This window comes from Thermobia domestica, chromosome 8 (genome assembly GCF_964235325.1).
Source record: "Thermobia domestica chromosome 8, izTheDome1.hap1.1, whole genome shotgun sequence".
NCBI classification, from domain to species: Eukaryota; Metazoa; Arthropoda; class Insecta; order Zygentoma; family Lepismatidae; genus Thermobia; species Thermobia domestica.
Window position 1 is genome coordinate 184,854,837 of NC_137461.1, and position 576,716 is coordinate 185,431,552.

General features: G+C 37.1%; 3 protein-coding genes and 1 long non-coding RNA gene across 11 annotated transcripts in view; 2 read left to right on the plus strand and 2 right to left on the minus strand.

The window, feature by feature from the left end:
• The window catches only part of Atg4a (Autophagy-related 4a), a 440,329-nt gene extending 430,421 nt beyond the window's left edge, over positions 1-9,908 (plus strand). For all 7 annotated transcript variants that reach the window (XM_081769296.1, XM_081769295.1, XM_081769301.1 and 4 more), the window contains one exon: positions 9,341-9,908. In XM_081769296.1, coding sequence (XP_081625422.1) covers positions 9,341-9,402 — 62 coding nt within the window. In that variant the 3' untranslated portion in view covers positions 9,403-9,908. The remainder of the gene's footprint in view (positions 1-9,340) is intronic.
• Positions 9,909-63,437: 53,529 nt separating this feature from the next.
• Positions 63,438-140,278, minus strand: LOC145693367 (protein phosphatase 1L). The gene is made up of 4 exons (XM_081769304.1): positions 139,784-140,278; positions 102,218-102,701; positions 69,623-69,753; positions 63,438-64,240 (listed from the first exon to the last, which is right to left on the minus strand). Exons 1-4 carry the CDS (start codon positions 140,249-140,251, stop codon positions 63,851-63,853), a joined length of 1,473 nt encoding a protein of 490 aa, XP_081625430.1. The 5' UTR covers positions 140,252-140,278; the 3' UTR covers positions 63,438-63,850.
• Positions 140,279-223,659: 83,381 nt separating this feature from the next.
• Positions 223,660-379,816, plus strand: LOC145693369 (uncharacterized). Of its 2 annotated transcripts, none has more exons than XR_014132753.1 (2): positions 223,660-226,014; positions 371,335-379,816. It is a non-coding gene; the product is annotated as an uncharacterized LOC145693369 (long non-coding RNA). The 2 variants fall into 2 exon arrangements; XR_014132754.1 differs by lacking the exon at positions 223,660-226,014 and adding an exon at positions 227,860-234,606.
• slf (C-type lectin domain-containing protein slf) lies at positions 287,808-446,113 on the minus strand. Its single transcript, XM_081769305.1, has 4 exons — positions 445,936-446,113; positions 402,067-402,214; positions 309,008-309,187; positions 287,808-289,622 (listed from the first exon to the last, which is right to left on the minus strand). The coding sequence occupies exons 2-4, from the start codon at positions 402,212-402,214 to the stop codon at positions 289,240-289,242; spliced, it is 711 nt and encodes a 236-aa protein (XP_081625431.1). The 5' UTR covers positions 445,936-446,113; the 3' UTR covers positions 287,808-289,239.
• Positions 446,114-576,716: the final 130,603 nt, after the last annotated feature.

Below are 576,716 nucleotides of genomic sequence, written 5' to 3' on the forward strand. Positions count from 1 at the left end.
ATGCCGGTGTGCTCAGATCTAGAACCTGCTACTTCTGAGTTCTTGCACATATCTTGTGGGTGTAAAGATAATTGTAAGAAGAATTGTGATTGTCTCAACGTTGGGCTACCTTGTTCGCCCATGAGCAGTTATTGCCAGGGTGTTTCGTGTGATAACTACCCAGATGTTCCTACTTCGCAACAAAATGAGGATGAATTATATGCATTTAATATTTAAATTACATAGACAAAAAACAAACTTTAGAACATATTTTTAATCATAATTTTCAATATTATTAATTAGTTCTTGTATTCTAATATATTTTAGGATCCTTAGATATAAAAAGGTAGTGGCACCTTCCAAAACAATATAAACGCTGGAGAAATATTAAGTCAAAGTTAGAGATTTGTTAAGAAAAACAAACTATGCTCAATAGACGTTTATGTCTACTACAAAATAATTACATTTATTTTATTAAACTTTACGGATCGCCACTTGATTTACAATGTTATTACTTATATATATATATATATATATATATATATATATATATATATATATATATATATAGATATATATATATATATATATATAATATCAAAAATATATATAATATCAAAAATATATATAATATCCAAAAATATATATAATATCCAAAAATCCGTATTTTTATCTTCTTCATTTTAATGCACAATTTGAGTAAGTATGCAATCTATAGTGATCGAATTCTGCAAGAGAAACCGTACTATCTGCACAAAAAAACAAAGTTCCCATAACTTAAAACTTCATATCTCCTGAACGAATAAAGATAGAGAGATGTATTATACACCAAAATGTGAATTTTTCCATTCTCTACATATCATCACTCTTTATGGTTTACGCTATCTCTGCTCATTGTGGAGTTATCGGCGAAAAACTGAAAATCGGCGGCCATTTTCCAATATGGCGGCCGATGCTCAAGGTCAATCTTAGGGGACTATTAGTATGTACTACAACTGTGCAAAGTTCCTTGCTTGTCTGAATATTTTTGTATAAACCCCTAATTTTGACCTCAAATTCCTGCACTATCTATGCAATAACTAGGGTGAGGACTTTTAGATGGCACTTGTAGCAATATTTGTGAAAGCCAAATTGAGCTAAAATTTAAAAAAAAAAAAATAAAATAAAATAAAATGGTGCATGGTTCTTCCAGATAAGAATTAGAAATAATTTTCCAGCACTTTTATCCTCTTTTGTGACTCTTTATTCCCTTGACCCGACACTAATACCTTTTCCAATTTTACCATTTTTTTGTTGATTTTTATGTAAAATTCCCAATCATCGTGAAGTAGATGTGCTGTATGTTGTGTGAGAATTTTGATAAGATCAAGAAAATTGTGCTTTCTCTGGATCCAAACGACGCAGGCATATCAGCTTCCTCATCCAGAGAAAACTCTTGATTTATAGAAAGAACTGTATTGTATCTATGGTTACAAATATGTAACCAATTCCTTTCCAGTTACATGAAGGGACAATTGCCAAAATAGTTGAGGGAAATACATCTATTTTTGTCTTTTTTTCTTGTCTTATTTTAGCGCTTCTTTCTCTTCCTTTTTTAACTATAAAAATTGCTTCTAGAAGTCTTAACCTAGGTCCTTATCTGAAATGAGAATCATGAACCGAAAAAGAAATGATTTTTAAGGTCTCGAGCAGAAGGAAGCACTAAAAGAAGGGAAAACAAATCCGAAAATCAAAAAATATTTTCGGAAACGAAAGAAAACTAATATTCTTTTTTAAAAAACGAAAAAAAAATCAAAGAACGAAAAGCGAAGATTCATCCTCAGTTGATTATAGGAAAATTATATCTTGACCGTGCAATGGAACGAAAGCTAATCAACATAAGCAACTTTTATTAGTATGAAATTCTACTATTTCCCACTTGGAGATCCATTTGGAAGTTGAATTTAGTACAATATTGCCTTGTCATCATTTAAATTGTCTCTGTATATTGCATACGTTATATATCCTAATTGATTCCTTGAATGATTGTCAACAATAAAGAGTGTAGGTGAACTAAGCAGTTCATGGTCTACAACTGTGTTAAGTTTAGTTAAGATCGGATTCTTCCATTCCATTTTAGTGATATTTCCTAATTTCAAACTAAAGTCAAACTCCGAATTTAATGCTTAATAATTTGGTAACCAAATCACACCATAATATCTCACCCTACTCGGAGGTATTAAGTTGACAGTTTTTAGCTATTCGAGTCCCACTGATATCGTAGTTCATAACTTGATAGCTTAACTCAGAGGTGAAATTTTCTTTAGTCAATTGTGGGCCCACAAAATTCTCTTCTCTTAATAGTGTATATTAATGTATCACATTTCGGAGATGTTGATCTATAAAACTGTATCATATTATGTGGAATGTCAAATCCTTTTTTGAAATAGATTTTACTTTTTTTTTTTTTTTTTTCTGTACAGTTGTTAAGATAGACCTGCTAAATATTATTTAATATGTGGTATGTGAAAGTGCTTTCGAAATATGCATTGTATAGATCCGACGCGGTTACTCGTTTTCTAGTCGGGAATTACGAGATTAATGCTTAAGTAATAAATGTGAAAATTTTTGTAAACTGGGCATGCGACAGCGAAGCAACTAAGTATAGTCATGTTGATGATGATGGTACTCTATTGATGTATATGTAACAATGTATGATATATATGCATTTAACGTATCCACCGATGAAACGACGTGCTTCGTTGTTCGCGGTTAGTATTTACCCGACTAGCGTATTTGCTGCCATATTTATGTTCTTTTAAACTCGTCTGTACGAAACATGAAACATACACCGCCAAAATTGATGAATGTGGGTTTCTCTTTGTACGAAGTATTTGTGTGTTAACTTGATTGTACTAACAACTACTAAAAAGCATGTTTTGGGATCTAGTAGAATAGCAAGTTACCGTGATTTACCATAATGTGTATATAATCATATAGTAAAATCTTTATTCTAAGAACTATCCAACTTATCTCCCTCCCCATCTTCTCCTCAGTGATTACAGAATCTCTGTAGTGTGATTTATCATCGCTGCAAACTAAAATTAAAAGTGAACCAGAAAATGTCAGTGAATTGATTTTGATAACACAGGGATTATTTAATCTGTTTGAGGCACTTTCTGAGTGATTCCCTGACTGGCAATTTAATGGAAAATGGTTCGTCTCCCAATACGATTAGTTTAAAATTATTTGGAAATTACGTCAATGAAGATGACAAGTTACCCCCACATATTAAACTAAGTACCTGAAAAGTAAATAAGTATAGTGAACCTTTAGAAACTGGAATCCTGGAAAATCATGGATTATTTACCCACCTGTGACCATATCGGCTGTCATGCCATTTCATTTCGTGTATTCAAATATTATCATAAATTTGTGACTGTGTCGAATTGAACTACACACCAAATAAAACATGAATATTAATAATGAATGGACGCTAAAATTAGCGCGAAAGTAAATACTATTTAATATGTAACGTCAAATTTTTGTGCGTAAATGACTCATGAAATTTCGTTTGGCTATGTGAAGGTCGTGACTTTTCTTTCTTTTCTTCTTTTTAAAGGACTAAAGGAGGGTTTGTCTCCTTATAACAAACCATAAAGATTGTATTCCTAGCTACCTTCAGTAGCATGATACAGTATGTCTATATCTTCATGCTTAAATGTAATCTTATTAAAGTTAAAAGTAAAAATTTTGATTCGTCTACTTCGACTGTTGAGATACAATCAAATAACTTAAAAGGTTGATATGAGAAATCACTTACGTAATGCGATGTAATCTACAATAATAATATTGCTGTTTATATATGGATTTTTTTAACTTTCTTACTCTTTCATCCATTAATCGTAATAAATATGTATAAAACTGTAGTTAGTGGATTTTCTTCTTAAAATATGAATAACCTAACATATTTAAAAGTTTTATTTTAATGTGGAATAAATGGTAGTGTGTGCGTGACTTAGTTTTTAAGCAAATGATGAACCTACTATAGTGTTAAGGATTTTTCATTGTTTACTGTGTAAAGTTAACAAAGAATTTACAGTTATCGATTCGAGTCACAGGTCATGGAGAATACAAATATGCTAAATACACATCTTTCTGTTGTTGATCAATTGTGGCTCTTCGACCTTAACGAGGGCGAGTGAATAGAAACTAGTGAAAATAGCCATCAAATCCTGAGAATCTACTGAGAACTTCAATTGCATCTAAATGTTATGTTTTTTTTTTTCGTCATTTCCAATACACATCATTTCTAGTGTTGAACAAGAAGTGCAAATGTTGTGTGTGGGTCAAATCTAGTTGGAAACCATGATTACAGTAACTGATCTAATCTTACGCATCAGCTGGGCTGGGATTAAGTAAATCCACTTTAAGTATTTACTTGGATGCGGTATGAGTTAACATGTGTTTAACTGCAACAGGTTTAACATTGATCTTTTTTATTCTTTCATGAAGATTAACGGGAATACACCGCACATGTAATAAGTTATTAAGGATTTCGATTATATCTCAGCAATTATCCCATACTTTTCTTTTTTCTCTTTCTTCTTCTTCTTCCCTCTACACTATTCTATCTTTACCATATCTGACTCGAAATCTTTTCTTTGCATTGTTTCTTTTAATCACTATTCTTTCGTGATAGCCTATTTCTTCGAAAAGTCACTCTAGTTCGTCATCGTCTTCTTTTTTCCTCCGTCTTTCTCTCTTTCTTCCTTCCTCTTAACTTTATTTCCTCTTGTAGTTTTCTAATGGGGCCGCAGTAGCTCAGTGGTAGAGCGTTCACCTCTGGTGCTTGGAGTCCCGGGTTCGATCCCAGCCCCCGCCAAGTGAACTTTGTGGTGGAAAAACTCCGTGTGCGTGGGTTTTATCGGGGTTGTCCCGTTTCCTCCCACTTTTTTCATTCATTACTCATCACCGTCTCCTTTAGCCTAACCGGCATAACTTTGGGACGTACTCAAAGATTTCATTTTTTTCCCCTAGTTTTCTAATGTAAAAATAAATATAATTGAGTCGTTACCATCGTGCACTACAATGCACGGTCTTTTAACTAGATTCAATAAAAATCTTCTGAAGTCTGATGATCAATAGAAGCCAAGAGAATAACTCTAAAACAAAATCAATGATTTACATTGAAATTTTATTTTATTTTACGTGTTCTTTTTAAATAGCAACAAGCTTATTTATTTTTATTCTTTCTAACCATTTTGTACACGACACTCATAATATAATTCAGATTAACGACACAACTCTTATATTGCAGAATGGCGATTCAGTTATTAGCTTTTCTTTTCTTTCTTTCTTTTAACATGCTCTAAGATAATATCTAAAGCTGGGGCAATCCAAATGAAATCGACCAATGATGATTGCTGACAAACTTTAGTTTTTTTATTAATTTTTTACCTAAATTTGTACCACATTCAGGAAGTTGAAAACGGGTATTCATTTACGTTTTAGCTGCACAGGTTTTGTCGTAGCGGCCATTTTGTATAGGTGCCTGAGCGCATTTTAAACTTTTTAGTGCATTCCGTTAAAGGCTGTAACTTTTTAGATTTTAAAGATAATGAGTTCAAACCAAAACCTTATGAAAGATAATGGAATGGAATGGATAATATTCTGTGTTCTGTGCACATTAGGACGTCCTTCAGAACGTTGAGGAAAGAAACTCCAAACATTGAGGTTGGAAACCTAGAAGTTGCAATTTTGGAATGTATATTTTGAAACGAAATAAATGAGTCTCACCTTCAATTTTTTGTACATAGAGACTAAACAATAGACAACGTCCCAAACAAGTTTCAGATCTGAGAAGTATATACTTGATTTTTGGAAATTTTTAAACATTGCGAATTTTTGAAAATCGTATATTTACACCCAGTGGCGGCGATTGGACGTTAAAAGTGGGGGGGGGGGGCAAGACATGATCTGAATATTTGTATATCAGTGTTGGTTTTCCTGGTTGATGCTAACACTTCGTTTGACGAAAGGATGTATAACTAATAGGATACTATCTTCTTCAGTTAAAATACTGTATATCGTATTTCATATTTTATTAAGTAAATTGACAAGAGAAACGCAAGCAGGTACTAGCCCTTTGTACTCTTATACAGCGAAGGTGTAAGAAGAAATTTGATTCATTGCTCATGAGCATCTTAAAATTCTGTCTGGAAAATTGTATGATCTAATTATTTAATAACAAATTTGCAAAACAAGTAAATATAAAGGATAATATTAATCACAATAATGAATAATGAGCCTTGTTTTTCAAAAGTTATATTGAAACTGGGGATTAATGAACATCTTATATTTTAATTCTACACATGCTGTTAAATGTATGTTATTACTCTTAGAAAGACAATAAATACTACAAGTATATGCTACGACATTTAAATAAATACATTTGCAGCTTCCCAAAACATGTTCATTGCCATTAGGTGCAGTTTTCACTTTCTTGGAATAATCTAAACTCAACAATTTTAGAATTACTCCACACTCCAATTATACAAAATAATCCTAAAATCTAGAATACTGTTGAATTCACTAAATTTAGTTGTTTATACACTCGTACACCCCTAAACACATCACTTCACTAGTATATTACACTGCAAAACAATACAAAAGATAGAAGTTGTTTCTTGTTATGCTCTTTTTAATCAATATTCCTTACTATTAGAAAGAAGAAAAGACATTTCAGGAACTGTGAATTTTTGTGCAATTAAAGAATAACTTGTGAAAAACTTTTTTTTTTTTTTCTTTCTTTTTTCGAAATGGTATCTCAATTAGTTTCAAAGCGGCTGACTGACATATCGAGCCCTTGTAAGAAGAAATGAAAGTACGCTGGAATTGTGGAGCTAAAATAGGTTAATTTTGAGCCATTTTCCGTAGCAATTAAAACGTAATTCGTGCAGCTTCATAACTCCACGGGAAGACAACCAATACGTACTCACGTAACGGCAAATATTATATGGCATCATTTTTTCTATAAACCAGTAATACATACAATAACTTTACATTTCCAAATGATATACAATAATGGGTCACATCAAAAAAGTGAGGGGACAACTGCCCCCCTAATCGCCGCCCATGTTTTCACCATCAAATATCTAAGGAAGGACAGAAGTGAAAAATCTCAATTTGCACAAAATAGACGATAGTTGTGCAGTAACAACTGGGTAAAATTGCATCACTGAGACTCAAGTAGTTTCTGAGTTATAAGGTTTTTCTTCACTGGGACTTATATCATGAAGCGCCATTGGAGTGAATATAAACTTTGTAGCAAAAGTCAAAATAACACGACAGTAATGTTATATGGGTAAAGTGCGCATAATTTATGAATCATGACTTGTACAAAAAAACGAAAGTCGTCTATTATTTCTTTTCTGACTATAACGCTGCTGTTAAGACATCAGTGAGGTAAATAGTTGACTAATTTGTGTACAGAGTTTGGCACTGATATTGAAAGTACGGCCTGTAGGAGTTGTGAACTCTGTGGGTGTGAGTTTCCGGCGAACTTTAGTGATTAGCAACCACACATTTTGTGATTCGTACATAGTTTAAAAGAGGTTCTTGGGCCATGGGGATGAAAAAAGTGATCAAAAAGATCGTTATTTTCCTGACTGATGTCTTCAATTCCCCCAATCTACCATTTCTGTCATAAATACAGGCTACGGTATCATTAGGTGCAAATGACATGCTATGTTCTGGAAGTACTAAAGAACTGCAATCAGTAAATTCATGTGATTGTGAGTATTCATAACATCTGATTTGTGTTTTTGTCAGAGGTACCAATCTATGATATGAGCTGGTATTAATAATTCTTTTACAAGTAGTAAATCTCGAATTTCCTGCTGTTTGACTGCACTTCTCCTGATGAAACATAGATAAATTGTATGCCTGAATACTATATCAACACAAAACCTGCACATCTGTTCAGCTTTTAAAATTGCGAATTTCACATCACTGCAACAACTTATATTTCAGAAACTACTCAAGTCTCAGTGATGCAGTTGTACTCATTTGTTACTGCACAATTATTGTCTATTTTGTGCAAATTTGGGATTTTTCACTTTTGTCCTTCCTGAGATATTTGATGGTGAAAATACACGATTTTCGAAAATTCGCAAAGGTTAAAAATTTCCAAAAAATAAATATACGGTTCTCAGATCTGAAACTTGTTTGGGACGTTGTTTACTATTTAGTTTCTATGTAGATAAAGAATTGAAGGTGAGTCTTATTTATTTCCTTTCAAAATGTACATTCCAAAATGATCTAAAGTATGTCTCAATGTGCACAGAACTAAGAGTGTTGTCCATTCCATTATCTTTCATATTGTTTTGGTTTGAACTCATTATCTTTAAAACCTAAAAGGTTACGACGCTTAACGGAATTCTGTGAAAAGTGCAAAATACGCTCAGGCGCCTATACAAAATGGCCGCCACAATCAAATCTGCGCGGCTTAAAAATTAATGAATACCCGTTTTCTATTCCCTGAATGTGGTACAATCTTAGGTAAAAAATTAAAAAAATAAATAAATTTTGTCAGCAACCTTTGACCTGGAAATTGGTCGATTTCATTTGGATTGGCCCAGCTCAGAGTGAAGTGTTCCTCGAATGTGGAACGAGAGTGTAAGTGTAATTTCATGCCATAAAGAAAATGGTTTTCTGTCCTTTATTCCTGATAAAAATTTCTTGCTTACAAATTTAAATGTAGGCATCCCAAAGAACACATACCAGATGATGTTTAACTTCAAGGACTGATAGAGTGGTGAGAGAGAGAGACAGACAGACAGACATACACACACACATATATATATATATATATATAAAGCTGATAGCTTGGGTTACTTAACTAACCCTTGCAGGTAAACAATAAATGCCAATTTGAAAATTATTCAAAATAGCCAACTCTGGATTGAACATAAGACTTACAAGTAATCTATGTTGTAGAGAAACTTTCTTAATTGTGCAACACAGTACAGGAAAATAAAAGTGGCAGATCAATAGAAAGTCATAAAAAGAAAAAAGTTATATTTTATTATCCCCCCCCCCCAAAAAAAAATCTTTTGTTTAACGTTTCCGTTTCTTATTTATTTATTTATTGCATCCCAAAGCCAAAGGTACAATGATCGCATGTAGTACCACAACGTAAAATTATGATAAAACCTTTATGTACTTAATATTATCCTATCTTAAATTAAGCGATCTCTCTCACCTCATGTTTTCAGAATCTTTAATTCACTCTTAAATTTAGAAGTATTGTAATCTTAGCAATATGTTACCAGTCAGAGCGTCCTTTGCTACCAATTTAAGATCTTTTCTTTCTTTTTAGCAATGGATGAACTTGATCGGCATTTCGATGATTCCGATGAGGAATTTGAACTACTAGGTTGAAGACAACGTGTTCTGCAATTTGAAGAAATGTGACCCAAAGAAGAGCTTAGACCCTATCAAATTTCTAATGATTCTCAACTGAACTTCGAACTTTCTTCATTAACATGTATTTATTTTTCATCTATTATGACGTGTAGGTGATCAACGCTAACTGACTGTTTAAATAAATTGTAAAGTGAAAAGCTGAAAGAAAAAAAGTTGTACTGAGTCAGGATTATGTACAATACGAAATATAAATACATGCTGTGACATGGTGATTATGATAGGTGATAATGTTTATTATTATTTGTCAAGTTTGTGTGTCAAACTGAGAACTTCCGTAATGTTGAAGAAAGTATATTTTAAATATAAAATGTGCCGTTATGAAAATATTCAGACATATTTTACAGTGAAAAGTTTTCGAAGTGTAAGGTTAAAAATGGGTAAGTAATATTTGTTTCGGGAATTTTAATTCTGTTGAACTGTATACATATTTTCATTTAAAATATATTCGGTATTGGAGATTACCCATTATACTTCCTTCTTTTCAAATTAAAAACATTCCTAAACATGTCTACATATTCAACTCAACATGTAGATTACACTGGTAAGCACTGGTTTAGATAAAAAGTATAAGACGAATTAAATATTATATCAAAGGATCAAATAGAATGTAAAATCAGAAAGTGTCCATCACCCTAAAATGGAAAGCTATGAACTACAAACGATATCTGCATATAACAGTTGTACCAAATTTCACAATAGTAAATCCCCACGTTAAGCGGGTTTGCATATCCAGGCTCCTAACTATGAAAACATTTACGATCACTCCAACCCCAATCATTTCACAGATTCAACCTGTTGCATATAAGTTATTAGGACGTAAAATAGAATGTAGTATAGACGGAAAAGACCTTTACGCATTGCAAGACCTGTAACGCCCAAATATTCACCACAAACTTATAGTCGTATCGGCAAAAAAAAAAAAAAAAAAAAAAAAAAAAAAGTGTGGAGCAGGAAACTACTTTACACAAAAGTCTAAAGAAGGCCAGTAAAGACGTACGAACTGGTCGAGCGGTTTGGATCAATTGTCTATCAATCATAAGTTTATGTGTTCAAACCCTGTAGAAAGTGTTTTTTTTTTTTCTTCTTAAAAAAGTGTTCCTATTTTCATCAGAGGACTGAGAACATTTCTTTGAATAAATCTTCGGCAACTACTTTTCTCTCAAATTCGATTAGAAGGGAACATTATATGAATTGCAAATCTAAAATCCAAAGCTGAAAACAAAATATTAAGTATGTTCAATATTTCATTATTATCCTTTGATTTGTAATGAAAAACTAATTATGATGCCTTCCATTTCAATTCAGGCAGAGCATGTACCATCACCATCTCAGATATTGTTGGAACTTTTTTATAGCAACTAGACATGTTTTTAAGAGACCCATATTTTTTTGTTTTGTCGAAAAAAACTTTCCCGCCAAGTAATGGGCCATCAAAGACGGGGAGTGCAATTTATGAATTGTAGAAGACATGGAAAATGGTCAACTTCGGAGCCTCACCATTCGGCTATGGAGACAGGTAGAATTATAATTCTTGTTGTGGTATATACATAGGGATATAAATAAACTATATTTTATTATAGTTTGGTTTGCGCATGCGTATCTTCTTGTACATAAATTAACAAATGAATGTCAATTTATCTGAAAAGTCGAAGTTTGCGAATTTTTTTCGAGCACTTTCGGTTCGAATTTTAAAATTCTGTTTTCACGGTTGGTAAGACCTGGTTACCCGCTTTCCGAAAAAAAATTTGTATCGCTTCTGTGTGCAACCGTTTTGTCCCAAAATATACGAATACGAGAAGTTAAATCAAAATCTGAAACTTTCTGAGTTCGAAAAGTTTGTTTGAAAAAATTTGACTCGATTTTTTTTTCGATTTAAAAAGTTTGAAAAATAAGTTTGTAAGTTTAATTCAAAAAAAGTTTAATTTAAGAATTTTAATTTTCCAAAATTTTGATTTTAAAATTTGTTTGAAATTTGATTCGAAAATTTTTTCAAATTGAAAAGTTTGTTTTCAAAAATTCGGTTTGAAATCTTGAGTTTGAACATTATTAAGTTTATAAATTTAGTTCGAAAAGTTTAATTTAACTTTCCAAAATTTGATTAAAAATTTTTTTGTTTAAATTTTCTTTCTAGTTTGAAAGTTTAAAACTTTTGTTTGAAATTTTTTTTTGTTTGAAATATTTAGTTTGAAATTTTTTTTTCGTTTCAAATCTTGTTTGAAAATTTTAGTTCAAACATTTTTTCGTTTAGAAATGTTTAATTTTTTTTATTCGAAAAACTTTTAGTTTTGAAAATTCTTGCACTCAGCGGAACCGTTTCAAAAAGAATCAGAGCATTTTAGATTTTTCAAAATCTGGCAACATCGGTTCCATCACTGAAGCGCTTACTGATAAACAAATGCTGAGAGTTTAAAAACAAAATCACTCGAAAAATGATCTAATCAGATTTAAGCGAAGAGTCATCTTTTTATTTAATCCACGACCAGAAACGAGAGGTACTAATTAGGTCCAAAATCACATCATTTCATCCCTTTTATTCATCTCAAAATAAATATATCCTTTCAAAGTAAACCATTGACAATTAAATAATGTGTATGTTCAATATGCAATAACAAAAGAATGACAATGATACCGACAACGAATACGTAAGCACATGTAACACAATATAGCTGACGTTTGCTCCTAAACATATGATTATAAGCCAATGCACGAAGAAACTTTTTTTAAACTTTGCAACATTTTTATTTAATCTGCGAACGAAAACGATATAAATTAATGTTATTAACCAGGTCCGGAATCGTTCCTCCTTTACACCTCTTAGAGATATTCAATAAACGAACTGACATTATACTCTTCGTAAAAGCAGATTCTGCAATTTCACAACAAACTCGTATGCGTAACAACGAGCAGAAATGTGTAATGTAACATAACATGTCCATGTTTCTTTTCATACGTGAAACTGCTCACACTGAATGGGGTACGATGGCTCAGCGCGTGTCCCTAATGTGTGAGGTCCCTGCTTCAATCCGCAAGCAAGTAAGTTCATGTTTTCTCCTGTTTCGTCCTATCAGTTCTCATCATCGTCGTCCCCCTTAGCCTCGAGGGGGCGTTCAACACAACATTTCCTGAAGCTAGCACCAAGAATCAAACTCAGACGATTGCAATGTCTATAACGTAATAATCAACAAACTAAAACTTTTCAATGGAGTACGGTGACTCAGCGCTTGTCTCTAATGTGTAAGGTCTCTGCTTCAATTCACAACTAAGTAAGGTTATGATGTTTTCTCCTGTTTCATCCTACCATTTCTCATCACCATCGTTTTGCAAAGCGTTAAAGTTTCCTGAACCTAGCACCAAGAATCGAACTCAGGACGATTGCAATGTCTATAACATACTAATCAGCATATGTAAGGTATCCATGTTCATCCCTAAGATGAAACGAAATGGATCCCGAAGTACATATCAAATTTAAGGAATATTCTTAAGTACGCCTCCAAATAATCATATAACGTAATAAGGCTCCAAAATCAATCATTGATACTCATCAAAGGAAACGGACTAAGTCAATAACCGAACACGTGGTTGTACAAAAAAAAAAAAAAAAATGGCAACTTTGTACGCATGAAAGGACAACCGAAATTTATCATGATACATATTGAGGTCCTGTAAATGCTTAAATTGGACAATTTCCAAAATTGAAGGGGTGACCCCTGTCAAATTTTAAAAAGGATGCATCAATATACACATGTCTTATGATATGAAATGAACCCCTGTATCTTTCCAAAGTAAACCATTACACACTATTTGACAATTAAACATACTTGTTCGAACAAACAATGCCAACGATACTGTGACAACGAATACGTAAACATATGTAACACGATATAGTTGATGATTCTTTTTCAACATATGATTATAATTCAATACACAAAGAAGCTTTTTAAATCTTTCCAACAGTTTTATTTAATCCACAAACGAATACAATATAAATTATTATTGTTAACCAAGTCCGGGGATCACCCCTCCTCCTCTTTTATGCGTCTCAAATAAATGCATGCTTTCCTGGACACACTTTTTTTTGACAATTGAATATCGTGGTTCGAGTCCCATAAGTCCCGTGAATGAAAACTATACCTTAACCAAAAATCAAGTATTCCTCCCAAAGTTTTTGATTTGAGTTTAACGTCCCGTTCAGCAGCGAGGATAGAACCTACTAATTAGTGTGAAATCCAAACCGCATGGTCTCCCAGGTTAAAGGCGCATACGCTAACCGGTTAGCCACGGAGAAACTCCAAAGTTTTGGAGTTTCGTATTAATACTAATACTAATTTATACTATTACTGGGGTCTGCTAATTCATAATGTAATAGATTTTCAAGAAAGAGATCAAAACCTTGTTTTAGTAATTTTATAACCATAAAAGGGAACGAAAAAGCCATCATAACCTCCAAGCTAAAAAAAATCCCAGTTCAGCGACGTCAAACGAACACATTAGCTCGAACTAAATACCTCTAATTCATTCATACCAGTAGGGGTGCGGTGGCTCAGTGGTAGAGCGCTCATCTCTGCTATATGGGGTCCCGGGTTCAAACCCCGTTAATAACAATCTCCAAATTTTATGCCATAAAAGGGAAGGAAAATAAAAAGCATTCACAAACCTGTACTAATTCATAACGTAATAAATCATCAAGACCATATTTTTAGTAAATTTAAAGAATCATCATGACCTCTAATCCAAAAATCCCAATTCAATGACGTCATAGCCGGGCCAAGGTGCATGGCCCCTGGATAAGCATAAGCAAAATTTCAATAGGTGACGCAATCCCGCGCCAAAGCATCCCTGTTTCATTCACTACGGTCCATCGTGGCCCCAAATTGGATAATCAAGATTTAGATAGGGTGACCCCCTTACTACTATTATCAACATAGGATAAGCATTGCTTCAATGCGGTCAACTTCCAAGATAGGCAGGTGGCCAACTTACAGAGTAATAAGTAACGAATGTCTTATGGGGAAATGCAGGTTCAAGACGAACCAGGCCAACATAAGCAGGTAATCAAGTTGACAGGCTTTACTGTATATGCTACAGAGGCAGATCGACTCACCACGGCCGTGCTGGGATACTAATGAGGGCGGTGGGTAAGTCTACTAAAAGGGCGCCCATACAAACGGGAATGTACATATACATATATATATATATATATACTTTGAAAGAAAATATGGATGCCTTTCTATATCAAAATCACCACCAAATTTGTTTTATTATTAACGTAAATAGTTAATTTGTGGGAACCTTGAATCGAATTCCTCTTTACTAGAGAAAAACTTTTTAGTTCCTCTATAACATTTCTGTCAAATAAAAAGAAGCTAAATGTATCAACAACTTAATATAGCTCTATGGCCTATGAACACAGAAGGTTCAGTGCCGCGTTTACAAAAGCTCTCCATTGATTTCTGTCCTTAGCCTACTGGACCCAGTTTCTACTTCATATTTCAATCTCTGTGAGAACCATTTTAATATTGTCCTCCCATCTGCGCGTCGATCTTCCTAATTTTTGTTTTCCTATTTGGATTTCCAGTTAGAACTTTGAAAGCGTTTCTAATTTCTTCCATTCTGGCTACATAACCTTCCCATTTGAGCCTCCTAGACTTGATGACCCTACCAATGTGTTTGTAAACGGTATAAAATTATGCAGTTCCTCGTTTGAAGTTTCCGCCATTCCCCATTCCCGTTCCTCTTGGAGTTCAAATATTGGTTTAAGAATCTTGTTTTCAAATACTTTCAGTCTGCGATTTTCCCTCAGTCAGTGACCATGTTTCGCAACCATACAGCACAACAGGCATGATTATCGTTTTATATTTTAAGCTACAAATTCCTCAACAGAATTCGCGACAACAAAAGATTTTTAACTGAATAATAACATCAAATCTCTGCTTTCAGTTGACATCAATTTTTTTTAGTGATCATGGTTTTGGTCTGTTAATAATGATTCTAGATATTTGAAAGTATCTACTTTGTCGAAAGAAAATATAATTTGGCATTTTAACGCATCCATAAAATGCAATATTACAATCCCGACAAACTTCCATTTATTTAGTTTTCTCTGCATTTACTTTTAAGCCCATATCTCTGCAAGCGTTAAGTAAGATTTCTGCATTCCTTTCTATTGTTCTATCATCCCCTATTAAATGTACATCATAAGGATACGCCATAACCTGGTAAACAAATTCAGCTCTAGGACCTGATTCCTGTCTTTGATTTTCCTTACAGTGTTCTCCAGAACAAAGTTAAATAATAATGGCGCCAACGCATCTCCTTCTTTCAGGACATTCTCAATGTGAAAGCTCGTGAAAAGAATTTCTCTACTCGAACCTTACTTTGGGATTCATTTAAACACATCTTAATTAATCTACCTTTTTCGGTATTGCAAATTCTGTAAGCATGTTGTACAATGTTTCCCTTCTATCCTAGTCTAAAGCCAATAATTGTTGTGCCTGAATATTGTATTCCTATTTCTTTTTCAAGTATTAGTCGAATGGTAAATATCTGGTCGATAGTTGATCGATTTTAGCTACATCCAATCTGATAATCTCCAATAATTTCATCTGTGTATGGAGTCAATCTTGCTAATAGAATGTTTAAGAGAATTTATTGGATGTTGACAGAAGAGAAATGCCTCAATTATTATTAAATCAGTTTTGTTGCTTTTCTTCTCAACTGGAACAATGATTGATTCTTTTCACTCTTGTGGTAATTCATCCTTGTTCCAGATAAGGAGAATGAGCTTGTGTATCTTGCTCTACATTTTTTCCCCTCCAGCTAAAATTAAATCAACCAGAATTTCGTCTACTCCCGGAGATGTGTGTTTCTTAAATATTTTTAAAGCGATTTCTACATCTGTCTGGTTAGGTTCTGGAATATACGGTTATGCTGTATGCATTTCACTTTCTCCACGCACATTAGTTTTTGGCTGTGTGTTAAGCAAATCATCAAAGAAATCTTTCCATCTACTTAAGATGCTATCTTGATCAGTGAGAACTGTTCCTTTAGCTTTATTTAATATATAAGCACGAAATTGATAGCCTTTCTTAAGTCCGTTAATACATTTATACATATCCCAAATGTTTTTATTTTTACTATTATCTTCAAGTTAATTAATTTTAGCTTTCAAAAATCGCGTTTCTTTGTTTTAAAAGTGTTGGAAGTTTTCTGCCAGCTGACAGTGAAATTTTATGTAGTTATTTCGTTCGGATTTTGTACCCAACGCTGTTTCTTCTGTTTTCTCTTGTCTGCTACTTTAGTGCATTCCTGGTTAAACCATGCTATGTTCCTACGTATTTCTGCGTGTCCCAATATTTCTTTTGCTGAAATCTTAATGTCATCTTTAATTTCAACCAAGTATCCTGAACACTAGTGCACTCGGAACCTTTTAAAACCGAGAAGCTATTCGACACTTCAATCTGGCTCCCCTCCCACCTGACTCTCCTCTAATTTCTTTAAATTAAACCGCTCCGTTTTCAGATATTGAATATTTCCTTTATTTAACGATAGTGTCTCTTATTATCATAATCAACTCCTTTGAACGACCGAAGATCAGTTGTACTAAACTGTTTTCTTCTATCTACTAAAGCGTGATCGATTTGATTATGGTTTTTCCGTCTGGTGAGGTCCAAGTATATTTATGAACGTCGCGATGTGGGAATTTTGTAATCATCACGATAAGGTTTCTGGATGTTGCAATGTTCACGAGTCTAACGCCGTTGTCACAATCTTCCTTACGCAGACATTTATTCCTTATAATCGGTTTGAAAATACCCTCTCGTCCTACCTTCGCATTGAAACCGCCTAACAGAATTTTCATATGGCATTGCAGGAGATGATCAAAACCCGTTCTATTCTTTCGTAAAAACTTTTTTATTGTCATCCTTATTTTCCGTTGGGGTATGTACATTTAAAACAATAATATTACACTACCGATCCTTAAGAGAAGTAAAAGAAAATCTATCATTGACAAATTCAACCCATGTAATTGCTGATATTACGTATTCGTTTGTGAACGAAAAGCCCTTATCCTAGTTGGTAATTTTTAATTCGTTCCCCGTAAAATTTCCTGACTTGACTCCTCCATTTCCTTCTCATCTAACTTCCTGATATCCCACTAGGTCCATCTTCTATTTTTAAACTCATTCGTTACACATTTTCACGCGCCTTCCCTATAGAGACTTCTTATCTTCCATGTTCCAATTCTCATGTCGATTTTACTTTGCTGAGTTTGTGCCAAGTTATCAGTTCTGATCCGAGGATTCTGCGAATATATCTGAACAAGCCATTTTTTTACAGGATGAGTTGTTAGCCCCACACAAAATCCCCAAGCTGGAGGATCTCCCCATGTCTGTCCGCGACTGCTTATTCAGTACATTCGCAGCTAACCTCTATGTCCCAGAGGCCTTCTCCTCGATCCACAACCTGAGGACGCGCCGTGCCGTGGTGACTACAAATTACGGAAATTAATATAGCTATATTTTAGAGTTACAATAGATACTGATTATCCGAACACTGATTTAAAACACACAGGAACAATCAATATGCTCGGATATATGGATGCATATTAAGACTGAAAGCTTCGATGCCGTAAAAATTGTAAATTAGAGACTAGTGTCATTTTAGTATTTCATGAATGCATCGTACGTTTGACTATCCGAACTATTCTTGATGTATTACATTGCTTCGTTTTATAGCTACATATCTTTATAATATTTTTGTAAGTGATTATACTCTTTACCTGTTCTGCCAATAGCAACTGTATGAATTTATAATACAAAACTGAAATACAGAAGAATATTTTTTTAAATGTGATATTATGCAGGGCTCTCATGTAAAGGGCGCCTTGTATTCTTCACAGCTTCTTTATTAACAATCACTATTCGAATTTATTATTCAAAGCTGGCACACAGGATAACTAAAACTACTTATCTATAATGTGATGTTTCATAGGGCGCCTTATGTAGAAAGCGCACTGTACCTTTCACCGTGTCGCCACGTTTGGCCTAATCCTCGTTTCGGCTAACCAATTGTCTGATACTTTCACGACAGATAAATGATAAGATTTGCGTCCGCCATTTTAGGCAAAAAAAGCATCCTCGTTTGGCCTAATCCTCGTTACGCCTAAAATGTCGGACAATGAAAAAAATCGTGGAAATTCAATTAGAGGGAAATTACAAGAGAAAATTCCCTAGAAGTATTAAGAAATGCGAAATATATAGTTTCACCTATGAAAATAAAAAGTAGTTGATTAAGAAAATTCAAAATGTAATGCATTGGGACGACAAAAGGATAAGTGAAGCAGAGACGTATAAAAAAAAAACTACTAGAATATGAAGAATACTTGTTTATCTGGAGCTCCTTTCCTATGTGTTCATGCACAACTGACTTTATTGTACTTCAGAACATTTTGCAATAAAGAACACAAATACTGAAAGTAGTGAAAGAGCTTTGAAATCATTTTGTACATTTGAGTTTCTGAAATTTGAGTAAATACTAAAAAATAGTCCAATGTCATGTGAAATAGACTTGCTAAAAAAGCCTTTACAGTAGATTATGTGACTAAATAGTTACACAAATAATATATACATTTGAAAAAAAAAATCTTTGAGTTTAACGTCCCACAATTATGCCCTTCAGGCTAAGGGAGACGAAATAGATACATTTGTATTGAATGAGATACCACGCTGAAGTGCACCTTACAAAAATATTTGTAAGGTTTATCTTGGGCTTCATGCGTTTCCTTCCACTTTGCTCATCCCATCATTTTCGTTCATCATCATCATCACCGCCTCTCTTAGTCTCGGATTATTGATTGATTGATTTTATATCGACACTAGCGGACCACCAGAGTCATTGAGAGAGCAAGGAGCCGAGCCTGTGGACATCAGTCTTGATAATCGAGGAGTGTCAACTTTTGAGCCCATACGTCGAAATGAAGGTATTCCTATCAATATCCTAATCACCTTCCCTTACCCAGTCTCTCTCTTCTAAGAAATCCTTCTGCGAATTCATTTCTAGATTATTAAGTATTATTTAACAATATCAGATATTTTGAAACTAACTACAAACTTAAACACTCATGTTTAAACGAAATTAATAACAGAGAATAAACTACGTGTAACTTATTATTTTTCTCTCATCTCAAATATAGCCACTATACACACTGTGAAAGCATTAAATTTAAATGAGAGGTATATCTAATAAGCTGTTCTCAAAATGGAAAGGAAAAATAACCTAGCACAACTCTCAAAGCATTTTCTAAATCACAAATTAGTTACGGTTAAATCAAATATTTCTCAGTTGTTCACATAGTAGGGAACATTCTTTCGAAATTTCCCTCCAGTTTTATTTCCGCAATTTTTTTATAGTCCATCGTTTTAGGCAAAACGAGGATTAGGCCAAACGAGTATCCTTATTTCGCCTAAAATGGCGGACACAAATCTTATCATTTATCTGTCATAAAAGTGTCAGATAATTGGTTAGGCGAAACGAGGATTAGGCCAAACGATGCAAGATCATCTTTCACGGATTCTTTATCAATAGTTACTGTATGTATTTATTGTACAGAACTGTGGTATACAGAATAGTAAGTAATTCATTTTTGATGTGGACTCGCAAAGGCGCCTAATGTAAAGGGCGCATTGCACCTTTTACGGGTTCTTTACCAATAAAACTGTAAGAATTTATTATTAAATCTTGTACGTTTATTTATATTGTGATGGGCCGGTGGGCCAGCACGGGCCTGGGACTCACACGGATTGCATAAACTACTGGGAACACATTCACTCCAGCGGCATTTTTACTTAAGCCAAGAAATTCAAGTGAAAAATATAGTGATTTTTCCCCTTTCTTTCCACATTCTATAAAAAAAATTCAAGTAGTACCGGTACTTCTGCAAGACTCTTGCGCCAGAGTCTTGGTCTTGCAGGTATGGTCTTGGTCTTGGTCTTGCATCCTTGGTCTTAAACTTGGTCTTGTATGGGGATTCCTGGTCTTGGTCTTAGTCTTACATGCAAGGCTCTTGCAAAAACTGCAAGTCCAAGACTCTTGCGCTCATCACTATTTATCTTTCCACCGAAATCGGAAATGACAGAAGTACATTACAACTTGCGGATTCAATAGATATTGCAAAAAAGGTAAGAACTAGCGAGAAGTAGTATTTGGAATCGAGTTAGGCATCTAAGAATAGTTGTCATCTCTCGTAACCCTTTATTCTAAATGAAATCTTTGAGTTTAACGTCCCACGTTACGCCGGTTAGGCCAAAGGAGACGGTGGTGATGAAATAGTGGGAGGAAACGGGAGAAGGCCGAGAAAACCCACTCACACGATGTTTGTCCATAACAAAGTCCACTCGGTGGGGCTGAGATCGAACCCGGGTCCCTACGCACCAGAGGTGAACGCTCTACCACTGACACACCGCGGCCTCCAAAAAAAGTCAAAGTTCAATAATAATAATAATAATAATAATAAAAGAAAAATGAAGCTCTCCAAGAAATAATTGATTTTGCAAATCTATAGCTTGAATCATTGGTCGAAGTTAAGTGAAATTTTAACCTCATACTTGCAGTAGACATTTGCATAGAGACCGGTCAGTTTGATGCGCTTCGCCCCCTTCCCTAAGTTCTCTTTCGCATGTGACCCTCGACATCTGCCACCTTACCAATCTCTATCTAGATAAATTTCAACAGTCCAAACAATTATTCTGGTAATTTTAGAGACACTCTCAGTAGTTTCAATATTAAAACTATTACGCACAGTCGAAAATTAGAAACGAATTTCATGTATTATTGAACTAGCTCGTATTGTAAAACTCAAATTAATCATTCTATGTAAATTTCCTTTTAAAAAAAAACGAATTTGTAACAATTCAAATCTTTCTTTACAGGATACAAAGTGAAAATGCATTAAAATTTGTACAAAAACGAAGATATTTATAAAATAAGTTTTTTCTATATGATTATTTTGTATTGTTAAAATTTTGTTCATCGACGGGGAGAGGGGAGCGCCGAACGCTTTTGGGCCTAGGGGCGGCAAAACATTAAATCCGGGCCTGGTCGAACACTAAAAATAAATCAATCATCGGTGTTTGTCCGACTAATATTACATAAATGGTATAAGTTATCTCCGTTTTGGATAAAATATAGATGAAAAATAGCTTTATGAACACATGTGAGCTAGTTGCATCCTCCTAAATTGTTCCACTCTCTGAACAACTATTAAGAATTATACGAAAATGAGATAAGTGGTCGAGGACTGGTACAATCCGCGGCAAAAAACCTGCAACATGAACATATAAGTTTATTGTGAAATGAAGAAGTCTTTTGCTCCAAAATAAGTGTGCACGGGAGGAGGCCGAGGTTTATCCTGGCGTGATTCGTTCCACTTAGACGTTATGTTCATTCCCTGTGCTGTTAGGCGTAGTTTCACAATAAACTTACATCCTCATGTTGCAGGTTTTTTGCCGCGGATTGTACATTTACCCGAGTAATACAAAACATTTATTTATGGCTGTTCTGCATAATTATGTTTATACAAAAACAATTACTTTCTAACTTAATGAATTTTCAAGGTGTAAGGAGGACATATTTTCTTTCAAAATGACAGAATCGCACTTTTAATTATACTATACTTTTCCTTTAAGAACTGCAACTGTGAGGGTGAATGAATGTATTCTCTGTGGCTTGAAAGGATAAAATTATGACGGAAGGTGGAAGAAAATACTGTATAGACTGATCCTGTTTAGAAAGAATGGACAATGGCTACTAAGGGTTTGGTGCTGACTGCCACAGCCAATTATTGGTGCTGATTGCCACGACTGGCGCTGATTGCAAATATCAAGGTGCTGATTGCCAGGAGCCTGGGAGAAACTGTATTTGGAAAAAGTGGAATTAATCCATCATACTAAATCTACTAATCATCATAAATTTAGTATGAGGGATTAATTTAGTAATCATCACAGTAAACCTAGGTGCAGGGATGGCGTTAAGGGTGGGCGACCGCCCACCCGATGGATGTCCTCGCCCACTCCAACAGAAGTAGAATAATGAAGGTGACCAGTGCCGGATTTAGGTTTGATGGGGCCCTAAGCTATTGAATATAATGAGACTCTTTGTATTTCTAGCTTTCGTTTTCAGCGACAAAATTTCGCATTTTTGTTTGAATGTATGCTATATGGTAATTTATGGACCTAATACATATTTAAATACGTTTTTGCATATATTTCGTTATCTAAACTTACTGTTTTGAATACATTACAGAAAAACTGTAAAATTTGTAAAATTAACGGTAGTTTAATTTGGTCCCAATAAAGCCCCTTGCCGATCTTCTCTGTTTTCTTTTTGCACCAACTATGATCAACGCTCCACGCCATGCTACTACAATATGTGGAGGCCGCATCATTTCTCATTTCAAGTTGTTTTCTGTTCAGTTGAGTAAAGTTTGCAACGTTTCCAGGGATCCGATGTAAGTAAATACAGTCTGAATATCATCCAAGGTTGGTAATTACTGTCTGAAGCTCAACTAATCGTGTGAACTTTTTCCAGGTCAGGTTACTAGAGTAACTTAAAATGGAATGCAACCCTCGAAGATTACACAAGGTGTAATACGACACAAATTCGCTGAAAGCAGAGGCGAATCTAGAAGGTTAAATCTGGGGGAGGGGCAACTAAAACCCAGATTATGGTAGATATATCGTGAGTTTACTATAAACTTTCAAAAATATGTAAGTAATGGCTTCAATTATATTTGTCACTCAAAAAACTGGGGGCTTAGACCTCTCCGGCCCCTGGTTAGATACGTCTCTGGCTGAAAATCATAAAAATATCGTTGAAAAAACTAACTGTTGCAATAAAATTATTACAAGACCTATAAATATAGGTAGCATCTTTTTACTGCGACGTGAAAAGATGTTGGTACCTTGCCTTGCTATGTAACAAATAGTGCCAATAACCTAATGCATTCAACCTGCTGCATATTAACTTACACAAGGTAAATTCGGGAAGTTCTGAACGTAACAATACATAAAATACTGTTAATATATACAAACTAACGACTCATATGCCTATAACGAATTGATAAAATCACTATGATTCGTGCTCCTATTCTTTCCTTTAGTCAGGAGCAGATCCATTCTGAATGTTTGGGAGGGCAGTCTTTCAAAGTCAAAAGGTTTTATTTTACGATTATAATACAAAGATGAAAATTCTTTGGATAGGTTTTATTTTTAAAATAAAAAAATATTCAATTCTGGGGGGCGATCGCCTCCTGGATCCGCCCCCTGCCTTTATTGATCCATTATTGCACTCTGTAGATCACTATATGAGCATCTCCGTGGCTAAGCGGTTAGAGTACGCACCTTCGGCGTGAGAGACCCGGGTTCGATTCCCGGCAGAAACTTATGTGGTTCGGATTCCACGTTAATCAGTAGGTCCCGCCTCATATAACCTCGCTGCTGAAAGGGACTTTAAACTCAAAATTAACTCAACTCTATAGAACACTATGAAAATAAATGACAAGTTCTCAAAGTTATGAAAATACTTCTACACTACTTTTCATACTTACGTACAGCGAAATATCTATAATTTTGCGATATAAATATATTGCTGCTTAAGGTTGTAGTTCCTTTATATTTTACTATTATTTCGCGAGCTTGTCGTTTCATGCCTTCTTCTTATGCATCCACTGTTACCAAACTCAATTTCTTGTCGAAAACTAAATAGTACGTGATAAGGTAGCACTAAGAGTTCTATCCGCATACAAGATACTGTATCACTTATGCTGTGAAGTTTTATTAAAGTAGCTAAGTGTTATGCCTAGAAAACAGGGTCCCGATTACAAATGGGGCTCTGAAACAAGATCCCCATTACAAGCGGAGCTGGGAAACGAGGGTTCCATTATATGCGGGGCTGGGCAACAGAAATCCCATTGCAGGCGGGTTGGAAAACAGGGCCCTATTACTTGCTTCATGAGAGCTTAATACATAACAGTACAGAACACCGTTGTTGTAAGTGCGTTTTATCTTATTTGCTTTTTCTTATTATTTGGAATTGACATTACAGCCATTTTTTCTTTAAATTTTTTGGGGCTCCCAAGAGATCGGGTCCCTAAGCTATAGCTTGTTTAGCTTATACGTAAATCCGGCACTGAAGGTGACATCCTGTCAAAAGCAACACGTATTACTTTCGATGGAAATGTAATAGGTTCTAGGACCCTGTTTAACTCTGCAATGAACAATGATTTTAAGACAGATACTTGTAGTAATATAATGATGCCAAAAGTCTGATTAATGAATTAAAGTTTAACACACACAATCGTGCTATTGAAACGTCAGTGTTTGTATGTGCTGCACTGAAAGAAAAGGAAGTGCTTTTTAAAAAGCCGACTAAATAATGGACAGCACTGGCCAGTATTGTCTACTGTCTTATTTCAGAAAGAGAGGGAGGGGAATAGTGCTTTGTGTTGGCGCGATAGCTTCTTATAAAAGGGTTGCAACTTGCAATTGTTTACAGCAATCTACCACTTACCACCTGTCTTATCCGTGTGGCATTAAACAGATTTGTAAAAACCCTTATTATAGCATTGTTGAGTTGATCTCTGTTGCGTTCAGAAGTCTCGATGGTCGGTGCTTGTTCAGCTAATATGTCGAGAAAACTTATCAGCGATCTCTTCTCAGGCTCAGTGTCTTCCTCGTGTTCAAAGAAACGCGATTTTCAATCCGTTGACGTTAGTGATAATCCTTCTTCAATAGAGAAAAAGACAAAAATACAAATACTGTACATGCGACAACCAGGATTCGCAATTTGAAGTGTTCGATTTCGAAGAAAGTGAAAATGAACTAGATCCTGGAGAGAGCAAAGACGACAGCATTGCTTCTGAAGATACTGATTTATATTTTTTGTCTCTTGCTAATAAATCCTTCAAAGATAAAAATGTTTGCAGTAGCTTATTTTATCCTTGTTTTACTTTACCTACTTATTGTGTATTTTATGTTATTAACGAAAAGTAGAGTATTATCTGTTAGTCTGTGTTGTTAGAACCTTCTTTTATTTGTATACATTCATGTGCATTCTTGGAGGGAGAGGAGTTAAAACTGTCTTGAACTTCATCGACTACACAGTACACACCGTTATTATTGCTTAAAAAAAGAAAAAACTAAGTAAAGGTAGTGTGTCTGCCACGCGGAATTCTGTAGGTCGAGCATTAAGCCACGAACTCCCGCAGCCCATCCTAAGTCCTGCATTTCTTTAGTTCCACCAGGCGAATGCCGGAATTGTACCTTCTATAAGGCCAAGACAGCTGTTTTCCACATCCTTGTTCCTCTTCTATTTCGGTCTAGGGCCTTAGGTCTGAGCCTTAGCTAACTAAGGACTATAAAAATTGAAACTTAATTATTGTCAAAAAATGTCTACATTGCCCAGTTCTCATTTTCATTGTCCGCCCACCCAGCAACTAGGTCCGCCTCTTTCCGCCCACCCCATCAAGTGTTCCTGGCGCCGTCCCTGCCTAGGTGGTATCCTGTAAGTTACAAAGTTGCTCATTAGGTGGAAAGACATATGCTTGAATGTTTATAAAGGGATTGCCTTTTCTGTTATACGAACAATTTATACATTTCATTGTTTATATTAATATTTTATTATATTATTTAATGAATCGAGTATTAGAAAGTAAAATTAGTGTGTATTTATTCACCCTAATAATAATGTTTTTATGGTCAAAGGAAGGGCTATTTAAGCAATGCTAGGAGGACAGTTCTTGGCATTAAGCAAAACAACTCCACGTCTAAGGAACTAGATTTTCTGGAGGATCATCTTCGCTTCGAAGACAGAACTTCCTTTCTGCATTACGATCGATTGGAACAGGGTAAATGGATTTTGTGTTTTGGATATGATGGTCTAAAGCCAGCGCTGACAACGGAAGCTTGGGAGAAAGCACTTGCCTGCAGAGAAACTATGTATGCCATTTGAAGGGCCAATTCATGTTGATTGCAGCAGGTAATAAAATACCTGTACGGTTGAGAACTGTTCGAGATATTCAGCTTGAAAGTTTATATGAGACAATGAGTGGATGCCCATTTAAACGTGTTAAGTATACTCTCGCATGGTGAAGTCTGATGGTTTGAACTTGCTACTGCTTGATCACTGGGTCCATTCACAGACAAATTGTTCATTACAAGTTGTATGACGAATGGCAAAGATGTAATGGTTGAGAAGATACCAAAGAACTGCACACAATTTGTACAACCATTTGATGTGTTTGGATTCCGACTAATCAAAGATTATGACTGGAGATTTGTACTGTACATAGTATGAAACTTCTTCATCCGGACGTTATGATGTACACTCCGCATCAAAACAATTGCGACAGCTAACGCCGTGCTGCTAGGCCACCCAATATACACTTTCGTATCCCATAATCGTGTCTGGTGAAGAAACCCCCTCTCTCTTCTCCTTTCTTTTCTCCCACACTAAAATTGCTAACAACATGAACGCAATTATCGATAAAATGAAATAATAAAACCGAGACGAAACAAGATTCATAAGTTAATTTAGGGAGAAAATGAAACACACACAATGAAAAACTAAAACCAATGGATGTCTATTACACAGAGGTTCAGAAATGAGGCAGAGAGAGAGAGAGAGAGCGAGAGAAGAAGAAAAAGAAAAGGGAGAACAGATAAAAATGTGGAACTTTTAACTTAGTAAGAAAAGAACCTAACATTATAAAGTTCCGTTACCAGAAATCCAACAGTAATATAGAAATAACGTTTGTTTTTATATATTTTTTCAGGACTATTCGAATATATAGAGGATGCTTGAAAGATTCATTAAGTCACTTACAAAAAGGATAACACACTCAATTTCCAGTAGAACTGTAGATCTCACAGACACATCTAAGATAATGTAAACAGTTTAACACACATGCTTTGTTTCCGCGTGGTTCGGTTGTAAATTCGTTAGTGTTCATTGGACGTACTGATGCAAACTACATTCTAATAAACCCAGTAGGTAGCGTAGGTCATATCTTCCATTCCAGACTACCCCGCCAAGTGAACTTTGTGGTGGACAAACACCGTGTGCGTGGGTTTTCTCGGGATTTTCCCGTTTCCTCCCACTTTCTTCATTCCACCATCTCATTCATTACTCATAATCACCGTCTCCCTTAGCCTCACCGGCATAACCGTGGGACGTAAAACTCAAAGATTTCATTTCATTTCCATTCCAGACTACTAACGCTAAGTGAAAAAAAAACGAAAAGAAAAGGAAAGAAAGAAAGATAAAATTGAATGAGTACTATTTCGCTGGTAAATTTTCATCAGAAATATTCTATATTAAAAGTTCAAACCGTATCATAATGAAAAGTTACAAATGTTCAAATGTAAAATTAGATGTTCCTTATAGATGTAGCAGACCTTGCACCTTGCATGTTTCAAATTTCAACGTGGATAAATCACAGTGAATATAGGATGGAAACAAATTTGTGTTGAACTAGTATAAATAAAATTTTGTTTTCAAATAACCAAACAGATTGCCATTTTCTAGTCTTTTCCGAAGATTTATCTGTTCCGAACATCCAGCATCACTTTCATCTCTTGCGGATATAACGTTGTAATTTGCACAGATAGAATGAACACGCTAGAGCTCAAACGGATCATAGTGTCAGTCGGATGATATTGGTTAGCTTATGGACCACCACTGGGTCGAGGATTCAAACCCGTAGTGACCCGGTAATTCGACTGAGACTCGGTAACCCAGATGCAAAAAAGATATTTTGCTTATTCTCTTGCGTTTAAACATTATTTCTTTCAGAGATGACCAGGACTGGAGATGTTATCCCCAGAGCACCAAAAACTCGACGCTGAAGTTGCCAGTTAATTACATTCTCCAGACCAGGTCTATCGGTCTCCTACTCTGTTTTAACTTTGGAAAATGCACACGCACATGAAGTGCGTGTGTGCGTGAGAGAGAGGGGAGAGAAGTGAAAGATGTAACGACAGAAAAGGGAAACGTCAAGAAAGAAAGAGAGAGAGACGAATATAAATATGAAAGATACTTATCATTACAGTGTATGATGAAAAACGCACACACTGTTTATTCGAATTCTCGCCAGTAATGCTTTGTAAGTTCTCCAACAGAAGAACCATTGCCATTATTTTATGCGAAAAAGTTATACTACCTGGCGGGGAATCGAACCCAGAATTTCCGCGTGGAAGTCTGATACTTAACCACTACACTACCGATTGCTTTACCCAAACTTTGTCCAAGAAATGTTGTAATATTTCTTTCTGAGAACGATAACACGAAAAGTGTTTACTATAGATCAATGAAGTGTTTCGAATGTCCTGGCAAATCTGCCCTTTTCCCACCAACATTCGTAAATCGTCTCTATCATGATAAAGGTGTTTGCTTCCACATTCTTAAACATTGTACGTCGAATATGAGAAATCGATTCTTGACTATCACTTTGTAAAAAATGCTACTTTGGCGTGAACAGGAGTCGAACCTATGATAGACAGCTGTATTAGTCGTAACTCAATTACGTTACCGCTACACTATCATGCCACCTGAAACTAGAACCCAAATATTACTTATTTAAGCGTTGATCATTGGAACGATCAAGCTTCTTCCTGTAAGGTTATTTGCACCTAAGTGAACAACGAAATTCATTTATTCGACGACGTAGAGATAAATTAGTACCCACTAATAAAGGAAACCACATTCAATGGAGGAAAAATTACAGAAATAAAAACATATTATGCAGTAATTTCGCCGTGCACATTCAAAAGTACGCGAATAATAATAATAATAACAACCTATATTATACAACTGAAAGTGACTGTGACTTATAGTCTCTTGAACGACCCGACCGATCTCGATCAAATATTCAATATTGATAATGTTCAGACCTGGGAGTATTATTTTATCTATTCCTTTTGATGGTGTTACTTAGAGGAGGGGAAGGATGGAAAAATATAAAAAATAAAGAAAAGTTAATAAGTCTTGAATTAAACGACCAATCTGGATGAAATTTTCAACATAGATTACGTTTGTGCGTGGAATGCTTTTAATCATTCGCTTTCATGGTGGAATGTAGGGAAGGAGGAGGACGGGGAGATATACAAAAATTAATGTAAATAAAAATAAAAGTGACTATGTTAATGAGTTAATAAGTCTTGAAACACAGGACAGATCTACATCAAATTTTCAACATGGATGAAGTTCGAGCCTGGAGTGGTTCTCATCATATCACTTTGACGGTAAAACTTAGAGGAGTGGAAAGATATATAAAAATAAATAAAACTTAATAACTCTTGAACCACAAAAACCTATCTCGATCAAATTTGGGCCTGATATGGTTTTTATTATTTCACTTTGACGCAGGGGAATGGGAAAGGGATATATATATATATATATATATATATATATATATATATATATATATATATATATATATATATATATAAACATAAATAAAATTTTATAAGCCTTGAACCACCGTTCCAATGTCGATAAAATGTTCAACCTAGATGAAGTTCGAACCCGAGATGGTTTTCTTCATATGATTTTGATAGTGTGAGTAAAGAAAGGGGGAAGGATAGCAACATTTAAAAGAGAACGAAAAATAACGATATTAGTATCGAATCTATAGTTTTTGGAGTGGCTGAGATGAACAGTGACATCTGATGCCGTTTAAATCCAAATTCAGCCCGCAAAATGGAAGAGGGGGAGAATATAAAAATGATCAAAACAACCAATATCATTGTCGAATTCATAGTTTTCTGGGTGGCTGAGATGAACAATGACACTGAAGATGCCGTGCTCCGCAACATGGGAAGGGGAGGGACATATAAAACTCATCGAAAATGACCGATATCAAAGAGCGCTTTAGTAATAGTAAAAAGTGACTGAATAACGGAGCATGTAAATATTTTTTTTCAATTTAGTCCAGCAAAGCGCCCAATTGATGCTTTTATTTTTATTATTATTGTTATTATTATTATTATTCGCGTACTTTTGAATTTGCAGGGCGAAATTAATACTAAAAAATTTACGATACAGCCATAAGAGCATTATTTTTGTAAAATGTTTACTATCTTCATGATGCAAGGAGTGAATATTCTACTTGGGTTTAGAACTATCGCTACTACTTTTAATTGGCAACTAAGAGTTTATGTTCACTATTTCTGTGCGTTTTCTACAAATTACTTGCAGAGATTATTCGAGTAAATGTTTTATTTTAGTAACGTTTCATTAAAGTTTAGTCATATGTTAATTACTATTTCAAATATTTATAAGTTTCCCCTTCTGGTTAGGATAATGATTAGAAATGAAGTTTCCAGTTTTTATAAAATTCTTGATAATTATAATACTTTATTTAAAGGACGTAATTCTGGTATATTTGTAGATATTCAAATAAACTAGAATGAAAACGATAATACTAAGCAGCATTATTAGAACAAAACATTACTGTTTAAGAAACTGACAGATTCAAGCTTTTGAAAAAAAGGCAGCGTAGGACATGGGATTCGAACGGATGATCGTAGATGAAAACAAAATACTTGCGGAGCGTGCGCTAACCGTCCACTCTACGAAGATATGTTAAGATCTATTCTGTTAGCAAACGCACATTAGAAAATCACTACCACAAACTGTCTGATCGCTTTACGCAATTTGTGGCTTATTTCCTTTTATTTGTTTGTTTACGTATAAAATGTTTAATATCTATTATTATTAGAGATATGCAATATGTATAGTAACTAACGTTATGAAAGATTTACGTTGTATTTCTAATAAAGTGTAAAATTCCCTCACACTCTGTAGATTTAGCCGCGCGTTTGCCACGCTTACGAAAATTAAACTTAGAATTTGGCGATGAGTTTCGGAGATTTCTTTTATTAATTATAACTTCTTTATTTCTTAATTTTTTACAGAAATTGTTTTAGGAAATATGTCGTTTCCTTTTTCTGCATATATCTTAGAAGACATTTAACATTTTCTATCAGAAGAAAGAGAGTTATTTCTATTTATGTAATTTTGAAAGACATGCGACCGAAATTCTATACAAAAGCGTAGTTTCTTCTTTTATTTATACTCCATTTCTAGACACAGACAAAACAACTTTCCTCCATTTTATTGTCCTTAAACAAATCACGTAACGACCCATATCTTTGGTTCGCTCTTGTTAGCTCTAAACTTCATGCGGCTCGATTCGTTTGTTTTTTTTTTTTTTTTTTTTTTTTTACTTTTCTACTTGTGCTCAAGAATAAAAATGGTTCTGCGCGGGAATCGATCCGTGGACTACAGGTTCTTCAGACCACCTTGCTATCAAATACTCTACGAGGGAGGATGGCCAGAGCAGAGAACCTGATTTCTTTGTTCAAAAGACATACGCAGATTACTCTGGCTTCGTTACCTTGATCTGTGTGCGAATTTACACAACTAACTCGGTCTTCAAATTTCACACGTGATTTCGCCAACATGTTGTTATTAAATTTAACGCTACATGCAACGTTGATAAAGCATTAAAGGAATAACACAAATTACAAATAGTGATCGAACTTACAACTCTAGTCACAAGAACGATTCTATCCAAGGTGTCACCTCACCTTCCTATCTAGAAAAAGACCAGTTTCAATTCCCGGCAGGAGCTCATGTGTTTCAGATTCCACGTTAATCAGTATTTCCCGTCTCATATAGCCTTGCTGCTGAAAGTAACGTTAAACTCAAAATCAACTCAACCTATCTGGAAGAAGGTCGAAACAAAATTCATTAATGCTACCAGCTAACAAATGTTTATACGCCATTTCTTGTTCTCATAAAATAATTCTATATGTCAATCCATAAATATAATAACATTAGTATGTTCATGTCTAAACCTAAAAGGAATCTGACAAAGTATATAACTTCTGTTCCTATCAATAGCTTCGACTATGTCTCTTTTCTTTTCTTCTTTTGTCATTCTAGTAATAATAATAGTAATAAATGGACACCATTTTCCTCAGAAGAACTTTAAGGTCTACAGTGTAGAGTTCTGCAGACAACAACACGCTGGACATTATTTATAAAAAGACCGAAAAACATAACTTATTGTCTACGGTTTGAGCTGCAAGGAATGATCATATTTCTTCGCGATAATATGAATACAAAAGTGAAATGCTGTGTTTCTACACAATTTCCTTTTCTCGGATGACTGGATAATTTGTAAAAACTTATATTGTTGTAAAGCAAATAAAAAGTATGTCTTTAGGGGGAATCGATCTGAGGATCCCGCCAACTTGAGCCCACGGTGTTACCGATTACACCATCAAGACCTGCTTGCAAGGAAAGCGCTACAGCGAGTGATTCGTCGAGAGAGTCCAAGCACTTTACATCGCATTGTATTTTTTCCTTGTTTTGTGTTTATTGCTTTCACTCTTTGTGTTTTTCGTACAATGCACGAAAATTCAAATGCCCAGGAATACTGTTTTAACTGATCAGCAAATAGGAAGTTAGTGGCGAAATGATATAAGGTAATGTGTAGTATTTTATTTTCATAGCAGCAAGGGGACAAGATACGATCCCGCGGAAAACATGTATTTATTTGTTTGACAGACAATACATATATCAATTATATCAAGTTTTTGACAATTTGTTGTAGATAGAACATATTCCCCACATTGGTGACTTCAGCATTATGTTGGTTATAGCCTTTTTGCAATAGAAGAGACCTGTATTATTAGTTCTAGTTCTAACTAAAGGAACATGCAAGTTAAATGTTGAATAAAGTTTGAGCAATCGAATTCATTTTGAACTATTGTTTGGAGGAATACCAGATTTGCAATATTACACCTGTGTTTTAATTAGTAAATATTAAAATTATCTCCAGTTTACAATGGTTTTCGTGTAGCACGTATGGTTTTCAAGTGAGAAATAAATTTCAGTTACTTTACATATCAAATACCTAAGGAATTTTGATTGAGCATTTTCAGTTTGTTCGGGATACTTTTGTTGCAAGGGGTTCCAAATTACAACAGCATATTCCAACTTGAAGCATACATATGAATAATACATTTTCAAGAGTCTTGAAATATAATTGAAGTTGGTGCCACTTTTAATTATGAATCCTAATAATTTAAAACTATCATGAGTAATATTTTCGTTGTGTTTAATGAACATTAATTTCGGGTCAAATATTGCACCTAGATCTAACTGTATTGTCTGCTTATACAGGGTGTTTCAAAACAACACCGACAACGTGAGGGAGCTGATTCCTGACACCAAAATAAGACAAAAAGTATAGAGCAACTTGGGTGCACAACTTGGGAATGCTTCCTTCGGGGTTATAGGCTGCCGAAAAACTGAAAAAATGAATTTAAAGATCCATAGCTCCAAAACTATGGGACCTACCGTAGTCGGGTCAAGACTTCACTTAGGAACTAGTATGCGCCCTATCCAAATATCCATGTTTCAGAATCCTTCGGTACTTCTGCAACAATTTTCCTAGAGATAGTTGGGTACTTCAAATTATATGCCCGTAGCCGAATTCCCTCCATAAAAACTGTTGCGGAAGTACCGCAGGATTTTGAAACACGGATTTTTCAATAGGGGGCGTATTAGTTCCTAAGTGAAGTCTTGACCCGAGTTCGGTAGGTCGCATAGCTTTGGATCTATGGATCTTTAAAGTTCAATTTTTCATGATTTCGACAGCCTATAACTCCGAAAGAAAGCATTTGTTTACCCAAGTAGGTCTATACTTTTTGTCTTACCTTTGTGTCAGGTATCACCTCCCAAACGTTGTCGGTGTTGTTTTCAAACACCCTGTAGAAGTATTACTAAGCTTGTAATGTTAATTAATGGTACTTTTGTTTCCGCAGCACCATAACATTGCTTATGTGTACCCTAAGTTTATTGACTGAACACCAGTTCGCAATACTCTCTAATTCGTCTGGAAAGTCAAGACAATTATACGCAGATTTTTATCTTGGCGTACATTTTGAGATCATCAGCGAACAATATTCTTTTTACTGTTGGATATATGATCTGGAAGGTCGTTGACAAATAAAAGAAATAGTAAAGGGCCTAGATTGGAGCCCTGCTTAACTCCTGATAACGCAAAATACTTGTCTGATTTAAATTCTATATAGACAACTGTGTGCTTACGTTCACTTTGATATGAAAAAAAAAAAAAAAAAAACCGGTGAAGGCTGAAGAAAAATTATAATGATTTAGTTTGCTTAACAGTATTTTATGACTGCCTCTGTCGAAGGCCTTCTCAAAGTCTATATATACAGGGTGATTAGTAAATCGATGCATTCCTTGAGAGGGAATATTCTACAAGTACTTTAGAACATTTTCACCTATATGAACCGGGGGTCGCAAATCAATAGTTTCTGAGTAATTTGCACATTTGTGATTTCTTTCAAATTAGCTGGCTAACGAAAGGTGAACGAGAAAGTTTTATCCTGACCCACTTCCACATATCTTAGAACGATGAAATGTTCCTGCATACTTATGTAGGTCATGTGGTAATGTACAGCTCGTAACTCTGCATCATTGCTGTGTAGATCGTGAAGAAAGGTGTAGTGGTCCGAACTCCATTACTGCACTCAGAAAGCAGTGTGGCAACATCACAGAAGTATTTGCTCCTAGGAATTGACTGCATGGTTGGAAAGAAGTGGAATGAAGATGGTGGTGACGGGAAAACGCGAACTATGATTAATTTCATACCCAGGGTCGTCCATCTGTCTGGCCAAGTCTTGGGCAATGGGCGATGGGTGCGTCGCTTTCCACGAGGCGGACACCTTTTATCAGCATACCACGTTCTGGGATTTCACAGAATCCCGAAATGCACGCAGCAGTGAGGCATAATATACCCTGGTGATTGTAATACCATATGCCTGGAAAGCAAGTAGCAATACCTGATGCTGATCACTAATGTCGGGATTTGTATGTAATTACATATTTTTCCTTCATATGTAGGTTCGTCAAATCCTTAAATGTTTGTGATTCTCACCTGTAGGGTGCTTCAACTCAAGTTTCATATTGCATATTTTGACCAATATGACATATTTCTATGGTTTCTACATATTTTTCTTTTTTACATAAAACTGTCTTAAAATTTTGCGTTCACTGAAATTTTAATTTAAAATAAAAAACTCTCCAACTGTGCAAGGCTTGCATCTAGATTCAATTTTGTCATGTCTATCTTTTCATTTCTTTACCGAAAGATAAATCTCTCTTTTTTTTTATTTGTCAAACCATGTTTCGTAGAATTTTCGCCGATAACAAAAGAAATATAAGAAACAAGCAAAAATCCTCCCTCCGGTGTATATTAGCGGTGCCCTTTATTCTGGATTCTGGAGGAAGACAGATCACGTGCCTGACAGGCGACTGGCCAGGAAATGTCTAAAATGAAATATATTTGATTGTTATCAGAGGTCGGACGGGAAAAAAGATGAAAGCAAATACTACAATTCAAGTTAAAACTGTATGCTAGTGTGCTTCCAGGAATTTACTGCAAGAGTTCGTTCCAAGAAGCTGGCGACAATGGCAACATCATAGCAGGTAACCTAAGCTTTCAGAGATCTTTGCTTGTTCAACTGAATGACAGGAGGACAGTACTCTAGTATTGCAGTTGCAAAACGCATGTGTTCTGTATTGACCGTCGAAGTTAGAAGCGGCTCCGGTTGCCTCAACTTTATCCGCGAAATTGCGGTCGTGGGTAACTATCGATGATGCGTTTACTACGGACGGTAAAGTGGTGTTGTGCCAAGTGTGTGATAAAAAAAAAAAAAAAAATGGATGTTCAATGAAATCTCAGTTAGAACATGTACGAAGTGCACTCCATGCAAGAAATAAAAATTTGCGAACTGCAGAAAAACAAGTACTCTTGACACAAATGCATCAAGATACTTCAGTGAGTGAATTTTTCAGACTTGTGCCAAGCAATGATATCAGCAAACATTCCTTGGAACAAAGTTCAAGTGCCAAAATACCGTGCTTTTCTGGAGAAGTACTGCGGGTGTCGAATTCCTAACGAATCCAGTCTTCGAAAGTGTTATCTCGAAGTTATATCCGATCGCCAACAAAATTTTACTTCTGATCATTTGGAAATGTACCTTGTAACCCATTGTGCAACACCACACAGTTGAACTGCAGGCACATCTTTTGTAAGTACTTTATTTCAAATTAAAAATGTTCATTAGTGGAAATGTTCTTCAATCTTAGTTCAGCTGGTATTGTTTAAAAGATATAGGACTGCTTTTCCCTGCATGAAATAAATATACAGACTCCCCCATAATTCGTGTGTAAAATTTAATTTCATAGTATTCAGCACTCATAAAAGCTAGAACTGTGAAATTTGCAGACAATTTACAGTTAGGTCAGAAGATTTGTTTGATAGCAAAACGAGATCACGGATGGTATAGTCTGCGGAGTTTCAGGGTCAAAGGTCAAAATGGGATTTTTTTTCTTATGGGATTTCAATGTTTCTCACATGCAATTTTTTGTAAATATCCATCTCCGCTAGCGAAAATGGTATATCGACATAAATTCTGATGCAAAACAATGTGATAACGCGAAATGTGGGCAATCGTGACCACTAACAGGTCATCTATGACCCTTGAGGAAAAGGCTCCCTTTTCAACAGCTTATTGTACACAATGAATTAGTTGAAGATAATGTTAAAAAACAAGTATAAAGAATCTACCGAACATCCTTTTTAGCAAAGCGAAGAGGTCAGCAATATCATCAAAGGCCACTTGGTTAAAATGTCATATTTGATGTGTTAGCAAGCACGAAACTGCGACGTTTGAAAAATGATTTGAGCTACCATAAAACATACGCATAAAGTTCCTTCGAATTCGTGGTATGGGCATAGGAAAAAGGTCAAAGGTCACACAATTAAAATTTCATGATTGACGTGTTAACAAGTATGAAACTGTAACGTTAGAAAGAATGATTTGAGCTCCCATAGAACTCATGCGTAAAGATCCTTCCAATTGGTGTATATGGGGATAGGAACAAGGTCAGCAATGTCATAAAAGTTCAAAGGTCACACAGTTAAAATATCATGTTTGATGTGTTAGAAAGTACGGAATGGCGACGTTTGAAAGTGATTTGACCTCCCATAAAGGTCCTTCGAATAGGTGTGTATGGGCACAGGAAAAAGGTCAACAATGTCCTTAGAAGTCAAAGGCCACGCAGTTAAAATTTCATGTTTGATGTATTAGTTACTATGAAACTGTGATGTTGGAAATAATAATTTGAGCTGCCATAGAATAGATGCATAAACGTCCTTCGAATTGGTGTATATGGACATGGGAAAAAGGTCAAAGGTCACGCAGTTAAAATGTCATGATGTTTGATGTGTAAAGGCGGATTTTCATGTGTCCTTTACCTCCGTGAGTTGCGAGCGATTGTGCTAAACAGCCAATGAAATCACGCATCGGAGATGGCGCGCTACACTCGCGTCAGAGTAGAAATTTGTTCAATTCTGACGGAAGTAGCGCGCGTACACTATTGTATTCACTGACTAACATGGCGGAAGTCGCAAACTTTCTATTTTACGCATGCGCATTAGCTAGGGAGTAGTAATTTGGCGCAATACACGCACGGATGTATGAAAACGAAAATAATTTACGGTGAATACGCTACATGTGATGCTTCCGTTCTAACGCGGGCATGAAAATCCGCCTTAAACAAGTATGAAACTGTGACGTTAGGAAGAATAATTTGAGCTCCCATAGAACACATGCAGAAAAGTCCTTCCAAGGGGTGTGTATGGGCATAGAAAAAGGTCAACAATGTCACAGAGTTAAAGCATTATAGTTGAAGGGTTAGCAAATGACGTTTGTGACGTTTAGTGCGACGTTTGAAAAATGATTTGACCTGCCACAGAGTACATGTACAAACGTGGCCATAGAACACATGCATAATTAAAGGTCAACAATATCATAAAAGGTCAAAGGTCACGAAATAAGAAGTTCATAGTTCGTGTATTGGCAAGTATGAGACGGCAATGTTTGAAAACTAATTTACTTTGTATGGTATTTAAAACTAAGAATATTTATTTGGAAAATGGGAAATTGTGACCTTCAGCAATTCACCTGTGTCCTTTGTGGGAATACTACATTAATCCAAGCACAGATGCCACTTAAAACATGCTTTAAATAATTATTGAAGGTTTCGTTTCAACCAAAAATGAAAATTTGGATGTTCATAAGGGAGTCAAAGATCACAAAGGGTTTTTCGTATATTCCTGGTAATAAAGTATGCGAAATGTTAAATTGAATTAGTACAATTTTTCAAATAAGCTCTCGGCTTATTTTTCAGGCCTCTTGGAAATCTTTTCTTCTTAAATAACAAGAACACTTAATTTTAGGAAGTCATTATAGAATGCGCACTTTTGTGTGCAGGACATTCTAGGGCATAGTGGGTGCACGATTTTCTTTCGTTTAATAGATTGTAAAAAACATTATTTGGGCAGCATATTCCAATGACAATATCACATGTTAATGCAAATCACTCTGAAGTTAAAAAAAAATCCTGAGAACAGACTGTACTACAGATCGTTCGTTATTTCTTTGTATCCATATCAAATAGGATAATGCATTGAAAATAAATTGTTTCCAAGCAATGCATTGTGTTGAGAAGTTTGAAGGGAGAACAAAGATGTCCCGTATTCTCATGAAAAATAAATATGGCAGCCTTGATATTTCCTTGATGCTTACCCAGGAAATTAAGAAGAAAATAAAAATAATTCCACTGGAAATAAATTGCTTCGCCATATGTAGGGAGAGACGTACTCTTATCGTTTATTTATATCCTTTCGTGACTGAAGCATAAACACGATCTGTTTATGTTTACGGCTCATGTCAAATAATCAATCTGTTTCGTTCACAAGGATGGTTTGGTGTTACCTGTATGATAATCTGGTTGGACAGAGGCAGTGTGGCAGTAGGGTGTGGAATTGAGCTTAAAATTAAATGAGTTTGTAAATTGTGTATGTCTTGTGAGCGTATAAGAAAATAAAACTGTTGTATTTCTTATTTTCCCCAATACTCACAGGCCTACGTGTTTCGAAGTGTGTGTGTGTGTGTAATTGTGTAAGTCACAATGGATACTCTAAGAAAGGAACAACGTGCCGATTTACTTGAGTGTTACCTTCTTAGTAGGAAGTCAATTACAAAAACGCGGAGAAAGGCGTTTCCACAATGGGGGGTGAAAATAAGTAATTTCCAAATTCTTCGTCTTTACAAACAGTTTCGGACTAACTGTTTTAGCAAGGAACATCTTTCTCAGCGACAACGAAAGGCAGGATAATTGTAAGGATCTCTACGGAGGACACTAAACGCAAAGTGATTCGTTTAGTGCTTAATTCACCAAGAAAATCAATCCGCCGCCGGAGTGTTGAACTCAACGTTAAAAAATGTTCGCTGAGTAGGATATTGCGTGTACTTGAGGCTAAGGCGTACAGGATAAAGATCATGCATAAATTACATGATGATAATTTCGGTGCCAGAATTTTATTTTGTAATTGGTTGAAAGACAAATTAAATGAAAATCACATGTTTTTATTTCAAATTATAATACAGACGAAGCTGTTTTTTTATTTATTTATTTATTTATTTTAATAGAACGGTGTCTTCATCACATGCACGGTTCTGGGGACCCTTGCTGTGCAGATCAAAGGCGTAATATGGTGTGGATGGAACTAACAGCAACTTGTGTAATAGGGCCGCTTTTCTTCGAAGGAAACGTTAATCAACTTATATACCAAAATATGTTACGAGAATTTCATTTCCCTGAACTTGATCGCCTAAATCTTGATTCACACAATGATATGTGGTTTGGACAGGATGATGCTCCAGCACATCGTATTAGGGCAACATTACAAATTTTAAGATAGTTTGGGTTCAGTTGATTTTGAGTTTTACGTTCCGTTCAGCAGCGAGGCTATATGAGACGTGGACCTACTGATTAACGTGGAATCCGAACCACATGAGCTCCCGCCGGGAATCGAACCTGGGTCTCCCACGCCAAAAGCGCGTATGCTAACCGGTTAGCCACGAAGGAGCTCAAGAGGATGGTTTGGAAACTGTTTAATAAGTATGGGTTCTGTTGTTGAGTGGCCAGCTAGAAGTCCAGATCTAACTCCATGTAACTTCTTTCTGTGGGGCTTTCTTAAGCAACAAGTTTATAAAACTCCTTCAATAACACTTGAAGAACTTCGACAATCGATACAGGGTGCCGCTGAACAGATAACTCCAGACACTCTTGAAAAAATCTTCACAAAGACCCTTATACACAAAGTGAACTTATGTTTAGCACATCACGGAGGTCACGTGGAATAAATTGCGAATTACTAAACAGATTTACAGTCTACAAGAACGTCAGTGTTTGGTACACAGGCAAGACAATGATTCAAATATTTCTTTGAAGTAAATAATTATTAATATGTTTCAATAGGAAAAAAAAAAAAACATTTCGAATGCAGTTTTGCAAAGCTAAGTAATTAACAAAAGGTGGAACTCTCACTATGTTCTATTCATTGTTTTAAACATCACAGAAACAGATACATACCATTGCCTATAGTACCTGAATTATAAAATTAGGCTTCTTCACCTTATGGCAATATTGACTTTTCATTATGGCCATATGCACTCCTTGGAAGAACCTTTCTCCATGTGTTCTATGGAAGCTCAAATTCTTATTTAAAACGTCACAGTTTCATACTTGGTAACACATCAAACATGAAATTTTAACTGGGTGACCTTTGACCTTTTATGATATTGTTGACCCTACACACACCAATTGGAAGGTCCTTTCTGCATGTGTCCTGTGTCAGCTCAAATCCTTATTTCAAACGCAGTTTCATACTTGTTAATGTTAATACATCAAACATGAAATTTTAACTGCGTAACCTTTGGCCTTTAAGGACATTATTGACCTTTTTCCTGTGCCCATACACACTAATTCGAATACCTTTATGCATGTGTTCCATGGTAGGTCATATCATTATTTCCAATGCCACAGTTTCTTACTTGTTAACACATCAAATATGACATTTTAACTACGTGACCTTTGACCTCTGATGATATTGCTGACCTCTTCGCTTTGCTAAAAAGGATGTTCGGTAGATCCTTTATACATATGTTTTTTTAACATTATCTTCAACTAATTCATTGCGTACAATAAGCTGTTGAATAGGGAGTCTTTTCCTCAAGGGTCATAGATAACCTGTTAGAGGTCACCGGGTCACGGTTGCCCACATTTCTCGCTATCACATTGTTTCGGATGAGAATTTATTCGATATACCAATTTTTGCTAGCGAAGATGGATATTCAAAAAAATGGCATGTGAGACTACTATTAACCATTGAAATCCCATAAGGAAAAAATAGCATTTTGACCTTTGACCCTGTAACTCCGCAGACTATCACATCCGTGATCTCGTTTTGCTACCACACAAATCTTCTGACCTTCCTCTAAATTGTCTGCTAATTTCACAGTTCTAGCTTTTACGAGTGTTGAGTACTATGAAATTAAAGTTTACACACGAATTATGGGACAGTCTGTATATAAAACAATACATTTCGTCTTAAGTTGCTTTTAGTATTTAAATTTGTATATTTCGTATAATTCATTTCAAGATTGGGCGGTGATGACGGATGCGCATTTAGTGTAAAAGGTATAATGTTTACTCCATAGGATGGTGATCCACATAGAGCAAGCATTATATTTGATAGTCGTAAATAGGACGTTTGCTCGAGCGTTGACGATGAAACAAGTTATCCGAAGAAAGCTCCTTTCAACGACAACTACACATAAGCAAAAATTCTACTTACAACTTTTAGAAACACAAAATATTCAGCATTGTAATTTCGGAGAATTAACAAATTACACAAATAAATAAAAAGTAAATTTTGCACCATGTACTCAAATGAATCACCACGAGGCATAGGAGATGACACGCACAATCACAGAAAATACTCGTCAATTGATTTGATAATTTAATAATACGTTAATAATAATACTTACAAATCCGATGTGGGATATCGGTTACAATACTGAACTTATATGGATTATATGTAAATAACTAAATAGGCGAAGATACTTGGAAGTTACATTTTTATACTTTATTTCTGTGCAGCGTTATGCTAGAAGCTGTCCTTTTAGTTGCTTTCGCGCGCCGAATGGTTTTTCTCCCGCTAAATCTCTTCAGCTCTCGCTGTTCGCGTGGGTTTCACGCGTTAAATGACGTAAGAGCGAACTGATCTGTGATTGGCTGAAGAAGTGTTGATCAAGGTCACTACGCCCACATGCATCTTCGGAGTGAGAGAACACACACACATACACATCGTCTGCTAGGATGCGCTAGTCCTTTTAAATTAAAAAGAGAATTAAACTGCTTGAACTGCACATTGCCAAAATAATGAATAAATGAGTTTATGACAAATGGCACCCGAACAGTTGATAGGTAAAGTTCTGATGAGATACGTTTATCCTAAGAACCCTGGCAACACTTATAGTTTGTGTCTGCGTATGACGAGGACACACTGTAAGTTTTTGAAGCACTCTTCACTTGGGCCATAGTTCACATTAACGCTTGGTTAACACTGCACTCACTAAAATAAAATGTTTATTCAGTCCATAAATATGAATAAATGTATGGATATATGTTCATTGTAGTCCTATTAGTTCAAATGTAAATTCACTCAATACTTAAAGAAATTGAATATATAACACATACACTAAAATATTGCAAATAATGTGAATAAAATGAGAAAACACTTCAAACAATGAATTAATTTCAACCTTTAAAACACTTTCACTTTTGCAATTAATTGAACAAAACAAAAAGAAAGAATGAGTATAGATATATTTTCCAGTTCGAATAACAACACTTCACTGTTCATTTATAACACACTGTTTATACTTTTACTATCTGCACACGTCACACTGTCTATATTGTCCACTATTCACAATCTACACCATGCTCCAGAACAGTGTCCAGTCCATAGGCCATCCTCTTCGTTCATTCTCTTTCCACTGAATGAACACTCGGCGATTAGATCTTCTGCTCCTATCCTCTTCCCATTGGATAGGGCTAGGTCCATCGGTGGAAGTTCTAGAAGGTCTCTGCATGCTATAGTCCCCTGTACAGGACTATTTATCAAAATTCGGCGCCAATATGAAGATGCATGGAATATTGTAACTTATTGCGTGTAAACTTATTAACGTATAATTTGCATCTTCCTTTCTTCCTTTTTTTATTTTTATTTTATTTTATTTTATTTTATTTTTTATTTATTTTTTTTTTTGACTTAAAATATGCGGCATTTGTTTTCGCTGCATTCGTATTAAGTGGAGGTGAATAGAATGTGTGTTCTTCCTTGTGTTGTATTCTTCGTGTATGGATATCAAGTGTATGTTTTTACGTGTTACATGTAATTACTATAATAAGGTTAAAATAACATAATTATGGTTAAAAGGAAGTTGACTTGGGATGGGTTAACAAAAGAAATGTAAGTATTTCTTCTTTCATTCTCTCTTTTTTTTTCTTCCAAATCACTTCACGAGCATAAACTACGACAAGCACGTCCCAATCCTCAACGCCTTCGTGCAACTTCATCAAATAAGTACATGGCACATGATAAATTAATACTGAAATATACCTATATAGGACATGATGCTGAATAAAATATATATATATATATATAGATAAGCCTATAGATATAACCTTAATGATGACTGTTACATGATTACTATAATGAAGAGAGAAATAAACCAATATAAACTCGAATGATGGAGAATTATATTGAGGCAATGTCAGATGTCTACAGATGCCAACCTGTATCCATCTTAGGGATGGTCTGACGACTAAATGAGGAAGAGCCAACCCACGAAAACCATATAAACCTACCCACTGTAAGTACGACCACGAAGACACACAGAGATGTGGTTAACAAAATAAGTTATACTAAGGAAACCCCATAGAGTTTATAGAAGACAAAAAGAAAACGATGCACATGAAATTCATGGCGAAATGTGGTCGTAGGTCTTAAGGTAAAACTTCAATGTTGTTCCAATAACAACAAAAGGAATACTCTAATAAATGTGTATATTACTCTAATATCTCCTAACATCTCTAAATTCAAACTGACTTTTTCGAAGTGTTAATGGTAATATTTCTCTAATAAACTTAACAACTTTCGCTCATCCAAATAACCATGTCGTATATACCACAAGACATTTTCGTCAACGAAACTAGAATGCACTCTCACTTCTCGATCTTCATTATTGATGCTACACAATTGATCTTCTTTACTTTTCTCTTCTTCTTCGTTCATGTAATCTCCGTTGGCTTCTTTTTGATTTCCTTGGAAACGCTAATAAACTAGTCTTCGTTCGTAGGGATCCAATAGTGTTCAACTTTCTTCTCTTTTCCAACACTATATGCAAAGGTAGCAGATGACGTGATGAACTAGGTCTGATTACACCCCACTTTAACAATTTTCGGATCTCTTCACGCACTCCTTCCTTATATTTGTGCGGAATATCATAAGGACGAGCAACAATAGGTTCATTTGTATCCACTTCTAATCGGTACTGAAATTTGTTACACAGGCCAGGAAAACGGGCAAACACTTTCCTATGTTTCATTAACAACTGAAATAATTCTTCTTTCTCGTTTTCAGTAAACAGCGTTGCGCGTGTAACTGCATCCCTTATTTCATCTACTGTGAAATACAGATCCGGTGGGAAGTCCTCCACTAAGTCACTAGCTTCAATTTTCTCTAAAGGCTCGGCGCACCCACTGCGGAACACATTCACGGTTCTCGCATAAAAATCATTAAGGTCCCTTATCTCGGACAACACAACAATAGGGGCTACCTTGCACTTAATTTCACTCACATTAGCTACAATGACATTTTCACTACTTCTCTGTATTAAAGGCACTTCACCACTAATTCCTTGAAATTCAACACGCAAGTTACTTCGCTTAAAATCGATGACACTGTTTAATTTCTCGAGAAAGTTTGCACCGAGTATTACGTCTTCGTGCAGTTCTGGTAACACAAGAAATTCAACTGGCACTTCCACATTTTCAATTCGTACCGGTAAAATAACCCTTCCTTTCACGTTCTTTTTCTTTCTTCCTAGAAAATCGCACAAAACGATATGCTCTCCTTTTTGCAAATGCACGTTTGCTACACACTTTGTTACTTCTCGAAAAATATTATACCGTAATAAGCATAATTCTGATCCACTATCTAACAGACAGATTTTGGGTTGATCGTTTAACAAAATTTTTACTCTCATTGTATTATGACCTAATTCGCATTTGATCACTTCTTCTTCATTATCATTACTTATATCATCTTCTACTTGTAAATCTTCCTCGTTGCACATATGTGGAAAAGTAATCCTGTTTACACTACTGAAATCCCTCCCCTTTGCAGCGATCAAGTGGGAGGGCGCTACTAGTTTAAAGGCACAGAACTCTGCGGGTAAAATCCACTTTGTTGGTATGGAAATTGACGTTGCTGATTGCTACCGTTATTTACACCAGGACCTCTATTAAATGTTGGAAACCAATTATTATTCTGATTTGGACTACCTTGGGAAGTCGACGCACTACTTTGATTTTCGTTTGCCCTTGCACCTTGCGTTTCGTTTCGATTTTCATTTGCACTTGTGTTTTGTCGGCCATTACCTTGCGACTGATTACCACCGTTCGGTTTATTATTATTTCTATTAAAATTACCTCGCCGTCCACGTCTATGAAATTTCCTTTTCCATCCCTGTTTGAAATTCGGACGCGCACTATTATCACTGCTCACTTCACTACCGTGTTCTACTTTTACATTATTCACGCTAACACCTGCGCCACCCTGCTGTTTCTGCTTGTTACGCTGATTATCGTACATATTAGTAATTCCTGACAATCCTTCAATGGACTGCACACTCGCAAGGAACTGATTTATGTTATCAGGCATAGAGCCCATCATAGCTAATTGGTACCGCTTGGGCAGGAGAGTGATGATGTGTGACAACGTAATGGTTGGATTTTCGTATTCTTCCAGAGCTTGAATTTGACTAAAGCGCTCTGTTACAAAATCAACAACACTACTATAACGTTTTGGGTCAAACGGAATAGATCGCAAATTGCGCAGACGCGTAGCTTTCACTAAAGGACTTTCAAATGCATTCTGAAACTCTATCACAAATTCTTGAAAAGTTTGACACTTCTTACCGTGTAAATCGTACCACTTAAGTGCACTATCCTTAAGAATCAACGGCATGATCGTTAAATATTCATTTTGAGGCACTCCGGCAAATGACATTTCTCTACCAAAATTTTCTAAAAATGCACTTGCACTTTCTTTCATCATGTCACCTGAAAATGTAGAGAGTTGTTTAATGTCTGCTAATCGCAACGAACAACGCCTTGCTTTCACTTCACTATTTCTTGCACGCTTAATACGCGGACTTTCTCTTTCGGTTTTAATTCTTGACACGGTTCTTCTTATTACGTCACTTTCCACCTCTGTATCAGACGCCGTTTGAGACTCACTGCTCGATTTCCTCTCGCGCTTCACACTGTGCACTGAACCTGTGTTTCTTTGTGACATATTACTTCCAGTATCATGGTGCTCGTTTGATAATTCTATACGCTGCACACGCTCTGATAATCGTTCCACATCTTGCTTAGTTTGTTCACTTAATTCACTGGCGCGGAGACATGTTTCAAAACACTGTTGGTTAAATTTACTCTGCTCGTGGCACACTTGAATACACTCTTGCACTGCTATACCGTATTCACTTTGTTTGGTCTCGCACTTCTGAATTCTGCTTTCACGGTACTTGTCGAGACTTTCGACCAAACGCAACCTCTTTTCATAATCATCCACTCTATTGTGACATTCATTTAATTGACGTTGTTGGTCGTTTACTTGGCGCGTATTTTCTTCAACTGTGCCTCGTATATCATGCACTGCATCGGCTAATTCACGTACGCTTCTACGTATATCTTCACTCGTATTAAAACACTTTAATTCCACTGCTTCAATTCGTTCTATCAATTCATGTCGCACTGCACTAATACACTTATTCACATTGTTAATTTCACCTGACAAATCATCTTTACATTGGGATATGTTTTCACGACACTCGCTACGTAATTCCTTGATATCATCTTGCATTTTCTGTTGGTTTACATTTATCGCCTCAACGCTTTCGCTCACACGCTTTTGATTATCACTCAATTCGTTTTGGCTTTCTTTAATTTCGTTAATTGATGCACTCAGTTCCCTTTGCATAGATAGGAGAACTGTTCTAAGATCACCCTCAGCCATGTTGTTGCAAATATAACAAACTCGCTAACACAAATAATTGACTAATTTCTGCAAAAATCTAAGAATGCAAATAGTTAAAAAAAATAATATTCTAATTTGGACAGGATTTAGGCTTCAATATGCAAGGATGAATGCACTGGACAAGGATACAATGACACGAATTTCATGTACTATTAACTCTCTGAGATGGCGGCAAAATTACGCAGCAAGTTTTGAACATCAGAAATACCTAGGCCTATGTTCGTAAACACACAAGACCGAACATTTATACAAAAAGAAAGGTTCCTGCTTCGACACATATATCCCGGCACCATTTTATAATGTTTACTCCATAGGATGGTGATCCAGATAGAGCAAGCATTATATTTGATAGTCGTAAATAGGACGTTTGCTCGAGCGTTGACGATGAAACAAGTTATCCGAAGAAAGCTCCTTTCAACGACAACTACACATAAGCAAAAATTCTACTTACAACTTTTAGAAACACAAAATATTCAGCATTGTAATTTCGGAGAATTAACAAATTACACAAATAAATAAAAAGTAAATTTTGCACCATGTACTCAAATGAATCACCACGAGGCATAGGAGATGACACGCACAATCACAGAAAATACTCGTCAATTGATTTGATAATTTAATAATACGTTAATAATAATACTTACAAATCCGATGTGGGATATCGGTTACAATACTGAACTTATATGGATTATATGTAAATAACTAAATAGGCGAAGATACTTGGAAGTTACATTTTTATACTTTATTTCTGTGCAGCGTTATGCTAGAAGCTGTCCTTTTAGTTGCTTTCGCGCGCCGAATGGTTTTTCTCCCGCTAAATCTCTTCAGCTCTCGCTGTTCGCATGGGTTTCTCGCGTTAAATGACGTAAGAGCGAACTGATCTGTGATTGGCTGAAGAAGTGTTGATCAAGGTCACTACGCCCACATGCATCTTCGGAGTGAGAGAACACACACACATACACATCGTCTGCTAGGATGCGCTAGTCCTTTTAAATTAAAAAGAGAATTAAACTGCTTGAACTGCACATTGCCAAAATAATGAATAAATGAGTTTATGACAAAGGTTCTAGATTTGAGACGGGATCACACCAGACCACATGAGATTTGTGACGTACAAATGCCGTATGCATTGCTTTTCTCGGGGCTTTTCTGTTTCTCTCTAGCCGATTCACATCTTCCTTCATTCGCGTCTGATTTTTATTATCCTGCAATCAGTCACGTCAGTGACGTATGGCTGTCTCAGTTGTTCAAACATTTCACTTCATTGGGGGACTTGCATTAGGCAGGATAAAGTAGTAGATTTTCCTTTTTATTTTCACAATTAGTTTAAATATTGTAGTAGATTTTCCTTTTTATTTTCACAATTAGTTTAAATATTGTATACTCATACGAGTGTTAATATTACGTTTTCATAAATATGTAACATTACATATTCTTGTATACTATTACATATTTCTTACATTTTAAGCGATTTTTGTCACATATTTATGTACATATTTAGGGGGTTGATGTTACTTAAAAATCCGGACTCTACTGATCACAAATAAACGTCACAGTCACTTTGGTCGCTCAGAGTTCAACACAAACTTCCTTTGGTGGTGATATGTCAGCACGCTGTCATTGCTTTAACTAGGGTTTATGCATGTATTTATGCAAGGGAATGACTCAAGGAAGGATTCGGACCTACCGGGATCACATCGCTCTTTTAGGTGGGTCTAGGATTTGGCAAGGAACTGGCCCTGGCCTTCTAAGGTACCATCCCGGCCTTCGCCTACTGGGAGTGCAGAAAACCAGGGGAAACCTTAATAAAACTAATGACAGCGTGCCGACGTACCACCACCAAGGAAGTCCGTGTTGAATTTGAGCGACCAAAGTGATGAGCACGTTTATTTGTGATTAGCATGAGGTATTACTATTTGCTTTCCAGGCAAAGGGTCCCAAATTAGCAGGGTATACTATGCCTCACTGCTGCGTGCGTTGTGGGATTCTGTGTAATCCCAGAATGTGGCATGCTGACAAAAGATGTCCGCTTCTTGGAAAACAACGCACCAGTTTACTGCTCAAGTCTTCGCCAGACAGATGGACGACCCTGCGTATGAAATTCTCATAGTTTGCATTTTCTCTTGACCGCTCACCATCTTCATTCTACTTCTTTCCAACCATGCAGTCATTTGCTAGGGGCAAATAATTCTGCGATATTGCCACGCTGCTTTCTTAAGTGCAATCATGAAGTTTGGACCACTACACCTTACTTCACGTTTGGACCTATAACACAGCAACGGTACAGTTACGAGCTGTACATTACCACATGACCTACATAGGTATGTAGGATTACACATGTAACATTTTATCGCTCTACGATATGTGGAAGTGGGTCAGGGTAAAACTTTCTCGCATACCTCTCGTTAGCCAGCAAATTAGAAAGAAATCTCACACGTGCAAATTAATCAGAAACTATTGATTTGCGAGCCCCGGTTCATATAGGTGAAAATGTTCCACAGTACTTGTAGAACATCCCCTTGCAAAGAATGCATCGAATTACTTGTCACCCTGTACATGTTACGTCAACTTCGCATCCTTCCTCTAACGAGTTAGTTATGAAGTCAGTGACTATTGCTAGATTAATTGTTGTTGATTTATGAGTAAATCCACGCTAATAGGTTGAAATTCCTGGTTTAACATAATCAATAATCCGTATTAAATACTAGCGCAAAAGTACATAAAATTGATATGGCTCTAAAATTAATAATTTCACATTTATTATTAGATTTTGGTATCGGACAAACTAACGAGGATTTCCATTTATCAGGAAAGGTGCAAGTTTAAATGGGAAGGTTGAATGCAATCCATAGGGGATATTTAAATATATCAATACAGCCTTTGATTGTATACGAGGGTATTCCATCAGATCCTACAGCTGTTCTAGACTAAGTTATTTTTATTCCTATTACAATTTCGTGTAAATAAATTTCATTAACACACAGCGTTTCTAGGATTTCGTTGAAGAGGGCACAAATGCGGAGGCGAAACATTGAGCAAAGGTATTAACTATTTCGTAATGGTGATAGCCCTTCAAACTTCAATGGGTATCCAGGGAGTTCCATAGTTACTTAGGATTATTGTTAATACTTTATATGCTGCCTCGATGTCTTTCTTAATGTCATTATGCAATTCGTCAAATTTCTTACAGAAGTTCATTGAGTTTGTAAGTTTATACTTGCTATGATACTTCGCTTTCGTTTTAAATAATTTCCTGTATGAACCAGTAAGGATAGTTATAACGGAGCTGCTCTTAGGCGGAATATTCCTATCAAATATGTTGTATTTGGTCTAGGAATTAATTCGTGCGGGTGGACAAGAGATGGCGCAACGAACGGAGCGTCCCACAGTTCCGTGTATCCACACATGTGTTGCAAACCCCTGTCATCGCGTATCGTTCGTAGTATAGGGCAGTGGATTAAAGCGTCAACAACACCAGTTTGTAGTTAAGTGAACAAGGCGCAATTTGTGCCTGATAAAGTGTTTTTGCGGGGTGTCCTGCTGCATTACTTTAACATGCAGAAAAGTGCGACTGAAAGTCATCGTATTTTGGTGGAAGTGTATGGTGACCATGCTCCAGCTGAGCGAACGTGTCAGAAGTGGTTTGCACGGTTTAGAAGTGGTGATTTCGGCTTGGCAGACCAAGAGCGAGCTGGACAGCCAAAAAAATTTCAAGACGAAGAATTGACAGCATTGCTCGAGCAGGATTCGTGTCAAACGCAGGAACAACTTGCAGCAGCATTAGGCGTTGATCAAACAACAGTCTCCAAACGCTTGAAAGCCAGAGACGTTGAAAGACGAAAAACCATTTGCGAATTGCTGCTTCAACGACAGAGCAGAAAGGGGTTTCTGCATCGAATTATTACGGGTGATGAGAAGTGGATCCATTACGAGAACCCTAAACGAAAAAAGGCCTGGGTGAAACCAGGTGAACCAGGTCCATCACAACCAAAACGAGATATTCACTGTGCAAAGGTTATGCTGTGCATATGGTGGGATATGAAAGGTGTGGTGTACTATGAGCTGCTGCAACCGGGTGAAACTATGAATGGAGAACGTTATCGACGACAATTAATGCGTTTGAAGCAAGCTCTGGCCAGAACACGACCAGAATGGGAGAACAGACATGATAAACTTATTGTTCAACATGATAACGCTCGCCCACATGTCGCAAAACCGGTCAAAACCTATTTAGAAAATGTCGGATGGGAAGTTTTACCCCACCCGCCGTATTCACCAGACATTGCTCCTTCGGACTACTACTTGTTCGATTGCATGAACAACGATTTGATTGGACAGCGGTTTACTTCTTCAGAAGATATCGAAACATGGGTCTCTGACTGGATCGCTTCCAAGGATGAGGACTTCTTTCGCCACGGAATCCGTACATTGCCTGACAGATGGGCGAAAGTGGTGGCTAGCGATGGACAATATTTTTCTTAAGGTATTTATGTATTTTGTGTTTGTACTACAGCTTCAATGTGTGCGTACCAACCGCACGAATTAATTCCTAGACCAAATAGATAATAATAATTTCTCAGTAATCGTTAACATTATCATACCTCTTTAAGCAATTCCAATCCACCAACGAAAATTCTTCATACAACTTTAAAAGGTCAGCATTTATAACACGCTAGCTGCCATGTGGATCCGATCGGACCTACTTGGAGTGGTCTAAGAAAATGTCCTTGTAAGTCCGATCGCACTCAATTTTTAATTCGTCGTGTTGTCGTTTTAGTTCTTGTATTGTAAAGTGCAGCCTCTAGTGTTAATGAATTGTAGTGTTTCTATCACACATAATATAGGAGAGATTTACGCTGTAGGTTTTGTTAGATGTTGCTGATTAACCCCGCTAGGGGCGCTAAATAACTAATAAATATTTTGCGTTTTTTTGTAAGATCGATCGGATCTGTGTGTTCCTTTTTGAATGACATATTAAAAGTTTAATAATGGATTTATTATTTATTCTAATTTATTTTGACAAGATGGCGATGTTGTGATGTTCGTATCATTTGCTGAATTTTCAGAAAAGTCTCGATCACTATACTGTTATTACTAATGAGATCAAGCTCTTCGCATATTTCTTCGTTTTTCATTGCACAAAGAAACTACTACTTAGCACTAAAAGCAAGATAAATAGGGTACCTGTCCCAATAATTGACAGTATAAGAGCAGTATTTGACAAATTGCATTATTTTTTCAACCTTTAAATGGGCCTGACTTATTGAACTCTCGTATAGTTACGAAGGCATCCTTCCTTCATACACATCAGTATAAAAACAATAAACTGATAATTATTACTTTTTAAAATATGTATTTGAAAAGTTGATCATTGTACCAGAAATTGACACTATGATTTGAGATAATTATCAGTAATTGACACATCGTGACCCAGTAATTGACATCTCTTAATATCTTACTTCGAATGAACATATAATTTTCTACCAACTTTCCAAGCTGATTTATAACAGTTTTTACTTACATAAACATATGTTTATTTCTTTCTCTAATAGAGCTATTACAGTAGTTTTGTATACAACGGATGTTAATACTAAAATAATACAAATATTCACAGCACAGAAAAAGAAAATTCACTTTATGACTAAGAAGCCATGGGTACAATACAGCGTGAAGCAAAAGTCTGGGTACACCCCTATAAAAGTCGAATGGTGTGAGGAATGTCGTTTGATGTGGAGTGTCTATAGGTGGAGGCGCAACTTATACGGGCTATGGCGACAGCGGCGGCCATCTTGGATTTGAGTTACGTTTTTCAAATGGGAAGGGGGTCATGTCGCATTATCATTTTACACTGCCTTTTTCTGAGGAATACACCTATGCAACCAGTTTTGCGATATCTTTATTTGTGTAGGAGATATGACCTGTTAAAGTTTGAGACACTTGTCAGTCAGCATTACAGCATATGCTCAATATAACCTCCATTGCGCTGGATACATAATCGGAGCCTATTTTATCAGGCCTGCTGCACACGTCGCAGGGTATGTGGGTCAATAAAGGCATATTGGTTAAAGATTCGTAAAAGGGTTCTCCAGTCATTCATCCCGACGAAGTTTTTCTTTTTGGCCAGTCATCAGGCAAATTCTGCATAACTTCACTTGGAATGCAAGCATACGGGTACACTGTAAATGGCAGAAAGACAGTACCGTTGGCACACACAATCAGAGATACGGTGATGGATTCTTTATCTAAACCTTCAATTATGTTGTACATTTTTCCCCCCTCGTGACCCAATCACTTTATTAGTTTTTGGATTCAACTGGAATGCGGATTCATCGCAGTTAAAAACACGAGAGGAACCCTGAAGAACTTCAATCAGCTTTTTGTCTTCCATGTATTATTTCGTTAAATCGGTTACGAATTTGCTGTTCGGAGACATTCTGGCGCTGGCTTGTGAGTTGCTCAGGTATTCATTCAGCTAATTCGGGATAACGCCCCATGAATGATTCAAACCAATGGCGGCCAGGATTAGGTGAATGGATATTGACGATTAGAGTTTCAGATAATTTTCTGAACTGTTACTAGAATATCATCTTTCATTAACGGGAAACCACGCTTTGCAATCGAAATTACCCAATCACTATACGATTTTCTTCGGCTTCAGTAAGTACTGTCTGTTGTTTCATCTTCCTACCCTCTGGAGTCCTTCTTGAACACTTGTATTAATAAGGTTGTTCTAGGAACCTCGAACTGTTTGCTTACAGTTGCACATGGCATTCTAGTCTCACTATTGCGATTGCCTTTAACACTACACCTTGAGTATTCGAAGAAAGGTTTCGATTTACCTGGAATTACATTTGATGGTTTCGTCTTTCTTCTAGGCTTATCCATGGTGGCAATTGTAAAGAAAAAAAGTAGAAACTTTCCTTAGTTTCATCAGTGTGAAGCATTTACAATATGCATAAACATATGTCGATGCTTTTTTTTTTAACTGGCTACTGTACGTTACTCTACTCGTGGCAACGTGCCAAGGAAGAGTACTGCAGATGAAGGGAAGGCACTTGCTTAAGTGTCACACTTAGCGCTCAGACAGACAAAGAAAAAATAAAGAAAAAGGCGTAGGGCTACTTAACCCCGTACCAAGAGGTATTGAGCACTTGAAGAAAAAAAATAAAAAGTAAGGGCGATTCTCTGTTAATTATAAAGGTGCCAACCCAGGACCTTTCGAATTATAAACAAATCACACTAACAACTCAGGTATGCCTTGGTAAATCTTCTGCAGTAGCCTAGTAATTGACACACTTTGATCTAGTAATTGACACCCCCTGTCAACTACTGGGATTTTATAAGAAATAATGTTTTTAACTTTATCAGTCAACATAACTCCAAGGAAATACACGATATACAAATTTCTACTGATATTTATTGAACTTAGGCAAATCACTAGTAATTGACAGGAGGTGTCAATTACTGGTTACAGAGGTTGTTCAGTCTACATTTGACCAATTTCGACTTACCTAAAAATTTAGAAGAATCCATGGCGCCAGGTCCGTAAGTGCTCGATGTGTTTCCCTTGGTTCCTAACAATAGCCCGACAGCGTAATTTCCTCTGTAATAGGCTTCTCTGAAGAACTGGGAGGGGAATCTTGTCCCATTCCCTTTGCACAGCTTTCCAAAGTCCTTCCACAGTTGTCACACGCCGTTTTCCCAAAGCCCGCTTCAGCACTCCAAATCCACAATAGTCCATAGGACTTGCATCTGGAGATTTAACAGGTATTTCATTGAAAGGTATCACCTGTATACCACTTGCCTCCTCCATCTCCCTGTAGAATGCGAGGGACGATCGTGAGGTATATGATGAGGCCTTGTCCATGTGAATGCGCACGAGATTGGCGTCATTTCCGTACATTGTTGGAATCTCATGCTCGTAGATCGGCCGCATGATCTGCTCCTGAAAATACTGCGAATTTATTTTGCAGTTCTTCGCCACCCTACGAATCTTCAGTTTACCTTGGTAACAGTAGCCAGTACCGACCATGAACCCTTTTGGGAAGGATTCTTTACAGATACGGACTCACCTTCTGAAGTTCTTGGCGCCTTTCTCTCGGTACATGATGGCTCTCGGTTTGCCGCAGTCGGAAAGGTAAATCCATGCTTCATCGAGCGTTACGGATGGTGTAACGTCCGGCTCACAGTCCCCAAAGACACGTCAAGACGATTAGCCATACACCTTTATGTTGGCGGATTTTCTCGCATTGCCATTTTGCGAAGTTTCCTCTGCATGGTGGAGGTGGCCTTGGTGCATTCCCGCTTCCTAGGCAACTTGGTTGGTGATCCAAATGGTGAAGCTTCGTTGCCCTTGTACTTTTTAATAACATTTTTTATTCCACTTAAACTGATATTGCAACTATTCTTCTTGCACTGTTTTCTAATGACAAACACTAAAGTGGACGTCATAAAGAGCCGCAACATAGCCTTCCCAAAACCGGCTTAGTTTGGGCGGCAATTTGGTCACAGAGCGGAAACCCACACACTTGGAAACAAATTTAACAAAACACACACAACAATGGTCCTGTTTTGTGCGTTATTGTTGTCCGCACGGAAAAACAACTCCGTTCCCAGGAAGCCACTGCACAACACTGCAGGACGCCACGAGCCAGGTCGGGGTGAGTCCATTCTGCCCGGGAGGGGGAAGGAACGAAATCGGCCAAACGTACTCTGAACAACCTCTGTACTGCAGATAAACTTGTGACCAATAATTTATCCCCCCCCCCCCCTGAAAACTTGATTTTACTTTCAAAAAGCTGTGTCTATCGGTTTAGTTTGATCTATTACTCCTTCAGTTGACTCAGAAGATTTTCAACTCGTCAGTTTTTCTTATAATCTATTTGATATGCAACGGATGCAAAAACACCTTACCTTAAGCTAAACGGTTACTAGAACTCTGAAAAAACAATTCACTTCCCGCTGTCCATCGATATTCTGCTTCCTTTGCAGTACTACTAGCGAGCGGCAAATATTAGCAATAGTGTAGGATTGACAACACTACAAAGAAATAAAAGATGACAGCATTTGCTAGTACCTAGCCCGCAGTCTTGTTGCGAGAAAAAGTATGACAGTGTCAATTACTGGGACAGTTACCCTACATCCACACTTCTCACACAAAGCTAGCTTGCACATATAATAATAAATAAATGATTTTCAGAGTTGCCAGTTCAACTGTACTTTATCCCTTGTCCAAAAACCATGGGTCCGATCGGACCCTCAACTTTCATGCACGCACATTCAATACCTTGCCTTAGATTATGTTTTAACATTATGTTTTTAAAATATGAACAAAATAAGAATAATGTAAGTACGTACGTTTGGCACTCTACCAGTGAACAATAAAATTCACTCTTGGCAGCTAACATGTTAAAGTTGTATCCGGAGATGTTACTCTTTTTTCTGCTTTAGTATTACTGCCGACTTTTGTTTGATGTTTATTACAATGGTCGGGTGATATCTTCTGTAACTAAAGGATATGATTCTGTACTGACTCCTATTTCTGACATATTTGACAAGAATAGGGATGTCATTAATTACGTTTGGTTACACCCTGGATTTAAATGAAAATGAAATACTTCAGTTTAACAATCCACGATGCCCATTAGGCTAAGGGTGACGAATGATTAAAGCAAGTGAATAATCATGGAAGAATTGCTGGAATGAGTGGAACAGACATTTGGGCTCAGAAGTTTAAAAAAGATACTAAAAATTTTATTTGAATTATATTCTTCAAATTGTATTGATTTAGTGAACGGAACATCTGCTTCGATTTTTCGTTCTGGATTTGTTAGCGCTGTCCATGCTACGGCGCCACGATAGCTGGTATTTTAAGGAAATTACGCATTTGGGAAATAAGAGACTATTTGTTCTATTCTTGAGATAACCTTATTTCTCACCCAGTTAGAATCTTTGTTCAAGTTAACTTGTGAGAACGCTCTTCAAACATTTGGTCCAGTTTATAAAAGGATCTTAATCACATGACTTATTTCACCAATCACGAAGAACTCTCCTCAGTGGATGACGCTTTGGGCTTTGTTCCCTCAGTTCAAAACGGACCGCGAAGCCAGGCCGGAATCCTTTTAACGTAAAAAGTCGCCTATTGGTTTGTGCTGTTATAGGTGCCTTCGATTTCAATTCAGGCAGAGCTTGTACCATCACCATCTCAGATATTGTTGAAACTTTTTTTTATAGCAACTAGACATGTTTTTAGGAGACCCATATTTTTTTGTTTTGTCGAAAAAAATTTTCCCGCCAAGTAATGGGCCATCAAAAACGGGGAGTACAATTTATGAATTGTAGAAGACATGGAAAATGGTCAACTTCGGAGCCTCACCATTCGGCTATAGAGACAGGTAGAGTTATAATTCTTGTTGTGGTATGTACATAGGGATAATAAACTATAAACTATATTTTAATAAACTATATTTTATTATAGTATGGTTTGCGCATGCGTATTTTTTTGTAGATAAATTAACAAATGAACGTCAATTTATCTGAAAAGTCGAAGTTTGCGAATTTTTTCCCAACACTTCCGGTTCGAATTTTAAAATTCTGTTTTCACGGTTGGTAAGACCTAGTTACCCGCTTTCCGGAAAAAAAAAAAAAAAAAAAAAAAGTGTCGCTTCTGTGTGCAACCGTTTTGTCGCAAAAAATTCGAGAAATTGTAAAATTTTCAAAAATCGACAGTTTTGGGCGCCATTTTCTCGAAAACACCATCTTTTAAAATTCTGAAATTTCGTCAGATGGTTCAACTTTACATGAATAATAACCACACCAAATACCATTCTCGACCAATGCTTCATGAATTAACTGCAGCCTTTTAAAGTTAGCGAAGTTTCGTTAACTTTAATGTCACAGTTAGCAACACTGGGAACAATCAAAGTGCAATGATTTGATGATGTTTGTGGATCACATTCATTAAATGAAGAATAAAAGGTTTTCTTGACTGGTTTTTTTATTATTTTGATCAAAAAGGCTCTCTGAAATAATAAAATGAGCCTCCCCCTACTCCTCCGTTTTCTTAAACCGAAGTAATCTGAGGTGGAAATTACGATTACGAAACACACAAATTTTAAGTTTACTTGAAATGGCCATTCAATATATTCTGATGATCTATGAAAAGCCTGAACTATTACCTCAGTGATGATTTGGAATGCTCCAGACAAAGTCTCAATAAGTACGATGTCATTACAGTGATCAAAAACGGATAAAAAGTTAAAAAAAATCGAAACGTTATCTTACGCGTTCCAAAGAAATTTACTGACTTTTTAAACAGAACAATCCCAGCATAAGAATGGGTCACTCGGAATTTTATAGTATTCGACTAAAGTGTGTCAGTCCGCAACCTGCGAGGGAAGTGTGTGTGTGTGTGTATATATATTGTGCAAATTTTAAGTTAGTTGCTACTGCGTTGCTACAAATCAAAGATGCAGCCTGTATTGAAGCTGTCATGAGTGACCTATTTCCTTTAGTAGTATGATCCGTAGAAAATGACATCTGTCTTCTTCAAGAATGTGGTGAATGTTCTGGAGTGGAAGGAATAAGTGTGGAGTCTTTAATTATTGATCCTGATCAAAATGAAAGTGTTACGTATGCTATATGGGAAAATAATAATCTCGTTAAAAAAACTGTGTCACTTTCTGTTTTCGTATCGTACATTGCTGGTTTAACTGTAAGAATTGTAATTCATGACCACATCAAGAAAATCCAGAGAATTAATTGCTACCGAAAAGCACCGTATAAAATTTCAAGATACCAATTCTATTTTACTTCATGTGGACTTCGTTGAAAACTGGACTATCATTCTGCAAAGTGAAATTCAGAGTTATCACCGGAATATGAAACAACTGACAGTTTTGTTGTAATAAACGACGATAAAACACACGATTCGGCTCATGTACTCATAGTCATAGACAAGATTCTAAAAATACTCGAAGAAATCGAAAATCTATTTTATAGAAAAAGGCTTGAATACGTGAAAATAGATGTCTACAATTTCCCAAACCGTGTCAGTGATTTCTGATGGTGCTACATCCCACTTTAAAAATCGCTTTCAGATGTTCGAGATGCAGACAGGTCCGATAAAGCAGTGGTTTTGCAGTGAAACTGGCCATGCAAGGGTATCTGCGATGGTATTGGGGGGGGGGGGGTAAAGAATGTGGCAACGCGGCATAACCTTAGGCTAAAACGAATACACAGTATTAAAACCGCAGAAGAAAAAAATGAAATGAAATCTTTAAGTTTTATGTCCCACGGTTATGCCGGTTAGGGTAAAGGAGATGCTGATTATGAGAAATGAATGAAATGGTGGAATGCAGAAAGTGAGAGGAAACGGGATAACCCCGAGAAAACCCACGAGCACGGTGTTTGTCCACCACAAAGCCCACACGGCACGAGCTGGGATCGAACCAAGGACCCCAAACACCGGAAGTGAACGCTCTACCACTGAGCCACCGCGCCCCCACTAAAACCGCAGAAGAATTCGTGATTATAGTGCAAGTACAAACTCCGGGTATTACTCTCGTTTTGTTGCCTGGAACTGAATTCGACGACTTCGGGAAGAAAGAAAGAAAAAGGGGGGGAGTATGCGACCGGTAACTGGTATTCAACAAAGTCATCTTTGGCTTTCGAAAAATTGCGAAGTTTTTATGGCAGTAATGGGTCACCATTAACTAACTTCATGCTTCCCCCAAAATCGAACTTCTGCAATTCAAAGTGTAGATTTAAGAAATCTGCAAAAAGGAACTTTTGTTACATACATATATATGTATGGTAACCAGTGGTGCGTAGCAGAAATATGAATAAATCATGAATTAGTTGAAGTGCTGTTTGTGCTTCCACATGGACCTTCAGCAGGACACAGGTTTCCAGAAGAGCATAAGAGAAGTGAAAATAAGTGTTTTGTGACTATCGACAATGTGCTACGCAGGGGCGGATCCAGGACGGACTTCTGGGGGGAGGGGTTGTAATACTGCTACTTAGAGCTACTTTTAAGAGCTCCAAACTCTGGGATGGGTTTTATTTATATATAAAATAAGAAAGTTTCTTCTTCTGCGGGTTAGGGGGGAATCGTCACCCTAGATCCACTCCTGGATGAGTTGTGAGTGAACCAACACCTATTGGAGCATCTGCACCGTTACATGCTATTAGCGAAGAAGACACCAACCAAGCAAATGATTAGTCCATGTAAAAAAAAAAAGATAAGTGAAATTTTGTTTCCGAAGACCATTTTAAGTAAGTGAACTTGAAAATTGTGTGTTTCGTAATCGTAATTTCCACCTCAGATTACTTCGGTTTAAGAAAACGGAGGGTCAGGGGGAAGGCTCATTTTACTATTTCAGAGAGCCTTTTTGATCAAAATAATAAAAAAACCAGTTAAGAAAACCTTTTATTCTTCATTTAATGAATATGAACCAAAACATCATCAAATCATTGCACTTTTATTGTTCCCAGTGTTGCTAACTGTGACATCAAAGTTAACGAAACTTCGCTAACTTTAAAAGGCTGCAGTTAATTCATGAAGCATTGGTCGAGAATGGTATTTGGTGTGGTTATTATTCATGTAAAGTTGAACCATCTGACGAAATTTTAGAATTTTAAAAGATGGTGTTTTCGAGAAAATGGCGCCCAAAAATGGCGATTTTTGAAAATTTTACAATTTCTCGAATTTTTTGCGACAAAACGGTTGCACACAGAAGCGATACAAATTTTTTTTTCGGAAAGGTAGGTCTTACCAACCGTGAAAACAGAATTTTAAAATTCGAACCGGAAGTGCTTGAAAAAAATTCGCAAACTTCGACTTTTCAGATAAATTGACGTTCATTTGTTAATTTATCTACAAAAAGATACGCATGCGCAAACCATACTATAATAAAATATAATTTATTTACAATTTTATATTTTTTTGCCTGAGTTGAAATGGAAGGCACCTATAGCAAGCCGAATGCAAACAGTAAAGTGTATCGAAACACTAAGCATGAGAGTTCGTGTGGCTAAGTTAATGCCAGAACATAAGTAAGTAGTTTGTGCTAATTGAAAAGTTAGAGGCACCACAACTGTTCTGGAGTAAATGCAGTAAATACTTTGTTTTGGAGTGTAGATATAAAATAGCATCCTTAAAGATCTTAATTAGTGAAGACATCCCACCGAAGGGGAAGGGACACCAGGACTCTACGTGGAGCAGAAATCATGAGAAAGGAATTGCAGCTAACCTCTTCCCCCTGTCCTCCCACAGTATACGCAGTGCTTATTCGAAAGTGTTCGCGAATGTATAAAACCACTTTTACTAATACCAATTAAACATGTTGCACATCAACATATTCGTAAGTACTACGAAATCAGTAACTGCGGATACGCCACTGATATTAGTCGAACTGAGAAGTAAATATTAACATAGTAGGTTGAATGAGCGCTCGATATTCATTTGACTTCAGTAGTTAATCCGTGTCATAGCATTAAATATTTTTATACGTTTTAGCTTTAACTGTTTTAATTATACGGTTAAGTGATATTCCTCGTTCATCTGATATTCCAACGGCGGATGGAGAGGGAAGCACAAGGAATCTGCAATAGTCTTTATGGGTGCAAAGGAATTTATTAAATTAGAACATTAAGATAGAGAGAAATAAGATTGTTTACTTCCGTCAGCCTGCTTCAGAACGTAAGAAAAACAAAGACCGGTCGCGTGAGGTAGTGGGAGGAAACAGGAGTATCCCTAGAAAACCCACGGACACGATGTCCACCACAAAGTTACTTGGCAAGGGATCGAACCAAGGACTCCACTCACCAGAAGTAAGCGCTCTGCCATTGATCTACCGTGCCCGCTCCCCTCTCAATTATACTTAAATAAGTATATCTAAGCTTATGATGTAAAAAGAGAGATTTTTGTTTTCCGGAATTTACATTTATGTGAAACGTGAACCTACATATAATGTGCGATTCTAATCATGTGACCTTATATCGAGAATCGAACTCTGATATTTCGGATTAACGGTGATTAGGCAAACCACTTAGCTAAAGGGATCTTCATTAAGAAATAATACGAAAAGAGCATTACTGTAGTATGAGACAGAAATTGGGAATATCTTTTAACGTTTTGTGTTTATAAAAGTCAGCTGGGTAAATCTCAGTGCGCAGCTGATACTGACACGGAAAACTTTCTCTCTCGAAAATATCAAACAATTTAAAATATACTTAACAGAATCTATTATTTTCAAGTATGCTACCGATCACCTACAGTATTTTATAATTTTGGATAACACGATTTTACCGTCATATAATTCCAAATACCGATTCTGAGTAGACTAAAATATATTCGTACTAAAAGTAATTAAATTTGGGATTTTACTGAGCAATGATAAATTACTACTGTAATATCTATTATTTAAAGAGAAGATTCCATTTTATTGTTACCCCTGAGTTCATGTATAGGGATAACCAGGTGTATATACAATATCGTGTAATACATAATATTAGCTCATAATGCACATTACCAGCTAAAAAAAAAAAAAAAAAAAAAAAAAAAAAAAAAAAAAAAAAAAAAAGGAGGATATTAACATTTAAACAATTTATATTTGCAAGAGAATTTCAACAGTAACTCATTATTTGTTCTCTTTGGTTAAAACATCAACTGCAATGTAAGAAATCTTTTTTTTTTTTTTTTTTTTTTTTCATAGTGGAACCAGCCACTACTACATAACTTATATATACCGTACATATGATTTTCCTTAATACCTTGCTTTACATATAATTACGTATAGCTATATTCTTTGGTTGACATCTTACAATGGTTGTTGTTATATACAAATATTAAAATTAGCAATAAATGCCACAAAAATAACACGTCATGTTAGAATAAGTGTAATAATTCATCTCAAACACTGTATAAAAGTATGTATTACATAGCAAACCACACTCATGTACAAATAATACGTTTATTTAATTAATTATGTTGTATCAATAAACTTAAGTACTTTTGGCCGAAACTGAAGTCCACTTCTTTTCTTTAAAATTTATCACAACTACTGTTATGTTATCCAATGAACCTCTGTAATATGCTTGAAGAGTAATTGATTTGGCACCATAATGCGGTTCGTCTAATCTTTCTTTAATATATGCCACGGCTTCTTCATTTGAAAATGTGTCCCACAATCCATCTGATGCCAGTACCAGAAACAAAGGCTTGTGATCACCCAAATCAAACGTAAGAATGTCTGGATCTGCAATTACTAACTTTTTATCCTTCAAGGGATAATCGCCTAAAGCTCTTGAAGTTGCAAGGATTCCTGCTACTCGCCAGACGCCATTGAAGGTTATAAATCCTCCAGCTTCCTTGATTCGCTTCCTTTCTTTGAGCTGGAAGTAAAACTTTAATTAATATGAGTACATTATTTAACTTAAAACATTTTTTCTTAAAATTTTGTACTTAATAAAAACAGGTATTTATATAGCGCGAATACATATGGTTATCAAAATAATGGAAACGCAACGTTGTAACCTTCCCCACTAGTCTCATGGCTAACGCTCGCGCCTTTGGTATATATGTCGATGTGGAATTTTAACATATTATGAGGATTCAGATATCATATAGTCTCGGTGTTGAAAAAGGACACTTAACTTTATTAAACAACAATAGCAACATGTGGATTAGAACACGTATAAGATGTGCGAGCTGGCAACACTGAAGATGCGTGTGTGGAACGCATGGCCTTGTTAGTGCTGTGTTAAATGATCGTATGTTGTACGTTAGTTGGGTCGGATAGTACAAAAGAGTTGGTTGAAGTGGGTAGACGATGGAATGTAAAATGATACTTTTCTGAGTTTCAAAGAAGCCAAATTGTAGGTGTGTGGTTAGTTCGCTTAAGTGTATGTAAGATGGCCAATGTGTTAAGTTTGTCGCGAGGAACATTGTTCCATGTGATGACGGCCAACATAACAAGATTTTGATGGTGTTTGCGAGAGGTTTCCAAATAATCATAACCTATTAGTCTATTGTACTCTTGGTGGTAAATTATTTAAATGCATTTCGAATGATAAGTAGAAGGCGCAAACTTCAATTCAGTGAGTTGGTTTTAATGACTTTAAATCATGATAGACTGTGTATATGCTAAGTGTTGTAAAACGCATAGCATTAGAATGTAAACCTACTTTGACCTGGTCACTTAACAATTTTAGCTCAAGTCCGAAACAGATGATTAGTTGGTTCCAGTTCACAGAAATGCTCTCACTTTGAACTATACCTTAAATGAGTTCGGACTTTTAACGACCACAGGTCGCGATGAACTTTCGTTTGACATTATGTAATCGCGAGTCCGAAGAGCGTGTACGTAAAGATGTGAACTTCAGTTTCAGAAACGGCGACTGTCAAAATCTAGTCACTTCTCGCGATCCTACTTTGATGCATGACTCGTACCCTATTGTCTTCAGAATGAATCAGGTTTCCGAATAATACTACGCACATGTGTTACTATTCATAAATTAGGGGGAAATTTGGTAATTCTTCAGAAATTTTCGTGACACGTGCATTTCTTATAATGTGGGTACCCCTAATAGGATCCAGGTTGCAGCTATCTTCTCGAAAGATAACGAAACTCTAAAACTAACGCATGCACTTGTCTCGAATTGTTTTTCGAATTTTTATTCAAATATGTACAATATGAACATAAAAAAAAATTTCGAACCATATACGTAATGAGAAATTAGTGAAAAATCATAACATACTTTTTAGAAACGTTTTGCACGAGCTTAGGTTCATGGTGCGTACGTCATTGTCTTTAGAATTTTGTAAGCTTCCGAATGACAACAGATACGTGTCACAAAGATGTCAAATTCGGGGGGAAATTGGAATACAGGAAACTTCCAGGGAAAATGTGTTATAAAGCAGTTTGGATATCCTTAGAAAATATATTACATGTTCTATTCTATATTTTTGTCCATATTCATTGACGTACGGTTAAAAGGTATGAAGATATAAAAGTTTTTCGATATTCTGAAAAGTAAAAGAAATATCCTAAGGAAGATCCTGTTAGCACCTTAACTGTGTTATGCTCGTAATTTGTACGAATTTGATTGGTTTTAGAATGAATCAGGCTTTTGAATGATGTCCTACACATATGTCACGATTAATAAAATCTGGAATATTTTAGGTAAAATCTGGAATATTTTCTTTAAATTTTCATGAAACATCTGCCGTTTTTTTAATTTATACTTCCTTTATGGGATTCTACACAGGTACTTGTACAAATGTTATTTTAAAAAAAGTACACAAGGTATCATTGATGTACGGTTGGTAAATGTGAATAAATAGAAAAAAACTAAGAGAAGTTCACAGAAAAGACTAAAGATATACAGTTTGCAAGCCAGTTACATAACAAAGTAGTTGCATGATTGTCCTTCACAAACTTTCTAGAAAACTACAGATGTGAAAATTCCAGAGAACTAGTCAATAAACTTATTACGAACTATATGGTCATAGGATGTTATATTGAAAATGCATTCTTGTATCCAATCTTGATCTTTTTTAAAACCTCCGGTGAACGACGAACACGAAGAATTTCCACCAGCATATCACCGAAATGGAAAGGCACCACCAGAAAAATTGTGTAAAAATATGATGGGACACTATTGTTGACACTAAAGACAAATGTTTCTCAAGCGAGCTTAGCCGAAAATTTACTTCATATGCATTATAGGTACGTAAATGAAATTACAGCGAAGGCGTTGTATTATTATAATGTAAAGTTGCCAGAAACGTTTATCATGCAATTACATAAAATTCGTGGGTAATGGAAAGTTATGTACACATATTTGAAATCAGCACAAAAAAGTCAATCATCTATTGTTTCTCTTTGAACATAAAATGTTTAATTTTGTTGCCAAGTTATTACAATGTTTGTTAATGTAACTTCCTAATATGCATTTAATCGTAAATCATACTACTACTTTTAATATGTGTCCGATGGCTCTAATTCGTTTCAGAAGTTTCTCCTTTTGCACACAATCTGCTCATATTACAGTGTTCGAATTGGGTTACACAAGTTGCTCTTACTCTCGTATGTTAGATTGCTACAAATGTAGTATTCATCACATTTTATATTCAACCTGCTCTTAATGTTAGAGTGTAACACACTACTCCCTGCTTACTCGCAAAGTTGGTATGCTGCTCATTTTCACGTGCTCTGCGCTGTGATCTTCAGGACTGAGTGTCTGCAGCATCTACAATATGGTCTAAGCAAATCTTTCGTGTAATACAGACACGAATCACGTCAGACATAACGATTCCTGGTAAATGTTGAGTTTTGAGGACTTCTGGTAAACGATTCCCGCACGCGGTTCAAAACTTCAAGCAATGATCCTGGCGTGCTTGATCGCTTTAAGGCATACAAAGACCACATCTGTTCGAAGTTCCTATACCAGTCTCCCATAGTTTTGTCAGATGTTCTGCTCGAATAACTAAACACTACGTTCTACTCGTACAGTTCTTTCGGTTTCAGCGAGTTGCAACACAAACACACTGCTTTTGTCGACCTGAAATATTATGCTTCCATGCTATGCGCGGGACGTGACACAAGAAAATTTGGTTAATTTCTCTATTCAACGTTTTGTCTCCGTGAGTGAGTTTCTCCCTGAGCTATAACCACCGAAAATTTAGAATAAATCTATGAAACACTATGTATAGTTTCCGAGATAAATTTGAAAAATAAACTTCAGGACTCTTACTTGCGCTAATTTTTATAAACTGACTGCGAAATTTTATCCTAAAAACGACTGGATTACGCATTATTGAAATCTGAATATAGAGTGTGGGCCATTTGTTTGAAACGATCTTGTTAACTTTTAAACTAATAGATGTAATTCGATGAGATTTTGTAAAATGCAAATATCAACAGAGAGACATTGTTGGACACTGCAGTACCATCTGATCAGCAGTGTTGCCAACCCAAGAAAGATGCATATTTTTAAATGGCACTACGTCAGGTTATATATTTCAAATCTACAGGTTAAATAAAAACTCTCAATACCCCATTTATTAGTCAGTGTTAAAACTAAGGATGCTACAATATCACAAACATTCGTAAACATCCAAAAAGGTGCGGTGGCTCAGTTATAGAGCACTCACATCCAGCGTGTGCCATCCCTGCTTTGACTCCAGCTCCCGCCAAGTGGGCTTTGTAGTGGACAAACACCGTGCGCGTGGATTTTCTAGAGGTTATCCCGTTTCCTCTCAATTTCATCATTCCACCATTATCATCCATCTCATCATGATTGTCTCCCTTAGCCTCGGTCATAATCATGGGACATTAACTCAAGAAAGCAACCATACATATTTTGGAGGCCTCTACAAGAGTAATACCACAAGTGAGACGGGCGCGCTAATGCATATCAGAAATACTGTGACCATGGTATGATGTATTCTAAAAACCAGGACAAAGTTACAAAGGAATGAAAATTTTATTTCAAAAGGTTTTATTAAGAAACCTTACATAAGTATCATATTCAACCACGCAGATTGTTTCCAATAGACGTAAAGACCTGGCTTTCTGTCTGAAAGTTTGGACAGGAGGGCAAATTCAAAATGTGAGGAGGATGCAGTGGAATATTATTTGCCAAACGCGTGCTCTGCACAACTGTCATGTTATCGCGGTTTAATCTATTTTAACTCAACGAGAAGGAGAGCGAGGGAGCGGTTATTCATCTCAGAGAGGTTAGTTCCTATGGAAGCTTGCATGAAAGAAATACTGATAAACAACATATTGTCGATTACAGCAATTTGATATCTCAACCTGTTCCGGAGATATGACGAACATCGTTAAAGTGTGACAGATTGCTTAAGATTATGTAACTGAGAGAACCTGTTTAATTGAAACTACCAAAAGCTATTGTTGTAATGTTACAGAAGCAGGTAAAAGCAAAAACTAAATCTCTTATTACGTTATCTTACGCAGTATAGCACTCTCCACCAATCTTTTTCATACCTCTGGAACGGGATGAGGTATCAAATTCCTGTAAACTGCATTATGCTCTTTAAGTTCACTCTTTTCGAAAAAACGCATTTCGAAGTCAAATTTTTAATATCTTGAACTTCTTTCCTACTTGTCAGAAATACGTTGTAACTAACTCTACGGTCTATGAAACCCAGAAGTTCAATGCCGAGTTCATAACAGCCCTCCATTGACTTCTATCCTTACCCAACTGGATCCACAGAAACAAGCTATATCCTGATCATAGTATTCATCGCTAACATGCTTCCAATGTGCACTGACAAGTCTGTCTCACTTTTATACTTGTTGTAAAGGCCTCCAAAATTTGGATGTTTACTGATGTTCGTGATACTATAGCATCCTTAGTTTATAACATAAATAATAATAAATTGTAAGTTTTTGTTTAATATGTATTTATTATCCTGATTTAGGGCTATTTTTTTTAAAAAAGGTTACTTTATATTGAGTTGGCAACATTATTAGTCGAGTGGTATTGCGGAGTATATCAAATAACGTTCTTCTATCGAGATTTGCATGTTACAAAATTTCATAGAATTTTATCTGTTAGTTTAAAATTTACCCAATATTTGAAAACGAGTTAAAGTTTATTGGTAAATAATAGATACACTCAATATACGAAAACAAATTTATCGGTAAATAATAATCACATAAATATTATGCTTTCTTACTTATGCATGATAAAATTACTCTTACTCCATGTGAATAAGAAAAGCATCTTTGAAATAGGCACACATACCTGCTGAGGTTTATGGTCGAAAGACAATGGTATCGCTGTACCTTTGGTATCACACATAACACCTCGTGAATCACCAACATTTGCTACCACCAAACGAGACTCTTCCAGCAGAGCAATTAAAGCTGTTGATCCTGAAAAATAATATTCGATGTAAGTGCCCTTTATTTTCTCTCAGAACTAATACCATACAGAGGAAACATTTTAGTTCGTAGCCTCAAGACTGGCGACAAAAATTATGGGAAAAAATTTCCTGACTTTTCAAGATTTTCCAGAACATTTTCTTGAAACTACCATGTGTTTGATATGTGATTACCCACACAGACTTTTCCATGTTGATTGAAAGACACCAAGGAAATATGACAATTATAATACATAAGTAAAATCTTTTTTCTTAATCAATTAGAAAAATGAATAATATAAAAGCAAATATAACATGTTTTATATTATCACTAAGCACTTACCTAATAAAAATTCCTACAGAAAGCAAAGAAAGTTAAACATCTTCTCTGAGGCTTGAATCTGTAACTTTACACGATGAAAATATCGCCATATACGAAAGGAAAAAGTTACAGCGAAACACTCATCGAAAAAGGGTGAATGTATGTACACTCGTATCCGTAAGTTGACACATATCTTTAGAAATTAAATAAATAACCCTCTTTCTTATGAAATGAAGTTTCCCCTTTTTACAAAAACTCTCGATAATTTTCATATCTTTTAAAGACATAATTCTGAATTATTCGCAAACATTCAAATAAACTAGAATGAAGAGGATACTACTAAGAAACATTTTTGGAACAAAAGAGGGTTTAACAAATTGACAGCAACTTTTTTTTTGGGGGGGGGGGTAATAGAAGTTTACTGTAGGCAATGGGATTTGAACTGATGATCATGGAAAAAGTGGAACACATGGCAATCACATGCTAACCAACTAGTCTACTAAGGTAAATTAAAATTTGTCAACTGATAAACGTATATAAGGAAATTACTAACACAAAAAACCCGATCGCTTCGCATATTTTGTGATTTATTTGTATTTAGTCGTTTGTTTACGTGTAAAATGTTTCTTACCTATGCTAATAAGGGCTGTGCCAAATGTATAGTAACTAACATTATTAGAAATTTACGTTGTATTTCTAATAAAGCATAAACTCCCCCCCTCTGTTTTGTAAATTTCGGTGCAGGTTTGCCACATTTACGAAAAAGAAACGTAGAATTTGGCGATGAAAATTTTGGACGTTTCTTTTTTAATTAGTTTTATATATATATATATATATATATATATATATATATATATATATATATATATATATATATATATATATATATATTATATATATATATATATGTGTTTTTGGAAATATGTTCTTAGTCTTCTGCACATTTCCAAGAAGGCATATGAAATTTTCTTTCATAAGGGTTTTTTGTGTTAGTAATTTCCTTATATACGTTTAACAGTTGACAAATTTTAATTTACCTTAGTAGACTAGTTGGTTAGCATGTGATTGCCATGTGTTCCACTTTTTCCATGATCATCAGTTTAAATCCCATTGCCTACAGTAAACTTTTATTACAAAAAAAAAAAAAAAAAAAAAAAAAAAAAAAAAAAAAAAGTTGCTGTCAATTTGTTAAACCATCTTTTGTTCCAAAAATGTTTCTTAGTATTATCCTCTTCATTCTAGTTTATTTGAATGTTTGCAAATAATTCAGAATTATGTCTTTAAAAGATATGAAAATTATCGAGAGTTTTTGTAAAAAGGGGAAACTTCATTTCTAATAATTGTCACAACCGAAAATGGAAACTTATTAACTTTAATATTAAACTTTAATAGAACATTACTAAAATAAAACAATTACTACAACAGTCTCTGCAAATTGTATGTAGAAAATGGACAGAAATAATGAATGTAATCTATTAGTTGTCGATTAAAGTACAGTAGGGATAGTTCTCAAACTAAGTAGAAAATTCCCTCTTCGCTTCATGAAAATAATAAACATTTCATAAAAAATAATTGTAGAAAGTAATTTGATAGAATTTACCGAGCGAACGTAGGTTAATGGTTAGTGCTGACGTTTTGTAATTTGGAATCCGGAGTTTTGAATTTCAATACCAAACATCCGCCTTATGATTTTCAGTACGACCAGGTGAATTCTGGAATACCTTTAATACATCAACCTTGGTAAACTTCCTTTAAGTTTCTACTTTTCTTGTTAATGTTTCAGTGTAAAGTGTTCTTTTTGCTGCATCGGAAATAGTTTTGGAAATAAATAAATAGGATACATATGTATAATAGAATCACTGTGACTTGTTAGCTGATTGAGTGCGAAACTAAGTTATAAAATACTATTACAAGCGATTATACAGTCAAATGAATATAGTATCTGAAAATTATTAATTCTAAATAAACTGTTGCAAATAAATAGGAATACAATTTTGATTCTTCAGATAACCTAATAATTTCCAATGATCGAATCGTCTTAATCATCAGTTATTGAGGTCTTGCTTTTATATCTACGACCATGTGCAATCATCTATCCTACTTGGTGCAGTTTTCATTATTTCAATTCCAATAAACAGGTGTGATTCAGAAACATTAGAAATGCTTAATCCAAGTTCGATAAGTAGGGCTATAACGAGAGTTGTTTGGAAAATTCACACACATACAAAGCAGTCTCTCATCGAATAGTAGAAGTTATCTTTTGCGTGCTTCTATAATATTAATAATAATACCTAATGTGTAATAAAGTGTTTACAACAACGATTGTTATTCGAAAACGTTAGATACGGAAAGATGTAGCAGGGTGTCTACTAAAATTCCAAACTGAAATTTCGTGACCTTTTCTTTCCCAAATCATAAAATTTAGTCACATTCTCAAGAGCGAATTTGGTTGCGAATTGGGCCGAATTTTCATGCATGCAGTAGAAGCGTGCTTTGTTTGTGATTTGGTAGCGTCTAAAGCCGACCATAGACATTTTTGGTGGTGAATTTTGACGTTTTAATGAACAAAATTTTCCAGGCTATACTTACAGACTTTGTCGAAGAAAAAAAAGAAAAAACTTTCATGACCGTTTTCTGGTTTCCTGACACTTTCATGACTCTCGTGACCGATATACATCCCGTATAGTCCATATTATACACACGTCCAAATCGTGAGTTTATTCTCTAAGATGAATACTATTTTGTAATTTTGTATTCCATATTCAAGGTATTTGTTCTAGCAGTTCATTCGGCGAAAAGAATTCGAATACAATTTCAATTTAAAGAAATCAAAAATAATTTATAGATATATTATAAATATGAAGTTACGACTGTTTGTAGCATGATATACCAGAAAAACTGCTGAACCATTTGAAATTAATTTTTTGAACATAAATAGCACTGTCCTCGACCCGGATCCTTATCACATTGATTTTATTTAAATCTATATCCTAAAGAGAAAAAGTTCTTATGTCAAAAATGAGTATCTCAGAACCTTCTCATGATAGGAAGATGAACGCCGTTATGCACTGATTACCAGTTGAATTAAAGACACCAGGACAGTTGCAGAAACCACCCTGCAGAGGCTCCACTAGTGCATGTGAATGAAATGCATCGCGCGTGTACTGCTACCGTGTGCTTCCTTTATCGGTATCCGTGTCAGTGCAGTGTGTGATGGACAAGACGAAGGACCTGAGTGCATTTGACCGTGGTCAAATTATAGAGGCCAGACGACTGAGTGACTCGCTTTTGAAAGTGGCTGCGGCAATCGGATTTTCAAAGGCAGCTGCATCAAGGGTGTATCGTAAGTACCTGGCTTGCGGTAAAACCGCATCCGTGCGGGCAAACAGCCGCGGTCAGGGGCGTGTCAATGACAGTGGTAGGCGACGAATTTCCAGCATCGTAACAGCCGATAGACGGACCACAATGCGCAAATCGCGAAGAGGTTCAATGTAGGACAGCAACGCCGTGTTAGCAGTCACATAATTCACAACCACCTATTCGCCATGAGCTACAGAAGCTATCGGTCCACGCCCGTACCCCTTTTAATTGCACAACACAGGAAACAACGTCTAGCATGTGTAAAGGAACACTGCCACTGGACCGTGGAAACGTAGGAAAAGGTTGCCTGGACAGATGAGTCACGTTTCACATTAGTACATGCCAATGAACGAGTACGGGTGCGTCGCAAACTGCACAAGGAAACTGATCCATCGTGCCAGCAAAGAACTGTGTAGGCCGGTGGTATTATCATCTGGGGCATGTTTACCCTAATACGTGTCACACGGTCCCTCACAGGTGAAAGCTACCGCGATCTTATGGATGGCCATGTCCTGTTATTTGCTCGGCTGCAACATCCGGATGGTGACCTCATTTCTCAGCAGGACAATGTGCCGGCCCACCACTCTAGAATGGCAGCAAACTGGTTTGACGAGCACTTCTCTGATCTGCCAACACTTCCTTGCCCATCACGGTCACCGTATCTCAATCTCATCGAATACATCTGGGACGCCATGGAACGGTGCCTTCGGGCTCTGGATCCCCTTCGACTAACCTGCGGGCAGTGTGGGAGATTTTGCAGGAGATATGGATTGAGATGCCACTTCAGGCGCCTCGTGTAGTTCATGCCGAGGTGCGTAACCGCCATTATCAGAGCGAAAGGTGGTGCTACACAGTATTAGATAGGTATCTGTAATTCAACTCGTGATCAGTGTATAAGCTCCTTATAAGGTTATATGCCCAAGCGTTATCACAAATTCAGATGGGAAGATGGGGCAATTTGTACGATAGTTTTGGAAACTGGGCTTTGCGATGGACAAACGCCATGTGCCTGAGTTTTATCAAGGCTACTCCATTTTTTCATTCCACCATCACCGTCTCTCTTAACCTCAGAGTATAATCGTGTATACTCTACCTCAGAGTATATACAGAGCAAACACGGTAACCGACACCGCGAAGTGATTTTTTTCTACAACTGATTCAGCGTTCCAAGGATAGGTTTCATCTTTTCCGTTAATCCGTATTTGAACCGAAATTGGCAGAAATAAGCGTTTCCGGTTTCATCGTTGATCGCCTTAGAACAAAAACGGTAATAGAAGTGACAAGCGGGTTTTTAGAATCGATTTAACGTCTCAAGTAAATGGACCATCTCCACCCGTGTTACTCCACTAAAACCGAAAGTACTAATACTTAAAAATGTACTAATACTTTCGATTTATATATTGCTCTACACAGAACAAAAATGGTACGGAATCGAGAAGCTGTCTTTCGGAATCAATGACCCCCCCCCCCCAAAAAAAAAAATAAATAAATAAAAATAAATAAACTTTCATTTCAACTTTTATCCTTGTATGCCAACCGTAAGCGTTGGAAATTACGATTTCCAGTTTCAATATTGAACGCAATAGTTTAAAATGGTAATAGATAGAGAGAAACAGGTTTTTAATATAGAGATAATACTTTATGAATAGGTTTAATATTGGCCTTGATTCCTGTATTGCAACCTGAAGTGGTAGAAATTTACTCCTATTCCAGGTTTCAATATTTACCACCATAGATTAAAACAGTAAAATACAGTGAGTGAGTGTTTTCTGATGTGAATTCAATGTTCCAAAAACAAGTTTTATATCCACCTTCATCATATTGGAAACTATGCTATGGTGCCTTCCATTTCAATTCAGGCAGAGCATGTACCATCACCATCTCAGATATTGTTGAAACTTTTTTTTATAGCAACTAGACATGTTTTTAAGAGACCCATATTTTTTTGTTTTGTCGAAAAAAATTTTCCCGCCAAGTAATGGGCCATCAAAGACGGAGAGTACAATTTATGAATTGTAGAAGACATGGAAAATGGTCAACTTCGGAGCCTCACCATTCGGCTATGGAGACAGGTAGAGTTATAATTCTTGTTGTGGTATGTACATAGGGATATAAATAAACTATATTTTACTATAGTTTGGTTTGCGCGTGCGTATCTTTTTGTACATAAATTAACAAATGAACGTCAATTTATCTGAAAAGTCGAAGTTTGCGAATTTTTTTCGAGCACTTCTAGTTCGAATTTTAAAATTCTGTTTACACGGTTGCTAAGACCTGGTTACCCGCTTTCCGAAAAAAAATTTGTATCGCTTCTGTGTGTAACCGTTTTGTCGCAAAAAAATCGAGAAATTGTAAAATTTTCAAAAATCGCCATGTTTGGGCGCCATTTTCTCGAAAACACCATCTTTTAAAATTCTGAAATTTTGTCAGATGGTTCAACTTTACATGAATAATAAACACACCAAACACCATTCTCGACCAATGCTTCATGAATTAACTGCAGCCTTTTAAAGTTAGCGAAGTTTCCTTAACTTTGATGTCACAGTTAGCAACACTGGGAACAATAAAAGTGCAATGATTTGATGATGTTTGTGGTTCACATTCATTAAATGAAGAATAAAAGGTTTTCTTGACTGTTTTTTATTATTATTTTGATTAAGAAGGCTCTCTGAAATAGTAAAATGACCCTCCCCCTACTCCTCCGTTTTCTCTAACCGAAATAATCTGAGGTGGAAATTACGATTACGAAACACACAAATTTTAAGTTTACTTGAAATGGCCATCCAATAAATTCTGATGATCTACAAAAAGTCTGAATTATTGCCTCAGTGGGGATTTGGAATGCTCCAGACAAAGTCTCAATTAAGTGCGATGTCATTACAGTGATCGAAAAAGGACAAAAAGTTAAAAAAAAAAAAATCGAAACGTTTTCTTACGCGTACCAAAGAAATTTACTCACTTTTTAAACAAAACAATCCCAACATAAGAATGGGTCACTCGGAATTTTACAGTATTCGACTAAAGTGGGTCAGTCCGCAACCTGCGAGGGAAGTGTGTGTGTGTGTGTATATTCTGCAAATTCTAGGTTAGCTGCTACTGCGTTGCTACAAATCAAAGGTTCAGCCTGTATTGAAGCTGTCATGAATGACCTATTTCCTTTAGTAGTATGATCCGTAGAAAATGACAACTGTCTTCTTCAAGAATGTGGTGAATGTCCTGGAGTGGAACGAATAAGTGTGGAGTCTTTAATCATTGATTCTGATGAAAATGAGTGTTACGTATGTCATATGGGAAAACAATAATCTCGTTAAAAAAAACTGACACTTCCTTTTTTCGTATCGTACATTGCTGATTTAACTGTAATAATTCTAATTCATGACTACATCAAGAAAATCCAAAGAGAATTAATTGCTACCGAAAAGCACCGTATAAAATTTCAAGATACAAATTATATTTTACTTCATGTGGACTTTGCTGAAAACTGGACTGTTATTCTGCAAAGTGAAATTCAGAGTTATCACCGGAATATGAAACAACTGACAGTTTTGTTGTAATAAACGACGATAAAGCACACGATTCGGCTCATTTACTCATAGCCATAGACAAGATTCTAAAAATACTCGAAGAAAAGCAAAAATATATTTTATAGAAAAAGGTTTGAATACGAGAAAAAAAGTGTCTACAATTTCCCAAACCGTGTCAGTGATTTCTGGTGGTGCTGCATCCCACTTTAAAAATCGCTGTCAGATGTTCGAGATGCAGACAGGTCCGATAAAGCAGTCGTTTTGCAGTGAAACCGGCCATGCAAGGGTCTCTGCGACGGTATTGAGGGGGAGGGGTGTAAAGAATGTGGCAACGCGACATAACCTTAAGCAAAAACAGATACACAGTATTAAAACCGCAGAAGAAAAAAAATGAAATGAAATCTTTAAGTTTTACGTCCCACGCTTATGCCGGTTAGGCTAAAGAAGACGGTGATTATGAGAAATGAATGAAATGGTGGAATGTAGAAAGTGGGGGGAAACGGGATAACCCCGAGAAAACCCAGGAGCACGGTGTTTGTCCACCACAAAACCTACACGGCGCGAGCTGGGATCGAACCAGGGACCCCAAGCACCGGAGGTGAACGCTCTACCACTCAGCCACCGCGTCCCACTAAAACCGCAGAAGAATTCGTGAGTATAGTGCAAGTACAAACTCCGGGTATTACTCTCGTTTTGTTGCCTGCAACTCAATTCGACGACTTCCGGAAGAAAAAAAGGGAAAGTATGCGACCGGTAACTGGTATTCAACGAAATCATCTTTGGCTTTCGGAAAATGGCGAAGTTTTTATGGCAGTAACGGGTCACCATGAACTAACTTCATGCTTCCTCCAAAATCGAACTTCAGCAATTCAAAGTGAAGATTTAAGAAATCTGCAAAAAGGAACTTTTGTTACATACATAGGCCTATATGTATGATAACCAGTGGTGCGTAGCAGAAATATTATGAATAAATCATGAATTACGTGAAGTTGAAGTGCTGTTTATGCTTCCACATGGACCTTCAGCATTTGTGACTATCGCCAATGTGCTACGCAGGGGCAGATCCAGGACGGACTTCTGGAAGGAGGAGGGGGTAATACTGCTACTTAGAGCTACTTTTAAGAGCTCCAAACTCTGAGATCGGTTTTACTTATATATAAAATAACATTTCTTCCCCCTAGATCCACTCCTGGACGAGTTGTGAGTGAGCCAACACCTATTGGAGCACCTGAATGGTTACATGCTATTAGCGAAGACGACACCAACCAAGCAAATGATTGGTCCATGTAAATAATAATAATAATAATAATAATAATAATAATAATAAGTGAAATTTTGTTTCCGAAGACCATTTTAAGTAAGTCAACTTGAAATTTCTGCGTTTCGTAATCGTAATTTCCACCTCAGAATATTTCGGTTTAAGAAAACGGAGGAGTAGGGGGAGGGTCATTTTACTATTTCAGAGAGCCTTCTTGATCAAAATAATAATAAAAAACAGTCAAGAAAACCTTTTATTCTTCATTTAATGAATGTGAACCACAAACATCATCAAATCATTGCAATTTTATTGTTCCCAGTGTTGCTAGCTGTGACATCAAAGTTAAGGAAACTTCGCTAACTTTAAAAGGCTGCAGTTAATTCATGAAGCATTGGTCGAGAATGGTGTTTGGTGTGTTTATTATTCATGTAAAGTTGAACCATCTGACAAAATTTCAGAATTTTAAAAGATGGTGTTTTCGAGAAAATGGCGCCCAAACATGGCGATTTTTGAAAATTTTACAATTTCTCGATTTTTTTGCGACAAAACGGTTGCACACAGAAGCGATACAAATTTTTTTTTCGGAAAGCGGGTAACCAGGTCTTAGCAACCGTGTAAACAGAATTTTAAAATTCGAACTAGAAGTGCTCGAAAAAAATTCGCAAACTTCGACTTTTCAGATAAATTGACGTTCATTTGTTAATTTATGTACAAAAAGATACGCACGCGCAAACCAAACTATAGTAAAATATAGTTTATTTATATCCCTATGTACATACCACAACAAGAATTATAACTCTACCTGTCTCCATAGCCGAATGGTGAGGCTCCGAAGTTGACCATTTTCCATGTCTTCTACAATTCATAAATTGTACTCTCCGTCTTTGATGGTCCATTACTTGGCGGGAAAATTTTTTTCGACAAAACAAAAAAATATGGGTCTCTTAAAAACATGTCTAGTTGCTATAAAAAAAGTTTCAACAATATCTGAGATGGTGATGGTACAATTTTACATTTTTTTGCCTGAGTTGAAATGGAAGGCACCCTATGCTTAAATATTGAAAGTTTCCGTTGGTCGGCCCGTCTGTTGACAGGTGACAGAGCACGTATTGCTCTTATGGCAATAGGAAGTGACAGGCGATGATATGCGTGGAAGAATCATCGGGCGACGTGAGAGGTGTCAGAACCAGGTGGACGCGTTTCGTGAATTGGGTGTCCCACAAAGTGTCATCTCGAGGATCTGGCGACGATTCCAAAGGGATGAAAACGTCTCTCGGAAGTTCAGCGGAGGTCGTCGAAGGAGCACCAGTGACCAGGAAGACCGTTTCTTACGCCTAACTGCCAGGCACAACAGACACAGCACCGCCTCAAATCTCTCTAGGGACCTCGCAGCTGCTACAGGAACGTCAATGTCAAGATTTACAGTATACAGACGGTTAGCTGGGGGCCACTTGTATGCCAGAAGACCAGCAAGGTATGTTCCATTGACCCCACAGCAAAGAAGAGCTCGGTTGAATTGGTCCAGAGAACATCACGCATGGACTCCGGAACAATGGCGTCATGTCCTGTTCACAGATGAATCCAGGTTCAGTCTCACCAGTGATTCTTGACGTGTGTTCATCTGGAGAGAACCAGGAACACGGTTCCTTCCAACTAATATGACTGCTATAGACTAGTACAGGGCCGGCGGAATTATGGTATGGGATGGGATCATCCTGGGGTCCCATAGACCTCTGCATGTCTTCCCACGGGGTACCATCACTGGTGCAATGTATCGGGATGACATATTGGACTAATACGTTCGTCTGTTTCGGGGCGCAGTGGGTCCTGATTTCATTCTAATGGATGATAACGCACGTCCCCATCGGGCTGCCATAGTGGATGAGTACCTTGAGCAACAGAATATCATTCGATTCGATTGGCCCATTTGCTCACCGGACTTGAACCCCATCGAGTATGCGTGGGACGTACTTGGCAGGCGAATTGCACGTCGTCAAATGGCTCCAAGATCCATTTCTGAGCTTCGGGAAGCACTGTACAGGAATGACAAAACATACCCCAGCCACTTCTTGATAATCTCATTCTCAGCATGCAATTACACATACTATTGATGTCCTATATCTTACGTTTAATCCTCGAAAACCACATTGGTCTATTTCCGACTTTTCCCATGCCCATGCATTTTCGTCTCTCTTGCCCATCCTGTGCATTTTCTTCCAGTGTTTTTTGGACTGTATCCATTTGTAATTCCACATTCCAATAATATATGGCTGGTTCACCATTCTCTGAGTGAAATAAATCATGCAAATAGCATTATTCTTAAGTTTTGCACATGAGTGTATATCTCATTTAAGTTAGGCATATCAAACTCGATATATGAGCAACTTGACACTAGTCCCAGCACTTTCGACACTGAGGAGAGGAAAAATGTCAATTTCTACAATATTTTCATTTCCCATTTTCTATTTTTAAAACAGTCAAAGTGAGAAAATGGTCTCCATAACCAGACGAAAAAAAGGCTGAGCCATGTGAAAAGAATTTTTGAACACTGTCCTCGACGTGGGTTTTTTGCTTTCATTGAGACGCGTATACTAAGGGGATAAAAAAAGTTTAAAATTTGTGCTTAAAACAAAGTACGTATATATACATGCAAAATGTAACGAAAAGTTGTTTTCAACGTTTGGGAAATGATTCTACACATGAAGAGAGAGGGAGGGAGGGAGGGAGAAAGAGAAAGAAAGTACTATGTAGTAAAAAGTTCAGCGCGGCCTCCTACCCCAGTTACGGACGCCCGAAAGCGTGGGAAAATGAGCTTTGGAGGCGAATAGTGCTAAAATAGAAGACATAGAAGTGCGGTCTCAGGCAGCCAAGAAAGAAACACAACATGGACTATTCAAAGATACAACAATGAGATGCGGACAATGTGAGCGTAAGGGATTCCCCAAAGGACATGAAGCATTCTGTGGACGTCATGAGGGCAAAGCGAGGTGTGAAAGGATGTGTGTGGAATGTACACGCGCACACAAACGAATATCTTAAGTGGGAATGAAATATCATAAGCACATTCAAGGTGACGGGAGAAGTGCGTAGTTGCATAACCGTACAGGAAAGAAGCTCTCCCGTATACAAGGACGACAGGTTGACATAACGCATGTTTGAGAAAAAGCAGAAATGGAAGGCCGAAAGTGGGATAGAGATGTACAGCGCGCTACATATAGGATCCTCAGGGGGTGTAACGAAAAACCGCTAATGGGTAGGTGATGCACCATTGACGATAGAGGAACCGAGAGAGGTGCAGGGAATAGTACGCGTAGTAGACGAGTTGTAGCTGAGTGCCATAAGTGCAATAAAAAGAATAAGAAACTAATTAGTTACAGAGGTAAAGAGAATCACACAGTATTGAAAGATGGTGAAACACACCGAAAGTTGGAAGTCACATCCAAGAATCAACTGGTGATGTTGCGCATGGATGGCGACAGCGAAATTCGATGATTAAGAATTAATAATAATAATAATAATAATAAAAAGAGCTGTGCCATGGGTTTTACTGAAATAAAATCCCGTGGTTCGTCATTCTGCGTGCGATGTTCCACGGGTTTACTGATTCTGGGCGCTACTGTGTTCATTCATTTCCCACGGAGTATGTGATGGCCAAAGGGAGCAATCCTTTTGGCTTGGGACGTGCTTGGTCCACCGTAATACGTTGGCCCATAATGAACATTCAATAAATAAATAGAAAAAGAAATAAGTGACCGAAATAAACACGTGTAAATAATTAAATCAAGGACTGAATGCAAAAGGTACTGGTTCAGTTTATAACTGTAATAATCTAATGGTTTACTATTAATGGCACCCAATACAGGGTCTAGAAGCAAGTTTATAAGCCAAACGGTTAGACTGGCTTTCAGAATTAAAATACATTACAATTAAAACATAGTAACAGCATAAAAATTCTTTTATTTGTGTTACAAGCTAACTTCACTTAATTCCGGATTTAAAAAGATAAAATCGAAATTAGTGTGAAAGAAAAAGGAATAAGGTTGGAGTTATGAGTGCGTCGGAAAAGAATTTACCACTACATCGTTGATCCAACTGCATTTTGTGAATGATTTATCAACATGATGCTCCAGTGCAAAAGCGAAAAGTGAAAGATAATGTGCAGAGTTTTAGAATATAAGATTGTTACACATCGCTAATGGAAAACACAGATAAGTTTCTTAAGTTTGAAGTTGGCAATTAAAAAACTTCACTTAACCACATCTGAAATCATCTTAAAATTTTCAATGTTAAATGTTTTTAAGATCTCGCAAATAGAAATTTCCTAACTTTGTTAGAATTTCCCGCCTTTTTCAAATTTCCTGACCTTCTCTGTTTGTCGCCACCCTGACTACGTTCAGCAATGTAGCGTGGGTGTTCGGCCGCATTTCATTATTCTTTTGTTTTGTATCTGGAAACGCTGGTTGATTGACAGATTTTTATAAGTGTCAACGTGGCGTGTGTGACTACATAGTGTGTAGTTACGTATGCATAGTAATTATGTGTTTAGTTGTGTGTTTACAATATAGTAAATAAGTATATTGTACATCGAAGTTCGTGTTCAAAATAATACAGTCCACAAACATGGGAAGCAGTTGAAAACCCGGTCATTATGTACGCACCGTATGCTAAGACGGCGGCAAACGTCGTGATTAACAGTGGACTGTGCCAGATTTAATCTCTGGACCATGTCACGTTGGTATGGATTTTCCTCGTCTACCAGTGGACGAATTTTACGAAGCTCCTTACACAACACTCGCAACTCGAGTGGGTCCCTTTTTGAGAAAATGTTTCTGCATGACCCATTTGTTTGCCTGACTACAATATCATTAGCTATGGTCATACCGATAGTTAAACATTTTCCCGACTGTTTCACTATTCAGTTATACGAAAAAAATGTACGTGGAAGAGGTCCATGAGGTAATCTTCCCAATAACGATTCACTTTCGGTCTTATATCACTACCACTAACACGACACTCCTATAAGCTAAGCCAAGACACTGATAATGTTGCCGGTCTCATGGTTCTGGCGCAACTAAACTGGAACAGAAGTGTTGTCAAATCCGTCGAGTATAAACAGTTAACCTTTCGTATTTCTTGACCGGAACACATCTTTAGCCCACGTAGTAACGGAAGTATTTAATTACTAATATCAGGAAATCGCAATGTGTACTAGGTCAGGGTTCCTACTGATCTGAAGAAATCAATTGCCCTGTCTTCTTCCTGACTTTCCCTGACCTTTGGCACGAAATTCCCTGACTTTCATGACAAGTGTTGGATGATGTTGACATCTAAATAAGGAATAAATAACGGTGAATATTCATATATGAGAACATTTATTCTATAGAGACAAATACTAATCAATTGCTCATACTATATTCCACTCACCTCCCATACAAATTTGAGCAACGCCCCATACTGTGATCATTAATATCTACCCACAAACGTCTGACAATCAATTACTCTGAAGAAACGATACTTCTTATACATTCATTTATAAAATATCCCTGACTTTCCCTGATTTCCTGTCTTTTTCTCTGAACTTCCCTAACTTCACTGACCAGTAGGAACCCTGTAGGTATTTCTGGTAGATATAAAAGTATTTAATTACTAATATCAGGAATTTGCAATTTATTTCTGGCAATTGAAGTCGTCAAATAAGATATGAACCTGCCTGACACCTTGATTCTATACTTTGAAATACATGTTAATATTGGTCTACCGTGTGGAACGAATGTAAATTACAAAATATAAAATAATTTTATCGTTAATAAATCTGGTTATTCGGTAGTCTGTATTCACATTAGAGCAGCCTACATCAAGCCACTTACTGGTTTAAGCACTACTAATAACACGCACCCAATCTTCAGTTCCGGTTTGGAGTTTGGTCACATCTAAACACTGACTATATGTCATCACAAATTTGTGTCATAATTATCATTGGTTTCCATTCTAACGTAATTTGACATCATACAACCCTGATAAAGCACCTACGACGTGTCTGTATTTTATACGAGTGTGGTGCTAATTTCATCTTTGCGACCATTGTTAACTTTTAAATTTATATCTGGTTGAAAAATTTATAGTCCAGTCAACGAAAAAAAATTAGAAAAAAAAAATACATAAATAAAATAAATAAATCGTGTAGTTTTGAAATTTGGCACAGTTGTGGGGAAGTGCCCTAAACGATACACTGAAAAGTCCTCCAGGGTCGGAGGTTGCCGGGCGTTAGAGGGCTTTTCTTCAAGTTTTTCTTATTAAAAAAAAAAAAAAAAAAAAAAAAAAAACTGAGCAGTTTAGCAAAAAACATTCCAAGTACAAGAGTAAATTACATTAAATTTCCTACGAAAGTAGACTAGTTTAGGATAGAAGGGGATAAAACTACATCTTTATCAAAATAGTATTTATGTATGTATGCGTACACATTCCAGTGCAACACTAGAACGCCTGGAGCAATTTTAGCCAAACTTAATACATTTTTGGTCACAAAAACCTTGATTGCCTTTTAGAGACTAAGTCTGAAAAACTGACCCTAGATTCTTACGAATTCCCTTTAGGTCTGGTCATTTTCTCTGCTTTCTGAAACAGTTAGGGATAGTTAATAATAATATTGCAGTATGCACTTGAAAGTTTCCCTGTGAATAAACTAAATAGCTACAATACAGGAAATTACGGCAATTTTAAGTCGCAAATTCCATTTCTCATTTATATTTTTAATCCAGAACGATTTAGAAAGCTATGGAAGTATAGGAAATATCATAACTACAAATAGACTACAATGATTAACTGTCTGCTTTACACGATTTGCTAGTTGTTCTACGCCAATTTGAGTGTCCCCGAAACATATCTTTGTCCGGTTACCTTCCTTGGAGGGAAAACTAAGGAGTAGTTTGTGAAAAACCCACCAAAATCAGCAGGGTAAAAGCAAGAACATTTGGAAACACATTCTGCTGTTTTCTGGTATAATATGTGATTTATTCGACCCGTCTTTTGCAGAGGAAGTTGAGAGAAAATTGGTCTTTGCTTCTACAAAGGTTAGAGATTTCACGAAACAAAGTAAAATCACAGTTTCCTTTAACATCGGTATTAGAAACTAGCAGAAAATATGCCAAAACCTTAAAAAATCTTGCTGTGCATAAGCCAAGTTACTTTTCTTTTTTTCAAGCTAGGCTCTTAAAAGGATATTAAAAAACAGGTAAAGACTTCTGGAATTTGTTTTCTCTAGAGTTCTTCAGGAAGTAACTCTGTATTTATTATTCAAAATAAACATACAAACACGATAAGAATAATACCTAAAATTATGAATCTTTATAAAATATAACAAATTTGTTACTTCTATCTCTGATACGTGGGTTCCTTGAACTTTGTGGTGGACAAACAGCATAAGCGTGGGTGTTTTCTCATTCCCTCCCACTTTCTTCATTCTACCATTATCATCCATCGCAATATCATCATCACCTCCATGTCTCGGTGCATAATCGTGGGACGTTAAATTGAACAAAAGTGTTTCAGCTGTTTAAAAAGTACCCAAAGAAACTATTTTAAAATAAATTTCATCGTAATTCTACCTTTTGCCAGAAAGAGAAATTTGGATATTTAAAATGTAAGAATTCTGTTGATGTTTAATTATGTTAAAATGGTTCTTACGCATTTTAATTAATAGTATCCGATAATTGAAAAAAGAAAGGATTATTGTAACAGCATTTCTCATCAGAATTTCAGTAGTAAAGTTATGTATATTTACAATAATTCTCACTTAATAACGACCCTACGTGCCGAAGGAACAAATACGAAAATTTGCACCTTTGCTTCTCGTTTCTTTGCTTTACTGGGGAAGACCAATGTTAAACGGAAGTCAACAATTGCATTCATATAACAACGGCTGCTTTTATTTGTCTGTCTCAGACTTACGTGTCTGTATCATATTTTGTTTATATTGCACAACTTAATCCAATGCATAATCCTGTATGAATCCAAAATATAATTTTCAACCCTGGGGTCATCCGAATTTAACATTTTAAGATTGTTTCATGAATTCTTTAATAGACTTTTTCTGCCATGAAATTATTTTACACGGTACTGCAATATTGTAAGAATCGTACATATATGAATCTGCATATATATACGAGTAAATCTTCGAAAATACCTTTGGTAAAAGCGAATTGCGAACTTCACTTCGGTCTTCTGCATGCGCTAGCAAGGAACGAAAAACGACCAGTGGTAAAATAGTCGATTGGTAAGTGCATGGAAAATACGAAAATGGTAAACTCGAACCCTCCGAACGATCTGAGATTTAAAAAAAAATTACGGTATAAGAAGAAGATATAAACGGTTGATAGTATGCAGAAAAAACATTTCATAATGACGTAATCTACACCAAGAAACACCTGTTTCATGCCAAAAGAATAGTCTCCATCAGAAATCAATAAACTTGACTAGTTTCTGAATTTGATTACTGGAAGTTGTAACAAGAAAGTCATAGCAAGGTAATGTAGATTGACACAACTGTCGAATGAAAACACACTACAAATAAAATGTCTGTTTAAAAGATAAAAAGAAGTTTTTGTGGCTTCATTTTCCGTTAAGCTTTGTAGTTACAATTACTTAATGAAGTTACATTTATATATATATTTAATATATATTTATATTTAATATATATATTGCCTGAAAACGTATTATATCAAACTTACAAGTAGAAAGTATACTTAAATAAAATCAAGTTGTTCTATAAAAAGTAACAATGGAAACGAAAAACCTTTTAAATTGAGTATGTATCTTAACCTTTTAAATTGTGTATGTATCTTATCTTATAAAGGAAAAGATAATTTGGCGAATATAGAAATTGCAACTTCCACCTCCTTAAGGGGATCTTATACCTCTTCGCTTATGTTTCTAACTCTACATTTGATAACATGTAAATTTTGATATGGTAATTTCTCACAAAGTATTGCAGGAAATAACTTGAAATTTTTAATAGAAATACACAAGACCCATATAAATCCAACCACGATCTCCAATTTGCGTTACATGCGTTAGATTAATTGCAATATATTTTTCAGTAAGTTTGGGAACAGAGAATGAAAAGTATGCTGCAGACGGGCGAGGGCTTGTTAGAGGAGAGGGCTGACCATCTGTTTCCTTGTTAGCTGCTTTAAAAAGGACCCTGTGATTCTCACTTTTAATTGATTAGGATGGTCTGGACTAGAAGAGCCCAAAACCACTTCTTTTTTTCCTTTCACGGTTTGTTTGTTTCTTCCACCCCCTACAGTCACAAGAAGAAAACTTGTTTCGGTTTAGTATTAGTAGCGAAAAGCAAAAACTAAGATCAGAATGACACCACGGACGGATTAAAGGGAGGGGCGGTCACTCCCTCCGATAACATTTGAATACTTTGAATAATCGGAGTAACCGCCCTTTCACATTAGCCGGCGATTTGCCGGATCCGTTCCGGCGAATTGCCGGACAAGGTAGAAAGACACTGCAAGCAATGAAGCTCTTCACATGAATGTGCGGCGGTCGCCGGACATTTGTCCGGCGAGCATCTCCCTGCTAGAATCCGGCGCGGCAGATCGCCGTGTATAGCCAAGGGGGACATTACAAGCAATGAAGCTCTTCACATATACGCGGCAAACTGCAGGATGGGTGTTGGGGGAGGAAGCAAGTGTTGCCAGGAAAGAGTAGAGAGTGGCTGCGACAATATGGATGCGTGTGTTTTACGTATATACAGTATATATATATGTGTGGAGTGTGTTTGTGTATGTGGTTATGTTCTAGCCCAGTACACCTGGAGTAATTTTAACCAAACTTGTTACATACAATACATGGGAAAAGAGACATCTGAAAATCGAAAACGACCGATACTACCGGAGTGTCGAATCCATAGCTCGTTGATTAAAGAGTCTAAATCAATACAAATTATTTTTTTCTATGTAATAGAAGATTGGGAGAAATAAATATCCGGGTAGCACTGGACAAATGAGCTTGTAATTCTATAAATTTGTGGTGCCCCAAAATTGAAATATACACTATCAAATATTTCAACAATATAATATATTTACTAATAATACTTTTATGTACTTTCGCAAAGCAAGAGAGAATTCATGATGTGATATTTGATAAATATACCGTACCTTATATATTTTATGATTATCTTTAACACTTCTATGGTTGTAATTTCTTGAATAGTTCCTTGAATACAGAAACTAGAGCAGTGCTTTAAAGAGACTTGAGTCAATAGTCGGAACGCTTAAAATAAAAGAATAAACCCGAAATACTATAATAATAATAATAATAATAATAATAATAATAATAATAATAATAATAATAATAATAATAATAATGCCTATAGATTAGCCTTGGGCTGTGGTTGTGTTGACTTGGGATTCTGGCAGTGGCGGATCTAGCCTAGGGCCCCCAGTTTTCAGGGTGACGAAAATAATTTAAGCTATTATTAATATATTTTTGAAACTTTATAGTAAACGAATGATATACTTCTCATTGTCTGGGGTCTGGCAGCCTCCCTATTTTTACTTTCTAGATCCGCCACTTGATTCTGGGATAGATCTCAACCACCGACTATCCTGAAAGGACTTTATCCTGGTTTTCCCAGTTACAACACGTAAATACCGGGATCGTATTTTAAATATCCAGAACCTGGCCGCTATTTTGCTCAAGCATATCGATTGTGGAAACAGTATAGAAAAATCTCTTTCAAGTTATCACTTCTCTAAAAAAGGGTGAATCCATATGTGACTCTGACTTTTCTTCTATCTATCTTAACAAGGCGAGTAGAAGACACTTTTAGCATCTGTCAATTGCAACCACCACAATACGACAAGAGTGACAAGGTTTTGTTTCTTCAGTTGCACAGCAACCCTGCTAGGATATTTTTCATCCACGGCAAAACGCCGGATAATATGAAAGGGTACACTTCTCATCCGGCAAATCGCCGGATAATGTGAAAGAAGCCTAAGAAACTAGAAATTGCGTAATCTAATAAGAAAAGTTTATTGAAGAACGTATACAGATCAAGACGTATTTCAAGTGTTACAGCATTGTACTCCCTTCCCCTCCCAATTCCCTTCTGAATAAGTTCTCTTTTGTTTCTCTGTTCCATATTAGCATTTACACTTACGCTTGCACTATCCAGTATTGATTTTGACCATATCATCTGCACAGCAAGGCGAGTAAGGTTTAGTCTTTCCTGCCCCCTTTCTTAAAAATTGCCAATTATAATAAAATGTATCGAAAACAATTCATCTTAACGATAAAGACTTATAGACATTCATTATTGCAATCTTTAAAATAAACTCGCCGCCTGTCGCCTATGCTAGCGATCTAATATAAGTTAGTTTGAAGCCTTATGTACTTTTTTCTGTAAGTCCGAATTCATATTTGTTTCTATTGTTGCATCGACAAATGTGACCGCAAAATCGTTTCATGCCCACCACTTGAGACGCCTCTGCACTAGAGGTTACACGGGCTCGGGCCTAAGCCCGACCTGGCCAGCCGGCAGGGCTCAGCCTACAAAGCATCTATCACTTCGGGCCCGGATCGGGCTCGGGCTGTGAATTTTTAAATATACAACTATATTTCTCGGGTTTTTTCGAGCCTAACTTTGAAAATATATTGTAAAACGATACGAACTGCACCGTTCTTTCTGGAGAACTTTTAAAACGCAACTGCAAAATTAAACCAAGAATTGCTGTAAATAAAAATACAATTTTGCATTAATTATTAAGTTTCTGTAATTCGGCCTAATTTGATTATCACAGAGCTCAGTCTGGGCTCGGGCTTAAATGCTAAGACATATTTCGGACTCCGGTCAGGTCTCACATTGTAAATTCACGGGCCGGGCCGGGCCCGAGCTAAAAATTCCGGCCCGTGCAGACCCCTACTCTGCACCCGCACACATTCCTTCCTAGTCCAGAAAAATTCCTCCCTTCCGCATCGTCAATAATGGTAAATTTGTTCCTCGTATATTTTGCTTATTATTGTAAGAGAAGTTCAAACCAGGACTGAAATTTGTTCGTTCTCTGGGGTAATGTGAGTAATGCAAATTAAGAAAGATATGCGTAATATACAAATGTCAGAAAAACTTGATATTCATTTGAATAGACCTTTTACGTAATGTTTATCTTAGAAATGATAAACTTATGCAAATTTATCGAGGAATCTTAAATTTAATGTTGAACAGTGGCGAGTGAGCCGTAGCTTGAAAACTACTACTGGTACTATTTATACCAATATTGAATTAGACCAATTTGTAAAAAGTAAGATAACCATAGTTGGAAATAGTGTATATATTTTTATAGGAGGAAACCTAGAATGACATTCTCGGTGGTAATAATAATAATAATAATAATAATAATAATAATAATAATAATAATAATAATAATAATAATCTTCCTCCTTTAATCATAGATTGGTGGGCAAGAAGAACATTTTGAAATTTTTCTCTCCCTTGGGAGAGCTGTTTTGTAATTTGATAAGGTCTCTTCTTCGTAACTGCATCTTGATATTCTATCCTTGGTCGGGCGGCGATGGCTGAGTTGGTAAAGCGTTCACCTCTAATGCATAGCGTTCTTGGTTCTATCTCAGCTCGCACCAAGTGAACTTTGTGGAGGACAAACACCGTGTGTGTGGATTTTCTCGTGGTTCTCCCGTTTCCTTCCACTTTCTGCATTCCATTTCCTTCATTTCTCAACATCACCAGCTCCTTTAACCTACCAGGCATAACCGTGGGACGTAGATTTTTCTATCCTTTGTCTTCCACTCCCTGGTTTTTCTTCTGCCTTTCCCTCTATCAACACGGTGATCCAATCGGAGTGTCGAATGAGATAGCCAAGCATGCTGTTTCTTCTTTTTCCTATTATCTTCATGATCGGTCGTCCTTCACTAATTTCCTTTAGTACGTCTTCATTCCTTTCCCTGATTATTATTATTATTATTAATCTTTCTAGGGGTACCTCTCGCTTTTGTGGCAAGATTCGCCCATTCTAAGGTTTTAAACTTTCGCTCCTGATTATAAAAATACATTATACATTATAAAAGTCTATACAAAGAAATGTATAGGTCTACATCCTAATTATAAATAGTATACACACATTCTACTATTATTAAAATATTATACATCTTACAAAAAGAAATTATCAACGAAATACCTCACTACTATCAAACAACATTTGTACTGTGTATATATTTATATTAATTATATAGACTGTCATGTCTTTTAATCACATGACTACCCAGCTCGCCTCACGACGATGGGCAGACGCCAATAATCTGTGTATTCTAGCAAGGAATCGAACCTAGAACCAGGCGATCAGGAGTCGAATGCTCTAACAACTAGACTATGGAGCCCTTTGAATGACTATAAGCTTAAAATTCAAATGATTCCAATATATATATATATATATATATATATATATATATATATATATACAGGGTGTTTAATAAGTAATGGTCATAAATTAAACCGTAGATAGTACACGCCAAAACTAACAAAAAAGTCTTAGTAAACATGTGTCTGCAAACGCTTCGTAACGGAAATAGGGGCTGTCGAAAGTGTAAGAAAATTAAGTTTAGAGACGAATATCTCAAAAAGTATGAATCGGACAGAGGGCGGTCCAATGAATGACTATCGAAGTCAGACCTGCGCTATGCAGAAATGCATGGTTGATAACTCTGCAATGCGCGCGCAATTGATTCCCCAAAGAAACGGAGGGATTCCCGGAAAATTGTCCAAGGAAAGGGGGCTCGAGATGAACATTAAGGGCGAGTCTATCCACCAGTAATTCATAAGTCGTGGTACCAGGTCGAAAGCTCGAAAAGATACAAAATGGTGGACAATGTTTACGTACCGTGTGTGGTTGCATAACCAGCAGGAAATGAGAGAGGCAATCGAAGTGTGGTGATGTACGTTGTAAATGGCTCCAGGAAGAATTGCGACAACTAATGCATATGTACAAGTGTAGCAGCACTTAGGTAAACCAAACGGTATGCAAGGCACTGATGAAGCAATATGTGCTAAGCAGTTAACGTAACGAATATCCGCAAACTGGATTGCAATCGGAAAAGCATGACAACATCATGCATAAACCACAGTCGCTGACGCATATCGAGAGGTATATTTTCGAGTAGAAGCGGCAAATCGTGTTGGAGAAATCGCAAATAGAGATTTGTAGGCGAGAAAGACAAGTGAAGACAACAAAGCTCTACACTCTGAATCATTCTCCCAAGCGACTACTCCGGTACGACAAAAGAATGTAGACCTGTAGCAGAACCCTTCAGGCAACATAATAAACAAACGTGGAAAGGGAAGCGTGTTTCCAATTCATGTCTGTAATCGAAACAATGTAGTGTTCTTAAATTCCATATTTCCTGGCTTACCAGCTGATTGACAAGAACTGCGTGCACAGTTTTTTCTTTACGTATACGTACAGGGGAAGAACCAAGTAATGAGCAACCTACAGGCGCTCGGTTGATTGAGATATTGTTGCTTTAAACGAGCTTAGGAGCTCCGAAGGATGGGACCTACAATTCTGAAAATATGGGATCAGAACCACTGCATTCAGTGGGCACTTCAGCGGATTTGAACCCGCAACATCATGCACCCAAGGTGAGCTCAACGTCTGTTTCAACCCCGATTCAGTATTTCCAGCTGGCTTGCATGTTGTACCAGTGTTCTTTTCGGCTATTCCATTCATTTTCGCGCATCGTTTGTTTTACCTTCGTATGGTACAGTAAAGGACTTCTCTGTACATGTGCATTCGTCTTAGAAATGTCCTCTGAAGTAGTTCACAACATGCACCACCACCTTTTTTCGATTGCCTCTCTCATTTCCTGCTGGTTATGCAACCACATACAACACGTCAACATTGCCCTCCATTTTGTATCTTTTCGAGCTTTCGACTTGGTACCACGACTTATGAATTACTGGTGGATAGACGCGCCCTCGATGTTCATCTTGAGCCCCCTTTCCTCGGACAATTTTCCGGGAATCCCTCCGTGTCTTTGGGGAATCCCTTACGCGCGCATTGCAGAGTTATCATCCATGCATTTCTGCATAACGCAGGTCTGACTTCGATAGTCATTCATTGGACCGCCCTCTGTCCGATTCATATTTTTTGAGATATTCGTCTCTAAACTTAATTTTCTTACACTTTCGATAGCCCCTATCTCCGTTACGAAGCGTTTGCGGACACATGTTTACTAATACTTTTTTGTTAGTTTTGGCGTGTACTATCTACGGTTTAATTTATGACCATTACTTATTAAACACCCTGTATATCAACGAAATATTTCACTACATTTCTAACACTAATGACATTTACACTATTTACACTGTTGATATATTTATATTAATTACTTTATGGAAACGAGTAGAATGACTATATGTCTGAAATTAGAATGATCCTACAAAAGCATTTTTTTTTATGAAATACCTTACTATTGTCAAACATTTATATTCTGTGTACACATTTATATTAATTACATTATAGAAATGTACACTTTGTATATTACCAATACACTAATTTCTGAAAATTGAATAAAAATATTGTATGTATGAAATATTAAATTGACCTCACAAAACCAATTTTTGCCAAGTCTAATACCATCTTTCAAAGACATTACTTTTAGTTTTATTACAAAGTAGAGCATTTATAGCATCTTATACGAGAATAATATAGAACTTCTTATCATGATGAAGTGCATTTAACACAAATACGTTATTTAGATACGATATTTTTGTTGGTTCTAATTTTTTAATACAAACTACTGCTGCTGTTATCTTTTTACATTTACTGTCTTCGAGTTTATTTTTGTTTCTCGATTCTAACACTGAGGTTCAAGGAGAGAAAATGATCGTTCCAACCGAGAATCAACAATTTCAGGGAGTATGACTGCTATTTCTATAGAGACAGCCGACAAAAGGGCAAAGCTGCCCAAAACAAGTTTTTGAAAAAGAAAAAAAGAAAATTAGAAGGAAAGTAACAGAGACAACATTGGTCTTTAGCCAGGAGCGCTCATAAATCGCACGTGTCGCGAAGACTAGTAGGGGCTAGAGGTTCAGAGGGCTCTCAATTTCTGGGAAAAGATCTATGCATATACTTATACAGCATACTTTTTATTCTCTGTTGCCAAACTCACTGAAGAATATATTGCAATTAATCTAACGCATGTAAAGTAAATTGGAGACCGTGGTTGGATTTATATGGGTCTTGTGTATTTATATTAAAAATTTCAAGCCATTACTTCCAATACTTCGTTAAAAATTACCATATTAAAATATACGTGTTATCAAATGGAGAGTTAGAGACCTAAGCGAATAGGTATAAGATCCCCTTACGACCAGAATTTTAGAAAAATCCTGGTACATGTCTTATGCTTGTTTGTAATGAAAAGTTCAAGTACAGATTAACATCTCCTAACTCTAGGGGCTCACGGGATACTTTACCGCATTAATTCTGAACTTCATACTCTTAGGATACGGCCTTTAATCAAAGTACTAATCGAAACCTAGCTCGAAATAGATACTAAGTACATTCAAAACTAATGTCGACGTTTTCAGCTATTTCCCCTTGATACAGTCACAAACAACAGACAACATCGTTTTTAATGCGAAGGAAAAAATAAAAATGACTCTTCCTTCTTAAAACGGAAGTTTTTAAAACATAGGGCACGTGTCCACTTATTTTTAATGAAAATGAAGTGAAATTTTTGCGTTTTACGTCCCAGTTATGCCGACTAGCCTAATGGAGACGGTGATGATGAGAAATAAATGACGGTGGACTGAAGAAAATGGGAGGAAACGGGAGAACCCTGAGGAAACCCACGCACACGGTGTTTGTCTACCATAAAGTTTACTTGGTGTGAGCTGGGATCGAACCAGGGACCTCATGCACCAGAGGTGAACGCTCAACCACTGAGCCACTTATTTTTAATCAGTTCCTATGCTAAGTTTCATCTCCCTAATTTCAGTTATTTATGTGATATTCTATTGTGGACAAAACATTGAATAAATTTTTTCCCATTACCTCTCTTAGAATACTTATTTTAAAAAAATCCCTTCTTATCCATTGCTCTCGTACCCCCTTCTACTTCAACAATTTTTGAGAACTCTGAAATAAGTGTACCCTTTACTTTTAGTTATGAATTTACACAACGAATTCCATACCTACAATTGAGCAAATTCTTGCATTAAGCGTTTTCTGAATAAATAATGGAAAATCTTAATATTATAGAAATTGCTCCCTTACCGTTTTCACAAGTGAACTTTTCGTAGACGCTGAATATGTATTAAATTTTTATTTAAGAGTTTATATGTCGATTTTCACATCTTTAGTTTAAGCAAATCAACACAATGCGCACTATATGGCTCAATATACGTAGATAGGGATTTTTTTTAAAATATGGAAATGATCCTAGTTTTCCCTTTCAAGAGCAGAATATTTGAAAACCATTAAATATGTTTTCCCTTATTTTTGTATGAGTTTATACATCGAATTTCACATCTTCAATCTCAACAAACCCTCATTCAGAACCTTGTGAATAAATGAAGGGAAATTCAATATTAAAAGAAATTGTCCTAATCCTCATTCAAAGACGAAATTTTCGAGAATGCTGGAGCACGTTTTCCCTTGGTTTTACTTAAAAGTTTGTACACCGAATTTCACATCTTTGACTTAAGTGAATCCTCACATTAGGCATTTTCTGATTAAATAAAAGAAAATTTGAATATTTATAAATATGTCCCTTTTTCCCTTTGGAGCGGAATTTTTGAAACATGTGTTCCCTTATTTTAAATGAAGAGTTCATATGCTGAGTTCCATGTCTCTAACCCCAGTGATTCTTGCGATACCTACTCTTGGGAGAAATTCTGAATCTCTTTATATCCGCTTAGGAGGCATATTTCCGAAAATCCTTGCTTATTCCATATTTTCGAGATAAAAAGAGTACTCTCTCCGAAATTTACATTAATATCTGTAATAGTATGAGTCACTCACTTCTACTCTTTTATATACGACTTAAAAAAAAAAAAAAAAAAAAACGCAACTATTAATATTTTGTGGTGTACAAACCAATGTGCGTGGATTTTCTCTGGGTTATCTTTTATTCCCTTCTTTCCACAACTTCATGCATTCTCATCATCATTTTCTCCCTAGCCTTGTAGCATAATGATGAGATGCTAAAATAATAATAACAGAAAGGTTAATCAAACCTTACTCAGTAGTGTAGTGATTTCGGCGCGCGTCTTTGGTTCACGCATTCCCGGGTTCAATTCCCAGTTGGACAGCTTTGAAACTTTAATCCACTACAGCGATTCGGGTTCCACAAACTATAGGTCTACTTTCGTGTAACCTCGGCGCTGGAAAGGTTCTCTGAACTTCAATTACACAAACACAATAAGCAAAGTAATAAACGTACATCAGGTCAAAACAGTAGACAGGTCGTTATTTTACACTAAACTCTGCAAAAATTATCTAAGGAAATAGTTAAACCTCGCTTCGTTAATGAGAAGTATTTGGTTAAATCCCGTGGCCTGTCATTCTGATTACTATTTTTCACCTTCTGTCTCAGTTCCATAAGTAATGTGATGAGGTGATACCTAAAATACATACAGGCTTTCCAATGCTAATGAAAAAAATATAGGAAATCACGACGATAAAATATAGGAGGTTTAGTGAAGCTGTGAAAAAGGAATATTTCAATTATTTTCTGGAACATTTTGAAAGAACAAAGACTATCATAACAATATTTCTACCTATTGGAAGGAACATTTCAATTATCCAATAGTAGAAATAAAAATAATAAAAAATCACGTGGAAATTACACCAATTGTTATATAAACATACATTCTACTCTAAATATAACTAAATGGGTAATTATCTTGTTGCAAAATTTTATACGGGTTTCTTAGTGTTTTCGTACGTAGCTCACCAGTACTAAGCAACGATCACAAGGAAAGTGTAAATAGGATCTGTATCAGAAAATCTGCAGTATTGATACACCTACATAAATTATTTTTAAGTCTTTAAAATCACTACTCCATAGAACAGTTCTTTTTTGTTCCATTTTGTACGTGTATGAATACTTTTTGTGCTAACTGTATATTGTTTGGTGTAATTATCTTTAGACAATTAACAGGAAAGGACGAAACACACAAGGGTCTCCATTCAACCACCATACTGCGGAGACAAAAGACCCTCCAACCACCCACGCCTTATTTCCTTAAGTTCTTTTCACAAGTGGAGGTAGCAATGCCACAAAAATATAGGTTTCGTTAAAATATAGGAGTTTATAGGAAGAGAAGCAAATATATAGGAAAAATGGGAAACATAGAAGTATTGGAAAACTTTTATATAGACCCTGATCCGACTTCTCATCAATATATACATTTCAAATTATTAGAGATTCTGAATGTTTATATTTCTTAAAAATCATGGAAACTGCATCGAGTGTGAACCTATTAATTCCACGGGTTAGCGTTTAACTTTCCCCCTCAGTGCTAAGGCTGTATGAAATGGAAAGAGGTACCTACTGAGTAAATACCAATCAACAATTGTAATGAAACAAATAAAATATAAAATAAATAAATATTTTTTTTAAATGTGAAACTCGATATGTTACTCGTATTTGTACCTGCGACAGATATTCCTACCAGGAATGAAATATAGCCCTACATCCACAGGAACTTCGTGTTTTAGCCACTGACCAGTTAGAAATTCACACGGACCTGTTGTTTGGAAAAAAATGAAATGAAATCTTTGAGTTTTACGTCCCACGGTTATGCCGGTTAGGCTAAAGGAGACGGTGATGATGAGTAATGAATGAAATGGTGGAATGAAGAAAGTGGGAGGAAACGGGAGAACCCCGAGGAAACCCACGCACACGGTGTTTGTCCACCACAAAGTTCACTTGGTGGCCTGTTGTTTGGAGTAAATATAAACAACATGTATTGTCACAGAGAATCAAACCCATGATTTTAATGCCATAGGCCAGTGATCGTCAAACCGTCGATCGCGAGCTACTAGCAGTTGCGGGGACATTTTTGGTAGATCACATTAACGCTCCCGTTACACCTAGTTTATAGGCAATAAACAAATATATTAAAATAAAAAAAAATCTTTTTGTTGGTAGTTCAAAGGAGGATTTAAAAACGGCACGGTCGCTCAGAAGCTTCATAAGTTTGGCGACCACTGCCATAGGAGATGAAATTTAGGTTAACTAATTGAAGTTCCTCTCCAAGATGTAAAACTGAAGCACTAAATCTACCCCTTCTCTTTTTCTCGCTTTATTTTGAAACATTTTTTCTCATATTTTCTTTCAATACATTGAATTTATTTACGTACATCGTACTTAACCTCTTTCAGTTCTGCCTGGAATTTTAATAGTAAGTAGGTAACAACATAAATGAGAAATAACAGGAAGTTCTTGAGTCTTAACTTGCACTCAATTTCTAAAGGCCGTAATTCGTTTTATTTAATACCAAGTTTTCGGTGCTTAGATTAAGCAATTTAATAGACAATGGTTGGTTCGTTGATGAGTTTAGCGTCCCTTACAGCAGCTAGGTTATATGAGACGTGCTCCTACAGCCTATGGGATCTGAATCACGTACTCCTACCAGGAATCGAACTCTGGCCTCCCGCGCCAAAGACTCGTACGCTAACCACATAGCCACGAGGGAGCTCATTAGAAGTATATAATGTGAATGGAAAACTTTCGCCCTTGTTCCTCCTTCAAACTTGTTGACTGATTGGTTTATTTGTATTTAACTCTACCAATGAGCAGAGGTGTATAGAGAATGTGTTTTGCAGTTTAAGGAGAGGTCTAAAGTAGTGTAATGCGTTTGATGTTATCTCAGTGCGAACTAAGTCTTCTTATGGCTAAATGATTAGGATACGTACTTTAGTTGCTAGAGACTCGGGTTCGGTTCAGAGCGAGAGTTCATTGGTTTGGATCACACCGTACGCTGTAGATCCACGTCTCCTACATCCTTCCTTCTAAAAGAAACGCTGAATTCCAATCCAACCACTGGATATTGAACTCAAAACCTCGTTCACCGAGGATATACGTATTAGACACTTTTTTTTATTTATTTATTTTTAAGCAAAAACTGAAGCACTAAATGTATCTACCTTTTTCTTTTTCTCGCTTTATTTTGAAACATTTTTTCTCATCTTTTCTTTTAACGCAACTTTGTTCATCATCTTTCCACTTTTTCATATTATGCAAACGACCGGGACACCGCAAAGAAACATCGCGGACAATTAAAAAGTGCGTATGTTTTTCAGTGGAACTCGAACCCTGCATAAACTTCAACTTGTAATATGCAGCCGAATGCTACAGGTCATTCCTCTATGAATACTAGCGATAAGATCTGCGAGAAGGGTTTTTCAAATTTATCGAATTCGTTGCTGTTAAAGGTTGTATTGAATAATACTGTTGGATTTTTAACTTTCTTGAATTTAAAGTTTTCTGCCATATTAAATATCCGATAATATTGTTTCCTCTGCAAATAATAATAATAATAATAATAATAATAAACGATGATATATCAAATGTGGCTAGCGAACGTTCTTTCCCAATATTAGTAAATCAACATAAACAACAACACTACCTTACTACTCAAAGCTCGAATTTTACGTCAGTCTACTTTTTCTTTAGAAGTATTTAACAGATGGAAAGTAACGCCAATGTTTCATTAGCAAACGCAACGGACAAGTTTTGTACAGCTACAGTAATCTATAATATAATTTAGTGGTCTTTTTTTTCTAACATAATGAAATACAGAACAACTATTCGAAACATTGAATAAGTAGTTTGACTAAAACTTTTCCATATTCCTTTTTTTTTTTTTTTTTCAAGAATACATATGAGAAAAAAATGATTTTTTTTATGCATCCCACGATTAGGCTTTGTAGGCTTATCCAGATGGATAATTAATGAAAAAGTAATTGACTAGGAAATTATTTTTTCTTCTGCTCTCCCACAGAGAATCCAATCTGGGAACATGTTCACGTTAGAGACAAGATGAGAAGAATTTATGATTTCGTTTAATATATATGATTTAATTTCCTATCTGTGACGTATTTGTAATGTTCTTGCATTCTTATATGATACAAGGAATATGAACGTTCGCTGTAATAAAATGCAGATTCTTTACTTCAAAAAAGTTATTTCTAGCAGACAGAATTCGAACCCATGCTGAAATAAGAAGCTAACGAATAAAGCACGAAAGCAGGACTTCAGAAGTGTTCCATCTGTGTGTATGTAGTCTTCTTGGTGATCCTGTTCCTTATAGGCTTGAATCATCCCGTACCACCCAATTGCTAGGTTCTAACTTTTATCTATCTATATATAATTTATATATTTCTTTCTGTAAACTGTTATGATTGTATTTTATATGCCAATTATAAATTTACTTGGCACCAACATGAAGATGGTATATTGCTCTTGGAAGACTACGTATGTTACTTTCTGTCAGAATGAAGGGAAAACAAATTTTCCTGTAAATACAGATCCGAGGGGCGTAAGGATCTAGGTTCACTTTTTTGGACTTAGTCTCTCGAAGACAGTGTAACTTTTTGTGACCAGAAGTATACATATATTATTTACAGTCTGGAAAAAAGCACTGTGCGGGTAAGGCTCTCATAGCAAAAATACGAGGTAATGAGAGGGACGATCAGAAACGATCACTATTAAATGTGAAATCGATAATTTTTGGGGTCGCTGAGATTAATAGTGACACTCCTGATGCTGTTTAAGTCCAACTTCAGCCCCTGTTTGCACCTCTGGTGGGGGAGGAAGTGTATGGTGAAATGTAAAAAACAATCAAAAACAAACGATATTAGTATCGAATCCATAGTTTTCGGGGTTCCTGAGACGAACAGTGACACTCCAGATAGCATTTAAGTCCACATTGAGCTTCCACGTCTAGTGGTGGAAAGTGGGTGAAATGTACAACTAATCGGAAAGAGCCGATAACAGTGTCGAAACCATAGTCACGCTTCCGATACCGTTGATGTCCAAGTTTAGTCTTCATCAGAATAGGGAGAGGGAGGAGGGTAAATATAAAATGTCTCAAATGACCTAGATTAGTGTTGAATCGATGTAAAAATGATGCAAAACGACCAATATTAGTATGCATTCATTGTGATCGTGGTCGTTGAAATGAATAGTACACTTCCAATACCACTTAAATTCAAGTCGAACCCCATCGGCAGAACAAAAAAGGGGGAAACGATTGAGATGAATGTCGAATTCGAGGTCGGGAAAACGGCTGACCTGTTTGAAAGTACTTTCGAAATAGTCCCCAACTCAAGCTTTTTTTGTGTGTGTGTGTGTGGGGGGGGGGGGTTGTTTGTGTACGAAATTGTGTAACTTGAACAATTTTGTTACAACATGGATTTTTCGAAATATGTACTTTTTATCTTCTGTCTTCTAAACTATTGGTCCAACGAAAAAAATGTATAAGGCTTTTTTCGTACGAAATTTAACGTAGTTTAATTTTATACTTGAAATGTCTTTTGTTAAGCCCCATAGTTTTTAAGATATTTAAGAAATAAAAACTACCTTTAAACTCCCCTCCCCGTTTGCCGACTCCACACTACAGGGACTTTTAGTATGACATTTAGGGCGATTCCCCTCACAACTGCAAAATGTCAAAATTACACGATTTTTCTCCAATTAGTGTTTCTTGAGTCTTCTTTGACTGGACTATTAATTGGCAGTTGTAAGTACATTATACACTTTCATCTAATAGATCTTCCTACCAATGAAATTATTTTCCTTCTCTAATGCAGCTACAAATAACGAATATTTAATAATGCAGATAAAACACAGAATAAAAGAAAGGAAAATATATATGATTACTTTCCTAGTAAGTAAAATGCTACAGAGTATATGAATTTTCTTTGAACTAACAATATATATTTTATAAAGAATAAATTAAATATAAAACACCAATACTAACCGGCAACATCTAAGCTCTTCTTAGCAGCCTCTATTAGCAATCTATCTGCTGCAAGAACTTCATCAGTTAACAAACGACCATAATTAATTTGCCCGCTGGGTTCCAAGTAGTTGGCAGGTGATACAGATGGTTCAGTTTTGTATTTTGTTGGACGTACTTCACGTGTGATAGGACGAACCTCTTCCAGTAGACTAAGTAATACGGGATCAGTTACATTAGTATTTTTAATAAAATCGTCTGTCTTAGAGCTTTTCCTTTCCTTTGTATCTTCCTTCTTAGCTTCCCTTTCGTTTCGTTTCCTACCTTCTTTGTCTTCCTTTTTCTCCTCTTGTCCTTGAGGCCTTTTCGAGTCCTCTTTGTCACCTTTCGTATGACTTACTAACAAGTTGGAGGACGAAATGTCTTTCGGCGAAAGTTTCTTTAATACAGCCACTTTATCTCGCAGACTTTTAATTAGCTTTTCTTTAGCATAATCTGCAGCAAACTGAAATAAAATAGCACAATTATTATTCGACTACGTACAAATTGTATTAATATGTTTTATTGTCATATCTAGTTTATTATACAGGGTGTTTCAAAACAACACTGACAACGTTTGGGAGGTGATTCCTGACACCAAGATAAGACAAAAAGTATAGACCAGCCTCGGTGCACAAATGCTTCCTTTCGGAGTTATAGACTGCCGAAAAACTGAAGAAATGAACTTTAAAGGTCCATAGCTCCAAAACCTACCGAAGTCGGGTCAAGACTTCACTTAGGAACTAGTATGTGCCCTATCCAAATATCCTTGTTTCAGAATCCTGCGGTACTTCCGCAACATTTTTTATAGAGATAGTTGGTGAATAGTTCAAATTGTATGCCCGTAGCCAAACCCGCTCTTTAAAAATTGTTGCGTGAGTACCTTAGAATTCTGAAACATGTATTTTTGGATAGAGCACGTACTAGTTTCTGAGTGAGGTCTTGACCCGACTACGGTAGGTTCCATAGTTTTGAAGATATGGACCTTTAAATTTAATTTTTTTCATGTTTTCGGCAGCCTATAACTCCGAAGGGAAGCATTTATGCACCTAGGTTAATCTATACTTTTTGTCTTATCTTGGTGTCAGGAATCATCACCCAAACGTTGTCGGTGTTGTTTTCAAACACCCTGTATTAATGATGTAAGTATAAACCATCTCTGGAACAAACCGTCACGTTTTTGTTCTCTAAATCTTTAGCAAACAGTGCTTGTTAGTCTCAATTTTTATTAAATTTCCGTAATTAATAAAACAGATTTTAGTTTAGTACTACCAATAATCACTATAGACCAAACCAAAATTACTTCATAAATTAAATTAGTAGAACATTCTGATCTTTATATAAATAAAAAGTTGCTACACAGAAGTCTACGCTCATCCATGCTATTTTTCCCCATACATATTACACTGTTACGTATTTTACCAATAATGCCACGTTCTGTATGTACACATAGTGGACCATTTGTCTTTATGCACTCTTGTAGTTTTAAATTAATACATAAAATACGCTGAAATGTCGTACCATTCAAATATCAACAGACAATAGAGCGACGTTTTTTGATATATTCCACAATACCATCAGATTCACAGTACTGCCAACCTAACATAAAGATATCTCTCTTCAAATGGCACGTTAGATAACACTAGTCGACAAAAAAAAAAAAAAAAAAAAAAAAAAAACTTTTTCTCTGGCACGCGGAAGAAATACCTGATTCTAATAGAACTTTTCACATATTAAACGAAAACTCATACCGCCTCACTTATTTTCTGTGTTACAAACTAAGAAAGCAATATTACCACCAACATTGAAGAACAACCAAATTTCGCAGACTTCTACAAGTATAACGTAAATGAGATGGGCACATCCAAGTTATCTTAAGAGTCGAAAATTATGATCATGATATAACGTATTTCGAATAAATAACAAAGAACAGAGTTACAAGGGACTGAAAATTTGACTCTTTTCAAAGGCTTTATTTCGAAAAACTGCTTAGTTAAGTATCACATCCAGTTGCATATAGGGTTTCCAATAAATGTAAAGATCGTAATGCTCTTTACAGCAATTTGATGTCTCAAATCATTTCTGAGATATAGTAACATGGTAAAGTTTGTAACATTACTTAAAAACACGGATGAATAATTTCTAACTGAAACAACGAAAATAGCTCCCTCTAAATATATATATATTTATTTAATTTTGGTAGATACGAAATATAACACCAATTTTCGTTATGAGGCAATCACGTTATTGTATCGTAACTAATTGAAGGAACGAATATATTTCGGGTATTTCTTGTCACGATTGTGGGCAGAAAATCAAGAACTGGTACAGTTCGCGACATAGAAAATGTTACAAAAAGTTTACTAACAAACTCTTGCGCCGTGTGCTTACGTATTCAGAAACACACGTCTCGATCGACTAACTAACGCTGGTATTCAATCCAACTCGTCCTTCTCGCCTAAGTCTTGCCTAAAGCAGTCTGTGTGACGTAATGTAATCTTTCCATTCCGACGGAAAAGAACTCGAACAAGGTTTACAAGTTTTATCGATTTAAAACCGTATCTTTCATTCGTTTGTTCTAAAATGCGTTTGTAGAGCTGAGTGTAAAAAAAAGTAACAAAATGTTTCCACAGCTTTATTTACATACTTTACCTTCTTCAAAGACTGCATATCACATCAAGCTAAGAAATGCTCCTTGTGAAACCTATGAGAATTATTAATCACGGCAGGGGTTTTGTGCTTCCCGAAGTCTGTAATGCGGGGCGTAAAGCTCTAAAAACTACTGACAGAAACGAGTGCTATTCAGTTTCCCAGTAGTTACAAACAAATGTTCCAGGGACGTCACTTGGGCACGACAGGAGAGCGTAATTCACCCCTCCATTGAGTGATAAACTCATTATTTGATCAAATGTATGGTAGAATACGGATATAAAAATTGAAACTCTGAAGTCGGCGGAGAATCACCCCTCCCCGAACAAAATCTAAAATGATGCTGCTTTTAGCAACGAACTTATAGAGTTACGATAGCACACTACTAGAGCGCTTACATTTGGTTTCAAGAATCGGAGGTTTAATTCTGAGCCATGTGCGCTCGTAATGGACGATGACATTGAGAGAGAGAGAGAGAGAGAGAGAGAGAGAGAGAGAGAGAGGAGGGGAGAAATTCAAATATGGAGACAGAGAGGGATGATTTACGTATGCAAGTTTAGAACTGGAGACAAAATGATCGGACAGCATCCATATATTATGACGAATTTGTGACTTTTTGAAACAAGAAGGAAAGTTTCCGAACTGCGAGGATCACATCAGGCAGTTGTCGAAATAGGGTGGAGAACTTTTCAGAGTATCAGATGATTACGAAGGGAGAGAAAAACCTTAAGATTTGCGGAATTAAGAATTTTAAAAAAATCTTCAGCCTTCGAGATGGTTTCGGATCACGAAGTTCTTAGCTATCGAACGATGATTTTTATCCACTCAGCCAAGGAGAACTCTAGGCAGTTATTCATTATACTTGTCCTATAGCTATGTTGAGAAACTAATAGAATGGAATATTGCACAAGTTGACTCTATGGAGCAGTACAAGTTTGTTACTACTGTGTTAATTGAGTTATATTTGATAGAACCGTCTGATAAAGTAGCGCCAAATACTGACATAAATCACCTTTTGAAAAGCTCTGGTGGAAAATGAAAGAAACCGTCTTAAATATGTTCGACTTTTGAAAAGAACAAGTTAAAAAAAAAAAAAACGCATTGAAAATGCGTATGAGTGTTACTTGGATGCGAACAAATGACTTTAAAAATAGGTCGTTTGCTTGATTATGTGTTAGATGAATGGTTCAGGCATCGGAGCGTCTGATGGCATTGAAAATAGCTACTTTGCAGACCAATCCGCCTCTGAGAGGAACTTCACAAATCAACTTTCAGTCATAAGTTAGAAAATGTAACGTTTTTTATAGTGATTTACCCCTACCAAGATGCGGTTAAAACCAGAAATAAAAAATATATTTATCTATTTCCAATCTTCACAAATGATTAAAGACATTTTTAATTTTCGAACATATACATAAAGAAAGCTGAGGGACAACTCAGCTGTAAAGTCTTCAACAGAACAAGGCTTTTGTTTCTGGTCCTGGATGGAGATTGGCTTTTTTCAAAGAACAGTCACATCATTATGATTTGACATCTCACGAACATTATATATAATATATGTAACATAATATATAACAAAACCATTGCACTTCGATAAATTTTACTACTTCTCTGACTGCATTAGTGATTTACCCCTACCAAGACGCCGGTTAAGTTCAGGAATAAAAAATATATTTATCTACCTTCCAATCTTCACAAATGATCCAAGGCATTAATTTTTGAACATATATAAAGAAACCCAGCTGTAAAGACTTTTAATAGAACAAAACTTTTATTTCCGATTCTGGACGAGATTGGCTTTTTTCAGATACAATAACATCATTATGATTTGACATCTCAGGAGCATTACATATAATATATATATATATATATATATATATATATATGTTTGCTTCATATATATATATATGTTACTTGGATAAATTTCAGTTCTTCTTTGCCTGCGCATTAAAAAACGATGTAATTAAAGCATTTCTCTTCTTTTCAACATTTTTCTGAAGAACTTGAACGTCCTTGTGCTCTTTGTATTCCTCTTCTTTCAATGACATGACACCTTCCAACATCCCTTGAGCGATTTGTGCCTCCTTCAGGTCCCTTTTTCTAAGAGCCTTCCGAAGTCTACCCGTGGCTTCACCAAGCAGAGAATTTGCAGATTCTTTGTTCTCACTATAGTTCCTCTTCCTTTCACTAAGCTGGGTTTCAATTTCTTCTATGTTCTTCTTAGCACCTCTTGCATTTTCCAGTTTTTGTTATTCTGCTTTTCTCAACTTCTCTTTCTCTTCTCTAAGTGTGACACTTCTTTCCTGGGTTAGTCGCTGTTCCTCCAGAAACTGTTGGTAATGCTTATGAGCATTTTGACCCAAGGTAAACTTTTTAGAAACTGGAACGAGATAAGGCTTGTTCTCATAGAACTTTAAGGCATCTTTCACAATTAAAATACTGTTTAAGGATCTACAAGACATCTGAGTCTTCTCCTCTGTCAAAGCATTTTTTGATACTAGAAATCTTCTTTCAATATCTGCATTACTATGGGACAGGCATCTGAGTCGTCTTCTTTGTCAAAGCATTTTTTGATACTGGAAATCTCCTTTCAATATCTGCATTACCATGGGACAGGCAGGGTGCAGCTTTTATTACTTTACTTACTGGAGGAAATTTTGGTGAACCATCCGCCTTCTTAAGTCCCATAAAAAAAAAAAGTCCAGTAACCGTCAATACTTGAAGAAATAATTTCACTTCCAGCAGGTTCATGCTCAAGATGCAGACATTTCCATTTGTCAACAAGTTGATCATCTGGCACTGCTACAGATAGTGCTCTTGCTACAGTTCTGATGTATCTGCAGCTACTTTGTGATTTTCTAGCCTCAGGATTGAGAAATGCTAGTTCTAGTTTAATGTTAACAGAATGAGTCATTGTATTTTGCACCAAATGTTTACCACCTGAAATATATAATGTGCTTGTACACTCTTCAAGAACTGTTGAGCATCCACTTCTGGTAGTTTAATTAGTTCTTTTCTTGTTTCCTCTGAGATGACAATTTGTATTAAGGTTAGTCTAAAGCAATGAAATAGTGTCGTCAGAAAGTAATTAAAGCATTACTTTCGCAGGGCATAGTTTTCGGTTTTTACGAAATTTACAAAAATAGATGGCAGTGTTGCCGAACCCAATTTGGAAGATAGGACAAGACTTTTGAGTTAGAAGTTTACCTCCCCTTCTTTATTTTTTTCCCCTCACGAAGGATGGGCAGAGTCGTTTGTCTGCGACCTTCGTAGGTATTTTCTTTTTCGATACTTCCATCCCTCTAAGTAACCCGACACCACTGACCACTATCCAGCAATCTGCAGCTTGTGCGGAAAGAGAAGTTTGAAGCTAAACGTGCCATTTCTTGTACAGAACGCTGAATAGCGAAAATACCGATTGCTGAGAGCATTTTTTTTTTTTTTTTCGGTATTTGCAGTATATTGCTTGTCTTAAAGCCAACACGTGATACTGGAATTGCAATTAAATGCACATTTGCTCAGAACAGATTTAGTCAAAGATGTCATAAATGGCAACTCAAATTGAACACAAGAACCTCCAGTGCCGTACACACAACGTTATAAAGAGGAGTTGAAGCACCCAAATTCATATCGTATGCCATTGATCTATACAATATATTTACGGGTAAAGTACAAAAATTTAAATTCTTTATCCACTATAGGAGTTTCGAAATGCGCTACTCCTTTAAAACTTCATGTACTGTCGGTGTGGAGTCATAACGTTATTTAACGATGAAGACAATATAAAAAAAGAGAGAAAATAGCTTTAACGGCAGTATTAGTGTATGTGTGTGTGTGAGAGAGACAGTAGTGTTGTATTTACGAAGATACAATATTTATTATCAAATACTTGAAATTAATGAAAGAAGTGGCTAAATTGTTAGTCCATTGTAGAGTGGTATCTTATTTGCAAAAATAGCAAAATATCATATCAATGTATAAATTATAGCAAATCACTTCGTAAATAAACATTTCATTAGATTCCCCACAGTATTACGTAAGTTATTTCTCATGGAAAGGAGTAGTATAAACTTTTGTTGAGTTCTCTTCTGACGTAGTTTTCCGAAAACGTCTATTATGATTTTGTTCATATTTCGTAAGTAATATTCTAGTATTAACTGCAGCATGTCCTGATTTAATTTTAAAAATCGGTTTGGGTTTGAAGTTTTGTGCTTTTCGTTCTTATGCAACAATGCAACTTAGAAATTATAAAGGACAGAACGAAGTATTAATTCCAAACAATAACGGGCCTTGAGTGCTGCGTAATTCGCTAGTGCACAGATCAACACGAAAGATCGATCCTCACAGTGTATTCCATTACCCATCATAATCTCACGTCCAGGAAATATAAGAAAGGGGAACGAGACCCGTACTTTTTATTACTTTTTTCCGGATGAAGAAAACAAGTATAGTGAGATTTCTTCCTAAGTTTATTTTTATATATAAAATCTGTACTCTTACATGTTAAAGAGCATATTTTTATATATGAACTCCCTTCCTATGCATTACGAGATGCAGAAAAAGAAAGGTGTAAATTCGATTTTTTGTTAAGAAAGCACGTACCGTAAATACATGTAATGAAGCAATAGAGGTAGGCGTCTGTGTTGTATTTATGGAGAAAAGAGGCTGTTACAGTGTATTCGGTTTTTTTTTTTTTTTTTTTTTTCAAAGTAGTAATTTAGATACTATGTACCTAAGCTATGTAAACACAAAATAGTCTATAACAGGGTGTCTACTGGAATACCAGAAAGTAAATTCATGACTTTTTCATGACTTTTCATGGCCTTTTTGTTCAAATTTTCATGACCATGGCGATAAAAATTTACCATTAGTAATAATAAACCCCTACCACCAGTGGTGCATCGGTTAAGATGAAGATCACATTATGTTCTTATTTGTCTAACGTGCATAATGTCGATTAGCTGACGACTAATTTTAAAATGCAAGAGCAATTTAAAAGGCAGTAAACAAATTTTTAATTGCGGTTCAAGTATGGGTTTAAGGCTTACCAGGTTCTATAGTTTAAAAAAAATCTTGTGAACAGTCCCGTTACATTCAGCTAGGTTTTTTTATCTGCATTTTATGTACTCTGAATCCTAAATTTATAATTTTCGTTTACAAGAAAAGACTGATTACGTAAATATACAATTCTTTTCCATCGTGTCATATTTGAAATTAGTGTACATAAACATACTGATAAGACCTACTGAATTTGTTCATAATGGAACCTTCATCCTGGATGGGGTCAGATGCCTTCTTTCTTCTCTTTTTTCAAGGGTACTTTTACAAATATTTTTTTCTCACAGTCTGCATACTAGTATCACATCAAAACTTAAAAAAAAGTGAACACAAAAATGGACATCTTGATTGAATATCACAAGTTCTACTTCTTTTTCAATGAGTTAATTTGAACATCAATTCCATCAAGTTCTGACGTTACTGAGTCACTGAGAGCTTTACGTTTCAGTTCCAAACATTTTAAGTCTTTCAACATGGTGCGTTTTGCTTTCTCTTGTTCTTCGTAGGTGTCTTTTTGCCTCTTGAGGACTTCTCGCCTTCGTGACGATGCATTTCGCACAGATAATATCAAAGGCTTTGTGACTGCAACGGCCTTCACACCACCTGCTGCTTGGATTCCACCATACACTGACCGCTGAGCAATGAGAGAGTCTTCTGCGAGATTCTCTACAAGGCATTCCTTGTTGACAGAGAAGCACTTTCTACTGCAGCATTACCATGAAATAAGATCAGAAGTTGCTTGAAGAATTTCAATGTAGCTGGTTCAACAAGGCTGGTTTCAGTGATCAGCTTCATTAAGTACTGGTCAAGTTTATAATCTTTCCTGGAGAAAGCTTTTAAAGCTTCTTTCACCTTGCTTTTTTCACAGAAGCAAATGTAGTTGTTTTTTTTACCAGATCAGCAACTTCAGGAGCCATGTACTTCTTATCCACAAATTCTTCCAGGGCTGAATTCACACGTGAAGAACGGAGGTCCTCATTCAACATCACTTCAGGATCCAAGCAAGTTGCGCCTCTAACAAGCTTCATCTTGAGGGGGCATTTAACACTCAACTTTGTAAACATAGTAACTAAAAACGTTCTGCAGTCATTCCTGAACTGTAGTACATCAGCTTCTTCCAAATTCTTGCATGCATTTTTTGCTCCAAATCCAATATCAATATCACGGGCCAACTTCAAATTACTTTCTTTGGAGATGTCTAGTTTCATTAACTTTGGAGGACTTGTCATTCTGCCAGCACATTTTCCCTCACAAAACGATCAGCCACCTTTCACAACAGGGAAAAGAGTTCCTGGTACATGAATGGTAGCAGACAGTCATTAGATTGAAACAGTGTCAAAAATGGTTCCAGCATAACGGACACAGACAGTAAAAAATTTAGCTTCGCACTAAGGAGTTTATTTTTCAGGAACTCTTGCACCTTTCCAAAGTTCTTTGATGCAGGTGGATTTTTTTTTTTCCTACGCTTTCTACACATTTTTTTGATGCACCAAGAACTTCAATGGCTCGCTGGAAAACATCAGAGTTTTGTGTCCACCTGATTACGCAGAATTTATTCGGGAACTTTGTTGATCCAGAATAATGAATAAAATCAGCTCTTCTGCTGGGAAAGTCCTTAAAGAGATAATAAGCTAAGCGACAAAATGTGTGCATTTCCCATCCAGTTTTTTCATGAGCAGTTTTGTATGAATCATGTACAGTGTGCAATGTACAAGTCCCCGTGTCAAGCATTTCAGGATTGTCTGGAGATAATTCATCCTTCAACATGTTCTTCATATCTGTCAAAAATCGGTGGTTGACATTTGGACCATCCATAGAAATTTGGATTATGTTGTTCAGAGAAAGTCCAAAATTCCCCAAAGCTATTTTAAATGCTTCACTTAAATCCACAGCCGTTGAGTGTCCAAGAAAGGCAGACGTCAAATAGCTTGTTGATACAGAATTTGCGTCACTGTTCCAATACCGAAGAACAATATCCATTTGTCCTCGCTGAGCCACTTTATTTAGACTCTCATCAAATGATACGGCGTACCATAAAGAAGTTTTAACTTCACGAACAACCAAATTCTGGAAGTAGGGACCTAAACCATAGGTTATCATGTATGCTAGCTTATCTTTCTGCATATGGAATTTCTGAGCTATGGCGCTATCACTAAACATAACAGAAAACAAGTCCGATGCAGCGGCTACACTGCGATCTGATGAATGACTAGAAACTTTGAATAATGCCCACAAAATTTCAACTTTTGTTACTTCATCACCAATCATGAATTGCTTGATGCTTGAGTTATGCATAGAAGTTGCACAACCAGCAGATGCAGTGCTCAGTTCTACATCATGTGATTCTCTTCCTGGTAATGAAACAGAGCTGCTGGTTGCAGCTTCAGCAGGGTCCTTAAAAGGTAATAATCTCTGCTTGCCTGTCACCAAAGAAGAAGCAAGTTCACAGTGCTTTTTGCCCTTAGCATGCAATTTAACTGAAGCAATGCCACTACAACTAACATCAAACGTTGAACTGCAGGCAGAACAAGGTGCTTTGTATTTGTCGTCTGTCACTGGTCGTAGTCACAATTTCCATAATGGGTCAGCATTGAACTACGCCTCACTAAATTTGCACTTTCCAGGCATTATTAAACTCCAATCTGAAAGTAAAAGAAAAACTATAGGCAGGTGTTTGATCCGATGGTTCCTGGACATGGTGAACCCATGACAGTTTGCCATTGCCTTAAATGGGATGATGACGTACTAAGGACGGGACCTACAGCTTATCGTGGGATCCGAACCACTTCTGTCCCCAACGGGAATCGAACGCGAGACCCCTTGATTACAAGGCAACGAGCTTAACCACTCATCCACAGGGGGCACTTTCTTGTAATTTATTCAAGTAGGGTTTAATTTACTGTCTCGAGAAAATGCACACTATTAATTCTTAATCAATCGTTATGCCATTTGAATTTCTTAAATATTTACTCTTATCATTGTAATAGTAAAATATGGAATTAAAAAAAAAAAAGAAAAAAAAACAGGCAGTGTTTTTCACATTGTTTATTTTGAACTTATCACATAATTAAAGATCATAGTGAGTTTAGTAAAAAAACATTTCATAAAGCTTTATATGTAAAAAATTATATTAGTTTACATAAGAGTCTGGATACTTTCATATACTTTTAAGCTAGTCATATACTTTTAAGCTCTTTCCAAAGTATTCATAATTTTAGGGGTCGCTGAGATAAATAGTGACATTTTAATCCAATTCAACTTCAAGGTCATACTCCACTCTCTAGGAGTGAGGTTGGGAGGGGGGCGAGATTTTAAAAGTAATCAAAAACGACCGATATTAGTGTTAAATTCATAGTTTTCGAGGTCTCTGAGTTTAACGATATCAGTTTTCATGATGTTCAAGTTCATCGTCACCCCTTGGGGTGGGGGTAGGAGAGGATGACTTTTTCAGATAAGATAGCTAATTAGTAACTACTGTAATTAGAGCGAATTAAAAACATTAACATATTTTCTCGTGCTTGCACGGAACTATGCGGGTTGCTAGTCTTAAATATCACTTATTGTGAATCTTAAAGAAAGAATCTAAAATTCTGCCGCCTTGTGCTCGAGCACAGAATAGCACTTACCTAAATACGGGCCTGCTCTTACCAGTGAATCACTCTATACTGTATTTGAAGTTTTAATTCTGAGTATAATTATCCATCTAGCAGAAATTTGTCTGAAATTAAGCACTCAGAGAACTGCCCAAAGACAAAACAAATTATAAAAGAAATTCGTTTTAAAAAAATAGATAATCAAATTTAAAATCTGCAAACTCAAACGAATAATATTATTTGCATAAGTCTAAAGGCCCAAAAATACACAATTTACATTTCTTAGAAGTAAAGAAATAGCAGATCAGAAAATTGGACAGTAAAAAGTTGTTACTATATTACAGAGACTAGAAGATGAAATGTGGAGCAGATAGGAAGACAGTAAAGTACCAGTTAGCCAGCACTAACTGGTGGGGGAAATTCTCACAATTACTGACCTGATACAACTGTTTCAGTACATGCAGTATGAGGTATAAAAGTATGAAGTATAAAAATATACTCTGAGATTTCAGATTTTCATGACCAATTGGGTAAATAAAGGACTTTTTCATGACTTTCATGACCAGTAAACACCCTGTATAAGCTATTGCCTATATGCTTAGTGTAAGCGTCTTCGGCGCAAGAGACCTGAATTTGATTCCCGGTGGGAGCTCATATGGTTTGAATTCCACGTAAGCCGTAGATTCATGCCCCCTACTATAACCAAACAACAACAACAAAAAAGTTCTACAGAAGCATATCAACTGAAGAGTGAAGCATCGGTATACATCATACGATTCACCTAGTCGTGTAAAATGTAGTAGTTTTTACATTTTACTCGTAGTTTTGACTACCAGGGAGAATATATGTATGCACAGAATGATAAAATAAAGCTGTTGCACAACTGTATAAAAATAAATGCATCAAAAACAATATATCGGTATTTTGATATGTGTATGGAGCCTCTCCCCTTTCAAATTTCGATTAAAAAGCAAAATCAATCCTTTGTTATTGACAGTTTAAAAAAATAGTTTGTTTGAAAAAAAATATATAAATTTAGAAAATGAAGTTGGTGGCCAAACCCCCCCAGAAGAGGTAACTTTCTTATTTTATATATAAATATAAATAAACCCATCCATAAAAAGTTTGGAGCTCTTAAAAGTAGCTCTAAGTAGCAATATTACTACAGACCCCCCCCCCAGAAGTCCGTCCTGGATCCGCCCCTGGTACTGGTAGGACTTAGCGGTGAGTAAGCTATTTTCCCGCCATTTTTGTCAAAATAGTATTAGTTTAGAAGTAAAAAGCAAATGATCATATATATAATACAAATTTTTAACGCAAGTAGTCCATATTGTTAAACGTTACTGCACATTCTTCTTGGATGGGAACTGGCCATCAGTTATATTTTATTTAAAAATTTATTTTAACATGAAAGTTTAAAAAACGGAAAATGTTATGGAACCACACACATTATATGAACAAATATAGAAAACAACTTTCACAGTGAACAGTTTTTGACATTTTACTTCTCGAGTTAACATTCCTTTTAACTTTTTCGCTTGTTCTTTCAATGCATCTACTTCTGCTTCGGCGTCTGTTAGTATTCTTTTCTTCTTTAATTCCAACTCTTTTATTTTCTTCTTAATATCTTTCTTTTCTAGATCTGCTCTGTCTTCTTTTTCACCGCGGTCTTTCAGATATTCATTTCTTCTGCTTGATGCATTCCTCACATACTGGATCATACTCTTTGTGATATTCATATTACGTATGTCACCAGCAACACGCACAGCATCCAACACACTTCTCTGGGCAATCAAGCACTCCTCTTGGAGATTTTCAACAATCCACTCTTTGTTAATGGAGAAACTCCTTTCCACTGCTGCGTCGCTATGGAAAAGTACACATATCTTATGCATGAATGTTTTAAACGCATTGGAGACAACTTCTTTACTTAACAGATCATGGAGAAAAACGTCTAATCTGTCATTTTCGTAACTGAAATTTGACAGTTTTCGTGTTGTGTCTTGGTCTGAACAAAATTTAAAATATTTCCATTTCACCATATCAGTATTTACAGGTGTTATTTGCTCCTTCTCGACAAATGTCTCCAGGACGAGTGTGATACGTGATGCACGAAGGGTTTCGTTGGTCATAGCCTCTGGAGACAAGCAATTTGCGGCTCTTGTTACATTGTATTTTAAAGGACATTTTAACAAGTTTTTTTACACAGTTCTTGCAAGAATCTTCTGCATTCTTTCTTAAAGTTCAATATATCAACATCCTTCACTCCTTTAAGCGATGTAACCGCAGAAAATCAAACATCAACTAGATTAACATCCAAAGATGTCTTTATCAAAAACATCTATTCAGGTCTTTTTTTTTTTTTTTTTTTTTTTTTTTTTAAATAGCTACTTTTAAGACATCATCCATCACGAAGCGGTTTAACAAACTACGAATCAACGTGTTTAGGTCATTCCATAGAAACGGTAGTAACGGATTGTCTGTCTGGCACTTAGTGGAGGGGAATTAACGGATTGAAGGAACCCTAATCTAGCAGGCAACAGTACATCAGAGATGTGGGCTTTTACTTTAGAGAAGTTTCAGGAGGTTTCAGGAGGTTTTGTTTTCACTCCATCAACATAAACTTTTAAGGCAAAAATCATAGTTATGGCACGGTTGATAACTTCATGAATTCTCCACCCACCTAATAGAACAAAATTTAAGAGGGAAAATTGCTGTCACATTTCAACCAGCTTTGGTATGCGCAGTCTTAAAAGTCCCATTAACAATATGTAAAGAGCACGTTTCTGTCTCCAAAAGCTGTGGACCTTCACCATTTTCTTCACTCAGATAGGCCTTCAAATCACTCAGAAATTTCAAATTAACGTTGGGGCCATCAAGAGAAACCTGAAGTAACTTACAAGAATCAAGACCCTTGTCCTTGAAAGTATTTATAAATGCACTTAACAAATCCTGGGCAGTAGCATGTCCGAGGAATACTAATGTTAAATAACGTGTTAAATTTTAACAAAAGAGACACTGACCAAAGCTTAAAACCCACTTTATTTTAAATTATAATTTGTAACTGTTTCGGATATCTAGCATATCTTTCTTCAGCAATTAAAATGGGGAAAAGCTAGATATCCGAAATAGTTACAAATTATAATTTAAAATAAAGTGGGTTTTAAGCTTTGGTCAGTGTCTCTTTTGTTAAAATAATCAATCCAAAGCCATGAATAGTCTTACTAACGTGTTAAAACTTTATTTTCGTCACTGTGCCAGAAACGAACTACTAAGTCCATTTGATTTTTCTGTGAGATAGTGTTTAGGCTTTCGTCTAACGAAACTGCAAAAAATTCACAATTTTGTAGTTCACGAAGTAACGTCTGTTAGAAATATGGACCCAATCCAAAAGTGATGACATAACCTATTTTGTCTTTGTGTAACTGCATATTTTTAGCGTGCACTTGTGGATATGACTCTTCTAAACAGCAGAATAATAATATATCAGCTTTTCCCTTCTTCATGACAACAAACTTTTCTATTTCATTCGCTGTTTGGTACTAAGAATGGAAAGGTTGCATGTTGCGTATGTTTCTTTTTTCTGTTACTGACGCACACAAACCCGCAGTTAGTTGAAGTTGGTCTGCTGTCCAAGAACGGGGAGGGGAGGAAGACCATAAACTGAAAACAACCGCTGTTACTAATAGTACTCTAATCCTGACTAAATAATCCTCGATTAAAGGAAAATATAAATAAGTTGTTTCCTTATTATATTGTTTCCGTTATTAACATCAGGGTTTCCACTTATCTTCCAAGATCAAATTCCCTGACTTTTCCAGGTTTTCCAGGTCACTTCTCAGAAATTTCCAGGTACACCATTTTGTAGCACATATTTGTACCGGTGCACCGCGGTGTATAGAAAAATAGAATTTGAACATGAAGGAAAAGAAACAAAACCTTTTTAGTTATGAAATGTCCCCAACCAAATAGTGGATAAGGCAAAGAGTGAAATCTGGTAACTTAAAATATACATATATATGAAAATAACCTGTGCGCTATTTATGCACATTTTCTGGTCAATAATTTTGCCAATGAATTTATGACAGTACTCAACATTTTCAATCTGAGCCTGACTTCACTTTTCACTCTGGATGGGGTATGGCTGTTTATTTTTATTTATTGCTACAAGTATTCTATTTCCTTTTCACAGAAGTATTATAGTAAACATTTACAATCGTTAAAGTTGTTAATGGACGGATTCAGAAGTTAAAACATTTTATCATCAGTATGACTATTTGTGAGACTACGGATATATATTTTCTGTCTGTCAAGAGAGCTTTCTGCACTGATGATACATAATTACAAAAGTTTTCGCAAATCTGATAATTTCTTATCGATGTCTGCATCCTCGCGAGATAAAGTTGTAATAACCTTGGACTTCTTAACTTCAAGTTCTCTTATTTGAGATTGAATGTGTCTCTTCTGCAGTCTCTTTCTATGTTCATCTGCTTGTTCACTTTCTTTTTCTGTAATGCATCTGTATATCTTGAGTGGGAGCAACGTACATATTAAACAAGCATCTTGTTGGTCACGTTCACTTTTAATGGACCACCCTCTACATAAACTGAGTCATACACCATTTTGGGCCACAACTGTTTCTTCAAGCAAATTTTCCACTAGTAAGTCTTCGTTAACAAAAAATCCACTTTCAACATTCGTGTTGCCATGCGAAAGCGTGTGTTAATTTCACGACAAACCACAATTCCTTATATTCTTTGTTGTCTGTTAATATGTTTGCGTACCTATTCAAGAGAAAATTCCATGAGCTGCTGATGGACTTTAGTATCTGAAAGAAATCGGGTGTAATGCTGTTTTGCCACATCTGCTTGCGTTGAAGATAACTAATTATTGTCATGTAGGTAAGTGAGTAATGTATTCATCCGATTTTCCGCTTTACCAGTACCTTAAAGGATAACTGTGGGGTTCAAATAAGAAACTGCACGTACAACACCATACTTAATAGGAGTTCTTTCGACCATTTTCAATATAGTTCCTGCAAGAAACTTCTGACATTGATTTAAAAATTATAGCTTCTGTTTTTCAGACACTTTACTATTAGCTGTTTTATAGTAGAAAATCCTACATCAATAGATTGTACAGAAAGAGGATCTGTTTCTTTATACAACGACTCATCAAACTAAACAATACGTCAAGAAATGAATCATACAAGAAAGATATTATTGAATCAGAGGTTTGAAATTTGATACGCTCTAATTTCTGGTAAAACAGTGGAAGACTAAATATTCAGTATCCTGGCTGACTTAAGCCAATTTCGTAGCGACCCAAATATTTTTAATTGTTAAACGAAGTATTAAATGATTATCAGACAGAAGGAAAAGAAAGAAAGAAAAAAAAAATTTCTATTTTAAAATACGCAACGGAATTTAACAGCTACTCTCAGGGTCTTGCTAAAGTAGTAGGCGATGGGACTTTAGTCAGTGTTCCATCCAGCACACGTTCGTCACTAATTTACAATATATTATTATTATTATCTATATATCTATATCTGTAACTAAATGCTAGTAGGACTTTCTCAACTTAAATCATAAATTCAACTTGAAATTATTGTTTATTGTTTCAGATTCAGAATCAAATTACAATTCAGAAGTGTTGAATGAAAAAAAAATATATGATTTTCCAGATAAATTTGTTCCAAATGCCTTGAGTTTGCTATATTTCAAATTTTCCCTACATTTTATAATTCTATAGCTTACTGTAAACATGTTATTATTATAAAGATTGTTTATATTATTAATAAATTTTGGTATATGTCTCATTCGATTTTGCTATTTATTTCCAACATATATTTAAGAAGTGTATCTCAGTAGCTTCCCGGTACAAAGAAGAGGTAAACAAATAGATGACACGTACACATTGTAAGTCGCCTTTTTCGGAAGGTCAAATAAAGTTACTCTTCACTGAACTATATTCGTAATTGTACAACATTTCATATATTAATGATCATCATAATCATAAATTGATTCATCAATCTTTCGTTAAGAAATAGGAAAGGCGAGAGATAAAAAAAAAAATTAATATTCCGTGCACTATAACATAATCACTTCTGTCACATCTTACTTGTGTATCCCAATTATATACTACATTATCATTTCATTTAAAAATGTAAATTTTATATCTGTAGCATATCATTAACTTGGCCTACATACTTAGCCATGGGACATCACTTTCAACATAACAATTACTACAATAATTACTACTACTAATGAACATGCAATATATACAGATGATATGAAGAAAAAAAACCTACGATATGTGACAGAGTTAGCACTTTCCTGATTATAACCAAAACATAATACTTTTATCTCATGGATCAATATACTGAACACAAAATATTCCTTACGTACATTAGTTCTGAAGAGTGACAAGTTGACCTGACCTAACCTTTCAAGTTTTAAATTCTGTATCGGAAGCATTTTCTGAGACTATATTTTTTCTCAGTTGTACCGAATTAAATATATCAGAATCAAAATATTGAATTGTGCTAGAGTTTACATATAAAAGTTCTGTACTAGTGTTAGCGTAAAAGTCAGCGAAAACCCTGCGGTGAAGCCAGAAGATGCGTGACGCAACTCAAAGTTTTATGCACACATGTTAATCATGGTATTTTTACTTATTGATATCCACAAAATTTTACACAGTTAATATCGATCGAAGGTTTGAAGTTCACACAATTGGTATCGTAAATCAAGTCGTCACCAGTCTAAATGCTTCGAGGAAAGTAATAAGGAAATTTGTTACCTTCTTATTATGCGCTGGTTACATCACCTGAATTCTTCTGGTCATCGCCCCCATACAGTTGATGGAAATCCGTGATCCAGATAAATTAAGATGTTGCATCCAACTAATGACTCATCCGCTCCAAACTCTGTTTTGAAGACATGGATGATTCTTCCTTTATATGACGCTCGACCAAAACAGGTTAAAAGTTCAATTTTAATGTTAGAGCCTCTATTTTATATCCAAACATTACAGGTTGTTCCAGAAAACATAATTTTGCACACTTCTATCGAAAAATCAGCAATTTAAGCTGCATAATTTTCAAAGTTTTTGAAGGCTCTAACTGCGTCACATATCTTGCAACCTACTTACTGCGTCGTTCAATAATACCTGGCCATTACACACCACAGGCTAAACACGATATCTCATACTACAAACTGAAATTTTTTTATCGTAATTACCTTCTTTAATTTTAAAAACCTAACAGATTATTAATAAATATGAAATATTTAACTATCTTAATAGTTCCCCAAACTAAGAACGAAATATTTGTATATCTCACTTACTTTCGTCATTCCTTTCAAATCAGATGAACCAATCACCCGCACCCACATATTCGTATCCTAAAACCTGGAAATCGCCATATTGGCCCTTGCAACTTAACATTCGACAACTGAAGAACGATACTCGACGATACAAGTAGTTGTTACAGCTTTAGTGTGTAACCTATTTACACACATATGTATCGGTAATTACACATGTATAAATTTTACGGGTGAGTTTAAATAATAGGATTTATGCTTTTTATCGTATTAATACGAATAAATAATAGGATATATGCAGAAATTCAGGAGAATTTGATATAAGTTTAAAATCACATTCGTAATTAATTTTGATTTAATCATACCCCTTACGTTAAATTATGGTTAGGTGCAGATATAGTATAAACCTCACCATTTAGATGCTTTCATTATATTATTAACATATCATAAACGAAAACATTAAGAATTAGCATTCACAAATAAATCAAGTTAAACAAGTATTAAAATGAATGGCATGATTTTACAAAATGGGGACCATTCAAACAAACAACGGAAAAATAATGATAACAATAACAATAATGTACGTTACCGGTAAACGGTACGTTACAAATTTCTTCAAGAACGGTTCAAGTACTGATGCAATTGTGTTGAAGAAAGCAATTTTCGACAATGCCAATGCATCTACTCAGGCTTCACGCAAACAATTTACAGACACAGTGGACGGTAATTTACTTGTTGAATTCAAATATTTCTTTACACTGTCAAAACAGTAGAACTTCAAGTCCGCCACTCTACCCATCTAACCACGGAGACTCCTGTAGTTTTATATTCTGTTTTAAGTTTTTGGTGTCTTTTAGAGCCACTTCCAACCTCAAGACAAGCCTTTTCCTGTTTGTTTCTACATTTGCGCACGAGATTTTGGTTACAGACGCTAATTTGTATTTTGGCAGACAATCTAGTTACAAGTTTAAACCAATAAATTCAATATTTTACTCCACTTTCTAGTTTCTTGCCTTTTTTTTTTTTTTTTTAACTGGTAATTGGCAATTTCCCTTTCCAATCGTGCTCTGTTACTCCAAAAATCCCCCGAAAGCATGATTGCCAGGATACACAAAACCGTGCATAATTTTGTTTCTTGCTCATATATTTTTTATGTTATGTATTTTGGAAATATCTCCATAAATGGATTGCTTTCTATTGTCTCCATTTACTAATAACAGTATTTCATCCATAAATGTAAGGAGAATGGAATAAACACAACAAATCGTGAGTTACAGTATGCGCGCCACATTTTTTTGAACATAGTGGTACACTGGTTAATCTTTTGGGATTCATAATGTAAATACGTTAAGAATTAAAACTGAAATATCTTTTCGAAATTCATGGTTTATTTTCGAGGTTTTATATTATCTGCATCAATGACTAATTAAACGAGTTTTTGTGTTGTACAAAAGCGAAACAAAATCTGCTTTATCAATTTAAATCAGAATTTTGAAAAAAGCCCAAAATTTTCCAGGGGAAAAAAGCAAAGCAGAAGAAACATTTTTTAAAAAAATAAATTCAGTTAAACCACACCGCGTCAACTGAAAATCAGAAAAAAAAGGGGGAAAGAATTGCTGAGTTGTAGAGTCTATAGAAGAAGAGAATAAATTAGTACTGTTTATTTAGGAATATTGGTGATAGTGAATAAGGATCTATTTTGCTATGACGAACGTTGTTGAGTTTCGCAGGTAGGTAGACCCCCCAAAATTACAAATGTTACGAGAATATCCATAGAATTATACGGAGATTAAGCATGAGGCAAAGACAAAAGGTAATAGAGGTAATCACTATACGATGACTAATTACGGAGATAAACGAAGTTTAATCTTGGATTAGATGACAGTTTGTAATGATAAGCGTCCCACTGTTATACCCTTTAAGTTAAAGGAGACAGATGATTAATAAAATTCATTCTTTTGGGCATATTTTTTGATTTGGGAGAAAAGAACTCTCGGCTTAAAATTCGTGGCAAATCCTTGCTTCAGGCAATTCATTCATTATTTCGATTCAGTGATTTGGTTCAGTTCGGTCATGCTTTTTGAACAATTCTGTTCCATTAACTACCTCAGAGTGATCTTGTAGCAAGGAGTACAGAGGTCATGTGTTTTCTCTGCCAGCTTGTACACACCTGTTCACAAAAAGCTGGAAACTCGCTCAGAAACTAAGTCCGAAAAAGTGAGCCTAGATCCGTCACGATTCCCGCAGATCTATACACAAGGAATTGCATGTTCCCGCCGTTCTTTATATAGACACTAGCTGCAAACCATACTGTCATCCGAGCGATATAAAAATGTAAAAACAAAATCAAACTACTTATTTCTGAGATTAATATTGATTGCACATCTCATGCACAGTTCCAATATGCAAAATCAACCATTATCTTAAGTAGAAATTGCTGAAAACGACAGAAAATGGATATTTAAACCTCCAAGTAGGAACCTGTGCTTGAAGTGATTCTATTATCAATATTATAATACAATCTCTTGTAAGTTGCGTCTGTGGTCAAGCGGGTTTAGTACTGCTACTGGCATTTCTGAAACGAAGGGCGACGGTTCGAGCCTCCGTGCGGAAAGTTAGTTTTTCTCCCCCCTTTTTTCTTTTAAATGTATGAGAACTTTTTTATAAATATAAATTTCTACTGTGAAGTGATTGGAAACAAATTTTCCGACGAACCGTCACTTTTCAAATCCCTGTCACACTTACTAGCCCGCCATGTCCATAATTCATATACGAAAACGATAAAATGAGAAATGTGAACACAGTTGAATAACTAAAACCACACCTCCAACATGAAAATTATTCATTATATATATATATATATATATATATATATATATATTTCGAGGGGCTTTGCTAACTTCATTCTTGGAAATGTGAATATTCTACAAGATATTTCATTCACTTTACAATATTTTATTTGAATAAACAAAATTTCGGGGGGGGGGGGGGGGTCAAGCCCTGAAGTCCCCTAAAATACATATATATGCTTGTATTATTTTGCATTACAAAAACTTAGGGTACCTCATAATCTGGATTCTTATAAAGCAATTTGAACAATTATTTAGAAAATATGTACTGCTTAAAATCGGATTAAATCGCAATGCCAGTAATCTGTAATATCTTACATTTGTATTTATTTACATTGAATGTGCGGTACGTGACGTTTGGGCGCCGCCGTTTGGGCGCGGACGTTTGGGCCCCGCCGTTTGGGCACTGGACGTTTGGGCGCGAAGCCATTTGGGCGCCAGACGTTTGGGCGCGAGTTAAATTAAAAAGTCATTATGTTAGGCACTGAGTACTAAGTCCGAATCAAGATATCACAAGGTGTCTACTGCAGGGATTTATTTGTAGCCAGGGAATTTCCCCCCTTCTAAATTTTGATTCCCTGTCTCTAGGTTTAATTCAGCCTTCTCAGCCTGGGAAGATATTTTCCCCGTTTCTTAAGCTATAAACTCTTTTGAAGTGCAATGATTCAACTTCATGTTTTAGTAGCGATTCTTTATTTCTTTCAGTATGTTTATTGTCGCGAGCTATGTTGGTCTTGTTTATAAAATTGCTTTCTGAAGAATTGTTCATAGAATTGCTTTCAGTTTCTTCTACAGAGTGTAAGAGAGGCTTTTCCAACTTAAACTTACAGCATACTGACGCTAGAAACCATTTATCTGTAAAAACCCTGAAATCTCTTCTTTCCATAAACGTTAATGGGCCAGACATTACATCTTTCAATGCAGAAAAGTATGCCTTCAGCTGGATAAAAAATGGACACCATATTGCTACCGACAAACCAACTAAAAAAAGACGGTATCCGATGTAAACTAACCTCCTATTGCTTCACTATTCTAAAGTGGGATACGCTGAGAAAATATTGTTAATTTCTAAAGACAGTGTTAGATAACACGCCGTAAGTCATGCTCCAGCTTAACTCAAGGTGAAATCGGCAGTCAATCCTTTCCCGTTATTTTGTTGTAAAAACTGTAAATATGGTAGGCTACAATGGCTGTTTCAATTTCGAGAGTAAAAGTGAAAGAAAAGTTATTTTTTTCCTAGATAGCATTATATTGGTATTTATTTAATACATGCTCATGATTCTTCGGAGACCAGATTACAGTCTTTGTTCAATTCTGGATTCGTTTTAATACCAGTATGTTTTGTTGACCAGAAGTTTATTTTCAGCAGAACAATGCTAGGGTCACACACCCCTGAATCTAATTTTATTAAGTAGAAGGAGCAAGTGCAAAAACTCATTTATGATATGACGAATGACATTTAATATAGTCTTTCCCCTTCTATTTAATAAAATCAGGTTCAAGTGTATGTGCACCTATCACTGTTCTGCCCAAAGTAAACTATTACCTTTTATCATATTTATTGTTCGGGTGAGGAATTTGGTTTTCAAAGACCAAATTAGAACGGACTAAAGAATTATTTGTCATAACAAAACTGTTTTACGTAGGAGCGTGACACTTGTTACGACAAGTTGTGCAGATTGCAATGTAACTATAGGGCTTTTACTGGATGCTGCACACTTGTCTTCATCAGTAGGACGAAAAGTAGCAAGGTAACACATGTAAACTAATTTACCTAACCAAATCTTATCTAACGCACCTATCCATATTTATCATAAAATTGTTTTTAAAAAGGTAAGAAAGGTAAAGAACTTGGGGACCGCCTATCAAACTAGTACCATAATTTTAAAGTAGATAGGTTTAAAAATAACGTTGTCCCAATCCGACTGTAAAGTTGTTCTGTTATACGGAACACAATCTTGCATAAACATTCCTCTCTTCTACAAAATCCACAAATAAATCACTGGTCTACTGTAGTGGAAGTCCTTGAATTATACTGAATTTTGTTTTACATACTAGAAATACTGAAATTTGAAAATTCTAAAAACTGGATTAACAATTAAATTTTGTGAATTTAAGTTTCAACCAAAGTTAAGTATGCTTTTTATTTGACAACTTTTCAAGCAAAAGGTAAGTAGACCAGACTAGATATGATTGACTGCATTACGTACATAGTGAACTATTCCATTAGAAAAATTAAAGCAGGACTGCTACTGTAGTTATGCAATAAGTGTGAATGTCAAACACATTTCTAGTGGCTAAATGACCAATGTATGTACACTTAACTATTATGTTTCACTTTGAAATCGTTCTTTTTTTCCTTTCGCCACTTTCTTTAGTGCAGATTAAATGCTTACAATGGGACGAAAAAAAATGTGTGTTAAGTTTCGATTTTTATATTGGAATGTTAATAAAAAGAAGTGATACCAGAAATACAGCATACTACAGTTCCTAAACTCAATGTCTTAGACACCCTGTATGCGAAATATCTTTCCCTCAACTCGATTAGGATTTAGGATTTTTAGATTTCTGGGCTCTCGGCATGTAAGGCCATTTAGCCCGTCACGTTTGAGGGGGCACACTATCCGGGGAAAGGAAAGGAAGAAAGGATTGGGGAAGGAAGGAAGCGGCCTGGACCTATAAATTAGGTACCACCCCGGCCTTTGCCTGGTGTGAATGAGGAAAACCTCATTCAGGGTGGCCGGCCTGAAACAGCGTGTTACACTTTTTCGACCGAGTGCCCCTACCGAGAATCGAACCCGGGACCGCTCGCACCGAAGGCGAGAGCGTTAGCGACTACGCTACGCGGGGCCACTTCCCTCAACTCGAGTGCACGGAAATCTTTTATTGGTAGTTCTTTATTGAACTTAAGGAAGAGAAGAGTTTGGCAAACGTAATACGAAAGAAAGCAAATTTTAATATTCATAAGTATGTAATTATTAACTTTTATAAAAAATACAAAAATTAAATCAATATGTTTTAATTAACATTAAGAAAATTATTAACAGTTCGTCTGATTCCTTCATTTCCTAGCTTTCTTATACAAAAATTAGATCAACATTAGATCAGAAGTACAAGAATCGTGAACAAGCGAAAATCAATCCATGACGAGGTTAGGCAACAAATGCCACAAACGTATTAAACTATTTAATGTAAATGAATAAATAAAATAGAAAATAGATAGATAAATGAGGTGAGATAAAGATAGAAGTGTAGGAAATGTATATATCTTGATTCGCGCTTAGTTTTCAGTGCCTAGCTTACTATATATTATGCAAATTGTGATTTTTACTATGTATCTCGCGCCCAAACGTCTGGCGCCTAAACGGCTTCGCGCCCAAACGTCCGGCGCCCAAACGGCAGCGCCGAAACGTCCGCGCCCAAATGGTGGCGCCCAAACGTCCTGTCCCGTGAATGTGTACTTGTTTTATACTGTATAGCATGAATATTAGCTGCTACATAAGAAACAATTATCTATAATTGAATTTAAGTAGGAAATCGACATAGTTATTATAAGAAGCTTGTGAAAATGAAGTGTATAATAATGGTTGTATCTGAAATAGATGTTGCGTAATGGTGTAATTGGTTACCCTGCCAGCTTTGGAATACTGGGCTCTTCAAACTGTCCATCCTTAGGGATGCGCAGAGTCGAGTCGAGACAATTTTCCTGACAAAATTCGAGTCGAGACACAGCTCTTTCAATAGAAAAATATACATTTGTCGAGTCGAGACATCACTTTTACAGCATACTGTCGAGACGAGACAGCCTCAAATCTTGTCTCGTGCCTATCCATTCTACCTAGATAAAATCAATTTTGGATGCGAATATTCAATTTCTTTTAACGATAATTGTAATCTACGATACAGATTGAAGTAAGATATTGGCTTGAACTGCTTTATTACCCACTTAACCTTCGTATACTGCAATTATATCTAATTGTGGCACAAATATTTATTATTATTAGAATGTAAACACTGAAGAATATATATTAACACACAATGAGGAAGAACTGAAGAACTCAATGCTCGTAGTAATTAACAAATTGGGTGCAAGTTTATTTAAAATTAACTCTCTTGAAATCTAAATCATCATTATTAGAAAGAAAGCAAGAGAAACGTTTTGTTAATTTGGACATATTATAAGAGATTGAGGAATGTGTATTTAATCGAACAGAATATATGAAACTAAATGGAATGGCATGTGGAACCGAACTTGAAAGAGAGGATAGGATGTGTAAATGAAAAATTAAAGAAAGCAATGGTTAACAGCAGTAGTCACTACTTACAGCAGATGAGTGAAATATCTCCCCCCCCCCACATGAAAAAAGTTCAACAATTCTGAAACATAAGGGCGTCACATTTTCTTCATTTCCTGACAAAATTGAAAAATGGATTTTGCACATTGTTCGTCTATACCCCTTGAATATAGTTAGCTAACAAACCAAGTACAGTCAACTGACTAGACGTCAAGTGAGTGAAACTTATACAAGAAGTTTCGATACAGCGTTCACCGAAGTGACGCAGGCGTGGTGTTGAAGCTTCTGGTAGGTCCTATTTCGTAATGGATTTTAGGTCAGTGAGATTTCTTTATACGTATCAGAAAGCTCTTTAACTCCATACTAAAGGTATGATTTATTCAAATCATCACGTATTCGGACAACCATGAGCCCAATTCGTTTTGCTTCACTGCTCACAAATTTAACTTGAAATAAGTTCTTACTTTTCCACGGAAACACAAACTGTTTTAATGCTCATTTTTTTATGGGTGAAATGTATAATTCTGCAAGTAATAAAAATTTACATGTCCATCTCCGAGATTCGATCCCTCGTTCTTTGGCTCAGCAGTTCGACACGTAGACAACTAGATTAATTGTCGTTGTGTAACAGCTTGCAGGAAAATCGGTTTGAACTGAGGGAAATGAGGGCATTGATTATAGCTGGATTGAATGAAGCAACTACCATGTGCTCCTATGTATACATAATTTCGAAATACTTTATCCTTAAGTATTACAATCATGACTTGTTTCTACAGTACAGTTAATAACGGATCAAAATATCTTATTACACTTAAAAGAGGAAAATACAGATTTACAGAATGTTTTCGATTGTGAACGTTGGATTGTGGGTTCGAACTTATCTTCTCTGGCTTACTGTTTTCCGAAGATACTCGAAGTTGAACTTAGGAAATGTTTGCCTCAAAATACTAATATGACACAGTCCAAGTTCAAAAACTAGCTCTTATAGCAACTATAGTGATTTCCTAATTAAATTTAATTTAGAGTTACCCTGTGCCGTAAGCGTCGGTGGACCATCGATGGGTAACTAGCGACCTCTCGCCAAAAATTGATGGCCGCACTACAACGATCTGCGGCGGCCCCACTTCCGTTTTGAAAATTATACCACCAGTGGGCCACAGGTGGCAGAGACGCGACGAAATGCCAATGAATTACAAAATTACTCCACCAAAATATGTTAAATATACTATATGCATGATTCATTTACATTGAGATGAGTCTAAAAAGCACTTACCAAATATATATAAAGTTCTCCCGGAATGGCGCGAAATATCAACCTTGTGATGTAGAAGCATGGGTTATTCTTGACCCCGGAGCTCACTTTAGAAACATTCGTCAGGAAAAACAAATATATAATAATAAACGCATGCACATGACTGGCGATATGTCGTTTCGATCCCTTCGCCGATTCTCCGCGACGAATCGAAAGACTGACCGAAAAGAAGTCATCGCCGCTACGTGGTGGTAACTGCAAAACCCCTACTTTAGACGTCTGTTTCGACTCGACGAAACCCTGCCGCCAGGGACACACTAGCGGCAATCTTTCGATGCGTCGCTATATCGACGATCGACATTTACCGGTAAGTGGGACACTAGATATTGGCGACGTTAACGGCATTGGGTCAAGTTTCATCTCACAAATGTGAAATATTCTATTTTTGGCATAAATTTTATCATAACTCCTCTCCTCTGTTAGGATACGCATCTTAATAAAAATGGCGTGACAACAAGCCAGTCCGCGCATGGCACCCTAAAATGTTCTAGAAGGGGCTATCTTCATGGTTGCTATATATTATGTTTGGTATTTCTGTTTGTATACATTTCGTGAGTCAGAGGGCGGCCCACCGTGCCCCCTTCGGGTGCCCATGAGTCAGAGATAGGTGAAAGTGTTAACTAATAAAAATAATTTCAAACGGTTAAGCCATTTTTTGTTCTGATAGACGACGTCTTTTACATTTATATCCTATACAGATAGATACAGATTAATAGCATTATTACTGCCTTATTAGTTATTTCGCGCCTTTGGCGCGGGAGACCCGGGTTCGATTCCCGGCGGGAGTTCATGTGGTTCGGATTCCACGTTAATCAGTAGGTCCACGTCTCATATAGCCTCGCTGCTGAACGGGACGATAAACTCAAAATCAACTCAACTTATTAGTTATTTAATGTTTACCATATACTTTTTTCAACGTTTAAGTCCTTTAGGCTAAAGAAGACGGGTGATTCATGCAAATAAATTCTAGTTCAAGTAAAATTTTAATGGACCCTTAACGGGAATTGAACCCACGACTATAAGATCCAACAACGAACGCGCTAGGCTGTAAGGACAAGTCTTCGCCCTTACTGTATATATTAATATTAAATTAATAGTGAAGTATAATTATGCTGTTTAGATGTTTGCAAAGGTAAGTCTGGCCAGACGTATATATTCTATAGATAATTAATAATTATATTCATATATATATATATATATATATATATATATATATATATATATATATATATATATATATATATATATATATATATATATATATATGTTGATAGGATAAAATATTATTTTAATTTTTATTCTTGAAATTGTATATATTCTTCGTTGTGTTTTCATCTTGTTTCTTCTTGTTGCTTAACGGAACACACGTTCAAGTTTTTTTTATATAGCCTTTCTAGTATGCAATGGAAAATTCCAGAGGGTAAAGACGGTTACCAAAGATTTTCAAACGATTTCTTGCGGATTCTTTTTTGCGAAAATAAGAAACAACATAAAAAAAGGATATGGTCGCTCGAGGATATATAAGCGAAGAGGACCATTGCATTGTGCGGGTGTTGGGAATGAATCTCGGCTGTTAGAAGCCTCCCGTCATTGCCTCGTCAGGGATCGGTTTGAGTGATAACCGAATGACGGAGAATTAAGTTATATGGGGCCTGAGTGATGGCTGTAGATTTTTCATAATTCATTTTAATAGGCTTTCTAGAGGGACTAACCTAAATGAGGGTTAGAGCAAGGGAGAAATTCCTTGGGTCAGAGTGATGACCGTAGCTAGTTAGGATAATTAGTTCAGATAGAAATAAGCTTGAGTTATAGCGTATCGGGATGAATGATTCCCGTAATCTTCTAGCTAGGAGAAAGTTGGAATTTGGGAAATTAAAAACCTCTGAGGCAATCTTCATTAAGGTACTTTTTAGATTTTTTTTGTGTGTGTGTGTGTGTTTGTTCATCTCTTTGAGATGAATAGCCGTCTTTGGACTGAGTGATGTCCTTTGACATATCTGTTTTTTTTTTTTTTTATTTATTTATTTATTTTTTTTGACGGAAGGTTGGAGTCAGGCCTTCCTGATAGATTTAGAGTAGGACTGAGCTGTGAAGAGATGACTGATCAGTGAAGTCTGATTAGAGACTGATAGGACGTTGTTGTGCTTGGCTTCAAACTTAAGAGACAGGGCTCCGAATCTAAAGAGCCCTGAATAAGATTTCTTTCGCTAATTAGAGAATTCATTTTTTTAAAAATTTATTCTGATTTAATTACTGAATAAAGATTGTTATTTACCCTGAATCTGGTTACAAGTTTTTTTTTGAGAGGTATTCACCTGACTGGGTTGGATTTTTTTAAAATTATTATTTATGTTAGTGTTCCTAATTGTTAATATCTCCTAGAGGAGCCTTAAGAGACGTTGAAAGAGACCAGCGATAGAAGTAAAAAATTAAAAGGTTGAAGGAAACACTACAAGGCATTAGATATTAAAACAAAACTGATTTACCGAACGTTACTCACTAACTGATTTTTTTTATTTGTAATTGTTTTAGCAGTACCTCTTTAACAACAGGGGCACGAACACAAAATGATCACAGATAGGTAAAAACACACGCCTCTCCCAGCGGGAATAAAACCCGGTACCCCGTACACCAAAGGCGCACGCGCTAACCACTGGACTATCTGTGTAGGGCAAACAAAGGAGCAAAAATAAATATATATTGCACATTCCGACGAAACGCAAACGTCCCAATGAAAGCAATATTAAAGGAAAAATGGAAAAACTTAGTGAGCTCTTGTAAGAGCTCGAAGGTCACCTGGGTATGAAGAAATCTTTATTCAGGTATTAATATCTCGAATAATATTCGTTAGCTTCGATGACGCATCTTAATCTTCTTGGTAATGAGTTAACCAAGCTAGCGACATATTGATGTCCCTGTGCTATTCCTTCCCACGCGTCAGAAACTAGCTCCCAAAGTGCGTCAGCTGTCCTTGGTGGGGGATCAGGCCAATTTTCATGTAGTGTTCTTGTAACTTCCGCCCGTAGATTTTCCACTGGGTTCAGATCCTCTTGGAACCCAGTCGACTAGCTCAACATTGGGTTCCTCTTGAAACCAGGCTTGAACTAGTTGGGAATCATGTATTGAGCTATGATCTTGTTGAACTTCTACAATGCAGTCTTCAAATAAATTTCTCGCAGCGGGGAGCAAGCCATGCTGCACAATATCCAGATACTTCTGCCTGTTCAATCGGCCTTCTATACGGTGTAATTCACCAACTGTATCCTTACACAGCCATCCCCAGCAACGAATAGTAACATGCCCCATTCGATCCGTTCTGTGCATGTACTGTGGATTGTAACGTTTTCCTGTGGGTCTGTACACAATTCGAGGACCATCATTTGCTGAAGAGAATATCTTTTCGTCTGTGAAGGTTACATGATCCCAGTTACGACCAATATTTGCCTCAGTAAATGCTAGTCGATCAACTTTATGACAATCCGTCAATTGCTCCTTACACGCGGCTCGATATGCGTGAAGATCTGCATCTTTAAGGCGTCGCCGAGCGGTGAGGAAGGAGCCAGCAAAACGAGACTATCACTAACTGCCGGGATGACATGAAAGGATTGCGACGGCTTACATCAACTAGGGCCCGATCTTGTTGTGGGGTTGAAACCCTTTGAAGGCCAGTGCCAGGTTTTCTAGACACGTTACCTGCTTCTGAGTATTTCTTCCACCAAGTATATGTTGTAGAACAGGGAACACCAAGACGTTTGCTAGCTTGTCTCACACTCATACCACCGTATTCAACAAGAGCAGTAAGCTGCTCGCGAACATTCTGACCACGATGAGCCATGACTAATGAATGAATTGCAGCTGTTTGGTTGTAGGTGATTTCGTTACTCGTAGGCTTAAGTGGAGAAACTCGTCTGCTGCGACAAGGCATACATGTTTTCATAGTTCAGAATTTTTCACAAAAAAAAAAAAAAAAAAAAGTGTTACAGAGTTGTGTGACACACAACTCACACTCACTCTCTCTCTCTCTCACTATATATATATATATATATATCGGGTGTTGCAAAATAAGTGTTACAACTCTTGGGAGGTGACTCCTGCCATTGAGACAAGAAAAAAAGTTCTCTTGAACTTTCGGCTATCGGGCATAGTTTCAGATCTACAAGGTGCCGAAAGCGTGGGAAAATGACTTTCGGACGCCAATAGCTCGGGAACTATCCAACGTAAAGAGGGCGGGTAAAAAAATCACTGAAGAAGTCATACCTGCTGTATTGAATTTTGCATGTTTCACAATCCTACTATGCACGCGCAAGGTATTCCCCAAAGGAACGTAGGGAGTACCGGATAATCTGCCAAATGAAAATTGGTCTAAATGGATATGAATTGATAGTTTCTACCAGGTAACAATAATTCGTTTGTGTTAAGTCGATATCTGGAACAAATACAAAATGGCGGACACCTTCATGCCCGTTGTGTGTGGTTGCATAATCACCAGGTACGGATGCTAGCCAACAGTGACGTTCTGAGTATTAAGTGTAGCGAATTTGTACTCAAATGCTCTAGAGAGACATCTGGAGTGTCGATAGACCACAACAGACGAAGCAGGGTGATTGACATGTGTGGAAACACTTAACGAAAAATGCCCAGAAATGCACTCGTACTCAGTAAACAGGAGTTCAAAGCGTCGGAAATGTAAGAATTAGCGTCAAGAACATGAAAGCCATTGCCAATTCCCCAATAATATTCCCTCAAAAAGATGCAATATGATATGCACTGTTGCATACCAATAAGGATGCAACAACTGAGGCAAATTATGGAAATGGCAGGCTAGTAAATGTAACAGAGATTTGAAAAGTGACAGTTCGTCTGATTGTTTTTCCAAGCACTTCAAAGTAGAAATTTATATTTATAACGATGTTCTCATATATTAAAAAAAAAAAAAAAAAAAGACATAAAAACGAACTGTCCGCACGGAGGCTAGAACCGTTGCCCTTCGTTTCAGAAATTTCAATCAGCATTACTAAACCCGCTTGGCTACGGAAGCACTTAGAAGGGTGATTCCACGAAAAAGGGAAATTTTCTGTCACGGGCATTTCTTCAAACTACTACTAGAAAGAATCACCTCATTTTTATTTTGTTTGGTAGTAACCGTCACAAAGTAGGTATGCCATGTATAACAGTTTGCAAATATAACACGAAACATACGTAAAAAAATTAATTATTACCCAATTTCTCAACACCGTGGGCTGTCACAGACTACAGTTGACTGATTTTAATCAATAAATTACAACTGAAGTCGCATATCAAACATCATTTAATGGTAATTAAATGGAAGAGAACACTTCAATGTTTCGGTTTTGTGGAAAGTAAACCTTTATAACGATTATTTTCGAAAGCTTGACTATGCTTCGTTTCTGTCACCTCTATTTCGTCTCAACTCCATGGCAATAGAAAAAATTATCATTGCTCTCAACAGATAGCATGGTCGTCCACATTGGCAACACCCACAAGAATACAAGGCAGACATGTTTGACCGAAGAACAGAAAAAGTTGTGTGCATGTGTTAAAAGCTATAGGAAAAGTATTTTTGTGTGTGGAAAGCAGGTGCGTGTATTAATTGATACTCAACACCATGGTATTTATTACTGAATGTATTTGTATGGTATATACCTTCTTTCCCTTGAGGAACCTACGCCTTAACGTAGAAAATTCGTACACAATTACTCACATGTACTGGTTAAAAAGTGGGCCGGTAAAGATAAATTATATTCGATTTTCTCAACTCCATGGTTCTCAACTCCGTGTCCATCTGAAAACTAAGGAATCCACGGTGTTGAGACAAGTTCACGGAGTTGATAATCCGATAATGTTTGTTATGCTCATGCTCTTCCAAATATTTGTTCTTTCAATATACTGATAGAAATAAAGCTCGTTTATGGTCTAGTGACTAGTATGCTCGCCTTTCGTGCGTGGTTCTGGGTTTGTTTCCCGATGGAAGCTCAAAAATCAATGGTGTTTACTTTGCATAGTGAGGGAATTGAAAAAGTCATTTCAGTAGAGATGTAATGAAACCTGATCGCGCAGACCATCGCAACGGTCGTAGAAGCCGACACGCCGACCACGTGTCATTCACACTCAAAGGCAGGCTGGTGGGTTCTAGCCCATTTAAGGAGTGTTTCGCAGAAGTTCAGATTTGGGGCTGTCAGGTAGCCGGAGGTAAAACTTCAGTCAAGTCAAGATGGATGGTATCTGTTTTTAACCTATTGAAGTCTCAATCTTATGATCAACTAATTGTTTTCTTTTTAGGGATTGTCGAAGAATCTGACTGCAATATACGGACAGTCAATTTTATGACGCGGATCGGGAGGAATTTCTCCTGGCCTACTAAACCTGACGTTTAAAAAGCGTTGGCAGTTGTCATTCTGTGTAGACTAGAAGCCCTTCCTTGTTTCCTCAAGACATTTCCTTCATTGGAGTGGAAAATGAGGGCTACATCGAACAAAGAACATCGAATTATCCAAAGAAAACAGAAATGATGAGTGCCTTACACTGTCATTTAGTGTGCATTATACAGGGCGTTTCAAAACAATACCGACAACGTTTGGGAGGTGATTCCTAACACCAAGATAAGATAAAAAAGATAGACCAATCTGGATGCAGAAATGCTTCCTTTCGCAGTTATAGGCTGCCAAAAACATGAAAAAAAAAAAAAAAATAACTTTAAAGGTCCATAGCATAAAACTATGGGACCTACCGTAGTCGAGTCAGACTTCACTTAGGAATTAGTATGTGCGCTATCCAACTATCCATGTTTCAGAATCTTGCGGTACTTTCACAACAACTTTTATAGAAGTAGTTGGTGAGTACTTCAGATTATACGCCCGTAGCCAAACTACCTCTATAAAAATTGCCTCGTGAGTACCTCAGGATTCTGAAACACGTTTTTAGATAGTGCACATATTAGTTCCTAAGTGAAGTCGTGACCCGACTACGGCAGGTATCATAGTTTTGGAGCTATGGACTTTTATTGTTTATTTTATTATTTTTTTTCATGTTTTCGGCAGCCTATAACTCCGAAAGGAAGCATTTGTGCACCCAGGTGTCTATACTTTTCGTCTTATTTTGGTGTCTGGAATCAGCTCCCAAACGATGTGTGTATTGTTTTGAAACACCTTGTATATATACCAAATATACAAATACACTTACCAAATGTTGAAAAAGTGTTCTGATCACACAGAGAAGACAGACGGTTTACATAAGCTCAGAAAACAAATGAAGTAGACAATAGACAGGTTTAGTGACTACTTCATCTGTTTCGTAAGCTTATGTAAAAAGTTTGTCCTCTCCATATGATAGTCAACATATTGAAAGTGCAATAATTTTTCAATATTCAATAAGTGTATGTGTATTTCTTTTTTTCTTATTTACGTCACATATTCATATATATACTTAATTTTGGAACCTTCATTAGATATATTTTCATATGTTTGCAGTATTTTCTGGTTGTATAACAAATTACGTGTCATCTAGTTTGTTAGAATTTTATTCAACATAAGGAGAATAATTCTAACTTACAAAAATTATTGGAAAATTATTTCAATTTTTATTTAAATTATAAGCTTAATCACTTATAAACCAAAACTTATCACCCAGATGTATCACGTTTCTCAACTCCACAGCAATTTTCAACTCCGTGTTAACTAATCTCAACTCCGTGACATATGGTCTCAACTCCGTGGGTGCTGAAAAGTTTATTATTTTTTATTTACTACACCAATAACGATTCAGCTCTGCTGAACACCTAACTAACATGTACTTAGTAGTAGTAAGTGCATGTGATATTTTTGAGTTGAGTTGATTTTTAGTTTAGCGTCCCTTTCAGCAGCGAGGCTATATGAGACGTGGACCTACTGATTAACGTGGAATCCGAACCACATGAGCTCCCGCCGGGAATCGAACCCGGGTCTCCCACGCCAAAGGCGCGTACGCTAACCGCTTAGCCACGGAGGAGCTCCATGTGATATTTTTATCGAAATAGGCGACCATCAACGGAACAAAAATTTTCCAAGTGAAAATTTCCCTTTTTCGTGGAATCACCCAGAAGGAAATGCGTTATAATATTGATAATTCTATCGCTCCAAGCGCAGGTTGACACTTGAAGTTTTAAATAGTCATTTTCGGTCTTTTTCAGTAATTTCTACTTAAGATATTTTGCATATTGGAACTGTGCATGAAGTGTGCAATCAATATTAATCGAACCTGTCTAGGAATAAGTGCATGAAATGTAGGCTTCCGGATCTATACAGAGTTGAAACGGCATAAATTCTGGTAATAGCCGCCAGCTTATAATACCCACGATAATTAGGCTAATATAGATTAGGTTCTGGGTGCTGGTTTATTTTTGGCGCACCACATTTTGGAAGATTTACAGGCAAAATTCAATACTTTGGAAGGAAAGACATATTTATAAAGAATAAATTTCTGCACGCTATAGAATTAAATACAAAGTAATACCAAAGTATTTTAGGTTTACAATTGTAGCGTTACTAGTATAAAGTCATTACAAGTGCCGTGCTTTACGATGGATAAAACGAGTGAGTGTGTATGAAAGATGACAGTATTAGATCTATTTTCCACCGGCAGTGTATTTCTGCACAATGTACAGTAGCTGTGTTTTATACTAGTAGCACAAGTGGAATGCTACTAGTACGAGACCATGAAAAGTGCCATTTAAATTCGCATATTAAAAGCTACTTCTTTTCACTACCCTCGTTTACGCATATACCCATTTCGAACGCACCCTCTCGCTGCCGCTCGGGCTCCCCCAACTTCCTCCCGCTCTGCCTTGGTAAAATTCCATTTGTGCATTTCAGTGGCCACCTAGCACAGGTTGGTTTTTGTTTTTGCACTTTAGTTTTCATACCATATATCCGGATCAGGTATTTATACGCAAATCGCCAAAGAATTGTATTTTTTCAACAATTACTTCTTGATTGTCTCTATGAGTTTTATCTATGCCAAGTGAGATATTTTCATATCGCCCAGCACGAATTGTTTAGGAGACATTAAGAAGAAAATCAGTGAAAGAATTATAAATTTTCAACAATTATTTCGAGTGGTGCGCCAAAAGTAAACCTGCACAAAGTTGTGTTCGGTTTATATTAAACAATCGCGGTACGGATCAACGGAATTTAACCCATAGAAATTTACTTTATGACAAAATTCAGAAATCCAGAAGAAAGATGCGGTTATATAGTTAAGGAGCTGTACTTCCCGTTTAGGGAAGGACGAGGAACGCCATACGGTTATAGTTAAGGAGCCGTACTTCCCATTTAGGGAAGGACGAGAAACGCCATACTTTCAGGAATTATTCATTGACTATCTAGGATGTTAAAAAGTAGGTAATAGACTGAGTTCTTGCCCTTGTACTTAGGGTGTTTAGGTAGTGCAACAGTAAGATGTATCCTCGTGCACGGGAGATGAGAAGTAGCTGTTCTTAACTATTACCCGCCATACTTTTAGGATTTATTCATTGACTATCTAAAATGTTAAAAAGTAGGTAATAGACCGAGTTCTAATTAGTTAATAGTATACATGAGAACCCCCTGATCTGCGTTTCTCCTGTGTTCTATTACCACTTCTACATGAAATACCATAAATTTTCTACGTAGTGCAATAGTAAGAAGTATCCATGTACACAAGACATGCGATATGCGTTAAATTCGCCCCCCCCCCCTACACACACACATAGTCATAGATAAGGCATATATTCCGAAGTTGGGCGTCCGCTTTCGTCAAGTTTTTTCACTGTTATCTCCTTTCCACACTTTCTGCAATTTGTTATTAGGTTCATTAATCCGTGCTCTTCACAAACTTTTAAAAGATTTCGCTCGTTATCAATGTATTCCTTTACAAATGTTAAAACTGCTAGTTCATTGCCCTTGTACATTCGCCATGTTGGTAACATAAATGCTCGTTTCTTTTCCACAATGCAAGTGTTCAGTTACCTTGCGCCAAGTAGTTCCCTCCGCTCGCCATATAGTCCCATGTTTATAACCGCTTATATATAACAAATAAACAGATTTTTCGAGACTCTTATATATTATCAAGCACACAAACGATCAAATTATCCATATATTTCCTGTAAATTTTAAAAATTTCGCTGGAAACGGACGCCCAACTTTGGAATTTAACCCATAGATAAAGTACAAGGGCACTACACATGTAGATATAATGTACAGGTACGTTATTTGTTATTTTCGTATCAGTCGATAAGTAAATAAAAGTCGCTTCGTTACCCCCTTTGTACGTTCGTACATACTTAATGAATAATCCCTAAAAGTATGAGCGTCCTGCTCCTTCGGGAACTGATGCAGCTTCATGTATACTATATCCGTTAAGGAACAAGAGTTCCAAACTGGAGATGGCTAAAAGTTTATATTTAATACTACTGTAAAACAGACAGTGGTATCTTACCTCACCCCCATGTCCGTCAAACACTGCATAAACAGAAACTCCAGTGTCCTCAATATTTTCAATTACGACGAAACGATCTTCCATACGAGGCCGCCTTCCTTGAATAGCATAAACAGCAATATTACTTTCTTTCAGTTCCCAACTAAGCTTCTCACCCCCAGCAACTGAGTGATTAACTAAAAATTGCAACCGGTTAATTTTAGACGACGAAGTTAGTCCAATTGTATACTGCAGACGAGCCAATAAGGTACGACTCCAAACGTCTACTGCTTGTAGATAGATTAAAATAACGAAGGCAATTGCACTGAATATCAGCACCTCAGGTTTCAACAAATACATCCGTAATATGCGCCATATGTAGCTCACAGGTGTAGAATTCAATGGAATTCCAAACGCAAACCGCGACATCAACTTCATGTGTGATAAAAATGTCTGATAAAGCACTTCGTCTTCCAACTCGTCCTCCATTTTCCTCGTGGTATTTTCCAGAGTTGCCAACAAGTTGACACAAAATGTCGTGATGAAATCACTACTGGGAGATGAAATTACTACTGTATTGGGTGAAAAGCAGTGGCGGGTCTAAGCCGGAGCCGGGAGGGGCCTGGGCACCCTTTATTGCTGTGAAGGTAAACTAATATCCTCAATTATCTTTTGATATTTAGGATAATTAATATTTATTTCGCAAGAAGTATAATGTTATCGATTCTTGAACATGCAATGAAGTGTATAGTGATAAGTTTCTTCTATAAACATCGGGTGGGGGAAGGACTCACAAGTAAACCTTACGTTTGGGTGAATCGAGTTGCTGACTGAGACACATATGAAAAAGTAGTACTAAATGTGGTAAGTATTTCAGTGAAGTTTTAGGTGCGAAGCTCCAGGGGTTTAGGAGATACAGCTACCAGAACATCACATGGAAGTACAGAATAGTCTTCATACAGTTGGAGGTAAAAGCTCTGTAAGACCTCTTGTAACGACAAAAGATGAATAACAAATATATGGGTACATATTAGGACTAGGGGGAAGTCATATAGTAAGGGTATACCTAACGGCGGCCATCTTGAAATCCGCCATTTTGAATTAAGGTTAAGTTTTTAAAATAGGAATAGGGTCATGTGATACATGATTTAAGGCGCAAATTTAATCAGAAGAACAATGGTGACGTTAATTTTGATTTACGCGCAATTGGTAAAAAGTTACAGGGAAATTAAATATTGTTGCTGCATATGTATTAGTCCTTTACCCCACCTTGTAAATTTTGTGTTAATGATAATAATTAAATAAAAAGCAGATGGATAAATATTAGGTCTATGGTAAGAGTTGCCTTGATGGCGGCCATGTTCAAATCCGCCATTTTGAATCAGACAAAAGTTTTAAACAAAACGCATAACAGTGACACCTTATTAATAGCAAATTTTACCATAACTCCAACGGTATAACCATTTTTGCTTTATCATTAACCAGCACAAAATTAAATGGATCTCTCCTTACGACTACTGCTTTGACGGAATTGTTAACGACAAATGTGTTAAGTGTAACTGGATTGCCTTTGTAGGTGTGCTCACTGTGAGCAGAGCATTTGTGCAAGTCATGCACTCTTTTCTGAACTACATATTGATTGTACTAATTGAGGACTTTTCTGGAAGAAAGACCCAAGTTCAATTATGACTCAATTCCACTTTGGTCATTTTTCCTTAAATTAGCAACTTGTTTATGTGATAACAAGTGCTGGTTAATGATAAAGCAAAAATGGTTATACCGTTGGATTTATGGTAAAAATTGCTATTAATAAGGTGTCACTCTTATGCGTTTTGTTTAAAACTTTTGTCTGATTCAAAATGGCGGATTTGAACATGGTCGCCATCAAGGCAACTCTTACCATAGACCTAATATTTATCCACCTCCTTTTTATTTAATTATTATCATTAACACAAAATTTACAAGGTGGGATAAAGGACTAATACATATGCTGCAACAATATTTAATTTGCCTGTAACTTTTTAACAATTGCGCGTAAATCAAAATTAACGTCACCATTGTTCTTCTGATTAAATTTGAGCCTTAAATCATGTATCACATGACCCTATTCCTATTTTAAAAACTTAACTTTAATTCAAAATGGCGGATTTCAAGATGGCCGCCGTCAGGTATACCCTTACTATATGACTTCCCCCTAGTCCTAATATGTACCCATATATTTGTTATTCACCTTTTGTCGTTACAAGAGGTCTTACAGGGCTTTTACCTCCAACTGTATGAAGACTATTGTGTACTTCCATGTGATGTTCTGGTAGCTGTATCTCCTAAACCCCTGGAGCTTCGCACCTAAAACTTCACTGAAATACTTACCACATTTAGTACTACTTTTTCATATGTGTCTCAGTCAGCAACTCGATTCACCCAAACGTAAGGTTTACTTGTCAGTATGTTAGAAACTGCATTTTGTTGATATTAAATGATTTAGTAGTTCTTAGAACAACTTTCAAGTAGTTATTTTATTGTGTTTTGGTTATGTAAAACAGTATTTCTTAAAAAAAAAAAAAACATTGTAAAAGTCTTCACTATCAACAACGTTGTGTTCAGTGGCGGAACCAAGGGAGGGCCTGGGGGGCCAGGCCCCCTTGCTCAAATTCTTGGCTTCCCTAGTGCCTCCCCCCACATAGAGTGATACTGCTATAGGTCGGCAAACGGTGAGTTAATAGTATCCATAAATGAAACTACTACCGAAGCATCTCTCGACAACAGAGTTACAGTAGTAGCGACCGACGTTGGCCCGAATGACTCATCCTCACTCTCTTTTATGACCGGGATTTTTGAAATTCGTTCCCTTTTACGGCTTGGCCCGGGTCAATGACCTAGGGGTACTTAGGACCACCCCCTCTAAATTTTGGCAGGGGTACCATTGCCCACCCCCTAAATTTTGGCAGGGGTACATAGGACCACCCCCCTTAAATTTTGGAAATTGCCAAATTTAAAAATTTGGTATGGTAGCCTAGGACCATAGTATGTACCTCTATCAGTATTGGGGGTCTATGTTGTTCCCTTTCATGGGTAAAAAATTGCCAAAAAGTCAAATTTCGGGGGATTTTGACCTAATTTATCCCCTTTGATGAGGTGTTATTACCCTATATGGTTATATGGGCGTATACAGGGATCCATTACCTTTCATAAGACATGGGTATATTAATGCACCCCTTGAAAAATTTGGGAGGGGTACCTTGGCCCACCCCTTAAATTTTGGAAATTGCCCAATTTAAACATTTGGTATTATAGTATAGGACCCTAATATGTATTATGATAAATTTGGATGGTCCACCTCGTTCCCTTTTAGGGGTACCAAATTGCCAAAATATAAACGTAAGCAATACGTAGTACCACGTGTTTTGTTTTGACCTAAGTTATCCCCTTGGATGAGGTCCTATTACCTTATATGTTTATATGAGCGTATACAGGAGTCTATTACCTTTCATAAGACATGGGTATATTGGTGCACCACTTTAAAAATTTGGGAGGGGTACCTTGGCCCACCCCTTCATTTTTAGAAATTGCCCAATTTAAACATTTGGTATAATAGTATAGAACCCTAGTATGTATCACTATAAATTTGGGTGGTCCACCTCGTTCCCTTTCATGGGTACAAAATTGCCAAACCACGTGTTTGGTCTTTTGACCTAATTTATCGCCGTTGATGAGGTGTTATTATCCTATATGGTTATATGGGCGTATACAGGGGTTCATTACCTTTCATAAAACATGGGTATATTAATGCATCGCCTGAAAAATTTGGGAGGGGTACCTTGGCCCACCCCTTAAATTTTGGAAATTGCCCAATTTAAACATTTGGTATAATAGTACAGGACTCTAATATATATTACTATAACCTCGTTCCCTTTTAGGGGTTAAAAATTGCCAAAATATAAACGTAAGCAATACGTTGTACCACGTGTTTCGTTTTTTACCTAATTTATTTCATTGGATGAGGTCCTATTATCTTATATCGTTATATGGTCATGTATGGGGATTCATTTCCTATCATAAGACATAAGTACCTTTGTGCACCCGTTTAAATTTTTTGGGAGGGGTACTTTGGCCCACCCCTTTAATTTTGGAAATTGCCCCTTTTACATGTTTGGTATTATAGTATAGGACCCTAATATAGATTAGTATAAATTTGGGTGGTTCACCTCGTTTCCTTTCCTGGGTACGAAATTGCCAAATTTTAGTACAACCACGTGTTTGGTTTTGGCTCAATTTATCCCCTTGGATGAGGTCCTATTACCTTATATGGTTATATGGTCATGTATATATTGGTCCATTTCCTATTATAAGACATGGGTACATTGATGCACCCCGGGAGGGGATTCGGTATCATAGTACATGCCTCAACATGTATCATGATAAATTTGGGTGGTCCATCTTGTTCCCTTTCATGGGTAAAAATTGCTAAAATATAAACATAAGCAATATGTTGTACCATGTGTTTGGTTTTTGGCCCAATTTCTCCCCTTTGATGAGGTTGTATTACCTTATATGTTTATATGATCATGTATATGGGTTCATTTCCTATCATAAGACATGGGTACATTGACGCACCCTTTAAAAATTTGGGAGGGGTATCTTGGCTCATCCACTCGGTTTTAGAAATTGTTTAATATAAGCATTCGGTATCATAGTACAGGACTTCAATATGTACCACTATAAATTTGGATGGTCCACATCGTTCCCTTTCATGGGTAAAGAACTACCAAAAATCAAATTTCGGAGGTTATTGACCCCTTTGATAAGTATTTAGCACGTTATGTGGGTATGTACAGAGGTTTATTACCTTTATATGTTTATGTTCCCTTTTAAATTTGGGAATTATCAAACAACAAAATTCGGTAAACGTTTTCTAGGACCCATTATAGATGTTGGTGTTTCTCTTATGACCAAATATTCAAACTTTAAAGGTTATTGACCGGCTTTATTATTAAATGAGTACAGGATTTATTACTTTTTTATAAGACACAGGTGTATTTGTGTACCAATCTTAAATTTTGGGAGGGGGTACATTTCTTATTCTCATTGTTCTTAAAATTGGATAGTATCTCATTCATTGGGTAAATCATTGTCAAATATGAGTATGATCACGTGATCAGTTATTGACCTATGATGGGATTAGGAGTCCAGGACATTGGTACATTGAAACTTTGTAGGATAATTTGAGAATTGTCAAATGAAATTACGTCATTGGTTTTGATTATTCCCGCCAAATATAAACGTAAGCAAGACGTTGTACCACGTGATTGTCCTTGATGAGGTAGTGTACAGGGATTCATTTCCTTTGTTGTGGTACTTCTTAAGTTTGAGTACACACTTCTAGAAAACAGTTGGTTCTACTCAGGTAAACAATTGACGGACATTATTGACCTTATTGAACATATAATGATATGATTAACTCTAAGACTTAGGTATATCAAGAGAAGTATTCTTTAAATTTGGGAATGGTGATAAACAGAATTTTAACATAAGGCGCGAAATTTGAAACAATACATTAAACTTTAGTCACAGCTCATAGTCTAAGATCATTGGTGGTGATTGATTTGACCTTGAGCTTTAGAAATCTGATAGCTAACCTTATTGAATCTTATGACTCATAGACGAAAGGCAATACATGCTACAACAGTTTGAAATTTAATCATAAGGTGATGTAATCTGACACTAGCAAAGTTATTGTTAATGCAATTTGATTGGCTGATCACTATCTTTCCTGCAATCTGATTGGTTGATCACTATCTTTCGTGCAGTCTGATTGGTTGATGATTTTCAAATCTTTGCAGCATTCTGTTTTTAAGTTTTGTTTAACATTTAAAAATTTTGGTTTCGTTCAACATTTTGCACTCACTGATAAATATGATCAAAACCGTTTATTTGTTAATCGAATAGTTAAAAAACCGGATAGTTTGACGGTTAACCGTGAAACGTAAAATTTTTAGTTTGAAATTTTTTTGTTTGAAACTTTTTGTTCGAAAATTCTTGCTTTCAAATTTTTGTTTGAATTTTTTTTCAGAATTTTGTTTCAAATTTTTTTGACTTTTGTTTCAAAATTTTTTGTTTAAAATTTTTTGTTTGAAATTTTTTAAAATTTTTTCGTTTAAAATTTTGTCTAAAATTTTTTGTTTGAAATTTTTCGTTTCCAAATTTTTTGTTTGAAATTTTTTTGTTTCAAAATTTTGTTTGAAATTTTTTTCGTTTCAAAATTTTGTTTGAATTTTTTTCGTTTGAAATTTTTTTTGAAATTTTTTCCTTTCCAAGTTTTTTTCGTTTCAGAAATTTTTTTCAAAATTTTGTTTCAAAGATTTTTGTTCGAAATTTTTGTTTGTAAATTTTTTGTTTGAAATTATTGTTTGGAAAATTTTGGTTTGACTTTTTTTAAGTTTGTGCACTCATTAGTAAAGAACCGGAACTGTTTAGAACAAAAACCTTTGACAACATTGTTTTTTCATGATGCAATAGTACACGTCAGAACATGATAATGCAACGTCATCAGTTTTGCATCATATATAAGTGTCGTTCAAGTTATTATTCGTGATAACGTCATCATGGCTACTTGTCTGCAGTTTCTAAACACACGTGATGTGATGAAATCATTTACCAAGATTACTGATTTACAACAGAATGTACTCCCATGCGCAAAAAAATTCGCGTATACTGTAACTCAAGATTTTTCGCATTTATTCCATTTTCCTTACGTTTATGTTTAAAATTCAGTTATTAGTATGTGGAGATAATAGAAAGCAATCCATCTAAGGAGATATTTCCAAAAAATATAATAAAATAATAAAATTACAAGCAAAAAACAAAATTATGCTCGGTTTTGTGTATACTGGCAACGATGATTTCTAGGGATTTTTTCAGTAGCAGATCACAATTGCGGAGGGAATTCAGTAGGGGAGTCGAGGAGTTGGATGAAGGAACTGGATAGTGGAGTAAAATGTTGCATTTATTGGTTAAAACCTAGTGTGTAGATTGCCTGCCAAATATAAATTAGCTTCTGTAACTAAGATGTCGTACGAAAATATAGAATTAAACAGAAAAACTCTTATCTTAAGGTTCGAAGCGATACGGACCATGGTTATGAAGATTATTTCTTTAAAAAAAGGAGCTAACAATACGTAGCCTCCGTGGTTCGGTGGGTAGAGTGGTGGAGTCGTAGTTATTTTATTATTTTGACACCACATCGAATCCCATCCCATTTTTTTACAAAACATTATAATTTTCATGTTAATAAAAACCGAAGCAATATAATAAGGACAACTTACTGATGACGTATTTATCCAGGATTAGAGAACTATTGTTAATAGCTATTGTTTTCTGTTCATGCTGTTGTATAGTTTCTCTCATCCTGTTTTCTTGGGGAAAAAACAATTTTGTCTCCAACGAAGTGTAAAGAATATATACGCTGTAATGACGTATTTATCCAGGATTAGAGAACTATTGTTAATAGCTATTGTTTTCTGTTCGTGCTGTTGTATAGTTTCTCTCATCCTGTTTTCTTGGGGAAAAAACAATTTTGTCTCCAACGAAGTGAAAAGAATATATACGGACAGAAAAAGACATCTTAGTACCAAACGTGATTTATCGTGATGAAGTGGACTAGTTTGCCATTATTTAAAAAAAAAAATTGAAGTTGGCTTTTCTTTAGGTTTTAGCTAAGAAATTTTTTTTTCTTTATAAGACTATACTTTATGAGGCAAGGTGTGTGATCATACCCACAAATTTAGCTAGGGAGTGAAAGATAATTGTTTATACAAACATTTTACAGGTTTAGATGCGTGAAACACCAATACACCATAGTCTCGCTTATCCGACCATCCTTTGTTCCACATACCGTATTATCCGATATATCATTGCAAATAGCACCAATCGGCAAGAAGATATGCAAGTTGTGGTCTTAATCTATTTTTCATGCTGTGGAGTCTATCGCCTAGCGCGCCCGTCTACACCTTGACTCATACGTCTATCATTCAGTGCAGACACGTATCCAGGTTTTCTATTCGGAGGGGGCCCAACACGAATCCTCGTAAGCACGTAATTCTAATGTTTTTAAGTATCAATAATAATAATAATAATAATAATAATAATAATAATAATAATAATAATAATGCAACAGTTCTGTACTTCTCTTAAACTTTTTCCTACTTTTCATTCATAAACCGGTTTATTTTGGAAACTGCATTATAGCACAAACAAAATGAAACATATTTTCGAGAGAAATGTAACTAAAGTAAACTGTCTGCTACGTATATCACATAACAAAAATAGCAAGAAGACATGGAGTGTATCGTTCTAATATATTAAAGTTAAAAACAGAACGGAAACGAAATGTTAATCTTATTTAAAACTGTTCTTTAATTCCACCTGGTCAGTGGCGTATTTACGATTTTGTTTCGGGAGGGGCTTTGCTAACTTTCGGGGGGGGGGGCTTTGCCTGGAAATGTGAAAATTCTGCAAGATATTTCATTTACTTTACTATACTAAGTAAGATTTCGTGGGGGGCTTAAGCCCGAAAGCCACCCCCCTATATACGCCACTGCACCTGGTATAATGGCATTATGGTATGTTCTTAGAATTATAACAATACAACAGCACATTGCCCAAAGTTTGGACACTGACTACTAGTAAACTGATATAAAAGAACCTCAAAAGGGTAAAGGCAAGCTTATTAAAAAGTGCTTGAGTTTCGGAGAGAGACAGCTCTCAGGCCCTCACGCTGAACACGTCCCTGATTCATTGCAGTGCAGTTATTTGTTATAAAACATTATTATTAGATGCGTAATATGTAAAATTATATCGTAAGTTTTACTTTTAATAGGTCTTTTCTTAACACATCCATATTATCCAGCGTTCTGCCTGCCCGTTTATGTCGGATAAGCGAAACTCTACTGTATTTCCAAAGCTAGCATATACATGAACTAGAATTGTATCGTCCTAGAACAGACAATAGTCTGAAATGCTTACATTAAAAGGCTGGAATAAAAAAAAAGCATAAGTACTGTTTTGATAGCGTGAGAACAAATTAAAAACAATTCAATATATTTCCTAGGTATCAGATTATCATCTTATTATGTCGATGTGTATTCTTTTTTAAACATAGTTTTAAAAGTTATACCATTCGCAATATTCCTAAGGAAATCGAAAGAAAAACTCCTTGTGCCTCTTATGGCAAAGCGGCTTAAGTGCATGGTCCGAAACCGATTCCCACGTTAAGGTATAGATAAAGTTCCCGTACTTCAAAAATGCAAATCCGGGACGCTACTAAATTACGAGAATCTTTGAAATGCTTAAAACTGAAAGAAGTGTTGAATACTAATTTACTTTCCTCCATTAGATAGAGTTGTTCAAGTATTACGTTATCACATTTTTATTCATTTCACTAGATCTTCCAAGGACGCCAATTTCTCTGTAAATTTGGGGGGGGGGGCATTCAAATGCAGAAGATACATATATGAGGATTTTAAGACAAATTACACTCAAATTATGCCAAATATTGAATATTCATAAATACAAAGGAGGCCTACATGAGCTTTGAGCGGGCCCAGCCCCCCAGGATCGGCGCCCTTGCCTTCTTCCTAGTTAAGCAAACGTAAGCAGATGATTTACTCCCTCCCCCTGGTAAGCAAAATTGTGTTTTTTTTTTCTCAAGATCTGTTGTGTTTCGTGAAATAACAGCAGGAATTTCCTGATTACTTAACCATCTAAATGAATGTTTTCACTTAGAGCCATCCCGTCGATTCGCGTTGCCTAGGATTAAAATAAATTAAGGGCAAATAATGAAGATGAGACTTCCATATCAAACATGAAGAGGCATGTGGATCGGAGATCTTTCTTTGTTCCAACTTTGATTTTTTCAAATCCATGATGGGAAATTATATTATGAGTACAATTTTCGAAATTAATAGTATACAATCGTAAAAATATCTTACAAAACGATGGTTTATTGCAAAATACTTTGACTCAAAGAATAAATTACAAGTAATAAACTTGTTACTTTTCCTGAAGAGTCTAAGTCTAGAATGAGACGGAAGCTGTCGAGCATAGTGCTTGGAACGATTGCCTCACTTGTTCTACCTTCCCGTGGCGCAGCCTTGATTCGACTTGATCCTAAACGTATTATTCAGAAGTCGAAGTCGGAAGATGTTTCCCATTTTTCCAAAACACTCTTGGTCGATTACAATCTGCCTCACTCGTGAGGAGACAATCCCATGCCGTAAGCGTCGGTGGACCACCGATAGGCAACTAGTGACATGTCCCCCAAAATTGGCGGTCCCGCGGCCAAAAATTGGTCCCACTTCCGTTTTGAAAATTATACCACCACCGGCAGAGAAGCGACGGAACGCCAATGAACCACAAAATTATTCCCCTAAAATACGTTAAATCGCCTATATGCCTAATTTCTTTGCATCAAGATGAGTCTAAAAAACATTTCTAAAAAAATAAAAGGAAAGTGCCCTGAGCTGGGCGTGAACCATCAACCTTAGGGTTACTAATTGCGTGTTCTTCTGAATTCGTCACGGAGGCGATTATGAAGACACAGCTTGTAGAGTGATAAATCGTTGAAGTCTTTTTAATATTTCTAATCAGAGTGCTCCTTTAACCGTGTATATTTGAAGACAACTGTTCGGAATCAAATCAAATGCACTCGTCATGTAATTTTATAACAAAATGGCAACCGTCTATTTACTTTTTTCATAGTTCTCCCATATTCACTTGCTAGTGATCGGCGACAGTTGCCAACTAAATTCATACAATTATACGCACCCACCTCAAGATTTTTCACTTCATGATGTAAAGGCAGGAGTTACTCTTGACCCCCGGAGCTCAAGTATTGTCCTTATAATAACAATTCGTCAGGGAAAAATAATATATAATAATAACCGCATGCACATGACTGGCGATAGTTCATGTTGGTCCCTTTACGATTCTCCGTGACAAATCAAACGAGCGCGGACCAAAATGAAGTCCTCGTTCTTACGTGGTGGTAACTTCAATACCCCCGATTTTAGATATCTGCTTCGACTCGACGAATCCCTGCCACTAGTGGCACGCTAGCGGCAATCCTTCGACGCGTCGCTATATCGACGATCGCCATTTACCGGCAAGTGGGCCACTAGGAGTTGGTGACGTTTACGGCATGGGGAAGCTAATAAACAAACAAAATAATAATAATAATAAATCTAAAGCCTTATAAAAAAGTTTTCCGAAAAGTTACATCTAGCAAAATCATTTGTTGGTATTCCAGAACTGTGAATTCACCTTTATTGATAATTTACTTCTATCGTAGTTTTGATATGAGAATATGTCTGAAACTGTAATACAAGTCATTAATACTTTTTTTTTTTTTTTTTTTTTTTTTTTTGCTTTACTCAGATTTAGCAGTTTTACTTAACAGTCAGTCAATTTGGATCTGTGATATCAGAGTTTTAGAGATTTCCTTAATTTTTTCATTTCTAGAAAAGTTTGCAACTAACACCATTAACGTATCTCTTTCGATATTTCCATATGTAATGGCTTGGTCACTCCCAGTATATTTCAAACAATAAAATATTTACGGTGTCTTACTCCATTAATCCGAACTACATTTTATATCCAACAACTCTGTGCATTTTCCCTTAAATCTGCAAACTTTCTACTAGGTTAAAACTCAGTATTTTCTATTTTCTTCCTTTCTTGCTAAAACGAAAGTGTTCTTTAGACAACCTGAAATGATGACTCTATACTACATTATGTTGCATAGAGCATTTTATGTAGCATGTCATTTGACAGTTGGACACTTTCTTTTTATATTGAAAGCAACAGGGATTAAGTCCTTCTACACTTATATGAGAAGTAAACATATTCCGCCTTATGCAGAGTATATGTTAGGAGTATATGTATATGTCAGGAAATATATGTTAGTCGAACTCTTTAATATGGCACTAATCACTCTTCAAAACGACTCTGCATAAGGCCCATTCTTTTTAATTCGTGGAATTGTGCCAATGCACTAGGTCCAGAGAGTTTTTAATTTAAGATAATGATAATAATAATAATAATAATAATAATAATAATAATAATAATAATAATAATAATAATAATAATAATAATAATAATAGTTATTATTATTATTATTATTATTATTATTATTATTATTATTATTATTATTATTATTATTATTATTATTATTTTATTATTATTATTATTAACTTAGGTTTTCCTGAATATTAAGCAATATTTCACAAAAAGCTGGTATTTTTAAACAAATGTGTTTGATATCAAGTTTTCATAAAAGTAGTCACTCTCTCCTATAAATAATTTCAGAGGGGCCGCGGTGGCTCAGTGAAAAAGCGTTCACCTTTGGTGCATGGGATCCTTGGTTCGACCCCAGCTCGCATCAAGTGAATTTTGTGGTAGAGAAACACCATGTGCATGGGTTTTCTCGGGGTTCTCCCGTTTTCTCCCACTTTTTTCATTCCACCATTGCATTCATTTCTCATCATCACCGTGTCCTTTAGCCTAGCCGGTATAACCGTGGGTCGTAAAACTTAAAGATTTGATTTCAAATAATTCCAACCCAAACAGTTGCAGGAAGTATGTCATTTCGAATAAAACAAACTACTCTATAAAATTCTGAGTATTATTATTTTTTTATATATACAATTGTAGCGGACCTTATTTCTAAATCAAAGGGTAAGAAGACTAAATTCACTCTCTTATTATTATAAATTCATTTCAATTGAAGCAGTTAAAATAGTTGGGAAAAATTAGAAAGCCATACCCTATATTCCAGTGTGCCACAACCGGATAACGTGGCACACTGGCGTGCCCAGCAAAATGAACAGTGTGACGCAAACTTTTACCTATTATTTACAAGAATATTTGTCGAGTTTATTTTATTTATTATTATGAACGATTCTTCCACGGATCAGCTCTCTGTATACAGTTAAACAAACAAGTATAACATTGAGGGAATGAGTGTAATTATTTACTTTAATAGTAATAGAAATGTATATTTTCTTGTATTTTCTACCGGGAATAACTGCATCCGGTCTAGAAAGCTGGGACTAACAACAAAGGAACCCGATGTGCTAAACACACACCACCTACGCACTTCAATACACCAACGAAGGTGCAGACTATTCATGAGTTAAAGTCTCTCACCCAATGTATTCTCCTAACATGTCACCCAGCGATTACAACATTTTTTGGTATCTCAATCACTTCCTAGTAGGATAGCTTTACCTAGAGACCACTGATTAACCTGGTATTGGATGTTTTACTTTCTTACCTTTGGAGTTGACAGTCATCGGTTGGACAATCTCACACGCAAATATCTAATATTAACAACGTTTCTTCTATAATTTCGTAATATTGTATTATTTCTTTGTATTATTTATTAGGTTGGTTAGGCTTGTTCCAACACTTTTCTCTTTGCACCTACTTATTACCTATACCTTAACGTTGGATAAAAATACACTAGCTTTCACCGGGAATCAAATCCAGAACCAATGGACTTGAACCATTTGGCAACAACAAGGCACATTTAAATAGAAGTTTCGAATTTGTTAGGAAAATTGTGATTAGGTGTAACATTTAAAAATATATTTAAGAATGGGTACGGATGAAACGCACTGAATTTTCTCGCTCGAATTTCTTAAACTGACTCGTGTTAGGCTGCAGCTATTACTGAAACATTTATTTGGGAAATGCGAATAAAATAATGTGTTTTTGGAAAACTTTGTTCGAAGCAACTTATGTCCAAAAGTAAAGTACCCATTGGTCATATTTCTGTTAGAAATAACTTATGCCATATATTAGAATTATTAAGGAAATAATTGTATGTGAACTATGAGCAAAAGCGTCTGAGTACTTTCTGAGAAATCGTCAAAAAAGTCATCCCCAAGAATAAAATATCCCTTGTGTATCTTTTCAGGACAAACGAGTTATGCTATTTATGAAATACGAACAAAATTGCCAGAGTCATTCTCGACAAAATTGTAGGGTAAAAATTGCCCCGAAAAGTAAAAAAAATACCACTTCTAGCTTTTTAGGATGATGGCATTACACCATATCGTTAGGTTATTTGTGTGACATTCATTTATGAAATATGAACAAAATTGCGTCAGGCGTTAATGGGAAAATCGTCGGAGAAGAGTAAACGACCTCTTCTGAATGTTTACAGGACGAACGAGTTGTGTCATATTGTTAGGTTATTAATGATACAATTATTTATGACATGTGATTGAGAAAATTGCTCGAAAAAACGCATCCCATACAGTAAATTACACCTTATGTATTTTTTTCAGAGCAATGATTCAAACTATATTTGTAAAAAAAAATAAGCAAAATCTTTACAGCTATTTTTGAAACAATTTAATTATTTTAAATTTTCATCCTTCAGTAAACTACCCTTATTTTTAGGTGTCGGAGAATATAGAATTCGAAACGATAAAGTGTTATAAAAACTTCATGTCTAGACTTAGGTCCAGATACGTCGAACAGTATGGCCTCTATTTGAATGCATGTAAAAGCGTGACGAACCAACAAACGAACAGATGGACAGACATCAAAATCACTTTTTCGATATGTGGGGGCGTGAAATCTCGAATTCGATTTTTATCACTATTACTACAATTTCTTCTTTCGTCTCTTGAACGTGAAAAAGAATAGGAATACAACGACACGTAAGGTGATAATTTGTAATTCCCAGAATTTAATGAGTTACGTTTAATGTGTTGCCATGCTAGAAAAAAAGCTTATGCCTGTTTGTTATATTTTAATATCAGTTTTTCACGCTACTATATAATGTAGAAATATGGTATGATTATCGTTCATATTCATTCTATATTTGGAAATATTCGTGTTCCGTATACATAGATCTGTATAATTTAGTTACGTTCAACGAAAGCATTCTTGCACTTGTGGATATGAAAAAAAAAAAGAAAGTTAATACTCTAAAAAGCAAAAAACAAGCACACACACACACACATAAACGATCATTTAACATCAGGTCGATGTAACAAGGGGTAAGACTGGACAGACTGTCAAGGTCGCGTATGTTCTTCCTGACACAAAACCGAGGTGAGTTGTCTGCTGTTCAAGAACGGGAAGTAACATACAAGACTATAAACTGAAAACAATAACTGTTTCCGATAGTACACGTATTCTAATACTGCATAAATACGTCGATTAAAGGATATTACCAATAAATTATTTCCTTATTATATTGTTTCGGTTCTTTTTAACATCAAAATTATACACTTCCTATAATGTTTTGTAAAAAAATGGGATGGGATGGGATTCGATGTGGTGTCAAAATAATAAAATAACTACGACTCCACCACTCTATCCACCTAACCACGGAGGCTACGTTGTGTTGGCTCTTTTTTTTAAAGAAATAATCTTCATAACCATGGTCCGTATCGCTTCGAACCTTAAGATAAGAGTTTTTCTGTTTAATTCTATATTTTCGTACGACATCTTAGTTACAGAAGCTAATTTATATTTGGCAGGCAATCTACACACTAGGTTTTAACCAATAAATGCAACATTTTACTCCACTATCCAGTTCCTTCATCCAACTCCTCGACTCCCCTACTGAATTCCCTCCGCAATTGTGATCTGCTACTGAAAAAATCCCTAGAAATCATCGTTGCCAGTATACACAAAACCGAGCATAATTTTGTTTTTTTGCTTATATTTTTATTATTTTATTATATTTTTTGGAAATATCTCCTTCGATGGATTGCTTTCTATTATCTCCACATACTAATAACTGAATTTTACCCATAAACGTAAGGAAAATGGAATAAATGCGAAAAATCTTGAGTTACAGTATACGCGCATTTTTTTTTGCGCATGGGAGTACCTTGTAGAATCTTAGCTAGCCAAAAAATCCCTACAAAGTTTGAATTAAGAATCGTAGTAAAGTTTGAAAATGATAAGAATATATTTCTACCAGCAAGATATTTACCCATGGAAGCATCAAAACAAGAAGAACTGCTGCGTTTCTTAAATACTGGATCTGTATCTTTATGTTACAAAGGATTCTTGGGTCAAAGTCATCAATTTGAATTTAGTACACAGCCGGTTTCATCAGCAATTGTGATGAAATCATGAGTTCAAACGTCAGCACATTCTTTTGACGTCAGACGTAGTTGTATGCAGAATGCGATCTATGAATTTGGTTAGTTAGGATGACGTCAGCAACTGTGATGAAACCATGAATTCAAACGTCAGCACATTCCTTTCCAATGACGTTAGCAATAACTATAAACCAGCAAATACAGTGTTATCCCATGAAATCATTTGAGCAAGTGCGTTTAAGCAGGAAAGATGTGTACTTCTAACGATAAAGAATTCATCTTCGCAAGCTATTATCCAATAAATAAATTTCAAACAAAACATGTGAGGATTGGTATCAGTGCTAGAACATTTGAACCAGTGATACGATTGGGCAAACCAGAACAACTTGGTGTACAACTGAACTTTGAAGAATGGCAAATATTATGTTCACGAATCGATCAAATGAATGATTATTTTCATGATGAGCTAAACGTGACCATAGTCAAATCATTAGGCTCAAATCATGAAGTGGTGTTGCGTACAGTCCTTGAAGAGAAGATGGCGCTGTTACGTAAAAAGAGTACATTGCATGTCCCTCGCAACATGGTGTATCTAACGCAAACGGAATGGAACAAATTCATCAACGTATTCCAGTGTGTTAAACATGCAGTGGAAGTGTGCAACAAAACAAGTATATTCCTGAAAAAGTACTATTTTGAAAAATGTGTCATGCATATTGTACAACATGTATCTAGATGTTGTGATGGTTGTCAACAACGTTTGTGGGTGCACACCTGTATTGATAAACAGTTTATTTGTGATCAAATAGACATTGAGTTTCCACCAATTGATATTGCAATAGACCTTAAAAGACTTCAAGTGGAATTAAAATTATACGCTAAAGACAAACTAGTGCAAGAAGTTCAAAATACATTGTATCGAAAATATCCAGATCCTATATTTGGTATGGATGTATGTAATTAACCAGTCCAATGTAATAAAATGATCCATTTCAATGATTTGTGTTTTTTCATTTCAAGTACAGCTCCATGTTCTGACGTGTACTATTGCATCATGAAAAAACAATGTTGTCAAAGGTTTTTGTTCTAAACAGTTCCGGTTCTTTACTAATGAGTGCACAAACGTAAAAAATGTCAAACCAAAATTTTCCAAACAATAATTTCAAACAAAAAAAGTTTACAAACAAAAATATCGAATAAAAATCTTTGAAACAAAATTTTGAAAAAAATTTCTGAAACGAAAAAAACTTGGAAAGGAAAAAATTTCAAACAAAAAATTTCAAACGAAAAAAATACAAACAAAATTTTGAAACGAAAAAAATTTCAAACAAAATTTTGAAAAAAAATTTCAAACAAAAAATTTCGAAACGAAAAGTTTCAAACAAAAATTTCAAACAAAAAATTTTAAACAAAATTTTGAAACGAAAAATTTTTTTTAAAAAATCAAACAAAAAATTTTGAAACAAAAGTTGTCAAAAAATTTGAAACAAAATTCTGAAAAAAAATTCAAACAAAAATTTGAAAGCAAGAATTTTCGAACAAAAAGTTTCAAACAAAAAAATTCAAACTAAAAATTTTACGTTTCACGGTTAACCGTCAAACTTTATCCGCTTTTTAAATTATTCGATTAACAAATAAACGGTTTTGATCATATTTATCAGTGAGTGCAAAATGTTGAACGAAACCAAAATTTTTAAATGTTAAACAAAACTTAAAAACAGAATGCTGCAAAGATTTGAAAATCATCAACCAATCAGATTGCACGAAAGATAGTGATCAACCAATCAGATTGCAGGAAAGATAGTGATCAGCCAATCAAATTGCATTAACAATAACTTTGCTAGTGTCAGATTACATCACCTTATGATTAAATTTCAAACTGTTGTAGCATGTATTGCCTTTCGTCTATGAGTCATAAGATTCAATAAGGTTAGCTATCAGATTTCTAAAGCTCAAGGTCAAATCAATCACCACCAATGATCTTAGACTATGAGCTGTGACTAAAGTTTAATGTATTGTTTCAAATTTCGCGCCTTATGTTAAAATTCTGTTTATCACCATTCCCAAATTTAAAGAATACTTCTCTTGATATACCTAAGTCTTAGAGTTAATCATATCATTATATGTTCAATAAGGTCAATAATGTCCGTCAATTGTTTACCTGAGTAGAACCAACTGTTTTCTAGAAGTGTGTACTCAAACTTAAGAAGTACCACAACAAAGGAAATGAATCCCTGTACACTACCTCATCAAGGACAATCACGTGGTACAACGTCTTGCTTACGTTTATATTTGGCGGGAATAATCAAAACCAATGACGTAATTTCATTTGACAATTCTCAAATTATCCTACAAAGTTTCAATGTACCAATGTCCTGGACTCCTAATCCCATCATAGGTCAATAACTGATCACGTGATCATACTCATATTTGACAATGATTTACCCAATGAATGAGATACTATCCAATTTTAAGAACAATGAGAATAAGAAATGTACCCCCTCCCAAAATTTAAGATTGGTACACAAATACACCTGTGTCTTATAAAAAAGTAATAAATCCTGTACTCATTTAATAATAAAGCCGGTCAATAACCTTTAAAGTTTGAATATTTGGTCATAAGAGAAACACCAACATCTATAATGGGTCCTAGAAAACGTTTACCGAATTTTGTTGTTTGATAATTCCCAAATTTAAAAGGGAACATAAACATATAAAGGTAATAAACCTCTGTACATACCCACATAACGTGCTAAATACTTATCAAAGGGGTCAATAACCTCCGAAATTTGATTTTTGGTAGTTCTTTACCCATGAAAGGGAACGATGTGGACCATCCAAATTTATAGTGGTACATATTGAAGTCCTGTACTATGATACCGAATGCTTATATTAAACAATTTCTAAAACCGAGTGGATGAGCCAAGATACCCCTCCCAAATTTTTAAAGGGTGCGTCAATGTACCCATGTCTTATGATAGGAAATGAACCCATATACATGATCATATAACCATATAAGGTAATACAACCTCATCAAAGGGGAGAAATTGGGCCAAAAACCAAACACATGGTACAACATATTGCTTATGTTTATATTTTAGCAATTTTTACCCATGAAAGGGAACAAGATGGACCACCCAAATTTATCATGATACATGTTGAGGCATGTACTATGATACCGAATCCCCTCCCGGGGTGCATCAATGTACCCATGTCTTATAATAGGAAATGGACCAATATATACATGACCATATAACCATATAAGGTAATAGGACCTCATCCAAGGGGATAAATTGAGCCAAAACCAAACACGTGGTTGTACTAAAATTTGGCAATTTCGTACCCAGGAAAGGAAACGAGGTGAACCACCCAAATTTATACTAATCTATATTAGGGTCCTATACTATAATACCAAACATGTAAAAGGGGCAATTTCCAAAATTAAAGGGGTGGGCCAAAGTACCCCTCCCAAAAAATTTAAACGGGTGCACAAAGGTACTTATGTCTTATGATAGGAAATGAATCCCCATACATGACCATATAACGATATAAGATAATAGGACCTCATCCAATGAAATAAATTAGGTAAAAACCGAAACACGTGGTACAACGTATTGCTTACGTTTATATTTTGGCAATTTTTAACCCCTAAAAGGGAACGAGGTTATAGTAATATATATTAGAGTCCTGTACTATTATACCAAATGTTTAAATTGGGCAATTTCCAAAATTTAAGGGGTGGGCCAAGGTACCCCTCCCAAATTTTTCAGGCGATGCATTAATATACCCATGTTTTATTAAAGGTAATGAACCCCTGTATATGCCCATATAACCATATAGGATAATAACACCTCATCAACGGCGATAAATTAGGTCAAAAGACCAAACACGTGGTTTGGCAATTTTGTACCCATGAAAGGGAACGAGGTGGACCACCCAAATTTATAGTGATACATACTAGGGTTCTATACTATTATACCAAATGTTTAAATTGGGCAATTTCTAAAAATGAAGGGGTGGGCCAAGGTACCCCTCCCAAATTTTTAAAGTGGTGCACCAATATAGCCATGTCTTATGAAAGGTAATAGACTCCTGTATACGCTCATATAAACATATAAGGTAATAGGACCTCATCCAAGGGGATAACTTAGGTCAAAACAAAACACGTGGTACTACGTATTGCTTACGTTTATATTTTGGCAATTTGGTACCCCTAAAAGGGAACGAGGTGGACCATCCAAATTTATCATAATACATATTAGGGTCCTATACTATAATACCAAATGTTTAAATTGGGCAATTTCCAAAATTTAAGGGGTGGGCCAAGGTACCCCTCCCAAATTTTTCAAGGGGTGCATTAATATACCCATGTCTTATGAAAGGTAATGGATCCCTGTATACGCCCATATAACCATATAGGGTAATAATACCTCATCAAAGGGGATAAATTAGGACAAAATCCCCCGAAATTTGACTTTTTGGCAATTTTTTACCCATGAAAGGGAACGACACAGACCCCCAATACTGATAGAGGTATATACTATGATCCTAGGCTAAGATACCAAATTTTTAAATTTGGCAATTTCCAAAATTTAAGGGGGGTGGTCCTATGTACCCCTGCCAAAATTTAGTGGGTGGGCCATGGTACCCCTGCCAAAATTTAGAGGGGGTGGTCCTAAGTACTCCTAGGTCATTGACCCGGGCCAAGCCGTAAAAGGCAACGAATTTCAAAAATCCCGCTCATAAAAGAGAGTGAGGATGAGTCATTCGGGCCAACGTCGGTCCCTACTACTGTTACCAACTGCAGAATACCATATGTTTCAATAGTCTGCGTTCCGAGTAAAAAGCTCCAGCTCGATTTTGGTTTGTAGTACAGCAAGATCTAATTCATCGAAATCTGTAAGGCTCATGCATTGACCTCACCATCTGAACGTTTCTTTTAACGTCTGTCTCTTATCTGGTTATCTTCTTTGTTTTCGACAAAGAACCAGAAAAAAGAGCAAAATCAGTCGGCATTCTCATTCGCTTTGATGTTGAAAGTCATACTAAAATATATGCTTACTTACAAATAGCATACACTGCAGTAAAACTTTACACTTGTGTTGGACGAAAGAAGTCTTCGTACACTAAGTAGTTAATCCATTGATTATGCCGACATAGAACAAATGCATAGCATCCATTAAATAATTTAGTATTATTATTATTATCAAATAATATCGTGCCGTCTTATTTGATATACAGTAAAAGAAGAGAGCAGAAGTTTTTATTATTTCTGTCATTCTCTCTGTTGTTCGTATCCTAATCGTTCGAAAAAATTAAGATATTAAACACTACCAACATCTACTATTTGCTACTGATACTGGTTCTCCTTCTCGACTACCTTCCGGTCTTGTCTCTAGTACTTCTAGTTTCCTAACGCTCTTGACCGTCGGAAACTCCGTAGAAATCTTCTGCTGCGATGTTAACAAGTAATACTAGCGATCTCCAAGGAAAACGGAATCAGCGCTTGGTGGACCTATACTACTAACTAAAGCCTGGGGAAATAAGGCTAACAAAAATCAATGATCCTTTATAAATAAATCGTTCAGAAGTATTTTCTTTTAAACGATAGTAACTAGCTTAATCCCAAAACTGCTACTACTGGAGAAATTCCTAAGTTTGTCTCAGAGTCAGTGCTACAATCTCCTGATTACAAACTTTCAGGTAAGATACCGAGATTATACAACTTGGTCGTGGCAGTAATGTTATTTTTTTGTAAAAGTGGTAGTTACTCCCGTGACCAGAGTAGCATAGACCGTCATTATCACGAACTTTGTCCGGAAATCTCACGAAAATTGCTGCAAATTCCCCTAATTTTTTCACGAGAATTAATGTACAGACCGAAAATTTCACGAAAATTGGTGCAAATTTCCTATGATAAAAATAATCTTATTGTACAGACCGAATATCTCACAAAAATGGGTGCAAATTTCCTATGATAAAAATAATCTGTTTTTATACTATTTAATTAAATTTTTACGAATTTTATCCTATAAGAAACTTGTTCCTTTCCTTTTTATCCCTCCCTAAAGTGGTGAAGAATAGCTGAATGAACTTAAGATGATGCCAAGAGAGGTTTATGTTAATCTTAAATAGAGCTGGTGTTGGTATTCAAGAAACTAATTGGAAGGAAGAAGACACATATGGTGAAAGAATGGGAGGTCCTAAGGTGAGGTAACCAGAGGGGGAAGGGCACAGGAAGAGGGAGAGGCAGTAGTACTTGGTGGAATATGTCCACATACCTCACGACGTGATACTTTTGTTAAAACAATGGGAAAGGTTAGAATTCGAAACAGAGAAGCATTATCTTCCTGTCACATAATTTTCACTCTTCTAAGATTAATACAATACAAAATATTGACACTTGAAATTGACAGATTGTTTTGGGTAAATGGTGTACTTGTAGAGAGCAGAATAGCCTTTTTATGTATTTGTCACATAACTTAGTTGCTTCTATTTAGAAAGTTAGTTGCTTCTATTTTTCTTTGGAAATTTAAGAGGTACATTAAAATTTGTTCTGTTCGCGTGAAAATTATTGTGAAAGTAAGACTGGTGAAGATAAAATTTGGAATTGAGAACTAAAATTGACTAAATTTTCAAATCTTATTTTTTTCACCACTTGCAATGTGTGCTTCAGTCTTTTTCCTCCTCGTGCGGGAAGGGGAGCTCTGTCATTGTAGTTATATTTTTTTCTTTTTTTCTGTTCTAACAATAAATTTAGTTTGTACTGTATGAAGTAGTAGTCATTGTGTTATGAGATCTGAATATCCCTTAATTATTAGCTGGATTAATAATATTAGCCAAGTGGTCATTAGAATGAAAGAATTAACATCAAGGTTATCATCAACAGTTACCTTGCTTCTCGCAGTGGTCTCAACAGGAGAAAAGATCCTGATTCAGAGTATAGTTCTTTTATTTGTCTTATATTTCTTTGTTTTTCTCTTTTTTCTTTTTTTCAAATCTTCCTTTCTTCATTATTGCAGTTGTGATTTTATTTTCTTTCATTTTTTTAGTTTGTTTTTTTTTCGTTGCGCAAATACAGTTTAAGTTACGATACCTGGCCTGGAGTTAGGATAGCCTGGAGTACCTTCAGTACCCAGGAGAGTATTCAACCTAGGCCAAATTCTGAGGAAAGGAAGAAAGCGATTTAGACCGTACCACAGATCGTTGTCCGACTTACTTCTTATCATAAAAATAATATAGGAATTTCTCGTCTGACCTACAAATAAAAAGTAGAAATCAAAGTTGGCGTTTTCAAAATCATCTTATCAGTGTTGGGTAAGTTACTTGTAAATATTTAACGCGTTACAAGTTACTTTACTTTGTTTTAAAATGGAACGCGTTACTTTTAGGTCGGAAACTTCAAAAATGTGAAAAAAATATGACTTCAATTTTCCGTACTACTATTACTACCGCTATTATTATTATTATTATTATTATTATTATTATTATTATTATTATTATTATTATTATTATTATTATTATTATTATTATTATTATTATTATTATTATTGCATGTTCTGAATCGCTTTATGTAAATGCAAGGACAAATTTTTATTTGATATATGATCATTTTCATATAATGTAACATTGATAAAATGCCATACTTCGTTACTCGTAGGGATTGACACGAACGAGTTCGAGCGAGTTTTCTTTTTAACTCGATTCGACTAGAAACAGACAGCTTTGAGCCCGACCCGAGAACTCGACTCGAATTGGAGTCGAGTTTCGAGTCGAGTCGATCCAAATCCGGTGTGTAGTTACGAGTACATTCTTCAAGTATATTATATAGACAGTATAATTATTATCAATGACGCTACTGCTACTACAACTTTTATTAATAATAATAATAATTATAACAGCACTGTATATAAAAATGAAAGAAAGACTACTATGAATGTATTTGAATACTAAAAAACTAGTTGATTGCCAACCTCGGTAGTCGTGAAGTCTAGGAGTCAAGTACATTGTTCAACACGAGCTTCTGAATATGGGTTGATGGTTTAGGTTGAGTATTTGGGCTCGAACCAAACACTGTTAAAAGTTATAGGGCACTGGCCAAATATCTTCAAAACTGCTCGGCCCGGGTTTAGAATTGTCAACGACTCTAGCAGCTCGCCTCACAGCTTATTCACTATCGACCCGAACCGAGAAGTGAGCCGAGCCAACAGCTCACCCAACTGACTCGGCTCAGTTGAGCCGAACCGAGCAGATGGCTCATCCCTACCAAGCCAGCTCGAGCCGATGGTTCACCACAAGTGAGCAGGCTCCAGCCATCTTCTTAGTTGAGCCGAGCCAAGCTGAGCTTGTTATAAAGAAATCTCTTGTGGTCTCGCTATCGAGACGAGACGAGATGCGAGAAGTGTCCCCTCTCGTGAGCAAAACTAAAAGTATTCCATATTACTGTTTAGTTTGCATTTCTCATGGCTTTCGTTTTTCAGTGTAATCAGGCCATGATTTGAAGACGAGTTAAAACGAACGAGCCATTTATCAAACTCGACTGGACTCGAAACTCGACGCGAAAAACTAAATTGGCTCGGACTCGAGTTGAGGATATTATTTTTGACTTGACTCGAAACTCAACTTGAATTCGAGTCGAGTCTAGTTTTAGCTTGACTCGTGCTTATTCCTATGCGTTAGAAAAAATGATTGCTTATTATTATTCTGCTAAACTAATTATATATATGTTGTTATGTAAAATTAAAAATACAAAATATAGAGAAACATTACACTACAACTAATAAAATGAGAACACATGAATTGGGAGTGAATCAAAACTTGCCAAGAACTCTAAAATCGATACATGCTTTTAAAGCTAGTTTCAAACTTTATAATCAACGGGACTTAAGGATAAGCAAACTGATCTGAAAGAACTCCAATATTACATACTATCAGCAAACTATGTTCTAGTAATAAAGTAGGCCTGCTCATCAGAACACAATTTATTCATATTAATCCCTTACTGTAAATCGTTAATTATGGCACCCTAGCTGTTAATAAATATTTTTCGTCGGGGCACTTCAGACACTTTACTTTTAAATTTTGTCCACCGTCATCCTCAGCTCTTAAGAAAAACGTGTGCTTTCAAATCTTCGAACAGTAAAATATTTTCGTTCTCCATCTTTATAAAAGCAACACCAATCAAAGTAAAATAAACTACCGGTATCATTGCACTCCTAGTTCACTCACTGAATGTATTGATTTGGAGCTGTCAAAATCTACGACAAAATCTTCCAGGTGCTTGCAATCAATACACGTGATTTCCCTAAGGCTGTCTTCACCTTCAAAAAACAGCAAGTGACACTACGAACTTATATGTTTCTCTGTGTGTCTGTAACTGTCGGTCACTGATATACGTAACTCATGCATGATTATTTTCTTCTGAGAAATTAATTTAGAGGGAAGAAACATTTGTTTCCGGAAATATATATATATATATATATATATATATATATATATATATATATATATATCTTGTAGTTACTCATCCGAAATGTAACGCGAAAAAGTAACGCAAACTAGGTACGTTACTTAAAAATTTGTAACGCGTTACCGTTACAGTTACTTTGGAAAAAATATAACGAGTTACAGGAAACGTTACTTGCGTTACGTTACTTCCCAAGACTGCATCTTATTTAGGTCTAAACTGGTGTTAAATTATACCAATATATCCAGTGTGGTATTTATAGATTCTTGTGTGTGTAGAGGGAGGGACTCTTAATGCCGTTTTATGTAGTGTAAAATCCAATCAAGTCATTTTATCCAGTGTAAATTTGGCAGCTAACTATAAGTTTCCGTCTGTAAATTCCATGAATTCCATGTACCGATGAGCTTCTCTGTAGCCTGATGGTTAGGGCACTACAAAAATAATAGATGTAAAATAGACTTTCATTATAAAACAATGTTCTCTCCATTATACTGTCTCCCCAGATATAAAAAAATCTTATATGTGAGAGGGATAAAAAGTAAGCAAGGGGGAATTTTCCCCTTCTCTCCGCTAAATTCCACCTTGCACATTCACTTTGTTCTTTCGTTTTTATAAAATTTGATTTACGTTTTATAACTACATTGTACTGTAGTTTGGCAGCAGAAATCTACACCGTGTATAACTAGAGAGAAAAATATAGTATTCAAAAACACATCAACAATGAGGCTTTGATCTTTGAGACCTTATACCACTTACCAATTAAAAAAATGAAAACAACACGGTCATTCGCTGAATTAAATTCTACTTCTTAGTGTAATAATCAGTTTTCCCTTTGCTGTGTGTCTTTGCGGGTGATGGCAGTGTGTGCTCGTAATGCTTTGGTAAAATGTCTAAATCACAAAGTACAATAATTAAATATTTTGCGAAAAAAAGTGCAATTATAGAAAACTTAGTTTCATCTCCTTTTTCGAACAATTGTGAGTCTCCTGACTGTAAACGATCCAAACTTGCTTCAGAGACTGTGAGTGATGATCCTAATTCAAATATTTCAAATTCAGAGAAGTATGTATCAGTTTCAAGTGATGCAACTGGAGTGGTGTTGGATGGGAATGCAAAACGTGAACTATTACCAGAATCTGTGTGCAGTGATCAAACAAATAGTGTGAATGAAGACGGTCCCGTTCCACTCATACATGACTTGAGTCGGTCAGTGTATGGTGGACCTTCTCAGCCTCGAAGGACTATTTACAAGCAAACTACAATAAATAATAAGGTAAGAAGTTTTAACAGTAGCTGGTACGATAAATACAAGCTTATAGAATATTCGGAACAGGGAGACGCAGTATTCTGTTTTTCTTGCCGCCATTTCCCACCCACCTCTGGTAATGCAGATCCCACTTTTGTGAAAGTTGGCTTTTCAAATTGGAAGAAAATTGGTGAAAAACTTCAAAGACATGCTGAAAGTGAGTGTCACAAAACATCAATAATTAAATGGAAAAGTTCTACAAGCACTGAATGTCGCGGGACTGTAACACCTATGCTGAGTGCAAAACATAAAACAGATATTTCACGAAATCGCTAGGTAGTGACAACAATGGCGCAGGTAGCTATAGTATGTGCGCGACAAGACATTGGACTTAGAGGTCATCGTGAGACTAGGAGCGATGTGTGTTCAAATAAAGGAATTTTTTTGGAGATTCTAAATCTGGTTACTTTGGAGAGTGATACAGCTAGAAACAACGTAAGGAACTTGCCAAAAAATGCAACTGCGAAAATAATTACAAAGCATGTTGCAGAAGAGGTTTGTAAGTATAGCAATGGTATTTTTTCCTTGATACTAGACGAAGCAAGAGACATTAGTAAAACGGACAGGTGTCTGTCTGCATTAGGTACGTCAAACATGATGAAATAGAAGAACGCTTTATCGGTTTCAGAAAACTATCAGATTTGAGTGCAAAATCACTCGCGAGTAAAGCTTTGGAACATCTTGCTACTGTAGGCTTAGACCCACAGAAATGCATCGGCCAATCCTATGATGGTGCATCGGTAATGTCAGGATGTGTTAATGATGTATAGAACGTATTTCGTCAGAAAGTTAAAAATCCATGTGTTTATGTCCATTGTTATGCACATAGATTAAATTTAGTGCTAGTAGACGTTTCTAAAGGACTTGATGTGGTTGGTATACTTTAGGTTTGTTAGAAGCCATCTATTCTTTCCAGTCGGTGTCCACGTTACGTCACGAAAAATTTATTGAAGTGTAGAATGAACTTTATCCTCAAGAGCGAGTTCTAGAAGTGCCACTTCAAAGTGACACACATTGGGTATGTAAATACAAGGGCATCGTGTATTTCATAAAACGCTTTGCATCAGTTAAAACAGCCCTTGAGTATTTTTCAAACTCAAAAACAAAAGAGAAGCTGCAGAGGCGCGAGGACTATTGAAACAGTTCTGTGAATTTAAAGTGATGCTTGTGCTACAAATACTTAACGATATTTTGGCCCTTACAAATGTTACTTAGTTGGCATTACAGAAAAAAAAGTTAACTTCGGCAGCGCAAAACGATCAGTTAATGGACTGATTTGTTCGTTGCAAGATAAACGTAATAATGATTATTTTTCTATCATTTGGAAGAAAACATGGGAGCTATTCAGATCTTTCGATCTTCAAGTTGATGCTAGCTTAAGAATTCAAACTACATCAAAGAAATTGGATGATTATATAGTCACAGCATCGATTTCCAACGTAAGAAGAGACCAATCTACACCTTTGGCTGAAGAATATAAAAGGGTCTTGTTTCAAGTGCTTGATAATATGACCAGTGAACTGAAGCGCAGATTTACTGAAAATGATTTTGTGTGTGATACTATAGACGCATGCAATCCTAGAAGTGGTTCCTTCCTTAATCCATCTTTCATTCAGATCTTCGCGGAGAAGTACAAGGACTTTTTCCAGGATATTAACAAATTAAAATCGGAACTGGATTTGGCTAAGAGTGTGTTTGCTAACGACAGTAAACTGAAAAGCGTCATGGAGTTTTTCGTTCAGCTACAAACTATGGAATTGGCTTTTCCTGAATTGTTGACGTTTGTAAGGATTATCTTAACACTTCCTGTGTCATCTGCATCTGCTGAACGCAGTTTCTTTGTTATGAAGCGCGTAAAGCAATATTTGAGATCTACAATGTCAGCGAAAAGACTTTCTAATCTTGTTCTCATATCAATTGAGAGGGAGTTAAGTGGAATACTTTTACAGGATCCATCTGGGGTAGTGGATCAGTCTGCGAATATTGGAAACCGTAGAACCAATCTTTAGTTACTGATTGCTCATAATATAAATACATATTTCTTTGGTTATAAATATTATTGAGTTTGCTTTTATTTTATTTCTAAAAAAAAAAAAAAAAAAAACAAAGTAATATTCCATTGTTAGGCTCTACTTCAGAGTAATTACAAAATTAATATTTTCAACAGGACTTCTTTTAAGTTTCCGATCAGGATAAAACGAATTGCCGACAAAACGTACTAGCGACAAATCGTACCACCGACAAGGGTTTTCTAAAACACTTTAAATAATCACAAGCGACAAAACGTACCACTTGCCTGGAGGGCTACTTCCGAAGAGTCTTCCAATCAGCCATGAAATAATGACAGGCGACAAAACGTACCACTTGCTAGGACGGTATATAAGTATATATATACGGGCCAAAATAAGGTTAAAAGTTGAACAGACTGGTGGTGAGAAAAGTACCGATGCAAGATCAAGACCATGCCTGCAAGATTCTCGCCAGACCAAGACCAGCACGAATCTTGCACATGCTCTATTTGAATATTTTCTGATTTCCATTTCACTTTATTCAGGTTTTGGACTGGCAAAGTAGCTATATAATGTATCCTCGTCGCCAAAAGTGCCTTTACATCGCCGTGACGGGTATGTGACCGCGCAGTACTCTAAGGAAGGGATGGTTGCATAAGAAATTGTGATTAATTTTGAAGAGTTTTTATTTTGACTAGGGAAATAACGTAGGTATAGGGAGTAAAGACATAGATTAGAAGCATCACCGCACTGTCCTCTCTGAAAATATTCGTATTCTCAGTTTTTCAATTTACTGTCTTATATGTTAAGTTAATAACTGCTAACAACTGCTACTAGAGCTTTTCACTCTTCAGGACTTTACTACGACATGTTCGCAGGGCACTTTTATAAGTCCTAAATGTGTGCGTGAACTATTTCATTCCTCTCACTGTAATTATTTGAGGATGGAAACTGATTACGCTGAACGTGAATATGTTTCGCTGTCGTACAGCAAGGACCGTAATAAATGTAGATAAGGTTCTTATTATTATAGAAAACACAGAAGTATTTATTCCGTATATAGAACAATATAATACAGTAACTAAGAAACATCATAGTCACTTACGCCCGCAGGACTTTTTCCAACGGGGGAGAGGGCAAAATACCGATATAGTGTTTTTCATTTTATTGCCCTATATATGTTAAGTTAAAATCCATAACATTAATATTGATAGCGTATATCGTCTTTCGCCGGTTTAGCCCATTAGTCAGAACATTCATCTCCAGACATGATGTTGAGAGAATAGACAGAAAGATATATGAACAGTGGTGTAAATAATTTTACTGCGTCCTGGATCGATCGATCATTGATTGACTCATACTCCACCAGGCCCCCTGTCCCAGGTATTCCAGCTGCTGCCTTATATATAGGGTTCCATGTCAGAAGGGCAGACGAAAGGGCAAACACAGAAAGGCCCGAGTCAAAACGACCCGCGACGAAGAAACCCGCTACAAAAGGGCCAGACCAAAAAGGCCCCGCGTCAAAAGTGCCCGGGTGAAAAGGTCTCCGCAACAAAATGGCCTGAGTCAAAAGGACCCGAATCAAAACGTCCCTCATAAAACGGGCTCTGGCCAAAAGGATCACACAAAAAAGAACCCGAGTCAAAAAACTCTGCGTCCAAAGGGCCCGCGTCAAAAATGGGCCTCGCTACAAAACGGTCCGAGTGAGCCATGCATCAAAAGGGACCGAGTTAAAAGGTATCCGCAACAAAAGGGCTCGGGTCAAAAGGGGTCGAATCAAAACGACCTATATCTAAGGGGCTAGGTCAAAAGGGTCCCAAGACCAAAGAGTCCTAGTAGAAAGGGAACTGCCTCAAACAAGCCCGGGTAAAAGGGGCCACGCTAAAAAAGGGCCCGAGTCAAAACGACCCCGCGTCAAAACTGCCCGGGTGAAAAGGTCTCCGCAACAAAAAGGCCTGAGTCAAACGGGCCCGAAACTAAACGCCCCTTATAAAAAGGGCTCTGGCCAAAAGGGTCGTACAACAAAAGGACCCGAGTCAAAAGGTCCTGTGTCAAACGGGCCCGGGTCAAAAATGGGCGTTGGTACAAAATGGCTTAGTCAAACGGGCCAGAATCAAAACGCCCCTTGTAAAAAGGTCTCTGGCCAAAAGGTTCCCACAACAAAAGGATCCGAGTCAAAAGGTCCTGTGTCAAACATGCCCGGGTCAAAAATGGGCGTCGCTACAAAAGGGCCCAGTCAAACGGCACCGCATCAAAAGGGCCCGGTTCAAAAGGTCTCCGCAAAAAAGGGTTCGAATCATATCACCTTTCATCAAAAGGACCTGGATCAAAAGGGTCCGCGACAAATTTGCCTTGCGTCAAACGGGCCCTGGTCAAAATAGTCCCGCTACAAAAGACTCGAGTCAAAACGGCCCCACGTCAAAAGGGTCCGGGTGAAAAGGTCTCCGCAACAAAAGGGCACAAGTCAAAAGTGGCCCCGCTAAAAAGGGCACGGGTCAAAAGGGACCCGCGACAAAAGGGCTCGGATCAAAGGTCTCAGCAACAAAAGGGCAGGAGTCAAAAGGGCCCGAATTAAAACGACCCTAATCAAAACAGCCGGGTCAAAAGGGTCTCACGACAAAAGAGCCCGAGTCAAAAGGGACCTGCCTCAAACGAGTTCGGGTCAAAAGGGGTCCCGCTACAAAAGGACCCGAGTCAAAACGGTCCCGCGTCAAAAGGTCCCGGGTCAAATGATCTCGGCAACGAAAGAGCCTGAGTCAAAAAGACCGATTCAGAACGCCCTTCATAAAAAGGGGTCGAGTTAAAATGGTTCCACGACAAAAGGACCTGAGTCAAAATCCCTGCTTCAAGCAGGCCCGTGTCAAAAAGGGGCCCCGCTACAAAAGGGCAAGAGTCAAACGGACCTGCGTCAAATGGGCCGATTAAATGTCCTCGCAACAAAAGGGCCTTAGTCAAAAGACACGAATCAAAACGCCCCTCATCAAAAGAGCCCGGGTCAAAAGAGTCCCACGACAAAAGGTCTCGAATCGCAAGGGCTCAGCGTAAAACGGGCCCAGGTGAAATGGGACTCCACTTCAAAAAGCCTAAGTCAAACGGCCCGGTGTCAGAAAGGCCTGGGCCAAAAGTCTACGCAACAAAAGGGCCCAAGTCAAAAGGGGCCGAATCAAAATGCCCCTCATGAAAAGGGCCTTGGTCAAAAGAGTCCTACGACAAAAGGGTCCGAGTCAAAAGGCACTGCGTCAAACGTACCCGGGTCAAAAGTGGTCCCAACAAAATGTTTGAGACAAAACAACCTCCCGTCGAAAGGGCCCAGGTAAAAGTTCTCCGCGAAAAAAGGGCTCGAGTCATAATTGCGCTGCGTCAAAAGAGCCTGGTTCAAAAGGGTTCTGCGACAAAATGGCCCAAGTTAACAGGCAACTACGTCAAACGGGCCCTGGTCAAAGGGGCACCGCTACAAAAGGGCACGAGTTAAAACGGCCAGGCGTCAGCCGGGCCAGAGTCAAATGTTCCTCTCGTCAAAGTGGCATAAGTCAGGAAGGTCCCGCGTCAAAAGGGCCCGGTAAATACTGTTTCAGGGGTAAAAGCTTTAATCAAAGCAAGATTGGAGATCAAGCATGCACAAGGGGTTTGTGTCCTCTTCGTAAATTGAAGTGTTTGTGCAAAAGAAGGAAATATATATCAGTGGTTATTAGTAACAAAAAGGAAATTTGAATGGTGATATTAGTTTTGTTTGCTTGTTGATTGGTTTGCAACAATCGCTTTCGCTTAAGTCGTTCTCCATGAAAGTTTGCATACACTCCCGTCATAGGCGGACTGGGTGTATTAGGGCCTAGGCCGCGGTTACCATGGAGGGCTCTCAGACTATAATATCAATTTCTAAAATATCGTACAATCAGTGGCGCAACCAGCTGTGAGCTCGGGGGCTTATACCTCCCCGAAACAAACCTGGTCTATCTTATACAGCCGCGCTGCAGACAAATTTCGGTGAAATTTCAAAATAGATCAATGCATAAATAAATATTGAATTAAGTCAAAGCACTGTCGAAAGAGAAATATACAGAGAAAACGGGGTGTCTAAAAAGTCCCCTTGACTTAGGATAACTCTGTTATTATCAGAGTTACAACAAAATGTAAGAGGAGATACCGTCTTCAAATAAAGTTTTTAATAGACAGTATCTTCATTCATTTATGTTCTGGGTCCAGGTAAATGGTAACGTTGCATTTTCATGTAACATGCGCATATAGAGCGTACAGCCCAAACGACTTGTCCGATTTGAAAAATTCTTGCACTTTAGATTGAAAACATTATATTTGGAGACGGTTTTCCCTCTTACATTTTGTTGTAACTCTGATAATAAGAGAGTTACCGTATGTCATGGGACTTTTGAGACACTCTGTATAGTGGCTGAAACACTAAACAAATAGTAGCCAATAGCTTTTTACTATGGAAAGAACACAACAGCTTACTGAAAATTGTAATAAACAACTAATACTAACTTTTGACTCTGGAATGAACACGACGTTTTAATGAAAATGAAAAACACTGCTGAACAACTAAAAAAAACTAATAATTTTAAAACGTTAAGATTCTTTTCAGTACAGATTATGAATGGCAGAGTTCCTGAATAACTTCGTTCACATACACTAAATTTAACATATCTCTTTGCATTTTCATTAGTACAAGTGTGTCCAAAATGTCTTCACACAAATTAGCTCTGAGATTTGTTTACTCTCTAACTTTAACTTTGAGAAGCACCTTTCACACGTCACTTGTATGCATGGTAGAGACAACGCATGTTTGTATGCAATGTATAAATTATTAAATCAACTAGACTGACAGAAATTGGTACAAAATTTTCCCTGCACATGACAAAAAGTTTTTACACAAGTTGTTTGCAGTATCATTATCACTCTTGCCGTGAATCCCGTCCAAAATGTTCAATCTCCCATAGCATGCTCAGATGCATAATCATCATCATCTTCTATGGATTCAGGGGCATCATTCTCTTCAGGATCATCAAAAACCAGAACGTTTTGTGACAGAATATACGACAAAGAACTGCTGGATTTCTTTGTATATTTCCTCCTATTTTATACTTAGTTTTTTCGCAAGAACTCTGAAAGCACCTGCAGACACACCATTCTTCCCGATTTCCGAAAAGTGCTTGGGATCTAGCATTTGGAGTTCATTTGGCTGCTGAAATCTATCACTGACACATGTAAAAGCTGTATTCCGAATTTTCGTTGAAGTTTTTTATTCTGAATAAATCATTTTCACTTATATTTAAGTTCTTTCCCAGTTCAACTGCCGCTAGCTCTCCTGACATTTTCTTCTTCTTTAAGATTCTTCTGGGCAGAAAGTCTTTTTCCATTGCTATCTCTATACCAGATTGCACAAGCTGTTGTTTTTTCACACAAAATATTTTTTGTATTTTCGTAAAGCTTAAACAGACATCTTTTGCCTCTATTTTGTCTGAAGCTAGTGCAGCAAGTTGTCTACAAGTCTCCAGGTTGTACGATAGTCCAATCCGTGAGACTGCATGTATTTTGAAACATGCTTCGTTTTTGTAAACAAGTCCTGAAACACAGAGCACATCATTACAGTGTTAAATTCTGTCAATTTATTCAGCAAAGTTTAGCTTGAAATGTTGATTTCGCATTAAAACTCCTGTCCTGTACATCATCATTGAGGAACAATAAAAATGAAAGAAATCTTGACGATGATAGACAGTCGTCTCGTCTTGGCTTCATGTTTCGTAGCGAAACTCGTTAGTGTCGGCTACCGCATTCAGTGCCTTGTTTTTGCTCCACAATCGTGTTGCACAAACTTGTTGAACCTTTCGTAGTTTGTCATGTTCCTCGTGGCTTGCATCAATCATTTTCTTCCAAACATTCTTTCTTTTGTAGTATTCAAACACAACACGGTACAGGTTTCAATGACACCAAATAAGTTTGCAGCTTCAGGGATCTACTCAGTCAAATTTGTCATAGCCAAACTAAGAGCATGAGCCATGCATTGGGTGTAAATGTTTTCAGGATTATCCTTCTCCAGTAATGCTTTAACTCCTTTATAGCATCCACTCAAGTTAGCAGCTCCATCAAAAGAGCAACTTACAATATCAGAGATCAAAACATTGTTGGCACAAAGTACTCTTTTGTTTTCATTTTAAGTTACTTGTCTTATAGTGTCACTCTTTACTACAACTGCTAACAGCCGCCCAAATACTTGACCGCTTATAACGCAGAGAATTACTATAGTAAGCTGATTCAACACTGAAACATCTTAAATAGAATCAACCATCATGCTGAAAATGCCCGCTTTCTTGCCGTCTTCCACTCTTTTCTCCTGCAATTTTGTAAACGTTTTTGATAGAAAATATTTTTTTTAAAAAATACGCCGTTTTTCCATTTTTGAGTTATCAAATATAGACCTACAAGATGTATTAACATCCATAAAGAACCAATCAGCCTATGGTTAAATATGGACCCAGCTACAAACCAGACCCCAGTCTTCAACGATGAAAGGGCCCCATCTGCCCAACATAATGAAAAAAGTTCCAGGTCCCAACAGCTCAACATGATGAAGAAAGTGCCTAGGAGCCCAACTGCTCAATGAAATGAAAGGTCCCCAACTGCCCAATATAATGAACAAAGAACTCAGGGCCACAACTGCTTAATGTAATGTAAGAAGGTCCCAACTGTCCAATATATTGAAAGAAGGGTCTAAGGCCCCAGGTACAAACTAAATAACAGTTTCTGATAATAAAAGACCATAGTGAAAGATAGACCTAGTCACAAATCCAGTAACAAAAGGACCTTATTGAAAAAGATAACTTACTGATTGATGAAACGATGGAAGAGGAGTGTGTGTTGGCAGCATAATAACAGTGATCTACCGAATTATTTAGCTTTTTTCTGTTTTAGCTTTTCTCTCTTTCTCTTTCTTTCTTTATTGTTTCATTTTTTTTCTGAGAGGGCATAGGCGGCGATTGCGGCCTAACGGCTCTGGCCAGTCTGCCCCTGACTCCTGTCTTTCTGAGTTTGTATTCTCGTGACATAGCCCAATCAAAATTTATCTATTGCTGATTTTCCCCTTACTTGTAAAATTTCATTTCTACCCCGGGATCAAAGTATAGTATGAAAAATATTCTGTGGAAAAGATCAGTTTAATTTTACTGTGAGAATACATATGTGGATCTGCATACAGGGTTAGTGAAAAGTATTGGGACAGAACAATAATACCGACATGCGCGGACGGAGGAAAAATAAATGTTACAAATGGTATTATTGCAAAACCTGCATTAATTTGGAGTGTGGTCACCATGGAAGGCATCTTGAATTCCGCCATGTTGCATATCACACAATATTGTTTTAAATGTAAAAGTTTATGATTTTACACTTCAACTTAGGCTTGAATATTCCCACAAATGAGAATGTGAACTCATTTATTACACATCATTTGTTTGAGACGGAGTGTGCTATGTTTGACATATGTATCTAATAGAAAAAATGTATCATGATAGAGCAGTAACAAAGAAATGCATAGACAGAGGAAAAGCAAATGTTACAATTTGGCATTGGTGTAGAAACTGCGTTAAATGATTTAGTATACATCATAGTAGCCATCTTGAATTCCGCATATTGTATACCACAAAATATTTTTAAATAAAAAGAGGTACGTGTTGAGTTTTGATTTGAGTTTAACGCAGTGGCAAGGCCTGAGGGGAGACAGGGGAGACAGTGTCTACCCTTTAGAATGTTATATGTATTAAGCCATTAAGCCTAAATTACTAACTTAAAATTTTGCACTTTAGATTCTGAACTTAAAATTTCCTATAATTTATTCTGAGCTTTTTTTAATGCTTGTGTATGAAAGACAGAAAGCAATGGATCTCGCGAAATCTTGAACATTATCCCTATAGAAGCGTAGGAGAAACAAACAACCACGTGCGAAGTCCAGAGACTCATGCTATGTAGTACAGTGAAACCTCTCTAAAGCGGACAGCCATGGGGAATCAAAAATTATCCGCTTAGAGAGGTTTCAATATTTTATGACGTAAATTAGTAAACAAGGTAATAGACAATTAGAAAACAAATATTTTTGCATGAATCATGTATTTACGAATATTACAAAAATGCCTGAATTATCCTCCGCCACCCAATACTCTATGTTCGAGGCACAACATGGAAATAAGATTATATAGTTCTCTGCTCTTTACACTTGCTACTACTTACTACATTTTCGGTATATTGTTTTAATTTGTGAGTTAACTGCAGTCCAGTAGTGTCTTTTTTCAGACAATATGTGTACCCGAGGGCCAAAAATACCAAACTTGTCTTCTGCTTGCCTACAGATTCTAGCGGCACAGTACCATAGCGTGTCATCCCAAATTGTGGGTAATTGTCAAACACTTTTCTGTCTAAAACAGTTTGGGTGGGAGTAGATGTAAGCAAAGGACATGAGAGTGTTGTTAAACAGAGACTTCGTCCGGGTTGCTGGGCAGCCAGTTGAGAGGCAAAATGTCACAATGCTTCCTTGATGACACATGTATGAATTACTAAAAATGTATTTTTACTGCACTTTCCAACTTGTTTCTAGAGAAAGTGTCCGTAATACGGACGTAAATAATACCTATAAAAGACAGGAAAGACTGTCCGTGTCCGTACAAGAGAGTGTCCACTTTAGACAGGTTTATCAATATGTTTTTTCCTATTACAGTGTCTGGGAATTAAAAAATATGTCCGTTACGGGAAGTGTTCGTTGGTAGAGGTTTCACTGTAGTACTTGCGAAAAGACAGTTGCTGTTCTAACTACGTTTACTGGGGTACCTATCTTAATTTTAAGCTGGATTTGTAAGTGACAGAAACAGACCGCTATTTCTTCTTGTTTGTTTTTATTTTAAACCATCTTTCGAGCTCCCTCTATAAAGTGTTAAATTGTTGCATCCTTGAAGAACATTGGTATATATATATATATATATTGTCCCTACATGTCTCCAACATCAGAATAAGAAAAAGAAGACTCTCTAACGAAAAGTTTATATGTATTGGCAATTCTATCACTTTTATATTTTTCGCGACAGTGACCAGTACTTTTACATGTCCCGGTAAATGCCCCCCCCCCCGGTTCGAATTTTGAAAAAGAGAAACCTTTTTGTCTTGGTCTGGGGCCTGGATCAAGGTACCCGTGACCAAATTTTGGTAACTCGGTCCACTCATCTGGTCCGCTGGCACACACAGACACAAAGATATTTAGATAGACACACAAAGAAACTCTATTTTATTTATATTAGATTCTTCGCTCAATAATTGTGCAGATGAAAGATTTGAAAAATACAAAAATCTGGTCATTAAAGAACTAATACATTATAGAATATTTAGTATGCATCAACAAATTATTCCATACGGCAAACTGAATGACTTGATATCCACCTTTCCTAATACTTTTTGCTCAGATCAGCTTAAGAATGAACTTATCAACATATGTTTCGATAGAACAAACTCATTTCTCTTCCTGAATACTTGAAATATATTCGCAGTAATGAACCTCAAAGCATATATCAGGAAACAACGAAGCTGCTAAATATGGTATTGAGCATTCCATCAATTCCAGTATTTTGTAAACATTCAATGAATGCCCTGAAAAGAGTGTGACTTACTTAGCAAACAGCATGACAAACTTTCTGAATTACGGACACTTGCAATAAAGAACTTGGTATAGAAGCTTTGTAGGAACCTGAATTCAAAAAAAAAAAAAAAAAAAAGAGTTATTAATGTTTTCGCCGAAATGAAGAAGAGGGTATGGAGCTCATTCACAAAACTGTAAGATATTAGTTAAGGTATTTGGTATTAGGTATTAAGTTAGGTGTTGTAAAGTGTTTGGTTTTTTTACTTCTATCGTTTTTTTTGTTCACTTTACAGTTCATTTCTAAAGTATTTAGAAATGACTATCCCTAAGGAAGGTATGGGGAAGTAATGCCCCCATTTCTTGCAAATGAGGTACCATTCAGAAATCTATGCTTCGAAAAAAAAAACTATTCACCAAATTTCACTAATTATAAAATTTTATACTTAAAGGAAGAGAGTAAACATATGCCTTACAAATACTATATATATATGTACAGCGAAACCTGTATATGCTGGCCAACATTGGTTCCATTGAAAAGTGGCCAACTTACAGAAAATAAGTGTGATTCGTGTATTTTTAGAATAGGATTTCTAGTATTATTTGGTTGTTAATAAGCAATGGCACGGCAGCTACTTTAAAATAATGTATGTAGATTAATCATTTAACTACTTTTTGTTAATGAGCTACAAGTGTTTTCCTCGGAGCAAAAGATGTTTTCAGATATGTTAAGGGAATTCATATTTCAAAACCTCCACTACCTTTTGACAAGAAGTCATGTGCCAATAGTTGAGAATTGAGAAGGTTAGCTTTAGCCTTGAGAATTTTCCGAAATTACTAAAGCTTCCCACTGATGAACGGAGCTGATAGGCTATAGCTAATGATTTTACCAAAACAGATAGGGTAAACAAATACGTGCAATCATTTCCGGAATTCCTGTACGTGCTTTTTCTTATTTATGTCTTCCTTCCCCAACCCTTTATCAGGGTAGTGTTCTAGCCTTTGACTTCCAAGAACAAATCGTGGGAATCTATGCTTCTTTGTCTCCACTTACAAATACAGAACATCTGCTTCGCGTATGGGAATACGAAAGAGTTAAGAAAAACAACAAAATGGTACTTTGCGTGGCCAAGATATGCAGGTAAATTTATCATTATCATCATATGGTAAACATTGTTTCAAAGTGGCCAACTTCCAAGATAGACAGGTGGCCAAGTTGACAGATTTTACTATATATATATATATATATATACATTGTGGCCCATTTTAATCTTATACGGAAATATCTCAAGAACGGTTGAAAATAAATAAACTGAACAAAAACTATAATAAGAAATACCATGGGGCAAATCGAATGATGATATCAGGGTGCCCCCAGGGCCGCTCTTCAAGTGGGCCCGAGGCCAACTTAAAAATTTTAAATGGAAACATGGGGCGAGTGACACTTCATTCGATAGATCTTTAAAAACTAAAAAACGATGTGGCAAACGGTTTTTCATATAGGTCACCGTATTCAAAATGGCCGCCAAAATATGTTACCTACATCAGATAAACGTCCAGTATCACTAATATGAAAAGGGTTGAAAATAATAGCGGATGAACAGAATAGAACTCCTATAGGAAAGAAAAAGATTATTAAAGTATAAGTGATAATGCTAAAGAGGAACTCTAATTCTTAGAAAATTATCTTTCCGATCTCCTTCCGTAACGGGTGAAGTGGAAATGAATGGTAAAATTTCAAATGAGAACCCCCACATTTACTTGCAATAGGTATGGTTTGTCTGAAACACTTGGTTGAGTTGATTTTGGGTTTAATGTCTCGTTCAGCAGCGAGGCTATATGAGACGTGGACCTACTGATTAACTTGCCATCCGAACTACACGTGCTCCCTCCGGGAATCGAACCCGGGTCTCCCACGCCAAAGGCGCGTACGCTAACCGCTTAGCCACGGAGGAGGTCCTGAAACACTTGGGGTGTACAAGTGACTTGTACTGTAATGAACCAATATTCTGCAGACGACTTTTGAGAAAACCAACGTTTCTACACATTGTTCTAAAATTACATTGTTCGACAAATTGGTTTCGCATTTCAGTTGATTCATTTTGCACAAATTATTTCCTGCAATCAAAATGGAAGGTACCGTTTAACAAGAATTTTACCTACTTTTTTCCATTAGATATATATCATAAAAAACATGTAACAGATAATTTTGTTGTGTAGATACAATTTGCAAACACTAAGGTGTTCGTTTGGATTTTCACCATTCCTTCCCGTCCCCTTCACCTACTTATCGTTGGACCGTTTTCTAGGAATTAGATTTCCTGCTTTGCATTATGGCACCTTTACTCTAATCATCTCCTCTGTTGCAACATTTTCGAGCCGTGGAATGATAAATGCCCTCTATGATTTCCTATAGGAGTTTTATTCTGTTCATCCGTCATTATCTTCAACCGTTTTCATATTAGTGGTACTGGTCGTTTTATCTGATACAGGCAAGATGTCTTGGCGGCCATTTTGAAAACGGTGGCCCATATGAACAATCTTTTGTCACAACGCTGTTTAGTGTATGAAGACCTATCGAACGAGGTATCACGTGACCCATATTTTCATATAAAATTTTAAAGTTGGGCCTGGGCTAAGATGAAAGGCGGCCATGGGGGCACCGCGAAAACATTATTCGATTTGCCCCACGACTTTCCTATTTGCGTTTTTGTTTGGTTAATTTATGTTCAACCGTTTCCATATTAGTGCTACTGGACATTTATGTGATACAGGTAACATATTTTGGCGGCCGTTTTGAACACGGTGACCGATATGAAAAATCTTTTGCCACATCGCTTCTTAGTTTTTAAAGGTCTATCGGATGAAGTCTCACTCGCCCCATGTTTCCATTTAATATTTTTAATTTAGCCCAAGGCCCGCTTGAAAAGCGGCTCTGGGGGCATCGCGACATCGCCGTTCGATTTGCCCCACGGTATTTCCAATTTGAGTTTTTGTTCAGTTTATTTATGCTCAAAAGATTTCGAGATATTTCCGTGGAAAGATTAAAATGGGCCACCCTGTATATATAATGTGTGTGTCTACTCCGCCACTGATTTAACGTCCCGTTCAGCAGCGAGCCTATATGAAAAAAGGCATGTGTCTCACAAATTGATGCTATAATCTTCCTACAAACTACGTTTATCGTCCGTTTCAAAAGCACCGTAGTCTACATTATTTATTATTTCCGTAATTTCTCGGGGCGAAAATACGCCACTATCATAAGAACCACGATTTGTCGCGGTGGTATTCATAGGCAAAAGCTCAACTAAAAAGAAGAAGGAATAGTAAGCAAACTACAAGAGGGATGTGAAACAACCATACACACTTCCACTGGCTAATAGAAAAGGGGAAAACAAAAATAGCTACATGTTTTTGCCTTCTGAGTACTCATATCTTTTTGAGAATATATACTTGACACATATCATTTAATCTACGCAATACGTGATCTGTACGCATGAAGGTGAAAAATATTCGTGAAAAGTAAAGAGAAGGGACTAGTTGTTGCTGCTGGAACTGACCTTGATAGCTACTGACTAAACGTCTTGTAACAAGAGGGCAACAAATTACCCATAGGTCTCTTGCAGCTATACAGCGAGCTGTGTGCGTTGTGTGTCACTCCCTCTCTAAGCCTTGCTGTGTTTTGGAAAATATTGTTTGCTTTTCTTGCCTTGGGGCAAGGATTAAGAAAGCACCCTTGCACACCTCAGGCAGTGGGACGGAGTAACATAAAATGATCGAAAGACGACCGATGTTAATATAGAGTTAATAGTTTCGAGCAGTGGCATATACTGGTTTGAAAGCATGGGCTACCACTGACATTGTATATTATTATTATTATTATTAATGATGATAATAGAAAAAGTAATAATAATAATAATAATAATAATAATAATAATAATAATAATAATAATAATAATAATAATAATGATAATAATTAAATTTGCATAACAATGAACAAAAAGTGGTTGTGTTTTTGTTTTGAGACCATTAATGTTTTCCACTGTAAATGAAATTCCACCATACATTTCCGCAGTTCTCCTGAATTACATTCGTAAAACGTTAATTTTTAAAATTGTAACTTCCATCAAAAATCGCCTCTGTTACTGACGTTGGTTGTCACTCCTTAACAGTCTTCGCAAAAATTCTGAGTATAGTAACGTAATGCAAAAATGCAGACAGTCATTATAATTGTTATGTTTATTATCGCTACCTAAATCACAAATTTTTGCGTTAACAAACTATTCTCGGGCCCTTTTGTTGCGGAGATCTTTTGACCGGGGCCCTTTTAATGAGGAGCGTTTTAATTCCGGCCTTTTGACTCGGGCCCTTTTGTTGTGGAGACATTTTGACCCGGGCCCTCTTGACGCGGGGCCGTTTGACTTGGGCTCTTTTATAGCGGGCCCATTTTTGACAAACGCCTGTTTGACGCAGGTCCTTTTGAATGGGGTTATTTTGTCGAGGGACCCGTTTGACCGGGCTCTATTTATGAGGTGCGTTTTGATTCGGCTCCTTTGGATTTGGGCCCTTTTAAACCGGGGCCGTTTGACTCGGGCCCTTTTGCAGCAAGCCCGTTTTTCACGTAGGCCCGTTTGACGCAGGGCCTTTTGACTTGGGTCATTTTGTCGAGAAACCCTTTAACCGGGGCTATTTTTGAGGGGCATTTTGATTCGACCCCTTTTGACCAAGGCCCGTTTGATGAGGGGTCTTTTGATTCGGGACTTCACTCCCCCCTTTTGTTGCAGAGACAATTTGACCCAGGCTCTTTGACGCGGGGCCGTTTGATTTAGGGGCTGCGGTGGCTCAGTGGTAGAGCGTTCACCTCTGTTGCATGGGATCACGGGTTCGATCCCAGCCCACGTCAATTGAACTCTGTGGTGGACAAACACCGTTTCGTGGATTTTCATCCGGGGTCGTTTGAGGCAGGGCCTTTTGACTTGGGTCATTTTGTCGTGGAACTCGTTTGACCGGGCTCTATTTATGAGGGGCGTTTTGATTCGGCTCCTTTCGATTCGGGCCCTTTTCATCCGGGGCCGTTTGACTCGGGCCCTTTTGCAGCAGGCCCCCTTTTCTCCTGGGCCCGTTTGACGCAGGGCCTTTTGACTTGGGTCATTTTATCGAGGGACCCTTTAATTCGGGCTCTTTTTATGAGGGGGATTTTTTTCGGCTCCTTTTTACAAGAGCCCGTTTGATGAGGGGCGTTTTGATTCGGGACTTCACTCGCACCTTTTTGTTGCGGAGACCATTTGACCAGGGCTCTTAGACGCGGTGCCGTTTGACTCAGGGGCCGAGGTGGTTCAGTGGTAGAGCGTTCACCTCTGCTGCCTTGGGATTCCGGGTTCGATCCCAGCCCACGCCAATTGAACTTTGTGGTGGACAAACACCGTTTCGTGGGTTTTCACCCGGGCTCGTTTGACGCAGGGCCTTTTGACTTGGGTCATTATGTCGTGGAACCTTTTGACCCGGGTTCTTTTTATGAGGAGCCTTTTGACTCGGGCGCGTTTGACTTGGGACCTTTTGTAGCGGGACCCTTTTTATCCTGGGCCCGTTTGACTTGGGTTATTTTGTCGTGGGATCCATTTGACCGGGCTGTATTTATGAGGGGTGTTTTAATTCGCTTCCTTTCGATTCGGGCCCTTTTAATCCGGGGCCGTTTGACTCGGCCCCTTTTGCAGCGGACCCTTTTCTCTCCTGGGCCCGTTTGACACATGGCCTTTTGACTTGGGTCATTTTATCGAGGGACCCTTTAACCCGGGCTCTTTTTATGAGGGGGATTTTGATTCGACTCCTTTTCACCAGGGTCCGCTTGATGAGGGGCGTTTTGATTCGGGCTTCACCCGCACCGTTTTGTTGCGCAGACCATTTGAGCCGGGCTCTTTGATGCGGTGCCGTTTCACTCAGGGGCCGCGGTGGCTCAGTGGTAGAGCGTTCACCTCTGCTGCTTGGGATTCCGGGTTCGATCCCAGCCCACGCCAATTGAACTTTGTGGTGGACAAACACCGTTGCGAGGGTTTTCACCCGGGCTCGTTTGACGCAGGGCCTTTTGCCTGGAGTCATTTTGTCGTGGAACCCTTTTGACCCGTCGTCTCTTTATGAGGGGCCTTTTGACTAGGATCCGTTTGACTAGGGACCTTTTGTAGCTGGACCCTTTTTCTCCTGAGCCCGTTTGACGCAGAGCCTTTTTACTTGGATCATTTTGTTCTGGGACGAGTTTAACTCGGGCTCTTTTAATGAGGGGCGTTTTGATTCGCTACCTATCGACTCGGGTCCTTTTAACCGGGAAATTTTTACAAATGGCCGTTTGACTCGGGTCCTTTTGTAACGGACCCCTTTCCCCCCGGGCCCGTTTCGCGCATGGCCTTTTGACTTAGGTCATTTTGTCGTGGGACCCTTTTGACCCGGGCTATATTTATGAGGGGCGTTTTGATTCGGCCCCTTTTGACCCGGGCCCTTTTGATGAGGGGCGTTTTGATTCGGGACTTCACTCCCCCCTTTTGTTGCGGAGACAATTTGACCCAGGCTCTTTGACGCGGGGCCGTTTGATTTAGGGGACGCGGTGGCTCAGTGGTAGAGCGTTCACCTCTGTTGCATGGGATCCCGGGTTCGATCCGAGCCTACGCCAATTGAACTTTGTGGTGGACAAACACCGTTTCGTGGATTTTCATCCGGGGTCGTTTGAGGCAGGGCCTTTTGACTTGGGTCATTTTATCGTGGAACTCGTTTGACCGGGCTCTATTTATGAGGGGCGTTTTGATTCGGCTCCTTTCGATTCGGGCCCTTTTAATCCGGGGCCGTTTGACTCGGGCCCTTTTGCAGCAGGCCCCTTTTCTCCTGGGCCCGTTTGACGCAGTGCCTTTTGACTTGGGTCATTTTATCGAGGGACCCTTTAATTCGGGCTCTTTTTATGAGGGGGATTTTTTTCGGCTCCTTTTTACAAGGGCCCGTTTGATGAGGGGCGTTTTGATTCGGGACTTCACTCGCACCTTTTTGTTGCGGAGACTATTTGACCCGGGCTCTTAGACGCGGTGCCGTTTGACTCAGGGGCCGAGGTGGTTCAGTGGTAGAGCGTTCACCTCTGCTGCTTGGGATCCCGGGTTCGATCCCAGCCCACGCCAATTTGAACCTTGTGGTGGACAAACACCGTTTCGTGTGTTTTCACCCGGGCTCGTTTGACGCAGGGCCTTTTGACTTGGGTCATTATGTCGTGGAACCCTTTTGACCCGGGTTCTTTTTATGAGGGGCCTTTTGACTCGGGCGCGTTTGACTTGGGACCTTTTGTAGCGGGATCCTTTTTATCCTGGGCCCGTTTGACTTGGGTTATTTTGTCGTGGGATCCACTTGACCGGGCTCTATTTATGAGGGGTGTTTTAATTCGGTCCCTTTCGATTCGGGCCCTTTTAATCCGGGGCCGTTTGACTCGGCCCCTTTTGCAGCGGACCCTTTTCTCTCCTGGGCCCGTTTGACACATGGCCTTTTGACTTGGGTCATTTTATCGAGGGACCCTTTAACCCGGGCTCTTTTTATGAGGGGGATTTTGATTCGACTCCTTTTCACCCCTTGCTTTTCACCAGGGTCCGTTTGATGAAGGGCGTTTTGATTCGGGCTTCACACGCACCCTTTTGTTGCGCAGACCATTTGAGCCGGGCTCTTTGACGCGGTGCCGTTTGACTCAGGGGCCGAGGTGGTTCAGTGGTAGAGCGTTCACCTCTGCTGCTTGGGATTCCGGGTTCGATCCCAGCCAACGCCAATTGAACTTTGTGGTGGACAAACACCGTTGCGAGGGTTTTCACCCGGGCTCGTTTGACGCAGGGCCTTTTGACTTGGATCATTTTGTTCTGGGACGAGTTTAACTCGGGCTCTTTTAATGAGGGGCGTTTTGATTCGTTACTTATCGACTCGGGTTCTTTTAACCGGGAAATTTTTACACATGGCCGTTTGACTCGGGTCCTTTTGTAACGGACACCTTTTCCCCCGGGCCCGTTTCGCGCATTGCCTTTTGACTTAGGTCATTTTGTCGTGGGACCCTTTTGACCCGGGCTATATTTATGAGGGGCGTTTTGATTCGGCCCCTTTTGACCCGGGCCCTTTTGATGAGGGGCGTTTTGATTCGGGACTTCACTCCCCCCTTTTGTTGCGGAGACAATTTGACCCAGGCTCTTTGACGCGGGGCCGTTTGATTTAGGGGCCGCGACGGCTCAGCGGTAGAGCGTTCACCTCTGTTGCATGGGATCCCGGGTTCGATCCCAGCCCACGCCAATTGAACTTTGTGGTGGACAAACACAGTTTCGTGGGTTTTCATCCGGGGTCGTTTGAGGCAGGGCCTTTGACTTGGGTCATTTTGTCGTGGAACCCGTTTGACCGGGCTCTATTTATGAGGGGCGTTTTGATTCGGCTCCTTTCGATTCGGGCCCTTTTTATTCGGGGCCGTTTGATTCGGGCCCTTTTGCAGCAGGCCCCCCTTTCTCCTGGGCCAGTTTGACGCAGGGCCTTTTGACTTGGGTCATTTTATCGAGCGACCCTTTAACCCGGGCTATTTTTATGAGGGGGATTTTGATTCGACTCCTTTTGACCAGAGTCCGCTTGATGAGGGGCGTTTTGTTTCGGGCTTCACCCGCACCATTTTGTTGCGCAGACCATTTGACCCGGGCTCTTTGATGCGGTGCCGTTTCACTCAGGGGCCGCGGTGGCTAAGTGGTAGAGCTTTCACCTCTGCTGCTTGGGATTCCGGGTTCGATCCCAGCCCACGCCAATTGAACTTTGTGGTGGACAAACACCGTTGCGAGGGTTTTCACCCGGGCTCGTTTGACGCAGGGTCTTTTGCCTAGAGTCATTTTGTCGTGGAACCCTTTTGACCCGTCGTCTCTTTATGAGGGGCCTTTTGACTAGGATCCGTTTGACTAGGGACCTTTTGTAGATGGACCCTTTTTCTCCTGAGCCCGTTTGACGCAGAGCCTTTTTACTTGGATCGTTTTGTTCTGGGACGAGTTTAACTCGGGCTCTTTTAATGAGGGGCGTTTTGATTCGCTACCTATCGACTCGGGTCCTTTTAACCGCGAAATTTTTACAAATGGCCGTTTGACTCAGGTCCTTTTGTAACGGACCTCTTTCCCCCCGGGCCCGTTTCGCGCATGGCCTTTTGACTTAGGTCATTTTGTCGTGGGACCCTTTTGACCCGGGCTATATTTATGAGGGGCGTTTTGATTCGGCCCCTTTTGACCCGGGCCCTTTTGATGAGGGGCGTTTTGATTCGGGACTTCACTCCCCCCTTTTGTTGCGGAGACAATTTGACCCAGGCTCTTTGACGCGGGGCCGTTTGATTTAGGGGCCGCGGTGGCTCAGTGGTAGAGCGTTCACCTCTGTTGCATGGGATCCCGGGTTCGATCCGAGCCTACGCCAATTGAACTTTGTGGTGGACAAACACCGTTTCGTGGATTTTCATCCGGGGTCGTTTGAGGCAGGGCCTTTTGACTTGGGTCATTTTATCGTGGAACTCGTTTGACCGGGCTCTATTTATGAGGGGCGTTTTGATTCGGCTCCTTTCGATTCGGGCCCTTTTAATCCGGGGCCGTTTGACTCGGGCCCTTTTGCAGCAGGCCCCCTTTTCTCCTGGTCCCGTTTGACGCAGTGCCTTTTGACTTGGGTCATTTTATCGAGGGACCCTTTAATTCGGGCTCTTTTTATGAGGGGGATTTTTTTCGGCTCCTTTTTACAAGGGCCCGTTTGATGAGGGGCGTTTTGATTCGGGACTTCACTCGCACCTTTTTGTTGCGGAGACTATTTGACCCGGGCTCTTAGACGCGGTGCCGTTTGACTCAGGGGCCGAGGTGGTTCAGTGGTAGAGCGTTCACCTCTGCTGCTTGGGATCCCGGGTTCGATCCCAGCCCACGCCAATTTGAACCTTGTGGTGGACAAACACCGTTTCGTGTGTTTTCACCCGGGCTCGTTTGACGCAGGGCCTTTTGACTTGGGTCATTATGTCGTGGAACCCTTTTGACCGGGTTCTTTTTATGAGGGGCCTTTTGACTCGGGCGCGTTTGACTTGGGACCTTTTGTAGCGGGATCCTTTTTATCCTGGGCCCGTTTGACTTGGGTTATTTTGTCGTGGGATCCATTTGACCGGGCTCTATTTATGAGGGGTGTTTTAATTCGGTCCCTTTCGATTCGGGCCCTTTTAATCCGGGGCCGTTTGACTCGGCCCCTTTTGCAGCGGACCCTTTTCTCTCCTGGGCCCGTTTGACACATGGCCTTTTGACTTGGGTCATTTTATCGAGGGACCCTTTAACCCGGGCTCTTTTTATGAGGGGGATTTTGATTCGACTCCTTTTCACCCCTTGCTTTTCACCAGAGTCCGTTTGATGAAGGGCGTTTTGATTCGGGCTTCACACGCACCCTTTTGTTGCGCAGACCATTTGAGCCGGGCTCTTTGACGCGGTGCCGTTTGACTCAGGGGCCGAGGTGGTTCAGTGGTAGAGCGTTCACCTCTGCTGCTTGGGATTCCGGGTTCGATCCCAGCCAACGCCAATTGAACTTTGTGGTGGACAAACACCGTTGCGAGGGTTTTCACCCGGGCTCGTTTGACGCAGGGCCTTTTGACTTGGATCATTTTGTTCTGGGACGAGTTTAACTCGGGCTCTTTTAATGAGGGGCGTTTTGATTCGTTACTTATCGACTCGGGTTCTTTTAACCGGGAAATTTTTACACATGGCCGTTTGACTCGGGTCCTTTTGTAACGGACACCTTTTCCCCCGGGCCCGTTTCGCGCATTGCCTTTTGACTTAGGTCATTTTGTCGTGGGACCCTTTTGACCCGGGCTATATTTATGAGGGGCGTTTTGATTCGGCCCCTTTTGACCCGGGCCCTTTTGATGAGGGGCGTTTTGATTCGGGACTTCACTCCCCCCTTTTGTTGCGGAGACAATTTGACCCAGGCTCTTTGACGCGGGGCCGTTTGATTTAGGGGCCGCGACGGCTCAGCGGTAGAGCGTTCACCTCTGTTGCATGGGATCCCGGGTTCGATCCCAGCCCACGCCAATTGAACTTTGTGGTGGACAAACACAGTTTCGTGGGTTTTCATCCGGGGTCGTTTGAGGCAGGGCCTTTGACTTGGGTCATTTTGTCGTGGAACCCGTTTGACCGGGCTCTATTTATGAGGGGCGTTTTGATTCGGCTCCTTTCGATTCGGGCCCTTTTTATTCGGGGCCGTTTGACTCGGGCCCTTTTGCAGCAGGCCCCCCTTTCTCCTGGGCCAGTTTGACGCAGGGCCTTTTGACTTGGGTCATTTTATCGAGCGACCCTTTAACCCGGGCTATTTTTATGAGGGGGATTTTGATTCGACTCCTTTTGACCAGGGTCCGCTTGATGAGGGGCGTTTTGATTCGGGCTTCACCCGCACCATTTTGTTGCGCAGACCATTTGACCCGGGCTCTTTGATGCGGTGCCGTTTCACTCAGGGGCCGCGGTGGCTCAGTGGTAGAGCTTTAACCTCTGCTGCTTGGGATTCCGGGTTCGATCCCTGCCCACGCCAATTGAACTTTGTGGTGGACAAACACCGTTGCGAGGGTTTTCACCCGGGCTCGTTTGACGCAGGGTCTTTTGCCTAGAGTCATTTTGTCGTGGAACCCTTTTGACCCGTCGTCTCTTTATGAGGGGCCTTTTGACTAGGATCCGTTTGACTAGGGACCTTTTGTAGATGGACCCTTTTTCTCCTGAGCCCGTTTGACGCAGAGCCTTTTTACTTGGATCGTTTTGTTCTGGGACGAGTTTAACTCGGGCTCTTTTAATGAGGGGCGTTTTGATTCGCTACCTATCGACTCGGGTCCTTTTAACCGCGAAATTTTTACAAATGGCCGTTTGACTCAGGTCCTTTTGTAACGGACCTCTTTCCCCCCGGGCCCGTTTCGCGCATGGCCTTTTGACTTAGGTCATTTTGTCGTGGGACCCTTTTGACCCGGGCTATATTTATGAGGGGCGTTTTGATTCGGCCCCTTTTGACCCGGGCCCGTTTGATGAGGGGCGTTTTGATTCGGGACTTCACTCCCCCCTTTTGTTGCGGAGACAATTTGACCCAGGCTCTTTGACGCGGGGCCGTTTGATTTAGGGGCCGCGGTGGCTCAGTGGTAGAGCGTTCACCTCTGTTGCATGGGATCCCGGGTTCGATCCGAGCCTACGCCAATTGAACTTTGTGGTGGACAAACACCGTTTCGTGGATTTTCATCCGGGGTCGTTTGAGGCGGGGCCTTTTGACTTGGGTCATTTTGTCGTGGAACTCGTTTGACCGGGCTCTATTTATGAGGGGCGTTTTGATTCGGCTCCTTTCGATTCGGGCCCTTTTAATCCGGGGCCGTTTGACTCGGGCCCTTTTGCAGCAGGCCCCCTTTTCTCCTGGGCTCGTTTGACGCAGTGCCTTTTGACGAGTTTAACTCGGGCTCTTTTAATGAGGGGCGTTTTGATTCGCTACTTATCGACTCGGGTCCTTTTAACCGCGAAATTTTTACAAATGGCCGTTTGACTCAGGTCCTTTTGTAACGGACCTCTTTCCCCCCGGGCCCGTTTCGCGCATGGCCTTTTGACTTAGGTCATTTTGTCGTGGGACCCTTTTGACCCGGGCTATATTTATGAGGGGGATTTTTTTCGGCTCCTTTTTACAAGGGCCCGTTTGATGAGGGGCGTTTTGATTCGGGACTTCACTCGCACCTTTTTGTTGCGGAGACTATTTGACTCGGGCTCTTAGACGCGGTGCCGTTTGACTCAGGGGCCGTGGTGGTTCAGTGGTAGAGCGTTCACCTCTGCTGCTTGGGATCCCGGGTTCGATCCCAGCCCACGCCAATTGAACTTTGTGGTGGACAAACACCGTTTCGTGTGTTTTCACCCGGGCTTGTTTGACGCAGGGCCTTTTGCCTTGGGTCATTATGTCGTGGAACCCTTTTGACCCGGGTTCTTTTTATGAGGGGCCTTTTGACTCGGGCGCGTTTGACTTGGGACCTTTTGTAGCGGGACCCTTTTTATCCTGAGCCCGTTTGACTTGGGTTTTTTTGTCGTGGGATCCATTTGACCGGGCTCTATTTATGAGGGGTGTTTTAATTCGGTTCCTTTCGATTCGGGCCCTTTTAATCCGGGGCCGTTTGACTCGGCCCCTTTTGCAGCGGACCCTTTTCTCTCCTGGGCCCGTTTGACACATGGCCTTTTGACTTGGGTCATTTTATCGAGGGACCCTTTAACCCGGGCTCTTTTTATGAGGGGGATTTTGATTCGACTCCTTTTCACCAGGGTCCGTTTGATGAAGGGCGTTTTGATTCGGGCTTCACACGCACCCTTTTGTTGCGCAGACCATTTGAGCCGGGCTCTTTGACGCGGTGCCGTTTGACTCAGGGGCCGAGGTGGCTCAGTAGTAGAGCGTTCACCTCTGCTGCTTGGGATTCCGGGTTCGATCCCAGCCAACGCCAATTGAACTTTGTGGTGGACAAACACCGTTGCGAGGGTTTTCACCCGGGTTCGTTTGACGCAGGGCCTTTTGACTTGGATCATTTTGTTCTGGGACGAGTTTAACTCGGTCTCTTTTAATGAGGGGCGTTTTGATTCGTTACTTATCGACTCGGGTTCTTTTAAGCGGGAAATTTTTACACATGGCTGTTTGACTCGGGTCCTTTTGTAACGGACACCTTTTCCCCCGGGCCCGTTTCGCGCATTGCCTTTTGACTTAGGTCATTTTGTCGTGGGACCCTTTTGACCCGGGCTATATTTATGAGGGGCGTTTTGATTCGGCCCCTTTTGACCCGGGCCCTTTTGATGAGGGGCGTTTTGATTCGGGACTTCACTCCCCCCTTTTGTTGCGGAGACAATTTGACCCAGGCTCTTTGACGCGGGGCCGTTTGATTTAGGGGCCGCGATGGCTCAGCGGTAGAGCGTTCACCTCTGTTGCATGGGATCCCGGGTTCGATCCCAGCCCACGCCAATTGAACTTTGTGGTGGACAAACACTGTTTCGTGGGTTTTCATCCGGGGTCGTTTGAGGCAGGGCCTTTGACTTGGGTCATTTTGTCGTGGAACCCGTTTGACCGGGCTCTATTTATGAAAGGCGTTTTGATTCGGCTCCTTTCGATTCGGGCCCTTTTTATTCGGGGCCGTTTGACTCGGGCCCTTTTGCAGCAGGCCCCCTTTCTCCGGGGCCCGTTTGACGCAGGGCCTTTTGACTTGGGTCATTTTATCGAGCGACCCTTTAACCCGGGCTATTTTTATGAGGGGGATTTTGATTCGACTCCTTTTGACCAGGGTCCGTTTGATGAGGGGCGTTTTGATTCGGGACTTCACCCGCACCATTTTGTTGCGCAGACCATTTGACCCGGGCTCTTTGATGCGGTGCCGTTTCACTCAGGGGCCGCGGTGGCTCAGTGGTAGAGCGTTCACCTCTGCTGCTTGGGTTTCCGGGTTCGATCCCTGCCCACGCCAATTGAACTTTGTGGTGGACAAACACAGTTGCGAGGGTTTTCACCCGGGCTCGTTTGACGCAGGGCCTTTTGCCTTGGGTCATTTTGTCGTGGAACCCTTTTGACCCGTCGTCTCTTTATGAGGGGCCTTTTGACTAGGATCCGTTTGACTAGGGACCTTTTGTAGCTGTACCCTTTTTCTCCTGGGCCCGTTTGACGCAGAGCCTTTTGACTTGGATCATTTTGTTCTGGGACGAGTTTAACTCGGGCTCTTTTAATGAGGGGCGTTTTGATTCGTTACCTATCGACTCGGGTCCTTTTAACCGGGAAATTTTTACACATGGCCGTTTGACTCGGGTTCTTTTGTAACGAACCCCTTTCCCCCCGGGCCCGTTTCGCGCATGGCCTTTTGACTTAGGTCATTTTGTCGTGGGACCCTTTTGACCCGGGCTATATTTATGAGGGGCGTTTTGATTCGGCCCCTTTTGACCCGGGCCCTTTTGATGAGGGGCGTTTTGATTCGGGACTTCACTCCCCCCTTTTGTTGCGGAGACAATTTGACCCAGGCTCTTTGACGCGGGGCCGTTTGATTTAGGGGCCGCGATGGCTCAGCGGTAGAGCGTTCACCTCTGTTGCATGGGATCCCGGGTTCGATCCCAGCCCACGCCAATTGAACTTTGTGGTGGACAAACACCGTTTCGTGGATTTTCATCCGGGGTCGTTTGAGGCAGGGCCTTTGACTTGGGTCATTTTGTCGTGTAACCCGTTTGACCGGGCTCTATTTATGAAAGGCGTTTTGATTCGGCTCCTTTCGATTCGGGCCCTTTTTATTCGGGGCCGTTTGACTCGGGCCCTTTTGCAGCAGGCCCCCTTTCTCCGGGGCCCGTTTGACGCAGGGCCTTTTGACTTGGGTCATTTTATCGAGCGACCCTTTAACCCGGGCTATTTTTATGAGGGGGATTTTGATTCGACTCCTTTTGACCAGGGTCCGTTTGATGAGGGGCGTTTTGATTCGGGACTTCACCCGCACCATTTTGTTGCGCAGACCATTTGACCCGGGCTCTTTGATGCGGTGCCGTTTCACTCAGGGGCCGCGGTGGCTCAGTGGTAGAGCGTTCACCTCTGCTGCTTGGGATTCCGGGTTCGATCCCTGCCCACGCCAATTGAACTTTGTGGTGGACAAACACCGTTGCGAGGGTTTTCACCCGGGCTCGTTTGACGCAGGGCCTTTTGCCTTGGGTCATTTTGTCGTGGAACCCTTTTGACCCGTCGTCTCTTTATGAGGGGCCTTTTGACTAGGATCCGTTTGACTAGGGACCTTTTGTAGCTGTACCCTTTTTCTCCTGGGCCCGTTTGACGCAGAGCCTTTTGACTTGGATCATTTTGTTCTGGGACGAGTTTAACTCGGGCTCTTTTAATGAGGGGCGTTTTGATTCGTTACCTATCGACTCGGGTCCTTTTAACCGGGAAATTTTTACACATGGCCGTATGACTCGGGTTCTTTTGTAACGGACCCCTTTCCCCCCGGGCCCGTTTCGCGCATGGCCTTTTGACTTAGGTCATTTTGTCGTGGGACCCTTTTGACCCGGGCTATATTTATGAGGGGCGTTTTGATTCGGCCCCTTTTGACCCGGGCCCTTCTGATGAGGGGCGTTTTGATTCGGGACTTCACTCCCCCCTTTTGTTGCGGAGACAATTTGACCCAGGCTCTTTGACGCGGGGCCGTTTGATTTAGGGGCCGCGGTGGCTCAGTGGTAGAGCGTTCACCTCTGTTGCATGGGATCCCGGGTTCGATCCGAGCCTACGCCAATTGAACTTTGTGGTGGACAAACACCGTTTCGTGGATTTTCATCCGGGGTCGTTTGAGGCAGGGCCTTTTGACTTGGGTCATTTTATCGTGGAACTCGTTTGACCGGGCTCTATTTATGAGGGGCGTTTTGATTCGGCTCCTTTCGATTCGGGCCCTTTTAATCCGGGGCCGTTTGACTCGGGCCCTTTTGCAGCAGGCCCCCTTTTCTCCTGGGCCCGTTTGACGCAGTGCCTTTTGACTTGGGTCATTTTATCGAGGGACCCTTTAATTCGGGCTCTTTTTATGAGGGGGACTTTTTTCGGCTCCTTTTTACAAGGGCCCGTTTGATGAGGGGCGTTTTGATTCGGGACTTCACTCGCACCTTTTTGTTGCGGAGACTATTTGACCCGGGCTCTTAGACGCGGTGCCGTTTGACTCAGGGGCCGAGGTGGTTCAGTGGTAGAGAGTTCACCTCTGCTGCTTGGGATCCCGGGTTCGATCCCAGCCCACGCCAATTTGAACCTTGTGGTGGACAAACACCGTTTCGTGTGTTTTCACCCGGGCTCGTTTGACGCAGGGCCTTTTGACTTGGGTCATTATGTCGTGGAACCCTTTTGACCCGGGTTCTTTTTATGAGGGGCCTTTTGACTCGGGCGCGTTTGACTTGGGACCTTTTGTAGCGGAATCCTTTTTATCCTGGGCCCGTTTGACTTGGGTTATTTTGTCGTGGGATCCATTTGACCGGGCTCTATTTATGAGGGGTGTTTTAATTCGGTCCCTTTCGATTCGGGCCCTTTTAATCCGGGGCCGTTTGACTCGGCCCCTTTTGCAGCGGACCCTTTTCTCTCCTGGGCCCGTTTGACACATGGCCTTTTGACTTGGGTCATTTTATCGAGGGACCCTTTAACCCGGGCTCTTTTTATGAGGGGGATTTTGATTCGACTCCTTTTCACCCCTTGCTTTTCACCAGAGTCCGTTTGATGAAGGGCGTTTTGATTCGGGCTTCACACGCACCCTTTTGTTGCGCAGACCATTTGAGCCGGGCTCTTTGACGCGGTGCCGTTTGACTCAGGGGCCGAGGTGGTTCAGTGGTAGAGCGTTCACCTCTGCTGCTTGGGATTCCGGGTTCGATCCCAGCCAACGCCAATTGAACTTTGTGGTGGACAAACACCGTTGCGAGGGTTTTCACCCGGGCTCGTTTGACGCAGGGCCTTTTGACTTGGATCATTTTGTTCTGGGACGAGTTTAACTCGGGCTCTTTTAATGAGGGGCGTTTTGATTCGTTACTTATCGACTCGGGTTCTTTTAACCGGGAAATTTTTACACATGGCCGTTTGACTCGGGTCCTTTTGTAACGGACACCTTTTCCCCCGGGCCCGTTTCGCGCATTGCCTTTTGACTTAGGTCATTTTGTCGTGGGACCCTTTTGACCCGGGCTATATTTATGAGGGGCGTTTTGATTCGGCCCCTTTTGACCCGGGCCCTTTTGATGAGGGGCGTTTTGATTCGGGACTTCACTCCCCCCTTTTGTTGCGGAGACAATTTGACCCAGGCTCTTTGACGCGGGGCCGTTTGATTTAGGGGCCGCGACGGCTCAGCGGTAGAGCGTTCACCTCTGTTGCATGGGATCCCGGGTTCGATCCCAGCCCACGCCAATTGAACTTTGTGGTGGACAAACACAGTTTCGTGGGTTTTCATCCGGGGTCGTTTGAGGCAGGGCCTTTGACTTGGGTCATTTTGTCGTGGAACCCGTTTGACCGGGCTCTATTTATGAGGGGCGTTTTGATTCGGCTCCTTTCGATTCGGGCCCTTTTTATTCGGGGCCGTTTGACTCGGGCCCTTTTGCAGCAGGCCCCCCTTTCTCCTGGGCCAGTTTGATGCAGGGCCTTTTGACTTGGGTCATTTTATCGAGCGACCCTTTAACCCGGGCTATTTTTATGAGGGGGATTTTGATTCGACTCCTTTTGACCAGGGTCCGCTTGATGAGGGGCGTTTTGATTCGGGCTTCACCCGCACCATTTTGTTGCGCAGACCATTTGACCCGGGCTCTTTGATGCGGTGCCGTTTCACTCAGGGGCCGCGGTGGCTCAGTGGTAGAGCTTTAACCTCTGCTGCTTGGGATTCCGGGTTCGATCCCTGCCCACGCCAATTGAACTTTGTGGTGGACAAACACCGTTGCGAGGGTTTTCACCCGGGCTCGTTTGACGCAGGGTCTTTTGCCTAGAGTCATTTTGTCGTGGAACCCTTTTGACCCGTCGTCTCTTTATGAGGGGCCTTTTGACTAGGATCCGTTTGACTAGGGACCTTTTGTAGATGGACCCTTTTTCTCCTGAGCCCGTTTGACGCAGAGCCTTTTTACTTGGATCGTTTTGTTCTGGGACGAGTTTAACTCGGGCTCTTTTAATGAGGGGCGTTTTGATTCGCTACCTATCGACTCGGGTCCTTTTAACCGCGAAATTTTTACAAATGGCCGTTTGACTCAGGTCCTTTTGTAACGGACCTCTTTCCCCCCGGGCCCGTTTCGCGCATGGCCTTTTGACTTAGGTCATTTTGTCGTGGGACCCTTTTGACCCGGGCTATATTTATGAGGGGCGTTTTGATTCGGCCCCTTTTGACCCGGGCCCGTTTGATGAGGGGCGTTTTGATTCGGGACTTCACTCCCCCCTTTTGTTGCGGAGACAATTTGACCCAGGCTCTTTGACGCGGGGCCGTTTGATTTAGGGGCCGCGATGGCTCAGCGGTAGAGCGTTCACCTCTGTTGCATGGGATCCCGGGTTCGATCCCAGCCCACGCCAATTGAACTTTGTGGTGGACAAACACCGTTTCGTGGATTTTCATCCGGGGTCGTTTGAGGCAGGGCCTTTGACTTGGGTCATTTTGTCGTGTAACCCGTTTGACCGGGCTCTATTTATGAAAGGCGTTTTGATTCGGCTCCTTTCGATTCGGGCCCTTTTTATTCGGGGCCGTTTGACTCGGGCCCTTTTGCAGCAGGCCCCCTTTCTCCGGGGCCCGTTTGACGCAGGGCCTTTTGACTTGGGTCATTTTATCGAGCGACCCTTTAACCCGGGCTATTTTTATGAGGGGGATTTTGATTCGACTCCTTTTGACCAGGGTCCGTTTGATGAGGGGCGTTTTGATTCGGGACTTCACCCGCACCATTTTGTTGCGCAGACCATTTGACCCGGGCTCTTTGATGCGGTGCCGTTTCACTCAGGGGCCGCGGTGGCTCAGTGGTAGAGCGTTCACCTCTGCTGCTTGGGATTCCGGGTTCGATCCCTGCCCACGCCAATTGAACTTTGTGGTGGACAAACACCGTTGCGAGGGTTTTCACCCGGGCTCGTTTGACGCAGGGCCTTTTGCCTTGGGTCATTTTGTCGTGGAACCCTTTTGACCCGTCGTCTCTTTATGAGGGGCCTTTTGACTAGGATCCGTTTGACTAGGGACCTTTTGTAGCTGTACCCTTTTTCTCCTGGGCCCGTTTGACGCAGAGCCTTTTGACTTGGATCATTTTGTTCTGGGACGAGTTTAACTCGGGCTCTTTTAATGAGGGGCGTTTTGATTCGTTACCTATCGACTCGGGTCCTTTTAACCGGGAAATTTTTACACATGGCCGTATGACTCGGGTTCTTTTGTAACGGACCCCTTTCCCCCCGGGCCCGTTTCGCGCATGGCCTTTTGACTTAGGTCATTTTGTCGTGGGACCCTTTTGACCCGGGCTATATTTATGAGGGGCGTTTTGATTCGGCCCCTTTTGACCCGGGCCCTTCTGATGAGGGGCGTTTTGATTCGGGACTTCACTCCCCCCTTTTGTTGCGGAGACAATTTGACCCAGGCTCTTTGACGCGGGGCCGTTTGATTTAGGGGCCGCGGTGGCTCAGTGGTAGAGCGTTCACCTCTGTTGCATGGGATCCCGGGTTCGATCCGAGCCTACGCCAATTGAACTTTGTGGTGGACAAACACCGTTTCGTGGATTTTCATCCGGGGTCGTTTGAGGCAGGGCCTTTTGACTTGGGTCATTTTATCGTGGAACTCGTTTGACCGGGCTCTATTTATGAGGGGCGTTTTGATTCGGCTCCTTTCGATTCGGGCCCTTTTAATCCGGGGCCGTTTGACTCGGGCCCTTTTGCAGCAGGCCCCCTTTTCTCCTGGGCCCGTTTGACGCAGTGCCTTTTGACTTGGGTCATTTTATCGAGGGACCCTTTAATTCGGGCTCTTTTTATGAGGGGGATTTTTTTCGGCTCCTTTTTACAAGGGCCCGTTTGATGAGGGGCGTTTTGATTCGGGACTTCACTCGCACCTTTTTGTTGCGGAGACTATTTGACCCGGGCTCTTAGACGCGGTGCCGTTTGACTCAGGGGCCGAGGTGGTTCAGTGGTAGAGAGTTCACCTCTGCTGCTTGGGATCCCGGGTTCGATCCCAGCCCACGCCAATTTGAACCTTGTGGTGGACAAACACCGTTTCGTGTGTTTTCACCCGGGCTCGTTTGACGCAGGGCCTTTTGACTTGGGTCATTATGTCGTGGAACCCTTTTGACCCGGGTTCTTTTTATGAGGGGCCTTTTGACTCGGGCGCGTTTGACTTGGGACCTTTTGTAGCGGAATCCTTTTTATCCTGGGCCCGTTTGACTTGGGTTATTTTGTCGTGGGATCCATTTGACCGGGCTCTATTTATGAGGGGTGTTTTAATTCGGTCCCTTTCGATTCGGGCCCTTTTAATCCGGGGCCGTTTGACTCGGCCCCTTTTGCAGCGGACCCTTTTCTCTCCTGGGCCCGTTTGACACATGGCCTTTTGACTTGGGTCATTTTATCGAGGGACCCTTTAACCCGGGCTCTTTTTATGAGGGGGATTTTGATTCGACTCCTTTTCACCCCTTGCTTTTCACCAGAGTCCGTTTGATGAAGGGCGTTTTGATTCGGGCTTCACACGCACCCTTTTGTTGCGCAGACCATTTGAGCCGGGCTCTTTGACGCGGTGCCGTTTGACTCAGGGGCCGAGGTGGTTCAGTGGTAGAGCGTTCACCTCTGCTGCTTGGGATTCCGGGTTCGATCCCAGCCAACGCCAATTGAACTTTGTGGTGGACAAACACCGTTGCGAGGGTTTTCACCCGGGCTCGTTTGACGCAGGGCCTTTTGACTTGGATCATTTTGTTCTGGGACGAGTTTAACTCGGGCTCTTTTAATGAGGGGCGTTTTGATTCGTTACTTATCGACTCGGGTTCTTTTAACCGGGAAATTTTTACACATGGCCGTTTGACTCGGGTCCTTTTGTAACGGACACCTTTTCCCCCGGGCCCGTTTCGCGCATTGCCTTTTGACTTAGGTCATTTTGTCGTGGGACCCTTTTGACCCGGGCTATATTTATGAGGGGCGTTTTGATTCGGCCCCTTTTGACCCGGGCCCTTTTGATGAGGGGCGTTTTGATTCGGGACTTCACTCCCCCCTTTTGTTGCGGAGACAATTTGACCCAGGCTCTTTGACGCGGGGCCGTTTGATTTAGGGGCCGCGACGGCTCAGCGGTAGAGCGTTCACCTCTGTTGCATGGGATCCCGGGTTCGATCCCAGCCCACGCCAATTGAACTTTGTGGTGGACAAACACAGTTTCGTGGGTTTTCATCCGGGGTCGTTTGAGGCAGGGCCTTTGACTTGGGTCATTTTGTCGTGGAACCCGTTTGACCGGGCTCTATTTATGAGGGGCGTTTTGATTCGGCTCCTTTCGATTCGGGCCCTTTTTATTCGGGGCCGTTTGACTCGGGCCCTTTTGCAGCAGGCCCCCCTTTCTCCTGGGCCAGTTTGATGCAGGGCCTTTTGACTTGGGTCATTTTATCGAGCGACCCTTTAACCCGGGCTATTTTTATGAGGGGGATTTTGATTCGACTCCTTTTGACCAGGGTCCGCTTGATGAGGGGCGTTTTGATTCGGGCTTCACCCGCACCATTTTGTTGCGCAGACCATTTGACCCGGGCTCTTTGATGCGGTGCCGTTTCACTCAGGGGCCGCGGTGGCTCAGTGGTAGAGCTTTAACCTCTGCTGCTTGGGATTCCGGGTTCGATCCCTGCCCACGCCAATTGAACTTTGTGGTGGACAAACACCGTTACGAGGGTTTTCACCCGGGCTCGTTTGACGCAGGGTCTTTTGCCTAGAGTCATTTTGTCGTGGAACCCTTTTGACCCGTCGTCTCTTTATGAGGGGCCTTTTGACTAGGATCCGTTTGACTAGGGACCTTTTGTAGATGGACCCTTTTTCTCCTGAGCCCGTTTGACGCAGAGCCTTTTTACTTGGATCGTTTTGTTCTGGGACGAGTTTAACTCGGGCTCTTTTAATGAGGGGCGTTTTGATTCGCTACCTATCGACTCGGGTCCTTTTAACCGCGAAATTTTTACAAATGGCCGTTTGACTCAGGTCCTTTTGTAACGGACCTCTTTCCCCCCGGGCCCGTTTCGCGCATGGCCTTTTGACTTAGGTCATTTTGTCGTGGGACCCTTTTGACCCGGGCTATATTTATGAGGGGCGTTTTGATTCGGCCCCTTTTGACCCGGGCCCGTTTGATGAGGGGCGTTTTGATTCGGGACTTCACTCCCCCCTTTTGTTGCGGAGACAATTTGACCCAGGCTCTTTGACGCGGGGCCGTTTGATTTAGGGGCCGCGGTGGCTCAGTGGTAGAGCGTTCACCTCTGTTGCATGGGATCCCGGGTTCGATCCGAGCCTACGCCAATTGAACTTTGTGGTGGACAAACACCGTTTCGTGGATTTTCATCCGGGGTCGTTTGAGGCGGGGCCTTTTGACTTGGGTCATTTTGTCGTGGAACTCGTTTGACCGGGCTCTATTTATGAGGGGCGTTTTGATTCGGCTCCTTTCGATTCGGGCCCTTTTAATCCGGGGCCGTTTGACTCGGGCCCTTTTGCAGCAGGCCCCCTTTTCTCCTGGGCTCGTTTGACGCAGTGCCTTTTGACGAGTTTACCTCGGGCTCTTTTAATGAGGGGCGTTTTGATTCGCTACCTATCGACTCGGGTCCTTTTAACCGCGAAATTTATACAAATGGCCGTTTGACTCAGGTCCTTTTGTAACGGACCTCTTTCCCCCCGGGCCCGTTTCGCGCATGGCCTTTTGACTTAGGTCATTTTGTCGTGGGACCCTTTTGACCCGGGCTATATTTATGAGGGGGATTTTTTTCGGCTCCTTTTTACAAGGGCCCGTTTGATGAGGGGCGTTTTGATTCGGGACTTCACTCGCACCTTTTTGTTGCGGAGACTATTTGACCCGGGCTCTTAGACGCGGTGCCGTTTGACTCAGGGGCCGTGGTGGTTCAGTGGTAGAGCGTTCACCTCTGCTGCTTGGGATCCCGGGTTCGATCCCAGCCCACGCCAATTGAACTTTGTGGTGGACAAACACCGTTTCGTGTGTTTTCACCCGGGCTTGTTTGACGCAGGGCCTTTTGCCTTGGGTCATTATGTCGTGGAACCCTTTTGACCCGGGTTCTTTTTATGAGGGGCCTTTTGACTCGGGCGCGTTTGACTTGGGACCTTTTGTAGCGGGACCCTTTTTATCCTGAGCCCGTTTGACTTGGGTTTTTTTGTCGTGGGATCCATTTGACCGGGCTCTATTTATGAGGGGTGTTTTAATTCGGTTCCTTTCGATTCGGGCCCTTTTAATCCGGGGCCGTTTGACTCGGCCCCTTTTGCAGCGGACCCTTTTCTCTCCTGGGCCCGTTTGACACATGGCCTTTTGACTTGGGTCATTTTATCGAGGGACCCTTTAACCCGGGCTCTTTTTATGAGGGGGATTTTGATTCGACTCCTTTTCACCAGGGTCCGTTTGATGAAGGGCGTTTTGATTCGGGCTTCACACGCACCCTTTTGTTGCGCAGACCATTTGAGCCGGGCTCTTTGACGCGGTGCCGTTTGACTCAGGGGCCGAGGTGGCTCAGTAGTAGAGCGTTCACCTCTGCTGCTTGGGATTCCGGGTTCGATCCCAGCCAACGCCAATTGAACTTTGTGGTGGACAAACACCGTTGCGAGGGTTTTCACCCGGGCTCGTTTGACGCAGGGCCTTTTGACTTGGATCATTTTGTTCTGGGACGAGTTTAACTCGGTCTCTTTTAATGAGGGGCGTTTTGATTCGTTACTTATCGACTCGGGTTCTTTTAAGCGGGAAATTTTTACACATGGCTGTTTGACTCGGGTCCTTTTGTAACGGACACCTTTTCCCCCGGGCCCGTTTCGCGCATTGCCTTTTGACTTAGGTCATTTTGTCGTGGGACCCTTTTGACCCGGGCTATATTTATGAGGGGCGTTTTGATTCGGCCCCTTTTGACCCGGGCCCTTTTGATGAGGGGCGTTTTGATTCGGGACTTCACTCCCCCCTTTTGTTGCGAAGACAATTTGACCCAGGCTCTTTGACGCGGGGCCGTTTGATTTAGGGGCCGCGATGGCTCAGCGGTAGAGCGTTCACCTCTGTTGCATGGGATCCCGGGTTCGATCCCAGCCCACGCCAATTGAACTTTGTGGTGGACAAACACTGTTTCGTGGGTTTTCATCCGGGGTCGTTTGAGGCAGGGCCTTTGACTTGGGTCATTTTGTCGTGGAACCCGTTTGACCGGGCTCTATTTATGAAAGGCGTTTTGATTCGGCTCCTTTCGATTCGGGCCCTTTTTATTCGGGGCCGTTTGACTCGGGCCCTTTTGCAGTAGGCCCCCTTTCTCCGGGGCCCGTTTGACGCAGGGCCTTTTGACTTGGGTCATTTTATCGAGCGACCCTTTAACCCGGGCTATTTTTATGAGGGGGATTTTGATTCGACTCCTTTTGACCAGGGTCCGTTTGATGAGGGGCGTTTTGATTCGGGACTTCACCCGCACCATTTTGTTGCGCAGACCATTTGACCCGGGCTCTTTGATGCGGTGCCGTTTCACTCAGGGGCCGCGGTGGCTCAGTGGTAGAGCGTTCACCTCTGCTGCTTGGGTTTCCGGGTTCGATCCCTGCCCACGCCAATTGAACTTTGTGGTGGACAAACACAGTTGCGAGGGTTTTCACCCGGGCTCGTTTGACGCAGGGCCTTTTGCCTTGGGTCATTTTGTCGTGGAACCCTTTTGACCCGTCGTCTCTTTATGAGGGGCCTTTTGACTAGGATCCGTTTGACTAGGGACCTTTTGTAGCTGTACCCTTTTTCTCCTGGGCCCGTTTGACGCAGAGCCTTTTGACTTGGATCATTTTGTTCTGGGACGAGCTTAACTCGGGCTCTTTTAATGAGGGGCGTTTTGATTCGTTACCTATCGACTCGGGTCCTTTTAACCGGGAAATTTTTACACATGGCCGTTTGACTCGGGTTCTTTTGTAACGGACCCCTTTCCCCCCGGGCCCGTTTCGCGCATGGCCTTTTGACTTAGGTCATTTTGTCGTGGGACCCTTTTGACCCGGGCTATATTTATGAGGGGCGTTTTGATTCGGCCCCTTTTGACCCGGGCCCTTTTGATGAGGGGCGTTTTGATTCGGGACTTCACTCCCCCCTTTTGTTGCGGAGACAATTTGACCCAGGCTCTTTGACGCGGGGCCGTTTGATTTAGGGGCCGCGATGGCTCAGCGGTAGAGCGTTCACCTCTGTTGCATGGGATCCCGGGTTCGATCCCAGCCCACGCCAATTGAACTTTGTGGTGGACAAACACCGTTTCGTGGATTTTCATCCGGGGTCGTTTGAGGCAGGGCCTTTGACTTGGGTCATTTTGTCGTGTAACCCGTTTGACCGGGCTCTATTTATGAAAGGCGTTTTGATTCGGCTCCTTTCGATTCGGGCCCTTTTTATTCGGGGCCGTTTGACTCGGGCCCTTTTGCAGCAGGCCCCCTTTCTCCGGGGCCCGTTTGACGCAGGGCCTTTTGACTTGGGTCATTTTATCGAGCGACCCTTTAACCCGGGCTATTTTTATGAGGGGGATTTTGATTCGACTCCTTTTGACCAGGGTCCGTTTGATGAGGGGCGTTTTGATTCGGGACTTCACCCGCACCATTTTGTTGCGCAGACCATTTGACCCGGGCTCTTTGATGCGGTGCCGTTTCACTCAGGGGCCGCGGTGGCTCAGTGGTAGAGCGTTCACCTCTGCTGCTTGGGATTCCGGGTTCGATCCCTGCCCACGCCAATTGAACTTTGTGGTGGACAAACACCGTTGCGAGGGTTTTCACCCGGGCTCGTTTGACGCAGGGCCTTTTGCCTTGGGTCATTTTGTCGTGGAACCCTTTTGACCCGTCGTCTCTTTATGAGGGGCCTTTTGACTAGGATCCGTTTGACTAGGGACCTTTTGTAGCTGTACCCTTTTTCTCCTGGGCCCGTTTGACGCAGAGCCTTTTGACTTGGATCATTTTGTTCTGGGACGAGTTTAACTCGGGCTCTTTTAATGAGGGGCGTTTTGATTCGTTACCTATCGACTCGGGTCCTTTTAACCGCGAAATTTTTACACATGGCCGTTTGACTCGGGTTCTTTTGTAACGGACCCCTTTCCCCCCGGGCCCGTTTCGCGCATGGCCTTTTGACTTAGGTCATTTTGTCGTGGGACCCTTTTGACCCGGGCTATATTTATGAGGGGCGTTTTGATTCGGCCCCTTTTGACCCGGGCCGTTTTGATGAGGGGCGTTTTGATTCGGGACTTCACTCCCCCCTTTTGTTGCGGAGACAATTTGACCCAGGCTCTTTGACGCGGGGCCGTTTGATTTAGGGGCCGCGGTGGCTCAGTGGTAGAGCGTTCACCTCTGTTGCATGGGATCCCGGGTTCGATCCGAGCCTACGCCAATTGAACTTTGTGGTGGACAAACACCGTTTCGTGGATTTTCATCCGGGGTCGTTTGAGGCGGGGCCTTTTGACTTGGGTCATTTTGTCGTGGAACTCGTTTGACCGGGCTCTATTTATGAGGGGCGTTTTGATTCGGCTCCTTTCGATTCGGGCCCTTTTAATCCGGGGCCGTTTGACTCGGGCCCTTTTGCAGCAGGCCCCCTTTTCTCCTGGGCTCGTTTGACGCAGTGCCTTTTGACGAGTTTAACTCGGGCTCTTTTAATGAGGGGCGTTTTGATTCGCTACCTATCGACTCGGGTCCTTTTAACCGCGAAATTTTTACAAATGGCCGTTTGACTCAGGTCCTTTTGTAACGGACCTCTTTCCCCCCGGGCCCGTTTCGCGCATGGCCTTTTGACTTAGGTCATTTTGTCGTGGGACCCTTTTGACCCGGGCTATATTTATGAGGGGGATTTTTTTCGGCTCCTTTTTACAAGGGCCCGTTTGATGAGGGGCGTTTTGATTCGGGACTTCACTCGCACCTTTTTGTTGCGGAGACTATTTGACCCGGGCTCTTAGACGCGGTGCCGTTTGACTCAGGGGCCGTGGTGGTTCAGTGGTAGAGCGTTCACCTCTGCTGCTTGGGATCCCGGGTTCGATCCCAGCCCACGCCAATTGAACTTTGTGGTGGACAAACACCGTTTCGTGTGTTTTCACCCGGGCTTGTTTGACGCAGGGCCTTTTGCCTTGGGTCATTATGTCGTGGAACCCTTTTGACCCGGGTTCTTTTTATGAGGGGCCTTTTGACTCGGGCGCGTTTGACTTGGGACCTTTTGTAGCGGGACCCTTTTTATCCCGAGCCCGTTTGACTTGGGTTTTTTTGTCGTGGGATCCATTTGACCGGGCTCTATTTATGAGGGGTGTTTTAATTCGGTTCCTTTCGATTCGGGCCCTTTTAATCCGGGGCCGTTTGACTCGGCCCCTTTTGCAGCGGACCCTTTTCTCTCCTGGGCCCGTTTGACACATGGCCTTTTGACTTGGGTCATTTTATCGAGGGACCCTTTAACCCGGGCTCTTTTTATGAGGGGGATTTTGATTCGACTCCTTTTCACCAGGGTCCGTTTGATGAAGGGCGTTTTGATTCGGGCTTCACACGCACCCTTTTGTTGCGCAGACCATTTGAGCCGGGCTCTTTGACGCGGTGCCGTTTGACTCAGGGGCCGAGGTGGCTCAGTAGTAGAGCGTTCACCTCTGCTGCTTGGGATTCCGGGTTCGATCCCAGCCAACGCCAATTGAACTTTGTGGTGGACAAACACCGTTGCGAGGGTTTTCACCCGGGCTCGTTTGACGCAGGGCCTTTTGACTTGGATCATTTTGTTCTGGGACGAGTTTAACTCGGTCTCTTTTAATGAGGGGCGTTTTGATTCGTTACTTATCGACTCGGGTTCTTTTAAGCGGGAAATTTTTACACATGGCTGTTTGACTCGGGTCCTTTTGTAACGGACACCTTTTCCCCCGGGCCCGTTTCGCGCATTGCCTTTTGACTTAGGTCATTTTGTCGTGGGACCCTTTTGACCCGGGCTATATTTATGAGGGGCGTTTTGATTCGGCCCCTTTTGACCCGGGCCCTTTTGATGAGGGGCGTTTTGATTCGGGACTTCACTCCCCCCTTTTGTTGCGGAGACAATTTGACCCAGGCTCTTTGACGCGGGGCCGTTTGATTTAGGGGCCGCGATGGCTCAGCGGTAGAGCGTTCACCTCTGTTGCATGGGATCCCGGGTTCGATCCCAGCCCACGCCAATTGAACTTTGTGGTGGACACTGTTTCGTGGGTTTTCATCCGGGGTCGTTTGAGGCAGGGCCTTTGACTTGGGTCATTTTGTCGTGGAACCCGTTTGACCGGGCTCTATTTATGAAAGGCGTTTTGATTCGGCTCCTTTCGATTCGGGCCCTTTTTATTCGGGGCCGTTTGACTCGGGCCCTTTTGCAGCAGGCCCCCTTTCTCCGGGGCCCGTTTGACGCAGGGCCTTTTGACTTGGGTCATTTTATCGAGCGACCCTTTAACCCGGGCTATTTTTATGAGGGGGATTTTGATTCGACTCCTTTTGACCAGGGTCCGTTTGATGAGGGGCGTTTTGATTCGGGACTTCACCCGCACCATTTTGTTGCGCAGACCATTTGACCCGGGCTCTTTGATGCGGTGCCGTTTCACTCAGGGGCCGCGGTGGCTCAGTGGTAGAGCGTTCACCTCTGCTGCTTGGGTTTCCGGGTTCGATCCCTGCCCACGCCAATTGAACTTTGTGGTGGACAAACACAGTTGCGAGGGTTTTCACCCGGGCTCGTTTGACGCAGGGCCTTTTGCCTTGGGTCATTTTGTCGTGGAACCCTTTTGACCCGTCGTCTCTTTATGAGGGGCCTTTTGACTAGGATCCGTTTGACTAGGGACCTTTTGTAGCTGTACCCTTTTTCTCCTGGGCCCGTTTGACGCAGAGCCTTTTGACTTGGATCATTTTGTTCTGGGACGAGTTTAACTCGGGCTCTTTTAATGAGGGGCGTTTTGATTCGTTACCTATCGACTCGGGTCCTTTTAACCGGGAAATTTTTACACATGGCCGTTTGACTCGGGTTCTTTTGTAACGGACCCCTTTCCCCCCGAGCCCGTTTCGCGCATGGCCTTTTGACTTAGGTCATTTTGTCGTGGGACCCTTTTGACCCGGGCTATATTTATGAGGGGCGTTTTGATTCGGCCCCTTTTGACCCGGGCCCTTTTGATGAGGGGCGTTTTGATTCGGGACTTCACTCCCCCCTTTTGTTGCGGAGACAATTTGACCCAGGCTCTTTGACGCGGGGCCGTTTGATTTAGGGGCCGCGATGGCTCAGCGGTAGAGCGTTCACCTCTGTTGCATGGGATCCCGGGTTCGATCCCAGCCCACGCCAATTGAACTTTGTGGTGGACAAACACCGTTTCGTGGATTTTCATCCGGGGTCGTTTGAGGCAGGGCCTTTGACTTGGGTCATTTTGTCGTGTAACCCGTTTGACCGGGCTCTATTTATGAAAGGCGTTTTGATTCGGCTCCTTTCGATTCGGGCCCTTTTTATTCGGGGCCGTTTGACTCGGGCCCTTTTGCAGCAGGCCCCCTTTCTCCGGGGCCCGTTTGACGCAGGGCCTTTTGACTTGGGTCATTTTATCGAGCGACCCTTTAACCCGGGCTATTTTTATGAGGGGGATTTTGATTCGACTCCTTTTGACCAGGGTCCGTTTGATGAGGGGCGTTTTGATTCGGGACTTCACCCGCACCATTTTGTTGCGCAGACCATTTGACCCGGGCTCTTTGATGCGGTGCCGTTTCACTCAGGGGCCGCGGTGGCTCAGTGGTAGAGCGTTCACCTCTGCTGCTTGGGATTCCGGGTTCGATCCCTGCCCACGCCAATTGAACTTTGTGGTGGACAAACACCGTTGCGAGGGTTTTCACCCGGGCTCGTTTGACGCAGGGCCTTTTGCCTTGGGTCATTTTGTCGTGGAACCCTTTTGACCCGTCGTCTCTTTATGAGGGGCCTTTTGACTAGGATCCGTTTGACTAGGGACCTTTTGTAGCTGTACCCTTTTTCTCCTGGGCCCGTTTGACGCAGAGCCTTTTGACTTGGATCATTTTGTTCTGGGACGAGTTTAACTCGGGCTCTTTTAATGAGGGGCGTTTTGATTCGCTACCTATCGACTCGGGTCCTTTTAACCGGGAAATTTTTACACATGGCCGTTTGACTCGGGTTCTTTTGTAACGGACCCCTTTCCTCCCGGGCCTGTTTCGCGCATGGCCTTTTGACTTAGGTCATTTTGTCGTGGGACCCTTTTGACCCGGGCTATATTTATGAGGGGCGTTTTGATTCGGCCCCTTTTGACCCGGGCCCTTTTGATGAGGGGCGTTTTGATTCGGGACTTCACTCCCCCCTTTTGTTGCGGAGACAATTTGACCCAGGCTCTTTGACGCGGGGCCGTTTGATTTAGGGGCCGCGATGGCTCAGCGGTAGAGCGTTCACCTCTGTTGCATGGGATCCCGGGTTCGATCCCAGCCCACGCCAATTGAACTTTGTGGTGGACAAACACCGTTTCGTGGGTTTTCATCCGGGGTCGTTTGAGGCAGGGCCTTTGACTTGGGTCATTTTGTCGTGTAACCCGTTTGACCGGGCTCTGTTTATGAGGGGCGTTTTGATTCGGCTCCTTTCGATTCGGGCCCTTTTTTTCCGGGGCCGTTTGACTCGGTCTCTTTTGCAGCAGGCCCCCTTTTCTCCTGGGCCCGTTTGACGCAGGGCCTTTTGACTTGGGTCATTTTATCGAGGGACCCTTTAACCCGGGCCATTTTTATGAGGGGGATTTTGATTCGACTCCTTTTGACCAGGGTCCGTTTGATGAGGGGCGTTTTGATTCGGGACTTCACCCGCACCATTTTGTTGCGCAGACCATTTGACCCGGGCTCTTTGACGCGGTGCCGTTTCACTCAGGGGCCGCGGTGGCTCAGTGGTAGAGCGTTCACCTCTGCTGCTTGGGATTCCGGGTTCGATTCCAGCCAACGCCAATTGAACTTTGTGGTGGACAAACACCGTTGCGTGGGTTTTCACCCGGGCTCGTTTGACGCAGGGCCTTTTGCCTTGGGTCATTTTGTCGTGGAACCCTTTGACCCAGGCTCTCTTTATGAGGGGCCTTTTGACTAGGATCCGTTTGACTAGGGACCTTTTGTAGCTGGACCCTATTTCTCCTGGGCCCGTTTGACGCAGAGCCTTTTGACTTGGATCATTTTTTCTGGGACGCGTTTGACTCGGGCTCTTTTAATGAGGTGCGTTTTGATTCGTCACCTATCGACTCGGGCCCTTTTAACCGGGAAATTTTTACACATGGCCGTTTGACTCGGGTCCTTTTGTAACGGATCCCTTTCCCTCCGGGCCCGTTTCGCGCATGGCCTTTTGACTTGGGTCGTTTTGTCGTGGGACCCTTTTTACCCGAGCTATATTTATGAGGGGCGTTTTGATTTGGCCCCTTTTGACCCGGGCCTTTTTGATGAGTTGCGTTTCGATTTGGGACTTTTGACTCGCATCCTTTTTTTGCGGAGACCTTTTGACTCCGGCCCTTTTGACGCGTGGCCGTTTGACTCAGAGGAGGCGGTGGCTCAGTGGTACGCGTTCACCACTGCTGCTTGAGGTCCCGGGTTCGACCCCAGCCCACGCCAATTGAACTTTGTGTTAGACAAACACCGTGTGCGTGGGTTTTCTCGGGGTTCGCCCGTTTCCTCCCACTTTCTTAATTCCACCATTTCATTCATTACTCATCATCACCGTCTCCCTTAGCCTAACCGGCAAGAACGTGGGACGTAAAACTCAAAGATTTTTCTATTTGGGTCTTCCCCCTCGTTGGAAAAAATTCTGCGGGCGTTAGTGATTATGATATTGCTTAGTTACTGTATTATATTATTTTATACTCGGAATAAATACTTCTGTGTTTTATATAATAATGAGAACCTTATTTACATTTATTACGGTCCTTGCTTTACGACAGCGAAACATATTCACGTTCAGCGTAATCAGTTTCCATTCCCAAATAATTATAGTGAGGCGAATGATATAATTCATGCACATATTTAGGACTTAGGAAACATATCGTAGTAAATTCCTGAAGAGTGAAAAGCGCTAGTAGCAGTAATTAGCTCAGTCAGTTCCTATGGTTCCTTAGTGAATTACATAAATCTTACAGATGTTGTGTCTCTTTCTTTCTCTTCTCTCTACATCATGTCTGGAGATTAGTGTTTGGACAAATAAGCTAAAGTGGCAATTTTAAAAAGTAAGATGATCTACGCTATAAGTGACAGATGTTGTGATTTTTAACTTAACATATAAGGCAATAAATTGAAAAACAGAGATGACAGTGCACTGATGCTTGAAATCTGTGCCTTTACTCTCTATACCTACGTTATTTCCCTAGTCAAAATAAAAACTCTTCAAAATTAATCACAAATTCTTATGCAACCATCCCTTCCTTAGAGTACTGCGCAGTCACATACCCGTCACGGCGATGTAAAGGCACTTTTGGCGACGAGGATACAAATATAGCTACTTTTGTGTGTTTATAATCAGCTGTGGCTAAGCTATCGTTAATTTTTTCTTTTTTGTGTGTATTTTTGCTTTTCATTATATTTACATCAACAGCAAGAATGTTTTGGTCTCTTGTCATTTTAGAAGATTGTTGTAGTTTATTCCAGTTTCTGTATGTACGCTATTGCCTTTAAGCAAGATCTTAGACTTCCATTTTCTTCATAGTCCTTCAAGGCGTTTCACTGTCCTTTCAAGGCGTTCATCATACTTTATGTACTTCTTCTTCCTCTTGGAACTTCGAATGTTTAACTCTGACCTCAAAAATTCACAGTGTGATCTCTCGGTTTCTTTTCTCAAACAAATAATGACGTCTTTAACGCGCGGATTTGGTCTTCCTAAGGGTGTGTTCAGCCGGTTGTTCCAACCCTCTACGGCATTTGTAGTTCGGCGTCGTTTATTATTACAGTTCCACATTCTTATTGGAATGTCCTCGTTTTCCAACCAATTATTTACAAAGTAATCGAAGAAAATAGTTAGCTTCGTTGATTCTGAGGCTTCCAAGTGGATTTCCAGCCAGCCATCGTACACTTCCTCTGGTTTTAAAAAGGCCAGGGCCGCACACATGCGTATATACTAACGGATTTCCTTATTCTGTCGATACTTCACCAAAGTCCTATCTCCTGAACTTTCCTCCAAAGGCATTTCTTAACCCATTATCAGCCATTGTCCCTTTTTTGGGACGGTTTATTTTACTATTTTTTGAAAGTGTTTGGAAAGATATTCTTCCAATATTTCATTTCCTCTCATTTTTCACAGTCTCTTCTGCATGATACGGAATTCACCTATTAAATTCCCTGCTTTTAGTCGACTTTATATCTCAAACAGTTATGAATAAACACATTTTATGACATTAACAACGATACAAGTGTTTGGCTGGTAATGGGTTAAAATGGAAGAAGCATCCACTGATTTCTGTCGAAGGAAATACTTGGCAAAGCGCAAATATGGCCGACGATTCATAATCCACGTTCACTATTTCTGGTTTCCACTCCGGAACAGACTGAAGGATAAGTCGAAACAAACGAATATATGTCTCTTTATTCTTATTGGGTAATAAAGCAAACACTACCAGATTGATGTTGGTTTCTTCATACATACTGCCAAAATCTGCATGGATACTGTAAATCTGAAAAAAAAAACTGTTTACTAGAGCACTTGAAAGTACCATCCATGAAAAAATGATTAAAGCGTTTCAAGCTCTCTTTGCCCTTATCACCATAAAATATTATAATTCTATTTTCTTCTCCGTCGTCAGCTAACAGAAAAGAAGTACCATCAAGCATCTGGTGTGTTTCTTCTAACACCACTTCTTTACAGTTCTTAGGCTCTTTTGTATTTCCTTGCGCCGCACATCTCTGTCTGTGTAGAGTACTTCTCATTGAGTCTTGTCTTGGCATTTCGACCACAAAGTTGTACCCCAAAAAGAAGAATAACATATGAGAGACTATGAGAGAACTGTGACACCCCCGTGGATGAGTGGTTACGCTCGTCGTCTTGTACTCAAAGGGTTAACTTTGCCCAGGGACCTTTGGATCAAACACCAGCTTTCGGGCAGAACACCTTCCATGGGATTACGTCTTAAGGACAGGACCAACACTTTAACGGTACGCGCCTTTATTGACGATATATTCGAAATAGATTCTAACTCGGGACCCCTTGATTACAAGCGTGCATAGATAAACACTAGATTTATGCAGAGGAGAAGCATAGGTAAACACTTCACATTGAATCAATCTTGAACACATCATCATATATTATTCAAAGCTTCGATTATTAAATACAACTACATTTTGTTATAACTTTTAATATGTACGACAGTGACTTTGATGTGAGCTGCTTCTTTATGCAGCAGTGAATATAATAGTAAAAGTGAATGTAATACTATTTTGAAGTACAGATGTATAATATAAAAATTACATTAACCTTTGTCATGTAAGTTGCCTAGTGTGACATTGTAAACTCTCGTGATTGACGTGTTTTCTTCTCGAACCATTTTTTCACCTCTTGTATACGCTTTTTCACATCCAGCTGGGAATCGTTCGGGGCTCCACAAACGTGGTCACTCGACGGGGCACTAACTACTTTATTGTCTTTTGATTTGATAAAAACGCAACACTTGCTAGATTGTTGTCTTTGGCAAATCCACGTGATTGTACCATCTTTTGCTTCTCTCTTTTTCCTATATGTATACCCCTCTTCCCGATATCGCACCGGGTTCTAAATCGCACCACCTCTAGTTTAAAAAGAACCGTAGTACTACCAAGTCATTTGGTAGTTAAATTAAGTACTTAAGCATATTTCCATGATTACAGAGTAATGTGACGACGTTCAGTAAGTTATGTATGTGTGCAGTTGCAGTACAATATAATTGGAGTATCTGTTACTAATTTTCGGAGTATTTCACAGTAGAATAGGGATTAATGTAAGAGAATTAGCTTATGTTTCAATAAGTAGTAATAAACCATTAATATTATAGTGACAAACTGAAGTTATTCGTTTTTTAATTTGTAAGGTATGTAAAGAATACTTTTTTCAAATGTGTAGTTTCCCAAATCGCACTACTACAATGTTTCCGAAATCGCACCAGTGCGATTTTGGCTCCCGTGATGAATTGTTTTTCCTGGTCCCTTACACAAGGTTGGCACATGGCAATGTGGAAAATGGTCTCAGGAGTATATGAATTGTGCTTTGAAAAATATATATAGAAAATAAAGTGACACTGTCCAGCCCAATAGCAGGAGGAAATAAAGCTACCAATATATAATCACAAAGAACAGAAGTACTCTCATGAAGTCCTTACAAAAAACATTTTGAAGAATAACGGCAAAGGCAATCAAGAGTATCCAAACGTATGGAGAGACCTAATATTTCTGAACCATCAACTAGGTCTGCATGTACTTCAGGAAACCTTAACACCAAAAAGTGTATTCGAAAAGTAGATGCATCCAAATCACGATACTCCGAGCTACATATTCACTGTGTTTCAAATGTGGCTTTTGAAATCTATGAACAAGATTGGTTTTGCGTCCTTTGTCAACAAAATTTAGTCCAAGATATGGTACAGAGTGTTATGTGTAAATTCTGGATACGTGAGTCTTGTGCGGGTGCTTCAGGAGATAAACATGCATTCCAATGTGAATTTTGTGCACATAAGGTGTAGCTGTCTGTTTTCCATAATTATAGATTCTTTACGTTTCATAGGATTATGAACAATATTGATCATTGGATCAACAATATGGATGTCTTTTTGTTTAATGAGATGTTCTTCCTCGTATTAATACCACTGATATAAAAGAATATGATATATCATAGAAATATTAATTTGGTTTACTTGTAGGTTGCATTTCTAGTTAGCTTATTTCTAAGGTGTTATTTCTGTGCTCGGTTATTTACATTGCCGTATTTTTTCTCTATAAAGATGTATTATACCTCATCTTAGGGTCTAATATAACATAAATAAAATAATGCGATATTCCATAGAAATGATAATTTGTTTTACCATATGCATTACTGTAAAAATTTGCTTATATTCAAATGGCGGTGCGATTTTGGCTTCACATAGTGCGATTTGGAAAACCTGTTGAGTAAATCGCACCAATCGCAGGCTTCTAAAATATAATTTTTATCATGATAATAAGATATCGTTATGAAATCACTGTAAAGAAATTGGAAAACTACATAGTTCAATACGATCAAAAAATCATTTTAAATTTCTTCAAAAGTTTCGAATTAAAACCATTTATGTAAAAAGTGGTGCGATTTTGGCTACTCTCCCCTATCTCCATTTCACGCTCCAAACTAAATATTCCACATGAGCTCCAAGTCGTAAGAATAATGTGAGTGCGCGGGTTTGTGAGCCTAGTAGAACAGCCAAACCACCACATGATAAGACTAGCCAATCAGCAAGCGAGGAGGTCTATTTTACCCCCACAAAAATCTTTAGTGAAAGTAAATTTTAAGACTACCACCGACCCTGTTTACAATGTCAGATTTCCTCGAAGTAGGCCTATATGCCTGACATTTCAAGGTCAACTTTTTCCTTGAAGTGGTACGTTTTGTCGCGGATTAAATATCTGAAATATTTCAATTAGTCCATGACAGGTTGTCATTTATATAAATGGTACGTTTTGTCGTGGAATAAATATCAGAAATGCTTTAATTAATCCATGACAGGTTGTCATTTATGACAGGTTGTCAAAGGTGGTACGTTTTGTCGTGAAAATTCCAGTGGTACGTTTTGTCGGGACACCGAATAAAACTTGCTTATAAACAATGGAGATCAAAAAACAATTTATTGTCATTCAGTGGTAAAAAATAACATAGCGTTTACTATTTTAAATTGGGAAAAATGTTTTACATTTGTAAAAATATAATGTTAGGTTTATTTGACTTTTTTGTGCAATAATTATTACATAGCACTACCTAGAATGTAAACTTTATTTTATGAATTTTCATTGAAACGTATTGCAAATATTACATATGTCCAATGTTTATTTGAATATTAAAATGTTCACTCTTTTGCTTCAAATAATTACTGTTTTCTTACACTGAAAAAGGTTTTAAACGTATATTTGTATTTCATTCATAGATATACCTGAGGAGAATTAATAAGCAATTAAAAAAAACGACTAATGTGTTGAGTCATTGGGTGATATCAATAAAAATAAGTAACTACTCCTGAGAAGTCCTGCTCGAGAATCGGAGTAACTACACCTGGAGTAATCTCCTCCCTCAATTTCGTATCAATAAAACAAGCCACTACTCAGGTCTAGTCTGCTCCAGATATATGAACGTTTACTCGCGCTTCCTCTGCACGTAGCACTGAGTCGTATCAATAAAAGAAGTAGCTACTCATTTCTCCCATCTGTTGGGCGGTCATTTCGTTGTGGGTAACTTCTGGCGCAGTATCCTAAACGCCATGGAAGGGACAAGTAGCAACGACAGTTTCAATTAAAGTGCATTTGTGGATATTGTAAAAGTTCGAGTGGTACTTTCAAAGTCACAGTTACCAGAAAGTAAACGAAGGAAAGCCGAAGCTTTGAAGACAATTACAGTGAAATGCAACGAAATATCAAATACATCTACAAATGAGACACAAATCCAAAAGAGAATCTTTAATATCCGAGCGAGCATATATATATATATATATAAAAAAGGGGGAAACAAGAAAGTAATACTGAAACCACGGGAACGAACCTCTTGGAACTGATGGATGTTGATTGGAATCCAGCAATATCAAGATTAGCACAAGTGCATATCACGTGTTGTCTGAGATCTTGTCCAAGATTGTTTGGCTTTAAGAACGAAATCAGATACTTGGTCCCTTTGTTTCCTTTTTTAAATAGTCCAGCCAGTTACGTCGTAAAGCACATCCATCTGATTGCGTTTTTCACACCATACGTGTCCCCTTTCACCTCGGCATAAAAAATATACATTCTCATGTATACACCCTTCCTATCAGCGTTGAGTTGAGTTGATTTTGACTTTAATGTCCTTTTCAGTAGCAAGGCTATAAGAGACGGGACCCACTGATTAACTTGGAATCCGAACCATATGAGCTCCCGCCGGGAATAGAACGCGGGTCTCTCATGCCAAAGGCATGTATGCTATCCGCTTAGCCACGAAGAAGCTCTTCCTATTAGCGTATTCGTCTCCAAAATACTAGGTTTCTTTATTGCCACGTGTTTATAGTCAAGTGCTCCGATAGCACCCGGAAATGTATATTGTTCTTGCCACTCTGCCTTTGCTGTTTGAATATTACACACACCTCCGGAAACAATCAATTTTCAGATTTCGCAATAATCGCATCCATTATACTTGTAGTAGTTATAGACACAGTACTTTGAGCCACAACAGAATCCCCTGACATTCATACCTGGAATCCCGGATCACTCACGTAAAGCAAGAAAACCCGCATCTTTTCATGATTACGTAGTGCATCACCCCAAATTTCCGTTGATTCTACTAAAAAATGTTGTGCTAACTACTCTACATTTTCTTTCATGAACCTATGTTTTTTGTACTCTCCATTTGCAACATTTCTATGCAATTTATAAATTTTGCTACATAGCAAAACAATCATATACTCTGCCATATTTCGCACGGAGTCACCTATTTAGCTTGCTCCACAAATTTGGAGAAGTTGCTAGTATCACAGAAGAGTCTTTGATTTTTATTGATATCAAACGCGGAGTAGTTACTCGGCTCGAGAATAGAGGTGTGGTTACTTCAAAAGGGCGGGGCTTCTTCGAGGTCAGCCGAGACGACTAGTGCTGAGTTCTCTTTTTATTGATACCAATGCGAGTAACTACTTCAAAATTGGGCGTAATGAGTAACTTCTCCGTTTTATTGATATCACCCATTGTCTGAAAAGAGCTTACGGAAAAACGCATTGGAACGAATGGTGGGAAAGCAAAAGAGGAAAGAAAAAGAATGTAGATTATGGACAGCAGGAGAGCATCAAAATAGAAACACTTTATATTACACCCCCCATATATATACAGATGGTGATCAGAAAAATGGAAACACCTGTAGTTGGCAACACGTCAGATGTATGGGTTGGCAGTGGTGTCGTGGCGCCCGCAGCGCCTGACCGCTGGTGGTAGTGTGTTAGGTCTGTCTCCATACTACGTCAGGCGCAGTGGAACAGCAGTGTCCAGTGGCTGCAGCAGACGGAGGTAGTGTAAAATGGGAGACCTCTCAGATTTTCAAAGAGGACAAATTGTTGGTGCGCGGTTATGTGGAGTGAGTGTGACGGCAGTGGCTACTGTGTTAGGTGTGTCGCGTGGGACAGTGTCGAGGTGATGACGGCCTACACAACACACGGGAAAACCACATCGGGGAAGCGGAACAGTGGGCGGAAGAAAATCATGAGTGACAGGTCACGCCGGGTATTAAAGCGCATTGTCACGCAGAACCATCCTGCCACTGCGGAGCAAGTGACGGAGGACCTCAATCAGCACCTTCCCCACCCTGTTTCGACAATCACAGTCCGCCGCGAATTATATGACATGAACTTATGGGGTCGTGTTGCTTGGGCCAAACCGCTCATCAGGGACCACAACGCTTTCGCACGCCGCAAATGGTGCCGCGACCATGCAACTTGGACCGTTGAGGACTGGAAACGTGTGATATGGTCGGATGAGTCATCCTTCACTCTATTCCCAACCACGGGCCGTGTTTATGTGTGGAGAACGCCCAAAGAAACTTATGATCTGCAGTGTCTCCGCCCAACTGTGAAACATGGCGGCGGATCGGTGATGCTGTGGGCCGCCATATAATGGTTTCATTGGGTCCTGTGGTCACACTTAGCGGACGAATCACTGCCAACGATTATGTCGCAATTTTAGGAGACCACTTGCATCCTATGGTCCGGATGTTGTTCCCGGACAATGACGCCATCTTCCAGGATGATAATGCACCTATTCACACAGCTGGCGTTGTTGCAGCGTGGTTTGAGGAACATCGGAATGAAGTTCAACACCTCCCCTGGCCCGCCCAATCCCCAGATCTCAACATAATTGAACATCTGTGGTCCGTCTTGGAAACACGACTCTGGCGACGATTTCCAACTACATCCTCTCTCACAGAACTGGCCGATGCCCTGCACGAGGAATGGTGTAAAATTCTACTTGCTACCATTCATGACCTCTATGCTTCCATCCCACGTCGCATCAAGGCTGTTCTGAAGGCGAAAGGTGGCCCGACACCATATTAATCTGGTAAGTTGCAATTTCGTTCAGGTGTTTCCATTTTTCTGATCACCATCTATATATATATATATATATATATATATATATATATATATATATATATATATATATATATATATATATTCGATATTGAGAGCTGCTTCTAGATCCGCCATTGGCGAAATGTCGTTAAAAATTTATTCGTGGAATTCTCTCTTTCCATCCATCCAGCCATCTATACATCCATCTATCTATCTATCTATTGTAACGTATATTAGCGTTTTCGTCGAAGAGAAAAAAAAATAATAATTTGTAATTGATTGGAATGTTGTACATTTTATGTAAAGGTAGGGGTTAAGTAATACGACTTCTACTCGCTAGATGCCCTTCCAATTCAGTTATAGGTGCTGGTTACGAGGAGTTCCCTCGAATGTCAATAAATAGCAGCACTTGTAGTGTTGCAAGCTGTTGCTTGCTAGGTGCGTGCGATCCGTAGCTCGCCCACTTGAAGACCTGAATTGGTAGGTGACGGTAGTGGATAGAATAATATGAAATTATGAGAAATTACGTTTGGTAGGATAAACCTGTAAATTCTATTTGGAGACGTTTTTGGGAATTACTTGCTTATTAGTATGAGGATATAAGAATTCAGTGGTTGTAGAATATTATGTTAATTGAATAATTAAAATGAATATTTTTATGTGTGTTTCCATATTCGTGCTTGGTAAGTAGAGTGCAATTTCTACCAATTTGGTAGAATTGGGTATGTATCTAGTACTGTGTTGGGGAATGAAGGGAGGTCGAATTGTTTAACCTCTTTTGGCTGTGGGAGGAGATTTGAAATTTATTCGACCTCTCATTATTTTCCGTCGTAGTGCGTGAGCTTCCCAATTCCTTTGGTTCGGATCCCAATAAATTATGAGTATGGTTAAGCTTTATTGTTTTCTTGAGCGCTTTTTAATATTTGGATTTACACAGGAATGAGCATACGAGTAAATGATAGACGTATTACTAGTAATTCCTAACCTACCGGAAGGAAAGATTGTAAATTTTTGAAGAAAAATAAGTCACTTATCAGTATTTGGAAAAAGGGAAGTAAAAGTGTACAGTAAAAATTTGGATATTTGGAAGATAGAATACCTTTTTCGGGAAATTTAATGCTTTACTTATTTGGAAATTTATTAAATACTAGGAGAATTTCTGAGAGAATTAATGTTAACTTTTCAAGTAATTTCTTGTTCATGTGTTTTTTGAAGAAGTTGAAAAATTGAATCGATTTACTTCGTGTTTTGAGCGTTTACTGTTATTGTTGAATATATATTTGGTTTATAATAAATTGTTACAGTTGAAATAAGAGTTTTACCTGTATTTGCTGAAGTGCTAAAAATTAAGCTTGATCGCTACCAGAAGAAAAAAAGGGGGGTGTAATTTCAGTGAATTTACTCTGCTGCCAAAACAAGAATCGGGGGGTCTTCTTACCATCCAAGTGTGCTTGTGGTTGATTTGTATGCGGGTAAAGGTAGAGGAATTGTGTGTAGGGGTTAGGCAAGGTTTGGCTTTTACCTGTAGACAAGACAATCACGGGACCACGGTTGTATGTGTACGCATACAACGTTACAAGATTCAGGTCTTCAAGCCTTTCTTGTTTTGGCCATGCACTTGTATAAATTAAATTCTAATGTTAAAAATAAAAGCGCAGAGTAATATTCAGGAAATATATGGAAAAGAAGGAATTTTGTGAGAGAAAAATTTTGATGGTGCACCTAGCACAAGTAGTCACGTGTTGTTGCGCATTTATTAGTGATGGGATTTTCACCGGTAAATATTTTTTGGGTATTTACCTTGGGTAAATACCCAGGTATTTACCCAAATTGGGTAAATATAAGGGTGGTTTTCTTTTCAAAGATATATGTGTACAGACGTTCTTGAGCTGTACATAAAAATAATGAAAAAGTAACAGTAGATCCAGTAGAAGCTACAACAAATGTCGATTTATTATTTTCATTAATAGATATGAGTTATGTGGTCGTTCCTGTTTTGATATTTGTCCAGAGAACATATTTTTAAGAACTGATGACTCTGAAAAAGACAACATTTATTTCTTCTACAAGTAAAGAAACTAAACAAGTACACGGAACGCAGATAAGGGTTTTTCTTTTAATTTACATTCTGTAAGTGACTATGGGCGACAAGTCATTACAACTGACATGACTTAATTATATATTTTCTGTTAATGGAACACAGTAGGAGTAGGAGTATATGCTAGGACTTTCACACTTCACTACACTTGCTAGCTAGGCATCAAAATATAATAAAATGTGAGCTGTCTGAAGCAAGAATGAAGTAACTGCATTTTCCTATTTTGCGAGAAATTAGCATTCTTGGAAACAAAATAGATAAAATGCCATTGGATAATGGACTTCACATGACGGTTACGTCAGTTTCTTTAATTAGTTTATGATTGGGTGGTATCAGAATCATACACCTAGTTCAATGATTTCATTCTTTAATTTAGAATTGAGCAAAACTCAGTTAGTTTTCTCTGGTTTCAAACACCTCAATTGGCAGCATCAAGCTAATAAAATACAAAAGAATTACAGAACATTCAGGACTTAGTAACGTTCTCGAAATATTCTATACACATAAGGACAAAACTTTATCTCGTTATGAGATGGCATTTCTACCAAGATTACTCATTAGATTCATCGGATACATGAAATGAATATATGGAATCATCGCTGGTAATGTCTCCATCTATCTCTCACACCGAAGAAGTGTCACTGTCACTGTCTTCTTCAAGGGTTCTCCTTTTTCTTGCTACCATGGTGCATTTCAAGTGAGTTGAACTTGTATCTCCCGATAACTTATTTTCTGCTGCTCTGACTCAACAGTCTTCGCAGTCTTTTTACGCTGTGTTGATACTTTTGGCTTCTGTTCCAGGTGATGCAACTTCCAGTTATAAGCTATATACGTAATTTTTCCGACTCTGGAAGCAGTCAGTCTGTTCGTTGACTTTGTGTGAATTTTTGAGAAGGTACTGAAGGATCTTTCTGTGGTGGCTGATGATACCAATGCTGTTAATATCCACTGTGCGACTTCAGATAATGGATATTCCCACACAAAACTTGCCACCAAATTACTGGGTTCATTTCACCAGAACTTTTCCAAATGAACTTCTTGCCTCACAAAATTTTCTTTATCTTGTAATGTGCGAAATCCTTTATAACATTTACAAGATCTGCTTTCATATTATCTGCAACCTTGTGTTATGAACTACAATCCATCGACATATTGTTCTTGACTCAAGTCAAACCCCTGTGATGATGGATCTAGGAATGCATAGTGAATCGGTTGCAGTGCTGGAGCTTTTCTGTTTTCGAAATTATTAAGAATATTATTTTTTCCTTCTGCTTTGGACAATGGGCATTCGGGAAGAGTCTTTCTTAGTTGCTGTTCGAATTTTTTGACAGCAGGAAAAACTAGATGTATGTTACATTCATCACTCTAATATATTTATCCAGGGCACTATTGGTTTGAGAATGTTTATTAGCTTTTCAACTGTCACCCAGAAAACCTCATCATCAAGCAACTTTGCTATGTGGTCTTTGATAAATGCTGTATATCTTGCAGTGGTTTTATGAACAGTTAAGTTCTGTAGGGTGACTTTTGTAGCAATCAAACTTTAAAGAGATTTTAAGTAGCTTCCCCAGCGGGTTTTACATGGAAGACTAAAAGAAGTGTGAATGTTTTTCTCATTGTTAATTGCATGAAAAGTGCATTCAGTACCTGAGTATTTCTAACCATTTTATGACGTAACATTTGCCATAAATGAAATTGAAGAACACTTCAAAATAGCAAAATATAAGCTATTTGAAAATACCTGGAAATTGTTTTACCAACTCCTTTTCAGCCATCGTTTTTTGACTCGTTTCACAAGGTCATATGGCAAGTTCTTGAATTATATGAAATAAAATTACTTGTACATTAATAGGAAACACTTGCACTGGGCTAGGGTAAATGCAATGACATATATAAGGAATTAATTGTTGAATTTATTACATAAGTAGTTAACTGTCCTTTCCAATTTGGAATTTTTATCTGAACTTTCAGACAACTTAATAGACACTGCAAGCCAGCAAACTACTCCCTTATCGCTCAACCCAAAAGTTAACTTGATATGTGATGTGCGTGTGAGCTAATTAACTCATTAACTTACATGTGTTACGGTATCCATATATAGGCTACTTACGTTTTCATCAGCTGTCATTTTATCCATAAAAGTGATAATGCTACTAGATGAACTTTGTACATTGATGGAGGAACTCTTCATATATGAAACTGCATCAAAGTTTTATCAGCCAGCCTCGTCACTAAAGAGTCATCAATGCTTTTATTGTTACTACAACTTGACGTAGGTTGTTCACTTTCATTCACTTGTTCTGTCCCAGTATTTTGACAACAATCAGACAAACTTCTCACTTGTAAATCTTTTAAAATAGTTTTCTTTAGACTTTCAGGACTCCTAAAACATTTATTCACATGATCTGACATTTCATTTACATTTGTGTTTACAGTTTTTACCACGGTACTTGCAGTTTACTGATTTATCACTTCGTACATTATATGCGCTCCAAACATTGCTTTTCTTTCTATCAATTTTCAGTTTTCTTTCTCTCCCTGAATAAAAAAAACTTAGAAAATTCAATTAAGATAAGAGGCACGTCTGCTCTCAAAAAGTCTCAAATCAGTACCAGTACTGAACTTAATTAGAAAAGGAATTGTTCGAAGCAATGTTTCCAGGTATAATTTTGAGTTTCCAGTGTTGCAGGTTTGCATCTTTCTTTAACCACATTTGTATCTGGAAGATTTTATTCTGCTATTTTAGAACTCATCATGTCTTCTTATTATGTAATGTTGCGGTTTGTAATAAATACCCATTTTTTGGGTAGGTAAATAAAATTTCGGTATTTACCCAATTTTATTTACCTACCCAGTGGGTAAATACCCAAGTCCCATCCCTAGCATTTATTTGTTGTTTGTGAAAGGAGAAGAATTCACGGATAATTTTGAACTCTGGTTAAAGTAGAGATGGCTAACAGGCAGAATTATGAAAATATTGATAATTTTGAACGTAGTAGTTCAAGTAGCGAAGAGGGGTTTGTAGGTTATGTAGCGTTTGAAAATCCTTGTTTCCAGGATATTGAACCGAATTCAGATGCTATCTTTGTCGAACCTAATCGTGGGAGACCATGGATACGTTCTTCCTCTGTTCCAGGCTTAGATAGACGAACTGTGGAGAGACATAATAATCGGTATGAACATTTAAATTTTGATTTTAACAAATTGGCGACAGAAGGGGTGTATAAATTGTTATTGGCCGAGACTAATCAATTGCCTATAGTAGACGGGACAAACACGGAATTAACAATCCAATTAATTTTGAAACGATAAAATTGTGCAAAGTAAAGATTTACCGTGTGATGTAATTTTAATTGCTAGTTTAGCGCGTACTAAAGGAGAATCTAATTACTTATTACAGTTAATGATTGGTACAGGTTCAGTTTTGGGTGACATTTGTAGACAACTCGTTATAAAATTCATCTCACCTTTGGCTAGAACGCAATTTATGCGGTTGGAATTTTACCGAGTTATGAGGGAAATCAAACACTGTATGAATTTGTTGAAGAGAAATTAGCCTTAATACGTGTTTTGGATATGAATTTCGAGGAACCAGTTGTTTGTAATTTAATTTGTAATATGGTTAGTCCAATGGTACATAAATTTTTCAACTGTAGAGGTGTACCGATGACTTTTGAACAGCTTGAGGACGCAGCTTTACATTTTGGTAACATGTATAGATATAATAACGATTATTATAGACTACGGAATGCTGTAGGACCGGTAATAGGTAGTGTAAATAAAAATCTCCATAAGGGAACAACGAATAAATCTGCTCTTTGTAATGTTATCAGTCAACCTAGTAATAAATGTAAATCCCTAAATTTGGTAAAAAGTAGTTATTCGAACGTAAATAATGAACAGAATCAAAATGTAATGGTTGCTGGAGGGAATACTCAGCCGTCGTCAGGTAGTGAACAATTTCAAGGGAAAACAGGAGTCATTCGAAAAAATATAGTGGCTAGTTCTTAGGGTTCAAGGAAACGTTTTCAAAAGAGGAACAGTGTTGTTGGTAGAAATTCTGAACAAGAGTCATTGGTGGATAAATCTGGTTTCCAAACTGTAAATTCTTCACAATGTACTAAAAAGAATAGAGATCTTCTGGTCGTGCCTGCATATATAAAGGGGAAATTGGTTAATACAATCTTAGACACGGGAAGCGAATCATGCTTTTTAAGTGAGAAATTCTTTAGGAATCTGCAAAAACAGTGTAAAATCAGAGAAGTAGACGTCAGTTTACAAGTTGTGGGTCTTAAAGAACAACAAGTGACAGTTACATCACGAGTACGCTTATATTTTCGTATGGGTTTTCAACAGTTTTCTGAAAACTTTTATATAGTTCCATCATCTGAGTTTGACCTCTTATTGGGGAATAGTTTCCATCGAAAGTATCAAGCGGTGATTGATGTGTCCAACTGACTATAAAAAATTCAAGCTAGGAAGTTAATAATACCTATTAATCCCCCACCTAACCTGCAACAGTCTACTCCTCGGACGAACTTTTTATCTTCTAGGGATAGCGTAGTCTATCCTACTCCAGCACGCTCGAATGGGGCTGAGGAGGCTGCTCGATTCCCTAGAACCATGCAAAATCAGACATGCAGATCAGGACAGCAGGCGCTTGGTGAGCAACAATTGGCTGCTGAATTGGAAACCTATGTCGACCATGAGGTGCTCCAAGTCACTAATCCCGGGCAGAATGCAGCACCGTCAGAAGGTAATTATAAAGTTTCTTCGGAACTTTTGGGAAAAGATCCAGAGTTGCAAGTTTATGTAAAAAAAATTTAGTTACTTCTTTTTCAGATGTAATTACGGATCGTTTAGGGTGTGTGAAGGATTTTTTTTTATCAAATTGAATTAGTAGACAACACGCCTGTAAAGCTACAACCGTATAGTATACCCAATTATAAACAAAAAGAATTGGATAATTATATTCAAGATTTGATTAAAGAAGGGGTAGTAGAAGAGATTAATGCCTCTTCATTTTCTAGCCCGTGCTTCCTTGTCGAGAATAGGGACCATAGTAAAAGATTAGTCGTGGCATAAGGATCTGTCAACAAAAAAATAATTACGCATAAATTTCCGTCGCCAAATCTTGAAAATGTTATCTCTAGTATATCAAATAACCATATATTTTTAAAAATTGATCTCAAAACGTTTTTTTCAGTGTTTGCTTACTGAAGATAGTAAAAAAGGTAACAGCATTTGTAACGAAAAATAAAAATTAATCAGTTCAATCGTTTACCCATGGGGCTATCAACTTCACCTCATGTATTGAGTTATTTGATGTCTAAAATACTAGATGGCTTGATTGGGGATAATCTAGAGATATTTTATGATGACGTATTAATTTTTACACCTGATTTGGAATCACATAAAAAAAAACTGGTTGAGGAAGTACTAAGTAGGTTCCGGAAGGTTGGATTAACTGTATCTCCTTCAAAAACCTTGTTATTTCAAACTAAAATAAAATATTTAGGCTTTCAATTTGAACGTGGGACGATGACCATAGATGAGGACCGACTTGAAACTATTAAAAATCTACCAAAGCCAAAGAATCGTAAAGGTTTGAATAGGGTGTGTGCGGTTTTTCAATTTTTCTCTAAGTTTGTACACAATTTTGCTGAACTCATTGCTCCATTACAGGAGATGCGTTCCGCAAAAGTTCCGTTTAAATGGACTAGAGAACATGATGATGCCTTTCAAAAACTTAAAGATGCGTTTTGTGATCAGGTAATCCTTAAGGTTCCTGATATGAATTCGAGTTTTGTTGTACATTGTGATTCTTCTTTAAAAAACTACAGTGCAATATTATCACAATATAATAAGGACGGTGATCTAATGCCAGTACATATGTTTTCAAAAGCCATAACACCATCAGATTGGAGCAAGAATGTTTATGAGTTGGAGGCAAAAGCTTTATCTTTGGCTTTGGAACGCTTTGAATATTATTTACATAATTTCTTTGTTGTTTACACTGATTCGAAGGCTTTATCTTGGTTATTGCATAATCACAAACAACAAAGAAAATACGGTACTTTAAGCTGGATCGCTAGTTACCTTTAGGGTAAAACTTTCTCACTAGATGGCAGAGCACATTGCAATACATGCATTGTTGCCACATAAGTTACGGATAGAAAAGTGTTTTGGCACGATCGCGTTTTATACATGATTTATAACAAAGAGAAATGAGAGCTTTTATTTCCATTTTACTCAATACTGCCTGCTTTAAAATATGAATTAAGTATATTCTTTGATCAAAAGTGATTTTTTTAACTCATGAAACGTTATGCGTATCTCTCAAGCTAGATATCTTTACGGTGCAGATTAAGAATGCCTATACTAATACAAAATCATTACATAAATTTCATCTTTTGGACAAAACAGACTCAGTACGCTCAAAAATGGCGTTTCATAAACGTAGTTGTAATCCTTGGTGTAAAACTTATCTCTACTTTAGAGATTTAATATATCATGGCTAAAATTCTATTGTTTTCTGGTCAAAGGTTAAGTCAATTTGCATTTAGGGGGAAATTATATCATTTCTATGATAATAGTTTTTTAGAGAACGGCAGTTAAACATTATACATTTATTTATAATTAGATGCCTCTACGGTGCAGATTAAAGATACGTGTACAAATGCAAAATCATTACCTAGATAGATAGGGAAAAACAGATTCTCAGTAGGTTCAAAACTGTTATTTTATAGGTGAAGTTGCAATCCTTGGAGTAGCTTTACTTTAGGGGCTTAAATATCATGGCTAAGATTCCAGCGTTTTCTGGGCAAAATTCGACTCAAACTGCATTTAGGGGTAACGAAAACCACTTTTGTGGTAAAATTTTCTCTGCAAATTACAAAGATATACGTTTATCTATAACTAGATGTCTCAAAGGTACAAAATAAGAATAAGTATACAAATACAAAACCATTACACAAATCCGATCTTTTCAACAAAACAGACTTAGTTCCTTCAAGCGTGGTTTTTGTCAGTTGTATTCCCGTGCAGGTATTTTGTGAGTTGTGTTCCCCAGTGCATATATTTTGTAAGTTGAATGTCTTAGTGTAACTTTACTTTAGATAGCATAATCATAAGGACCGTATCCTGGGGAGTCTAGACGACCGGGCCCCCCTAAATTTTGGCTGGCCCCTCTAAAATTTTCACGGTAGGCTTCCAAATGAACTATAATATGGTAATGAACTATAATATTGTTGGATCCAGCCACTCTAACTTCAGCCGGGCCCCCTACAATTTTGGAGTGGCTACCGGGATGATAATCATTATGGCTAAAATTCCAGCGTTTTCTGGACCAAACATGGCTTCGTTAAATGAAAACTATTACCAACTTTTACTAGGTTGCTTACTTACATGGACAGATTTTGTTCCACAATCCAGGTGGAATGAGGAATCTGAGATAGGGCTTTATGCAGAGTCGTATTGTCGTATGATTAGCGTCATATTAAAGGCCTGACTACTGCAGGAAACATCTGTTAGTCGAACTCTTTAGTAATCACGCGTCAGGATGACTCTGCATAAGTTCCCCGCAGCGAGTAAAACTACGCGATTAGCACGAGTGTTAGGGTGCCGAATGCGCTATTTGAAAGTTTCTAGTTTAATATTCCAAGATTATATTCCGAATCTAAAAAGGCAGTGATGATTATCGAAATGGTGGACTGAAGGAAGTGGAAAAACACCGAGAAAATCCACGCACACTATGGGTCCTACAGAAAGACTTCCTGGCGAAAAGTGGGATCGAACCAGCGATCTCGTGCGCCAGAGGTGATCTATCTACCAAGCTATTTACAGCTAATGTTATTAAAATCTACTAGTATATTTAACCTACTTCATTTCTCCAAGTGTTTTGCAGAAAGTGCCCTTTTGGTTCCAGAAGAAAGTACCAACTTCACTGTAGATGGTTGTGCCCGATAATGGATACTGCCATTGCATGCTCGCTTTCTTACTTCCGGAATGTAATAGTTCACCCATATTTCATACCCAGGAACGAATCCCTTCTGAAAGTCAGTACCTTCTCGTTTACGGCGTGGCAAAATCTCGTGACACATCAACACATCGCTGCTTCAGTTCGTCTATCAACTGGCGTCATACCATCCTGGCCCACATATTCCAATATCTGAGCACCGCGTGGATAATGTTACAGATTGAACAATGACATGCCAATGATTGTAGCTACTTCATCCAGTCACTCTGCATTGCTCCTAATCACACTTCCACTTTACATAGAGCAAAACGGTAAGCGATGACAAGAAATTATTTATTGATATAGATTCAGCGTCCCAAGCATGGGTTCCATCTCCGCTCCTTATTCTTATGTTGAAACCGCAAGCGGTAAACGTATCACTTACAATTCGGAATTCACGGATAATATGCGTCAGAATATTGGATCAATAAGAGCTAGACATAGATCACTCACTTCTGGTGGGTCAGGTTTTTGGCTGGATAACAGCTGCCGCCAAGTGAGCTTTGTGGTGGACAAACCATAAGTAGAGTTTCCTCCGGGTCCCTCCCTTTCTTTCATTCAACCATTTCATTCGTTGTCATCATCACCTTCTATCTTTCCTTCGAAACACAATGATAGGCCGTTACAGAAAAAAAATCATGAGTCTCGGTTATGCCATATAGGTTATACGAGACGGTGATGATAAGAATGAATTAAATGGTAGAATGAGAAAGTAGGAGCACAAAGAAACTGAGAAAATCCACACACACAAATGGTGTGTGTCCATCGAACCAGTCACCCCGCATACAAGATGTCAATGCTCTACCACGGAGTCACTGCAGCTCTGGAGTAGAAAAAGGATTTGCATTTCTACATGAGTGGTTGCGTTTCTCAAGTGAAGCTATAGGGTCTGAATACTTTCTTTTCATTATAGAAAAAAAATCAAGCTGTACGGTTTTATGAATTTTTAAATACTAAGTAGAGAAGGTCTTGGGATATTACTCTGCCTTCGTTTCGATATTATGCTCAGTCGACGCCTTTTTACATATGAAACAATTAGGCAAGCGGAGAAATCCTCGATCGCAAGCGTGTTCGAATTATGAGAGTTAAAAGTTTAAAATTGAACAGATTTTGCAGAAAGTTTGAAGAACTATTTCTTGAGATAGATGATTCAGTTTTGATATCATGGAGTTCTCGTGGATACCAAACACAGTAATAAGATCAAAACGTATGCATTTTATAAGATAAGGGCAATTATTTGGAATGGTGTGAAGTGTAATGGCGTTTTACACCATGCAAATTGCCTCTCACTTGGCATATTAGGAGTCTAGGAGGTTTAGGTGGGTGGGTCATGTAGCTAGAATGGAAGAAAGTATAAACGCTTTCAAGGTCTTGAATGGAAGACCAATCGGGAAACGACCATTACGAAAACCTAGGCGCAGATGGGAGGACAATATTAAGATGGATCTAGCAGAGATGGGAATACAGAGTAGAAACTGGATGAAGTTAGCTAAGGATAGAAGTCAGTGGAGAGCTTTTGTGAACACGGCGTTGAACCTCCAGGTTCCATAGACCATACAGTTAGTGAGTTAGTTAGTTAATTCGACTATATTGTTACTCAAATATCACTTTCCTGTTTGGCCACCTTCAAATTGAACAATCACATTTGTCTTGGAAACGCTTTGCCAGGCGTGCAAAATTCAATGAAGAACAACGTGATATTCATAATTAAACTTGTGATGATGTATATTGTTTTGTTCTTCCCAGGCCCGTATCCTCGGGGGGTCTAGGAGGCCGTGTTCCGCCTAAATTTTTACTGCTCCCCATAATTTTCACGATAAGCTTGAAAATGAACAATATGGTGATGAACTATATAATATGGTTTGATCGGCCCCCCTAACTTCTACCGCTCCCCTGCATTTTTGGACTGACTACTGGCCTGGTTCTTCCCCTTCTGTAGCTAGGTCCAAACAGCTCGAGCAGCGCCAGACAGGTTTGCCCTGCCGCGGTACTCCGAATCCTTTCGGCCTATGCTTATGCATCACAGAATAAGGTGTTCTAATACATCATTGCTAGCCATGTGCTTAGTTTTCAGCAATTGGAATGCCGATTATGGGGAAATATAGGCCAAACCCCAGGAAATATTTTAAGATATTCAACGAGAAAATAGACCAAATAAAAAAATGATTAGCGGGAATGTGCGCTGAAAGTTGTGAACCAGTTGACTTTTATTTTCGAGAAAACCACAGTTTGCATAAATCATCTGTAGCCAATTGTTTGTTTTTTGGTCACATTTCTCGCGAAATACCGTAAAATATTGTCTGAAGTTTGGCCACTATTTTCAAACAATCGTCATTGAAATCCGTTAAAAATTTTAATAAATGGCTAGCGATGAAATATTGAAACACCGTCTTCCACAATGGATACCATCATGTCCATGGGTTTTCTCGGGATACTCCTGTTTCCTCCCTTCTTATCATTCCATCAATTCTTCCATCATCATCCACTTGCCTTAATCATCGTCTTCCTTAGCCTAAAGAGCATAATCATTGGATGTTAAACTGAATTATTTCATTTTTTTTCCACAATGCACAGAGGCCGGCTGGGTTGGGAGTCGCGTTGAAATTAGTCCCGCGGCAAAGCGTTTCGGAGACAAATGTCATTGTTTAATGTTTAGGTGCCCACACAGAAAGTGACCTTTGAATGACAATACAGTTGGTTTCAAATAAATTTTATTAGCCTATTTATCCGGTGTGCCAAATAGGATGCAATTTGAAAGTTGTAAGACGCCATTACCCTTCAACCCTTCCCCAATAAGTTCCCTCATTTTGCAAAATGCGTACGTTTTGACCTCACCATTCCGTTGAGTTCCCAAGAAAATACCCCAGTAAAAAAATGAAGCTTGTATCTCAAAAATGGTTTCTTTAAACTTTTTTCAAAATCTGGTCAATTTTGAAATTTTAACGCCTATAATTTGAACAAGCTTGCTATCGAGGATTTATCGGGTTGCCTAATTGTTTTATATGTAAAAAGAAGTCGACTGATTATCTTTGTATTACGTGCAAACAAACAGTTAAATATAAATGATTCCTTCCGTTTCCTCGTCACAATTCACAGGTTTCGCCTCTGGACTTCAAACGCTAACAAGGAATTGCCCTACTACTGTGACTGCAACAGTACACATGTAAGTTTGGCAACGAAGCATTATGGCGTCCTGCGTAAGCATGAGATTCAGCCGCTAAAACTATTTCCGTAAACACAAAATAATATTTGGATAAAATGTAAAACATAGCACAAAAAATGGTAATATAATATCCATATTCCGTAATGGGACAACTACTTGTAAAATAATTTATGCTTGTAAGTAAAAATTTAGTAAAACCGAGCACAGAAGTAGTAAAATCTAACAGCAAGCGCCATCTTGCGTACTCATCTTAAAACTGATCAAGTTTTCCTCTTATATGTTACTTTTTTAGCTAACAGAATACATAAGCACAGAAAATATTACGTCATGTTGTAGCTGACGCATTACTATTTTATAGTGTAATACTTATAATATGTGCCATTTCTTTACACGTTGGTTAAGGCAATGAACTAATGCTTATACTAACTTCCGGGTAGTGATCCACCTTAATGGAGAAAATTTCCCAGTTTAGATTTAAAATTGTCCATATTAGAACTAGCATAAACATAGCTGCGGATTTTTTGTCACGTATAGGAAATCATCTGGAGTTTTATACGAATGAACCCAATACAGCTGAGGTCATAAAAGATAATGGGAAAGATGTTAACTTAAGTGTAAATTTTTGGAAGTTGCCGTTGTTAAATGAACCATTAAAATCTCATCAGCAATCAGATACAGGTCTTAAAGAAATTATAGGGAAATTAGGAAAGAAAGAAAGCGTAGATTCTTATATTTTAAGAGAAGGTATCTCATTAAAGAAAACAAAAAGCCAGATTGGGGATGGTTATAGAGTAGTAGTTCCTCAGAGTTTAGTGCAAACTATTCTTGACTATTTCCATTCTCAATTGATTAGTGGCGCTCATAGAGGGGTGAAGACAACTGCCGCCATAGCTAGACGTATGACCTGGCCGAATATGTTTAAAGACATCGAAGAATTTGTGAGATCGTGCCCTGTTTGTCAAAGAATACGAGATAGGAATACCTTGCCTCAAGGGAACTATTACACGAGACATGTAAAGGCTCCAAATAATACATTTTTTTATTGATGTAGCAGGAAAAGGGCCGAGTAGTCAAGGGTATGAGTATGTATTGGTGATTGTAGATGCCTGTAGTAAATTTGTATTTCTTGAACCGTTAAGGAAATTATCTAGTCAAGCAATATGTAAGAAATTAATGGACATATTTTTAAGAACTGGGTTTGTCTCTAAACTGGTTCATGATTGTGCGACATACTTCGTTTCGGGGTATTTTACACATTTCCTGTATAGCCTAGGAATACAGGACATAAAAACCTCGCCGTATAATCCGTCGCCGAATATCTGCGAGAGAACAATTCGTAGTTTCAAAGGGATATTGAAGGCATACATTGATAAGAATCAGAGAAATTGGGCCCATTTGTTACCGAAAATTGCATTTTCTATCAATGTTAGTCTTAATGAAACTACGGGTGTTTCTCCATGTGAGATCTACTATGGAAGAACCATGTATAGCCCGCTTGATGTCAAGTGGCTAGTAGATCTGGGAATTTTAGACGACGAAGTAGACAAGAATACGAAGGATGAAATTATTAAAAAGAATTTAGAAAACGCCTGGAAAAGATGTGAGAAAATTTACTCTAGGAGGCATTTACCAGTTACTTTTAAAATTGGAGATCAAGTTTTGACTAAAAGGTTCATGAAGGCATCGTTAGAGAACACTTTAACCCTAAACTTGCAGGAATTTGGGAGGATCCTTATTTTATAGTTGGTCAACCTACAATGAATACTTTGTGGTTGGAGAAATTGGACAACCCACAGGTTAAGATAAAAAGACGTTCAACATTGTAAAAGGTATATACAGCCAAGGAATGCGCAACCCGTGAATCAAGGTAGAGAGTACTGTAAGGAATAATGTGTAAGGTAACCCGTACGGGAGGAAAAATGTAAGAAGTTATTATTTTATCTTGTATGTATATGTAATATGTTTGTTTGAATTGTTTTTGTCGCTTAATTTTTGTATCCTGCACGAGCTGTCCGTGGTTTTGGTCCTAATGTATTTTGTGGTTATGTCCGATTTCATGAGGGAAGAAGATCTTCCAGCATTTACCCGAATTTGGAAACTTCTATGTACGCGGATTTGTCTAGCCTTTGTAATCGAGCTCGTCCTCAAGGTATAGCTGGATTGGAACTGTAAGTTAAAAATTTTGTATAAGCATGCAATGCATGGAATTCTGTAATTGCGATTAAAATCATTATTCTTCTCCTTAACGCATATACTTTTGAAGGTTGTAAAATTATTTTTAGGGCAGACAGATCAATATGTAACGTATATTAACGTTTTCGTCGAAGAGAAAAAAAAATAATTTGTAATAGATTGGAATGTTGTACATTTTATGTAAGGGTAGGGGTTAAGTAATACGACTTCTACTCGCTAGATGCCCTTCCAATTCAGTTATAGGTGCTGGTTACGAGGAGTTCCCTCGAATGTCAATAGATAGCAGCACTTGTGGTGTTGCAAGCTGTTGCTTGCTAGGTGCGTGCGATCCTTAGCTCTCCCACTTGAAGACCTGAATTGGTAGGTGACGGTAGTGGATAGAATAATATGAAATTATGAGAAATTTTGTTTGGTAGGATAAACCTGTAAATTCTATTTGGAGATGTTTCTGGGAATTACTTGCTTGCTTTCTTAGTATGAGGATATAAGAATTCAGTGGTTGTAGAATATTATGTTAATTGAATAATTAAAATGAATATTTTTATGTGTGTTTCCATATTCGTGCTTGGTAAGTAGAGTGCAATTTCTACCAATTTGGAAGAATTGGGTATGTATCTAGTACTGTGTTGGAAAACGAAGGGAGGTCGAATTATTTACTTCTTTTGGCTGTGGAAGGAGATTTGAAATTTATTCGACCTCTCATTATTTTCCGTCGTAGTGCGTGAGCTTCCCAATTCCTTTGGTTCGGATCACAATACCGGTTCCGATCCCAATACAGGTTCGGATCCCAATAAATTATGAGTATGGTTAAGCTTTATTGATTTTTTGAGCGCTTTTTAATATTTGGATTTACACAGGAATGAGCATACGAGTAAATGATAGAGTAGACGTATTAGTAGTAATTCCTAACCTACCGGAAGGAAAGATTGTAAATTTTTGAAGAAAAATAAGTCACTTATCAGTATTTGGTAAAAGGGAAGTAAAAGTGTACAGTAAAAATTTGGATATTTGGAAGATAAAATACCTTTTCCGGGAAATTTAATGCTTTACTTATTTGGAAATTTATTAAATACTAGAAGAATTTCTGAAAGAATTAATGTTAACTTTTCAAGTAATTTCTTGTTCATGTGTTTTTTGAAGAAGTTGAAAAATTGAATCGATTTGCTTCGTGTTTTGAGCGTTTACTGTTATTGTTGAATATATATTTGGTTTATAATAAATTGTTACAGTTGAAATAAGAGTTTTACCTGTATTTCCTGAAGTGCTAAAAATTAAGCTTGATCGCCACCAGAAGAAAAAAAAGGGGTGTAATTTCAGATAATTTACTCTGCTGATAAAACAAGAATCAGGGGGTCTACTTACCGTCCAAGTGTGCTCGTGGTTGATTTGTATGCGGGTAAAGGTAGAGGAATTGTGTCTAGGGGTTAGGCAAGGTTTTGCTTTTACCTGTAGACAAGTTAATCACGGGACCACGGTTGTATGTGTATGCATACAACATTACGATATATATATATACGGTATATAAAATGTCTGTTACTACCTAGTTCGGAGATTTTTCCGTTTTGTATCCCTTTATTACCAGTACTACGAGACGAGCTTACGACTCATCCACTGGAACAAATAAATACGAATTATTACTCACACGCCTACCTAAATGCATATGTATTATTTATATATAAATTATAATACGAGAATGCAACATAGACCTATAGTCTAGCGAAATTTTTAGCTCATACGAAAAATCTAGGTTGTGATACCTTACCTATTAAAAGTTGTCATCCATGCCCTACGTTTCGTTGACAGTTTCCTGTTCCTGTGAACTTATTTCCGCACTAGGTTCTTTTTGTTCCCCATTTCCACTATGATGAACAGTTGGATATTATCAAGGGTATACAATTACCCTTCACTTATGTCGCGAACAAATATTCAGCTTGCAAATTTATTTCGAGAATTTCTCATTGAATAATAAATGTTTATTCTCTCAATTTGTACAAGCGCAAGCTTGCCTAGCAGCCGTCAATCTTACACAGAACCTCAACAGAGTTCAAATGTGCTGCGTCTGCTGTGAAGCACAGGTCAGTTATATGGGAGGGGCTTTTAGAGTGTAATTGTAGGAACGCTGCAGGAGTTCAACTCGCCCCGCCTGAGACAAAAGATCTGGCGGCACGCACTAATTCAGAAAGGTTACAAAGCAGGAGCAACAAAGTTCTGAATGAAAGGTGTTTTTTTTTACTATTTCATTTTTCGAACAATAACATTTACCGATGACCTGTTAGCCCCTATCCCACCTCCCCACTGAAAACAAATTCAATCAGAATTTGGCCAGATCGTTTGATCACGAATAATTATCGTTTGATCCCAACGCATACTGACGTATTATACATGATTTGGCTAGGGCCTTGTTAGCCCTTAATAATCGACACGTGCCATTCCATACATATTTCAATCGTAAATAGGTAAGCAAAGTTTTGCTAGTTTCTGGTAGCAAGCTTGGAAAATAAAATTTACTGTTCATTTAAAATTGGTTACCTCCAACAATGAAACTAACAATAATATGTGAAATCGAAATGTACCATTCTCTAGATAATTCAAACGTAAATAGTTGTGTCAAGCTTGAGCAGTTTATGATAACAAGCATGAAAGATAAAGTTGATTCTTTATTTAAAAATGGAGGCCTCCAACAATGAAACTAGTGAAATCGACATGACCATTCCCTAGGTATCTCAGTGGTAATCCGATGGGTGTAGCAAGTGTATTTAGTTTATGGTAGAAAGTGTGGCAGATAAAGTTGATTGTTTATTTAACAATCGTGGCCTTCAGCAGTGAAACTAACAACAATATGTGAAATTGACACGTACCATTCCCTAGATATTTCAATTGTAAATAGGTGTGCCACGTTGGGTTAGTTTCCCTTTGTAAGTGTGGGAGATACAGTTTTCCCTTTGTAAGTGTAGGAGATACAGTTGATTATCTCTTTCAACAATGATACTCCCCAACATTGAAAGTAGCAATAATACGTGAAATCGACACATACTATTCCCTAGATATTTCAATCATAAATGAGTGTGCCAAGTTTGGTCAGTTTCTGGTAGAAAATGTAGCAGATAAAGTAGATTGTATATTTAGCAATGGTGTTCTCCAATGATTGTTTTTTTAATGTGACCCCCAACAACGAAACCAGCAACAATATATGGAAACGACACGTATCATTCCCTAGATATTTCTGTGATGAATGGATGTGCAAAGCTTGGCTAGTTTTTTTTTTGTAGAAAGTGTGGCAGATAAAGTTGATTGTTTATTTAACAATGGTGGCCTCCAACAATGAAACTAACAACAAGATGTGAAATCGACACGTACCATTCTCTAGATATTTCAATCTTAAATGATTGTGCCAAGTTTGGTCAGTTTCTAGTAGAAGTTGCAGCAGATAAAGTTGATTGTATATTTAACAATGGTGGTCTCCAAGGATTGTTTATTTAATATGGTGAACCCCAACAATGAAACTAACAACAATATATGGAATCGACGCGTACCATTCCCTAGATATTTCAATCATGAATGGATGTGCAAAGCTTGTTAGTTTTTTTTGTAGAAAGTGTGGCAGATAAAGTTGATTGTTTATTTAACAATGGTGGCCTCCAACAATGAAACTAACAAAACAAGGTGTGAAATCGACACGTACCATTCTCTAGATATTTCAATCTTAAATGATTGTGCCAAGTTTGGTCAGTTTCTGGTAGAATGTGTAGCAGATAAAATTGATTGTCTATTTAACAATGGTGGCCTCCAACAATGAAACTAACAGCAATATGTAAAAACGACATGCACGATCGCTTGATATTTCAATCGTAAATGGGTGTGCCAAGTTTGGTCAGTTTCTGGTAGAAATTGTAGAAGATAATTTTTATTGTATATTTAACAATGCTGGCCCCCAACGATTGTTTATTTAATATGGTGACCCCCAACAATGAAACTAACAACAATATGTATAATCGACGCGTACCTTCCCTAGATATTTCAATTATAAATGGGTGTGCCAAGTTTGGTCAGTTTATGAGAGAAAGTGTAGTATATAAAGTTGATTGTATATTTAACAATGGTGGCCTCCAACAATGAAACTAACAACAAGATGTGAAATCGACACGTACCATTCCCTAGATATTTCAATCGTAAATGATTATGCTAACTTTGGTCAGTTTCTGGTAGAAAGCGTAGCAGATAAAGTTGATTGTTTATTTAACAATGGCGGCGTCCAACAATGAAACTAACAACAATATGTGAAATCGACACATACCATTCCCTAGATATTTCAATCGTAAATGATTATGCTAAGTTTGGTCAGTTTCTGGTAGAAAGTATATCAGATAAAGTTTATTGATTATTTAACAATAGTGGCCTCTAGCAATGAAACTAATAAAAATACGTGAAAGTGGCACGCACCATTCCCTAGGTTTTGTAACGTCCATTAAGCAGACTGTACTCGTTTTGGGATAGTTTTTGAATTATTCATTTTATTTTTGATTGTTTTAATTTTATTAGTTGTATATGTTAACATTGGTGACGGTGGGGTCATCTACCGTGTTAGAAACAAACTATTTGGACGTTCAGAATAACCTTATACTTATTAAATATGAGAAGGTTATGTAGAAAATTAAGTGTCGACGAAATACTAAGATTGATATTAGAATAAAATTTATTATATTGAGTAATATGAACATATATATTTACGAGCGAATATATGTGTAAAGGGCTCGGTATTTACCCTGGTTGTTTTAGGTTGCCATAGATTTTTGACACCCGATACTGACCAACTAGTTGTGATTGTAGAGTATTACCGCGTAACTTGTAATAAATAACACCTTACGGATTTGTTAGTAATGTTCGTAACTATTAAACTTTTAATACTGTGTTAAATGTTGCATGTAAATAGAACAAGTAACAGGTCGTAAAAATAACCCTAATCCTTACCTAAAGTTATTTTTGTGAAACCACAACGAAATCACTGAATTACGAAACAGTGTGCCCCAAATCCTTCCCCTACGACTGGAAACATAAGTATTTGTCATTCGTCAGTTCAGTAACTCGAATCTCTTGACACCAAGATATAAACCAGAAATAAAATTCAGTGATCTTAATTTGAACTGAGATGTGGTTAATAATTTAGTAATGTGAATACAGGACCTAGGATAGGTCCAAAGACCTATCTCCATTGAGATATCGTATAGTAGAATGGAAATATGTTACCAATGTTTGGGACTGGATTCGATATTTTAAATCTTGATAAATTTTGAATTTTCATACCAAGTGCGTCAAGTGACGAAATGAAAAATATATATATAATGTGAAGCAACTATGTCTGTAGTTAAGACAAACGACTAACTACTCTCATGGACGCCAATCGTAGTGCATAAAGAGAGTTGATAAAGGAGTTATTATCGACGTGAGAAAAGGACTCATAAAATTGTTGAAATTTCCCCTCTTGGGATAGAGACTCAATAAAATGCTACTAAAGTTTTTTATAAATGATTAACCAATTATATTTTTCTTTTCTTTTCTTCTTTCACGTTGATATGTATTCTTTGTACTGAATCTTAAATATGTTCAATGTTGACCATTGATTTTTTTCTTCGTCTTTCGTTCTGTCGATTTTTTTGTTTTGTAACATAGTCCAACTCTTAATGTATATACAAAGAGAAATGTGTTATTCGATATTGTTGAAAAGTAACAGATTTCTATGCATGTCTATAAATCATATTATTATTACTATTATTATTTTCTTTTCATGTATCGTAACTTTTCCCTGTTCTGTCAAATTACGTTTTCCTGGAATGTAATAAATGTCTATAGAAATGTAGTTAGGTTAGTTTAATTCAACTAAATGCAACCTGAAGAATACATTGTCCTGTATGAATGTGTGTGTGTGAGCGAAATGTAGGTTTAGTATTAAGTGCAGCAATTCTTTTGACATATATATGTGTGAATTACTGTAATCAATGGTAATTGATAATTAAAGTCGTTGAAAAGTTAATAATAACTCAACTTAAGTTGGCTCTATAAAGGAAGCAAAAAGGACAGAAATAGCCTGAACGAATGATCATCATGAACTTTGAAAGTAAAAATCTTCGACAAATATGTGTGTTACTTTGATTTTTTTCTCTGTGGTCAATTCTAGCATGCCGTTAACTTAATCATTTATACTTTAAATTGCGCTGTATCTTGGGACGGGATGTAAATCTTGTCACAAGACTTCTAACAAGTATGTTACTTCTAAATGATTCCATCGCTGTGACGCATCTCGAGCTACGCACGGCGATTTAACATTGTAAGAAGACTGCAGATAAGGGAATGAACCTCAGTAAAGAACGAAGCAAGAAAAGGTGTAAGTAAATTCCAATCTAGATGATATGAACTGTAAACATATGTTTATACATGTTGATTAAGACTATTATTCAATCTTCCGTTATGTCGTTTATTAATTTCATATCGTTTGTCAAACTACATGTTCTGCTGCATATAATTACATAGTATAAAATCCATAGTATTTCATATCCTTTGTATTTATTCATTAATTTCTTTAACCATATTTCATAGTATATATACTTAACAAGCAGAACTACATTCATAAGCATTAAAAACACACTTCTTATAAGTGACTAAACAGACATATCGTAGATACATATTTTTGATTGGAGTTCACAGAAATACGAAGAAAGTTAGTTGCTTGGAGCAGAATCAGTTAAAATTAGTAACTCATATTAAAGTAATTCATAGCTACAATACTAAACATTAAACACACGTTGTTTCAAAATTACTTAATTATGTCAGAATATCGTGACAAACTATGACAAATAAATATTATTTTCGATAGAATTAGAATAAATTATTGGCGAGTAATAAACATAAAATTATTTAACTTCTATCTTTTTTTCTTAAGAATCACGGAGTAAAATCCCATCAACAACTTTTTATTTATTAAAAAGAGAACGAAAGTGGCTCAGAATTTTAAGTAATTCTTGGCCAATACCTTGAAACAAGGTGCACATAAAGTATAGGTCGGTCAAACCGAATTTGTGAAATATCATAATAACCTGATTCAAACATGAATAAACACGAAATAAAAGACAATCTGTAACGTCCCGTTACAAAATACTAGATACTAGTCAAGAACTTTCGGAAATATTGAATAAACTGTTAAACTTTCTCATCTATCTCAGAGCTAGATTGGGATAATTCGGTAGTTTGGGTTAAATGGATCTAGGTCTGGGGGGTATGAGTTAACATGTGTAAAGGAATCAATGTGTCTTTGCTTGAATTCACAAAGACTGTTATTAATAATGCATTGAGTTATGCAGACAATGATGTTGGTGACAGGTTTCTATTAATTTTATTTGTGTTTTGTGGAGTTTCTGTGTAGAGTGCTTGCACCACTGCTACCCATGCAAATTGGACCACTGCTACCCATTCTCTCCGAATTACGGTCCCTCTTTTCACCCAGAATGAGTTGCCTCATATCAGTGTTATTATGGGAGGAGTCCAGACTGAATTTATGCTCGACAGTGGGAGCCAGGTCAGTTGCGTCGGTTCCAATTTAGTACCGGAAAGTGCTAGGAGATATCACATCAATACTCGTTTACGAGGTGTTACTGGCAAGTTTATACAGGTTTCTGAGTTGGCGATTCTCCAGTTTGATATTAATGGGAGACGTTTCTCTCATGTGTTTCGAGTTATTCCACACTTTGACTATGGTCCTTTGCTTGGAGCTGACTTTTTGAATATTCATAGAGCCTTAATTGATTACGATAGAAATACCTTTACTCTTTCTTACTTTGGTCGTTTACCGTCTCGTTCATTGCCAAGGCGAAATTTGGAGGTGCATTTATCCAAAGTCCTTACAAGTAAAGTTGCTAGCTGTTCTACTCCTGTTTTTCGAGTTTTTGAAAATACTGTGTTGCCACCGCGGTCACATACTTTGGTCCGTCTCCGAAATTCGCTTGATATTACCGGAAGAAAGTTGTTGTTGTCCCCGTCTCAGCGAATTGAAGAGTTATTGGGAATTTTTATCCCACGAGTTTTGGTAAATGTGAGACACCAGTCGTTTATGTGACCAACCCCACCACCACCCCAGTGAAGTTACGCATGGGAACAGTTCTTGGTCTGGCAGAGGACTTTGAGGAGGTGCCTGTTGATTCGGATGAAGTTGTGGCAAACACCACGGAGGAATACACCCCACCACCAGAGCAGTTAGCAGCATCACAGAAGATGTGCGATCCCACTCGTTTGGATGTCAACCCAGTTTTGTGTCCAAAAGACCGGGAGCGTTTTTACCAACTCATCTATCAGTTTGCTGATATCCGGAGTTCATCACAAGATGATGTGGGACTCGCCCGCGGCTTTGAGCACGAGAGACGCCTTTTCAACACCACGCCTGTCAACAAAACGACCTATCCCGAAAGAATGATCCCATGGAAGAGATGGATTATTTTGGTGAAAAGACGCAATGGACAGCGAATGTTCGTTGGTGACTTAAGATCTCTAGACCTGAAAAAGAAGACACATATTAGCATTTATTGTTTTGATTAGTTTGTTACTGGCCTACCAGGGAACTATAATATAGATTAGTACGTGTATGTTATGGACGGACTATGTATAGTCGTCCTGCTGTATGTGTCAGAAGCAAAGAAAAAAATAACATGCAAGTTACCACCACCATTCGTGCAACCGAAGAAATCCCTCTAGAATTCTTTTTTTTCTCCCTTGTCTTTTCTTATTTTTTTTTCACTGACAATAATTTGAGATGACGTACCTGGAAATAGAGAAGTTTTGACTTATAGTAAAGGTTGATAAATGGGTTAACAATAATAGTAACAAGTATAATCTATTCAATACAATGGTTCTGAAATGAGTTTTTTTTCCCTCTTATTTCAGATGTATTGGGTATTAGTTTTCTTTCCTCTACAAGTTATCTGTATTTCTTCTGAGTGGGATATAGACCATCGCAAGCAAGCTACCTTGGATAAATTAGGAATCGCCATTTCACATGCAGGATACGCTGTGCACACAACGGACACTGTCTATACTACTTTACGTATACACTTGGACCTTCATCTTTCAAATTTAAACATTACTTCATGTGAGAACAAAGTAAATCCTTTTAATGATGTAGTTACCATGGAACGAGATTTTTATGCTAAGTTACAAGCTGTTATACCATGTGCAATATTCAGTATTCGAATAGTTCTTTACACTGTATGCATCAACACCGTCCTACTCGTTCCATAGTTTCATGGCTCTTAGGAATATCCTCTTTTGGATTTTCTTCCTACAATTTTGTTGAGACTCAACGAATAAAGCAATCCCTTAGTATTTTACAAGACCACGATGATTATTTGAAATCCGAACTTCAGAACATTAAGAAAGCATTTAATAATGAAGTGAAAATAGTACGTGGCGTGGTTCTGGCTGTTAAGCACGCCGTACTCCAAATTCAAAACGAGACTTCGAACCTTTTTTGTGATGTGATTACCCATAAAAGACGATTGTGGATTATGCAAAATTATTATGAATCCCGACGTAAGGTTGCCGAGATGTTAACTGATATTCTACAAAATCAACTAACCTATCGTATTTTAAATTCTGTTCAGATACTTTCTCTAGTTAAGAGCCATGCTATTCTAAAGGATACTCTTTTCCCACACGATATTGGTCTATTTTATACGGTTTCCTCAGTTTTTCTTATAAACTTCAATTTTGATTCCTGGAACATTGATCTAATGTTAAAGACACCTGTAGTTACTCCTGATAAAATTTCCCAGCGTTTTATGATTCACAACCTAGGTATTTTAATGACAAACAAGATTGTCAGGTATTCGTTGCCTAAAGAGGCCTACTTGTCAGATAATCATTTTGTAGAAATTGACAATCAACAGTGTGTTTGGAAGAAATTTTTATACTTTTGCGAAACCTCAGGTTTAAGCGCCAATAATCGATCAAAATGTCTTACGGACATATATTTTAATCAGAATTTAACCTTTTGCAACCTAGAAATTGTTCCTTCTGATGCAAAATTTGTTCATTTATATACGCCAGCTGGCTTACTTTTTTCTTCGTTAGTACCAGGTCATATAACTTCTAGAACTTCCCATAATATTTTACATACTACCCCTATTAAATATGGAATTAACCTGACTCAATTTATAGTATATGACAATTTTGAAACAGTGCTTATTCAAAATATGGTTTTACCCACTCGGAAAACGATAAATATGGAACATGAATATATGAACATTGATTTAAATTTTTCTCTCCCTCATCTAAATTTTTCTGCGTCTATCAAAACTCTTACTGAGTTAGATATGGAATTACAGAAATTGAAAATTAACCATACTGACAAGTAAACCTTACGTTTGGGTGAATCGAGTTGCTGACTGAGACACATATGAGAAAGTAGTACTAAATATGGTCAGTATTTCAGTGAAGTTTTAGGTGCGAAGCTCCAGGGGTTTAGGAGATACAGCTACCAGAACATCACATGGAAGTACAGAATAGTCTTCATTCAGTTGGAGGTAAACGCTCTGTAAGACCTCTAATAACGACAAAAGATGAATAACAAATATATGGGTACATATTAGGACTAGGGAGAAGTCAAATAGTAAGGGTATACCTGGCGGCGGCCATCTTGAAATCCGCCATTTTGAATTAAGGTTAAGTTTTTAAAATAGGAATAGGGTCATGTGATACATGATTTAAGGCGCAAATTTAATCAGAAGAACAATGGTGACGTTAATTTTGATTTACGCGCAATTGGTAAAAAGTTACAGGGAAATTAAATATTGTTGCTGCATATGTATTAGTCCTTTACCTCACCTTGTAAATTTCGTGTTAATGATAATAATTAAATAAAAAGCAGATGGATAAATATTAGGTCTATGGTAAGAGTTGCCTTGATGGCGGCCCTGTTCAAATCCGCCATTTTGAATCAGACAAAAGTTTTAAACAAAACGCATAACAGTGACAGCTTATTAATAGCAATTTTTACCATAAATCCAACGGTATAATAATTTTTGCTTTATCATTATCCAGCACTTGTTATCGCATAAACAAGTTGTTAATTTAAGGAAAAATGACCAAAGTGGAATTGAGTCATAATTGAACTTGGATCTTTCTTCCAGAAAAGTCCTCAACTAGTACAATCAATATGTAGTTCAGAAAAGAGTGCATGACTTGCACAAATGCTCTGCTCACAGTGAGCACACCTGACAAAGGCAATCGAGTTACACTTGATACATTTGTCGTTAACAATTCCGTCAAAGCAGTAGTCGTAAGGAGCGAACCATTTAATTTTGTGCTGGTTAATGATAAAGCAAAAATGGTTGTACCGCTGGAGTTATGGTAAAATTTGCTATTAATAAGGTGTCACTGTTATGCGTTTTGTTTAATACTTTGTCTGATTCAAAATGGCGGATTTGAACATGGCCGCCATCAAGGCAACTCTTACCATAGACCTAATATTTATCCATCTGCTTTTTATTTAATTATTATCATTAACACAAAATTTGCAAGGTGGGGTAAAGGACTAATACATATGCTGCAACAATATTTAATTTCCCTGTAACTTTTTACCAATTACGCGTAAATCAAAATTAACGTCACCATTGTTTTTCTGATTAAATTTGCGCGTTAAATCATATATCACATGACCCTATTCCTATTTTAAAAACTTAACCTTAATTCAAAATGGCGGATTTCAAGATGGCCACCGTCAGGTATACCCTTACTATATGACTTCCCCCTAGCCCTAATATGTATCCATATATTTGTTATTCATCTTTTGTCGTTATTAGAGGTCTTACAGAGCTTTTACCTCCAACTGTATGAAGACTATTCTGCACTTCCATGTGATGTTCTGGTAGCTGTATCTCCTAAACCCCTGGAGCTTCGCACCTAAAACTTCACTGAAATACTAACCACATTTAGTACTACTTTTTCATATGTGTCTCAGTCAGCAACTCGATTCACCCAAACGTAAGGTTTACTTGTGAGTTTATTGTTAAGCGATTTAATAACTTACATACTACTTATTTTATTGTGATCCCAATATTAGTCGTAATTTTGAGTTTGGCAACGTTCATTCAGTGTTTCTTAATATGTAATTTGAGACGTCAAGTCCGTTCTGCACAACCCAGGGAATCTTAAGTTTTTCCCCCCCTTTTTTTTTGTTTGTTGTATAAGCAGAATCGTTATATGCATTATTTTGTGTCTATGTTTGTTTGGATCTATGACTCATGGTTGTTGGAATCGGAATTTGCTTCTGTTGTTTGGTTCCTGTTTTATCATAGTGTTCCCGGGATGATTTTGTTTTACAGGACCATACAGTGTTGTTTGTGTCGTGACAGATTGATTTGTCAGGTTATTGACGTTTTAGTTTATCTGTCCTTAGTGTCTGAAGTCAAATTCCACCTTATGTTAAATGAGTCAAGTTATTGGTTCCTTTTTTATTCAACACAAAAAGGAAGAAGGGAGTTCGTGAAGTTTATTTTCCATGATGCGTCCATTTTTCGGACAAGTGAAATATTTGAGTTTTGTTGAGTAATTCTCCTTTGTGTTGAAGTGTTGCAATACCTTTTTTTTACGATACCTTATTTGAGTGGGCACGTTTTGCCCAGCTATTTTTGGATAATAGCAGTCTTGAAAGATGCATATTTTACCCTAGAATTTCTGCTTTTGATTTAGCCCTGAAGATTTAGGAGGTACTAGATTTAGCCACTAAGCGATACAAAATATCAGTTTTCATGCTTATTTAGACATTTGTTTTTTTTTAGATACTTCTGGCTTTTTGCTCCTGTTTTTTAGCAGTGAGAGCGGAAGAAACCTTCTCACTCCGTGACACCGCCTGGGTTGTTGTCCACGTGCTCGAGATATCTTTATTATCTATTGGAATTCTTTTACTCTATAAATTATACAAACGGCATTCTAATGTCCGATTCCGTCGTAATGCTAGTGATAAGCAATGTGTACCCTTATCTACAGTGACATCTGTTTCGGAATCTCGCCCCGTGATCAATAACACACGAGATTCTACAAAAACTCATTTCTTACGTAATTATCTCACTTATTTGTAGTTTTGCCGCTAGTTGCCTACCAAGTATTTTGGATAGAATGGTTACGTTTCATCAATTTAAGTAAACTTCTACTGGGATCACAATTATTTCGATTCTGAGTATACCTACCACCCTCAACAATGAAACCTAGCGTACGTACATTTCAAACATACAATTGGTTTATTACATTAATTTTTCTTTCTTCGGTCCCCCTTTTGTGGCCCCGACCCCCCCCCCCCATGTTACTGGAATAATCATAATATTTTTTTTTAGCCGAGTGCTAGGCGGCATAACCTGGCCCCGTTCCTGTTTTTGAGAAGATTAGCTGAAACAGGAAATGGTTTCAGCCTTATGATTATTCTGGTCCCACCCTCATACACCCTCCCTCCCTCCAAGATTGCCTTGTGTTGATTCTGTGTTGTATGGTATTATTTGGTCGTTGGGCACCAATTACAAGTCATATTAATGCTTAATTTTTGTTTCTTTTTTAATTTTGTCTTGTTCTTCCTCTATTTCTCTTCCCCCGTACGTTTACTTTTTGTTTTTCTACTGTACTAAGATTAGCCTTGCACTTACGTTCCACCTACTTAATTTTTTTTTTATTTTTTTACCGCATCTACATTTTTGTAACTTTTTTACTTTTCCTCCCACATTCTCATTCTACTCAGTCTCAGTTCTCTCTAGTCAATTCTATGCTATTTTAATTTCATACCTAAAACCTGTTTCTTTCTCCCTCCCATGCCTTCATTAAGCAGCGAATGAAGAAGAGGTTGCCGTCCATCGTAGACCTTCAAGAGGCCACCGCCCCCCCCCCCCAGGAATGCTACATCGAGTACATATGGATTGATTGTGGATCACTGTTTTACTTTTCCAGCAAGATGCAGCGTTTTTTTTTTAAATAAAAGCTTCGGATGGACCGTTACGAGGATAGCGTCTTCTGACGCCATATTGGATTTTCATCTGAAACTCATCTGTGTGCCTGTGTTTTCTACCCGTAATCTTCTATTATTCACCTTTTTCCTCCCTTTTACCTTTGGAGATTATAACTCTATTTTCTATATCACACAATTCTGCCGTGAAACCCTGTCACACTTCAGTAGTTACATGACCCCTCCCTTCCCTCCTTAATTCACATTGTTTTTTTTTTCCTCCCCGTTCTAACTAACCCATAGCTTATTTTCTCAACCCTTTTCATAACTACTTTACCTTATTTATTCTACCTAGAGTTCCTCTTCGATACTCATCAGTTGAACTTTTTTTTTCTTGAATACGAACTAATACAAATAATTATAATACCCGTCTTCGTTCCGTTACACTGCATCATTCGACGATCTGTGCTTCGTATCTGTTCAGACTACAGCGCCGTCCTAGTGGAAGCTTTTTGAACTACGGCCAGCCAGGCCATCTTCTTCTTGGAAGTGCTATCGTCAAAGACTACTGACCGATATATTTTCAAGGGCTCCGAGTCAGCAAATTTTCCTTAAGGTCTTACGTGGTTATAAACAATTCCACGTGCTTTTGTGTTTACATGGACATGTGCTTCAATGAACACTTCTTTATACGTCAAGTGAACGTTTATTGTGTTTACAAATATATATGGATATGTGTGCTTTTGCCTTTATATATATATATATATATATATATATATATATATATATATATATATATATATATATATATATATATATATATATTTTAACGCAAAAAACAAAGAAAGAAAAGTGCAGTAATATGAAGAAGACTGGAACTTCTAACCTAAATATCGAATTATTAACATTTTTTTTGTTTTCTGTGTTGTTTTCATTTTATTTTGGTGTTTTTTTTTCTTCGGTGATAAGTATATATACACATGATTATCAATTTAGTGGTGCATATTATTCAATGAACGATGATATAAAATAAACTTGTTTTTTTTTTTATATATCTTCAGTTCCAGACGGGGGAGTGTAAAGGAATCAATGTGTCTTTGCTTGAATTCACAAAGACTGTTATTAATAATGCATTGAGTTATGCAGACAATGATGTTGGTGACAGGTTTCTATTAATTTTATTTGTGTTTTGTGGAGTTTCTGTGTAGAGTGCTTGCGTCCTGAACTGTCAACAGTCAACTGGTTGTTGTTTTGCTACATCAGCAATTTATGAATGTTATGTATTTATTGTAATAAAGTTACGAGAGACACCTTCCTGTCTCCTCCCAACACCTAAAACCACACCTCCTATGACGTCTGGGACTCGCTTTCGATATCAACCAGAATAGTCACCGAGCCTGGGGGCCCTCCTTAAATAGCCCCGGTTACTTCCGTCTCGAGGAGTAGCGATATAGATTTGAAGCCGGGAGTAACGGTGCGGAGTGGAAGCTAATCTCGGACTTCTCCTACGAACTGGCGGATGCCCGCGATATCCCGCCAATAGTCCAGGACCAGATCCATAGCAAGATACCAGGAGACCAGAAAGGGACCAACGCACGCCCGGACGTCATGAAGGTACACCTACCCTAACCGATAATCCTAACCCTAGCCCTGTCTCTCTTCTTTCATAGAATTTCTTCGTTATTAACTCTAATATCCCAATGATCTTTTACTTTAAAGGACAGCCGTCCGAATCCAGTGCCTGTGAACTGAGCTAAATTCCCCACTTTAGTTCTTCTGACGGCTTGTGTGTAGGTGGAGTTTCCTTTCGTTTTTCCTCCCCCACACACCCTTTATACATGTGTCTACCTTTGATCACCTTAATACCAAATATTCACCCAAAAGCTATTGGAAATAATCCCAATTCGATAATTATCCACTTTCCATTACCACATTTCTCAAAAATATCCAGTAACAGTTTCCCTCTTTCCTCATCTGCTTACTTTCCCTTTTTTCTTTCCTTCTTATCCCATCTTTCTCTTCTCTACTTCTTCTATTTTTTAATAAAACTGAAAAGGGGGTCGTGACTGGGAATTATATATATAAAAAACACGGTCATATATTTATTTTATTTTATTTTATTTTTCTTCGGAAGTCTGATATAAAAGTCTTTTCATTTTGATTGAACCTTGTATGTTCAAAAGTAAAACATGGATTATATATTCCTAGTAAATTAGATATAAGTTGATAGCTTCATGAATATTCCCCCACCAGGGGTGAAGGGTTCCCACTCACGACTTATTCAGTGCATCTCATTTGCACGATACAGGGTTTCCCCCTGTTTTGTTACGAGCTTTCTTTCTTTCTTTTCTTCTTTTTCTCTTTCTTTTCTTTTCCCTTTACAGTTTTAGAATGGCGACCATAAACAGGACTGGTTACCATGGCAACCATGTTTGCTGTGGTAACGGATCTGAAAGTGCTAATTGAACTATACAAGTTATCCCGCCCAACAGTTTTAGATTGGCGTACCACGACAAGGACGGTTGTCATGGCAACGTTTGTTCCCATGGCAACGGATCTCAGTTTAAATGGCGACCGGTAGATTTGAAATATTTAATAATGTCAAAGAGTGAGGTTGAAGGCATGTTGGATTGATTACAACAATGAAATTAGTAAGAAAAATTTTATAGTCAAGTGGGATAACTAGAGTCGTTGGCTACTCTGTCATTTTTGTTTCTTTTCTAAGGGGGAAAATGGAAGGAGTGTCAAAATTTTTTTCTAAATTAGAACTAAACGCTAGAAGGGTTTCAAGCAAGGAAAGAGAATGGGAGTCCTTTAATTAGTGAATAATACCTGTCTTGATAGTGAATAAGTATTTCATATTATATGTGTATTTGTGATATATATATCTTGTCTTTGTATAGTGTTTCAAAGCTATGGCAACAAATAAAAAGGTAGTTGTGTCACAGGACGAATGTGAAGTCACGTGCAATCAATGCACCTTAGATGATAACGATAAAAGATCTCGCGCCCCGCGGAGATTAATAAGATGCACCGGTTGTGGACTAAAATGGATCCAGTTTGCTTGCACCAATCTGGATGATACTGCTGAAAATGCAGAAAAAGTTCAAACCGGGGAAATAGTAAAATACTGTGATGATTGTGGAAAGGACCGAGGCCAAATATCTCCAGTGGAGATATCCGACCTCGATGATAAGGAAAAGAATGGAGATCACAGTGATTCTCGGAATCAGACAGTAAACCCGAAGGAAGGAATGCCATCTGGAGGGTATGACACGTCTGCATTAATTCGCCAGATGATGCAAATGATGAATGAAAAATTTTCTAATATGGAAGAAAAATTTAATAATATGGATAAAAAGTTCGCTAACATGCATAATAAGTTCGCTAATATGGAACTAAAAATCAATCAGAACGGTGCAGACCTGAGGCGTGAGATAAATGAAAAGTTAGATCAGAATAGGGAAGACTTAAGGCGCGAGATAAATGTAAAGTTTGATACCTCGAAACGAGAGACCGATTCTCGATTCGAGGTACTAAACAACAAATTTGATCAGATCTGTTTAGGCTTTGCTTCTTCAATTAGCAAATTGAAGGAGCAAACGTCCACTGAACTAGACAGGGTTAGATACCAGTCCAACATTCTATCGAGCAGCTCAGAGAGGAAACAAATGCAAAATTACATGAAGTAGATGTAAGGTTTGAGAACACAAATACAAGATTCTGTGACATAGAACAAAAAGTTGAACAGCAACAGGCTGAAATAAGTAAATTAAATGTTACAATATCCAATCTATCAATAGAAACCAAGCTAGAATGGTTGATCAAAGGATTAGTCAAATTCAAACCGAAGTAGACAGTCTTAAGGGGAATATTACTAAATTGGAACTAGTCATCTCTGATATCTCCTATCCTTTTCCTGGTAGCGATTCCCCAGGGAAAATTTTCCCAGAAACGAGTAACATTCAACCAGTAAAGGGTAAAGTGTTGCCTGATGCACGGGACACAGCAATGTATTGTCCCCCGCACCAGCCAACGTCGAAATCATGGTTGAGCAATTTCAATGTACCGATACAGTCAAGTGTTGTGACTACAACAGTGACTAGCGTAAATGCTCACTCTACCTTTGGAATGGTACAATCTTACAGCGTGCTGCCAGGAAAGGGAGAGCGATGTGCCGGACCGTCGGTTACTCCCGTGATTGGTCCTAAGTTCGAACCTCAGATGGTCGACACTAATTATAAAACCGATCTTGGTCATATGGGAGCGTTCAGTTCGGTGATCACTCCGTCGGTGGCAAATTTGGTGACAACCCCAACCGCTCAGGATAACGCGTTGATTCCACTAGATTCTTTTCCTGCTTCGTATAGTATGAGCTCTAAAGTTTCCCTCCTTGATATTGAACGTTTTCCCACTTTTGATGGGAACATTGCTAACGGGTTACCTCGAGTTTTCCTGCGAAGATTGCAGCAATATCTTAACATGTATAAACTCACTGATGGGGAACGTTTACAAATAGTCGAAAAATGTTTAATCGCCGCTTCAGGTGCATGGTTTGCCTCCGTCAAATATCAAATTCGAACCTTTAGTCATTTTTTGATCCTTTTTAAAGAAGAATATTGTAATGAGCACATCGAGCGGGTCCAAAGAGAAACTTGCAATCACTCCGATATGATCGCTGTAAGTATGGGTCCCACTTGAACTATGCTTGGAAGATAATTGAATTATACTATCAGATAGCTGAACACCCCTCTCAGGTCGACCTGGTAGACATTATAGTTAACGCTCTTCCACCCGATAGCCCGAGCCCCGCGCTATAGCGTCCCACTTGTGCCAAACGGTGCAGGAAGTCACCTCACGTCTGGCTGCCTTGTGCGGAAAGGAAGTTGGTGGCCCACCAAAGCGATATTTCGCCCGACAGGCAAAGATTCTAAAACCAACTAAAACGAAGGTAACGGCAAGTTGCCAGACAGATTTCCTGAGTTATACCCAAGCTGGATCTCGTTATCCTAGTCTACAACAATAATGGCCGGCGACTATTCAGAAATCGGCCCATGTTCAACAATCGCCAGAGTTATCGTCCCTATGACCGTACTAACATGGAATCGAACCCGGATAGGGGCGATAATGCCCGGAGGAATTTTAACAGGACGTACGGGAGAAGGGAGAAAGGTAATAATCAGGGTAATAATAATAACAATAATAGTAACAATATTGTAAATCGACCCCAGAATTCAGTCCCTTCGTAAGTGCGTGGTAACGATGAGCCTAGAGTAATATTAAATGGGAGTGATAGTCGCGAAACTGCGGTTAAGTCGACAAACTAACGCCGCAGTTACTTGATGAAATGGGGAGAATAACTGCGGGAACATACACCCCATTAAATACAAAATGCAAAATTCTAATAATAGTGAATCCGATTTTCAGATACAAGAATACCCCTCACTAAACTCCTTAGAATTTATAATAAAATCCGTAATCGATGAAGAGCCATTTGCGGTGGGTGAAGAACGCTATTTCTCGGCATCTCCCAGCTTGAAGGGAAGTATCGGTGGCGTTGAACTTGCCGCTGCGATAGTGGTTCGAAGCTCTGCTTAATGGACTGGAAAGTGTGGAGAAGATTGAAACAGCGCTTCCCCTCTGCAAAATTAAGGCCGTACATGGGTCTTACACCAGGTGCATTTGCTGAGAAAGAAAGTTTTTCAGTTCAAGTGGTTCAAAATTTTAATCTTAATATTCAAAACCAAATTTTTGAAATAGCTATTTTTGTTATTAAATATTTGCGAACGGATTTACTCCTGGGTTGCCCACTGTATCATCGACCGCGAATAGAAAGAAATTCGTATGAAAGGTAGTCTCGGGAATGCAATTACCGTTCCAACCAATAAATTGCAATCGGTGAGTCAGGGCGGCCAGTGATGGATCAGCCCATGCTTGACCCTAGGTTTATCTGTCAAGCTGCCTGTGCAGTGACACCTCTCAATGGGGGAGAGGTTAATAGGAATGATCAGCTGGATTCATTCCTGAATGCCGAATGCAATGTCTCCCCACAAGACATCGATGCTTACAGTAATACTCGGGATGACTTACCATTACCAATTAGATCAGGTCTCCGTAAATTATTGTTACAGTACAGATCTCTTTTCTCCGAGTACCCACGTCGTGTTAATGCGCCTCCGTACAAAATCCAATTAAAAGATAACGAACCAGTTGTGGGACCTTGCTATTCTGTCCCACAAGCAATGCAACCAGAATTTGAGGCCGAATTAAATAAATGTTTACGATTAGCAATTGCTATAGAACAAATGTCCCCATACATAAACCCTATTCATGTTGTCAGAAAGGCCTCTGGGGGCGTACGTCCCGTTTTGGACCTCAGGGCGACCAACTCTAAAATTATTTCCCCACAAGCACAGGTTGAACCAATAAACGATTTATTATATCGTGTTTCACAAGCCACTTGTTTCTCATCCTTTGATGCATCTAGTGCTTATTATGGGATCAGTTTACACAAATAATCATATCAATGTACTAGCTTTGTGTAGAAAGGAAGGCAATATTGCCTTACCGTTTTGCCACAGGGATTGAAGAGCAGTCCTGCTGTTTTTCAATCCATTATGACTAATTTTTTCAACGACTCAACTCATTCTTTTCTAGTTTTATACCTTGACGATGTTATGGTAAAATCGGTCACAGAAGAACACTTATCACATTTAGAAAGAACCTTTGAAATTTTCAAGCGGGCAATTTTTTCCTTAAACTTTCCAAAATGCAGGTTCTTCGCTCGGGAAATAAAATTTTTAGGACATATCATTAGTGGCAAAACGGTAAGGGTCGACCCTAAATTAAACGAACCTATTCGTTGTTTTCCGGTTCCGAAATCGAAACGGGCATTACAAAAGTTCCTTGGCCTCATAGGGTGGAGGAGAAAGTTCGTACCAAACTTCTCTGGACTTACTGCTAAATTATATCAGCTATTAAAAAAGGATCAAAAATTCATATGGAACGATGAAACATTGGAAACTTTCCATAAGTTAAAAGAGCTTATCAGCAATCCGCCTGCTTTAAGTCAGCCAGATTTCTCCCTGCCATTTCACATACACATTGATACGTGTATGGAAAATCTGGCTGGCTATGTTGCACAATATCCTGCAGGGAAGAAGATCCTAATGTCATCGGATATGCTAGTCAACGGGTAAAGCCTTACGAGTTGTCTCTGTCGATTCCTCAGTTAGAACTTCTGTCCGTTCTGTTCCTATGTGAACACTTTGAACAATATATTATGGGTCGTATCACGTATGTTCATACTGACAATGCAGCAGTTACTCATGCTTTCACTCAAAAGAACCTCGAACCAAGAACCACCAGGATCCTACTCAAATTACAGAAATTTGATTTAACATTTCGGCACTGTCCGGGCCGCGAGAACTTTATCGCCGATACACTTAGTAGGTATCCGCCTGAGGTATTGCTTGAACCCAAAACCCATTATGTGCATTTCCTAACGAAAACACAATATGCTGACATTGATTTAGATCATATAAAGAAAAATAAGGAAACTGATGAGATATGTGAAACGTTTTTAAGGCAATATGAAAATAGTGGTAATCAGGGTAGAATCGCAATGCATTCTGGGTTAATGTACATAAAACCGTTGCGAGTTCAATAATGGCTTTTAGTCATATCTCAGACTTGTATTCACCAAATTATCAGTATTGTTCAGTCCACAGGTCATTTTGGAGTCCAGAATTGTTATCGCTTTTGTCGTGCAATCTTTTATTGGGAAAATCAAAAATCTACTATAAAAAACTTCATCCGAAACTGTATTCAATGTGCGGAAACAAAGTTCACAAACCGAACCATGGCTCAGCAAGAATATCACATAAGAGCAAATGTACCCCATGAAAATCTGGGGGTGGACCTCATTGGGAAGTTACCACTGTTGGAATGGTACAAATTGGCACAAAGTGTTTTATAAATGTGACACTAGCTGTTTTGAAGCTGAAAATGGTTATGAATATGTGCAAACATAGAGATATATAACATAATAATAATTGATGGTTGGTATGACGAGATTTTGAGGTTGTTTTAAGTACTATAACAAATAAGTATGAATATGTGTGTTAACGGATCTTATTAATGATAATATTATGAATATGTGGTTCTTGTACAGATTAAGAATAAATGTACTATACCCGATGTAAGAATGTAATGTGTTTATGTAGTCTACTGTGTGGATAAGTTGACGTACTCCAAATAAAAGAATTGTTGATATTTCGGCTTGAGCTAACAACCACCTAGCCAGGGATACTATTATATTTTATCGCCAATAGATATTTACTCTCGTTTTGTTACTTTTCTTCCACTTAGAAAAGCTCATACCAAAGAAATAATAACGGTACTAGAGAGAAGATACTTTCACCTTTTACCATATCCCCAAGAATTCTTAAGTGACAGGGAACCACAGTTCCAGTCTAAACTGTGGCAGGATTTCTGTGCTAAGTACAAAATTAACCATAAGAAAACAGCTAGCTATTCACCTCAGGGTAAGAGCGTAACAGAGCGCAGCCATAAGCAGCTCAATAGGTTAATCCGACTATGGTGTAATGAAGATCAAACCACCTGGTATAAATATCTTGTAAATATCTTGCACGCTGGCGGAACGCTTTCTGAGTTACTCTGCCGTTGACGACTACCGGAAGGTGTTCCCATGGCCAAAACAATTAGACTCCGTGGAAAATAGGTTTAAATTTACGGAAATAGATATAAATTCGCGAAATTATAGTAAACGATCAACACATTCTGTTACTCTGGAAGAAGCTCAACTAGTAATGCTGAAATTACACAACTTATCGTCAATAATAAAGCAGGAATCCGCCAAATGGATGAAAATTTTCACTGGCCGTTTGTCGTGAAAAAAATGCTAAAAACTGCGCCATTTTGTATAATCTAAAAGGTGAAAGTATCGGAACTCATAATTTTCGAAATTTAAAGATTTTCAACTGTACAGAGGATAAACGTAGCGAAATACTCGCGCACTACCCCAACTAGATGTAATATACTGTCCTAGTATGACTGGGAACGTTCGAATGGGATGAATGAGTGTGTTAACTTAACAAGCATCAGTAGTTAGTATTCCCAATCAGCAAAATTTTGTTATTCTAACAAAATTTTGTTATTGGGCAGGGGAAAACTGTAATGTACCATTACAGTTGAGAACAATGGCAACTTTTTTTCTCACCCTGTACCTAGTGATTTTTTTTTAAAATTCGATTTCAGTTTAATTACACGGTATGTATCCTCTTTACTTCAAATTAACGTAATGAATCGAAAGGTCTCATTAGGAATCATATTTTCACGGAATAAAATATTTATTTATATTTTCATTAGTTGTAAATCCCATTTTTGCATATACAAGTTGAATAGTTACAAGGTTTACCATTCTGACGTCATGCCGAAACATAGTTCCGCCATTTGATATAAATTTTCTTAATTTCAGACCAATGTAGAATTTGGCCAGGTAACTAAACTTTCCCTCACTCCCTCTCACTAGTCCATAGTCACTTTCAGATCCGGTAATATCAGGATTTCACCAATTTCTATTTGCTTTGTAATTTCCGCGGCTGAAAGATTTCGCCCTGATTGGAGGAATCCTCCTATTCCTGTCGTTTTCGGCGCAATGTTATCATTCTCATCACAGACGATTCTACAAGCACAGCCGGGGACATCGACTGCTCCATATTTGCTGGTAAGGACTTAAATTTCGAATGAAAATCAGGTAAAAATCGGATTAAATACCGTAGTAAACGCCATATGATCATTTAGGAGCCAGAAAACCTATACTTTTGTTGAGAGAACTCTAAAACCAAGGAGAAATATCAGATTCCGGGTTACAGGACGCCATATTGCTGCCCAGATAGGATGGACAGAAAGGAGAGTAATTTTTGATCGTTTCAAATTCAATTAGGGGTTAGGGAAAATACGACCTATTCTGTGTGTTTTGTTCGTGTATTTGGTAGATGTGATTTTTTAAATTAATCAATAGCTGCATGTACACAGTAGGTTTCATAGTTGTAATGTAATCATTCTAATGGCAGGGCTTCAAACTCCAGTAAACATGTTTTAAATAATTGGCCAGGTCAATTGAACCTAGGGTTTACTCTTCTCATTTTGTCCCCCTAAAGTTTGATAGAGCCAACTTTATATACCGACAAGGAGTAATGTGTTTGAAGGTACTTGTCTTTAACATGCCTAGTGTTGTAAAAAAACGGTTTTTTTCTGTGAAGTTTTTTTTCAATAAAAAACATCGTTCTTTTTCAAGTTTTTTTTCAAATGTCTGTTTTTTTTCTGGCAACTATTATTTATTGATTTATGTTGCAGATTATTGAAATAATAAACAGAACTTGAGTCGAAGCCCTCGTAACTTACAAATCTTTTGTTTCTTTATACCTATATACTAGCAAAATTGTGTCATTATTCCTTTCGGACTCAGGTCATTTTTGGCGTTTTCCTACATTTCCAGTTAGTGACTTACTGCTCAAAACCCATTCATTCGATTGATATGGTTAAGGACTTGTTTTTTAGAAAATGGACGTCGCTATGTTTTGGTGTAAGTTGCATTGCAGTGTTGCCAATGGGTAAGAAATTATTGAGGGAAATGCAGGGGTGAAAATTTACAAAAAATTCCCTAACCGAATTTCAAAATTTTTTGTATCTAGTACCACTGCTGCTAAATGGTTCAAGTCACCTAGAAAAACCTTTGGTGTGTTGACAATGTACAGTGAAATTCTGAAGTCTCTTGCTTCCATCCAAAGAGGGAAAGAAAAAATTCTGTCATACACATCAAGTTTTGACACTTTTTACGCCTCACAAGCAAAAATCAACAGATATGCCGGGGCTACAGCTTCTCTAATTGTCCTATTGAAACTTTTTATGGTGCGTTCTATAGGGTAAAGAAGAAGCTTTCAGGTAGTGGTACGTTTGTTTCAATGTAGCCAGTAAGAGGGTAATGATAGAGAGGAAAAGGGAAATTTTCCGAATTTTTCACCTAAAAGCGTGAATTAATTGTTTTGGCTGGAAACACTGCAATCAGACAGACGAAAACTACCTGAAAATAAAACTTTGTACTCCAAGAATATATCCTACAAGTATCATGGCGATATATAACAAAGTAAGCATGACATTTAAAAAATTCATTCTACTTCAGAAATTCACCATTTTCTTACCATTTACAGAACATGGTTTATTATAAACCTCAACTGTACTTTCCCTAATTATTCTAATGAAACTTTTTATGGTGCGTTGTGTAGGCTAAGGATGAGGCTGTTAGACACTGGTACGTTTGTTCGAATGTAGCCAACAAGAAGGAAATAATATAAATAAAAATAGGATTTTTTTTCAAAATTTGCCCCTAAAATCTGGAATTAAAATTTTCTGTAGCTGGCAACACTACTAGTAGACACACACACACAAACTATCTTAAAATAAGCTTTGGTATCCGTCTAATGTATCCTACAAGTATTGTGACGATATCTAATAAAGTAAGCATGTCAATAAAAAATATCTCATTCTACCCTTAAAAAAAATCACAGTTATCTTCCCAATTAGAGAACAAGGTCTACTGTAAACATCAACTGTACTTCCCCTAATTATCCTATTGAAACTTTCTATAGTGCGTTGTGTAGAGCAAAGACGAGACTTCCAGATACTGATACGTTTGGTCCGATATAGCCAACAAGAGGGAAATAATAGAGACAAAACATAATTTTTCCAAAATTTCCCCCTAAAATCTGGAATTAAAATTTTCTGTAGCTGGTAACACTGCTACCAGACAGAGGCAAACTATCTTAAATTAAACATTGGCACACCACTAATATATCTTACAAATATTATGACGATATTTAAGGAACAAAACTTCTAATTACCAAAAATATATTACGGTAAACAGAAAAGTAGGGAAAAGCTAGAAAAATCAATTGTTAGAACCTAAATACGAATTTTTCGTGCGTTCCCTAATTACCCCATTGTAACGATTTGTACTTGCGTTTGTTGAGTAAGGACAAATGTTCGATTGGCGTAAGTTGACTTGCACTCGGACGTACAGGTACGAATTTATAAACAAAAATTTCTAATTTTTTGCCCAAATGTAGGAAAATTTTAATTTCCCTATTTGGCAACGCTGCGCGCAGGCCCGTCCAATTGATGTAAGCAGTTAGGTATCCATCCGAGGTATCTACCTGGCAAGTCTTAGGGAGGTCTTTCTACAACGAAGGAAGCTACAGGGAAAAAAATAAGTAAAGGAAATTCGAAATTAGAAAATTCTCGAATTTTTGACTGGGGTGAAATTTGAGAATGAAATTCGACACCAGAAGAAAAAAATAATATGATAAACTATAGTCCAACTATATTTTGCAAGAATAATATCCCGATAGCTTAGTTAGTGTCCAGACAGGAGCGGATTAAACAAATGACACACCCGTGTGTGCCACTTTGGCCACCTGGGCCACCGAGTATACATTTGATTACATTTTTTTGACTACTAACTCGTGTTGTTGTTGTAGTTATAGTCTCGACTAATAACAATATCGTTGTAAACAATCACTTTATAAGGAAAATTTTCTCTCCTTTTTACATCTTAGTTCCAACACTGTTGGTGAGAAATGCAGGGTGTTTCAAAATGAATTTTGGGGTTTTAAGTCTTCGTAGTACTTATTATATTTTACGTACAATTATAAGCAATGCATCAAGTAAAAGAGCACCTCAAACAGTCTTTGCTACAAGTGTTCAATGTGAGATTCATTCGTCACACGGCACACATCTAGTCGATAGGCGAGAAAGGCCCATAAACTTTCCGCCATATGGCACAAAACGCATTCAATTTAGGGGAATCTCGTTTCAAGTGTACCATCTCCTGAGGATTTGCTGACGGTCAGATACAAACATTATAGTGTTCACATTAGCTCTTAGGTGAAATGTCGATTTATCACTGAAGACGACACGATCCAGAAAATCTTCATTGTTATGCAGGAATATTTCACTTGCGAAATTGGCACGTAAACCGTAGTCTGTAGGTTTTAGACCTGTAGCAACTGCAAACAATAAGGAAGTAGTTCCAAGCGTCTCCTTAATATTCTTCACAAAGACGGTTGCACTGTACAGATTCAGTCTTTACCAAAACACAAAAATCTTTCTGCTCTCTAGTTTACATCTTTGCTGCTTGCTCTTTCTAACGGCAGACAGAAGAAACAATGCATGTACATGCGTGCGTACAAAACTGTTGGAGTTGCTCTATCATTTGATATAATTTTTAAGTTAATTGTAATAGATACTACAAAGTTTCAAAACCCTAATATTAACTTTGAAACATCCTGCATTACTTCAAATTGTGTCATCGTATATTCATGTCTTTTATATACATATCACCAGGGCCGGTCCTAGTCAATTTGTTGCCCCATGCAATGGCATAATTTTCCGCCTCCCCCTTTCTCCAGAAAGAACAAATCTTAAAAGTCATGATTTTACGTATGCTACTCCAGCATGAACAACAAAGGTGAAGGCAAGTGCAGTTGCACTCAGAAAGTCTTAAATACTTACTAAAAATGCAATCCCATTGTGTCTGTTTTTTCCTTTAAATATTAATCTATTATGTTAGTGAAAGATAAAGCAAACACACCTGCAGAGGAAAGATGGTAATCCTTTTTATAGAATTCACTATCAAGCTTCAATTTCAATATATCTGTTTGCAATTCCAGTGCAACTAGTTCTTTTATCTTTATTTTTTGATTTCTCGTCTATATCTGTTAGCATTTTTTTTAAAAAAAAACGTGTTTCTATCTTCAATGATACGTAACTTGTTTCTGACAAAAACAAGACTAGTTGTCATATCAAAACTGTGATAACTTATTAAATGGAACAGATATTCACTACTATTCGAGAATTGAATTCTTGCATTTGACAACAATCAAGCAATTTGTGCTCGGATTTTTTCGACCATTTGCTTTAGCATTGTCCATGTGGCCTTAAACTAATGCAACCTAAACATAATTTATGAATGTAGTATTCAAATAGGTCAGCTTAGTAAATGTAACTACCATCATCATGAAGTCTGTTTCCAACAAGAAATATTTAATTTAAATAATATACTTATGACAGATTTTGCCGGGCCATCCAGACTTGCCGCTCCAGGCAAATGCACGTGTTGCATATATGGTAGAGCCGGCTCTGCATATCATATATATCTAGTCGACAAATTATTTATATATGGCATTTAGAAAAATACTATTAGGCAAATTAGTATTAGATTTTACCTTTAGACAAGTCATTTGAATTTTACACTGTTCGTGACATTATTTTCGTACTTATTAAAGGCCTGCTTTCACGAAAAAACAAAATTTCATTTCTACTTTTATTTCTTAGTTGATATTGATGAAAACTGTTGAAACCCGAGTTGTTAATAGGTATGGTATTCATGTAAATTGTAAAATATTTGTAGCGTATCAGTATCTAGCGTTTAATTTATGTTGCATTTTACGGTGATTATACCTACATAAAAATATTTAATACTTAAATAGACGTAAGATGCATTACAAATGACTATTTGGAAAAAAAAACGAAATTTAGGAAAAAAAAACGAGAGGCAATGTTTTTTTCTAAAAAACGTACATTTCCGAAAAAAATACGAACGGTTTTTTTTATTTACAACACTAAACATGCCTATAATAAATGGTACTTGTTTAGTTAGTATTTATGTGTAGTATTTATAGTGGTGTATGTAGGTAGTAGTTCCGAGTGAGTGCATGATTTTACTGTAAAGACAGCGTATTAAACATGCGTTAATTTAGTACCATTTGTCTAACTCGAAGTGCACTAAACAAGAGTAAAAATTAGAGTTCTGATTAATAAGTGTAAGTGTATATTTTAGTGCACAGTAAATTGTTTCTCTACTGCAGCGCCATCGTGTTCGTTTTCGGTAATCAATTGTTGACATCACAACATTGCATGAGTTAGCGATTTAGGTTGTTTGATTTCGGCCCCTTATTTCTAAATTACATCCAATAGACATGGTTCTCCGTTCATATGAGTATACATTTATATGAAATAGCATGAGATCTTACTGTTCTGAAAATTACAGCTTGCTATGTCAATTAGAAACCGAAATATCCACTGAAATCAAGAATGCCTGTTTTCTTAATAAAAGTAAGCCTACATGATGTTACTGTTTGTTTCAAAATGCAATATTAAATTCTCTTTTCCCGTTGCTGTAGAGATATTCCATTGTTGCTTTAGTTCTATCAGCAAATCAGAAATAAAATAATCGTTGACAATTTAACTTTCAGTGAATACACATATGGATTTTTTTTATATAAAACTGCGAAGTAAATATATTTGGGTGTTTCGGAACAAAGAGTCCGTGGTTCGATGGATGTTATCGTGTAGCAGTTTAAGCGTGACGGATTGTGATAATTATAGATTTATTAGTGCATAATGTAATATGTGTATGGCCTGCGTGTAAATGTATGTAATAGGGTGTCCGTAAAATATTGCTTCGCGTGAAAATGAGTAAATAATGAATAAATGTATAGTAATAATACGATTATGATATAAAATACGAATGAGATGATAGGACATCTGTACTTAAGTGAATAGGCCCAGTGTATATTATATATTGAGAATATGAATGTTTATTGAAAATTTCTCGCGTTTGGACTTCTACACCGATATATTCATCCAACCGAGTTTGATATTGGATAGTAATGTGTAGTTGGGAATTATATGTTACTTCACATTTAAGTATCTCATATTAACAGCTCCGGTTCTTAAGAATATCATCAGATAGGGTAGCATCATATAGGAGTTACCTTTGAAGGTTTACGGAAATGATAATTAAGAAAAATAACTGCTATATCCTGTGATCATCGGAAAGTACAGGTTTGGTCATTTGTACCTTTAACATTCATTGACTCTCCGAGATTTTTTTCCTACGTTGCTTACATTATTTACCATACAATGTTTGCGTACCCGGACGTCGACCCCTAATCTTCTTAAATATTTTCGTTTCTTTTCTTAGTTTAATTAGATGATGGAAATTAACGACGTCCCAGACTTTGGCATGTCTGTGCAGGGTAGCCATCGGTGATGTTTGGTTACTTAAATCACCGATCCAAAATTCAGTTTATTTAATTTTTTTTTATTTTGGCAAATTACTAGTTAGGGATATCTTAGCTATTACCTTTACTCTAGTTTCTTTACTGTCCTTGAACCTCCTTAGTTCTTCTGAGGAGTCGAATATTTTTTCTTAGAGATTTCAAAATTGGGGACGCAGTTACCTGGTCCCTTTCCCCTCTCCTTTTATCCTGCTGGTCTGGGCCGGATACGGGGCTCAGATTTCAATCTTACAAGCCAACTCTTGTGGGATTGGGATCTGATGGACACAGACTGGCATCCTTGGCAGCAGGACGCCCCCTAAGCTACGTATTGTCTGTTTACTGTAGACAGACTGTGGCGCTGTGTTTTGACACAAAAGCTGGCTAGCGAAACTTAGGACTCCTTCCCCTCCATTCCCTTATCTCAATGGCAACAGTGGTACTAACTAATCAACTTTAGCACTAGTGGGGTTTGGCATTTTCAACTTCCATAAATTTCGAAACATACAGTTCATTTCTTTGTGAATTTATTGATACAGTATGTTAATAGTGAACTATATCAGTTTGGTCTTTTTAGAAATCTCGTGCCGTAGAAATAAACACGGCCTTACAGTGAGAATATTATTTGGATTTTAAGAAGGTGGGGAAAAAAGAGCGAGGATGAGAACGATGAGAAGAAAGAAAGAAAAAAGAAACACTTGTACATTTACTTCGTAATGCATTTAAGTAGTCGTGAAACGGACAAGGGATATCTGAACCTACTAGCACAATATTTGCGGAAGCGTTGGCAACATGAATCAATCCCCCGCCAATTGGTAGTAACAAAAATTAAAAAAAAAAAAAACCTGCAGCGCATATAGTATTTCCTTGGTATTTTTTGTACTTAAAGTCAAATAGCACAACATATGCGAATATGTTCAGTATATTCCCAGATATGCATAGTATCTTCTCGACAATTGCTAGGAATATCGCTGTTTCCGCTTTTTATATATATTCTTTTCAGTGTGTTCCTTATATATGCTTTTAAGTTTTCCCACGCATATTCTTTTTAGTATATCAATATATTCTTTTTTTACAATATATTGAAAAGATTTAGGATTCAGATTTCTGGGCTTTTGGCATCTGATTTGAGGGATGACGTCCCTCGGCGAGCACACAACCCGGGGAAAGGGAAGGAAGAAAGGATTGGGGAAGGAAGGAATCGGCCTGGGACCTATAAGTTAGGTACCACCCCGGTATTTACCTGGTGTGAATGAGGAAAGCCCAGGAAAACCTCATTCAGGATGGCTGGCCTGACAAAGCATGTTACACTTTTTGACCGAGTGACCCCACCGGAAATTGAACCCGTGACCGCTCGCACCGAAGGCGAGAGCGTTAGCGAGTACGCTACGCGGGGCCACATTATATTGAAAAGAATATGCTAATGTACTAAAAAGAATATCCGTAGAAAAAAACTAAAAAAATATGCTAAACATATTGAAAAGAATATAACATATTGAAAAAAATATGCTAAAATATATATAAAGAGCTGATATAGCGATATTTTTAGCAATTGCTAATAGGATACTACGCATATCTGGAATATTGTGAACATATTGCATATTCCGGTGGTTATGTGCTTAGTTTATTCTGAGAATATATACTTGTGTTGCGCGGAAGAGGAACAAGGCTGTGCAAATTAGATGCTCTGGCCTTACAGAAACTTCCGTCTAGGCATTCACCTCGTGGGACTGAGGAAAACCTTAATCTTCCTGACCAGCCGCAGCCCACGTTCGCACTTCGTTTCCATGCTCGATCTATCTATTTTATTACGGTTTTTTGTGTTGGAGAGTCTGGAAAGGGCACCAAGACAGTGAGGACAAATCTGTACTGCTTAAAAATGTTTACATGTTAAAATTTGCTTTATATTGTACTTTCAACCCGTAATTCAATGTGTATTCTATTCTTCTTACAGCAGTATGCTTTATTTCCTAGTACTTTAAGTCTATGGTTGTTAGTTATTATAATTATTGCATCATAATCCTCCTTCTCAAAGCTCATTCAATTAGTATGAAATTCTAACCTTGGCAGTTTGCAACATTGCAAACTTTCACCAACAGGCAATACGTGGCGAGAATATTTCCACCCACACTCGCATCGAAGTTCCCAGCCCTTGTTTACAATCAATACAATACGTTTCTGTCGCCTTATCATGAAAACAACGCTGTCCAGCGAACCTAACGGTCTTTTGCTTCTCTGTTTATTGTTTACAACACAAACTGCAACCTCAATATTGCCAGGCCTACATGGCTTTCTCACAGTTTCGAACAAGAACACTTGTACAAAATTGAGTGAGTATCATATGTAAGATTGTATTGCATCATAATTAAATCGATGTGTCATAACATTAATGTTTCAGTCATCTCAAAAATAACAATTATATGTAGTAATAATAATTTATCCATGACAGTGCAGAAGTAGGTACATTCAGTTTGACGATTTATGTGCCTGGCAACCATGAATTAACCATGTAATTTGAGAAGCAAAGTTTTGACGCTAGCACTACAATTGTTGTTTGTAAACAATCCTCCATCCTAGAGTGAACGGACAATATTTGAGTGAGCCAACCCCTTTTCGGCATGTAAGAGTATTTGGGCTATGAGTTGTTATATATTTAAATTCGATCACTCGTCTGTGTAGTGAGTAGTACCTCAACCTTCCTCCTTTCGTTGGTGCCACTTTCTCTATCTTGTCTTTTTCTTCCTTCTTACTTCAAGATTTTTTTGAACCTTCCCCCCGGTTCTGAAACTCATGAAAACATACAATGTTCATATCACCTATTTCGATCGTATGTACTAACTGAGACATCGAGGGATACTATTCGTGGAGCTATTCCCCGGTATTTCAGAACAACTCAGGACCGTTTCTTCACGATACTCAACCCACCATGGGAGGAACTGACGAATGGGTACACTACTATTTCAGATTCCCAGAAACTTGATTATTATTCATCGATCGTACAAACTATACTCATTGACTACTGACTTCTGGTTTCTTTCTATTGATTGGTTATATGGTGTGTATGTATTAGTAGTTTGGACCAACTAATTTCAAATAATCTTGATTTTTTTCTCTGTATATACATTTATATATCTATGCTTACATAGTTTGAAAAGTTACGTGCCTGTTCTATTTGTTGTATTTCCACTTCTTGTGTCAACTTAGTAAATAATATCAACCATTTCTTTATACGCGGATCTTAGTAAATTGAATCTTTGTCGATTATGGGGTTTATATATATATATTTCAATGTTGCAACCTTATTAAAAGAAAAAGAATTTTGTTAGTCAGGGTTTTTTTTGTTTGTTTTGAGCCAAGAAAATGTGAATACTTATTAAATATGTGAAGGTTATGTAGAAAATTAAGTGTCGACGAAATACTAAGACTGATATTAGAATAAAATTTATTATATTGAGTAATATGAACATATATATTTACGAGCGAATATGTGTGTAAAGGGCTCGGTATTTACCCTGGTTGTTTTAGGTTGCCATAGATTTTTGACACCCGATACTGACCAACTAGTTGTGATTGTAGAGTATTACCGCGTAACTTGTAATAAATAACACCTTACGGATTTGTTAGTAATGTTCGTAACTATTAAACTTTTAATACTGTGTTAAATGTTGCATGTAAATAGAACAAGTAACAGGTCGTAAAAATAACCCTAATCCTTACCTAAAGTTATTTTTGTGAAACCACAACGAAATCACTGAATTACGAAACAGTGTGCCCCAAATCCTTCCCCTACGACCGGAAACATAAGTATTTGTCATTCGTCAGTTCAGTAACTCGAATCTCTTGACTCCACGATATAAACCAGAAATAAAATTCAGTGATCTTAATTTGAACTGAGATATGGTTAATAATTTAGTAATGTGAATACAGGACCTAGGATAGGTCCAAAGACCTATCTCCATTGAGATATCGTATAGTAGAATGGAAATATGTTACCAATGTTTGGGACTGGATTCGATATTTTAAATCTTGATAAATTTTGAATTTTCATACCAAGTGCGTCAAGTGACGAAATGAAAAATATATATATAATGTGAAGCAACTATGTCTGTAGTTAAGACAAACGACTAACTACTCTCATGGACGCCAATCGTAGTGCATAAAGAGAGTTGATAAAGGAGTTATTATCGACGTGAGAAAAGGACTCATAAAATTGTTGAAATTTCCCCTCTTGGGATAGAGACTCAATAAAAAGCTACTAAAGTTTTTTTAAATGATTAACCAATTATATTTTTCTTTTCTTTTCTTCTTTCACATTGATATGTATTCTTTGTACTGAATCTTAAATATGTTCAATGTTGACCATTGATTTTTTTCTTCGTCTTTCGTTCTGTCGATTTTTTTGTTTTGTAACATAGTCCAACTCTTAATGTATATACAAAGAGAAATGTGTTATTCGATATTGTTGAAAAGTAACAGATTTCTATGCATGTCTATAAATCATATTATTATTACTATTATTATTTTCTTTTCATGTATCGTAATTTTTCCCTGTTCTGTCAAATTACGTTTTCCTGGAATGTAATAAATGTCTATAGAAATGTAGTTAGGTTAGTTTAATTCAACTAAATGCAACCTGAAGAATACATTGTCCTGTATGAATGTGTGTGTGTGAGCGAAATGTAGGTTTAGTATTTAGTGCACCAATTCTTTTGACATATATGTGTGACTTACTGTAATTAATGGTAGTTGATAATTAAAGTCGTTGAAAAGTTAATACTAACTCAACTTAAGTTGGCTCTATAAAGGAAGCAAAAAGGACAGAAATAGCCTGAACGAATGATCATCATGAACTTTGAAAGTAAAAATCTTCGACAAATATGTGTGTTACTTTGATTTTTTTCTCTGTGGTCAATTCTAGCGTGCCGTTAACTTCATCATTTATACTTTAAATACTAGATACTTGTCAAGGACTTTCGGAAATATTGAATAAACTGTTAAATTAAACTTTCTCATCTATCTCAGAGCTAGATTGGGATAATTTGGTAGTTGGGGTTAAATGGATCTAGGTCTGGGGGGTATGAGTTAACATGTGTCTACCTTTGATCACCTTAATACCAAATATTCACCCAAAAGCTATTTGAAATAATCCCAGTTCGATAATTATCCACTTTCCATTACCACATTTCTCAAAAATATCCAGTAACAGTTTCCCTCTTTCCTCATCTGCTTACTTTCCCTTTTTTCTTTCCTTCTTATCCTATCTTTCTCTTCTCTTCTTTACTTCTTCTTCTATTTTTTAATAAAACTGAAAAGGGGGTCGTGACTGGGAATTCTATATATAATAAACACGGTTATGTATTTATTTTATTTTATTTTATTTTTCTTCGGAAGTCCGATATAAAAGTCTTTTCATTTTGATTGAACCTTGTATGTTCAAAAGTAAGACATGGATTATATATTCCTAGTAAATTAGATATAAGCTGATAGCTTCATGAATATTTCCCGACCAGGGGTGAAGGGTTCCCACTCACGACTTACTCAGTGCATCTCATTTGTACGATAGAGGGTTTTCCCCCTCTTTTGTTACGAGCTTTCTTCCTTTCTTTTTTTCTTTTTCTCTTTCTTTTCTTTTCCCTTTACAAAGTTCAAACAGAAAATGAATCGAACAATGCTTATAATGGCTCAGATACTCGCTATTTCCTTCGTCCTCTTACAGTTGTATTCAGCATCAGATGGGGAAGTTGACAAAGCAATTTTTTGTGACAAAATCCCAGACGATCATCGCCTAGATTTTGTCGACACATTAAATTGTTGTACCAAAAAGAGACAACTGAACTGTCGAGAAAGCAGGTACGTTTAATGGACACGCAAGTACGTAATTTAAAGCCTACTTATGTACTGATTCAGGAAAAGGAAGTAAATTTTATCTCTCAGCTTGTGTTCTCAATGGTAGATGGAAAATGTGCAACTCAGTTACAGAAACTTCCTCTCAAACGTGCTATAGCCTATATGTGGAACTACTTCTAAGAATATGAATAATATTCAATTAAAAACAAAAACAATAGACAGTAGCAAATATAGATTTGGAATATCCCCCTTACATGCTTGGATCCGATTTTTCGAATGCCTAATCCATATAGCTTATCGGTTGGATAGGGATGGCAGGATAGGGATCCCGAAGACAAAATCAAATTCTCTGCACGGAAGGAGCAAATTATTCAAGAGTTCCGAACGAAAATTGGATTAATTGTAGATCAGCCTAAATCTGGAGGAGTAGGAAGTACTAATGATGGAAACAGCGCGGTGTTTCTTTCAAAATCTATCGCAACCCGTTCAGATTACAGAAGAACTGATTCGGCGATTTGGTATTATATTGCAAACTATATCGTGTGGTTTTCCAATTAATGTAGAAAGATTTGATGTATTCACATTAGAAACTACCAAACTGTATCCTAGTCTATCCATGGTTCTTCATGCCGGTTTCTCTTCATAAAATTCTAATTCATGGAGGAAGAATTTTTGAGGCAGCCATCTTGCCTATTGGAATGCTCTCCGAGGAAGCTCAAGAAGCAAAAGCATGTTAGAGGAGACAGGGCAGCTTATGCAAGAAAAACTTCTTGAAAAGAGAGCATTCGCAATGTTTTACATATGCTCCTCCTTAGATCCGACCCTATAATTTCAAGTCAATCTCCTTTCCGAAACAAAATAAAAAATTCATTCCCCCTGATGTCAGGAAGTTAGGCCTACTTACAGAGTGCCCCATCTCAGGAAGGTGAAGTAGGACATTGCTAAGATCGCGATAGTGATAACTGTGATGATAATGTCGATGATGATGATGATGGTGATGATGATGATGACAGTGATCATAATAACTATCCAGATGCTGACAACGAAAACTACAGTGATGAACTCTAGGCCTTTGAAAGAAGATTAGATGCTTTCTCTCCTCAATATTTGCAGGTAAAGTATATTATTGTTCTATTTGGCTAATTCATTTTTGCCGGTTTTTATCTTTTAGCTGTTAGCTCATTATTTCTCTGTTACGTATCATTTCTATGTTGTCTTGAATATATTGTGGCCACTTATGGCACCAAGAAGTATTTTTACTTGTATAGTGATCATATATTGCATGTATAGGTGGAGTACTAATTTTTTCCAGTCAGATTTTGCATCTGGCCCACTGTGCAATCTTACAATATAATAGTTCATCACCATATTGTAGTTCATTCGGAAGCCTATCGTAAAAATTTTAGGGGGCAGTAAAAATTTAGGGGGCCAGAACACCTAGACCCCCTGGATACGGGCCTGTATCCAGTGGTGAAAATTTTCCGGAAAATTTTGAAACGGAAAATTTTCCGGAAAATCTTTCAGGAAATTTTCCGAAAAATTTTCCGATTCATAAAAACATACTCCACTTATTCCTACATCGTTGTATAGCCGTGATGTGAGGTGGAAAATTTTCTTCTATACTTTTCCGGAAAATTCTTCTATACTTTTCCGGAAAATTTTCCGTTCTTAACAAATATCAGTGATCAAGTAACAATTCCTCAGTACTCATAAATTGATTAAAGTCATGTAAATTTAAAAATTGAAAAATTGTTTAAAGAATCGGAAAATTTTCATGGCTCAGACAATTTTCAATACTATGTAAGAACAAGTGAAACAATGTTCAATAAATCGAAATATTTTGTCTTGTATGGAAAAATTGAAGAAATTTTTGAGTCGGAAAATTTTCATCATTTTGAAGCAAAAAGTAAAACAACTTTTTGTGAATCGGAAAATTTTCATCACGTGTAGAAACAAGTGAAAACACTTTTCATTTCCGGAGAGTTTTGGATATTATGTATAGTGATGTTAGGTTGAAAAGTTTTAACTATATATAACTGCACCTTGAGATATAAAATTCCTGTAGAGGAAAATTAGACAGCAACAAATTATAATTTTCCTATTAGGTTTCGGGAACCAGAAAATTTTCTAATATTTCAAGTTGGGAATTAAAAATTTACATAGTGAAACATTCTTGAAATGAAGAATCGTTAGATTTTCACTTCATGAAATTTTTAAGACAATATTTATTACCAATAAATTCTACGGCTAAACAACGATGTAGAAATAAGTGGAGCATGTTTTTATGAATCGGAAAACATTCATGACTTTTAATAAATTGAATTTTTAAATAATAGAATTGCATCTTTGTACTCTAGAACTCATGTTCTCTTCACTTTGCATACACAGACACACACACACACAAACACAGAGAGAGAGAGAGAGAGAGAGGAGTTGAGTTGATTTTTAGTTTAACGTCTCTTTCAGCAGGGAGACTATATAAGACGGGACCAACTGATTAACGTGAAATCCGAACTACGTGAGCTCCCGCTAGGGTCTTCCATACCAAACGCGCGTATGCTAACCGCTTAGCAACGAAGGAGCACGTCGATGAAGAGAGAGAGAGAGAAACACTGTGTAAAAGTTTACTTCCCAACTTGAAATATTAGAAAAATTTCCTGTTCCCAAAAGCTAATTGGAAAATTATAATTTCTTGCTGACTAACTTACAGAAACTCAATTTTGTAGCTGAATGTGCAGTTAAATGTAGTGCAAAATTTTTCACCTACATCACTATATATAATATCCAAAATTGTCCGGCTTATGAAAAGTTTTTCCCACTTCTTTCTACATCGTGATGAACATTTTCCGATCTATGAAAATTCCCTTCACTTGTTTCTACAGAGCAATAAAACTTTCTGATTCACAAAAAGTTTTTTTTTTTTTACTTTTTGCTTCAAAATGATGAAATTTTCCGACTCATAAAAAGTTCTTCAATTTTTCCATATAAGACAGAAAATAATTCGATTCATGAAAAATTGTTTACCTTGTTCCTACATTCTACTGAAAATTGTCTGAGCCATGAAAATTTTCAGATTCTTTAAATGATCTTTCACTTTTTAACATTTTTATACATGAATTCAACCAATTTTATGATTGCTGAGGAATTGTTACTTGATTACTGATATTTTTTAGAACGGAAAATTTTCCGGAAAAATATAGCGGAAAATTTTCCACCTCACATCACTACCTGTATCACCCCTGAAGGAAGATAGCTACTTGGAGCCAGGAAAACATGCTTTTACTGCCCAACATCTGAAAGGAGAATGACAACCACTTACTGTAACCACTACAGGTCTGCCTATTTGTACGGGGAATAAAGCAACATGTTGTGTTCAATGTGATGACGGAAAGTAACAACCTAAAACTTTGAGGTAGTGTATTAAACCGTAAATAGTATAAACTAAAACAATTTTCCATTGTTAGAGAAGAGTTATTAGGTCTGACGGTTATGTATCTTTTACAGAAACATTTACATATGTCATTTTTCATTTTGAACATATGCGATATTTAAGTTTACATCTAAAATAAAAAAAAAAACATAAATCTTTGCCTTATATCATATAACATGATATTTTTCTATCCTTTCTGTATAATATAAAGTAATTACTTTCTAAAAATATTTTTTTAAAATGTTTTTTTAAAGAACTTTTTTGAACCTTTGTATTTTTAGCATGCGTGTGAAAAATGACCGCCACGGAAGAAAAATAGAAAGGTTTCAAAACAAAAAAAAAAAAAAAAAAATAGACATTATTTCACGTAATAATGTGCATAGTCATAAACAACAATACTTTTAAACAATTATATCACATACATATGGCTAAATAAAAGAAAAAGCCGACAGTCGTAAAAATTACGAATGCTTAGTATCTACGTGATTCTCAAGAGGGGTAGTAGTCTAGGGTTAAACGTAATTATTGAGTCTAGTTTCATAGATAGCATACTTTGGAGGAACTTGACTAAAGTTGGGGTTAATTGTCGCAGAAAGAGTCAAAAATTACCAATAATTAACAAAATGCACAGGAAAAGAAGAGTAATTTAGCAATTTTTTATTACATCAATAAAATGAGTTAGTAATCCCGCCAGCGATGGTGGGTATAGGCGTAAACAAGTAGTGTGGAAAAGTACACCTTTCACAAAAAAATGATATTTTTGTTAAAGTCATTTGCTTGTTATATTGAGGTGTGCAGATTCATTTTAAGAAGTTTTGTGCAGATACGCAAACCAACCTGTACTAGGTGGCCACTAAAATTACAAATGCTATTTAACCGAGTCAGTGCAGTAACGCAGCAGGGTCAGGTGCTGGAATGCGTAGGTTTTATGCAAAACCAACCAACCCGTGCTGGGTGGCCTGTAAAAAGCACGAATGATATCTAACCAAGTCAGTAGGGGGACCCGCGGGAGAGTGCGTCGATGCATCAGCGTATGTGGGTATACGGGTAAACTACTGCTTTCACAATACAAAGATATCTTTTTGTTAAACTAATTAACTAGTCATATTTCGGTTTTGCTCGCAAACACTATCTAACCTGTGCTAGATGGCCTCTAAAATTACAAGTGCTATGTAACTGTCAGGACAGGAGTCTAGCAGAAGGCCCGAGCGCGGGTATGTAGGTCTTGGGCAGAAACATTAACCAATCTCTGCTAGGTGGCCACTAAAAAGCACTAGCGCTATCTAACCGAGTAAGAGAAGGAGCGCGGAAGGGATTTCGCGCGGGGATGCGTCGGCTATTGTGTGTACACGATGATTGTGGAAAACTAGTACTTTCATACTACAAATATATATATATAGTCATTTGCTCGTTACATTGAGTTACATTTGCGTTTCCCGATGCAGATTCATTTTATGTGGTTTTGTACAAAACCACCAACCAATCAAATTCGTCATTGTACATATAAGTTTGCTACAAATTTTAGCTAAAAATAAATGTGTGATCTTTAATAGTGGATATGTGAAAGTGTAATGCCACATTTTCGCCTTTATCCTTTTTAGGTTCTAGGTAAATTACAGACTTTCAGTCAAGCGGATACAGCATCATCCGTGTTTATCGTAGGATCATAGTTCATAACTCGTTTCTTTCACAATAGAGCAGTCTTTCAAACGGTATCAAACGGTTCACATTTCCCTACAGTGTCCCTGAGGCGGGAAAATTTGAAAGAAATCGGAATTTTTCTCTGAATTTTTCAAGTTTCGAGCCCCTTTGGACCCCTTGTTTTAAGGCAGAGATCTGAAAATCAACTGAAAGATACTCAGGCATGTACTAAATGTGTGTACAGTCCGCAGCAAAAAACCTGCAACACAAGCATGTAAGTTTATTGTGAAACTACGCCTAGCAGTGCAGGGAATCAACATTACTCTAAGTGGCAGGAATCGGGGTACCAACTGCACACTTAAACTTGGAGCAAAAGGCTCGTCGTTTCACAATCAAATTACATGCTCATGCTGCAGAGTTTTTTGTTGCGCACTGTACAAAACTCAAAGCTTCTATGTTGAATTGGAAAGGCGGCTAAAATATGTACAAATGATCCCCACAAGCCCCAGATTACCACAAAAGACCCTGATCTTAGATAAAAGCATTTCCAGGGACATCCCTATTTATCCTAGGGTCATGTTTTATACCTCATTCTCTTCAGGATAGAACAGTTTTTCAAAAGGTACCATTCACATAACTCCATCATGTATCTGCAGCGTAAAAATCGCTAAAAGGTTGTCTTTTTCAGTTATTATTATTATTATTATTATTATTATTATTATTATTATTTTACAATTTTGCCCTTCTGGCCCCCTCTTCTCTGTGTTGACACAGAGATGTGAAAAATCTGATAAATACTACTCGGTGGACTGAATGTTTTTGCAAGATTTAAATCTAGATTCCAAAGTAAGCATCGCCAAAAAATAATAAAAATAGGCGTAACAAAAAAATAGTTTTTAAAAGTTATGACGTCATCACCCCTATGTCTCGACGCAGAAAGGCGTGAAACCATGCGTAACTGTTCTATAATACCTCTATGCTTCGGAAAGCAAAACATGAACAAAGAAAAGAATAAAAACTTTATTGGTACTTTTTAAGTCGATGTTCTAGTGATAATGTTCTTGTGATTCAACAATAACCCAGTTGTCCATAAAACAATGCACTCGTTCTTTAGCGACTCTTATGGAAATATTCTAAAATTTCCACATTTTTTTACTTTATGAATAAATCAGATAAGGCACCGAAATATTACCAAAATTTAACACCAAATTTCAAATGTTGATTTACGCATGTAAGCTCATCTCGGATGAATTACAGACAATGTTCGTAACCATGAATGCTGAAACTAGACGTGTGATATTCTAAACTAATACCAAACAGTCTGGAACTTTAGTCACAATCCTTGTTAGTTTCAGCATTCACATTTATTATAGCACAGTCAAAATAGGTTTTGTGTCGGAATAAATTCCCGGAGAACTAATTTTTTTCCTGTTGATAGACTATGATGAGACATGTAATTTCCCAAAGTCCCCGGTTCTCCCCCTTGTGCTTTCCCACCAGCCCCCCTTAAAGGTGAATTTGTTGTTTCTCAGAAAATTAACCATAACTCCGAAACCAGTGGAGCAAATGCTTCGTATTTTTTTTTTATTTTCTTTGCCTAATGTTATGCTACAAGAAAGGTGTCTTTCATTTTTCTCGAGAAATGTATAGTTTCGTGGCAATGGTGTCTTAAAGAGAAAACAAGTTTTTTGGCGGGAAAAATTCCCTTTAATTTTTTTCTACGAGGTAAAGTAAAAAAATGTTTCAAATGAAAGTTTTAGATTGAAGTCTAAGCTTTAAAACGAGGTATAAATTGTCACAGTACGTAAAGCCAGAGCTGAGTAATGTAGCTTTGAACGTCATAAGAATATGCTTCAAGGCTCATAGGAATAAGATCAGCAAATGCCAGTTTTGGTTCGGGGGGACTATTCCCTACCCTCATATTGGGCTTTCCATTATCTACCACCTATGGACCCGCCGTGTCCCGCACTGGCAACAACCGGCAGCTTTCTTATATTATGAGTTTTTTTTAATTTCTATATTTTTAAATAAATTCATAACAAGAACAGCATCACGGAGCACCCACCCACCACTATAACCTAAGAATACTGTGTGCAATGTTTTCTAATATTCATTTTAAAATGAAGCCAGATTATTCGTGTAATCTTCAAAATCTCCATTGTATTGTGGTACATTGTTGCATGATAACCCATTACAGTGCTCACACATAGCTGAACAGGTAAAGTCAGATATTCTGCAGCGACAATAACCTCCACACGCTGCCTTGCAAGAGCATGAAATTATTGCTAGAAGGTCATCAGTAGCAAAAGGTTTCATACTTACGGTTAGTATCGGTCTTAAGACTTTTCTTTTTCCATCACTTTCTTTGATATATTTATGTTTCCTACCCCCAATCAGTAGGATTTAGTTTGTTCCCTAACCACAATTGCACCTGTAAGTGCACTCTGAAGAGGTGCTGACGACACGCTTCTGAGGTCGGTGGTAATTTAGCTAAATCAAAGTTTGACTTCAAAGAAGTCTTGTAAATCTGAAATAACGAGCTTCGTTTAAAGTTGAATATTTACTTAGCCCGTACATTGAAAGAACAAACTTTTCTCCACTCTCGACAAGAGTATCTTCTGATGCATCTTGTTGCAGGAAACATTCTGCCTCACATTTTGCCTCTGTGTTTTTTTGAATTAATTCAACTGCTTTTGTTTTCCCAATTCCAAAAAATGACGAAGTTGTATCACAGCCAAAAATAGCATGGGCAAAAAGGAGAAGTTTGTCTATATTTTTATTGGATCTTTTCAACTTATCGATATCAAAACAAGTGTTTGACGGGTTCTTTCCTCCATCTTCTTTTCGAAAGAAAATGGGTCTCTTCTCTGGTGCTAATAAAACTAGTAATATTAAAATGTCCGTGTCATTTCCAACAACAATCACTCTGGAAAAGGTATCAAGTTTGTCAATTCCAGTCCTTACAATTTCAGAATCAGCATCTTCTTCAGCTATAACTGCTGCTAATCCAACCTTTTCCAACTCTTTACATGTGCATTCAATTAATTTCTTTTTGTTCTTTCTGTTAGAAAGAAAAGGTTCTTTTTTTACGACACATTTATTATTTTCGTCGAACTGTATTTCGCATGAGGAATATTTCAGTGTCCTCCTTTGGTGTTCTTCATCTTTCGTAGTCGCCTCTTCTGGGTAACCATCGAACACCATCGTACAATTATTTCCATACTTGGACAGTACAAATGAGCAATAGTTCCTAATAATATCTCCATATGTAGCATCCTTAGGCCATGAAACATAATGAAGAAGGTAACCTCCAGCGATAACTATCCCAGCATCTTCTAAGCATGGTTGCTCAACGATTCTTTCTGAAAATGCTTTAACTATAGACGATTTAGTTCCTTTCTGAAGATAAGTATCATCAAAAATCAATGAAGGTACAGAAGACAATTCATATTCCAAATACATTTTCAGTTTATTGGGGCTGTCACATACACATAAAATTCTATTAAAAAGCTGTTGTGGGTTTATGTTCGCTTTTAATGATCGAACCGATACAGACTTATGACTGGCTTGAGTAATTACCATGTCTTTTCTTTTCAATTTTAGCTCTCCAAAACTCTTACCTTTCATTTTTTCCATAGCTGCCAAACCCACTTCATAAACTTTATCACTGCTAACACTATCATTTGACACAAAGCTGGAATGTAAAGACACGAGATCCCTGAAAGCTTGGTAAAAGGGTTATGCTGTCTCAGCCAAAATGTAAATTTCTCAATATCCTTGTTATCTCTTTCTTTCCTTGATTCCCGCAGTTAAACATGCTGTTCAGTAAAATTTAAGGCTGTTCCTAAAAATTTATCTAAGGCTTCTTGTATCTTTAAATAGTACGGTGTTCCATTAATCCCTTTTGACAAAGTACTATCTGTTATTCCTCCTCCATGCGTCAGACCTCCCACAGCTTTCATTGGACGCATTAGGCATTGTTCTATTATCATGTCTGTCCAAGTTCCTGACCAATATTTCCCATTCCTGCGAATGGTAAAATAACCTTGTTTGGTAAATAATTCGTATTCTTCTTTTGATATTTTAGATTCGAGTTTCAACATATGCTGAGCATATAAATGCACGGATTTAGCATAGGGCAAGTGGCCTACAGCATGGAAGTATGGAAGCATGTCTACTACTGTACTCAAGTGCATGTTCCAGTTGCCAGTTCTTTCTGCAAATATAAATTTCAACATAAGATCTATGCACTTAATTAGATTTAGCCAAAGCTTTGCTGTCCTGCTAGATTATTTTATCTCTTCAAAATTTGTTTCAATGTTTAAAACAGTTTCTGTAACTTCATCATCTAGGTTAATTTGCTCGAAATCCAGTTCCTTGTCAATAAGCTGCTGACATATGTCTTCTACTTTCTTGCAGTCCTCTTCAATCTTTGGATATTATTCTCTCATTACCGTAATGAGAGACGCTGCAGTTAACGAGAGATGCTCTTATTCCTCTAGAATATGCATGCCCACTTAACATGTGATTAACAGTTGCCGAACCATAAACAGTTTCCCATAGATTTTGTAAGCCACTTTCTTCCATTATGCGGCCCACTGATCCCATATAAGACATTAAAAGGTGAAATCCACCTAACATAAGAATAACCTTTGATAAGTCACTATTAGGATCTGACCTTTCTACGATTTCTGTTGCTTTCAGATATAATGGTTGGTGAAAAGTAGCAATGCAAGATTGATTTCTTTTTCTACATTGATCTGCAGCAAAAGATCAAGCAGAATAGATGGTAGATATATTATTTGGGTCTTAAGTGGTACTGCCATAACACATGTAGATTCAGAAGAATACTTGGTGCTGCAAATAATGTTCATAAGCCCATTCCAGCCAGGTTGCTTCTTTATACCTCCCATCCAAAATGAGTTTATCGGGTAAAAAATTGTACATAACTCTTCTGTGCTCTTACCAAGATTTCTGAGCTCACTGTACTATTTCGTCGGACACCAGCACTGAGGCTCGCTGACCCGGTGGAGCACATTTTTGTTATTTTTTCGTTATGTGTCAAATAAATACTATCATAATATACTCCGTTTTAAACCTTAGACTTCGATCTAAAACTTTCATTTGAAACATTTTTTTACTTTACCCCGTAGAAAAAAAATAAAGGGAATTTTTCCCACCAAAAACTTTTGTTTTCTATTTAAGACATAATTGCCACGAAACTATACATTTCTCGAGAAAAATGAAAGACACCTTTCTTGTAGCTTAACATTAGATAAAGAAAATAAAAAAAAATTGCGAAGCATTTGCTCCACTGGTTTCGGAGTTATGGCTAATTTTATGAGAAACGGCAAATTCACCTTTAAGGGGGGCTGGGGGGAAAGCACAAGGGGGAGAACCGGGGACTTTTGGGAAATTACATGTCTCATCGTAGTCTATCAACAGGAAAAAATTCAGCTCTCCGGGAATTACTTCCGACATCTAGCTTATTTTTACCTTCATTGACTGGGCTATTACCTTAAAATCATCATATTAGAAAATAGTACATTACAGCTGAAATAATCAGCAATGCAAAGCTCACAAATGATTTACATGCATTATCCTCCATTTAAATGGCCTGCCTCAATAATTAAGTTTCCAAACCTCAAGTCATCGAGACAAATAAGCAAGGAATAAATAGAAACAAACAACAGTTATTTAGAATAAATGTTAGCAGTCCTTGCTACAACACTTTTTTAAAATTATTTTAATAGGGTCTATGAAACATAGATTTATTTGCATTGTTGGATTTCAAATACGTACATTTCTTTTCTTTTTATTTATTTACTAGCAGCGTTCACCCCGCTTCGCTGCGGTCACCCCGGAACGCAATAAACGTTGTTACTTAGATAATTTTTACTTTTTCGCTTTCAAGTGATATGATAAAAACCATAGAAGATTGCAGTAAATGTTAACATTATATCGCCTGTCATTTATGTTAACCCGCCCCGCTTCGCTGCGGTCACCCCGGAACGCAATAAACTTTGTTACTTAGATAATTTTTACTTTTTCGCTTTCAAGTGATACGATAAAAACCATAGTAGATTGCAGTAAATGTTAACATTATATCGCCTGTCATTTATGTTAACCCGCCGAGTGACACGGTCATGCGGGTTGCATATAAATACGTTTATTTTTATACCTATGATGAACTAACAAAGGATTTCTACGTTATGGACACTTGAATGGTCAATTATCTCAAGACACTGGTAATTAAAAATTAAAGTGATATGATAAAAACCATCTAGGGTCCAAATCCTAATAACCCCCCAAAAATGAAAGAAATTGGTTCAGCCGTATTAGCGTGATGAGCTAACAAAGGATTTGTGCGTTCTCTTTTATATAATAGATTTATATTTATTTTTGTCTTCGTTTAATACGAGAACGTCTTAACGAAAATGTAGGTAACAAATTCGTTATACAATAAGAATGTACCTTTTTTTCATGGTTTTTATATGAAACTTAGCTCTGTATTATAATTTCTTCATCCAGATGTTCCAAGCAGGTGAAAAAGAAGATTTCTATTACTCGACCAGTCTGATACGGAAGTACAATCAGTTCGTGGGTGGAACAGACAGAATGGACCAAAGTATTTCGAAATATAGGATTCAAATAAGAGCGAGAGAATGGTGGTGTTCCATATTCACGTGGCTTCTGGACACTTCTGATCAAAATGCTTGGATCCTTTAAAGGAAAACTGGAAAAACATGTCGCAGCTCTAGAAGATATATCGTGGAACGTTATCTCACTACCAATCCGTCACTTTTCAAGAGCCCTGAGCGTACCGGAAGCTCACTGGTAATCAATAGAGTAAAGATTGTATGTGGAAGTAATCACATACCGGCAATGATCTCAGACAAGAAACGACACTGTTGTGCTGCAGAAAACTGTAAACGTTCCTCAGCGCTATGTGTTTGAGATGTAAAGTAGGCGTATATATTGAATATTTTGAGCCATTTCACACCAACTGATGCTTTTATAGTGCTTGAACATTGCTACATGCAAAACTATATTTCGTGCTTCAAGTGTTGATTTCTTTTGCTTAATGTGGCATATACCAATGGACCAGAACAAAATTGACTCATCTGCCTAGCGTGCCTTATATGTTACGGGTCATAAATCGCTCAAGGTTCATTGTGCATAACAATTTTCATTAAAAATATTAATTTGCAGTTCTAAAGAAGTGTTTTACACTTAATCCTCAGATTTTCTTTGAAAACAAAATTTAGGCATAAATGGCGTTGTATTCGTATAACAGTAGTAGTTTTACTAAAGAAGCAATAGTAGTAGTATAGCAGTAGCGATATTTGGAATATCAATTAAACAATAGATTATCCAAGCAATATGTATGAGGGGCTGTCCAATGAAAACCGAACAACCTCTGTAAAACACATTCCTCGCAATAGTTGGCAACACAGTTCTTAATAATCGATACTATCATCTCTCGGAGAGGACAAATACATAGTGACAACTCACAGGAACATACAGTTTATTTATTGCTCTGTAGATGAGCGTAGTGAAAAGTGTTCACGCAGCATTAAAAATGGAGGCAAGCAAAAAAGATCAAAGAAGTGTGGTTCGTTTCTTGGTGGCTAAGGGTATTGTAACACACGAAACTCATCGTCGCATGGCTGTTGTGTATGACAAAAACATGTTACTGATAAGTGTGCAGGAGTGGCATAAGATATTCCGAGAACGACGTGCATAACTGCAAGACGATTCGCGCCCAATGTCTTATACCACTCCTCCACACTTCTCACTGACATGTAGTATTCCTCCAAGATACTAACAACTCTTCTTTGCTTGCCTTCATTTTTAATGCTGTGTGAACACACTTTCTCTACGCTACCTACAGAGCAATAAACAAACTGTGTGTACCTGTGAGTTGTCACTATGCATTTGTCCTCCCCGAGAGATGGCAGTTTCTATTATTAAGAACTGTGTTGCCAGCTTTTGAAAGGAATGTGTTTTAGAGAGGTTGTTCAGGTTTCATTTTACTGCCTCTCATATGTCAAAATGACATAAATGGAAGTCATCTTGTCATTCCACTTTGTATGTCTAGAGAGCATTCTAGTATGTCAGAAAGTCCACGAGCACTCTAATGTGTCATTTTGACTTACGATAAGTCATAATAAGAACAAAATATTTGACATACTTTCGACATATTAAAAATCATGGTGACATACCAATGTCGTCAGTTTGACATTCTCGTCATATCATTACGACATGTGTTTGTGCCCTATTACGGACAGGTTTGACATATATTTTTATGCCAAAGCAACATACTTCGGTTCTGTGTGTACTATGTAAACATTGAAGAAGAACTTGCAAATATCACTACAACCATTAGCAGGGGCGGATCCAGGACGGACTTTTGGGGACGGTGGTTTTCAATACTGCTGCTTAGAGCTACTTTTAAGAGGTCCAAACTCTGGGATGGGTTTTCTTTATATATAAAATAAGAAAGTTTCCTATTCTTGTGTGGGGGGCAATCGCCCCGATCGCTCCACCCTGAGCTATACGTCATGAATAACATAAATAAACTCTTCATTTGAATTTAAATCTTTCTGTTGTGGCTCTTCGATACTAACGGGTTTAATTGAATAGAAACCAGTGACAATAGCCGCCGAATCCTGAGAATCTCTACTATTATATATTTCCTATATCTTCGATTGCATCTTAATGTTGCAACGTTGTTTTTTTTTTTTTTTTGTTGTTTTTTTTGTTCTCCTTAATTTCCAATATCTATTCAACTGTTAAACAAAAAGTTCAAATCCGTTATACAGAGCAAATGTTTGGAAACTATGACTACAGGATCTAATATAATCTTTTTCATAAGCTGGCTCAGTGTTGTATGGGTTAACATGTCTCTAGCTGCAACAGGTTTAACATCGATTTTCTTTTTAATTCTTACATGAAGATGAACAGGAATACAGCTCATATGCAATGCATTATTAGCCTTTTGACTATATTTCAATAATTATCTCATACTTTTCTCCTCCCTTTCCCTCCTTCCTATACTCTTCTATTATTATATCTTTCCCATGTCTTACTTGCAATCTTCTCTCTATACTACTTCCTGTATCTAATATTTTTTTGTGATAGACTATTTCTTTGAAAAGTCATTCTTGTTATTTTCTTTTTCTCCCCTCTTCTTCCTTCATCTTAACTTCATTTTCTCTTCGTAATTTATAATGTAAAAAAGGGAAACATAATTGCGTCGTTACAGTCGTTTACTACGATACACAGTTTTTTTTTAAACCTAAATTGAATAAAATATCTTCGGAAGTCTGATTACTTTTGGCAAAGAGAAAGATGATGTTTAATTTCCTATGCAACAAAATATCGCTATAAAACAGAATCAACGGTTTGCATTCAAATTTAAATTTTTCTTTCAATTTTTTTAAATAGCAACAAGTTCTTTTATTTTTATTCCTTCTAACCATTTCCAAGATTATTAAAGACCCAATTATATCATTGTAATTTTATTCTTTTTAAACTTTTACTTTCGCCTGTTCTTGATTTATAAGCATGGGGCGTTTTATTTCAATGTGCAGACTCTCACAATTAAATGGTGGCCATTTCGTGAACGGAGTCCTTAAGGAAAACTTTTTTCTATAAAAGTTGCTCGGTTTGCAGTCTTTTTAACGATATGAAAATTACATACCTTCTAATTCAAAATAACCCTTGTAGTCTCATAATATTTTGCAAGCAGAGCACTCTATTCGATGATCCTGACAGTTTTCAATCTCATTTCTTGTTTCATCCTTTTATTTTTAACCCTTTGTGACTTCGGACATTTTGTTTGAAACATCTAATATAGATATAAATTAATTGACTATTTATTTTCTTACGGAATATTTCCCCTTGGTTGAAATACTGAGAAAAAAAAGTAGTTTCTAAGATAAATTTCTTGTAATGTTGCTTTCTACTTAGGAATAAACATTAGAAAGAGAAGAAAAGTAATTTATAATTTGGTTTAATATTTTATTTAATGTAATATATTATATACTTATAATTTCCTTAAATCAATACATATATTTCTTTGCAATAAAACGCAGATGCTATAGATATAAGAAATAAAATATTTTTGGAACAGGATTCAAATTCATACTGAAAGGAATATCCATGACACTGATCCTTGACGCTAAGCAGCTGTACACCACAAAGACATGGAATTGGAAGTGCTCCATCTGTGTATCTTACTGTTTTGGTGATCTGCATCTCCTAGAGGTTTGCATCATTTATTGTCCAGTTTTCGACAGTTTACAGATGGGCTATTTCTTTGAATCACAATGGATAGAAAATATTTTTTCTCTAAGCTCAGAGCCGTGGACGTAAGGATAGTTCATTTTTTTTAAAATTTAGAATTTAGAAGGCAGTCTAGGGTTCTGTGACTAGAAGTGCGTAATCAGTAAGATTTGTTGAGCAAGGGAAACGAGAATTATGGTTGTGTTGTCTTTTTTTCTGTAAGAACCAAAACCGTGGTTAGAAAATCATCAGGCCATTCTCCTGTCTCATATATTCTATTATAGAGTTTCGTTAATGTCTCTGTATCTTAATTTCCTAATTTTTTAATAACTTCCACAGTCAGTTCATCCACTCCGTTTGCTTTTCCATTCTTCATTTCTTTGGTAATTGTTCTTTAATCCTTTAGTATGGAAAAAGAATCTCCTAGTTTTACGTCTCAGCCTGCTAGGCTAAAGGAGACGGTGATGATGAGAAATGAATGAAATAGTGGAATTAATAAAATGGGAGGAAACAGGAGAACCCTCGAGCAAACCCACGCACACTATCCTTCCCCGCCAGCAAGCTCACTTGCCGCGAGCTGGGATAGAACCAAGAATCCCGGAGCTGAACGCTCTACCACTCAGCAACCGTGGCCCCCTCCTTTAGTATGGAGGAGATTGTTTTTTCTTCAGACACCTTAGGGATCATTCCGTAGTAGTTTGGTCGATTCAATACAAAAGTTGCATTTTAGATTTCAATAATTGGAATCTCCTTTGGAATCTTCTTAGGAGTCTTTTTAATTTTTTGTATTGCGTTTTGTACGCAAATTTTGCGAAGACTTGCACAGAATGAACCTCCTTGGCTAATGAGCGAAAGGATGTGTTGGAGTACAGCACGTAATAAGTAGGGCACTCTATATATAAATTATTCTTCAGCATTTATTTGTGTTAGCCTTCAAATTCTCTTAAATCCACCTTCCAGATACGTGTACGGCTAAATATAAAAATACCTTGAATGAACGAAGATATAATAAAACTCATAATATGTAAGTGTCTTTACTGAAAAGACCAGGGATGCACGTATACGTCATATCTGTTTGGTGGGTATTAGGTGAGTGTACGCATATGCAGTAATTTACAGTGTTACTTACCAAATAATTGTATTGTCCATTATATACTTACCTTAAATTTTCAAAAGAACAAACATATATGGGTGTGGGTATATGTTATATTTTCGGAAATGGTCGAGCGTATACCTACCAAAATTTATATTATCACATCACTGAAAGATACAGCATAACCATCGTCGGGGAATGACGTAAATGAATCTGGTAAAAGAAGATCTGTTTCAGTCTTCAAACTTTACAAACTTTGGCCTATCTTCTCCTCCTGTTTATTGTTCTAAAATTATATCATATCTATATACCATTGGGTATAGAGGAGGTGTTCCATTCTGACATTCACCAATTTTGGAGGAAGAGGAGGAATGGAAGCTCTTTGAAAGAATAATCTGGGAATACATTGCTAAATATTCAATATAGACACACAGTCAATACATAATAAAATCTTTTGTAGAAAACTGAATTTTTTAACGTGGTACATTATGTCCTTTAGGTTAATGAGATGGGTAATTAATGAATTAAGTAACTATGAAAGAATTGATGGAATCAAATGTGGAGGGAGACGAGAGAACCCTGGAGAAATTCACGGGCGCGATATTGTCCACTACAAAGTATCATGTCTTGGGATCGAATCATGGTACCTCTCACATTAGAGGTGAGCTGTGCCAATGAGTCACTGTGCGGCTAACAGGGTCTTACGTATGAAATCAAATTACGTGCTATAAGACCGGAGACAGTAGATTAAGAAAATCATTATCAAGTTTAATTTTACATTGTTTTATTGTAATAGAAAATTTGTATTAAAATGTCTCATCACACAACAAACAATAAATAAGATATCAGTAGAACAGCATATTACAATAAAGGTACATTTTGTTCTTACTATTTTCACCACCTGGATTTGAAAATATTAATTGTCCTAATTACAAGACTTAAACAAATGTTCTAACAGTTACTGTTATCAGATTTACTTTGATGGTTTTGTAAACATATCCATCTTGCCATATTTATTTCTACGTTTTCAAAGTTGCTTTACTACTTAGAAGTAAGAACAATGATTAAGCTTGTTACATAAATTCGAAGCAATATAATGTCACTTATTTTTAATATTTCGCAGTAAAAATGAACTCGGTCAGAAAGTGGAAGGATCATTTACAAGTTTCTCATGAATAAAATTAAAAGAAAAAGTAATTATTAGCTTTCGTGTCAGATACTTACTTTTGAGCAAAATTATATGAAACCAATTATTTGTAATAGAAAATGATATAATACTTTCAAAATCATTCCCAGAATTTACAAGTGTAATCATTCCAAGTGTGTAAAACCACCAGCTTTGGCGCAATAACATTTCTATTAAATTGATTACATTCGTTTCCCAAACTTTTAATTACTGCAATTTAGAATATTATTTATGTTTGTGTTACAATATTTGTCTCTTAAAAGAGAAAAGCTCTAATTACATTCTATGATTGAACTTAAAATATTATTGTTCATATTTTGATTTAGTATTTACATAAACTTTACATATTATGAATATAATATCAATCTGTTGAGAATGTTAATCAAAATTATTGCACTTTAGATAACAAAGTAATTCTAAACTTTCATTTTGTTGTTTTAAAGTATATAATTTTTCATTAAAGCAGTCTTAAGGTTTATTTTAATGACATTTTCATCATGTTTAAAATGGTGATGATCCGCAAATCCTGAAGTGCTTAACTTTATACAACAAATAACTATTAGACGATGCAAATACACACAAGTCAGTAACTAAACGAGACTGCTACATATTGCATTGATTTTTGGAGTAGGAACATATTAGTCTCAAGTACGGCATATAATTGTTGAATAAATTTAATGAGTTTCCTATATATAAAAGTACAATATCAATATCATTATTCAACTTTTTCATATATATTCAGGAATATTTCTTTCATATATATTAACACGTAGTTAGTCATATAAAATAATTGTTTCAAGGTTTATCTGCAAAATCCTATAGAACCTGTTGCTGGAAATGTGTTTGTATCACTGAAATGTCTTGCGCACATTTTCTTCTTAAGAATTCTGTTCAAAATCATACGAAGTTGAAAGATGTTACATTTTTCTTTCCGTTTGAGTGAAATCTTAGAAAATATTTGGTGTTTGTATATTTAAATGATATTACTCTGAGAAATTACTAAGGAAACTCAATTAAAGACGAATCCCAGGATTTGTTGCTGCAACGTAGTTAAGAAGTTCTTCGCTGTCTTCGCAAATGAACGGCTTCTCGTGATAACAGGCCACATCGTGCCAAGCAATTCCATCATTGTAAACATTATTTAGAACACTCATACAAGATTCATCGGTTCCGTTTATATCAAATTCGGCGTTGTCTGGCTGACGAATTTTTTTGTGTCCTGTCTGGCTCCATGGATTGTAGCCCCAACCTGGAGGAATCTGGTTTGTGGGAGCCATCTTAGTACGTGGGCCGGACCAAAACCATCCATTGACGTTCTTTGGCTCGAGATCAGGTCTGTTTTCACATCCTTTGAAGTCACAAAGGCGACCACTGGTCCAAATGTATGGAACATCATCTGAAAATTTATGAAAATGACTCAGATCAGTAAGAATTGTAGAAAGTACAACAAACCAAGAAATTTCGGAGACGAATAACACCTACTATTTTGCTTTTTATCCTCTTGATTATAAAATCAGTTATGATTAGAGACACGAGCTTTTCGCAATGCGCTATAAAAGAAAATGCTTCAGAATTAAGTAATTTCCAGTTTCTTGACGTTTTGTGATATTCTGTGTGTATTTCCGTTGGTTTCCGCTGCGCGATAAAACGCGAAATTGACTGTTCTGTAAAATTAAATCAAAATGAAATTTATGAGTTTTACGTCCCACGTGTATGCCGGCTATGCTAAAGGAGACGGTGATGAGAAATGAATGAAATGGTAGAATGAAGAAAGTGGGAGGAAATGGGAGAACCCCGAGGAAACCCACACACACAGTGTTTGTCCACCGTTGATCTATGAATAAAAGGAACTGTTGTAAAAATGTCAGGGAATATCTGTTCCACAAGACCTACAAAATGCGAAACTTTATTTGGAAAATGCTACAAAACGGGAAATATGAAAAACGAAAAGTGAAATTTTCTAATTCGTAGTGCGAAAAACTCAAGCCACTAGTTATGGCTAAGTTGAAGTACCACCAACTTTCTGAGGAAATGGGTGATATGATCAATTTTGCACCTTGAAGTTGCATAAAAAGACTTCCAATTGTTAGTTACGACATTGTTCTAAAAATATAGTAGTCTCAAATGCTATCGGTTGTATAGTTTTGTACAATTTTAATACTAATGTGCACATATATGAAATCGTAAGACAAGTACAAAGATTATTGAGACAAAAAGTAATAAATAAATTTAAAATCTTCTGAATTATACATAGCAACATCGTAATGTAAACAAGATTTTAAAAAAATGAAATGAAATCTTTGAGTTTTACGTCCCACGGTTATGCCGGTTAGGCTAAAGGAGACGGTGATGATGAGTAATGAATGAAATGGTGGAATGAAGAAAGTGGGAGGAAACGGGAGAACCCCGATTAAACCCACGCACACGGTGTTCGTCCACCACAAAGTTCACTTGGCGGGGGCTGGGATCGAACCCGGGACCCCAAGCACCAGAGGTGAACGCTCTACCACTGAGCCAAAAACAAGATTTAAATGAAAGTTCGTCAATATAGCAAGCGAACAGTAGATACTGTCTTGTAACTGTAATATCTTTTTTTAATATTGTCATCAAGCGACGAATTTTGATTACAAAAGGCAATAAATAATTATTTCCAAATTATTGAATTGTACGCATTTTCAATGATCATACCAGGCTAATATGAACAATCTTAACCTTGATAAGTAGAATTTTTCCTTACTGAAGTTCCCTTTTTCTACTTCATAAAAAAAATAAGGCGTCTTTGGATATTTTATTTAGTTTAACGCTCCACATTTGTGTACTACAGTTTTGGGGAATGGTGATAATGATAATAATAAAGTGAGAGGAAACGATAGAACTCGAAAAACGTGTATACAGTGTCTCTCCATCACAAAGCCCACTTACGCGAGCTGGAATCGAAACACAGACTCCACACAGTGGAGTGAGTTCTCTATCACTGAGCCATCGCAACCATATCCTTCGATTTTGTTATTAACCATGTGAATACGAGTATTGAATTTCTACTCTTAATACACTACAACGCATAACACTTGAATGTTAGATAGGAAGTAATAATAAAACTTTAGTCGTCTGCTATTGATGGTAATAAGTAACATTTTTTGTATCCAATGAGTCTCTTCTTTTCGCCTGGAGGAGAGAAATGCTTGATGAAAGTAGTTCTATTTCGATAATCGAGTAATCGATAACAATTCGATAATTCAAAACCGTTTCGTCTATAAAGATTTTAAACTTACATTAAAATACAAATGCTGAGCAAAGCACCATTTTATTATAAAATAATAAATGTGACAGTTTCAGATATCTAACATATCCTTCTTCAGACACTATCGATAACAAAGCTAGTATGAATCAGTTAGTTAAAGATTATTACTTTTATCGCATTATCGAACTTTCGAGACTTCAAAAATGTTCGAGGCACTCGAAATGTTCAAGGTACTCGAAATGATCGATAGACCCCTACACTCTAAGTATTCACGACATTCGAAATATTAAAAACATTCGACGAGTTCGAGACACTCGAACTGTTTGAGAGTCTCGAATTGTTTGAAAGAAATAAATACTGAAACATCTCAATTTGATCGCACTTATCGAATCGTTTGAATATTTTTAAAAATTCGGGATTATCGCGATGGTCTGAAAAAACAATCCATTCGAAGTTATCATAGTTGTACATCATATGTATTATATGTACTGTATATGCAGGGTGTTCATTTTAATAGTTGTCTCTCTTGAAATGAAGTGAAAGAATTCTCTTTTCCATAGGCCAATGTTGATATACACTCATGTTCAGAATGATTGTCGCATATCTATAACTGTCTTCTTGTAAGAATATAATTTGATAATGATTTTGTAGGGTACTTTTAATATTGATTCTATGTGTATAATCAGGAAATGTATATTTGTGGTAAATTTCAGAGAAAAAGAATACGAAAATTAGAATGAGTAAAACAAAATGTTGCTAAATGAACAAGAATGTTTTATTTTCGTTTTATTGTTCTTATTTACTGCTATTTTGACATTCAATTTGCCACATACATGTCTTTGCCGATTATACACATACTAACATTATCAGAAATACCGGACAAATTCGTTATCAAATTATATTTCTACAACAACATATTTATAGGCATGTGACAATAAGTTTGGACATGAGTGTACAAGGCATAAGTAATCCGTTAGGAAAGAGAAAAAAAGGGAGAGAGAGGAAGACAAAACCCTAACTTGATTGAAATGTAGGACACCATTAGTCTACAAACTATCACTTTACCGATGACGCCAACAACAGAGCTGGCAGAAAAATGAGAATATTGTATCTGGTTTCAAGGGTTTAAATTAAAGTCCTGGATGGAGACAGCTTCTCATAGAGATAGAAGTAAGGAAATTCGATAAAGCTGAAGACTTATTGCAATTCTATTTTGAAAATTTATTATCTGGCATTCGAAAACCTTCAAATATTTGAGATCGTCGAAATTTCGTGTAATATCTAAACTTCGAGTGTCATTGAAACGAACCTCGCGAATTTTAGGTGCGAAGCTCTCTATTACAGATTGCGCTGTCTGTTTACCTGTCCGTCTGTCTGTATGTAACGTCCGACAATAATTTTCGAAGAGTTGCCCGATTTTGATGGAACTTACTTCTATGTACACTAATGGTATTATATAGGCATTGTGAAGTGCCTATATAATACCATGATTTTATAGTAAATTATTAATATGTTTTAGAATAGTTTAGAGTTATACAACCCAATTGAATTTAAATTAAAATCAGGAAAGGTGAATACTGGGAAGGTAACAGAAAGATAAACTTCATAATAGAAAATTAAGAGTGTGGCAAACAAAGCATTAGCCTGGAGCCCCAATTTCATTTCCCCATGAACTTGATTGAACTTGAGTGCAAGCAATAGCTTCCGACATGTAGAACACGCCTGTGAAAGAACCGGAGTGGTCGGATGCATCGCTCCAGCAATATCACGTTCTAAATGTGTGGGATGCCACGAGATGGTGCCAGTATCAAGGTGCAGCTGCGAGATCGCCTCTTCACACCCCGAGAGTATTTGTATAAAGTGTGAAGTTAACACGTTATAGTGGTCACAGACATAATTCCCTACCGTATTAAACTCGTTGATCAAGCTCGTTGTTCCTATCTTATCCTCTCTCAACTGATTGTATTAGTGTTTCGTGCTTATAGTTGCTCCATGTGCACTCGTTTTCACTGCTTTATTGCGCTTATTTGAGTAGAACTATGCCAGTTCATTGTATTGGATGCAGAACGTGAAAACGGAAGGACTCTCGTAAGTTTTATTCGGCGTCACTATATAGTGATTCGATTCAGTATATGAATGAAGTGCGAGCTGGTGTAAACATACGACAAAAGCTGTTCGATCCAATCGCTCAGATTCCGAAAAAGCGAAGTATGTGTGTCTTGCTACAAGCGGCTGAAAAGAATGGCAGAGGAAGGTGCTGAAACGGTGTTGGACGAAACTCCTGACGCTTCATTCTTCCGTCGTAGCAAAACTTCGCATCATTAGTGTATTTTCGGCTGCCGAAAACCAGAATCACTTGTTTCAGTCACGGGCAAATTGCGACACATGTTGACGATATGCGACGCTTAACCCTTTGGGGGTTCTATGGTACAATTTTGTACCATACGGGTGGTTCATGGTACATTGCGTTATAACTCTCCTATTTGAGCTTTTTCGTCCGGGTTTTTATTTTTGTTTGTTTTTCAAGTCCAGAGGCATTGTAGAAGACATTACGTATGGTTTCACACCTTCCTGCGTCCAGACATAGGAGGTGATGACGTCATAAGTCTAAAATATTTTTTTTTCATTTATTAAGCCTATGTTCAATATTTTTTGGCGCGCTTATTTTTGCATGTAGAAGATTGAAATTTTGCACATTCAGTCCACCGAGTAGTATTTACCAGATTTTTTTCAGATTTGTGAGTTAAAACAAGGGGGGGAACCAGAGGGTCAAAGGGTTGAAAAAAAGAGATATTTTTACCCCCAAAATCCCTTTCTTCGGGATTTTCCCGCCTTATATACATGAGAAGACACGTGAGTCATACCGTCTGAAAGGCAGTTTTATTCTGAAGAGAATGATGTGCGAAACATGACCCTAGGGTAATTAGGGATGTGTCAGGGAATTTTTATCAAAATGTACTTCTGTAGAGGGGAATATGGGGTAATGTCGGTATATATATATATATATTATGGCGGGCTTATTTTTGTACCTAGAAGATTGAAATTGTGCACAAACATTCAGTCCACCGAGTAGTATTTAACAGATTTTTTTCAGATTTATGCGTTAAAACAGGGAGGTCCAGAGGGGCTAAAAGTTGAAGAAAGGGATATTTAAACCAAAAATTCCCTTTTTCGGGAATTTCCAGCCTTAGATACAAGATGGCGACATGTGAATTGTACCGCCTGAAAGGCAGTTCTATTCTGAAGAGAATGATGGGCGAAACATGACCCTAGGGTAATTCGGGATGTCTCAGGATTTTTTCCCCTGAGATCATAGTGTTTTGTGGTAATTTGGGGCATTGAGGGAATTCTTGATAAAATTTCTCCCACTTTTACTATTCAAGATAGAAACTTGAAATTTGGCACACATATTCAGTATACCAAGTACTATTTATCAGATTTTTTAGATGGCTACGTTCACACAGGGCCGCTCCAGGGGGGGCCAAAGTGTGAGAAAAAATTTTCCCTCCGAAATTTTCCCTTTGACATCATTTTTCCCGCTCCTTGTATATGGTATGAGCATGCAAGTGGTACCATTTGAAAGCCAGCTCTATTCTGAAGAGAATGAGGTATGAACCATGATCCTAGGATAAATAGTGACGATGCAGTAGCTGCTTGACTGAAAGTCTAAAAATTAGCCTAAAAAGCCGGAATCCGGAAAGGGTTAATAGCAGAATGTGTACGACACATGTTGACCTGCAAAATGTTTGGTCTCTTGTGAAACAAGTTAAGGACCCTGTGAGCGCTGCGGAAGTGTTGACGGAAATGGCCCAGTTCCAGCATCAATGTTATCCACAACTGAAATAGGGTGGTTGCTTCTTGCTATTTGATAAGGAGGAACCAGGTGGTAACTGGATTCTTATCGCTAGTGTTGGAGGTCACGCCTCTCTACCCTTGCGCTCACAGCTGAAAAGTATCGAAAAATGCGAAGTCCCAATCATCTCCTCCACTAGGACACATATCATGGTTTGTCAATTGTTATTTAAACTTGGGAAGATTAAAAAAAAAAAAAAAGAAGAAGAATTTACAGTCAACGTGGTCGGTTACGTACGAGCTGTCAAAGTATCAAAATTGGCTTAATTATTATTTTTCTCTTTTCTACTATTTATACTTATTGCAAGGGATAGCTCACTACTTCGACGTTGGATGCGAAGCACATCCCGTAACCTACAACCTCGCGTTAATGAAGGAATAGAATTTACAAAACGAAATGATTATTCAAATAGTAATTTCGTTTAACTACTCATATTTTCACTTTAAGATTGTTACTACATTTAGTATTACACTTCGATTATCACAGCTTAATAATCTTCAAAATATGTAAGAACACTACGTAAGAAAATAGTAATGTTTACAACATTTACACAATATACGGCCGTTAAAATAAGAATATCAGATGTTAACTTTTGAGAATTTTAACTAACTATTCCTCTTTATCTCTTTTACATTAATAACAGGTTGAGTACATTTATTTATATGTAAGTGGCTCGTTAAGAATGAGTTGAGCGTAAGCATTTGCGCACTGTTACTTTTTTAATACAGTGGGACCTTACTAGCTGGCGTGCAAATTGAACATGTTGTATTATTCTTTCACTATGACTTTTCAAACGATATTCTTCTGGCGATCCTAACACTGGATTCTTCCTCTGATATTACAAATGCAATTTTGTGACTACTTACAATTTTCTTCCGTGTTGCAACCTATGGCGCGGCTTATCCTCTTCCACTGCGTCGGTAACGAGTCCTTCGAAGAATCCTGTAAACGTTGCTTAAGATGATCGCGTAGGCCTACTGAGTCCGTCAATCAGCACTAGAAAAATCTTTTTCCAGGCAACTGAGTAATTAAAACTGTTTGGACGTTGATCGTAATTAACTATACAAATTCACGATTAAGAGCATATACCTAGGTAATCCAGGCTCTGTCCATAAGAGCTGTAGAAAAGTCGGGGATGACAGCAGATCTCTTCAGAACCTGTTAGAGGGTGATCAATTAATGAAAAAAATCGAAGGTAACACTTCCGCAACCGCGGCCTTCATTGTGAAATTCAATATCCAAAATGGCGCCCACGAGCAAGTAACAAATTATATTTGAACTTAAATATCTTCTCACAGAAACAAGTTAGAAACTTCGTTTTTGTACCAAATTAAAGATAATTGACAGTAGAAGTAAGAAACCGGGATATGCTTCTTACATGTTCGTTTACATGTTGCCGCCATATTTAAAAATAACGGTTATTTGGGCCAAAAATTAGTTTTTCTCGTTTCTCTTTTTTCATTTCATGACAAATAACTATGAAGTTATTAAAAATATGAAAATACAGTTCAAACTAATTAAAGGAGCATAATCTTAGCTTTCTATCGTTACCAATATCTTTAGTAGATCTTAAAAAATGACGGAGCTATTTAAATTTAAGTGGCGCAAGGTGTAGTGTTTTTTGGACTGTTTAATAAATTACCGGAAAAACATTCACTACGCGCAAAACTTTCAAAGCTATTACTTTTCAACAAATTAAAATAGTCCATTCATTTTATCGATAAATTAAAGGTAATAGGTTGCTGTGTGTTGGGAAATGAAATAATAATGTTATTGCATTTGCCAAATATTATTATTAACATGTTCGTTCATATAATATGTAGCTAATATAATTATTATATTGTTTTATTTTGCAGACTATGATGTCATGAGAATTTACTTTAATTTGATGGTAATATAATGTGTGCTTGTGAGAGCTAATAATGTTTAACTAAGGTTTTCTACAGTTTCAAAATTTTTACGAATATATGATTTAGCTGTGCTTTAGATAATATTTACATATTTCTTTTCAGAGCATAATGTAAAATTACTGACAACCAACATGAAACACTCATGTAATTTTTGGAACAATTGAAGAAGCAGTGAGATATAGCAGGAGTTGCACCATTTTCAAGCAGTAATTCACTCAGATGCATTTCAAAGACGATAAACTTTGCTTTTGTGCAAAGGTAGTCTTTTAAGACATCTTGAATTTCAATTTTGTTTTTCGGGAAAGCCCAAACTCTCTCCATTTGCACCGGTAGGAATGTGTACATGACAGATTAGTTAGTAGTATAGCTCAGGCGGTTTCCCTTTGCTGTCTTTCCACATTTTTGACAGAGCTGATTAGATAGTCACATAAAATCCCTGCGGGTGCGTGTTTAAACATTGCTGCCGCTCCTGAAGAATACATCGAACAGATCAGCAAATGTTTGTAAACCTTTCACTCGAGTTTTACGAAGTTGAATCATAACTTCAGCAATAATTGCTGTATTCATTGATGAATGTCCTTCGAAAATGTACTCAGACAGTCCCAACAACTTTTGCAAAGTAGACAAAGTAGACTACTTTATTTGCTTGACGAAACAGTGGAAGTTTTCGTCTGTGAATGGTCTTCGACAACGGAGTTGTTTTGTACAAAAATCGCTCGTTTCGGTATGCGACATAAGCTTCATGGCTACGTGTCGGGATTTCTTCTGCATTAGAATCTGGTGTAACTTCATGCGACGTGAAATGGTACAACTTCACAGGACTGTGAACTTTGTACGGGATTTCCCTGCGCTCCATAAAATTCTACCATTCTGTTAACAGAGTTTCGAACTTCATCAAGTACATTACCAAGAAACTCATGGTGTGTTTGTGATATACCAAGAATCTGACTGAAGATTTGGCATGTCGAAAGAACTTCGTGGTACGACAGTTCCCACTCTGTAATATAATTCTTTCTGCGCGTCTGACCCATAATTCCTTCCGATGATTTCTTCGATCTATTTATAATCTGTTCAAGTATCATATCAGCACCAACTGTGTTAAATACATTGTTCGTTCTTCTGACTACGAAGTGGCCATTCATGAACTCAGCATTTATTTCCGGGTGTTGGGTCTGTTCAAGATAGAGGGACGCGCACCACAGGAAATTGATTCGATTGAATGCTATGATTACCGGGAGCAACTGCTGTAAAATATACAGATTAGCGGCCAGTATCCTTCTTGGTCAGCTCTTATAAGGCTTTTCAACAGAAATAAAAGATGTAAAAACTTTTCAAGGCAGCGGCCCTGCTCCGAGATTGAGCTGAGTTTCTCTGAAAAGTTCTGCAAAGCTTCGATATTTCATCTGAATTAATGACCAAGCCCATGAACTGGTAAGTGCACGCTAAGCTTGTCTTTCTTTCATAATAGTCATAGTGTTCACGAACTGCTGGATGACAGATATAATATTCACCTTCTTCTTCCAGGAAAGCCTTCCCTTTAGCATAAACACATCTGCATGCATTCATAAACATACCTCTCACTGCCCTAACGTAGATAGTTCCCTTTAGAATACTTTTGGTTACTTTGGACCCAAACATTTTCTATGAAAAGAGACTCCAAACCACTACCAGAAATGTACTTTCCTGTGCAGACAAGAAGGTCATGTGGAATGATCCTAGCATGAGTACAATGTTTGAAAATTCATTGCTCCTAAGTTGAATTTCGGCAGCAATGTAATACACCCGTTCGTCACATACTACAGGCATTGAAGATTGGTTTAAGTGTATAATTAGGATCTGGAAGTTTTTTTCATTGCTGTATATACACTATTATATTCCGTTACTGGACACGGCAGTACTGGAAGAAAGCCAACTTGTTCCTTGGAAACATCTGAATCCGTTATTATCGCATTCATAGTACCCCGCGTTAGAGTGGATTATTTAGTATCTAGCTCGTATGCAGCATGCATTATGTATTGCGTAAACTCTTTCTGACGCAGATTATCGATGTCCAAATCATACAGTTCGGGAGAAATTGTCAGCGTGTTTTGAATCGATATAGGTTGTACCTTCCTTTCTTATTTCTTCAATTGCAGAGATGGAAGCAAGAATCGCAGATCTTGGACTGGAGGTCTTGCTAATACCGATTTCGACAATCTCGGTTTCGATGGGAATTTTGTTGACACTTCCCGGAAAAGCACCACGACGGTATCGTGGCTATCATGGATTCCTGACAGAGTAACGTCTTCCTGGTCGAAATTGTCCATAGCTCCTACCGTGAAACTATCACCCTGAGAGTGGTTCGAAAAAGACAAGGTGAAGGAACAGGTCTTTAGTGTATATTGTGCAAGGTTACTTCGTGCTTGCATGATATCTTTGTAGCCAAGTGACACACTTAATTTATTCATAGTTGAGATCAGTTGTCTGATTTTTCATTTCTCATGAATTGAATGTGCCACCATCAAATGCATGAGGGTTGCTTTCCTACTACGATATATATTATAGAATAAAATCTGGAAGATTGACTTCAATAGATTCTGAAAATTTAGATTTTGTTGGTCGGAAAATTTTTCAAGATCATTTTCGCTGTCTCCGTCAGTGGTATGTAGATCTTCGCTTGGGCCCCAGATATGATGTTCAGCTTGCCCACTTGTAGTACTTCTGCTAGGAAATCCAAAAGAGGTTGAGGAATTCTAGTTGTTGGCCAGGAGTTATGAAGTTGCTGACTGTCCCCAAATTCTCCTTCAATACCGAAATTTGTGTGAATGAGAACCGTTCGTACTTCTTTCTCTGCACTCGTAAGTATGTTAATCGATCTCAGTTTGTCAGCTACTTATGCGGTACTAAATAATGAGTTGAAACCTAGAATCGGTTTATTTATTTTCGAAGGCTTGGAAAACCTTACTTTTTCTCCAAAGTTTAACTTCTTGTTATTAAAAGTCAGTTCACTTTTTCCATTAATGAAGTCTCGAATTTCCGACAATATCAATCCACACCCTCATCCAATAGATTCTCGATAATTGGCGCCACTTTATTAAGCACTGCACTTTCATTAGTTTTCTTAGACTCGGTAGTTGTGCTATCTGATTTCTCAGTATATTTATTGAACTTCAAAAGATAGTACTCAAGACAGGCCTTATGATAATAGGCAAATGATGCAGGCATTTACGTCTAATACGGATGCAGAGGAAGAGGTGTTTCGGGATAGGGAGATGCCAAACAGGTTTTATATAGTCATTGTCTAGGATATTACTGCCAACTATGGAATTTTATTATTCCACTGTCCACATTAGAGTCTGCAACATTAGCTACATATTATATAAACGAACATGTTAATAATAATATCTGACAAATGCAATAACATTATTATTTCATTTCCCAACACACAGCAACCTATTACCTTTAATTTATCGATAAAATGAATGGACTATTTTAATTTGTTGAAAAGTAATAGCTTTGAAAGTTTTGCGCGTAGTGAATGTTTTTCCGGTAATTTATTAAACAGTCCAAAAAACACTACACCCTGCGCCACTTAAATTTAAATAGCTCCGTTATTTTTTAAGATCTACTAAAGATATTGGTAACGATAGAAAGCTAAGATTATGCTCCTTTAATTAGTTTGGACTGTGTTTTCATATTTTTAATAACTTCATAGTTATTTGTCAACTAAATGAAAAAAGAGAAACGAGAAAGACTAATTTTTGGCCCAAATAACCGTTATTTTTAAATATGGCGGCAACATGTAAACAATATATCCCGGTTTCTTACTTCTACTGTCAATTATCTTTAATTTGGTACAAAAACGAAGTTTCTAACTTGTTTCTGTGAGAAGATATTTAAGTTCAAATATAATTTGTTACTTGCGCGCGGGCGCCATTTTGAATATTGAATTTTACAATGAAGGCCCCGGTTGCGGAAGTGTTACCTTCGATTTTTTTCATTAATTGATCACCCTCTAACAGGTTCTGAAGAGATCTGCTGTCATCCCCGACTTTTCTACAGCTCTTATGGACAGAGCCTAGACTAATATGAAATGGCCTTTAGCATGACGTTCGTGTATTAGGCCTGTTGGCAGATAACTATTTCTTCGAGCACTATGTCGGGGTTGGTGACTTCACACACGATTCGTAATCGTTGCCCGACTTCCCTCCCGTGATGGGGTTTCAATGTTCGTCGACCGACTGATTTGCGCTTCTTCTTGTATCGTGGGTCACGTGACTAACAACTACTCACTCAATATAACATTGTCCACTATTGGTTGATGACCAAAAATTGTCCAATCACAAATTAGTTTAGATGTCACTTAGGCAACTGGGGTGGCTTGCTAATTTTCGTTCTCATGGGAACTGAAGTAGAAAAAGTCTCTCAGCAACTTTTCGAACAAAGAGTTATTGTTCTACGCACATACATATATAAAGACAAAGTTAATTTTGGCGTCTTTAGGTTGAAACCTATGATAAGACTAGTTTCACTGTTGCCAACTAGTGTCCTTTTCACTGAAATTGGTTGGGAAAGCTAATAAAGCAAACTTTTTAATTTTCTCTCTTCGATGAGCGTCTCGCTGTCGATAGCAGGATTTCGGATGATATATTCGGCAAGTGGGTAGGCTATGATAAGGATCAGTTCTGAAGATTTGCTCTTTCCCATCTAATTGTAAGTCTGTTCAAGTTGCTGTATTCTTGGTCAGATTGCGCACCTACTTGTCCTACCATCAGATCGGGTCACTGTTCAGCATCTCAAAGTCCACTGTTGGCGGTTATGTTACGGCAGCTCGAAGGGATTTGCTTCTTAGACTAGTTCCAGAACTTTTGAATCAGCAAAGTAGGGAACTTTGTCCAGTCACAATACTCTACTTGCAAAGGCGTTGTACAAAAGGGCGATGATGCTGTGACAATGTGCTGCAACACAACGTATAGTCTGGTCCAGAGGTCTACGGACTTCGACAAACAAAAGGGGCTCTGGAGCGGGCAAAAGTAGTTGCCCCTTGTTAAGGTCATGGTCGGTGTTTGCTTAAAGGGATTCATTGCTTTTGTCTTTGGGCCTTACAACGCGCATTATAATGATGCCACCATTCTCTCGGATTGCTTGGTTCGATTTCAGGAAGCACTGAGCACGACTGCGACAGGGATTTTAGGGATATTGTAGCACAGCTCGAAGATGGAGTTCCAAGTAAAAATTCCTGTATCTGGAAAAGGCAAACAATTAGCGACAGAGGCTGCCAACTGTAAGAGTTTCGTAACGATCAGATGGGTGATTGAGCAGGCGTTTGGCCGTTTGAAGAAAAATTCCGACTTTTCGCAATTCCTGCACACAACAGCACGCTTGACGATGATTTTGAAATGGTTTGGTCCTCTAAATCTCTTTCACCAACCCATTTTGAGCGATCGAAATTGACTAGATGATGCTTGATCGTTTCGGTGATGAAAAAATTGTGATGACACTTGTCGAGGATCTCAATTTTACGCAGAAGCGTATGGTGTTCAAACCAATTGAGGACAGTAGTGAGCTATTCGAAACCCACTTCCCACAAATGTCATTGGAGGAGCTGTATGAGATAATTTTGGATCCATTCCAATTGCGCAACGTTTTGAGTTACTACGCCCAGCACACAACATCCCATGAAGATGTTTTCTTTATCAGCTAATATGAAGGACCAGCAAGCGACGGGCTTGGCGTTCAGATTGATTTCAGCGACTTCGACGTTGCGAAGCCCATTCTGGTTAAGCCAAAAATGAAGTCGGGATACCGCAATCAAATCGAGCACTACATATTTGTGCTGAAGGACAATGAGAAGGCAGATAGAGCGGCAAACATTGCGTACTACTGTACGTGCGAGTCTGGAGCAAGTACAATAGATGTTGTTTACACGTGGCCACCATTATTTGGTACTTATCTTACGGCAACAACTACTAATTTGGTGTTCCTGGTCATCGATTGTCCAACGTTTCTCTTCGTATTGAAAATGCTTTCGATGATGAGGATGGGGGACAATCACAAACAAAAGCACTCTATAGATTTATGACAACCTGTCCCTTCTACTGGTAAATAAAACTCATCTTGGCCCAGCATCCTTCCATTTCTATATTCTATCATTAAATTCATAATTCATAATCACTCTGTCGTTTAGCCTAAAGGACACAACCGTCGACCGTAGAATTTAACATTAGTAATGTAATAAGCCTACAATGAGCAACATTTTGTTTTACCTTGGCGCATTGTACTTTTGCAATGATATGACAAGTATTTAGCTCTTCTGCTATCGGTTTCATAGTCTCAGCTTTCTAGGGGTGACCACGGAGTCTTGAACGAAGGATTTATTACCATCTTGTACCCTCACTATTTTGCACACTTTTACCATACAGACGCGAGACTATTTACATTTTTTTCTTTTAGCAATACTTTTGATACTACTATACTACTAGTGCGAGCAACGCCTTCGATGCTGCCCCTGTAAATTAAAAATCCAGCTGACATGCTCGTTCATCCCTTAACATGGCATTAAATGTCATTGGGAATGTAATCTAATAGCTTGACGAAATCAAATTATAAATTCGACACTAATCTCAATCATTTGAGACATATTATTTTTCATCCCTTTTCACCCCACACTGATATCGTCGTTTTCGATTAATTTTACATGACAACACTTTCCCACCAACCCAAGTTCTAGTGGGAGCTAAATGTAGAGACTTCAGTGGTATAGATAGTGTCGACAATCAACTTGTAGGGACTCCGAAAACTGTAGATTCGATACTAATGTCAGTCGTTTTTGATTTTTTTCATATCATTATTCCTCCCAATACTAATGGGTTGAACTTGAACACAATGGCACCAGAACTGTTGATATTTATCTCGGTGATCCCAAAAATATGAACTCTACACTAATATCATTCGTTTTGAATCATTGTATATGTTACTTCCCTCGACTCTCCTTAGTAGATGTGCTAGGGGATCTTACCCGTACTGCAAGTTGAATTTAGCGGTCATCAGATCTGTTCCCAGTGAACTTATGGACCCCAAAAGCTATGGATTCGACACTAACATTGGTTATTTCCAATTATTTTTACGTCACAATTTCACACATTCCTTCAGGGTGCTAATGGGGGCTTAACTTACATGGCATCTCGAATTATGTATTCGACACTAATATTAGTCTTATTTTATCATTTTGACCTTAACCCTTTCCATTCCTCCCAGGAGGGGTAAAGGGGTATTGCCACCGCTGGGCTGAATTTGGTCTTAAATAACATTACAACTTGAACAAATTAACTTATCGACGCTGAAAACTTACAATTCGACAATAATATCGATCGATTTCGTTATTTTTACTTTCCTGCATAACCACCCTGGGTACTAATGGGAGCTTAATTGGTGTTAACCGGAATTGAAGGTGACACTTTACCTAAGCGACCCCGATGTTGTCGATCGTTCTCTAGCATTTTTATATATATTCCATTTCTCATAGCTAACCTGACTGCACTCTATTCCAAGGCTGTAAGAAGTATGGATAAAAATGCTCTAGACATATCAGAATTATGTTGGAACCCTCTCCCCCCCACACACATCCACGTTAATATAAGTAAATACAGATAAGATAGATAGATAGATAGATAGATAGATAGATAGATAGATAGATAGATAGATAGAGAGAGAGAGAGAGAGAGAGAGAGAGAGGCATCACTACTTTCGTATTACAAAGCATATTAGAGTATAGAATTGAAACCCTATGTAAATACTTTCCGTTCTGGCATGCTTCATAAAGACAATTTCAGCCTTTTCACGTGGCCTTTCAGGAATTTCTTGTGAACGTTTTGGGGCTATCGAGATGTTTGTCTGGAACCATGATCCAACTTTAAATATTCTCTGTTTATACCCTCTCTTTACGCCTCGGAATATATTTCAAGAATGTAAATGATATGCTGTAATGAGAATATTGAGAAGTGACCTCTATATGACAAATAGCTGCAAATAAATACACTACGTAACTATATTTATTGCTATTACACTATTTTCTTAATTTGTATTTAACATTCACATATATTATACCGACGTTCTGTGTACACCTACCTCAGATGTTATATTTTGTACATACTTGTACTTACTTGTATTTTGTACATAATTACTTATGATCTGCAATGAATATATGAATATATATGCAACTGATGTATTTGGATGTAATTATTTTATATAATTTTTCGTCCATTGGGGAAAATAGAATTTCATACAAAAAAGAATTGACCCAAACGGGAATCGAACGCACGACCTTACCACTTGAACTGCAACGGATTACCACTGCGTTAACTTCATGCTAGCTCCTTTTAATGAAATATAACTTGCTTTTCAAGTCAATCACATTCATATCCATTGCAAACGATGCTTTTTTTGTTCCGCTTTGCCTTTTACTTTAGTACGCAGGCGAGAATTATGTTCGATATCTTTCCTTTCATTCTTTGGAAATCTATGGAAATCGTTGTTTACATATGGAAATGCTGTTTTACGTATGGAAGTCAAAATGACAACATGAGTATGTGAATGCAAAGTTTGGAAACATTCCATCATTACGTATTTCAATCAATGTTACTCTTTTCTACCATCAATACCATTCCAACATGTCTTATTATATCTAAAAGAAGAAAAACATCTGCACAAGTTTTCCCGATTGCTAAGGTTGGCTTCGAAGTTCTAACCAGCAGCTTTGGTTTACTGTTTTCTGAAGATACAGTCTTTGATCTGTTCGGACGTGTCTTCGCGTCGCTCCGGAGTGCATTCAAATGTAATGGTATGGGTGTTGACATAGTAACTTGGGAGAGGCCGGAGAGGAATTTTTGTGGCCAAAGTGAAGATCAAGTGTAGCAAACTGTACGGAAATTCTGATTTTAGTGTCTCGGTCCTGATAATGTTTTCTCTAGGGCTAATTATTGAAATGCTGTTAGTTATAGGTGGGATTGAGATGAATCCTGGACCCAAATCAATAGATGATCTGTACAAAAAAACTTGAGGAAATGGATAAAAAAATAGTTGGTATTTTCAAAACGACTAGTGACCTAAATTCTCAACTTGAAGTGATAATGTCAGAATTAAGTGCAGTGAAAAAGGAAAACGAGAAACTGAAATCACAATTGGCTTTTAATTGTGAACTTTTGGAGAAACTTGAGAACCAATCGCGTCGAAACAATCTTATTTTTCGGAATATTGGTACATGTAATCGAACTGAGTCATGGGAAGAATCGTAAGAACGTGTAAAGGAATTTGTGATCAAACAATTAAAAGTTGATTTGGATACTTTAGCAGTGGAAAGGGCTCATCGTCTTGGACGTGGACCCAACAGTCCTATCATTGTGAAATTCTCGTCGTACAAGAAGAAAAGTGAGATGCTTAAAAATGCCTATCGAGCAAAAGGAACTCCTGTAATTATTACAGAAGATTTCTCAGCATCGGTCAGGCAAACGAAAAGACATCTCCTACGTTATTTGAAGGATACTTGCTCGCAAGGTGACCGTGCAATACTTCAGTACAATAAACTGTGTATAAATGGGAAGTCATAGTCACTAGAAGAACTTCAAGCAGGCAATGAAGAGATAACAGAACGTCATGAATCGAACCAAAATATGACAACAGAGATTACAACATTGAGTGTGGACAATTAAAGTGCTTCCCCCAAAGGCTTGCCTAGGTGGAAGGAACCGCCACCCGCTGAGAAGAGACAACAGAAGAAGAAACCAACCCGTGCGACCTTGAGCCAACCAGCCAGATATAGGAATTGACAGAGGAAGGAAAGTGAAGAAAATGAATTGGCTGTGGGTAAGTCTTCTTTCTCTCAAAACAGTGAAGTGTACAATTAAGTGGTATGTGAAAACAGTGGTGACACTAGAACAAGGACTGCTTTACGAGTCTATTATCAAAATGCAAATAGTTTGCGTGGTAAAACCAACATTTTTTCTGCAATGTTCTGTCGCATGATTATGACATTATTACAATAACAGAGACATGGATAAATGAAAAAAATTATGATGCGGAACTATTTGACAATAGATATACTGTGGCGCATCAGGATCGCAATGTTGATAAAATTGGCAAATCTAGAGGGGGTTCTGTGGTAGCTTTGGAGAAATACAATCTCAGTATATTAGACAGTTGTGATGATGAATTTGATTGTGTTTTGTCAAAATCACGACTGGGGGTAAAACAATTTTTATATGTGTAGTTTCTTTCCAACCAAATTTAAGTATAGATGTGTATATATATATTTTTGAACGTATTGAAAGTAAGTGTCCCCAAGGCTGTTCTGTTCTCCTGGTTGGTGGTTTTAACATTAGAGAAATAGAAAATAATGAATTTAATCTGGAAAATAGTGCCGTAAAATGTCAAAACTTACATAATTTCATGGTTTTTTATGATATGAAATCTTTTAATGAAATACAAAACAATAATGTACTCTAGATCTAGTTCTATAAACATTAGAATCTGTTGAAATTATTATTTCTCTTGTTTATTAATGACTCACCTGACTGCATTCCTGACCTTCAAAAATACTATATGCCGATGATCTAAAAGTATATGCTAAAATCTAATCTGTGGACGACAACATAAAGCTGCAGCAAGGTCTAGATCATATTGATAACTGGTGCTCTTCGAATCAACTTGGGGTCAATGCAACCAAGTGCAAGGTATTATCATTCACTAGGAGCAAATCACCTCGTCACTTTGATTATGAAATTAATAAATATATAGTAAATAGGCATGATTCAGTTAAAAATCTTGGTGTTACGTTTGATGCTAAGTTAACGTTTGACAGTTACATTGTAAATATAACAAGTGAAGCATTAAAGCTATTAGGATTCATAATTAGAACGGGAAAAGAATTTAAGAACTGTTCAACATTACAGAAGTTGTACAATGCATATGTTCGCTCAAAGTTAGAATATACTTCTACTATTTGGAATCCGACTCACATAAAACATCGTAAGCAATTAAAAAGAATAGAGACAATTTTAAAAAAAATTCTAACATATAAAGAAACACATTTATCCTCCTTATGACAGCTGTAAAACCATACTTGCTAACTTTCATCTTCCTACACTAGAACAAAGGCGACATATGATTGATTTATTATTCATTCAAAAAGTAACGCAAAATATTTTGGATTGTCCTGATTTAATTTCTTTATTGAATTTCCATGTCCCCACATTAAAAGTACGTAGAAACGCTGGTCTTTATTACTGCAAAAAATTAAGAACTAATATAATGAAATCACCAATCTGGAGGACAACAGCTTTGTATAATAGAATGTGTTCAAATAACAATGAATTTGATATATGTGATATGTCGCCTAAGAAATTTCGGAATGCCATTATCATGAGTTATCAAGAGTTATGAACTCATGTTATGTTATCAAGAGTTATAAACATGTAATTGCGTAATTTACAACACTGTAATTGGACTATAGCCTGTTCTGTTGACAATAAATAAATAAATAAATACGCGAAGTTGGACTTAGAAAATATTTGCTTCAAAACAGCAATAAGGAATGCTCTCATCTTTTATGGAACCTGTAGTCCTAAAATATGCTAACGCTAGTTAACATTTAGAACTGAATTATACTGTACAAGGAAAGTCTTATTGCAAAAGCTTTCATGTGCAAAAAAGTGTGTAAATTATGAACTTGGCACAATAAATATGTAATCACATTATTTTGACGCAAACTAGAACTTATTATTTTGCATATGATTAGAACTTACTATTTTGGATAAGCCTGAAGACCAAATTATTTTCATCGACGGTTTCCATGGATACTAGGTCCATACAATATTCTCTACAGATGTTCCTAGCATCTAACCAATCCACTCGTGTGTTTCTGTATTGCGAATGATTTCCACTGAAAAAGTAGTTGTGCCCACGGTAGAAAAATTCTTTTGGTCCTGAAATAAAAAAAAAAAAATAGTTGAATATTTTGAAAGAAGTACATGGCTTCCTCAATAATATTAAAAATAAGCAATTTAAATAAGTACATTGAAAATGTATTGTTAACTTAATAAGGACCATTGCTGAGGTAAATGTATGCTAATTGAGCAATATAAATTTCAGAGGCTCGTTGGCATAGAAAAGCACGAATATTTTTTAAAAAAATGAAATGAAATCTTTGAGTTTTACGTCCCACGATTATGCCTGTTAGGCTAAAGGAGACGGTGATTATGAGAAATGAATGAAATGGTGAAATGAAGAAAGTGGGAGGAAACGGGAGAACCCCGAGAAAACCCAAGTACACGGTGTTTGTCCACCACAAAGTTCACTTGGCGGGAGCAGGGTTTGAACCCGGGACCCCATACACAAGAGTGAACGCTCTACCACTGAGCCACCGCGTCCCCCGGCACGAATATTAATAAATTAAGAATTACGATATATTGGTATTTGATTAATGAATGGATCCGAATGTTGGTATTTCTTAGTATTGATCGAAAATAGTAATTTCGAATATTCATTTCGTCAGTCAGTGTTTAACAGATATCTTATTCGAGAGTTAAATTTCCAAATCATCTGCTCCGTAAAGGATCGATAATTATGAAATCTAAGAAATTTAGTTCCAGTTCTAGTACAGATACTGAAATGGAGTGGCATTTCTAGATGTAAATGCAGGAGTAAAAGTGAGTGGGAAAGAGGTAGAACTGCGTTTCCCCACTTCCAAAAACTATCTATGGCGTCTCCCTACTTCGTCAAAAATTACAGTGGGCGAAGATAGGCACGGGGAATGACGTGACGTCCTCCGTCCTCCTACCTTTTCAGATCCCCTTGTACCCCTGTGCACGTGCACTAAGTGCTCATGTGCTTAGATATATTTTCTTATGTGGTATCTTGAGGGTACACCCTCTTAAGTGTATATTCAGTTAGTTTTAATTGAAGAGTTGACTGATTTCCTCATCTATTATATCTATCTATATATATCTATCTATCTATATGTCTATATGCCTATATTAGAGATGGCCGGAACCGGTTTCTGGTGGAATAAATTTTCGGCTCTGAACGGGTCCGATTCTAGAAGATCTGGTTCCGGAACCGGGTTTTCGGATCCAGGTCTGGAACCAGTTCCTGAGATCCGGTTCCGGAACCAGTTGTAAATTTATATACGATGTCGTCTCGTAAGGAGGAACTTGTGAACGTAATCGAACAGGAATTTTTTGTGTGTAAGCTACAACTGATTTTATTTTTCGCAAACGACTTCTGAAACAAATGGTGTAATAGAAAATCACTACTTAACAAAAATAGCTCGGACTCATTCCAGCTTTCACTACTCAAGTAACTTACTTTTCCTGTGTGTATTTAAGTATTTCCGATGAAAAAATACAATAATGTATCTACGGAAATTTCAATTCCCTGCAAATTCTAAATATATTGCAATGCAAAGGCAAAATTACAGCTATAGAAAAACACTTAACCATTTTTGTTTTCACACTGCACTATACTTCAGTATTTGTGCATTCAACAAATATTTTATACACAAACGTACTATTCACAAACATCGAAAAAATGTAAAATCTTTCTGACAAAATTCACCTTCTACTGATTGCTTTTAGGGACGGTCGGAACCAGTTCCTGGTGTTATTTCTTTGTATTATTCATTATCTTGGTTAGGCTTGTTTAAACACTTCTCTTTGCACTTACTTATTACCTATACCTTAACGTTGGATAAAAATACAGTAGCTCTCACCTGGAATCAAATCCAGAACCAATGCGCTTGAACCATTTGGCCACAACAAGGCACATTTAAAAAGAAGTTTCGATTTTGTTAGGAAAATTGTGATAGGTGCAACATTTAAAAATATATTTAAGAATGGGTACGAATGAAACGCACTGAATTTTCTCGCTCTCATTTCTTAAACTAACGTAGGCTGCAGCTATTACTGAAACATTTATTTGGGAAATGCGAATAAAATAATGGTTTTTGGAAAAACTGTTCGAAGCAACTTACTTCCAAAAGTAAAGTATCCATTGGTCATATTTATGTAAGAAATAACTTATGCCATATATTAGAATTATTAAGGAAATAATTGTGTGAACTATGAGCAAAAGCGTCTGAGTAATTCTGAGCAAATCGTCAAAAAAGTCATACCCAAGAATGAAATATCCCTTGTATATGTTTTCAGGACAAACGAATTATGCTATTTATGAAATACGAATAAAATTGCCTGAGTCGCTCTCGACAAAATCGTAGGGTAAAACTTGATCCGAAAAGTAATATACCACTTCTAGCTTGTTAGGATAATGGGATTATAGCATATCGTTAGGTTATTTATGTAACATTTATTTATGAAATACGAACAAAATTTGCGTCAGGCGTTAATGGGAAAATCGTCGGAGAAGAATAAACTAAGAGTAAAATACCCCTTCTGAATGTTTACAGAACGAACGAGTTCTGTCATATTGTTAGGTTATTAATGATACATTTATTAATGAAATGTGATTGAGAAAATTGTTCGAAGAAACACATCCCATACAGTAAATTACACCTTATGTATTTTTCAGAGCAATGATTCATACTACCGTGAAAGGTAATTAATAAAATATGTTTGTAAAAAATAAGCAAATCTTTACAGCTGTTTTTGAGACAATTTAATTATTTTAAATTTTCATCCTCCAGTAAACTACCCTTATTTTTAGGTGTCGGAGGATATAGAATTCGAAACGATAAAGTGTTATAAAAACTTCATGTCTAGAATTCGGTTTAGATACGTCGAACAGTATCGCCTCTATTTGAATGCATGTAAAAGCGTGACGAACCGACAGACGAACAGATGGTCAGATATCAAAATTACTTTTTCGATATGTGGGGGCGTGAAACTAGAATTCATTGTAATCTTGAATTCGATTTTTATCACTATCACTACAATTTCTTCTTTCGTCGCTCGAACGTGAAAACGAATAGGAACACAACGACAAGTAAAGTGATAATTTGTAATCCTCAAAATTTAATGAGTTACGTTTAATATGTTGCCATGCTAGAAAAAGCTTATGCCTGTTTGTTATATCATTTTAATATCAGTTTTAACGCTACTATATCATGTAGAAATATGGTATGATTATCGTTCATATTCATGCTGTCTTTTGGAAATATCCGTGTTCCGCATACATAGATCTGTATAATTTAGTTTCGTTCAACGAAAACATTCTTTATTCCTTACATAGATTTATGATTGCATTTCTTGCACTTGTGGATATGAAAAGAGAGAGAGGGAGAAAGTCAATAATCTAAAAAGAAAAAACACAAGAACACACACATACATAAACGATAATTTGGGGCACGGTGGCTCAGTGGTAGGGCGTTCACCTCCGGTGCTTGGGGTCTCTGGTTCGATCCCAGCTCGCGCCGTATGGACTTTGTGGTGGACAAACACCGTGCTCGTGGATTTTCTCGCGGTTCTCCCGTTTCATCCCACTTTCTTCATTCCACCATTTCATTCATTTCTCACCATCACCGTCTCCTTTAGCCTAACCGGCATAACCTTGGGACATAAAACTTAAAGATTTCATTTAATTTTCACTTACAAACGATAATTTGACATCAGCTTTTTCCTTTCTTCCTTTTTTCATGACAACAAGCTATTCTAATATTCGATGTAAAGTCATGTCGATGTTACAAGGGATAAGACTGGAAAGACTGTTAAGGTCGAATATGTTCATTTTCCTGTTCTTGACACACATATACAAAGTGAGTTGTCTGCTGTTCAAGAACGGGCAGGGGAGGTGTAACATACAATAGCTGTTTCCAATAGTACACGTATTCTAATACTGAATATATACGTCGATTAAAGGATACTATCAATAAGTTATTTCCTTATTATATTGTTTCAGTTCTTACTGACATCAAAATTATACACTTCCTCTAATGTTTTGTAATATATATATATATGGAATGGGATGGGATGGGATGGGATTCGATCTCGTGTCAAAATAATAAAATAACTGCTAGTCCGCCACTCTATCCACCTAACCACGGAGACTACGTTTTGTTTGCTCTCTTTTTCTTAAGAAATAATGCTCATGGTGGGTATCGCTTCGAACCTTAAGATAAGAGTTTTTCTGTTTAATTTTATATTTTCGTACGACATCTTAGTTACAGAAGCTAATTTATATCTGGCAAACCATCTAGACACTAGGTTTAAACTAATAAATTCAATATTTAACTCCACTTTCCAGTTCCTTCCGCCAGCTCGTTCACTGCCTGTTGTCAATTTCCCTTCGCAATCGTGCTTTGCTACTGAAAAATCCCTCGAATGCATGATTGCCAGTACACACAAAACCAAGCGTAATTTTGTTTTTTGCTTACATTTTTATTATTTTATTATATTTTTTGGAAATATCTTCTTAGATGGATAGCTTTCTATTATCTCCACATACTAATAACTGAGTTTTACTCATAAACGCAAGGAAAATGGAATAAATGCGAAAAATCGTGAGTTACAGTATATGCGCAATTTTTTGCGCATGTGGGTACATCTGCGCTTCATCGTGTGTCCAGCAATATCAAGACGTGGTACCTTCATTAAATCTCTAAACCACACCATGCTTGCATTTCCATTCGTTGTCACACGGGATGTTAAAGTCATGAGTTTGAAGGTGGGGGTTGAGACAGGTGAGTTATTCCCAGATCTGACTGGAGATTGAACAAGGCCAACATCGGCGTTGGGACCAGTGAATGGAATAGTTGCACATATGGAGGAGGCTATGACATCGTGTGCAGTAGCCCTAGGTCTGTCAGTAGAAGCAGCGATGTTGAAGTAGTGTGGTGGAATTGCGTATCTGTTCAGAGTATAGACCTGTGTGCGAGGACCCGGTAACAGCCACGTCTACACTGGCATTTTTGTTTCACACCTGAACAGTTTTTTTTATGCTCCCGAGTAAACCATCTACTGACAGCTAATTTCTTATGTTATATGTATTCATGAAAATGGAACACGGAGGCGAGTCTTGTAACTCTTGTACTGCATATCATTGCAAGACACATATTTATTAATATGAATTCACGACATACAGGCCTGTATATAACTAGCGTAACAATATTTGTAGGGGCCGTTTTATCCCACATTGCTCATGCACAGAAGCGGCCGTCTTATCCCAACACCTAACATGCAGCAAAAACAACAAAGGGCACGCTTGTACGTTGTTGCATTCAAACCAGGAACCAGCGTTATGTGCTCGACACCCCATTTAATACTCTTATATACCTGACTTTTATATAATTACAGATTCGCTTGTTTATCTCGACTTTTTCATTAAGTAGAGAGTTATATCAGCCATTTTGATAGTGGTATTTTTATCACTAAAATTTGTATTTAGGAGTATGCAGCTGGATGCTTCTTTTTACCAACACGGTGCTTATGTCACTCAATTTCAGAAAGCCTCACTACGTGTTGGAAAAGGAACTGTTTGCTCCAAATTTCGATACACGCGGCGCTTAGAAACACAACATTGCGGATAAACCGTCTTTAACAAATGGCCGTCTTTGATCAAAAGATAGGGTCTACTACTGGTAAACCATTTGCCATAAAATAACAATAAAGCTGTCCATTTAATCAAGCTGGTGAAAGACATGGACCAATAAAATAATCTCTCAAAATACCATCCCAGATATTCACTGTGTACGTATATTGGTGATCGATATGGATTATGGCGGGCGGATTTATCTCGTCCTATACATGAATATTCCTGCTATTCAACACAGTATTTTTTGTAAAGCACTTTTCATCATTAACGATTATCTATGTTGGAAACAGGATTATCCCCCCCATTCGATGAAAACACTCACAAAAGTTCACACGTGGACTGTAATCATTGTCTAACAGAGGATGTACTTATAGTAAATGATACACACTTAACTGCTGTTCTCTTAATATTTGCACGCAGTAATATGATTTGTTCCTCGTACTCGCGCAAGAGCGATTGTGCTACTGCTTCTAGTACATATTCTTCCAAATTAGGACTGCTAACGTCCACAGAACGCAAATGTCGTGCATATCCCGTAGCACAAATCCAGTTCGGCATAGTCGCACTAACCAGGGAAGGGTCCGAATGGGGCACTCGAGTTGCCAAACAACAAGTATCGGATATGAAAGAGGTTGTGAAACTATGTACATATGCAAATTTATAGCGGCTGAGGGCTACATGGAAAAGCGGGAGAGCCGGAAGAAATATGGCCGATCGTAGGGCCCAGCAACACAGAAAGCTAAGGAATCACTCATTCTACGCGTGAATTGCTACAGAAATTAAGGTCAAGTGTTAAGTAATAGATGCATGATAAGATCTGCTATATCTGTAATTAACATCCTGGCCGCCATATTGAGTGGCCATCTTGAATTCGGATTCACAATGTAAAAGAGAAAATGGGTCTGTGGCATATGAAATAGCACTGAAATTTTACCAGGAATTCAATGGTGTTAACCTTTCCGCAGTAACTATATTGTAAGTTGAGAAGTAATCTGCAAGAAAGTCATGAGGGGATATTTGAACAAACTGTGGAATAATCTGTCGGAATAATGTTGGCACACCATGCACATCTAGAAAAAGATTACAAAGAGCATTTAAACGTGCAAATAGCTGGTAATATTGCAGTGTAAAAGATAGCTAGTTGTGACATTAAAACATCCGACACAAAGGAGGGCTGGGGATTACAGGTACAATTATGACATAGTTCTTCTCAAAGAAAATAACATATATAATCATATAAGCAAGTATACTGATAAAGGTACATACCAATCTATGAAGGACAGTTGATGTGAAGAGTATCTATAAGAGTGTGATGAAAACATAAGAGCTGTTCTCACCTGACACACTATCATCTATCTCTAACGTTTGATATTCTTCGACCCAGGCACGTAGCCAAGGGGGAGGTCCAGGGGGTCCGGACCCCCCCCTTCGAATCCATAAATGAAAAAGTAAGGAAGGATGAAACAAAATGAAATTAGAAAAAGCAGGATCAGGGTTAAAAATAAAAAGCCACAGGAAGCTTTTGGTTACTCTTTCTTCTGAGGAGATTTGTATTACTTGCAATGCATGGTGGCGAGGTGACCGAGATATCCTGGAAAAGTCAGGGAATTTGAAATTTCTAAAAAAGTTACGGAATTCTCAGAATTTCTGCTAATAGTGAGGGAGATATTCAAGCTTCCGAAACATAGTGCTTTTGTGTAGTAGAGTGGGCTTTTTCTTTATCATAATTTTTCGTCATCGCATCCTTGCAGTATCAAACATGTTATTTCAAAAAGAATTTCTGCTGCTCCTTTAACCTGTCATTTGGAACAGACAGTAGTTGACGGAAAAATAAAAAAAAATGTGTGTGGAAAGAAAGTTCTGTTAACATTTGATTCAACAGAGAAAGGGATGCAGATATTGTAAAATATTTTACAAGATATTATTGAGTGTGTACTTTTCATAATAGTGAATATGTACTTTTTATAATAGTTGAGGTCATAATGAAGGGAAGATTGTTATATTTGAATGAATAGAGGAAGGACGTAAATATTGTAAAATCTTTTTCAATACTTTGTTTTTTTATTATTTTAGTCGAGATTTCTTCATAGTTTGTTTTCAAAAAACTTATCAACATATCCTCATTTTATTGTCCTACCAAACCATTATATGTTGATAGTAAAGTAGATTGATCGAGCTCCTGGGGCTTCAGAATTTTATGTCACGCCCCCCCCCCTCCGAAATCCTGGCTAAACGAACCAATATATGATCTAGTAAAATACTTTAGAATATTCGAGCCCTTGGTGTGATGTCAACAATGTTTCATGTCACGGACCCCCCCTTCCCGAAATCCTGGCTACGTGCCTGCTTCGACCACTGTATCAATATTCACTAATAACTACATTTCTGATCTTCTTCACAGGGATTATTGTTGCACGTCCCAAACTCACGCACTAATAATGACACAACTACCTGGAGATTCATATTGATGCCTACAAGAAGAAATAACTTTTCCATATGATGTACTTATTGCTCTTATTTTCGTTTTTTTTTTTTTTTTTTTTTTTTGAGGGGGAATATTTGCATTTTCTTGCAAATCCTCACTGCATCAATTCTTCCAAAATCATTATGTTTTATTAATGTCTGTCTCTTTAGTACACAGATCTTGATTGTTAGTCATGAACCTGCAGATGTAATGATTTTTATTTAATTTCCTTTTATTCACTACATTCAGCCCCAACTGTCGTTATGCAACCACGCACAACACACCAAAAATCCTTCACCATCTTTATTTTGTTCAAAATATTGATGGTATTTCAACGACTTTCTGTTATTTGGTGGTACCTTGTTCTATCTGTCATGAATCGGGTCCATTTGTTCTAACGGAATATCCGGGACACCTCACTTCCTGTAGGAGATTCTCTTGCGCCGCCACTGAACGATTCAGAATCATGCATTTTTAGATAGAGCAAACTACAGGTCTAAGACAATAACAGGCCGACTCAGCTCAATAGCTAATAGTTTTGAAGATATTCGCCTCCAAAGTTCATTTTCCCAAGGTTTCGGACAGTCGTAGCTCTGAAACTATGCACTTTTGGAAACGGGTCCATATGAACTTTTCTCCTTATTGTGATGTGAGGAATCATCTGTTTCAGTTTGTCGGTCTAGTTCATTAACAACCTGTATATGTAATTTAAATTATGGTCCTTTGTTATCCAAAAGAGCGTTCAGTAAACTGTAAACCTTTTAGACTATATTTGCTACATATGGTAATAACAAAAAGTTACGAGCGGACAGTAAAGCTTGTATATATGCTCCATAAAGTAATAAGTTTTTCTTCTTTTTCTTTTTTCTTTCTTCAGTCATACTATGCACTATTACATACAAGGTTAGAAATTCACATACACAAAGGTCATTAGATAACTTAGATAACCTCTTCGCTTTAATACTATCTATTAAACCTGACTAGTCTCTCCTTACCTCCTATGTTTTGCTTCCATGATATCACAGAATTCAGAAGATAAGTATTAGTTTTGATTTGATATGTATGTAACGTTCATTCCAGCAGCTAGGTTGTATGAGAAGTGGACCTACAGCTTAACGTGAAATCCGAACCACATGAACTCCCGCTGGGAAGTTGAATCAAGGATCTCTAGCGCTAAAGGAGCGTATGCTATCCACATAACCACGAGAGAGCTCTCATTCAGAAAACAAGTTTCATATAAGTAGATATACAATGTAATATTACTATTTAACATTAGATATAACATGCATTTTTCTTCCGATTTCTTTTCTCCTTCCATATAAGTACTTTCAGCCTTCAGCCTTCTCTCCTACACAAAATTTTGAGGAAACACATCCTCAATGCTCCGCCAGAGACGCTCTCGTCCAAGCAACATTGTTATTTCCTAAACAATGTGTTGAAGAAAGCAGACAAAAGTTTCATTAAAATCGAATAAATTTTACGGAAGTTACTGTGAATCATAAAACAGAGATAGGAAGCAAAATGAATGTTAAGTCTGATGGTTAGAAGCTCGTTTACGCTCAGTTCAATTATTCTAATGGAAAAGATGCTATATATATATATATATATATATATATATATATATATATATATATATATATATATATATATATATATATATATATATATATATATATCAGGGTCTTTCAAAAAGACACGGCAAAAATGCAGGGGCAGATTCCTTACGGGTAGACAAGTAAAAACGTTCATATGAACATATGTCCGGAAATGTATCGTTACAGAGCTATAGCCACTGACACCACCTGACGGTGTGAAATAGTCACCTTCTGTCCGGAACTGTTTTCCGACGTATTACCAGAGTGTCGTGTGCGAAAGAATATGCAACACAGGTTCGAACGAAATTAATTATGCCGATTGCATCACAGAATCAGAATCAGAAGAATCAGAAAAAAACACGCGCAAATAATGCATAATAATTGGTACTTTTAATGTCCGTATTGGAAAGTGCAACACTAATACAAATGGCAGTGAGAAAAGCAAAACGACACAGGTATAGTCATAAAGTCCAAAGAACCATCATCAAACAAGAGTTACAACCACAAACAGTAAATTATGTGCATCACCAGCGCCACAAAATCGATACTGTAGTACCTTACAGTAAGTGCTGAAAATGTCCTCCTTCTGCTTGAATGCAAGCTGCAGCCCGGTCGCCGCATGGATGAACGAACGCGTGCCCAAGTACCAGGGGTGTTTCGTAGTCGCTGGCAAGCTGCTTCGATACGAATACGAAGCATCTCCTCTGTATCCACAGCAGATGCGTAGACCAACGTCTTTAAATGTCCCCACAGGTAATAGTCCAATGGATTTAGATCTGGTGAGCGTGGAGGCCAAGCAACTGGTCCTCCACGCCCTATCCATCTGCCAGGGAATACGGCATTTAGATACTGCCGGGCTGTATCACTGAAATGCGCGGGCGCACCGTCATGCATATAATGTAACATTGGACGCAGAGCCAGGGGTACAGTATCCAGTACATCTGGAATGTGGGTTTCCAAGAAGTGTCGATAGTTGTTTCCGGTCAGTCTCGGTGGGAGTATGTATGGACCTAGGAAAGTGTCGCCGACAATACCACACCACACATTTAGAGCAAACTGTTGTTGATGTCTTTTTTGACTGATCGCATGAGGATTATCTGGCGATCACAATTGTGCATTATGAAAATTGAAGATGCCGTCACGTGTGAACTGCGCCTCATCTGTAAACACTATTGCAGATGTGAAGTTTGGATTGACGGCACACTGCTCGCGGTACCATTGGCAAAAGCGCACTCTCGGCTGATGATCGGCTGGCGACAAAGCCTGCACTCGCTGAAGGTGATACGGATACAGGTTCGCTCGCCGACAAACACGCCATATCTGTGCGTGAGGTACATGCAGTCTCATACCTACTCCTCGTGTGCTGCCCTCCGGATTGTGTCGAAAAGCATCCACTATCTGCTCTTCTACCTCGGGGGTCATAGCTCTTGGTCTGCCACTGTTTCCAGCAGCCGCAAAACTTCCATACTCACGCAGGCGGCGATGGAGGGATTCAAATGTTTTTCTGTCTAGAATGTGACGTCCGGGGTATCTCTCCTGGTACAGACGCCGTGCTTCTAGTGCATTTCCATCCGCCAATCCATATGTGAAATGCATATATGCTAATTCTACATTCGTGTACATGTTTCACTTCTGTCCTAAACACCACTGTCTATTGATACGTACATACACTTGATCCACAAACACATATTCCCGTCTTCCAAAGCACAAGTTATAGTCACTTTTCCCGTTTCTGTTCCACACCACTAAGTGCAGTCAATTCTCACCACGTCGTCTGTTCCACAGCACAATTTTCTTACTTTGAATGTACACTTCTGTTTCACAGCACTACTGTCACTTCAGCTCACATTGTTCCCAGCTCCAATTACAGTAACTTTTCTGTCTTACATACCTTCGAGATGTTAATGTTGCAATGGTCTCCTAGACCTGAGAGTGCGTCCAAAGCTTCATGCACCTTTCGACAAATGCTATGTTTTAACTTGTAACTAATCTAATTAGAAATGCTGTCCATCAGCAATGATTCTTGTTGTCAGCCATGGTACTCCTCCAGACCTACTCGCGAGACATCTTGCGTTCAATATTTCCCTTCTTCATTCCTTGGGTTGTAGCTCCTGCACGATGCTTTCGTTATGGTATTTTCTTATGCCTGATGAGCATGTGTAACTGCATTTTTGGGTGCGTTTTTCTCACTGCCATTTGTATTAGTGTTGCACTTTCCAATACGGACATTAAAAGTACCGATTATTATGCATTATTTGCGCGTGTTTTCTCTGATTCTTGTACCATTCAACGCGCAATCGGCATAATTAATTTCGTTCGAACCTGTGTTGCATATTCTTTCACACACGACACTCTGGTAATACGTCGGGGAACAGTTCCGGACAGAAGGTGACTATTTCACACCGTCAGGTGGTGTCAGTGGCTATAGCTCTGTAACGATGCATTTCCGGACATATGTTCATATGAACGTTTTTACTTGTCTACCCGTAAGGAATCTGCCCCTGCATTTTTGCCGTGTCTTTTTGAAACACCCTGTATATATATATATATATATATATATATATATATATATATATAGAGAGAGAGAGAGAGAGAGAGAGAGAGAGAGAGCTGCACGGGCCGGGGTTGGGCGGGCCGACACTGATTTCTCTTCAGGTCGGGCCGGGCTGGGGCCGATTAATTGCAATTCTTTAATAATTATTGACTTTCGTTAAACGATAATTGGAATAAAGCCAAACGTTGAAGAAGTGTGACCGGGAAAAATGTTACAAAGAACGCAATAGCTATTTACAGTTTGTGTTGCTTAGCGGCTCCACTTTCACTATAGATGATTGCAGGCATTGTGCGGTAAATTGAGCTCTGACCTTGACCTTCACTGAACCCAAAATATGACAAGAAGGGGTGGGAAAATTTTGCCTGCCGCTAAACAATATTGTCGTCTTCACTTTATGCTAAAAATCAAGTTCGATTTTTGTTACAGGAAATGAAGTTTTTGTTTTCTCGATGACAGGCAAAGTTCTAGGAGGCTATGGTACCATTCGGGAGGCAAGCGTCAGGTTGTGAACCAGAGTTTAGAAAATGTTTCTAAGGGTTAGGTCAAGTTTGATACTAAAGTTTGAAGAAAATTGGAGCTCGGGATTTTTTGAAAAAGATCGGTAAAAAATTGGGGATAATTTTAAAAATTTATCGTGCCCGGGTCGGCCTTGGCCCAGGAATTTAAAAAAAAAAACTTATCGGGCCGGGCCGGGCTCGGGCCGACAATCTCCAAAACGTTTCGGGCCTGGGCTAGGCCAGGCCTAGGTACATTTGGGCTGGATTGGGCTCGGTACGAAAAATTCGGCCCGTGCTGCAGGTCTCTAATTTTTAATAATTGTAGGATCATGATATCTGAATGCTTTCAATAGATAGCTAATATGCAATAGAATGCATAATATACTTCAACATCCAAGATCTGCTGTAACTCGAAGACACAAAATGGAAACTACTACTATAATAAGTTGAAAATATTGATTACACATTAAACCTAAATGTTAACTTTCTGTTTATAGATTGGGTTGTTACATGATTTAAGAGGTAGTGGGAAATATTATTGGAAGATTTCTTCAAAATTACAGTTTAAAACTACAATTTTTTCCAGATTTTCTTAATTACATAAAAACATTACTTAGCCTTAATTTACCACTTACATGATTTTGTTTTGTGACCCACTGAATGCAATTTAAATCTATAGGAAAATGAACGAATATTGTAACTAATAAACTAACACTTTATGACATGTATACATGACTAGAGAATTATTTGATGCATTTTTATTGTAACTTGACATGATCTCAGCAAAAGAAAATGGACATTAGATTTGGAACATGGAATATTAGAAGTCTCTACAGGGCAGGCACGTTAAAATCCGTAAAGAGTGAGTTAGAGAAATACAGGGTGGACCTAGTAGGAGCTTAGGAAGTTAGGTGGGAAGGAAATGGAACTGTGAATTCCGGAAATTTTACGTTCTTTTACGGGAAAGGAAATAAAAATCACCAATTAGGAACAGGATTTTTCGTTCACAGACGAATAATATCAGCAATTAAGCGGGTTGAATTTGTTAATGATATGTTTCCTTTATTACTCTTAAGGGTTGCTAGTGTGATATTGTTGTTTTAAATGTACATGCTCCAACAGAAGATAAAGATGACGATATAAAAGACAGATCTTACGAAAAAGTGGAATGGATATTTGATCAACTCCCGCGATACCATATGAAACTTCTATTAGGAGATTTTAATGCGAAGTAAGGACGAAAGGATGTTTTCAAACCGACTATAGCGAACGAAAGTTTGCATAAGGAAAGTAATGACAACAGTGTTAGACTCATGAACTTTGCAACATCCAAAAACGCTATCGTGAAGAGTACAAAATTCCCACATTCCGACGTTCATAAATACACTTGGACCTTACCAGACGGAAGAACACACAATGAAATTGATCACGTTTTATTAGATAGAAGAAGACAATCTAGCATAATTGATGTTCGGTTGTTTAGAGGGGCTGATTGTGACACTGATCTAGTGGTGTAGCCAGCAGGTTTGTGTAGGGGGGCGTCGTTTTTTAGGGGGGCCAGCTACAATGTACAAAGTAAAAAAAAAAAGTGTTGCTGCTAGTGATTTTGAGACCTGAAAGAAAGGAAAATTTTGGTTTTCTTCTGGAAAACTAAAAACACTATTTTAGCTTATTATTATTATTATTATTATTATTATTATTATTATTATTATTATTATTATTATTATTATTATTATTATTATTATTATTATTATTATCCATAAATTATATTCAAGATAGTTTTTATTATACTTAATCAAGAACTACTGCCCGGGACCAAACGCTATACTTTTGTGCATAACTATAAAGGTAACCAAGAAAGTTCTGTCCCTTTTCGTGGAGGTCTGTGTTCAATTCGACCTCACACCGTGAGTTGAATGCGAGTGGAGATAAGTCGAACGTCAGTTGTTGGTGTGGGTATATCCAACAAACTACCTGGTTGTGGCAATTCAGACACACCGTGAACTTGCGTAAAGACAGAGGGAACATGGGACATCCACAGAGCGTCATAAGAGCATGCATGCTGAACGAGTTCAAATGGAGGTCAAACGCTGCTGTAGCGGGACAGAAGATATGCCAGGCCTTTGGTGAGGGTGTCGTGACGACGCGGACATTGCAGCGATGGTTTAACAAGTTTAAGGACGATGACGAAACTCCCGAAAACACCACGTGCCAGAAGACCAACACAAGTACAAAGAGAAACTGGGACTACAATTCAGTGTGTGGAGAAACCATTCGGCAGCACATCCATCAACTTGTGAAGCACTGCAAGTTGGGTCGATGGGTCTCACATATTTTGACTCCGGGCCAGAATGGCAACGCGGCAGTCGCCTGTGTTTATTTACTGTTTCGGAGCCATTTCTGGACAGGGTGTTGACATGTGATAAAAAGTGTGTCTTATACGAAGCTCCACGGCGCCGTCATCATTGGTTAGCATCCCATGAACCGATTTCAAAACAGCCGAAACCAGCACTGTACCAGAAGAAGGTCCTTCTGTGTGTTTGGTGTATCGTGCTTCGGGAACTGCTACCAGCTGGTCAGAGTATCAATGCAACTGTGTAGTGTTAGCAGTTGAGCTGTGCTCAACAAAAACTCAAAACTCTGGAGCCATCACTTCTGAATTGCAAATGTGTCCTCGTTTACGGGACAACGCTAAGTCCCACGTGGCTAGGATGACTCAGGACACCATTTTCCGCCTTGGATGGGAAACAATATTGCAACTACTATATTCCCCGGGTATTGCACCGCCCGATTATCACCAGTTCCATTCTTTGGACAATCACCTTAGAGGACGCCAGTTCAAATCCCTAGTAAAAGTCCAAAATTCACCTGATACTTTCTTCGTTCCACGGCCCACCAAGTTCTACCGCGATGGATTCCATGGTCTTCCAGAATGTTTTCAGAAGGTCGTCAATGCTGATGGGGACTATTTTTGATCTTCCACGTTAGGTGACATATAGATGTTCGAAGGTGGTGGGTGAAAAAGCAACAAAACTTTTCTTGGTTACCTTTATATTTAAATTTAAGACCTTGTATACAGAACCTATCTACACAAGATTGATTTTCTTTGAAATTTCACTTAATTTCTTTACGGTTTCCTGACAAAAATATTTATTTATTATCCGTGACTAAGAAAAACATAATTATTTTGTTACACTGAGTAGAAATAAAAGAGAGAGCGAATGAAATTCAAATTGAATAAAATCATTGTTTCTCACCAAATTTTCCATCCTCTATGTCTTTTAAAACACTTGTTAAAACATATAAAAATATACTGCACTTACAAATCAGTTTAGTACCTTTGTTTTATGGCTGTATTTGTAGTACCTTGTTAAAACGTTTGTCGTCAAACTGTCAAATATAAATCGCAGTAAATTGTGGATCGCAATATTTCTCCGTACTATTTTGCCATAAATTATTGTCAATAAACTTTGTAACTTTTAAATGAATGAAGAGAGATAATTTTACTATGATGTTTTAAAAGCTGGTCATTTGGGGGGGCCAGGAAACCATTTGGGGGCCTGGCTCCGATGGGCCCCCCTTGGCTACACTCCTGCACTGATCACTACTTGGTAGCAGCGATAATGCGAGAGAGATTATCGCTGAATAAAGGAAATATTCAGTGTCTGGAAACGGAGAGATTTAATTTAAAGAAAGTAGAAAAGAGCCAGCTAAGAGAGGAATACCAGATTGAAGTTTCGAATAGATTCTCGGTTTTAGAAGATTCGGAATGTACTAGTGTTGAGGATACTTGGATTGAAATTAGAGATAGCATTGAAATTTCAGCAAAAGAAAATTTGAGACACGCGGAAATACATAACAATAAACCAGGATTCAACCAGGAATAAATGAAACTAGCAGAGAAGAGAAAAAGAGGCAAAATTACGTTGGCTACAAAATCCGAATGAAATAACTACCCAAAATCTCGTAGACATCAGGAAGAAAACTTCCACAACTTTCAGAACGAAGAAACTTGATTTTTTGAATAAAAAAATTAAGGAACTAGTAATAAAAATAAAACCATTCGGGACATGAATAAGGGGATCAACGAATTTAAGAAAGATTATCAACCTCGTGATTATATATTACAGAAAGCTGACGAAACAGTTCTCACGGATTCAGATAGTATCTGAAATAGATGGAAAGATCTCTTTGATGATTTGCTTAACACGCAGCCAAGAACTAACGTGCGTGGAGAAAGGGAAATATACGCCGCAGAACTGTGTATTCCAGAAGCTAACCGAATAGAAATAGAAACCGCTATAAAGAAATTAAAGAAACACAAATCTCCGGGTGTAGATGAAATTCCGGCTGAGTTAATTTTAGCTGGAGGCGAAAAATTGTGGAACAAGATACAAAAACTCATTCTCCTTATCTGGAACAAGGAAGAATTGCCACAAGAGTGGAAAGAATCAATCATTGTTCCAATCCACAAGAAAGGCGACAAAACTGACTGCAATAATTATCGAGGCATCTCTCTCCTGCCAACATCCTAAAAAATCCTTTCAAACATTCTATTAGCAAGATTGACTCCATACGCAGAAGAAATTATCGAAGATTATCAGTGCGGATTTAGGCGAAATCGATCAAATATTTACCATTCGCCAAATACTTGAAAAGAAATGCGAATACAATACCCCGGTAAATCATCTATTTATTGATTTTTAGAAAGGCTTACGACTCGGTTAGGAGAGAAACATTGTAGAACATTCTAAACATTGTAGAATTTGTAATACCAAAAAAGCTAATTAGATCAATTAAGATATGTTTAAATGAATCCCAAAGTAAAGTCCGAGTAGGAAAATTTTTGTCCGCGAGCTTTCAGAATGGCCTGAAACAAGGAGATGCGCTGTCGCCATTATTATTCAACTTTGTCCTGGAATACGCTATAAGGAAAATCATAGATAACAACCAGAGCCTAGAGTTTAATGGCATTCACCAGGTTATGGCGTATGTTGATGATGTAAATTTAATAGAGGATGATAGGAGAACAATAGAAAGAAATGCAGAGGTCTTATTAAAGGATATGAGTTTGGAAGTAAATAAAGAGAAAACTAAATACTTGGAAGTTCACCGGAATGTAATACGGCAAATTATGGATGCGTTAAAATATCAACTAATACTTTTGATAAAGCTGATGCTTTCAAATATCCAGGATCAATATTAACAGACCAAAATCATATTCACGAAGAAATTAAATGTAGACTAAAAGCAGGGAATTCTTGTTGTTATTCAGTTCAAATTCTCTTGTCGTCACGAATACTGTCGAGGAATTTGATGCTTATTATATATAAAACGATAATTATGCCTGTTGTTCTGTATGGTTACGAAACATGATCCCTTACTCTAAGGGAAGAGCATAGACTGAAAGTATTTAAGAACAAGATCCTGAGACGAATATTCGGACCCACGGGAATGGGGAATGGCGGAACTTTCAAAACGAAGAACTAAATAACTTATACGGTTTACCAAACATTGTTAGGGCCATCAAGTCTAGGAGGCTCAGGTGGGCAGAGCATGTAGCCAGGATGGAAAAAAGTAGGAACGCGTTTAAAGTCTTAACTGGAAGACCAATCGGAAAACTTCCATTAGGAAGACCTTGGCGTAGATGGGAGGACAATATCAAGATGGATCTCGCAGAAATAAAAATACAAAATAGATACTGGATCCAATTGGCTAAGGATAGAAGTCAGTTGAGAGCTTTTGTGAACGCGGAATTGAACCTCCGAGTTCCATGAGCCATAGAGTTAGTTAGTTATTTTTATTGTCAATGAAATTTAAGTGTGTAATGATATTCAGTACTTTCATATGAGAATAAAAATAGTTATACTAGGGCTTTGACTAGCACATCACTTAATTTATAGATATGCAAATTCTTTCCAAATGAATCATTAAAAGATCTGCAAATTATTTAAATATTAGCCATCCCAAGTTAAAAATTTGGTCATCTAAACACCTCACACCTTTGAAATGCATACAAAACAATAAATTAAACATATATTCACAAAAATATTTCTGAACTTATGCCAAAGAAAAATCAATATCTTCAATCTTTTCCGTATTGATTATAAATCTGAGTAACAAACACAGTACTCATAATATAATATTGAAATAGTAAAGTAATAACGTTCTTTATTTACATTATTTAATATATTTACATAATCGTATACACTACAGATACCAGACTTCCGAAAAGGAAATGCTCCTAGAGCAGTGTATTTGGACTTGGTTAAAAAAGTTAGGTAAGCATTTTCCTTCACAAAATAAGGCCTAGCATAAGTTTTCAGATTGCTTGTAATATAATCCCTACTCTAAGGATGAGCCCTACCTCGAAGATTCCAGTAGATGTAGCACTCGAAACAGGTTACTTTACTTAAATTAATGTATACAGATACTGTATTTGGGAAGCTCGATATTAATTTATTGATTGAGGAACATTCTGTTATTTACTGTAATTGGAAATCAGCTCTTTGGTCTTCTGTAGAATATAAAAGATGAGCGTCCTTCATTCAGATAATTACTAAAAATATAAATTATTGGAGTAAGTCACCAAATGAGGGGAAGCTAGAAAGTATAGGAAAACAGTATCCTTCGGAATTTAGTTGTTAGATTGAACAATGAGCAATTATTATAATATAAAATTGATGATTAATAGAACATGTGATACAGTTACAAGTTGAGTTACAAGTAGTATATGCGTTAAGGAGTGTGTGTGTGTAACCGTTCGGAAAAGAGAAACAGCAATATATATACAATTTTAACAGTGCAATTTAGTCACATCCACTACATACTTTAATATTTTTTAGCAAAATAAAACTGGCAGTTATTATTGGCAACAACATAGTTTTTAACGATACAGTTCTTTTTCCGATTTTCTCAAAAATTACGCATGAAAATTTACCCTAAAGCGTAATTTTGTTCAACTTAATGATTCTATTGATTCATTGATTCATATGTGTCTCATCTTTACATAATATTATAGCAAACGAAATTTTAATAATAATTTTGAGGGTAACTTCGGCAAATAACACCAGCCGGGTAACAACGCCATTTAAAACTTTCCACAGTGCTAGCATAAACATGTAATTTCTAAGGTGACCACTTATGGGTGTGCGATAAGCAGTGATGCATGTTGTCTTCGTAGACACAAAGACAAGTGGCCGGCCACGTGTCAGTAGAGAGAAAGCAGTAAACAAGTATTGACATGGTGGCCAAGGAGCAGAGGAAACACATCGCAAATTTTAGTGCGTCAAACGAAGTACGCGTATTGTTTGTGTAAAAGTAAGATTTTACTATTACTAGAGGTGTAAGTCGATACTGCCATACTTGTATAATATTACGATATAGACAAAATATGCAGGATCACTGTTCTTAGTATAGAAAAAATGATCAAAACAAAGTCTATTACTTCTAGAAATAACGCCACTCCATTCTAATCGCCTATCAAATACTAGTGTTAAAAATTTGTCTTTTGTCGAAGTGGCTATGAAATGTGGGACGTCTAATGTTTTGTTCATGTTCTTTTCCAGATGACAAGGAAATACCAAAACATACGGGCCAGTTGATTTAAATTCGTTTTTCTCTATTTCAGTTGAGATTTTAGACATATATATATATATATATATATATATATATATATATATATATATATATATATATATATATATATATAAATCTTTGGGCATTTTTTCGTTAAACGCTAATAATATAGGCTTTTGAAAAATGACTCTCTTCTATGCTTCCTTAGCAGAGACGAACACATCTTGGGAGGAGCAGTGCATCCAGATCCACCTCCAAACTTGGGAACTGTACACAACTTTTGAATAATACGCTCATACAGTTAATAATAAACCTAGACTTGAATTTATGACTCCTTTTTGTATAAGAAAGATTTGAACTTATCAAAGAAATCTAACAAATCGTTGCACATACTTGTTCATTTTTTAAATTTGTGTAAAATGACGATTGTCAAATTAGATTAATCAAAGTTATCTTATTTGCATATCATCGCGCTATAATATAAATTATTGTTACCCATTATGTTACCAACTGTTGCGTAATGAATAGTTGCATGCTAACATTTACCTAACATTCTGTATGAAACTCTATAAACGTGATTCTATATATTGACGTGAAATCTGAATCTTGTGACTTTTAAAGACAATGTAATGAGCTAAGCCCTAAGCTTAATCGCATAATAAAAATAATATTAAGTGTTTTTTTATTCTTTTCAAAGAGAAAGTTTAAATTATTATAAGGAAATAACCAAAAGGAGAAATATAATATATGGGAAAATATTGCATTTATTTTCCCTTTCAACAATAGCCTGCAAACATATTGAAATTACACGAATATATTACTGCAATTTTAGGTCAATAATATAGAGGGTACAGAAGAGCATCTGTATTTCAATACTCGGTCAGATGACTAACAGTTGCTGTATCAATGGAAAATTTGAATTATATTTTCAAAAACAAGAAGAGGTATCAGGCCACCAGTATATGATAGGTAATAGCTATTGGGACTGAAATTCAGTTTCCTGCCTCGATGGTAGTCCATAACCGTTGACTATAATAAGCTTCTTAACATTTATTACACGATAAATTCTATTTTTATTTAAGGAAATTAATTTTAAATTCGATCCTTATTTAGGCTGATTTAGATGATTTATGCATATAAAGTAAATTCATTTTCTAAAACAGAATACTTTGTACTTATTAGAAACGCGTACTGCGATAACCACAACACAATACACGTACAGGCCTACAATAAATAAAATACATACAGAAATGTATTTATAGTTTAATAAATAGCTATTATCAGGTTGTCTAAAAAGTATTGAGACTTTGGGGGTCAAAACGTAGAATACAATTATTGTGATTTGAAAAGAACATTATTAGGCCATTTTGTTCGATGTCCCTCTGTCATTTTTCCGGCAATATCATAATCCCGTAGTACTTTTGTGGTATTCAGTCAAAATATTATATATAGTTTTCACGGGCCTCGTTGGAAATTATCTTACCATAATTCAGGGAATTCTGCAGAGATCGAAACAAATTATAGTCTGATGGTGCCAAGCCTGGGGTATACGGTGAAAGCATGAAAACCTCCCAGCCAAGTTCTTTCAACTTGTGACGGGTCGTTAAAGATGCATGCAGTCTGACGTTGCTAGTGTGTTATACTATACCCTTTCTGTTGACTAGTTTCGGCCGTTTCTTTAAATCGTTAAGTGCAGTCGCGCTAATTGTCGACAATACAGGTCCGAGTTTATCCTTTCTGCCCACCGGTAGTAGATTGTGATGTACGATGCCTTCCTTATCTTACCAAACGAATAGCATAACCTTCTTGAGTGTCAGTGTGGGCTTTATCATAGGCTATGGAGCTTCTTCTGCTTCGACCACAATCTTTCTTACACATTGTTGTTGTATCTACTATTCAGTTCTCGTGGACATCCACTTCAGAAACGTTTGTTCCTTTCCTTTCAGTACAGAATTCGCAAATAAAAATCCGGCCTATTAAGTGTTTTAGAGTCAGATTATGTGGCATCCAAACATCGAGCTTCTTGAAGCCAGCTTTCTTCAAATTGTTTAACTCTGATTGGTAATGGATATTTAGGTCTTAGGTAATGTCATGATTGCTTATATGATGATCTTGCTCGCCAGAATACAGAATATTATCCACTTTTGCGAGGAATATTTTGGACATTGATATTTCCAGGACGAAAGTGACTGAACTTTTTTTGCTGTTGATTTCGGTAACACATCTTGCCCATAAACAACACAAATTTCTTCACAGGTCTGCGCCGCATTTACTCCTTTATCGAAATAAAATTGTAAAATGTATAGCGCAGTTTATCGGAAAGTTCACTCACTTTCGCGGCACAATACTTTACGTCTGATTACAAGAAGTCCAAAATGTTTCCCACATCCACTAGCTTTATCTATCAGTTACCAAATATTGTTAGAGCTGACCCGTTGCGACTCATATACCTGACCATGTCGTGCACAAAAGGCTTAATACTTCTTAGACTATCAGATATGAACTATCCGCATGCTATTCTGAATTATACATTATACATCAGTTATATCGTAATTAAGAAGTTTGGATATCTTATAAAATGAAAAAAGGGATAATATTGTGGTTTATGAGGCATTATTTAACGTGGCATTAAAAATGGATCATGTAGCCTCCGGCGGAGTGTAGACGAGATGATATTATTCCAGGTGTTCAAACTCGTTCAGCAGATGAAATGAAACCACTTCCTTTCAGGGGACGAAATGAGAATATACGAAATGCAACTTCACCCCATGGAATATGTTTTAAATGTTAAAAAAGAAAGATAGAATAGGTAATAAAAGTACAACAACAGCATTAAAATTTATCTATCCCATTACTTAAATTGGATTGTCATACTGCAGTGAACATTCATTTACGAAATATGTACAAAATTATAACAGTCTTTTGCGGAAGACCTTGCATCGACGAAAACTGACTCCCAGGAGCAAATTATTTCTTGTAAAATATTTTATGAGAAATTATTTATTCTACATTATAGGATTGTTAATGAAATATATGAACTAAGAACACAAGTTCACAAGATGTGTGAAAAATTGAAGTTTCGAACTGTAATTTAGAGTAATTTTTGCAATAACATTTCCCTCTGGTTTTCTAATTCTGTAACAATCTAATCTATAAACAGAAAATCAACTTTTAACTTTAATGTGGTCAAAATTTTCAACTTTGTCATAGTAGTAGTTTCCACTTTTGTGTCTTCAAGTCACATGTATGTTAACTCAAATAGCTCATCATATTTTGGCTGTTAATTAAATATTTACTCATGGACTAAGAACAATATCACCTGAGTGGTATCTAAATAAATAAATAAATAAATAAATAAATCATAAAATATAATAAATGAAAAAATAACTCACTCACAAGAGTAAACTATCCTTATACACATTTTTATGCAAACAAAACAGTATTTTAATTATATTAACGAAACATTTATTTATCAAATATGAACATAATTATTTAAGTCATTGTTTAAAAAATTGTCCGCTAAATAATCACTTCCAAAAATAAACCACTCCTTATATATTACTTCCTGGATAATAATTTATGTCTCATTATACGATTGATTATAGATGAAATTTGATGAAGTATTTATCATATTTATGAAATAAGAACAAAGTCAACTGTATAGATTCTAAGAAAAATCTTCAAAATTAAAAATTCACTCCAAACGTAAACTATTCCTTGAGGACATAGTCATGCAAATTGACATACGCTGTATTCTAGGAGTTTTAATGAAACATTTATATAATATAATCAAAATTACCAAAGTTGTTGTTTCGAAAATCGCCCATAACAAATTCATCCCCAAAATTAAACCATCCCTTATGGACTGTTTCATGTATAATAATTTATGTCGCATTCTAGGAGTTTTAATGAAACATTTATTTATGAAATATAATCAAAATTATCTAAGTCGTTGTTTAGAAAGCGTCTGTAGAGAACTCATCCCCAAGAATAAACCATCCATTAATTATTTTTTCATGGATAATAATTTATATTGCATTGTAGGAGTGATTCTTATTGAAACGTTTATCGTATTTATGAAGTAAAAATAAAATCAACTAATGAGATTATTAATAAATACGAGTCTGAAAAATGTAATTTCTATATAGTACACCAATTATTATTGATTTATTATTACGAAGATTGCTAAGTGTCATTACCTGCCGGTAGAGTAATACTGCTCAAATGTATGCTGTTAGTTTTTCACGTTTATAGGAATAATTAATAATGACAGCGGACATGATAATATACAAAGATATGCAGTACTAATAGCATTGCTTTTTTCCCTCCACTTTCCTATTTGTATCACTCCATGCAGTTTTGAGAATTTTGTATTTCTCTCAAGTGGTCACTATTACCCTAACGTTCTTTATCATATTGTAGATTCCTTAGCGAAACAACTATTTATGAAATATGAACAAAACTGCGTAGGATGTTTCTGAGAAAATCATCCGTAAAGAACTTACCCCTTAGAGAAAATTACCCCTCACGGAAACAATTAACACTAGGAGGATTGTTAATAAAAATATGGATTTGTATAAATGTGCGTGAACCTGGCAGAACCCATTTCCGGAAATCCGAAATAAACCATGCAGATCGGTTGTTCACGATTGTTCACATAATATTTTCGTTTGTTCATGATTTGTAAATAGAAATAATTTATACCAAGAACAAAATGGGCGGTGATAAATTCATGTGGCAGAACCCATTTTCGCAAATTGAAAATGAATAATGCAGATCGTTTGTCCATCGTCTATTCGCGATTGTTCACATAACATACTTGTTTGTTCACGATTTTTAAACAATTTATACCGAAAACAAAATGCGCGGTGCCAACTTCACGTACCTGAACATTTTTCGGAAATCAAAAATAAATCAAGTAGAACGATTGTTCACTGTTTTTCACAAAGAATTTTCATTTGTTCAAGATTTACAAGCAATTTATACAAAAGAAAATGGGTATTTGAGTGAACCTGGCAGATCTCATTTTTGGAAACCATGCAGATCGTTTGTTCACTATTGTTCACATAAAATTTTTGTTTTTGCACGATTTGTAAACAATTTATGCCAAAAAACAAAATGGACGGTGCCAACTACATGTTCCTGAAAATTTTCAGAAATCCAAAGTAAACCATGCAGATCGTTTCTTAATCGTTTGTTCACGATTGTTGATATAACATTTTCGTTTATTCACGATTTATAAATAATTTATACAAAAAACAAAATAGACAATTACGCACAAAGGCTGAGAGGACGCTGGTGATGAGGTGGATGATAATGACGAAATGACAGAAGTGAGAGAAAAATGAAGAATCCCGAGAAAAATACACGCACTCCAAGGTGTTCTTCACAATAAAATTTACTTGCCGGAAGCTGGAATCGAACCAGAGATCTCATACTCGAGAGGTAAGTGCTCTACCATTGATCCACGCCAGCCTCTTGTACGTTTTGCAGCATATGTATGTCTTGAAACTGATTATAGACCTATTGCACGTACATATTTAATAATAAAGAATAAGGAAAAAAAATAAGAAAACAGAAACTGGTCAACTATAAAAGTGTAAGGGAAAATGTAAATTAAAACACACACACACCAAAAATAATGAGAACAATAAACGCAAATTGTGAGAAGAAATGTCAACTTTGTATCACGAGAACAAATGAACTACTTAAGTATAAACCATATTTTTCACTGGCATGTTAGTCAGTCGCTTGAAAAAATGTTTGTCTAGAAAATTCTTCATAATGAGATTAAAAAAAAAGGAATTATTAATATATCACGACTGAATTATACCATACTTTTGATTATATATATAAAAAAGCATATTCTCTCTCATGTATAGGGCCTCACTTCAACAGAAATATAGAAAGACTAGCTGAAATACCTATTCTTTGCATGAGAAGAATAGGTTTATGAAAGATATTTGAAAGGTATATTTCAACCCCTTTTCTCCCCCTTAGGATTTGTTTTTGAATTGAAATGAAATTATAACAACCCAGCTAGATGCAAATGCTATTTTCCAAAATTCATTTCAAACAGTCTTGAATATTTAATTGGAAGTAATGTTCAAATTGTATTTCTATTAGAGAATACGTACATTGCTCTGTAGGAGGAGAATGGAGAGAATATATATTTTCCTTATAAGAAGATCCGAGGGACGTAAGGATCTAAGTTCAACTTTTTGGACTTATTCTCTTGAAGGCAGTCTAGATTTTTGTGAACAGAAGTGTACAAGTAAGATTGATTCCTTACGAACTGTGAATGCTATTTGTTATGACGTTAGGTGTTACCTTTTATGAGACAGGTCCAGAAATTTCTACATTAATATTTGATGATGGCTAGTAGAATTATATGGTCAACTGTATGGCCACTTTATAAGATTTATTGATTGTTTTGAGAAACAGAAGCATTGAATAATATAGAACTTAATTGTGGAGATATAATTAAAAAAATACCTAACTCTATTAAAGTATTACAATAACTGGTAACTTACTCCAAAATAACGGATTTAGTTTAGTGTAAGAGTGGTTCCTGATAGGAGGGTATCATAATACAATGTATGTCACTGAAGTTTTGGAGGTCGAGAAATAATAAATCCAAGACTTAAATATTTAGCAACTAATAGTCTGAATAATAATAATAATAATAATAATAATAATAATAATAATATGTACTCTGCCATTATTGCCAGGTCACTTGCCACAAACTGGCAAGGTTTTATACGAGAGAATCTTCAGCTTCCATCTTGTTCTTGACATAGGAACTTTCTGTTTTAACTGTAAACCGAGTATAATAAGGCACAGATGACGTGATGTGTGAACTCCAATTTCAGTGGTGGCGCTAGGATCAACTAGATGGTCAGAACACTTTCCGCTTTCTGTTTGGCAAGTCGCTGTTGCCACGTTTACACCCTACCCATCTTCCCCGTCCCTTCCCTCTTCGTTTTACCTAAACGTCAAAAAGTAGAAGGACGAAAGAGTCTTTTTACTCAGGATCATTTAACATTGTGTTGGCAGTGGATTTGTGTTGGTGGTACAAAATTTGTTTATTTTGTAAAACTATTTTCAGACTAGCGCATGTCTATTAGTATCTAGCTTCCGTGTAGGCATTTGTATGAGTTCTTTACTCTTTTTATATACCGGCACATTTAGGTATGCATTCTGCTGTTCCATTATTATAATTGATTTAATTTCTCTTGCACTTCGTTAAAACAAAGACCACGGAAGATAAAAACACTACGAAAAACTTAATGATGGAATAGACTAGGCTTCCTCAATCTATTTATTTTATATCACGACCCCCTTTTATCACACCTTCTTGCGACCCTTACAATTAATTTCCTGTTTATAAGTTTATTATTATTATTATTATTATTATTATTATTATTATTATTATTATTATTATTATTATTATTATTATTATTATTATTATTATTATTGCTGTCCATCGCTTAGAGTTGTAAGTTTTATTTGTATTTTTCTTGTATTTAAATCTGCAGATTTTAACGAGTTTCATTCCTCTTTTATTCCAATGGTTTTTAATTGTATTTAATCCCAATTGGATTTTTAATTGTCCTGGACCTTTCTGTGTTCGGTCCCTGTCGTGTTTGGATTACGCAGAAATTGCACGAACTATCCATGGCAAAATAGTGTCCCAGTTAGGACGAACTTTAAAAAAGAAAAAATAGAAGAGCGTTCACCTATGGTGCATGAAGTCCTTGGTTCGATCCTAGCTCGGGCCAAGTGAGCTTTGTGGTGGAGAAACATCGTGTGCACATGTTTCTTCCAGGTTCTCTCGCTTTCTCCTACTTCATTCCATCATTTAATTCATTTTTCATCTTCACCGTCTCATTTAGCCTATAGTACTCGCGCCGAGTCGTGAGGCTTGACCTAGATCTACCAATTTCACCAGCCAATAGAATGCGAGGGGATGTTCATTCGTCAACCCCCACCCATCAAATTTTGTCAGTGTCTTCTCTCGCGCTACACGGAAAACATCTCCTGAGAGTACAGTGTTGTCGGATTGCCGTCAAGTTCCGTTTTGTTAATTGTTTTTTGTCGCATTATGTTTTCGTTGTTACTATTTGTGCTATTGTTACCATTTTAGAATAGTTGTTACAGTAGTTATTGTTGTGCAGTGTTATTATTGGTAATTTTTAAATATACTCGTTTACTATGTCTTCAAAGTTTGGCAACATTGTTGGTGGTTGATGTTTCCCCAAGTGCGCGCTCGGGAATGGGCTCCACGAATTGTACCGAAGTTTACCGATGTGTTGGAGCTCAAGCAAAATATTCCTATGATTGGTTTAGAGCCCAAGCTTCACGACTCGGCGCGAGTACTATAGTCGGCATCAGTGGCGTATTTAGAGGGGGGGCTTCCGGGCTTAAGCCCCCCCGAAATCTTACTTACTACAGTAAAGTATATGAAATATCTTGCAGAATTTTCACATTTTCAATCAAAGCCCCCCCCCCGAAAGTTAGCAAAGCCCCTCCCGAAACAAAATCGTAAATACGCCACTGGTCGGCATGATCGTAGGACACAAACTTAAGATTTCATTTATTCAACCCTCATATTCTCGCGAGTCCAAGGTTGAAAAACCTCGCAATAGAAAAAGCGTAATATTTATTATGAAAGAAGATTCCCACGAAAGTGTCCTTTAGGCTAAATGAAACGGATGATCGATGAAAATGAATTATAAAATTACATATACTTTTGTGTTTTCACTGGAAATCGAACCCGAGACTATGTGCACCAAAGCCACACGCGGTAGCTACTAGACAAGAGTGAAGGACTATTTTAATATCGAATAATGTAGTGAGATATGCATGTGATATAATACCTAATAATAATAAAAGGCCTGGACTAAAGGTAGGATTTTCAAAAAAATGTCAACATACTTATTATACCGTTAGGAGGCAAAGATGATGAGATAGGAACAACGAATATTATGTTCTGTACATCAAGTAAGTTTTTCTCCATTTTTATTTTTCTTAATAATAATAATAATAATAATAATAATAATATTTTAATTGCGTGTTCATTTGTATCTTACGGACACATATTCATATAACCATAGTAATATATATACTTAATTTAAATTCATGTTCTTTGCAATAGCTTATTTATAGTTACAGAGTCATTTTCCTTTCTCTCCCCTTCTCTTTTTTCTGTTGAGAAGAACGAAATGAACTGTAACTTTTGAGGCAAACGTGTCATCTGAGCGCCACGGACTTCGAAGGGAAACTGAGAAACACACCACGCACATGGTTTGTTCTTGCGTGCGTAGTCCTGGCACCCCCACCATCACGTAATTCTTCGAAAACAATTTCAATCGCTTGTACTTCATTTGCTCCCATTTGCTCCGCAGTAGCTCCGTTTGCTCCCTTACCGTTCCCGAGAAAATGGAACCTTAAAGTGGGGGAGCCAGAACAACGTCGTCCCAGCCCTCCCACCCAACGAAAAATAATCGCTGAGGGGAACTGATGGTGGCATTCGTTTGTACTTCGTTTGCTCCCGTTTGCTCCGCAGTTTCTACGTTTGCTCCCCTACCGTTCCCGAAAAAATAGAAATTTAAAGTGGGGGGCCAGAACAACATGGTCCCAGCCCCCCCACTCAATAGCAGAGGGAAACGGATGGTGGCATTCGTTTGTACTTCGTTTGCTCCCATTTGCTCCGCAGTTTCTACGTTTGCTCTCCTACCGTTCTCGAGAAAATAGAAATTTAAACTGAGGGGCCAGAAAAAGGTGGTCCTAGACCCTCGAATTGAAAACAGTCAGAGACAGGAACAGATGGTCGCATTCGTTTGTACTTCGTTTGCTCCCATTTGCTCCGCAGTTTCTACGTTTGCTCCCCTACCGTTCGCGAGAAAACAGAATTTTAAAGCGGAGGAGGAAGAGCAACATGGTTTTAGCCCCCCATCCAATGGTACAGAGGAACGGATGGTGGCATTCGCTTCTACTTCATTTGCTCCCATCTGCTCCGAAGTTTCTCAATTTGCTCCCCTGTTGTTCCCAAGAAAATGGAACATTAAACTAGTGGTTTAGGAAAACGTAGTCCCAGCACCTCGAATTGAAAATAATTTCAAAGAGGAACGGATGGCTACATTCATTTGTACTTGGTTTGCTTCGCGGTAGCTACGTTTACTCTCTTACCATTACCGAGGAAATGGAACTTTAAAGTAGAGACTAGAACAAAATTGTCTCAGCATCCCACTCAAATAATCATAATGTCATAGGGGAGCGGATGATGGCATTATTTTGTACTTCGTTAACTTCGATTTGCTTCTCAGTCGCCTGGGTTGCTCTCCTAGCGTTCTCGAGTGAACAGAACTTAAACACGTGATCTCAGCCACCCTCCCAACTAATTTGATCGCAGAGGGGAGTGGATGTTGGCTTTATCTCGTTTGCTCATATTTTCTCCACGATTGCTCTGAGTACTCGTCTACTCCGATTGTTGTTAAGAAAGAGGAATTTTCAAGCGGTTGGTCTGTTAATGTGATCCCAGTCCTCAAGCTCCTAAAAATTGTAGTAAGAAGTAATTGTTTGCGTGATTTGCCCCAAATTGCTCTGGAATTGTTTCACTTTCTTCCCTACTGTCCCTGTAAAATACTCTTTCAAAGTGGGAGGTGGAACAACATTGACCCAAGCCCCTCGTTACTAAAATTAATCGCAGATGAGAATAGAAAGTGGTGTTTTTTTGTACTGCCTTCGCTTCGATTTAGAGTACATTTCCTCTTTTTTCTGCCATATAGTTGTCCAAAAACTGCAATTTTAAATTTCTTCTAGAATAAGATATTCTGAGCCCTCCACTACATGTAGGTCAGAAATAATGGAAGCTGGTGTTTGTTTTTGCTGCGTATCCTCCGATTTGCTCCGAAGTTGTTTGTGTGTTCCTTTAATGTTCCCAAGAAAATGCAATTTTATGTTACTACTCTATATGCAAAGCGACTGGCAACTATTGATCTTGTGTTTATTTTGTTGTTTGTAGGCGGCCGCGGTAGTTCAGTGGTAGAGCGTTCAACTCTGGTGCTTGGGGCCCCGGGTTCGATCCCAGCCCCCGCCAAGTGAACTTTGTGGTGGACAAACACCGTGTATGTGGTTTTCCTCGGGGTTCTCCCGTTTCCTTTCACTTCCTTCATTCCACCATTTCATTCGTTACTCATCATCACCGTCTCCTTTAGCATAACCGTGGGACATAAAACTTTTCATTTCATTTTTGATTTTAGTAGTTTGTGTGTTATAGCCGTTAATGGCAGCGATTGTCATGGGATATGAAATATTAATGACATATCTGTACATGTATTATTTCACCTTGAGTTTTGACTCCAAAATATTGAAAAATACACAGCTAAAGAGGGCATTTCCCTAAAGGTTAGGAATGTATTGTCCACCATTTTGTGTTCGTTCCCTCCAAAAAAGAATTCAGCGTTCAATCCTAAAAGACATGTCACAGGAACCTATGTACCATAGCTCTATGGTGGATGCCTCCTTCTATTTCAATTCTTTAGAATCTTAGGACAAAATAAAAATTAAGAGAAATGTACAATCTGGAAAATCAGTAGTTTTGAAAACACGTCAGTCTATAAAAACGGAAGATGGCGCTCTATGCATACGAACTACGATTCAACCATCTTGTTTTGCGCCATTTTGAAGATATTCAGAATTAAATAGTTTATAGATACAAGTTTCTTTCCTAAAGAAGTCGACATTTCAAATGACAATATTAAAAAATCATCATATATGCAAATTTCGTGTCCACCATCTTGCTTTCCGCCATTATGAAAATATTCAGAGTAGAGCAAATGATATGAGCGAATAGCTCGCATCCGGAAACCCTAAGTTTGGTGTCAAAATATTGGAAATCCACCGCAAAAAATGGAAGTTCTTGTATAGAATAAGAATTTCACCAAGAGTCCGCCATTTTGTTTTCACCATTTTAGGCACTTTCCCCCAAAAATTCATCCTGGAATTTGGCACGGCGTGTTACAGGGATCAATGTACCATAACCCTACGGTGGATACCTTCTCCTAACACACAAATGCCATCCGTTCATTTTTTTATTGTATTTCCGAGGCTTGGCTGGCTGACTAAAAAGGTAAAGTACATAATTATCAGAAACCTCTCGCAAGTGTGACAACGTGCAACAAAATTCGTTAACATTATCCGCTGCAACAATAACTATAAAAATATAATTTAAAACTAAGTCACTGGTAATAAATGAGTATTAAACAAAATTCCTACCTTCTCTATATTTATGTCATTAATATTATCTTCATATATCATGACAATCATTGCCATCAACGGTCATAACACCCAAACTACTCAAAACAAAATATTAATGGAGAGCAACCCAGGCAACTGAGAAGCAAATCGAAGTTAACGAAGTACAAAATAATGCCACCATCCGCTCTCCTATGACATTATTATTATTTGAGTGGGATGCTGAGACAATTTTGTTCTAGTCTCCACTTTAAAGTTCCATTTCCTCGGGAATGGTAAGGGAGTAAACGTAGCTACCGCGAAGCAAACCAAGTACAAACGAATGTCGCCATCCGTTCCTCTTTGAAATTATTTTCAATTCGAGGTGCTGGGACTACGTTTTCCTAAACCACCAGTTTAATGTTCCATTTTCTTGGGAACAGCAGGGGAGCAAATTGAGAAACTTCGGAGCAAACGGGAGCAAATGAAGGAGAAGCGAATGCCACCATCCGTTCCTCTGTACCATTGGATGGGGGGCTAAAACCATATTGTTCTTGCTCCTCCACTTTAAAATTCTATTTTTTCGCGAACGGTAGTGGAGTAAACAGAGAAACTGTGGAGCAAATGGGAGCAAACGAAGTACAAACGAATGCCACCATCAGTTCCCCTCAGCGATTATTTTTAGTTGGGTGGGGGGCTGGGACGACGTAGTTCTAGCCCCCACTTTAATGTTCCATTTTCTCGGGAATGGTAAGGGAGCAAACGTAGAAAATGCGGAGCAAATGGGAGCAAACGAAGTACAAACGAATGCGACCATCTGTTTCTGTCTCTGACAATTTTCAATTCGAGGGTCTAGGACCATCCTTTTCTGGCCCCTCAGTTTAAAATTCTGTTTTCTCGCGAACGGTAGGGGAGCAAACGAAGAAACTGCGGAGAAAATGGGAGCAAACGAAGCACAAACGAATGCCACCATCCGTTCCCCTCTGCTATTGGGTGGGGGGGCTGGGACCATGTTGTTCTGCCCCCCCACTTTAAATTTCTATTTTTTCGGGAACGGTAAGGGAGCAAACGTAGAAACTGCGGAGCAAATGGGAGCAAACGAAGTACAAACGAATGCGACCATCTGTTCCTGTCTCTGATTGTTTTCAATTCGAGGGTCTAGGACCACCTTTTTCTGGCCCCTCAGTTTAAATTTTTATTTTCTTGAGAACGGTAGGGGAGCAAACGTAGAAACTGCGGAGCAAATGGGAGCAAACGAAGTACAAACGAATGCCACCATCCGTTTCCCTCTGCTATTGGGTGGGGGGGTGGGACCATGTTGTTCTGGCCCCCCACTTTAAATTTCTATTTTTTCAGGAAAGGTAGGGGAGCAAACGTAGAAACTGCGGAGCAAATGGGAGCAAACGAAGTACAAACGATTGAAATTGTTTTCGAAGAATTGCGTTTGGGGGGGGGGGCGGACTACGCACGCTTTGTTCTTTCGTCGGCAGCCGTTCCGTGTAGGGTATCTTAATGGTAAATGTGGCAACTCATCTCTGTTGATAGTCGTGTTGGGGGTGGGTAGTGTGTTTCCAACTCCTATTGGTTGACACTTTCTTGTAGTCTGAAAAATAGTGCTGAAAAGTTGAGAACATTTCTCTACGTTGACGGAGTGATGGGGAAACTTACTACAATATTATAAAGCATATTTGCTCTAAATTTCAGAACATATTTGGAGCATTGTGTGTATTTTAAAAAAACATAGTGTTTACAAATAATCTTTAAGAATCGGAAAAATACTCTTTAGATTACTTTCAACAACTATTTTAATTCCATACAAATTTACTACATAGAGTATGAGGCGTTTCAAATTGTAAGGACAAACTCAACATGTGGCCAGGTTTTTTCTTTACCAAAGGTACAATCATCATAACAGAAATTTCAACAATAACAATAATAATAACTAACTGAAAGAAGAACGTTTTGTAGAGTTCTTCATTGCGAAGAAAGTTTAAAATGCGTTTTTCCCAAAGTAACTCTTTGTTGAGTTCACCATTACTACCCGGAGTGCTTCATATGTTTTAAAATAGTGTACATTGAACATGTATTGAACGCTAATATTTGATTTATTCATTTATTTAACAAACTTCCTGATACAGCCTGAGACACCAATTTATACTTAAAACAGAAACAATCTATAACAATATAAGACGAAGTTGAAGGATGTTGACCAGTGGCTGCACTGAAAAATATCATTTATTTGCTTGTTGGAACTTGAGGAAAGCATCTGGAGAAACCTCAGACAGGATAGATAGTCCCCGGGTTTAAACCTGGGATCATCGCATTAAGAAAGAAGATCGCTAACCACTAGTCTATATTTTTGATTGATTTTTTTTAATGTTTAGCCTTTTTTTCAGCAGCGAGACAATATGGGACGTAAACTTACAGTTTAATGAGTAATCCGAACCACATGTGCTCCCGCCGATAACCGCCTAGGCACGAGGAAGCTACTACCCTACATTTGTTCCTTAAACATTTCCCTTTTAAAATCTCGGGTTTCCGTCGCATTCCCGCGAGTAGCATGTTTTCAAGCAGGTTTTCTATAGGGAACTCGAAGGAACGAACAAAATTTCGTATAATTATTCGAGTTCTATTTTGAAATAAGGATTCGTATGCTCTGATATATATATATATATATATATATATATATATATATATATATATATATATATATATATATATATATATATATACTCTGAAATATATTTGTATTTCCTATTATTTTAATGCAAAATCGTATTTTCGTTGTGAATGCAGATTGCGTTATCTTACAAAAACAATAAAACAGAAAAACGAAATTCAAATCAACTTAAATCTTAAATTACTATAAACACAGCATCTTTATTTTGACATAACACAATTCTATTGTTCGCAAAATCATTCAATTGTTGCGTAATATCATGCACTTACTTAAATAACTATTCAAGAGAAGCAATATACTCCATCATGACTAAATGATTGTCTTCTCACATTGTTTAAATAGGTAATGGGTTGACTCCCTGTGGGAGCTTATGTTTTCAATCCTAAGTTAAGCTGCCTCATAAATAATACAAGCTTACATTCCCTTGCTATAACGTTCGCTCAGTTCCTTCTCTGGCTAGAAAACAAATCTTGTTGAAACATACTAAATGAGAAAAAAAGTTATCTATAGATTAAGAGAGTTTAAAAAGTTTAGGAATCAGTTTTATTCATAACTCCCTGTAGAACACCCTTGTGTCTATGTGAATAGTGTACGTGCCTTTGGCGCGGAAGACCACGGTTCGAATCCCGGTAGGAGCTCATGTGGTTCGGATCCCAAGTTAAACTGTAGGTCCACGTCCCACATACTCTTGCTGCTGAAATGGACGCTAAATTCAAATAAAAAAGAGCTAATCATAACCAATTGTATTTATATTTATTATAGCTATATACACCTCCTAATTATTCAGCCGACAAAGAAAAGGATATATTTCTCGAGTACGACTCGACAATGAAGGGGAAGGGAATAACATGAACACAAGAAAATTAAACGTTTTTTCTTTCTGCATTAATAGCACAATATAGTTCTTATAACAACAGTAACTACTAGAGTTCATAAATTTGCAACACTGTTTTTAGTTCGCATATTTTCCGTCGATCTTGTCATCTGTAGCGTACTATATTAATATAGGCCTCTTTCGTCCCCTCCTTATTTTTCCTTCTTGTAAACAATACGTTATAACAATAAATTGTAAACAATTGTCTACACATTGTAAACAATCGAAAATTTTATGTGGATTATCGTAAACAAACTACGAACAAATGATCCCTGTGGTTTACAAGGTTTGTCCGCAAAGTAATGTCTTACATGTTATTGTGAAGCAACTGTATGTTTCATTACGTTCTATTCGCCGGAATCGATGATGGTGTAAGTCAACTACCGAGCAAGTGCTTGCTTAGTTGTCTCCGAGGTCTCGAAGCTGCATAGGAGGAACTAGAGGGGGGCCAGGGAGGGCCGGGCCCCTTAGAAGCAAAGCTGGCCCTCCCCAGAATTTTTTTACTGGACGAAAATAATGTTATTAATTTACCTCCATTTATGCATAACAATTTTAGTGATGCTTGCGTTCGACATATTTAATAGTGTCTGTACTTGTCCGCCCATCATTTATTTTTAATATGGTCTGGTGTGTGGCTGTAATAAAATCCCTGGACCAATGTGAATAGTGTTCAGTATAGCAACACGCCAACTTCCGTTATATGCGTCTTTCTATTAGATAGCTTCATTAATGTAAGTTATTTTTGTAATGTTTCAAGTAATTAACGTTATTGACGTAGTAAGTTTCTCTTTTTTATATATGATAAACCGGTTTATATATGATGACCGGTATGTATGATAAACCAGTCTTGTTGTTATTATTTTATTTATAGCATAGTAATGTTTGAATAGTTAAGATTCTCAGAGCATATTATTAAGGTACACTAAAAATCTACAGAAAACAAAGAAGGAAGACGTTAAATTCTTGAACTACTAAATTCAAGATTGTTACCTTCTACATACAGTATATGCATATAATACCCATTCAAAAGTTACTATTCAATATCGTTTGTTGCTATTCCTTATTATTATTATTATTATTATTATTATTATTATTATTATTATTATTATTATTATTATTATTATTATTATTATTATTATTATTTATGAACTGAAGTTTGTGGTTACATTCTCAACATATAAATTGTAACCAGGCGTGCACCTAAAAATCTTTGTGCAGGTTGTCGAAAGTCAGGAGGGTACAATATTACAAGACACAGACACGACGTTATGCTGCACAGAGTAAACGATAAATAATTTCCAATCAACAGAAAACATGAACCCCAGGAACACTTTTTATATTTTGCCTTTGAAAAGCGAGTACATTTGTGCCATGCTATATATGCATAGGGTGTAAAGAGAGGTCGTTTACGACGCTTGGGAGGTGATCCTACAGGTGAAAACAAGTAAAAATGTCTATGTTACACAATGTCCATCTCTGCCTCCTAACCGAGTTACGAACGTCCAAAAGGGTGGGAAAATGAACTTTGAAGGCTAATTCTGGCAAAACGACAAGAGATAGAAGGGCGGTGTTAGGTGGCCCACACAGAATCTCAACATGGACTATCCAAAGACACTAAGATTAGATGTGTACAAGGCGAACGCAAGGGATTCCCTAAAGGATGCGAAGCATGCCGGGGACGTTATGAGGGCAAAGTGAGGTAAGAGGGTGTGTGTGAAGTGTTCATGCATACAGAAACGAATAGCTGAAATGTGTATGCGTATGCAAGATGGCGGGAGAAGTGCGTGGTTGCATAATCGTACAGGAAAGAAGCGCAATTTTGGACAGGTTTATTCAAAGCATGTTTTCGAGAAACAGAAAGGCAGTCCGACAGTGGGATAGGGACATACAGCGCTCTACATAGGGTCGACAGTTGTGTAATTAGAAAGCGCTAATGGGGAGGTGATGTAACGTTCGCGATAGAGGAACCGAAACCTGTTCCGCTGATAGTACTCGTAGAAGATAAGCTTCAGCTGATTACTACAATTGCAATACAAACAGCAAGAATGAAAAACTGAGTAGTTAAGGCTGAATTCGAGCACTGCGTTAGAATGTAAAAGAAACGTTTGAGGATATTTATGACAAAACTATGGATCACACAAAGTTGTGAATTCGGACAACTGTATATTACCTATGCATTGAACTATGCATTGAAAAAAGTAAAATATTCCCAATATTCCAAATCATTGCCATTGTTATATAAAAAAAAGCATTTGAATGAGAAGTTACAGTTTTCGATAATGAACTGAGCTTGAAGAGTGGTTCTACTTGTCTCTTATTATTAAAGCAAGTTTTATTTAGTGACTAAGCTTTTCAAACTGTAGTTAGAAGTGTAAAAGATATTGTGAGATTGCACAATTTTAAACTACTTTTTGTTTCGACGAAATTATCCACACAAATGGAGTGTTCTTCAGGTGGACTTCACCCGCAAAGTATGGAAGATGCCGAGACACAGCAGCAGTGGGAACTGGCATTCGGGATTGAACATGTGGGTGAAAGGGCAATTCGATGAGCATTTAGGTAATAATAATAATAATAATAATAATAATAATAATAATAATAATAATAATAATAATAATAATAATAATAATAATAATAATAATAATAAATTATCCTCTCGCGTACTTGACGCGTCGGGCAACCAACAGCGCCCACTGTTTTATGAAGCAGTAAAACGCCTCTAAAGCGAAAAGTTACCAGGTAATTTAGGAATAGCTTTCTGAGGAGTGTTGGAAATCTGGCAACCTTGCCTGTCATTACGAAAGGAAGAAGCAGAGTTCTTTATAACCGACAGACTATGGCTTAAGTATGGTCGCGTTTCTTAAGAGTCTTCATCCCGGCGAAATTAAAATACCGCTAATTTTACAGTAATTATGTGATATCTTCAAATAGATAAAAGATAATCGAAATGCGGAACAACAGCGCCCTAGACAATATTATTTTACATGAGAAAACGTTATCACGACTCACTTATCTGCTTTCGATTTCGAGCCATTTTGAAAAGCGGCATTTATTTTCGCGTTTCTAAACAGCTGAAAACGGAAAGCCACTAGGTGACTTGTGATAACGGTACCCCACGCAAAATAATATTGTCTAGGGCGCTCTTGTTCCATATTTCAATTATCTTTTATCTACTTGAAGATATCACATAATTACTGTAAAATTAGCGGTATTTTAATTTCGCCGGGATGAAGACTCTTAAGCGTCACGTCTATCCAGATGATTAACATAATTTGATACACTGCAAATCAATTGTTCCAAGTTTTATCCACGACATGACAAGATTACTGTGGAATTTATGGGCTTCCCATTGCTGAGTAAGACTCCTCTAAACGCTCCCCACAATGTTTCTCGGTTTTTGAAAATTGTGGGAAAACGAAAGAAAGTAGTCGAATTTTGAAATTCGGCCACACAGCGATCATGGAACTCTATGAAGTGATCTTAATATAATTTATTTCCAGAAAAGATGTTAGATATCTTTGAGGGCAGCCAAATGATTGTCATAGGCTGTCCTATCAAATGTCTCAATCGTTTCTTAGTTTATGAGTACCATAACTACTATGTGGCCCACTTTCCAAAACCTGAATATTTTATTCAGTTTTCACACGAATTTCATAAATCGGGGCGGGGGGAAGTTGTGGGGAGCGTTTGGATGGGCCTTAAGTAAATAGCAGAACTCTATGCTTAAGTATCGAGCCTTTTAAGGTAAAACACTGGAAGGAAAATAATTCAACACGAATACATTAGCGCTGATTTTGCATTCATCTATTTTATCCACACCATGAGAAATCATCCAGATTTACTACACACCAAAGCTGTTCAACGTTCATGCTACACGTAGTCGCAAAAGTGAGTTTAGGAACTCAGTTTCGTTTGCGGAGCTCAGAAAAAAACAAAAGAAAACTATCTTCACTTGTAACCAGTAATACATTTGTAGATTCATATGTAATTACAGTACTTCTGAAAAAAAAAATCGTATCACTCGTTAATTTTGCCCTACACAAAGACCACTATGAATGACAGGATCCGTATGTGTGTAACTTTCTCCTTGATTCAATACGAAATTGCGTCCCCGGGCTGCAAGCAGGGACGGCGTCAGGAACGCTTGATGGGGTGGGCGGAAAGAGGCGGACCTAGTTCCTGGGTGGGCGGACTATGAAAATGAGAACTGGGCAATGTAAATATTTTTTCACAATAATTAAGTTTCAATTTGTATAGTCTTTAGTTAGGTAAGGCTCAGACCGAAATTGGGGAGAAACAAGGATGTGGAAAACAGCTGTCTTGGCCTTATAGAAGGTACAATTCCGGCATTCGCCTGGTGGGACTGGACCGGAGAAATGCAGGATTTAGGATGGGCTATAGGCTCGACCTACAGAATTCCGCGTGGCAGACACACTACGTCTACTTCCAGGTTTTTTTTTTTTTTTTTTTTTTTTTTTTTTTTTTTTTAAGCAATAATAACAGTGTGTACTGTGTAGTCGATGAAGTTCAAGATAGCTTTAAGGCTAGTTTTAGACGGAAGCATTTATCGTAGCATTTCTCGTAGCAAAAATCGTATCATCGATATCCTACCGTATAAAGTAGCAAATGCTATAGCATTTCCCATGCCATGGCATATCCTATGGCATTTCTTGTCGATAGAACCTGCTCTATTTCGTAGCATTTTCCCCAGAATTTCTGGTCCGATTGCAGCGCCGTGGTGTGTTAAAAAGAAGCGAAAGGTTTTGTGCGAAATATCCATGCTCTTTGTTTTGTGTGGGAAATTGAATTGCAGTAAAGAAAAATGAGTTGGAGTAGGGATACTCTTTGCCCACATACTTCTTTGTGATTTTCGTTTTTTTAATATGACCGACGAGAACTGTTGTTACAATTACTATAGCTTTAGCTACCTCACGCTTAATTTCGGAGCCATAATTGCGCTCTTCTCCAGTGATTTGCTTGCTAGCTCACGACAGATGCTTATCAAAATGCTACTGTTTAAAAGCACCATATACTTTTGATGCCATAGAATATTATATGAAATTTTTGGAAGCACATCTGCTGCGAGAAATGCTACGATAAATGCTTCCGTCTAAAACCAGCCTAACTCCTCTCCCTCCAAGAATGTACATGAATGCATAGAAATGAAAGAAGTTTCCAACAACACAGACTAACAGATAATACTCTACTTTTCGTTAATAACATAAAATACACAACAAGTAGGTAAAGTAAACCAAGGATAAAATAGGCTACTGCAAACATTTTTATCTTTGAGGGATTTATTACAAGAAAGCAAGAGACAAAAAGTATAAATCAATATATTCGGAAGCAATACTGTCATCTTCGCTCTCTCCAGCACCTAGTTCATTTTCACTTTCTTCGTAATCGAACACTTTAAATTGAGAATCCTGGTTGTCACATGTATTTGTATTTTTGTATTTTTCTCTATTGAAGAAGAATTATCACTAACGTCAACGGATTGAATATCGCGTTTCTTTGAACACAAGGAAGACACTGAGCCTGAGAAGAGATCGCTGATAAGTTTTTTCGACATATTAGCTGAACAAGCACCGACCACCGACACTTCTGAACGCAACAGAGATCAACTCAACAAGGCTGTAATAAGTGTTTTTTCAAATCTGTTTAATGCCACACGGATAAGACATGTGGTAATTGGTAATTGTGGTAATTGCTGTAAACAATTGCAAGTTGCAACCCTTTTATAAGAAGCTATCGCGCTGACACAAAGCACTATTCCCCTCCCTCTCTCTCTGAAATGAGACAATAGACAATACTGGCCACCTGTCCATTATTTAGTCGGCTTTTTAAAATATATTCTACTTTTTTTTTTTTTTTTTCAGTGCAGCACATACAAACACTGGCGTTTCAATAGCACGATTGTGTATGTGTGGGTTAAACTTTAATTCAATTATCACGACTTTTGTCATCATTATATTACTATAAGTATCTGTCTTAAAATCATTGTTCATTGCAGAGTTAAACAGAGTCCTAGAACCTATTACATTTCAATCGAAAGTAATACCTATTGCTTTTGAAGTATAGGATGTCACCTTCAGTGCCAGATTTACGTATAAGCTTGGGGGCCCCAAAAAAAATTTAAAGAAAAATGGCTGTAGTCATTTCCAAATAATATGAAAAAGCAAACAAGATAAAACGCACATACAACAACGGTGTTCTATTATGTATTAAGCTCTCATGAAGCAAGTAATAGGGCCCTGTTTTCCAAACCGCCTGCAATGGGATCTCTGTTGCCCAGCCCCGCTTATAATGGAGCTCTCGTTTCCCAACTCCGCTTGTAATGGGGATCTTGTTTCAGAGCCCCATTTGTAATCGGGACCCTGTTTTACAGCCATTACACTTAACTATTTTAATAGGACTTCACAGCATAACTGATACAGTATCTTGTATGCGGATAGAACTCTAGTACTACCCTTTCACGTACTATTTTGAATTCGACAAGAAATTGAGTCTGGTAACAGTGGATGCATAAGAAGAAGACATGAAAGGACAAGCTGGCGAAAGAATTGTAAAATATATTGGAATTACAGCCCTAAGCGGCAATAATCTTTATATCGCGAAATTATAGATATTTCGCTGTACGTAAGTATGAAAAGTAGTGTGCAGAAGTATTTTCATAACTTTCAGAACTTGGCACTGATTTTCAAAGTGATCTATAGAGTTGAGTTGATTTTGAATTTAATGTCCCTTTCAGCAGCGAGGCTATATGAGACGGAATCTACTGATTAACGTGGAATCCGAACCACATGAGCTCTCTCCGGGAATCGAACCCGGGTCTCCCACTCCAAAGGTGCGTACGCTAACCGCTTAGCCACGGAGGAGCTCATATAGTGATCTGTAGAGTGCAATAATGGATCACTAAAGGCAGGGGCGGATCCAGGGGGCGATCGCCCCCAGAATTGAATATTTTTTATTTTAAAAATAAAACCAATCCTAAGAATTTTCACCTTTGTATTATAAATGTAAAATAAAACCTATTGACTTCGAGCGACTGCCTCCCCAAACATTCAGAATGGATCCGCTCCTGAATAAAGGAAAGGATAGGAGCACGAATCATAGTGATTTCATCCATTCGTTATAGGCATATGAGTCGTTCGTTGGTATATATTAACAGTATTTTATGTATTGTTACGTTCAGAACTGCCCGAATTTACGTTGTGTAAGTTAGTATGCAGCAGACTGAATGCATTAGGTTATCGGCACTAGTTACTACATAGCAAGGCAAGGTACCAACATCTTTTCACGTCGCAGTAAAAAGATGCTACCTACATTTATAGGACTTATAGTAATTTTATTGCAACAGGTTTTTCAGCCAGAGACGTATCTAACCAGGGGCCGGAGAGGTCTAAGCCCCCAGTTTTTTGAGTGACAGAAATTATTGAAGCCATTAGGGGAGATCGTTGTACCTTGAGCCACTTTTCAAAATAATTGAAATGACGTCGTTTCTAATATCATATATGCAGGTTTTTCGAGGTCAATTAAATCTCCAGTCTTTCTTGAATCTATTTACCTTAGAAGTAATCGCAAATCACACCTTACAAAATTTTCATAGCAAAATATAAATTACTCTGCATAATGGATCATGGTACAATATGCTCATGTACCTTGGGACAGCCGTCCTGTACCTTGGACCACACTAAAAAGAAGGTTCAATGAAAAGAAAATAATGCATTTAACACAATAAGTTATTTATTATATTTTTCAAACAAAGTTTTCTTTGAACATAATTTACCTTAGTTTGATGTACAAGTCACAAACATAAGTTTGACCACTCATGACATGTATTTAATGAACTTATAGTTAACACATTAATTTATTTATTATATTTTTGAAATGAAGTTTTTCTTTGAACATTAAACAAAACAAAGTTTACCTTAGTTTGATGTACAAAAGTCACAAACATAAGTTTTCCACTCATGACCTGCTACCCCAGCACATAAATAGTGAGTCCACCGTCCACACTTAATGCACCTACACCACTTTTCTCCACTACAATCAGCCTCTTTCGAACTGCAACAATATAGGCATTCTTCCTCTGCACTATCTTCATTATCTGTAGGCACAAGAGAAAATGTAGATTCATCTTCACTCTCAGATGATGTTGATGATGACGATGATGATGATTGTGTCTCCATTGCTTTTCTTCTCTTCATCGTTCCTTCCGCGCTATGGTGTGTCTTATGACTAGAGCCCTTCTTTCTAAATTTGTCAGACTTTGTTTTGAAAATATCCCCTAAATTTCTGGCCACTTTGATAGAGTTTTGATTTTTTTCATATTTTGCTCTTTTCTTCACACGATTCTTCTCTTTTTGCTCCTTTATAGCCCGTTTCTCGGGCGTGTCGGTCGCTATCATAGTTTTTCTTCTCTTCCTTGTAACATTGGCTTTTCTTTCTGGAGCCTTTGGAAACGGCTGGATTTCTTCTGGAGTGACAGTTTTTCTAAGTTCTTTTGTCTTGTTGGCCTCAGGTGTGCCCGATTCAATATTGTAGTCTTGTGCATTTGATGTCCCAGCAGTTGATTCATCCAAATGTTTCGAACTGAAAGCTTTGTGCACAATTTTGTCATTCTCATTCTCCAGACCAACTGTAACCTCTTCTGATGGCAGCGTTTCTGTGACTTGATCTGTAACGTACGAACTCAGGAAATCGTCGTCGCTGAAAACACCTGTGTCTAGTGGATATATCCCTGACTTACGAAAACCGGATAATATGTTGATTGGTGTAAATGTCCTAGGAAATGCTATTCCCAGCGCCTCTGCAACTGTATATATATCGAATGTTTTCCCTTTATTGTTATACATCCATTCCTCAACAGCCTGATTACAAAATGTCTTCAGTGGCCCATAAACAGAAATATCTAAAGGTTGTAACTTATGAGAAGTGTGTGGTGGGAATGTTACCATCACTACACCAGCAGCTGAAGTCTTATCTAAACATTCTGGAGAAAGATGAGTTTCATGATTGTCTAAGATTAACAAAATCCTGTTTTCCTTTGAACAGTTGACGAAGGTAAGAAAATGATCAAAAAACTTCAGAAAGGTTTCTTCATTGGGCCATCCTGATACACTGGCGGCTTCAATACTTCCTGGAGGACTGCCAAATAACATTCTGTTCTTGAAGTGTACCCGGGGGTAAATTAACATAGGTGGAATTGAATTTCCAACTGCGTTGACGGCCGTGATCATAGTGACCAGGTTACCTCTTTCTCCTGATGTTGTACAACCGACCTGCTTGACACCTTTAGGGGCAACTATTTTGGACTGTCCCTGGACAGAGCTGAGCCCAGTTTCATCCAAGTTCCAGATCTTCTCGGGAAGAATGGGATCAAATCTATTGTGAACGTCTTTGATGTTGGTAAAAAAGCATTGAACATTATGGCGATTAAAGCTGGTAGCCCGGCTTAGGCTAGTTGCTTCGGGTTTCCTTATCGAAAGTTGTGTGGAATGTCTTTTAAGAAACGCACGCATCCATTCTTCTCCGGCTATTTGATTTTCTTCCCATGTTGCTGGATACTTCTTCTCATTCGCTTTAGCGAATTTATATGCAAGTACTCTGACACGTTTCGTAGTTAGCCCGTATTGCATTTTCGCAATAGTTTGAATGTAATTTACAAGACTTTCTTCTTCGGCTTCTGTAAAAACTTTCTTCACTGCATAATTCACTTTATATTTGAATTCTTTCTCTTTACTGTTTTTAAATTTACGTAAATGTCGGGTAAGAGTAGAGCGGCTTACATTAAACACTTTCGATGCTTCTCTATAGGATATCTTCTTATTTGGATCATTGGAATGGATAGCTTCAAGCGCATTTCGCAAGGCAGTTGGATCCACAGGATCTCTCTTCTTTCCAGATTTGCTACGGGGCATCTTTGTTGCAACAAGTCTTCCTGAAATTAAAAAAAAGAAAGTATCTTGTAACCTCTTGTACCATGAACCACTATCAATTTGGTCCATGGTACACGACGTAGCTTTGGCCCAAGGTACATGAGCATCTACATTTCAACAAAGATGGCTACCTAAATGCTACAACACAGCTAAGACTCAGAACTTCACCAATATTTTACTTACCAATGGACGAGGCATTCGATGACAATATTCAAATTAATCCTAGTCTATTAATTCACAGTCGACACTCATTCAACTTAACACTGAAAATTTTACTTTGACAGTAGAAAATTGTTTTTCTCTCCTCACATAAACAACACTTTCTGAAACACATCCAGACTCGCACTGGTGGACAATTGCACATCGAAGAAGACTGTACTTCGGTGTTAGACACCAGAAAGCAGCACCTTCCGAGATATTGGAAATGGCTCAAGGTACACTATGCTCTTGGTACAACGATCTCCCCTACTTACACACTTTTGAAAGTTTATAGTAAACTCACAATATATCTATCATTATCTGGGTTTTAGTTGCCCCTCCTCCAGTTTTAACCTTCTAGATTCGCCTCTGCTTCCAGCGAATTTGTGTCGTATTACACCTTGTGTAATCTTCAAGAGTTGCATTCCATTTTGAGTTACTCTAGTAACCTGGCCTGGAAAAAGCTTGCACGATTAGTTGAGCTTCAGGCAGTAATTACCAACCCTGGATGATATTCAGATTGTATTTACATCGGATCCCTGGAAACGTTTCAAACTTTACCCAACTGACTAGAAACAACTTGAAATGAGAAATGATGCGGCCTCCACATATGGTAGAAGCATGGCGTGGAGCGTTGATCATAGTTGATGCAAAAAGAAAATAGAGAAGATCGGCAAGGGGCTTTATTGGGACCAAATTAAACTACCGCTAATTTTATAAATTTTACAGTTTTTCTGTAATGTATTCAAAACAGTAAGTTAAGATAACGAAATATATGCGAAAACGTACTTAGATATGTATTAGGTCCATAAATTACCATATAGCATATATTCAAATAAAAAAGGCGAAATTTTGTCGCTGAAAAAGAAAGCGAGAAATACAAAGAGCCCCATTATCTTCAATAGCTTAGGGCCCCATGAAACCTAAATCCGGCACTAGTCACCTTCATTATTCTACTTCTGTTGGGGTGGGCGAGACCATCCATCGGGTGGGCGGTCGCCCACCCTCGCCCACCCTTAACGCCGTCCCTGGCTGCAAATGACGTAGTTTCTTTGTTCACTAAGCAACATGTGTGATTCTGTCTCTGGTTTGACACTAGGCGGCGTATCTAATGCAAAGGGCTCGTAACTGAATTCCACAACTAGTTGGAGCTTCACTGATAGTTGATGCCATTGAGTAAATGCTATTTTTGTGCTTCTGTGTGAGTGTTGTGTGCGTGTGTGAGTGTTCGCGTAAAGTGTATAAGAGCCTCATTGTATAGAATTGGGCAGCTGATAACTCTCACGTGAATGATAGTAGAAACAATAGAAACAATAATCATTTAAATAGTTTTACCGCTTATCATTGTGATACTCCCAAAACCGTGAACGACACTGCAACTGCTAGAATGGCGGACTACTCTTTTACTGAGCTTGCCGATATGCATCTTATATATGGCGAGGCGAGAAGTAACAGCCGGGAGGCAAGGCGTCTGTATGAAGAACGGTTCCCGAATAGGATATTACCGTCGCACGTCTTCTTTCAGACCATCGATTGCCGACTTCGGGACTCAGGATCACTACAAAAACCCCGACAAGAAGTAGGACGAAATCGAAGTGTGCGAACTGTTGCATTTGAGGAAAACGTGCTAGAAGCATTTACATCTCATCCTGAAACCAGCACGCGCTCGGTAGGTCAGGCGCTAAACACAAGTCAAACGACTGTGTGGCAGGTTGTGCATGAGGAACGAATGCATCCTTTTAGGCTTCAAAAGGTACACGATTTATCCCCTGCAGACTTTCAACGCGTGTGGACTTCTGCCAGTGGTTTCTGCAGCGCACTATTGCTGAGCCAGACTTCCCAACAGTTATTTTATGGACGGACGAGTTTATATTCACCAGAGCAGGCGTACTAAACGGCCACAACAGTCATGTTGGGCTGAGGATAATTCTCACGCAACCCTTGTGCAGCAGCATCAGCACAGGTTTGCTGTGAATGTCTGGTGTGGCATCATACATGATTACCTGATTGGACCGTACATCTTACCTAATCGTCTGACTGGTGGCAATTATCTTACTTTTTTGCGTGAGATCTTACCTCTACTTCTTGAGGATATATCCTTGGCATTGATACAGCGCCTCTGGTTCCAATATGACGGCGCGCCTGTTCATTTTGACCAACGTCTACGGATATTCCTGCATGAAACTTTCGGTAATCGATGGCTTGGTAGTGGTGGTCCAGTATTATGGCCACCTCGCTCGCCAGATCTCACACCCATGGACTTCTTTCTCTGATGTGAAATGAAACGGATTGTCTATGAAACACCTGTGCAAACAGCCGAAGAACTCGTGGCTCGTATTTCAATTGCTGCGCCGCGAATTTCCGATACACCGGAAGTATTTGGCCGTACCAGGCAGTCTGTTATTAACCGATGTCACTTGTGCAATGCTGCTCATGGAGGACAGTTTCAGCACACACGCTGAGTGTCTCGATGAATCTTTCTACGCATGCGTACAGAACATTGAGAGGCACATGACAAATTCTACATATGCATCTATCATATTTAGGGAGGTCATTGTAGTTTGATGTTGGTCCATTTAAGACAACAAGTAGCTAGTACAATGCTGGTAGTGACGGTGCTAATATTAAAACTAATACTAAATACTAATACAATAATACATTAGTTGTATTCGTATTCCTCACCATCTTTTTCTCCTCCTCCTCCTCCTCCTCCTTCTTCTTCTTCTTCTTCTTCTTCTTCTTCTTATTATTATTATTATTATTATTATTATTATTATTATTATTATTATTAGTGTTATTAAACGCTTATCGAATTGCACTTTCACTCTCCATGCTAAGAATCACACGTTGAATCTTGGATGCCAGTTCAAACTTTTACTGTGCCTCGGCATCTTGCCGTACTGTGTGAATCTCTTTACTCAGTATTTCATTATTTTTGTTTGTATTGCAATTGTAGTAATCAGCTGCAGCTTGTCTTCTACGAGTACTATCACCAGAACAGGTTTCGGTTCCTCTATCGTGAACGTTGCATCACCTCCCCATTAGCGCTTTCTAATTACACAACTGTCGACCCTCTGAAGAGCGGTGTATGTCCCTATCCCACTGTCGGACTGCCCTTTCTGCTTTCTCGAAAACATGCTTTGAATAAACCTGTCGAAATTGCGCTTCTTTCCTGTACGGTTATGCAACCACGCACTTCTCCCGCCATCTTGCATACGCATACACACTTCAGCTATTCGTTTCTGTATGCATGAACACTTCACATACATCCTCTCACCTCATAACGTCCCACCTTTGTCCTCATAACGTCCGCGGCATGCTTCGCATCCTTTAGGGAATCCCTTGTGTTCGCCTTGTACACATCTAATCTTAGTATCTGTGGATAGTCCATGTTGAGAGTCTGTGTGGGCCACCTAACACCGCCCTTCTATCTCTTGTCGTTTTGCCAGAATTAGCCTTCAAAGTTCATTTTCCCACCCTTTTGGACGTCCGTAACTCGGTTAGGAGGCCGAGATGGACATTGCGTTACATAGACATTTTTACTTGTTTTCATCTGTAGGATCACCTCCCAAGCGTTGTAAACAACTTTCTTTACACCCTGTATATATATATATATATATATATTCCTGATAACCTGATATTTTAGTTTCAAACTGTAAAAGTGACATGGGTATCGCAACAATAACAAGAGCCAGAGCAATTTTAACCGAGCAATCATGTCGTCCCTCGGTACGTGCCGCCTCACGTACCAAGGGACTTACATTATTGTACCTAGGGACAACCATAAATCTGATGATAATCGATTATTGTCAACTAATTTGTTTGTTAAATTAAACAATTATAAGTACAATACAGAAACCATAGCTTGCTTCCACATTCTCAATAAAATTTTTGTATTGTTAAGCAATTTTGTAACTACAAGGAATATAATGTTACATAAAATAAATAATATTGCAGTTTTATAATTACTTGCTCAAATAGTAAGCAATGAGTAAGGCATTTTAAGTTGTTTTTTTATGGTCCGGATCCGTTAAACCCCTCCGTGGATGCCCCCTGGCTGTAACTATATTTCCCGAGGGCCGATGCAACTACAACAGTACGCTATAAGAATCTCATATGCAATCCAGGAACATTACAAGGGTTGTCTTATACAGTATATGTTGCAAAACGTTGAATATATTAATGGTATTTAATGATTTAAAATAAAAGTCCTTTTATACCATTTAATTAGTTTTCTTTCATTCTCTGTTAAAATATTGCGATCAACATTATTATCAATCAATTCTGCTGGTTAAATCTTGGTTTCGTTAAATTTTGTTTCAACATTTACAATCGCTTCTGCTTGTACATCAGGGCCACTTATCATATGTTTTCCCGATAATTTTAAATTGTAAAGTGTGTAATTTAACATTTCATTGAGAGGATAATGGAAAACAAACATCTTTTACAGGAAAACAAGTACAAGTCTGTTTACAAGTCTTCTCCTTCCGTATTGTTGACCTGCTTCTGTTCTAATTTCATTTTTTTTTTTTTTTTTTTTTTTTTTTTAAATATTTAAGTTGTACGAGAAGTTAGCCATCTATATTTCTGCGATTCGGTAGTTTTACATACCTTTATTTGCTTTGTGTTAAAAATGTTTTGTGTATTAAAAAAATGTATTTCTTTGTTCGCAAAGGTTTATGTAATACTATTAAACTACAACGATTTATTGTAAAACTTAAAATGAAAAGATTTTACACTTTACTTTAAGTACAGAAACAAATATATATTAGCCCATGACTGATTTTTAAAGATATAATTTTAAATTATGTTATTGCTTGTATATTTATTTGTCCTTCTATTAGATGTACGAGTGAACTGAGAACATGATAGTTAACGTTTACGAATAATGTACTTTCGCCTAGAATTGCACGAGTAAAACAGTAATAGAAAGTTATGAGTAAAACAGTAAAGTTATGAGAAAACTCATAATTAGAGTAGACTTTAGGTAGTTATTTAGTAGCAACAGAATACAGGAAATATACAATTTCAAGCAAATTTCTGATGTAACGGAACTGAACTGTTTTCACTGAACTGTTTTACATGACAGTGTCGTGTTAGGAGAGCTAAATAACTTTAGGAGATGATAATGAGTGTGGGTAAGGGGGACACAAAAGAAAATATAAAAATGGTCAATGTTCCGTTAAGGGGGTCCAGTGTCTTTGGCACCACTTCTTTCTATTGATTTTCCTTTTAATACATAACATAACGTTATATTAAGTTAGGTTAGGTTAGGTTAGTTTAAGGGGGTCCAGTGTAGCTTTGGACCCCCTTAACGGAACATGTACCATAAAAATCAGTATTGCAAGGTCTTCTAAAAGATTCTTCCAATTTTCAGAACTAAGGGGCCATGACCCTCCCCAGGAAAATATCCTAGTTACGCCAATGCGAAGGTGAAGGACGGGTGATTTCATAAATTTCTGTTTCGTCTTTTTTATAAGTCGCGATGTAGAGCTCACTGGAACAAAGATACGCGATGAACTTTTGTGTGAAACTCGGCAGGTCTGTAGTGGAAACTTTTCCAATGGTTCAATAGGCCATTGTGGATGAATCTCTATATAAAGGCAAATCCACAGACGGCACAAGACGTTTTTTGGAAGATCTTGGAAGAAGTCAAGGACCATGCCTGTGAACCTCCTCAAACGACGAAAATGTAACTCGTGTGAAAGAACTTTTGCAAACAAACCGTCAAATGAATGTTCGTTTAATTGGCCGACATGTTAAATATTCCAAAAACTCTCGTCCACGAGATTGTGACCAAGGATTTGCACCTGAGAAAAGTTTGCACGAAGCTTGTACGAAGAGGTTTGCCCGACGATCAAAAATCTCGTCGAGTGGAAATTTCTCAAGACATTTTGAAAATGTGTGAAAACGATCCTCACATTTTGAACAATGTTGCTGCGGCTGATGAAACATGGATATTCCACTACGGCTCCGAAACAAAGAGGCAAAGTGCCGAGTGGTACATCTCGATGTCCCTTTGTTCTAAGTAGTGCTCTCAAACGGGTCGGGTCAGCTCGGGTCGGGTTGTCGGATCGGGTCAATCGGGTCAGCTCGGGTCGGGTCACTTGGGTCAGTTCACTTTGGTCAACTGAGTCTAGGTTGAGCTTAAACTCGGCTGGAGTCGAAAGCTGCTGTTTTTCACTAGCTGCCTAATTAAAAATAGCAATTTTCAATTGATTTTATAGAAACCATAAGTCTATTTTGAACACTTGCAGCTAGTGTTTTTATGGTAGATGCTTATTTCTGTACTTGTGTGTACTTTAATTTTTAAATGTTTAAGATTGATTTTACCAATCGACTGTAATATTAATATCTACGCCAATGTGGAGTCTGGATTTTGAACAAAACTAGCAGTTGTTTAAGCAAGGCCAAAAGAAAGATTGGATATGGACGACCAAGCCCAAGCGGGGCCGCGGTGGCTCAGTGGTAGAGAATTCATCTCTGGTGCGTGGTGTCCATGGTTCGATCCCAGCTTGTGCTAAGTGGACTTTGTGGTGGAGAAACGCCGTGTAATGGGTTTTCTAGGGGTTCTCCTGTTTCCTCCCATTTTCTTCATTCCACCATTGCATTCATTTCTCATGGTTGCCATCTCCCTTAGCCTCGGTGCAGAATCGAGGGACCTTAAACTGAATATTTCATTTCATTTCACCAAGCCCAAGAACATCGATACAAGAACAAGATAAAGATTGGATATGCAAGACGAAGTGTATAGTAATCTTGCTCTTGGCCTTGTTTTGGTGATCACCAAGTAGCGATGAGCATATTTTCTTGCTTTCCGTATGAAAGACCATAATCAAAATCACACTTGGTCTTCATTTATACCGATGAGGCTAGCATTCTTGGCTCTTGTATAGCATGAATGACCACCAAGACTACGAAATGCAGGACCAAGACTTGACTGTGCAAGACAAAAATAAGACGCAGACCCAGGGTGCGAATTGATTGAATTTCATTTGTTGGGCTGAAAGTGATGAAATAAAATTAGTACTTTATAATTAATTATCATACTGTATTTTTAAATTTTAAATTACAAAATTCATATTACGTATCTTCATACTTGCAACTATATATACTGTAAAATACGTTTTAATTACCGAGAAAGAAAAATCAAAGTGGCGCGGGTTCCGGAATCATAAGAACTTATTTTGGAATGAAAGTTGAAGGGTAGGAAAACATCACATGTGTTCTCCCGTTTCCTCAACCCTTATCATTGTAGTTAAACGATTTCCTTTTGTCTCCGCCAAGAGACTCTTGCTGCTGCCTTCCGAGAAGACCCCCCTGCCTTCCGAGCAGGTGAGAACACTGACCTTGAAGAAAAATTTCGTCACATAGAGCTAAAGCAAGAAAAAAAATAAATTTCTTCCACATCGGACATTGGTATCAGTTATAAAAAGAAATAACAAAACCTCAAAAGTGCCAAATATTCCCTAAGATGCATATACAAATCCCCCGCTTGATCTAGCTAGTGGTTAACATGTAAGACTTCGGTGCATTTGGGCGTTCACCCAGTGTCGTGACCTTAGTGCTCTCAAACGGGTCGGGTTACGGGTCGGTCGGATCTGGTCAATCGGGTCAGCTTGGGTCGGGTTGTCGGGTCGGATCAATCGGATCGAATCGGGTCCGTCTTCAACCCGACCCGACCCGACCCGTTGAGAGGACTAGTTCTAAGAAGGCTTGTACGAGCAAATCAAAGATCAAGACCATGCGCATTGTGTTTTTTAATATCAGGGGAATCGTCCACCATGAGTTTGTACCTCCCAGCACAACCGTTAACTATAAATTTGACGTAGACGTACCAAGAGGTTGAGAGCAAGGATCCAGTGAGTCAGATCAAATAGCAGCGATTGGAGACTTCATGACAACGCACCAGCTACATTGCCTTCGTCGTGAGTAGCTATCTGGCCAAATATAATGTGGCAACCTGCCCCAGCCATCCTACAGTCACGACTTGGCTCCCGAAGATTTCTTTCTGTTTCCTTATGTTAAATCCATCCTGAAAGAACATTGTTATATAATAACTGAAGACGTGAAAGCAGTTTGTGAAATGGGTTTAAATTCCCTTCCTGAACAGACCTTTCAGGGTGGCTTCGCAGATTGGAAATCTCGCTGGCAAAAATGTATCGACGCAGGAGGACAATATTTTGAAGATTTTTAATGTATATAGGTATTATTATTCTTATTATTAAGTAAATAAATTATTTTTAATACTTGTAGACTTGGTGACATTACTTTCCGGATAGACCTTGTGTTTCTCATTTGCTAAAATTTTTCAGTTGCTTTAAGATGACACTGCCCATATTATTTTTGGTATAAAATCTTTACAAATCGTTAAAACCGAAAATATTATGTGAACATCCGTGAACAAACGAACATCAACATCGACGTGCTAAATATACCTCATATACAGGAATGGTATAAAGTCCTTGCTACAAAACAAATGCTTGTAACTTTTTTTTAAAAAAAATAATGATACTACAGTGATCGATCTTTATTGAGACTTACGTTTTGTATCTTTATCCATAAATACACCACCGCCATCATTACAAAACCTCTATCTGGGCTCCTTTGACATCCATACATTCCTGCAACCTCGAGCGAAATCCATGAATGCTATTCCGTCTGGCTTCGTCATAAATGTCATGGATCACTTCATTAAACTTTGCTTTCAGGTCCTGCAAGTCCTTTGGTTTTTCCACTTACACCCATGTCTTAAACGTGACCCCATAACCTAAAATCACTAGGTGGGAAATCGGGGACCTGGACGGCCAAAGGGTGGGGCCTCTTCGCCCAATTCAACTGTGAGTTAGCTCACGGTCAAGGTAGTCCCTGACGACTTGAGCAAAATGTGGAATGGAAACTCCTTCTTGCTAGTAGTGGAAATGATACTTGACTCCCAACCTAACCAATTCGAGCATCAGGAAATGTGTAAGCATTTAAAGGTATATCTCCCCTGTCACAGTGTTTTCATCGAAGTAAAATGGGCCTATGTGATGATACATTGATACGGCTCGCAACGCATTCATTTTCGGGCTTTCTCTTCCGTACGCTTCTTGTTCCTGAGGGTTTTCAGTTCCACAAACAAGACAGTTGTACCTGTTTACCTTCCTTGAAACATGGAAAGTTGCCTCATCTGATACCATGAGTAACTGCGTAAGTTCCTTGTCATCATCTAGTCGTTTCAGCATCAGTTTACAGAACTCCAGCTTCGTGTCTTGATCTTTTTCTGTCAGTTAATGCACAAATTTAATCTTGTACGGTTTGGGTTTGAAATGCTTACGCAGTATTTTGCATGTTGTTGAGTGAGGGATTCCCAACTCCATCGACCGCCGCGGAATCGATATTAAGGACTTCTCTCCAGGCTATCGGCCACCCTTCGCACTGTGTTGGGCTCACTGGCGGGCGACACCTTTGCATATCACAAACACTTCCGGTAGCCAGAAACTTGTTGTACCAACTCTTTATACTCCTGACATCAGTAGGTACTTTATTGTATACTCGTCTGAAGTTTCGCTGCACCAACACACTTGATTTCAGTTCTGCGTATCAACACACACACACTGTTCTTTCTCTTGTACCGTCGCCATTTTCATGACCTTTGTTATCACCAGTGTTATTAACCTTATCATTGTAATAGTGTTGCCAACCAAAAATTTACAGATCATCGTATAATTTAAAGTGTATTTCACTGCAATATTATTATTATTTGTTTTAGAAAAAAGAAAGTTATAAGCATTTGTTTATATCAAGGACTTTATAACAGCCCTATATACATTTAGATGTGTACCTACATATATAAATAGATTGTTCCTTTAACGATAACTCTTGGTTATTGCGATACTCAATCTTATATTTTGTGGTTTCATCGTAGATGCTATTATTGCAGGAGGGTTGTGATTGGTATGCAATTAAGAGTGTGAGAGAGAAAGTCCAATGAATATTGTGTTGAATTGTCAATAACATTCGAATGTAATCTTGTTCACTTTTTTTTTATTGCGGAACTTAGTCGGCTAAGCGGTTAATGTACGTACCTTTCGTGTGAGAGGCCCATATTCGATTAATGGCGGGACTCGTGTGGTTCGGTTTCCACGTTAAGCCGTAGGTCCACGTCTCACGTAGCCTCGCTGCTGACAGACGCTTATTCAAATCAAATTAAAATATTTTTAAGAGCTACTCATATATTTTCATTATTGCTATTATTATTATTTCGAATATAACTTCCCCTCTCCACCCCGAAAGTCAATGAGAATTTGAGTTACAATTAGAATTCGAACCGAAAAAAGTGAAATGAAATCTTTTGAGTTTTACGTCCCACGATTATGCCGGCTAGGCTGAAGGAGACGGTGATGATGAGAAATGAATGAAATGGTGGAATGAAGAAAGTGGGAGGAAACAGGAAAACCCCGAGGAAACCCACGCACACGGTAGAATTCGAACCGAGTTCTTCCACAAAGAACGCAAGATTCATAACACATCGATTTCCTGATTTTTTTCAGAACGTAAAATTGGCACCACCCGTTTTGTTTTTGGTATAAATTGTGAACAAAAGACAATTTTGTGCGATCAATCGAGAACAAAAGATCTGCATGGTTTATTTTTGATTTCCAAAAATGGTTCACGAACAAGGTGATTTTATTTTTGGTATGAATTGTTTATAAATCGTGAACAAATAAAACTTTTACGTCAACAATCGTGAACAAATAATGAACAAACTATCCGCATGGTTTATTATCCATTTCCGAAAATGGGTTCTGCTATGTGAAGTTGGCTATTTTGTTTTTGATATAAATTGTTTACAAATCGTGAACAAGTGAAAATTTTATGTGAACAATCGTGAACGAAAGATGGACAAACGATTTGCATGATTTATTTCAGATTTCTGAAAATTTTCAGGAACGTGAAGTTGGCACCGCGCCCATTTTGCTATGGTATAAATTGTTTATAAATCGTGAGTAAATGAAAATTTCATGTGAACAATTGTGAACAAACGATCTGCATGGTTCATTTTCGATTTCTGAAATCAGGGTGGATTGATTTAAATCAGTCTGATTTAAATCACGATTTTAATCAAGATTTAAATCACTTGATTTTTTTCATAAAAATCGTTGATTTAAATCAAATTTCGAAATGAATTAATTTAAAGTGAAAGTAAGTAAAATCCCGTTTCTCTTCTGTTATTTCGATTATGGAAGATAATAATCATAATACAATGAGACTCAAATGTATGTAAGCAGAGTATGAAAACGAGTATTATGTAGGGAACGATCAGGGAAAATCCCGTTTGAACGGGTTACAGGTGAACCCTGCTTTCTTCCCTTTGCAACACAGGGTTTTAAAATTTCTGTTCCAACGGGGAAATCACCATGGACATTTAAGATGAAAGCTCTTTTATGTCCACGTCTATTTGTTTGTTTCCAGATAATAGGGGCGTATTTAGAGGGGTATCCCCTCTCCTAAACAAACAAAAAAAAAATGATTTTAAAATTTTGGGCGAAATTTATGTACTAAATACATAGAAGTTCCTCGGGATAGTAATACGACAAATTTTGGATGCGTTAAAATATCGAATAATACTTTTGATAAAGTGAATACTTGACCCCATTGCAGAACATGCCGCGATCTGCGATGTGATCGCAGAAAATTTGCCGCGCCTGTGCAGGAAAAATTGTCAGAGGAAATAAAATAGCCAACAGAAAAGTAAAAAAACGTGCCTGCTATGTATAGATGTCTTAAATGCATTTGAACTGTTTTTCACGTCACATAAAGCATATTTTTAACAATCACAAGTGTTTCTTCTGCTGGAACTGATCATCTTGATTTTTTTTTAATTCCTGCAGAAAATTTTTGACTTACAAAAGCTCATCGCATAAAGACAAAGAAAGTTCTGCCATCGGCTAATGTATAGGATCAGAAAACGATATTCACGAAGAAATTAAATATCGACTAAAAGCAGGGAATTCGTGTTATTATTCAGTTCAAAATCTCTTATCGTCGCGAATTCTGTCGAGGAATTTGAAGCTTTAAAATATATAAAACGATAATTATGCCTGTTATGCTGTATGGTTGTGAAACATGGTCGCTTACGCTGAGGGAAGAACGCAGACTGAAAGTATTTGAGAATAAAATTCTGAAACGAATATTCGGAACCCAAAGGAACGGAAATGAGGAATGGCGAAAACTTCATGATGAGGAATTGCATAATTTATACCATTCACCAAACATTGTTAGGGTCATCAAATCTTGGAGGCTCAGGTGAGCAGGACATGTAGCGAGAATGGAAGAAAGTAGGAACGCTTTCAAAGTTTTAACTGGAAGTCCAATCGGAAAACGACCATTAGGAAGACCTAGGCGCAGATGGGAGGACAATATTAAGATGTATCTCGCAGAAATAAGAATATAAAATAGAATTCAGTTGACTAAGGATAGAAGTCAGGAGAGCTTTTGTGAACATGGCATTGAACCTTCGGGTTTCATAGATCATAGAGTGAGTTAGTTAATTTTAGGCGAAATTTATGTACTTTATATGTATTTCGTGCCGCTAGCTAGTTGCAATTGTTTAAAAATATGCCCCTGCCAAATATCAGTAACTTTCGTGAAAAGAAAAGTGTCATGTTGATATACATTGCTGTACTTTTTTCTTAATGCTTAAGAAACATTGTTTGGGATTGAAATAGGTTAACGATTGGGAATTAATTCAAAATTAAAACCCAATACTTTCACTTAAATGGCATAATTAACATTTAATACTAATTCCTAATGTTTTTTCTTCAGTTCTCGACTTGTATTATACGAAGAAAAAGATTTGATTTAAATAAAAAAAATCGATTTAAATCAAAAAAATCAACAAAAATGATTTTTTTGAAAAAAATCATGATTTTTTTCCACCCTGTCTGAAATTAGATTCTGCCAGGTTCACACACATCTCGTATGAAAAATAAAATTATAATGAGATCTGTTTTCGAGGAAATCAGTATCTGGATCAAGTTAGCTTTGTTTTACTAATTTAAAATAGAAATAGCACAAAGTCTCTGGGAAAAGCAAATGTGTAATAGTTTCGCCACCAATCCTTGGCTCCATCCAAGGTTTAGTTAGTTGGCGAAACTGTTAAAAATCGATATTTTAATTACAACATTGTGCCCTTCCAGAAACTGTTACTTTTATTTAGAGAGAATCACATTATTAAAAAGAAAGAAAGAAAGAAAGAAAGAAACTTCAGTAAACTCCCCTTATTTTTGGGAGTAGGAAGAAAATTCGAAGTCCACCCTGAATAATTTTACGAAAAACCTTAAATATGTCAAGATATGGTACCTAGGGAAGTGTACATCAAGATAATAGAGGAAGAGACGGACAGATATCGAATAGTCAGTTTTCGGTATGGAGGGGTCATTTAAATGTGTAAATTCATTGAAAGCTTGAATTTGATTTTTTCACTATCACCATACTTTCGTCTCTCATATTGTCATTCAAATGTAAAAAAAAAAAAAAAAAAAAAAAAAAAAAAATGTTAGTAGATATTATTTAGTAGCAAAATACGTTTCCAGTACATGTCTTACTACAAACTAAATTTTCTGGTAATAAACGATATGCCATAAAGAGCTATAGTATTTGTTACATAACGTAATGCATATAAATTATAACAGTGCTAAATCATCATCTTTTTCTTCTTTTAATACATCAATTTAAATGCAAATGGAAAACAAAACAATTTTCGCAGCGTCTCGGGAAATTTGGGTCAGCTTTCAACTTTGGTAAACAATCAAAGCTTACTACATTGTAGAGGAAGGAAACTGATGATATAGAGAAAGCCATAAGCAATTAACAAAAGGTAGTGAAAATACGTGGGGACGTTGCCACGAAGAAAGAATCAAACAAGCACGTACGCGCTGAAGGACTTATACTTGTCCTATTTATTTAAACGAATATGTTTCCATACGTTGCTATGTTTGAAGGACGCTAGCGATAACAACGGAACTTAAGAAAATATTGTTACATCACAGAACTGTTGACAGCCAATGAGAATACATCTACCGTCAAGAAGATATCCTTTACCAAGGTATTTCTTCATAATAAGTACATAACTGAAACAATGTTGATATACGTTATTGTGTTATATTGGATGTGCAATTATTGTATTATATGTGTGTGACTACAATTTCATTTATTCCCATAATTAAGCCAAGAATCATTGTCAAGTGAAAGCAATATGCTATTGAGTAACAAAGGAGCTTTATGGCGAACTAAAGATAAACTTCCTAAGATAAAAGAAAGAAGCCGTCGCAGAGACCTAGTTTCCAAGTATTTCTTAACGCTTGTAAATATTTTCTTTTTGTTCAACTCTCCCTGTTTCAAGACTTGTTCACTTAAGTAACAGAAGAAAGAGATATTGCACAGTCGGTCAATGACTCGAACTAAATTTATTTATTAAACAGAAGGCTATACTAACTTTTATAGTCTCCTAATTATCAAACAACTTTTAATTAGGGCACATCCATAGTGGTGTTAGTTGCACATTAATCGTGCTTATCATATCAGCGAGTAAGTAGCACACTTATAAACTGCAACTTTACCAGCACCTTGCAGAAGATGATTTAGATCTTCGTATAGCCTATTGTATCTAACATGTCACTCGTTTCTTTTTTTCGAAAATATTCCGTTTTTTTCTATATATCTGAAATTTTTCAAGCTTGCAAGAGAAGGAAAGATTACTTACAAACATATTTCCAATATCTTTGTGTAATATTAGCGTAAAGTAATGAAAATAGAAGCAAAAGACTTATATGAACGAACATTTACTACTCAGCATTGAACACTGAGCTTTCATTTCGAGGAACAAAGGTACCATTAGTTAAAATCTATACATGAAACATTAATATTTCTCTGTGATGAAATTACGACATATATTATCTGAGTTCTCTAAATATTTGTATCTAAACATTGGTTTATTTATACAGGGTGAACCAGAAGTAGTTGGATAGTAATATATAATTAAATTTATTTAAAATTAATCTGTCTTTTATTATCTTTTAATATTTTTCTTGTAAATTTTCTTATCATTTACTGCCCACCTACTTCGGTTCACCCTGTATATAAAGTAAAAATAGAGATTAGGGGTCTATCTGTCATTTGCTCACGGTCTTTATACATAAATTAATAAATATATAAATTGGTTGATAATTGTGGAAGTCAAGTAATGAATGTAAGAAGTTCGTAAAACCAATGGTCGATTCGAACCTGGCTTAGTGACTACATTCTTTCCTTACATGAAATTATGGAAAATTTGAGGGATTGATAACAAATAACCAGATAAGTCACAAGAGTTCAGATAGCAACGTCATCTATACTAGAAATTCCAAATTTCATACAAGATCAAATGATAGGACGGAACACGAGATCAGTCAACCTGTGAACGCATTTCAAATCTGGTCCGTTTTATGAAAAGAAGTGTAGATACTAGAACATTTTTCTTTTTTAAAGAAATAATTTCTTCACTAGTTCTATTTTGAAATCACTTTGAAGACCTTTAATTGAAAGTGTAAATATTTTTACACAAACCAATTCGGTTATTCTTAAACTAACCAACACAGCATTAAAATAACAAATAATCACCATAAACTACTGTACATTGGCGTTACTTACTTCTAGTAAATGTTTTGATATCTTTTTTTTTTTTTTTGACTATTTTGAAATTATTTGTAATTAACCGTATGTTTTAGAAAGCCCAAGGTTTCATTGCTACAGAAACTTGAGTGAACTACATTCTTTGTAAAGCCAACCTATTTTAGAATGATTATTATCTATCTCCTCACGATTATTATTTAACTTTACGTCTACTTATTTCATAGCAAATTTTCGTAGAAATTGAGTGACACTATTATTTGCTGTAGCAGTAATCAATACAAAATTATGACTGTTTCTTTATATATATCTTTGCAGGTGACTTCCTAACAGAAGATGGCCTTGACGTATGTAAAGCGCATTGAGACCGTGCTGGTATCTGCAGAACGAAGCAAGAGTGATTGCAGACTATTTTAGCCGGAAAGGATTCCCATCAGCAACTGTACTGTGTTCAAATCCCTGAAGAAATTCTAACTTTCAAATGTGTGACAGATTGACCCAAGACTGGCAGATTGCAACAGGTGACGCAACAACTGTGGCGGTATTGGCATCATTCTGAAAGGTCCCAAGAGAAGCACACCTAAACATGTAACCCATGAAAGTGGTGTTAGTTGCACATCAACCGTGCTTATATTAGCGAGTAAGTAGTACACTTATAAATTGCAACTTTACCAGCACCTTGCAGAAGATGATTTAGATCTTCGTTTGGAATTTGCTCAATGAGCTACAGAGCAATACAACAAAACTCCACATTCGATTCTCAAGTATTGTTTACTTATGAGGCAAACTTTTATGTATCAGAAGAAGTTAATAAGCGAAACGTGCGGTACTGGTCAGAGAGTAATCTTCATTGATTTGACGCATCCGAAGAAATTCGGGTAAGGTAATAGTGCGCAGTTGAGTGTGGGTGATTCGCGTTGTGGGTTCATGCTTCATCGACGGAACCCTAAATGTTTCTCAAAATTAAAATTAATTTAAAATTATTTGAGATCTACCATGTGCCACGAGCGCCTCGTTGGACTCGCCATGATGTCGATTGACTTCGATATTATTCAAGATAGTGACATAGATGTCATTGTCAGAGATTTTGTAGATAAAAAAGCTCGGAAGGTTACATTGTAGTTGTTATGAGGTGCTGAAAACAAATGTATTTAAAATTGTTTAATTTGTTGCTAATTTTCAGTAATAGTGGAATTTAACTCTTTATGGTTTTTCTCAAGTTTTGTTATGATATTAATTATCATGCCTGAGTACAAAGATTGCAAAATTAGAAAAAAACAATTCGTGTAAATTATTCTAGATTTTAAGATACTGTTTTTACGGAAGGAAAAGATATAGACGCTTTCTCATAAAGTTTCCTAAATTGACTTTGATATGGTTTTACTTACTTATCAAACTTACGAAAGTTAGAGGGTTTCTAATATTTTATAAAACTTGTTATTAAAATTAGTTTTGTAAGAGTGTTCAGCTTTTGTACAAATTCATGAGGTAAGTTTTATGAATGCTATGGACTTCAACTACTAGGACCTACCTAAAAAGAGTTGTTTATATTGCTGTATGTAAAATACGTTCAACATATGTGAAATTTATTTATTGGTATTTCACTCTATTAGAATACTGTAGATTGTTACATAGTCGGATGTATGGTAGAATGACTCCTGATGTTACTGATATTACAAAACAATTTACAATATAGCAGTAATCATGTCGTCATTAGTAATAGTCAATAAATGCTGTTCGATATTGTTTTCGGTACATAAATGGACGGACTCAGGGTAAAAGGTAACAAGTCATTTTTATTCATTTTTCAGGAGAGCAAAAAAACTAATTGGAGTATAGTAAAAAAAACACAAAAAGAAATAATTTAAAAATGTGAAATTTTTACAATATGTTTCGTTGTAAATACTTTGAAGTCGAATTGGAATTTTAATCTTACCAACATTGTTAACGATATTATGTAATATTAAGTGACTTATTCCCTTCAGTTCAATTACATATTGATATAGTAAAAAGGGAACAAGTCTTGATCATATTCAATTAAAATTACATTATTCCTAATAGAACTGTCATGTTAGACTACATAAACGTTTATATTGATACATAATGTGATTTACTAAATGTACAAAGTAACCAGAATATTGTTAGAACGTTTTCAGCAATATCACATTGTTCCCATAGATTGTCACGTATTTAAAAATAATAAAAAGAGACTGGAGCACACATAGTTGACAATACTGTTCAATTTTTTTTTTATCGTATATTCTAAGACTTCATCTCATCGCATCTCTACCATCGGTTGCTAAACATTAAAAAGACAAAAACGAATTTTAACACACGCGGCTGGGACTAGTTAGCAATAACACTTGAAAATCTCGGACACTCGTCGAGGTTTTCAACTATTATTCCTCACTCGTCCCAACCGCGTGTGTTCCAATTCCTTTTTGTATCTTTAATATTTAACAACCGATGATGATGATGCCATGAGATGAAGTCTTACGACACACGATAAAAAAGTTTGTCAACTATTATTTTATTGAGATATAATTTCTAAGGTTATATAACTTTTGCAATATAAAAATTATGATAAAAACAGTGGTTATTAATAAGTTTACTATTAATTTAATGAATAACATACTTTCTAACTTCGCAGTCCTTACAAAGTACTAAAAATATTAGTTAAGATTCTGCTTAGAAATGTTTATATTGTTAGGTATGCCTGCGTGCACACCGACCAATAGTACATTTGCAAAGAAACTCCTTCCGTTTATATTAAAATTAGAAATAATATGATGACACTGTGAGGAGCTAACTACAAACTTTCCCCCATCAACTGCATTTATTCATCATCTTCAAGCAGTGGATCTTGCACATTGGTTGCAGTAGCTAAACCTGTATAGAAGTCATGAAATATTGGTGGAATATAAGGCAAAAGAGATAATAAATCTCTCTTTTTTTTTCTGCTGAGATTAGAAATAATGCACTGTAACACACTCGAGGTTCCAAAATGAGAATCTTTATGTGTCGTCGAGAAAGGTCCATAACACAGAATTTGTCATCATTGAGTGATGTTTTATAAAATAGCTTCAGTGGTTCGTTACGAAAATAACGGAGCAACTTCAAATACTGCCGTACAAATTTTGCTCCCTCATCGTTTGCTTTCTTCATCTGCAGCTCAGTTTTTGCTAGTGTGGAGAAATCAAGAAAATCGTCTTAGTTCATTTCAATTACTTCAAAAGGATTTTTTTCTTGGAAGCAACTCTTACTAACTGTGCCCAGTCATGAGGATGAGAGGTGGGCACTGGTATCCTTTTTTTAAGTTTTTCTATCTTCCCATGGTCAGAGTCACACTCCATTCTGCTGTGTCCTGGTACGAGAAACTTATGATCCAAAATGTTTATGTGAGTTCTTTTGTTCGTAAGTGATACACACATTGCCACAAATGGAGAGTGGTTTTATTTTGTCCATAGCAAGAGTCACTGTAAAGCACTACGTGATTAATGTCCTTTGGTAAAGCTGAAATAGCCTTTGATACACAAGAAAAAAATCTTATTTGCCCCTCTTTTTCGTACGGTTTCACACCACACATAGCATGAGATTTTCTCTTTCTTTAGATTACGGACAGTTAAGTTATATATCCAGGGTTGTGTTTTGTAGAACGCAGTTGATGTTTGTATGCAGGGTATGGGAATACACTTTTGAAGATCGAAAACAAGCACTGTCTCTTCTTTTGCTAGCATTTTATCTGTGATTTTAGACTCATAAGCTAATTCTGCCTCTGTATGATGTTTTCCTGCTGCTTTAATATTTCTTTCTCATCTTCACTCAAAGCATATGTAACCTTAATTTTAAATGCATCACAAGAATGGCATGTGTCTCTTTTGGGGCTTTTAATGGCAATGTTCATATTATGGAAGATATTCACAAAAAATAAATAACCAACAGGAATTTGTGTCTGTTCCCTGTATTTCTTAGACACCTCAGTTAATGTCATATACGGTGGTAAGTACTTTTTACTAGTTTCTTTTCGACAATAATGGCTTTCATTTACTGGCAAAGAATTTAGAAAATCACTATTTTTTCTTAATCTGTATGAGTTTATTTTATTTGGAGGAGAAAGGTTGCCTCGCTTGTCAGGAGTCTCTGTACATCCTGGAGATTTTTGCTTTTGTTGGCAAATAAGCCACATAAATTTGGGTCTCTCATCAAACACTTTCAGAAAACACGACTTGCACATTTTACCATATATTCTTTCCATTTACGGAGATATGGTATTGATAAGTAACTATTCTGTTTTATTCTGGGGCCGCGATGGCTCAGCGGTAGAGCGTTCACCTCTGGTGCATAAGGTCCCGGGTTCATACCCTTTTCCCGCCAAGTGAGCTTTCTGGTGGACAAACACCGTGTCCGTGGGTTTCCTTGGGTTTCTCCCGTTTCCTCTCACTTTCTTCATTCCACCATTTCATTCATTTCTCATCTTCACCGTCTTCTTTAGCCTAACCGTTATAACCGTGGAACGTAAAACACTTGAAACTTTCAGGCAAGGGCGGATCCAAGACAGAGTTCTGGGTGGGAAAACGTTAGATTGTAATATTGCTACTGTGAGCTACCTTTAAGAGCTCCAAACTCTGGGATCGGTTTTATTTATATATAAAATAAGAAAGTTTCCTCTTCGGAAGGGGAGAAATCGCCCCGATCGCGAGAACCCATTTTGTAATATATATCAAACAACTTTCTTTGCGTCCCTTCACTAATTTTCTGTTTACATTTCATACGGCATTTGCCTAACATAATAAAAGATCTTTCCGTGACATATATTCCATTTTCAGTTACGTAACCCTGTCCTGTATTTCTGGATAGCTTCCTATTCTTTCTTATTTCTCTATCCTTCCTTTAACACCTTTTCTTGTACTGGCACTCTTAAACTCATTTTCTTCTTGCAGTGGGCTTACTTCCTCAACCTTTGGCTCGTAAGTAGGATCATTATGACTTTCGTCACTACTCAAGACATAATACACACTTCCTTCCTCTTCAGTTTCGTTCACAGTTTCATTCTGCACTTCCGAAAAAATATTATTTTCTATGTACGATTCACAGTTCTAATTCCACACTGGATGTACTAGGCTGATGCGTACCTTCACCATTGGTACGTTTAGTTAGCTTAAATTTTTTAGCCATAAAATTCAATTTTCTTCCAACAGTTGGATTTACTGTAGAAACCGACGTTTTACTTTTACGTTCTTCATCATGTTTTGTTTTTACCATTTCTAAAACTTTCCTCCTTCATGAATACATTGTTACTGCAGTAGATTTTAGTCCTTCCCGCATTCTACCACAATCAAACTGAATTGGGAAACATAAAGGAATAAGTCACTATCTTATCACAACCTGCAGTCAGTATTTTTAATACAAACTCCTCGGGGTAAACGGTAACAAGTCATCTTATTCCATTTTACCTAGTGTGGATTCCATTGTAGCTTAATTATTCCCTTTTGCACGTCCCTTGTACTTGTTTTTGGTCACGTTTTTTTTTTTTTCATAGTGCTTTTCATATAGAGAAGCGCCATTTAAAATACTACAACTCTGTGTTAAAAACCGAAAATTGAAAAAAAAAGTGACTTGTTACCTTTTACCCTGAGTCCCTCCAAATAACAATAACAAAAACTCAATGTTGATACCATCTGTATAATTTTAAATACTGAATACATCTATAACATGTATTTGAGTACCGATATTAATTTTTCTGTTTGAAAAATGGGTTTAAAATATTAAAATCACTGTAATAAAATGTAAAATATAGGCTAGGACTAGGGGGCGCTAAAAAGTCGCTTCGCCCGTGTGAAAATTTTGTTTTGGTCTGCCTCTGTCCCACTCTACAGCTAAGGTCTCATCGGAAGTTGATGACCGGAGATAGTTTTTTTTACTCTTTTTTAGAACAGAAAAAAATCGTTTATTTGAGGCGGTGGAAATTGGCAGTGTCGGATAAATTTTTAACAGAGCAATAACTTCTGAATATACGAGTATCACTGAAAGTTTGTGTAGGTTCTGCAAATATTCAATCGGAGAAGTTGAATTGTTTGTGTGATTAAGAAAGTTTCTCGCCAAAGGCAGCTGTTTGTTTAATAGGTTAATATCAAAGGAAGTTTGGTATTTATTATTTAGAGGATCGAATATTCTTTTGTCGAGGAAAGCGGCATCTCCTTTACGGAATGCATGTGTTGCTTCCATAATATCTTGATGTTCTAAGAATCCCCGGTTGAATTGTATCTAATACACTAAAATAGACAGATTTTGAATTTCTTTCACTTTGTCCCACCGAAGTGAGGACTACACTCTCTGATAGAAGTGAAGACACAGTCCTTTGCCTTTTAGTCCCAGTTCATTCGATTGATGTTGCTGGAGTTGGCCAATGACATGCCTTTATTCACTAATTTTTCATACTTCTCATTGCTTCTACTTTTGAGCATATTCTTTGGTGCTTTTTACCAGGACTCCAGCTGCCATCAAATCGAAATCCTGCGATTGAAGCTGCTGCCAGAGCGAGTATGTTATTCCTAACATGAGTTCCATTGCGAATAAAAGAAATATCCATTGTTGTACCATTTGAGCTCGGATGTCCACTTCACTTCACTTATTTAGACAGGTTTCTATTTTTGAGTACCGGGCTTCGTCTTTGAAGCCCTTGCCTCACATGCATAATCTTTGCCATTGTGTAGTGGTGGTATCTGGTGTTACAAAATGAGGCGCAACTGTCGCAGCCTCTTTTTAGAAGGAGATTGGGAGTTGATGGTAGATTTCCATATGGTTTCAGAGTAACCAAGTTATTCATCTTGTAGTAGTTTACAGGTTGCTGGTATCTGGCGGGAGAATAAGAAAGATTCTTTTAGTGGTATTTGTATTTACGGTGGTCTTAGGCAGGCATAAATGTGACGTCGTGCTTGTCTTGTGCCTATGGATTGGAATAGTTCCTGGTCGGAGTTGTGGATTGTTCTCCAAAATTTGTTATTTGCAATATTGATGACTTCCTCTATATAGGGCAATCTGACAATGAGATCTTCATGTAATTGTGCTATACATGTGTTTCTCGTCTGTCCGTTATGGCTCGTGCCACTTTGGATTATTTGTATTTTCCGCCGATGAGTATGTCGCATTTTTTCAGGCTGGTACTGCATAGAGTAACATAGGTTTGATCATCATATTATATATTAGAACTTCGGTTTCTAGTTTAAGTTGTAGTGATCTAAAAGACAGTTCAGTACTTGTAGCCCTTTAATAGCTTTGCAGCCAGTTGTTGTAGATGTGTACAGAAGATTAGTTCTTGGTCAAAGTAGACACCAAGTATTTGGTACCAGCTTGTTGTTGTAGTCGGAGATGATTGTAGTAAAGAATAACTGGAGTTGGATGGCGGTGTTTGGTAAAGTGGTGTACAAGAATAGTCTTTTCTGGATTTATTTTAATCCTTTAGTTTTCAGTTCAATCCTGTATCACATTAAGACGGCGTTGAATCCAGATTTTTGCATAATTGATGACATGACTGGTAGTAAAGATACCCAAATCATTAGCGAAAGTGGTGATAAGTGTATTGACTGTTGTAGGTATATCTGCCGTGTAGAGCAAATAGAAGATTGGTGACAGACACGATCCTTGCGGAACTTTGCTTTGATGTCATGATGTCAGATGTTGCTGTAATATATCTCACTTGAAATTTGCGATCTCTTAGAAAGGAGGCAATGACCTTAATGGAATAAGATGGGATACGTAAATGACGGGCCTTGTAAATTAGGCCGTCATGTCAGACTCTATGAAAAGCTTTTTCGACATCTGAAAGACGGCTAATGTTTGTGTTCGGTTGTTAAGAGATTATACAATGTTTTCAGTGATCCTTTTGAGTTGAACTGTCGTGCTATATATAGGCCTAAATGCAAATTGGAGTTTAGGTATGAGGATCTGTTCTTCAGACGGTTGTCGGAGATAAGAATACATATTTAGGCCTGCCCCTGCTAGTGTGCTCGCTTACCATGGAAGAGGTCCCAAGTACGAATCTCGGTAACGGTTGGTTGTCTGAATAAGGTTTCTTTTAGGGTTTTCCCATATCCTCATTAGACGAATATCAGGCAACTCTAGGCTCATTGGACCCTGAACTCACTTGAACTTCATTTTACCCAATTCATTCATTCATCGACTCTGTAAAGCAGAGTACTTAAAAGGGCCACTAAATTAGAAAAGAAAGACATGGTGTAATGATTTATATAGCCTTGTGAATTTACGAAAGTAAGGGCGAGTCTTACTTATACCTTAGTGTGCGTGAGATATAAGCTGAATGAGTGCTTATAACCTCAAATAGCGTCTGTGATTCCAGTCCTAACTCTTAACCTTGTCAATCAGCTTCACACTCAGGAGTCGAGTTTCTTAATTGAACTCCAGTAAGGACATAACATTTTCATTAAGGTAGAAACCATTATTAATAATCATAGTAATACTTTAAACAATAGAAATGCAATTTATAGTGGCGAAGTATGCCAACAGCTAAGGGTAATTTAAAAATCCTTGGACTGTTTGATAGTTAATTTTCTAAACAGAACTCTCAAGCTGTTATTAGCTTTTCTAATTTTGTATAGCGCTTTTATACTACGGGCAATATTCTCATTCAGAGAAAACCATTTTTCATAAATGCTTATGAGAGCTCTACGACAACATATAAACACATTTGATAGAATAGAAATTTTACCGTCTTATGCAGAGTCGTTTTCGCGTATGATTAGCGTCATATTAAAGGCCTGACTTCTGCAGGAAACGTATGCTAGTCGAACTCTTTAGTATGGCACTAATCACGCGTCAGAACGACTCTACATAAGGCCCTTAAAAACTGATCAGCCTTCCTTCTGCTGCGGGACCCTGAACTAACTTGTGAATTACTCCAGACACCCCAGCCTACCCAAAATAACTAACCTAGAATCGCCCTAGTGTTACTGCGTTAGGCCTATTACTGTACTTAATGCTACACAACATAATGAATTCTACACAGGATTTTATTTAAAGCAATTGTTTTTGAAAATAATTTTCATTTTTATTGTATTTGTATCCTTTTGCTAGCACTAAACTGTAGAGCCTTTGGCGCGGAAGACCCGGGTTCGATTCCCGAAGGGAGCTCATGTGGTTCGGATTCCATGTTAATCAGTAGGTCCACGTCTCTTATAGCTTCGCTGCTAAAAAGAGGCGTTAAACTCAAAATCAAAATCAACTAAACTGTAGAATGTTAAAGTTTGTTAATAAGTAGATTTATCATTCCATAGTGTATTTGGATAAAATAAACAATAAAATATTTTGTTTGTTAACGACGCTGTTAATTGCTAGAAACATATCAGCGCTACCGGTCTGCCGGAATTTTGTCCCGTAGGAGTTCGTTTACGTGCCACTAAGTCTACTGACATGAGGCTGTCACATCTTTTAAGCACGCTTAACCAACCCAAACAAACAAAATAAACACAAAAGTTCTAGGTAGATCCAGCAGCAGTCCAAAAATGCTGGTTTTTAGTCAGGATATAAGAACATTTATTTTCTTTGCAATGGAAATAGGTAATAAATACAATTCTGTATCAGAACCAATATACTTATAAAAGAGAAAGAAATCGCATCTTGTCTCTAAAAAGAAAACTACTAATATTTCCAATTCGTTTCATGTTCAGTTTTCCGCAGGGATTCTTATCCCACAATCGCGGGCGTAAACCCAAATCGATAGTCTATAAGTGTGCTTAAATTCGCCAGCCTCGTATCAATAGATTAACTAATATCTATCTAAAGGAACTTCTGTGGGACAAAATTCCAGTAAATCCGCGTGCTGGTATGGTCAAGGCAATTGATAGCGTCGTTAAGGAATAAAATTTTCAGTATGTGTGTTGTCAACCGATCACTATTTAAGAATATAGCTATTTTCCTCTGTAAGACTGTAAGAATATGTCAAGGATTATTTAGCAATCAACTACTAATTAGTCTGGTGTTTCATCTTGTATTAAAAATTAAATTATGTACTGTAATTTTGAAATCAACCTTTATCACTTGAAGAAAAATGGAGTAGGCGAATTACCGTGTGATGCCAATATCAGGTGAAATCGGGGAGCGTTTTGGTTTGGTTGGTCAGGGGAGGCGACTAAGACGAGTTCTTGCCCAGGCGACCACTAGCCTTGTTATGTCGGTGGTCAAGTCTAACGTCACAAAGCTTGTGCACTTGCAGTAAATTGGTAGGAATGTCTAGACAGTCACGAGATAGTGCGTCGTTGAAAGTGACAGTGTACCATGTAGAACACACAATTGCGGCTGATTTTTCTTTACAAATTCAAATTGGGACATTTTGCGGCAAGCCGTAAAGAAAAAATAATTAATAATCTATTTTGGCCAGGTTGTCCAATTTCATTCCAGTGACAGTATTGCAAAATAAGCCCTGTGGGCATCGATTGGCGTCATGTTCAGATGTGCTTCTCAGCGGCTCGGAAACTGTTCGTGTTATTGCAGATGAGTAAGGCATCTGCCATACCACTGTCATACGGCGACTCAGTGCCATCGGTACGGTGAAAAGTTAGACTCTCGAATTTCACTGTGTTGACTTCAGCCAACAAGAATTGCCATACGGAAGTGTGCTGTTCTCTGAGTATAAGGTATAACAGTGAAAGGTCGGATTATCCTTTCAGATAAAAATGAATCTGCAATGACAATCGTAAACGGTCAGGGTAATGGTCATGATTAACGCCCAGGATGATTTCATAAATGAGGATGTTGCTGGTATGATTGTTTACGGTGGAAGTAATTCATCAAGTCTTTCCGAGGCTACATCAAACCCTAAATGCATATCTTATAGAGCTGAACTTATACACTCCAAACTTGTCACAAGCATCCAGCAACGGTCAATCGAGTAGACGATACCATCAATATAGATTTTAGTGATTTCCAGACAGACAATTTAAGGTGTAAGAGGATTAATATTGGTGACTAATAGAATTAGGTGATTGGTGGTTAACAACAAAATAATAATGTTAAATCAGTCAGAAATATGAGAGCTCAAGGAAAAAAAGCTCAATCACAAGGCAAAGGAGTTAATTGGTGAAACTTGATTTTCTCAGGAGAAAACGAAAGTTAAATGGGAATAATAGACTGGACCGACCCAAGAAAATCTAAATACCGATAGTAACAACAGGATTAGGAGATTCCGATTAAATAAAAAACTGAATTTAAATACAATAGTTCAAGTTTCAAGGATAGGCACGGCAGCAGGAGAAGACTCAGAGATTGGAGACACTCTTGGCAGATAAAAATAAAGTGATTCGGCAGAGAAGTAAGTAAAAGGTACAGAAACGACGGCTAAATCTATACAACAATGATTTGATCTGAAAGAAGAGTTTAAGACTTTGTAAGTAGTGAAGCAGAATAAATACATGTTTCATATACATCATTGAGAATAAGCCGTTTTAGAACTCCTCTTGCAGTATACAGTTATAGCCATGTTTTATGGCTTCATTGATAAGATTAGTACCAGGTGAATCGCTGTAGAAGCAGACCATTGATAATACGGTTAAGAAAGGCTTCTAACAAATATTACACTTTGGATTGCATACTTTAATCCTTGTAGCAACAAGGCTAGCAAATTACGTTAAGCACCAAGGAGGGGTGCAGGTGCACCCCACATAGAAATAATTTAATACGTAACACCGTGCTTATGCTTTATAATTACGCTTGAAATTAACAAATAAATGCATTTAACATATTTTAGCAGATTTTTTAATTGTATTTAGGAGCTCGCATTGTATAAATTTATGCACAAAAATACGGGAACAGTGCATAAAAAATTGAAACTGGGATGCATGAGCACCTCCCTTGGTGCTTCGAGGGTTAATGATGTATATTAATCACCCAGCGTAGAGAAATGTAACTACTTTAGCTTATTTTTTATTTTCATTATTGTTGTTAGATTTATTTGTTAGATAATTCGGTCATTAAAATAGAATCAGACTTAGTTTCAGGATAATTCTAGACAGCGCTGGCCTTAGGTGGCGCGGGGCCCGATTGGGAATATTTTGCGGGCCCCCAGGGTAGAATTAACTTGCACCAGGGTCTGTAGAGCCAGCATATATAGGGTGCTTCAAAACAACACCGACAACGTTTGAAAGGTGATTCCTGACTCCAAGATAAGACAAAATGTATAGACAAACCTGGTTGCACAGACGCTTCCTTTCGGAGTTATCGGCTGCCAAATACATGAAACATTAAAGGTCAATAGCTCCAAAACTATGGGGCCTACGGTGGTCAGATGAAGACTTCACCTTGAACCCAATATGTGCGCTACAAAAAAATACATATTTCAGAATCCTAAGGTACTCACGCAACAACTTTTATAGAGGAAGTTCGGCTACGGGCATATTTGAAGTACTCACCAACTACCTCTATAAAAAAAATCTTGAGAAAATACTGCAGGATACTGAAACTTGGATATTTGAATAGGGCACATACCAGTTTCTAGGTAAAGCCCTGACCTGACTACGGTACATCCCATAGTTTTGGAGCTATGGACCTTTAAAGTTCTTTTCTTTTGAATGTTTCCGGCAGCTTATAACTCCAAAAGGAAGTATTTGTGCACCCAAGTTGCTCTATACTTTTTGTCTTATCTTGGTGTCAGGAATCATCTCCCAAATGTTGGTGGTATTCTTTTGAAATATACTATATATATATATATATATTGCGCTCTCCCTGCTGGCCTAGTGGTTTGTGCATGCGCCTGTGGTGTACATAGTCTCGAACCCGATTTCCGATGGGAGAGCACACAAAGAGCTATTTCCATTTTCCACCGACAACCCTCGCAGCTGTAGAGAAAATTGACATTGACTAATCAACGTAGCTTTTCGTACTGAAGAAAAAGATACCTAAATTTTCAAGCTGAGTCAATGCCTTCGAAAATTATTGCATGTTGAATTTAACATTACAGTATATGGCCAGAAGCACTTTTTTATTATTATTTTAAAAGAATGATAAGAAAGAAAAACGTAGTTTTAGGAAGTTTCTAAGAGACAACATCAAGGCACATCCAATGGTATTAGAGCAGGTTTCCGGAATATTGCTTAAATCGGGATGGAATTCGTTGCAAAACCAGTTCCAACATTAATACAAAAGCCGATAAAACAACTTGATGCAGCATTTGCTTGAAACATACGGTTGAAAATACACTGTAAAGTAAAAACAATTGTGAGGTGGAAAAGTACGCAATTAAATTAACAAATATTTAGGGATGGTACCGAGTCCGAGACTAGTCTCGATCTCGTCTCAGAATCGGTACCATACCTAATTATCTGGAGAACTACATACAGTGTAGCCAAACCCAAATTTGCACTTAACTCAGTAAGATGTCCTTAATTCTTCCAAAATACGAAAACTCGATTTAGGGTCCGTTCAAAAATTTTATGGCCCCTGATTCAAAAACTAATTATTGGCCAAGATTGCAATCTATTGATGCATTTTTTATCATTAGTAAAACTCTTGGTCAAAATAGCAATCCTTAGATACATTTCTTTGGACCATTCCTCAACTTCTCGTTTGTGTAGATAAGGTATTATAGGGAGCTAGCTTGTTTCCCAGCGGGGGGCTGAGGTAGAGGGGGAAAATTTCAACATTTTTCTTCCTGACTCTTGCGACACTCCCTTACCCTCCTTCTATATGTGAGCGTTGCCAGGGGTAGAAAATTGTCACGTGAATGTCATTCTGAAGAGTTAGTGTGAGTTGGTTTTTTCTTGAGTGCTGTTGTGTTGCGGTTTTATTGCTTGTTATTCATTTGACAATGGCTTCACAGCGTAAAAGAGGGCAAACTATACACAGCGAAGCTAGAGAAGTAATAAGGAAGGTCATAGTGCAGTGCGGTAGGGAGAAAAAACTGAAGCATTTGTTACCACAGCCTAATTTGCGTGTGTCCACATATACAGGAATCTCTGTGCGAAGTGTGACAAACATACGGAAAGAGGGACTGAACGCTGGTGAATCATCACACACCACTCCAGGTAAAAAACGACGTGGAACAGTATAGGTTTCATTGTGATGAATTTGACAGGTGCGTTATACGTGATATTATACAAGCTTCTATTTGCGAGAGAAAATTGTTCCAAGTGCACCAAAATTATTGTCAGTCATCAAACAAAAAGTTGATTTTCCGTGGAAGCTACACACTTTACGACGGTTGCTTCACAGTATGGGGTTTCAATGGAAAAGATGTAGGAGTAATAGGAAGATTCTCATCGAGCGTTCAAGTATTGTGAATTGGAGGGGAAGGTATTTGAGGGCCATTAGAAATTACAGGTCACAAAATAGAAATATCTTTACATAGACGAAAGTTGGGTGGACAACAATCTGACGTTTGAGAAATGTTGGCAGAGTGAAACTTTACACCATGTGTCTTCAAACCCAAGTTCTTCGAACAGGTTGATTTTAGTGAATGCTGGAGCAAGTAGCGGGTTTATTGACGGGGCAAGTTTAACGTTTAGAGAAGGAAGGGGTTCTGGGGACTACCACGGACAAATGAACTCATTTAATTTTGAGAAATGGGTTACGGAAAAACTTGTCCCGAATCTTCCCAAAGAAAGTGTCATTGTTCTTGATAATGCTCCCTACCACAACATACAAATTAACAAACCACCTTCAAAGTATGCTGTGAAACAGATGATGAACTGGCTTCAAGACAACCAAGTTCCCTTTTCCCAAAATATGAAGAAGTTTGAATTGCATCAGCTGATAGAACAACATAAGCCACAAGAGAAAGTATATCGGATTGATGAATTATTGAAGATCAATGGTCGTACCGTACTTCGCCTTCCGCCTTACACGTGTGAACTTAATGCCATTGAACTAGCTTGGGCAAAAATCAAAAGAATTGTTAAGGAAAATTATCCAACAGGGGATTTGCCTTTGTCTAGATTAGATGAAGTGACCAGAGATGCTCTGAAGTCTGTGACACCGGAGGATTGGGAGTAGTATAACAAACACGTGATTAGAGTGGAGCAGCAGTTCTGGGAGAAAGATGGATTAATAGAGGACACCATAGATAATTTTGTAATTGAACTTGGTGGTATTGATAGTGATGATGATGATGATATGAGCGGAGAGGACGAGAATTCGTCTTCGGATTCTGAACTTGCTCAGCGCATGTCCGATAGTGATTATTAGAGACCGGATGTTAAACAAAATGCCTATTCTTTAATATTAAAAATATAATCAAAAATAACGTTTTGAAGTTTAAATGTTTAGTTTCGATTTAAGCCAATTTTATTTTGCCTATTTCGCCCATTCCTGTCTAAATAATTGCTTTAGTGCCTAATGTTGCCTATTCTATGAATTTTCTTCAAAATAAGACTTTATTTGGAGGAAGTATATAATTTAGAATTTCAAGAAAGGATTTTGCTTCTTCCGAAACTGTTGTTTATAGTGATAAGAAGTCGTAAAACTTTGGACTGCTATGCGTACTAATAAAGTGCTGTAAAAGTTTGGACTGTTGTGTCTACTGATAAATATATAAAATTTGGACTATATATTGAAAAAATGCAGTAGAGAATGTATTTACCAAATATACATGGAATATATGTCAAGGTTCGTTTTCATATATACAGGAAAAGAAGATATTAAATAGGTATGTTTTTATATTCTATGAACATTATCTATGACCTGAATTTATTTTATCATTGTATTGAGTATTTTTCATTATTTTGAGTTACATTTTAGTGCCTATTTTGTAAATTTTAAGTGCCTATTTGCCTACCTATTTTCCAGGTTTTTAATGCCTAAACATCTGGCATCTTATGCAGAGTCGTTTTGACGCGTTATTAGTGCCATACTAAAGAATTCGACTAACATATGTTTCCTGCAGTAGTCAGGCCTTTAGTATGACGCTAATCATACGTCAAAACGACTCTCCATAAGGCCCCTGGTCTCTAGTGATAATGATTAATCGAACGTAAATATAACATATACCGGTATATTCTTCATTGCTTGTAAACTGTTAAGTGTTAATACGAAATTATGTATGTAATTTATTTATTTCAAGTGGTATATATAAGCCCTGCGATTAGGTTGTAAATAGACGTATTATACAAAGACAATGTTATTTTTAGAGCCAACAAAATATCTTCAAAACAGCGGAATATTCTTAGATATGATTATTATTAATAAGAATTACAATTATTTATTATTATTAATAATAAGAGTTAACGCTCTAAACGAGCTTAGAAACTTCTAAATGTAGAACCTACACTTTTTCTTGCATAAAGTGGGATTTGAACCATTCCATTCAGCTGTCCTTAGCGGAATTGACCCCTTTATGTTGGAATCGGAGACTAAAATGCTAGACCACTCCGCCACGTGGGTGGTTATAAAATATAGAAGTAAGTACTATGCAAAATGTACCCAAATACGGTAACTGCTTATGCAAATTTGTAAATGACGAGTTTAAAAAAAATGTTTCGATAGGGATTACATGATTTCATAAACTCTTTGAATTAAGTGAGTATTATGTGAATTTTTTGACAACGAACTGGCAACCTTGCCCAGGACCGTCGAGTGACCGTTTCGTGGTGATGGGGGTGGGGCACCTGTCAGTCAACTCTGAATTCCTCAGCCTCGCATAAAACCAGCTCCCTATAATACGTCTACTTTCAAACAAGTTCAGCCAAATTCGATCCCGATTTAAGCAATATTCCGGAACTTTCCGGAAACCCGCTCTAGTACCATTAGATGTGCCTTGATATTGCCCCTTGGAAACTTCCTAAGAACTGCGTTTCTTTCTTTAACCGTTGTTTTAAAATCGAAAAAAGTACTTCTGGCCATATACTCTAATATTAAATTCAAAAGCAATAATATTCGAAAGCATTGACTCAGCTTGTTGATTAAAGTATCGTTTTCTTCAGTACAAAAAGCTACGTTGATCAGTCGATGTCAATTTTCTGTACAGCTGTGGGGTGGGGTGGGGAGAGTTCAGTGGAAAATGGAAATGGCTCCTTAATTTCATAATCGCTCCCTTTCATTACTCATCCATCTCCCAAGAACAAATCCTGAAACGTCAAATAAAAAAATATCATTAATAGAGATTTTGCAGTCAGAATGGATGGCAATCAAGATGTGCGCTTAAACAGTGCGTGAAAGTTAATAGACTAAACATATATAAGGTACATTTCAATATAAAATTATATTTATGTAGATCTACAACTAGCAATATGAGTATCTGAAAATGACAAAGTCATAATACTACTTGTTTTAGTGACGTCCCGAAATTTTGAAAAGTTGTTAAAATAAAACCTAAAATTACGTTTTTAGTCCCCACATTACCAAACACTGAGGGCCCCGAAATCCTCGAAAATTTTAAAGTTGTTAATAGAAATCCTAAAATTGCGTTTTAGTGTCTCCATTGCCGAAAACTTTCCGGGAAAGGATCCCTAGACCCACCCCGAAATGAAATCCTGGCTACGTCACTTTGCATATATTAAATATAGTAAATATCTATAGAACTATAGAATTTCATTCTAATCTATTAAATACAACAGTGTATCAGTAAGCCAATCTAACAAGTTTTGACATGCATTTCGAAGAATTGAACACTTATCGAAAATATAGTTGATGTAACTGACACTTCGCCCCACCCTTCGGGCGGCCATGCATACAACAATAATTATTGTACTTTAAGACGTGTTTTAAAAATTTAGCAAAAGCTACCAACAATCCTTATATTGTGGAAAATAAGAGAATGACGTCTTAAATGCGTCATAATTACTATAAATACCATAGTTTTTTTTTTTCTTTTGGTCAATTTAGTCTTACACGAATAGACTTTCGCAAGTTACTTTGCAATTTAAGGTTAAAAAATAGGCTCTACTTGCACTGGGTGTTAATATGACTGAATAAAACATTAACACCTGCGTACTATTTCTTATGAAGAGTCACCCGTTATTAAAGGTATACTTGAAAATGAAAGTAAATGAATTCATCTTAGAGGCATGTTAGAGGTGTGCAGAATGCACCCTGGACATAATATCTATTTTTACAACAGAAGTTGTAAACGTAAAAATATAAACTACTGCAGCATTAAATAGAAAATATCTGCTTATGCCCGGAAATTTAATACAAACTATTCATTTACTGGTAAAGAAAGACCATATCCTCCCTTGTGAAGTCCATGGATGTACCTGTATTGTAATGTGTTATATGTACTTGACAACCGAAAGTAGCAGAGCAATCTTAACGGTAACACAACCACTTGGCCGGGCCCCCCGCAAGCATTGGGGACCTCGCGAGCAGAATGACATGTATTAATTACATGTATTAGGAGCAAAATTTATTCATAGGGAAAACAACACACTTGTTTGCTATAGGGCATAATATGCAGTTAAAACAGCACTAGAGAGTAGACAGCAAGCGCGGGGCCCAATTGAAAGCAATCGGTACAATCGGCTTAAGGCCGGCCTTGATCCTAGAGGCTTAAGTAAAATTGTAACCTGCAAGTATTAGAGTATGAAATTTATTAATAGGAATTCATACCGGTAGTAGTATCTTAGATTGTAAGACGATTAAAATATTGAGATTTGTACAGTATATAACTGTTAACATGTATTTTGATAATATTATAAAACTAAAAAAAAAAAAAAACTGCTATATTAAGTAGATTAGTCCTTGAAGAGAAAATGGCTTCACGAAGTCATCTGATAAAAATTGTTTCAAGAGGTGAACTATACAAGGTACGTAGTAGATAGAGATAACTTAGAAATCAAACAATTCCAGAGTAGAAGCTATAAAGGAAATTTCGCCATTCAGAAATATTAAAAATTAATAAAACTTTGGTGTGTTAGAGTGTTGTGGCAGATTGATACAAAAACTGAGAGATTGTTTCGTTTAGTTAATTAAGGTAACCTACGGTAACTTTCGATCACAAATTGGTATAAACATATGCCATTAACGAAATTAATAATATATTCACGGGTTGAAAATGATAAATTGCGTTGTCAAATGGATTCAAAATATTTACTTAATAATTTGAGACCAATTTAATTTTGTACTAATTGTTATTAAGAGATGGAAACCATAAATTATGGGATATAGTTTTTATAGTGTTTTTGTTTGGAGATTGGAGGACAGTGGCGGAGCCAAGGGAGGGCCTGGGGGCCAGGCCCCCTTGCTCAAATCCTTGGCCCCCGTAGTGGTTCCCCACGCAGAGTGATACTGCTATAGGTTGATAAACGGTGAGTTGATAGTGGCCACAAGTGAAAGTACTACCGAAATATCTCTTGACAGCAGAGTTACCCAACTGCAGAATACAGTACGTTACAATAGTCTGTGTTCCGAGTAAAAAGCTCCAGGCTCGTTTTTGTTTGTAGTACACAATATCTAATTCATCGAAATCTGTAAGGTGTATGCATTGACCTCACCATCTAAACGTTTCGATGTTGAAAGGCATACTAAAATAAGAGATGCTTACTTACAAATAGCATGCATTGCAGTAAAATATTGCACTTGTGTTGGACGAAAGAAGTCTTCGTACACTAAGTAATTAATTTCCATTGATTATGACGACATAGAACAAATGCATAGCATCCATTAAATAATTTGGTATTATTATTATCAAATAATATGCATTGCAGTAAAATATTGCACTTGTGTTGGACGAAAGAAGTCTTCGTACACTAAGTAATTAATTTCCATTGATTATGACGACATAGAACAAATGCATAGCATCCATTAAATAATTTGGTATTATTATTATCAAATAATATCGAGCCGTCTTGTTTAATATACAGTAAAAGAAGAGAGCAGAAGTTTTTATTATTTTTGTCATCCTCTCTGTTCTTCGTATTCCAATCGTTCGAGAAAATTAAGATACTGAATACTATCAATACCTACTATTTGTCACTGATACTGGTTCTCAAGGGTGTCCATGTTGTGGTTTCCAAGGGGGGACAAGTATAAGCAACATTTCAAATATAGTTTCAAATTTTGCTGTAACTAATGTAAAAATTCTATTGGGTTCTCGATATTCCCAAGTACAATTTCCTCTTAGGGGGGCGAGCGCCCCACCTTGCCCCGCTGATGGCCGCCCTTGCTGGTTCTCCTTCTCGATTACCTTCTGGTCTTATCTCTAGTACGTATAGTTCCCTAACGTTCTTGGCCGTTGGCAACTCAATAGAAACCTGCTGCGATGTTAAGCGATACTAGCGATCTCCAAGGAAAACGGAGTCAGCGCTTGGTGGACCCATACTACTAACTAAAGCCTGGGGATATAAGGCTAACAAAAATCAGTAATTCTTTATAAATAAATCGCTCAGAAGTATTTTCTTTAAAACGATTTTAACTGTAGCTTAATCCCAAAACTTGTACTACTAGAGAAATTCTGAAGTTTATCACAGCCAGTTCTACAATCTCCGGATTACTAACCATCAGGTAAGATACCGAGTGGTAATTACAACTTGGTCGCGGCAGTAATGCTATTTTGTGTAAAAGTGGTAATTACTCCCGTGATCTGATGTTTAGTAATCAGAGATATATCAGGAGTTCGTGGGACTGGTCCACAGATATTCCATTCAGTAAGTTCAGTCAATGAATGTCCATTTTTATCACAGATTTATATTTGTTCTTCGTCAAAATATGTATTTCTAAGAAAATTAAGCATTAAGCATTTCTGTGAAAATTACATTGTAAGAATTATGCAGAACAGTAAATCAGTGGTGACATAAATTTTCAAAAGGATATACTAAATAATGCCCCTCTCTCAAATCTAACCTCAAAGCTAACAATATTAATTTAGCATCAAATACAGTGAAACCTCTCTAAAGCGGACAGACGTGGGGAATCAAAAATTGTTCGCTATAGAGAGGTGTCCGTCTTAGAGAGGTTTCGATATTTTCTTACGTAAATTAGTAAACAAGATGATATGTAATTACAAACTATTGAAGGCAATTTATCGAACCGTTCTATGACTGTGGGCATGTCGACATCTGCGGATTCTCCACAAATCGCTTTGAAAGAAATTTTGTGTCTAATTCGAAAATTCTCTAACCACTCTCTCGAGACCTTGAAATCTGAAACTTCCATTTCTGTTGCTACCTCCAAATCCTTAGCTTTTAGCATCGACCCTAACACAAGATTTTTTTTTTCATTCTGCACTCTACAAAACCATTCATTTGCACACCAACTTTGTTCAAAGCAATGAGACACTATTTTCATTGTCATTTTCACACCACAACTTTATTAACTTGTCTTGGTTTTATATTATCTCAGGTGCTTGTGTTTTACCGATACAAAAATTTTCAGCTATCCTTCGCACACCTCAGTATTCTTCGAAAATTCAATCAATTCGATTTTAACATTAGCGCTTCTCGTCGCATTTCGAAAGCTGACAACAACTTACACCTTATTGCTTATGCGATACAGAATGACTTAAAAAGATTTCCTTCTACAAATAGAGGCACTAAGAAAATATGCGTATACGCGGACAAAAAATACCAAACATGTCTTCTGCTTGATTCCAGCGGAACAGTAAAATGACGTGTCATCCCAAATGCCAGGTAACTGTCAATCACTTTTGATTCTAAAACAGGTTGGGTGGGAGTGGAATGCAAGCAAAGGATATGAGGGTGTTGTTAGGAAAAATGCTATTACAATGCTTCCTTGGTGATACATGTATGCATTGTTGAAAATGTACTTTTTCTGTACTTTTCAACTTGTTTCTAGAGAAAGTGTCCGTAATATGAAGGTAAATAATACCTATAAAAGACAGAAAAGACTGTCCGTGTCCGTACTAGGGAGTGTCCGCCTTAGAGAGGTTTGTCAACATGGTTTTCCCTATTACAGTGTTTGGGGATTACAAAATATGTCCGTTATGAGAGGTGTCCGCTTTACAGAGGTGTCCGTTAGTAGAGGTTTCACTGTACAGGATAGTAGCGTTAAGTTATTTCAACTACATTTGAATTTATTTTAAGGCTTTGAAATATTAGAAACTAATAGGATAGAAATAAAGGAAATAAGCCAATAGAGCCATAAAAATTTCCCCAGTGACATCGAGGAAGAATCTTGGGGATCTCTTCAGTCGATTTACCCACGAGGGATCGATCACACCATCTTCCGAATCTTAAGCTGATCTTCTACTGCTGAGCTTTGGCCATTCGGTGTGGGTGTGGAGTGTTTGTGTATTTGAATTCACGTAAAATTCTAAAAAGTAGAGAAGGTAAACAAACGAAAGAAAGAAAAGGGTCACGTATACTTCTTTTGCTGTAAGGAATCCCAATTGAAATGTCTGTTCCAACACTATTTGATAGGAAAAAAAAAAAAAAGATATTTCCTCTTTTTGCTTCAGTGTTCACTTCATCATTTTAATAAAGTAAAGGCACATTCATTACTCAGTTTTAGAAATCAAGGGTAAAAGTAACCGAAAATAATAGAACTATGGCCAGACCAAAACTAGATGCTGCAACTAGGGTAGCTGCCCCGGGCGCCAGCAAACTAATCTGTATGTTCGTTGGTGTAGATGTAGTGAAGTAGATGCTAATCGTAACATTTGCCCTCGGCACCAAATGTCTAGTTTTGTTACTGATTAGGCTACCATATATTTAGAGCGTGAAATCGGGACATTTTCCTGAAATATTAAGAATACATGATAATTATTGGCAGTTCACTTTAAAGTGAAACTTAAGCTTCAAGAGCAAGGCTTAAAATTTAATGTGGACTGGGACGGCAAATCAGTGTCCTGTTAGAGTTCAGTTTCTGTTTCTGTGCGACGTTTGTCTCTTAAGAACATTTATCCTTGTCCCTCGCTTTTTACTTTATTATTATTATTATTATTATTATTATTATTATTATTATTATTATTATTATTATTATTATTATTATTATTAGAAAACAAATCTAAGGGGGGTGGATGTATGATTTTAATAAACAATAAATATTCATACTCAATGATACAAGTCCCTGACGATAGGTTAGATGTAATAGTACTAAAAATTGTAATCCCTGACCATAAACCACTTTTACTTTGTTTGCACTATTTTCCACCTACTTTACCGTTAAAGAATTTTACAAATTACTGTGACTGGTTGAGTTCTTACTTGTTACCAATAAACGGTAATTTTATAATATTAGGTGATTTTAACGCTGGAGGAATCGACTGGGAAACTGGGACTGTAACCGCTAGCAATTTTTATGTTAAGAAAAAAGCAGAAAAGGTAGTAGAATTAAGCAACCTTCTTCAATTGAATCAGCTAAATAAGTCATACGATGTCATGAATAAGGATAAAGTATTGGACCTGTTACTTACGAATATAGAAAATAGTGCAATAAATTTTAATGTTGAACCAATTACAAAAATTGATCGTTTTCACCCACCATTTGTGTACTCATGGAATATTATAAGAAATAATAACTTTCAAAAGAATACAAAACAGACCAGCAATTATGACTTTAAGAAAGCGGATTTCTTACAGGTTTATTACGGAATAAAAAATATAAAAGAAATTAATGATCCTACCAACAATGTCGATAAAATGTCTGAAACCTTGTATGACAATATATATGAAGTTTTTGATTCTTACATACCGAAGAAGCTGTATAATAATAATACAAAATATAGGGACCCGTGGATGACTAGACATCTTAAATCATTGATAAATAAGAAAACAAAATATTTTGTAAAGGCTAGACAATCAAATAATAAAATTTGGTATCAGAGGTACTCCGACTTAAGAAAGGTGGTCAGAAAGAAATATCTAGAGGCTAGAAAAGTTTACTTCTTATCATTGGAGAACAGTATTTGTAAAGACAGTGTGTACTTCTGGAGATCTTTCAAAAAATCACACAATAAACAAATACCAAAACAGATGAAGTATAATGATACATCATTGTTAGAAATTACTGACATAGCAGAAAGTTTTAAAGTCGTATTTTATAATTCTTTTAATTTTGACTCCAACCAAAGTAAAAGATGTAAGGTTACGAAACTGACAGAAAATAATGATAATTATATGTCGATTTGTGTTCCATCCATTACGCAAAAAGATGTAATTGAAACAATTAGTAAAATTAAAGGAAGTACTACACCTGGACCTGATGACGTTCCATATTATGTAATTAAAGGCTGTAGCAATGAAGTAGCGTCAAATTTAGTAAACATATATAACGCATCGTTAAAAACGGGAATATTTCCTTCAAAATGGAAACAGTCATACGTAGTGCCAATATACAAACATGGTGATCAAAACGACGTTAAAAATTATAGGCCTATAAGTTTAGTAAGTGTTTTCTCTAAGATTTTTGAAATAATTGTGCACAAACATTTATATTTTAATGTAAAGAATATATTAAGTGATATGCAACATGGTTTTTATAAAGGTAGATCAATTGCAACAAATCTTATCCATTTTACTGATTATACATACTTTGCACTAAAAAGTAATCAACAGGTAGATGTTATATATAACGATATGTCAAAGGCTTTTGATTCCATTGATCACAAATTACTTCTAAGTAAGTTATCAAACATTGGCCTATCATTGTCATATATTAATTGGTTTGAAAGTTACTTATCAAATAGAACTTTTAAAGTAAAGATAGGGAATGTAAAATCTAGTCAAGGTCAAATAGGGAAGGGGATACCTCAGGGATCTCCCCTGGGGCCACTTCTTTTTTCTCTATTTATCAATGATTTACCAGCAAAAGTCGAATATTCAAAAATACTTTTATACGCAGATGACATAAAGCTTTTTAGAGTAGTTAATAACGAGTATGATAATTATCTGCCGCAGAAAGATTTAGATACAGTAAATCATTGGTGTGAAAATAATTTATTATGATCAACTCTGAGAAAACTAAACATATGACATTCACTAATAAAACTCAATATTTTGTTAGCAAGTATAAAATCAATGGAGTAACAATAGACAAAGTTCAGCAAATTAAAGATCTCGGTATTTTGTATGACAGACAATTAAAATTTGCTAATCACATAAATGACGTTGTGCAATCAGCAAGGAAAAAAATAGGTTTTATATTTTATCAATGGCCTGATTTTATAAATGGTAGTTCGTATGTATGCTTGTATAAGACACTTGTTAGATCTAAATTGGAATTTGGTTCAGTTGTCTGGAATAGTCTATCCAACACACTTGTTAACAAAATCGAAGCTGTACAGAAATGTTTCGTAAGGCTACTGTGTTATAAAATGAAAAAAGATTACTATGCACATGAATATGGATATTGGTTAACCTTTTGGGGGCTTCAAGAACTATCGGAAAGGAGGAAAGTTACTGATAAATTATTTATTCAAATGGTGTTGGAAAATAAATATAGTAGCGAATATTGCTTAGAAAATATAGGAATAAGAGTGCCGACTTATAGTGTTAGGAATCAATCGACATTGGTTGCATTAAACTTAAAACGTGAAATACTAAGAAGGATGACAATGTCCTACAATTTAAAATGAACAAATGTTAGGAGAAATATCAGAGCATTTCTTACAAAATTAACCCTTTGGGGATCCTGGCTTTTTGGGCTATTTTTTAGACTTTCAGTCAAGCAGCTACTGTATCGTCACTATTTATCCTAGGATCATGGATCATACCTCATTCTCTTCAGAATGGAGCTGGCTTTCAAATGATACCACTTGCGTGCTCATACCATATACCAGAAGCGGGGAAAAAAATGTCAAAGTGAAAATTTCGGAGGGAAAAATTTTTTTCTCGAACTTTGGCCCCCCCTGGACCCCTCCTGTGTGATCGTAGCCATCTAAAAAAAATCTGAGAAATAGTACTTAGTATACTGAATGTGTGGGCCAAATTTCAAGTTTCTATCTTGAATAGTAAGGGCGGGAGAATTTTTATCAAAAATTCCCACAGTGCCCCAAAGTACCATAAAACACTATGATCTCAGGGAAAAAAATTCCTGAGACAACCCTAATTACCCTAGGACTATAATCCGCCAATCATTCTCTTCAGAATAGAACTGTCTTTCAGGCGGTACCATTCATATGTCTCCATCATGTATCTAAGGCGGGAAATTCCTGACGAAAGGGATTTTTTGGGGCAAAATTTCCCTTTTTTCAACTTTTGCCCCTCTGGACCCCCCCTGTTTTTACGCAGAAATCGAAAAAAAAACTTCTGGTAAATACTACTCGGTGGACTGAATGTTTGTGCAAAATTTGAATCTTCTACGTGAAAAAATAGGCCTGCCAGAGAAAATTTCTCTACTTTGCCCCACTTTTACCCTATACAGAAGTATATTTGGATAAAAATTCACTGAGACGGCCCTAATTACCCTAGAATAATAATTCGACCGTCGTTCTCTTCAGAATGGAACGGCCTTTCAGAGGGTATGACTCACGAGGTCCTATCATGTTTATTTGGCGGAAAAATGACGAAAAACGGGATTTTTGGGGTAAAAAATCCCTATTTTTTACCCCTTTGCCCCTCTGGTTTCCCCCCTGTTTTAGCACTGACATCGGAACAAAAAATCTGGTAAATAGTACTCGGTGGACTGAATGTTTGTGCAAAATTTCAATCTTCTACGTTCAAAAATAAGCCCGCCAAAAATATATATATACCGACAATGCCCCATATTTCCCTATATAGAAGTAAATTTTTCAAAAAATCCCTGAGACGTCCCTAATTACCCTAGAATAATAATTCGACCGTCATTCTCTTCAGAATAGAACGGCCTTTCAGACGGTATGACTCACGTGGTCCTATCTTGTATGTGAGGCGGGAAAATGACGAGAAACGGGATTTTGGGGGTAAAAAAATCCCTATTTTTACCCCTTTTCCCCTCTGGTTCCCCCCTGTTTTGGCACTGACATCGGAACAAAAAATCTGGTAAATACTACTCGGTGGACTGAATGTTTGTGCAAAATTTCAATCTTCTACGTAGAAAAATAAGCCCGCCAAAAAATATTGAACATAGGATTAGAAAATGAGAAAATAAATTTTTGACTTATGACGTCATCACCTCCTATGTCTGGACGCAGGACGGTCTGAAACCATACGTAATGTCTTCTACAAGGCCTCTGGACTTGGAAAACAGAAAAAAAACCGGACGAAAAAGCTCAAATAGAAGAGAAATAACGCAATGTACCATGAAAAGTGCATATGGTACAAATTGTACCATAGGATCCCCAAAGGGTTAAACAGTTTTAACTTTATGACAAGGGTTTATATGACAAGGGTTCTAGCTGCTTATCTTTATTTTATTGTTATTGTGTATATTCAGTGTATTTTTATGTTATAATCTTTTACTCAAAGAACCAGTCTTTTACGTTAAAATATGACAATAAGTGAAAGAGATTTCTGCATGTCAAGGTCAAATTTTAAGTAAGGTCGTTTCATTATTTTAAATGGTAGTTAAATGAGACTTTAATTTGCATAGTTCTTTTAATCGTATATTTTGAGACTGACAGCTTTCTTTTATTTTTTGTTTTATATATCAGTTTGAACCTTATAATTTTAATATATTACTCTTCTGACAAAGGCTTTATCCTGCTCTAATAGTAATTTTATGTTATATAATTTCTGGTCTGTTTAAAATGATTATATAATGATTTTAACATAGTGCTGTATTTTTGCTTATGAGCTGTTCATAGCACTTAAAATAAAGTTATTATTATTATTATTATTATTATTATTATTATTATTATTATTATTATTATTATTATTATTAATACAGTTTATCTACCAAACAACTATTTATATTATTATGCGGTATTAAACCAAATCTGGAACTTGTGATGTTTATTTACTTCCATCATTCTATCCGGCAAATTAGTGTGATCTGTAAGAGAAGGAATGCTTTTGGGCTGGTAAATTTGAGATGACTGCTGCCATGCTATAAATTTGAGGTCCGCCTTATCTCAAGTAGATGTAGACGTGTCGAAAGGTTTGATTCACTAGTTCAAACGCTGTCGAAGATGAGGTCTGGAGAATATGACTCTTAACGAACAACATGCGAACAAATTTATCAAGAAATTTTTGGAGATATGCAAAGAAAATGGTCTTGAAATTCCAGAGCCGGAAACAGATAGATTACAGGTGTTCCTCGTGAAAACGAAATAGACATTCGCCATCGAAATATCAAAAATTCATTTTGGATGAATCCCTTCCTTCATTGAAGGCAGAAACAGGCCCGTATCCAGGGGGGGTCTAGGGGGGCGGCCCCCCTAAATTTTTGTTGGCCCCCTAAAAGTTTTACAGTAGGCTTGCAAAAAACTATAATATGGTCATGAACTATCATATGGTTGGACCGCCCTCCCCCTAACTTCAGCCGGGCCCCCCCTAAGTTTTAGGGCTGGCTACGGGCCTGGGCAGAAAACGAATTTTCTAAAGATAATATACTAAGAGACATTTTTCTGCCTACTTCACAGTCTATGGCAAAGTCTATACTGACGCCCAGGAAGGTTATTCTATTCGTTTGATTAGATTGTAAGGGCATCGTGAATCACGGGCTGCTGCTTCCAGTCAGGACAATAGACTCGGACCCGAACTAGGACATTTTTCAACACTACCATTTATGTGGTCTCTTAGATGTTACACTTGGGAAATATTCTCGTGTTATTAGTGGCATTTACGCCTTGGATTCGTATGCACTTTTATTAATGAATGGCTCGTTCTACCGCCTGTTTCAATATTTCCTTCTAATCTTGAAGAACATGCAAGGTAACGTGGGAAATTAGCGTACTTAACATCTCTGGTAGACAATTATGGAGCTCAGTTGAACTGGTTCAAGAAAGCGTATGTAGAAACTAGTATAATTAGAATATAAATATCAAAGTTTCCGAAGCATATGTATGCAAAGAATGAATGACAGAAAATCAAATTATTTCATGGCTAAAACGGCTTTCGATATTCAAACTTACCTTTTGCAATTTGTTACCTATAATCCATTTCTCAAAGAGTTTGGAATACCGAAGAAGCTAATAAGATTAAGAAAAATATGGTTAAATGAATCTCAAAACTAAGTCCGAGTAGCAAAATTCTTGTTCACGAGCTTTTAAGTCGAGAATGACCTGAAACAAGATGATATGTCACCATTATTATTCAACTTTGTTTTGCAATACGTTGTAAGGAAAGTAAAGTTGAGCTGAATGGACTTTGAGTCCCTTTCAAGACATCCCTTTCAGCAGAGAGGCAAACGGGACCTACTGATTAACGTGGAATCCGAACTACATGAGCAACTGCCAGGCATCGAACCCGAGTCCCCACGCCAAAGGTTAAGGAAAGTCAAGGATAGAAACCATGGCCTAGAGGTGAATGGTATTCATCAGGTTATGGCGTAGGTTGATGATGTAAAACTGACAGGACGATAGTTATGAAAGTGGGGTCCGCGGGACCTAGGCAGGGGTCCGCGACGCCTAAAATTTAAAACGTGTTGTAATAAAATGGAACTCATAGCAGTTATGCAAGAAGTATTCTTTTCAGTTACTGAAAATAAAACAATTAGAAATTATACCTACGTTTGTAAATTTAAATATTTTCCTTCTTTACTAAATTTCTGCCCTGTGAATATGAAGAGTTGTCTAAAAAGGTATTGCAAACTAATTCCAGATTTCAATGCAATTATGGAAAAACTGAAAGAATTTCATTCCTTACATTAGTAACCCCACATTTGAGAACATTGTTTATCAAGTGGATTTCCTTTAAAAAAAATTAAAAAAGGATTTTGCAGTTACTGTATTTTGAATTGAAATTTTGTTCACTAGAAAACTATCATGTATCTTTAGAATAAATTACTTACTGTATTATTTTTCTTGATCTTTTTCTTGTCATTGGCGATTCTAATTAGTATATTTTTAAAATCATGTGAAATTTTAGATAGCATTGCAAGGGAGTCCGCAGATCACTTTCCGAATGAACAGGGTTCCGCGTTATCGGAAAGTTTGAGAACCACTGTGATAGGGGATGATAGAAGAACAATGGAAAAAAATGCAGAGATTTTAATTAAACGCTTGCCATGATATGGATTTAGAAATAAATGCAAAGAAAACTAAATACATGGAAGTTCGCTGGAATTGTAATACTGTAAATTATGGATGCGTCAAAATAACAATACTTTCGACAAAGTGGATACTTTCAAATATCTAGGAGCAATATTAACAGACCAAAATTATATCCGTGAAGACATTAAATGTCGACTGAAAGCAGGGAATTCGTGATATTCAGTTCAAAATTGTTTGTCTTTGCGAATTCTATCGAAGAATTTGAACCTTAAAATATACAGAACGATAATCACGCCTGTTTTGTTGTGTGGTTGCGAAACATGTTATCTTACTCTGAAGGAAGAACGCAAACAGAAGGTCTTTAAGAATAAGATCCTGAGACGAATATTCGGACCCAAGAGAAACGAGAATGGGGAATGTTGGAAACAGGGGCGTAAATAAGGGCTCCGCAGACTCCGCATTGCGGGGGGCCTCAAGCCATTAGGGGCTCCAAATCATGAAGTGGGACGTAGAGAAGGGGCCCCACTCCACGGTGTTTGCGGGGAGGCCCCCAAGCCTTTAGTTGCGCCACTGGTTGGAAACTTCATAAGAAGAAACTGCATAATTTATACCATTTACCAAACATTGTTAGGGTAATCAAGTCTAGGAGATTCAGGTGGGCAGGTCGTGTGGCCAGAATGGAAGAGAGTACGAACACGTTCAAAGTTTTAACTGGAAATTCAATAGGAAAACGATCATTAGGAAGACCTAGGCGCAGATGGGAGGACAATATTAAGATGGATCTTATAAAAGTAGGAATACAAACCAGAAACTAAGGACATAAGTCAATCAAGAGCTTTTGTGAACGCGGCATTGAACCTCTGATTCCATAGTCCATAGAGTTAGTTATGTTCCATGCAATCCAAATTTGGATTTGCTAGTGATTTCTGAATTACTTAAGCTCGATTCATTTGTTTATGAAAGAAATTGTTTAGAAAATAATATTTTCCATTTCCAGACCGTATATAACCGGAGGAGGACGATTTTAGGTATTAACAAGAACGAATGTAATATTATTAATAAACGAAGAAAAGTTTATTACTTACTCTGACTGCATTTGGTAGCTACAGGCAATGACAAGAACCTTCCGGGCCTTTGTTGCCCTGGGCGTCTATTTGCTGTATTGGCAGTGATGGCTGGAGACGTAAGTACTGTGCTTAAGCAAGCTGCTAGGAACACCAGTGGTTTCAGCATCTGAATGAATAAATTATACAAAATTAATTAATAAGTTGATATAAAATACATTAATATACATAATTCTTCTGTTCTAGGGGGGGGGGGCACACAAGTTATAGCGGAAATTTTGCTTGCGTAATTATGTGCTGTGGACTACCGTACTTTGCACTTCAGGGGTAACTTTGCACGAAATATGAAAAGAGTTTCACAGTCCTCTGTCGACAAAACCATGAACAGTAAAGAGAAAGTTTCCACTGGTACCGTAACATGTAACATCTGACTGTATTTCGGCTATAATGTTGGCGGTTAACATCAGTTCTAATTGCCTGGAGAGTTTGTTGTTGTAGATGTATGGAAAGTAGTTATTGTAAAGGGCGACAAATTTTGAAAGATATCAGCTTACAGATGACGAAAAGAACCCTAACACAAGTAGTGTGACGTAGGTATGGGCTCGCCCTCTTTTCTCACGGGAGTTTCAAATGACACCACGGAATAGCACACATATAACTTTACCCGGAATAGCAGATGATATCTAAGTGTCAAAGTTAAGTAAGTTTCGTAGAATACTACTGTGTATAATGGGACTTCGATGCAATAGTTGAAATTAAAGTGTGGAACGTTTTAAAGCCATAAAAAAGTAAGACTGGGAGAAGGTGGTTTCAGCCTCTAATCTTACTTTGCATCGGTATACTTACTTACTAGGGAAGTACACGAAGTGGTACGCGGGGATCTGCATGTGTTATATATCGTTGGAAAGGTCACACCGAGTATACTTCACATGTGAAATATCTCACTTGAATGGGGCCTATAGGGGCGTGGCGACCATTTAGAGATCACAACAAAGCTCGCTCCGAAACACCAAAAAACGTGGATAAAATAAGAATGACGTAATAGTTTTCAGACGTGGTATATATAGGTTTGAAAGGTAGCTGAATACAAATCTGACATCAAATGTTTACAAATCAAAATGGTGGATCCAACATGGCGGACACAAATTATAAAGAAACAAGCTATGAATCTGAAATCAGGTATATGGAGATATTCGACGTCGCTGTGTATGAATCAGTTGCTAAAGTGTAAAATTTCAAAATGGAGGATCGAAGATGACGGACAAAATGTAAAATACTGCTATGGAACTGAAAGCAGGTAGATAGAGGTTTTCGTGGCCGCTGAATACGAATGCAATGTTAAACGTACAAAATGCAATATGACGGATCGAATGTGGCGGACGAAAAATGCAAAAAGATATGTACAGAACGGGCATATGTTATTCTTACACAGTAGTAGAAAAATACCTATAGTACACAAGGAAGCAAGTAGATGGTGTTTTACAATAAACAGGGAACTTGTTTTGCTATACAATTATGCCAAAATTGAGGCACAGAATGCAGGGCAGGTTTTGTAGTGCACATGAAAGTTTTATGATATGAACAGATTGCAATCATAGGCAACCAACTCCCTCCACCGCCGCCGGAGAGATACGCAGGGATCGGCATGTGTTATATATCGTTGAAAAGCTGCATTGACTACTCTTCACATCTGTAATATCTCGAATTGAATGGCCTCTGTAGGGTATGTTGCAATTATTTTCATATATTCTACCATCTGAAGATTCGAACAATGACAGTGAAAAGTAAGCGTTTAAAATATCGTTATGCTTCCATAACTGTCTTTCCGTTTTCACATTATGTCGTGTACACTTCTGAGCAATATGTATGATAAATGTCCACTTTCCGTAGTAGGGATGATACTGATATCGAGAGTAATTTTGATCTTGTGTGCTTTTCCAAATCGAGAGGAGATAGAGACGGAGCCCAGGCTCGTCTCGATACTCATAAGTCCATTCTGTACTTTTGCACCTTCTCTCCACCATATTAGATGCGTCATATTGCATTTTGCACTTTTAACATTGAATTCATATACCGCGACCACGAAAACTTCTACATACCTGCTTTCAGTTGAAGCAGTGTTTTACGTTTTGTACGCCATATTGAATTTTACACTTTTAGCATCCGATTCATACACAACAACGTCGAATATCTCCATATACCTGATTTCAGATTCATAGCTTGTTTCTTTGTAATTTGTGTCCGCCATGTTGAACCCGCCGTTTTGATTTGCAAATATTTGATGTCAGATTCGTATTCAGCTACCTTTCAAACCTATATATACCACGTTCCAAAACAATTACGTCACAGCTTCTTATTTTATCCACGTTTTCTGGTGTTTCGGAGCGAGCCTTGTTTTGATCTTTAAATGGCCGCCACGCCCCCTACATGCCCCATTCAAGCGAGATATTTCACATGTGATGTATACTCGGTGTGACCTTTCCAACGATATATAACATATGCAGATCCCCGCGTACCAGCTCATGTACTCCCCTAGTTAGTGTTACAAAGTAACCCCTTAGAAAGGAAATTGTTACTGCTGGTACCTTCTGCCTTCTAAATTTAGATACATTTCCTATTTAAGTAGGTGTCAAAATGAATTTCTTAATGCAAATAAATTATGAACAGTGGCGGGTCCAGAAAAATTATTTGAGAGGGGCTTCACTCAGAAAGGCTTCGTTTGTTTAGAAATCACTAGAATTTGGGAGGGGGGCTTGAAGCTTATACTCATATGAATGACTAACATTAGATTTAAAAAAAAAAAAAAAGAAAAGAAAAGAAAATTGTGCAATTTGGGTGGGCTTCAGCCTGAAAGCCTCAAACCCTGTAAATCTTTCGCTGATAACGGTTGGGATGATATTCTTGGACACAAAGACCCAAGAATCAGATAAATCAGTTCACGGGGATATTTTCTGTTCCTGAGTTTTCAATTTTGTGGGCTATGCTAAACTATCAGAATGTGGTTCCTGTGCCGGTACCAGAAAATACATAATTTTCTTTACAAATATCGGTAATTCATACTAAGTATCGATACCGGTACCAACATTCTAATATAAGTATTTGTTACACTGCATGCAGTTTTGTGTAAGAAGTGAAATTTATAAATACTGAAGAGAAAACTTTGTACAGAAATGATATCTTCGTGTGTTGAACATACTTTTTTGTGTGTTGTGCAAAGTATCTTCACCTATGGGGTTATTTTGTACCAAAGTTCATATTTCAATACTGAATGTCACACGGTCACATGGTATGGTCACATGGTCATACTGAATGTTTACTAATGCACTTACACGAATGTTTTCCTTATATATCTAGGTATTATATGTTTAAAATAGAGTGTTCTAAATAATTACATTTGCAAGTTACATGCGATTTTCGTTAAAATTCCCTTAATTTAGTGCAAAGGAATCCCGTCCTACAGTACAGTAAGATATGAGCACAATAATTCCAATAAAAGTACATGTATTCGTCTCTCTATTTCTTTTTCTTTCTTTTTTGTTTTTGCAATTTACTACAGATATTAATAATAAATGTTTGAAATAAACAGGAAATAGGGGCAGAGTTTCTACTTGATTTTCTTTAGTTTCACCGAATCTTTTAGACAATGTGCCATCAACGAATGCTTTGATTTATAGTAGTTGAGTTGGTTTTCGAACTTACTAGGTAATCCGATAGGTGACTCTGCACTATAATGCTACTTAAATCTTGCATAAAGTGGAAATTTTTAAGGAAAAAGGTTGGAAATATTTTTCTCTAAAAAGAATGTTGTTGCGATATATATATATATATATATATATATATATATATATATATATATATATATATATATATATATATATATATACGAGGAGTGTTCCACAATTACTGTCCCTGACAGAAGGTATGTTATTTTTCCGCATAGTCCCCCCTCACTGTTATCCACTTCTCGCACTTATGTTCTAGAGCACGACTACCAGTTTCAAAATAACTTGACGGCTGTGCTAGCAACCATTTCTTCGAGATTCAGCATAACATGCACATCGTTGGCAAATTTTGTCCCTCTCAAGTGCTGCTTAAGCTTGAGGAACAAGTTAAAGTCACTTGTGGCAAGATCTGGGGAGTAGGTAGGGTGCTCAAATATTTCAAACCCGGCATCAACAATAGCGGCTGCGGTAAAGTGACTACTGTGAACAGAAGCATTGCCCTGCAGCTGCAGCATTTTCCTGTGTAGCATCCCTCTGCGTTTTTCCGTGATTGCCTATATTGTGCTCGGGGTCGTTTGATGAGGAGATACGTGTTGGTGGTTCACTCTAGTGTGCTGTGAAGCTATCCGAAATGGGCAAGTCAGTGGAACAATGGTGAGGGACGATAGGTAGCTTCCGAGTCACAATCCGTATGAATAGTGCTGGTAGTGAAAGTGCTTCTGATTACAAAATGTGCTATTCTGCATTTGGAACTGTTGTTTTTACTTTACTAATTATAGGCGGTATTGAATAAAACCCGGATCCCCCGAACATGAATCAACATTCTGAAATTGCGGAACTGAAACAGATGATGCTCCAAATATCATAAAAACGTCCAATGATACAGTCATGAACGAGGTAAAACAAATCTTTCATAATGTGAACACATTTGTTGTACGAATTGAAAATATAGAAGTGGAACTCAAACAATTAAAAAAGGATGTAATCGAACTTTAATCTTGTATAGATCTCTAGAGGACCATATTGATGGCCTAGAAAGCGGATAAAGGCGATAGAATCTTGTTTTCCACGGAATACCAGAGAAAGACAGTGAAACGGGACGACTCGACTGTGTCTGTGAAAAAATTAATTGAAAATAAGCTATACATTATGCTATCACCGGACGCTATAATGAAGGATCACTGTACCGGAAGACCACGTTCCGGTAAACCGAGGCCGATAGTGTGCAAGTTCGTACGTGAAACAACGAAAGAAAGCGTTCCTAGAAACAGTAATAAATTAAAAGGAACAGCTTTCCATGTCAATAAGGATTATAGTTACAAAGCGAGAAACCAGTGATACAGGCTTCGAAAGCATCTCATGACAGGGAGACAGCAAGAATGCAGAGTTTTGCAATATAAGTATTCGAACATCGATGGAAAGAAATACATCTGAGACCTTGAGGATGGTAATTCAGATGATACGAATGGCTGTTTCTTCGAAGTATCATAATCAGTTTCCCTCCCTCTCCTCGAAATCTCGAAATGGAAATGAGACAACCTCCTAAATAACTGAAGCATCTCCCTAAGATCTCAGCGAAATCCCGCATAGCACAGACAGGGCGCATTTCAAGGCACTGCCTGAGACGAGGTAGAAACAACCAAGAAATGCCATCATTTATCACGCAAGCAGGACAATGCAAACCATGTGAGTAAAAACATATTTATAGTTGCAATTCACAATGTCAAAGCATTGCGTAGTAGATTTTCAGGCTTTTGTAAAAACATTTTATTTAATGGTTGCAGTGCAATAGCTGTAGTTGAAAGCTGGTTAAAATCCAGTATTAAAGATGATGAAGTGCTAGATTCTAGATACCATATGAATAGACATGATCATGACACATTAGTGGGTACAGTGGCGTATTTACGATTTTGTTTCGGGAGGGGCTTTGCTAACTTTCGGGGGGGCTTTGCCTGGAAATGTGAAAATTCTGCAAGATATTTCATTTACTTTACTATACTGAGTAAGATTTCGGGGGGGCTTAAGCCCGGAAGCCAGCCCCCTAAATACGCCACTGAGTGGGTAAAAAGGATGGAGGCGGTGTGTATATCGGTGATATTATGTCACTTCTTATATGTATAGCATATTTCCCCTCACCGAAATTAACCACCTATGAATGTTTCTTTGATATTCTGTGTACAATCTGTCCAGTGGGATCACGCATACTCCTTATATCTGACTCTAATTTACCGGAAATTACTAATTCTAGCTATGGTCTTAGCAAAGGTTCACAGAAATGTCATGTCCTCCATAACTTCATGTAAGCTTGTGGTCCAGATGGATTCCCACCATATAATTAACGGATGCATGCACCTACTTGCTGTTCCCCTAGCACGTATTTTCAACTTGTCCTTGGTAGAAGGTGAATTCCTGACAAAGTAGAAAACTTCCACTGTTTGCCCTATTCCTAAGTGTAATGGAACGGACAAAATCGAACACCACAGACCAGTACATGTAGCTATACTAAGCGCACCAGAAATAAATTTTGAAAGTATTCTTCATCAACGGCCATTATTGCACATACAACTCATAACCTCCCTAGCTAACATGGCTTTCTACCTGGCAAATTTACTGTTACAAACCTAACTGTTCTTACTGACTTTATATCCGTTTTTGAAGACAAAAAGCAGGTTGATGATACATATGCAGACATCAGTTAACCATGATGTCCTTTTAAACAAACTGAAAAGTTTAAACCTCTCAGATTTTGCACTTGATTTCTTTTCTTCATATCTCAAAAATTGTCGCTAAAAAGTATCGTACCGTGGTACACAAACTGACGGTTACTCAGTGCTCTCAGGGGTTTTATAAGCCTTGACTCACTTTTATTTTTAATTTTAATTCGTGATATTCCCAATAGCCTGCAAAATTCATTCAGCCTACTATATGCAGATAACCTAAAATTTGGAAGATGTATTAGTAATGTTAGTGACCCGGTATCTCTAGAAAATGATATAAATGCTATTTTTACGTAAATGATGTCAACTGAATGGGCTGACCCTTAATGTAAATAAATGTTTTATAATATCATACTCGCGTAAGAACAGATCCCTAAAATATAACTATTGCATTGGTAACGTCAATATTAAAAGGATCGAAGAGTTTAACCCTCTTAAGGTCCTTAGTTCCACTTTGACCCATTTTCGTTTTCAATGTTTCATAATTACTAAAGTGTATCATCTAAACTTCTCATACTACTTCATAACTTTTACTAATTTTACTATGCTCGCATATGTAAATAATATAATCGCCACAGATAATTAAATTAGGTCCATTTGGCCCATAAAATTTACTATGTAGAACTTGTGCTGTGTTCGGACCATTGCTCACTAAGATGCACCTGTTTAAGATCACGCGTCGCTTTTCTAAACTCATTTATAATTTTTGGACGTTGGTGGGAAATTTCTCACAAAACGGGAAACTCATAGCGGCAGCGGAAATGAAGGGAATTTCCTTCAAATATAGTGAGACATCGGAATATTCTTGCAATCTTCACTCATTTGTACACTATATTCGATCATTGAAGTTATCGTTGACTCTGGCGCTCTTACTTTCACTTTCCACCTGTATCCAGTAGTGCAATCACATATTTTCGTTTGGGGGCAAGTATCATTGTCATTGATGGATATTGTAAAGTTCTGCATGCGCAGGAGTAGGTAGAACAAAATTACAGTATGGAATCGTTTCCCACTACCGATTTTTGATTATAACATCCTCTATGAACATTTTTTTTTTACAGGAATACTACATTAGTGTAATTTCTCTAATATTAGGTAGGAATAGGTGACCCCTCGACCTGGCACTCTCGGGAAGGATTTCTCAGTAGCGAACTACGTGAGACGGTGTAGGACACTCGCTGCTCCACTGCAGAGAGGGGTTAGAGATCCCTACAAAACTCCACTGTAAGCCAGGAGGAAAAGGAACCGTTAGCTTCACTGCAAGTTAAGGCTTTATGTTTGGGTGAGTTACTTCCCAGGCTCCACTGCAAGTCAAGAAAGGGGATTTGACCACTCGAAACTTACATTTGTCGTAGAAATTCGGTTATATAGGTGCTCCAGGTGAGGCAGTGGCGCTGATGTTCCCCTGTCGAATGGTCTCTCTGTCGTCTGCATGTATAGTACTCCATAGTAAGGTGCACGTGGTTGTTATTTATAAATAGGAGCACATGTTAGATGTTTATAAACATAAGCTTCTGGGACATTACAATATATATTTTGCATCATACATGCATGGATATATTGATGTCTGACCAGCCCCCTGCCCTATTTGTGGTTGCACCACTGCCTGTATCGCTCTACATTTTCGCGGATATATACCAAATCCTTCCATCTACATTATATACCATAATATTTTAACTGTTTATGGATATACTCTATCAAATTTATTGTATGTTTGTGTGTATACGCGTTTGTGATCGGAGGGAGATATTGAAGAAAGGGAGTATTTTGTATAACGGATTTTGTATAACTATTTCTTTCACTGTAATCTAAATATTTTAGCAAGTAATTACGTAAAGCTACAATGTTAGGAAAAGTACATAGAACTACGAACGAAATAGAAACAAAAGTTTATTACATAAATCAACAATTTTAACGGTCTGTGCATAAGTATATATAAAAGTACTCACAATTTGTACAAGAGTGTCGGAGTGATGTGCACATTTCAGTCCTATTCTTGTACAATGTGCAAGATTTCAGTACACATGTCAAGATGTTTTAACGATAACACTTGAATAAATAAAATCGGTTTACTCCAACAGTTAGACATATACATGAAAAAGTCACGAATATACATAATGGGTCCAAATGGACCCGTGGACCTTATGTGTAAACTCCAAACGAGGACTTTGAGAGGGTTAAGGACCTCGGGGGTCACTTTTAACACTAAACTAACATTTTTCCATCACATTAAAAAAAATTGAGCGAAACTTATAGAACTTAGGGTATGCAATAAGAACTGGTAGGGATTTAAAGAAACAAGACATTAAAAACGATATTCAACATAATCGAAACTAGAGTACGCTGCCGAAATCTGGAACCTGCAAGCAAACAATACAGTCACAAAATAGACATGGTACAATCAAAATTCGCAAGGTACTTAGTTTTCGAGAAAATGGCATATATCCTAAATTTGAAACATATCAGTCTTTAATTAAACAACTGGACATTGTATCATTCGACAGCAGAGTAAAAGTTCCGTTACTCTGCCTTCTATATGAAATTTTAACAACAAAATCCAAGTGTCGCAATTACTTGAGCTTCGGAAGTTTGGAGTTCCCAATGTTAGAAGACTTCCATAAGCTGGTTCATTTCATTGTAGAAGATTCAAAACCAATCCTGAAAAACTCACCTATTTCGAGCATGTGTGATCTTTACAACACTTTGTGTGGTTGATCCATTCAGAACGTCCTTCACTAAATTTTAAAAAAGTAGCAAATTCTTTAAGTGACTGAATCAATGATTAACCAGTCATTAAAATTATCACTTGTTTGTTTATTCTACTATTATATCTTTATCTGTTTTTGTGAATACTGTAAATGGGTATCATTACTTGTAGTATTCTTCTCTCTAAATAAATAAATAAATAAATAAATAATCTTTCGGAATCAATTGTGAATAGTAGTCCCTGTAATTGTCTTTTGGCCCTGGAGATAATCAATGAACAGTACGCCCTTACTATCCAAGAACATCGTGGCTATAAGCTTGCCAGGTGATGGCATTGACTTGAATTTCTTGGAGGGCGGAGAATCATGGTACCGCCACTGCATACTCTGTTACTTGGATTCTGGATCGTAGTGATGCACCCAGGTTTTATGTACCGTCACACATTTAGCAAGAAAGTTATTTAAACAAGACTAAATTTGTCTCTGAACAACGGACTCGTTCAACGGACTCTGAACAACGGTCTCTGAACAACGTACTTTGTGCATCTCTAAGTGTTGGTGTAAAATTGTGTCTATTGAACCGAGTTATAAGCTAGTAATCTCAGCTAACCTCCGAACAGTAAGTTGCATGTCAGCCATTACCAGGTCGTGAACCAAGCTAATGTTTTCTGGTGTGTGTGTGTTAATGTTTCCTTTACTAATTTTATTGTTTCTGAATACAGTTTGGCCTTCAGTCATGGAATGTTCGCAAAAGATCCTGGTTCGATTCTCGATGAGGGCTCATGTGGTTCTGATTCCACATTAAGCACGTCTCGCATAGCTTAGGTGCTAAAAGGGATATTATTTTCCGAACAAACCAACAAAATAACACGTAGTAAATATTAATTCTGCGGTATAAAACCATTAAATTATTCAATTGTAGCCTGTTGGATAAACTGAAGTATTTTGTCTTTTACCCAGTCATGGGAACTAACGTAATGTGTTACATTTTTTCCAAAGTTGCTGTAACGGTAACAGTTACTTTGGACAAATTTTTAAGTAACATACCTAGTTTGCGTTACTTTTTTGCGTTATATTTCGGATAAGTAACTATAATATATGTATATTTTTTTGGAAACTAATGTTTCTTTCCTTTAAGTAAATTTCTCAGAATGGAGCAATGGAGCATGGAGCATGAACTACGTATGTCAATGATGACTGATAGCCAGTCACTGACACACAGAGAAACAGAAAATATTTTAGTGCCATTTGCTGTTTTTAGAAGGTGAGCATAACCTCAGGGAATTCACCTGTACTGATTGCAAGCACCTGGAAGATTTGTCATATATTTTGACAGCTCCAAATCAATACGTTCAGTGAGTGAACTGCGAGTGCAATTACTATGGTTGGTGTTGTTTTTATAAAGAAGGAGAACGAAAATATTTTACCGTTTGAACATTTGAAAAAATACTTTTTCTTAAAAGCTGAGGGTGATGGTGGACAGCATTTAAAAGTAGTGTCTGAAGTGCTCTGGCGGGAAATATTTATCAACAGCCAAGAATTCGTCCACAAATTTAAGGAAGCATCTAAAGTTTTTTTAAAATTAAATTTCTAGAGTAGACCGAAACAGCACACACAAACATACGGAATCAAGCTATTGTCCAAATGTTAATAATTTGTTTACGCTTGCTCTTACTATTATTATAATAATGCTTTCTTCAATACTTCATGCTTCGAAAGTGCTATTCTGTTTATACTTATGGAGACTTTAGCAGTTGCAATTTCTTCGGAGGAAAATGTTTCAATTGCAACAAAATAAGAAAAAAGATAAGACCTCATTTTCTCAAGAGATTAAATAAAGAAATATATATTGAGTGTAGATGAAATAGAAGGTGTAATATGATGATTGATTATCGTGACAATAATATAGTGATCTTCAAAAATATAGTAATCTTCAAAATAATATAGTGATATTTCAAAAAAATTAATATATTTCAATCAAAAATTTTCTTGTACGCCTTATATCTGGAGAACCCAAACTATCACTTCACTCAGTATGATGTGCTTATTCCCTAAAAAATACGAAAACTAGATTTAAAAGCCGATCAAAAATTTTGTCGATCTCTGATCGAAGATCCAATATATTTCATTTAATCAAAAATTTTCTTGTACGTCTTATACTACACTGTACATAAAGTGTAGCCAAACCCAAACTATCAGTTAACACAATATGATGTGCTTATTCCGAAGAAAATACGAGAACTCGATTTAGGGCATTCAAAACTTTTGTGGCTCCTAATCCAAAAACTATAACTAATTATCAGCGAAAATCCAGGGAAACTAATAGCACAAAGTTTTGATGGTGCTTCGGTTATGAGTGGATGCACAAATGGGATGCAAAAAATCATAAAAGATAAATATCCCAATGCAAACTACATCCACTGTTATGCGCATCAATTTAATCTCATAATGTCTCGTGCAGCATCCATAAACCACCATGCTCGTATCTTCTTCGCACATTTGTCTGGGATATGCGCATTTTTTTCAAAATCAACGGAAAGAACAAAAATCCTCGATGCTATTGTACAGAGAAGACTGCCTCGTACATCACTAACCGGAACTTTCATTCGCGTGAAGTAAATGTAGTGTATGAGTACAGAAAAGAACTGATTGAGGTAATGGAAACAATTGAAAACAGTGAAGATATTAAATTGCACAGTACCATTGAACAGGCTGGAGCATATAAACTAGGACTTCAAGATCGTACATTTGTATTTTTACATAGAATCATGCCTCACGTTGACATAATTTTTTCACAGTTGCAGAAGAAAATCACAGGTCCCGTTAAAGTGAAGGAACAAATTCTCAATTTCGAAATGGGCATTCAGAAAGTAAGGAGGAAATTGATCTTATAATTGAGGAAGTTCGGAATGAGTTGGAATTTGATAACATTCCATCAAAAAGGCCACGCACTGATAATAATCAGACACCATGAAAAGAGATGCGAGAGAAGTGTGTGACACAATAGTAGTGGAAATTAAAAATAGATTTGAATTTTCTGGTCATCTCATAGCTACTAACATATTCCTAGTTGAAGAATTTGACAACTATCACGTAAGATTCCCTGACGAATACCTTAGTGAAATGGTAAAGTATCCTGTTTTAATAAAGAATAGACTGAAGAGCGAACTTGCAGTGCTGTATGAAAGGGAAGAACTAAAAACTATTTCTGGAGCTGTTCCACTTTTGTCTCTACTCATCGAAGACTGTTTGTGTGAATCATTTAGTGAAACTGTAAAGCTGTTAAAATTGCTAGCCACAATGCCGATGTCTACATCTGAGGCTGAAAGATGTTTATCTGCCTTGAAGAGGATAAAGACTTTCCTTAGGAACAGTATGAAAGAGGAAAAACTCAGTGCTTTAGGAATGTTATCGTGTGAGAAAAGTTTTGTGAATGATATAAGTGATTTTAATGGGAAGGTCATTGACCTATTTGCCAAAGAGAAGAAACGTCGGATGGACTTTGTTTACCGTTCCCATTAGGCTTCTCCTATCTTCTTATATTTAACAGAGGTCACCCACCACATGCTAGGTAAGTTAAAAATTATTCATTTTGCTTTATGTTTGTAGTAAGTTTAATGTAGGCACAAACAACTTCATTATATTCATTATATATATATATATATATATATATATATATATATATATATATATATATATATATGATATTATTTGTGCCTTTGCATTACTTCTTCTTCTTTTTTTTACGGAAATACATTTTTATTATGTACGTTTTGGGACTACCGTATCATATACTCACGAACCGCCACTGCATATGATACTCAACCTGAATTAAATTACCTGGGGTTGTCAAAAGTGGTGCAGAACTGCTGGCATCCAAACTCAAGAAGTGGGGAGCTTATTCTGAAGATCTAAAAGTGTTCGTGTTTTGAACACGCCAGAATCCATGAACAGTATTTTCAGTGGAAAGTGACATATTACGTTGTAATAATGTAGGCCTAACTGGTCTTATGAGTAAACTTAACATAGACGATAATGTCGATGAATGTTACTATAACCAAAGGAGATTACCCCTTTTTCCACTTCTATTAAGCGGCGTATATGTGTCTCTAATATTGGGGGAGGACGGGTAAGACCGTTCCCATATTTTTTTAAAGTGCTGTTCAAAATATTTATGATGTTGAAAAAAATACTGTGGAATATCAGGGGAGCAGAGTTGTCTTCAACATTGTGAGGCGGGCAGATTTGAGGATTATTCTGGGGGATATCAATTTCATTTCATTTTCCTTTGTGGAAATCGGACACAATTCATCACATTTCTCCCCCAAAACACATTTCAAATCGGATTATTGGGGGCACAATACCTCAGTTCCAAGATTGGAAGGGACATGTCTTCTTTATCTCCCGTGCCATTTGTACCAGTGCTTGTAATATACACACTATCAACAGATGTAGACATGAAGCATAAGAACGTTTTTTACACAACGACTGTGGTAACCATAATATAACTCGTGGTATCAATATATTTACAAAATAGATTATATTTTGTTGCCAGTTACCATGAAATATTGAAAGATTTTACAACGGATTTGAATATTTCTATTGTTTTAATTCATTATAAACATGTGGAGAATTAACATTTTACTTATAGCTACAAGTGGCTACTTTATTGGTTGAAGCAAAAAACAAATAAGTTGACACCAGCGGAAACCGAACCCGTAACCCTTGGAGCGTAATTCACAAATGCTTCTCACTCTGCCACGCCATCACTTAATAAATTTGCGCAACGTACGACATATGCGGCGAGTCAAAAACTTTAAGACGCTTTTTCTATGCTATATTAGGCCATTGCGCTCTCCTAGTTTGTAATATGAACACTTTAAATATTCATCATCACCTTGCAAAAAATAGCCCCGATCTTAATTTACCAAAGTCTGCTTTTTCCTTGTTAGTGGAGAAAGAACTTCAGGCATTTTTGGATATTGATATTTGTGATTGCAATAATAGCAAGATACGGAGATACTTTCGGTGAATCAGAAAAGAAAGTGGTCTGAGGCACTATAGGTCTATTTTTGTTTTTAATTTAACTTTTGGAGTCTCTCGACTATAATATTTTATCATGACAGAAATCAGTGTGTTTCGTCGTTATCGTAAACGTGTGCAATTTGCTTCATAAACGAGTGTTTTTTGACTCTTACTTAACTGAGAAGTCTTAGCGTAGTGGCGTGAGCATTGGTTTCATAATTCAGGAGTCCCGGGTTTGATTCTCGCTGCGGTAAGTTGTTTTTATGATACTTCTGATATATATACTTCTGATATATATGAAACTTCTTTATCATATTCATACTTCTGATGTGTAATAAAATAAAAAATGCTCAATTTCTTTCGGTCTTACAAGTTAGAGTGGAGACTGCTTTCTTCACAGGGAAAATACTAGCAAATTGACGTCACATGTCTGTCTACAACCTTGATTCGTACTGTGGTGAAAGACGTAACGTGTTTAGCAAACAATTCATGAATACGACCGCTCAGGGTCATGCTTAGGGCCTAGTATGAGTCACAAATGTATCTGAAACGATATTGTATCCGAGCAATTATTCCGAACGTCTTCCACTATTACTCCTACTGCTAAAAATAATATTTTCGTTCGCCATTTCCAACACGCCCATATATCCGTTCAACCAAAGTTTGTAAATAGGAAGTATTCTTTCTTATATTGGTATGTATATTTTGTTAAAATATCAATATAACGCATACATAATCCAAAGTCTTTTAGCCGAAGAAAGCGTCTTACGCGTATCGTATCGTGATGAAGACAAATCCTACTTAATTTTTTAGGCATCCGAAATTTCGATATTAACGTTGTCCAGGAGCTAACACTTTCTAATTTCCCTTCGAACACTAATCGCTCTTATCCTTTAGCTATCACTATCTCTTATCCTTTCGTTTTCTTTTCCTATCAACTTCAGTACACTTATTTACATTGCAATAGGATGTAATATTGACGTATTAAATTTTCAGTAATAATAATAATAATAATAATAATAATAATAATAATAATAATAATAATAATAATAATAATAATAATAATAATAATAATAATAATAATTGTATTAAAATTTTTAAAGTTGCCCTAAAGTTAGGCAAAACTTACAGATAAATCGAGATTTCGGGAGGGTGTCTGAACCTCCAGGACACACCTCTACAACTACCAAACTTTTAAACCAAAGCGTTCCACTGAAGTTTCATGTACAAAGTATTCTACTGTACGATTTGAGAAAGATAACTGTAATAAAAATAACTTAATATCACTGAACAGTAAAGCATATAACAAACTAACTTTTAGGATATGCAGAAGTAATTATAAAAGCTTTGCTACAAAAATACTTACACAGACCATAATAGATTCAATGAGCTCCGAAATACAAAGTAACAAAATAACATATAAGATTCAGTCTACAAAGCAATTGTTACTTAAAAAATGGACATACACTATTTTGAGAATCGAGATAAAACAAGAAATGTTTACGATACTTTTCGTCTCGTCTCGATTTCCATCTCCAAAGCGAGACGATAATTTGAGTTAGCCTTGAACCCGTCTTAAATGTAAAATGTTAACTCTCGTCTCAATTTTGTTCAGTCTGTATCAGAAACGAGATGAGAAATTCCTCTTCTCGTGAGCAACACTAAACAAAACCGACATATTCTTGCCAAATGTTATATTTCTTGTTGTGCTGTTATGCCCTGAGCGATAATAAGCTCGTAACTTTTAATCTTCTATGAGGTAATAATAATTATTATTATTACTATTTTTATTCTTGAAGATTTGATAGTTCAAGTATTGAAACATCCGAGTATTCTAATATCAGAAGAAAATAAAACATGTGTCATCGCCGATCAATCGCCATCAAAAATTCTAAAGTAAAAAAAAAAAAAGTACTGGTCGTTCGTGCATCCGATTTGATTCGACTACCTTCAGGTTACTGGTCGAACCACTTAACCACGATTACTACGCAGGAATTGATTTGTCTTTAGTTTGTTTATGAGTATAATACACGCGCCGTATTTGATTCAAAATAAAGGAGTTTTATATTTTGTTTTTAAAAAATCTGTAATGTTGCTAATTTAGTGAATACAGTAATATTGTGCCCTCCGACTCAATTACATATTCCTGTGTTTTTCCAATGAATCTATTAACAAGCTACCGTTTTGAACGAACAGAAAAGGCTCTTTATTTAGATGAGCCGGAAGATGAAACGCTTTAGATGAGTGGTTAGAGTTGTAGTTTTCTAATCTGGCGGCCCGGGTTCAATTCCCGCGTTCGCTGTTTACCCTTTTTAAAATGTTTCATTTACAAGGCTCAAGTTGGATGCTGCTAAATGAAAGATAATCTCCAGTGGAGAAATTCAGTGATCTTGAAAATGAAGCAAGAAAAATGAATGGAGGAATGCAGAGTTAATTCTATCACTGGTTCTATATTTGATATTATCCGTTAATTTCGTGCATTTTTAAGTTGTTGTTTATTGATATTATATTCTTCTCTTTTCTCTTTGTGTCTCAATGAGAATTTTTCACAAATATTATACAAATCATGAACCCTAAGTTATATTTGCAAATTAAAGGGAAATAGGCTTACTTTAATACGGATAAGTTCTCCATCACAAATAAATTACCAATAGTTAGAATTTTCAAAAATTATTTAACGAATAATGAAATCAATAATTTCTTCTTTCGAAGTAGTATTACGTATGAATCAGTAGCGCTGGAACCTAGGAGCTCATACCCTGTTAGAACCCCAAAATTTTCATCGGGGGTTGAGTTCTTCCCCGCAAAAGATCCATCCATACTTTTAATTGATTTGCAGGTAGGACTATTGTTAATAGTTTCAAAACTCAGCGCAAAGCTTTAAGTTAGTTGAAAAAATAACCTACCATGTGTACCGCATAATCTATGCGTATATTATTTGATACGCGGAAATGTATAGTTATTTGAACTAACGTAAGTAAACTTGTTTATATAATCCTCATTTGAGTTAATTATAAGTCCCCCGACTGTTGTCTTCTCATCAGCGCCTCTGATATCCGTATATTTTTTCAAGTGGCTGTGTATAGTTTTACATGTGTATCATACACAAAAAGTACTGTGATTACTAGTATCCAAAACCTCCCTTTGTCATTTCGTCAGCCAGCGTTTCGCTCCACTTCTGCACAAAAGTACTCTTTACGATTTGTGCTTTTAACAGTTGGGGGCAACTTCATGCTGCTGTGCTAGCTACTACCAGGCGTAATTAATCTTGGAGTAGGCGTTAGTTGGTTTGCGTATCTCGCGGACTTTGAACATCAAGAATTTCTGTGGCCCACTGTACAATGTGTGTGAGAAATTGTACCAGATCTAAAGAAGCAAGATCATGATTCGTGAATATACGATTGTAGGTGGATATGCGACTTAAAAAGTCAACTTTAAACCATTAAATCATTTAAAGGAACAGATGTGTTTGTAAGAAGTTTCTTAAATGCTTCTTTATTCCTTAGATAGAAAAATATAATTAATTTGTCTCTGGAAAATCTTAGTATTTGAACAATATTAAATTTTGCCTTTTGGCAAGTTCCCCTTATTTGGTTCATCACAAGTACTTTTGTCGGGTGGAATGTGCTGAAAACCCGCGCGGTGTTTATCCATTTCTTAAGTGAATTTCTGGTGCTCGTAATGGTAGTAAGATCTTTGGAGAACTGGGAATTGGGAAACCGTTAGTGGTTCTTAAATGGATTCGTTAGAGGTATCTGATTATGATATGTGAGATGGGTTTGATACAGTAGAGGTTGGACGGATTGAACTGCTGTAGAATTTGTAGAAAATTATCCTGTTCTGTTGGTGTTGCTGTTTGACAAAAATTTAGATTTCCTAAAAGATTAATTTCTCTTATTGGTGTTACCCTTTTATTGATTGTTATCTCTTGATTGATCAACCGTACAGTATGAATATAATTAGACAGGTCTCGAATTCTTATTTCTTAATTTTTTATTACCGGCGCAGCAGTAAAAGGTTGAAGAGGAGTCGAATCTTTGTAATGACAGGCATGACGAACACACTGATGATCACGCTGTTAGCAGTGTACTCATTGCTGTACTCTGGACTTTCGTTCACAGTTTATTAACTTAAACTTCCGGTTGCATGCAGTTTCAGTGTATATGTTCTCTTCTCACCCATTCACCATCTGTTCTTGTATATTTCTGGTATTGAAGCATTTTTGACAGTCGTCTTGTTTCAACTTGACGACCAATATGAGCAGCCTGTGTTAATTGTCGATCTGAATCGCCAATAGAGCTCTTTTTGAACTAGTGTTTATTGCTGACAGGTGATAAAATTCATTGATGAGAATAGGAGGTCGTCCTTAATAACAGTACTTCTGCTTTTTTACTGTATGAGGTACCTACTCATGCATTGACCTCTCCTTGTGTAGTGTTTCCTTAACGACTTCCTTCATATGGAGAGTGTATCTTGATCTCTGTGACAGTGATCCTTTCCACTAATCACGGAGATTGACGCTGCAACACCAAGCGTGCTGATTGGTCAATCTCACGTTAAATCTCAATCTCAGAGTAAATTTCATCCCCCTGAAGACATATTCGTATGTGCAACTATGGACCTATTTGAGCAAACTGTGATCGACGCTACGCATGGTTCAATACAATATTGTGAAGGCTATGGTCCATGATGACGAGTTCCTTGGTGTCTGCGGAAATACGTAAGGCTATCCGTTCTAATCGATTTTCTCTTGTCACTTTTAATCGGTATCCAACTGCCAAGAATCTTCAACAGATTCGCATTCTTCTTGTACGTTCTAGGTACTTAATGAAATCTTCGATGTGCGAAAGTTGAAAAGATAGTCGAACCCCTATGAGTACTGTTTAGCGTCGAGTTCGCTCCATACATTGCCACTTATTTTCCTCCTAATGTGCCCGCTCTATCAGTAAACGGGTTTCTGGATATTAACCCCCACACAGATAACCAACATATTGGGTTGACACTTTTCTTCTATTTCTAACTCTGTACATATTCAGTTGAGTATAATCGTTCCCGTACTTGTAAAAAATGGACAATTTAAATTTCTGCAGCGCAAATACTGAAGTTTACAATGTTTCCTTAATGGTTCACGAGTTCGACTCAGCAGTACATCAGTCGTCCAAGACTGTCCCAGGAATTGATCGTATATCTTACGATATTTTGGGAAATATCTTAGGTTGCATTATCTCATCTGTTTTATTACATTTGATTGAAAGAAACGTTCTCCCCTCGATAGTGTAAGGCTCTGTGCTTCCAATCTTGAAACTAGAGAAAAGTGCAATAACAGCCCTGAGCTACAGATCCATTGATCTTACAAGGTGGTTATAAACTTCTTGAGCTAATGGTAAACAAGAGTATAGTTTGTTATTTAGAATCAAACTCTCTATTGAGCAAGTTTCAGTGTGTCTTTCAATCCTTCTGATCCTTTATAGACAATCTTGTTAACCTTAAAAGCTAGATTCAAGAAAAATTTTATTATCAGTACCTTGTTGCTATATTTACTGTTCTGGGAAAGGTTTATGACATAAGGTAGCGCTACGGAATTATGAAAGCGCTAACTTCATGGTTAATGTGGAAACCATGAAAACCATGTAGAAATGGTTTCGGTCTGTGTCACCACATGGCAACATTTATTAACAACTTCCTGACTGAACATTATTTCAAGGTGCGTGTGAGCGCTAGTCCCTCAGAGCGATTTCCATAGGAATGTGGTGCCCCCAAGGCAGTGCTCTAAGTGTCACACTGTTTGCTCTCGCTGTCAATAAAGTTCTATATCATGCTCAAGCTTCTATGTCGATCCTGCTATACGTTGAGAATTTAAAGTAGTTATTTATTGTTGTTCCAGGTACCTTCATGATATTACTCGACAATCTCAACTTCTTTAAATCATCTTGTTTTGTTGGTCACGTTTTTCTGGCCGAAAGGCTCACAACAGTGTGTGCACTTCTGCCGCCAACGAACTCGTTTTCTTAATACGTACTTGTATTTGGTATTCGGTCAAAACAGCGCAAGGACAAAAACAGCGCATGGACAAGAACCGCGCAAGGACAAAAACAGCGTATGCAAAAACCGCGTGAACAAAAACAGCGCATGAGGAAAAACCGCGCAAGGACAAAAATAGCGCATGCAAATACCACGTGGACAATTACAGCGCATGAACAAAAAGCGCGCAAGGACAAAAACAGCGCATGCAAATACCGCGTGGATAAAAACAGCGCATAAACAAAAACCGCGGACAAAAACAGCGCATGAAAATACCGCGTGGAAAAAACAGCGCATAAACAAAAACCGCGCAAGGACAAAAATAGCGCATGCAAATACCGCGTAGACAAAAACGGCACATGAACAAAAACCGCGCAAGGACAAAAACAGCACATGCAAATACCGCGTGAGCAAAACAGCCCATGGACAAAAACCATAGAGGAACATTTTGCACTAGGCTCGCTCGCCCTCGAGCTCGCTTCTTTCAACGGAGCTCGAACTCACTCGGGCTCGCGATCACTTACCTCAATTGTGCTCGCGCTTTCGACTGCTTCCCTCAACTGTTCGCGCAATCACTCGCGCTCGCGGTCACTTGGGCTTGCACTCACACGAACGGGTCAAGATAATAATTAGTTTGAGAACCACTGCCACAGACTGTTTGCAATTTTAGACATCCTTAGGAAAGATGAGTCAGAAATAATTCTAGCATAGGTCCCTTCAGTTTGACAATCCAAATGTCTTTACTGTGTTTCAGGTTGCATATTTGACAGGCACTTTTCCAGTTAAACAGATATAGGGACAAAACTGCGCATGGACTAAAACCGCTCAAGTTCAAAATCAGCGCATGCAAATACCGCGTGGACAAATACAGCGCATGCAAATATTTCTTGGATAAAAAGAACACATGAATAAAACCGCGCAAGGACAAGAACACCGCATTCAAATACCATGTGAGCGAAACAACCTATGGACGAAATCCATTGATGAACATTTTGCACTAGGCTCGCTCGCGCTCGAGCCCGCTTCTTTCAACTGGGCTCGCGCTCACTTACCTCAATTGGGCTCGCGCTTCCGATCACTTTCCTCGACTGTTCTCGCAATCACTCGAGCTCACGGTCACTTGAGCTCGCACTCACCTCTGTCAACTGGGCTCGTAGTCACTCGGGCTTGCAAAGGTTGAGAACCACTTTTATTTTATGTATTATTTTATTTATTTAAAGAAAGAAGAAAATGTATGTATTGGATGTATCCAATATATTAAATAATATAATAAAACTACATAAACATACTAAATTATAAAAAATAACAATATACAAAATATTAATGGAATGAAATAAAAGTATAAGGAAAAATTAATTGCTAATGAAATTAGCAAGTCAAATTTCCTACTTGTAAGTGCCATAATACTTCTCCAAAGGAAATCGGACTTCCTAGATTCCCTTTATTACTGATAACAGAGTGTAACGTACCCGGTATTTATGGATGACAGGACTTTGGACTTTCAGAGGTCATGTCTAACTTCCAGTGTCGGGAAGATTAATTCAATGCACTTATTTCGTTCACTTCGGTCCACTTCTTTTTGCCTTTCGAACATCAACTTACAAAATTTTTTGTGGGGGCTTTTGAATTATGAAACCGTTTTTCCGCAGAGAATTAGAAAAAACACCTATTCGTTTTTTTTTGTAGTTACTACCTACCTAATATTATCAATATTGGAGTGTTACAATTGGGAACTGTTACTAGTTAATATACTCCTGACTGGCAGGAATCAACAGTAAGATGTCTATAGTAAAGGCTGAAATACAGCGAGTCAGCGCGATCCAGCCAAGAGTCGGGTTCCGCAGAAGAGCTAGTGTACTTTGCTAGATTAATTTCACAATTATTGCCTTAATGTTTGCTTTGGGAAAGGATGTGTATTGCGAGCCATGCATGCACTACTTTTGTCATAGGTGTCCAAACTAGCGAACCCGACGTTCGTCAGCTCGAAACTCGCGCTCAGCCGTGCTCCGGCTGAATAATTAAGCACGAGCCTGAGTGAGCCGGAGCCTCAATGAAACAAGTTAGCGCGAGTTCGACTGAGCTTGAGCCCAGTCGAGAGAAATGAATGTGAGTTCAAATGAGCTCGTGCCCAACTGTGACAAGTGATCGCGAGCCTCAGTGAGCGCAAGCTCAGTTGAGAGAAGTGAGTGCGAGTCCAGTGAACGCTACCCCACTTAGGATTAGTGAGAGCGTGCACATTGCAGAGAATTGAGGGCGAGCTGAGTTTCTGGAAGTGATCGGGAGCCCCAGTGAGCGCGAGCTAAGCTGAGAGAAATGATGACTTTGCGAGCCCAGTTGAGAGAAGTTAGCGTGAACTTGAGTGAGTGCGAGCTCAGTTGAGACAAGTGAGCGCGAATCCGAGTGAACGCGAGCCCAGTTACGATTATTGAGCGCGAGCCCAATCGAGAGAATTGAATGCGAACTCGTGTGAGCGCGAGCCCAGTTTGGGGAAGTGAACGCGAGCGCAGTCAAGAGAAGTGAGCTCGAGCGCGACCGAGCTTAGTTAAATGTTCATCTATGATCCATGGCAAATTGTCCATGGGCTGTTTTCGCTCACGCAGTATTTGCATGCGCTGTTTTTGTCTTTGCGTGGTTTTTGTTCACGCGCTGTTTGCCGCGCGGTATTTGTATGCGGGGTTTTTGTCCATGCGCTGTTTTTGTCCTTATATCCATTTAACTAGAAAGAGTGTCTGTCAATTATGTAACCTGAAACACAGTAAAGACATTTGGGTTGTCAAACTTAGAGACTTTTTTGTAATTGTTCCTGGCTCATCTTACCTGAAGATTTCTATAAAAATTTTAAACAGTCTGTGGCAGTGGTTCTCAACCTAATTCATATCTTGACCCGTTCGTGTGAGTGCAAACTCGAGTGACTACGAGCCCAGTCGAGAGAGGTGAGTGCGAGCCTAAGTGACCGCGAGCGCGAGTGATTGTGAGAACAGTTGAGGGAAGTGGTCGGAAGCGCGAGCCCAAATGAGGTAAGTTATCGCGAGCCCGAGTGAGCGCGAGTCCAGTTGAGAGAAGTGAGCTCGAGCGCGAGAGAGCCTAGTGCAAAATGTTCATCTGTTTTTTGCATGGGCTGTTTTCGCTCATGCGGCATTTGCATGCGCTGTTTTAGTCCATACGCTGTTTTTGTCCACGCGGTATTTGCATGCTCTGTTTTTGTCCTTGCGCGGTTTTTGTCCATGCGCTGTTTTCTTCAACGCTGTATTTACACACGCGGTTTTCGCCCATCGCTGTTATTATTTGCGCTGTTTTGACCTAGAACCCTTGTATTTAATGGCACTCATCTCTCATTTGTTGACACAGTTCTATTTCTGCATTTGATTTTTGATCATCGCTTAAGGTGGGCACTACGCATTTGAAATGTTAAGTATCGATACTCTTGTCTGCGAGCTAGGAATATACTTCGAATTCTTTCCCTTCCGGGGCGCTCATCATATTGTTCTATAGCGATTATACTTGGTCTAATTCTATCCAAGTTAGACTATGATTATATTGCTTATTCATATGCTCGTTCGTCTTTGCTAGAAACAACTTGAGACTGTTCATCATCTGGGCATTCGGCTAGTTTCTGATTCTTTCGGTACTAGTCTTGTTAATATTTATGCAGAAAGAAACAAACTACCGTCAGTCTGTCATGTAAGAGACTTCTTTAAAATTATACAACCCATGTGCGTTGTATTTCTGACTACTTCTGCAGTTCTCCGTTGCATGACAAGATTTACGACCAATATGTAGCATGTCTTCGAACTACACGCCCATGACGCATTCAAGCTTACCCTAGTCTTATGGCTAACAATTTTGAGTGGCCGTCTCATTCTTTGCTACATGTTTGTAGTCTTCCATCATGACAGTAAACGCTACCAAGGCTCGACTTTCGATTGTCATCGCACACCAAATAACACACAAGTGCTGATTGAGTCGAATGTTGAAAGCTCGCTATACTCACTTCAAGAATAGTAACACAGTTTTGTTTAACATGACAACATTGACTAGTGTATTACATTAAATTTAACTAGAAAATGCAATTCTAGCTCAAAGCAATGCAACTCAAATTTTATTAGAAGACGAGTGTAAGACTATGATCAAAGTTTCCTCATTACCTAAGCATATGATATAGAATCTTTTCTTTTCCTGAGATTATAGAAGTGGAGTTATCAATCCAGTTGTATGTTCAAATAAATAATATATTTTTGCAGAACTAGTTGCTTGAATCCCTGAAGTTGTGATTTCCTTAACGTAGCCCAACAATGGTCACTTGATAATATGATACTGAAACTTTCGCTTAAAGTATCGAAATGCAATGAGAAGCAGAATAATTGTTCTTCCATAGAACTTGTCTCCGTGTTTTAAGAATTGCTTGTAGCTTCCCATAAACTTTCACGATGATTCCCGTGACCGTACTAGTATCGAGTGCAGTGTGTGTGAACTGCACTGTCATTTTTCTGTCTTAGAACCTGAAAATGTAAGTAACAGAAATATTCTCCTTGTGGTCCAAAACAACAGCAATTTGGGTAAAATGAAAGAGAAGCATTGAGCTAATTACTGAAAAGAATGATAAATGCTCTCTTTGTTTCAAATGGAACCAGATGGATTCATTCCATTTGAAAAAAATCGTCTCTGAGATACAGATGCTACAGCTTCAAAGTGAATGCATAAACTTTTAACAGAAATATGCGTATTTGTAACAGCTAATGAAGAATCAATAATTTTTCATTTTTATAAGGTTAAATTACTTTCAAGCTTTTTAGTTGTCTGTGTTGTGAATGCAGAGGAAAGACAAGGAATGAGAAAGGATTATGAAAATGTTCGGTAATTGCTGCGACGAGCAGAATAAGATGTTCGTAAATGTTGATCACTAGTCTTTTGTTCGATATGACATTTAAAAACCAATGACCTTGAAACTTACATTTTTGCCCTTTCCATCTGTGGAAGACAACCGACTTCTTACACTTAATCTCTGCTGTTTAGTCATTTCTTGTGAGTACATCCCTAAATAGTTCTCATTCTAATCTAAAAATCCATAAGAAGTAATTTACCATAGGAGTGGAATATTGTAGAACATATTTTTCAAAGGTAGCGCAGGAGATTGGTACCGTATATGTAGTTACTTCTGAGAAGATAAACAGGAGGTAACTTTTTCTCGCACGATTTTCGTATATATATATATATATATATATATATATATATATATATATATATATATATATATATATATATATATATATATATATATATATATATATATATACGATGTAGTGTGTGCATCAGATCCGTAGCTAGAACACTAAGACAGGGGGAGGGGTGCGAAAGATTTTTTGTGGGTCCGACTTGATTTAATCTTACTCTGATACATACATACCAACAAATAAGTTGAACGTGGTCATCCATGCCATTTAGTATTTCAAGTAGTTGGAAATCCTTAACTAATTAAGATGTTATTTATATAACACTTATACATATTTTAGTAGGAATTTATAATATTTTACGATATATAATTTATGCAATAACAGACTACACAGGCTACATTTAATCATTCTTGGAAGGAACTCTATATTCTTGTTTAGTACACGGAGAAAAATGCATAATCCAGTCGGCATGTAAATGCTGTTTTTACCAGGTTACGCGCGTCACCACATTAAGTAATGTTGTTTCGTCAGTAGTACGATCTACACCACCGTCCAACGAAAATTTTGTATTGTTGGACCACCATTTCAAATCTAGAATTAACGCCATACCCATTCTGACTGTGGTAACTTAGGTATATAATGTTGTTACTACCTTCCTACCAGTGTCCCCTCTTGGTTCTTTCTAAATCTGTGACTCCCTACCTTACGAGAGTAATGGTTTTTAACACGAAATCAATCATGTGAATAAAATTATCCAATCACAGCGAGTCTAGTTCGACGCCAAACTCCAGACTTGGCATGGTGTTCCCACCTGCTGTACTTTTATACATGAAATTACATTACTTAAGGAGCCCACCCGCGTAAATACGATGTATCCACACGGAAATCCTAGTCCTTTTTTTCTCAGTGTAGAAGAAAAAGATAGTAACACTATTAGATTAAGCAGAAAACACTACATTCTCAAAAGGTCAACGCTCTGTGCTTTGTGAACAACTATCATGCCAGCGATCACTCTTAAGCATGTAAGTTAAAATCATATTTAATTACTCAAAAACATAAACCAACACTTATTCATTTTAAAGCTTGATGAAAACAATGATATATATGAAAACAACACCATATATCGTAGTTTTCAATTATTTTTTCTATTCTAAAAGTACGTAATCTGCTAGTAAAATTACTTATACCACTTTCTATCAACAGTTAGAAGGAGAAATGAAATAAAATATTTAGTTCAACGATCCACATTTACGTTTATTAGATAAAATGCGACAGATGATACAATAATGAAATGATTAGTGAACATTTGATTGAACTAGAGTTGGGAGAAAACGAACAAAATAACGGTCAGAACATTATCCAACACATGATTATATAGTCTGACTTTGAATCTGGAACTCATCGCACAAAAGTTGAGCGCTTACCACTGAGTTACCGTGTTCCTAGTTTAAAGGGAAAAGCCAGGACAACAAAATAATGAACTCCCTCTGGCTAAATGTTTCTGCGTGAAGTTATGGGACGTTAAACTATGTCCATGTCTTACATACAGAAGGGGAAGGCACTTATCTTTAAATGCCCTTGTAACTTTTAAACTAATAGACAAAAGCAATGCAATTTTTTAGGTTGCAAATATTGACGGAGAGCATTACCTGACATCCTCTCATAATACCAGTTAACAATGTTGGGAACCCAACACAAACATATTTTTCTTCCAAATGCCACTACGTCAGGTATTACTTATTTCAAATCTACATGATAGGCAAAACTTACAGTATCACACTTATTCAGTTTTGTTATTAAGTATTACAAACTAAGATCGCCACAGTGTCACAAATATATTTTCAGAAAACGTGGGTATGATTCACGGTTTTAGCTCGTAAGGTTCCGGATCCATGCGTTACGAGACTCCTACTACACCTCATATTGCCTAGGTGCAGGCACGTAGCCAAGGGGGTCAGTCCGGACCCCCCCCCTTTTAGACCAGAAATGAAAAAAATAAGGAAGGATGAAACAAAATGAAATGAGAAAAAGAAGAATCAGCGTTAAAAAAAATTAAAAAAACAAGAAGCTTCTGGTGTATTACTTGCGATACATGGTGGCGAGGTGAGCGAGATATCCTGGAAGAGTCAAGGAATTTGAAATTTCAAGAAAAGTTACAGAATTCTAAGAATTTCTGCTACTAGTCAGGGAGATTTCAAGCTTCCGAAAGCATAGTGCCGTTGAGTAACAGCGTGGACATTTTTTATCATAATTTTTCGTCACCGCATTCTTGCAGAATCAAACATGCTATTTCAAAAACATTTTTCTACTGCTCCTTTAACCTGTCATTTGGAACGACAGTAGTTGACGGAATAATAAAAACAAAAATTTATGTGGAAAAGAAGTTCTATTAGCATTTGATTCAACAGAAAAAGGAACGCAGATGTTGTAAAATATTTTACATGACATTATTTAGTATGTACTTTTTATAACAGTGAATATGTACTTTTCATAATAGTTGAGATCATAATGAAAGGAAAATTGTTATATTTGAATGAACAAAGAAAGGAACGTAAATATTGTAAAATCTTTTTCAATACTTTTTTTATTCTTTTATTACTCGAGATTTCTTCATAGTTTGTTATTAAAATACTTACCAAGAAATCCTCATTTTATTGTCCTAACAAACAAATATATGTTGATAGTAAACTAGTTTATATTGATCAAGCTCCTGAGCCTTCAGAATTTCATATCTCGCCCTTCCCCCCTTCCCCGATACGAAATTCTGGCTACGTGCCTGCTAGGTGTAGTAAGCGACGATTAACTGCAAATCAACCAAGTCACCAGTTCTTTTAGAAACAAAGTTTGGAGGTTTCTATAACTATTGTGAAGATCATAATGCAGTTAACAGCAATTTTATATTTCAAATCGTCCCGGAGATATGATAAATATTGGTGAAGATCGCAACACTGATTAAAATTGTGCAATTCTGAGAATAACTGTAATTATAACTAGTAAAGTCTATTGCTATAATGGTGTAGAACCAAGGGAAAGCAACAATCATTTCTAAAATTCCCCACCAATACGTCATTTTCAACAGTATAACAATCTCAACCGATGGTTTTATCATATGTTCCGATGGTTTAAAATATCAAATTACTGTAGACGGCATAAAGATCTTAACCTGTATTGAAAACCATCTACTGTATAATACATGATTGGAATTGATGCTCATGTCAACAGTTTTTCGAATAAAGCGTCTTGAAAAAACTCGTATTTTCAATCCCTTGTAACTTGGTTGCTATTTTTCGAGAGTGGCCCAAAAGTAGGTATACAGACCAGCATCAATCAAGTATGACATTTTAATTTATTAAGATAATACATTTATTTGCTTTGGTCTGCTCGAAGCTTCAGGTATAAGTGAAAAGAAATTAAGAACAAACAATGAAGAAACTAAGTTAATACCTGTGTGGATAATAAGTAATTGATATAAAATGCCATGAGCCGATCAGTACGGGACTGTATACCTATTTTTGGACCACCCTGTATATCACATTGTCATCATTGTAGATTACACTAAGGTACTTGGATGTGTATTGCCTGGTCTGTTCCATTGTATTAGTATTGTTGTAGAAGCCTCTAAAATTTGGATGCTTGTGATACTTTGGGTGGATGTGTTGTGTAGCATCCTTAATTTGTAACAGTGAAAAATTAATGTGATAATATTTTTTAACAGGTAGCCTTCAAAAAACTTTATAACCTGACGTAGTACCATTAGAAAAATACAACTTTGCGTTGACTTGGGAATACTTCCATCTGATGATCTTACAGGGGATGTAAAATAATTTTCCTTGTCGATCTTAGCATCGTACACATTTTTATTGCTTTTCTTTATCTATTACTTTAAAAGTTACAAGATGTTTCAAGATAAATACGTCAGCCTGCATATATTAAAAGCAGGTTAATTTTGAAGTGGAGGAACGTTTATTTAGAATACCTTAGCGTCTACGACTTCCAATCAGGTCAATCTTAATCATCTTTCTTTGTGTCTTTTCCCACTTAGGTGAGATCGACGTTTCTGGTTAGTCCTCTGCATAATGCCCTATCCCGGATTTCTTCCCTCTTAGAAGTAAGTTGGTGAGCGACAACATTGATTCTGTGGGTTTTCTCAGGGTTACTCTCGTTTCCTCCCACATTCTCTTTCCACCAATTCTTCCACCATCATTCACTTGCCTTAATTATTCGTCTCCTTTGACCCAAAGGGTATAATCGTGGGACGTTAAACGGACGATTTTTTCTTCCCTGTTAGACCTTTCTCCCTGAAGTTATTCATAACTATATGAATCCATTTTCTTCTTGGTCTCTCTCTATATATATATTTTCCCCCATTCACTTTCAATGCTATCACTCTTCTGACCACATATTCATTTGTTTTTTCTCATAGATGACCATGCCACTGCAATCTTTTCTCTTGGATATTCTTAGATATCTCTACAGCCTTAGTTACTTTCTTCTTCTCTGATTCCTCACTTACAAGTAAAGGGTCCAAATGGATGAATCGAGTTGCGGGATGAGACATAGTGCACGTGATAGAGGATGTGAAAATATGTATATGTGCAAAATTATAGCGTCTGAGTGCCATAAGAAACGGAGGGAGAGGGGGTCAAAGTTGGTGGGAGAAGGGGTATGGTATGTTATACATCAAATAAACTGTTGAATTGTAAGAATAGTGAAAGATAGACAATGCAAACAGTGGCAGTTTCACATATCGGCAAAAGAAGAATGGGTACAGTAGATCAATAACCTCCGCCGCCATTTTGAAATGTGATAATCTTTGAAATGGAAAGGTAGTCATGTGACATATCAATTAAGACCAGCATGATCTCAAAAAGTCAATTATGAACTTTACTGATCGTTATTTGTACGTATTTGAAAAATTTCAAATCATCTTTCTAGTTATTTACGAAAATCTAGGAGACTGATACTCGTATGTTGAAAGTTTGGATTATCACGGAAACACATTCGACTGCAGTAGTCCACTTTTCATCCAGATATGACATTCTACGCTCGTCCCAAGTTGCTATTGTTTACAAAGTTGGACAAAGATAGTTCAGTGAAAAATATAACAAGTGGTGAAAAAATAGCGGTCTACGTACAGTACGTAATAAATGCATTCCAATCTCTCAGATTTTATTGTGTTATGGTCTATATTAGTAAATATGTCATTTAATAAAATGTAGCTATATAAACTCCACACTCTGCCAAAAGCCAGATAAATAAATAATTAAAAAAAAAAACAAGCGGAAGCGGTTCTTCCAGACCCGAACAGTTCTCTTCGACAGGGGCGTAAAGAGGGCCCCGCGGACCCCGCATTGCGGGACGGGGTCTCAAGCAATCAGGGGGCCCAAATCGTGAAGTGGAACGTAGAGCAGGGGCCCCGCTCCATGCTGTCTGCGGGAGGGCCCTCCAGCCTTTAGTTACGCCACTGCTCTTCGACACTGTATGAAGCATATATGAAGTAATATCATAAATAATAATGTAATAATATACAACTTGGATATCAAATTTAGTTTTCTTGGCTTGTAGGTATGTTTAACTTACATTTGTTTTCGTGATAATCCAAACTTTCAACATACGAGTATCAGTCTCCTAGATTTTCGTAAATACCTGTAAAGATGATCCGAAATCTTTCAAATATGTACAGATAACGATTAGTAAAGTTCATAGTTGACTTTTTGAGAGCATGCTGGCCCTAATTGAAATATCACATGACTACTTTTCCATTTCAAAAAAATATCACAGATTTCAAAATGGCGGCGGAAGTTCTTGATCTACTGTGTCCATTCTTCTTTTGCCGATATGTGAAACTGCCACAGTTTGCATTGTCTATCTTTCACTATTCTTACGATTCAACAGTTTATTTGATGTATAACATACCATACCCTTTCTCCCACCAACTTTGACCCCCGCCGTTTCTTATGGCGCTCGGCCGTTATAGCTTTGCATATATACATATTTTCACATCCTCTATCACGTGCACTATGTCTTATCCCGTAACTCGATTCATCCATTTGGACTCTTTACTTGTTACTCTCTTCGTGCTATTTCACACATGCAACACAGCATTCTCATTTCGTTAAGATTTAACCTTTTTTCTGTGCTTCCTTTATTGGCCATAATATTTTCGGTATCATTGTATTTTGCATACAAAACGTACTATGGTTTGCCGCTTGAAACAGCACAGTGGTTTTAGGATAAAGGACATAGCTACTCAATGTTAATGCTTTGTCCTAGATAGAACATTACTAGGTATTTATAGATTTAATGTGCTCCCATTTGGATCAATTTTGTCTACATATATCGCATGATTATATCTATTTTATATCGCATGCGATTTTGGTTATATCGCATGATTTTATACTTATTTATTTATTTATTTATTTATTAAATAGAACGGAACAGGATAGAGCCCAATTACAGTGTTCAGACTATACATAATTCTTACTACAGTAAAAGTATAATATTCCCAATAATGTGTTAATTACCAATATTAGTTGTTTACTTATTTGGCGTGTTTCTTCATTATATCTATAACATCTCTCTTAAATGTTCGGATGTTGTTTGTACATACATAAATTTTTGGACATAATTTGACTGTGTTATTGTAGACTGATCTCGCATCTTCATATTACTGGCCTGACACACAGGCCCGTAGCCAGCCCAAAAATGTAGAGGGGGCCCGGTAGAAGTTAGGGGGGGGGGGAACCAACCATATTATAGTTCACCAAATAGTAACATCAGCAATTCATCATATCTGCTCTTGAATGTCTAAGTATTTTGTTTCTACTTAATTCTATTATCCCCCTCTACACACACACACATTAAGTTAACATTCTGTAATCTACATAGAAAAAAAACGTGAATTTTATTAAATGGGTATTACTAACTACACGAATTAGAATTAAAATATAAATGCTTTAATAGTCCCACATATAATACTAACACTAAGATCAAGAACGAGAGATGATCTACTGTGCAATAAGAAAATTCAACTTTACTTAGGCTCTTGTTTAGGGTTAACTTGGGAAGTTGCCCTTCTGTTTCTATCAAAATTTTGAAAATTTATCTAGGATAATTTGATAATTTGTTTGCTTGTGTGCTTGATAACATGTAAGTGAAGCGTAATTTATGTGTAATAGACCTACCTTTTGATAAGCGGTTATAAAGACGGGACTAATTCGCAAGTAGAGGGAACTACTTGTCTCTAGGTTCAGGACGGTTGGATTGTGGATAATTTTCGAGTAAATATGCCTGCAAGTGTACAGGGTCTTTGCGCTGGATGTGAATTGACAGTACTAACATTTGTAAAACATGATGTTATCCGAGAAAGCGGGGCCTCCCAAGCCCAGTAGCTCCATATATTTTTCGAATTTCTCAATAACCATAAACATTTCGGTGACATAAAATTCTGAATTCTTCTATCTTTAGTCGAAGTTAAAGTCATGAACATATCGAGTTGTTAAGGCTAATAGAGTTGGTAAGGCCCCAGTTGCCCGCCTACGTTACAAAAATATCTTGCCCAGACAAGGGTTAATCTTTTGAATATTCATGGGTTAATGAATGAAAGAACAACGACCACCAACAATCGTTCACGAGTTTCTGCTTGAAATAGGAAAGCTCTGCAAACCTAAGTACGTACTAAGGTAAGTGCGAAGTAGACATAACCTACCTAAGTAACCTAGTAGTGCGTTATCCCGCCTTACTTCGGCTTCTCGCTTAGCTCGTTTTTCCCTCTCAACTCCGTACTCCCCATTAAGAGTCTTCATCCCGACGAAATTAAAATACCGCTAATTTTACAGTAATTATGTGATATCTTCAAATAGATAAAAGATAATCGAAATGTGGAGCAAGAGCGTCCTAGACAATATTATTTTACATGAGATACCGTTATTACGACTCACTTATCTGCTTTCGATTTCGAGCCATTTTGAAAATCGGCATTTATTTTAGCGTTTCTAAACAGCTGAAAACGGAAATCCTATAACTTTAGGTGACTTGTGATAACGGTACCTCACGCAAAATAATATTGTCTAGGGCGCTCTTGTTCCATGTTTCAATTATCTTTTATCTATTTGAAGATATCACATAATTACTGTAAAATTAGCGGTATTTTAATTTTGCCGGGATGAAAACCCTTAACTACACACAACCGTGCTCCGCGCGGCCCGCCAGTCTCCCCTTTAGGTTAACAATGGATTTCCATATGTAATTGTGGTTCCTCCCCCGTACTCACTCCCTCGAGGTAACGTAACAGAACATAAAATGAGTAAAGTTTAAGTAGAAATTGATGATTCTAGATTTTATTATGGTTTTTGTTGAAAATTAGGTGGACGGGTAACTTTGAAGTAATTCCCTTGTTTACAATTATAGTTGTATTTTTTTTAAATATTTATATTAAGTTCTTGTTTAAAATCTTAAATTAAACTCTTTCTATATAAATGAACCACCTGCACACTATACCAAAAAGACACATACCAAAACAGCATTTAAAAAATACTATAATGTTATTCAAAACTACACTGAGAAAAAAATGTATGCGGCATCGTAATATAGTAGATTACATTTGTAAATCCTGTAGTTTTTGGTGTTAACTTACAGCAAGCGTATAACTGAAAACGCATGTTTTATAATACTTTCTGTATAAGTGCTCCATCCATACATACTTTCCGGATGAAACAATATAGGCGGTCAGGATCTCACATACAAATGGACGTATATAACATATAGCTGACGAAAACGGCATGATGTAACACCTAAGGGCAGTGCCTGTGTAGCATACGGATAACGTATGCTCCATTCTGATTTTTGTAGTAACAATAGGATTCCGTATATTTGTACAATATACCACTGTCCGGAGAACGGATTTTTCTCAATGTAACTAAAACGCTACACTCATCTAGTATCGAGTAAAAGCATCACTGCTTCTTTAATGTTGAATTACTACATTATTACGCGTACGTGACTAAGAAATAGTTCCAATTTACAACGTTTTTATATGAAAACTAGCTACTTCCACGGGATCCCCCACCCCAAGTACAATACAAAACATTTTGCTACTTAATTTCTCCCTTAAATCTAGCACATTTTTACTAGTTCTGGCTCCACAACCCGGAATTTAATCCTTAAACTTAAACGTTATATATGTTCACTTGCTCAGATACTCATCTAATTAAGGTAATTTAGCTTAACTTTATTCTTATACGAGAACAAACATATGAAAGTCTTTACAACCATTACTTTTTCGGTGAATATTCCACCACAGTTCTTGTTTTACATATCACACCACATTAATTTGGACCCTACTAGAATCAATCGCCTTTAACGGAACTCGGAGCTCTTAATTCAATTCACAACTAATTGTTTCACAGTTAATCTAAGGTTTGCTGTTGACGAGGATTTTGCAATGCATGTATGTACTACAACTACACAATAGAATAACAATAACCTACCGCCGTTACTGCAATCGACAAAAGATAAACGCTTTGTTCCTGCTCCTGTTTTTATGATTTGGCTTGCAACAAGCACTTCACACTTCGTCTCCTACCTTCCAGATCGCTATTACAACTGTGGCATGAAGTATTATGAACATATTCCTTCTTTTCGTAAAAACTTGCTTCAATATGTACTGTGTCATTTCATATCGAGACTCGAGAAGACTGATAAACTTTACTTTAACTCCTTTAAAATATGTGTAGAAGTGTTCATCAAATAGTTAAAATTGAAATTTTTTTGGAATAACCTCTTTTATATTGCATTTTACTCTTAGTGCTTACACATAGAATTAATCGAGTTTTTTTTTCCAAGCCTTCCATGAAAATTTTAGGGGGAGCCAAGAAAATTTTAGGGGGCCCGGCCCCTTCTTGCCCCCCGTGGATACGGGCCTGCTGACACATTAGTTGGTATTAGCTATGCTCTTTTTACTAGTAGTGGACATAAAAATCATTCTTTCGGTCTTCGGTTTTTAGAAAAGCTAAACTGGGTTTTGAAAACCACAGAGAAACTGTTTTTCTTGAAAACAATTTCGGCTTTCCATCAAAAGCAGAACCGGCTTTGGAGAAAACCGTAATGTAGATTCGGTTTTCGGTTTATATATATATATATATATATATATATATATATATATATATATATATATATATATAAAACAGATTTGCCTATCCCTGCCTTTAACGGGTGACAGATAATTAAATAATTCCATACACTAATATAAATATTGTACTTAATATTCATAAGGTAGTTAAGCTTAATTTTCGTAAGGTGTTTACAAATAAATACAACCTTGGTATAAAACTGATTCTTTTTTTTAACCCCTTATTTAATATTTTTGGTGTGTCTTTAGTTTATGATGTGCTTTTAGCAAACAAAAGAACTTATGACATTGGCATTTGTGAAAACTCAAACTGTCAGAAGCGTAGTAACCATTATTTAATTGAGCACAGGATACAGGAGTATTTTGGAGTCTCAGAACTGGACCAAGTATACAACCACTGAAGCCTGAAACAAGTAAAGCATGAATATGACGTATAACTTCGCATGTACAACAAGTGAAACCTGTATTGCATCGTAATTATAAACACATCAATACTTCTAAATGCAATCCCTAGTGTATTGACGATCGTACAATGTAGTTCTGGATTTCCTTCGTAATTCAAACATCGACACAAGAGAAATGAGTTTACTCCTTCAAGGAAACCTCGGTAATTACACCTTGCAAATTTCTCGCATATGACAAAGCTATTATTAAATTATTGTTCAAACAACCAGCTTTAATGTATCTTGTTGTGTGTGTGTGTGTGTTCTTTATGTAGTTACTTATGATAAGCACGTCCCAATATTTTCCTAACCTCTGAATATATATATATGCACACACAATGCAATGCATTGCATCACACGAATTTTACAATTACGTTTGAACACATAGCTACATTATGCAAGCATAACACTGATTAGGTTTTCAACAATAGACACTGAAACAAAACATTACTTACTTTGCTAAAATAACAAGAGAATAATTTGTTTACGCTTGTCATAACGATATAGTTTATATTGTCATCTAGTACCACCAACATAAATCTGCAGAGATATGATGGGTGGGCCATATTGGGGATCCTGGCCATCATATCTCTGCAGATTTATGTTGGTGGTACTAGATGACAATATAAACTATATCGTTATGACAAGCGTAAACAAATTATTCTCTTGTTATTTTAGCAAAGTAAGTAATGTTTTGTTTCAGTGTCTATTGTTGAAAACCTAATCAGTGCTATGCTTGCATAATGTAGCTATGTGTTCAAACGTAATTGTAAAATTCGTGCGATGCAATGGATTGCATTGTGTAAGTAGCAGGTGGCCACAGAATTGAAGAGGTCAAATACCGCGCAATATGTCCCAGTGAGCCATTTTGGGCAGCACGCAGGCAAGATGGGCCATGTTGAGAAACATGCAATCATAACTGATTAAAATGAAAGAGTGTATTTGAAATGTTTGCACTGAATGTTTATCATCATAATAATGATTAGTAAATAAAACGAAGATAATTCCAGGAAATAAGTTGGAAATTTTGTGCTAGACTGGTAGTGGAAACCAATATCAAAGTAATTTGATCAGAAAGTTTTCAAGTTATCGAAGGATAGCTTGTATGTTACAAAATTAATATTGTATTCCATACATAATTAATATTTATTACTTTGAAATGCAATATGATACATTATTAGATACCGTAATCTGTGATGGGTTTGGACAAGCGAGACGGCTTCGAGCCATTTGTTGGCTAATCGCTTTAATGTGGTTTCCAATTGTCGACGCGGAGTATTGTTGCAGTGAGTGAAACTAGATTATTACTTTTTTTTTTATTTTTTAGTCTATAGAGCTTTATTTAGGCCTACTATCTTGAGAGCACGGTATAAAACCAGTAGCGGATCTAAACTGGGGGAATGGGGCGCGGTGCTCAACGGTAGAGCGTTCACCTCCGATGCTTGGGGTCCCTGGTTCGATCCCAGCTCGCGCCATGTGGACTGTGTGGTGGACAAACACCGTGCTCGTGGGTTTTCTCGGGGTTCTCCCGTTTCCTCCCACTTTCTTCATTCCACCATTTCATTCACTTCTCATCATCATCGTCTCGTTTAGTCTCATCGGCATAACCGTGGGACATAAAACTGAAAGATTTCATTTCATTTTCATTTCTAAACTGGGGGAAGCAGGATTCAACTCCAGTTTTATTGAGATACTTGAAATCACTAACTTCATAAATGCAAATAAGCAGTTGATTAATTATTTAAATAAAAACATGAATAAAACAACCTTTTAATAAATGAAGAGGCTGTCTCGGCTGTGGCCAGGGAGGTTGCCACTCCACCCATTTCCTGAATAAGGTTGAAAATCAATTTCATAAATGCCAATAAACAGTTCATTACACAGTTTACACAGGGAAAAGTAATTCTGGCTTCTGGCTGTCCCCAGTTTTTACTTTCTAGATCCGCTACAGCATAAAACCCTTTTGTAAAAGTATATATAAATGGCAGCGTAAGGAAAAACAATTTCTATAAATTCTTTTCGGTGTTTCACAAATAAAGCATGCCCAGATGTACCGTTATCACAATTGGCTCACAGTATAGGTAAGGGAAAGTTCAAAAAACGGGGCCTTATCGAAGATTTACTTCGCCACATATAAGACCAAAGTGGTTCGGATCCCACGTTAAACTGTAGGTCCCGTCTTTATCATTATCCCATAAAGTTATCATGAAGATAGGTTACGATTTAAAACAAAATAACAAGTAAGAGTAAATTTAAAAAGATAAAGTCTGAGTTTTAGTGTCGGTTAAAGTGAGTTTACCAGCCTTTCTGTTCCTTCAAATGACTATGGAATTCGTTGTCAAATCAGAATTTTCTTGCACTTCACAAGTTTTAGCATTAAACTTATGTATTAACATAATATTCTTCTTTTGTTATAGCAGGCTATGTTGGGAATGCCCTATGGGCCATATTGGGAATACCCTGTTCACAATATGGCCCACTTGCAACATTTTAGTTATTTTAATTATTAAAGTTTTATATTCATTTCTCGGAATTAGACTATTTATTTTAATTTACCCAAATAATCACCCAACTTGATAGTTCAGTCAATTCGAACGAAGAAATAGTTTATCTTATGAAAAAAGGAACAAAGTTAAGATGGGTTATATTTGAGCCCCCTACTATATATATATATATATATATATATATATATATATATATATATATATATATATATATATATATATATATATATATAATTAAAGAAAAGTTACGGTACGTTCTTGTTTCGCATTTGAGATATTCTGAGTTCGAATCCTGCGAGTAGTAATTCTAACTATAGCATGTTTCCTTCAGTTCCACCATGTATACAGGGTGCTTCAAAACAATACCAACAACGTTTGAGAGGTTATTCCTGACCAAAATAAGATAAAGAGTATAGACCAACCTGGGTGTACAAATGCTTCCTTTCGGAATTATAGGCTGATGAAAACATGAAAAAGTGAACTATAGAGGCCCATAGCAGCAAAACTATAGGACCTACCGTAGTCTGGTCAAGACCACTTAGGAACTAGTATGTGCCCTATCCAAATATTCAAGTTTCAGAATCCTGCGGTATTTCCGCAACAATTTTTATAGAGGTATTTGATAAGTATTTCAAATTAAATGCCCATATCCAAACTCCTTCTATAAAAATTGTTGCATATCTTAGGATTCTGAGACATGTATTTTTGGATAGCGCACATATTAGTTCCTAAGTAGTCTTGACCCGACTAAGTAGTCTTGGTCCTATAGTTGTGGAACTATGGATCTTTAAAATTCATTTTTTTCATAGTTTCGGCAGCCTATAACCATAATTTCATCCATCGAAATGTATCTGAACTAAAATAGTGAGAGTGAATGAGATATGTTTTTCTGGTGTAGATACAATGTTTAAAAATAGGTTATCCGTCCTTATGGGTCTATCGAATATGAAAGTGGTAGGTTTATCTAATTTTCGATTCATTATTGACTCCCTTTAGAGAAAGAGAGAGGGCAAGAAGAGGGAGGAAACGTGTGCGTGTATGTAAATGCGAATTCCAAGAATAGGTTCTACCTTTACCTTTTATTATCTATTGAAACCTAACCGTCATTTTAGAATTTGCTGGCGTGGGGAGAATCTTCAAAGTAAGTAGATTTCATTATTATATTTTTATTTTAATGATTAAAATGTAGATATATCTTAATCTCACAAGGGCAATCGTTTAAATCACGCCTCTGCATAGATTTAGACTCTAATTGCCCCCAATTTTAACATTAGATCCCCATAGCGTGGATGTCTATCATAGCTTTACAGAGCAAGACGAAACATTATTATTATTATTATTATTATTATTATTATTATTATTATTATTATTATTATTATTATTATTATTATTATTGCAGAAAATCCGTTCACATTTCTGAAAGCTATTTTGAGCGATACCTAAGGACGCTGTAATCACAACGTAAGAAAGAGAAATAAAACAAAACCCTTTACATAAGAGTATTGCTGTAATGTCCCCGAAAATTTATCTCCACTGTGCAAAACTCGAAACAATGGAGGGAATACGGTGACTCAGTACTACAGCGCTCACATTTGTTGAGAGGGGTCTCTGGTTCGATCTCAGACTATATGAATTTGAAGGAAAAATATATTATCAATGAATTTTCTAGGAAGTCTCTCGTTTCGTCCCACATTCTCATTCCATCAATTATTATATAATCATTTACTTTCTTTAATAATCCGTCCCCTTTAGCTACAAGTATAGTAATGGAACCTAAAACTACCCCATGCCGTCAGCGTCAGTGGACCACTGATGGGCAACTAGCGACATTTCGTCAAAAAATTAGCGACTCCGCAGCGACGATCCGCGGTGGCCCCACTTGCGTTTTGAAAATTATACCACCAGCGGCCCGCCAGTGACAGAGACGCGACGAAACGCCAATGAACCACGAAATTACTCCCCTCAAATATGTTAAATCCCCTATATGCGTGATTTGTATAGGGGGCTACTAACATCAAGAAATATGTCGCTGGACGTTCGTAAACGATTTATTAAGACTGGTATTAAGACGTGGTGCTGTAAGGATCAGAGACGTGGACATTGAGAAAAGCTGAAATATCTAAGCTGGAAATATTTGAAATCTGGTGTTGGCGCAGAATGCTGTGCATATCATGGACCGAAATTAAAAGGAATGAACATAATAGAAAAAAGAAGAAACAACATGCTTGGCCATCTTATTCGACATTGCGATTGGATCACTGTGCTGATAGAGCGAAAGGCAGAAGGAAAACCAGGAAGAGGAAGACCAAGGATTGAATATCTAGATGCGGTTACGAGGAAGATGTCTTATCAAAGTATAAAACAGCTCTCCCAAGCGAGAGAAAAGTTTTAAAATTTCCATGTTGCCCACCAACCTATGGTTGAGGTGAACAAGAAGAATATTGTAAGTTTTTACATTGTTTGTTGTTTATATTTATTTGTTTGATTGTTTACATTTAAAAAAACTTTAAAAAATACCCCGAGGTGGGCGCGAACCAACCTTATGTTTAGGCTAATAAGCGCGTGTTGTTCCGACTTTGTCACGGAGGCAATGAAGAAAGCCTCGCTTGTAGAGGGACAAATCGTTGAGGTCTTTTAATTTGGCCAAACAGAATTCTTCTTTAACCGTATATATTCGACGACAACCGTTTGGGATCAAATAAAATGTGGTCACCATGTAATTTTATAACACAATGACGCGCATCTATTTACTTTACTTCATAGTTCTCCCATATTCACTTTCTAATGAACGGTGACAGTTACCATCTAAATTCATACAATTATACGCACTCATCTCAAGATTTTTCACTTCATGATATAAAGGCAGGGGTTACTCTTGATCCCCGGAGCTTACTTTAGGAACAATTAATCAGGAACAAACAATATATAATAATAACGGTATGCACATGACTGGCAATAGTTCGTCTTGGTCCCTTCGCGTTTCTCCGCATCGAATGAAAGGAGGACGGACCAAAGTGAAGTCCTCGCTGCTACGCGGTGATAACTTCAACACCCCGACCCTCGATATCTGTTTCGTCTCGACGGAACCCTGCCACCATTGGCACACTAGCGGTAATCCTTCGACGAGTCGCTATATCGACGATCGACATTTATCGGCAATTGGTGTTGGCAATGTTTAAGATATGGGGTAGACACTTTATTTCATTTTATTATTTGCTAACAATCTATTTGTTTCTCAAAACACCACTAGGATTTAAAAGTTGAAATAAATAATAATTGCATTTTGAATTGATTGTTAACTTGTTTTGTTTAATGTTAGCTAAGAGAAAATCTTTTCTACTGCAGTTAAAATTTCCTTGCGGCATGTTTTATTGACATTAGAAGTAAACAAATAATTAAACATGTGAATTTCACATTTGCGTTAGCTTTGTTTGTTTGCAAATATCTTACTTTATTTTTTGAAGATATAAATCTATATTTAGTAGTATTGCTCTTGATCCCCGGAGCTTACTTTAGGAACAATTCATCAGGAACAAATAATATATAATAATAGCGGCATGCACATGACTGGCGATGGCTCGTGTTGGTCCCTTCGCGTTTCTCCGCGTCGAATCGAAGGAGTGCGGACCAAAATGAAGTCCTCGCTGCTACGCGGTAATAACGCGGTCTAAAGTTATGTCAGGAGAACATTATTTCTGGAGACTATTAGAATATTTCAATCATAGTACAGCATAATATATACCTAGGAGATGCACTTCTTGTGGAAGGTTTCACGTACTTTTATCTAAATCTATGAAACTAACAATTGTTCGCTGCGTCTATTTGCATTCAGTTTCCGTGTAGATTTCGAACTGAATCACACTAATTGAATTGAATTTAATCGAATTTTCGATTGTGACTTCTATTAACACCAAGGATTTCCTATAACTAGGACTTCCTAGGGGTGATGAATAATGAACTTAAGAGTTTATACACAGTAAAAAATGGTTATGTTAATTCAACTCAATTTTAACACAGAGCAGTGGTTCAAGCGTGACTACCACTATGCGGTGTTAGTTCAACACATACCCCGCGGTGTTGGCGTTTAACACAGGGGGTGTGTTAGTCTTTAACACACAATCGGTGTTGAGTCGTGCCGTAAGCATTAATGAACCACAAAATTACTCCCTCAAAATATGTTAAATCGCCTATATGCGTAACGTGTTTACATTATGCAGAGTCTAAAAAAACACTTTAAACAAGTAAAATAAAATTACTGTAGTGGCGGGAGAGGGCACGAACCACCAACCTTTCGATTACTAGCCGCGTGCTCTTCCGACTTGGCCACGGAGGCGATGATGGAAACGTCGCTTGTAGAGAGGTAAATTGTTGAGGTCTTTTGAATTTGGCTAATCAGAGTGTTCCTTTAAGCCGCGTATATTCGACAATAACCGTTCGGGATAAGATAAAATCTGCTCGCCATGTAATTTTATAATAAAATGACGACCGTCTATTTACTTTATTTTATAGTTCTTCCATATTCAATTTCAAATGATCGGCGACAGTTGCCATCTAATAAAGTTGATGCGTTTATTGCTTCTAGTACACAATCGCTTAGAAAAAGAAGCAATAAATGCATCAAATGTGGGAGATGAAATTTTGCGTATACCTGAATTTGTTTAAGTATTTCTTTGTATTGTGTTTGTCTGTAGCTTCAATTCATAAGCCTTTATAATTAGATACCCAACATATTTGGCAATCACGTAGAAAACAACACCGAAGATTCTACATCTTGTGTTAATTTAACACACAGGTTGTGTGTCATTTCAACTGCCAGTATTTGACACACAACTCCAAATGGAGAGTGAGTTGTCCTAACCACTTGTTTGTGTTATACTTTAACACAATCGTGTTAACACATAGGTATGTCGTTGAAATAACACAACGATTTTTTACAGTGTATTCTTGAGAAGTTCATTATAAGATATAAATTTATTAAATTAATTTGCAGTAAATTATGATGCGCATATTCAAATATTATTATTAACCTCTGACTGAGAAACATTTCACCGAGATCGTCGTGCTAAGAAATTGGTAGAATCTTCCATATGAAAAGTTTTCAATGATAAAACTAGTGATTAAATGGTTAGCGCGTTTTCTATGTGGATCTAACATCGCTTGAAAAAATAGGAATCTGCAAAAAAAAAAAAAAAAATGTGTAAATGACAAAGAATTTTTTTAATGTATTTTAAATTACGAAGCATCTAGATCTGCTACATACCGAACATAATATGTTTCTAAAAGCATACTTTTTCCGTCTTATTGGAACTATTTTCAGATGTGGTTCATTTGAAACCAGGAATCTTCTGTTGTTATTTCACCTAATGCATAAAATAAACCCTTTTTCTACTTTAAATACACACTGTAAAATCACAGTAAACAAATTTATTTATATTTATACTTAAAAGACCTACCTTTTCGTAGCTGACAGAATCTGTGGCAGTTTAGATCTGTTGCACCATCCTATGACCGCATTCTCCTTATATACATGCCTTTAAGAAGGATATATATTTTACGGGGATATAAAGTTTGCGGTTCACACAACAAGCTATTTGGCATGGGAACAACACTTTCTCACTCGTGCCCCTCCTCCTCCCATGAGACGTCAGGTTACGTAGTGTTTCTCGACGTAACTCTTGAAGATTACTGTAAGAAACGACCTTCCGTACTAACTGACCTTCAAGATGCTCATACTTTCACTCTTCTTCATGCAGAATCAATGTCAAGCTACCATGTCCTACATCCATCTACACGAGGTGCTCATCAGTCAGTCACTGGAACAAACATCCATTAAAAAGAGAGAGAGACGGGGAGGGAGAATTCATGCTAGTGACGGATTAACTCAGGAGGTAACGGGGTTACAGACTAAGGACATACTAGAGATCAAACACTATTATTTACTGTGACTATAAATACTTTTCCTTGAGTGTTCGTAGCCATTCAATTCGCCAATGATAGAAACAAAAAGAGCATTTTCATGAATAATTTAGTACAATTATCGGCGTGTAAAAGAAAATACAAAACTATATGAATCGTAATACGTTAAAGCATTTTTCTCAGAGCTCGAAGTGGAAGATTTAAGGAAGTGGTCTGTTTCAGCACAATTCACAGTAAATACCCAGGAGCGTAAGTACAGAGCGAATGGACTTGCAAAAGACCAGTGGTCTGAAGTATGAAAGAGCTCACCCATCACCTAGTGCATATTTCTATTTACTTTTTGAAGATTTTTTTTTTTCAAAGAGAATGTTCTTAATATTACCCATGGTATTCATATATCCATGATAATTAGGTTAGCAGTGCGAATCAATGATAACGTCTTTAAGCTTCTGACTGTGTAATCTACACCGCTTTTGATTATGCAGCTTGCGATAGAAAGGAACGGCGAATAACATAATAAAAATGCCAAAGATTTTGTAAGTATAATCCTACCGATCCGACGATTCTGTTTGTCCACCGACGTGTTCTTGATCATGCTTACTTTTTCTCATCAAGTAATTTTAACAAGATCATTTTCTTGCTCAGTTGCTTTGCGTAATCGTGAACCGTTCTGTACTGTGTTTGTTGTATTAGTTGTAAAATTACATTATTTAGTTTTAATTCAGTTTCTTTTAATCAATGGTCTTGAATTTTACGCATCTATAGGGTGCCCAATATACTATGCAACCTAGAGTTTGGGATAGTAGAACTTTTGAACCGGAAGCGGTACACAAATAACGGTTATACCAAAATGAAGCCTTGTTCATGCATATATTTTTAAACTAAGAAGCAACTATTGAAGCACACTAGGAATCACACAGTGTTGCCAGATGTAACCGGAGGTAGGCTATAAACCAATTTTTTTACAAGTCACGTAAATCGAAAATGAAATGAAATTAAATCAAATCATTAAGTTTAACGTCCCAGGATTATGCCGGTTATGCCAAAGGAGACGGTGATAATGAGAAATTAGTGAAATGGTGGGATGAAGAAAGTGTGAGGAAATGGGAGAACCCTGAGAAAACCCACGAGCACGGTGTTTGTCCACCACAAAGTCCACACGGCGCGAGCTGGGATCGAACCAGGAGCTCCAAGCACCGGAGGTGAACGCTCTACCACTGATACACCGCGCCCCCCCACATAAATCCACTCATACGTATAGAGGTTCTGTCGTTAATTTTCAGTTTGTATAGTTGGAGTAGCTGGAAACTATGGAATGGAAAATAGAATTTTTCATTTCCAGCGATAACTAATCGGATGAGGCCTCTGTAAGGGGTTACTAGGGAAAACATGGTTTTTATAAATTCACATTATGAATTGGCAACAGTGCTGATGTTTCAGTGCATCAAAAGGTGTGTTAAGGATCTGTCTACATTATGCAATTCCTGAAAACAATGAAAAAGGAACTTTGATATTATCGTGATAAAACTTTTACTTACATGCACCTGGTAACACTGCTATTCATTGAATCAAAACGGGGACACTTCCAGAATCTGCCTAAGAACTGACAATTCATTTCGTGATGAATAGCAATGTTGCCGGGGGCATGTAAGTAAGAGTTTTATCAGGATAATTTCGAAGTTTCTTTTTCATTGTTTTCAGGAATTGCATAATGTAAACAGATCCTTAACACACCTTTTCATGCACTGAAACATCAGCACAGTTGCCAATTCATAATGTTAATTTATGAAAACCCGTTTTCCCTAGTAATCCTTTACAGAGGCCTCATCCGATTAGTTATCGGTGGAAATGAAAAATTCTTTTTTCCATTCCATAGTTTCAAAGCTACTCCAACTACACAAACTGAAAATTTACGACAGAACCTCTATACGTATGAGTCAATTTACATGACTTGTAAATAATAATAATAATAATAATAATAATAATACACCTTCGGTTACATCTGACAACACTGTGTGATTCCTAGTGTACTTCAATCGTTGCTCCCTAGTTTAAAATATATGCATGAACAAGGTTTCATTTTTTATAACCATTATTTGTGTACCACATCCGGTTCAAAAGTTCTACAATCCCATACTCCGGGTTGCATTGTATATTGGACACCCTGTATAATGCCTTCAATAAACAAATAAATAAATAAGTAAAATAAAATAAAAGGCACAAGTAGTAATGAGAAAGGAAAACGAAAAGAGAGGAAGAAGAGAAACGTAATAAACTTCTGAAAATTGCTGATTCTTTTCTCTGGCTACGACTCTAGACAAAATAGCAAAAAGTGTAAACCATGAAAACACTAAAATCTACTAGTGCAGATACGGAGATTATCTAAAGACAAAGGACAACTTAATTCAGAAGGCTGTAATTCTAATATTTTTTCGTTTAATGAAGAATTTAGAGGTATAGCTGAGATTTCGAAAGCCAGTGAAGACATTAGTGAACAATATGAAATATTTAATATTAGTTTAGTGAACGCGGAATCAATACAAAACAGAGTTAATTTCAAAGAAGTGAACAATCACGTCAGCTCTGTTTATAAAATGGGTACTGTAAGACTAAATGGTACTTTCATAAACATAGTAGCGGAAGATTTACAGAAAAAAATACACTGTTATACAACTTAACCCAGGACTAAAAATGGAACGACTTTGATTATGTTACCTACTCTAAGCAAGTCTATGAATCCTGCTACGTCTCTAAACATCGATTCGGAAAAATTACAGAACGTTTGGATATCCGTTTATATTTGTCCGAAACATACAAAAGGAAACAATGAATATTCATGACCTCAAAAAATACAAGAATTATTGTATTGTGTATGGCGTTTACATAGTACGCTTGATGAAGAACTAGAAACAATAATAAACAGAATTTATTTAAATGTCAAGTGTTTCACCGACATCTTAATATTACTATCATTCTTGCCATGTGCAGTCTATGATCCCGAGCACACAGAGAGAAATAGACATTGAGGAAAGTGAAGTGGAATTTTCATTTGCATTATTAGAAATACTAGCCACGTAGGGCTATGATCCAGTTTTGCAAAACTTACTCAACAAAGCTAAAGGATAACGTAAATAATTATATGAGATACAGAATGCAGAATGAAGTTAGTAACCTGATGTCTTTAAAAGGTGGAGAGCAAATAGCGAAAAAAAAAAAAATCAATCACAGTCTCCTTTCTTCATCACAAAAGCTACACAAGGGGTGAGTTCTCGGGATTCCGTCTCCCCGAAATCCCTACTTTCCTGTAAATTTTGTGTAATTTTAGGAGTAATTTTGCAAATTTTAATATTACTTTATCGTCATATTGAACTTGATCCCTCCCTGAAAACCCGGACCTCCCGAAAATCTTAGGACTTCCCGAAATAAATTCCTGCGTACGACCATGATAATGGATACCTCGCAGGATACTTTATATCGAAGGCAGATCGGTTGAATGACAGTTATCATTTGACAGACATCTTGAGGATTAGCATTTATTTGTCATTGAATCAATTTTACTAGATATATTCATTGTTAATAAAATTTTGGTCCCATTTTAGTAGAAGTTTCAACAGTAGTTAGGGACGTTCTCTCCATAAATGATACAGTTTACCAAGTATTCGTGCACCTTAAAGAAGAGTAAGATTTTGTTAAGAGGGTATCACGTCAGAAGGGCCCAGACAAAAGGGCTACAACAGAAAGGCCCGAGTCAAAACGACCCTGAGTCAAAAGAGCCCCGGTCATAAGGGCCTGCGTCAAAAAAAATCTCTGGTCATAAGGACCCAAGTCAAAAGAGCACGCGTCAAGAAAGGGCCCGCGACAAAAGATCCCCACATAAAAAGCCTTAGATAAAGCCAGATAAAAGTGAATACTATAAAAATCTTTACTAGATGAAAAATATCCTCTGGACAGCAGCTGATTTATTTGTGTTGAAAGAACATACACGTGGATCTGTATAGGGGATTAGTCAAAAGAATTACGACAGACTAGTAATAACGATACGTGTGGACGGAGGAAAGTAAATGGTGCAAGTGGGTTTTGATGCGAAAACTTCATTGAATGGGGTATGGATCCCGTGTGCAAAGTGCCGGTCTGCTGTCGCCTTTTGCCGGATAGCCGTCGAAGTGAAAGAAGAATAACTGCCGGCATCGTTCCGCTTTCGGTTCCAAGCGGAAAGCCACCGAAGCGCAAGCGAAGTGGCTCCCGTCATCGTAAAGTTAGATGGCAGTTGTCGTTTTTCCGCCAGGCGGTGTTATAGAGACTTTTCGACAAATGACCTTTGAATGATTGTGATAACTCGGTAACGTCATCTGCTAGGATACAAGAACAATAGGTTGCGGCACTGCTACTCGTGTAACTGTTGTCAGATAGTTCATAGACTTACAAAACTAATTTCATGATCGATTACAGCAGAACATGTTACGTTATTCGTTACTTGGAAAAATGTCAAATATACTGCCCAAAATTTTGCTTATTGCAAGCAATAAAATCCAATTAAAATTCTCACTGACAATTACTAGTTAATTCTGATATGCTCGGAAGGCCATGTCTGGTATTACAGAAGATAACTTCATTCGCCTGTTTAACATATCCCACGTGTTCACCCTTGGCACTGCACTTCACCTCATCTTGTATTCTCGTCACGTCCCACTTTCTGATTATTGTTAACTTCATATTCCATATATTGCTGTATCACTATGTGTTTATTCTCTAACCTTTTGTTTTATTTGCTTTATTTGTAATTCCCAATGTATATGTTTGTATTATCTTGGTGTATCTAAATGTAAATATCTGCTCCTTTTGCCATAAATATTAATGTTAAGGAACGCAAAATCCTTTAAGTCCTTTCCTATATATGCCACTTCCCTTCGACCACCTATAATAAAATAAGCTCGCAATGTCCTTCCCACCAGTGGTGCAACAAGAACAAGTGAGGCCCGTGGACAATGAAGATGATGGGTCCTTAGCTTGAAAAGTACAAGGAATCTTAGTGGTATTAGGACAGTTTTAATTGTTGTATTTAACAAATAAAGATTTTGAGATAAACACTATAATGAGGAATATTTCTGTTAAATTACTATTGAAATCGACTTGCTTATTTAGTATACATAATTTTATTTATATCTTTGTTACAGAATAGCTGAAGAAAGTAGAGATATTTGAACCTTAAGGAATTGACATCCTACTTAATAAAATTTAAATTTTTTGAAAAAAAAAAAAAAAACAATAGTTGATGATAACGTTAATTTTCCATCACTCGATCCAGCGGGCGGGAGTGCGTTTGAATGGCACAAAATAAAAACATCAAAGGTGTGGAAGAGTTTTAAAAAAACACAAAACATTAATTAGTCACTGACGAACACATTACACGTACAGAACATTGAGTACGAAAGAAATTCCTCTGTACTCCATACTTTGTCTCAGATTCTTCTGCATCTCATTTCTGAACAATTGTTGATGGTATAAACAGATCAAATTTAATAAGAGTTGCTTCTCTACGTGCAAATATTACAAATATTATTGGGTCGTAGTAATACGTACTTTAAAAATGGCTGAACAAACACGGCATTTCTCAGATAAAATGAAACTAACCTAGCCTAACCATATATTTCTACGGAGGAGAACTAATGATAGTAAAAGAATGAAAATTCACCGGGAAGAAAATAAGAATTTGACCGTTTATGTATTTCCAATAGCACATAAAGGTGGGTGAAATTTAAAATTAGAAATGATGACCTATTTCGTGATCGTAAATAGACCCTAGGATGATATTATTATCTTCCTCAAAATGATCGAAGCCTCCAGAACTGCTAACCTAACCATGATATTTAAAAAATAATAATAATAAATAAAATAAAGTACAAGGGGCCATATAAGAACGCAACAAGTGTAATGTCTTCAAAACCAACTGGGAATCTGTTCCTAGCTGTGTTCTACTCAGAGATACCATCACTACAAAAACATTTGGGGGAGGGTACTAAAAGTCAGCCGAAACCTAATCTAACCTAAATTAGAGTATAATAGCGTAAAATATTAAAACAGACTTTTCCTTGCTCCCCTTAGTTTTTTCCTTGAAGAACAGGCTTCTGCTATATAGTCTATATATTAGCAGTTTATGTTGTTAGAAAATGTCGTACACATAATAAGTTAATATCCAGTTAACTTCATTGTTGTACACATAGAAATGACTAATGGAACTTCTGGTTATTAGCAAGTAGCCTTATACTGTGACATCAGGGTGCGAAATAACGGGGGATGCGGTTTCACCAACACCACTAGAGACTCCGAAGAAGAGAAATTTTACTTAATTTTCCTTTTTCACATTTGAGAGGGATTATTTCCCTCCCGCCTAGGTTGGGATGATTTCGCGTCCTGTGTGACATATTCGACTCTAATCCGTTATGAACTATATGAATCGTTTTAATCTCCTGCCTTTCCCTTGAACTTTCCATGTAGACAGAGTTCTAGAACAGTGACCTGCCTCACGTTCCACTACCCAGAAGACAAGTTTCGAGGAAACTGAATCTCCATGAAATGAATTCTCTCATAAACAGTGGCGGCGGTTGAACGTTAGAAGTGGGGGGGGGGGGCAAGACATGATCTGAACAATTGTATATCAATGTTAGATTTCCTGATTATTTCTAACACTGTTTCATGAAAGGTTGCATAACTAATAGGATACTATCTTTTTCACTTAAAATGCCGTATATCGTATTTCTATTTTATTAAGTAAATTCACAAGAGCAATACGGGTAGGTACTAGCCCTTTATACTCTTAAACAACGAAAGTGTAAGAAGAGATTTGAGTTCTTGCTCATGAACATCTTAAAATTATGTCTGGAAAATTGTGTGATCAGATTATTTAATAAATTTGCAAAATAAATAAATAGAAGGGATAATATTAATCATAATAGTAATGAATAATGACGCTGGTTTTGCACAAGTTATATTGAAACTGGGAATTAATGAACAATTTGTACTTTTAATTCCACACATGCCATTAAATGAATGTTTTTAGTCTTAGAAAATAAAATACAGTAAGTACTGCAAGCATATGCTATGACATTTAAAGAAATATGCAATTGCAATTAAAACGCAATTCCTGTAGCTCTCTTAACTCCATGGGAAGACAAATAACCAATATGTACTCACGCAACGGCAAATATCATATGGCACCATTTTTTTCTATGAAACAGTAATACATACAAAATCTTTAACAGGGTGTCCACATTCTGGAAAATAAGTGCAAGTCAGGGAAAGGTCAGGGAAGTAAAAATGTATCAGGTGATGTCAGGGAAATGGCAGATTGGTCAGGGAAAGTCAGGAGAAAATCGATTTAGGTCCATTGTTTAATTATTGAATTTATGAAATAGGGTTGAATCTTTACTGTTACTGGATGCAAAATGTGGTGTTCTCAATGATGATATTGAGGGAGTCAGTGTTCTCTGATATAGTCATTGAAACTAATTTTCTGCGAAAAACACATCTAACTACATCCTGGCATATTTGCTCAAAAGGGTAGACGCTATTCTAGAAAAATTGCATGGTGCCAAGAGAATATCTGGACAAGCGGCTAAGAACGCGAAGCAATAGTATCTCCAGCTCAAGTGAAAGCTCAGACTGAAGAATTTAAGGAACACACGAATGAATTTATAGCCAATGATAGAGATGATATTAGACTTGATGAGTGTTTTACTTAGTCTTAGGAAATGGGAAGAACTTCGTTGACTTATGCTCAGTTATGAAATGTGTTTTATCTTCTTTCACGGAAACGCATTTTTGGAAAGTCGTTTCACAAGAAATAAAATTCTCATTGTTGACAACTTACTAGAAGAATCTCGGGTGGCTCAACGGATCATATATGATTCTGTGATGAGAATAGGTGAATTATCAGGATTAATAATTGCAAGAAGTATGATAAATTCAGTGAGACGTTCAGATGACAATATCAGGTGTATTTGGAAAAAGAAAAGAGAAATAAATGCTGGAGACGAGAAAAGGAGAGAGAAACGGAAGATTCCGTAACAACTAAAGGAGCTGGAGGAAGAAAAGAATATTAACCTGCGGATACAAGGACATTCAGATCAATGAGAAGAAAACTATGCGAGAAAATATGAAAACAAATTTCTAAATTTGTTGCATTTAACAACTGCACCAGCAAAAGTATGTGTTACAGAATGTGTGTGTGTTCTTTTTTTTAATAATCAGTAAAATCATGTATGAACTGTTTATTGCTGTAGGCAATATTATAATGCTGTGTAATTGGTATTATAATGTGTATTTTTTTTTCATATCTTAAGTACTCTGTATACTACACACTTTCGTTTGTAACTTTACATTTTGTGTAATATGTAGGCCTAATCAATAATGGCCTAATGCACAAATTTGTAAATGTACATTCCTTTGGAAAGAAATTTGAAAAAGAAAGAAACAGAAGTGGAATAGAACAAGGCCAATTATGGGGAATGTGGAGGCTGTGGTTTCTTTCTTTTTTCTATATTTTTAAGTTATTCAGGGGTCAGGGAAATCTGCAACTTTTGTCATGGAAAGTCAGGGAAAAGTCAGAGATCTTTTCTCCAAATTGTATGGACACCCTGTTTTCATTTCCAAATGAAATTATATAAATTAGGGCACTTCAAAAAAGTGGGGGGCAACTGCCCCCTCTTGCCCCCTCTAATCGCCGCCCATGCTCATAAATAAGTATATTTCTTCAACATATCAGTAAGGGAACTCGATTTTGGAGAGTCAGTTCCCTCCTGACTCGTGAATGGATTTCCTGACAAATATATGTAAGGCAAATATCCCGCTACAGTACATTTACTTTTAGTACATTACTATAGATATTACAACTTTGCCGCCTTCTATGAATACACTTCGCTGGCCGTAGTCTAATACACTCCATAGCACTGGTGCAAATCCCGGGAAGATGAGGGGACATGTCCCCCAATCTTGAAACTGGGGGACTGTCTCCTCAAAAACATCCGATTTGCAATATATTTTGGGTGGAGAAATGTGATGATTTGTATCCAACTGCCACAAAGAAAATGAGACGAAATTGGTATTTCTTCCTGTATAATATACAACAGGTTCACCTTAGAAATCAGTTTTATTTACAGTAATATGATTCTCATCTCCCTTCAAGAATAAGCCTCAAATCTGCCCGCCTCTTCATGTTGAAGATAACTCTGCTCTCCTGATCCTCCACAGGATTGTTTTTCAACTTCATACACATTTTGAGCATTGCTTAAAAAATTATGGGAACGGTCTTACATGTCCCCACCCCCACCCAAATGTTGAAGACAGATTTGAGCCGATGCTCCACAGTATAGGATAAACTCAGTTCAGACACTCGTAAATATGAACACAGTATAGAAAATCCAAGAATAACATATATAATGTAGGAAATAGCAGAAAAGTGCTGCTGTAACTACTTACTCATTTTTACTTATAAAGAAACATGGTTGAATAAAGTCTATTGAAAATTATATGTACAAACTTGGCCTCACAGTGGAGCTTAGTAGGTAGGTGTAGGCTAGAAGCGATCTGTCGTTTATTTTAATAGAAATACATGCATACCTAGGGGCCTTTCACCATCTGGACGGGGCTCGGGGTCCGTGGCCTTTGTCCACCTTGTACACACAGAAGTTACGCCAGTGCTTCCCACATCTCCATAAAAGAAGACGTAACACTCTCAAAGGGTGCTAGCCTTCCTGCTAGCTTACTATTGGTCTTAAATTAACATACAAGTAACACGCTAAAGTGGTAGTTATTTTGTTTCAACCATGTATTGGTATAGAACTTTCAGGGTATAAACACCGATGCAATAACTTGGGAGCAAAATTGAGAGTATAGGATTAAAGGCGGAAGGAAGAGCCCATGTGGCGGGTTAATGGCGGTACTGGTGGTTTCAAGCCGGCGCTGACGGTTACGAAGCGACCATGTGGCGGTACAGGTGATTTCAAGCTGTCACTGGCGGTTACATAGAGACCACATGCCTGTTTAAGGTCGACACTAGTGGTTCAGACGAGGAGAAACGGTGAATGGCGCCTTATTATCACCATGGCGGTAAAATTGTGGCATTCATGTAATTTCGTAACGGTACCGCCGCCATCTGCACGGCAAAATTTCGACGGCAGGCCGAAGGCGGCTTAACGCGGCGGTACCGTTACGAAGTTACACGAATGCCAAAATTTTACCGCCATGGCGGTAATAATGCGGCATCCGTTGTTTCTTCTTGTCTGAACTGTCAGTGCCGGCTTGAAATCACCAGTACCGTCATTAAGCGGCCACATGGGCTCTTCTTTGCCGCCTTTAATCCTCTACTCTCAATTTTGCCAACAACGTATTGCATTGGTATTTATATCCTGAAAGTTCTATACCAATACATGGCTAAAACACAAAGTAATTACCGCTTTAGCATACTTGTATGCTAATTTAACACCGAAGATTTTTTTGAAAAGGAGATTAGGAATATTGACTTTATATAGATAATATAAAATAATATTAAAGACTAGAATATTATATAATATAAAAGAATATAAAAACAAATACTATCAAGATAAGACGAAATTATGGCAAAATAACAAGAAATGTTAAAAGAACAAGAAATTATGGTGAAAGAAAGATATACATTAGAATCAAATTGGGATAGTAAACGTGAAAATGAAAATGTATCTTACAATGACGATGGCAGTTATGATGAGATAAATTCTTAAGTGCATGTTGTTTAAAATATCTCTCCGTCGTTGGTACTCAGAAACCAAGTCGTTATTTTCTTCCTTATATGAGAAAGATTCCTCTAATTCTTTACCTGTGGGTAACGTGCCCAAAATGGCTGACACGTTCCCACGTTGAACTGCGACACTGATCCTTTGAATAAGGAAAGATTTAGATCGTTTATCTCCTGATATAAATGAAATACGATTTCCTCGATAAAATTAGATCCTTCTTGACCCCAAGTACCACTTTACTCGATGGCAATTGGAACAAACCAATATTTATCAACCAATTAATATATTTATTTCTCTTGTCGGTCTCCTTACGAGCAGCTACAAGATCTGCACGTGATGATGAATGTGGAAGATTCGAGAGAGCATAAGTATCTCTGCAGGTGAAGTCCCAAACTAGAGCTTTCCCTTTTTTCCAGGGCACTAAAGTCATTTCATCTGGTCCTTTTCCCTTTGAACGACTGCATCCGTTTGGTTCTCGTACTGATGGGACACCTGCAGATATGAGAGCTCTTAAAATGATATCGTTCACACTTGAGTGCCGTGATTGTCTACCTGCGCTGGTCTCGCATGTAAGCCTCTCTTATCGACGAGAGCATTACAAGCACGACACGGTGCGGTTCACAAATATCTGCTCCTAACCGCAGAACTGTAGCTATGCGAAAACTTTCATTGCTGAGATGTAGACAAACACAAGATGACGGTAGAACTTGAAGCCATGCACCTTTTTCAGGGCCGAAACAGCGAGGAATCTGGCCTTGTCTTCGATCTTATGAGTTGATTGTATTAATGAGGAAAGATGATGTTTTACTATGGGTTCGTCCCAGGCTGATTGAAGATTTCTTTTCTCGTTAGCCGGAGGAGCTGACCCCTCTAAATTAGACCAATTGTCGATGCAGTTTTGTACCTCTGAATCGGTGTCCAATTCAACTTCTCTCTGTAGCAGAGTTCCAGTTAATTGACTTGAGCCATAAAAAGAAGCAAGAAATGAGGCTTAGCAACATCTGTGGCCCGACGGATTTCGAGACCTCCGAGACCTGGTAATGATGCTTGTAACCATGATTCATTGCTTAGGGTGCAGTTGAGGATAGATTCCAATCCTGTTCTTATAGTATCGTCAAATTTCTCGAGTAAATCCTTTTCACGCCAGTAAGAACATCGGAGGAAATACTGTAATCTTGGTATTGACAAAGAGGCTTGCAATAAATAAAACGCTGAATGAGCTGAGGTGTTTGATAAGTGTGACAAGAATAACTCTAATTTCGAAATTTTCTCTACCAATATTTTCCTCCGGGATTCTGGTGATAGAGCTGCGCCTAGGAGTTCAGCATTAGTTGATTGCAGTAGTTGTATACCAGGTGCAGATTCATTAAATTTATTATAAAGAACCTGAATTTCCTCTTCCTTAGCACCTAGAAAACTCACTTCGCATTTTGAGTGGTTGAGATGTAAACCGATGGATGTTGCCTGTGAGCGAATGTTGTCTAAACTATGCAGTACTGCATCAGTATCTCCGGCTATGGTCCCGTCGTCGAGATACCACATATTCAACTCTATGTTTATATTATTGACAACTGGTTGGAGGGTCAAAGCAAACAGTGCTGGACCTAGGGGGTCGCCCTGCTGAACGCTTCGTTGAGAAAAGAAAATATTGTCTTCTACAAAAAGGTTGCTAGGTTCAAAATAGCACTGAAAAACATAGGAATAGAAATTTGGAAAGTGATTTTTTACTGCCGCCAGCATGGAATCTCGATTGACTTCATTGAATGCAGTTCGGAAATCGATTTTGAAAAATGCCTTCACTTGTGAGTGTGGAAAAGTAAAACATTCTAGCACCATGTACGGCAGCTTCAGCTCCAGAAGGTAGGTATACGCCTACTTGGTGTGGGGACAATATATCTATTAATGATTCGCGCATTCGGAAACAAATGATCTTAGCTGACAAACGCCTCCAAACGTTTCCAACCGCTACTGGGCGTATCCCTCCATTTTTCTTCCCGAGCGCTATCAATAATGCGCCGAAGAAGATAGGTCTTAAAAAGATTGGTACATTTCCAGATATTATTATATACGATCCTTTGATTCACATTTCTGACTAAGAATAAGGTCTTTCAATATCGATGGCCTGAGATTATCCATACCTCCAGCTGATGCGGACGGGAAAGATTTTAGTGCCTTATTGAATTCATCAGTCGAGATTCTGGTTACTGGAGTATTGATCTCTGGGGCCTCCGGTGTAGCTAATGAATGTGAATGAGCAGGATGCTTCTCTCTGAGAGCTTCCAACACTGATGAATCTGGAATTGTCATGACGTCTTCCGAAGTTAATAGTCTCACTGTATAACGACGATCCTGAGGCGAAATCCCACAGTTCATATAAATTTTTATATAGCAATTAATAGGCTACGAAAAAACATCATAAAACATTTTACACACTGCATCTAGATATTATCGTTTATTATTGCACGTAACAACTTAAACAAATACCTTCTTAAAAACTGTGCAGTTAGCTTACACAAGATGGTTCTATTATGATATTATTTGTTTTACGTTGCTATGAAACGGATCTCTATTTTAGCACAAAACAGCAAATTCCTTTTTTCTATGTATTTCTTCTTCTTTTTCTTAAATAGCTTGTGCATCAATTTGAAGTACATTCTGCCCAAAGATGTTAAAGTACAAGTAGAAAAATACACGTATCGTTATAACTGTCCCATGTATATCTCCATCGGTTGTGCTCAATACTCTTGAAGTTGAAAGATTTATTTGTTGGTAATTGGCGAGGTTTGTATGTTTTTGTGTGAAGGTCTAATGGAGCTTCTCGGCGATATTCCGACCAGTTTCAAACTCTTTGCTTAACCCATGTTGTCATATTAGTAACTTTTTCGGAATGTGGAGGGACACACAGAACTCCGGAGGGAAAAAGCAAAAGGTCCATCCAGGAATCCAAGTCATTACTAACTCTTACCTTATGAACCAGTTCATATAAGGAATCTGCCACCGACAATCTTGCCCCTCTCGGAACTCGATTAAGGATTGGAATTTTGGCTTTTAAATGTACTAGCAGATCACATATTTTAGTCTGTGATTCTTGGAATTTATATCGTTAAAATTATGTAATAAGTAATTAACAACATTGTGTTTCAATTTAACGGCCGACTGTTTGCTCTTGGATACTTCATGGATAAAGAATATTATATAATATTATATTATTTGGAAAATTATACACTTCTCCTGCCTCTCAAAGGGTTACGCCCTCTCTTGGCATGTGGTTATCAATACAAATATAATTTTGAAAAGAATGAAATGGGCGAAGGGTAGTTTGTTATTAACATCAGTGTTTGTGCATCAGTTTTGGAATGGAGGTTATAGCATCATTTTATTGTACTTTATTTATTTCATTAATATCTTTATTATAAGGTACACAAAAGAAGATAGTGCAATGAAGGTGCCAAATGTGAATATATAGCGAAGTATAAATAAGTTAAATAAGGCAAGAAAATGATAAATACAGGTTATCATGTGAATAGCGAAATATAAATGAAGAAAAAGTAGGTGCAAATGTGTAAGAATACATTGTGAAGCATTGTAAAATGAAAATGAAAATGAAATTTTTGAGTTTTACGTCCCACGGTTATGCCGGTTAGGCTAAAGAAGACGGTGATTATGAGAAATGAATGAAATGGTGAAATGAAGAAAGTGGGAGGAAACGGGAGAACCCCGAGAAAACCCACGCACACGGTGTTTGTGTGAACCATTGTGTATAAAATGTACATATAATTTGAAATAATTCTTGAAGTGAGTGAAAATTTAAGATAATGAAAATAAATGATGAGAGGAAGTGTCGGCACATCAGGAACAGGTAGAAATTAGTCAGACAGATGCAGGTTAAATCTTCTGTCCCGGGGCGACTCGGAACTAATGAACACAAGAGGAAACCCTTGTTAGTTTTGAGGGTCTTTGTGCTAAGATGGAAAAACATGTGGAATGTGATCATGAATGACATAAACGGCATAGATGTTACGTTCTTCCGCTGTGAAGTTTGCATATTGGACATATAAGGAAATGAGTACGTTTAAAGGATAATGCTTGTACCAATATACTGCAACAGTGACAGCATCAGACTGAAGAATATTCAAAAATAGTGAATGGCCCGCTTCAATGCGAGATGTAATGTACCGAACACGGAGTTGTAAGATGTTCTGTGAGCTTTGGAAAATTGATGTATTCATACGTGAGCCACGTAGAATATGGAAGTTTAAATCGGTGGGTAGTCTAATAGCATGAAGCTGCAATATGCAAAGTTTTTCGTAGAAGAAAGCAGAAGCATTGCACCAGCCAGTATGTCCGAAAGTGAGGATAAGTCGGAGAAACATGTTATACGTATGGAGCAAGACATCGGCTATGGGGCCCCAAGATGTGCCTGTGAGACGACGTAAAAAATTTAGTCGAATAGTAGCCTTACCTTTCAGTTTTTGCAAGTGTGCATTCCAAGTCAGCTTTGAATAGAAGACGACGCCCAACTAGTAGCAATGTTAGTAGGGCGTACAAGGTACCCATCAACAGTGACTCGTAAGAGTGTCGGATTTCGGCACATTCTGGAACGTATGTTAGATGGTAGGAAAACCAGCGCTTGCGTTTTATCGTTGTTGATAGTTAAATACCACATCTGGCACCACATTATTAAGTTATCGAGAGTTGTTGGTAGAACAAGGCTAATTTGCTGGACAGTGTTGCCAGGTGCAAGTAAAGCTGTATCTCATGCATATTGGAAAGTGAAAACATTATGTGGTACTGAAGGAATGTCAAAAGCGTAAAGAATATATAATAATGGGAGGAGTGCAGACCTCTGAGGAACTCCAGTAAGCGGAAATATAGGCCAAGAGAATGCTTTACCAACTGTGACATATGCAGTGCGATTTGTAATGAAAGAGTAGATGAGCCTGAGATAGCAGGTGGGAAATTTGAATGATTGTAGTTTTTGAATAAGACCATAGTGCCACACCTTATGGAAAGCCTTTTCTAAATCCATAAGAATGAGGCAGGATATAAACCTTTTGTTAAACTGATTTGTAATTATAATGCTAAGACGTAGCAGTTGATCATGGATTGAGGATCTAAGCCGAAATCCTGCTTGATGAATAGGTTGGAGACTAGTAGTTTCTAGGTATTTATAAAGTCGACAGACAAGAATTTTTTCCAGGATCTTGCTGAATACAGAGGTGAGTTGGATTGGTCTCTATGAACAGACATAATGTACAGGATTGTTTGGTTTATGAAACATACAAATTTTTGAGACTTTCCAGTCAGGGGTATAGAAACCAGTTTGACGTATGAAATTATATATTGTTGTCAGGTTGAGCAGAAATGAGTATGGAGCTTCTTTTATGTGTCGATAAGAGATGTTGTCAATGCATGTGTTGTGTTCTTCTTCCTCTTTAATGCAGTATGGAGTTCATTGGTAGTAATGGGTACAGTGAGTGGATTCTCTGGATCAATGACATGATTTGTTGGAGGTTGTAAAGCGGGAATGCAAGAGAGGTCTTTTCGTTCAGATCGTTTAGAGGCTGCTATTGATGTAAAACCGGTCTGGAGCTGTGAAGCAAAGGCGTTTGCTTTTTCTTCGTCGGAGAACAGAGGAATGCCATCTGCAACTAACGGGAAGGTTATTGTGGGGTTCTTGCAAGTAAGTTGATTAAATCGCTTCCAGTAGCAAGAAGGATGCGCTTCCTCGGATAAGGTGTTACATGTTTTGATTCAATTGTGGCGTTTATATGCAAAAGGTAGCTATGAACAACTTGTTGCAATTGGCGATGCTAAGACATGCGTCATCCCCGGTTCGATAATATTCCCGAAGATGGTGTTGGGCTTTCTGCATGAGCCTAAGATAGTGCGGTGGTAGGACCGGTTTGTGGGGATGTACTCGCTGCATCGGAATGTACTCATGGGCACTGGTTTGAATTGCGGTATTAACAGTAGAAAGACAGGAAACAAATTCAATTTCAGTAGTTGGAGGCTTTATGGTAGAAATAGAGTGCTATAGGTCTTCCTGGAAATGAAAACAATTCGCTTGATCATATTTCGGAACTAGCCGAGGTGCATGTTCAGGGTGCAGGGGTTGTCCCCGAGTGAATGTTAATTTAACTGGATGGTGACAACTCGCAATAGAATCTAGTACTGCAAGCTGACAATTATCAAGGAGATTCATAGAGGTAATGACGACATCCGGTGTAGTTTGACTGATAGGTCTCGTGTGTGCAGGCAGAACAATGAAGATGGAGCTGAAGATCGTTACTTAAGTACTCCTGAAAGTCTGGTTTTTCGCGATCCGTACGACTGTGGATATTAATGTTCGCCACGATGATAATATTTCGAAAAGTGGTGGCTACCTATCGGAAATATTCTAATAGTATAGGTAGACGTGGTCTGATATAGATTGTACTGAAATTGATAATGATTCATGGAAAGTATATGCTGAATAATAGGTACTCCGGGAGATTAGCTAAAGCATGTGGAGTATATACTCGAACTGGATATTTAGAAAAATATTTTATTGCTACTCCCCTTTGAGCCTGTTGAGCTTGATTTTGGAAGTCGCAGCGTTTTAGTTCATATTCAGCGGTACAAGCGAACATACTCAGTTGTAAGGAGGTTTCATTTAAACAAAAACATTTATTTGTTCTTCTAGTAATAAAGTTTCAAGTAACAGTTTATGTTGAGAAAAGAATCTAATATTGACAGAAAGAAAGGTAATACCCATTATGAAGAAGACTGTAGATGGTTTTAAACAGCGGTTTCCAGGGTTCCAATGTGAAAATGCACATAATCATTAGAATAAGTTGCATGAAGATTAATGTTAAAAATTGATTTAGCATCAGAAATGATATTTCAATAATATGAGCTCGCTGAAAACGAAAGATATTTTGTAGCACCAGACTAACTTACCGTATGAGGTCTTTGACTGTTACCGGAGGTAATATTGATTGTGTAGGTGGTGTAGTTTTGTCGGCTGTTTTCAATGGGACAGTTAGTTCCTGATGCTGAGGTATGGGTGCTCGTTTAGCCTTACTTCGATTGCTATATGTGAGATGAAGCCCACTTCCACACGATTGCATTTTGGTAGTCCTTTTAAGTTGGGGGCATGTTTTAGTGTCATGAAACCGGAACAGTAACCACATTTAGGAAGATTACAACAATTGGCCGTAGTGTGGTCGTTATATAACTGACACTTTTCGCAACAAATTGGTAGCGGACCCTTCGTTTTAGATGGTTCAACGCGACGAATTTTCTTATAGATGGGTGCACCAAATCTTGAGAAGATAGTCGATGGAATCTTGCCGCTGCGACAGAATTCGTACCATATATGTATATATAATATCATGCGAATGCGAATACATTTATCTACTGAAAAATCCCTTCTTGTGCTAATTTCTTTTGAATTTCTGCGTCAGTTAAATCGAGGGAGACACCCCTAATGTCACCCGACAGTAATGGTGGTTATCTAGGAGATGGCTGTTGTTTTGATCGTTTCTCCGTGAGTTTGGCAAGTTTAGCATTCTTGCCAAAAATTTCGTAAGAAGCTTTATTTCGGAGTGTGATACTAAAATTTGGATTTTAGACTTCAAGATATAGTCATTTTGTTTTAACGATTTGAACTAGGGTGGCCCGTACCCGAGGAACATACTTAACAGTTTGCAGAAAAATCATTTCAGGATTTGTGTACTTAGCGTCAGAATCAGCAAGAATGAAATGGAAGAGATGAACATGAGATGAAAAAGTTGGAGATACCGCAGACGATGCACCTGTATGTTGTCGTTGATCAACTTCGACGTCTATTGATGCTACTGGTAATCAAGACCTAATGCGTTTCGCGGTTTGCGTAGATTCGTTTGATGGATGCCTATCTCGAGATACACTAATTGGTTCATGACCCCAAGAAAATTGTCGAGTGCAAGTGGATCGAGGGACATGTTCAGGTTGTGATAATTGAAGGAGATATAGCTGGTAAGCCCAAGTGTCTACCAAGATTCGTTTGTCCATTGATATTGCTCGAGTCTGTCATCGTGATGATACAGCTTAGGGCCGAAGCCGAAACGAAGATGAAAATGAAAGACATAATAAAATAAGGTTCAAAAGACAAGTTGCCCTCCGAAAGTGAAAACTTCCGTCAACCCTCTTAGTGTCGTATGTGTGCTGGGCTCACAAATGCGTATTGCAACACTCGGTCCTCGCTAGCACATTAACTAACACAGGAGAGGTTAGGCTCCTTGATTCAGTATGAACACCATTTTTCTCTTTTCATGCAAGAACCCGTAGAAGGGAATACTTCCTCTTGGAGCGGAGTTAAGCGTAGGGGATTAAAAAAATAAATTGGAAGGCCAAAGAGGTTTTATTTTAATTATTTGGTATCTTTATTCATCAGTTGATTAGGAATCATCATTCATTGTACGATGGACACCGAAGACATGGATTTCCGAGCATATCAGAAGTAGCTAGTAATTATCAGTGAGGATTTTTAATTGTATTTTATCGTTTATAACGAGCAAAGCTTTACGCAGTATATTTGACATTTTTGCCAAGTAACGAATACCGTAACATGTTTTGCTGTAATCGGCCTCGAAAATAGTTCTGTAAGTTTATGAACCGTCTGACAACAGTTACATGGGTAGTTGTGCTGCCATTTGTTGTTCTTATGCCGTAGTACTTAGAAAAACAGATGAGAACAACGGGTAGCAGAACAGTTCTGAGCGGACGTTACCAAGTTCTCACCATCATTCAACGGTCTTCGTCGAAAAGTCTATAACACCGCCTGGCGGAAGAGCGACAACTGCCATCTAACTTCACGACGAAGGCACTTCGCTTCGGTGGCTTTCCACTCGGAACCGAAAACGGAAATATGACGGTAGTAACTTTTCCTTTACTTCTGCAAAACGCGACGGCGGACCGATGATAGTTGGCGGTACTTTGCACACGGGGAGAGGGATCTCATGGCAGATACTTTGGATTCCGCTATATTGGATATTACACAATATCTTTTTTAATGGAAAGGAGTATTTTTGACACATCAACTTAGGAATCTTCCCACAAATGAGAATGTGAATATTTTTTCTTACCTACCTTCGTTCGTTTACGAGATAAGATGTGCTACGTTTTGATATTTGTATCTAGTAAGTAAAAGTGTCTGGATGGGCAATTAATAACCAGATACGTGGACGGAAGAAAAGAAAAGGTTGCAAGTATGTATTGATACGAAAACTGCATTGTGTGAGGGTGTGGACATCGTGGTAGCCATCTTTGATACCGCCATACTTGATATCACAAAATGTTCTTTAAATTGAAAGGATATGTATGATGGATCAATATTGGTTAGGATCTTTCTAGACATGAGAATCTGAACTCTTTTACAGCTATCGCTGTTTACGAGATAGAGTGTGCTATGTTTGACATTAAAAATTGAGATTTATCTGAAAGAAGGTTTACTTTATTTCTGTGGGTAACTGGACGCTGCATATCACAGACAGCATGAACAAGAAAATATGTCATTCACTTACATTTATTTGCAATTTGTCGATTGTCTTACAATAGGTCACTCGGTTGTAAAATTTGGATAGTGCGTAATGTAGCATACCACAAAGAAGTATTCTTGTTTCTTTCACAATAGATCCGTAAGTCATTTAGGGCGTGCTGTTTGATGTGATACACCTTGTCCTTAATGTACCCCTATAGAAGGTATTCCAGGAGTGACAGATCGGAAAATTTTGCAGGCCATTCGATTACACATCTTCTTCCAATCCATCGCTGTGAAAAGACTTTATCTCCTACATAAGTATTGTAAAAAATTCAATTCATAGTGTAGCGGTGCTCCCTCCTGTTGGAGGCAAACGTTATTAAAATTATATCTGGAAATTTGATGGCAGGAGGAATCTGTTTAAGAAGCACTGTCAAATACTTCTGACCTGTTAAAATTACAAAGGCTCTCCCACCCGGTTTCGAACCGAAGACCAAGTACACCAAAGGCACAAGGTCGATCACTAGACCAGCGGGAAGGACGACCACAGGATTATTTACGAATGGCAAACAACGGAGCATAATAAAATACATGTTATAGGAGGACAATGAGAAACAAATGTTCCAATAGAAATGGTATCAAGTAGAAAATGTCCAGAGGAAGCAATTACTAATGCGTATATTTTACTTCCATATTATTATTATTATTATTATTATTATTATTATTATTATTATTATTATTATTATTAGTAGTAGTAGTAGTAGTAGTAGTAGTAGTAGTAGTAGTAGTAGTAGTAGTAGTAAAAGCAGTAGTAACAGTAGTAGTTGTTGTTATTGTTGTCGTTGAAATATGAGTGGTAGCAATAGTATTAGTGGATGTTGTAGCAGTAGATAGTAGGGATTTTAACATCCTGCTTGATTATCGACGCTATAGGAGCCGTCCGCATATTAGGTGACGCTATTTTTACCAATTTTTACCCCCTCCCTCCCCTTGTCACACTTCGTAACGCAACCCGTCCCTCCTTTGTTATATAACTCTTTTTGATTTTTGTTTTTTTCGACAATTTTGCTTATTTTTTCAATTTTGCTAGGACACCGATGAGTGGTATGGAGGAAATACTGCCGGAAGATGCAAATGAAACAAGATCTAAAGAACTGACATCGACCTTTCCCCGAGATCCAGGGTGCTTCATGAATTTGAAGTTTGCTAGTGTCGACGATGCAAAGAAGATATCTTCCTTCCTCGTCGACCACGGATTCAAAGTCATTGCACACCTGAAGAAGCAAGGACATCTCGTTTGTGCACAAGCTTTCAAGCAACTTCTTAAGACTTCGGACTTCAGTTTACCCCTTTCCAAATTATTCTTGTCCTAATCAGTGCAAGAATGCGAATAAACTCGATTTCGCCAGAAATATTTAAATATAAAAAAATCAGTACCAGATTATAACTGAAAAAAGGGGGGGGCCGTTGCCATAGAAACAAACGTTTCCATAACAACGAATCCTGTCACTGCTTGTCAGTCTAAAACTGTTTGAAGAAAAGAATAAGTCGTAAGTGGGAATCCTTCACCCCTGGTGGGGATGTTCATGAAGCTATCAGCTTATGTCTAATTACGTTGGAATATATTAGCCGTTTCTTAATTTTGAACATACTAGATTCGATCGAAACGAGAAAACTTTTTATCGGACTTCTAAAGAGAATGAAATAAAATAACTAAATACATGACCGTGTTTATTATCTCTAGGATTCCCAGTCACGACCCCCTTTTCAGTTTTATTTAAAAAAATAGAAGAAGAAGATGAAAAAGGAAAAGGAAAATAGAAGAGGAAAGAGGTAAAGTAAGAAGGTAATAAAAAGGAAACTGTTACTGCATATTTTGAAAAATATGGTAAAGAAAGTGAATAATTATCGAATTCCAATAGCTATTGGGTTAATATTTGGTATTCAGGTGATTAAGGGTAGACACATGTTAACCCATACATCCCCGATCTAGATCCATTTAACCCCAATTACCAAATTATCCCGATCTAGATCTGAGATAGACGAGAAAGTTTAAGTTTACAGTTTATTCAATATTTCCAGAAGTTCTAGACTAATATCCAATACTTGAAAAATAAAGGACGAAGTTGATGGCATGTTAGAATCGACCACAAAGAAAAAAAAAAAAAAATCAGAGTATTACATATTCGTAGAAGATTTTGACTTTCACAGTTCTCCCATGCTGATCATTCGTTCAGGCTACTTCAGTCCTTTTTACTTCCTTCATAGAGCCAACTTAAGTTAGTATTAACATTCAATGAGTTTAATTGATAACTACCATTAATTATAATAAATCACACATATATGTCAAAATAATGGATGCACTTAATACTAAACCTACATTTCACTCACACACACATTCATACAGGACAATGTATACTTCGGGTTGTATTTAGTTAAATTAAACTAACCTAACTACATTACTATATACATTTATTACATTTCAATAGAAGAAAAATTAGTTGGACATAACATGGAAAAATTTAATACATGGAAAGAATGTTTCATTAACATGCATAGAAATTCGCTAATTTTATCAAGACCAAATAACACATTTCTCTTCCTATATATATATTAAAAGTTGAATTACATGAAAGAGAATTTGACAAAAAAAAAATGAAAAAAAAAAACAAAAATAAGGAAATTCACAGATCAATACATTTAGGATTCATTGTAATGAATATATATATATCATTGCGGAAAACGAAAGAAAAAATAAATTAAAAAAAAAAATATATATATATATATAATTGGTTAATCATTCTTAAAAAAAAATACTTTAATAGCATTTTATTAGGTCTCTGTCCCAAGAGGAGACATTTCGACGATTTTATGAGTCTTTGTTCTCACATTGATAATAGCTCCTTTTTCCAACTCTCTTTTGCACTGTGGTTTGTGTCCATGAGAGTGTTTAATTGTTTTTGTTTTAGCTATAGACAAATAGTCGCTTCATATCACATATATGTTTATATTTTTCATTTTGTCACTCGACACACTTGATCTAAAATTTCAAAGTTTGTTAATATTAGAGAAAAAATTATCAAATCCAGTCACAGATATTGGGAACATATTTCCATATTCCGGTATTCATATTAACTTATTAAACAGATTTCAGTTCGTTGAATTTAAGATCACTAATTTTTTTCCTAATATAGATCTTATAGTCAAAAGATTCTAAATATTGAATAGTTTGGTTTCCGATCGTAGGGGAAGGATTTGTTTCATGGTTCACTAATGGAAAGATTCGTTGGAGGGGCGCACTGTTTCGTAGGTTGCTAATTTCACTCGCAAAGTAAATTTGGGTAAGGATTAGGGTTATTCTTATTTATCTTACGACCCGCTACTTGTTTTATTCACATGCAGTAGTTAACATTATATTCCACTTTAATAGTTACAAAAATTAATAACAACTCAACAAAAAGTAATTTATTACAATATACGCGGTAACACTATATGTCACAAATAGTTGGTAAAGGTCGGGTGTCAAAAACCTATGGCAACCTAAACAAAACCAGGGTAAATACCGAGCCCATTACATACATACTCGTATATATATATATTCATATTATTCAATACAATAAATTTCACTTTAATATCCATCGTAGTATTTTGTCGACGTTTAAATTCTACATAACCGTTCATATTCGACAAATATTCATATTTTATAAATATTTATATTTTATTGGCTCAAAGACAAAACAAAAACCCTGACTATCAAAAATTCACCTTTTTTCCCTCATAAGGTTGCAACATTGTAATTTATATGTATAAACCCGATAATCAATAATCATTTTCAACTTACTAAAGATCCGCGTAGATATATAAAAAATAGTTGGTGTTATTTAATGACATAAGAGGTGGAAATGCAACAAAATGAGCAGGCACGTAACTTTTAAAACTATGTAAGCACATATATAGATGTATATAAAAAAAAAAAAATCAATGTTATTGGAAACTAGTGGGCCCAGACTACTAATACATACACACTATATGACCAATCAATAGAAATAAAAACCAGTAATCAGTTGTCAATGGATATAATTTGTATGATCCATGAATAACGAATGTTTCTAGGAATCCGAAAGCATAGTGTACCTTCCCATCAATTTCTCCAGTGGTGGATTGAATATCGCGAAAATGGTCCCGAGATGTGCTGCAATACCTCCACGAATTGCATCCCTCGATGTCTCAGTTAGTACATACGATCGAAATAAGTGATATGGAATATTGTACATTTTCATGAGTTTCAGAAACCGGGGGGGGGGAGGTTGAAATTTAAAAAAAAAAATCTCGAAGTAATGAAGACAGAGAGAGATAGAGAAGAAGGAAGACGAAGAAATAGTGGCGCCAAAGACTTAAGTGGGAAATAACTAACGCTACAAAGACAAAAGTCGAATTTCTATCTCAACAAATCCATAGCCAAAATATTCTTAACATGCCAAAAGGGTGGTCTACTCAAATACGTAGACTCAAGGAACGCCCTGCTGCCAAGGATGCAAGTTCTGTGTCCATCAGATCCCAATCCCACAAAAGTTTGGTTGTAAGATTGAAATCCGATCCCCGTATCCGGCCCAAACCAGCAGGTTCCCGGAAATCGTCCGGAAGGTTAGAGAAGGCGCTAATTTAGAATTTCAAGAAAAAAAAAAATCATCCGACCTCTTGGAAACTAGAAGATTCCAGAATAGGGATGAAATTAGAGTAATAGCTAAGATATCCCTAACGAGAATTTGCCAAAATAAAAAAAAAATTAAATAAACTGAATTTTGGATCGGTGATTTCAATAACCCAAACATCACCGATGGCTACCCCGCGCAGACACGCCACAGTCTGGGATGTCGTTAATTTCCCTCATCTAATTAAACTAAGAAAAGAAACGAAAATACTTAAGGGGACTAGGGGTCGACATCCGGGTACGCTATCCATGAATATTAATTTAGTAGCAGTTAATTTAATCGGATAGTCCGAACTGAGTTATATGAACACTGCACAATAAATAAATAAGGTAAGCAACAAAAAAAAAAAAATCTCGGAGAGGCAATGAATGCTAAAGGTACAAATGACCGAAACCTGTACTTTTCGATGATCACAGGATATAGCAGTTGGTTTTCTTAATTATCATTTCTGTCAACCTTTAGAAGTAATTCCCACATGATGCTACTCTATCTATTGAAAGGCTTAAGATCTGGGGCTGTTGTTAGGAGGTACATAAATGCAAAGTAACACACAATTCCCAACTATAATTTACTATTCAAGTAGCAAACTCGGTTGGATGAATGCACTGGTGTGGAAGTCAAAACGCGAGAGATTTTTTTTTTCTCTTTCTTTCTTCGTAAACATATTCGTATTTTCACTATATAAAATTCACTAGGCCTATCCATTTAAATATAGGGGTCATCATTTCATTCATATTATATATCATATTATTAACATATCATTACATTCATTCATTATCTACTAATTTTCGCACGAAGAAATATTTTATAAACACCCTATTTCGTACATTTTACACGCAGGCCATACACATATTTACATTACGCAGTAATAAATATATATATATATATAACTATCACAATCTATCACGCTCAAACCACCACACGATCACATTCATCGAACCACGTACTCTTTATTTCGAAGCACCCAAATTGTATTTACCTTGCAGGTTTTTAAAAAAAAAAATCATACATGGATTTACGGAAAGTTAAATTGTCAACGATTAATCTATTTCTGATTTGTTGATAAAACTGAAGCAACAATGGAATTTTCTACAGCTACGGGAAAAGGAGAATTTAATACTACATTTTCAAACAAACAGTAACAGCATATGGGCTTTACTTCTATTAAGAAAATAGGTGTTCTTTATTTCAGCGGATTATTCATTAACTACTGGACCTAGCAAGCTGAAATTTTCAGTACAGTAAGATCTCATGCTATTTTATACGAAGGTATACTCATCCGAACCGAAAACCATGTCCACGGGAAGTAATTTTTGAATAAATGACTAAAATCCAACAACCTAGATCACTAAGTTATGCGATGTCGTATTGTCAACAAACAATTGAGTACCGAAACCGGACGCTGTGGCGCTGTAGTGGAGGCATAATTTAACGTGTACTGAAATCTATACTTGTACTCATTAATCAGAAATTTAATATTTACTCTGATTTATTTATGTTAGAAAAATGGTACTAAATTAAAGCATATTTATACACTGTCCAAATCGAAAATTCACACACTCACACAAAACTACCAACTACATACACCACTGTTAGTACTATACATAAAGACAACTAACTAAACTAAACATGCACCATTTAGTTACATGCATGTTGACGAAAATAACCTAACACATTAAATTTAAAATACATTACTCCCTCGTCGATATATACAGTCGGCTCTATTTAATTTAAAGGGGGTCAAAAATGAGAAAGGTAACACTAGGTCTAATTGACCTGACCAATTGTTTACATAATGATTGCCAAAAATTGATGCCCTGGGGGCACCTTAACGAGGTTTATGGAGGGACCCTTCCCCTGAAAGGGGAAAAGGCCCTAAAACGAACAATAACTAACCCATTCCCCCGCTATAACTGGTTCAATTTGGAAAAGGGGATAGGAGCCCTTTTAAGCTAACTTAAGCTGCCATTATGATTATTCACTTTACAACCATCAAACCTACGTACATGCGATTACTGAATAAATAATAAAAAGTCACTTCTACTTAATACACGAACAACATGCACTAACAGGTCGTAATTTCCCTAATCCCTACTTGAGTTTGAAATAAAAGAAAGTAAAGTCACTCTTTCACTGTTGTCTATTCTCGATAGGCAGCAAACATGGCTTCCTAGTAAACAGAACTGGAATTTGTTATTTCACTGAATTGCAGCTTCTTTACCAAAATTTGCGGATTTTTCGGGCTCCTATTCCGTTGTAAATCTTTAACTATTGAATTACATTATCTGTTACCTTAGTTGTCCTTGGAAATTGGAATTCTTCCCGAAAAAATATGTAGCACAAAATTTACAAGCTGCTCTTTGAAAGGTGTCTTCGATTGTTCTAATAACATTGCGCCGAAAAAGCCAGAGGTAGGAGAATTCCTCCAATCAGAAAGAAAACTTTAGCCGCGGAAATTACAAAGCGAATGGAAATTTGGTAAATCCAGATATAACCGGATCTGAAAGTGACTATGGACTACTGAGAGGGGGTGAGGGAAAAATTAGGTACCTGACTAAATTCTACATTGGTCTGAAATTAAGAAAATTTATATCCAATAACAGAACTATGTTTCGGTATGACGTCAGAATGGTAAACCTGGAAACTTTTCAACTTATATATCAGAAAATGGGATTTACACTTAATCAAAATGTAAATAAATATATTATACAGTGGGAATATGGTTACTAACGAAACCTTTGGGTTCATTATATTTAATTCGAAGTAGAGAGAGTAAATAAATTGTGTAGCTAAACCGAAATTGAATAAAAAAAAAATTACTAGGTACAGGGTGTGTAAAAAAAATTGCCATTACTTTCAACTGTAATGGTACATTACAGTTTTCCCCGGCCCATTAACAAAATTTTGTTAGAATAACAAAATTTTTCTAATTGGGAATACTAACTACTGATGCTTGTTAAATTAACACACTCATTCATCTCATTCAAACATTACCAGTCACACTAGGACAGTATATTATATCTACTTGGGGTATTGCGCGAGTAATTCATTACGTTTATCTTCTGTACAATTGAAAATCTTTAAATTTCGAAAATTGTGAGTTCCGATACTTTCGCCTTTGAGATTATGCAAAACAGCGCAGTTTTTTAACAATTTTTTCACGACAAACGGGCCAGTGAAAATTTTCATCCATTTGGCGGATTCCTGCTTTATTATTGACGATAAGTTGTGTAATTTCAGCATTACTAGTTGACCTTCTTCCAGAGTAACAGAATGTGTTGATCGTTTACTAGAGTTTCGCGAATTTATATCTATCTCAGTAAATTTAAACCTATTTTCAACGGAATCTAATTGTTTTGGCCATGGGAACACCTTCCGGTAGTTGTCGACAGCAGAGTAACTCAGAAAGCGTTCCGCCGGCGTGCAACCAATACTTGAGCAATAAGAATTATTAAGAAGGTCCTGTATTTTTACAAGATATCTATTCCAGGTGGTTTGATCTTCATTACACCATAACCGAACTAACCTATTGAGCTCTTTATGGCTGCGTTCTGTTATGCTGTTACCCTGAGGAGAATAGCTAGCTGTTTTCTTGTGTTTAATTTTATACTTAGCACAGAAATCCTGCCACAGTTTGGACTGGAACTGTGGTCCCCTGTCACTTAAGAATTCTTGAGGATATGGTAAAAGGTGAAAATATCTTCTCTCTAGTACCGTTATTATTTCTTTGGTATGAGCTTTTCTGAGCGGAAGAAAAGTAACAAAACGAGAGTAAATATCTATTAATGATAAAATATAATAGTATCCCTGGCTAGGTGGTAATTTCCCAATAAGGTCCACCCCCAGAGTCTCATGGGGTACATTTGCTCTTATGTGATATTCTTGCTGAGCTATGGTTCGGTTTGCGAACTTTGTTTCCGCACATTGGATACAGTTTCGGATGAAATTTTTTATGGTAGCTTTTTGATTTTTCCAATAAAAGATTGCGCGACAAAAGCGATAACATTTTTGAACTCCAAAATGACCTGTGGAGTGAACAATACTGATAATTTGGTGAAGACAAGCCTGAGGTATTACTAAAAGCCATTTTTGAACTCGCAACGGTTTTATGTACATTAACCCACAATGCATTGCGATTCTATTCTGATTACCACTATTTTCAAATTGCCTTAAGAACGTTTGACATAATTCATCAGTTTCTTGATTTTTCTTGATATGATTTAAATCAATGTCAGCATATTGTGTTTTCGTTAGGAAATGCACATAATGGGTTTCGGGTTCAAGCAATACCTCAGGCGGGTACCTACTAAGTGTATCGGCGATAATGTTCTCGCGGCCTGGACAGTGCTGAAATGTTAAATCAAATTTCTGTAATTTAAGTAGGATCCTGGTGGTTCTTGGTTCAAGGTTCTTCTGAGTGAAAGCATGAGTAACTGCTGCATTATCGGTATGAACATGCGTGATACGACCCATGATATGTTGTTCAAAGTGCTCACATAGGAACAGAACGGACAGTAGTTCCAACTGAGATATCGACAGAGACAATTCGTAAGGCTTTACCCGTCGACTAGCATATCCGATGACATTAGGATCTTCTTGACCTGCTGGATATTGTGCAAGATAGCCAGCCAGATTTTCCATACACGCATCACTGTGTATGTGAAATGGCAGGGAGAAATCTGGCTGACTTAGAGCAGGCGGATTGCTAATAAGCTCTTTTAACTTATGGAAAGTTTCCAATGTTTCATCGTTCCATGTGAATTTTTGATCCTTTTTTAGTAGTTGATATAATTTAGCGGTAAGTCCAGAAAAATTTGGTACGAACTTTCTCCTCCACCCTATGAGGCCTAGGAACTTTTGTAATGCCTTCTTTGATTTCGGAACCGGAAAACAACGAATGGGTTCATTTAATTTAGGGTCGACCCTTATCGTTTTGCCACTAATGATATGACCTAAAAATTTTATCTCCCGTGCAAAGAACTTACATTTTTGAAAATTTAAGGAAAAATTTGCCCTCTTGAAAATTTCAAAGGTTCTTTCTAAATGAGATAAGTGTTCTTCTTCCGTGACCGATTTTACCATAACATCATCAAGGTATAGAACTACAAAAGAACGAGTTGAGTCGTTGAAAAAATTAGTCATAACGGATTGAAAAACAGCAGGACTGCTCTTCAATCCCTGTGGCAAAACGGTAAGGCAATATTGCCTTCCTTTATACACAAAGCTAGTACACTGATATGATTCTTTGTGTAAACTGATCCCATAATAGGCACTAGATGCATCAAAAGATGAGAACCAAGTGGCTTGTGAAACACGATGTAATAAATCGTCTATTGGTTCAACCTGTGCTTGTGGAGAAATAATTTTTGAGTTGGTAGCCCTGAGGTCCAAAACGGGACGTACGCCCCCAGAGGCCTTTCTAACAACATGAATAGGATTTCTGTATGGGGACATCTGTTCTATAGCAATTCCTAACCGTAACCACTTATTTAATTCGGCCTCAAACTCGGGTTGCATTGCTTGTGGGACAGAATAGCAAGGTCCCACAACTGGTTCGTTATCTTTTAGTTGAATTTTGTATGGAGGCGCATTAACACGACGTGGGTACTCGGAGAAGAGAGATCTGTACTGTAATAATAGTTTACGGAGACCTGATCTAATTGGTGGTGGTAAATCATCCCGAGTAGTAATGTAAGTGTCGATGTCTTGTGGAGAGACATTGCATTCGGCATTCAGGAATGGATCCAGCTGATCGTCCCTGTTAACCTCTCCTCCATTGAGAGGTGTCACTGCACAGGCAGCTTGACAGATAAACCTGGGGTCAAGCATGGGCTGATCCATCACTGGCCGCCCTGACTCACCGATTGCAATCTCTCTTTCCGGTATTCCCACTAACATTACATTTGGTTTATTAGTTGAAACAGTAACTGCATTCCCGAGACTATCTTTCATACGAATTTCTTTCTTTTCACGGTCGATGATACAATGAAACTTATCTAAGAATGGGCAACCCAAGATTAAATCCGTTCGCAAATATTTAATAACAAAAATAGCTATTTCAAAAATATGGTTTTGAATATTAAGATTGAAATTTTGAACCCCTTGAACTGAAAAACTTTCCTTCCCAGCAAATGCACCCAGTGTAAGACCCGTGTACGGCCTTAATTTTGCAGAAGGGAAGCGCTGTTTCAATCTTCTCCACACCTCCCAGTCCATTAGGCAGAGCTCCGAACCACTATCGATGGTAGCAACAAGTTCAACGCCACCGATACTTCCTTTTAGGCTGGGAGATGCCGAGAAATAACGTTCTTCCCCCACCGCAAATGGCTCTTCATCGATTACGAATTTTATTATAAATTCTAAGGAATTCGGCGAAGGGTATTCTTGTATCTGAAACTCGGATTTACTATTATTAGAATATTGCATTTTGTGGTTAATGGGGTGTATGTACCCGCAGTTATCCTCCCCCATTTCATCAGGTAACTGCGGCGTTAGTTTGTCGACTTTACCGCAGTTTCGCGACTATCACTCCCATTTAATATTGTTCTAGGCTCACCGTTACCACGCACTTGCGAATGGATTGAATTCTGGGGTCGATTTACATTATTGTTACTATTATTGCTATTATTATTGCCCTGACTATTACCGTTCTCCCTTCTTCCGTACGTCCTGTTAAAATTCCTCCTGGTGTTATCGCCCCTATCCGGGTTCGATGCCATGTTGGTACGGTCATAGGGACGATAACTCCGGCGATTGTTGAACATGGGCCGATTCCTAAACAGTCGCCGGCCATTATTGTTGTTTTCTGAGCCATACCCACTAGGATAACGAGATCCAGCTTGGGTATAACTCAGGAAATCTGTCTGGCAACTTGCCGTTACCTTCGTCTTCGTCGGTTTTAGAATCTTTGCCTGTCGGGCGAAGTATCGTTTTGGTGGACCACCAACTTCCTTACCGCACAAGGCAGCTAAACGTGAGGTGACTTCTCGCACCGTTTGGCACAAGTGGGACGCTATGGCCCGGGACTCATCGGGTGGAAGAGCGTTAACTATAATATCTACCAGTTCGGCCTGAGAGGGATGTTCAGCTATCTGATAATATAGTTCGATAATTTTCCAAGCATAGTCCAAGAGGGATCCATACTTGGAGCGATCATACCGGAGTGATTGTAAGTTTCTTTTTTGGAGTCGTTCGATGTGCTCATTACAATATTCTTCTTTGAAAAGAATCAAAAAATCACCGAACGTCCGGATTTGGTATTTAACCGAGGCAAACCATGCGCCCGAAGCGGCGATCAAACATTTTTCAACTATTTGTAGGCGTTCTCCATCAGTAAGTTTGTACATGTCTAGATATTGCTGCAATCTTCGCAGAAAAACTCTAGGTAACCCGTTAGTAATGTTCCCATCGAAAGTGGGAAAACGTTCAATATCCCGGAGGGAAACTTTAGAGCTCATACTATACGGGGCAGGAAAAGAATCTAGTGGAATCAACGCATTATCCTGAGCGGTTGGGGTTGTCACCGGATTTGCCACCGACGGAGTGGTCACTGAACTGAACGCTCCCATATGACCAAGAGAGGTTTTATAATTAGTATTGACCATGTAAGGTTCGAATTTAGGACCCACCACTGCAGTAACTGACGGTCCGGCACATCTCCTTTCCCCTCCTGGCAGCACGCTGTAAGATTGTACCATTCCAAAAGTAGAGTGAGCATTTACGCTAGTGACTGTTGTAGTCACAACACTCGACTGCATCGGTACATCGAAATTACTCAACCATGATTTCGAGGTTGGCTGATGCGGGGGACAATACATGGTTGTGTCCCGTGCATCAGGCAACACTTGACTCTTTCCCGGGAGGACGTTACTCGTTTCTGGGAAATTTTTCCCTATAGAATCGCTATCAGGAAAAGGATAGGAGATGTCAGACTTGACGATTTCCAGTTTAGTAATCTTCCCCTTAATACTGTCTACTTCAGTTTGAATTCGACTAATTCTTTGATCAACCGACTCTAGTTTAGTTTCTATTGATAGGTCGGATATTACAACATTCAATTTACTTATTTCAGCCTGCTGCTGTTCAACCTTTCGTTCGATGTCACCAAATCTTTTGTTTGTACCCTCAAACCTTACATCTATTTCGTTTAGTTTCTCATTTGTTTCGTCTCTGAGCTGCTCGGTAGACTGTTGGGCCCGGTATCTAACCTGCTCCAATTCAGTAGACGTTTGCTCTTTCAGATTACTAATCGAAGAGGCAAAGTCTAAACAAATCTGGTCGAATTTATTGTTTAATACCTCGAATCGAGCGTCGGTCTCTCGTTTCGAGGTATCAAACTTCTCATTTATCTCACGCCTTAAGTTTTCACTATTCTGGTCTAACTTTTCATTTATCTCACGCCTCATTTCTGCATTCTCACGTCTCAGATCTGCACCATTCTGTTCTATTTTAACTTCCATGTTAGTGAATTTTTCGTTCATCATTTCCATCATCTGGCGAATTAATGCAGACGTGTCAGACCCTCCAGATGACATTCCTTCCTTCGGGTTTGCCGTCTGATCCCGAGAATCACTGTGATTTTCATTTTTTTCTTCATCGTCGAGGTCAGATATCTCCGCTGGAGATATTTGGCCTCGGTCCCTTTCACACTCCTCACAATATTTCATTATTTCGCCGGTTTGGACTTTTTCTGCATTTTCAGCAGTATCGTCCAAATTGGAGCAAGCAAAGTGGATCCATTTTAGTCCACAACCGGTACATCTTATAAGTCTCCGCGGGGCGCGAGATCTTTTCTCTTTTTCGTTTAATGTGCATTGAGTGCACGTGACATCACACTCGTCCTGTGACACAACAACCTTTTTTGTTGCCATAGTTTTGAGACACTTTACACTTTACAAAAGACAAGATATATATATCAGAAATACACATATACTATAAAATACTTATTCGCTATCCAGACAAGTATTATTCATAAATTAAAGGACTCCCATTCTCTTTCCTTCCTTGAAACCCTTCTAGCGTTTAGTTCTATTTTAGAAAAATTTTGACACTCCTTCTCTTTTTCCCCCTTAGAAAAGGAAACAAAAATGACAAAGTAGCCAACGACTCTACTTGTTTCACTTGACTATAAAATTTCTCGTATTAATTTCAATGTTGTAATCAATTCAACATGCCTTCAACCTCACTCTTTAACATTCTTAAAAAATTTCAAATCTATCGGTCGCCATTTAAACGGAGATCCGTTGCCATGGGAACAAGCGTTGCCATGACAACCATTCTTGTCGCGGTTCACCAATTCAAACTGATTGGCATGATAACTGGTATTATTCAATAAGCATTTTCAGATCCGTTACCACAGTAAACATGCGTTACCATGGCAACAATCTTGTCACGTGTCGCCATTCTATAACTGAAAAAAGGGGGGGGGCCGTTGCCATAGAAACAAACGTTTCCATAACAACGAATCCTGTCACTGCTTGTCAGTCTAAAACTGTTTGAAGAAAAGAATAAGTCGTAAGTGGGAATCCTTCACCCCTGGTGGGGATATTCATGAAGCTATCAGCTTATGTCTAATTACGTTGGAATATATTAGCCGTTTCTTAATTTTGAACATACTAGATTCGATCGAAACGAGAAAACTTTTTATCGGACTTCTAAAGAGAATGAAATAAAATAACTAAATACATGACCGTGTTTATTATCTCTAGGATTCCCAGTCACGACCCCCTTTTCAGTTTTATTTAAAAAAATAGAAGAAGAAGATGAAAAAGGAAAAGGAAAATAGAAGAGGAAAGAGGTAAAGTAAGAAGGTAATAAAAAGGAAACTGTTACTGCATATTTTGAAAAATATGGTAAAGAAAGTGAATAATTATCGAATTCCAATAGCTATTGGGTTAATATTTGGTATTCAGGTGATTAAGGGTAGACACATGTTAACCCATACATCCCCGATCTAGATCCATTTAACCCCAATTACCAAATTATCCCGATCTAGATCTGAGATAGACGAGAAAGTTTAAGTTTACAGTTTATTCAATATTTCCAGAAGTTCTAGACTAATATCCAATACTTGAAAAATAAAGGACGAAGTTGATGGCATGTTAGAATCGACCACAAAGAAAAAAAAAAAAATCAGAGTATTACATATTCGTAGAAGATTTTGACTTTCACAGTTCTCCCATGCTGATCATTCGTTCAGGCTACTTCAGTCCTTTTTACTTCCTTCATAGAGCCAACTTAAGTTAGTATTAACATTCAATGAGTTTAATTGATAACTACCATTAATTATAATAAATCACACATATATGTCAAAATAATGGATGCACTTAATACTAAACCTACATTTCACTCACACACACATTCATACAGGACAATGTATACTTCGGGTTGTATTTAGTTAAATTAAACTAACCTAACTACATTACTATATACATTTATTACATTTCAATAGAAGAAAAATTAGTTGGACATAACATGGAAAAATTTAATACATGGAAAGAATGTTTCATTAACATGCATAGAAATTCGCTAATTTTATCAAGACCAAATAACACATTTCTCTTCCTATATATATATTAAAAGTTGAATTACATGAAAGAGAATTTGACAAAAAAAAAAATGAAAAAAAAACAAAAATAAGGAAATTCACAGATCAATACATTTAGGATTCATTGTAATGAATATATATATATCATTGCGGAAAACGAAAGAAAAAATAAATTAAAAAAAAAAATATATATATATATATATATAATTGGTTAATCATTCTTAAAAAAAAAATACTTTAATAGCATTTTATTAGGTCTCTGTCCCAAGAGGAGACATTTCGACGATTTTATGAGTCTTTGTTCTCACATTGATAATAGCTCCTTTTTCCAACTCTCTTTTGCACTGTGGTTTGTGTCCATGAGAGTGTTTAATTGTTTTTGTTTTAGCTATAGACAAATAGTCGCTTCATATCACATATATGTTTATATTTTTCATTTTGTCACTCGACACACTTGATCTAAAATTTCAAAGTTTGTTAATATTAGAGAAAAAATTATCAAATCCAGTCACAGATATTGGGAACATATTTCCATATTCCGGTATTCATATTAACTTATTAAACAGATTTCAGTTCGTTGAATTTAAGATCACTAATTTTTTTCCTAATATAGATCTTATAGTCAAAAGATTCTAAATATTGAATAGTTTGGTTTCCGATCGTAGGGGAAGGATTTGTTTCATGGTTCACTAATGGAAAGATTCGTTGGAGGGGCGCACTGTTTCGTAGGTTGCTAATTTCACTCGCAAAGTAAATTTGGGTAAGGATTAGGGTTATTCTTATTTATCTTACGACCCGCTACTTGTTTTATTCACATGCAGTAGTTAACATTATATTCCACTTTAATAGTTACAAAAATTAATAACAACTCAACAAAAAGTAATTTATTACAATATACGCGGTAACACTATATGTCACAAATAGTTGGTAAAGGTCGGGTGTCAAAAACCTATGGCAACCTAAACAAAACCAGGGTAAATACCGAGCCCATTACATACATACTCGTATATATATATATTCATATTATTCAATACAATAAATTTCACTTTAATATCCATCGTAGTATTTTGTCGACGTTTAAATTCTACATAACCGTTCATATTCGACAAATATTCATATTTTATAAATATTTATATTTTATTGGCTCAAAGACAAAACAAAAACCCTGACTATCAAAAATTCACCTTTTTTCCCTCATAAGGTTGCAACATTGTAATTTATATGTATAAACCCGATAATCAATAATCATTTTCAACTTACTAAAGATCCGCGTAGATATATAAAAAATAGTTGGTGTTATTTAATGACATAAGAGGTGGAAATGCAACAAAATGAGCAGGCACGTAACTTTTAAAACTATGTAAGCACATATATAGATGTATATAAAAAAAAAAAATCAATGTTATTGGAAACTAGTGGGCCCAGACTACTAATACATACACACTATATGACCAATCAATAGAAATAAAAACCAGTAATCAGTTGTCAATGGATATAATTTGTATGATCCATGAATAACGAATGTTTCTAGGAATCCGAAAGCATAGTGTACCTTCCCATCAATTTCTCCAGTGGTGGATTGAATATCGCGAAAATGGTCCCGAGATGTGCTGCAATACCTCCACGAATTGCATCCCTCGATGTCTCAGTTAGTACATACGATCGAAATAAGTGATATGGAATATTGTACATTTTCATGAGTTTCAGAAACCGGGGGGGGGGGAGGTTGAAATTTAAAAAAAAAAATCTCGAAGTAATGAAGACAGAGAGAGATAGAGAAGAAGGAAGACGAAGAAATAGTGGCGCCAAAGACTTAAGTGGGAAATAACTAACGCTACAAAGACAAAAGTCGAATTTCTATCTCAACAAATCCATAGCCAAAATATTCTTAACATGCCAAAAGGGTGGTCTACTCAAATACGTAGACTCAAGGAACGCCCTGCTGCCAAGGATGCAAGTTCTGTGTCCATCAGATCCCAATCCCACAAAAGTTTGGTTGTAAGATTGAAATCCGATCCCCGTATCCGGCCCAAACCAGCAGGTTCCCGGAAATCGTCCGGAAGGTTAGAGAAGGCGCTAATTTAGAATTTCAAGAAAAAAAAAATCATCCGACCTCTTGGAAACTAGAAGATTCCAGAATAGGGATGAAATTAGAGTAATAGCTAAGATATCCCTAACGAGAATTTGCCAAAATAAAAAAAAATTAAATAAACTGAATTTTGGATCGGTGATTTCAATAACCCAAACATCACCGATGGCTACCCCGCGCAGACACGCCACAGTCTGGGATGTCGTTAATTTCCCTCATCTAATTAAACTAAGAAAAGAAACGAAAATACTTAAGGGGACTAGGGGTCGACATCCGGGTACGCTATCCATGAATATTAATTTAGTAGCAGTTAATTTAATCGGATAGTCCGAACTGAGTTATATGAACACTGCACAATAAATAAATAAGGTAAGCAACAAAAAAAAAATCTCGGAGAGGCAATGAATGCTAAAGGTACAAATGACCGAAACCTGTACTTTTCGATGATCACAGGATATAGCAGTTGGTTTTCTTAATTATCATTTCTGTCAACCTTTAGAAGTAATTCCCACATGATGCTACTCTATCTATTGAAAGGCTTAAGATCTGGGGCTGTTGTTAGGAGGTACATAAATGCAAAGTAACACACAATTCCCAACTATAATTTACTATCCAAGTAGCAAACTCGGTTGGATGAATGCACTGGTGTGGAAGTCAAAACGCGAGAGATTTTTTTTTTCTCTTTCTTTCTTCGTAAACATATTCGTATTTTCACTATATAAAATTCACTAGGCCTATCCATTTAAATATAGGGGTCATCATTTCATTCATATTATATATCATATTATTAACATATCATTACATTCATTCATTATCTACTAATTTTCGCACGAAGAAATATTTTATAAACACCCTATTTCGTACATTTTACACGCAGGCCATACACATATTTACATTACGCAGTAATAAATATATATATATATATAACTATCACAATCTATCACGCTCAAACCACCACACGATCACATTCATCGAACCACGTACTCTTTATTTCGAAGCACCCAAATTGTATTTACCTTGCAGGTTTTTAAAAAAAAAAAATCATACATGGATTTACGGAAAGTTAAATTGTCAACGATTAATCTATTTCTGATTTGTTGATAAAACTGAAGCAACAATGGAATTTTCTACAGCTACGGGAAAAGGAGAATTTAATACTACATTTTCAAACAAACAGTAACAGCATATGGGCTTTACTTCTATTAAGAAAATAGGTGTTCTTTATTTCAGCGGATTATTCATTAACTACTGGACCTAGCAAGCTGAAATTTTCAGTACAGTAAGATCTCATGCTATTTTATACGAAGGTATACTCATCCGAACCGAAAACCATGTCCACGGGAAGTAATTTTTGAATAAATGACTAAAATCCAACAACCTAGATCACTAAGTTATGCGATGTCGTATTGTCAACAAACAATTGAGTACCGAAACCGGACGCTGTGGCGCTGTAGTGGAGGCATAATTTAACGTGTACTGAAATCTATACTTGTACTCATTAATCAGAAATTTAATATTTACTCTGATTTATTTATGTTAGAAAAATGGTACTAAATTAAAGCATATTTATACACTGTCCAAATCGAAAATTCACACACTCACACAAAACTACCAACTACATACACCACTGTTAGTACTATACATAAAGACAACTAACTAAACTAAACATGCACCATTTAGTTACATGCATGTTGACGAAAATAACCTAACACATTAAATTTAAAATACATTACTCCCTCGTCGATATATACAGTCGGCTCTATTTAATTTAAAGGGGGTCAAAAATGAGAAAGGTAACACTAGGTCTAATTGACCTGACCAATTGTTTACATAATGATTGCCAAAAATTGATGCCCTGGGGGCACCTTAACGAGGTTTATGGAGGGACCCTTCCCCTGAAAGGGGAAAAGGCCCTAAAACGAACAATAACTAACCCATTCCCCCGCTAGAACTGGTTCAATTTGGAAAAGGGGATAGGAGCCCTTTTAAGCTAACTTAAGCTGCCATTATGATTATTCACTTTACAACCATCAAACCTACGTACATGCGATTACTGAATAAATAATAAAAAGTCACTTCTACTTAATACACGAACAACATGCACTAACAGGTCGTAATTTCCCTAATCCCTACTTGAGTTTGAAATAAAAGAAAGTAAAGTCACTCTTTCACTGTTGTCTATTCTCGATAGGCAGCAAACATGGCTTCCTAGTAAACAGAACTGGAATTTGTTATTTCACTGAATTGCAGCTTCTTTACCAAAATTTGCGGATTTTTCGGGCTCCTATTCCGTTGTAAATCTTTAACTATTGAATTACATTATCTGTTACCTTAGTTGTCCTTGGAAATTGGAATTCTTCCCGAAAAAATATGTAGCACAAAATTTACAAGCTGCTCTTTGAAAGGTGTCTTCGATTGTTCTAATAACATTGCGCCGAAAAAGCCAGAGGTAGGAGAATTCCTCCAATCAGAAAGAAAACTTTAGCCGCGGAAATTACAAAGCGAATGGAAATTTGGTAAATCCAGATATAACCGGATCTGAAAGTGACTATGGACTACTGAGAGGGGGTGAGGGAAAAATTAGGTACCTGACTAAATTCTACATTGGTCTGAAATTAAGAAAATTTATATCCAATAACAGAACTATGTTTCGGTATGACGTCAGAATGGTAAACCTGGAAACTTTTCAACTTATATATCAGAAAATGGGATTTACACTTAATCAAAATGTAAATAAATATATTATACAGTGGGAATATGGTTACTAACGAAACCTTTGGGTTCATTATATTTAATTCGAAGTAGAGAGAGTAAATAAATTGTGTAGCTAAACCGAAATTGAATAAAAAAAAAATTACTAGGTACAGGGTGTGTAAAAAAAATTGCCATTACTTTCAACTGTAATGGTACATTACAAGATGAATATCGAATTAGGTTTTTAAAATCTTATTTTGCTCTGAAAACCGTGGATCGTTCCGTCACAGAAAATATTATTACACAAAAAAGGATTTCTTCTGTTTCACATGCGAAAGCCCTTAGAAGAATAGAGTGGGTAATTATTCAAATCAAAAGTTTTAAATAATATGCTCAGAAATAGCAATACGATTGAAAAGGTAAGGGGATTTTCAAACGGAGATTACGATCACTAAAAACTAACTCCAGAAAAGCGTGTGCCATAAATACAGTGCTGCGATAGCCAAAAAATGGAGTATTATTTTATTGTAATACACGCAGGGTTCGTCGCTAGTTATGTTGGTGTCTAGTAACATCTTTGAATTCCTTCTCCATGATTCAATTTATATAGGATATATGTTCGCAATTCATGAAAAGAATAGTAATTTTATTTATTTGTTTATAAAAAAAGGAAAGAACTGAATAAATTGTTTGTTTAAAAGATTGCGTATAAATCTGACAATAAAAATAAAAATTATAGCAAAAAATTCGTTACGTAACGAAGACGTAAACCCCCTCCTCCCCTTGTCACACTTCGTAACGCAAGGCCGAACCCCCTCCCCCTTTGCCGCGTTACGTAATATGTGGACGTCCCCATATGTTATGAGAAACTATAGTTTAAAACTATTTTTCGCGTATTTCTTTATAATAAAATTCCTTCATAGTGTATTGATATACATTCTTGATATCCATTGATATCCAGTCTTGTCGATATTGGGAAAACTAAAATCTCGAGGGAAAGTATGTTTAACCGTTGATCCGCGAAACACTTGATGTGTAGCCTATGGCCTCAAACGTACGTTTTATAAATATCTGTTTATTAAGTTATTTTGTATGGACTTTTTTTTTATGAAATGCAAAAAAGCAAATAATTATAATGTAAACTACTTGAACTGAAGTCATTGCTTTTTACACCCGAAGGAAAGCTAAGATTGAAATAAATAACACTATCATATTTGTTCCAAAATAAACATCGGACAAATAAACAATATCATTCGGGTCTTTAACGATTTTGAGTAACAAAGTAAAATCTGTAGATAATGTTGCTACCACTCCCAAATTTACCGGTATTAGCCATGACTTCCAACAATGTATATTTATCCAAACTGGATTCAAAACATTCTTCATGAACATAGTCAAAGTGGTTGTCAGCCTCCTCGGATATGTCTCCTTCCGTCTTATTGTGTGTTATAGAAGAAAAATTTCGTCGAGTTCTTTACCAGGAGGTAATGTGCCTAAGATCGATGACACATTCCCGCGCTGGATGGCGATGCTGATACGTTGGAAAAGGAATGCAGTAGCTCGGGGGTCACCAGTTTTGATTGCTATTCGATGACCAACTTCATTAATGAAATTAGATCCTTCGTGACCCCAAGACCCACTGGTTTCTATTGCTACTGTTACAAACCAATATTTGTCCAATAGGTTTGAGTATTTTAGTCTTTTGTCTGATTCTCTGTGAGCAGCGACGAGACCTGCCTGAATTGAAGAATGGGGTAAGTTGGAAGGAGCAAACGTATCGGAACATGTGAAATCCCAGACTAGTGCTTTTCCATTTTTCCACGGTACCAAGGTCATGCCATCAGGCCTTTTACCATCAGAGCGGCAACAACCATTTGGTTCTTTTATTGAAGGAACTCCCGCTGAAACGAGGGCTCTACAAATAATGTCGTTTACAATATGATGTCGAGATTGTCTTCCCGCACTTTTTTTGCATGAAAGGCCATGTAATCCTTTATTATCAACATATGCGTTGCAAGCAGGACAAAAGTGAGGCTCACAAATATTAGCACCTAAGCGCAGAGCTGTAGCAATACGAAAGCTCTCATTAGAAAGGTGTAGGCCGAGTGTGTGAGAAGGTAGGGCTTGAAGCCATGCTCCGTTTTTGGAGGAAGAGACAGCTAACAGCCTGGCTTTGTCATCTGGGATATTAGTTGATGATAGGAGTGAAGATAAACGAAGCTTGACTATAGGTTCATCCCAAACAGACTGAACATGTCTTTTGTCGATAGGTGGGGGATCCATTCCAACCAGACTAGTCCATTTATCGGTGCATTCTTGTACATCTCGAATCGAGTCTAAGTCAACCTCCTGCTGAAGAAGAGATCCAATTAGTTCTCGTGAGCCATAGATTGATGCGAGGAAAGAAGGTATGGCGATATCCATGGCTCGACCAATCCCAAGGCCTCCATTCTCAACTGGTAAGGAAGCTTGTAACCATGAACTGTCTTTCAAAGAACAGTTTAGAATGGATTCCAGTCCTGTTCTAAGAGTGTGGTCGAATTTGTCAAGTAACTTATCATCCTGCCAAGAAGGGGAGCAACGGAGGAAATACAGTAATCTTGGAAGTGAGAGTGAAGCTCGTAGTAAATAATAAGCGGAGTGTGCAGAAAGTTTTGATAATTGAGAAAAGAAGAATTCTAATTTTGATATCTTGTCCAATAAAATTTTGCTCCTTGATTCGGTAGAGATGGCAGCCCCTAAAAGTTCCGCATTGGTAGGTGATAAGAGTTTGATACCAGGTGCTACTTCGTTAAACTTTTCATAAAGGTCATGGACTTCATCAGCTCTGGCGCTCAGAAAACTCACTTCACATTTGGCAGAGTTAAGAAACAATCCAATAGATGAAGCTTCTAGACGAATTTTATTAAAAGCGCGTAGTACTACGTCGATATTTCCAGCTATGGTACCGTCATCAAAGTACCAGATATTTAAATCTGTGTTAATATCCTTAATAATGTGATGGATTGTTAGGGCGAACAGTGCTGGTCCAAGTGGGTCGCCTTGCTGTACTCCACGTTGTGAGTGAATTATGTTATCCCTTATAAAAAGATTGCTTGGTTCGGAGTAGCATTGGTAGATGTATGGATAGTAAGTTGGAAAGTTAGTTTTAACAGATTGTAACATTGAGTCGCGGTTGAGTTCATTGAAGGCGTTGCGGAAGTCAATTTTCAAAAATGCTTTCACTTCAGTATGGGAAGATGAGTAGTACATTCTGGCAGCATGTACGGCTGATTCTGCTCCGAATGGTATACAGACCCCTAGTTGGTGTGGTGATAGTATATTAATTAATGAATCTCGTATACGGAAGCAGATAATTTTTGCTGATAAACGTCTCCAAACATTGCCAACAGCTATTGGGCGAATTCCACCGCTTTTCTTCTTCAGTGCTATAAGTGTAGCACCAGAAAAAAAAATGGTCGTAAAATGGTCGGCACTTTCCCAGATATAATTAAGTGCATAAATTCACAAATGGATGTGGTTAACCGTTCCCTTGAATCAAAGTCTTGATTTATACGTAGATCTTTTAAGATTGAGGGACGGCGATTATCCATTCCGTTTGCCGAACCAGAGGGGAACGATTTTATAGCCTTTAATAATTCGATGGAAGAGACTTTAGTTACTGTAGTCGAGTCCTCAGGTGGTTCGGGATTGATGAATGAGTGAACGTGGGCTGGATGTTTTTCTCTGAGAGCATGTAGTACTGACGTATCTAGCATAGCCACAGTGTCATCGGATATCAGTAGTCTGATAGCGCCACGTATATCACCATCTGCTAATTTTTGTTCGATGCTTTTGGTATTGATTGAAGCTGATTTTTGTGGTTTGCGAGGTTCGTTGGTCCCTCGATGCTGCCTTGTTAACACTTCACGCTGATGTTCCCTCCAGTTTCTGAGTCTTAGCTTCATCCAAGTGGTGAGATTACTTACTTTCTCAGAACGCGGTGGAATGCAAAGCACTGCGTAAGGGAAAACTAAAAGGTCGATCCAAGAATCAACATTATTGGTGTTGTTGATATTACGAATAATATCACATAGAGAATCAGCTACCGATGAACGAGCACCGCGCGGAACACGACGATGAACCGGAACATTAGCCTTCAAATGAGACATAAGATTATTCATTTTGGTTAAAAGTTCAGAAGAATTGTCACTGAAATCTAAGGTTAATAAATCCGAAATATAGTTGGTAGGCTGTTGAAGTTTCACGTTACTGCCCTTACTCTTGCGTGTCGCGTGATGACATTTCCCTGTGTGAATGGATAAGCCTCTTTGGCTAAGAAAATGTTTATTACAATGAGCACATTGCACATCGTTTGAAATGTTCGATGTATCCATATTATGGTTATACGTTATTAAAATTGTTTTGTTTCACTCATTGTTATTGTTGAAAATTTCAAACATACACTTTTAACGAATAGTAACTGATAAAAATGCACTTTTCGTTTTTCCGTTGCACTAGATTTCATTGTTAAAGATTACGGAATTTTAACGTTCATTAGGCCTATTTTTTTATTTCTTTATAATAAAATAACCACAAAACCAATTTTAATACGGATTTCGCCACTTTCACCTCGGAGACATCATGCACACTCATATACGACTCAAACTCGTCAATCGAAGGTATTTCCTCCTTTTAGGACAGAAACCACACAGAGAACACTTTCGGATTCCACACCGGTGTCAACAATAAACAACATTACTATTATATATATTACATATATATACATATAATACTACATGTATATTACATATAATATATATGTATTATATGTATATTACATATTACATATTACATACAATATTACATATAATACAAGTATTAATAACACTTGTATTAATAATGTTCGTCATGGAAAAAAATAATTAAAGCACAATTATATTATCGAAGTTGCCACTTTCCTATTTAAATGAAACAGGAGAGTAGGCCTATTTACAACTACAAAATTTCAGTTTTTCGTATCTAACTTTTACAGAAACATTGACAAGTTTCTAAACATGAACTTTGTAAAGGAGACTGCTTTTATTGTGTTTCATTGTGACCCGCAGCATGATGTCCAACTGCTCAAATGGCCCGATGGGTTCAAAACAACGTAGGCCATCCGTAACCTAGAGAGACAGACCATACTCATTACCTTTCATAGTTCATATATACACCATCCAGAGTATATCACGCGCATTCAGAGTATGGTCAAGTGGAGGGTGGTAGAATTGAACGGTTAGAGGATTCGTAAACCGGAGTTTCGCTTTCTAATAGGAAACGGTTTCAAACACTTAACAGAATAGTTCGATTTTCTATTGGCCATTAACATGTTCTACCAAAAATATTAAAAGAAATACATGACGTGCCGTAATTTCATTCAAAAGTGAAACAGCAGATCCACAATTTCTTAACCTAGAAAGAAATATTTACATATCTTTCGGAAGTATTAAAAAATAAGTATCATTATTCTGAAAAGTGTGAATGTAGTGTTTGTTTTCAAAATGAACCAAACCGAATCAAATTACAGTTCATGTACAGTTCATGTTTGTATGTTTTTCAATTTAAAATTGAATTGTCTGGGTTATTGTTTCCACATAACACTTTAGAATTTTGTCATGATCGAAATCAGATTGTTTCTTTCTTTTTACAACATTGGAATCGTAAAAGTGTGGTATTTGCTAAATAAACTTCATGTCGAGTGTTCTTTCCTCTTCCTTATCAGTGATGTCAGAGTAGTGGCTTAAGTGTTGGTTTCACAAGTTGGAGATCTTGTGTTCGCAATATTGCTTTGCAATATTGATACATCCAATATATAATAACATGAAAAATATTCAATTTCTTTCTTTCATAAACTTCAGAGGAGTTCTTCAATCCACGCGTTATAGAAAGGTGAAATACCAACATGTCTACAAAACGACGTCAGCCCTATCAATCTTGATTCCTACTGTCTGGGAACGTAACGTGTTTAACAAACAATTGATGAATACATAAGGCAAATTCTTAGTATGGGTCAAACATATGACTGATCAGAAACAAATGTTATTCTTTCCTGGGAATTACAGAATTGTTCATAATGCTCTACTTCTTCTTATTCTACTGAAACAACTAATAATAGTTATATTTTGGTTTCCGATTTCCAAAACAAAGCGAAATTGATATGGAAATAATTCATAAAACTGGAAGGAAAACTCTTCGTTTTACAGTAAGTGATGGATACCTGTATTTGTGATAGTAAAGAAAATAAAGTTATCTTCACTGCAGTGGATGTACTTTATCTAAACCTAGGAGAATATCCGTTCTTAACATGGGGTGAATACGTTTTATTTTGGACATAAAGGGCACCAAAAGAGTCAGCAATCAACTTAGAGACTCTAAGAACTATGAATTCGATACTAATGTCGGTCATTTTCAATTACTTTTACATCACTATCCACTCTTAGGAATACTAATGGAGATCGAATTTGAATCTAAACGTCATCGGAAGTGTCACTTTTCATTTCAACGACACTGAAAACTATGAATTCGACACTAATATCGGTCGTTTCTCAGCAGTTTATATTATTCCGTTTCACTGTCTCAACGTGTTCTACGGGGTGGTACTCCTCCTACAGGCTGAACTTAAATGTAATCGGAAATGCTAGCAATCAAGTTGTGGACTCCAAAAACTATGGATTCGACACTAAGATCGGTCATTTTCAAATAATTTTGCACATTACAGTTTTTTACTCCCCCTTACAGATGCTGATGCGGTCTAAATGTGAACTTAAATGGCTTCTACGATGTCATTCTTGATCTAAGGGATTTCGAATACTATAGATTAGGCATTAAAATTGATCTGTTTTGGGATACGGACAAAATCTCGCGTCCGAAACATTGCCGCCGAAAATCTCGCTGGGCGAAAACCTCGCCTGGCCAAAATCTCGCCACCCAAAACCTCGTGGGCCTAAATCTTGCCTGCGCGGGCCCAAAACCTCACGGATTAACATCTCGCTTGGCTAAAACTTTGCGGAATGAAACCTTTCCTTAAAATTTACCCAATGAGTTTCTTAATATGGAATTCCATATTACAAATAATAATAATAATAATAATAATAATAATAATAATAATAATAATAATAATAATAATAATAATAATAAAGATACAAAATATCGTGTGTGTGGGCTTCTTTTGGGTATTTTCGTTTCCTCTCACTTTCTTCATTCCATCATTTCCTTCGTCCTGATCATTTATGTCTCCTTTAATCTACAAGACATAAACGAGGGACGTAAAAACTCAGATATTATTTCATACTTTCATAAATATTATTCGATTTTTTTTAGAATTTCCTAAGGTCACCGTCAAAGTGAAATAAAAAGTATCCCATTCTCAAACCCCATACATGTTGAAAATTTGATTGAGACTGGTCGGGTTGTTCAAGAGTTATTAAGTTACAAACGCAGCCACTTTCATTTTTATGTGTTTCTATATGTCTCCCCTTATCCTGCCCCTTCCTGTCAAAGTGAAATGATAAAAACTATACCGGGCTTTAACCTGAGCTGTCTTGCAAATTAGACCGAGATTGGTCTCTTGTTTCAAGAGTTATTAAGTTTTATTTATTTTATATATTTCCCACTCCCCTTCGTGTGCCGTCAAAGTGAAATTATAAAATACATCCCAAGCCCGAACCTCATCTATGTTGAAATGATGTGTAAAACAGTCATTTTTATTTTCACATAGGATAGATTTTCAAAGCGTGTGTGACAATTTTTCTTCTCATTATTTTAACGAAGCAATATATAGTCGTTTTTATTATTTCTATGCCTGCCTCTCTTAGCCTCCCTCAGGATATTGTGCCACTGGAGCTGAACTTCGTCTTTCACCGCATCAGCACTTCCAGCAATTAAATTGGCGAGGAACAATTCGACATAATTATCGATCGATTTCGATATTTTTGCGTTATACCAACTCCCGGGTACAAATGATAGCTTAAATCGGATTTGAACTGCATCGGATGTGTCACTATTTATCTAAGTAACCACGTACACTATGCACTCGATACTAATATCGATCGTTTTCCGTAATATTTATGTGTATCCCTCCTTCCATCCTGGTGTTTCGCTTATGCTGGAACGTACACACACACACACACACACACACACACAGACACACATAATCCTTTAATATGCATCCCTCAATATTTTCTCACTCTTATCTATCTATATCTATATGTATATCTATATAGGGAGAGAGAGACAGGAAGCATCCACAGTCTCACTACTTCCACATATAAAAGAATTTCAGAGTATTTCAGAGTCCTGTTCTACCTTCCTTCCAAAAGCATAAATAAGTATCTTAGAGTTGACTTGGTGCTCTTACATGCTTTTGGGGATCATGAATTTTGTGGCTGAAACCAATATTCGATTTTGGTTATTTTCTGTTTATACCTGCACGTTCTCTGACTAATATCAAGAACTTAAATTACTTCCTGTAATGATAATATTGAGAAGTAATCTCCGCATTACAATAGCTGCAGACAAATACACTACGTAACTTATTTGTTGTTATTATACGATTATATTAATAACATTCACAAATAATATAGCGGCTAGCTGTCAACACCAATCACATCTCAGATGTTATATTTTAAACATAGGAATTACTTAGGTCCTGAAATGATTACATGAATTCATATACAACTGATTTATTTTAATGTAATTATTTATATATATTTTCATATATTCGGGAAATAAAATTTCATACCAAAACTTTTTATCCAAAGGGAATCGAACTCTTGACTTTAGGAGCAGAAGTCCCGCGGTTAACTACTGTTCTAACATGGTGTCAAGTCAGAAGGGCCCGGACAAAAGGGCGAGGACAAAAAGGCCCGAGTCAAAACGGCCCCGCGTCAAAAGGGCCCCGGTCATAAGGGCCCGAGTCAAAACGGCCCCACGTCAAAAGGGCCCCGCGTCAAAAGGGCCCGAGTCAAAAGGGCCCCGCGTCAAAAGGGCCCCGGTCATAAGGGCCCGATTTAAAAAGGCCCCACGTCAAAAGGGCCCCGCGACAAAAAGGCCCGAGGCAATAGAGCCCCGCGTCAAAAGGGCCTCGGTCATAAGGGCCCGAGTCAAAAGGGCCCCGCGTCAAAAGGGCCCGGGTCAAAAGGGCCCTGCGACGAAAGGGCCCGGGTCATAAGGGCCCGAGTCAAAAGGGCCCCGCGACAAAAGGGCCTCACGTTAAAAAAGCCTGAGATATAGCCTGAAAGGCATGAGAAATATAAAAATGCTTATTAGATTAAAAGTATTCAGTGGACACCACCTGATTTGTGTTGAAAGAACGTACATGTGGATCTGTATACAGTGTTAGTCAAAGTTATTACGACAACCCAGTTACGATTCATGTGAACAGAGAAAAGTGTTGCAGGTAGGTATTGATCAGTGCCGTGTCATGGTGCGGGTGAGCGGGGCAATGACCCTAGCTGCCGAAGTAAGGTGGCGCAAAATTCGGGAGTAAGAAATAAAAGGAAAGAAGGAAAGAAAAAGAAAGAGGAAAATTATTTGGAATATTTGAGATCAATAGCAGATAGTGTTACTCGTGTTAGGAAAATCTATGTACACCCAACAACAAAAGTCTCTCCACCCTAAGTGCTCTAATTCCATAACTTGGGGTCCAGGTAATTTGAGGTTGTGAGAACGCCTGGACAGATGCAACTCAATTAACACGTAACTTTTCTCGGCACTGCCAACAGTTGGTAGCACTGAATCCAGTCTTTATGAAAGTAAAATTGTGAGTAGATGACGCACGAAACATTTCTCCATTCTGAGATGAACTTCTCTGCTTCAGAGCGTGTTGTCCAATGAACATCATATGTTAATCTCAATATTGTTGTGTATGTAATGTATTATTTCACTATATACTGTATATTCAAAGAAATAAAAACACTGATCATACATGAATCAGAAAATGCTTGAAAGTAGACGAAAATATCAAATCTAAAACAACTGCTGGAAATAAGTTAGTAAATGATTGCCTTCATTGAGAGACCTTCTCCAATTCTCTTCATTCCAACATTTTTTTTCTGGAGGAGAGAAAATCTTGCTTGTCACACTGAGTATGTATTGAAATTGAAATTGAAACATTTGAAAAAGTTAGAACCTGACCGGGATTTGAACGTGGGTCCGCCGAATATAAGTTCAATGCGCTAAACACTTACCCACTTCGTCACTTCATCTTCCGCCTAAACTATTAGCTAGTTAAAAGCATTGCATGTAAGACTATACACAAAATACTCGTACTAACACTCGTATAAAGAGACGTTCCTTATGAGTGTCACAATAACTTACTCGAGGTTTCCTTCTTTAACTCAAAAACAAGTGATATAGACCTTCGTCAATGAGGAAAATATCGCGAAGCGTTCTTCAGATGAGGCTACCTCATTGTTTTTAACTGGTCCCGATTTATATTACTGCAATTCTTCCTCACCGTAACTTCTAATTTCTAAAGAAGAAGAGCCGGCAGACATTATTTTCGCATTCTTTGAATTGCATCAACACGTGTAGAAATAGTGTGTGCTATGTTTATGTAACATAGCTACTAGTTTATTTTCTTATCTTTGTATCAAGTGTGCAAGCAGAGAACTGCCATTTCAATGACTCGGGTTCGAATCCCAGCGTGACAGTTATTTTTTCTTTATTCGAAGGTATTGTTTATGTAATTGATATTGTAATTCTGTTATTATTATTATTATTATTTATTATTATTATTTATTATTATTATTATTATTATTATTATTATTATTATTATTATTATTATTATTATTATTATTATTATTATTATTATTATGCGTATAACTGTATGAATTCTGATGGCAACTGTCGCCGAATATTAAAAAGTGAATATGGTAGAACTATGAAATAAAGTAAAGAGATGCGCGTAATTTTATCATAAAATTATATGGCACAACGAATTTTATCTTATCGCCAACGGTTACCGTCGAATATACACGGTTAAAGGAGCACTCTGTTGATCAAATTAATAGAAGTTGCTAGACAAGTATTGGCCACCAGCAGAAAAAAATACAGAGTAACTGCAAGTCGAGTACGTACTATTGTACAGGAGTTTGCTCAAAGATCTTTAGAGAACTATCTTCGTGGCTTGGTTCACAATTTATTTGCAATCCACGCAAGCAGTTTGAGACAAATGTCAATCGTATTTGGCATTTGGAAAGTTTAGCAAAAATGATAATAAACTTATGTCCAATATAAGTTGGAAGAATTTCAAAACAGATTAAAGTAGCCAGAATTCTTCAATGTAAGTTCACATACTTTATATATCTGCGACTTGGGACTAAAAGGGCTAATGCCAACACGAAGTAGTTTGGAGCAGAGATGTTCACCCTCGCGAGGGTGGCCCTCTCGAGGGTATCCTCACCCTCAAGTTCCTTCGCCCACAGTGACGCGAGGGCGAGGGAGCGCGAGGGTGAGGACAAGTTTTGGCCGCGAGGGCGAGGGTGCGCGAGGGCGAGGACAAACTTCGATGGCAAGGGTGAGGGTGCGCGAGGGCGAGGACAAACTTCGATGGCAAGGGTGAGGGTGCGCGAGGGCGAGGGCGAGGAAAAGCTTCGACGAAGAGGGCGAGGGTGAACGAGGGTGAGGGCCAAGTGTTACTGCGGGAGCGAGGGTGCACGATGGCTAGAGACAACTTCCTTCAGGAGAAAGAGGGCACGCGAGGGAGGAGGACAAGCTTCCTTAAAAGCAACTGTTTTGGAGTTTGCTGTTTGACCTCTTTTGGAGAGAGGCAAAATTTAAAATATCATCTGCCATGTCCCCTAGATGAAAAGTTAGTGTCATAAGAAGGTTATACATAAATCGTATTTTTCCTTTCAATTAATTGCAGTAGACAGTTTCTCGTGTGTACGTACATAATTATTAAAAATAATAACGCAAATAAGAATAATATTTGATTTTTCCCATGAAAGTTTCCGGGTAGAAATAGCGCTACATTAAGAAGTAAGTGTGCCTCATTGTTGCCCTCCCTGTGCTGGAGACGTTTTAGATAAGAAGTGTCTACTACACTGTCATGTTTAAAGAGTGTTGGTAGACAGAGAGACAGTCACTCACGTCATTCAGCAGTAAATGACAAGAGCGCTGATATCTGAATAAACACAATCAATGAGAGAACCATCAGAATGCAGTAGACCAGATGGAAAAAGACTTGATGGAATGACTTTGGTTCATAGATGGCCATTTTGCTCTGGACTCTCTCGGACTCCGGCTCATTTTTTTCAACTGGGCTCTCGCTCATTTATTCCTTTGGGAATCGTGCTCGGGCTCACTTCCCTCAGTTGGACTCGCGCTGACTTATTTCATTGGCGCTCGGGGTAGCGCTTAATTATTGAACCCGAGAACGGTTGAGCGCGAATGCCGAGCTAGCGAGTTTGGATGCCCATGAAATGGGCTGATTAATAGCATACATCCTCCTCCAATGTCCACCACTGATGAAGTTGTTACAATTAATCGGAATTTTTATCTTTTCATAGTTTTGTGACAGCCCAAACTATAATCTGAATCGATATTTGTTAAAATAATGTCAGTCACTATTGTATAGATTTTCATTGTTTCGCCTTTTATAATCTACGTGGGTAGAGCTATCATTTAGTTACAAAATAAATAATATGTTTTTTCTTGTCCTTAAATAGAAATATCTGACACGTTAATACTGAAATTTTGTTAAAAGAGCTGCTTTAACAAAATAAATTTAATAAGTTCCACAAGACATAAGTTGTTTATGCAGCCGAAATTTGCAACTGTTGACTGATTGCCGTTTAGCGTCCTCTTTCGTCGGCGAGGCTATATGAGAAGTGGACCTATAGGTTTAACGCGGAATTCGATCCACTGTCGTTCAATGTTCTCCCACTCGGAATTGTCCCCAGGACGCCATGCACCAAAGGTTCGCGTGCAAGCCAGTGAGATAAGGTTTGTATGTTTTGTTGTTCAATGATTTTTATTAGGAATAAAATACGTTACAGGATGATATACTGATTGTAAATATTATAGTGCAAGTATTGAACGATTGTATGGTAAAAGGAGAAATATAAATTTGGACAAATTAAAAAAAAGGCCTGAAAAAAACTAGGATATATGAAACATATAAAACTTAGGAAAAGCCACTTTAGCAAAACGAGCAGGATTTTGTTGTGGGTAAACAGTTTAATCATATTATTATTAATTTCGCACAAATGTGCCACACATCATAGCATGGGCGGCGATTAGGGGGCAAACGGAGACAGTTACCCCCCACTCTTTTGAAATGACGCATTAATGTCGCTATATAGTTTCATTTGGAAATATAAAGTTTTTGTATGTATTAAAGTTCATAGAATGAAAATGGTGCCATAAAATATTTTCGAGTGATAATTCAACAATAGTGTTCTGAAGTATTTTATTTGTTTGTTGACGGAGTTTCAAAATTAAGCTCTTTAGATCTTTCCCTTTGAATTTGTTCAAATTCCTCAATTACGCTACATACATCAGGGATGGCCAACGTGTTGACTGTCAAATTCTGACAGATAGTTCGCGTCAGTCATTCTACCACCACTCATCAAACCTTGATTTCACCTTCACCCTCATGAGAGCCGCCCTTGTGTGGCTGAATACTTATCCTTGCATCGTAGTTCAAGGAACATTTTGAGGGCATTGGATACTGTTGATAAATGATGTAAACGTCACTATCGACCGACATCTCCATTGTAACAGTTGTTCCATTTCAGGTGTTCCACAGTAAGTTATACGATGATATGTTTAGTTTCCTTTCTTTAGGACGTATGTTAAGCAAGGGCGGATCCAGGACGGACTTCTGGTGGGGGTGGTGGGTTGTAATACTGCTACTTAGAGCTACTTTTGAGAGCTCCAAACTCTGGGATGCGTTTTATTTGTATATATAAAATAAAGAAGTTTCCTCTTCTGGGGGGGAGCGATCGCCCCGATCGCCCCCTGGATCCGCCACTGACGATAAGGAAATAATTCAACAAATAGGTTGAATAATTTATGCTCTGATCCTCACGAAGGAGGCCCTCTCGAGGCCTCCTCACCCTCAATTACCCTCGCCCGCATATAATTGAGGGCGAGGGTGCGCGAGGGCGAAGAAAAGATTTGAGCACGAAGGCGAGGGCGAGCGAGGATAATGGACAAGTCCTATCGCGAGGTCGAGGGTGCGCGAGGGCGAGGACAAGCTTCGATGGCGAGGGTGAGGGTGCGCGAGAGCGAGGAAAAGCTTCGACGAAAAGGGCGAGGGTGTGCGAGGGCGAGGAGAAGCTTCGACAGCAAGGGTGAGGGTGCGCGAGGGCGAGGACAAGCTTCGATGGCGAGGGTGAGGGTGCGAGAGGGCGAGGAAAAGCTTCGACGGCGAGGGCGAGGACAAGTTTCGACAGCGAGGGTGAGGACGCGCGAGGGCGATGGACAATTCCATTCGCGAGGGCGAGGGTGAACGAGGGCGAGGGCCAACTGCTACTGCGAGGGCGAGGGTGAGTGAGGTCGAAGTAAAATGAACATCTATGGTTTGGAGTATATATACTATTCATATTAACATTTGCTTTTCTTGCAAAAGAAAATATCCATTTATAGGCGTTAAAATTTGACGAACATTTCCTTTTCTGCCAAAAAGTGATACTGGCCCTTTTAGACCCGAATCACATGTTATACATACATATATATATATATATATATATATATATATAATTTAATCGACAAGATATGAAGATTTTTCTTTCTAAGGATTCATGTTAAGCAAGTACTTTTCAAATATAATAAATGTAATATGTTTATCTCAAAAATACTTTTTGTTAGTAATGTCTTTCTTTCACTCTTTTTATCTTACTGTAAGGCTTTATGCAACATTGGTACTTCTAAAATATAATGATCATAGTGTAATGTTAACCAAAGTCAAGTTGTTCAAAAAATATACTGTAATGTAAAATAATTATATGCGTATAAAATCTGATCAGATGCAACAGAAAATACAAACAAATGCTATTTGTTTGTAATGTTTGTCATTTGTCTTTCAGCTGTTTTTAAATTCTTATTATAAGGCTTCGTGGTAGGTTAGCACTGCTAATATATAATAAGAATAATGTAATGTTCACCGCAGTCAAGTTGTTAATATTATATATATCTATATATATAGTTTGATGAGATTTAGTGGAGAAAATATATATAATAGTTTTTAGTAAGGGTTTTTTGTTTATAATATACTTCTTGTTTCATTATTTTTTTATTTGATTCCATGTAAGTAAGGCCTAGACAAAAAGCGACGTGTACAGAAGGGGTCGTCCTCAATGCAATATCGTATATCAGTGGCTCCCAATCATGTTTACCTGGCACCCTAAATGCAAGCCCTTAATACTTCACACATTTCTTACCGCTTGTTGGCTACACGTACTTTTTCTGATCTTTTACCTGATTTCAGATGCACCATTGTGATAATTTTTTCGGTTCACCAGACCATATAAGGTAAATATCACTTCATCAAAGAATACCGGAGGGAGTGGTAGAACGCTTAAATCTGGTGTGTAGGACTACTGGTTCGATTCCCGGCCAAGTAAGGTTGTGGTGGACAATATTGTATACGTGAGTTTTCCCGCGGTACCCTCGTTTCCTTTTGATTTCACCCGTTCTTTCATGATCATTCCTTTACTTTAATCATCGTCATCCTAAAGGGCATAATGTGGGACGTTAAACTGACAGTCTGAAAGTTACCAGGGAATACCATGCCATTTACGACAATATTGCTGTCATCGATATTTCATATCATTACTTCGCAAAACTCAATGCGGTGATCAAAGTCGTCTTCCGTTATTTCATGCACTAAACGCATTCTCCTAGGGTTTCAACTTATACCGCCTTATGCAGAGTCGTTTTGACGTATGATTAGCGTCATACTAAAGGTTTGACTACTGCAATTAATATATGTTAATCGAACTCTTTAGTATGGTACTAATCTTACTTCAGAATGACTTTACATAAAGAACATAGTGTACAAAAATTCATTGCGCTGAACTCTATGAAACACCTAGCTTGTTAGCCACTCTGGTTATCAATGAATGTGGAATTTCCACAAAAGATTGTAAATTAAAAGAAACTGTCAAATTGCTACATTGTTTCGGCCTTTTTGATCGCATGCGGTACCTTTTTGCAAAACATTGAATGGTCTCTTAGGCAGTTGACTTCGAAATTGGGTTACGATCGGAAAATGTAGCATTAAATAACTGTTGTACCTCTGTATATGATCTCTTCTTATCCTATAACCGGTGTCACGTCAGAAGGGCCCGAACAAAAGGGCGAGGACAGAAAGGCCTTAGTCAAAAGGGCACCAATCATAAGGGCCTGAGTCAAAAGGACTCTGGTCAGAAGGGCCCCGGTCAAAAGGGCCCCCTAACAAAAAGGCCCCACGTCAAGAAATCTGAGATATAGCCTGCAAAACTTCAGAAGTATAAAAATACTTATTAGATGAAAATATTACGTGGACATACCTGTTTATTTGTGTTGAAAGAACATACATGTGGAAAAAATATAGGGTTAGTTAAAATGTTACGACAGACCAGTAATAACGATATGCGTGGACGGAGGTAAAGTAAATATTGCAGATGGTGGATTCTGCTATATTTGATATCACACAATATCTTTTGAATGGAAAGAGGTGGGTTTGACACATCAATTTAGGCTAGAATGTTCCCACAGATGAGAAAAATAACTCATTTTTTTAAAAAAAAATCTATCTTCATTCGTTTGCGAGATAGGGTGCTACGTTTGACATTTGTATCTAGTAGACCAAAGTATCTGGACAGGCAAAGAGACGCGTAGACGTAGAAAAGTAAAAGGTTGCTGGTTGATGCGAAAACTGCACTGTGAGGGCGTGGACATAATGACAGCCATCCTAGATTCGCCATATTGGACATCACATAATATTTTTAAATGGAAAGGAGTATGTTTAGCACATCAATTTAGGATTGAATTTTCCTACAAACGAGAATATGATTCATTCTTTACCAATCCTCATTCTTTTACGAGGAAAGTGTGCTATATTTGACATTAGTGTGTAGTAGACAAAAGTATCAGGACAATAAAATAATAATGTGGCGGAGGAAAAGCAAATGTTGCAAGTGTGTGTTGTTGCAAAAATTACATTGAATGGGGATGTAGACACTGTTGATCACATAAATATTCAGATATTATTAAAAAAAACGACTGTAAAATGTCCTCTAAAATTATTTTATCCCTCCAAGTTAATACAGTTAGTATTTAATAGCAAACACACTATGATTTATAACTTTCTTTAAGCATTTCAGCATCGTTGTTACAATTTTCCTGGTGTAGTGTGGGGAAATATTGTTCCAATCTGTATGTAATGCTTTTCTCAAACCTTCTTTCACCGTAACTCGTATATATTGACCTTACGTTGCAATTCGTTCCAAAGATTCTCAATGGGATTAAAGCCGGTACTGTGTGGTGGGGTTTAGCGAACTTTTGGGCAGTTTTAAAGCAATCTTTTCTTTACAACATATACTTTGTTTGGGATCAATATCTTGATAAAATTAGAAGTCCTTCTAAGAACGTTAAGATATATTTCTTCTGTATTTTAAAGCAGGCTGGAAGTTCTTGACATTTATTTCTGTATTTACTTGTCGAAACACTATTATTCTACCATCATATTCATGCAGGTTTAACTTAAATTCGTCGATAAAAACATTCCCACCAGTTTTTGGGTTTAGTTTCAAAAACTCTAGAAAATTTAAGTATCTTATATTTCTTAATTTGGGTAATACATGGTTTCTTTCTAGCAATTCTACCATTATGACCTTCCCGTATTAACTCTACATGGTACAATACACTGACCAGAAGAAACATCGTTATCACCCACTACTATTTGAACGGCGTTGTTGAGCTCTACCAAATATTCGAAACTGCACATTAAAAGCATTCTATTGCTCTATAGTCGTAAAGTAACAATTAATCACAAATATACTTACTATTAAAATGTAATACATATGTGGTAACTTCTCAATATTTTACAAACGCAAGCAAACGAACAGAAACGTTAAGAACACAATGAAGTACTATTTATTAGTTACCTGTCTAAATACTTTCTTCTACTAGAAACAAATGTCAAACTTAGCAAACACTATCGCGTAAATGAATAGAGATCGGTCAAAAGTCGACTCAGAAAGGGATACGCACGAGTCGAGACAGAATTTTCCTGAGAATATCCGAGTCGAGACAGCTCTTCCAATAGAAAAATGCACATTTTTCAAGTCGAGACATCATATTTACAGTACATTTTTGAGACGAGACAACCTCAAATCTTGTCTCGTGCGCATCCCTAATTCAGATTATCGTTTGTAGCAAGATTCTAGTCTAAATTTATGTGACACAAGTACCCTTATCTATTTGAAAATATTTTATGGTATATAATATGCGGAATTCAAGTTGGGTACCATGATCATTTAACGCAGTTTTAACACCAATACTAACCTGTAACATTTACTTTTCCTTTGTCCATTTGTCTCTTTGTTACTGCCCAGTCATGATACTTTTTTTCTATTAGATACATGTCAAACACCCTGTCTCATAAACAAATGGTAATGTGTCAAAAATGAGTTCACCTTCACATTTGTGAAAATATAAAGCCTAAACTGAAGTGTAAGATCATAGCCTTTTCAATTAAAAAATGTACGATCCGCAATATAGTGTAATTCAAAATGGCTTCCACGGTGACCACACTCCAAGCCAATGCAGTTTTTGCTATAACACCAATTGCAACATTTGATTTTCCCCCGTCCACGCGTGTCGTTATTATTGCTCTGTCCCAATACTTTTGACTAACCCTATATGGAGATCCACATGTATGCTCTTACACCAAAATTAAAGAAACGTTTTCAAGATAATATTATTCATATAATACGTATTTTTCTACTTTGATTCAGGGGCAGAAATTGAATTTTAGAACTAAGGGAACATTCATTAATAGATAGTCTGATTAGGCTAGGTCTCGAGAATACAAACTTATAGATATGATATGATATGATTTTCACTTTAGCATCCCTTTCAGCAGCGAGGCTGTATGAGATGTGGACCTACGGATTAACGTAGAATTCGAACCACATGAGATCCCGCCGGGAATCGAACCCGGGTCTTCAACGTCTACAAACTCAGAGAGACGCGGTTGAAAGCAAACTTTCATCGAGAAACTACTTAAGCGATAGGGATTGTTGCAGAACAAACAGCAACCAAACCTAATTAAGATCACTATTCAAGTTTCCTTTTTGTCTCTAATAACCACTGATATTCTTCCTTCTATTGGACGATCACTTCTACTTACTAAGGTGGCACTATCCCCTCGTGCATCTTTGATTTCCACTTCTGTTTTGATTTCAGGCTTTCTGGCCGTGAGACTATTTCTATTCGGGCTCTTTCCACTCAAGCCCTTTTTCGCGGGACCCTTTTGACATGAGGCTCATTTGACTCATGCCCTTTTGTTGCTGTGCCCTTTTAATCCGGGCTTTTTTGTCGCAGGGCCCTTTTGACCCGGGACTTTTTGACGCCGGGCCCTTTTGACGCGGAACCCTTTTGACCGGGGCTCTTTTGACCCGGGCCCTTTTGACGCGGGGCCCTTTTGACCCGGGCCCTTTTGACGCTGGGCCGTTTTGACCGGGGTCCTTTTGACGCGGGGCCGTTTTGACTCGGGCCTTTCTGTCCTCGCCCTTTTGTCCGGGCCCTTCTAACATGAACACAGTTGGCGGGCTCTTTCTGAATAAATATAACTCAATATCCAAAATAATGACATTCATATTTATTGCAAAAGCTGTTTTATCCTCTTTGTCTTTTTTCTTCTATATGGATGCGAGAACTATGTTCACTGTCTTTCCTTTGATTGGAAATGTTTTTTTACTTATAGAAAGATAAATAAAAAAAACGTGTGCTGACATGTATACATAATTTCGCCACATCGTAGTGTTAAGTATTTTGATCAATATTACTTTTTCTACACTTAATAACATTTCAACACATCATATTACATTTAAAAGAAAAAAACTCACCTTCGGAATTTTCCGTTTTGCCAAGGTTGGGTTGGGGGCTTGCACCTGACATATTTTCTTTACTATTTCTAAATATAACCGAAATTGGACTTTGAACAGTTTTAGCTCACAATAGCCGTAATCATTGCGCTCATTGTTTTTAGAATAGAGTGTAAATAGTTTCTTTACGAGCCAGGGATGACACAGGGTTTCTGAGAGGGTCTGGGGCCCACTCTAAAATTTCTTTCACCAAAACATGCTGCAAAATAGCTCGGTAAGCTTTCAAATTTACCAGTCTTTCTAAACTTCAGCGCTAGGCATTGAAGAAAATGTCATACGTCAGACTAGAACCTCTACACGAAAGGTCTCTAATTTATAAGATCTTAGTTTGGAATTTGGCTTATCACTTCAGAAATTAAATTTATAAAGCTTTTAATATTCACTTATAACGTAAATGTTATTAGAAATTAAATTTATAATGCTTTTCATATACACTTATAACGTCAATGTTATCTTCCTCCACAATTTGAGGTGTGGAAGGAGCTGTGCACATTCACTCAACGGACAGACTCTCATTTGCTTGTACCCCGCTAACGACGCTCCTGTATATATAATGTATGACTACAAACTCGTTCACAATATCATAATAATTATAGTTGTAGAAAATTTTATCATAGCATTACCTGGCGAAAGTTAGTTTGCTAATTTAACCAAGTGGACAACAAAATACCTCTTAACCTCTTAAAACAAAATAAAATCTTAACGCCTCATTCTTCTTGGCTAAAGTAACGAAGTTGATGAAAACATTTTTTTGCCAAATTCACGGTAACTATTATCACAAAAATAAGTTACAAGAGCAAAGTATGATTTAACCAACCTTCTGCTCGGTTATTAGTTTCAAAAGGTTTGTCCTAACTGAGACAAGTTTGAATTATTAATTGTAGATTAAATTACACAAACTTATGCTATGTGCTCACAAAATACTCAACAATACAGGGTGTTCCAGAGCGACTCAGACACTACCTTTTTCTCAAGAACGGTATATGCTATGAACTTGAAATAAAAAATTGCATGACAAACGTGGGTCCAAAGAATCCGTAAAAATTATTTACAAAATTCCGAAAGCCCTTCTTCGTGGTGTAATAAGGGGCACATGCCCCGTTCTTGCGATTTTCAAATGGGAATGATGTTTCGAATGCACATTCGAAAAGGTGGGGGAAAATAACATTGCCCTACGAAACATTTGTCCGTACTACGTTACCGTTTTTCGTGTAGCAATTGTTTTTTTTTTTAATGAAGGTGCGCGAAATAGAGTGTACGGAGTTTACGCTTTCCAATGATATACCACATGATGACTCAAGGTCTAAAAAAGAAGAAACTGCGTGACCCAAAAAAGGGGGTTCAAAGTAAGGTCAGAACTCGAAAATTTCAAATGGAAAGGGGGTCGAATAATACCTCATTGATAAGGTCCTGCAAGTGTTAAAAGAACTCGAACACGATTTTGGAATTCACTAACCACTTTCAACATGGAGACCATCGAAACCCTGACTTTCTGGTTCGTTATGAAAAAATAAAACGTACTAGTGAAGTTGCCCACTTGACCAAAAGAGGACGGGCACGTAATAGTACCACAAAGAAGCAAGTTCCATTTGATTGCCCGTAAGCTTTTCACACTGCTAGGTTCAATGCAAGTTATGTCGCACAGGTGGAGGTGTGGCTAGCTCTTCTGCCTGTTCTAGTGTGCATCCACTGATAACATGAATACGCCACTCCAGCCTTGGTCTCATTCACCGTTGCCTGTTGCAAGACGTTGCGTAGTCGAAAGGATTTGTGAAAAGTCTGGATTTGTTAACGTACATTCTTCGTGGCCGTATGCATTTCTGACAATTACTTCGCATTGGCAAATCGTGGTATGTAAGTTGAAATGCCTTTCACAAACGAAGAAGCATTTGATAGGATCATGGTGTTGGGTGAGTGCCAACGAAATAGTTCCGCTGCTGCTCGTGTGTAAGCTGCTAGGTATCGCGATCGAGAATGTCGTTCAAGACATGTTTCGCAACCTTGCCGAACGTCTACGCAGAAGTGGAAATGTTCAGCCTTCTAGCAGTCACAAGAATGAACGCATAGCTCGGCCTGTTTTAGATAATAGATCTGCTGATGTACTTGCAGCCTTCCATGATAATCCTCACACGAGTATCAGGCAAGTTGCTTGCGATTCTGGTGTCAGCGCAACTATGGTGTCAAGGATTTTGAACACTAACACATTTCATCCATATCATATTTTCTTGCATCAAGAGCTACATGGCACTGATTTTCAAACCAGGTTCGACTTTTGCATGAAGTCTCAAGCTCAAGTGCATGCAAATGCTCGATTCTTTGACGAAATAGTATTTTGGTCTGATGAGGCTACATTTAAAAGTGATGGTCAGGTAAATCGTCACAACATGCATTACTGGGCCGCCGTAAACCTACAGTGGATGCAAGAGATTGTATGTGAATGTGTGGTGTGGAATCACCGGCGGAAGAATAATTGGACCTCATATTTTCGAAGCGAGTCATACGGGTGCTGTTTACCGTACATTTCTGCAAGAACAATTGCCCATTCTTCCCGAAGACGTCCTCTTACACATCAGGACAGACATGTGGGTACAAGATGGTTGCCCAGCACATTTTGAACTGACATCGAGGAATCAGGTGAATGCAATGTTTCGTGGTCGCTGGGTAGGTAGGGGTAGACCTGTGCCCTGGCCTCCTAGGTCAGCAGACTTAACATGTTTAGATTATTGTCTATGTGGACGGCTTAAAATATCGTTTATCAACATCGCCCCACAACAAGGGACAACATGATGGAGCACATAGTTGCTGCATGTAGGCAGATTAGTGAGGAGGAAATTATTGCGGCACAGAATCATTTCACTTACCGTGTGCAGCAATGCAATGAGGCACAGGCAGGCATTTCGAACATTTACTGTAAGTTTCGTTCATCATTCATTTCTCATTGTGTTTCGTTTTCCTTTTTTACTTCACTTAAGACTAATGTACTATGTTTTGTCAAAAACATTGTGGCAACCATTTTCTGTACAATGAAGGACCTTTCCAGTCGGCGAAGCAGCCATTAAACACGCCAACGAATTCCTTATTGTGAGTGGAAATCATTACCAGTCCTAAGCCTGGAAAAAGTGTGAAAGGCGGTCCAAGTTACATTATTTCTTCATGACGAACCAGAAATTCAGGGTTTCGATATTGTTATGGTTGCCATATTGAAAGTGATTAGTGGATTCCAAAATCATGTTGGAATTCTTTTAACATTTGTAAAGACCTTTACAACGAGCTCCTTTCCATTTAAAATTTTCGAGTTCTGACCTTACTTTGGACCCCCTTTTTTGGGTGGTCACGCAGTTTCTTCTTTTTTAGACCCTGAGTCACCATGTGCCATATCATTGGAAAGCGTGTGTCTTGCACTTTCCGAAGCTGTGACGGTGCTTACATTATCTTAATTAGTAAACTCCGTAGACTCTATTTCGCGCACCTTCATTAAAAAAAAAAAAAAAAAAAATGTACACGGAAAACGGTAGATAGTACGGACAAATGTTTCGTATGGCAATCTTATTGTTTCCCCACCCTATCGAATGTACATTCGAAACGTATCATTCCCATTTGAAATTCGCAAGAACGGAGCATGTGCCCCCCAGTACACCACGAAGGGGGCTTTGAGGTTTTTGTAATTAATTTGTACTGCTTCTTTTTACCCACATTTGTCATGCAATTTTTTATTTCAACTTTATAGCATGTACCGTTCTCAAGAAAAAGGTAGTGTCTGGGTCGCTTTGGAACACCCTGTATACAAATACTAGCATTTGTATATTTAAAACCTATGACTTGTTTTCTATTGACGCATTTTTTTTTTTTTTTTTTTTTTTACAAATTACATTGTCACATACTTCATATCTTTTTTCTTTAATTTCTTAGATTGTCCTTTTGCTTCCTCGATTGTATTTTTCGAACATCCTCAAAATCAATAATATAACAAATTAAAATATTCTTTTTAGTTTTAATGTGTAAATGACATAATAATACTCATTTTATTCAAAAAAGAGAAAAATATGATGGTTTTGCGCATAAGAGAAATCTTTGCAAAACAACGATGGGAGTCAAATCACCCCGAAGGACGTGATATTTTTTTCGTAAAGTTTCAGTAAATATATTAAAGCTGAAAACTAACAAAAGTGAAGATAATGCTGAAACGAACAATGTAAAACATCCAGAAATTTTACAAAATACTGTATCGTGTGAAAAAAAATGAAAGTTTGAACAACGTTATTTCTCATTGACATGTCTAAGATTAAATAAAATCACTTTGTAACGCTCTCATAATATCAATAGCTCTGTTGATATTAAACGAAATCTTCCCGATTTTTATTCGTTCCAGAGGCTTGGATTTTATTCTACTTTTTTGCAGTTTCCTACATTGCAATAACTTTTGAACAAACTAGAGCACTTGTAAAAACCCCTACTTAGTAAAAACCCTCAGCAAACATCATTGCAAAATTGGTTGTCTAACGTTGAAAAATGTGAAAATTGGAAGTTTGAATGCACTTTTGTTCGCGTGTATACAAAAGTAAATAATCTGAAGTGCTGTAAGGAAACAAGATAGTCAGTCTCCGAACAAAACTGCAATCAAGAGAAAGAATATAAAATATAAATAATATTTGAGTAATTGGAGTTTTGTTTTAGCCTTTTTTCTTTTGCGGTCGCTGGTCTTGGAGAGGAAGCGATCCCACCCCCTTTGCAAAGCTTGTTTGCATCCACATGTTTGTATTAAGATCCTGATTGATGACTTGTTAGACGATATCTGATAATGAGAAATATATTTCTGAACGGCATCCCCAAAATTATTCAGAAATTGGCGGCGTCGGTTTTTTGTCACCCATTTCAGAATAATAATTTCGTGTTCTCTTGTGCTATGTGAAATAAACTCAAAAGATCATAAGATGTTTTATTTGCAAATCTATAATCATTCTTTCGTTTGAGCTCTAATGTGGGATCAATTGCTGTGAAAGTTACTATGTTCATAAAGTTAGCAGGCCACCTATGGCAGGCCAGAACTTCGACTTCACACATCGTTAGTGCTTCGTTAGTGCTCGTTAGTGCTACAAAAATAACGTCTCAATTTTAATAGTTACTTTGGCCTGCTAACTTCATGCCAGCAGGCAACATATCGAAATCAAACCGTAAGTGAAATTGCCGGTTCGAGCAGCGTTAGTGCTATAAATATTAACGTTAGTGCTTCTATATATACAGTTTTTAGGGTAACAGAATGGGTCCCTTTTATGAAGCTGGCATGAACTTAGCAGACCAGAATTTCGACTTCACACATAGTTAGTGCTTTGTTAGTGCTCGTCAGTGCTGCAAACTCCATCGTTAGTGCTACAAAAATAACGTCTCAATCTTTAACAGTCACTATTGGCCTGCTAACTTCATGCCAATGAACTTGGCAGGCCACAATTGGGATTTCACACAATAGTTCGAAATGCTCGAAATCTTAGTGCTCGTTAGTGCCGCAAACCGCATCGTCAGTGCTACGAAAATAACGTCTCAATTTTAATAGTTACTATTGGCCTGCCAAGTTCACGCCAGCAGGCCAACATATCGAAATCACACCATAAATGAAATTGCCAGTTCGAGCAATGTTACTACTCGTTAGTGCTATAAACAATAACCTTAGTTCTTCTATATATTCAGTTTTTTGAGTGACAAAATGGGTCCGTTTTATGAAGCTGGCACGCTTCCTATGGCAAACCACGATTTCGATTTTACACGTCGTAAGTGCTTCGTTAGTGCTCGTTAGTATCGCAAACTCCATCGTTAGTGCTACAAAAATAACATCTCAATTTTTAACAGTCACTATCGCCCTGCTTACTTCTTGCCAATTAATTTGGCAGGCCACAATTTCAATTTCACACATTGTTAGTGCTTCGTTGTTGGTCGTTAGTATCGCAAACCCCATCGTTAGTGCTATAAAAATAACATCTCAATTTTTATGTCACTATTGGTCTGCTAACTTCATACCAATGAATTTGGCAGGTAGCCTAAGGCAGGACACAATTTAGATTTCTCACATTGTTAGTGCTTCGTTAGTACTCGTTAGTGCCGCAAACCCCATCGTTAGTGCTACAAAAATAGCGTTTCAATTTTTAACAGTCACTATTGGCCTGCTAACTTCATGCCAATGAATTTGGCAGACCATGATTTCGACCTCACATATCATTAGTGCTTCGTTAATGCTCGTTACTGCCGTATATCCTATCGTTAGTGCTCCAAAGACAACGGATATATATATATATATATATACATTTTCCCCACTTAACTTCATGTCAACACGCTACACAGAACTTACAGCGGACCACAATCTCGATTTTACCCATCGTTATTACATCGTTAGAGGTCGTTAGTGCCGCATGCCACAGCGTTAGTTCTCCATAAATATCGCCTACAATTTTGAAGAAACAATTATTTTCGTGCTAACTCGTGTCAACAGACCAGAGACAAAACATACTCCAGTCCACAATTTCTATTACTCTCATGATTAGTGCTTCGTTAATGCTCGTTACTGAAGGACAACGCATCGCTAGTGCTCTACAGATAACGGCTACATATTTTAAATAAACCTTATTGGCCTGCTAACATCGTGCCAGCTGGCCAGAGACGAAATCTGCGACAGATGTCACCCGTCATTAGTGTTTCGTTAGTATTCGTTACAGCCGAGTATTATTTCGTTAGTGCTTCATAAATAATGGCTACATTTTTTAAGAAAAAAGAGCCATTAATTTTCTGCAGCATAATGCCAGCGGACAACGGACGAAATGTACGATAGACCACAATTTTGATTACAGCCGTCATTAGTGTGTCGTTGGTACTCGTTAGTGTCCCATATTTCATCGTTAGTACTCCACACATAACGGCCACATTTTTAAGAAGGCATTATTGGCCTGCTAACTTAATGCCAGCAGACCAGGGGAAATCTACGGCAAAACACAATTTTTATCACACCCACCATTAGTGTCGTTATTGCGGCATATCTCATCGTTAATGCTCCAGAGATAACGGCTACATTTTTTAGATTCATTTTGCCCTTCTAATTTCATGCCAACACGCCACGCACGAAACCTACAGCAGAACACAATTTTGATTTTATCTGTCAATAGTGCTTCGTTAGTACTCGTTCTTGCTGTATATCATATCATTAGTGCTCACGTATGACACCTACATTTTTTAAAAACCATTAGTTGCTGCTAACTTCGTTACAACAGATCAGGGACGTAACTTGCTGCTAATAACAATTCCATTTATAGCCGTCGTTAGTGTTTCGTTAGTGCTTGTTAGTGCATCATTACTGTTTCACAGATAACGTGTATGGCTAGGCCGTTACTGCTTTAAAATGCCGTTTACCCCATCATTACTACTCACATATAATGCCTATTTTTTAAAAACCCATTACTGACCTTCCAACTTCCTGCCAACAGACCTGACACGATACCTACTTCAAGCATAATTCGATTTCACACATTGTTAGCAGTTCGTAGTGTTCGTTAGTTTCACAAACTTCGGCGTAGGTGCTCCACAGAATATACCTATATTTAAAAAAAAAAAAAATCATTATTGGCCTACTAACTTCTTGTCAAAGGGCAGGCCAATAATGAAGTTAGTAAGCCAATAGGCCCTAATATGTTTTTAAAGGGATATAGGTGTTCTATGTGAAGCACTAACGATTAAATTTGCGCAACCAACGATGTGTGAAATTGAAATTGTGGTCTGAAGTAGGTGTCGTACCAGGTCTATTGGCAGGAAGTTAGAAGGCCAATAATGAGTTTTCAAAAATATAGGCATTATATGTGAGTACTACTGATGGTGTATGCGGCTTATCAAAGCAGTAACAACCTAGCCATAACCGTTATCTTTGGAGCAGTAACAGGGCCATAGCCAGGGAGGGGCTAGACCGGGCAATGCCCGCTCTAAAATATTTTTTGCCCGCTCTAAAATATTTTTTCCGCTCTAAAAAGGACGTTGTACAGAAGTTTCAAATTGTTTCAGCAAATCCCAATAAAATTGAACTTAGCGCGCATTTACTACTACCAGGCCCGTGCTGGCTTACTAATGAGGGCGGGGGACAAGTCTACCAAGAGGGCGATCATACAAACGTGATTACGTTATACATATATATATACATATACATATACATATACATATACATATATATATATATATATATATATATATATATATATATATATATATATATATATATATATATATATATATATATATATATATATGTGTGTGTGTGTGTGTGTGTGTGTGTCTTGGAAGATTTAATTCCTGTCCCCAAGATAAAAAGAAAAGTATAGACCAACCTGGGTATAGAAATGCCTCGGAGCGATGACCACCCGAAAATTTTCGGAAAAATGCAAAAACAGCCATACTCCAGAACAAACAAAATGTCGGATTGAAATTGGGCAAAAGTGAATGTCCATTATTTTTAGTCATAGATTCCATTAGTGTACAATCGGATAAAGTGCAGTGGCGGTGCAAGGGTGGCTCCCAAAGAAACTGGGGGAGCACAGTTGTCTTCAATATTGGGAGACGGGCAGATTTAAGGCTTTTTTTGGTGACGAAGGGGCAGATGAGACTCAGATGAATCTGCTTTCTGAGGTGAACATGTAGGCCTATATTATATATCAGTCGATGTAGATGAAATAGTGGTACATATCAGTATTACAAATCAGTGCCACGAACTTATTCTGAAATCTGAATACATGCATATTTGTAATTGGTATGCTTCTACTTAGACCGCATTAAATTTTAGGACACTTATTTTATAATAACTTAAATAATGACTTTCCCAAAACTATGAAGAAAGAAAATCAATTATGTATGACGCAAGAATACTATCATTTGAGAAAAATGTTGATGATCTCAATAGCATTATAGGAATCGTTATAGGAATTAAATAAATAGACTAACAATAATTAAAGACGAATTAAATGTATTGAAATTGGGGGCAGGCCTCCCATTTCCTCGGGATTTGTGCCCTATCTACAGCTGAGACAAATTTCCAGCATGAGGAGAGGCACATATCCTTTTCTGACACTTATTGCAATTTGTGTCCAAGTAACGGGAGTTGAATTAATACAGATTGATGTGACGTAAATACGCCAGGATACGAAGTTCAGTTTGAAATATGAAAGAATATGATTCTTTTTTTAAAATGAAACAAGCCAAGAGACATCAATTTCATCTCACTTTCCTTTGTGGAAGTCGGACACAAATCATCACATTTCTCACCCCAAAACACGTTTCAAATCGAATTATTGGGAGGACAGTCCCCCGTAGTTCCAAGGTTGGGGACATGCCCCCCTCATCCTCTCTGGATTTGCGCCAATGACTATATGAATTTACTATATAGAACTGATATACAGGACAATTAAAACCACTTCCCTCTAACGTGGTGTTTCGCAGGGTGCTCTATGCGCGGGACGCACTGTACCCTTCACGGGTTCTTCACCCACAGTAACACCATGTATTCATTTTATAGAACTAAGCCATACAGAAAAATAAATAAAACCGTTTATCTTTGATGTTGTTTTGCAAGGGTGCCTTGACGGGTTCTTTTCCAACGATAACAGTATGTATAGACCCCTATTGTTTAGAACTGAGCCACACAGAAGTACTAGCGGATCCAGAGGTATCGTTTGGAGGTGCGGTTCGCTTTCTGGAAGATGAGGTAGCCTAAAAGTGACCAGAATTTTAATTTGCAAAAATGGGACACATATGAATCCGGGACTGGAGAGGGGGGGGGGGCGTAAACCTGATTCTCAGATTATATTTTGTGACGCGACTTTTTTTTTTTTTATGAAAGTATATTCTTTCTCTAGAGTTAAATTAAATACGAACTTCCGTTTCGGAGGCGTGGCGGTATCATAATTCACTTCACACTTAGTCACCACAATATATCAGATGCACTGTCTTGCACAGTACTTACAGAAAGTACTATATTGACGATGACATTTATATGTCATCTGTTATCTGTCACGAAGCCTCTTCCATATCTCCTCTGTGTATATAAATATAGCTTCCCTTTGTTTCACTAAAGTGATCGCAAGAAAACATGAAGTTTGACATAACTATGAATTTCATTATCCAATAGAATGCCTTGAGGGTATGCTCCGTTCGTCGACCCCTATCCATGACATTTATTTTCACTGTCTCTCTGATCTGATCTTTGATCTATGGCGCTATGGAAAGAACATTTCCTGAGGGCAAGATGTTGGATTTCCGTTACGTTTCGTTTTGCTAAACTCAATATTTCACCATGATTTCAGTTTATCAACATTGTTGACATTTTCTTAAGTGCGCGTTAAGATTGCGGCTACATAAGTCGTACCAAAATCTTCTGATGTATCAAAGGTGAAGAAAACATTTCTATGATTGGTATAGAACCAAGGATTCACGAGGAGTTGGGGAGTCATTATAAGCCTTGACGTTATGTGTGCATGGAATAGTTCATTTCTCAAGAAAAGCTCCCAACTGTACTCAATTGATGCATTTAAAGATGAATGTGTAAGGAATTCAATTTCTGGTACATTCAGGAATTTTTAACTTAAGCAGGAGAGAGCAAGAAGACAAATATAGGACACTATTACAAAAGTGTAGGCCTCTATACATAGGGTATTTTGATTTGTTGCTTGAGCTTAACGTTCCATGGTAGTGACATGACGGCTAAAGGAGACGTGCACTTATTGATTGTAATGGAATCCGAACCACATTTTTCGTTGAAATGTACCCTCACCGGGAATCAAACTGGGGACTATAAACACCGTATAGGGTATTTTGTCCGAATACTCTGCTTTTCCAGTGGTATAATTGAGTATGTAAAAAAAAAAAAAAAAAAAAAGCATTAGACCATACGAGGAAGAGGGGGTTGGAAATTGGCTCCATTAATTAATTTCTTAAAAGCAGCATTTAGAAACATGTATGCCTACAACAACAATAAAATTATATTATAATAGCCTTCACCTAGGTGGGATTTCGCTCCCAGACCCCCAATTTGTTCGGAATACGGCCCTGTACAATGTAGAAAATGCTTCTACGTGTACTGTGGCACAATATTTCGCGTTCTCCCTTCTGTGTCTTTCATATTCATATAATTGAATCGAGCTAAAACGCTGTCAGGAAATTCAAACACCTCGCAAGGCATTTTAGTCAACCCACACTTTTTTTTTTTTTTTTTTTTGGGCCTTTCTACTGTACGTTAAGTGGCAAAAAATGCTCAAATACATGTTTCATTATTTTAAATGAATAATCAAACTAGCAACTTTCATGTCTCTAGCCGTAAGGAATCCCGGAATATAGGCATCTTATAATAATAATAATAATAATAATAATAATAATAATAATAATAATAATAATAATAATAATAATACTAATAATAATAATAATACAAAAAATATAATAATAAAAATATATATTGAATTGTTTTAAGTGAGAAGTCCATATACCTAATTCCATGTTTCTAACCTCCAAAGATTCTTAGATATTGATATCTTATTATGATAATTGCAATCCCCGCCCCCTTTTCTTTACACCTCTTTTCCCCATTTTACTGAAGTATCAAAAAATGTTGAAACGCATTATTTTAAATGAGAAATCAAAATCCAAATTTCAGTTTTCTAACCTTAAGGGATTCGGAGAGATGATCATCTTATTAAAATAATTCCCACCCCATTCCCCCTTCCTTTCTTTGAATTTCCCAAAAATACTTCCTTAGTGATACCTTAGATCGAAAATCTTATCTACTGTCCGAATTTCAAGTTTCTAGCTTAAGCGGTTTGGCCTGTGCGAAGATCAGGACGACTTCTATATATATGATTACAACAACAGCTTGTATTATTTCCTAAGAAAAGATGAAATGCCATTAAAAGTCACAATGAATGTTTCCGTGTTGAACCCCAAAAGTCACAGTTCTTTGTTGATGTAGTAGCTAGCGGACGTACCTTTGATATTTGATGCATGAGGTTCTGTGGTTTGATACAAGGTAAGTGAACATAGAACGCACTGCAGTGGTTCAGATCCAACTTTAAACTTTAGTTCTCGTTCTGTAAAGCATCGCTTTTGACAAACGACATAAATACATATCAAACAATCAACCAACCGAAATGTATCCTCTTAGATTCAGAGAGCTTTTCGGTAAGGAGCGCTGAATATTCTATATTTCTCTTTATTCAAGGTAAACGTAATTGAAGTTTCGGGTTTTGAATCACACATCATTTTTTTTCTTTCTAGGATATAGTTTTAAAATATACATTTTTAGTTCAAAGAGTGATCCATCTTTCCTTCTTCCTACAGCTGTTCGTTCAACGAATAAATCATTCTCGCTCGTTTGCGGCTTATGGTGACAGTCTCAAGGAACAAGGGACAGAAATTTTCACAATTCAAATATGTCTGAATTAAGTACCATACATTTTGATTAGACTCTGCTAGGCTTGTCACACAGATTGGATCGGCCAAATTGAAAAGACAATATTTTTATTTCCGGAAGTAAACTGGAAGTAAAAGACCTTTGGGGGAGCGGTCGCCCCCTCCGTCCCCACGTGGTCGTGGATCCACCAATATACAGAAGAATAAATTAAACTTTTATCTTTGATGTTGTTTTGCAAGGGTGCCTTACGTAAAAGGCGCACTGTACTCTTCACGGTTTCTTTACCCACAGTAACAGTAAGTATTTATTGGATAGAACTGTGTCATACCGAAGAATAAATTAAACCGTTTATCTTTGATTTGGTTTCACATGGGCGCCTTACATAAAGGGCGCATTGTACCGGTACCTTTCACGGGTTCTTTACCAACAGTAATAGTATGCATTCATTGTACAGAACTATGCCATACAGAAGAATAAATAAAACCGTTTATCTTTGGTGAGGTTTCGCAAGGGCGCCTTACATAGAGGGCGCACTGTAACCTTCATGGCTTTTTTACCAACAGTAACAGTATGTATTCATTGTACAAAATTGTGCCATACAGAAGAATAAATAAAACTGTTTATTTTTGATGTAGTTCGCGAGGGCGCCTTATGTAAAGAACACGCTGTATTCACCACCAGTTCTTCAGCAATAACAAATGTAAGAATTTATTAGATCTATATATATATATATATATATATATATATATATATATATATATATATATATATATATATATATATATATATATAAAAGTTGTACCTTTATTTATAATGAGATGTTTCGGAGGGCGCACCGGGACATGTCCCGGTGTCCCGGTGAGCCAGCACGGGCCTGACTACTACTAACAAATGACATTGAACGCGGTGTATATTTCTACGAAAAACAACAGTTATTCTTATTGCTAGATATACTCAATAATCTCCCATGTATTACGTTTCCTCATTCCAAGAGTTTGAAAAATCACAACCACGACAAGCATTCAAGGTGTTGGACAAGATGCCCTTCCAAAGAATACCCATATGAAAGTTGACCCGAAAACAGGCTATGTTACATGAATGTGAGTGCCTGGCTTGTGCATGTGTAACATTGCAGGTAAAAAAACATTTGTTTTTTCGACTTGACAGTACATGTCCCACGTGTGCCTGTAATTAACGTATAAAACATGCAACATGTCCATGTTCCTTACAATGCAAGGAAAACGCATGTCTCATATATGAAACTGATACCGAAACTGTGATGTCTGGAGAAAACGTACATGCGCCTCTAGAATAGTCAGATACAAAAAAATCAGTGGGGAGTTCGGAAATTTTGTTTATTGTAAAAGCGGCAACAATGCTGTTTTTCACGTGATTTGAGTCTTTGCGGGGAGCACCCACGAAAATAAATCAATGATTGTAAAATGTTTCTAAATAGCAGTTTGCATCGGCTCACTTTGTGTTTTCTGACTGGCCCCGAACCATTTGTTTCACGATTTGTTTACAAATATACGAAATAAAGAGAACGTTAATTTCTTATATGCACTCAGAGGAAAAAGTCAAGACGGCAGCAGAACACCGAACCTATTATTTTAAAAAGATTTTGTCACACACCGTTATAATTGCGCGCAATAACAAGCTGGTGACTTATTCAGAAGGAAACAGAAACAGTATAAAATAAACTACAGGCAAATGTATCTCGCCAGACGTTTCCAATTACTCTACTGACTATTATAACGCCATAAATGTGAAGCAGGCATCCATCAAGTCATTTTTTTGGTGAAGTTGTCGAAAATGAAACTAATTCAGACGCAGTGTCATCTGTATCAACATGTGTAGAAGGTAAGAAGAAACTAAACATCAAACATCTGATTTCCACCATGTGTCAGACCTTGGCGATACAAAACCCGCTCAGCCGCATCTTGCAAATTTTCCAGGTACCAGCATTTCTGGTTCAGTTCGACGATTTCGTCCAATATGGCACAAAACGTGGGATTGGCTCGAGTATTCTGTTATGTTAGATGCTGCATTTTGCTTCCCATGCCGGAAATATCCATGAAGAAACAGTGATCCCTCATTTGTGCAGAATATTTTCAGAGACTGGAAGCATGCAACCGAGAAAAATAAGGGATTTTCTCGTCACGCCGATTCTGAAACTCATAGGCACGCTGTGGCTTGCTACTTGGAGCAACGGAAATGTGAGGACTCGGGCGAAACGGTCGTGAAGAAGGTGTGTAGTGATGTAATTATGAATAATAGGTACTATGTGAAAAGTGTGATGGAAGTTATTCAATTCTTAGCTGTGAATTAGTTGTCCTTTAGGGGAGATTCTGGGTGTGAGCAACTCGGAAAACAATCAAGTGGTTTGTTCTTAAATTTGTTTGAATTTAGTATTCGTAAAGACCCGAAATTAGCAGAAATTGTCAAAACTATCCCTGCCAATGCAACATACACTAGTCCGGATATTCAGAATGAGATAGTTCATTTCATGGCAGAATCTGTTAAGAGGAAAATAGTAAATGAAGCAAACGAAAGTACATTTTGTTCATTACTTGCAGATGAAACCAGAGACAAGCAACGAATCGCAGATTTGTCTGTCGCAATTAGGTACCTTGTGAATTTTAAAGTGTAAGAAAGATGCGTAGCTATACTGAAGTTGGACAAACAAGACGCTGCCAGCATTAAGAACGCCATTTTAGATTGTTTAAGAAAAGTAGAATTCAAAACCGACACGATAATAGCACAGAGCTACGATGGAGCACCTGTCATGAGTGGACAGAAAAATGGAGTGCAAAGCTCTTTTGTCTGAGGATTTGAAGAGGAACATTTTATTTGTTCACTGTTTCAATCACCAGTTACATTTGGTTATTTGTAGAGCCATTGACACAATTCCTAAACTGAAAGAGTTCTTTGATATTTGTCAACAACTATATTACTTTTTCAGAAAAGGACGCGTTGCAGCAGATTACGCAGGAAGGAGTTTAAAGCGATTGTTGGAACAACGTTGGACTGGACATCTTGACACAGTGACTGTAATTTATGACGACATGTTTCACATATTAAGTGCACTGATGGCAATTCAAACTTCCCGTGAAGAACATGCCTCAATGAAAGTTGAAGCTACCGGTTTACTACATCAGATCTCCACTAGGACTTTCTGTTTCCTTACTGCGCTCATGTTCAGGGATATCTAAAACCGACAAACGCACTGCTACAAAGAAGAGATTTGAACATTGATGCCGCTGTAAAGTTAATAGGATCGGTAACGGAACAGCTCAGGTCTTGCCAGCAAGACGAAGGAATATTTGAAAATATCCTTCACGATGCAATGAAGGCATATGCCTTAAACACTTCGATTCAGCAACCATTGAAATGCAAATGCACCCTCCCCAGTCGCTTAGCTGATTCGGTTGTTGATTTGGAAGGCATAAATTTGGAGAAGGGAAAGGAAGACGAGAAGGAGCTGAAAAGATTATTCTGCGAAGTTCTCGGTATCTCCGTCGAAGAAATTCGGAGCAGATTTAGTGAGACAGGGACAGCTGTGGTTGGTGCCATTCACCACTTACTGAGCGAGAAAAGAAGTGAAGAAAATTTGAAACCTCTGTGTGATGTTGTAAAGTACAAAGACCTGCATTACAAAGTGCTTCAGAATTTGAAGCAAGAAATAGATCTAGCAAATCGACTGATCAACAAGACATCATATCATCTCTGGAAGAGCTCACAAAACAAATTGGAAAATGTGGCGAGGCTTTCCCGGGCCTAAAGATACTTACAGAAGCTGCTCTAATTATTCCGTCTTCTACGTCCACGGTCGAAAACTGCTTCTCACATCTGACAGCTCTCCTTCGATCTCAACGTCTGTCTATGGGACGTGAAAGAAAATCGGACCTCGTTCTCCTGGATTACAACAAAGATATTCTGCGTGCACTAGATCTAGACCAGCTTGTAATTGAATTTGCGAAGTGCTCACGTAAACTCCTTTTGATGTAATTACTTACATAAGGACTGTAAAAAATATTTATTTTATTTATGTCAGGGTTGTTTCTTAATTTTTATTCATAAAAATATTCCATAATCTACTTGTAATAAAAGTATTGTAATTCCAAAATACTATAATTTAGATAACAGTTAATAAATGTTCCTAAAATAAATTATTCTTTTTTACTTTTAGTACTACTTAGTGTATTAACTGAATAGAAGGTTATATGAAAGAACAAATAAAGAAGTTGAGGAGGAGCAGTTCGGGTTCAGAAGAGGCAAGGGTACAAGAGATGCAATTGGATTATTAAGGGCGATCGGTGAAAGATTTATAGAAAAAGGGAAAGAGGTGTATGTTATATTTATTGATCTAGAAAAGGCTTTTGACCGCGTGAATTGGGAATTGTTGTTGGGAGTTCTAATGAAGATAGGGTTGGAATGGAAAGATAGAAGACTTATACGAAACTTATACATGAACCAACAAGTAAGTTTTAGGATAGGAGAAGAACTGACGGAAGAGAGTGCAATTGGAAGGGGAGTTCGACAAGGATGCTGCCTCTCGCCAACACTATTTAATGTCTATCTAGAAGAGATAGTGAAAAAGAGTTTACATGATGATGATGGTATTTCGGTAGGAGGTAGAATGATTAGATGCATAAGATTTGCAGATGATATGGCTCTTGTTGCAGAATCTGAAAAGAAAATCAATAAAATGTTAGAAATAATGAGAAAGGGCTTTGAAGAATATGGGATGAAAATAAATGTTAGAAAGACAAAAGCCATGGTGATTGGAACGAAGGGGTCTGTGTCAAATATAAAAGTAGGAGGGGAGAAAATAGAACAAGTGAATAGTTTTCGATATCTGGGTAGTATTCTTAGTAATAACATCAAGTGCGAACGTGAAATAAAAGGAAGAATAGGAATGGCGAAAGAAACCTTTAGGAGGAAGAAAAGTCTGTTTTGTGGGACCTTGAAGAAAGAGTTGAGAAAAAGACTCATAAAATGCTTCGTGTGGAGTGTTGTACTGTATGGGGCGGAAAAGTGGACATTACGTAAAGGTGATGAAAATCGACTGGAAGCCTTCGAAATGTTGATGTGGAGAAGAATGGAAAGAATTAGTTGGGTCGAGCGCAAAACGAATGAGAGAGTGTTAGAAATGATGAGTGAGAAAAGAACACTTTTAGATATTATTAGGAAGAGGAAGAGAAACTGGTTGGGACATTGCCTAAGAAGAGATTGTATCATGAGGGACGTCCTAGAGGGTATGGTGTCGGGAAAGAGAGGGAGGGGGCGAAGGAGACTACAATTAATGGATGATATAAAAACAGAAAGATCATATGCGAAGACGAAGAAGTTAGCGGAGGACCGTGGAGCATGGAAGCTTCTCAGCTGCGGCAAGTGACCTGCCAATAAAGGCAGAATACCTATGACGATGATGAGAGTGTATTAACATATATATTGAATTATATACCATCATTTTAACAAAAAAAAATGTTAATGATGATATTTGATAGTCGTGGATTTGGCCCTGTAATATTTATCAGCATAATAAAGTGTTTCAACTTTCTTATTTATTTCATAAATAATAAATAAATATATAAATGAACATAGACATTGACAACAACTAGCGCCTCAAGGAACAAACTATATATATATATATATATATATATATATATATATATATATATATATATATATATTAGAGAGAGAAAGTTTTTTTGTGTTCATTGAGGTCCCTGCCATTGCCCCCTCAGTATTCATCATTGCCCGCCCTAAACAATCAGGCTGGCTACGGGCCTGAGCAGTAACGATGCAATATGCTGCACTAACAAGCACTAACGACGGCTGTAAATGAAATCGTTATTAGCAGCAGGTTTCGTCCCTGGTCTGTTGTAGCGGAGTTAGCAGACAAATAATGGTATCTAAAAAATATAGCTGTTATGTGATTAGTATCAAGTTGGCCCCACCACCTTTGGACGAGAAAAATAAATAATGCCATTCAGTTGTGCTATGTTAGTGCCCAAATTTTAGCGTTTGTGCTATCAAAATAAAGTTATGAACCATTTAAATTTCAGAGCCAACTTGACGTCAAGTTGGCTCTACTTTTTACCTTAATTGAGATAGAACTGATTTTGTAATGCCAAACGTTTGTGCTACGTTAGTGCTGGTTAGGCCCAAATTTGAGCGTTAGTGCTATTCAAATAACACCGGAATAACGAATTTAATTAGCGTCAAGTTGGCCCTGCTTTTTTTCCCTAATTGAGATAGAATTGATTTTCTAATGACAAACGTTTGTGCTACGTTAGTGCTGGTTAGTGACCAAATTTGAGCGTTAGTGCTGTTCTAATAACGCCGGTTTTATTTTCCGTCAAGTTGGCCCCGCTTTTTTCCCTAATTGAGGCAGAATTTAGTTTTATAATGCCAAATGTTTGTTCTACGTTAGTGCTTGGTTGTGCCTCTACTTGTCCGATACTGGTGTTGAAATTTCACGTCCGTGAACTTGACCCCCACTTCATGCACTAACAATAAAATTAGTGTCAATCGTTGGTTCATCTCAGTAGACCAACCCCTAACATTAGTGCTTCATTAGTGTACATGCTACAAGAGAAAGAAACCTTCAGGACTCCAAGTTCACGCTGGTCCCCACTTCAAGCAATAAGGGAATAATTAGTGTCATTCGTTAGTGCATTGTCAATGCTTGTAGAAAATACTAATAGTTTCGTTAGTGTTTCAATATTAGTGTAATTATGGCCAATTACATGTCATGAAACTTTCCTGAAGAAATACATGGGTAATTTGTCATTACGTCAAATTCCGCTAATTTCAAAAGGACTTATATCTTTTTAGTGTAATCGTTAGTGCTTCTTAGTACACCAATCTCTAAAGTTAGTTCATTAGCGTTGATACTAGAAGTAAAGAACCTTTGGAGGGCTAGTGTGAATTTGGTCCCCGTTTTAAGCACTAACGAAGAAATTAGTGTCATTCATTAGTTCATCGTTAGTGCTTTTACAAACACAGTTTCATTAGTGCTTCTCTATTGGTGTAGTTATGGATAATTACATGTCACGAAACTTCCATAAGAGATACATTGGTAATTTCTGATTGCGTCAAATTCCCGCCAAATCCGAGAGCACTAATGCTCTGTTCTAGTACGAAGCACTAACGAAAAAATTATTGTCTTTCATTAGTGCATCGTTAGTGCTTCTAGAAATCTCTGATAGTTTCGTTAGTCCTGCATTATTGGTGTAGTTATGGGTAATTTCTGATTGTGGCAAATTCCGGCCAAATTCAAGAGAGCTAATGATCTCCTTTTATGCAATCGTTAGTGCATCGTTAGTGCTTCTTTGTGCAGCAACCTCTAACGTTAGTGCACATTAGTGTAGGCTCTAGAGCCAAAACAATGGTAAAGGCTAAGTACAGGCTGCCCCCATTTCTATCACTAACAAAAAAGTAGTGTCATTCGTTAGTGCTTTTTAGTGCACAAACTCCTAACCTTAGTGAAGGCCCTAAAGCCAAAACACGATAGTGTGTAATTACACTCTGGTCGCCACTTCAAACACTAACAAAAAATTAGCGCCATTCGTTATTGCATTGTTGGTGCTTCTATAAAACACAAATAGTTTAGCTAGTACTTCAATATTAGTGTAGATATGGCCAATTACATGTCACGAAACTCCCGTAAGAAATACATTGGAAATTTTTCATTGGCTCAACTTTGGTCAAATTCAGAAGTACTAATGATCTCTTTTAGTGCAATTTGCTATTGCTTCGTTTAGTGCTTCTTAGAGCACCAACTCCCAACATTAGTGTTTCAATAGGTTGGACGATAGAAGCAAAAAACCTTAGCCCTTAAGAAAGTACTAACGATGAAACGTACTGATCGATAGTGCATTATTAATATTTCTAGAAAACTCTAGCAGTTTCATTAGTGCTTCCCTATTACTGTAGATATGGCCAATTTTATGTCACGAACTTCCATAAGAAATACATGGGCAATTTTTCATTGTCTCAAACTTCCGCCAAATTCAAAAGCACTAATAATCTTTTCAGTACAATAGTAGTTAGCGTTTCGTTAGTGGTTCTTGGAAGACCAACTCCAAACTTTAGTGTTTTAATAGGTTGGACGCTAAAAACAAACATTTTTAGCTTCCCAAGAAAGCACTAACAATGAAACCTACTGAGTAGTAGAAAATGGATCAATCTGGGCCAACATCGGACAACATTGAACAACTCAGGAGCCCCTGAGAAATTGAGCATCGTACACCGTGAGCCCACGGTCTTCGTCCTCTTCGTCTTCTGTTAGTTTTCTAATATAATCTGTTAATCCTTGAATATACAGAATATGGTTAATAAGATATAGTAAAAGGTATGGTTAATCCTTGAACATACATAATACGGTTAATGAGATATAGCACAAGACTGTTAATCCTTGAATATACAGAATATAGTTAATGATATATAGTAAAAATATGGTTAATCGTTGAACATACATAATATGGTTAATGAGATATAGCACAAGACTGTAGTTAATCCTTGAACCTACAGAATATGGTTAATGAGATATAGGACAAAACTGTGGTTAATCCTTGAACTTAAAGAATATGGTTAATGAGATATAGTTCACAATTATGATTAATCCTTCAACATCAGAATATGGTTAGTGAGATATAGTAAACATTATGGTTATACTTTGAACGTATAAAATATGGTTAATGAGATACAGTATAGCTCACAATTATGGTTCATCCTTGAACATACATAATATGGTTAATGAGATATAGTATAAGATTGTGATTAATCCTTGAAATTTACAAAATGGGGTTAATGAGATATAGTACAAAATTGTGGTTAATCCTTGAACATACAAAAATGGTTCATGAGATACAGTAAAAAATATGGTTAATCCTTGAATATACAGAATGTGGTTAATGAGATATAGCACAAGATTGTAATTAACTCTTATTTTTTAAAATTTTTGTTTAATTATAATGTTGGATACATATGAAACATATGGTTCATTCAGTGCACAAGGGAATCACATTTTTAAAAAGTCATTTTGGAGAAATCTCAATCTGAAATATATTGGATCTTGGATCAGGGGCCACAAAATCTTTGAACAGCCCCTAAATCGTAAAAGATTCCAATCTTGGCCAAGAATTTTAGGAATGATAAAAAAATGGATTAAAAGATTCCAATCTTGGCTCAGGAGCCCCTGGGAAATTGAGCATCGTACACCGTGAGCCCACGGTCTTTTACGACCTCCATTTTAGGGGTGAATTTATTCCCTTTTATGACCACTTTTTAGGGGGTGTATTCGTTCTCTTTTACGAGCACATTTTAGGGGGTGAACTCGTTCCCTTTTATGAGCATATTTTCCAACTCTTATTTTAACATAGGAGATAACACATAAGATTACGAACACATAGAAGAGAAGATAACACATAACACTACGTAACACACAGCAGAGCAGATAACACATAAGAGTACCTAACATAACAAGGGTGTATTCATTCCCTTTTATGAGCATATTTTTCAACCCTTATTTTAACATAGCAGAAATTACACTGAGACTATGAACACACAGCAGAGCATAAGACTATATAACATAGAAGAGCTAATACAAGAGTATGGCTTATTTTCCAACCCCTATTTTAACATAGCAGAAATTACATTGAGACTACGAACACATAGAAGAGACTACGTAACATAGCAAGGGTGGACTCGTTCCCTTTTATGAGCACATTATGAACACACAGCAGATACATAAGACTCGTTCCACCCCTATTTGAACATAGCACAGCTTATAAAAGAGTATGGCACATTTTTCAACCCTTATTTTAACATAACGAAACATAGCGAAGATTAAACATAGTCTATTTTAAGGGGTGAACTCGTTCCCTTTTATGAGCATCTTTTTCAACCCCTATTTTAACATAGCAGATAATACATAAGACTACGTAACATAGCAGGGGTGTACTCGTTCCAACCCCTATTTTAACATAGACAATGAGCACATTATAGCAAAGATTACTGAACCGTTCACCCACGTTCTACAGATACTCATTTTAAGGGGTGTATTCATTCTCTTTGATGATCACTTTTTCCACCCTTATTTGAACATAGCAAATTCATTCCACCCCTAATTGAACATAGTCCATTTTTAAGGATGTATTTATTCTCTTTTATGAGTATCGTTTCCAACCCCTATTCGAACACAGCAACAAACTAGAGAATAATGGGGATGTACTTGTTCCCTTTTTTAACCCCTATTTCCCACAGAGGCTACGGACATAGCAGATTACATAGCAAAGAATTCTTTCTACCTGGGCCCTATAGTTTATGTGGCATACGCCCTTTCTATGACAATCTTTACCGATTTGGATGAAACTCAGTATATAGGGACATAGCAGATTACATAGCAAAGAATTCTTTCTACCTGGGTCTTATAGTTTATGTGGGATACGCCCTTTGTATGACACTTAAAACCCAATCACTCGTAAACGAAGCAACATATTGAGACCGTGTTTCCACATTTAGCAATAGGTCATCAGGTACTACATGTCCCAAAATTAGTGGTCATCGAGGTCAAAGGTCAAAGTAGTTAAAACCTAATAACTCGAAAATGGATCCACATATTGAAATGGTGTTTCCAAATCTAGTAATAGGTCATCAACTAGTGCAAGTTCCAAAATTAGTGGTCATGGAGGTCAAAGGTCAAAATACTTAAAATTCAATAACTCGAAAACGAAGCAACATATTGAGATGGTGCTTCCACATTTAGTAATTGGTCATCAGGTGCTACAAGTTCCAAAATAATGACCATCGAGGTCAAAGGTCAAAATACTTAAAACCTAATAACTCGAAAACGGAGCCAAATATCGAAGTGGTGTTTCCACATTTAGCAAGAGGTCGTCAACTACTACAAGTTCCAAAAATAGTGGCCATCGAGGTCAAAGGTCAAAATACTTAAAACCTAATAACTCGGAAACGGATCCACATATTGAGATGGTGTTACCACATTTAGTAATTGGTCATCAAATATTACAAGTTCCAAAATAATGATCATCGAGGTCAAAGGTCAAAGTACTTAAAACCTAATAACTCGAAAATGGATTCACATATTGAGGTGCTGTTTCCAAATCTAGTAATAGATCATCAACTACTACAAGTTTCAAAAATAATGGTCATCGAGGTCAAAGGTCAATCTCGTAAATGAAACCACATATTGAGATAACGTTTCCTCATTTAGTAAATTTGTGTGATCTATTCAATTTTGTACAAAGCAGAAAAAAAAGTGAAGAAGGAATAAATTTGAGTGGCTTATTTACTTTTGTATTAATGAGAAAGAAATCAAAGGAGCAGAATTTCTGTACCTTTTTGGGTTATTCAAATGGATTAACAAGAAAGAAAGCAAAGATATGCCGTATTAACTAGCTATGTATTATTTAAGCAAAACAAAGGGCTAAATTTGAGAAAGCGAACATGGACCATTTTACTCAAATTTGGATGGAGTATTTATCTTTGTATGAACCAGAAAAAAAATGAAGAAGATCCGTTTTAACTAGTTCAATATTTCTGTATAATTTTGTACTACCCAAATAAACGAAATTTTATTTTTGTACCAATCACACGAAAATCAAAGAAGGGTCATTTTATACCTTTTTTGTGCTATTCAAATAATAGAGGGAACAAATTTCAGTGGTCTATTTTATTTTTGTACCAATCAGAAGAAAAGCAAAGATATACCATTTTAACTATTTAAACAAACGAAAAGATAAATTTGAATGACCTATTCAATTTTGTACCAACGAGAAATGCCATTTTGTACTACTCAAATAAACAAAAAAACCGAAGAAGGTTCATTTTAACTAACTCAGACTTTTATACCATTTTGTACTACTCCAATAAACGAAGAATACCAACCAGAAAAAAAAGTAGTGAAGATTAGGTGGATTATTTTCTTTTGTACCAACTAGAAAAGAGAAGAAGAGCAACTTCAACTAGCTCATTATGTACTGTTTACACAAACGAAAATTGACCATTATGTAACTTTTGAACTACTGAAATGTTCTATTTTTGTATCAATCAGAAAAACCCGAAGAAGGATCATTTTAACAAGTTCATAATTTCGATGTTCTACTTTTTATACCAACGAGAAAAAAATGAACTAGCTGAATATACGAAAGAATAAATTTAAGTGACCTATTCAATTTTGTACCAATGCTGAAATGTCATTTTTAACTGGTTCAGAATTTTACTACTCAAATAAACAATGGAATATTTAGTTTTGTACCACCGAGAAAAAACAAAGAATATTGTACCATTTTGGAGTTTTCAAATAAACAAAGGACTTATAATTTGTGTCAACTCTAAAAAGGATCATTTTAACTAGCTGAGTATTTTATATCATTTTGTATTATTTCAACAAGCAAAAGGAAAAAGCAAAAAAGGATCATTTTAACTAGTCAAATAAACGAAGGCATAAATATGAGTGAGCTATTTAATTTTGTAGCAACCAGAGGATTATTTTATACCATTTTGTACTACTCAAATAAACGAAAGAATAAAATTGTAGTAACCAGAAAAAGCGAAGAAGGCCCATTTTAACTAACTGAGAATTTCTGTACCTTTTTGTACTATTTAAACAAACGATGGAATAAATTTGAGTGGCCTGTTTTTTGTACTAACCAGAAAAAGCGAAGAAGGTCCAATTTAGTTAACTCAGAATTTATGTACCTTTGTACTAGCCCAATGAACGAAAGAAAAAAAATTGGGTGTTCTACTTTTTTATACCAAACAAAGAAGAACCATTTTAACTAGCTCAAACACAATTTTAACTAGCGCAGAATTTCTTTAACGCAAAAATTAATTTGGATGGAGTAACAAGAAAGAAAGCAGATATGTCATATTAAATATTTAAATAAACGAGGGGATAAATTTAAGTGATCTATTCCATTTTGTACCAAGGAGAAATGCCATTTTTATCTAGCTTAGAATTTCTAGTGCATGTTGTATTATTTAAACAAAACGAAGGGCTAAATTTGAGAAAGCGAACATGAACCATTTTACTCAAATTTGAATGGAGTATTTAGCTTTGTATGAACCAGAAAAAAAGTGAAGAAGGACCATTTTAACTAGTTCAATATTTCTGTACAATTTTGTACCAATCAGAAGAAAATCAAAGAAGGGCCATTTTAAATAGCCAAGCAGAAAAAAAGGAAAGAATTAACACTTTGTACGAATCAAGTAAACGAAGGTATAAATTTGTACTGACCAGAAACGGAGAAGACATTTATTGAGGTGTCCTATTTCCTCTTTTACCAACGAGAACCATTTTTAACTGGCTTAGAATTTTATACCTTTTTGAAAAATTTGTATCAAATTGAAAAAAGCAAGGAAATACCATTTTAAATAGCTCAGCATGTTATAGCTTTTTGTGTTTTTGGTCTAGCCAATTTCTTGACTAAGTTGTACTATTTAAACAAACAAAGGAATAAATTTGTGTGACCTATTAACTTTTATAGCAAGCAGAAAAAGTCCCTTTTTAGTTTTGTACCAACCACGAAGGTCCATTATAACAAGCTCGGTATTTTTATAGCATTTTGTATTACTCTAATAAATTTGGGTGGTCTATTTCATTTTTTGTAACAATCAGAAGAAAAGCTCAGAATTTTATACCTTTGTGGTGTTACATTTTGTATATTTTTGTGCCATCCAGAGAACAATTTAAATTGACTCTCCCGTCACTAAGAAAGGCTCATAAAATATTTAAACGTGAGATTTAACAAACCAGAGTTGCGTCATAATTGTGTAGAACAGACTACATAGCAATTAGCTTTCTAAAGAAAACTGATGAATGACGACAAATCATAATAGCATACTTGACCAATTTGAATCACAGCAGAAGAAGAGATCATATCAAAGTAAGAAAAGCAGATATTTAAACAACGTTACGAATGCGTTACCTAACATTTGTATTGCTAGTATAGTGTGGGTCCTACGGTCCTGCCTATTGCTCAACGATTCAATTATTTTTTTAGACTTTCCTTCCTCGTATAAGTTCAAAAAGACAAATATATATTTTTGCATTTATGTATTTTATTATAATGGAATATAAGTTTATGGAGTATATTTGGAAAATAATATATTATTAACATAAATAATATATATTTGAAACATATTATTAAACACGGAGAATGCATAGAATGCTTTTATTGTATGTATATAAAATTATTTATTTGATTTGTTTTTGCTGAAGAGCAGAAAAATGACTAGCATGGAGATTGTTTATGTTTCAGCTAGAGAAAAAGAAATTCAGCGTGAAAACGAAAAACCTATACTGTTAATCCACACGTCTGACCCTGATTTGCCAGATGAATTACGTGATAAAGTGAGAATCATATATCCAACACAAGAAATAGAAGAAGTGTATTATTTTAGACGCTGTAGTAGATATAATGATGAAATACTCCCGGAAAGTGATGATGACAGTATTTCAAGTATTACCTGTTTTGGAGTGGAAGCTAATGAGTGCGAGTGTACTAGTGAAAGTATTAGTGATACATGTGTTATACAATTATTTAATGAGTACACACCAAATTCAGTATTATTATGTGAAGCATGTTCTAACCATAATGAAAAGAAAAAAGATTACAACTGTTTGCTGCAGTATGATTACGAATTATTGCAAAAGGTGTGGACAATCTTAATTAAACGTGAAATGAGAGAGAAAATCTATAAACTTTATATAAAGAAGCATTTTAAAGGTTGTAATATTAAGAACACTTATACTTTGGAGAAAAAATTTAATCTGTTATATGAATACATTACAGAGTGTGATTATTATATCAACAAAATAGTAGAATTGTTTTTAGAGAAAGATAAACAATTATTTAATTCTGTAAATGAACACTGAGCCCACAGTAGCATATGCATTTGATTGTGTAAGAATAGAAGAACTTGAACTGTTAACTGGATCAATTTGTAGTACTTTAATATTAAGAATTTAATAGATAACTAACATTGGACTCTGGCAACTGAATTGTCAGTGAGAGTCAATTTAAATTGTTCTCTGGGTGACACAAAAATATACAAAATGTAACACCACAAAGGTATAAAATTCTGAGCTGTTTTCTTCTGATTGTTACAAAAATGAAATAGAGTAATACAAAATGGTATAAAAATACCGAGCTTGTTATAATGGACCTTCATGGTTGGTATAAAACTAAAAGGGGCTTGCAATAAAAGTGAATAGGTCACACAAATTTATTCCTTCGTTTATTTGAATAACACAAAAAGTATAGAAATTCTGAGCTTATTCCGTCGTTTGTTTGAGTAGCAGAATATTGTTTTTTTGTTTTTCTCTGGTTGGTACAGAAAGTAGAATTTGAGTAGTACAAAATGTACATAAAATAGACCTCCGTTTTTTTTAATTGCAAACAAAATTTTTTCTACTGAATAGGTCACTCAGTTTTAATAGCACAAAAGGTACAAATTGACCTTCTTTGCTTAAGCCACTCAAAATTTATTCTTTCGTTTCTATGAGTTAGTTGATGTGGTACAGAAATATTGAGCTAGTTAAAATGGAACTTCTTCGCTTTTTTTTCGTGGTTGGTACAAAACTAAATAGGCCATCTAAATTTATTCCTTGGTTTATTTGATTAGTACAAAATGTTAATTCTTTTCTTTTCCTGCTTGTTTTCAAAACTGAATAGGTCACAAAAATTTATTCCTTCGTTTATTTGATTAGTACAAAATGGTATAAAATTCTGAGTTAGCTAAATTGGACCTTCTTTGCTTTCTTCGTTTATTTAAATAGCACAAAAAGGTATAAGATACTGAGTTATTTAAAATGGTATTTCTTGTTGATAACAAATTGAATAGGTCACTCAAATTTATTCATTTGGTGATTTCTGTAGCACAAAAATACTCAGCTAGTTAAAATGGCCCTTCTTTGCTTTTCTTCTGATTGGTATAAAATTGAATAGATCACTCAAATTTATTCCTTCGTTTATTTAAATAGCACATAAAGGTATAAAATGATCCTTCTTCGCCTTTTCTGGTCAGTACAAATTCTTTCCTTTTTCTCCTTGGTACAAAAATAATACTCCATCCAAATTTAGTTTTTTCATTTGTTTGAATGGCACAAAAGTACAGAAATTCTGAGCTAGTTAAAATGATCCTTCTTCGGTTTTTTGTTTATTTGAATACTACTGAGCTGGTTAAAATGGCATTTCACGCTGGTACATAAAGTAGGACACCTAAACAAAACGTATATAAATTCTGAGCTAGTTAAATTGGTCTTTTTTAGTTTTTCATTCGTTTATTTGAGTAGTACAAAATGGTTCTTCTTTGTTTGGTATAAAAAGTAGAACACTCAAATTTGCTCTTTCGTTCATTGGGCTAGTACAAAGGTACATAAATTCTGAGTTAGCTAAATTGGACCTTCTTCGATTTTTCTGGTTAGTACAAAAAATAGGCCACTCAAATTTATCTCATCGTTTGTTTAAATAGTACAAAAAGGTATGGAAATTCTGTTCTTTCATGAAAATACTCAGCTAGTTAAAATGATCCTTTGGTCGCTACAAAATTAAATAGCTCTCATATTTAAGCCTTCGTTTATTAGACTAGTTCAAAACGATATAAAATGATCCTTTTTTGCTTATTCCTTTGTTTGTTGAAATAATACAAAATGGTATAAAATACTCAACTTCGGTTTTTCAAATTAAATAGCTCACTCAAATGCATTACTTCGTTTAATTGATTTTAGAGTTGACACAAATTATAAGTCCTTTGTTTATTTGAAAACTCCAAAATGGTACAATATTCTTTGTTTTTTCTCGGTGGTACAAAACTAAATATTCCATTGTTTATTTGAGTAGTAAAATTCTGAACCAGTTAAAAATGACATTTCAGCATTGGTACAAAATTGAATAGGTCACTTAAATTTATTCTTTCGTATATTCAGCTAGTTCATTTTTTTCTCGTTGGTATAAAAAGTAGAACATCAAAATTATGAACTTGTTAAAATGATCCTTCTTCGGGTTTTTCTGATTGATACAAAAATAGAACAATTCAGTAGTTCAAAAGTTACATAATGGTCAATTTTCGTTTGTTTAATCAGTACATAATGAGCTAGTTAAAGTAGCTCTTCTTCTCTTTTTCAGTTGGTACAAAAGAAAATAATCCACCTAAATTTTATTCATTCTTCACTTATTTTTTTCTGGTATTCCTTCGTTTATTGGAGTAATACAAAATGGTATAAAATGGCATTTCTCGTTGGTATAAAATTTATCCTTTCGTTTGTTTAAATAATACAAGATGATTTAGAATTCTCAGCTAGTTAAAATGAAATATCTTTGCTTTCTTTCTCGAAGTAAGCCAGTCATATTTATTCATTCTTCACTTTTCTCTGCTTGATACAAAATTGAATAGGTCACACAGGTTTTGTTTAAAGTTATTAAGGCTTAAATATTTGACCATTGAAATCGATTGTCAGTACTTTTGGAACATGTAATAGTTGATGACGTATTACTAGATTTGGAAACAGCACCTCAATACGTTGCTCTGTTTAAGAGTTATTTGCGTTTTTAAATTTTTGACCTCGATGGTCATTATTTTTGGAACTTGCAGTGGTTGATGACCAATTACTAAATGTGGCAAATGCACCTCAATATGTGAATCCATTTTCGACTTATTAGGTTTTAAATTTTGACCTTTGAACTCGATGGTCATTATTTTGAAACTTGTAGTACCTGATGACCAATTACTAAATGTGGCAACAGCACCTCAATACATTGCTCCGTTTAAGAGTTATTAGATTTTAAGTATTTTGACCTTTGACCTCGATGGTCACTAATTTTGAGACATGTAGTAGTTGATGACCTCTTGCTAAATCTGGAAACAGCACCTCAGTATGTGGATCCATTTTCGAGTTATTAGGTTTTAAGTATTTTGACCTTTGACCTCGATGGTCATTACTTTGGAGATTGTAGTACCTGATGACCAATTACTAGATTTGGAAACAGCATCTCAATATGTGGATCCATTTTCGAGTTATTAGGTTTTAAGTATGTTGACCTTTGACCTCGATGGTCATTATTTTGGAACTTGTAGTAGTTGATGACCAATTACTAAATGTGGAAACACCATCTCAATATTTGTCTCCGATTTCGAGTTATTAGGTTTTAAGTACTTTGACCTTTGACCTCGATGGTCATTATTTTGGAACTTGTAGTAGTTGATGACCAGTTACTAGATTTGGAAACAGCACCTCAATATGTTGCTTCGTTTACGAGTGATTGGGCTTTAAGTGTCACAGAAAGGGCGTATCCCACTAAACTATCAGACCTAGATAAAAATAGGCATGATATTTGTAATCAGCATGTCCGAAAACCCCTATATACTGAGTTTCACCCAAATCGGTTAAAATTGTCATAGAAAGGGCGTATGCCACAAAAACTATAGGACCCAGGTAAAAATAAGTATGATATTCGTACTCAGCATGGTCGAAAACTCCTATATACTGAGTTTCACCCAAATCGGTTAAAATTGTCATAGAAAGGGCGTATGCCACAAAAACTATAGGACCCAGGTAAAAATAAGTATGATATTCGTACTCAGGATGGTCGAAATCCCCCATATGTCGAGTTTCATCCAAATCGGTTCAAAGAGCGTATCGAATCGCTATGTTACATAGGTATTCTTTGTCTTAAAATAGGGGTTGAAAAATATGCTATGGTAAAATAGGGGTTGGAAAAGTAATTATAAAAGAGAACGAGAGTACACTCCTTAAAATGTACTCATAAAAGGGAATGAATCTTATGTATTCTCTGGTGTGCTGTGTATTCGTAGTGTCAGTGTAATTTCTGCTATGTTCAATTAGGGGTTGGAAAATAAGCCGTATTAGATCTGCTATGTAATCTGTGCTATGTTATAATAGGGGTTGGAAAATATGCTCTTAAAAGGGAATGAATACACCCTTGTTATGTTAGATACTCTTATGTGTTATCTGCTCTGCTATGTGTTCGTAACTGCTATGTTACATAGTCTTATGCTAAGGGGTTGAAAACGAGTCCACCCCTAAAATGGAGGTTGTTGTGTGTTACGTAGTCTTATGCTCTGCTATGTATTCATAGTCTCAGTGTAATTTCTGCTATGTTAAAATAGGGGTTGGAAAATAAGCCATACTCTTGTATTAGCTCTTCTATGTGTTCGTAGTCTTATGCTATGTTAAAATAAGGGTTGAAAAAGTAATCATAAAAGAGAACGAATACACCCTTGCTATGTTACGTACTCTTGTGTGTTATCTGCTCTGCTGTGTGATGTTCGTAGGGGTTGAAAAATATGCTCATAAAAGAGAACGAGTCTTATGTGTTATCTGCTCTGCTGTGTGTTACGTAGTCTTGTGTGTTATCTGCTTTGCTATGTGTTCGTAATCTTATGTGTTATCTCCTATGTTAAAATAGGGGTTGAAAAATATGCTCATAAAAGAGAACGAGTACACCCTTGTTATGTTACGTACTCTTATGTGTTATCTGCTCTGCTGTGTGTTACGTACTCTTATGTGTTATCTGCTCTACTATGTGTTCGTAATTAAAATAGGGGTTGAAAAAGTGCTCATAAAAGGAAACGAGTTCACCCTTAAAATGTGCTCATAAAAGAGAACGAGTACACCCCTGAAAAAGTGTTCATAAAAGGGAACGAGTTCAATCTGCTCTGCTGTATGTTCGTTATGTTTCGTAGTCTGATGTTCTGCTATGTGTTCATAGGGGTTGAAAAATATGCTCATAAAAGGGAACGAGTTCACCCCCTAAAATGTGCTCGTAAAAGAGAACGAATACACCCCCTAAAAAGTGCTCATAAAAGGGAATAAATTCACCCCTAAAATGGAGGTCGTAAAAGACCGTGGGCTCACGGTGTACGGTGGTCAATTACCCAGGGGCTTGTGAGTTGTCCTAGGTTGGCCAATACTGGCCCAGATCGATCCATTTTCTACTACTCTACTGAAATCGATAGTGTATAGTCAGTGTTTTTAGAAAACACTAATAGTTTCCTTAGTACTTTACTATTAGTGTAGATATGGCCTATTACATGCCACGAAACTCCGTAAGAAAGACATGGAGAATTATTCATTATCTCAAATTTCCGCCAAATTCAAAAGCACTAATGATCTCTTCTAGTTAAATCGTTAGTGCCACGTTAGTGCTTCTTGGACATTAACTCTCAACATTAATGGTTCAATAGTTTGAATGCCAAAGGAAATACTTTGGGAGGCCCAAATGCATGTTAGTCTCCCGATAAAGCACTAATGATGAAACCTAGTGCATCGCTTGTGCTTCTAGAAAACACTAATAGTTTCGTTAGTGCTTCACTAGTAGTGTAGATATGGCAAATTATATCATGAAACTCCCATAAGAAATACCTCGGGAATTTTACATTGGGTCAAATTTCCACCAAATTCAAAAGTAGTAATGATCTAGTATTTGTTAATGCACCAACTCAGAACATTAATGGTTCTTGTCGTGAATGTTTTTGTGAGGAGGGACTAGCGTGTAGTTAGCTTCCCCTTTCATCTTTTAGCGTCTATACAATTGGAGCACTAATATTAGGAGTTCTGCAATAAGACCTCCTAATGTAATAGTTACCATTACACTTTATATTCATTAGTTCTTTTAAATTTGGCGGGAATTTTACGAAATGGAAAATGCCATTGTCTAAGTTTAGCCTCCACGCATCTGAATTACTAACAAAACATTTCACAACGTTAGTGCTTCGTTCACTAAACACTAACATTAGTGCTATGACAGTTTAGGATTTATTAGTGGGACTCCTGGGACTAAATTGAAATTTATTGAATTCTACAATAATTTCCTACAAAGTTGGGATCAACGTCAAAAGTTAGTGCATCGTTATTGCTTGCCGAAACACCAAGCACAAACGTTAGTGCCATCATAGTTTAGGAGTTATTAGTGAATAACTCACTCGGGGCTAATTTAGCTTTATCGAATTTTAAAATAATTGTCCCATAAAGGTGAAATAAACGTCAAATGTTAGTGCATCGTTAGTGCTCCAAAAGACACTAAACATTAACGTTACTACTATCGTAGTTTAGGAGTTACTAATGAACAACTCGGTTGGTGCTAACTTTAAATCTTTCAATTTTTATACAATTTTACACTAATTGTCAGACAGAAATGAGATAAAACCAGCGGTTAGTACTCCAAAAAACTAAGCACTAAGGTTAGTGCTATCACAATTTAGGAGTTATTAATGAATAACTCGCGCGAGGCTAAATTTAAATTTTTCGAATTTTACAATAATTGTTAATCAAAAGGTAGGGTAATCGCTAAAGATTAGTGCTTTGTTAGTGCTCTAAAACATAGTAAGCACTAGCGTTAGTGATGCCATAGTTTAGGAGTTATTAGTGAATAACTCGGAGGAAACTCAATTAAAATTTATTGAAGTTTACACTAATTACGTAAAAGTTGAGAAACCTGATTTTATACCCGCCGAGTTACTTATTAATAGATCCTAAACTGTTGTGGCACTAACTTTACACCTTAAATAGCACTAATGTTAGAACTTTTTGGTGTACTAACGATGCACAGAAATGTCAAATTCTAACTTTGCGAGAGAATTATTGTAAAATTCGATAAATTTAAAGCTAGTCCTGAGTGAGTTATTCAAGCACTAACCTTACGGCGTACTATTTCATAGAGCTCTAACAATGCACTAACAGCTAATGTTAATCCCACTTTTGTGGTACAATTACTGTAAAATTGTGTAAAAGTTCAAAAATCTAAACTTAGCCCTGCCCGAGTTATTCATTAATATCTTCTAAAGTATCATGGTACTAAGGTTAGTGTTTAGTGTACTAATGTGCACTAAACATGTAAAAGGTTTTAGTAGCATTTGAGAACCGTGCGGGGCTAACTTTAGAGGCGTAGCCTTTTTTAAAATTAAGGACAAATTTAAAAGCACTAATGACCACTATTGTAATGGTTACTACTTCGTTAGTAGGATTTATTGCAGAACTCCCAACATTAATGCTTCAATAGTATGGACGCTAGAAAATAAAACTTAGGGGATGCTAACTACATGCTGGCTCTTCCCTACAGAAACATTCACGATGAGAAGCTCTAATGTTCGCAGTTGGTTGTAATAGCAACCACTAACGAAAGACTAACGATTGCAGTAGAAGAGATCATTACTGCTTTTGAACTTGACGAGAATTTGACCAATATAAAAATTAACATATTTTTCTTATGGGAGTTTTGTGACATATAATTGGCTATACCTACAACAACAATGAAGCACTAACGAAACTATTAGCGTTTTTAGAAGCACTAACGATGCACTAAGAAAAGGCACTAATTTTTTCGTTAGTGCTTAAAGTGGGTATCATAGTGTAATAACCCCTGTCATTGTTTTGGCTCTAGAGAATACACTACTGAAGCACTAACGTCATTGGTTGGCCCACTAAGAAGTAATAACGATGCATTAATGAAGGCACTAATTATTCGTTACTGCTTGCAGTGGAGGCAGCGTGTACTTGGCCCCCAAAAGTTTTTCACTTGTAGCATCTACACTAAAAAGCACTGTTATTGGTTGGTTCACTGAGAAGCACTAACGATGCACTAACGATAACAAAAGAAGAGATCATTAGTGCTTTTGAATTTGCTGGGAATTTGAAGCAATGTACAACTCCTCATGCATTTCTCATGGGAGTTTTGGAACATATAATTGGCTACGTCTACAGTAATAGTGAAGCATTCACGAAACTATCAGTGTTTTCTAGAAGCACTAACGATGCTCCTTTGTTAGTGCTTAAACTAAGGATCAAGAGCACGCTGACCCCCAATGCTTTTTCATTTGCTGCATCGACACTAACGAAGATCAAACGTTAGGAGCTGGTGCACAAAGAAGCACTAACGATTGCACTAGAAGAGGTCATTAGTGTTTTTCAATTTGCCGGGAATTTCAGGCAATTAATCATTACCCATGCATTTCTTACGGGAGTTACGAGACATGATTGCCCATATTTACACTAATAGTAAAACATTAACGGAACTATGAGTATTTTCTAAAAGCACGAGTGATGCACAAACGAATGGCAAGAATTTTTCACTATTGCGTAGTGTGGGAAGAAGGGGTGGCCAATAATGATTTTCTTGAAGAATATAGCCGTTATCTCTGAAGTACTAACGGTTGCACATGAAGCCTGATGACGGGCGTAATCAAAATTGTGGTTTCCCGTAGATTTCGTCCATTGTCTGCTACCATATTGTTATCACATCAATATTGGCTTTCTTAAAAAAATGTAGCCTTTATCAGTGGATCACTAACAGTGGAATATGCGCTCCTGACGCATGCTGACGAAGCACTAATTGCAGATGTAATCAAAATTGTAGCCTCCAGTTGATTTTGCTCCTCGTTTCCTGGGTTGAGGGTAGCATGGCAATAATGGATTTCTTTTTAAAAAATGTAGCCGTTATATATGCAATACTAACGATGGGATATGCAACAGTAGCGTCGTCTATTTCGTCTCTCGAATATTGGCATAAAGTTACCAAGCTAATAATGGTTTTCTTCAAGAATGTAGCCGTTATCTCTGAAGCACAAACGGTTGGATATGGCACACTAACAAGCACTAACGAAGCTATAATTACGGGTATACCCAAAATTGTGGTCTGTTGTAGGTTTAGTGGATGGCTTTTTGGCATGAAATTATGAAAGGAAAATGAAGTTTGTAGAAATTTAGCTCTTACCTGTGGAACACTAACGATGGGATACGTAGCACTAGCTAACACTAACGAATCACTAATAACGGGTGTAATCAAAATTATGGTCTGCGTAGATTTGGTCCTGATCGGCTGGCATGAAGTTAGCAGGCAAATAATGTCTTTCCTTAAAAATATATTCGTTTTCTGTGAAGCACTAACGGTGGGATATGCGGCACTAACGACTAATAATGACTCACTAATGACGGATGTCATCCAAATTATGGTCTGTCGTACATTTCGTCCGGTATCTGCTGCCATTATGTTGCAGGCCATTAATGTTTTTTTTTAAAGTAGCCATTTTCTATGGAATACTAACGATTAATACTCGGCAGTAACGAGTACCAAAGAAGTACTAATGACGGGTGTCATCTGTCGTAGATTTCGTCCCTGGCGTGCTGGCACAAGTTAGGAGGCTAATAATAGTTTCTTCAAAATTGTAAGCAATATCTATAGAGCAGTAACGAAGGGACATGCGGAACTAACGACCACTAACGATGTAATAACGATGGGTAAAATCGAGATTGTGCTCTCGAGACGTGTTGACATGAAGTTAGGTGAGGAAAATTGATTTCTTAATATTATATATATATATATATATATATATATATATATATATATATATATATATATATATATATATATATATCAGTTGCCTTGGGAGCACTAACGAGGGGATATGCGGCACTAACGAGCACTAACGAAGCATAAAGGATATGTAAGTTTGAAATCGTGGTCTGCCATAGGTGGCTTGTCAGCTTCATTATACGGACCCATTTTGTTACTCAAAAACTGTATAAATAGAAGCACTAACATTAATGTTTATAGCACTAACCAGCACTAACGCTGCTCGAATCGAAAATTTCATTTATGGGGGGGATTTTGATATGTTGGCCTCTTCGTATGAAATTAGCAGGAGAATAGTGACTTTTAAAAATTGAGACGTTATTTTTGTAGCACTAACGATGGAGTTTGCGGCACTAGCGAGCACTAACAAAGCACTAAAAATATGTGAAATCGAAATTGTGGCCTGCCATAGACAACTTGTCAAATGCATTGGTATGAAGTTAGCAGGTCAGTAGTGACTGTTAAAAATTCAGACGTTACTTTTGTAGCACTAACGATGGGGTTAGCGACAGTAACGAGCACTAACAAAGCACTAAAGTAGTATAAAAAGGGGGCTTCTGCGCCACTGACCGTCTACCCACTTTCTCAGTCCCGCCTGAAGCAGAGAACGAATTTCCCAGTGCCGCCTGACACACTATGCCGGGGGACATATGGGGGATACGAGAAATCGAGCACCTTGAACCGTCCACCCACGGTCTTTTAGACCTCCATTTTAGGGGTGTATTTGTTCCCTTTTATGAGCACTCTTTTAGGGGTGAACTCGTTCTCTTTTATGAGCACATTTTAGGGGTGGACTCGTTCTCTTTTATTAGCATTTTTTCCAACACCTTAGCAGAAATTACGAACACATAGAAGAGCAGAGAATACATAAGACTACGTACTTTTTCCACCCCTTATTTTACCATAGCAGAGACTACGAACACATAGTGAAGGGGTGAACTCGTTCCCTTTTATGATCACTTTTTTCCACCCCTATTTTAACATAACAGAAATAGCAGACAATGAGCACATTATAGCAAAGACTATCAACATTAACACTTCGTTCTCTTTTATGAGCACTTTTTTCAACCCCTATCTTCCAACGGCCTATTTAACATAACAGATATTACATAAGACTATGTAACATAGCAGAAATTACGAAAACACAACAGAGCAGAAAATACATAAGATTCGTTCCCTTTTATTGATCACTTTTTCAACCCTTATTTGAACATAGCAGAAATTACGAACACATAGCAGACGGTCTTTTACGACCTCCATTTTAGGGGTGTATTTGTTCCCTTTTATGAGCACTTTTTAGGGGGTGTACTCGTTCTCTTTCATGATCACTTTTCCAACCCCTATTTTAACATAGCAGAGCTAATAACCACTATTTAACATAGCACAGAACACAAAGCAGAGCAGATAATACATAAGACTAGCAGGGGTGTATTCATTCCGTTTTATGAGCACTTTTTCAACCCCTATTTTAACATAGCAGAAATTACGAACACACAGCAGAGCAGAGAATACATAAGATTCATTCCACCCCTATTTGAATATAGCACAGCTAATAAAAGAGTATGGCTCATTTTTCAACCCTTATTTTACAATAACAGAAGACTATGAGACATAGCAAAGAATACATAGGATTTAGTTGCATCCCTATTTAAACATAGTCCATTTTAGGGGTGTACTCGTTCCCTTTTATGAGCATATTTTCCAACCCCTATTTTAACATAGCAGATAACACGTAAGATTACGAACACATATAAGAGCATAAGACTACGTAACATAGCAAGGGTGTATTCAACCCCTATTTGAACCTAGCACATATTACATAAGACTATGTAACATAGCAGAGCTAATACAAGAGTATGGCTTATTTTCCAACCCTTATTTTACCATAGCAGAGAATACATGGAGACTACGAGCACATAGTAGAGCAGATAATCTTTTATGAGTACACAGCCCCTATTTTAACATAGCAGAAATAGCAGACAATGAGCAAAGATTACAATCGAACACCCTGAACCGTCCACCCACGGTCTACAGATAGTCATTTTAAGGGGTGTATTCATTCTCTTTGGTGATCACTTTTTCCACCCCTAAGAAAAGACTACGAACATAGCAAATTCGTTTCCAACCCTTATTTTAACATAGCAGAGATGTATTCGTTTAGGGGTGTATTCATTCTCTTTTATGAGCACTTTTCCAACCCCCATTTTGACATAGCAGAAATTGCATAAGATTCATTCCCTTTTTCAACCCCTATTTTAGCAGACAATGAATACCTGTGTAACATATCAAAGGGGGTGTACATAAGACTATGTAACATAGCAGAGCTAATACAAGAGTATGGCTTATTTTCCAACCCCTATTTTAACATAACAGAAATGGCATAAGAATACGTAACATAGCAGAGTTAATAAAATACTATGGTTTATATTTCAACCCTTATTATAACATAATAGAAATTACATAAGAATACGTACACATAGAAGAGCAGATAACACACTTTATGGAGACTACGAACACATAGCAGGGATGTATTCATTCCCTTTTATGATAATTTTTAGGGGTGTATTCGTTCTCTTTTATGACCACTTTTTCCAATCCTTATTTGAACATAGCAGATAATACACAGACACTACGAACAAATGTTTTAACAGCACTCATATGTAACAATAGGGTGTATTCATTCTCTTTTATCAACCCCTGTGTAACAGCATTCGTCAATTACTGCATGTCCCAAAAGCACTGACCATCGAGGTCAAAAGTCAAAATACTTAAAAACCAATAACTCGAAAACGGAGCCACATTTAGTAATTGGTCATCAACTACTACAAGTTCCAAAATAATGATCATCGAGGTCAAAGGTCAAAATACTTCAAACCCAATAACTCGAAAACGGAGTCACATATTGAGGTGGTGTTTCCCCATTTAGTAATTGGTCATCAACTACTACAAGTTCCAAAATAACGACCATCGAGGTCAAAGGTCAAAATACTTAAAACTCAATAACTGGAAAATAGAGAAACATATTGAGGTGGTGCTTCCACATTTAGTAATTGATCATAAACTACTACAAGTTCCAAAATAATGACCATCGAGGTCAAAGGTCAAAGCACTTAAAAACCAATAACTCGAAAATGGAGCCACATATTGAGGTGGTGTTTCCACAGTTCGTAATTGGTCATCAACTACTACAAGTTTCAAAAATAATGACCATCGAGGTCAAAGGTTAATCTCGTAAACGAAGTCACATATTGAGATGATGTTTCCTCATTTAGTACATTTGTGTGATCTATTCAATTTTGTACCAAGCAGAAAAAAGTGAGTGGCTTATTTACTTTTGTATTAATGAGAAAGAAATCAAAGAAGCGCAATTTTAACTAGCGCAGAATTTCTGTACCGTTTTGAGCTATTCAAATAAACTCAAAAATTAATTTGGATGGACTAACAAGAAAGAAATCAAAGAAGCACAATTTTAACTAGCGCAGAATTTCTGTAGCTTTTTGAGCTATTCAAATAAACGCAAAAATTTATTTGGATGGACTAACAAGAAAGAAAGCAAAGATATACCATATTAACTAGCTGAGAATTTTAAATCGTCTTGTATTATTTAAACAAAACGAAGGGCTAAATTTGAGAAAGCGAACATGGACCATTTTACTCAAATTTAGATGGAGTATTTAGCTTTGTATGAATCAGAAAAAAAGTGAAGAAGGTCCGTTTTAACTAGTTCAATATTTCTATATAATTTTGTACTACCCAAATTTTATTTTTGTACCAATCAGAAGAAAATCAAAGAAGGGACATTTTAATTAGCTCAGCATTTTATACCTTTTTGTGCTATTCAAATAATAGAGGGAACAAATTTCAGTGGTCTATTTTATTTTTGTACCAATCAGAAGAAAAGCAAAGATATGACATTTTAACTATTTAAAGAAACGAAAAGATAAATTTGAATGACCTATTCAATTTTGTCCCAACGAGAAATGTCATTTTATCTAGCTCAGAATTTTACATCATTTTGTACTACTCAAATAAACAAAAAACTGAAGAAGGATCATTTTAACTAACTCAGACTTTTATACCATTTTGTACTACTCCAATAAACGAAGGAATAGAGTATTTAGTTTTATGCCAACCAGAAAAAAAAGAGGAGTGAAGATTAGGTGGATTATTTTCTTTTGTACCAACTGGAAAAGAGAAGAGCTACTTTAACTAGCTTGGAATTTTATATCATTATATACTGTTTAAACCTTTTTGAACTACTGAAATATTCTATTTTTGTATCAATCAGAAAAAAGAGAAAAAAGACCATTTTAACAAGCGCAGAATTTATATACATTTTGTACTAATCAAATATACAAAAGAATAAATTTAAGTGACCTATTCAATTTTGTACCAATGAGAAATGTCATTTTAACTAGCTCAGAATTCTACTAATCAAATAAACAATGGAGTATTTAGTTTTATACCACCGCTAAAAACAAAGAAAGGACTTATAATTTGTGTCAACTCTAAAAAGGGCCATTCTGTATTATTTCAACAAACAAAAGGAAAAATGCAAAAAAGGACCATTTTAAACTAGTTTAATAAACGAAGGCATAAATATGAGTGAGACCAGAGAGAAAACCGAAGAAGGCCCATTTTAACTAGTTCAATATTTCTGTACAATTTTGTACTACCCAAATAAACGAAATAAGGGCCATTTTATACCTTTTTGTACCATTAAAAAACTGAGGATAACTTGAGTAGTCTAAGTTTTTGTACTCATTCGAAGAAAAGTAAAGATGATACATTTTAACTAGCTCAGCTTTTTCATACCTAATGTTGCCATTTAAATATGGGTGTTCCAACCATTTATAACAGGCTTAGATTTTTATGCCTTTTTGTAATATTTGTACCAATCAGAAAAAAAGCTACACAAATAAACAAAGGAATAAATTTGTAATAACCACAAAAAGCGAAGAAACACCATTTGAGTGGCCTATTGAATTTTATACCAACGAGAAATCTCATTTCCAGGCCATGGTTTACTATTTAAACAAACGAAGGACTAAATTTTGAGAAAGCGAACATGGACTAAATTTTATATCATTTTGTAATACTCAAATTTGGATGGATTATTTAGTTTTGTACCAAACAGAAAATGGAAACAAAGGTATAAATTTGTACTGACCAGGAAAGCGAAGACATTTAAAAAAATAATAAATTTATTCGGGGTGTCCAATTCCTTTTATACCAACAAGAACCATTTTAACTGGTTTAGAATTTTATACCTTTTTGTAAAAATTTGTACCAAACCGAAAAAGCAACGAAAGACCATTTTAACTAGCTCAGCATGTTATAACTTTTTGTGCTACACATTTGAGTGGTCTACCCAATTTCTTGACCATGTTGTACTTTTTAAACAAACAAAGGAATAAATTTGTACTAACCAGACCTAAAATTTTATATCATTTTGTGAAGGAAAAATTTGTGTGACCTATTCACTTTTGTAGCAAGTAGAAAAATGAAAGAACTAACATTTTGTACTAACTCAAACAAACGAAAGAATAAATTTGAGTGTCTTAAGCAAAGAAGGTCAATGGTAACTAGCCTTTTTGTGCTATTAAAATAAACGAAGGGTTAAATTTGAGTGACCTATTGAAGAATGAATAAATTTTGTTTGCTTCTTTACTTTTGTATTAGCAATTAAAAAAGCGGAGAAGGTCTATTTTTAAATAGTTCAGTATTTATGTACTTTCAGTACCAATCAGAGAAAAACAAAGAAAGACCATATTCTGCAACTCAAACGAAGGAATAAATTTGTGTGACCTATTCACTTTTATAGCAAGCAGAAAAAAAGCCCCTTTTAGTTTTATACCAACCACGAAAATCCATTATAACAAGTTCGGTATTTTTATACCATTTTGTATTACTCTAATAAATTTGGGTGGTCTATTTCATTTTTTGTAGCAATCAGAAGAAAAGCTTAGAATTTTATACCTTTGTGAAGGATTAAAATAAACGATTGGTTCATTTTGTTGTGGTGTTACATTTTGTATATTTTTGTGCCATCCAGAGAACAATTTAAATTGACTCTCACTGACAATTCAGTAATTCAGTATTTTAGCTCTAACGATTATTTACATGTGCTAGTCCAATGTTTGTAATCTATTAAATTCTTAATACAGTACTACAAATTGATCCATTTATAAAATAATATAGTTAACAGTTCAATTCTCTGTAACCCTTTGTAATTTTAGCTCTAATATGTTCTTCTATTCTTACACAATCAAATGCATATGCTACAGTGTCTCAGTGTTCATTTACAGAATTAAATTGTTCATCTTTCTCTAAAAACATTTCTACTATTTCTTTGATATAATAATCATACTCTGTAATGTATTCATATACCAGATTAATTTTTTCTCCAAAGTATAAGTGTTCTTAATATTATAACCTTTAAAATGCTTCTTTAAATAAAGTTTATAGATTTTCTCTCTCATTTCACGTTTAATTAAGATCGTCCACACCTTTTGTAATAATTCGTAATCATACTGCAGCAAACAGTTCTGATCTTTTTCACTTTCATTATGTTCAGAACATGCTTCGCATAATAATACTGAATTTGGTGTATACTTATTAAATAATTGTATAACACATGTATCACTAATACTTTCACTATTACACTCGCACTCATTAGCTTCCATTTCAAAACAGTTAATATTTGAAACACTGTCATCATCACTTTCCGGGAGTATTTCATCATTATATCTATTATAGCGTCTAAAATAATACACTTCTTCTATTTCTTGTGTTGGATATATGATTCTCACTTTATCACGTAATTCATCTGGCAAATCGGGGTCAGACGTGTGGATTAACAGTATAGGTTTTTCGTTTTCACGCTGAATTTCTTTTTCTCTAGGTGAAACATAAACAATCTCCATGCTAGTCATGTTTCTGATCTTCAGCAAAAACAAATAAATAATTTTATACACCTACAATAAAAGCATTCAATGCATTCTCCGTGTTTAATAATATGTTTCAAGCAATACAAAGAAATAATTCGTTAATATAACATCATGATGTATGTTCTATTATTTTCTAAATATACTCCATAAACTTATATTCCATTCCAATAAAATACATAAATGGAAAAATATATATTTGTCTTTTAGGACTTAGACGAGGAAATAAAGTCTAAAAAATAATTGAATCGTTGAGCAATAGGCAGTACCTTAGGACCCTCACTATACTAGCAATACAAATGTTAGGTAATGCATTCGTAACGTTGCTTAAATATCTGCAGCAACAGAATGAATAATTCAGCACTCTTTATAGAAGGTGTTATACATGGATCTTTAAAAAACTTTTCTTCTCCTTGATGAGCTGATTCTTCTGCTGTGATTCAAAGTGGCCAAGCATGCTGTTATGATTCGTCGTCATTCATCAGTTTTCTTTAGAACGCTAATTGCTATTTAGTCTGTTCTACACAATTAAGTTATAATTGAATTATGACGCAACTCTGGTTTGTTAAATCTCACGTTCAAATATTTTATGAGACTTACTTAGTGACGGGAGAGTCAATTTAAATTTTTCTCTGGATGGCACAAAAATATACAAAATGTAACACCACAACTAAATGAACCAATCGTTTATTTTAATCCTTCACAAAGGTATAAAATTCTAAGCTTTTCTTCTGATTGCTACAAAAATGAAATAGACCACCCAAATTTATTAGAGTAATACAAAATGGTATAAAAATACCGAGCTTGTTATAATGGACCTTCGTGGTTGGTATAAAACTAAAAGGGGCTTTTTTCTGCTTGCTACAAAAGTGAATAGGTCACGCAAATTTATTCCTTCGTTTGTTTGAGTTACAGAATATGGTCTTTCTTTGTTTTACTCTTATTGGTACTGAAAGTACATAAATACTGAACTATTTAAAAATAGACCTTCTCCGCTTTTTAATTGCTAATACAAAAGTAAAGAAGCAAACAAAATTTATTCATTCTTCAATAGGTCACTCAAATTTAACCCTTCGTTTGTTTTAATAGCACAAAAAGGCTAGTTACTATTGACCTTCTTTGCTTAAGACACTCAAATTTATTCTTTCGTTTGTTTGAGTTAGTACAAAATGTTAGTTCTTTCATTTTTCTTCTTGCTACAAAAGTGAATAGGTCACACAAATTTTTTCCTTCACAAAATGATATAAAATTTTAGGTCTGGTTAGTACAAATTTATTCCTTTGTTTGTTTAAAAAGTACAACATGGTCAAGAAATTGGGTAGACCACTCAAATGTGTAGCACAAAAAGTTATAACATGCTGAGCTAGTTAAAATGGTCTTTCGTTGCTTTTTCGGTTTGGTACAAATTTTTACAAAAAAGTATAAAATTCTAAGCCAGTTAAAAAGGTTCTCGTTGGTATAAAAGGAAATAGGACACCCCGAATAAATTTATTATTTTTTAGAAATGTCTTCGCTTTCCTGGTCAGTACAAATTTATACCTTTGTTTCCTTTTTCTATTTGGTACAAAACTAAATAATCCATCCAAATTTGAGTATTACAAAATGATATAAAATTTAGTCCATGTTCGCTTTCTCAAAATTTAGTCCTTCGTTTGTTTAAATAGTAAACCATGGCCTGGAAATGAGATTTCTCGTTGGTATAAAATTCAATAGGCCACTCAAATGGTCTTTCTTCGCTTTTTGTGGTTATTACAAATTTATTCCTTTGTTTATTTGTGTAGCTTTTTTTCTGTTTGGTACAAATATTACAAAAAACTAACTAACTAACTAACTCTATGGCCTATGGAACCCGGAGGTTCAGTGCCGCGTTCACAAAAGCTCTCCACTGATTTCTATCCTTAGCTAATTGTATCCAGTTTCTACTTTGTATTCCTATCTCTGTGAGATCCATCTTAATATTATCCTCCCATCTGCGCCTAGGTCTTCCTAATGGTCGTTTTCCGATTGGTCTACCTGTCAAGACTTTGAAAGCGTTTCTACTTTCTTCCATTCTAGCTACATGACCTGCCCACCTAAGCCTCTTAGACTTGACGACCCTAACAATGTTGGGTAAACCGTATAAACTATGTAGTTCCTCGTTATGAAGCTTCCGCCATTCCCCATTCTCGTTCTTCTTGGGTCCGAATATTCTTCTCAGGATCCTGTTCAAAAATACTTTCAGTCTATGTTCTTCCCTCAGAGTAAGCGACCATGTTTCGCAACCATACAGAACAACAGGCATGATTATCGTTTTATATATTTTAAGCTTCAAATTCCTCGACAGAATTCGCGACGACAAGAGATTTTGAACCGAATAGTACAAAAAGGCATAAAAATCTGAGCCTGTTATAAATGGTTAGAACACCCATATTTAAATGGCAACATTAGGTATCAAAAAGCTGAGCTAGTTAAAATGTATCATCTTTACTTTTCTTCGAATGAGTACAAAAACTTAGACTACTCAAGTTATCCTCAGTTTTTTAATGGTACAAAAAGTATAAAATGGTCCTTTCGTTTATTTGGGTAGTACAAAATTGTACATAAATATTAATCTAGTTTAAAATGGTCCTTTCTTGCTTTTTCCTTTTGTTTGTTGAAATAATACAGAATGGCCCTTTTTAGAGTTGACACAAATTATAAGTCCTTTCTTTGTTTTTCGCGGTGGTATAAAACTAAATACTCCATTTTTATTTGATTAGTAGAATTCTGAGCTAGTTAAAATGACATTTCTCATTGGTACAAAATTGAATAGGTCACTTAAATTTATTCTTTTGTATATTTGATTAGTACAAAATGTATATAAATTCTGAGCTTGTTAAAATGGTCTTTTTTCTCTTTTTTCTGATTGATACAAAAATAGAATATTTCAGTAGTTCAAAAAGGTTTAAACAGTACATAATGATATAAAATTCCAAGCTAGTTAAAGTAGCTCTTCTTCTCTTTTCCAGTTGGTACAAGGAAAATAATCCACCTAATCTTCACTCCTCTTTTTTTTCTGGTTGGCATAAAACTAAATACTCTATTCCTTCGTTTATTGGAGTAGTACAAAATGGTACAAAAGTCTGAGTTAGTTAAAATGATCCTTCTTCAGTTTTTTGTTTATTTGAGTAGTACAAAATGATATAAAATTCTGAGCTAGATAAAATGACATTTCTCGTTGGGACAAAATTGAATAGGTCATTCAAATTTATCTTTTCGTTTGTTTAAATAGTTAAAATGGCATATCTTTGCTTTTCTTCTGATTGGTACAAAAATAAAATAGACCACTGATATTTGTTCCCTCTATTATTTGAATAGCACAAAAAGGTATAAAATGCTGAGCTAGTTAAAATGTTCCTTCTTTGATTTTCTTCTGATTGGTACAAAAATAAAAGTTGGGTAGTACAAAATTATATAGAAATATTGAACTAGTTAAAATGGACCTTCTTCACTTTCTTTCTGATTCATACAAAGCTAAATACTCCATCCAAATTTGAGTAAAATGGTCCATGTTCGCTTTCTCAAATTTAGCCCTTCGTTTTGTTTAAATAATACAAGACGATTTAAAATTCTCAGCTAGTTAATATGGTATATCTTTGCTTTCTTTCCTGTTAGTCCATCCAAATTAATTTTTGCGTTTATTTGAATAGCTCAAAAAGCTACGAAATGTGGAAACACCACCTCAATATTTGGCTCCATTTTCGAGTTATTGGTTTTTAAGTGCTTTGACCTTTGACCTCGATGGTCATTATTTTGGAACTTGTAGTAGTTGATGACCAATTACAAAATGTGGAAACACCACCTCAATATGTGACTCCGTTTTCGAGTTATTGAGTTTTAAGTATTTTGACCTTTGACCTCGATGGCCATTATTTTGGAACTTGTAGTAGTTGATGACCAATTACTAAATGGGGAAAGACCACCTCAATATGTTGCTCCGTTTTCGAGTTATTGGTTTTTAAGCATTTTGACCTTTGACCTCGATGGTCATTATTTTGGAACTTGTAACAGTTGATGACCAATTACTAAATGTGGAAACACCACCTCAATATGTGACTTCGTTTTCGAGTTATTGGGTTTTAAGTATTTTGACCTTTGACCTCGATGGTCATTATTTTTGAAACTTGTAGTAGTTGATGACAAATTACGAAATGTGGAAACACCACCTCAATATGTGGCTCAATTTTCGAGTTATTGTGTTTTAAGTATTTTGACCTTTGACCTCGATGGTCATTATTTTGGAACTTGTAGTAGTTGATGACCAATTACTAAATGTGGAAACACCACCTCAATATGTTGCTCCGTTTTCGAGTTATTGAGTTTTAAGTATTTTGACCTTTGACCTCGATGGTCATTATTTTGGAACTTGTAGTAGTTGATGACCAATTACAAAATGTGGAAGCACCACCTCAATATGTTCCCTATTTTCTAGTTATTGAGTTTTAAGTATTGTGACCTTTGACCTCGATGGTCATTATTTTGGAACTTGTAGTAGTTGATGACCAATTACTAAATGTGGAAACACGACCTCAATATGTGACTCCGTTTTCGTGTTATTGGGTTTGAAGTATTTTGACCTTTGACCTCGATGATCATTATTTGGAACTTGTAGTAGCTGATGACCAATTACTAAATGTGGCTCCGTTTTCGAGTTATTGGTTTTTAAGTATTTTGACTTTTGACCTCGATGGTCAGTGCTTTTGGGACATGCAGTAATTGACGAATGCTGTTACACAGGGGTTGATAAAAGAGAATGAATACACCCCATTGTTACATATGAGTTCTGTTAAAACATTTGTTCGTAGTGTCTGTGTATTATCTGCTATGTTCAAATAAGGATTGGAAAAAGTGGTCATAAAAGAGAACGAATACACCCCTAAAAAATTATCATAAAAGGGAATGAATACATCCCTGCTATGTGTTCGTAGTCTCCATAAAGTGTGTTATCTGCTCTTCTATGTGTTCGTATTCTTATGTAATTTCTATTATGTTATAATAAGGGTTGAAATATAAACCATAATCTTTTATTAACTGTGCTATGTTACGTATTCTTATGCCATTTCTGTTATGTTAAAATAGGGGTTGGAAAATAAGCCATACTCTTGTATTAGCTCTGCTATGTTACATAGTCTTATGTACACCCCCTTTGATATGTTACACAGGTATTCATTGTCTGCTAAAATAGGGGTTGAAAAAGGGAATGAATCTTATGCAATTTCTGCTATGTTAAAATGGGGGTTGGAAAAGTGCCCATAAAAGAGAATGAATACACCCCTAAACGAATACATCTCTGCTATGTTAAAATAAGGGTTGGAAACGAATTTGCTATGTTCGTAGTCTTTTCTTAGGGGTGGAAAAAGTGATCACCAAAGAGAATGAATACACCCCTTAAAATGACTATCTGTAGACCGTGGGTGGACGGTTCAGGGTGTTCGATTGTAATCTTTGCTCATTGTCTGCTATTTCTGCTATGTTAAAATAGGGGTTGTGTACTCATAAAAGATTATCTGCTCTACTATGTGCTCGTAGTCTCCATGTATTCTCTGCTATGGTAAAATAAGGGTTGGAAAATAAGCCATACTCTTGTATTAGCTCTGCTATGTTACATAGTCTTATGTAATATGTGCTAGGTTCAAATAGGGGTTGAATACACCCTTGCTATGTTACGTAGTCTTATGCTCTTATATGTGTTCGTAATCTTACGTGTTATCTGCTATGTTAAAATAGGGGTTGGAAAATATGCTCATAAAAGGGAACGAGTACACCCCTAAAATGGACTATGTTTAAATAGGGATGCAACTAAATCCTATGTATTCTTTGCTATGTCTCGTAGTCTTCTGTTATGGTAAAATAAGGGTTGAAAAATGAGCCATACTCTTTTATTAGCTGTGCTATATTCAAATAGGGGTGGAATGAATCTTATGTATTCTCTGCTCTGCTGTGTGTTCGTAATTTCTGCTATGTTAAAATAGGGGTTGAAAAAGTGCTCATAAAACGGAATGAATACACCCCTGCTAGTCTTATGTATTATCTGCTCTGCTTTGTGTTCTGTGCTATGTTAAATAGTGGTTATTAGCTCTGCTATGTTAAAATAGGGGTTGGAAAAGTGATCATGAAAGAGAACGAGTACACCCCCTAAAAAGTGCTCATAAAAGGGAACAAATACACCCCTAAAATGGAGGTCGTAAAAGACCGTCTGCTATGTGTTCGTAATTTCTGCTATGTTCAAATAAGGGTTGAAAAAGTGATCAATAAAAGGGAACGAATCTTATGTATTTTCTGCTCTGTTATGTGTTCGTAATTTCTGCTATGTTACATAGTCTTATGTAATATCTGTTATGTTAAATAGGCCGTTGGAAGATAGGGGTTGAAAAAAGTGCTCATAAAAGAGAACGAAGTGTTAATGTTGATAGTCTTTGCTATAATGTGCTCATTGTCTGCTATTTCTGTTATGTTAAAATAGGGATGGAAAAAAGTGATCATAAAAGGGAACGAGTTCACCCCTTCACTATGTGTTCGTAGTCTCTGCTATGGTAAAAAAAAGGGGTGGAAAAAGTACGTAGTCTTATGTATTCTCTGCTCTTCTATGTGTTCGTAATTTCTGCTAAGGTGTTGGAAAAATGCTAATAAAAGAGAACGAGTCCACCCCTAAAATGTGCTTATAAAAGAGAACGAGTTCACCCCTTAAAAAGTGCTCATAAAAGGGAACAAATACACCCCTAAAATGGAGGTCGTAAAAGACCGTGGGTGTACGGTTCAAGGTGCTCGATTTCTCGTATCCCCCATATGTCCCCCGGCATAGTGTGTCAGGCGGCACTGGGAAATTCGTTGTCTGCTTCAGGCGGGACTGAGAAAGTGGGTAGAGGGTCAGTGGCGCAGAAGCCCCCTTTTTATTCTACTCACTAACAATGTGTGAAATCGAAATTGTGGCCTGCGAAGTACATAGGTATGAAGTTAGCAGGTCAACTGTGACTGTTAAAAATTGAGATGTTATTTTTGAAGCACTAACGATGGGGTTTGCGGCACTAACGAGCACTAACGAAGCACGAACGATGTGTGAAGTCGAAGTTCTGGCCTGCCATAGGTGGCCTGCTAACTTCATGGACATAAAGTTACTGACTGAATTATGAATATACTTTGCTTGACGGGCTTACCAAAAGAAGAAAGAATGTATTTCTCCCTTCAAATTTCTAGCGCAAAGCGCGTCGAAACTATCCAAATTCGAATCCTTTTGCTTTATGTTTGAGTGACCACTCTCTGTTTCCCACCATAGAAGCAGCACAAACCCACCTATAATATATTTTGATCATAGTTTGATAACCGCTGTGCAACTTGGTGTAAAATGAGGGGAAACAAAGTCGGACACGCCTTGAATATATGCAACCTGTATTACTTCGTAAATGCTTTGGTCGGCGCGAATACTGTCAGAAGTCAAAAGTGGTCGAGTTTGAATTTCTGACTCGTCATGAATGGCTCTGTATGACAATATAACTCTCATAATCGTACCTCTTCCAGAAACCGCATGAGACCTCTAGTGCCGCCGATACTCGAACTTCAATTTAACTACTGTTACGTTGTTGTTTAAACAGCAGACTGGAAATTCGAATAGTGTTAGTGGTGCAATTCTAGGTCTGGAAAGAGAAGAGCAAGTTTCGGGTATATTAACATCTCTGATTGCGTCCTTTGAAAAATATAATTTTACCAGATAAGTTCAGAGTCTGGCCCTGTTCGCGAGAAGACCTCATAACAGTTGTAGAAACTCTTGTGGCGACGAAACTTCACAATACTGTCGAGTGCTTATATTGTAGTGTAATGTGCCATTACAGTCAAGGTAATGAAACTTTTGTTTCGGGTGACCCAATACTTTTCGAACGTAGCGCGTACTGTAAATTTTTAAACATAATTTTCGGTCTATGTATTAAATTCATTTGTTCTCTACTGAAACCAAAATTAATGTGGGAGCTTCGGAATTATCTAGGAAGAATTATATTTCGGGGAATACTTTCTTTCTTTATATATTATTTCATTATAAACTCTGCATATTGGCATTTCAAATGGATGATTATTGAAATTATACATCTTAATGTGATACAAAAACATAGGTTAGTAATTGGACAGAATTTTCTGAAATTGTCCAACAATCTGATATTTGTCAGAATAATTTAACCCTCCTTTGTCCCTCTGAGATGCCCATATCCTCCCAAAATCCGGTTTCATCCAGTTTTTACTATTTTTATTCGCTTTGTAATTTCCGCCGCCAAAATTATTTGCTCTGATTGGAACTATATTTTCCGCCTTCGTGTTAAGGCGCGCCTTCATCTTATTCTGCTTTAGACACGCTTGACGTAGACTACATCAATCCTGCTCCTGGTAAATTGAGATTTTGAGAGGAAAACTAACCAGAAATCAGGTAATAATGTACAAATTAGTTAAATAAACACTTCAGAAGTAAAAGAGAACACTGAACTGTTAAATTCTGCCGTGAAATTATTCAGAAAAGTCAAAATATGGAATCCAACTCAGTAGACGCAATGTTGGTGAACATTGATAGTTATGGACAGGATTCATAGTGGTTTGTGATCTCTCCAAACTAAGTTTCTAAAGTTTAGTGCTTCCCTCTTAAAATTTATTTCACCCTCCCAAAGTTAATTAGGGTGCGGTAACATGTCCGAGTAGTTCTGTGTACGTAGTATATGTATTTTTTTTTTTTTTTTTTACATGGCGGTAAGTGTAAGTTTCTTTGTGGTTGAATTAATTACTCTTGTGTCAGTGTAGGTTAGCACAGTGACTCCCATTTATTCCTAAATTGATCATAGCTTCCAACGAAAATGGTTTAGGTGAATTGCATAAGGGTTCTTTTCCCTTCAGGAAAGTAACCTTCCTTTTATTTAATAGCTTCAATATGTCCCTCCTGGGGTATTGACAATAATCTTAAAATTAAAAAATGGTTTAGTTAATAGAATGGTTTCTTGGCTCTGATTATTCCGTTCCCCTTTCCAGTTCACAGAGCCGATTGTCGATGTGGTGAAATTAGTGATTTGTTCGGTGTACATATAGTTGAGTTGTGTAATAACATGGATTAGTATATATAGTGATATGTGTTAATATTTGCTTTCTTATTGCATGTGTTATATAACATGCGTATATGTAATTTAGTGTGTTGTGTGTGAGCATGTATAACTGATTTATTTAAGGACAGTGTATTGTTGTTTGATGGTCGGTTCAAATAAGTAAATTAGTCCGTAATGCAAATTTATGCAAAATATAATCGCATTTAGTTAAGAGGATAGTCAATGATATTGAATTCTCATTGCATATAAAAACAATATGGAGTCGTGAAGTGTAAATATACTATGGTTTGTATTGAAAGAATCTAATATTAGTTCATACAAGTTCTTGCGTATTGACCAGTGTACTTTAGTTCATGTAGTGGCTTGTTGATTTTAATATATATAATGAGACTACTTTGAACAGTCTAGGGCAGAATTATGGAATAGGGTATCTATAAAGGAGTTTATGTTATTAATGAGAATAAATATAAAGGAATAAAGATAGTGATAATAACTGTTGTTGAACGGTTAAAAATTTTACAATCTTACTTGGCATATTTCCTTCTAAAAAATTGCATGGATACACCGAGGTACAATATTTTCTTCGAACTACTCCAACATGGTATATACCATCTCTACTTCTCCAAATGGATGCCTACCTCAAAAGAGCATTAGAGTCTATTGTAAATATATCCATGAATAAAACACAATGGACACAAACTAGTATTCCAATTCGTTTCGGAGGTTTGAATATCCGCAGAGTCTCCGACCTCAGTCTTCCAGCTTTGGTTTCCTCTTGTTATGGGGTGAGTTCACTCATTTCCAACATTCTTAACATTCCCGTTGATGATGTGGTCATTCATCACTTGACAGAGGCAATTAACGTATGGAAGTTCTTATATGGAAATGATATACCATCCATATTGGAAGTACAGAAAAGCTGGGACAAAATAATCTTAAAATCCATTATTGAACAAGAGCTATTCTTGGATAATGTATTTAATATAGCTCGATTTAAGGCCTTACAAGAAAAAGAATCTGGCGCATGGTTGCAATCAGTTCCATCGAGGAATATTGGAACCAGTGGCGTCATTTCAGAATTCGCTTGGGGGGGGGGCAAGAGCACCACCAATATAAGACTTTCATGTTTTGTATTAGTATGTTAGTAGACAATCTATTAAAGTATATGTATTCCTCAAACTCTTGGGGGGGGCAATTGCCCCCTCCTGCCCTCCCTAAATGACGCTCCTGATTGGAACTTTCATGGATAACAATTCTTTTCGTCTTTGTATTGCTCTACGCCTTGGCATGAAAATGTGTAAAAAATTTAAATGCATTTATCGGGAGCAAGTCAATGAAAAGTGTTTGCATCCATTGAGCTGTCCCAAAAGCGCAGGCAGAGTGTCCCGTCACTTTGAATTAAATTATATCTTAAAGCGTGCTTTGGCCAGCATAGACGTGCCTTCAATTTTAGAACCATCAGGTTTATCAAGGGATGATGGGAAAAGACCAGATGGCATCACGTTAATCCCCTGGAAAAGGGGCAATGTCTAGTATGGGATGCCACTTATGTTGATACTTTTGCAGCTTCTCATGTCGTATCAACATCTAAGGAAGCTGGAAGTGCGGCAGAAACAGCGTGCAGACGAAAAAACATTTAAAATATACATACTTAAAAGATAACCATATTTTCATTTCCTTTGCTGTAGAAACAATGGATGTTTTCAGTGAATTAATTTGTTTCTAGTGAAACCAATTGGTTCACAGATAGTTGTGAAAATAGGGGATCCGCGGAGCAAACAATTTTTAATGCAAAGACTCAGTTTAGCAATTCAGCGGGGAAACGCAACTTGTATGTTTAAATCATTCCCCTCTGCTCCTATTATGGAAGAAGTTTTTTTTTTTTTAATCTTAAATACTTGTAGGGGATACTGAGGACGAAGATCAGCCTAAGTACCAAGGGTGTCTTCCCACTTGCGACAGTCCTATTAGCGAAAGGAACTGTTAATTGTCCTATGTGCGACCGATTCGATCTGTTAACTGCCCTATGAGTCACCGATTCGTTCATACTAAGAAAATGGAAGAAGATAAGGTTCTCTCTTCTTTAACTTGTTTCATGCTAATGAGATTTAGAACCTAACAAAATGTACTATGAAAAATTTTGCTCTACCTGAATTTAATACGTGAAAATGCTCTCATTACATTAACAATCTTTTATACGTTTTTCCTAATATTATATTTTGAATTAATTTCTATGAATACATCAAGGGGAAAACTAATTAAATATTTAGAGTAGTTTCCCCTTTGTTTATGATCCTAATATAATTTTAAAAAATCATGTTAAAATGACACGGAGCATAAGTTTAGATTGAATATGTTTATGGCATAAGAAAGAAATCAGAAAGAGGTAGGGGTGCCCGAAGAAAATTTTCTAGGGAGGTATTTCCATGGTTGCTGTATCACGTCTGGTATATCTGGTATTTAATATACGTGGTTTGCTATATTACGTATACATTTTTGTGAGCCAGGAGGGAGACCCCTGCCTTCCCACCGGGCGCTCATGGAAAAAAGTTGTTCACTATTTGAGGATATCAAAGAAATCTAAAAAACGCGGTGTAATTATTCGAAGAAATTATTACACAAGTTACAAATCTCTCGCAGGACTTAACAGTTCATATAGTTATAAGGGATTATTTCAGATTGCTACACAACAAGCTTTTATGTAAAAGTCAAAACAAGGGAGGAAAGCAAATTAAGCAATTAGTTTACGTTTTAGTAGCTTACAATAGAGGGGAAGGTAGTTTAAAGAGTTTGTTTATCTTTGGATTGTTTAGAGTGAACTGCATTGTAATTGGTGGGATTGGCTGAGAATAGCCAATCAGATGTAAGGGATCTCAAAAGCTGTCTTTTGTCATTGACTTTTTTTTTCATTTTATTCATAGAGTCTTAGGAAGTCCAAAAAGTAGATAGTTAGCGAAACTCTTACATGTTTAACTTTTTCAAAATAAAATATATTACTGTGCTTAGTGAGTAATTAGATTTGAATCAAATTAAGTACATAAAGCAGAGCTTTTGAAGAATGGGGATATTACAACTGGATTTTCAATAATTACATAGGAATGTACTTTTCATGGAAATATCCCTGTTGTCTCGTTAAGTTATTTGATACGTTTTATGTCAAATCTAACTCAAAATTAAAATGTTTTATTTGCACTCACAGTGTAGAGGAAAAATATATTTGACGAACAGTATCACTGGCACGTACATATTTCATACCAAGGTTGTTCGGGCGCTAATAACGCCAGAGGCAAACATATTTCACGAGATGGAATCATATCATCTTCCATCATCTCAATGTAAATGAATCGGTCGCTCATAGGACAGATAACAGTTCCTGTCGCTAATAGGACTGTCGCTTCTGGGACTAATTCAGTACCAAGAACATTAATTCTTTTAATCCAAATTTCTAATACTTGTACTCCATTTGTATCAATAGTTTACTATATATATATATTATTCTATGTATAGTATTGTGATTTAATCAGTATTGTATCTGCATATTTTCCCTTGGCACATTAGTGGCTGTATGCTATTGTGTCAATAAATTATATATATATATATATATATATATATATATATATATATATATATATATATATATATATATAATAAATGTTTCGAGCATTCACCATTACGTCAGAATTTAGTATGAGGGAGTGTGGTTTGTGAAAATGATGGATTATATTTGCACTTCGTCGCTTACCATTCAATCTAATAGTGCATACTAACTGTTTAGTCTGATCGGATGACATGAGTAGTGTCTATGTGTCAAATGATTTCGAATAATTTCCATGTAACGACAGAATAGAATAACAGTTTTCGCCACATAGTATTATTTAAATATATGCGGTCAGTTTCACACTTTAGTAATACTCTGCATCTTTGAATTTTTTCCACGTCACCTGATTAAGCCCAAATTCATTACTATTCGCAGAGGTGACAAAGCGGATAGGAGTGAATAATATAGTAAGTTTATTACAGTTGAATTACATTTGTTCCGTACCAAGGTATCGATCCTCCCCACAAATATTTTCATTTGCCTTAGTTTTTAAAGTAGGTAGTGATTAGTGTTGTAAAATTTCCGGAAATTTTGAACCTGTTTGTAAAAAGCCGTTTTTCCGGCTTCTTTCCGGAAAAATTGGGAAAATAACGAAACTCTTTGTATTAGATTAGTCTTACTAGTAATGGAACAGTTTTTTTCGAACTCGTGTAAAATGTAAGTTGAGAAATTTCAATATTGCGAATATTTCAAGAAAGAAGCATTCGAAAGTAAAACTGTAGTAATTATTCTTGAAAACTAATAGTCTGCACTCATTTCCTTTATATACTTCCTAGTAGTTTATTCGTGGTTGTGCATTAATTACATAACTTTTCCAATTGCATACACATCTACCATCATGAAGCCTTTCTGTTGCAACAAATAGAGCTCTTGAATGAAACTGAGTTCTTAATGTGCTCTTTGATCTGGTGAAATTTTGTTAATTTTAACCAAATTACTTCTTAAAAGAAAGAGCAGTAGCCAAATTTCATTAATACTCATGCACTAAGACATATAATTACTATTATTTAACATTCAAACACAGACTATAATATAAACTTCATGTACAAAATTTTGTATGTAAACAAATACCTGTTTTCAAGTGCGACAAATTATCTATATAAATATAAAATGAATGTAACTATATTTGTAACTTAACAACTCTTGCACCACTAGACTGATCTCGATAGAAACTTTCAACATAGATGAGGTTCGGGCCTGGGATGGTTTTATCATTTCACTTTGAAGATGCAACTTGGAGGAAAGAAGTCCAGATATATATTGAAAATTACCGATCTTAGTGTCAAATCCGCAGTTTCTGGGGTTGCTGAGATAAAACAGTGACATTTCCGATGGAGCTTAAATTCAAATTCGGCACTGCACCTTGGGGAATGGGGAGGGGATATATATAAAAGAAAACACAAATATAAGTACGTTCAATATGGAGATATATGCACTTAAATTACAAGTGATTTCATATACATTACTTATGATACATATGAAAGAGATTGCGCCATATTTTTAATGTGTGTTAATATAATAAAAGGATGTAAACCACGAGAATCATTAAGAATTATGTTGTTTATTTGATGATGTCAAACCATGGCTGTTTTATGGAGGCCACCATGGATTTAAGCGGCCATCTTAGAGCAACTGCTCATCTCAGAAGGGCAACACTCATCTTTGAACTTCCCATGAGCCATTCAACATCTTCAAAAAGAAGGAAACCTCTCTATCCATCATCGTTTCATTGTTATGTAGGGAAATGTGAATGCTGCTGTTTGATGGCGGCCATCTTGGAACAGCTGCTTTTCCCAGGCAGGCAACATTCATTTTTGAACTTCCCATGGGCCATACAATATTCACCTGAAGTTGCATTTCCTGCCCTCAACTGAGCCGAAAACGAAAATAGGGGTCTGGCTGCCGGACTATAACAATCAACAATTAACACAGCCTTACCCTCACACCCCAGTAACAGGATATTGTTCTTTATGAGGTGAAAAACTTGTTTCAGATTTTATCAGCACAAAGCTTTGCAGTGCAATAGACAGTCTGCTGTTTCTGTTCACAATCTCATATATATTTTAGTTCTGTTGAGCAAATGTAGGGTTAATTTTACATTCAGAAAAAAGTAGAACACGGACGAAGTCTACGATGTATTTTCTTAAGTTAAACATTAAGTTTCATTTTTAACACAAACATTTCACAAAGGCTAATGAACCAAACTATAAATTTATAAACAAGGCTAGAAAGCCAGGCACGCGATGGAACGTGTATTATATATTAACAGATTTGTCGAATTTGTCAAGTGGCACTGCTACCGTCGTAAACTAGATTTATCACGGGAGCGTCATTCTGTTCAGTGCCTCACATGGACATCTGGTACTGGTATTACCATCAATTTAGGCATTTGGCATCATTTCTTCGTTGAGATGCCAACAACAAGTTTATAAGACACTGAATCATACAGGTAGCGATACAAATATAAAAGATCTCAGTCTAAGTGGATGAGATTTCAAACTGAATTTCATGAGTTGCATGTGTAGTGATCTTAAATAGGGATATACCTTATTTTCTATTTAGCTGGGACTTGTAAAACCATCGAACTATCCCTTTCGCAGAGTGCTGCACATATTACCATAATAGTCTAGGAGCAAATAAAAAAAGTTAAAACACACATATAAATCAATACAATTGTCTCGCTTGATAGATGCTTTCACAATTATTAAAAGGTGTAATTAAAAACAGCATTGTTTCTGCTTTGAAACGGACAAACATGGTTTCACTTATAAACTCGCAAACACGGTTTCGGGCGGCTTTCGCTTTCGAAAATAGCTTTTGCGATCTCCGTTTGGAAATCCGCTTTGCAGTTTCGGTTTCAAAAACCGCATTCGCGGTTTCGGTTTTGAAAACCGCTTTTGCGGTTTCAGTTTTGAAAACCGCATTTGCGGTTTTTGGTTTTCAGAAAATCGGTTTTCTGAAAAACTGAAAACTGCAAATGTCACAAAAATTCGACAGCACTAATACAGAGAATGAAAGGGAAGGTGAACCTGCTCCACATACCAGTGACACTGATCCTTCATTTGAACCGAAAACCAACTATTCTGAACCACACCGACTCAGACAAGCGGAGCTTCATAACCTGATTAGAGATTTGGAACTGTCAAATAATAAAGCTGCTTTCTTAGCATCTAGGTTACAGCAGTGGAACTTTCTGGGAGATACAGTTAGGGTATCAGCTCTACGCGATCGTCAAAAAGATCTTGCAAAATATTTCTGCCTCACCGATGAGTTAGTATTTTGCAATGATGTTCCAGGTTTGATGCAGAAACTGAAGATTCCGTACAAAGTAGAAGATTGGAGACTGTTTATAGACGCCTTCAAAACAAACCTTAAGGCTGTGCTCCTGTAGAACAGTAAGGAGATATCTGCATCGATCCCTGTTCTTTATGCACCCGTAGGTAAAGAAAGTTATCCCATGTTGGAACGTGTTCTGGATCTTATAAACTATCGCGAACACAATTGGTTAGTTTGTGGTGATTTTAAGTTGATCGCAATTTTGCTTGGTCTACAGGGTGGCTATACAAAGTACAGTTGTTACATTTGTGAGTGGAATAGTCATGCAAAGAATGTCCATTACATTCAAACGGAATGGCCGTGACGAACAGCTTTGTTGCCAGGCGAAAAGAAAACATTTCAAATGTACCTCACGTGAACCCAGAAAGCATTGTTATACCACCATTGCGCATCAAACTTGTACTCATGAAGGCATTTGTAAAGGCCATGAACAGGAATGAAGGTGCATTGGCATACTTGTGCCAAAAGTTTCCGATTCTAAGTACAGAAAACATTAAGCAGGGAGTCTTTATTGGTCCCCAAACACGAAAGCTATTACAAGACGGGGTGTTTGAATCTATTCTCAGTGCTGATGAGCTCCATGCGTGGCATTGTTTCCGCAAAGTTTGTACCAGATTCTTGGCAAACCACCGAGCCGAAAATTACAAAGAATTAGTAGAAGAATTGCTACCTGCCTACGAGAAACTTGGGTGTAATATGTCACTCTAAAATGCACCTCCTCCATTCCCACCTTGATGTCTTTCCTGTGAATTGTGGATCTTTCAGTGACGAGCAAGGAGAGCGATTTCACCAGGACATTTCTGCAATGGAACAACATTACAAAGGGAAGTGGTCAGTTTCAATGTTAGTGGATTTCTGCTGGATGATTCCAAGACATACTCCAGATGTTCCTCACAAGAAACAAGCAAAGAGACTTCGTGTTTAAAAAATGCTTTAGGCAACTTTTACCAATACAGTTCTTATCCTGTAGCGCTATATGCAAAATGTTAAGAGTGCTATTACACCGATAGTGTGCCAGGAGGACGTTATATTTTCGATATTCATATTCAGTGTCCAAACATTTATAAGAGACAGCTATATTTTTCTGTAATTATGTTAATGTTTGTTGCTTTTACCTTTGCAGTTTCATTATCATAGCGTTATATGCAAAAGGTAAATTGTGTTATTAGTACTAAATCTGAATTCGGAACACGTATTTATTGTGTTTTTCGTGTTTAGCGTCCAAAAAATTATAAGAGACGGATATTTCTATTTGCATAATCATTTCAAAGTTCGGTGACTTTTACCTTTACAATTTCATTAAAATAGCGTTATATGCAAAAGGTAAACTATGCATTTACCACTAAATCTGAGCTAGGAGCATATTATCATTGTCATTTTATTGTTCAGCTTCCAAGAAATTATAAAGAATAGCTATTTTTATTTCCGTAATCATTTCAATGTTTTGTGACTTTTACTTTTACAATTTCACGTAAATTGTGTAACACATAAATTACGTAATTACAAGTAAATCTTAGTGAGGAGCACATTTTTATTGTCAGTTTCGTGTGTAGTGCCCAAAACTCAATAAAGAACGACCATTTACATTTCTGTAAAAAATTCAGTGTTGCACATCGTATATCTCCTGGTTCATTACTTCCTGGCATGTATATTTCTCGGTTCATTATCTTGTTCCCCGATATTCTGAATAAGTTCATTATTTTGTAATTCTTCGAACCGGTATCCATTTCGAACCACTTCAATATCCGAATAGATCCTTCCATCTGCTGCTATTATTCCAAAAAGTAATAGTAACTGCAGATCGTATGTTTTTGTATATTGATAAGTGTTAAACATATATAATAATATTTTTTAAGCTCATTAATTCATTCGATTCCTGTTAGTGAGCCTAAAGGTTAAACTATATAATGAACATGTAAAAGTACGCCTTCTTATTGAAATTCTATCCTGTTTTTCTCTGATATAGAATCAAGTCTCTTAAATTACTTCATTCAAGTTCTGACAATTGTTATCCTTTCATCATGGATGAAAATATTCTGATATCATTCGATGTTATTAACTACCGGTACTCTTTAATATCTAATTTGATTTTAGTTCAAGGGAAAATTTGTAATAATAATCAACCGTGTCTTTACATAGTATGCAACTAGTAATAAATTTCACGGCGTATACTTTACCGAGGATACTTACTACATAAGGAAATGTTAGAATAAACTAAAGTTTCATGCTTAGATTCAAGCAGGCATATAAACACATTTTCAATCACTTTTTTTTTCCTGATTTGGAAAGAATTCTAATATCGCAATTTTAAAAATACATTGTTTCATCCTGTGTCTTCACATTATTCTGTACTCAAAAGTTCAATTTTATGTCGTAATTTTACAATATAGCGCAAATTATTAATCTTCCTCACGTAACTTACTCGAAAATGCTCTCCCTTTTTATGCGAGTAGTCCGCGGTACGATTTCCGGGCCAAACGCCTATTAGTAGTGAACTAAGTATAAACAGTATAAGCAGTAGTGAACTAAGTCAAGTTTCCAGCATTTAATGTAAACAAGAAACAATATTCACAGGTTTGACTTTGAATTCCACGTATTCACTATCTTTAAACATGTTCGTGGCTAAATTTATAGATAAATTAAGATATATATATATATATATATATATATATATATATATATATATATATATATATATATATATATATATATATATATATATATAAGAGTCTGCTTTAAAATCAACGTGGTTCAGTAAGGTAAAAAATAGTTATGTCAATCTGTTTACCTATAGCATGCACCTCTAAATTTATTCGTATTATTTTCAGTGTAAATATTTACTAGCAGATGCATTATAATCGGATTTCTTTTAATCAAATACTTACATAATTTAATTAACTACTCTTCATAGTATATCTCATAAGATAGCATCAGTCCGACAGATTATAGATACACTTTTAATAAAATTTAAATTACTTAAATAATAAACTCATATTAGCATACGCTAATACATCTTCCTAAAAACTTGCAAAGTTTGAATGGATAAGCAATATAAAAGAATTCAGGCACAAAAACTCTAAAGAAACTGTTTAGTATTTTTTAAGAATTATCCTAAAGCTTATAATTGTAAGATGTTAAACGAGAAAGGTAAGAAATTTTTTCTTCGCGTTAATGAAAACCTAATTCAATAACAATTAAAGTTAAGAATTTTAAAAATTGAAATTAAAAATCATATACTGTAACATATTCATCGTTGAACTAGTTTTTAAAATGTACAGCGCTAAATTTCAGACATATATCCATGATTTACTTCATATTTTGTTTAAAATTGAAAACGATAAAGTGATTGTGCGAATATGATGACGAGTATTTTAAGTTCTTATCCGATAATAATAGTAAACACATATAAATTTTCCTGTAATCTTCTCTACAAGCAAACACATTCATATTTCTCTGATATACATATTTCATGAATTCTCCAAAGTGTGATCCGAAACCCTGTTCATAAAACTTCCACCAACGCTTGTTACCTGCATGGTCAAAAAATAAAGATCGCAAAATGTATGTAAAATAGCAAAACATTTTTGAAACGTAACACGAATGGTACATCTTTGTTCGCTATAAATAACCTTGCATTAATGATATAAAAGTATCAATAGTTAAAAAGAGATGTACTTACATTGCAGTTCAGATGATGGTGGTAAATTTTGTTAACCCTATGAATCGCTATTTTGCTTGTTTGATTTTTCTTAGCTGAAAGAAAAAAATAGAATTAGACATCAAATAATAATAATTCAAAATTAATTTTCCCTTTCTTAACAACGATTAGTTTTACTGTTTCGCAATTTGCTCTTACTTAAATCGAGTATTGTTTTAAATTTTACTAAGAAATAAAAATAGCGATGAAAACGAACGTATTTTAAAAATATGGGAAAGGAGAGTATAAAAATATGAAAACAAAACTCCTTTAAATAATAATTAAAAGTTCCAAGAACATTTTAAGCAGTCAGTGATAATTTCCAAGAAAGTTTTAACTATTGAATAATAATAATTTCCTTGAATAATACTCATGTTTATATCATATTTATTTTCAGAATTCAAAATCCGAATTTAATAGAGTGTCAGAACAAATAATAAATTGCACTTACGTTTTACAGAAATTAACAAATGTTTTGTGAATATCCAATGCACACTCCTCTTTAAACAACCACTGAAGATGAAAGTCACGATTCGCACACACCGATGTCGAAATTCCAAAAGATATCTAAACAATGCGTTCAATATTGTTTTATACTAACATCGATACGCCATTTCAATCCTGTTTTTAATATTGTTTCTATTCATTATTCTTAAAAATGTTCACAGCAGGTGCTACTTCAAAGGTATATGAATTTCAATTTTAGTTTTATTCCAATTCAATTTAGCGGTAATAATACGTACAAGAAAAGTTTTATTCTACTCGTATTTCCCGTATTATAAATTCCCCTATACCTGTTTTTAAGAACACGGCGAATAAAATAATAATGTAATTTTCTTACTACTATGTTATTCAAGCTATGTAATCTGCCTCTTTTTTCACAATTTTTAACTAAATGCAGAAAAATGTCTCTCCCTCCAGCATCGAACGCTACAGACAAATGTTTCAAGGTTATTTACCTGTTTTCATGTTTACGCCTCATTCTTCGCGTTCACAGTTCGGCAATACGAGGTAACTATTTCTTTCTTTGTGAATATATACGTGGCAAAATCTATATTTACCAACTTTCAATTCTTTCAATCTATCATTCTTTCACTTAGTACCTCAAAACCTATTTTAAATATCAATCAAAGCTAAAGCTTTTGCTTTTATGTTGTAGCTCGCAAATTCATTCAGATCATCCATGACATAATGATGTAATTCAATAAAGATTGTGTTTTCATTCCACCAACAATTCTTCTTTCGCGGATAGCATAGAGCGTTCAGTAGTGCAGCGTTTACTTCACTTATAATGGCCCTCCATACGTTAATTCACTACTCCGTGATACAATCCCCTAAACATAGTTTCAACACCAATATTTTGGCATTCTAATCTAGTTTGTCTTTCGCATTTCTGCCCAAAACTCTATTTCTCGCATATATTAACAATTTATTTTCTCATCATACAATCATAGTCCACTTTTTAATGATGACAAATGTGAATAAAATCTTGTACATTTTCAAATTAACTCGTGCTTTTTACAGTAGGGGTAATGGCACAGTGATAGGATTCTTACCTCTAATGCGTCAAGTCCCAGGTTTAATTCATGTGAAATTATGTGGCAGAGAGAACATCATGTCCTTGTTTTTCTCAGGGTACTCGCGTTTCCCCATATTCTCATTCCATCGATTTCTCCATCATCGTTCACTTGTCTTATTCATTCGTCTCCCCTAGCAGAAAAGGCCAAAACCGTGGAGAATAAACTGAAAGTTTCAATTAATGTCATGTTTATTTACCAGTTAAAGACGTCTCATATAATGTAATTCATACGCGCGGTCCTCCGAAAAATGAGAGTGTGTGATCGTCATTCGTTGTTCGCGTTCCGGTCGGATCCACGATATGATATGTTATCGGCCGGTTCTCGGCGTGTGCAAAAGGAATCCTGTTAGGAAACGAGCCCACGAACAGTATCGGGTAGCCACGTAACTCTACCGGATTTTTCATATACGAGGCGGAAGCAAAGATCCGCAGAGTGTAAAAGTCCGTAGAGGGCATTTTGTCGGAAAGATGATGTAAGTTGGAAACGTTGTCCCACCACTCAAAACGTGTCATGGACGCTAGTTGTTGTCAACTTCATGGACCTCTTCAGCACGGAAATTATTTGAAATAATGAGGTAAGATATGTTTTGATAGTAATTTCGACGTGAGAGGAAAGCAGTGATATGTTTCTTATTAATTGCTACCAGAAAATTGCCACAATTACAACGGTTGGATTATTAGTATCCAATTTGAAGTGAGGCATATTATGTCCGCACCCGGACTTTTACCCCCTTTTTTTTTTTTTTTTTTTTTTTTTTTTTTTTTTTTTTAAGAAAGAAACAGTTAATAGGAATAAATTCTTTCGATGTGTGTTATACTGAATAATATGTGTGTTACATTTTGAATACCACTGTTAGTCGCACCCTCCAAGTTGGACTTTAATTTTAGGAAAGAAATTCTCAACTATAAACCACACCCTAAAATTTCGATTACAGTCTTTAGTAAAAAGCTGAGGATTGCTCCTAAGGCACAATTTCTTTTTCGCTAAAATGAAAACAATACCTATACCCTACATACTCAGACAAAAGTTTTCGGTCCATGTTCCGTTAAGGGAGTCCAGTGTCTTTGACACCACTTCTTTCTATTGGTTTTCGTTTGATTTCTTTTCGGTGATTCAGCTAACAATGGGTTTTAATACTCAATCGTTAAATACGTGTTTCTATGTTGCCACATGTTTGTTTGTGATTTATATATTATAATAATAGTTTTTAACAAAAGAGTCCAGTGAAAAAAGAAGGACTGTCAACAATATTATTGTTCAGCAATGAGTTTCAAGTTGAATGTGTCCTATGCTTCCATGCCATTTTTCTTTTTAAACCGGCCGAAGCAGGGTAGGCTAAATGTAAACTTTTGTTTTCTTTCTTTTAATTTCGGATGCATTGGATGAAAGTAGGTATCAAGGCGTACTACAATATGGCATAAAATCTCAATTTTTCAAAAGTAAACTTCCCCCTTTTCCCCTCGATCATTGTTCTTTCTGATTCAACTCATGAATTGTTTTCATGATTATATTAGCTAAACACTCATTAGTAAGAGTATTGTAAGTGAAAATACAAATATTCAAGAAGTAGGCGAAAAATAGTTTGTCATTTAGATGTCACCATCTGCGTGCAAATTTATGGAATGGACGTTGGAGGTTTCCTCCTACAAATGAGTATCCCTCTCTGGTAAAGGATTTTATTCACACATTTATCCTTAAAACAATATTGAATTCTAACATCTATGCTCTTCCTCTGATAAAAACTTAATTCGAACTCTCACTACGTTGTTCTAACACGAATACTCTTTTGTTTCGCAGAGGTTATAACAGAAAAACGGCGAGGAAGCCAATGACAGAGATGATGTTAAGCCAAGCCAAGTCTATAAGGGTTGAATAGTAACTAAAATCAAAAAAAGGAGAAACAACAAACTATACTGAATAATAACATTTGCATGGGTATATGATTGTATATAGTGGTCCAACTACTGACGAGGCTTTAATTTCTTGGGGGCAAGCAAAAGGGCTGAGGATTTTTTGGGGGGTAGCTATTTTTTTATACCGAAAAAATACTTTTATATTATTTGACCCGTATTATAAGGCATTGTGTCTAGGGAGCGGATGATGCCACTGGTGGGGTACCCACCCCACTTACCCTCTTTGCAGACGTCGCTTGGTCCAAGAATCGCTTTAGATTCTTCTAATCTCGACCATAGGTTGGTGGGCAAAATGGAAGTTTTAAAACTTTTCTCTCCCATGGGACAGCTGTTTTATACTTTGATAAGTTCTCTTCCTCGTAACTGCATCTCGATATTCTATCCTTGATCTTCCTCTTCCTGGTTTCCCTTCTGCCTTTCCCTCTATCAACACGGTGATCCATTCGGAGTTCTGAATAAGATGGCCAAGCGCGCTGTTTCTTCTTTTTCGTATTACCTTCATGATCTGTCATCCTTTATTAGCTTCCTTTAGTATGTTTTCATTCCTTTTCCTTTCGGTCCATGATAGGCGCAGTATTCTGCACCAACACAACATTTCAAACGCTTCCAGCTTGGATATTTCGGCTTTTCTCAATGTTCACGTCCGATCCGTAAAGCGCCACGCTCCATACCAGAGTCTTAATAAATCGTTTTTGAACGTTCAACGACACCTTTCTTGATGTTAGCAGTCCTCTCTTTTCCTATTGAATGCTTATTTAGCCTGCGCTATTCTTGAGTTTACGTCTTTTTCACTTCTTCCGTCCGAGGATATTAGACTTCCTAAATGCGGGAATGTCTTAACGTCTTCGATTTTCTCTCCCTCTGGCCATATGTTTGCCCCTTCCTGTCCTGCTCTTTTGCATTTTTCATTTTGGTTTTCTTCTTTCTTATCTTCATTTAGTAGCGGAATAATTCAGCTTTTCTTTTTTCTATCCTTTTAAACGTATAGCTTAATAATTTGCTTTGAGAATCTTGACTATTCAAAAATTATTTGAGTTTTACGTCCCACAGTTATGCCGGTTAGGCTAAAGGAGACGGTGATGATGAGTAATGAATGAAATGGTGGAATGAAGAAAGTGGGAGGAAACGGGAGAACCCCGAGAAAACCCACGCACGCGGTGTTTGTCCACCACAAAGTTCACTTGGAGGGGGCTGGGATCGAACCCGGGACCCCAAGCACCAGTGGTGAACGCTCTACCACTGAGTCACCGCGGCCTCCAGTATTCAAAAATTACTACTACTAATAATAATAATAACAACAATAATAAAACTTCCTTACGATGATGATAAGCTGTTTTCCGTGAAGAATGTTAATTACTTGAAACAATAAAAAAATAGTGTATTAACCCTTTCCCTGTGTTCGGCGTATTATTACGCCCACGGTCAATCTAGCACTTACAGTGCATTTTCCCGAGTGAAACCGTTCCCGTAGTGTGTAATTTTTTGAGAACTTCTTGGCATAGCTTACATCAGTTTTGTGAATACTGTATATTGCTTGCTCTGCATTTAAAGATCACTTAGTATTGTATTTATTATTATTGTTAATACATCACCATCATTATCATCGTCATCACCATGACCATCAGTCATTATCATTATCCCTATCATCATCATTTCAATATTGCTTATTTCTTTCCTATTTATTACTGAATGGAGAACTCTGAGCAGCAACTTGGTTAGGTTAGGTTAGGTTTGGCTACAGAGTAGGGTGGGTCGAAAAAAACGATTTCTTTCGAATCGAATTCTAATAGTGCGGAAAAGTTGGACCATCTATCGAAACGTGTAAGTGTAATTGTTTTTTGAAATCGCGTAATATCTTCAGTTCGCGCATCCAGGTTAAAGTTTTACCAAATTGTCAAAAATCGTACTTTTTTTGGAACACCCTGTATAGAATACAGGTTGCTTCTGATAGTTGTAATAGAGCGCTAATTCTCAAGTAGGCATGTAACAATACACAGAAGAAAAGAAAATCAACATTGGATAATATCTTCAGTTCTTGCTCTAAGGTCAAAATCTCGTGAAATTGTAAAAAAATTGTACTTTTTTGGAACACCCTGTATTAAATAGTTTATGTTGTTATAGCCCTAATAGGGCTGTGATTTTCTTCCAGCATGTAGCAAAAGGCACACAAAAAAAGAAATCGAATACATTCTTCACTAAAAATAGAAATTCCACAGTGTTCAATATCCCCATTTGTAAAATGTATATTTTTTTTTCTTCAGAAATGAGTTCATTGGCCATATAACGCCTAGAACTGGATCTGCAAAGGATATATCTGAGAGTATACTTTCTTATTTAAGTTACAAATACGTGGACATAAATGATCTTGTTGCTATCGGTTGTGATGGGACAGTGGTTAATACTGGAAGGAAAAGTGGGATTATTCATAATATTGAAGTCAAACTTGGAAGACCACTCCAGTGATTCATTTGTTTATTACATTTTAATGAGGTACCTTTCAGACATCTTTTCGAGTGCCTAGATGGTGACACTTCAGGGCCAAATCATTTTCTGGAATTTCTTCAAACAATTGAAACACTGTGAGCAGCTTCCTGTTGTTGGTTGTTAGAATATTCAGACTGAAGATATCTCCGTAAAAGAAAATGACCTGAGCAAAGAAAAAAATATCTTCTTGATATTGTTAGAGCTATAAACAGCGGCGAGTGTCCAAGTGATCTTGCAGTAAAGGATCCAGGCCCAATAAGTCATTCAAGGTGGCTTACTATAGCGTATCGTATTTTAAGGTTATATATTTTGACAGAAGATCCTTCATTTGAGCTGAAGACATTGGCGACTTACATTGTGAAAACATATGCACCAGCTTGATTTCCTATTAAACAAAATTCGTCTGTAAAATATGGT

Excerpts from the sequence above, each read along its gene's own strand:
- LOC145693367 (XM_081769304.1), bottom strand. The coding sequence starts at position 140,251 with ATGGAGGACGAGTTGGAAGACGAAGTGCTTTATCAGACATTTTTATCA. Across the intron at positions 69,754-102,217 it reads GAAGAGCTTAGATGTTGCCG|GATCAACAGCTTTAATTGCT; the intron begins GTTAGTATTGGT and ends ATTATTTTTCAG. Across the intron at positions 64,241-69,622 it reads TCGACCATAAACCTCAGCAG|CTCAAAGAAAGGAAGCGAAT; the intron begins GTATGTGTGCCT and ends TTTTACTTCCAG.
- slf (XM_081769305.1), bottom strand. The coding sequence starts at position 402,214 with ATGCTGAAACCACTGGTGTTCCTAGCAGCTTGCTTAAGCACAGTACTT. Across the intron at positions 309,188-402,066 it reads AGCTACCAAATGCAGTCAGA|GACCAAAAGAATTTTTCTAC; the intron begins GTAAGTAATAAA and ends TTTTTATTTCAG. Across the intron at positions 289,623-309,007 it reads CTTCAGGCTTATCCAAAATA|ATGATGTTCCATACATTTGG; the intron begins GTAAGTTCTAAT and ends ATAAATTTTCAG.